We start from the raw sequence: 409,491 nt of genomic DNA on the forward strand, positions 1-409,491 counted from the left end.
ACTAAGAAATAATTTTAATTATTGCCTTATGTACTAGGTTAGGTTTCATATTATAGACTACCTTTTTTTGAATTGCATTCAGGGTAAATGTTAAAATTTAAGTTATGAATTATTTTTTTAGTAGTCTATAAATTGGTTAAAATATTCACATATTGCATTTCGTATATTTTCTTTTTTAATTTAACTAGCTTTTACCCGCGTCTTTGCTCGCATCGAATCCATTAAATAAGTATCAGAAATCATTATAATAGAAAAGAACGAACTCTGTAACTATATTAGAACCTGAGATATAGATCTTTGAATGTAGAAAATTTGCCAAAAACCAACAAAAATCCATAAATTTAAGTGTTCAAAAACTCAAAAGAAAGAAGGTGTTTCAGCGAGTGTTCTTAAACCAAAACGAAGTCTCTATCTTGAATAGAACCTGAGATATTGAGGATAGAATGTGTGTATATGAAAAACTCCAATAAGTAATGTACAGGGTGAAATCGCATTTGAGTATAACTTGAGAATGGTGAAAATTAGATGAAATCCGATGGTTGATGGCTGATCTGTGCATCAATACCTTTCATTGAAAAAAAAATTAAGCAAATCGGTTGGGTAGAACGCCTGAACGGACTCGGAATGGAAATCATCAATTTTTTTAATATATAAGATTAGGGACCTAGTTTTGGATATATAACCTTTATTGGGGATTACTGAACTTTATTGGGATTGAAAACTTAGATGACTTTAATTTGCAATTAATGCCTAACCTCAACTCCTGGAACTACCTAGTCCGGGATAAGCTACCGAATGAACCTCCTTACTTGTTAACCACGGATATAGTCCTATTTGCATTTTCCTCTTAAGTAGGGAGCCCTTATATTTTGTTAAAGGTCAGATCAACCCATATTAATTTTTTTTTGTCGTCAAATTTACTTCGTTATTTTCCTTTAGACTTTTATTTTTTCTCGCCATAATAATAATAACCCATTTTGCAAATGTATTAAACTAATTTAAATTTTTATGGTCCACACTTAAAATTTTCACATTACTGTAAACCAACAAACTCATGAATTTTGCAAGTAGTTTTTTTAACCTTGATTTTTTTATAATTTCAAATTTCAAATTTAACTAGTATATTCTTATTAATAAATTGAAATATTTTTTATATGTTAAAATTTGTATCATTGCATACATATTATTACCTCACTATTTAAATCATAAATAAGAATTTACAAGGTTTCTCAAAATTTCTTTTCTTTTAATAATCACATGAAAAGTAATGAAATCAAAATAATAATAATTGTTAATTTCTTGGTCAAGATTGCTTGTAATCTTTAAATTTCATATTTTTAAATACAAATCATTGTGCTTTGTCTTAACGATTAGTTTTATTCCTAAGGATACCTCATCCTATTTCTTTACCTTTCTCCGTTTAGGTTAATAAATTGAGTGACGCCCCATTTGAGAATTTGAAAACATTAAAATTTTTTAACATCATAAACACTACAAAATCTTGCAACGAACCCCGACAAAACACATAATTTGCATGATGAGCTTAGCCGGAGCCCAAAATGTGACCTTTTAGCTTACATGTGATCACTTTTAACATGATTAAAATCATTCTTCTACAAAATGTATTTTGTATTGTTGGCATCCAAACATTTGACATAATATAATTATCCAAAATAAAGTTTATCATACCACGGTCAACAAATATAAACGAAACATTTCCTCTTCTTATATTTACACAAATTACAAGCATTCCAAACAAGGTAGTGACTAATGAAAGCATTATATATCAATAGTATTTTACACTAAATGTTAAATAATATGTGATAAATATTGATTAAACTGATAATTTAAAAATATTTGTTTCACGCTATACAACGCGGAACAGCTTTAATGGATTGCGGCTATCTAAACGTCATTCTTGAGTTCTTTGTTTGGATCGAGAGAAGCATGTGCTCACTATGATTTAGTACATCCGAAGAGAGTTAAGGTAGTATTTAATTAATGCGTTCTACCATAGGTAATTCGCGGAATTCGTTATATGTGAACGGTCTCCGTGATTTATGTCTTTTAAATAAAATGTCCAGGTGCATTTTCAACTGAAAAATATTCAGTATTAATTACCTAATATGTTGATTAATAATTAATTGACCAAAAAGTGATTTATACAATAGATAGATTATTATTATTACTATTATTGAAATTAATGGGCAGTTCATGTTAATGTACAAAAAATTATAATTTCAGAAAACTTATGACAATGATTAAATTGAATTTTAGTTGAAACCGGTGGGATACAATAGTAATTGCTCATAAAACATTTTTGGAACTAGATATTATGAGAATTTCCACAAAATTGTCATAGAAAAACAGAAAGTACGGTGAGAGACATTGATTGGGGTCTGTAGGAGATCCACCTTGGTCGTTTTCCTCGCAATCATATTTTTTATTTTACTTCATATAATAATAAAAATGCCCTTCAAATATGAAAAAAAGAGCAAATTAAAACAGAAGCAATTTAGATCTATTAGTAATAAGAGGGTTGTCTGGTAAGTTTCCGACCTAACAATGTAACAAGACATTTTTTTTTCATAATCGATAGTCTTCGATAACAGTTAAATATTATTTCCCGTCTTTTTCTTCAAAATAGGTTTTAAACTATGCCATAATCTCTGATCAAAATGTCGCATGATAATAAAGGAATAGAAAGATTTAATAAGCGAGATATCCTTATAGCTTTTTATACTCGTTTATCACTTAATGATTTAAATTGAATCAGTTACGGCAGTAGTTGAATAATGAATAGAATACCAAGAAACCGTTCACAATCTTAGCGTTTCCATTCTGGATATTATACATTTTTGACAAAACTTGGTATCACTCCTTTATAGCAAATAACGTGTACATTTCCTGGTATTTTTTTCTTATTTTAGGTAAAAACTAATATAAATATCAAGTTGTAGGTATTGAAAACACATACAAAAGGTTATTTATTAACAACAATTACTTTTACGTCACAAATTCTTGCAGGAATTGGAGATCACATCAACAAGAGATTAAGATTCTTCTCTTTTCAAATAGTTGTTTTTCAATTATTTTTTAGGAAGAGTAACGCATAGTTTGTAGCTATGATCATTGGCTTTAAAAAAAGAATAGTTAATTTGCGCTTATCTGATAATTAATTATACAATTTTAGTTACAAATTATTGTGATAGGGTGTCATAATTTTTATGTCTACCCAAATTAAAAAAAGATTAATTCAAATCCATAAAGAAGTTACTAAGGAAATTCAAATTTTCTAACCTATGTGATTATGAGGGTTACTAATTCAGATTTTAAAGCCATATAGCTTTAATCTAAGATAAAGCAATTGAGGAAGAGCTCTTGAAGAAGAAAATAATTGATTTTAAAGAAGAAGAGTTTTTAGTTGTTAAGTGGATTTTTGGAATAAATAATTAAGTTATCGCAAATGTCAGATACATCACTTCATTGGTCATGATAGGACTTATCGGAAATTACAAACTCTTAATTAATAACTATAATAACTATATATTGGAAAAAATAGGAAAACTTAATTAAGTTGTTTTTTTTTCAATGTTCGTAAATTATTGACGACAGCACATTGATTACCTTCCAGTTTTAAAAGTTTTTTCAATACCTACGACTTCTTCCATTTCAATTTGAGTTCATTACAGCATTAGAGTTTTCTTGTAGTTTCCATATGTCACCCTTTAGACAGTGATATAAACAATTCCACTCAAAGTTTTCACAGAATTTTTCACAGTAGCTCTCTATTGGTGTATTGAACAAGAAAAAATATATGGCATTTACATATTGAATAAAGTGTAATTTGACTGGATTATTAATGAATCTTAACTGATAGATCGCAAAGAAATCCTTTCCTAAGGTTTAAAATTATGACTGAAATGGATAAATTGTCTATTTAACACTTCGTCAAAATATATTAGATCTATTCAGAATGTTCGCAGCTGTGTTTAAGTCTCATAATCTTATCGTTATACCAAATAATTTCTATAAATCTAAAACGTCCAACAAAACAAACAAATCATTAGGACGTTCGATTTTTAGGGATGATCCAATCGTATCAACTCCTCATATATACCTTTTTATACCTACCAGCCAATGCGTAAATCACTGAATATGATTTTCTGCCACTCCCACTCTTCCCAACCTTCATATAATATTTTCTCAGATCAAAATTAACTTATGAACAAACCAACCTACAAGCCTGAATTCTTCACAATAAATTTTCAAGATCAGAGATTTTTATCACGTTCAGTACCATAAACTACGAAGTATGAAAAGTAATAAATAATATTGAACACTTCACATCAAAGATATTGGAATCGAATTTCGTTTTTATCAAAATAAAACAGTGGTGGTACGAAGGTGAGTAGAATCATAAGCTCAAGACTCATATACACATTGGCGGTACAAGGAGATATTCCAAAACTAGTTTCCTCAGTTATCAAAAAACTGTGTCGCTATCGGCGCTACGAGGATATTCTTAGCGTACTATAGAACCAAACAAAATTTCAGTATCAAAATAATTTATTACTCAACATATTCTCCTCTTAAATGGATACATTTATTACAGCAAACCTGCAACGTCTCTAGCCTTTCAAAAAAACTGTTTCTTCTTGCTCTGTAAACCAGGCTTCCACATCTTTTATTACCTCCTCGTTGGAAGAAAATTTACGCCCCTCTAAACTTTTTTTTTTAGTTGAGGTAAGAGATGATAGTCGGACGGAGCCAAATCGGTGAATAAGGAGGGTGCTCTAGTAATTCAAACCCTAAATCAAGAATTTTTTGCATGGCAACATGAGATTTGTGTGAAGGGGCGTTGTCCTGCAAAAACAAAAAAACTTTGGATAGCTTTCCGCGTCTTTTCTCTTTAATTTTTTCCCGTAGAGTGGTCAGTAATATCGAATAGTAATCTCCAGTTATTGTTCTTCCCTTATCCAAAAAATCAATCATGATTACTCCAAAGCAATCCCAAAAAACTGAACCAAGAACTTTTCCAGCAGGTTTTTGGACACGAAACTTCTTAGGTCTTGAAGAACCAGAGTGTCGCCATTCCATGGATGGTAGAAATGTTTCTGGATGGTAGAAATGTACCCAAGTCTCATCCATAGTAACAATTCGGTTTAAGAAGTCTACATCGTTTTCAAGTAGAGCACAGATCGAACGCGATGCTTCTACTCTTGCCCGTTTTTGGTCAACATTCAAACATTTGGGGATCCATTTTGTAGCAATATTTCTCATGTCCAAACTGAGGAATTATATGGTGAACACGTTCGTATGAAATATTCAGTGCTTCAGATATCCGTTTTAGTCCAATTCGAAGGTCAGTTAAAATCATGTCATGAACTGCATCGGTCATCATCTTCAATGGAAAATTTACCTCTTTTGAGGCTTGTAGTCCAATTTTTCACGGTCGCATACGGAGGACATTGATCACCAAGGATATTAAGCATATCTTTGTAAATCTGCTTACCTCTCAACTCTTTTGAATACAGGTACTTGATGATGGCTCGATACTCCAATTTTTCGATTCTCACAATTTCGGTGGACATCTTTTTACTTTGAATTTATTACGTATATGCATGGAACTGGTCTAGGCTAACTAGATATAAATACATCCTCTTATAATACAAGCAGTTTAAAAAGGCTTCGAATTAGTTGATCATTCGCCATATTCTCCATAGTTCCCAGTAATTACCAGATGTTTCCCAAACTTTGAAAATATTTGAATAATGAAGCCAAATGTGCGGTAAATTAGGGGCTATCAGAGGTTATATAATTTTTCCATCAAAACGCATTAAAAATGATGTCAGTTTTCAAAATGCTCACAAAAAAATGTATGCCTATCATGGTGCTATTATACAATTATTTTTCTCTAAAAAATATCTGGAGTATTTTTATAGGCAGTTAATTAATTAATATAGTTAATTCGCATTTGGCCTTGATGTTCGTTAATTGGAACTTCAAGGTGAAGTCAGAAATGTGTGATTTTAGCACATTAGAGTTTCTTTAACCGACATACGGTATGTTTGATTTCTAAGCTGACCCAGGTTTCTTTTTAATAAAACATTAAAGGTTTATAATCGAATCACTAGATATCGTGCTACATTATGTTCAAGCTCATGCGAAAGCGAAAACTATTTGGAAAATATATGTATGTATGTATGGATTTGGGGTTAGATTGTTCTTACTTGATACATTCAGCAGATCTACTCTGGTTATAGTTTCCCAGAAGAGTCTCAGCCCTTAGGTTGTCCCAATAATTGGTTTTGCTCCTATCTACCTTCTTTTCCAGTACTTTTTCCGATGTTCCGATGCTCGGCTCCGGATTCGTAACGTTATAGCTCGTTCACCAGGTTTCTTTCATTACCAAACAATATTCAAAAGCAGTTCCATTATAAGAACAAGGAACGTCGTAGAAATAAATTATTTGATAAAATAATGAAATGATAAATTGAATTCAAGAATTAAATTTGCAAATAGCACAACAGCACGTCACCATAGATCAAATAACACTCACTTCTTTCTACATTTAATTTTGTTTCTTTTTCTAACGAAACATTGGAAAAGGAGACAGTATTATCAACCTCCTTTCAAACGTCGAAAATTTAGATACCATTAAAAATCAAATATAAAACCACTTCACTTCAACACCTAAGTTAAAAGGCTAAAGTTAACTAGAAGATTCTCTAGCTAAAGTGCCAGTTAGGATATGATTATGAAACGGGCTATAATGTATGTTATTTCTTTGAACTTTAACCAGTAGTTTCCTACGGAAGACGCTAGTATGTTTGGAGAGACTTGTGCTACTATTTATCTTCAATCTACCAGTAATTTCAAAATGGATCAACTTAAATCAATCAACAAACCCCTCCGATATATTTTTGGCAATTTCTCAATTACATCAAACTATATTTCTGATTTCATACGATGAAATAACCACTCCGTCACTGTATGTAATTGTTGATCCCTTTCATTGTGAACCTTTTGTTTTAATTTATTCTTGAGCTTTATAATTATCGAACAATAATTAACTGGGTGGTTCAACCTATTTTGAAGGTTTATCTGTAGAGATTGATTTATAAATTTATGATCGTTTTGAATTATTTATTAACTGTGTGTCGATATTGTTCGTTTGGGTGTTTTTTTAATTAAGTCTTGTAATAACTTATTGTAGAATAATCAGCATCAAATTTTTAATGAAGAACGGTCTCAAAATCCTTCTTATATCATATTTTTTTTTCAATAGTTTACTAAATTTTATTCTTTGAGTTATAAGTAATAAAGCTTTAGACTCCCTTTATCCAGGTGGAAAATCTGTATAACACAATACTTTGACTGTTGCTAAATGGAACGAAATATACAGGGAAATTAGTGTTAGATTTGTTTTCACTCAGAGATTTATTTTTTTTTTCTTGGTGACAAAATAAATTTAAGAAATACATGCACTTATACGATTCGTTAGACTAAAAACACATATTATATAGAATGGCCAGACACTGAAGTGGCTCTGAACATTTATAATCATGATTAAGAAACATATGCGGTGTATTCTGAATTATGTTCAATATGTTTAGTTTCTTACAAGTTTGTATAACTAGGAAAGTTCTTTACTTTTGTCGTGGGAATGGACATTACAAACGCTTCGGTAAATCAGTTTTTTTTCACAGATCCTCCTATCAGAGACCTTTAAGTAAGAATAAACGAAGTGAATCAGTGGAGAAAATATTAAGTAGCATCAATATTTATTTCAGATACCCAGAGAAATTTGGGTAGATCTGGGTCACCAATCTCTCAATGGAGTATCATGGTCTATCTATAGGTTTGGAAAATGATGATTCAGTTACTAATGATACCACACAAATCGTTATTTAAAAATATGATTATATCTATGTTAATATTTTTAATAAAACAGAAAAGGACCATTAGTTCGTTTTATATTCCAACTATCTGACACGGTAGACTTCGTACTGCCTCAATTGATAAATAAAAGACATAGACTTTTGTATAAAATAAACTTGAAACAAACAAAAGGAATTCTTTTGTTTGTTCAATTGTTTGATTAATTACACATGATTTTGCTTACTTACAAAACAGAGTTTTCCTGAGATACTGTCTATTTATGAGGTTTCAATTTGATATTGACAGATACAGTCTTTTAATCAATTTATGTCTTTCTGATAAATTATATTTTTTGTTTTGTTTTGTAGTGCGTAAATAAACAAAAATGACGCTAACACGCGACGTATAATTGTCCATGCGTGGAACAGGGAAACTCGAAGTTGATTCCGCAAACTTCCAACGACTGACCTGGCGATATATTTATGGTTATTGCGAAGGCCAGACATACTGGATATCATAAACAGATATCTGTGGGTAATGTGATGAATCGGATCGAGGTGTCCATTGCGACTCTAATATTTCCAATGTCCCACAATTTTCCCCTGCTTCGGAAACACATTCGCAGGTTTTATCTTGTTGCAAAAATACTGGCTTGTTAGCAGTAAAGTGTTACTATCACAAAGGATCATCAACGTAAAGAAAGTTCTCGCGCACGTAGCGGTAATTATCACTCACAAAGATTAAAGGATTCACTCTTTGTCTAAGGTATCGATCGACATTTGGTTGTCAAATGTCAAATAGCCGATTATTGATTATCGGTTTTTACAGTTTATTACCCAAAGATTGTTAACGGCTGCTGAAGATAGTTCTGCCTTTGCAGTGAATATAACTTTATCGGTAAACATTTATATTCTCAAGGAAATTTATGTAGTTCATATATTCTCCTCATTTCCTGATTAATATTAAAAACTTATTACTTCATCGCTATTTTGCAATAAGATTTAAAATTTTTGTTTAAGAGTACTCATCATGTTTTTTTGAGACATCGGCGAATAGTTCAATACTTCACTAATTTCTTTGTATTTTGATTACCGTATGTGCATCTGCTGTATGTCTTTTAATAATATTTCCACAAACATTTCATCATACATCAGCACACTGTTTATTTAACATTAAGTGTACAACACACACACGAATAATGTGACATCTTCTCCCGAAAACTTTTTAGAGCCAATTGAAAGTATTTTATTAAGAACTTATCTTAAGCTTCTGATTTCCAAATCTTGACAATCTTTCTATCAAGTATCAACCGTATAATATTTTTTGCGAGAACATTATATCCCCGATCTTTTTTTAGAAACCTTGGGTGCCATAACACAATCTCTTTTTTTCTCATTCAAAAAACTTTTCCAATTTCTCTTTGTATACCACAAATTCATTTCAACGATTGTTCTTTGAAAACCCTTAACGGATTTTATTCGGCTCGATTCTGCGCTCATGAAATTCTGTAGGATAAAATCATTTTTGTCTCGCCTAGGTCAACGATACACAGTTTCCGACGACCTGTCTCTCGGCATACCGCAAATGGAGAAAAATAACTGAAAAATAGGAGGAACAGTGAGTAAAAGAAAAAACACACGAATAATATGAGTTAGATAGAAAACAGAGAAAAAATAACGGAGAAAATGACGGAAAATGACGAAGAATAGATGGAGAAATATAAACAGAAATTAAAAAAGAAATGTCTGAGAAATGTGTGGAAAATATAAGAACGACAGGAAATGACGAAAAATTAAGTGAGAAATAAGAGAAAAATGTAAGAATTACAGAGAATCACCTAAAAATTATAGAAAAACAAGAAGTTAATGAAAAATGAAAACAAAAATCGAGAAGATGACAGAAAAACGACAAAAAAGATGAAAATATGACTAAGACATGGAATTTCTATAAAATGACCGGAAATTGAAAGAAAAACTGCGAAAAACATGAGAATTACAGAAATTGTAGGAGAAATGGCTAAGAAATTTGAGAAAAATAAAATGACGAAAAAATAAGAGAAAGATATGAGAATGACAGAAATACGAAGTTAAAATGATAAAAAACGAGGAAGAAACGACACAAAAAAGACAGAAAACTACAAAAATTAGACGAAATATATGAGAACAGGAGAAATTGGAGGAGAAATGGCTAAGAAATCTGAGAAAAATGAAATGAAGAAAAAATAAGAAAAAGATATGAGAATGATAGAAATACGATCATAAAATGATAAAAAATGAGGAAGAAACAACAGAAAAGAGACAGAAAACTACAAAAACTAGACGAAAATTATGAGAACACCAGAAATTAAAGGAGAAATGGCTGAGAAATGAAAGGAAAAAATAGAACGACAGAAAATGACGGAAAAATAATAGGAGGAAAATATGAGAATGACTAAGAAACGACTGAGAAATGACAGAAAAATGACAAAAAAACCAGACCATAGATATGAGAACGAAAGAAATTGACGGAGAAATTAATGATAAATGAAAAAAAATATGTGAACGACAGATAATGATCAATAAGAGAAAAATATGGGAAATGGAAGAAAAACATGTGGAATGACAGAAATGGTGAAAAAATAATTGAGAAAAGTAATTGCTAGGAACCGAAATAAATTCTTCCACCGATATGGCACTGCTGTTATTTTTCAAATTGGCGGACATCAGTTATATATCGACTGTGTTTATATAAAGTTCATCCTTAATTATTCAAAATAGCAAGTGATTATTGAATTTACAGCGTCACAAGTTCATTCTGTTCGTTTTCGGAACAAGATACTTGATAGCGGTAGAAATAATGATATTCCAATTTGTCTGTTAAAAATAAGAATGCAGGCATTCTCCAAGTATGCATTTATAAACCAGAAAAACGGTTACTGAAAATCCTAGTAGTACTTCAATATCTAGAATACACAAAGAAACAAAGTTTTTTTAAACCGTATAGTGAATAACAAAAACCGAAACCGTCGAATCCTATCAATTCGATATAATGCTTAGATAGGAAAACGAATTTGCTCAGTTCTATACCGATCTCTGTCTTCAGTATCGCGCTAAATAGAGAAGAACCAAAGACGATGTTTAATTAGAAATTCCTTAATAGCATCTGTCATCGAAATAAGCTCCGATTGCAGATCACTTAAAACCGTCATTCAGGTGATCGGTCGTGCGTCAATTGTCTGTAGATGGCGCGCCTTGTCATCTCTTTATTAATGCGTTGTTTATTGTTCTCCCTGGGGTCGCATCTTTTTATCAAGCTGAGATTTTCGATGATATCGTACGTTGGATTGAGTTTGTGCATGATGGGTTCATTGTCGTTTGGTTTTCATCACGATTCAGATTATAATAGAGAATTGATGTGAACGCAAATCATTATAATTATGTACCGTATATAGATTATACAAAAAAAAAAAAAAACATTCTCACACCCACAAAAATTAACGTTTCCTTTTCTCGAAGCCATATTCGATACATTGATTCAATTATTTACTTTTTTCCATTGATGTTATTGGAATTTCAAAAAGTATTATAATTAAAGAGCGAATTTACATGCGAAAAATTTTTATGAACTATGCTCAAAATAATAACAAAAATGAACATTTTATATAATTTTTATTTGAAAGAATACAATTTTTTAGAAAGCTGCAGATAGCTACAAATTGGGAGTTCGTGTATTATTCCAACAACATTCAAAAAACATTCTATTATAATGTATAAACAAGTATTTTTCCAAGTTAAATATCAGGAAATTTTTCCTCTTAACTGAAAATATATTTGTATAATTCGCAAATCTCCTTTCAACATTTATCGAGAACATTTGAGGTGTCTTAAATATGAAAATTATATGTCTTCTAAATATCGGAATTTCGATTCAAAATTTACTCAAAAGTTATGAGGCCGCTGTTTTTTAAAACATTTTTTACATTTTTCATTTACTGAATTACAAATTTCACCTGAAATAGTTTCATAAAATTCTTTCGCAGGTCGCGCACGTGGACTCTGATTCCACAATTAAAAAAGATATTTTAAATAAAAAAAAGGTATCAGACAACTTCATCACCAATACTCATATAAAGTAAAAAAAGATTCTAGATAAACCATTTTTGGTAAGCTGGAATGTCTGAAGCCGTTGGTGATATTCATACTGAAAAAACTGTTTATTGTCTGACGCGGGTTTCGATAACCAAGTTATCGTCTTCAGAGATTGAAGGTAAACTAAAACCTAATAGTTTGACTTACCAGTTTTATACTGAATTTTCCCACCGATAAACCGCGAAAAATAATTCCAGCGAGAAAACCAAACTCAAAGTGAAAAAGAAGAAAAAATTGTTCTGTTACCTTTCAATCTTGATTAGAAGGAATATCTAACAGAATGGGTCTTAGATTCATATATAAATTCAATAATACATTGAAACAATTGTTGGGTAATCCTAAGGATAAAATACCAAATTTGGAAACGAGTGGTATATATGAAATTAACTATAGTGATCGTGACGGTAGTTATATTGGGCATATATATATATATAAGAGCTCTTATCTGTTTCTTCCTCAGTTAAACTCTGCTGTTTCTCCCACGATGTCATCTTTACCAACGAATCCGGATCGCTATTATGTTGAGTTTTATTATCGTCCTCTGATTCTGAAATGTCCTGCTCGCTGTCACTAACAATTTCTGCAATTTCTGCATTATCTTCTGACTCATCCGAATCAAAATCTTAAAGAAAATAAACCGAAATACATAAATCAAAATGATGCTTATAAATAACGAAGCTGCGGAGTGAGAGTCGGCACACGACCTTCGAAAGGTTAAATTGCAATGGATTCCTTTAAAGATATTTTTCTGTTTTTCCAAAGTTTCTATTACAAAATTGTGATAAATATAAATTCATTGGTCAATGAAGATTATGTTACAATATTCTTGTGCATTCGGTATACTAGTACGATAAAGAAAGTTAAGTGGCGTGGCAATTATATATTTCCAATCTATGCAGAAAGTTTTTCATGAAAAGTGTACTTTTGAAGTTAAACGAACAATATTTTGCTCTCTAAAAATTTCTAGATAGATATAATAGTGCTTCACACTATTTCAGAATATTTTGAATTCTTCTTCTATCCAGGTCATAATTATCACCTAAAGAGCACGCTGTATAAATCTCTAGAAACAACATCCGGAAACATTTCAGATAGTTGTGGAAAATTACAGACTACTTTTGAATGTCTAATCTGGAAAACTGCAGATCAATCGAATCGAACAAATACTTCTTGAATAAAGATTGAGTAAAGCTGAATGATCAAACACTATTTTTCAATGTTGGAGAGGCATTTTTGATGATACTTACATAAATCATAGCCCCTATTGAATATATTAGCAATATAGTTATGTAGTAGTATATTACAAACACAACAAACACATGGAATTTATGGACAATTCCAATAATTCGAAAGTGAAAGCTGTCAAGATATAAACTAGTTTTCCTTTAGAAACTAATAGAATATAATCAAGAAACAGTACTGCAAGTAGACAAATAAACTTAAGTTGAAATTGATGTTTGTTGTGTCACAAGTGGCGTCTCCTTCATCTAGAACCAACAACTAGCTGTCTTGTCATAATATCTATTGCAATAGTGAAATATACACTAAGAAAATAGTTTTATTAGTATGGCATCTTGTGATGAACGAAACAATTCTATAGAAGTAGAGAAAAGTCTTAAAGCTCATATTAAATTCCTTCAAAAGTTACAAAAAAAGTGGTCGATTTGGAAATTATCATTATATTTACCTATATACGAGGGCTACTCAGGAAGTGAGGATCGTTTTAGAATTTAAAAAATACACAAAAAAATATTATTTACATCTGAAGCAATCATTAAAGTTCATATTTACTACAGTGTTATTGAATATATTTAGGCAATTCGTAACGGTGGAAAGAGGTGTCTTGGTGGTTGATTCCATACTTCTCCTAAAGAAGGAGTCTCAATGAATTGACGTTTTAGACGCCTGCAGGTGAACTCGGAGTTTATGAGCCCGTCGAGAAGGTCTTACAAATACTGCTTCGAAGAACATCTACTATGGTAGTATCGGTAAAATAGAGTCAGGTCAGCGATCTTTTTTCTATGCTCCAAGCTGTCCAAGTTTCTATTTTGTATTGGTTCGAGCATCCTCAAGGAGTACTTGGAAGCTGAGCTCCAAAGATGCGAGCAATTGTCCACATATGGACGAATGTGGGCCTTGTAGAGGATTAGAAGCTGTTGCGGAATATATAGCTTTTTGTCTCCAAGCTTTGATGAAGCTGCCCTAACTTATTTGACCACGTGACTATGCCAAGATATATTGCTCCCAACCCCAACACCCCCCAGACGAATTTGCGATGATGGTGAAATTTTATATCCAGACAGGACGAAATCCTGAGTCGCCATAGCAGCCTCCTTCGTGAAAACAGCAGCTTGGGTCTATGCTGCATTAAATTAAATCATATTTTTCCACCTCACTCAAGACTGTTTTCAAGATCTCTATTGATGGTAGTTGCTGCCTACGACACCAGTATGCTGTCATGGACGGTTTAAAGTTTTTTCGAGTAGATCGTTGATGTACAGGAAAAAGAGAGGATGACAAAGGTTGGCACACCAAACCCTGACGAAAGTCTTTGATCTGTCTAGTGCGATTGCTCAGGATACCCTATTTTTCTCTATAGCTTCAATTCTTACGTTGGTGACATAGATCAGCAGATTCCCATTTGATCTATGTTCATGAAAGCCATTTTTATGGTGGCTGATGATGTTAACATTATATTCCAAGATTTGTTAGTTAATGACTTTCTCCATGACCTTGGCAATGGCTGGGACTAAATCAATTAGACGTTAGTTACTAGAAGCCGTATTTTTTCCTTTTCTTGGTTGAACCTGAGCTAGTTTTCAATCTGCAGGGAAGACAACTCATATGATAAGGAAAAGAGTTGGCATAGTGGACTCGTTAGTTCAGATGCGCATTTCTTTAATGTTCAAATCGAGTCGAATTTGAAGTAAACATACGACCCAACAAGTCCGCTTTCTCGTTTGCGGTTACTCCGATTGAATCATCTTCTCCAGTCAATGGTGGAATTTATAACTTACAAAAGCCTTTGCTAACTACTTCTGTTACAGACTAGAATGACCTTGATCCATTTGGACAATTAAGAAATTTATTTTTCACTCCCGTTATACCATTTCTTCTCGAGACAACAGAGTTTGTATGATGTTGTCTATGCTGTTGACTAGTATTATTGAAAACAAATAAAAAAAATATTCTGAAGTAGTTAGTTTTTTTACTTTTCAAATATTGGTACGCATGGTTCAAGTGTCATATGCGTCGTTTACACGTGACAGAAGTGAATTTCTAGGTAACTTTTTCCCTAATTGACGAAGATCATCGAAAGGCTTGAACCAAACATAGAACGTTCCATCTGTTGGGAACCTTGAAGTCCGACTCAGAGCTCTTCATTTTGTTTTTGATCATTGTATCGTACGTACTTTTTGACCATTGATAAAACGTCAAATTTATGAGTGTGATCCGAATCAAAAGAATACAACAAACAGTTGGTAAAGGAAATATTTTTCTCTGTGTACAAAATGCATTCAGTATCAAACGTGAACATGTCACATTATGAAGTGTACGACGGCAACCCTTACGTACAATGGGTAATGTTACGGTGGTATCTCTGACACGATGTACTAAACATTGTGGGGTTGAGTGGAAACGAAAGAGGAAAGCGGTTTCGGGACACAACGTTTCACGATCGTCTTGTATTAAAGTTTGGTGACATTGAGACAGTGAAGTAAACACGTCATTCGAACGATGTGAAGCGTGTAGGTAAAATTACATAGGGACAATTATGCTGATACATGTTAGTCATATCGTGTCAGTTAAATTTCTGGATGGAATACTAGAATTCTAGAATCATATTTTCGAATCTGATTTTCATTCAGGTGATTCAAAAAGAAGTAAAGAACCTCTAAATGCCTCTAAATTATCAAGGGGCTTTGGATGACTAGTTTTTTCTCGATTTTCTGGATATGGCTATTTTGTTACTATCTAACATCGTTACATTTAGGTTAAATTGGTGCCAAACTACTTACAGCTCACCAGGAAAAACCTGATTTCTTACTACCATCTGTTTATACCCTATACTGCTACCACCAGATAATGGTTTTTGATGTTGATGCATCAAAAGAATATTTTAATATTTAGATATCTTTTCGAGTCGAAAAAACATAAATTCTCCTAATTAACTGCTCCTGTAATTACGTGGATGTACGCCAATGTGAGGTTTTTCTTTCTTTTTGATTCATTTACTACTTTACTGACAATATTATTTATTGACCTCTAATTATAGACCTTGAAGACATAAACTTCTTTCCACCCGCCCCCTTGTCACTCTAACTTCAGTATCTGCAAGTTATTACTAGTTTTTGTCAGTACCGGATTTAGATTGATATCACCGTAAGGTTAATTTATACAAAGTATCATAAAATGAGGGCTTCGAAATTACTTAAGGAAAAGGAAGTGAATCTGTAATCATATAATTATTGTTTACATTTTTATTTAAGGAAGTACAAGATTGGTTATACAGGGTGTTTCTAAATTCATGCGACGAAATGCAGAAGATGATTGCTCGTATAAAATCTATAGGGTCTCATTCTCATTTTCTCATTCCACCCCTTTCCAAGATATCACCCTCAAAAGGTGGTGACTAGAATTGAGTTCTTATTATTTTTTCTAAAATTTTAGTAAATCTAGAAACTTGAAATTCTGTAATTTTTGTGCACTCGCAAAGGACTAACCTCGGGTATTTTTTTAATATTCCTGTTATATTATAAGGGGGTGAAATTTTCTCCCAAAACCAATAGATGCAGAGAAAAAATAAGTCATAATTTATAATTTTTTTAATAAATTGAGTGAAAAATAATGAAGATGTAATGTAATGTAATAAGATCCATCATAAATGCTGGAAAAAACCACCTCAATCCAAAATATATGAACGTAGCTTACGTTTCATGGATTGAGAGGACACGAAAATTACAGAATTTCAAGTTTCAGAAACACCTTCTCTATTATGCAGCAATAAATAGAAAATTCACTTTCTATAGATTGCTACTCTGCCAAATGAGTCAATCAGTAGACATAATTAATTTACTTGTTGATTATATAGAAATTGCAGTTGAATTTCTGCTAGCATAGAGTGCAACAAACAATTTTCCATGGAAGTATGGATTTGTCAAGAAATTATGATGTAATTCGATTTTGAGGTCAGTTTAAGTCCCAATGCTCTTTTGATGATGACGAGCAACTGTATTTCGCTATGATACAGAGTATTAAAGAGGACAGATATCGCTTGTTGGTGAGGAAAATCCACGTTTTTCAATTACTGTCGGAAACAATGTGAGAGTGAGACGTTATAAAGCGATTGAGGTACCTCTTGGTGATGATTCCCTGAGAGTGAATCCCATGCTCCATGATTTTCATACGAGTTGTGAGTTTCATAAGAGTTGTGACTCGTTGGCTTCACATACACAAATGATTCTCAAAACACCAATAGATCACGTTATAAATGTTGAATAATGGTTGACATCGTATATCTCCACAGGTTTTGTTACATGTTCGGTGGTTTTCAAAGGAATATTTTGTGAGATACAAATTTGAATCCTCTGAACTATTGTCTTTAGTGTAAATCGTTTATATAAAGGTATACTTCAAGATATCGACATTTTTAAAAATAAAAAATACAACCCGTAAGTAGGTAGGTTCATAGGAGAACAAAGATATATTTTCAAACATTTTCTGTTATTTCTTTAGCTTGAATCGTGAGTACTTCATTTATTCTTCATTCTCACAATATATTTCGTGGTATATGAAACTTCTTTTCACTAGATGACAGCCACAGAAAAACCACAAATGATGGAGCTGAACAAAATTATTGTTAATGAATATTTTGGTACAAATGCTTCTATTTTGGTATATACTATGAGAGCCGCAAGGTTCGTATTGAAAATAGTTATTTGTATGCTAAGGACTGAAAGTGCTACTTTGTTGGACGAGTCTGCAAATTGATAGACGAAAGAAGTGAGGCGAGCAACAGAAGAGTCCAACAAAGTAGTATTTCAGCATTTTTTAGACAACGCATAAGAATGTAACAAAAATTCTATTATATTTTCTCTGGTTAAAGTTTTTGAATTTTTTGCAGTGTGTATCCTTTGTTTTGTTTCTTCGGGAAATTTATGAGTTTTGGATATTTATTGATGTGAACATCTTGTTTTATTGGAAGAGTACTTTTAATCATCGAGAATGTAAACCATGAAGTAGAACTTTTCCAGATTTTAGATTTTTCTGAAAAATAAGCGTGACACCACTTCATAAAGCGTTCGTACTGTTTTTCGTACCTTGCACGAGATTTATCCGGCAACGAATTAAAAACGGCCGCATTGCTTTCTTCGGTGAGATCAAGTGGCGTGGATTCGAGAAACTCTTCATTGCCGATGCTTTCTTTTTCATCATAATTCATTGTTATTCATTAATATATACAATACTTTGGATACAACAAATTCTTTCAGAAAATTGAAAATTTAAGGTTATGCAAAATCATCGAAGTGAAACTGTTAACTGTCAATATTGAAGTGGCTAAATTCACATTTAAGGAAGTTAAATTTGTCTACTCCGGAGCGAACCCGAAAGTGTTTTGCTGTACGAAACTGTAACTTTCAGTACATGGAACACTCAAAACGCAACTATCAGTATGCAAATGAATACAAAACGGACAACTTTCAGATGGCGCCATCTAAAAATAAAATTGAGGCTTATTAGTAAGAGTGTAAGAGTAATAAGAGTGAAAAACATAAAATGAGTATGCGAATAATATATTATAGATAAAGAGGAATGAGAATGAAAAGTGACAAATATTTTTTATGTTTAAGCTAATACCATTACTATGTAATCAGTTTTATTCCGTAGTTCAAGATGAGTGAAGCAATTAACCTTGAAGATCTACGTATAGTTACAGCAAACTGAAACACCACAAATTATTTACCTGCAGTTTTTTTATTTCGTCCATATGCCTAGTCATACACTGCATATCAGACAATCAAGTTGTTAAGTGAAAAGATTGTAGTAGTTATTGTACATCCATAGTATTCGCATGATTCGGACATGTGTGACTTCTTGTCATTTTTGACCCCGAAGAAGCATTTATATGCATAACCCAGAATGAGATAGATGAAACAATACATTTATTGAGGGCATTCGAGAAGACAATAGTCTTCAAGCTTTTAAGTTGTGACTTCAGAATCCACTTCAAAAGGGCATTGATTGGTTTGTAAATTGTTCTAAAGAGACTTGTAGTTTTCAAAATATATTCTGGTACATCCTCGTACATTATATTCTTTTAAATGTCACAAATAATTTGAGAAGAGTGTTGAAGCACAGGCTAAATAAATGACATTATTATACAAGGGTTACTAAGAAGATAAAGAAAGTCATCGTCCAACGCCGATCAGTTCGAACAGTTTATTTTTCAGTTGGCTTCCAGCTACCAAAACTGGAATATTTTCTTTGAAATTCGAAATGTGCCTTAGATTGAACACAACATTGTAAAAAAATGTTGCAGAATTCCTGTATATATAATAAACTTTCTTCTTGTACTCTTTTACTAACTCAAAATCATTCCATATTTTTAAGATAACCCTCACATATTAGCATGTTATTCATGGACATATTAACGATTTTACTGATAACTTTGTAGTTGTTTAAGTCGTTAAAAATTTTATTATCACTTTTTTATTCAGACACGTAAAGTAAATATCTACTATGTACAAAATCTTACAAAAATTAGAAAAATGTGGTAAAAGAAAGTTAAGGAAGAGCTCGTGAAGGAATATGTTACTAAGATTTTTCCACAAATTCATAAAGCAGTTCCGTATCTGTTTCAAAACCGGCTCTGCTTACTAGTATTAGTGATTCAACATCAATCATTCACACTGTTAATTTTAGAAGATAGTAATTTTCTGACTTCTGTTAGAATTTATTTATGATTATATAGTCTACGTACTGGTGTATCTATAACTTATAGTCAGCTACTAAGGTAGCTAATTCTAGCCATTATTACAAGGTATATTTATTTATATCTTGCGTAAATCCATGAATCTGTGCAAGGATTAGTTTCCAAAGAAACAAAACAAACTTGTATCAAAAAATCATTGACAAGACTTTTAATGCCATAACGAAACAAAATGAAATTGATTCCCCTTGTACTGAAAATGTATCTACTATGAGATACAATTAAATTTAATAATTAAAATGAAATGAATTGAAATGAATGAATAAAATGAAATATTGCATCAGAATTTATGTTCATACACTACCGGTTGAAAAGTTTTCGCCCACAATCCATTCATCAAATTTCAAACGAATACACTTAAATAAAGTCGAACCGGTATCTTACAAATCAAAAATAATATTGTCCGTTATTTGTTTACTTTAAACGAGGGCATCTTCATATTTTATCGGTGTAGTAGTACTGATTTTTTTGTTTTTTCAATTCTGAATCATTTGTTCGGTGTTAATGATTGTAGTTTAGTCCCAGATGGGACTGTGAGATGCAATAACGTGCTGTAATAGTTTTGTGAAGTTACTAAAGGATTCTTTTTGTTCTCGGAATGTTAGACTTCTAATTTCAAAATGGGTAAAACCAAGGAACTATCGGTTAAAGCACGTCGATTAATCGCAGGTCTTTATAGTCTAAGTAAAGGTAACCGTACTATTGTCGCCGAATTAAGAATACCCGTGGACTATAATGTGAGAAAATATGCTTCCACGAGGAGCTTGGGTGATATAAAACGTTCAGAATGGTGTCAAGAAACCAGAACCATTGAAAATAAACGTATTTTCTCGATCAGTGAAAGTGATAGATGATTTACCGAACTAGTTCAGATCTATGAATCTAGAGATATGCCTTTGAGTATTTTACAGTGAAAACGGGATTGAGAAAAACCTTTTTGGAAGGGTGGAAGCGAAGGAGACGTAAAAATCAAACTAAGAGGTGGCAGTTGGCTAAATAACATAAACATTGGACATATGAAAAGTGTGTGAGATTTATGGAATGATGAGTACTTGTGCGCATGTCAAAAGAAGATCGGATTTGAGATCCAGCTGTAAAACACGGCAGATGATTTGGGAATGTTTTGGAGGAAGGGTGACTAGAGATAAAAATTGAAGAACGAATGTAGTACGCTCAGGCCAGCGCCTGATTGGAAGGATTTATCTTCCAGCATGGCAACGATCCCAAGCATTATTCGAAGCTGTGCAAAAAGTATTTGAAATAATTGAAAAGGAAGAATGTACTAAAGGTAATAATTTCATCGTTACAGTTGCCCGACCTCAATTCAATTGAGAAGGGAGGAGGTAAGTCAGAAAGCTTCCTCTTCACATCTTTGGAAAATTCTGAAAAACAAATAAAAAAAGCAAAAGATGAATTACACACTGTAGTCTCATTATTACTATATTCTGATCTATATATGTTCTTTAAAATCGCATATCAAAATCGATCGGGTTGGTGCTATTTATGTATCATGTAAGCTGCAGGGTGGACATAAACTTTTAAGCTGTAGTGTACATTGCAAGTAAATTAAATATAAATAATGTTTCAAGGATGTTTATAGAAAAAACTACTACCCACTTCAAAACGATTGTAAACTCTCATTTTAACTTTTCTAAACAACGATTACTTTTTCACGTATATTTTCGGTAAATTCTACAAATAAATCTTTTTGACTCTACTGTACTATTTTTGATAATAATTTCTTTCCCGATATGATTTTTTATGTTTAATAAACCAACGTATTAGTGAGGTATTTAGAATGGGTTCCTTGAAGTACAAGAATGAGAAGTACAGAAACGGAAAGAGTAATCTGCACTCGAAATGTACGAGTGGACTCACAAGTGTCTTCATCACATTTCGACAAAGATATTGGATAACCGGATCCAATCTGCACTCGAGACTTCTTGGACGATGAGGGTTTTTTGAAGGTGCCCGACACACAGGGCAGGCACCAATATTAAATTAAAACAGTTACTAACATGACTTCAGAGGATTTTGAGATAGATGAGATTATTTAGTGAGAAATTGATTGTATATTTCGTTAATATTGTCAAAGAACATATTTTTGTTTAAAAAATATTTTATTCTCTTGACTAGTAATTGTGTTTATTTTTTGTTCAATACATATTCAATATAAACATCTTTTTGGTTTTTAACAACAAATTTATACTGAACACACACTAAATCAACACTCACAATAACACCGTCTGATAGATCGTTTCGATAACCAAGTTATCGTCTTCAGAGTCTGAAGGTGAACTTAGTTTATTTATATAATTATGTAATTTCGCTTATGTTTCCCGTTAACAAGTGGTTGTTTTCTGTTAAAAGTTATTTTTTATTGTTGATAAGTGATTTTTACTGTTAACAAGTGATTTCGCTTGGTTTCTGTATTTGGAAATGTTAATAAGTGATTTTTCATTCTTAACAAGTGATTTAGCGCTGTTTTTTTTGTTAACAAGTGTTTGGTTTTTGTTAACAAGGGATATGAAACTGTTAATAAAAGATATACATTCTTAACAAGTGACTTGATGAGTTGTTTTGTTAACAAGTAGTTGGTTTTTATTAGTGATCTATATCTGATTTTTTATTAACAAGCGATTTTGAGCTATGAGTGATTTTCATTTTTATCAAGTGGTTTAGCTGATTTTTCATGTAAGCTTGTATTTGTATTTTGTTATCAAGTAATTATTTCCTATTCCTGTTACCTACAGATTTATCATATTAACAAGTCATTTCGCTTTTTTTGTTGTTAACAAGTGATTTTTTTATTACCAAGTGACTGTTAATAAGTGAAGGTTTTAATTTATAAAGTGATTATTTTCTGTTTACTACTAATATTTTCTGTTAATAAGTTAATTTCGTACATTGTTTTGAATAGAAAGTGGTTGTTTATGATCAATAACTAATTTTTTATTATTAATAAAGTATCCCAGGTGACTGAGCAGAGGCAATGACGTGAAGAAAAACAGGCAATGATGCCTGTACACAGCAGGAAGAAGAAGAAGAAGAAGAATAAAGTATCTTTATCATTAGCAAGTGATTCAACTCAATTTTCCTGTAAACAAATGTTTATTTTCTGTTATCAACTAACTTATTACTTTTACCTACTAATTTTTGTACTCCTCAAAAAGCGATTAAGCCCGTCTCTAAAGACGATAACTTGGTTATCGAATCGTAGGTCAGATATTTTAATTGGGAGTGTTGGTGTAGTTGAAGTGTAAACAGTGTGTTCAGTATGAATATCACAGTCCTGAGAACCAGTAATTAGAAATATAGTTTCCTGTAAACAAGTGATTTTTCTCATTGCTTATGTTAATTACTTGTTTCCTTATATTGTTAATACGTGATTTTTTGTTAACATGTGAATCAACGAATTTTTTTATACCAATTCTCTTTATTAAAATGTAATTTCTAGTGTCAATTATTTAATCAGTCTACTTTTTCTGTTAATAAGTGATTATTTCTGTTAAACTGTTAAAAAGTTATTTTCTTCTTTTAACACGTAATTTTTATTTTCACTCAATAATTTAGATAATTTAAATTTCTATTCACAATAATTGTTTTAGGTTAACAAGTGATTTCTGTTGTTAACAAGTGATTTAACTGATTTTTTCTGTTCATAATTAGTTGTTCTCTATTACCAAGTGATGCTTTTGTGTTAAGAAGTGTTATACTTTTTTACTAAGAGATTGTTCGTTTGAATAAATTATTTCATAATAATTCACTGTATTTCTGTGTCCTCCTTCAACGAGTGATTTTTTAGTTAACAAATGATTGAATAATTTTTTAGTTTTTTAGTAAATAATTTTAACTATTTCTTCAAACCTGCAAATTGCTTGTTCTTTTTTCGATAACAAGTGATGTTCTATTGGCTCTTTGTTAACAAGTGATTTTTTCAATTTCTCTGTTATAAATATTGTTTTTGTTTTTATCAACAAGTGATTTTTTATATCTGAGGTTTTAGAAACTGGATTAGAAATTAATTACTTTCGATTCATTCGTTTGGCTATTGGCTACTATTGAAACTATTTTGCTGGCTAAGTGCATTAAAAATTTCTGCACTTCATATAGTATGAGATTACATAAAACAAAGATGTCCTACTTTAAAAATATTATGAATGATATTATAACAATATTAAATATGATACAAATATTCAGCCATTTATTCTAATTCATGTTGTCAGCTCATTTACACAATAAAAATTTCTATTATTATATTCTACAATTGTATCCCAATAATTGATCGAGTTTTGTATTCTATTCCAATAAGTTGGAGGTTTTGAGCTGTGATATTTATAGTTGGGGCCGATACTGCAATTTTGGTCAACAATAGAAGGAGCATAAAGAAAATGGAGGAGGGAAATTGAAGAAACCAATATGCGGTATAATATAAACTGAATAACCAAATAATTTCACTCTTCAATGGCTTCGGCCTAATTCGTCTAGAATAATAAAGGCAATTCTATAATTTAAGACAATTTGGTGTGAGAAATATTCATAATATTGTGAGTATATGGTTTATAATTTGATTAGATGAATATGTCTTATGGGGTTTCTATTTAAGAAATTTTCTATAAAAACTGTAAACATTTAACGTCTATACGAGGGTTGCTACTTACGTTTAGAGATACACAATTACAAAGAAATATTTATAATTGGATATTACTTTATTGTTTTCCAAAATATTCTTCATTAAGATCAATACACTTTCGATTCGAACCTCTACTTCAAGTGTAGAAAAACGTTTACCTCGTAATTTATTTTTGATCTCTGGGTATAAGAAGAAAGCATTGAGTGTCAAACAAGGACTGTTCAAAAACGTTTTTGTTTGAAATAATGTGTGAGAGCTCGCATTGTTGTGATGGAGAATGATCCATCTTCTGCGATTGGTTTCCTTGCTTTTTCCGAACACATCTAGCAATCTGGTGTATCATTCATAACGAACCATCCTACGTTGCTCTAATTGAACGGTTTCGAAATGTCTAGTTATTCCGAAAAAATAGGCGTTCATTTGCTTCGAGCACGAACAACTTATTGGATTTGGCTCGTCTCCAGAGACCCATACAGTCGATTGTCGTTCACTCTCGGGATCATAACTTTTTTTGAGCTATTGTCAAATTATGAGGGATCCATTGCGAACAAATCTTTTTGACAGCCAAATATTCATACAATATTTAATGCCTCAATCTCACGGTATCTCACATGTTATAATATCAGCTTACCCACAACATCGATGTTTTCCGACCGATTTTGGGATGATCGCCACGAACTTTATCCTTTAGCGAAATATCACTCGTTGTGGGTTCGTTCACGATTGAAAATGTCAAACTTTACGATGGTAATGTCTGATTTGACATATTCACATCAGTGTTGCCATATCTCAAAATTTACAACAACCTTCGTATGACATGAACATAACAAAAGTTTTGATACTTATTCTAAGATTTTTTCTTTGGTACTTTACTAACATAATCACGAAACGTGTATAATCTGAAAACACCTAGGATAGATATTAGTAAGAAAAAATACATACAGTAATTGTATGAAACATCTGATTAATTCAACAAAATAACCATGTCAACACAACTGAATCGGCGAACAACATTTTAACACATGAACTCTTCGACAAGTTACTACATACCAAAAGCGTATTATCCCGCTTCTGTTCTAACTGGTTGTTATTAATTGACACAATCATAATAATCAAGCCGTCAAAATATTTAAATTTCTCAAACATGGTGGAAAATAAATGAAGATATATAATTATAATTGACAGTTTGTACTACTAAATTATCAGTGGCGTACGATGATTTAAATTTATATTAAAAAAGGATATAGTAAACAATATAGAAGTTTATGAACGCCACAGAACGAGTATAAGGTTACATTTGCACAACGTTGCTAGACTTTAAAAATAGTAAGCAGATCAAGGAAACGTGAAACCGAAATCATATAAAATAAACAAAAAATTGTAACCCTGAATTTTTGCAACGTTCAATTTATTTTCACTTTTATGCTCTGAAAAACATGGAAAAAGTACAATTTGGAATGAATATGAATATTTTATTTTCCTATCTTCACTGTATATCAATGTCCTTCTAATGATATGTTTGGAGTAACCTTTGATATTATTAACCTCACTTTTTTCTGGTTGGGTAAGTAAACCGAAATCACTCTATAAAGATTGAGATGATATTACATACATTTGTTAGTTCGATTCTTATTCTTATGCCATCTAACTAATTATAGAATATTTTTTCCTGTTTTCCTTTTTTCTACGTTATATACTTCGGATTTTCATTCCTACAAGCTTTTTTTAGACGACGCCATCTGAAAGTTGTTCGTTCTGTATTCATTTACATACCAAAAGTTACGTTTTGAGTGTTCCATGTAGTGAAAATGACAGTTCCGTACTGCAAAACACTTTCGTGACTCTCTGTAGTGACTCTAGTCACTCAATGTTGACAGTTGACCGTTTCACTTCGATGATTTTGCATAAACTTAAATTTCTAATTTTCTGAAAGAATTTGTTTTATCCGATGTTTTGTCTAAATTAATGAATATCAATGAATGATGATGAAAAAGAAAGCATCGGCAATGAAGAGTTTCTCGAATCTACGCCACCTAATCTCACCGAAGAAATAAAGAAATAAATAAAATATTTATAATTCTCTATTATTTATTTTCTTTTCTCAGTGTAATTCAAATAGTTTTGGATCTTATGCGTCGTCTAAAAAATGTTGTGTACGTCGCGGCTGAAATACTACTTTGTTGGACTCGTCTATAGATGTAGTAAAGACACAAGCCTGAGGATTTTGCTGAGACGATTCGGAAATTAGAATCAATCGATCGTTGCCAGGTATTGACAAAGTAGAATTTCATTGTACTCTGTTGATATTCACTTTCCTGAAGTTATCTGTTATTGTAAATATTGAATTTAAGTGTACTAGAAAAACGGTAACTCAATTGAGAAATGGGGAGCCAACAAGAGAAAAGTTAATAAAAACTGTAAAGGTTGCTGTCAGCACTGGATTTGCAAAAGAAATGAATATATGAAATAAATAAATTAATTCGTTGTCTTCAATTTAATTCCAAATATCTGAGACAGAGATTTTGTTTCAATTTTCTTATGTCATTTCTATTTTTGTCAAAGTTCAACTTCGTTATGGCGTACAAGCTAGACATCCGGAAAAGTGTATACAGTTTAGTTAGACGGTTGTCATATGTCATGACATTCTGAAATAAGTGAATGTTAACAAGAAATACCTTGTCCAAATCATCCAAAAATTTGGCGGTGTAAAGATTTTACCAATGTCCAGTCAAATAAATTAGTAGAAAGTGCAAAAACAATTTAGGAAACTCAACTCGCCGATTTCGGGTTTCATACATGACCAGCAGACGAGAACTAAAGAGAAATGGAGTTAAGCATGGGAAAAGGAAGAAATGTTTAAAATATACTGAAGACTAGCATTCCGATATGCTGCAGTGAATTAAGACGCCAATGATCACGGATGACGAAAAATAGTTCACATACAGATTCCGAAATTAAAGGCAATGATAGATCTTACACGGATTCCGGGCATGTAAAGGGTGAGATGGTAGTGAAGTACATATCATATCAATTATGAAATAATATTTTGGCAAATCTAGCCTCTTGTCACTCCAACAGAGATTGTTTAAAGGCTCACGGCATATCATTTATAACGAAAGAAGGTAATCGATCAAATGTTCCCCAGGCTCGCCCCATTGGAGAGTTTAGGGCGTTATTAAGTAGGAAAGTGTATGATAAGGGTTGGGAAGCCGAAAATTAGCAACAGCTTCAACGTAGAATAATTTCAAAAAAGATATTGATATCCAGCATATGATGCAACGCGTTCAGCAAAAATTATGCGCAATTAACATTATTTTGTAGCTTCAAAATGGCACTACAAAATTTTTCCGAATACTTCTGTTACTCATATATGATTATTCAAAGATTTAAAGATCCTTAAGGCCACCGTCATTAACTACGAATGAATGAACCACTAAAGAAGCATAGATTAGGAATGATCCGTATCTATCCGAAAACCTGTACATACAACCGTTAGTATCTTATACACATGTGCAAGTGCAAGTTTACTGTCACAGTTGCGTATTGTAAAACACTTTCGGGACGCTCTGGAGTAGACAACTCTAGCTTCCTTAAATGTGACTCTAGCCACTTCAATGTTGACAGTTGACAGTTTCACTTCGATGATTTTGCATAACCTCAAATTTTTAATTTTCTGAAATAATTTGTTTCATCCGAAGTTTTGTCTAAATTAATAAATAACAATGAATGATGATGAAAAAGAAAACATCAGCAATGAAGAGTTACTCTAATCCAAGCCACCTGATCTTAACGAAGAAAGCGTGGTGGCCGTTCTTAATTCGTTGCCGGATAAATCTCGTGCAAGGTACGAAAAACAGTACGAACTCTTTATGAAGTGGTGTCACCAGTAAAACGCGAAAAACCCAACGGGAAACGTAGTGCTCGCTTATTTTTCAGGAAAATCTAAAATCTGGAAAAGTTCTACTTTATGTTGTACATTCCCTGATTAAAAGTACTCTCACAATAAAACAAGATCAACAAATATAATTTCCTGAAGAAACAAAGCAAAGGGTACACTGCAAGAAAATCAAAAACTTTAACCAAAAAAATATAATAGAGTTCTTGTTACATTCTTATGTGTCGTCTAAAAAATGTTGTGTACGCCTCGTCTGTTGCTCGCCTCGCTTCGCTCGTCTTTCCATTTTTAGACTCGTCCTACAAAGTAGCACTTTCAGTCCTTGGCATACAAATAACTATTGATTTATCACCGGTTGCCTATACAATTTAACTTGTAGCGTGTAATAGATACAGGTGAAACTTTCTAATATACAGTAACTAACAACTTTGCGTGGCCTAAGAGAGAATATACTTTTTTGCATCATATTTAGAGTTCGCTTTTTTGATAATAATGAAATAATAGGCTGAAGGGAACATCCAAATTTTTACAATAGATGGTGCTAGGTTATATCCCAATAACTAAACCTATCAAGCCAAGAATTCTTAAGAAAGAATTTTTGCTAGTCGTTGTTTCAGTTAAAAGCTATCAACGTTTGAAAATGATTCATATTTATGATGTTTTTGACATTAGAAATGAATCATAAACATACAGAAAAATATGTGAATTATACGATGAGAATGCTGTAACTGATTGTAATGTGGCTTCCGTGATGGAAACTTGTTTGTGAAGGATTTGCTTCGCTTCTACCAGACTCACACCAAACCAATTTCGTAACCGATCGAGTTAGATCCCTATCTAACTGGACAAAACATCGCTAATACATTGAAAATTCATCATCAAATAGTGTAGAATTGTTTGAAAATACTCTTAAGTTGAGCAGAGGCTTCCAAAGTTGATCAATAGTACGCCAGGCTACAGACTGACTTGTCTAAAACTTAACTTTATTGGGAAGTAGCAAAATTTACTCAAATAAAACAAAGAGACTAGAAGATAATGTTACCAAATTTTTGTATACTAAACTACAAAAGTTATTATCAGGAAATGACGAAGTGTCAAGAATAGTGATGATACCTATATAATTGAACAAATTGTGAAACTCCGGCTTTCTTAAATGCTTAAAAAAATTCTAACATCAACAGATTGAATATTGGATTATGTACGCTACTGAATAAGTAACTATCTTTAAATACATCGACAATATGTATACACATGGTAGCACATAGAGCATCGACGAACATAACATTTTGATCGAAACCAAGAGCAAGCATCATCGAGCATATATCAATCCAATTGCGGCGCATCAATGTGTCATCCAGAAGGCTGTGCCGTATAAATATTGACACGATAAATCAATCGTCGCTCGCCTGTGATGGACAACTCGACTTTTTACAAATAATCTCGAAAACTGAAAGGCTGAAAGGTTGTTTGTATGTAAGTTGGGCCACTTGGAACTCATTCCATCGATGAGATCATAAATAAGTCACCGAAATGCGGATTTATTGGAAATGATCCACTTTCTAAATAAATCTACGGTTATAGTATGGTAGATTATTTCAATTCTATCACATTTTTCCAGTGAATTTAATTTAATATGCCCAATTAACTTGCTTACTTATTACCTCTTTGCACCAGATTTATTCTAGTCGTCGTTGTTTGTCAGGTTTTCTGAGGTTTATAACCTGGCGAACCCGATGATTAGCCACATCTGTACCCACTCTAACGCATATCTAATTAACTCAATCAATAACTCCAAAAGCAGTTTAGTACGTAGATACGTACTTTTGCTCCTAGTATTCTAGTTTCCGTTTAAGACTCAAAAACAATACAACGAGTCTATCTTCGGTGATTATAGTTTAGTCTCAGTTAACCCTGTGAAAGGCAATAATGTACTGTGATTGATATTATTGAGACTAAGACATCTTTTCGTGAATTTCGTAAACGAATTATTTTCGTTCTCGCAAATTCAGAATTGTAAGTTCTAAAATGAGTAAAACCAAGGAACTATGAACTGAAACTATGATTGAAACTATTTTCTGCCGCTAAATTTGAAATACCTCTACTTACCATGGACTATAACGCGAAAATACGCATCCACCAGTAGCTTTGGCTATAGAACGGTCTCAAAAATCCACAACGGTTAAAGATAAACCTATTATATTGAACCGTATTAATTGATCTATGGATCTTCCTTTGACTACTCCTACAGTGAAAAGGTGATTGAGAGAAACTGGCCTGTTTGGAAGGGTGGCATTTAAGAAACCTCTTTTAATACGCAATAACATTAAGAGGTTGCAGTGGGTCTTAGAACATAAAAATTGGACTCATAAAGAATTGGAGTTTTGGAGTTTTGGTTTGAAATATCAATTACGGACGATTCTTGAAGTATTTTATTTGTAAATTATACATAAAAGATTCATTTTCGTAGAGCAAAATGCAAAGTTGGAATATAAACTGTGGTATGTAGCTTCAAAGCTTGTAATAACCTTAAACGAATTTCTTTGAGCTACGCATGTACGACTCTTAGTCATCCCATACTCTTTCATTTACAGGCACCAGCTATCTCCAAACATATTTTTTCTTTCTAGAAAAGGGAAGCTTGTTCTTATCTAGTTGTTATCGATAGCAATATTACCTGCACATATGCTTTTGTGCCAACAAAACAAAACTCTGTGAGTTACATTTTCGTTATATGTTCATTCATAACCGTAATTGAAAGTATAATAAAGTGTTGAATTCATCATTTTAAAACATATGCCATCATATCCTTAATAATTATAATTAGATTCAGAAATATTTGTCGATTCTGGGGAAAAAATTATGAAACCTTTGGAGATGTTGCTCTATTTGAACTATTTTCCAATATTTCATTGTTTGAAAAATAACAAAACATTTTCCCGTACTAAAAATTTGTAATACAATAAAATATAATTCATTTAATGGCTAACATACCATAAAATATAGTTATTTACGATGATGGATTCCATAATTTACGAGTCGATCGAGCTCGTTTCTTTCGTTAATATTTACATTTGAGATTGATAGAAGACAAACAGCTACCACACCATTACAGAAAAACAAAGATAATGAAGAGCCTCTCCAGATATTAACCACGTAATAATATTTATTATAGAATTTAACAAATTAACAGATTTTCGTATGAAAAGTAGTTCTACAATCATTTCACTGATCTTATGAAATTACCCACATAATTTTATATATACAAATGACTGGAAAATCTTCAATTTAACTAATTTCAACGCATAATTTCTCACTTTAATAGTCAGAAAGTCGTGAAATTGACATTTGACGAAGTAGATTAGAGCAAATTTGTAACTTCATAATAGCTCTTAATCATTAACTCAAAATATAATACAGAATGTTTGTCAGATCACTAAAACAGTATCTAACGATATCTTTAAATTTCCTCAAATCACTTCAGACTTTACACAACTATAAACAATTTCATAAATTCTGCGCAAAACTTAAAAAATTTGGACTTACTTCAAACGATCAGAAGAATTCAAAATTTTGAACAAATGTCGAGTGCTGATAACAAAACATTATCATTTTCCAGACTTACCAGCGCAGCTATTGGAGAGTCTACGAACTCGATTTTAAGTGATCATATGATTTAAAAATTGAGCACACGTGTCAATAATTTATGACAGTACACTCATCCAATAATTTTCTCACAGTTCTCTTATCAGAATCATTAGGATTTCTTTCCGGGGCCATTATCTGAGAAACGAGTCCACTAAATAGGTGATTCAATAAATATTGACTGTTAGCAAATGGCTCTAGATTTATATAAATAATCACCAATTTAAAATGATCCTTTTGAGTAGAACAACGACTTTACAAAATATATATGAGTTTATTATCCTTTATCTAAGTAATAGCTGGACAAGCCTTTTGTCATAAGACAGTTCACGAATAGAAAACCTCATTAATCAAAATACACGGATAGCGTCTCATGTAACGGTGAAGATAAAATGATTAGATTTCAAAATTATTCTTACAGTACAAAAGGCTAAACCCTATTACGCTCGAGTGATTCGAGTATTGCCTGCTGTGTAGAGATGCTTGTGAATATTCATCTTGGTAGCTGCTTCCACACGCTTGCACTTCTCCAAAGGCAGGAGTCCTTATAAATAGACATTCTAGGCTCCTGTAGGTGAACTGGGCCACGTCTGTCTGTCGAGCTGTACAAGTTTCTGTTCAATTCTGGATCGCCTATTAGCTATATAATTGCTCTCTTCTCTATTGACTCGAGCATCCTCAAGGTGTGCTTATGAGCCGATCTCCAAAGGTGTGAGCAATTCTCCAAAGATGAACGAATGTGGGCCTCGTAGAGTCGAATTGTTATATATGATTTAACAAAAAGGAAATTCATCCCATTGTTCTAAAGGCGCCTATTACTTTGAACTAGTGGAGGTTCAATTTTCTCAACAGTAAAAGATAGTAATTGTAATAATTGTTGGGCTATCGATTTACCATCTACTAATAATGATTTGTAAGATTTTTAGTACTTAGATATTTAACGCTGTATACAGCTTCCTTATTATTTACTGCATCTATTTATTTTTGACTCCCAATATATTCACCGAAATCGGTGAAAACTATTTTTGTACTTTTATGTTAACTTTGCTTAACATTTAATCGCACAAAAAAAGTCTTGGTATTCGAAGTATAGACCACCGTATTCTATGGTTTCAAGTCAAGTTTCAGCAACTTCTTTAAGACAAACCAATCTTTGGGCCCCTATGCAAAAAATGTCCGAGTACATTTTTAACATGTTGTTAGTATTCAATTTATTTTTTCCACGTAAGAATTTTGCCATGTATTTGAATAACTAGTAAGGTCAGAATTAAATGTTAGATATGGCAGAAGTTTTGAGAGAATCAGTTTTCGGTTAGCTAAACCTGAATATTTCTCCTATAAAACCTCATAAATTCGATTCAACTGTCCATTATATACCTAGGCATTGATAGTTCGACCATCTGCAGTCAGAGAGACAATAAAACTTTTCACTCGAATCGACCTCTCTTTGCGTCGGGCTCTGGTTATTGCCCTTTGTATAATTACTGATTCCCCGTATTTTCTGGTTGCTTTGATCAATTAATTTCTCATCGCAAATCGCGTCTAATCATCTTTCGGTAGGGCAAGGAGATGTTTACACAGTCGAAGTTTGGATTGATTCTAGTTTAATTTGTGTGGCTAATGATTTTAAATGGTTATGTATGGTAACTTTAAAAGGTTCAAGGGACTCCGATGATTGGCGAGTGTTAGCACTAGGTTTATTTTCTACTGGTTCCTTTGTAACTTCAATATCCCACGGAAGTGGACGGCTTTAGTGCTAACGATCTTTAAGCCTCAAATTTCCATTATTAAACCAATACTCGTTAACTTTATCTTCCCCTTCAATTTCACATATTTTCCTTGCTGCAACATCTGCTCTAAATCTTTTTTGCAGTAATGTCTCAACCATACACGAATTTATTATAAAAACGTATTGCGAAAATTAAATTGAATTGAAACAAATATACTCTTCATAGTATTAGAGATTGACATATAGGCCGTTATCCTAACCTAACCTAACCTATATTGACTTAATACGATATTCACGTTTCTATTAAATAGTATCGCTTGACGTACACAGGTTTACGTCGTTGAATCTGCATTCTGCACTTTAATAATTTAGTACTTTCTAATGTTTTGGAAAATAAACATTTAAAATTCTGTCCCGAATAAATTGACATGAAAATTAGGTTAGTAACACGTACTAACTTCATATTTAACATTCAAATCTACTGTATATTGATTTGTGTTCTAGAAAACTCGGCTGTATTCGTATTCAACCGGACTGGAAAATAGATCAAAATTTATTTTTAGTTAAATTATTGCAATTATGTCATTAGTTTATGACGACATTTTTAATCCGAAAGGACGTTTCAACGAGTTCATTATGTTTCTATAGCCAGAGTGAGAGAATCGTCGAAATTATTTCCACCGTCCATACAATAAATAATAATTTTCATTAAGGGCATATCATATACAGAAAGCAATAGGGCCTAATGTTTATCTTTTCTCATAAGCCATTCTTTTCATAGACTATCCTTGTTACAATCGCAAAAAGGGTGGATATTAGAAGAAGAGAGGAGCAAAGTAATATCAATGCGGCCAGTGGAGGTGATTATACATTGGGATTTTGGAATTGGGATTCATGTTACTGCTGCTGTCCGAATGCTAGCAATTGCCAGCACACTTCCAGTTTACTCTCATTACCGAGTACATTTAACTAGGGTTAATTTTTGTCATCTACAATTTTGTTTATAAGTTTTTGTCTGGTGATTATGCCGTTAACATTTTCCGGTTTTCTGACCATTTGCGCCACGCGGCGGACTTTTTAGTTGAACAATTCCAAACAACTGGAGTCTTTTCATTGGTAGATAGAGAAATATCCACGTTTCCAACTTTTATACCGTTTTGCGTTAAAAATATACTGAATAGGTAAAAAACTTATGAAAGGGGGTATAAATTGAAGAATCTATCATGAAAGTTACTGATATTAATACACGATATCAGTTTCAGCTGATCACACACTTAACCTCAAGTCATCCTGTCGAGTACTGCTTCAATATTTCCATTTATTCCTGCTCTCACTAAAAATTTCATCTTCTATTTGATTGATCCACCCCTTCATACATATCTTTACGTAATGGAGAAACTATCTGTTCTGAAAACAACTCACCGTTTGTATAACCTCTACCTCACTTTGAAAAACATTATGTAATGCTTATCAGAAGCTGGACGATACTTAAAATTTGAGTACCCAGTAGCAAATGGTACCGGGGTATTTGTACATTTTTGAATCTCGTACTTTGTAGAGTCGCTTTCTCAAAGAAGCCCACAAGAGAATTTACAATATTTGGGCACTTGGAATCGAATCAAGTTCCAATAGAAAAAGCCAAACAATATAAGTACCTTGTTACTATTATAATCGAGGAGTGTATTGACAACCAGGAAAAGGGACGAGTCGAAAAGGCTATAACAGGATGAGTGCCTTATTCAAGAGTCACAAATTATGTGAGAGCCTAATAATCCCCAAGCAATTCGGGTTTATAAATACAAAGATGTATAGACTTACATTGCAATGAACATGTATGCTTAATAGATTATTGAAAGGCTTCCATTTGAATAGAACATAACAAAATGATAAAGAAACATGAAGAAACATAAATTAACACTCAGAATAATTGGAAGCTTGGAATCGAATCAAGTTCCAATAGAATGAATTTTAGATCTTGAACGAAGATATGAGCAAAAAATTACAAGATGAAAAAAGTCTTTAAAAAAATGAAAAAACCCTCAAACTGCAGTACCTCGGTCATATAATGCGACACGAGTCCAGATTTGCCTTGTTCCAAGACAAAATATATCGAAAAAGAGGTCCAGAAAGAAGATAAACATCCTGATTCGAGAACCTTAGGACCTGGTTCAATAAAAACTTCCCTTCAATTCTTCGGCATTGTTGCTGGCAGAATAAATATTGCCATGTAAATCACCGACACAACGGTTTAATGCTAGTCCTTCCAGATGTTTCTGGCTTTCCAATACGTTGGTACTTATTTGTGTCAAAAATTGTCAATCTAACATTCCATAGTTTGTTATCTTCAATTAGAGGTAATGTATATTTTGTCGGCCGAAAGAGCAATGATACGTGAAGACGTTATAAAAATATGATGTGCAAAACCTTCTTGTTTTTATAGTGTATTTTGGTTGCTCTCCGTGCGGTTTTTTTAAAAAATTTCGATGAAAGATCTTTGATATATCAAATTGTATTCTATCGGAGACGTTCTGTATAATATACGATGCCAATCTAATAATCGGTACGAAATGAATCAAAGTTGTCCATATCCTTAGGAAGATAATTTCTTGGCAAAGTAAGAAAACTTTGTCGATAAATTAACGGAATGAATGGCTTTAAACAGTTAATGTTGTTTAACCTTCTTGATCTTCAGTGTTATCTGCCGAAACGCCAAAGATAACACTTAAAGGTAACTCCGGAGGAGAGTAAAACGTAAGTAATCCATTATAGTAGTACAAGGCGTGCTGTTTTACTTGTTGAAATACCCGCCACCGTTTATAACCGCACTTGAAATGAATGAACTTAGGTCTATTAATACAGGAATGAATTAAGATCTTTTTTGAATAAAGGAAAATGGAAACATAATTTTTCAAGGTTTTCTAAAAAGTTTCCGACCTGAAGCAACAGACTCTCATTTTAGGTGATGGGTTTCTGCTTAACAATATTATAAGTAAGTGAAGTGTGAATGGAATGAACTTGAATATCGAGATGTCAGCTTTTACAAAGACAATACGCCCACGAAAATAGAAAAGGAGTTCGGCACTGTGTACGGATACTATGTACTATCATTTAAGACCGTAAAATTTTGAGCATCTGAGCTCAAATGTAGCCAAATCAGTTTGAATGACTCGAGCATTCGGAACTATCTCATTAAGCTTAAAGAAAAAGAGGCAATCGGCATATCAAAAGAACGCGCTTGCTATATACTAACTAAAGAAGTATGCATACATAAGCTAACCCCGTATTAGATGCTGGGTTTTCTCATTTTGGACCAAAAATGTATTGTAATGAACAAACAGGTATTAATGACGCGGTTAATACAAACTTAATTGGATGTTTTGCGTTAAACCTGGGTGCACTAATCAAAAATAGTCAAATAATGCACCTGTTTCCAAAAAAGCAAAAACTGATTCAAGGGCAAAAAAACTTATAATATAAAAAGTTATACACTCGATCCTCATATCATATTCACTAGAGCTGTCCCCAGTGACAGCAAATGTACGGATTTAAGGGGATATTACGTTTAAAAAAATGAGAAGAATTATGAAAAAAACGTGTCAACTAGTCAAAGTATAAGGAAGTTAGATTGAATCGGAGCTACTTTATCTCCTCAACCCTTTCTTAGACTTTTGAGAGAAAATACGTTAGAAGAAATGCTAATATAAAAAAAAGATTAGAAAGTCGTATGTGAAGGAAAGCGAAGAAGTTTTTCTATTTCTTGTCTTCGCCTACTTGTTTCTCCACATACCATCTTTTTTGGGACTTCCTTTCTGCGTGCTCCTGCCATCTTCATATCAATCATTTTTTTGCTGTCCTTGATCCGAGAATTTTTATTACGTGTCCCAACGATCCTAGTTCTTTGGAACTTATAATTTTGCTGATTCCTTGTTTAACATACAGATTATATTTCCTGGTTTATTCTTCTTCTCTATATGTCTCTCTCCTTTCCCCCTAATTCTTTATTAGTTAGTATCCACGTTTCGCATTAATGAAATATTATTGATCCGACGACTATCTGATACATTCTTGGAGACCAATTTCTTGTTTATTGCTCCTGCCTGTTAGCTTCCTCCAATTAACCTTGCTTCTATTTTTTCTTCCTCATCGCCATTGACTTCTGAAGTAGACATAACTACTGCACGTCTTTCTAATTATTTTTCACTTGTTTATAAGATTACCACATCATCTGTATAGGCTAGCTGCTGTGTTATTTTTATTTTTAATGTTCCTGTGGTGAACACACCGTTTACACTACTACTACACTAAGCTAAACAGAGTGTTCTGTATAAATATCATTAACGATTCCAAAAATTCCAACTTAGTTGTTCCTGCGGTATTTATTCCGTTTCCGTTAAAGTTAGTAGGTAGATAATATCGCTGCTTTAGCCCTATATTTATGTTCAAGCTATCTGATGTTTTCTGTTTAATTTTAATTATAATTTGAGTGTTTTCGAGTATCATTTTCATGAGCTTTATCACTTTTATTGGTACTTTTAGATTTCCGCTTGTAACTATGTCACATGTCTTTCGGAAATCGATAAAAATTGCAAATATCGGCAAGTTATATTTGTACCCCATTCTCTTTGTCTGCTTAAGAGTGGGTTATTACCGATCATATTGCTCGAAATCCACACTGATAGTGTCTTAGCAAGGTTTCCCCATATTTTTCTATTTCCCAATCTGGACACTTCGCCATTATTTTGTACACTACTTCCAAAAGTGCAATTCCTCAGTAATTCCTGCAGTCCTAACATTTCTTGAAAGTCTATTATCCAAATTACTTTCAATACTTGGTTTGCTCCATCCAATTATCTACGAAAGAAAACGAAAATCACGAATATCTTAGTTATTATATGAGCCTCTAAGATCAGATCAGAATCCTGAATCAGACTTAACACAGGAAAGATAATGTTACATAGATACAATGAATATTCTCTTTCTTCTTCTACGCTTCTTGTCCGGTCTCCCTGACATTGATGATTAACATAGCAAAAGCTGAACTGTATTCTGCTTAATGAATAAGCCTTTCTTATGCCTGTTTCAGTTTCGAATATTTCTGTTCCACGATTACTTTCTTAAACCTCAACGACGCTCCTCGAACCTGCTCTGATCTAACACCTCTCAAAATATTATGTCTTTTACTATTTTACTGCCACCTTTCGATGTTTTCTCTTCGTTGTACATTCTGGTTTGTAACATGTTATATTATGAAACACGAAGTATTCTTCTATGAAGCCACATTTCGAATGCCTCCAGTTTATTCATCGTTGTGAGAGTCCAAGTATCTACTCCATACAGTATTCAATCACGTTGTCTTGATTTCAAATATTATTATTAAAAGTTGCCCGAGCAATCTCTATTAAGCATTTAATCTCGCTTAGATCCACTAAATTAATACTCCCAAGGTATTTGAGTACACAATTGATTTATTAATATTGTTTGAATATATATTATTTGAACACCTTGAAAGATTCGTACCGAATCTAGAACAAAACACGGACCTGGTATAGGAAATCAACGATGCCAGAGCGACTTAACCTAAACTGTACTAAATTATAAAGTTATTGCGACAGCATAGATTTCCGCGTTGATAGTGTGATGTTGCTTTAATTAATCTGGAATATATCGCGCGTGTGGGCCGGATCAAACTCTAACCACGTCTCTTTCCCTCTGTCTCTTATTAACTTCCAGGGGGTACGAGGCATGATCTACAAGAAGTTATTTTCAATCCAAACATATTATTCTGAAAGAGAATGTGAGACATTCTTATGACTATCTTCAAATTGCGATATTTTGAATGAAAATTGTTGATTTTTATCTTTTCTCCCATTTTAGGTTTTACGAATCAAATTTAACGATCAAATTTTACATATGGTCAGTTCTCTTATATGGTGTCGAAGCATAGACTTCAAAAAATATCTACCATTAATCGTTTAGAGGCTTTGAAATGTGGTTATATAGACGCATGCTCAAGATACCAAGGGCAGCTATGCAAGCAAACGATGCAATCCTTAACAGAGCAAATGCGGTTCGTGAGTTGGTGGGTAACATTAAATGCAGGAAAATAGCTTATTTGGGACTCATAATGCGTTGTAGCCGGTTTAGTATCCTGCATTTGATTATGATGGGTAAAGTTGAAGGAAATAAGCCTCTTGGTTCAAGAATATTAGAGAATGGACTGAGATAAGAGAAGTAGGACAAACTTTGATTCCGAACTCTGTTTTTAAACTTTCTCTTTTAACTTTGTCTTCAAATTTTGTCTTCGAACTTTGCCTAAAGACTTTGTCTTTTAACTTTGTATACAAGTTTTGTCTTTAAATTTGTCTACAAACTTCAGGATAGAGAGAGTTTTGCCATGCTGATCGCCAACGTCAAGGGGACTTGATACGGCGCGCTAAGAAGAAGAAGGTTCTTATAATCTTTGTGAAACGACTATGCGTTAAGTTTATTTTGATACCTAGCAATACACAATAACTTTGAAGTGCTTGTTTTTATCTCACAACAAATCACAACGGTATGCAGCGATAAAAAATTATATTGAAGCCAGATCTATGTCAGCATGAAAAGGTCAATAAGAATAGTTAAATATTTGATGATATGAATTCAATAATACAAAGCAATAGATCAATAAAATAAGGCAGTTACAGAGACAATATAATTACTTGATTGAAGCACTAAAATTGAAACTCGAATAAAAATTATCATTTTGAATACACCTGTATTTCAGCCACTATATCCAATAAAAATTATGAAAAGCAGACCCTGAAACGAATCAAGGAAGAAACATGATATAGAAGATAGTCAAACAGAATGTTTGTTTAACATCAGCATTTCTGAGTATATTTTTTCTACCTTCTCTATGAACTAAACGATTATAAGAAAACTAATTTTAAATCAGATCATCATCATCAAATATATATATATATATATATATATATATATATATATATATATATATATATATATATATATATATATATATATATATATCATTAAAATTGTTTCTGCTACTAACATCACTTTAAACCCTTATTTATGAACATGTTTTCGTAGACAGAGCTATAACATTATGTATATAAAATATTTACCTTTAATTTGAATGAATATTTTCCTCATATATAATAAAGAATGAGTGCCAATTCCACTGCAACTGCACTGCAGAAGTCTTTTTATTTTTGTCACATATTAAAAAAGTTTCCAGCTCAATATGTTGAATAATCTGTTCCAATTTTCTTCCTTTTAATGCCATTAACTGTTAAGAATGATTAATCACTATCTATTTGCATTGGGATAACCCTTGGAAATATAGGCATTCTTTTTATTAATAACGCTGTTAAACCTTTCCGGACACGCAACTTAAAAAAATATTTAATTTCCAAGACTCAATCACCCTAAATAATACGAATTCTGGAAAATAACTAACAAAATCAATATAAAATTTTTTGATGATGATTTAATTCCCTTAAAAATAACTGGAAGCTAAAAGCTGCATTACATTCAGAGTGCCTTGTCGCGATGCAATTTTTCGACAAATCTTTTCACCATTTTTCGAGATATATCAAATTATTCGGAATACCTGGTCAGTATAGGTGAAATCGGTTTCTCAAGAACCATCCCGAGGCTGATAATAATTAAACAGATGTATATCGTTTTCACTTTAGAATTACTTATACGATCTTATATCTTTGGTGACAACTACTGTTCACTTTGATGCTTCGTTTCAGGGACGTACTGAAAAAAACTTTCATCATACATAATAATTAGAATGATTTGCGATTGACATTCTGTACGGTTTTTGTTCTTTCGAATTGTTTTTTGCACTGATCTTTCTCATCGCGAAACCTTCAGTAAAATCAGCCTGAAAATTTCGAGTTCCTCTGTTAACAGACGATTTCGGTTTAGTAAAGTGTATAGGCTCTGCGTGTTCGTATCAGCTCGTAAATCGACTGGTCTTCCTTCTCGCTTTTACGGTCCTCCTTAACATTTTATATCAATGACCTACGTGTTTACAGCTTACTGAATCATTTTTAATACTTCACTATAAGTTTAAATAGCAGAATCACCCAATTTGATGGAACATTTAATCGCGACGAGCTGCCCGAAATTTTGATTCTTTATGCGTGTATAAAACACCCTGAGAAGGAACTAATGTTCAAACGAAGCTGAACAAAATATTTATGGGAAGCGCAGGGCTACCACAGTATGCGTTCGTTCCAGGATTACCACAATCGCGAAAAAAATGATTCAATAGTCAAAAGTCGTATCTATTCTTTTTGAAATTATTTCTCATTATACGTCCTCATCTGCTTGAATAAAGTAAAGTATTCAATTTCTAAACTCAAACCAAATTAATAGTACCCTACACATTTCTTGTGTACTCGAACGTCCTCTCTAAAATCGCTGATGTTATTTCTGTTTCCGGATATTCAAAACTCTATTATAATTTGACCGTTAATTACCTAGGTATGAACCTACGGGATTCAGTTAAGGTTGATGCACCCTGGTATTTTCGAAATAGCGACCTTCATTGGGACCTAGAAACTGAAAAACAAGTAGCTACTAAATTTGCTAAGGGTCATGTACATAGTTCTGAAAACATTGATGCAATCCAGCTTCTCGGCAGATAAAGATTGAAGAGGACGAAGCCTTTTGATTTAGTTACGTAATTGCTTGCTTTGTGTAAAAGTAGATCAAAGTATAAAATATTACATATTAGTGTTAGTTGTAATAATTGTTTCAAAGAGCTTCTTCTGAGTAAGTTTCAAGACATCTCTAGTAATTTAGGATACAATAATAATTCATTGAACGTGCTGATGGAAACCTTCAACGTTTCCTTCAAAAGAATTTTAGTAAAAACAATAGAAATATTTTTTAGTTTTAAGATTAATTAATTTGTATTTTTCGAAATAATATCAAGTGAAATAATGATAGCGCCCTCGTATTATGACCACGACGCATTCTGTTTTAGTCTTATCAATCTTTATAGGTGTCCTCTTCAAGATTTATGAGTAATAATTCGAGGAACTGATGAGAATTTCAGAGTGTGAAAGTTATGATTTAGCGTACTTTCGTAACTTGGTGAGGGAGCGTTAATGTCTTATGATACATTTTGAATTATGTTTGCACTGAGAAAATAAAACGATCTTTGAAAAGTTCATGTTATTTCTCACAACATTGAAATAAACTATTTTTTAATAAGTATTTCTACATGGTATGCAACAAAGTTGAAAATTTTTTAAAATAAGCTACAGAATTGCGGTTTTAATTTTACAGAGGGTGTTTAATAAGTACGAGTATTGCACTGAGTGGTAATTCCTAGTTTAATTCTATGAAGAGTACTATTGCTGCACTTTCTTTAAATTATTCTCCCTTTTTGTACATTTAAGACGTTATTGGAAACAAAAGCTTAAAGCAGCAAGAAAAATATATGAAGGGAAAGACCCAGTTAATGAAAGGATGCCAAAGCGTTAGTTTAATAATTATTATAGTGATGATTTGAAAATCTTCGCGGTTAGGCCATCAACCTGCGTGGGATATTGAGGTTAAAAGGGAAGCAGCAGAAAACAGTCCCTCCGATGATCTGATCTTCTAATTGCCAATAGAAATCATTAGAATAGATCTATAAAATATTTCGAATAGTGCCATACGAATTAATTGAGATTCAAGGAAACCGTCGAGTCGAAGTGTGTGTAAACAACAAGGCCCTGCCGAAAAATGATTGTTTTCCTCCTTGAAGGTTTTGAAGTGTTTAATGTATTGGGCAATGTATTGTTATTCTGTTAATCAAAATTGCGATGTCCACATAATTGTATACCAGTCCAACAGTTTTTTGATACCAACAACTTAATTTTTGATCCTAAGCGATTTAACACATTCTTTTTTTTTCTCATTTTAGATAATGGGCAAAGGAAAAAAATGTTTATTCATTTATTTTGAGTTATTTTTAATATAAAATACAATGTATATAATATATCAAAGTTTTTGATGAAAACTATAATTTTCCCCTCGAATTTCAAGAATTTTATGACCGCAACGTCTTAAAATAGGGAACAAGTCAATAGTTTTATACGTCTGTGATTTATATTTTCAATTTAGGGAAAAGTCATTATGAATCATTGCTGGACCTAAAAAAAAAGAATAAATCAGCGCCAATGCCACAGATGGAGTTAACATTAAGATATTTATTTCAAACATAGTTCAAGCAAGCAATGTAATGAATATAGTGAGCTTAGTAATAAAAAATATGAATAACTTAACAGCAACAACATGTCAGAAGTGTATTGCCTAAATTGGACGTGCGCCAGCAATGGGCTATCTCGTGATCGGGGTTATCATGAAGATTAGACAACTCGTGACGGAAGATTATGCTGCTCCGAATTTTAATTATGAAATGAAATTATGAAATTTAATTAAAATATAAATTTACAGTAAATAATATTATAAATTCTTAACATATTACAAAAAGTACTTGGATAGTATTTAAAAGTAACACCCATGTAAAATATTACTGAGTTTTTTAAGCAATTTAAATTTACTTCGGTTCCAAATGTAATTATGTTATCAGTTAAATCATTGTCAAAAATTCTCCTCGGTCAGTTTTCAAAGCATCTAACCTATGGAATTTCTAACCTCATAAAATGGATTGGGTAATAAATTCCAAGTGATACTCTTAATGAATCCTTCACGAGTTGTATTATCTACTCGGTCTACCTTTTCATTTACCTGAAATATCCCGAGTCGGCGTATCCGTATCTCAACGGATTAAAAATCGTCACAAGTTGTAGCACACCTCTAAAATAAACGATCCCACAGCTGGGTGCAGTGGCAAAACGGTAGAAGATCATCTAAACTAAGTCTCACAAGAGAGATAACATATTAGCTGAAGCTACCAAGCGAAGATCTGGCTTTTTACAGGCACACTCTCAACAAATTCAACGATTCACTACTTCCAGTAGATTACTCCGGCTTTACCGCATCACTGATATCAGTTTACTTCAATATCAACTGATACTTAGTACTTAGAATTGTTTAAGGCTTTCACGGCCATCGTCTGATCTATGTACCATATTTGGGCTGTTCGTCCATAGCTGATTGTCTCTTAGTCTTGACGTTTCGCCAAGACGAGAGTTTGTTACCTTCAGGAACTGATATTAGTTCGACTATCACAATAGTTCGCTATCAGTCAAACTGATCGCAGTTTCCGAAGATGCCGCACACGAAACGTCAAGAGTAAGAAACATTCGACGACGTCCGAACAGCTCAAAAACCATAGATAGCGAAAAGAGAAGAGAGAAGAGAGAGGAGAAGAAAATTGAAATTGTATATGAGAAGAATAAATCTTCAAGAGACTCTGCTAAATTTTCAAAGGCTGGTTATCCATGAAAAACTGCACTCTTATCTCTTGAATGCTACTTTCAGTACATCTGTACGCCAGAAAGAGGGTAAAGTTCCACTTCAAAAAAGCAGTGGTAGAATCCTGGCGATCTGAGTACTTTGCCATGATATCAATGTTAGTGAAACATTGTTTGCAACTGTATGTGAGTCAATACTGCAAGCACGAATAATTTGGGGTATACCTGAGCCCCAAGGGCAGCCAAATCGCTATATTTTATATATATGAAACATATCAGGTAGTTTAAAATGATTTCTCTTCAAATGTTATGAAGTTACTTATACTTAATACCATTACACCAACAATTATCTGATATAGGTATTCTATAACCATGGTTCTTTACCCTGAAGCTCATAAAAAAACAATATGAACTAAGTTGAACCTACGCAAAAGACAAGGTTAATATAAATAACGCTAATAATATTGTTAAACATCTAAAAGGTAATTATTGTACATTTAGGAATTTATGTAAACATAAATATAAAACATTAGGAATAACCTCGATAAATTTTTTTTAGATGTTTCATCCATTAGATGGAACAATCTCAATGACAAATCAAACATTTCACTACAGTTACTGTTTAAAAAAACTACCTCACCCACCTGATAAGCACAGATAGCCGTCATCATTCACATCTACTAGCTAATTTCATCTAAGATATGAAAATTTATACTAAAAAAGTGCTACACACGTAGACTTTGCATACATACCAACCAACTCAGTAGACGTTATTTATTTTTTGAACGTTCTAGTTCATTTTACTTCTAAAGAAAACCCATTAAAATCATTTCTACACGTATCAGCTTTCGAAGCAATAATAATAAGTAATAATGAAACAATGAGACTAGTTCTGATGGGGCTATCCTTATTCGTCTCATAAAAAGACAAAAACAACTTCAAATTAAGTCATAATTTGTCAACCTCCAGAGATTGAACGGAGAACAAAGACTATGAATAGTTTCCATCAGCAGTCGATGAGAAATAGGCCGGTATATGGGATAAATGTGACTAAAAAAATGTTTTTCATTGACTTTTATCATTTGTATAACATTGAAACAAGGTATTCAATGCTGACAAGCTACCTCAAATTTCATTTATATTATTTACAGTGCCTGCAAGATTCTCAATCGGATTCACCTCAATATTTCCATTGCAATCTACGAACTTTATGAAATCCGAGCATCACATACATTTTCTGTGACTTACGTCAAGTAGTTCATTTTTCGTTAACTCTACTTTCAAAAAGTCATAACCTTATGATCCACGTTATTATTTAAATTTTCTGGTTATTTTTTGTCTATTAAATCGCTGTCAACATTAAATACTTGTGCAGTTTTTCTGGTAGAGGGAAAATTTTTTTAATTGTTTAACAATTACTACCATAGAAAACATAGTTAACACAAACAGATTACAAATTAGTTAATAAATTAACACTATCTCCTACGAGTGTGAAAAACGTCTACAAAAGAAAAGGAGAAAATAGTAAGATAAACAATATAACTATGAATAACCTTATAACATCTGCAGTTGCTGAAGAAGTTCACGGGGATGGTTTCATCCACTGCTGCAATTATGATTAGGCGGTGGTGGGTATTACTCTTCTAGAAGAGCGGAAAGAGTTAAATCTCCAATTTCCCAAGAGTCTTTCCCAGGTGAACGTAATAGATATTTACGATATAAGTGTCGTAAAGATTCATATTACGAAATGAGATTGGAAATTTGTCAAAAAAGACCGTTAGGCCGAGTTTGTTAACCCATTATTTATCGTAATATGAATTTACGATACGAATATAGTACATTATTTCACCTACTACCAATAATGTTAATTATTTACTCAAAATTAGTCAATATTCCTGAAATTAATGATATTAGAATCATTGTTGATTTATTTTGCGAACTGTCAATTTTGACGCGTTCACTTCAGTTTGGTATAATTGTATCGACATGAGTTCCGACTATGGATTCTGATATAGAACTTGCTGCAAACAACGCAATACAAACCCTAGTACCTGCTAAATCCCGCAATAGATACGAAAAAGAATATAAGCGATTCGAAGATTGGTGCAGTTCAAAAAAAGTCCGTGATATATCGGAGAAAATTTTATTAGCTTATTTTGCTGGGAAAACTGAAAAAGAAAAGGCATCATCATTATGGACACATTATAGTATGCTGAGACCAATGATATCTGTGAAGAAAAATGTGGACATAAGCAAATATTCACAGCTATTGGCTTTTTTGGAGCGGAAAAGTGATGGCCACAAGCCGAAAAAATCCAGTATATTTTCAAAGGAAAATATTCACAAATTTTAGTAAGAAGCCAATGATGATCAATTATTGATGATGGAGGTAAGATTATACATAAATATGGTGACATTTCCATGTAGCATATTATTTTCATAACAATCAAAATACTTTTGGGCGCATTCCAAAAGAAATAGCAACGTTTCTGGAGCTACCAAATCCATCACAATATACAGGTCACTGTTTTAGAAAATCATCAGTATCCCTACTTGGAAATCCAGTAGTGTCGCTGAAGGATATGTAGAAACATCCTTAGAAAACAAAAAAAAATACATAGCTACAAAAATAATGGGAGGAGAAATCGTTTCTACAAAAAATTCAATAGAAATTGAAAACTACGATTCTTAAATGGTCTCCACGTCAGCTGGAATTATTATTATAATAAATGAGGTTTAATTTTTTATTCATGAGTTCATTCCACTAGTTCGGTAAAGTATCTCATTACGAAACTCATATTAGTATCGTAATGTTTGATATTACATATTGGTAGTAGGTAAAACACTTTTACAACTTTTAAACAAGAAAATTGAAAATTTGAAACGTTTACCTCAATCTCATCTCATCTAATCTCATCTCTTATCTCATCACATAGATTGAGATTATCTACATGAACTTACGTGACTCTAAAGTCTTCATATAATTATAATAGAATGGTGCAGATCCAGAAAAATATTCCCTAGTAACAATAATTTTCCAAAGAACCATTTGGAGGCGGTTCAAAAATTATAGGCGAAATATGTTTTCCAAAGAGCTTGTTCTTATTCGTCCACAGACTCTACAGAGGTCAGTATAAGTTTGACATGCTTCGCCGGACTTGCCTCTCCATTGATCAAGATGGGCATCAAATTGTACCGTAACCCTTTTCCGAGTCCCTTTTGTAATATCTTTCGATAAATTCACTTTGTCGCTGCATTTTTTGTATTTGTAAATCATTTTTCAAGATGATTGAGACTTTTATAAGAAATAGCTTCATAAATCTTAGAGCGGTCACTGTAGGGTACATTCGGAATATTGTAGAATTATTAGCTCGGTATGTTGTACTTGCTCGAATGAGTGCAAGAGGAAATGGTAAATGAAATGGTAAAATATTTCCTACATGTACATTACAATAATTTTGGTACAAGTTCAAAGATAGGTTGTGATAAAACAATTTGAAAATGGTTTTGTAAACGCTGGTAAGTATTCAATGGCTTTAAACAAAGTATCAAATTTAACTACCAATTCCATTTAGAAACGGAAGTATGGTAAGAAGTCAAAAATTTGTTAATAAGTGAGAATTAAATGATCTGGCCTAAGATACGAAGAGTGTCGAGATGGACAATTTTGTTTTTTTGATAGCTTAGTGTGACACAATTCAGTCGGTAACTAACGATCGGCATATAGACGGCCGAATTATGAAAATGACTCTTGGTGAGTCGTTCATGCCAAAGGAATAATAGCTTTGTGCGATTTACTACTACAGTTCGCAAACTGATCGGAAAACAGTGTTCATTTTGCTTCAGAACTTATCTTAAGATATTCAATGAAACATTTAGTACAGGGTGGACCAATTTGGTTTATAATGACCGTCCTCGTTTACTGAGTTATTGCTTCATATTTCATTGGAAATGTTATAAAATCAATAGTATCCTTCTTGTGAAAACGCTTGTCATTAAATCTGGGGTGATTGCTGCCATTTCATAGCGGATATTTTCTTTTAGCTGACTGACGTCCCTTGGATTGTTCATGTAAACTTTATGTTTAAGGTGTCCCCACAAAAAAATTCAAGAGGCGTCAAGTTAGGGCTAAGTGGGAGCCAAGGCATATTCCCTCTTTTGGAAATTATTCTTGCAGGAAATATCTGTCTCACAGCCGCCATAGAGTCATTTGATGTGTGACAGGTCGCTCCGTCTTGTTGGAACCAAGTTCTCGTATTCGCTATTCTTGATCTCGCAAGTTCTGAAGTCAAATATCCCCTTAACATCTTAACATAGTGGTCGGTATTAACGGTGATGCTTCGTCCTCGTTAATCTTCAAAGAAGAAAAGTCCAATAATTCCTTTGCTTGAGATTGCTGCAATACCGTTATTTTCGGACTATGCAGTGTTTTTTGATGTTGTCAAAAGTGGAAAATCGACTAAGCATTTCTTCAGCAAATGCCAACCTTGCTCCAAAGTCTTTCAATTCAAAAGAAATGTGAGGTAGTAGTACGTATTTTTGAGTCTCATTTTATTTCAACTCTTTGAATCTTATAGTGTGATATTTCTAGTAAAATTTTTTGTTGTTGGAACTGAATGGTCAATTTGATTCTCACAAATTTCTTATTGTTCGTGTAGTCTTCAAAAGTTTGTCGCGCATTCTTAATTCCAATTCGTACCGATGCAATATGGAGATAACAAGAATTGTCTTTGTATTGTGTAGATACGAACGATTTTCTTTCAAGCGGCCCATAGATCTGTCAAAAGACAGTCATTTATGTCCGCCGAAGAGACGATAAACAAATCCATATCTGCGCATGCGACTCAGGCATAGTCACGACCAATAATTTGAATACAATACATGTCATCGGTTACGTCTCCGCGTCGGTCGTACCCATGCTGTTCATCGGTCGTACTTTGCCCGATTTAATACGCCACCACCGCCGTTATTATACGCATATAAACAGGGATAGTACAATGATAAATTTATTGAGGATCAACTTTATTTCTCAATCAATACATATCTATTAATTTATTCTATATTCCTTCAAACAATTAATCCCAAATGAATGACAGATAAACTTCAGATGGTCGCTACCACCATCTTTGATAAATTTTACGACTAGCTAGGTACCAAATGATTTCTTTCAATTTCTCTCGTTATCTGAAAAACAATTTTGGTTGTTAATATTTACTTGTTGTGTACTACAGTTAGTTCAGTTCAATTCAGTTAAACGATTTAAAATGAATTTCCTCAAATTTTTGATAACTCCACCACTGAAGTTGCTACGAACTTGTTTGCCTTTTTCAATGCCTACTTACCAACAGCAAGGAGCTGCTTACCGAGTTCGTACAATGTCACTTTGGAATTTAATATGTGTGATCGTACCGACGATGGCACCAATGGTCGATGGTACCGATCGTCCATCGGGTTGGTTCTTTCTTGAAATGTTGAGGAAACGTTCTACACAGTTGTAGATTGTGTTAACTCAAACCAGTAGCTTTCGATAAGAGTAATATCAAGTATTATCGACAGATAATTAATTAAAAATTTCTTAAGAAAGTATATTAAAATGTAAGGTACAAAAATATAATTCATGAACAAATGGACATTGTATTGAATATCAAAAATCTAACGTATGTCGCTATAGTTTTGGCACAAAATTTGGGAGTTCAAAAATAGGTTGTAATGAAATAATATCAAAATGGTAAGTTCTTTTTTCACGTCATTTGCATTAGAATGTTCTATAATTTGATTGGACAAATCCCTAAGCCTGAAATAGTTTCTCAAAATCGAAGTATTCCACGCAGAAGCATTTATCATGTTATAGCTAAAGGTGAGGAGGGAAGACCATGTCTGAATATCTCAAAAATTGGAAAAAAAGAATTTTTACTCGAGAGGGAGCAGAAAGATAGTATAATAGCAAAATACATAGTAGGGTTTAAATTTTTGAAATGATCCTTGCCACTCAGATCACCACTAAAGATTAATTTTCATTTTGAAATATGCTTTCACGTCACTATATACTGCACTATTCACTATATGTAAATCACTGCAAATCATAGCGTCTTTTGCGTGTTTGTCAGTGTCTTCATGATCTTGGTGAAAGGGTATCTACAAAAATCTGGCCCCTGAGTTGTTGTTTTGTATTAGATGCAATTGAATCTTGATTTGTAGCTCATGAGGGTTGCTGGTATAGTTATACAGTATATATTTCTGCTGAGCTTACGTCCGGTCATTTATATTTCAAGGAAGGTTTATCAGAAGTGATAACAACAGCCCTAACTCCATTGGGGGTTTCAGATGCATCAGTTTATATTTTATGGAAGTTAGAATACATAAAGACTTACGAGTGAAAGTTTTGATATATTATGGAGTCTGGCGTATCTGTCTTGTTAAAGATATTCAAACTGGTGTCAATGCTTGGAATTTTATTTAGCCATGAGGGAGGTATATCAATATTCAATTGTAGAATGGAATTTATATAGTTAACATTAGTTACTAAGCTGTTAATTATGGAAAATAAGAAACGTTTCATAAAACTTATCATAAAACTTATCATAAAACTTATCATAAAACTTATCATAAAACTTATTTATAAAACTATATGATTGAATATTATGTGATGAAATTATTGGGACATACGTTATTTTTCTGAGTGTACTCTATAAAATCATGGGAGTGCTTTTCTTCTTGCTTCCACAATAGTGAATTTTCATTCAGGATGGAGAGGAGGAGCTAAATGTGATGGATATCGCTAGGACAGACGACACATAAAGGCAAAACACTTTGATTTAATACCGCCGGATTGCTGTAGTTTTGCTTAGAGAAAGAAGTTCCTTTTTTGTAATTAAAGGCTTTTTATGGACGAATTTGTCGAAATTTATGGCTCGCAAACAATTTTTCGCTAATGTTACTGCTGATTTAGTGTTTAGTGGTGATTTAGATGTTGGATTGTAAATGTTCATCATGGTGCTTTTTTGTTTCAACCTTAATATCAGCTTGCTCTTAAATAATAAATCTCAATTTAATTTTAATGTAGATTGTCATAATAATAATGGAATAATGATAATGGAATAAACGAAGAGCAATATTCAAAATAAGGATAACAGATTCATTATTTATTATTATTCATTGAAAAATGGGTGACGCAAATAGATTTAGTCGTTTATTGACTCAAACGCTCGACAACATTTTTTGACATTATTTGACATTTGACTAAAAGCGACTGTTACCAGTTTATTACTGTACAAAGGAAAGTTTGAAAGCAATAGCAAGAAAACAGGGTCTACGGAAAAATGTTGAATTCAATCATTGATAAAAAAAATTAAGTAATAAACGAAAATCATATTTTTACAATATTAATGAAGAATTTGCAGCATCATCGTTACGAATAAAATAGAACTGAACAAGTTGCAAAAGAACCAATACAGATCAGAGGGGTATAGGATTTAGAGGAAATTAACGATGTTGTGCCCCTGAGGAATTATAGGCACTCAAAGTATGTCCCAAAATTTAGAAAAAACTAACTTTTTACCTAACCATACCGAATTTGTATGAGACTGTTACAGCCATTAAGTAATGGTAAGTAGATACCCATCGAATCATTCTGAGGGTTAATCAGGGGTGACCTACCCTTAAATTAAATAGACTGTGATTATTAGTGATGATTTGTTTTACCAATTTGTATGTACTAGCATGCGACGTTGTACAACCAATTTTTCGCAGGCGACATCAATTGAAATGGTGACAAATACTTGGAAGTCTACTGTAAGCAACACTAGGGGACAAGTATACAGCCCCATAACCTCAACTTTAGCCTTTAGCATTAATTTACACAAATAAATACAAAGAAAATCAGTTTTTACAAAAAAAAGCTTGATCAGAATATAAGAAAAAAATTGGAAGAGTAGAAAAATGTGCTACTAATTTATTGAAAGATGGTTTAAAGAGAATAGATGCAAAAAATATTCACCTGCTTTGCAATTAGTTACTAAAATAGAAGACAAAAAGAGTAATTGTTGGAAAAGATCCACCACAAAGTATTCTGATTATTTTTAGTTTAGTCCGGTCAATTTAGACATTCGAAGTTACATAAGCCCCATCAAGCTGAAAATCAGTAAAATTGTTCAAAATATGATTAAAAATAACATTTTTCAAAGTTTTTCGTCATTCTCTTATGTGGAAAACATCTTATTTAAGGTCAAAGGTAAAAAAAAGAGTTTTTCGTGAATTTCAGCAAAAAAAAGTTTTATAATAACAATACTTCGAACAAAAATTGTAGATGATAAAATTGTCTATAAAAACATATAAATACTCTTTTTCTCACGAGTCACAGTTTCTGAGATATAATGATTCAAAAAGTCGTAAAAGCTGTAATCATCATAACATTCACACATTTCCACGCCACTTACGAGGAAGTGTAATTAGCGTTTTTTTAACGTGGTTTCCATAGAAGGCCTATTCCACGGGTCTGTTACGATCATGTTTAGTTTTAAATTATTGCAAAATAATGGAAATTAGCAGAGACTGAAAAGATGAAAGTGATTTAAATTGAAAAAAAGTTCTGAAATTTAATCGCCCGATTCGTAATTTTCAAATTGTTCTTCTTGTCCCCTCCTTGGAATCAAACGGATCGTCCACTGTTGGTGATTTAATATTGGAGCCTTGACAAGGAGTACATGCCAGAAAACAAAACAGTCAGACTTTTTGCAGCCAAATTTGGCACTACATCCCTTATGAAAAGTATGAACGGGTTCTAACGTATTGTTGACCAACTCCAACCCCAGTCTGTGAGATTTAGCTGATAATGGAGACACACTGGAACTTGTTAATTTACCCGAAAAATATGTTGTAGAGCAGCAACTGAGGTTGGAGGAAGACAAGCCAATTGAACTTGTTGTTTTACTTTTAGTATTTTTAACTAAACATGCATATCTGTACTTATCTAAGCAGATAGTTTTTTACGAGCTCCATACATAGAAAGAAGAAAGCGAAAGCCGTTGGTGATAACTTCTTGTCGAGTTGAATTATTGTTTACAAAAACTTCAGCACCTTGAGCTATATCTTGTTTTTGAAACATTTTGAAAATTGTTTTTTTGTCCTTCCTGTAAAATGCAGTTGTCGTGTCATATTCAGTTCTTGCGTTTAAAAGTAGTACATGATTTTGTCACTTTTCAAAAGTAGATAAACTTTTTGATGAACAGATTTCCGATTGATGCTGAGCTTTACTGGTTTTAAGAAGAAAATAGTTTTTCCAGTTTGCATTTTTTGACTATTATGATTTTTCGAAACGATTACTTGTAGAAAAAAAGTATTAATACGTTTTTTGTAAATAATTTCATTATCTACAATTTTTGCCAAAGGTATTTTTTTGATTCTATTTTTAATTATATTTTAAGTAATTTTATCGATTTTCAGCTTGATGGGAATATTGTATCTTCACTCTTATTTTTTGGTCAAATTTGATCGGACTAGAATAGCTTTAAGTGGATAACAGAAAAAAGTGAAAATAAATATTAAATTGTAAATCTGTATGTCCAATACATCCAATAAATGTTTCCTTATAAAATTTTTTGTTTTATTCCTTTCAATACGATTGAATCTTGTTATTTATTGATTATTGCAAAATAATCATTGGGACATATTGATTCAATAGTATTGGTGAGTGGGTCGTAACGGTATTTTAAAATAGTAAAATAGAATATAAAATAAAAATCAATCTGTTTTCTTTTTTGAAACCATCGCATCGTACACATCGTTTCTATGAAATCCCCGGAAAAGGTCCTCTCTTCATTATTTTTGCTTGTCTAGCTGGGTATCGTATTTTCTGCTACTGGTATTATAAAGCTTATAATGGCTGGGTTTGAACGTATTGTATATTATATATGCATTATATCTTGCAGTCATGAAGATCTTGTAGTAAACCTTTCTCCACCATTTAGAGCTTTTTTTATCCGAATCGTACTGAAATATAATTTGATCGGCGTGATCGTCGCCTCCCATAAATTCATTATAAAACATAATTCAATCGAGAAATGACATTTCGTTTCAACTGCCATCTTTTGCTTTTCATTTTGCAGTACTGATACCGCCTCTGTGACAGTTGCTTACTACCAAGAAGTCTCTAGTATTTTGCTAACGAGTGTAAATTATTTTGAATATATAGGTCATTCAATATTGATGAGACATGAAAATAAAAAAACTCAAAAAAACTAAATAAATAAAATGAAATTATAAATAGCTTACTAGGTAATTACCAACACTGCACATTTAAAAACACAGTTAGTAATAAGCGTGACACGTGTCTACTATTTGCTAGCAACATCTAGACTGACAAAATTTTAGAGAGAAAACAAAACAGGTTTAAACTTGTTCACGAGTCTATGATCGTAAAGTACTAGAATCCCAATGCATTTGTAAATATTTAAATTATTCTAGTAATTATTAGAAATTTCTTGTACCTACAGTATTGAAAGGGTTGTAACAGTCCTACAAAAAAAAACTTTTTTCCATTTTACACGATATAAAGGAAGTTTAGTTGAAGCTGAAATTCAAATACCTGAAGTTAACGATATTTTAGAGTAATCATCTACCTGGTTATTTCTTACGTTGTTACATATAGATGGATGGAAGCGTTTTATAATGCTTTCTATTTTATTTTAGCTTCTCATTCCAATTTTTCACTTTTATATTTCCGGTCTCAAAACAGCCTTATATCTCCCTCTACCTGCTATATTGACGGGTGAACTTTCAATCACTGTCATCTAATCAATCGTGTTTTGAAGCTCGATATTTAGGATACGTAATTTAGTAAGTATTTTTCAAAGGTAACGGAGAAGAATTATTCTACCAAAATACGGGGCTAAGGAAAATACAGTTTTTACTCTCACCTCTTTATATAAACGGCGCGGTGAGTGGGTAAATAATAAAAAACGGAAAATTTCTAAGATAGTGAGGAATATCCGCCCTTTTTGGAACAAATAACTTCTCACTGTTGCCATGAATTGTTATATTCTGACTACTCGAATTTTTTTATCGTTTTTATCGTTTCCATCAAAATTATTTTTGCTGTCAATTCTTCCAGCGGGAATAGCTTCAATTTTAGTTTTTATACTGGAAGTTGAGATTTGTTTAATATTGATTATAATGGTATCCGAAAATTTAGGGTTCTTATTCAAAAAGTATCCGATTTTGTAATAATTTGTTACCAAGCGCATCAAAACAAAAATATTAAATCACTGACAGTAACTTACAGAATAGACTTTAGTGAGTTGAAAAGAAATATTCTTACCAAACAACAATTTGCTTCTAAAAAGCCAGCTATTTTAAAAGGCTCCAAGCAACCGAATCAACTCAGGTTCCAAATTTTAAAAAAATATTGTATGTGTCTGATAAAGCTCAAGAAGCTAGCTATGCCGTGACTGGGCTAATAGCAAAAAAGGTGAAATCTCATACGACCGCTGAACTATTCTATCAGCGTGTGGTGAAATTTTTAAAATCATGTTTGGAAAAGAATTTGAAAAAGAGATATGGCAAACTCTTCTGTCAAATAATATGTATAGAGAAGAAGATATATAGCAATGTTGCTGAATCCTACTCTATGGCTAACTTAAAGAGAATATTTAAAAGCAAAATGAATAGAACAATGCTATGGAAGTTATTTACCATCATCCATCAATTGTAACCTCGACCTCGGCTAATATTTCATTATCAGAAATTCGTTATAGCGAAATGGTTCGAATACATCGTTTTAAATAAAAATAACGAATCCTTAAAAAGGTACAGGGCGATACGTACGAAAATTACACATTTTTCTCTCACAATAAATAAACTTTAAAAATACCAAACAAACAGTGACATTTCGATATTTTACACCATTGCCTTTAGTATCAACATCAATATCAATGTATCAACTTAAGTAAGAACAATCTATGAATACTAACAGGAATCTTATCAGGACGCTGACGCTTCAACAAAAGTATGTGAAACACTAAGAAACTTCAGAATACTACACCTGGGAGCTCATGAAATAAAATATGAAGATTTGCAGCTATAATCTTCCCACATTCTGGACTTTTCAAACGGAGTGGGATTAACACTGTTTAAAACACTGGGCTTCGCAGTATCGTGGTGCCACAATAGATCTTCTGGTTTGCAGCATATATTATGATACCCCAATATCCACATACATAAATACAAGTTGATTTAAAAAAGTTTTCGTACAATTTTATCAGGATATTCTTCTTCTTACGTGAGATTCGTGGTAGCACGCAGTATTTTTCAACTCCTACCATATGGGTAAAATATGATTTTAAGACACCTCATGGTGGTTAACAATCATTTTTGTGTAAATATTCTATCCATGTAGCCTAGGCAGCCACATCTTTATAGTTAAAACTATCTTTTCTTCACATATAGTGACTATTTATAAATGTATCAATTCTGAAGATTCGTGTACTATATTGTCCTTTTTTAATCTTTTCTACAATATGCTTGTGCTTTCAAATGAAACAAAAACAAATATGCATATGAATGTTTCCTTTATTATATAACTGTCTAGAAAAATTCAAGATGCGTTACCTTTAAAATTAATTTGTAGATTCAGAACCTATCTGTCAAACAATCAATCGTTTTCTGATGTTCGATATTTGACGTTGCAGTAGATGAGACAGAAATAGGATCAGCTATTTCTGTAGAATTTCTGACAAATTTGATTGATTGACTTCGATTATGGAATATATTTTGAAAATATAATCAATCCACAAACATTTTTAAGTTGAAAAATGTATAGAAAAATGTTTAAAAATAGATAAATGATAATAATTTATAAAATGTTAAAATTTCAACAGAGGGAAACACTGGAAGGCATCCAATTTATGTGAGAGCCAAACAAATGACACGTGTTCGATTTACTTGGTTATCATTGAATTTTAGAAGAAATTTAGGCTTTGGCTAACTATACGGATATGATTAATTTAGTTGATTTGCCTTGATATTTTTGTTAAAATGATATAAATATTGATTTATAATTCATCATAGCTGTGTGATTAAATCTCAATATTAAAGATCTCAAGGTAGACCAGTTAATAGATTATACCATAGGTGGGGAACCCGCGCCCTCTGCGAGGTTCTTGTGTGGCCCTTTGCCACCAAGTACAAAATGGTAGAGCTCGTTTCAAATAACTATTGTACATCAACGCTATGACAATTGCGCGAAAAATCCCGCCAAAGACAGTCATATTGTAACATGACGTCAGAATACTAGTCTGAAACGGATCCTAGCACGCATGAGCGAGGCTCTGGACCACAGACCATCCGTTTCAGACTTGGAAACTAAATGTTAAGTTTTTTTCCGTTTTCAGCGCCCCCAAGCTGCAATAAGAATGAGCTAAACGAAAAAAAAGCCGGCTTATCTGTGTGTGTGTGTTTTTACTTATTTTTTTTCTTTTTTTATTTGGAAGGAATATTGGGAATTAAGAAATTGTAGAATTTTCAGTTAAGTGGAAAATTATTTATTCGGAGATTTCCAGAGAATTCCAGAAATCAATTATGATTTTCTCAGAGTATTGCCGAAATATTGGTTTTAAATCCAAATAAATTATTTTCCACTTCACTGAAAATTCCACAATGTTTATGTAATTCACATATATATATAAAGAAACGAATAATGCTCTATGTGATATTTATTTGAAAATAAATTAAAATTTCAAAATACTATTTACAAAATTTGTCATACAGAGCAGCCACATGCTAGCAGACGATATGTTTATATAGATATTGATCGGTTGCATCATCGATTACTCAGAGCAATTCATTAGTCAGCTGATTTTCTTTGCAAAAAAAATTTAAATTAACGCTAACAGCGCCAACTACCTTGTCTAAGAAGTAAACAAAACTCGGTTTCAGATCTCCCATTTGAGTGTCACACCTTGCTTTGGCTTCTCTGACTCGCATCTCTCAACGCTTCCCTGTTGCGATCTTCAGCAAACTGTAGTTAACAGTGCGTGCTTATAACAGTTACACAGTTTTATTGTATTTATAGAAAGTATACACTTTGTTAAAGATATTATTCGATAGTCGTTTTTTATCCATCATGTCAAATAGTAAGAGAAGAAAATTAGGTGATGAAAACATAACATTTAATGTAGAATGGGAGTTAGATTTTTTCTTCACTGATGAGAAAGATAAAATGATGTGTTTGTTGTGCAATACAGTTTTAAATACTTTTAAAAAAGCGAATGCAAATAAACACTACTTGACTCATAAAGAACATAAATATTTCGCTTTAGAAGGTGAATCACGAAAAGTTGCACTTCAAAAGTTGAAAAATGAGAAGCATCATCAGCAGGCATCTTTTAGTGCCTTTGTAAATCAAAATTCCGCCGCAGTTGCTGTTACGTATAAAATAGCACATATACTTGGAAAAGGGGCAAACCATTTAGTGACATTGAAATAATTAAAGAATGTTTTATTGAAGCAGTGAGTATGTTAGATCCAAGAAATGTCGACAAATACAAACAATTACCTATTTCAAGAAGAACTGTAACAGATCGACAGCACGAATTAGCGCAAAATGTAACAGAGCAACTTCATACAATTATACAAAATGAAGATGTTTATTTTTCAATTGCTTTAGATGAAATCACTGATAAAACAGATTCGGCACAAGATTTATATTTTATTCGTGCTATAACTAAAGATTTTTAATGTTACGAAGAACTACTTGCGTTGGGTACTGGAAGAACTCGCGGAGCCGATATTTTCGAAAACTTCAAAGAAGTATGTAATAAATTACAATTGAATGTCAGTAATTCAGTCAGTGTCTGCACCGATAGCGCACCTTCCATGAGAGGCAAAAATGAAGGATTCGTTGCTTTGTTGAAAAAGGAAATCTTAAACTTGAAAAAATTGATATCATTTCACAGCATTTTGCATCAGCAAAATCTTTGCGCAAAATCTACCTTTTCGCAAGACACTCTGGATAGAACCATTGCCATTGTCAACTATATTCGCGAAAATGCAATGCTTTATCGTGAATTTCGACAGATGCTCTCTTTAGATGAGGAAACGTATAGTGTTGACCTACCATACTACTGCAAGGTTCGCTGCCTATCAACAGGTGATCTATCAGATGAAGTATTCCTCAGAAACCTTGCATTTTTGTCTGATATGATGACAAAACAAAACAATTTAAATATTTGTCTGCGAGGTGTAACGAAGTATATTTATGAAATGTGGCAAAAGATCCAAGCGTTTAGAAAAAAATTATCATTTTTCAAAACATTGCTATGTCGATCGGAAACATCTGCACAACACTTCCCGGAACTAGGTAAAATGTTAGCAGAACTGTGAAAATAAAATATTCTATGAATATGTAGGTGTCTTGGATTGTTTAATAGAAGAGTATATTAATAGATTTTCTGATTTTGACGAGCACACTCCTGCTATGAAACTGGCATTTGAACCACATTTAATAGATATATTCGAGGCTCCAGTAGAACTAAAAATGGAGTTAATTGATTTAGAGGTAGATAGTATCACCAAATCCCTTTCTAACGCTAAAAAGGATCCCATAGAAATCTGGAAAAAGGCTGTTGAATATCCATGCCTTCGAGAACATGCTCGCCGTTTACTTTCCTGCTTCGGAAGTACCTACTGTTGCGAGACAACATTTTCTTTCATGTCATAAATAAAAACAAATTTAAGAACGCAAATTACAGATGCACATATAGAGGATCAATTAAAGCTGTGTGTTACGAAGCTTGATCCAAATATACTGATTGATCCAAATTACTGTCAAACAATAAACAAAGCCAAATAAGTCACTAACTTAGTGAATAAAAAAATATTTTTTATTGTATTTTTTTATAATATTTTTATATTATTTTATATGTATATTGTATTTAAAATTTTGTAGTATTATATTTTATTTTTTCTATATAATGCAATAAATTGTTAAATCTATAGAAAAACTATAATAATTTCATAAAAGTCACTTTCTTAGGTCAATTTGCTTATGCGGCCTCTCTTATTGCTGCCTAATTTAAATGTGGCCTCTAATGGTAAAAAGGTTCCCCACGTCTGGATTATACCAAAGCTAGACTTTAGGATCCCACGAATGAGGCCGAATCATTTCTTCAAAACAGAACCATGTCCTAATCAAAAGTAAAAGGGGTATGTCTCATAGTGTAACCACCAATTTTTGATATACCTATCAATGATTTGTCATAAAGACAAATATTTGTTCGATTTTTTTCTATTGTTGATTTTTACAAAATATAAAAAATATAAGAATATCTTTTATGGTGGCCTATAAAGTACATTCTATTTTTGCTTAGAAGCCTCAAAAAAATATCTTATTTACCGTGAATTTTTGGTAACTACAAGCTATTTTGATCGTACTAAATATACGAGGGTTGTATAAATGTAAGTTGGGACATATATTTCTATTCTCATTACAATTTTTATTGGGTAGTTGAGAAGATTTTTTGGATATGAGAAAAATTGAGTATCGATCTGTCATTGAATATTTGTTTTTAAAGGCAATATGCCTATGTAAATTAATGAGGAATTAGACACTGTTCATGGAGACTGCTCCTTCATTTACGACCGTAAATTTTTTGGCATATTTGCGTTTGAGACTACCAGCGATATCATCAAGGACGTACCCCAAAATGTATTGGACGAAGGAGTGTCTAAACAAACAATGCTCGAGCCTCGGATCTATACTATGGACACCACTGATAAATAATATATGGTATACAGACATACATATGACGGGACAAACGATCAAATACTATTTATTACGGGACATACCTTAAAAACAGTAGAAGTGACCATGGAAGAACTCATGAAAGCCTGCAGCAGATTGAAGAACGGCAGGGCACCAGGTCCAAGCGGTACGCCCAACATCGCACTCAAGAGTGCAATTGCCGCGAGACCGGACATGTTCATAGACATGTACAACGCCTGCCTCCGACAAGGCGTATTCCCATCCCGATGGAAGCAGCAGAGGTTGGTTATTCTTCCAAAAGGGTAGAAACCACCGGACGACCCATCATCCTTTCGTCCACTCTGCATGCTGGACTCAGAAGGAAAGAACATGGAGCGGATGGTGGCTGACAGATTGGAGCAGTACATCGACTCTCAACTCTCCGAATCCCAATTCGGATTTAGGAAGGGCAAATCTACCATCGACGCACTGGAACTCGTCACAAACATCGCGAAGGAAGCCATCTCAGGAAAGAGATGGGAAGGCGGTTCCAAAAAGTATTGTCTCATCGTCACCCTCGACTTCAAGAACGCGTTCAACCCGGCCCGCTGGGATCGAGTCTTGGAGGCTCTTGATAAAATGGGCGTACCATTCTATCTACAAAGGATGGTCAGATCGTACTTCAGCGATCGACTACTACACTACGAGACGGAGCAGGGACCAGCGGTGCATCGGGTCACGGAAGGGGTACCTCAGGGTTCTATCCTGGGGCCACTCTTGTGGAACGTAATGTACTACGGTCTTCTCCACCTAGAGTTACCAGAGAAGACAACACTCGTTGCATTTGCCGACGACGTGGCGGTCGTACTCGTGGCGAAACATCTGGAGGAGCTACAAGTAGCATTCTTCACAACCATCAAGAGGATAAGACAGTGGATGCGTTCAGCTGACCTGTCTTTGGCGGAGCACAAGACGGAGGCACTTCTTGTGAGTAGCCGGAAGAAAATGGAGACCATCACCATTAGAGTAGGCGACCAGGACATCCAGTCGGTACCTAATATTAGGTACCTCGGTAGTCTTGGATGTCCGACTAAAATACAAGGAGCATATAGCTAGCGTCAGCAGGAAGGCATCAGCAGTCCACGGCGCGCTTTCACGGATTATGCCCAACATCGGAGGCCCCAGGCAAACCCGGATACGACTACTGGCAACTGTAGTCAGCTCCGTCCTGCTGTATGGAGCACAAGTGTGGGCAAAATTGCTGGAGATAACATCATACCGCAAGACAATGTCATCAGTCCAGCGGCTCTCAGCAATCAGATTGGCGTCAGCATACCGAACGATATGACACGACGCGGTCAATGTCGTTGCATCATGCCCGCCTATTGACATATTGGGAGGAGAACGACAACGGCAACATAGGAGGAAGAAGGAGAGCAGCGGAAGATCCTCTGCCTGAGAGTCTTCGTCTCTGGCAAGAGAGATGGGACTGCTCAACGAAAGGTCAGTGGACACATCGACTTATCCCAGATATCATCAAATGGGTCAATCGCCAGCACGGGGAAGTCGGGTACTACATCACCCAGCTCTTGACTGGACATGGGTGCTTCCGAACATACCTGCACAGATTCAAGAGAAGTGACTCCCCAAACTGTCATCATGCAGGATGCGGAGCACGTGTTCTTCCAGTGCCCCTCTTATGAAGAGACACGGGAGGAACTAGAAAGGAACCTGGACCACACCATCAGTCCAGAAAATATAGTGGAGCACATGCTGAGGAGCCAAGCAGCATGGAACAAGGTAGCGGAGTACGCGGAGACCATCATCAAGGACCTCCGCACCACGTACGAAGAGTAGCAGTAACATCATATAAGAACGCCCCGGCGAAGTAGTATTTACAAAGAGTGCCGCCGGGGAACCACCGTTCCAGGAGCAGGGTTAGAGGTGTAAATAAGACAATACTAATTTACACAACAAAATTTACATTTTTGGAAAAATGTCTGTTAAAGGGTTTGTAGGCGTTAAAGCAAATTTTTTCCGAGACTTCACAGCTGTCATTAGCTGACATTCGATGTATTAGAGTACGACTTTGATGAAAAATGTGCCTTTGCGCTAATTGAACATTCACATTTCCCTTGCCTGTTTTCCAGTTTACCGTTGATTCTTTAAGTAAAACCTAACGATTGCAAAGTGTAGTGATTTAACAGGTCCATAATGCCTTTAGATCCGATTGTTGTGGAGACTGGCCTGATCACTAGAAGATCTGGGCGAAAAAGAGTTACTTACCACTCAATGAGATAACAGATAGCTACTGCGGTTTCACTGCGAAATCAGTTGGAAGAAGTAAGAAATGTCAATGTTAGTGAATGGACCGTTAGAAGAAGACTTGATGCTGCTGGACTGTGAGAAGAATGGCTACAGGTCCCTCGTTGCAACGCCAGCATTGGACTGCAAGATTGACATTAGACAATGGTGCTGGGTATTGTTCGAGTTTTTGCCTCACTAGGTCAGATGGACGTCCACGAGTGTGGAGAAGACCTGAGGAAAGATATGCTGAGGTTTGGATTGACGAACTTAATTCAAAGTATTCCGTGCCGACTTCAATACAAGAGGAGGGAGTACACGTTATTAGTGTCAAGTTTTTTATTTTGTTCGTTTCATATCTTCCCTAACAAAAAAATGTTGAATTTCGTCCAAAATGTTAATTTGTTGCTTTTCCAGAATAAATCATTAAATCCAAGAAAAAAATGCATTTTTCTTTAGTATAGAGTATCACATTCAGCTTACAAAAGCATATGCAATGATGTACAATTCGCAAATACTATCTGAAAAAGTAAAACAACAAAGAACATAAAAATTTTAAGGTGACCTCAATTTTTTGCTCGCCACAGTATTATACTTTTTTCCATACTGTAGGTGATTTTATAGCAAGGAGCAGCGTGCTTCATTTGGTTTTTTTTCATTTAATTTCTACTTTCACCATCAAATAAGTAAAACCAATTATCTGATTTGCTTTCGTTAAAAAACACCTTAAGCGGTAATTATAACGATAATTGAAAAAATACAAATTTCCAAACCAAAGAAGAGAAACAAAGTGAATAGCCTAGCAGCTACGGACAGAGGCAATCAGCAGAAAAGAGGGTGAGTTCACAATAATAGTAAGAGATGGTTAATTACTCAAATGATTAGCTGAATACGGATCAACATAAGTTTCAATCCCCTTAAAAATGTCGATATAATCTACAAATCGATTCACAACATAGAACACATATGGAATAAGATTGTATTTCTGTGTTTCTAAGCGTCAGCTGATGATATGGTTCTATGTAACAAACAAAGAAGCTTCTGTTGTGGTTTGTTCAGTCTCCCATTGATGAGAAGGGAATATAAAGATTACTGAATAAGCAAGTTATAAGTGAAAAAAGGTAAAAATTGATCAAAGAACAAAGTTTTGGTACTAATGGCGTAAGGCCTATCGTTTTATCTATAAAACATCACAATTAATGGATTAAAAGTAGTACCATCCAAATTCTATCAAAATGAAACAAGTAGATTAAAAACTAGACTCGATTTCTTTATATTGAGTCTAGTATGATTTCAAATCCGTTCGAAAAATAAAGTACTTACTCAACTCCACCTAGCGACTCGTCTAGTAAGGTTTCTAACGATTTTATTAATGAAGCGGCCATAAAATTTAGTATTTTATTACGAGAGTTATTCGGAAATTAAAGTCCGTCTATTGCACTAACTTTAATTGATAATGCCAGTGGAAAATCAGATTTTTTAGAGTGACAGCCAAATTAATTTGTTAGAATACGACGTAACAAAGAATAATTTATTAAGAATATAAAACTAATATATTCAACAATGAGTTATGAGTCTTTAGCGCCTATGTAGAGAAACTATTAGATGCACCTCGTATTCCGAATTCATTTCTTTTTTTATTAATCAAATATAACATTGTAGCATATTTTATCTAACAAATACATTACGATTGTAGATGTTGTGAAAAAAATCGATTAAAAAGAAATCTACCCTCGCCTTCGAGCGACTTTCGACAGTAGTTCTGTATCTTTTCGCCAATATATTTACTGTTGAAGAGAATCGAGGTCGTATCTGAGGAACATTTTTACGGTCTGGATGAATGATCGTCGGCGATAAATACCGTTCCCGATCCATAACTTCGTTTGTGTTGGGTGGTGGCTTTCAGCTTTCAGCAGTTTTCAGGCTATGAAGAGCATGGGGCATGAATGTGGATATGGCGTCTTGAATTGCGGCGCGCTGCGTCTAAAAGGACCTTAAATCATTGCCTTAATGGCGCTATGAATCTGGATGTCCGCGCTGATCAAATTAAATCCTTAGAACTGGCCGGCAATTCGTTATTTCTTCTTCTTACTGGAAATGTTTGACCGGCCATGGATATGGCGAAAACTCAACTCTCGTAAGTGATTTACTATCGACAGGCAACCGAGCGTGAGACGATTTCTTGTACTTTATTGGGGAAGTACAGAGTCTTGGAGTCGCCTACTGAGCTCATTTTCATTATAAATCATTTCAATTGTAATAAGTGAATTTAAAATAATATTTATTTCACTATTTAAGTTTACTCACAAGTAGAGATCCGTATGTTTGAAAGAGAATAAATAAAAATGAATGTATCTGAAGTTGCGAAATTTATGAATGTTTATAATCAATAATGCGACTATTCTACTCTTATTTTCTCATTACCACACATTCTCACACTTCTTCAACATTTCTTTTATACCATTCTCATCTTCAATTGGACTTTGCTGCAGAATAGAATGATTCCAATCAAATTAACGTCTACTACAAACGTTATTCTACACTTAACACTCATCCAAATGTAGGTAACGTGCTTATAATGTTTATTTTACTTTGAGGTATACACACTTATTAGTTATATGGAAAGAATCATCAAAAATTATTGTATGTAGCATCCAAAACTGAACTGAACTTTATCGTTCATTTAGATAAGAAGAAAGAACCAGAACTATGAGAATATTTTAAAAGAAAGCTGGAAGTTTAAAAGAAGTAATCATATGAAAAATGAAATAGACAAAGTTTTAGCATATGTAGACGATGTTGTGTGCTAGTCAGACCCGTGAGTTAGTTAGAAAGAGCATACGGAAGACTGAAGAAGGAATCAAAAATATTCGGATTCAGGGTAAATGGTAAAAAGACCAAATATATGGAAATCCAACAGTTTAAGAAAGAATCAGAAGAATACATACTTTTTAGTACAGAAAATGAAACATATATGAATAAGCTATGGCCTTCAACTAACTAAGCGTACTGATTATGATGAATTATAATATGAAAGAACTGGAACATCGGATAGAAAAGGGAGTTGTAGAGAAATGAAGTTCCTAAAAAATATTCTCCTAAGCAGCAAAGACAAGATTGCATAAAACGATTATGTGGTCGAATGTATAGTATGAGTCCTGGGAACTGATCCAAGTGAGTCACTGGCAAAAAAACTAAACACGAAACTGTATTTTTCTTAGTAAAATCTTAAAGCCTCAAAGTGATATGAAATATTGTAATGTTTTTGCTCTCAAGGTTCAAAAATATGTTATAAAATATGTTATGATCTCATATGTTTACAATGGTGGAAATTAAAGGTAACTAACCATTAGCATCAAACGTCAACTGATACACATATTAACAACAAACAAGAATTCTACCTGAAAATGGACACCAGAACTGATAAAGCTGCTCAAAGCGTGCACATACGAGAGAGATGACCAATTCATTGTCAGCATATCGTTGTATACTGTTGTTCAAGTCCAACAAGGACTTAAAGACACGCGAGAAGTTACTGTGAATGTCTAGACAGTCAAAAGAAGACTTAAGGCACTTAACCTCAAGCTAGAAGGTCAGCTACTGGTCCAAAATCAACCCCACTCTATTCAGCCTAACGAACACGTTCACTGCAATTAGAAAGCAATGTCGAGGTAGAATCGAATTTTTCGTTTTTTCGGCCCCGTTCTCTTCTCAGACGAATGCAGAGTGTGCTTAAGCATAGATAGTTTAGGCATGAATTTCAAAATCGAGTTAATAACGGCGAACCGAAACATAGAAGAAATTTCAGAGGATTACGTCGTTTCCTACGCTAGATTAATCGGCGAAAACTTCATCCTAATGCAGGACAATTCCCGTCCATGTACTGCATTCTCCGTTCGGCAGTGTTTACAAGATGAAATTGCTGCTACGGATTGGTCAGCAGATATCCCAGAGCTTAATCCTATCAACTTAAAATAAAAGTTCGGGATTGAAGTATGCAAAAGCCGCGAAATCGGAGCTCAAAAAAGCTCTAACTGAGTCGATTTTTTTTAACTCATGAGTATATTTTCATCAAAGCTTAAAGAGCTATCATATTAATTAATTTAATTGTCATTATTGTCATTTTGAATGTTTTATCCGGAATCACACAAATTTATTACTTTATACGAAGTTAGGAATCAAAATATTCGATTTTCGATATTCGATTTCGCTTTCGAAAGCGGGGAATATATTAAAAATAGTACAATTTCACCACAATCAGTTACAGCTTGGTTTATAACAAAATAACGTTTGATTCATACAATAGTTATCTATCATACTCAAAATGGAAAACTCCTAGATCACCTTCAGCTTTCACAATTTTTATAAAAACTGTAACAATGAGTGTACATCGAAGATTTATATTTAGATAAACTGAGCTCTAAGTTTTGAATTTTTAGGTGAGACTCCACAGCTTTAAAATGTTTTAATAGGTATTTTAGCATCATAGTTAAAAGAATTCAGCCTTCTCATTTATATGAGTATTTATTTTTATTTGAACCGCCTCTTAAAGTAATCACAAGGTATTCGAAGGTTTTCTCATAGCTTATCGGCTAAATATATTTATTACAAAATACGATCTCACTGTTTGTCGCCGAGTACCAGCCGCCGAACGAGCTTTACCACAACTATCAAGTAGATTAGCAAAAAGTTTCGTAATTAAATGAGGCTGATGCAGTGAGGAGATATCAGAAACATCTTTTATGGTATATATGGCTGAGTCGTAAGTTACTAAGAATTATGGTTATAGGTAAGAAATAATAAAAGAAGGCTTAAGAACTTATTCTTATTATAAATCAATAGACATCGAGTTTAGAAATAATAATTTTCGTTTAGTTTGGAAAATGCTTTTTCCAAATAGGTTAATAATATTTTTTAGTAGTTTAGGTGTTCATAGTTTGAGTAAATGTGGTACTGAGCTCCAAAGATATCTATGGCACCTGTACACTCTCTGTACACTCCCGCCTCGGTATGTCTCAAGGTATCCCGCCCGCTCTCGTTTTCGAGTTAAAGGGTATCCGTATGTCTCGTGAGGCACTTCAGGAAAGAAATACCACTAGACTTAAATAGATAGAACATTAGAAATGAATTTTTAGAAATATATCACACAAAAACTCGTACTATAGGATTCAAGTCATAAATTTCATAAAGACAAAAAAAGTTGCATAATACTTAGGTTGGGATATCGTAGCAGTATGAATTCCCTGTGGATGAACTGAAGAAAAAGAAGGAATCTTCAATTGTAACGTACAGAGGACACCAATTTCTTTGAAATCTGCGTAACAGCAAAAGCTACTTATAATATATCTATCCTCTCGACGTTAGTAACCGCAATTGATCAGAGGAGAGTGAACATGGTAGCGCTCGTGAATGAGTCTCTTGGGCATGAGCGCTGGGCGAAAGGACTCGCCGCCATTACTATAATTTTCTTACAAAAATAATAATGTCCTCATGAAATAGTATAAATTACAATAAACAGTTTAATTATTCTAAAATTTTAGTAAACACATTTGAAAACACAAGAACAAGTCGAAGATAACAAGAAAATATCAGGGGTATTCAAGATCGAAGATAAATTTGACGAAATTAACGGCCATGCAAGAATATTTCTCGTTCAGTTTTCTCTTTATTTAGAAATTTTTTTTACAGAAGCATTTTCAGTACCCGTTAAACTGTTCGGGGCCAATATAAGGTGACTAAAGGGATTTTGCTGCTTCTATATTCTAAGCAATGAAAAATCTCGAAACTGTAATAAATTGATTTAATTATAAAAAGAATTTGATACTCTTTGGAATGAACATTTATTCTACTTTACATTTAACTACAAAACTATTATTACATCTTAACCAAATACTACGCTTGAATCAGCCTGTTGGTATTCACAATTTGGGAACACTGAAGATTGCAGAATTTTCGAATCTACCAAATCCTAAAATTACCTAGGTGAAAATATGACAAATTTGAAGAGACATGGCGGCTGGAAGTCTGCCAATGTTGCTAAAAGATATACCTATAGACAATTCACGTACAAACAAAATTAGACCATAGAAAATTTCTCTGATGGAAACAAACAACAAGAATCTGATACTACACCTCCATGTTCTGACAACAACAAGCATTTAAATATACCAAAAATTTCGAATAAATTGTACCTATTTAATATTACCATTTAATCAAATTTCAATATAAACATTAATATAAGCAAGAATCAGAATACTGAGGACACAATTTACTCTGTAAACTCCAATCTCTGAAGACGATAAGTTAGTTATCGAAACGCGCGTCAGACAGTGTAATTGTTGGCGTAGTGATGTAAACAGTGTGTTCAGTATGAATATCACCAACGGTTCCGAGTTGATTTTTTGTTCTATAAATAAATATTAACAAATATGTGTGCCTTACTCATTTTTACATCAATTTTAATAACTAATCCACACGGTAGCCGAACAAAAAATGTACTTAACACGACCCCGGAAACTGTTTTTTTGGAATCGCAGACTTCCAGGACTCGCCTGCGTCTCGTCCTAGAATCTTGTCTACTCATATCAAAATCTTTACCTAAAATACTATTTCTTCTTATGACTACCTGAAATATTGTTTTATGCTTTCAAGAAATATTGAACGAACTATATCGTATATATGGTGGTCTCCGACGACATCAACTCGACTTTGTCTCATTCTTAGATGGCATCTTAACATGACAATGGTTGTAATAATTCAGTTTTGGCCCGTCAACCGGACATGTATGTACCTTGGTAGTAAATCTTCACTCATTATAAAAGCTGCCAAGACAACTAATTTATCTGTACAAATTTATTTGATGTTTATGATAATTCTCCGCGTGATGTCGCTACCGTACCACTCACATTTCATGCTTATTTGTCATATTTTATAGGGTTGCAACTGACACTATACAAAATACCTCCATCAAATATATAAATACTGTATCAACAGACTCACCTCTTTTACATGTCTGCATATATATATAGGGTGGCCCAACTATTGATTTTATTGAATGGTAAGCAGCCCATAACCTGGATTAACTTATTAATTTCATATTATCTCATTTAAAATTGTTATTTTCATTAAAACACTAGACAACATTCAATTTTACTCGAACCAAATCTGTTGTACATTTTATTGGTAGCTCCTCAAAAGTTAACACAAAAATATCACGTCTAAAATCGTTCAGTAGTTTTTTTACCAAATTTTATTTTCGCCAAGTCACCTTTGGAAGTTAATTGTCAGATGAATCTTGAATTAGGTAAATATGCTTTTCTACGCACATGTCTGTCAACGTCAAAAATTGCACTGTCAACATGAATGACATTTAACAATAACATGCACATAATGAGATCTCATAACATACACGTGAGTTTTGAGAAGAAAACTTGAACTTCTTAGTTTAATTAAATTACAATCAAATTTTTATTCACGTAAACCTTTATTTGGTTTATTTACACAAATTTAGTCAATTAAAAAAGATAAAAACTTTTAGCGTTATCGTGATATATTTGGGATTGAGAGTGATGCCCCTAAATGTAGGTAGCACATTATGCAATTTCTTAAGTAGCATGCTATGAAAATAAATGTCATGTCATTTATATTGTCAATTTCTTGAAGAAAATATGATTGAATCCGAACATTTTCTCAACATTATCTACGAATATGTCTGATAGTAGTGAAAGTGATGAAATTATGAGAACTCCACCGAAGATTTTAGAAAAAGCTCAAGCTACCACACATAACTTTTTACCGCTAAAATCCAAAGAAAGGTACGAAATTACCTATCAAAATTTATGGATTGGCATAACGTTAAATCCTTTGCGGAGAATGTTTTACTTGCCTATTTTATTAAAAACTATGAAGCCATCTTCTCTATGGGTCATTTATTCGATGCTAAGATACACATTAATAATATCATTAACATAGCAAATTATCCAAAACTAATCGCCCTACTGAAGCGGAAATCGGATGGTTTTAGAAGTAAAAAATCGAAAATCCTTTCTACAGAACAAATTAATAAGTTTCTGAAAGATGCACCAAACGATAAAAATTTGTTTTCAAAGAATTAAAATGTTAATAATCATCACATAAAAATTAGTTTTTGTTTATTATTTTCAGGTTATCCTCATTATTGGATTAGGTGGGGCTTGCCATAAACATGAACTTAGAAATATAAAAATGGAACACATTCAGGACACGGGAAAATCCTTGATAACTCAGATTCTAAATTCTAAAACTAAAACGAGACGTTCATTTGTAGTACCAGAAACGTTTTCTATCACATGTAAAAAATTCATGAATTTGCGTCCTGCTGAAATGGAACTTCCAATTATTTCTTAATTACAGAAATGAAAAATGCATAAAACAGGTTGTGGGGATAAACACTATCGGTAAAATTTATGAATATCTTGAGCTATCGGAACCAAAGCAATATACCGGCCATTGTTTCAGATCATCAGCAACTATGTTAGTTAATGCAGTTAAACATAAACAACAAAAAGAATAATGGGAACCACAGAGATGAAAATACTGCGAACCATCAAGGGAGTCACCCTCAGTGACCGAATAAGGAGTGATGACATAAAAGAAGAATTGGGCGTACAGGATATGGTGAGATGGGTCAGGGCACGAAAAAGATTCTGGAGGGATCACGTAGAATAAATGCCAGAAGACAGATGGGCAAAGTGGGCTAAAACTCAGAGACCCAACACATGCAGACCTGTAGGCAGACCACCAAAGAGGTGGTACGAGAGCTGGAGTTCTGCTTCTCATGAAGATCCAGGAGGAAGGCCAAACCTACAGGAGTGAACAGGACCTGGTCGTATTGAAAGAGGAACAAGAAAAAGACTTTGTACAATATAAAATTTGTGATTTTGTCTATGTAACCATGTAACCGGTTTGTTCTAGATCACACATTTAATCGAAGAAACGCATCTACTTTTTATATTTGAAAAAACTGACTTTTCACTTTGAGAGCCTTTGTAAGTGTCCATTTATTTTATTTTATTTCTACAAATATTCTCAATTATAATAATAAAGAAAAATTAAGTTTCGATATTCGATATTAAATGAGTCACCCTATATATGACAAAAGGCTTAATATGATTGAAGTTCTACGTCCCATGTTATTAAGATGACGTTAAAAATACGGTTATAACATTTCAGTGTAGCTGATGACCGGATATATAATATTTATGAACGCAAATATTGTTGAACTCGTACATTGCGTGTAAAATATAAAGAAATAAATAAATTCGTAATAAATTGGTAAATAATTTCGTTCGTAAATAAATTGAAGACAGTTATTATTTGCTATAGATATATAATAAAAATGTATTGATCGGTAAAATAATATTAAAAATAGAAATGCTGAAAATTTAGTGTAACAAACTAAAAAAGAAATTAAACAGCTACATTATTGGGACATTCAAATTCAATCGACGAAGGGATCTAAATTATGTTTTATATTGTAACTTTTTCGTATTTATTTACACTCTTTCTAATCGTGGGATGAATTAATAAACTCTATCTCTTACGTTCTTAATTTATTTACGAACTATATAATACACTTATAATTTACTTATAAATATCACTTGAATAATTTCTGTGATTTCTTTCACTAATTTGTTCTATCACTAGCACTATTTATTTAAAACTAAACTTACTGCACTACATTTTACTACAACATTATTTATATGCTATAAATAGAAAGTTCTAGAACAAAAAGAAACACAACATATAAATAAATAGAATTGTCTAGAAATTATTAATATTAATTATTATAGGAGAAATACTGTAAATAATATATATATATATATATATATATATATATATATATATATATATATATAATAAAAAGTTATGAAAGGACAGTCCAAATTCGCTTCCGCCATTTATAAAAAATGTTATAGACGCCGCGCGAATTCGCTGAATTTTAAAATTCCATTAAAGATGGACAAATCCGGCCTAAGGACCCATTGCGCGAGCATATTCGTAACAATATTCTGTTAATTTTAAACAAATGAAAATTTTTCTTGCAAATTAATCTCACGATCGTTGCTGTTATAATGAGTCCCAACACAAAAGAGATTCAGGTCAAAATAGACATTTCATTCAAAATAAAAAATAATTGCCACATAGCTTAGGATTACCATAAGAAATAATTTTTAGGAGTGTAGATTAGGAAAACCTTTTTTATACCTTTTTTTATATATAGATACCTTTTTTTTTAAAAAAATAAGCGTTTTTGCGAAGTTGAAAATCTAAAGATATCTACAATACGTAAAATTAATCTTACACAACCCAGGCGTGCCTAAGATTAGCGTGCCCCGCTAGAGTCGACTTAGGTCTCGTGCAAGTAGCGTTTGCTACCTGGTGGATGAATGATTCCCTAACACTTGGATCCAAAAAAACTTGCTTACATTGGTGTAATTAAGAAATTGGAGGTCTGATAACAAAACAGTGGAAGGAAAATGAACGTAGCTGTGCTGGTTTTTCCTAAAACGTGCTACCAGGCATATCAAAAGGCAACTCTTTGAATTCCCCAATCGAAACATCGGTTAGTCAGAAGTGGAAGAGAGATTGTTTTATTGAGGAAGTTATTTGGGAAAACAATCATTATGTATTATTCATTGCGTTATCGCCACAAAATGATTTCCATAGTGTTGCAACTGAAATAAGTAGAAAGAAAATAATATTTCAGAAGTTTCCAGTCGATCCATGTTTTGCGAATGCATTCGTTCGACTAGAATCGCGGAACTGATATAACTTGAGTCTTAACTACGTTCTCAAAAGTCGAGTATCTTTAAAAGGGGCAATATTGAAGAAATAGTTCAATTAAACCTCACTTTCTTAGTCATTTTTTATAACAATTATGGAAACATGAGGGAAACTGGTTAAACAATGTGAATAAGTGAACAAAGACTGGCCAGGAAAATAATGGAGCAAGGTAAACCCAGATAAGGGAAGAGAGGAAGACCAAGAAGAAAACAAATTCACCAGTTAGACAAAATCTAAAGAATTAAATGGGAAAATTATAGGAAATGAAAGTGTTTTCCACGAATTGAAAAATTGGAAAGCTGGCCGACGGCGAGTACTGAGTCCCAATGCAACACCTGCAACGGCATGAGGTTAAGAAGAATGTAATAAAAATTAACAAAAACAACAATGAACAACATTTAACTAAATAGAAGTTTCCAAACTTTTTTTTCCTCGTATACCACAGATACATTCACAATTCAAATACAATCCTGTTGCAGAACTTCCCGTAGGCCCCTGCACCTGGACCACTTTGGAAATCACTGGTTTAGGAGATCGTAGACAAACAATGAATTTACTTCTCTAGAAGAACAAACTTTTATACATTTTCATGTGATAATTGATTAATGCTAGTGTCGAAACTTTCGAAGAAGACTTTCTAACTTCTATCTACTAAACAATAAATTACCGAAATTGATCAACATTCGAATCCTAGTCCAATAACAGTAAAAATGATTTCATTGTTCTGGATATAATTTCAAATAAGTTCCTTCTAACAAGTGTCGTATATTTGAGAAGTTTGGTGCAGTGTGGCAGTTATTTCGCTCATTTGAAGCAATCAAGTTCTCGCTATCAGACCCAGTGTTGGATGGTATATACGACAGAGATACAAATATCGAGACGTCTTAATAATATAAAAAGCACTCGTGAAATTTTCTTAAAAATTTCACGAAAGTGTGATTAACACAAATAACTCATGGACACGGTGGATACAGAAAAAATACGAATAATTATATTAATGACATTAGAGAATTCTCTCATTAAAAAACTGAAAATTGTACTTGTGCTGATAAATATATTTTTTAATTGCATTTAATATTGATTTCTAATAATATGACATTTTTTGTCGGTATCTAGTGTCTTTTCTTCTGCCAATTTCGTTCACTCAATGTTTTGATGTAATTTAAGAGATTTTTAATACCTTTAATGATAGAATAACATAGTTCATTATGTATAAGAATTCGGCTCGGAAAAGATATAGAATTGCAAGCACCAGGCATGAGACCTAAGACACACACAAATAGATCTTCTCAATGTACTAATCAACTCATTCGCTTCTATCGCTTAAACGTGAGCGAAGTACGACTGGTAACAGGTATTTTAAACAAACACGGTCGTCTAAAAAACCATTTCCATCGAGGATGGTTTTAAATGGTGCGCGAAGAAGAAATAAACCTCAGACCACGTACGAGGTTCAAATACATGGCCAAGCCTTACAGTTTGTCCAATGATGTTAATCAGTTGAAGCCAAAATCCGTGATTAGCTTTTCCAAGGGTACAACGGTTCTATCAGAAGGCTTATGTACGCAACTGTTCATGACCACACATTGTTCTTGTGTTTTTATTTGTTATCTCTGCAAATAATGTACTTCATATTAGTATGATCAAAACTTTTTCATCGTTTGTTTTGGACGATGATATTTCTCTCAAAAACATTCCTGATATATCTAGCAACATTTTGGGTTATTTATTAAAGCGCTCTTGTTTGTCATTATCAGTAAAATTTCTAATTTTCCTATTGCATTTGAAGACGGGGAGAGTACGATTTCCTTGACGCCGCGATTTGGATTAATTAAGCCAAAATAAATCGAAAATGAAGAATGAAATTTTTTAATATCTCGCTTCGTTTTCGAAATATTGATACTTAAAGTTATAATCAAATGTTAGTTTTCTTTATTGAACAGATAGCGTTCAATACTTCGTTTCAAATGAATATTTTATCACTTCAAATTCAATGTGAATTTTTATTCAATTTTCACATTATTTACCCTGATACTCCAAAATTATATTGAAAAAACATATTTTTTTAACAAAATGAGCCATTTTTTATAACTTTTATCACTTTGTGATGAATATAACTTAACATACTATAAATACATGAATAATTTGTTTTGTTTGTTTTCCATAAAGAATTGTCGGTTGTTTTTCGAAGCCCCCCAAAAGGAAAAAAATAAAACTAAATAATCTTCACACAAAGTAAATTTTTTTTAGACAATTTTGGCTGTAAAAAATTCACGATTTTTGAACTTTTTACACTCAAAGTGCACCACGAGATGGTTAGGTTAGGTAAAGTAAGCTTAGGTTAGGTTGATATATACAAATATTAAAAAAAAAACTTCAAGTATCGATATCTCCAAAAAGGAAGCGAGATATCCAAAAATTTTATTGATGGCATAGTCAAATCCAGGCGCCACGGAAATCGTACTCGTGCCTTGAAGACTATATATTATTACGTTTTCGAAAATACGAAAAATACTATTTTGTAGATTAAAATTTTTTTTATTTCACGTTTGACGTTCGTAGCATATTTTACACCCTATTCATAAACTTGACGTTGATGCCGTTAACCTAAAAATTTTGTTACTCTTATGACATGTTTACTGCTTTTTGTTTTCATGTGTACTATTTTATGTTTTTGTTTATAATCCTGTATTTATGAACAATGTTATGGAAAAGAATGAAAAGTCTTTTCATTGGTTGCATTATCTTGTGTGCAATGGCAATAACAAAACTTAAAAAAATATATGAAGTTCTAAGTGAGAGGTTGAAAATCTACCGCTCTAACGTCATACGTCAACCTGACGTAACTAACGCAAATGGATGTGATTGACTCTACGAACTGACGACGTCACCAAAAGAAGATGACGATGTCAAACGGCAACTATGAGTGGTCTTATGCATTTCAATGTTTTTAATTTCGTAGAGCAAACGTCAACGGTAACGACAAACTGAAAGTCAAGTTTATGAATCGACCATTACTCTGTTATAAAATATTTATTCTTATAAATGACTATTTGCATACATAAATAATTCAACAAATTACAATCTAAAATTCATTTTCTATCTCAACATCCATAATAAATCAGTAATAATTCAATACGAGCTTCAAAAAAATCTTTTGATGACCCTATTCCCATTACTTCCCTTAAGATTTACTCAGAGATAGGTTTAATGAGAGAAAAAGCATTAAAAAGACGTGGTATATCAGGTCGTATCACCGGTGACTCCTTCTACCGACTGATTTCTACCGCTTGACGTTAAATATTAACGCTGGGCCTCGGTGATAAGTACACCTCGCCACTTAACGGTGAATTAACGCCGTCGTCGCTCACTAGATCTACACACGATATTTGCGAAGTTACGACAAGTGCGTGCTTTTTTCACCGATATACCGTACACTCTTCAAAAATGGTCTCGGAAATAGCTACCAGTCTAATTGGTAACAGGTTTATCTAAAATTTATGAAGGTTTAGTTTTTAAAGCGAAGCGGAGGGCATGTTAGATATTGTTTTTACTTGGGTATTGGGTATTGTTGAATAAGATCAAAACTTCGTTGTTTACTTACTTATCAATTATTAAACATATTATCACGAAATTTTCTAGCGGGAAAGTTGTATGGAGTGTTTTCTTTTTCAAATTAAGCCGATGTTGATGCAATTTATACCAAAGGTATGAAATTTGAATGAAAAATTTACATAGGGCTGATAATACTAAACTATAGAATTAAAAGAAATTTCAACAACCCCTTTCCACTAAAAAATATAGTTTGATTCAGAGAAAACTACATAACATATTATTATGACACTAAATCTGTCAAACATATCACGGAAGATGCTTTCTAAGGGCTCAATCAGACGGTGTGGAATTGACGTTCGTCACGACTATTGCAGAACGGAGTGAGCCGATCAGCCATTTTTACAGATATACAAAAAACTGAACACCTCCACCTTAATAAAACTAACCATTAAGAAGCCGCAAGCAACTAAGCATATCCTTCTATATCATTGCATTTTTAGATGAGCTCCCTCATGAATCAAGATATGATTCACACATCCAGTAGGACAAGTTTTTCTTAATGTAGGACCGCAGGTATCATATTGTTACCTCACCGACATAGTCCGTGAAGCTTGTCCTGTTTCAATATGCGTGAAAGTTAGGTGGACGCTATTCTATTTACATTATTATTTTTTGTAGGTTATTTACATTGTTTTTTAAATTATTTTTAATTTCTAAGCCGGCGTTTCTGCCTGCCTATTTCAATTATAAAATTCTTACGGCCAGAATGCCGATGCAAAAAGTAGTTTTTGAAGGATAAAAGAAATGTTTGTAGGGAACAATGAAAAAATATGGTAATCGTTAATGAAGCTTATTTATCTAACTCAATTTTCGAAAGTAAACAGTTTACTTATACTGTAATAATTTCGAAATTACCTAACCTACATAGCTGTAGATACAAAATACTTGAATGGGCGGTAATTATCACGATAATGCTCAAAAAAAATTTATAAATTTATTAACTGCAATAATTCAATGCATGTATAACCGCCCTTACATTTAATTATCTATTGTTCAATAAGAGAAAATTGCAAAGGGTCAGTTCATCAATAAATAACTTTCGTTTTCTTATCTTTATTCTGACAATGACAAAGAAGCATTCAATATTATACAGTATAGACCACAAAAAACATTCCACCTCGATAAATGGATAACATTAAAGCTTGAAGCACTAGATAATTAAATAGAGAACTATTCAATCAAAAGTAAGTAAAGTTTTACTAAAAATCTACTGTGCCCATATTTAAACGATTCAGCGAATGCATCCAGGATATGAGATCCATAGGTTGACATTGTAGATGAATTTACAATAATCGACCAATCCTGAACAGGACACTATTCACAGATGAAGCCCAATTTACAAGAGACGGAATAAATAATTTACAGGTGTGGACAGAGGAATATTCCTACTCGAGAATGACGTTTCAAGGTTTTCGGTTACAAAATACAGTAAATCACAGTTTATGGTTAGTTTCACAAATCACACATGATGTCCTTTCTGTGGGTCTCTCCTTTTCTGATGTGTACATACTTTAGTCCAGTCTATTATCAATATTTGTACAATCATAATCTGTTTTATCGAATCTAGTATAATTGAGTTTGAAATATCGGGTGTTTTCCATTTAAATCGTTGCATGTAAAAGTATATCTCAACGAAATCATATAATATGTAGATCGGGGCATAATGTTATGTAATTCGTGATAAATCTCCAGTATCTGTATTATACATCCTTTGTGTTGGGGAATGTTCGAGTAGCAATTATTTACCTGGGAACAATAGCTGGTGAATATTTCGTTAGACAAGAAGGTGTTGGACATAAATATCACCTCCCCACTACCCTAACCACTCTTTTATATACGTCAAGGACGGAGGTAATAACTTTTTACTGCAACTATCACATAATCCATGGGTTACTAAAAGAATATTGTGAAGTCTTAACAATATTATAATAAAATCGTTATTTCCATTCCATTCCATTTGTTGTTAATTGTTGAAAACGATCATTAAAAAATGCAAAATAAGCGAGCCCCATTCAAATTTATTAAACGTGTTACGTGAAATGACCACTATCATATTTACCGAGATCCAAACAGAGTGTTGGATTAGTTTGGAAAAATCCTGTTAATTTTTGTATATATATTTTGTATATTATGTATATAAATATTAATAATCATCTACTACATTGACTGGAAGTGGTTTTTTGAAAGAACCATCAAACAGTCTACCGAATGTAGATGTATTCATAATGATTGCATATTTTATAATTTTATATTATAAAAGTTAACAAATGCTGCTGAATGTTATCATCGATTGGTACTAGCTTGGAATTGTTAAAGTCGAAAGATACCTTATTCCAAAGACTTTAAGCACCGATAGTTTCCTGTCGGCGGTGAAAAATAATTGGTGGTGATTGGCGAAAAAAATAATCACTTGATGAAATTTTACAACGAGTCTAGTACAGTTGCTTTCAAATAATCCCACTGTTTGTATTAAATATTGCAATCTTGCAATGATTACAGATGCATGTGAAAAAGTTGCAGCTTTAGACCAAAATAACTGTCTATTATGGCATGAGCTGAAATATAGAAAAGTCAGAGCCTCGAAAGCATATCAGGCTGCATATTGTATGATTCTAGATGGCTCTTTAACAGACAACATAATTGAGACTAGTAAATTGAGACATATAGGGGCCAGGAAAAGAGGAAGACCCTTGATATGTCAAATTGAAAGGAATAGAGAAAATAAAAATGAATAAATGTGGATTGAAATTGAATTCTGCCCTATTCTATCATGGCTGCTCTTCTAGATGGTAGAAGCACGAATTATTCTAATGGTGATAGGAAAGAAACAAAGCGATTTTGAATTTTATAAAAAATTAATTACTTTAATTTAAATATAGACTATGAACATGCTGTGTGGTTGTTCAATAGAGATACTAGTTTAATACTAACTGCAAAAAGCGACAAAAATATTTTTGAATTTAATAATAAATAAAAATAAATTGTTCTTTATTTTGATACTTTTTATTGCAGAAAAAAGGCGGTAGCCCTACTTACGTACTATTCTATCATCTTATGTAACAATTTCTCGTTTTCGATACTCTTAGTTTGGTCTAAATTTTGAATCGCTCGATATAATCTCAAGATTACTAGATCAAAACGAGTGATTAATATCTTATTATGCAACTTCTGTTGTGTTCCGGGTACTTTCTTAAAAAAAATGAAATATAACGAGATGCAAAAAGTTGAGAGGACGAGAGGTTGGAAAGTGCAATTTGCAGATAAACCGTACAAGCCATGATTTACGTCTGAAAGCTTGATAAACTCATATTCCTTGCTTGAGTGAGTAATATCTGCATAAAACCTTGAATAGGATTACAAATGTTCATAAATTGTATGTGCTATAATTCTGTCAAGGCGGCCGGGAGATGTTCCTCGCCCGCGCGATTCGATTGCTTGAATTGTTTTTTGTTTAGGCTCGCAGACCTGCTACGATACGACAGATAAGTCGAGAACGCGGAAAATTTCCTTTTAAATATATGACGGATTAGTTATTTTTCTTTTCGCGTAGAGTTTTTGCGATTTCCTGTACAAGACATTATTTTAATTCCGTTCTGATGGCTTAAAAAGTGGATAATTTCCTGATTAATGTAATAACAATTGTTGTTTATTTTTTTTTCCGAGATAACATGTTCTAAAATGTATTTTGGTATCGTTAAACGTTGAAAAATAGTGTAATTTTGATCCTTATATCCATGTCAAAGTCCGCGACCGAGGTGTGTAAAGATTTCTCCTTAAAACCGAAACAAAAACCATTTTTTATGAAAGTCGCGTTTTTAGGCATTTATTTCGTAAATGACAAGAGGTACAAAAAATTAATTTACGACAAAAGTTCTAAGCACTAAGTCGGTAAAATCAATATTTCCGGAGATAATTGATAATAAAGTTTTTGTAAATTCTAATTTTTATCGAAAATAATTTGAGAATTATAAAAAATTTCTCTTTTTTATTATTCACCTCTACTTTCTTAACTGTTTTTTAAAGATGGAACGGTATCTAAATAGTTGAAAATGTGTCTATTCTATTAACTATCTCGGAAATATTGATTCAAGCGACTTGAGGAGGACCGGTTTTGTCAAAAATTGTTCTCCACATTTTTTTGTAATTTTTGTCATTCACGAAATAAATGCGAAAAAAATACGAATTTCACAGAAAAATGAAGTTTATAGGCCCGAACTACGTCACCGGTGCAATGGACACTTATAGAACATACAATTCTCAAAAAAACCCGTTGCTCCAAGCAATGCTATGAAATACCACTGAGATATAGAAATATTTTCTTTTAAGGGAAAATCTTCACATACCTCGGCCCGGTCGAGGACTTAATATTAATATTGTGGAGTTTTTCTCATATATACATACTCTTTTATCGGTTGGATGAATTTGTAAATACTGTCACTTACTTTTTTAATTTATTCCAGCACTTACAAGGTCTGGCTATTAAATAACGAGATTGGTTACGTAAAAGGGTTTTATTATAAAAATTATTCTAAATTCAAATGCTCTCCTTCAATATACTTCCCTCCCCTTACCACACATCTTTCCATAAGTTTTTTCCATTGATCGAAGCAGTGCTGGAAGTCTTCTTTGGTGAGTGCCTTTGGGAGCTCTGCCGTTTTTTGCTTTATCACTTCTATCGACTCAAAATCAGGTCCATAAAGCAGATCTTTTCCTAACCTTTCTAACCTTTCCAACCTTTCAAGGACATCTGAGCATACCCGTTGATGCAAGAGCTTTTGGTCAGTAGTAAAATTTTTTGGCGCCAGCTTCGCATATACTTTTGTCATGTGTCTTTATCGGCGTTTACAGCTTCAGCTATCATTCTGATGGTATGGTCGTTCGACGATCTTCACGCAAAATTTGGTTGATTTTGGTCACTGTTTCCGGAGTTGAAACAGTCACAGGGCGACCTGGGCGCTGGTCATCTTCAGTGCTCTCACTAAAGCGCTTACATCACTCAAAATCACGCCAAAATCAAAATGAAAAAAAATTTAATTTATTTAATAATAATATGCTTCGGTCTCTATGCGGTGTATTGAAACATTTAAACGAAATCTCTATTTTCTACCTCAATTTTCTTATTCTCCATGAGATGACATTGAGCTTCCACATTTATAATAAGACGCTTAACTTGCACATCAATGACAATGTCTATATTGTTACAACCTTGAACATTCGAAGAAGATACTACTGAAATATTTGCCGTTTTGGAAATAATAATCATCAACAGTCTCGTCATAATTTTCTAGCATTCCATTTTTATAAATATTAACAATCATTTGTTTTGCTAGCATTTAAATGAAGCTTTTTAGCTCTCTTCTTAGGTGGAGTATAGCTAATGTCAATAACTTCAGCATCTACCTCCGGTTTCTACCGCAAACGAACCGAACCGATTGGAACCGCACACATATGAAACAGGTCTTACGCAAATCAAATTATAATTAGTCATAAAAATAGTGAAACTCTAGATGTTTTTCGAGGTTCATAATTAAAAAATTCTATTTCCTGTCTGAATATAAAAATTTATAAATGGAAAAACTTTTTTCCACATGGATTCAGTAAATTCTCCCTCAAAAATAGTAGCTACATGGATAAGAAATCTAAATAACCATCTGACATTCTTCTAATTTAATCAATTTAATGTGAAGAATTCTTTTTGTCAACGACTTCTCTAACTACTTTTGTTTCTTTGTACCGGGTATTAATATTTTAACAAAAATTGAGTGCGATTAAAATTGTGACGCTGTTTCTTCGTCATTATCTTCACTTAGTAGAATATTCTCATACTTCAGGGTAAAAAGTTCTTCTCCACATTACTCACGAAACCAACTCCATCTATAAAATAATTAAGATATCAAAACCGTGCAAGTCGATTTAATTATTCATTATAGGCGGGATAAATTAAATCGTTTGAAAAAATTGTCGTTGATATTATAAATTCAGATCTTCTTTAGATACCGAGTTTCTTTGGAGAAGATAAAAGATAAGAATATCAGATTAATAGTCAATTATTATTTTTTAATTTAATTGAGGAAATTAATTATTGTTTTTTTATGTGAATGAACTCACAGAATTCCTTGAGACAAGTTTTAATTAGAATATCTATTTTCAAATATTTCTGGAGTTAATTTTATGGATCTGCTTTTAGTTTAACTCTATACTACACTACACCAATCACCAATCACCAATCACTAACGTACGTTTTGGAATGTAAACTCTGGTTTATCGGTCATAATTGTAGTTATAACAGAAAAACTAGAAAAATATTATTGAAAGTCAATGGTAAAACAAGACGAGAAAAATTGTGTTTCCTTACGCGTCATTCACTGAATTTTCCATAAAATCTAGAGCTAGGCAATAGCAAAACAACTATAAAATTTTGATATTTATCAAGAAAATTTCACTATAAACCACAAAAATTAGTGGATAATCATTTATTCATTTATTTATAATTATGTTCATCTTCTCTGGACTCTAAGCTACTATTTGAAAAACTCACTACGATTTGAATCGGAGAACTTAGACGATTCATCGAATGATTTTATTCGTAATATGCTCCAGAATTAGCAAGTACAGTTGATTGAGTTAATTCAAAACAGTACACAGGATCTTTTTTAGCAATTGGCAGTGTAGTCGATGTTTTATACAACAAACTTTATGGGTTAAAATGAACAAAATAGATCCTGATATGTTTGGAAGTTAATCTGTAACTTCATTATGAGAAAAAAGCAACATCAATTTGTTTTAATAAGGTGATTATAAATAATCTGGGGAACCTCATCCTACACATCTCTTCTTCCCAGTTTCAAAATTAATCAGCAAATGAGCATGAGAAATAATTGGTCAATGGTGGTGACTAAGAAAGAAGACAACTTTCAAAATTTTGAAAGAAATACCATTAAATGAAATAAAGATGAGTCCAAAACCATCACAAAAACTGGCGTTGGAGCTTTTCCTCTAGCACCAAATCCTCATCGTCGCAATTGTCATATACAAGATCTTATCTAGAGAAATGTTTTCTTAGGAAGAAGTATAGAAATGAATAATCTAGTGAATCTTAGTAATTCATTGATTTACCAACATGAATAATCGTTAAAAGAAGAGTCAAGTTATTTTTCACGTGGTGAGCATTTTATTTTTACTACAAGTAGGTAGTTAATAATAATTTTTAACGAAAGCTATTAAGTGTAGTTGGAAAGCTGTTCGCAAGAAAATCAAGTGATTTATCGATCCATTCTCACTGTGACGCATTTATCAAAGCACTAAACTTTGGCAGGAGTACATGAAAGTTTCATTTGTCTTGGCTACCGATCTCAGAGGGACAAAAAAAATTAAGATGTCAATACACGTGCCAAGACTATAAATGCAAAATTCAACGTCTCTAAAGTCAGATATTAGATTTCATCAGAATTCTGGAAATATAACATGACCCCCTGTAGTAGATCTAAAAAGCAGCTTCAATACAATTTAACACCTAATTTTAACAGAATTTTATAAGTCCCTCTTAATCTAGTATTCTCTCCATCCATCTTTTACCTGACAATCTTGCGACATGACCAGCCCATTTTAAATGTGTGACTCTGTTAATTGCATCTGTTCTTCTAGTCAGTTCTTCGTTTCGGATTTTGTCTCGCAATGTCACTTCTAACATGGACCTCTCTATGAATCGATCAATTTGCAGTTGCGTGTATTAATGTTAGTGGTTCCAAGTCATAAATCAATACTAGAAGTACGCATTGGTTAAACACCTTTCGTTCGAGACATGTCATCATATCTTAACTTAAATTTATTTCTCAGTCCTTTCCTTGTATTCAGTTAACTAGTTTGACTTGCTATTGGGATCTCAAATTGGCTCATGGTAAAGTTTATATCTAATCCCACTTTTTGGGAGCTGTAGATAGTTCTGAGATCATTTTAATTGCCTTTCCACTGGGTCTGTCTGAGATCAGCACAAGGTGTCGTCGGCCAGACGCTGATGGTTTAGTATTTCTTTATTCACGCTAGGTTCTCATTTTCTAGTTCGGTCTTCTTAATTTACAGTTATTTAATTGTAAGAAGAATCAATAGAACAATATTAGGAAGTCCTATAGTACTAATTCTCTATCTCAACATCAAATTTCACTTATGAATAATTCAAAAACGAAATGATAAAAGCATTCCTCTATTTTCATACGAAAATGTATAGATTTTCTTGAAAATTGACAGATGCTTTTCCATTTCGAATAAAACCTACTGTACTTTGTCGAATATAATGTATCGTTATTAATTTGCCTGGCCTATTAAATCAGAAACTGGGCGAGATCACCCGGTCAGCAAGATAGCAGAGAACGCCGAGTAAGTCGTTCAATTATCTCGCATTATTTTCTGTACTAGCCAACATCGAGTCTTCGTTTTGCCAGGATGTGCAAGCAGAAACATGAAATATGGCGATGCCGTCGTTTCGTAAAGCTGATAATTAAGCAATCTATCAGGTAAGTCCGACAATCGATACATAAATGAGATGGAACTTATTCTCTTATAATGAAATCATAAATTTCCGTTTTCAATAATGACGGCTTTGGTGGAAAATTGTTATTCGCCAGTGGTGGACCAACTTTTTTCAACTTTAATAACTGAATATCGACAGAATTTTTCCATCTTAGGAATATTTCATTGGCTGATGATTTGTTTCACACCCAAAACTGTGGTGAAAAAAATTAGATGATTGCAGATAAACTATTTATATTTGCTTACCTTAAGCAGATATCGAAACAGTAGTTAGTTGAAAATAAACAAAAGGTCGATATAAAACCAAATAAACCGGGTATTTTGAATGACAAACGAGAAATAAGCACTCTCATCAAAAACTATTATTTTTATTTTGGAGGAAATAACATCGAGGATACAGTCAATATACTCATATGTTTAAGAACTATAAAAACCAAATTAAAACTGTAATCGTGAGATTATGGATTAACCGAATAACGTCTAGTTCTTTTTTGTTTGCTCTGCCTGACCATCGAAAGCTCTGTTTAAAGAGTGGTGGTCGATGTCACACTAGTCCAGCACCCTTTGGCCGAACGCCAATTTTTTTAAGGTGAAAATTAACAATGTCTCGTCTAAACTGCAGTTGCGTTAAGCTTCCTCCTTGTTTTTTTTTGTGTATTTGCCAAGCACCTTGAAACCTTGCATTTAATATATAATGAGTGAATATTTTCAACCACCATTTTTTCCCTCAGATCCCAATCAGGTACCTTTAAATATTTTTAATCATTACTTCTGTAGTCCCCATATCAGAGTTATAGGTGCCGATGGTATGTGGTCAAGATACTTGTATTATTCTTTCTCCACCACTAGAATATAGACTGTTTCCAGTGGAGGTGCCCTATAAACATATTGATACTAGATTAACAACCCCATTATCAGCCCAACGAACATACTTAATATGCCTTGTCGTCCCTTTCGTCACCTGAATCTTCGATAGCTCAATATATATCTGATCAATGTCGTTTCTGTAATTAATTTCTAATGCTTATTTTAGAGTTAAGCTTCTTCTGAAGCAAACAGCACTTTTGTTCAAATAATAGGTAGTCTAAGCGCCTAGCGTTATGAAATTGTAACGGACTGATAATACCTAACGAAACCTCGACATGACACTATATTTTGTGAAAATCAACGGTCACAATAATGACAAAATGAAATGGTGTATACACAAAATTTGGCTCCATTCCAATTTCTTTGAATTAACAAAAACCATTAGGTACGCAATCAAACAAGTGATTTTAGGTCTATATTATATAGTTTTGTTTTATTTGCTTATTTCAACTGTTCTAAATCAAAAACGAGCGCCATCTCGTTAATTTGCTGTATAATAAGATTACAGCTAGAAGATTTAGTGGAGTCTATACTCGGGTCCATATGGTAAGGCTAAACGTTAATGGGTTAACTCACAAACAAACAAACAACGAAGCTAAATGAAGAAAATAATGTGAAAAGAATATGGTATCCAGAAATTCATTGATAATTTGATTAATAGACGTGTGAAATTCAATATGTCAAATAAATGTCATTCACAGTACATAAAATTTTAATTTTACATAAAAATGAAGAAGAAATATATCTTATCTAATAATGAAATGATGTGTAATGTGCTTGGCATTTATTTGACATTTCTAATTGTACCTCAAGTTTATCAACAACATATTTAGAATGCAAAAAAGGAAAACTATAACGGCCGTACCTCATCCACCATTTCTATTTGCAACAAAAAAATTTGCGACTATAGGACTCCATCCGTCTTTGGACAAATCTGGGAGTCAAAGGAAACCAATTTCTCACGCTGGACCAGGTACTTACGATCCTAAATTTCCAACATGCTCTTTTAAAAACGGATATCTTTGGAAATTGAAGGTAGAAAGCGAACATTTTTCAGAGTATCGCGGCGATAGAAATCCAAAATTGCTAGAAGAAGCAGCGTTTCAGAAAACTTTAGGAGGTCCCGGTACAAATGATGTTAATGAATCTATTTATCAGAGACAACGTGATTCTGTATTCGATAATGTTGGTATGGGAATCGGTAAAAGGTTTGTCCATATAACTCCCGATAGTCCTCCGATGAATACGTATTTTCGGAAACTTAGTGATTTTTCAACTTTTAAGAAGAAACAGATGTCTGACACAGCTACTTTCGAATTTGACGGATTTATAGATCGCTTTAAGTCTAATGTTCCATCATATTTATTACCTTCTAATATCTATAACATCACGAAATACGATGGTAAAAACACAGCAGATATAACCAAAAGAGTAGTATCCTCAAGAGGTCCTTACGAATTATTCACTGGCCCAAGAGATCTAACTACTATAAAAAACTACTTCGCACCACCTAGTTTTCATCCTCCCGAATATTTTTACGTGAAACCAAGTGATTTGGACTTTCTGCTTCGCCATTCCTCCAAATCAAAAACCGGAAAGTTTCTAAAGGGAAACAGATTCACGAAGAAACCCTATGTTAGACATATGCTGAACGATCTAAGTTTATGCTATAGAAATCCGAAGGATCCAGGTCCGGCATATTATAATGTGGAAAGTTATGGGAGCATAACAAAAAAACCACCAAATTTACATGCTTTTAATACATCAAAACCGGTTGCAAGACCCCCACCGGCAAACTGGACTATATTTCCTGGACCTGGTAGATATACACCGAAGTCTCCTAAATGTATGAAACAGAAGAGACCATCGTGGGTATTTCTATCAAAGGCGGAGAGGAAGATTGTCCAAGAAATTGATTATGCTGCTTTTTGATTATACAATAAAAATATTGTTTATTCTTACCTTACTTTTAGACTAATCAACACATTTGGGGCAGTGGTTTGTGGTATTAGATCTAGTCTCAATACCACGAGAAACAATATTTCGAAGGTACAAGACTGGCTTGCTTATGTGCAGCTGGAGCCATGGAATCTTGCCCAACGGTTGCATTAGAAGTGATTCTAGATCTCCCACCTTCATTCAACATCACTTAGAATGTTCATAGGAGAAATCAAGACTCAAAAAAACTGTATACTTTGTTTTGCTTTTATAAAGAGTAATTCATAAAAAAAGAAATTGATGAAATTGTAGAAAATCGTGCAAGGACTGTGGTTAGATGGCCACCATATCAATCGTCCTGAATTGAGCACAGATGAAGGAAGAAGTTTCCAAAAAGTATAAATCTCTCAAAATAAGTGAAAGTGGACGAGAAAAAAAAAAGATAATATGGAAGATGGACAATATTGCTGACGAAATAATCCAGCCAGTCAGTGTAAAATATTGGCTACAGCCAGTCACCTTCTGATTCCAATTCTAATTTGGATTTGTAAGAAGTAGCTCTAGTTATACATATGACTTTTTATAATGAATTTATTTATTATAAATGTGGTTTAAAAATCGAAGTTTAGACCCTCATACCTCTATAACCAATATGAAACAATGTTCTTCATACCTTGTCGTATTTGAAATATATAAAAGAGATAATTATATTTGAATATGATACATACTTTAGATTCCTCCACTTTTGGTGTTTCAATTAGGCAGTCGACTAATTTCCTTTTTTATTTGTTCATATCTTTGATTCTCTTATCGGTTTACCTACCCCAAAAATTATGACAGATAAATGGAATCTACTAAAACGTTATCAGTTTCAACTGATTTTCTCACACGGATACAGACACAAATAAAAATTATATTTAAACAACTTGTTAAATAAGAGCATCTACAGTGCTTTTACTGTTTTTCTTAATAAATAATTTAATTTACGAAACTCTATATATCTGTCCGTGTATATATATACATACCCTCGAGCCACAGAAAACTGTGTGAATTTCAAATGCGGTGCTACAATGGTCGTAAAGACACTTCCGTTTATCACGTGATAAGAACTGACAGATTTATACGCCGACTGACAATTAAATACAGTGAGCTTTAACTGAAGAAAAAAAATGGGGTTGATTTATATGCGCACAAAAAGGTTATGTATGCCTTAAAATCATATTCGTTTGTGATAGCGCCACAATACAGGGCGGATTGTATTACATTTTGAATTGATAAGAAAAAGATTTGTAGTATTTAGTGTATATATTTATGAAAAAGAAAACACGTTAAATATAATTTATAAATTGATATTCTTTAACATAAATATAATAAAAAACATTCAACCCCCTAGGAATGACAGGTAACTATCATTTTTCAAATGAAAATCTATTCAAGAATTTATCGTTTTCAAGTTTTTCTTAACAGTTGAAACAATCTACAACTAAAAACATGCAAAATTGAATAAAATGTGAAGCAAATCAACAAACAAATGTAATAACGTAAAATCAGGCGATCGCGCTCGTCATTTTATCTATTCTCGTCTTTATATCCACTTTTTGGAAAATTTTGAATTGAGGTATTACCACACATTGCATTCGTAATGTGTTGGTACTTGCTGAAACCATATCACATTCACTGGTATTTGAGGATTCTAGGAAATCAGCAAGTAAATTTGTTGCAATTACATCATTTTGAAATAATGATAGCAATTCAAATTACTCCCAATTAAAAAGGTACTAGTGATATGATCTCTAGAATCCTTGCAACAACATATTCATTATTTGTTTGATTGTCGTACCGTTCGTTTGAGTTTGTTTTGATTTTTATTAAGTTTGTTATTATTAACTAGCAGCACGTTGTTGTTTAGTATTGGCAGACATTTTGATCTGGATTTGGCCGGATACGATTCTCCTAATTTGAGATACATTAATGACAAAGTCTCTAATATAATCAAGAATCAGATTCTCCAAGAAATCTTTGACTCGTTAGCAGGTCGTATAAATCAGTTAAGCAACACCAACTATTCACCGACAAATGTAAATGAAATGAATGTAATCCACAACATCACCGACATGTGTAGTGTTCAAGCCAGATTAGTTGCTTGATTCAATACGGGATATAGAACAAAATCTCTTCAACATATCTCCAATGCTCCAAAGAAAATTCATTTCCACGAATGACTTAATACGATCTTCAAATTCGATCTTGTTTCTTGGTCTAAATATTGACGATGCCTTTCAATGGGTAGAAAATATAGACATTTTGTTGAAAAAATTATCCTCTGTTTGTTTTGCCATTAAATCAGTGTCTAAGCAGTTCAATTCTCGAACTGCTTTAACAACTTAATCGTTGTTCGAATCGCATCTTTGCTATAGTTGGCCGTACTGGATATCTTGTAGTTTGCACTTCTGCGAATCTATCTTCAAATTACAAAAAAATATTTCTTTCCGGAAGTCAAAAACTAAGCAAGACCATGGTATTAACGTTGAAGTATCACAAAAATTGCAAAATAATGAATGAAAATTTATAAGAAGAGAACAGAAAATTAGGAATCTTCAATTGATTATTTCTATTATGCAGTATATTTGTAAATTCTATATATATTTCTCAAGCTTTTGAATGGTTAATTCTCACCTTTGATTTCACACGTTCATAGATAGATAATTTACGCAAGACAACTAAGAGGCTCAAATAAAATAACAATATAAGAGAAACGATTACTCAGTCTCTCATAATTTCGCAAAGGATGTGACATACTATTTATGATTATCATAAGTAACGCGACATGTGGATAAGTGAGACGTGTAGTGACCCCTGCCAAGAGTCATCACTCAAAGGTCGGGCCCAGCCCATTTGACAAGTCGAGAGAGGATGCATTTTGTTAACGTCGTGAGGAGAATGGATTCGAGACGAATTATGGCTAAAATATGCCGTAATTGATGCCGCGGGTTAAATATAACCAGAGAAAACATTGAAATAACTCTATCTTCGATAATATTGAAGCAATTTTAACTAAAATTTAAAACAGTGCTACACGAATTTCTGTTAGATCATAACATAGTTTATAAAAAAATGTGCTTTATATCGATATAAGACTATATTAGATTAACTAGTCATTTTGATTTTTCCATGTTTATAACTTCTATTAAACTTTAATTAGAATCACTTTAAGTTAAAAATAATTGACTTCTTAAAACGAGAGCTCAAACCCACCTCTACACTCTTACGAGGATATATTGAAAAATTCTTACTATAGAACCAAACAAAATTTCAATGTCAAAATATTTTATTACTCAACATATTCTCCTCTTAATTGGATACATTTATTACAGCGAACCTGCAACGCCTCTAGACCTTTCAAAACAAATGTTTCTTCTGGCTCTGCAAACCAGACCTCCACAGCTTTTATTACCTCCTCGTTGGAAGAAAATTTACGACCTTTTAAACTTTTTTTAGTTCAGAAGAGAGATGATAGTCGGACGGAGCCAAATTTGGTGAATAAGGGGGGTGTTCTACTTATTCAAACACTAATTTCGAATCACTAATTTTTTGTATGGCAACATGAGATTTCTTTGTAGGGGCGTTGTCCTGCAAAACAAAACAACTTTGGATAGCTTTCCGCGTTTTTTCTCTTCAATTTTTCCCGTGGTCAGTACTGTCGAATAGTAATCTCCAGGTATTGTTCTATCTTTATCCAAAAAATCAATCATGATCACTCCATGGCAATCCCAATAAACTGAAGCAAGAACTTTTCCAGCAGATTTTTGGACACGAAACGTCTTAAGTCTTGGAGAACCAGAGTGTTGCCTTCCGTCGATTGTTGCTTTGTTTCTGGATCGCAGAAATGTACCCAAATCTCATCCATAGTAACAATTCGGTTTAAGTCTACATCGTTTTCAAATCGAGCACAGATCGAACGCGATGTTTCTACCCTTGCACGCTTTTGATCAACATTCAAACATTTGGGGATCCATTTTGCAGCAATTTTTCTCATGTCCAAATTGACGTGAGCTATATGATGAACGCGCTCGTATGAAATATTCAGTGCTTCAGAAATCATGTCATGAACTGCATCGATATTTTCGGGGACTGACACAGAAACTGTTCTTCCCGATCGGTCATCATCTTCAATGGAGAATTTACCTCTTTTGAAGCTTGCAGTCCAATTTTTCACGGTCGCATACGAAGGACATTGATCTCCAAGGGTATTAAGCATATCTTCGTGAATCTGCTTACCTCTTAACCCTTTTAAATACAAGTACTTGATGATTGCTTGATACTCTAGTTTTCCGATTTTCACAATTTCGGTGAACATCTTTTTTCTTTTAATTTATTGCGTAACTCTGGTTATTTTTTTGACGTCAAACTTTGCACTGACACTTCTAATAAGTTATTGTTCGTTGCTATGGTAACGCAATATTTTGTTTATGCATGGAACTGGTCTAGACTAACTAGATATCAATACATCCTCGTACATCTGGTAGAAATCAAGCGCTATAACAAATAAATTCCTTTAAACGGAAAAACAATCCAAAGACAGTTATAACAAAAACATTAATGAGAGGAGAGACGGCTGCTAAGTATGTAAGTGATATTATGATAGGAAAATGGAAGGATAAAAGAGATGTTTTGTATAGATATAAATAATGAATATGGAAACGATCTCATAGCGAAAAAAAAATCCGAGCCAATTTTCCATTACAACAAATACATGGGCGCTATCCCAGTGAACAGAAAACGCTTAGATGGTACAAAAAATTAGCAATCCATTTCATTCAGCTGATGACAGAACAAACACTAGTCAGAAGATATGATGAGTCGCTACATGTCGTAACAAAAATCCCTTCAGTTAGAAATGATGGACGTGTAAATAGGAAGCGTTGCAGAGAATGTTCCAAAAATAAGCTACGTAAACAAAAGATTTACTACTGTGCAAAATGTCCGGATCAACCTGGATTTTGCGTTGGTTAATATTTCACCAAAGCACACCTGTAGAAGGAAATATACCGAAAATAAATAAGTTTATGTTCCGAAGAATAATTATTTGTTTATTATTTTGAAATTATCTATAAGTGCAATTTCCTTTAATTAGTTTTGGTATTTTTTATTGAAATATGATTGTTGTTGGTGAACCAATATTTTCCAGCTTTTGTTATTTTTTGATTTTTTACGTTTGTATATGCTATAAATAGACATATTTGAGTTTTTTCATTGTTTTTATAACCTCTTACCCTAAATGACTAAGAATTTGTTGTGACTCCTATCGGAGCCAGTCAGCACTCTGCAAGAAATTCGTCGCCATGTGCGCACGGCTTCTATGAGAGTCATGGATAAAAAAAGTGAAAAACCCTGTATATACACTTTTTGAATACACCAATATCATTTTGACATTTGGAAGAACGATTTTATGTTCAAAAAACATCGCCGCTCCTGAGTGAACCCTACTTCCTAAAAGTGTTAAAACATAATTTGGTGAATGGTAAATGAGAAAAAATGATTAATGCCATAGAGGATACCACCTCTTCCCAACGATTTTATCAGAAGGTTTGAATAGGCCAAAATACTGCATGGATCTGCCTATATTTAAGAAAATAAATGGCAAGTGAGTACCCAAGGGATGAAGAAATTAAAATTACCGAAAAGCTACGAATTCAAAACAAATATTAAAATAAGCATAAATTACATGGAATCATGATTTTGAGAACAATTACTGTCGATATTGTATCTTGCTTAATTAAAAATAAAAATTGATTAGTTAGAGCCAGACCAGAATGTACCTTCATTTTGATGCTAGCTTGAAGTTAATGTTGTTTTAGTTTCAAATTGTGAAACCACGTCGAATATTTAAATAAATAATCAGTATAAGTTTGAAAAAAAAAATCGAAATGGAAAAGAAATTTTAGCTAGCGTTAAATGTGACGGAAACTAGATTCAAATTATGGACATAAATCTGTTCGAAAAAGGTCCCGATTTTCAACAAATAATATCCCGAGAATATTTCCAACGCCCGCCAGAAAATACGAGTGGAGTTGAGGAATGAGAATCGTGTGCAGCGCAGATATTATTGACTATCTGTCTTAAACTTATAATTTACACCCTTAACATTCAGGGTGTAAAAACGGGTTCCAGTCTCGAACGCATATGAATCATAATGATGAATTAACGACAAACATTTAGAAAACACCCCTCAACCGACGAGCGAGTGAATATACGTCCTCCATTTCTGAAAAGCCATCAACCAATAGAAACGCCAACTTTAATGTTAATGTCTTCTTTCAACGATGCTTTTGTTTGGTTTCGTTTGACCGCGTGTAGGAAATGAAGTGGGATTGTTTGTTTTTATATTCACGTTAGAAAATGTTTACAAAAATCAAATTTTATAATCTTGCGGTTGGAATTAGAAATAATGTCACTCGATTTTATAATACCTGATTAAACGTTAACTATATTTATTCAAAGACGTTAATATTACTTTTTAGTATTGGTACCTATTTGAACAAAGGTATTAAAGCTAGGTGACTGATAAAAAATGCGAAATTCAAGAAAAAATTGTATTTTCAATAAAACTTTGTTTACTAAAACTTTGATTCTTCTTCCAAAGATGTGAATGAAGTATTTTTTATGTGTCATTCTTAATGTCGTCGCTTTTACCATCTAAAGCTGTCTGATGTGGATCGAAACAATAAGCATAGTACAACACATGACGCGAAATATCATAATCAAAAGTGTACGTATCACAAGTTCGTTCCAGCGACTTAATTCCTTCGATGCTATTTCTATTACATGTTAGCTGCAATCCTATATAGGAATCTAGTTACTTTGGGTTCAAAAACCAAACAAATTTACGTCAGAAGCGCATGTCTAAAACTAACCCTCACGTCTTTTGTGGTAGATCATATCTTTTTTTCTTTCCTTTAGAAGACTGAAGGTTTAGTTTTGGTTGCTGTATGGCAAGTACCTCAAATCATGTTAAACAATATTTTTATGTTACAAATAATTATATTCTTGCTCGTTAAGTCGTCTCTATAACAGCTCTCATTGTGGCATTACTCTTGACTCCATTATGCGTTATTTGGTTATATCAAAACACCTTTGATAATAATCGATTATTTTACGATTAGTGAAGCGTAATATTCAAAGGATTACGTTGAGAGACGAGTGATGAATAATAATCGATTATTATCCGCTCGAGTGATATTCTTTACGAATATATAATGAATGGACTGTCTAAATGAATTAATTGGAAACATACAATAATTGTAAGTAATTTTTGGAATATTTTTAGCTGTTGATAAGCATTTTTTTCAACGATGTTAAGATGACGTTCAGGTATGGCTTGAGAAAGACCGTGGAAGAATGACCAGTAATTTGAACCAATTACTGTGAGTTTTCTCCAGATTTTGTCGAAATACTTCAAACAGAGAACCAGAGGAGCGATTTTTACCTTCTTGATATCAATCCAAATACTTTGCCCACTTAGACATATTCATTTAATGAGTTGATTGATACTTATTGAACAATTTTCGTATCAAATTCCTGTCCTCTTCTAGTCTGAGTTTGGTATTAAGAGCGATACACTCGTTTTGACATCAGGTGTTTTTGTGCTCAACATATTCTGTAACAGAGGCAGTGAACACATGTCTTGACATGTTATATGTTAAACATTCAAATGAAGCGGTAGGGTTTTAAAGCCATGATCACTTTTGAACAATATGATTTTGTATTTAATTAAATTCACCATGAATATTCACTTCGCTCTCGAAGAATTCTACTGGGCATTAGCTGCTTTGTTCCCATGCCACGTGAGCTCGACGGCAAATATTTAGTAGACCTTTTTTAATAAACCATCCTGTATATTTCTATCATAGACGAAAACTTGTCGATTTTCGTTGTAATAATTAACTATACAACCGAAATATCTATGAAAGTGTCTGTGATTCTAATTTTATCAGAAATTATTCAGAATAATTATCATTGTTAATTTTAGCTGTTGCTGTCTACTATATCCACATTGGATGAACACAAAAAATTTCACTCTATAATTTTTTAATGTGTTTAATGCTGAACAAATATTGATATACTGCCCCAGTACGGAGCTGCATTTTCAAGTGTGAACTTGTACATCTGTAATTGATTTGTTAAATTAGAAATATCTGTGGAGTGAGTGTTTTTTGCTTAATCTCAATACACAAATTGTTGCTAATAATAACTGACTGTTTCTACTGAAGTTTTCTACTGTTGTGGTACCAAATATGTTTAAAATATTGGAAATATAAAAATTTGAAGTAATGAAAAGTGTATCCAAATGTTTGTATTAACAAAAACGTACTCACAGTAAATCAATTTTCTGTAAACCTGTGTCACGCTAAATCCGTCAAATATTTTGATTCCAAATAAATAAAATTTTGTCCACTTCATTTTGACTATTCTACCGTCTACCTATACGTAGAAAGCTTTAATTTTGCGATTACATTTTTATTTTGTGACGTTTGTTAGAGAAATAGAGAACATGAACCATTATATGAACAAATATGTGAAGATAGAAGGAATATAATGAGGAAATTTCCCGATTTCTTTGTTTACGAATTAGAAAATGAGTGTAAAAGAATCATAAAATAAAATCGTTAAACAAATCACTGATGAGAAGCGGTCAGATTTTATTACCAGGAAAACCTGTCTGCACTTATCATCTTAGTACAACTAAAGAAAAGATAAAAATTATATATAACTAATTGTTGGACAATTAAAGTTTTTCAAAGAACCGTTTATGCCGCAGTTTTTAGTTAAAAGAAAGTGGAATGCATAACATGCTATAATCTCATGAAGAAATCTGTAGTATATTGAAAATATAACTGAAAAATTATAATAGAGAAAAATCTACAAAATATATCTATATAAAAGATGAGGTATATCTTTTTAAATTACAAAAACGTGATATATATATATATATATATATATATATATATATATATATATATATATATATATATATATATATATATATATATATATATATATATATAACTATTCAGAAAGTTCCAGTTCCACCAACGTTGTAAGCTACCAGCATTCCACATCATACTCAAAAAAAACTGTAAACGCTACAAATATAACCACTCAATTGCTGATGATAGAATGATGAAAATTTGAAAATGACATAACTAATTTGTATGTAATTTGATTGATGACTAGTAATATTATCAAGATAAAAATTAACTTACTGGTCAAATGAATTCAAGTCGTAATTCAAATAAACGCGTCTGAAAACAAAAATATGAAAAATTAATCATGTTTTATTTGGATAGTGCTTGAAAAACTCATGACATGATTTTCTATTAGAAATTAATTGTTTGTTTTATACTTTTCTCCAACGATAGCCCAATGAATTACCGAAGACAATCTGCTCCTTTTGTGCATTCTATTTCTTCAAATTCTCTTAAAATGTTGGACCATTTTATTTAAAAACTTATCCAAAATACTATAAATATTCTACGTAATTCACATTCAACTATATTGGCTTTAGGTTTTTTCTATTTTTAGTTATAGTTTTTCATGAATAGGCAATTCATTAATTGGAATTTTAAATCACTTGAATTCCATAAATAAGAAACTTTGAGAGTTTGACCAGTCATAATACTATTATGTGGTTTACTTTATATTTCATCATCCGCATAATACGGCACTGTATTTCCATATTTATTGCTTCAGCAGAAGTGTGATTCGTTTTATTTATCCACATTTCCTATAAATGAGTAGCATGTAAACATATTAATCATAAAGAAAAAATTGAAGGCCTTAATTACTTATTATTACAGTGTCTTCACAAAATTATGACTAATAATGAATGACACTGCTTTTTATTGCTGTAATATATTTTTTTTCACATATTTGCTGATCACTTCAGTTTCCAGAATTGCAGAACTGGATATACTATTCGCAGGAAACGATTCTAGCTATCTTCTTTTGATGATAAGTACATCATAGTTTTCAATAATTTGCTGACCACTCGTTTCTGTGGAAGCCCTTCGCTTTGCTGTACGTGCGTTTCTGATATTCTCAAAAATGATGTCTTTAAATAGGTCCAGTTTGCGATCAAAATTTTGAGAATCATTTTTAATTGTAGAAACATTCCAAACCATTTCCATAAATTTATTTCGCTTTCTCTCATACTTAAAGCTATTCAGAAGCGATCAGTTACGAATTTGAGGTATTTTTAAGACTTGTTGAGAAATTTTAAAAGGTGCTAAAACAAATTGTTCACCCCAAAGAAACAACGTATTGGTCGCCAAGCGTATAATAACTAATAACTATGTAGTAATCATATGTAATGAGAGGAAGATAAATATTGAGTTGATATTTCACATAAACCGCTATTACCGAGAAATATTTCAGTTATATGAATGACGAAAGAAGGCAAATTATATTTCCAAGATACGCTACTGTCCACAAGGTCTACTACCTAATAATATGAAATCGTTACTTCGATTCACGTGATTTATTCCACAGGTGTCTTGATTTGTGATGAGGCGTTTCCGAAGATTATGTTCCTTAATCGTTTCATTTTAATTGTATCTTCTCCGATATAGGTACTTCGACAACGTTTGGGATAGCGATGCAACCGCTTGAATGTTGCCTTCAAATCAGTTCTTTATCTCGACAGTTTCCACTGTTATTTATTGGATGTGTGATACTGATAGACCAAATGAAAAAAATATATATGTAGTCCTAAATTTCGAAAATCGATTATTTGAGATTGGGATAGTACTTAATATGACGCTTATAATTTGAATAGAAGTAACCGATTCAACAGCTTGTTTGTTTGTTAGATATAACTACACAGAAACTTACGGGAAAACCATTTGTTTACCCCACGGCGCCCACTTTTAAATGGGCATCAGCTGATTATGACAGTTCTTTAGATAGCTCAATTGACATGTCTAAAGACTGTCGTTAGGTTTCAATATTCTCTTGAGTGCGCTACAACTCGAGACGAGTTTTAATCAAAATTTAGATTTTTAAATCCTTTAATTTGTAAAATTCCATATAACATAAAAATGCACAGTTGTAATTGGTTAGGTTAGGTTAAGTTAGTTAAATGGAATAACAGAATATGAATTTGTGAAACAGGTCTCTAATAGATAAAAAATGTAATATTTTTTATTGGTTTTTATTTGTTTTGTTGTGTCTAGAATGTAGAATATTTTTCACTGAAATACATATACGAGTTGTATAATCTTCATGACAACCACAATTACACATTGTAACAGAAATTAAAATTTTTATTTTATATTAAAGTCACGAGCTCGCGCACGCCAATTCTCTTATTAATATGTACATTATGTGATAAATTTAGACAAAAATATTTGAATCAGTTGATTATGTAATTCTTAGAACATAGTGTGATTTTTGTAAAAGTTGTTGAAACAAAGTCATTTATCTAATTTCTTGCAATGAAGTCAGCACATTATTTCTGTAGCTGCTTTCCAATTTTACTTCTTTTATCTAACCTTTTACAAGTTTTTACCCTCGTTCATGTACTTCTGTTGGATTTTAAGGACAAGAAACAATGTTTTCACCTGCGTCAGCATACAAATCGGTATTCAATTTAATAGTCATTTTCGTTCCCAACTTATTGAGTTGGATTGTATAACTTCCTGGAGTATATTTTGTCTATCAACCAGTTTGGCACCTTGTTTACTACCTCCCGGTTTGTACTTATATGTTTACGTTTATTAGATTAAAGCAAGACATAAAATAACCATGACAAAATAGCTCGTACCTGACACGTGACGTGTTATTTCGATAATTGAAAAACTCTAGAGCTATAAAGTGTAAGAGGCGTAACGCGTCGTGACGTTGTCATTTCATATCAAGCTGAATCTTTGCTCAACGTTAAATAGTCCTGAAGTGATGTACAGGAAAGGTTAAATTATCATTTTCAGTTTACTTGGATTGACGTTTGATATTTGTTTTACTCAAGTAAATACTAAAATATTCATGTGTTATAGTTTTATTGAGAATATTTCATACAAAAACAGTTTTTGGTTAATTTGATTTGAAGATTAAATGTGAGATACCTAAGCGTTGGTTCTCAAGGTTAATTTGCGGCTTAGCTATAGTTGTGTCTAGTTGTCAATTACGCGAGTACGGACACCGTCGATCTAGACTAGTTATGTTTCACTCCAAACCTCATTGTGTCAACCTTTATTTTCCTCAATTTGGAAACTTTGTTACCTACCTAACCACTTCCCTATCTTTTTCCTTGTTATAGCATTTTTTCAAGCATTTTCTGCACACATTGAACTTCTTAGATTTCCATTATCTATTTCTGCTATTTTTTTAAGCGCTTCTAAAGATGACATATGACAGATGACAGATTAAAAATTATAATTTTATAGACATCAACATTTATTTCGTTATTATTGATATACAACATTTCGTTATAATGGAAAAACGAATAATGAGCTAGATATACCTAGAAATATTTCTAAGTTATTTAATAGATTTACAAATTATGATAAATCTTTAGGTCAAGTCGTTTGCAAGTTTTGTATAGTTTCACAGTCATTTCTCTAATCTTATTTACAAGATATTCACTATCTCATCTGCAATCTCGTCTACTATTCGTGTAGAGGTGATATTTTTGCTCCATTTGTTTCCTGTTTAGCCCCTCTCCATTTCAGTTTGTTTTCCAGGTTGTTTATGTATTCCATTTCCTTCTGGGTCTACCTAATCTTTTCTTTGTTTGTTTTAGTTTGCCATATCACTTCAACTGTCGACGTTCTCTACATAAACTACTGCAATATGAATCCCATTATCTGTATCTATTATTTTTTCTATTATTTCACTATCCAATCCTGCGTTGAACTATTGGATCAAAAAATTGCCTATGTATCATTTAAAGGTACAAAGAAGCGATATATCTCCAATTTTTGCCATCGAAATCTTCTAATTTGTGGATAGGTGCTGTTATTGCTATGTTATACTTATCTGGAATTATTTGCTCATGACATTGTCATCCTAAATTGTCATAAAAGTTTGAATATAAAATAAAAATATTCATATTTAATAAAGTATTGAAATAGTTATTTATGTATCAAGGTAAAACTTTTTGTCATGAGGCTGGAAATTAGCTGCCGAGGCGTTTAGCCAATAATTAGTCTAGTCAATATGTAGAATAGGTTGTGAGTGCCGCGTTTAGTTACACAACAGAACAATATGCTTGTTTTTTAAACATTGGCATGAAAATATCGTTTCATTCATTTATATTAATGACAAAGCAGTAAAAGAAATGCTAATCGTAATGTTAAAACGGTGTTAGCTGGTTGACATTTAATCGACATGGAGAGGATGGTAGTTCAGTTATTTCAGTGCCTATACACTAAAAAGCGATTTAACTGACGATTTCTATCGACCAATCGGCAATCATGTTTTAATCCACTGCCGACTTTTCGTCCTGGCGAGAGTGTGTAAGTGATTAAATCCCGCCATCTATAAGTGTTTCCTATCTGGATTGTGATATAACAGGAAAATTTCCAAAAGCTTGATTGTGAAAGATAGAGTAAACAAATTCCTGGTAAAACATTATTTATTATTTCAAATTCAGTTTGGTTTTAGAAATCATAAGTCAACTTAAGATGCAATGCATTTAGTAACAATCACTATTTATTAATGCATAGATAAAGTTGAACAAATAATATATATATATATATATATATATATATGTTTATCGATTTGGCAAAGGCTTTCGGCACCGTTCATCACTCCGTTTTACTAAAAGCCTTGGAGGATATAGAAATAAGAGCTCCAGCATTTGGTTTTTTCGAAAGTAATCTAGAAAATCGAAAACAACAGGTCAAATAAGTATAACAAAAGAAGTGACATGTGGAGTGCCTCAAGGAACGATTTTGGGCTCTTTGTTATTCACTATTCACATGAATAATATATTTTTATTAGAGAAAATGGGTCAAATAATTAGCTTCGCTTATGAAATTGTGGTTGAATGTAATAACACAAACTATTAAAATTTGAAATTGGAAGGGATTTTGTAGAAATTAAAACTTGGTTGTTCTGTAAATTGTAAATTGTAAATATTGTCGGTGAGTTTCGAGAAAACAGTTTATCTACCAATCGGCAGCCCCGTAATAACTCAAAATTTGATCTAACTATACATCATTCTTTCACAATAGAACTAGCTAATGAAATAGATACCTATTTGGAAATAATGTTAGATCGTTGTTCCGATGGAAAATTCATGTGGACTACTTAACAAGAAAATTATGGAGCCCTATATAAAAAATTCTTGTTTGAAAAAAGAAATGACTTATAGTTTATTAGAGTCTAGTGGAATCACATTTAATTTATGGATTTTTGCATTACAGCTTTCGCAAAATTTTTGATAAACCATTCACCAAAGCGAAATTATTAAATATCAAATTTGCACTTCAGTTTAAGACAATACTTAAACAGAGATAAATCACAAGGTCGAATGAAACAAATAAACAGAAATATGTCATACACATTAAGAATAAGAACATGGAACGCAGAATTTATTTGTACTTAGGGCCTGTATTATACAGGGTCTTTCAAAACGTTCGCATGCGAGTTATATCACTGCATTAAGCGAAAAAAATCACCAAATATTCACATGTCTATAACCCATAGATTAATCGCAAATTAACAATAAGGTTTAGGCAATCAAAGCTTATGGAACGTTTAAGTTCCTCCCTGTCGAGCTGTGGAGAGAGATACAAAAGTATTTAGCTAGTATCGATAATAATATGCGCCGAAAAGCTTTCGAGTACGTTTTACAAACAAAGGTAAGTTCAAAAATGCGGCAGCAGCTAAATACTTTTACGGCTCTATCGACCGCTCGATAGGAAGGAACTTAAACGTTCCACAAACTTTGATGGGCTTAACCTTATTGTTAATTTGCGATTAGTCTATGTTCATTAATTCAAAAGGAACTGAAAACTTACATTGATTATGATTCGATATTTACACAATAATGATTTTATGTTATATGAAATAACTTTTCAAAGTTTTTGTTTCATCAATAAACAATTAATTGCTTTTGTATATTTATTTAGTTTTTATTCAATGAATTTTCCTACTATGTACAAACTTATCGTACAGATATTTTCTGTGGTTATTTACTTATGTGCTTATTGAAGTAAATATATTTCAATATAATTATTACTCGAACTTCAATTTCTTCATGGAACCAACACTAGTATGACAAAACGTTACGCAATAAATACACTTGTATAATATATTGAAATATACAATATATGAATCCATTATAGTTAATTTCCTTCTTAATTTCATTTGAATAAATATTCTACGCCTATGTTAGCGTGATGTCTCATCAACCCTTAATTATGGTCATAATAAAGAAAGACCCTATGACTGTTTCTTTTCGTTGATGAATATTAAACAGCTTTAACAGATCCCTGTAATGGTGATACTTAACTCAAATGTTGTTTTTAATGTAATTTATCGAAAGTGTCTAACAGTATACCGGTTAATTGAATTTGCTGTAAGTATACTGAGACGTTCACTTTCGAAAATGGATACAACTTGAATAAAAAGAAATAAATCTGTAGATAATATTTCCATTGATTTTTTTTACGATTATTAGCAAATTATAAATATCGTGATGTGAATTTCTCATTCAAAATTTTGTTTTTACTTTTTCTGTGACATTTCATGTAAATACAGGGGGTTAATATTAAAACGTACCACTTATTTTAGCCCCTAAAGAAAATACGTCGTCCCTATTTTTAAGCTAGTTTCCATGTAAACCTTAAAAATCCTATAGCCAGGGCGAACACTATCATTCAAATAGGTTACTGGTACTAACATCAAAACTTCGTGTTTTTACATGTTTCAATTTGACACGTTCACAGTAGATAATTTGTACAAATTCCGAATGGATTTTGAATATCTTTTGGACCTGTTAAATACGCAGCTTTGTTCAGGATATGTTCTGAACATACATTATAGATACATGTGTATCTAAAATTAAAATTTGATTTCAAAACTGGGCTATATGGATACAGATCAGGGCTATATGGTGGGTGTTTGATTTCTTTGAAGCCACATTCGTATACAGAAGCCTTGGAAAGCGGAGCCTTGTAAACTGGAACATTATCATGAAGCAAGCACACAAATCGGCTAATTTTGCCGTTCCATATTTTGATAATATTTTGACGCATCTGCCTTGTCGCTTGATGGATCTATTTAATTCCGTAGAGTCAATAAAAAGGATACTGCAGTCGCAAAATATTGTAACCGTCATTTTTTTATGCGTTTCGTAAATGTTTTTGGCTGTCCTTTTCGATACCACTAAACGGGATCCCTTTTAGATGTCTTATCATTATATAAACCATATTTTCTTCAACTTTTTCAATTATTCTTTCTTGATCCTCGCGGTAAAGATCTAAAAATCGCTCATTACATTCTACTCTACGTTGCTTTTGCACTGCGCCGAGAATTCGAGGCACCCAACACAAATTTTTGTCATATTTAAATGCTCATATAGGATCCTTAGAACACTTGTTTTGGAAATGCTGGTCGGTACATCATTTCCTTTTGTTTTCATGTGTTGATCACCTAGGACAAAATCTTCCACTAATTTAGTTAATTCCTGTACCTATCGAAACCATTTAGACCAATTTTTAATTGTTGAAAATGATGGACACACATTAAACACTCTCCATTCTGTTTTTGATTTGTGTTGGTGTTAATCCTAGCCAAAAATTTTATAACAGCTCAAAATTCAATTTGAGTCATTTTTCAAAACAACTTGTGATGTAATAAAATGGATCGAAGTAGCAAATTAAAACTTTGTGTAAAGCAGTAATGCTTGTATAAAGATTTGGGCGAATGCTATATGAGGCCAAGAATTCATGGATTGTACATATAATTTGTTTCGTACCTGCAAATGCAGGTAATTGGTCAAGAAAACGCCGACTACGAATTTACACGTCATTAGTCGCAACCCTTTCCGAAATTCAGGTAAAAGGCGTGTAATCTGCATCCGTCCCATTATCTATATGTTAGTTTAATATCAATTATACAAATATACCCGATGTGGACGAAGTTTTGATGACATTTTTTAGATAAACTGTTCTGTTTGTTATATTTTAGCACTTTTTTACAAAAAAATGAGGTTTATTGCATTTAACTCCTGAATAACTGTAAATATGCCGAAACTAAAGAGCTGTTGGGCTTTATTAGGAAAAATACATTAAATTAACGCACCAGGTTGAAATATCTAATCACTGGGATTCCGAAAATGGAAATTCACCGATTGATATCAAATTTCCACCAGACACTTTATCACACATTAGATGATTGTATCTAAAGGGATTTTTGACGTCTCGATGAAAAAACATTTTCTTACCTAACCTAACCACGGATTTTCAGCTAGTTATATTTTGTGCGAATATTTAGATTTCTCATGACACAAAAAACCCACCTTTTCCTTCATCTAGCATGGTAATATTCTTTCAATGCTTTTTGCAATATGGGTATCCGTTTTCGAAACTCCAGCCCTATTAAATTTGTATTTTAATGAAAATAGTATTTCTTTTTATTTGTTTTTTCGGTTCATAAATAGAATATTGATAACCTCCTCGAATAATTACAAACGAGTAGGGCATTGTTAAAAAGTATAGCTGTTTGAGTAGTGATAATTCATAATCGAACACCGTCTAGATAATAGAATGCTGGTACCCAGCCCTGAGCAACTTATGTGCAAAGTTCTGTCACTTGTGATTTATAGAACTCAGTTTAGCACGCAATTGTAATAATCGATACCATAGAATGGGATTCATTGATTGCAAGTTGGTATAATGGTACGCTTTCATAAAATTGATATATCGCTCGAAAGACTAACATACCTAATGTATTTTTTTATCTTTATTCCGAATATACGGTTTAATACATTTTGTTATTTATTATTTTATGATTTCCAGTGACAAAATGAAATATAGGGTTGCATATTTGAGGTTATTATTATACGTATCGATACAAAATGAATTGATATACGAGGTTCAATTTGAAAACTTAACAGTCTCTATTAAATAGTGATTTTTTTGCTGGTATCTTTTTGGCAACACTGATTTGACAGATCACTCGTGAATCGCGTCTTGAGTCACTGTCAAACTTGATCAGTTTGGTCTATAATTCAATCATGAATCGACTTACGGACGAACAACGCTTGCAAATGATCGAATTTTACATTGCTCGGTTAAGAGAGTGCATCGCGCACTTCTTCCAATTTATGGGCAGTTTGGCTTTCCTATTGAGGAAACTATTCGGAAGCTTGTGACTAAATTTCGAACCCAGTTGACACTATTTGACATTAAACCACTAACACGCAAATGTATTGTGAGGACCGAAGAAAATATTGTAGGTTGTAGCCTCCAGTGTTACTAATGACCGGGAAATGTCGATTCGCCGCCGTTCGCAACAATTGGGCTTTTGTTACTCCACTACGTGGAAAATTTTGCAAAAGGATTTGGGTGTATAACCTCATAAGATACGGCTGGTGCAAGAATTGAAGCCACACGATCTCCCACAACGACTAACATTCACTTTTTTATTGAAAACTTGTGCAGCGACGAAGCTCATTTCTGGTTAAATGGATACGTCAACAAGCAAAATTGCCGCATCTGGAATGAAGACCATTCAGAAACACTGCAAGAGCTTCCAATGCATCCCGAAAAAGTCACTGTTTAGTGTGGTTTATAGATCGGTGGCTGGAACGTTAGTGTGAATGGCGAGCGCTACCGTGTGCTGATTGACGATATTTTTTGCCCAAAATGGAAGAATGGGACATGCCTGATATGTGGTTCCAATAAGACGGTGCCACATACTACACGGCACGCGAAACAATAGCCAAATTGAGAGCCGCCTTCGGTGAAAAATTCATCTCACGTTTGAGGCCCGTCAGTTGGCCGCTTAGATCGTGTGATTTAACCCATTTGGACTATTTCTTGTAGGGCCATGTTAAGGATAATGTCTACAGGGATAAACCAGCAGCTATTGATGCACTGTAAGCCAATATTGAAGCATTTATTCGTGAAATACCGGCCGATAAGTTGGAGTGTGCCAAAATTGGACCTTGCGGATGGGATATCTAAAGCGGAGCTGCGGCCAACATTTGCATGAAATCATCTTCAAACTTCAAATTATACTGATCGTTCTATCGATTCCAATAAAGATTTCATCAATTTTTTCAAATGTTTTGTGGTTTTTTCCAAAATCAAATCCTACACCTTTAAAAAATCACTGATTATTTTCACCTCATGTCGGTTATCATATTAAATATTATTGCTGGGCGAAATACCTTAGTTGTGGATTTTCTGAACCATTGACTACAAATTAAAAAACGATAAAGATAGAATGCACTCTTGTCCAACTCCTCTTCTTATTACAACCTCAGGGGAACTATGCGATTTAGCGTCTATAGGTGACTTCTTCAGAATTTGTAGTATCTTGAAAAAATCGATAACACATGGAAGCCAGATGGATTATATCCCTTTACCTTTGAATGACCACTTGAGCCGTAAACAATGCTTCACGGGACCTAATTAATGTTAGAAACTAAGTGTTTTCAATTCTGTTTTTTATACACTGTTTTGTATATTGTTATTAAAAATATACCCAGAACGTGTTTCATAAGTCTTTTAGTTCTTAAGTCACCGCATTTTGTTTCCTTAGCTTTTTCGCAATGTCCATGAAAGTGTATTTAAACCAATCTGGTAGAATAATGCCGTAAATATTATTAAACAAGTTCTTTGGTACTTTTGTAGTATTTTCTACAAGTATCTTAAGTGTTTTACAATACAATCCATCTATTCCTACTGCTTTTTTACTTTTTCAGCAAGTTTGTTGTTCTATATACTTCGTGTTCGTCTATATTAGGACCAGTTGTTTCCTTTATATTTTCATATTCTAATCTATATTCATTAGATAGTTCTAGTATATATTTTTGCTAACGTTCAAGTTACTTTTTCAGTATAGAAACTTTATACATGGCTCTGTAAATGTTTGAATTTTCTATAGTCTACGTTTTCGAATATCCAACATCTTCTCGACCATCTTGAAATTGCTTAAGCCAGTAAAAACACGTGGAAACGTCAAACATTCATTGCCATACACTTGTTACAATAAATTATGAATTTCAGCTGCAGTTTCATGTAAAATTTCAAAAAAATCTGTTGCTCTATTTGTACGTCTATCATTTTCACGGCAAAACAAAAAACATACTGTATACAAACGAAGCAACGGCTACACTGGTTTGTCTTCAGACATGGTAGACATCGTATTCGAAAGAGTAGGCTTCACGCTAAACATCTGACAGTCGCTAACCTTTAACGCATGCGTATGTTTTCAGTCGCATCGTTAATTTGGTTACTTAATAGTCACACCTGGTATCCCCCGAAATCCTTTTGTTCCTTTTTGTAAACCGTTGTTTAGATTTCAAATCATGCGAATAAATAAAATTGGCATGTGGAAAGAGATAAAAACTAGAATATAGAAAGCAACAATTTCTCGATAATATACTCAAAATTTCTTAGTTTAAAAAACTAAAAAGGGAATTATTCAGCAATTTTAAAGAGAAGATATTCCAAAATTATTATGAATTACAAAAATGGTTGTATTTTATTTTATACACTCACACTTTTGATGTTTGGAAAATGCAAGGTTCTTATGGTGAAATAATGGTTTAAAATCCATTGTCTGCTTTTGTCGATTTGGATCTGTCAGTCTTGTCATTAGATCTATTGATATAATCACACCAAATGCGATAAGATTATGATAAAAATATTGAAGTTCGTATTCGTATTCATAACAACCAACCTGTTCATCTTTCCAAAAACAAACTGTATCATCAACAATAAACTTTGATATCAAGCAATAAGAAAAAAGTAACCATTCCAAAGACGACAAATTGGAACATTAGATAAAATGAGAACATCAGAAGGGTCTAATAGGGCGAAAAACTGACATGACAGGACCGTCTCAACGTGTGTTAGCTTAAAAACGTATACGAGGATCAGTAAGATAAAGAAATTGAAGAGAGATTGAAAGAGGAGCAAAGTGTATATAGAGAAAAGGAAAGCAACCGATAGATACATATACGTATTAAGAAGCTTCATAAAAGGAAAATAGAACAAGGAAAAGAGTTACATATTACATTCATTGATTTGAAAGCTGCATTCGACTCAACAAATAGAAAAATTGTATGGGTTAGTTTGAGTAGGATAGGAATTCCTGGAAAAGAAGCAGAGGTAACAAAAGAAATATATGGAAACGTGAGAGAGAGTTAAAAAGGACGAAACAAGAATAATTGGATACAGAAACTTTGAACGATACGATTATAGTAGCAGATAAATTTGAGAAACTGGAAGGGTAAGTGGACATATGGATAAAGACTATAGAAAACCAGAAAGTGCAAGTGAATTTCAAAAAAGGATAGTAGTAATCCAAAAACTGCAGCATGAAGGGAGGAAGAATAAAGAGAGTGCCCACTTTTGAGAACCTAGCAATTATTTTCACGGAAGACTAAGTATAATATTAGGGAAAACAATATAGCAGATGAAGGAAGTAGTAAAGTATCAAAAAGAGTGGAAAATATAAAAAAGGAGAGAGAAAACTAAAATTTTGATACTTTGAGCTTGGAAGGGCAAAAAAAGTTCTAGAGAAGAAGAAGTAGAATCATTTAGCTAATGCCCATACCCTATATGCCTGTATTGAGATTCTATTTCTTTGTTTCTGCTTATATTGACTTGAATAATTGAACAAAAAACAAGATGATTCACTTGAAAAAATACAAACAAAAATCTACATACTCATTTTGGATAGACAAAACAATAATTTTTGGATGTTCCACATTTCCGAATATTGTGAAACCGGCTCTGGAGCAGTAATGCGGAAAAGGGCCCGTAGAGGACAAGGGATGTACCAAACTCATGGTACAGATGCGAACTGTGGAGTTTTGATGTCTGTGTCACCTAAAACTCGAAGATGTGAAGTGTGTCATATTGAAGTTTCGTTATTGGCGTTTAGTTATTTGTTATGGCGGCACTTTCGAACAAATTGATTTAGTTTATGTGCTTCTTGGTAACGATAAATTCGAGAAGTTTCAAATTTTTGTCGTTTCTAATGTTTTCCAATAAATTTTTGTTTTATCTCTTGCAATCTGCAGAAAAAAATTCGTTATTTATCCCTGTCGTACGAGATAAGAAAAACGACAGATATATGAGAAAATTCGTTTTCTCGTGGTTGTTTTACTGTTATTATTATATGTCATAAAAGGCTTTTTAGGAACTTTCTATATAAATCGTACAAGGTCATGTCTATATTCAATCATTTTAGTTTTTATAAAACAAAAGTTCATTATAAAATGCATAATTAAACGGCGTTTCAAAATGAGGTGACCTCATCTCTAGAAAAGGTAAAAAACCTTAAGATAGTTAGAGTTTGTTTTGTAAAAATGTCCATAACGTCATCCAAGTTACAGGGCGTTGTACACATTTTAACACTTTTGCCGAAACTACTGGCACCATTGAATCCAATTCAATGAATTTATATCTAAATCTCATAGAGAGCGTAAGTTATATATTTATAAATATTATATAAGTTCCAACTAAGAATATTTAGAATATAAGAGTGGGTGTTCATTGTATATATCTGTGATACGTTAAGGATCTGCCCAAATGTACCCTGTGCGGTGGTTAATTCACCCAATGTGACTTATAGGCAGTTAACAGCAGATAATGACAAAAAAAGAAAACAAAAATGAACAGAAAGTCGTTATGTGAATTCTATGCATAATGGATCCGTTATTTACACAACGCGAAGAAAGAAGAGAAGCTATGAAAACTCTGTGCTATATCTATACTGATATCAACAGAGACGTAGGTAGTTTTAATTTTTAGTTAGAAAATATACAATTTCGCCTAGAATTTATATATTTTCTCTAACTAATATTGATTGAAAATAACATCTAATTTGTTCAAGTGTGTACATTGACAAATTTTCGTATGCATTTGACCGCACGAATGCTATCTGTGATTTGTCGGTTTTTTTGGAAACATCCAAGGATTTTTGCGCCCAATCTGGACGTATTTATTCAAACAGTTATGCACGTGGAAATATGCTAGCTAGTATTAAAACTTATCTATGAATACGGAAAGATTATCATATAGTAGAATGATATATACCCACAGCATTTCAACACAAACAAAAAAGTGAATGCTTATAATTTGAAAATAGATTTTTTTGAAACAAATCAACAACAGATATTTATGGTTCACATCCTGAAAATTTCAAAAGTTTCACTATTAGAAACACTATCACAACGCACTGAAGGAGCTGTTGGACCTCGATGTTGATTAAGTAGTCCAGCGAGCGCGCCTACGAGGGCATGAGGAAAGAAGACGTTGCAAAGGTTGGCTCATTACTTTGGGGGCTCAATACAATCCAAATGCAATCTTGTCGAGGTATGAATGGTACCTGGACTTTAACAGGCTTCGCGAACAATGCCTGCGGGAATCTTGACAAAATTCCAAGTGCCTTGCAAGAACAGATCCTCGTCTTTCCCCGAAGGCTCTGAACATACACAAACCACGAAACCCATTGCCTCAAAAGTACAGGTTTCGACCGATTACGAAGCTGTGTCTGGTACTTTTGGCAAGACACTGCAGCATCAGTTAATCGGAGGAGAAAAAAATTAAGAAAAAATACGAAGGCTGCTGATACGGCTAAGGATTTGGAGAACCCAGATCCTAAGGTTGCCGCGACCCTTCGCCTAGGGATTCCAACCTAAGGTCCAGGTTAAGTTTGTTAAGAGGCCAAGAGGTCTACACCAAAAGTCCAAAGTGAAATCGGAGGGACATTCTACTGCGCTGAGGATTCGAGGCACCCACTATCTACTATCTACTACTATCTACTATCTACTATCTACTACACACACTATCCTATTCAAATGCTTATGTGAGATTCTTATAACACTTGTTTTGGGAATGCCATTCCATGCTACAATTTCTTTGTTCCTAGTCGCTGTAATCTTTTTTTTTTCACTAATTTAATGTTTCCCGTAGTAGTCACTGACACAGAACCTCCCAAACCTAGGACAACTTCTAATGATTCCCATTCCCAGAGAAACAGCTTTGATTTCTAATTGTTGAAAATGATGACATTTTTCATAACAACTTGACTGAGTGATCTGATAATAAAATGGATCGAAGGAGCAAGTTGAAATTTTGCGTAATTATTGTTGAAACTTGTCACTGTATAAAGATTTTTGAGAACGCACTCTATTTACTATTCGAGTCCAAGAGCTAATGAACCATTTTACGTATAAAAACAACAAAAATTCAATTCAGTAAATACATATTTAGTTTTCACATTATTTATTCACTTCCATTTTAATATTTCCTTTCAGTAACATTTGATTCCTGATCCAGTTTATTACGAATTGAACTGTTAAAAAATTAGTATCTGTAAAGAATGAATTTGAAAAAAAAAAACAGGTTTGGTTTTAATAATTCTTTAGTTCTTATTTTCTCTCCATTATCCACACCACTGGTAACCATTACATCAGTTTGATTTACAAAACCATAAAATTGATTTATTAGTACTAATGCATGGTGCGTTAGGTAAAACACAAAAGAATCAAGTGACATAAATCGTTCGAATCTTTGTAGTTGGCTGTCATAGTGAGCCATGACGACTACCGAAGCCTGCTTGATACGTCATGCGGGTCATGAGAAAACCAGATTGAGGGGGATATGACGTGAAGAGAAGAAAAAACGACATAAATTATATTTTATATAAATTGGAATCTGGACCCAGAACAGTAAATTATATTTTTAATAACAGAGCTGGATTTGCTATTAAATTTCAGTGGGATTCTCTGGAGGGTGAATTGGTTATTATGTAAAGTTTAATAAATCATTTAAATCATCTGGTGATCATTTCAAATTTGTAACAGTGTGATGTGAAATTAACTGGATTTTTACTTTGAATCGTAGGATACGTAGCGCCATCTAGTAAACGTGAATTTACACTACAAAAAAGTAGATTAGTAGCCAAAAAAACTGACTCTAAAAACTAAAAGTAAACAAAATGAACTGGTATTGTAAAAAATTAGTTCAAAACAAATTTAAAGATCCTTATAATGGAATAACCCAAATGAAATTGGAAACGACAATTAGGAATTTCGAAATTTTACAATTTTCAAATGACAAATCATAAAAAAAATAAGAAATTGTAGATAACTTTAAAGTAAAAATGAGGAGCATCAGTAACAAGCAATTTATTGACTAATTGATTGCGTCACTAAAATCTAAAGAACGCAACCAAAAAGATGCATTCTATAAAATACACCTAAAATAGTTACAAAAAACACTGAGTAACAAACAATCCGAGTGAAATTGACTACAACAAATGAAAAAATCGATATTTATACAACTTCACGTCAAAAAAATATTGCTTAACAACGAAAGCTGTCTTGAAATAAATTAAATTATCAAAGAGTTGTACAAAATAATAAATAAAAACAAAGATCAGACGCTTCCAATAACCAAGAGGTATGAACTAAGTTGGAATTTCAGGAATCGCTGGCGATATTCATACTGAATTCACTGTTTACACTAACACTCACAATTACACTGTCTGACGCGCGTTTCGATAACCAAGTTATCGTCTTCAGAGACTGAAGTTAAACGTGCGTCAGACAGTGTAATTGTGAGTGTCGGTGTAGTGGTGGTTTAAACAGTGTATTTAACAAGAGGTCTGAAATTGAAATAATGAAAAAAGATATAAGAATAAAAATTAGGCAATTGAAAACAACATAAAAATCCGTAATTTATTGAATTGAACTAAAACTGAACAAAACAAAGGATAATACATTTCTATGCTCCAAAAAGAAGCTGAAATCTTGCTCTTGCTATTATTAGTTTATTGTAAATAGGGCGAAATAAAAATAGCTTTCTTAGTGATAGTTTCTCAAAAAATGATTATTGTTACTATCAAAGAGCAATACAATCGACTTTGTGAAAAATATTCGCCCGCCACTGCATTAAAGAACACTAAATTATGTTTTTTAATAATAAGTTTAATTCGGCGTTATGAGCAATAAGTTTAATTTATTGTCAAGCGTGTTGATTAAATTCCCTTCGAATGAGATACAAGAAGGAGAGGAGTTGATTTGATGTGTTTTTGTTTGTTCAATGTACGTTAAGCATTTCCTAACATCCAAATCACTTTAAACTTACTTAAATTGATTATTTGACGTCCAAAAATTAAAAAGTGGACAAAAACATATCAAATCGAAAAGAAAAACTCTTAAAAATAGATGATGTATCAGAAAATCCAATGAAATCCATCTAACAACATGCAGAGGTAAAACAGACAAATAATGAAAACGTAAAATAATGAAAATCAACTTCAATACATCCCTATGTAAATTCCAGAGACGACAAAACCTTGATTCCCACTGGGTAAACTCCATGCTATCCTGTAAGTCTCATGGCAATTTTGTGGATTTAACCTGTGTGATGATCAAATGGATTCCTCCCTGAAAGTAGAAAATCAGCTGCTGTCACTAGTACCAAAACGGCACGACAACAAGAGAGTATTTTTTGTTATCATTTCAACAAACAAGAATGGACCTTTAACCCAAACGGGGGTTATTCTGAACCATAGAACTACCATAGAAATTCTACAATTTTTTACTATCTAAGTTGTCATACCCAAAAAGGAGCTCATCCTGATGGTATATCTCAAAGAAACTGTAACTAAAATTGATAGAAATCATGCAAGGCGTCTTCAAAGTAATTGAGTCATTCGAATCCAAGGTGTACTTGAATTATACATTCAATTTCACTACAATAAGATCAATTTCACAGCTCAAATTGGTTGGTGGAAATACTGCAAATAAGTAGTGAGGAAGCAAAGATTCTGGTCGGCTTTAACACAAGACAAGCGAAAGTAGGTTATCAAGAATTCAACACGGAAAAGGCTGATCTGAGCTTCCAATCTCTGGAATCGAAAAGGAGGACTAGGATACATATCCTTTGCAACCGTTGAGTTTTTATCAACGCACGCATGGGTTTTGACCTAGTGGAAACGCCTTGCTATCAAAACAACGTCACCTAGAGGATTCTGCAATTCTGGAGAGACAAGTGATAGGGTAAGGGCGATCAAAGGGATTGCAAAGGGATCACCCAGGTAATTAAGATAATTAAAGTATTGACACGCCCCACCAATAACATATTACTGCATAAATAGTTATTTGTATGCCAAGGACTAAAAGTGATACTTTGTTGAACGAGTCTGAAAATTGCGAGACGAGCGAAGCGAGGCGAGCAACAGACGAGTCCATCAAAGTACTATTACATTCGCAACAACATTTTATAGATGACGCATAAGATCCAAAACTTTTTCAATTACGCTGAGGAAAGAAAATAAATAATAGAGAATTATAAACATTTTATTTATCATTTTTTCTAGTGACGCCACTTCATAAAGAGCTCGTACTGGTTTTCGTACCTTGCACGAGATTTATCCGGCAACGAATTAAGAACGGCCGCCACGCTTTCTTCGGTGAGATCAGGTGGCGTGTATTGGAATTACTCTTCATCGCTGATGTTTTCTTTTTTATCGTCATTAATTTTTATTTATTAATTTAGACAAAACTTCGGGCAAAACAAATAAATTTAAAAAATTAAAAATTTAAGGTTATGCAAAATCTTCAAACTGTCAACATTGAAGTGGCTAAAGTCACATTTAAGGAAGTTAAAGTTGCCTACTCCAGAGCGTCCCGAAAGTGTTTTGCAGTACGGAACTGTCACTTTCACTACATGGAACACTCAAAACGCAGCTTTCGGTATGTAAATGAATACAGAACGAAAAACTTTCAGATGGCGTCGTCAAAAAAAGTATTTTTGCTCGGAAATTAATTAAAAACTACTACATAAGAAAATTTATATGAAAACGAGATCATATATTTTCAACCATCATTCGTGTTAAACATGTGAAAGCACTAGTATGCCGACATTATAAATTATTTTCCAAATTAAATGGCGACGCAGTTATTAAATAGCGTCGGCATCGTACGTGTGGGCATTTCGTCTGTAATTTTTCGATTTCTGGAATCGAACATACACCGTGATAAAAACTTTTATAATTTAATAAAGTGCAAACTTTGACTACTACATTAATTGCTGTTCAGAGATGTATATGTATGAATATTCATAAAACTGTAAGAAAGTTGATGTAAAATAATAATTTCTGCTTCTCTCTTTAAAGTGTACGTGTGGTACACCGTAGCCCGTTTACAAATACTCCGACGCCCATTTAGATAATAGAAGTAGATTTAGAGCCTTTTCGGCTTACATCACATGGCGGGGCCGTTGCAACTAATTTATGGATACGGCCCCTTTATGTGTCATTGTCGTGGCCCCCTCTTAACAATGATCTTTTCTCTTCTCTCTCTTCTGTATTCTGGCTTTGGCGTATTTTACACGTTTTGTGATTCGCGAGACGAGATACGTTTTCTGCGTCAAATTTATAGGTTAGGAAAAATGTACGTTCTTTTTTCATTTTTTTGATATCTTCTGTAGCATTCGAAATTTTGAAATCGAGTAAGTATTGAGAATTTAATTACAACGATATTATTGTAAAACAAAAGTTTTATTCTAAAAATGATAAAAGTGTACACACAGAATTGTGAGGCAGAAGAAAGTCAATATTCGTACATGAATTTTCATTCGATTTTAGAATGATCCCCTGAAAAACTTCGAATATATATAACACAACATAAAATGCGAATGATCAAATCCCAAGTATCTGTTAACCTACGAGAATGTATTGATATCTAGTTAGCCTAGACCAGTTCTATGCATAAACCAAATATTGTGTTACCATAGCAACGAACAATAATTTAGTGTCAGTGTAAAGTTTGACGTCAATGTCAAGCAATGTTACGCAATAAATTAAAAGAAAAAAGATGTCCACCGAAATTGTGAAAATCGAAAAATTGGAGAATCGAGCCATCATCAAGTAACAGTATTTGAAAGGGTTAAGAGGTAAGCAGATTTACGAATATATACTTAATACCCTTGCTGATCAATGTCCTTCGTATGCGACTGTGAAAAATTGGCCTGCAAGCCTCAAAAGATGTGAATTTCTACAATCCAGAAACAAAGCAACAATCGATGGAATGGCGACACTCTGGTTCTCCAAGACCTAAGAAGTTTCGTATCTAAAAATCTGATGGAAAAGTTCTTGCTTCAGTTTTTTGTGATGCCATAGAGTAATAATGATTAATTTTTTGGATAAAGATAGAACCATAACTAGAGGAGATTACACTCTACGGGAAAAAATTAAAGAGAAAAGAGGTGAAGATCTATCCAAAGGTATTTTATTTTTGCATGACAACGCCCCTACACACAAATCTCGTGTTGCCATGCAAAAAATTCGTAATTTAGGATTTGAATTACTAGAATACCCCCTTATTCACCAGATTTGGCTTCGTCCGACTATCATCTCTTTCCTCAACTGAAAAAAAGTTCAAAGGGTCGTAAATTTTCTTCCAACAAAGAAGTAATAAATGCAGTGGATTTCTGGTTTGCACAGCAAGAAGAAACATTTGTTTTAAAAGGTCTAGAGACGTTGCAGGTTCCCTGTAATAAATGTATCCAATTAAGAGGAGAATATGTTGAGTAATAAAATATTTTGACATTGAAATTTTGTTTGGTTCTATAGTAGGCTAAGAATTTTTCAATATATCCTCGTATACTAGAAATTAGGTTAGAAACCGAGCCCAATTTCTATATAGCGCTTGCTTCTCTTGTTGTCCGGATTCCAAGTGTTTGAAATAGCCATGTCGCGGCGCTGTGATCTAGAGATGGTTGTGAGTCACTGTCTTAAATAGACCGTGACCGTGAATATGTTAAAAATAAACATTTTGATATAAAACTTATAACCTAAAATGGTTGTGTAGTGTTATAAAGTGTCACCCGTGCTATAATTAAATTGTTTCGGGTTTCTCATATTCATTACAATTAATTTGTAGTTGGAAATTTTGTAAGGTTTGTTGGAATTGAATCAATACGTGTGTTCCTGTTTGCACAGCTATTTACATTCTTGGCTATCACATGTCTTCTGATTTATTTCCTGTCGTCTTATTTCATGTTTTTCGTTTCCCTGCCATTTTTTCCTTACTCATTTTTGTAAGATCGCACTTCGTATATATTTCGTATTAATCGTCTTTCTCTCTTTCTCATGACATCTCCGAACCAATTTTTTTTGTCCTTGTTGTTTCGTATTGAAGTACCCATTTTCTCTTATGTTATATCTTATTCTGTTATTTCTTGTTTTAATCTCTATTTTTCTTAGAAATCTCATTATCATCATCAGTATTTTTCTTTGTTGTTTGTTTTATTGTGAGTGTCCTTGTTTTTTATTCAAATGAGAATATGTTGAATAATCTTTCAGTTCTCTCGGTCACCTTCTATTACAGTCTTCCATCTGTTGTTAATGTCATTGCAACGTAATCAAAATTTTTAACCTTCTCTATTATTTCCAATTCTCTCTCTATCTTCTTTGTGCTTAATATCTCAGTTTTCTGTTCCTTATTCGTTATCTGTAAAATGTCATTGTATATTTTGAGTTTGAGTTTAAACTTTTCTCATATTCTGCTATTATGTTATCTTATTATTTTCGAGTCTTCCATTTTCGAGTGTCCGACTTTATACTATGTCAATTGATCTTTTTGTTTCTTCATTATGGTGAATGATAATAGGATTTATTTCTATTCCTATGTGTTTAAAACCCTTGTTGTGAAATTTCTATGGTTTTTAGATCGTCTATTAGTCTGTTCTCAATTATTGTCGCATATATCTTGTTGACTGTACTTAATCATGTGATTTCTCTATAACTGTCATATATTTTTGTCATTATGGTTTTTGTAACTATGTTATTTCTATTATTACCCCTTTTACCACAATCATCATTATCTAGTGTACGAGAAGCACCTGACCTGACCTAGAGATGGAAGTTGCTTGAAACTCACCACTGTATTAGAAGGTACACAATCTATACAGCATATGTTTCAAGTTTGAAGACGCCACGTTGTTTAGTATTTCTTTGACAGATTCGGTAGTACCACCACAAAGCGGTACTAGATGATAGTCGACTGAAAGCGAAGTGATGCGCATTGGATAATTTCCATTGACTGTCTAGAAAAAGGGAAAACTATAAATGGCGAGTATTATGCGAACTCGTTTCAACGTTTGAGCGGAAAATCGAGCAAAAAGGCCGCATTTTTCTAAGAAGAAAGTGTTGTTCCATCAAGACAATACACCATCTCACAAATCCGTTATTGCAATTGCCCAAATTAATGAATCAAAGTTTGAAATGCTGCCTCATGCACCCTATCCGCCAGATTTAGCCTCCTCAGATTATTTGATGTTCTCAGAAAATTTTGAGGAGCTTGACGATTCTTGTTATAAAAAGGGTATCAAACATCCCTGAGAAAAGTGTAGGAGGTATGATTCCTATTTCCTTTTTTAATGTGAATAAATTCACTATTTAGAAATTTTAAGCATTTTAAACACATTTTTTATATATACCTGGCGAACATTTGTATCTAGTTTATGTTGCCAAGCTCTTTTCACAAAATGACCATCATTTATCTACATTTTATTGGAATATTGTCTTCTATTCTCAATATTACAATGTAAGAACTTGTAAGCGCAGATTTTCCATGTTTTTTCTCAAACTAGCTCTAATAAATGCAAAGTTTTTCTATATGTGTCTCTTTTAAGGTTTTCAAAGTTTAATTTCCATTAATTTCCACTAAAACTGATATTTTCAGAATGGATGAAAATTTTCCTGTACCACTGATCTTTGCTTGATACTTAACAATCGACAGAAAAATCACAATGTTTTCGAGAGGAAATTTTTTACTTTTCGAATATTAATTTCAAAAAGTTTAGGTAATTTTATACTTTCGCGGTCCCCTCGTTTTTTGGCTCAAAAAATTATAGGAATAAAAAAGGTTAGGTTAGATTTTTCGATTTTCTAGAGTCAAAAAACGAGGTGATCGAGATTGTATAACATTACCAAAATCAGTCAAAAATTGTAATTAAAATGATAATTTATTTGAAAATGTATTGTCGTCAAATGCATAATAACAATTCTTTGAAAATGAGTTGTCACATGACTTCGACACCGTAATCTATATAGAGAAATTTCCTATAGAGTTGAACGTTTTTTTAAATAATGACCCTTTTCCATAATTTAGCCGTCCACTATATATTATAGACGTATCGCCTCATACTTCTTCTTCTGAGAGCATTTAAGATATTCGCGCTGTTGGCATCAGAAAGGAACGTTCCCGTGATTTGCGAGCACAGTATCGATGGCATCTCGCTAGCAGGAACGACAGCGTACGATCCCTGCCACTAAATACTTCACCGATCACCCATTGTGAACCGAAAGGACACAAATCTTTCTACGAATGTCGGTCGTGCCGTATCGCCCAAAAATGCCATAGAATCGTCGCTACTATCAACTTGGAATTCGCTTTTTGTCTTTTTTAACCTTCTATACAGGGACTCACTTCATTATTATATTATTAAAAAATCTACAAGTTCAAATTGGTGTTAATCCGATTAGAATTATGAGGATTCGCTCATTGAATCCAAAATGATGTCTAGATCAGTAAAGTACAAATATTTTAGAATTTTTTTAAGAGTAAAACATCTACTGAAAATAGCTTGGACTCCTGGAAAAATAACTTGTAACGTGTATCCCTAGCAACTTTACCTGAAAAATTTGTGAGTGTTACGGAGGACCTGCGTTTTAATCCCCCAAAAATTCCCGATCTAGCCCTTTGCGGTAGATATTTATTAACCTATGATTGGCGGTCATTGATTACCTTTTCGAATAGGATGTCTAAGCTTATAATGCTATAAATTTGGTTCTTTGGTTTGTCACTGCTTTCTAGTTTTATCAATCCTAGAATTCTAAGGTGACCTGTCAGATTTCCTGGTTTCAATTATTCTGTCTTGATTAGCCGATGGGCACCGCTTTTCCACCTCACTTTTCACCACACTGGTAACGAGAGGTAAGTTTAGCAGCGCCTTTAAGCTTACATAGATATTCTCCTGGGATATATATCAAACACCTTACCCTTAGTTGTAGAGATTAGATTACACATTAACAAACTTTCAAATGTAAAGATGGAGACTAAAATGAAGTTCCTCTTTATTGTATTGATTAGTAGCTGAGACTGTTTCTGTAATAATATAGTAACCGCTTCTCTTTGTCGATATATGATTCATCATAAGTGCCAAAAACGCTTCTAGGGTTTTCCAATAAGGACTTGACAACTTTTTTTTAAAATAAAATGAAAACTATTTCAGATATTTCAAAACCTTCATTATCGTGTGGAAATACATTCAAAACATTTATGAAATGAACTCGACTTAGCTCATATGGCCATCGCGGGCAAGTTTGCATCGGTTGATTCGTTGAACCCAATTTTCCATGACTCGCGTTCAATGCTGGATTTGAGCTCTAACCTAACCAATGTCGTCGGCTTATTAGCATAGATCAATGACTTGATGTGGCCCCAAAGAGGCGGCCAATCGACTGGTCCTTTTCTTGAGATAACACGCTAATCAAACTTGTTCTTCAATAAATCGATTGTAACGTGTGCTGTGTGGCTTGTGGCGCCGTCCTGTTGAAACCACATGCTGCCCAAGTCCATATATTCCAATTCGGGCCAAAAATAATCGATAATCATGGCGCGATAACGATCACCATTCACAGTACGTGGCGACCACTATCGTCGACGAAAAAGTATGACGCCCTATGACGCCGCCGGCATGCAAACCGCACCAAACGCTTATCTTTTGTGGATCAAGTAGTTTTTCATTAAGCACATGTGGATTTTCTCCCGCCCAATACCGCATATTTTGTTTCGCCATAAAGTGGTCTTGGTGATGCCCAGCTCTTGAGAACGCCGTGGAATTGACTGATTTGGATCATTTGCTACGGACGTTTCAATGGCAGCGATATTTTTGAACTTCGATCAAACCGTAGTCTCACTGGCACGGCAACACAACGAATATATAGACTCAAACTTTTTCACTAAACTTGTTACTGCCAGTCTACTAGTTCGAGAATTACGACCGAATATTGGAATTAATGCTCTTAAAGTAGCGGCCACCGACTTTCTATCTTTCTGTAGTAAATTTTTTAGATTTGCAGACGTTGTTCGTTCGTGTACTTCACCATAATGAGAAGGTTATGTCTACTGAATAAACCGTCCCTATTGGAAAACCCCGTATAACGAACGGATATTAATTCGATTTTATTAAGAAAATTGTTAGAGCTGCAAAGAAATTGACTATGTAATATTTTCTTTACTACACCCTTTTTCTTTACGACCCTCGTAATCCATAAAACTTAGATCACTTCGCCCTTTAGACATTCTACGTCTTCTCTTCGATAAGTCGACGTTGGGGCTTCGACCCGTTCATCGGCCGTCCATCTTCCAAACGTCACATTTCCACGGGTGGCTACGACCGACCGTTGATAAGAGTGATCTGCAGATACAAAGGAAATTAAATTTATTTCTCTCTCGAGAATTAGTAACTTCAAGGGTAAATATTTATTTCTAATTCATGCAAATGTTCGCAGGGTTGCGTACAAGCCGAATTCGTCCGATTATAACCCTGGAGGTAATCATCATTTAGGATTGTTCTTGGGCCAGAAAAAAGTAAATGAATACGAGCTTTGTGAATAAATGGCATATTTTAATTGTGGGTGAAATAAGGGGTGAATTCGAAGAATAATATTAAGGATCCTTATTGATCCATTGAAAAGTAACAACATTAGTGTTAACAATACCACTGGGGTTGATGTTTCAATGATAAATTTCTTAATATCAAATCCACTGTTTTTCTAAGCGTCCTCCAGTCTAAGCAATGTATCATTTAGGTTCAAATATGATTCTATCCTGTAGAAAACAAGTTTTTAATGATACCTAGTAGGAAAATATAGATATGAATTAATCGTATAGGCTAATTTCATTATTATCTCTTAGATACTTGAAAAGTTGTTGATACTAAAGAATTGCACGAAAAATAGTATCTCCACCAGATCATTTGGATCATAAATGAAATGAAGAAGCAATAAAATTTACTCAGTTAAATTTCTGGATATCGCTAAAGAATTTGACACACCTTGATTTTGGAGCTGAAAAAAATATTTTCTTTGAAAGTGGTTAAAATACTACAGTCATATCTATACCAGGGACCTTTCAAAGTTAAAATGGAAACTGAGTACTTTGAGTTCCAACCAATAATTGCAGAGGTTTGACAAAATCATGTTCTTGGACCAATCTCTTGAACACATCCGAGATTCTTTCTTCTTCTTTTTTTATAATAGGTCTGTTGCCTGTTCCTTCTTCGATATTTTTCGTCACTCCAGCTATTTCTTGGTCGATCTCTGCTCCGTGTTCTAGTTGGAGTTTATTCCTTGTTATTGTTAGCAGTCTATGGCTGTCACTCGACCTTATTTGTTGGTTCTTGGTCTAGTAGTGATTTTATCAAGATCCACTTGAGACTTTTCACTTCTGTGGTCTACAAGAGTTGTTTCTCGCCTTGTTTCTGATTTATAGATTATTATAGATAGTTTCTGTTTCTTGTCTTAGAAACTAAGTCTGAAGACATCCCATGACCTTAGTTACTCTAGATACTTGTCCTCTGTGAGTCCACAACGAGAAAACATAGTACTATCCACATATAGTGATGATATAGGGATTTTAACGGTAATTCTAAACATCAAACACAGAAGTATCATGTTAAAAAGAAATGCAAAAACTTTCATTTGAAATTTGAAAATAACTATGGTCCATGAAGAAACAAATTCGTAATAATCCAACATGTTTTGAGAACACTTTAGACGTTTGTGGGTATCTAGGAACATTTCAGGTATGTTCGAAACGAAGATTAACATAGAGATCACCAAATCATATTCGTAGAACTTGATGGTATTAAATTCTTACAACATCTAGTATTTAGTCCAGACCTCTGTCTCTGTCAGATTACTATTTATTAAAATTCTGTCGAAATCATTGCGTGGGAAAAATTTGGTTCGAAAGGAGATTGAAAATGCAGCGCGTCAATTTTTTGCATTTGAGCTCAAAGAATGGTTTTACCAAGGTATCAAAGAGCTTGCTGAACGTTGTTGAAACTATAAAATATGATGAGATATTGTGGTTTTATTATTATTTATGAATCTATAGAGGAATAAAACAGATCAACGAATTCAATAGAAAAGAAGGTTAGGTTAGCTAAAATTCTATGGGAACAACTTTTGCAAAGCAGTATATATTCTTGGTATGTTTTCAACCAGATTGCTCAATAATTTTGCGATTTCTGTCTATAGTTGCGGTAAAAATATTCTAAATTTCGTGTATGATTTTTGGTCGAGAATTGTGATCGTCAATGGGTTTTTGTAACTGTACTCAAGCATCAGGGGATCTAGCTGGAAGAGGAAATTTTGGCTTTCTTTATTTCTAAAATCCTCACTGTTCAATGTGGTCACGCGTATTTATCAATAAAAATTCACTGTGGGCATTAAATTGTGATTATGTTACCCACCACCCTATATTCCTGTCTTGTCACGTTTCCATCTAATACAATCGATTCAGTATGGATAATGAAAGAAATTTCTACTCAAACTATAATTGATGTTGTTAAATGTTAATAAACAATAAGTATTATTAGATTGACTTTATTAATAATACATAAATGAAGCACAATAATACATGAATAAAAGTATGCACGTAACGCAGTATATAAAATGCACTTGAAAAAGTCTTTCGTTTAATTATAAATGAATGGACTGTAAAAAAACACTTTTGTATAAACACTGATAACTGGATGTGAACTGCTGAATGCGACTGGCTGTCGCGTGGGCTGGTGGCGGACTGACCGTGGTGGGTCATCCTTCGGGGCTCTTCAGACGGAAGGGGAAGAGCAATAAAATTTGGCTCTCTTGGTTTCCCGTCTACCTGGCATTTTTATTTCGCACAGGCACAATTATATTTAGTGTGCGCATCGTTGCTATACTCCAACACCCTTCCTCAACGAACGCACATCTGCAGTGATTTATTGACATACTAATCCGCCTTTTTCTGCAAAGTATCGTAGCTTGTTTTTTCCTAATGGCTTTGTCAGCATGTCAGCAATCATTTCATCTGTTTGGCAGTACTCGTAGTTCATGAGGCTCTTCTTCTTTATGTCTCTGATGATGTTTTGTTCGCTAGGTCGCGGCACGATTTCCCATGTGCCATTTGATCGTAAAGACTCGATCTCTTCATCCATGGCTTTCTGCCAATCGTCTTTATCGGGCCTTGATAAGGCCTCGGTCACAGTTAGCGTGTCGGGCTGTTCTTTTACTAAATTAGCTGTAGCTTCATACCTGGCGGGCGGCACGCCTCTGTTTGACCTGTTGGAGCGCCTGACCGCTGCTGGGGCTGCATCAGGTATACGAGCGGGCGGCGCGAATCCACTCAAACCGCTGCCGCTCCCTTCTTCTGCCGAAGTAAAATCTTCGTTGTCTGACCCATCTTCATTGCCGTGTGTTGATTCGCTTAAACTGCTGTCATTGTCTTGAATATTCTCGAGGTCTTCACCGCATTTCGAGAATATAATCTCAAACTCGACGAAAATTAATTTCTCGGCTTTGTCATCTAACTTTTTTCGCTGCTGATCGTCGATGTGTCTGTAAGCTACGCAGCCAAAAATGTGTAGATGCTTTAAGTCTGGTTTGATGCCGTACCATAATTCAAATGGTGTTTTACCTGTCGCTCGCGTAGGCGATCTCTTTTGCAAATAACATGCAGTGTGAATTGCCTCACCCCAAAACTGTTTGCCTAGCTGAGCGTCCGAAAGCATACATCTTGTAGCGTCTGTCAAATACCTGTTTTTTCTTTCTGCGACGCCGTTTTGCGGCGGCGAATAGGGCGCGGTGTACTGAATGCGAATCCCTTCCTTTTGCAGATATCCGCGTAAATCATTATTTACGTATTCACGGCCTCGATCTGATCTGATCATCTTGACGGTCTTGTTGAACTGAGTTTTCCCCATCTGCACAAACTGCTTGATGAATTTCGTAGCTTCATTCTTATGCTCTAAAAGATACAAGTGCGTGTATCTCGAAAAATCATCGATGATGGTTAAAACATACTTTTTACGACCGACCGTGAGCTCCGGCATTGAGCAGACGTCTGAGTGAATTAAATCGAGTGGAGCCTTTGTCTTGCTAAATGACTGTTTTGGAAATGCTAAGCGAGGCATCTTGCCCTTCAAACAGCACTCGCAGATTTCCCGCATACCGCAATCGACTACCTGGATGCCGGTAGCAAGACCCTTCGCTGCCATCTCCTTTATAGCATCTGGATTTTGATGCCCGAGACGTCGGTGCCAAACATGTTGGCAGCTTTCGGTGTGTCCTTCACTGATTTTTTCTTTTACGACTTGATTGGCCGTACAGGCCCTTTGCGCTGTCTTTATCTCGTAGAGATCTGAATTTGAAGGGGCGCGCGCGACTGCTTTCACCTTTCCATCTTTTACGATGCTGCAGCTATCCTTTTTAAAAATAATTTCGTAGCCGTCGTTGGTCATTTTCCGAACCGACAATAAATTTGTCCCCAAACCGGGAACGAGCAGCACGTCGTTTATTTGCAGTTGTGAAAATTTTTCGCCGTCGGCCGAACACTTTATGGCCCCAGACCCCTTGCCTTCGATTGCCGCTCTCGTCTCGTCTGCGAGGCAGACAAATCCCTTTTTACTGGGGTCTATCTTGTCGAAAAATTCTCGAGACTGCACCATGTGGCTCGTTGCGCCTGAGTCCACAATCCAGCTGCATTCTGTTGTCCTTGCGCCTAGACAAATCTCGCGACACGTGTAAGCAGTTCCTGTCTGTTCGCGCTCCTCGGAAACTTTATTGCCCTTTTCCTGCTTCGCTTTCCAGGCCTTATATTTATTGCAGTTTACCTTGATGTGCCCTTCCTTTTTGCAGAAGAAACAGCTTCTTTTGGATGTCTGATTGCCGCTGCTATTTGCTTTATGCTCGGCCTTCATCGCTGTTTCTTTGCCTGAAATCTCCCTTACTTCTTGAGCCCCTTTGCGCCTCATGAATTCGTCGATTAATCGACTCTTCACGAATTCAGAGGTGAGGTCTGATTCGGGCCTACTCTCCAAAGCCGTAGTGAGAGTGTCGTAAGACTCCGGCAAACTCGATAAATAGAAACAAGCAATTACGTCGTCCTTCATTTCTACGCCTAGTGCAGCGAGCTTATCAAAATATTCTGACATTTTCGCAACGTGAGCTTCCATGTCTCCGCTCTCTTCGAGAGTCATGCGAACAACGCGCTATAAAAGGTGTACCTTATTTGAAGTTGTATTCTTTTGGTGATGTGACTTCAATGCCTCCCATTGATCGTGCGGCCGTTTTCTTCTCCTTGATGAATCGCAATTGGCTATCTTCAACTGTCAAGCCAATCACGACTTGAGCGTCTTGATCCTTCTTCTGCCAAGCGGTAACGGCTGTAGCAGTAGCTGCGGCAGCAGCAGCGATCGCGGCGGTGTCGGCTCCGGCTGCGGGGGGAACTGTAGTGGCCGCATCTTTATCTTGACGAACCACGTCCCACAAACCGTCTTTTATCAATAGCAACTTCACTTTGAAACTCCATGTGGAGTAATTGTCACTGTTCAATTTTTGCACGTTTTACCTTACGCTTTCTGCCATCGTGCGAAAAATTCACTTTACTTTAGTTCACTTCAGTGTTTAACTTTAAATTGTCCTATACTGCGTTACTTAACTTTATGAGCACTTTTATTTATTTACTTTATTGTATTATTGGGCTGGGCCCATAACCATAACCTGTTGTTAAATGTTAATAAACAATAAGTATTATTAGATTGACTTTATTAATAATACATAAATGAAGCACAATAATACATGAATAAAAGTATGCACGTAACGCAGTATATAAAATGCACTTGAAAAAGTCTTTCGTTTAATTATAAATGAATGGACTGTAAAAAAACACTTTTGTATAAACACTGATAACTGGATGTGAACTGCTGAATGCGACTGGCTGTCGTGTGGGCTGGTGGCGGACTGACCGTGGTGGGTCATCCTTCGGGGCTCTTCAGACGGAAGGGGAAGAGCAATAAAATTTGGCTCTCTTGGTTTCCCGTCTACCTGGCATTTTTATTTCGCACAGGCACAATTATATTTAGTGTGCGCATCGTTGCTATACTCCAACAATTGAACCTCATCAAAATGAGGGGAATTATTGGGATAGATCGTTGATACAAGAGCGTCAAGGATTTATCCATATTCTATCTCGTCTACTGCCTGAAAACAATCTATAACGAGATTTTTAAGTAAAGTTCTCTATTTAATATCCGATATTTTTGTTTGCCTACGCGTAGGTGTTAATGGTTTATAATAAATTTAACTAACTTTCTTTTCCGCTTGATTTGATAAATTTTCTATCAACTACGAAAACGATATGTGTGCACAATTAAAATGTATGTAGTTGCGTACTGACTACTTGATATTTTAGTTTGTATTGGTTTATATGGTATTATTTTTCATTTCTATTTATAATTACGTAGAAAATTTATTTTAGGGTATCACCGTACGAATTTCGTTTCGTTTGTCTTTTCTTACCTCATCCAATTCAGTATATATTGAACGAACAAATATTTATTGTTGTTAACAAAGCTTATTATACGTATTTTCCGCATTTTTCACAACACCTATTTTATATATTATAATAATATTTACACCTGGTATATAAAACTGCGTACCGCAAGATAATATTGTTATTTAGTACTGTTACATTTGATTTAGCGTACAATTGAACGTAAATTTTAAGATCTTTGACTATATGCCGAAACAAACTTCACTTCATTAATATTATCATAAATTGTTTGATTTTATGTTGTTTCATATAGAATACACATAATACACAAACAAGACGGTAATTTTTGAAAACACCTCGGTTACAGAAACCGTATTAAATGTTTATTAATACAATAAATTAAAAGACACAGTTATAAATAATAATCGAAGTTTATTTAACACCTACAATACTTGAGGCGCATTGCCTTGAAATTATTATTAAAATAAGTCGTAAAAATGGATATAAAATTTGTTAATAATGGAATATTTTATATACATAACCTTACAGATGAACACATACAGTGTCCTAACGAAATCCCCCATCCTATATAACTTTCCAACTATTCTAGCAAGTATTGTTCAATCTGGACGATATCGATAATATGTAACGTGCCAGTCTCTTTTTGTCACTTGTCTGTAAAACACCTCGGTAACTAATTTCCAGTCTCGTGAAAAAAAGTATGATTTTAGTGCCTAGATAAATAAAATAGTTATTTATGCAACAAGTGAGTGAAGTAATACTTTTTTTCACGAGCAGGACGGCAATTCCTACGATTGAAAAGTTACTTTACTCACGAGTTACATACAAAAAATTTTCTACATCCGTAGACGTGAAAAAATTCGACTAAACTTTTATCAATTTTTATTTTGTAATAATAATATTAAAAGTACAACTGTGAGCATTATTAATTTGAAGTGAAGAAGAAATAACATTACTATTGGTACTTGAATTGGCAACATTTAACGAGTTCAAAGAAATAACATCGTCTATAGTTGTAATAAAAGTTATTGGATTGTTGGTAGGATAATAGACATTTATAATGTTGCTTGAAGTCGAACTAGTTGTTCCCGTTAAAATTTTCACTGCAGAATCCATTTTGTTTTTTATTGAGTCGTCTACGTAGCCCTCCGCAACCGTGTTGGATTTCCATCCACCGTGTTTCTTTAGATGAATAATATCACCACCAGAATCCACTAATAGAGACACCGAAGAGCGTCGAAATGTATACCCAGTGTAGTTTTTTGAATAAGCTAGATTCAAATGTTTTCGATAAGCGAGGGAATTTTTGAAAAGGTATTGATACCTACAATTTGGGTTTTGCATTTTCCATTTGTATACAGCAAAAAGAAATGATCTGTTTTGACATTTGTGGGTCGTTGATTTTTCATATTTTATAAATGTTTACCAAATTCAATCTACATGAGTTTTTGTATCAGGTATTGTGATAATTAAAACATTTCTGGTATTATTAATATCGTTACACTTCATTTTATATAATTCTTCCCTTCGCAGATCTCCTGCGATTCAGAATATGAGAGCAACCTGGAAGATGTTAAATTTTTTTGCTGTCATACCTTATGCATAAGATAATGATTATCTGGAGCTGGCAACAGAAACTTAATTTCTTCACGAGCAAATGTTTTAGATTTTTTGGGTTCATCACCAACTGATTTATTTTTCAAATATGCAATAAGTTTCGAGTACTTACTGATGTTTACGTCGTTATTTACCATTAGGGTGCCTTTCAGTATTGAATAAGTCAACCAAAGTGTTGAAGACTTCCACATTTTGGATTTAGTTTCAAAGTAAGCTAGAAACACTCTTTCTGTGAAGCTGTTTATGCCTTTTTTATTACGTCACTCCATAAAAGAATTATATTCCTTCAAATATTGTTCCCTGGATTTCTCACAGAAAAGATTCATAGTCGCTGCAGTTGCCGATTCAACAACATCATCTGGTGTGCAGTTTAAACTTTCTTCAATATTACACTCCGTTTAATTAGAAACAAAACGAATTTTATAATTGCGATAAAAAATGACACATTACGGGACTTTTTTAACGCAAAAGCGTGAAAAAACGAGCTGCTACAGTACTTTTTTCCATGCCTTTTGACCGATTCAGAAACTACATTCTTTATGAATGCAAATGAATTATTTGAAGAAAAAAAATAAACGTGAATATTATAACGGACGTAGAGAATAACTATTAATACAATCTCTATATAAAATCGTCTACAATATTTCAAAAGTTTATCAATGGGTTACTTCATAAGTTATGTACATAAAAATGTGATATTAAATAATCCTTTCCTTCTGCTAGTATTTTTGGAACAAAATTTACCAGATTGAATTCCTCCGTTATTTAGTCCCTAAATATAATAATCGATATGTGAGGTGTCTGGAAATCTAGCAGTTAATTTTATGTTTCCAGTTCACGTATACAGCATTTAGAAGATATCAATCAATCGAAGGTATCTCAAAGGTATCTCAAAGGTATCTCAAAAAATGAAAAATGGTTATAATTACAGTGAGGAAAACACAAGCTTCAATTTTTGTAAATTTGAAATATTTAGTATTCTCTTCTATAGCTCTAATATTAGCTACCAATCACTTTTCCATAGATCGAATGAGTTTCTTCACTCGATATTGTTCGATCGTTTCCCATTCTTCGGTGGGTGATGTTTGAGGTCCGATTTCTTGGCCTAAACAGGATTTCTAGTTGGAGCTTCTTCTCTTTTCTTAAGTTCATCCTATAAATGCTTGATAGGATTTGAGTAAAGGGTAACGCTCTGACCAATCCATAGTGTCAATTTCAACATCCTGTAAATAATGACGTATGAAACCTGCAGTATGTAGACGGAGATTGGTTCACCGTTAATCCCTCCGCTTCACAGCCAGCTTCAATGAAAACGACTAAAAATATCTGTTGGCTGACCCTACACATAAAAAAGTTAACGGATATCACAGCATCAGTTTTTAAATGTAACGATTGGGTGAAGTTTATAGCTAATTGTGAAAAAGAAGAGCCTATTCATCGTACAAAGAATAAATATAAACTTTTTTTTTTTATTTTTACTCAGTTACACAAACGAGAAAATCCATCTCCGTTTTGAGGAAATTAAGCACTAATGAAGGATATTTCTCAATAACCAAAACTTTGTGTCTTATGCAATGAAAGCTACATTCATGAGTGGGTCAATCACAAAGATTTACCTTCGGAAGATTGGGAGGACAGAATCATAGAATATACAGGGTCCTTCACGACAAGCTGAATCGATATGTATAAGGGAAAGTACTGGGACTAGTGTTCTGAAAATTTGCTTGAATGGGTTTTCAAAAATGCTCGTTTCAGCTAAAATAATTTCAGTTTTCTGGAACTTCCGGTTATAGGTTTTAATATAACTTTATATAAGGCATTGTATGCCTAATGTCTACAATTTTTTAATTATTCCACATTTTCGAAATTTTGGACACATGTAGCCCTCCACTAAAAAAAATTATATTTCTATGTTTAAGTGAGTCAGGTTTACTATTTTTGGGATTTGGACAAATCACACTTACAGCTTTCAAAATCTGTGGAAAACTTGACAAAAATTTTTATAGGGTATTCAGAAAATGGTGCCGAACTTCGCTATCTTAAAACTTCGAAAACTTAAATTTTTCTCTTTACTATTGGATTCTACACTTTAAATTATATATATTGAAACAAGAAGTCAAAACGCAAACAACAGCAGCATCTAGGATATCAGGATTCCTTCGAACCGTGATATGGAGGAATAAATTTTTAAGTATCGAATGCAAAACACGGATATATAAAACTTGTGTCAGACCAGTAATGACATACGCCATAGAAACGAGGGCGGAGACTGCAACTACTAAAGGGATTCTTAGAACAACCGAGATGAAGACATTACGCTCAATCACAGGGAAAACACTAAGAGACAGAATAAGGAGCAATGAAATCAGAAGAATGTGTGACGTTCCGGATATAGTGAGATGGACCAGAACTAGAAGAAGAGCATGGAGAGATCATGTCAATAGAATGAACAACGATCGGCTGGCGAAAATCGCAAAGGAAGAGAGACCCAATACAAGTAGACCGCTTGGAAGACCACCAAAGCGCTGGTATGAGAGCTGGTCCTCGCAGTCACAACTTAGGCTGCCTCTAAAACACAAGACACAGTCTTAGAATAAGAAGAAGAAGAAGAAGAAGAAGAAATTATATATATTATATATTAAATAATCTTCATTAATAAATCCTAAACGGGACATGATGAACACTTTTGCCCAGCTTAAACGTCCAGCGGCTTTCAATGTTTGTTTGTTGAAATGTTAGCTTGTGTTCATTTTTTGGTTTCATACAACCAACAATTAAAAACCATAGAGGTTTCAGTTTTTCCAATAACTTTTTTGAAGGTTTTCCACAGATTTTGAAAGCTGTAAGAGTTAATTGTCCGAATCCGAAAAATATTAGACCTAACTCATTTAAACGAAGTTTTGGTATATATACATTTTCCTTTAAGTCGTTGTAAAGAGGGTAAAAATATAAATGAAAAGCAATATTTTTATAACATGTATTTATTTGAGCTTTCATTGCGATCAAATACAACAAAATATTAAATAAAGTTAAATTTTTCAAAACATAAAAAGAGCTTCGCCATGAATACCAGCTAATTGCGTATACATTTTTTGTATTATTTAGTATATTATAATAATTATTATTGATAAATAGTCATTTAAAAACTTTGTTGGAAGATGAGATGTTTACGATATACGTATACTTAACATTTGTAGTATTTTTTTTTCATTCTTTGAAAACGTACAATCAACTCAAATACTTAAGAAGAAGTCAAATTTTCACAACTACAATTTAGTACTTTCCGAAATGTGTGGTTATTATAACCGACAACTATCAAATTAAACAAAATATATAGAATAAACCACATCACTACATAAAAAATTTCACGTTATTATCAAATTTATTGTGCCCCGGTTGAACTTCTAGAAGACGGTATTAAAAACAATCCTACGTCGTTACAATCACTGTATCAATATCGTAAGATTAGTGAAGTGAAAGTAATGATGTTAAGAGATTCAAATAATAGTTATAAATTGAACCCACCTCTTAATTAGAATGAATTCTTCATAATTCAAATAATTTGAACAACTTTAAAATGTATATGTATCCATATTATTTCAATTTTAAAAAGTTACTAAACGCTTCTTTAGTTATTTGTACATGGTCACACAAATTTAATAAGGAACATTCTTATATGATTACATCTTCCCTTCAGAATACTAGTGTGCAATGTCATCATCATCATATGCAGCCTATTCCTACGATTTCTCCTCCTTTACATGTTTATGTATTGGTCCTTCATTTGAACCCGTAGGGTTGTCGGGCCCAAGTTGTTTATTTTAGCTTCTTTAAATCATGGTCCCATCTTGGGTTAGCTTTTCTCCTGGGTCTTTTGATGTTTCGTGGGTACTTTGTTGGAATTTTTTTGGTCTATCTAGTGCACAATGTATTTGAATGAATACCGTTGCATATACAATAAGGATCTGTGTATAATTCTTTTAGCAAAAATACAAAAGAAAGTTGTGAAAGCGTTTGGTATTAACTCGACCAAATCTGAGGAGAAACAGTGACAAAATACATATCAAGTCTCTTACAGAGGAAGGTGGACCTACTGCTTAATTCACAACGCGAATAAGTAAACACAGCGCAAGTCCGCGGAGCAGACGAAGACATGGAGCATGTCTTATTTAATGTCAAAGATACAAGCTGCACACTTCTATTAGCACTGGTTGGCTGCTTAGGCTGGTAGGACTGGTAGGAATAAAATATAAGAGTTGATACCAATTTCTTTATCTTCATCTCTTCTTAGATATTTAGATCCAAATGAGCCAAAAACCAAAAAAAATTGTTTGCAGAATAAAAACACAGAAGCTTTTAACATTGATAGTAATGGGTTTTGGAAAAATGGATTCCTTGAAGAACGCTGTTAAAATGGCCGAGTAAAAATCGTAACTAATAATGAAAAATATTGTATCTTGTACTGACAATATTTTACAAGACAGAACTGAACCTAAAACGAGACCAAAAGAAATTTTAAGAATTCTCGTTAGATAGGAATAATCACGATTTTCCATGTTTAAACTTGAACTATTAACAGAAATATGGCCCATGTACAGTAGAGAAAATGTTATTGCAGCTTAAAGCTCTTAAAATTGATTTTAAAAGGTGCCTCACGTTGGGCAACTTTATCAATCCAAAATGCTGATAACACCAATTTTGATAACCTGATAAGAGTTCACCGATAGAAAGCCTAGAAAAGTCAAATTTTCTTAGTTTTTTTTAACAAAATGGTTATTTTAAAAAAATGGTGATTTCATTATATTCTCTTGCCTCTTTCTGAGAAAATATTTTTTAACGCCATTACGAAGTAGAGATTCCAATTCCAACAAAAAGCCCTCCTCCGACGATATTTTAATGCGAGAATTTTCAATTTCAAAATTTCCGTGGTTTTTGGAATTTTTGAAGTATAACACAAGCAGAAGAAGGTAATAAGAATAATAATAAATATTTACAATAAAATTAATTACAGTTCTTTTGGGACATGAAAAGAAAATTTTCCATTAAATTTAGTGGGATAAAAAAATTTTGTGAAAGTTAAACATAATTAGGTGAAAAAAGTGTGAATATTATACAACTTTTTCCTTATGACTAGTAGTTTTGTAGAAAATCGAGCAGAGCCATTTTTACCCTTAAAAACTCACCCCCTTCCACTTTCCGACCTCAGATCACCCGTAAATTATTTTTTTCTTTAGTTTTTATTCACATCTCTTCCATTTTCAATGAGTTTTCGTTCCGGGACTTAATGCAAAAAATTCGGGAGTGATTAGAAGACGTGAAAATAATGCTGTGATTCTTATACGACCCCTCGTTTCTGAATTATAGGCATTTAAATTTGTGAAATCATAACTTATAATGAAGAAAATTTTGAAAATATACATTCGATCATTATAAATTTTTTATGGAGAATTACGTATATCCATATAGTGAATTTTACAGGACTAATAATTCTACACTGCCATCCGAAGGCCAGGGGTAACTTTTACGGGGACAACCTGTACAATTTAAAAATAGTAAAAATGAGTTGCTCAATGGATTTTTAAACAAAAAATTTGTTTAACTCGTTTAACCAGCAAGACTCATTGGTTTTGTATATAAATAACGAGTTGATAATACATTTGTTGGAGAAGTACTGATAACTGATACTGAACTGAAAAATTATGTTTATATTTTTTGATAATAACCAGAATGATAAACGATAGTTTATCCAAAAAGATTTCTCACTTATGTTATGTGATATTCCTCTAAACATTCGCAGAGCATGGAGTTCATGCACGATGGAGTCACTCTCCACTTCCTAAATGATGTAAAAAATCATCGTAATAACATTCTTCCTACTAGATGGATTGATCAGGAAGGTCCATTTGTATGGTCACCACGTTCCCCTGAATTAAATACAATGGAGGTTCTGATTTCCCAACTTTATAGGTCAATAACTCACTCCCGAATTTTTTGCATTATGTCCTGGAACATCCGTCTAAGTTAAACCCAATTGAACTTGTATAGGCTCGATTAAATGAGGCAACAAGGAACAATATTACTTTCAAATGGAGAGGCATAAAAATACGTTTCATTGTGCCTGTATCACAAAAGAATGTATCGAACATGTAGCACTAAAATGAAAATTCCATTAAATTAACAGTCGAACCCGTATTTAGGCTGATAAATTAACTCCTATATAAAATGTGTCATTTAAATATGAGTGTTTTGTCATTTTGACGTATAGATATAAAAGGTGCATCGTTTTCTATCACCGATAAAAACGCGTAATCAAGTATTTATTTAAACATTACAACATGAGTCGTTTTGGGGAAGTTTCGACTGAACAAATAACAAAAAATATAGAAAAAGCAGCCCCGCAATCCACAAAAAATACTAAATTGTCAATATGGAGACAATTTTTGGAGTTTTTTCAGGTACGAAATTACGAACTGTCAAAAATAATTCCGTTACAAAAAGTAGCAGATATATTGAAGGATTGGGTCTACGATATGAAAAAGAGGAATGGAGAAGATTATAAAGAATATGCAGTTGAATCAATTTGGAATTGAACTGCGAACATGATTCAAGAAAAATATTTCGATGAATACCATATTAAATTTGATCCTTTGCTGACTTCACTTTCAAAGAAGCTCTTGTTACGAGAAATGGTAATCGGAAAGAATTACAAATTATTCCAGAGAGAAGGAAAGTAAGTTCTGTAGCATTGAACAAGATATAGTAAAAATGACAAAATTGTAGAATACAGACAGAGACAGACAGACAGAGGTATTACAAAAAAGATTCATTTATATAGCTTCTTATGAATTAACTTGAGGGGAAGGTGAAGCTTTAAACTGTGAAATTAACCATTTTAAAGAAGAAAAAAATCAGTATGGAACTTCAATAAGAAGTTTTGAATACAATACAATATTTTCAAAATAAAACAAAAATTCTAAAGGTTGGCACAAAAATGTTTTACTGGGTATTAATACCGTTTCTACTTGGACCAAATATTCTGTGACTAAAATTGAACTCGACAGTACAAATAATGAAATTACCAATCATTCAAACCGTTCTAGTAGTTTCCCAGTTAGCCAAAGCAGGAATAAGTAGATAACCAACAACTTATAAAGATAATGTAACACTCATCATCATCTCCTATTAAACCCTACCTCCAAATAGATCCTGAACATCTCGAAAATCTTATTAGTTCCTTGCGAGCCTCGAGTGAGAAAAATCAAATTGAATATTCTACAAGTGTTAATACCAGAGAAGAAAATTTTTAAATCAGTACACTAAACCAAACAATTTATAACAATTGTGTATTTAAATAATTCAATTGTATTGTATCAATATAGATAATTATTAGTTTTGTTCATTCATATTCATATAATTGCAAAAAAACACTCTAGCTTCTTTTTTAAGGATAAATTTCTTTTTAACTCGAAAAACTGACATTTGACAAAATCAGTCAGTTTTTCTCGTAAAATTATTGAATGGCAAAATTATTTCGTTACAAAAAGAAATTTATTCGATAAAAAAAGCTCTTGCGTCTTTTACTGTTGATAAATTTTTATATTCCACTTTCTTGCCTATCGAAATTCATCATTTGATTTTTTATAATATTTTTTTTATGGAATAAAGTTGTTTATTCTATATACGTCATTTCTACTATAATATTTTTACATCTAAATGATTAGGGACTGGAATTACTCGTAATAAACCGTCTAATCAAAACCAAAAAACCATTTAGTACGTATTACAATTTTGACACTAGAAACATCACTATTTATATATATATATATAATATATTAAATAATTTGATTTTAAAGTTTTGATTCGACCTGACGGGTTTTCCCTAATAAGAGAAAAGTATACATTCTTACAATTATATATACACATATTTTTTGTGACTTAAAATTCGTATAACAATCATAATCACTTGAGATTCTTGTAATTCCGCAATGAATATTACATTGTTTAAATACTAACTTCTACTTTTATTACTATTGGTTTGAATTTACGATATGATAACATCACAAAATGCCGCTTTGAGCGGTTATGCCTTCACTTTTACAAAATAGGGGAATGTTTTTATCATAAATGAACACTATTTACACATATTTACTAGATAACTGTTTAGCCAGCTCCGTATATTTGAGAAATTTCGAATGTGGACTTTCCTCGAATCCACCTGGAGCTGGGGGACTTTTCGCTACAGTTGACCCGGTGGTTACGCTAGGAGGTAGCGCCGTGGTACTTTTTAAAGGGACACCGGTACTAGAGGAACTAGAGGGTTGAGAAGTCTTTAATGCAATGGGATCTGGGATGACACCGTCTTTGACGAAGTGCATTTTCGATAAGTGATGTCGGTAAGCTCCTTTTGATATAAAAGGCGTATCACAAAATGCGCATTTCATAATCGAATCTGACGTCATAACAGCATCGTTACAAGCCCAACTAAAAGCTAAAATTGCACCTGGTGTTGTACCACTTACAGTTGTAGTACTGTTCGTATTAACCGTTGGGTTCACGACCGTTGCTGAAGGATGATTTCTGTTGTTGGCGGGAGTTTCAGTCTTATCGCAAAGTTTTTGCAAAGCCGCTAGAGGATGACTAGATCCTCGTTTATTTCCTGTTTGATTCAATTCATTAGTAGAACCAGTGCCTGATAGATTATCGAACATGGAGCTCAAAGCGCCTAAGCTTCCGCCCGGTGTTTTTCTATCACCATTCGTACTTCTAGGCGTGCCTGATCTTTCGCTACTCGCAGGACTAGCCGTTGAATTTCTACAAGGACTATTAGGTTGTCCCGCTTCAGCTGGTTGACGAGGACTTGCGATAGGAGTTCTCCTTTTTTCATCTTCTTCTTTAGAAATATCTCCGTTACTATGATAACTATTGCGATCATCATCCTCGGTTTCATTCAGTTCTGATTTTACTTTTATTTCTGGAAACTTTTCTCCTCTTTCTGTTCTTTCCTCATCTTCGATTTCTTTTTTTATAATCACTTGTTCTTTGTCTGTTTCGTTAGATGTGTTTTGTTTGTCTATAAACGGAGATCTTTCTCTTTTAATATCGGGAGTGGATCGTGGTGTACTAGTTATAGGAATTCCAGGAGGTTCCATTTTTCTTTCGGGAGTGAGTGAATCGACCCTACTACTCCCCCTCTCGGACATTGAACTCGATTCACTTCCACTCCTTTCTCTTCTGGCGTACATTTGATTTTGTTGTTGTTGGTGATAATTTCTAAGGAGGTTCATCGTTTGTGCGTCGACTAATGGTTTCGTGTAGTCGACACTTTCGTCGATACCCAGTCGCTTAAGTATACTGCTACCCATTGGTGCTTGGGAAGGACCGTGCCCAGGGAAATTTGGATTTTGCCTCGACCGCGAATCGAAACTTTTCTCGATTAACTTTTCAATAGCGTTTAGCACCGAAGGCGATGAGACATTATTATTTTCAGTTGTTGGTACTTCTTTTGCATTGCTTTCGGTTACGGATGGAGATCTTTGTTGGGGAGATGGAGATTTATCTGAAGGAGTTTTGAGTTTTTCTCTGTTTGGACTCTCCGGAGGTAGAATATTATTGGACATTAAAGCGTTTTTTAAAAAATTCCTTTGGTTGTTAGTCATACCACCGACACATTGTCGAATGTGATCTACAAATTGAGAGGTTTCTATTTTATTGCCACATTTTTCACATGTAATCCTACCTGCACTGGCTGAATCTCTTAGTTTATCCAATATTCCACCACTATCTCCGTTTTTGAACTCGTGCTGTGCTCTTTCTAATTCTAACAATTTTCTAACCGGTAGAGATTTTTTACGTTTTTCTCTCGTTTGTCTCCTTCTCCCTCCGCTTTCTGTTATCGACCTCATTATATGTTCCTTATAATGTGAATTCTTCACCATGTGATTACTAAGCTCTTTTAAAGAGCTAAAAGCTTGATCACATACTTTACAAGTGAGAACGGCACTCACGTGACTACTAGTTGCACCTGGTGGAGGATTCCCACCTCCGCCAGAACTGCCTCCACCGCTACCCCCTTTTGGATCATCGGACGACCTCCAGGAAATAATTTGTTCTTGGGATATAATATTAGTATAGTGTTGAGTTTGTTGCATATGGCTTGTCATTTCTGCTAAAGATCTAAAGCTTTGTCCGCACCACATACATTTAAGTATCTGCCTGGTTTGTTCGGCACCTTTTCCCAACCACACATCTTGTCCTCGTACTAATTTTCTTGGAAGAGGCATTGTTTCTTTGATCAACATATTCAGATCTGATTGATTCGGTTTTATTGAATTTGTTGAGGAAGTACTAGTATTGGTATTGGAGGGAGAGGAAATAGGGGGTTGGGGAATGAGATTGCTTGATTGCATCGACGGGACGGGAACATTAACGCCGCAATGTTTAGCCTCTTTCATGTGCGTCGTCATTGCGGCTAAGCTAGGAAAACTTTGTTTACACCAAACGCACTTGAGGACATCTTTGGCTTGTTCAGCACCTTTGTTCAACCAATGTGATTGCCAAGCGCTGTGTCGGTTACTGACTGAATTCACAGGCGCAGCGTTTGCTATTGTCCTAAAGAGATCTTCTCCTCCGAGCTTGCTCAATTCGCTCATTTTTTCAAGAGCTTTCGTTGCATCGCTTGGAGCCGAGCTTATATGCTTCATTTTACCGTTCCAAAGTTCGGCTGTATTATTTTTAGGAGATAAACCGGCAGCTGCTACTGCTGCTGCGAAGTAAGGCATATGGGAAGCACCTATAGTCGGTGGCCACTGTGGAAGGGTCGGCTTAAACTCCGCAGTTCTTGGTTTCCTTGACACCGGTTGAGTCATAGGTTCATCTGATGTACGCTTGCGACTACTAACGGACAAATCTAGAGGAGCTCCCGTTTCTCCTGGAAGTGGAGAGTTTGGTTTTCCGAAATTGGTATCAGAATCACAGTCACCCGTCTCACTTTTAATATGACTTCTCTTACTAAAGTCCAAAATTGCTTCTCCTGTAGGAGATTGCATCGGTTGATCGATAGGTGAATGATTGAAGCCTCCTGGAGGAGATGAGGAAGACGATATCAATGGAGAAATTGAAGATCTAGGGAAATTTGGTGGAAGCGGCGATGTCATCAATAGCCTATGAGATTGTTGTGCCACTGCAGCTGCTGCGTTCAGATAAGCGGCCATTGCAGCTGATTGTGGTGGTAAGAATCCGGCAGATGCTGGAATCGTTGGTGGTAGAGCTACTCCGATAGGACTTAAGGAAGTACCCAATGGTATACCACGAAGTAACGCAGCTCGTTCGGATATCATATCTGATTCTTCAGTTGGAGATGGAGGTTGAACTGGATAGTCTGTAGAATCTCTGGAGTTGGAACGAGGCGGTGAGTTTCTGAAACAAATGAAATATTTCATTAGTTATTTTTGTGGTAGGGACGATTTGCTTTGTTCAATTTATAAAAAACAAATTAAATCAAAAAGGTTTCTCATGAAATAGGTATGTATACGCTAAAGGGAAAATTGACCAATTTGCACTACATTACTTCTGGCAAGTTTATCCACGAATATGCTTGGATGACGTACCACAAGCAAATATGGATTTCCTCTGTTTTTCGATGCTTAGACGTGTACAGGTCTGTATTCAGTAACTTATTTTTCAATTCTTTTAAATCATTTTATACAAGTTTTTTGTTAATATTATCATTTATCATGATAAATATATATATATATTACCTGCACAAACTTGTATTTCCACTGGGAGATCGAGGACTATTGGGACTCAAAATATCTCCTGGAGGCGGCGACGAAACTTCATCTTCATTCTGAGCAGGAGAAGTTGCCGAAGTTGGAGTCATAGATTCCAATTCGTCTTCTCCTTCTAACTTTTCACCCTCTTCTGGAGATCCTTCTTCTCCTCCTTCCCCTGTAACAAAATAGAAACATTTAAAACTTGTGTACGCAACTATAAACAATATTGCAGTATTTGTGAAAATATTTCATATTTTATTACAAACTGAATGAATTTTTGAATGTCTTTATATTTCTTCTAGAGAACTGAAAGAAGCCGTTACTAGAGCTTCCCATTATAATAAATTAATTTGGAAATTTAGTGAAAATATTTAACAATTCGAGGTGAACATTTTTATAGCAGCTATCACTTAAATTCATCACTCATACCCTCTAGTGTTAACATAAGCAGTAACTAGTTTGAATCTGTTTGTTATTACAGTATCTGTCGCGAAAGACAGATGTTAAGTTAAGTTTTGCTTCAAGATGAATAAATATATCAATTTGTCTATGGCGATGATGTAGTAGCTTCGAAGACTTTCAACAAGTGGTATGAGGAATTTGAAAGTGCAAATAATTTAATTGAAGGGAGGAAGGGCAACTATAATCAGCAAAACAGGTGATACATGTACTAACAAATTTATGAAATTAAATTATTTGCGAAAAATGAGACCTATATAATGCTTTATTCTTCATTATGACAACGCGTCATTCCTCAATTCACTTTTAATTCGTGAGTTTTTGGCTAAAAGTCTTATTTTATATCCATATCCATATCCATCCAAACACAAAGTTTAGCAAATAAACTTCCCAAAAATGCTTTTATTCATTGATTCAAGTTTGAAATAACTTATTTTATAGTGGTATTTTGGATGAGATTAAGTAAAATGTTATTCAAACCAGTTATTTTGTTTTTAATATATTAATGCATGGATTTTTCCAATCACCTCTCGTATATATAATCAAAATTCTGATTTTTCTTCAAGTAGACTTGATAAGTTTGCCAGATAAGATATTTTTGATGCATCAAAAATGAAAAAAACATTATAGAAGTGTAAGTATGTGAGGTTGCTTGAAACTGATGATATTTTTAATACTTTCTCTATCAATAACTGAAAAATTATTTAATAAAAATAATTTCGATACTCTCTACTGTATATGTGCGAGTACATGGCTTGGAAAATATATTTAAAACAGAGTATAAAAAGCCATCAATTAAAACAGCGCAACACCTGGTATATTCGACAACGAACCCAACTAAAAACGTGATAGTTCAAGGCAAACAGCAGATGTCATTTCTTGAATGATTTAATGTCTTTTTGGTAATAAATAAATCGGTATTAATGTGGTATCTTTTGATTTACATCATATTTCATAAAAAGTCCTTGTAATTCTTGACGTGTGCAGATGTGTTAGTGATAATAACACGTTCCTCCCTTCTCTAAAATACTTTTGGAATAGTTACGAAGATTCCCGTTTCATGAATTGTGATTCTCTACAAATTTTATTATATGATTCTTTACATATTGGAATCACATTCATATTGAAAAAATTACGAATAAAAAAATACTGATATTTGAGAAGAATTTTCTCTGTAATCGACGACAAGATATTGATTAAAAAAATAGAGGAATTAAAACTGAAAATAATGAAGAAATATAGGCTATTGTCCACAGTTTCTAATCAATTCTTGTTTTTATATACATTTGTATGAAGAATAATAAAGATAATCACCGTTCTTTGTTTGATCTGCACACATTCACTTTTCTCTTATAGCCATAATCCTAAAACTTGATCTGAGCTGTTATCTATAGACCCGTGAGTAGTCGATCTAGTTTATTCAATACAATAGGTTTATCTTTAGCGGTTGCGGTTTTCAGAGCCGCCCTGAACATTTTCTATCTTCAAAGCTCATAATAGACGCATATTTTCTTTACTTTGTAGTCCACGGAATGTCGAGATATTTTTAATAGTATGCTTATTTTTCCCTAGATTCTATACTATGAAGACTTGCGATTAATGCACAAGTTTCAATCAAAAGTTTGTTAGTTCTCCCTCTTTTATCTGAATTTGCGAGAATGAAAACAATTCATACCTATACGAACTTCACAAAAAGATATTTTTGTCCAAAAAGTATGAATCACAGCGTCTCATAAGTTTAATTGGGACTAAACTACAATCATAAACACCGAATAAATAATTTACAGCTAAAGAATAGTAAATCAGCTTCTCAGTAATTATTTATATACATTATAGATACTGCTAGTTTTAGAGATATTGAAAAGTAAAAGATATTGAACGAAAGAGACGTTTAGTATAATAACAAAAACATAATTTTATTAACCAAGGAAGAATCAAAACATCAACAGACAAATTTATATTTCAATAACCATTAACCATATGCAAATAGAAATTCTGTCATTGATCTTAGAGATTTACATTATTCAAACGGTTCAAAGTTCTTATTAAGACACAAAAATGACGCGACAAGTATACAAATGAGATTTTTATTGATAACTAACCTTCAAATACCAAATTGTAGGATTTTTGAATCGATATGATGTTTGATGTATTTTTGTTTTATTTTCAAAATATCTGTTGTATACGCATTGCTTTTTGATGTAAAATTGAATAAAAAATTTGGGTCGTTTCGAAATTGTGACCCTTCATTGATTGATTAGCTTAATGAAAATGTGATTGATAGGATCTGATCGCGATATAATGCCACGATCTAATTGGTGAGATATTTAAACACTCTTTGCTTGGCCATAGGGCAATCCAATGGTAATACGTTTGTAGAATGTTTTTGTTATAGTATACAGTATACAGCCCAGTTTTTATATTTCCTTCAGTTCAGTTCACTTTAGTTCTTTAAGTTTTCTTTTCTTTTCACTGATGTCATGTACGGTCCCAGTTTTCATCATCTTTTCTTAGTTCGTTTTCTTCTCTGTTTATGTTCATTGTTATGGTATATGATTACATAAATTGAATTTATAAATTTTATATTTGTTCATATTTTTCTTTTTACCTTTTTATGTCTTTCACGATCTTGATATAGTTTTTGTATACCACCTTTCTATCTTTGGTAACATGTTCAATCTTCCGTGCTAAACACTGATACCTTTTTAGTGGAATTTTAATGTCTCTCTACCTTCTTATTTCAACACTTTTTCTTTCATTAATTCTTTTGTCATGTTGTGAATTCTAATAATTGATTCCACTGGTTCATTTATTAGACAACTCTGTTTAGAAGTGAAACAATTTTGATGTGTTTACAATGAAAATATATAATAATTTTGAAAATAAAATACTAACCTTTTTCAAAAACTTCGTATGTGACTATTAAACAAAGCACTTAAGTATCTACAACAACCGACTTTTTCTCATTAAAGTTAATAAACTACTGATTTCTAAGAAAACTTCAGCACCTACTTGTTGTCTCCCCTTCCACCGATATTTATTTTACGGTCCTTTTAAGAGATTACTGAAGCAATATTCAGTTTACTTAGATAAGTATGTGCCTTAACAATCGTAAATATCATGAGCTGTAATCATAAATTTAAATCAATGTTTATATGAGCTTCATCCAAAAAATAATAATTAAAATACCAAAATGAGCAAATACGTCACAAGTGACCTGAAACAATTTTATAAAAGATTTCATTCCTTTTCCCTTTCATTTATGTGTATTTTTTTGAGATATTTTACAAAAAAATTAATTTTACAATTCTCTGAAACTCTTTATGTGTTTTTTTGTCACAGGTTTTGGTTTTTCAACTCTTCCCACAAGTTTTCTACTTCATCAATTAGTACTAATGTTTCTTCTTCATGCGATACTCATTCTACCCAAATTTTGTTGTTTTTTTATTTCCTTCTTTTTGCTTTATCACTCTCTTTATTAGGCTTTCTGATTTTTTTGGGTACCTTCAACATTTTAAACATTTTCAACAAGTTTGCTTTCTAATGGTTCCTTCTCTATAAATACCGCAATTATTATCTTGTCCATCATCATCATTTATCTTAAAGGTTTTCAAAAAATACACATTTCGTTTTAAAGACTACAAAGTTACCCTCGAAAATTGATAAATATAACTGATAGTAGACGCTAGTGTTTATTGCAGGAGCCCTTTGAATACTCTAGACCTGGTGCGAGAACTCAAGGGGCCTACTACTGCTGAATGTGCCTTACAAAGTTTAGGCCCGAATGATAAGAAACAAACTGTGACCAATTCATAACCGAAAGACCAAATTTTTCTTTAAAAAACAGTACAGATCATTAATCAAGACCAAAATCTAGAACAACAGCTACTGTTCATAAATTATAAACAAACTTACCAAACAATAAAGAGGACAAAGTTGTACGGTACTTTAGAGTTTTTAGGTGTACCAAGGAATCTAATAAGAATGTTGAAATTGAATCTGGATAGAACCGAGATCAAAGTGTTGTCTGGAGGAAGACTATCAGAAAGTGTTCAAGGGAAAACAATGCTGAAGTAGGGGAAACCCTTATCTACTTTACTTTTCAACCTCACATTGGAAATAATCATAAAGAAAGCGCAAACATAGACGGAAAGGTTTAATCCACGACGGAAGCATCAAATTTTATATATACTAGATATATGTACTAGACAGATCCAGGGGAGAATTAGAAGAAGTATATGGTATATTGGAAAAGGAGTCAAAAAGATTTGACCTTATGCTGAATGGCGAATATAAAAAAAATAAAGACGGAAAACGAGGAGTATCATTTTGAAAAAGTTGATAGACAAAAATACTACAAATATAGGAGATTATAAAATCAGGTTATAAATAGGAACAAAAGGAATATACACGTCCTAGATAAATCCGTAGAAAATATTTTGGTACGGTTACCAAGCACCATTTGAATAATAATGAATACCAGTTCGCCTAATGAAGCGTGGAACGTTTTGTTTCACTGACTGTGGTATTTCGTGAATTGAAAATATTAGAAAGTTATACAAGGAACATGAGTTTTTAAATCACATTTATTACAAGAAGTTGACATAATATAGATAAGGACACAGAGGAAAAATTATACTGTGCTCGGTATGAATATCTCCAAAGGTTCCAGAAACAGTTTTTGCTTTTTAAAGCATCGCTGTTGGCGTTACACATCGACACAAAATATATGACAATATTTGCATATTAAGGTCACCTTGGCACTACAAACTAGCTAATTGGGCGCGGGGAGGAATGTAGTGACATATCGTCGAAGGAAAAATAGTCGTCGTATTGGTTTCTTTTTTTGTTTGTAATATCAATATTTTTTTTAATGGATCCAATAATCCTGATGTTTAAGTTAAGTATACCAAAAAAGGAGGTTATTCACAAGACATTTAGGAATTGTTATAGGAAGACGTCTACTGTAAGGCATTCACATCAAGCATAAATCAGTACTATAATTCTAAATACAACTAAAAGGTCTACAAAAACTTCCCCTTAATAAAAGGGCACACTATTAAAACTCGTCTTACAGAGATTTCAACCCTTAATATAGAAAGTACGTCTGTAATATTATGTCCGAAACTATGTGACCATCTAATGGATCAATTTAACTCAATTGAATACATCTGGTATCACCGAAAATTAAGTATATGATCTGAACATGGCTCACCAATTTTTAATACAATTACTATTAGTGAGAAATACGAAGTTAATAGAGAAAAAATGATTAAAACAAGAGATTCAAATATTATATTGTTTCCAGGAATTCACCAAGCTATATCGCACCTCTCCTCAAATAGTGTCACAACTCAAAAAATTAGATAATCTCTCCTATTGTAATATTAGTGCTAGAAAACTTGGAAATCTTATCTCATATTATGTCAAGTAAATAGTTTCCATTGCAGTAACATTGTCAGTTTTTTGAGTTATCATCCCAAAAATGAAAAATAAAGTTAGAATAAATTTCAAACGCTTATTACTCGATAGTTTGTTTTTTGACACTATTTGAGCGGAATTGCGATATCATTAATTGTCTTCAATGAAACACGCCGTATAATCAATGATGTTTTTGAAAGTTTTGTGTGTGTTGAATAACAAATTAGTATATATACTCTGTCGACGGCAATATAATTCCGTCGCAACAAGTCTACCTATAATTGTTGTCAAGAAACGTGTACATACATTATAGGTATCTACACATACTCCGAACATCTAGTCTCGTCAGCGGGCACGGCCAGCAAGCACAGCGTTAGAATATTCTCAGCAAAGAGAACAAGTAGAGAGAAAAGAGAAGGCGGAGTATATCCATTCGGATCTAACCAATGAGTTGGCTATACGACTCAGCACATGTAGATACAACGGCTTACTGAAACTAATTACGTTGATTTATGTTGCTATTGTTCATTGTTGAACCGTGTTTGGACAGCGTATTCACGGCAGATATATACGTGAGCACGCCTCCCCGATGGACGACGACGATCTTCACTGAAGAACTGCGACGTTGCCGATTTAAATGTACACCGTACCGCCTTTTTTCTCAAAAACTTCAATCTTCACATTTAAGATTCATCATTACGCGATTATTGTGAAATTTCGATAAATTATATATACCAGGGGTGATCAAAAAAAGTCAAAAGTCGATTAAGGAAAGAAACAGAAGATAAAGAAAAGAGGCATAACATCATAACATCATTTTCAAGTCTATTTAGATATTCATGAAATGCAGTACAATCTTATTTAACTAGAAATTTTGGCGGATGTTTCCACATCATTATTTTAAGAGAAACGTGTGCTCCTTCCAATTGGGAAATAAGAGATAGTTTGTAGGTACTAAATCTGTACTATAGAAGGGATGTCTCTACAACGCAATTATTTCCGCGCTGGTAATTATAGCTTTTTAGCCACCAGGATATTATCTTGGGTCAAGGAACAACCAGCACTGCATTCAAACAGCGTAATTGTGTTAGATGAGGCCTCATCGCAATCAAGACAAATCCATAAAATATACATACAGAAGTTTCTACTTGAACAAGATTTATATTTGGAGCATTATACAGGGCAAGCACCTCATAGAGGTTTTAGAAACAAAAATAATTACTAAATATTGTACTGTAGATAAAAAGAATGGTCACACTGTTTTAAGAAAGATTACAATACAAAAACTCATCCTCCGTTGTGGGAATGGTAATGAAGAAATGTTCAAACATAAGGGTTAATTCATCAAATTTTTCTTTCTCGGATTTTCCAATCAAACTATGTTTTTTGTTACTTTGTAATAATACATTTCGTAATCTTGTAATAAGTACGATGATGAATTATAGTCCATTCGATTATCAGGCGAAGCAATTTACCTGATTAATAATTATAACAATAATCTTCACAAGGTAATTCCTAAAATAAATGCAGGCGGTAATGCTGAGGTGTCTCTAAATATATATTTTTCAGTTATTACAAGAATTACTTTTAATTTAGTAATGATAGAAATATTTTCTTACTTGTCCTACTCTAGGTTAGAAAAAAATACTAAAAATTTAGCAAAAACCAAATACGTACCATCCTGACTAGAATTTTTTCCTTATTCCCTTGAAACATCATAATGATTTTACCAGGTTAAAACAAAGGTTAACTTTATTAGGGAAAACCTGACGAGGTCCACGTTAGGAGCGGATCAGGATAACCCTATTTGAAATAAATTTATTTTCCATCAAGTTTTCCTGATCATGTCCATGTAAGAAACCGCTCAGGATCACCTTATTGGGAATGAAAATATCAACACTAGGATCACATTAATTTGATTGAAATAAATTACTTTTCAAGTTATTCCCGATTATATCCATACAAAGAATCTCTTAGGTGTGCTATTTGAGTTGTTTACAGATACTTGAAACATTCATTTAAATTAAATCTTCAATATTTTCTTCCGATTATTTTCTATGACTTTCAACGTGGATTAAACCAAGAGCAGTAAGTCTACCAACAAGCTTCGACTTTTGGTGATGAAGCTGGTTTTCGAATTCAATAAACAATATCAAAATAACTGTTGTACCAGAAAATATCGATGCTTTTTGTAAGATGGCCATGTGACATATAACATTGACATTTGGCTGTTAGAAAGATTTGTTTGCGTTTGGATAGCGCATAATTTTGTTCGGGCACGAAGCACATCGAACAAATATTCGCTTGTTTTTTCGGAATAACTAGACATGTCCCAACCGTTCCATTAAAGTCATGTAGATCGGACAATTCTGAATGATATACCAGCATTTGTTTACCACAAATGTTTGAAAGAATCAGGGAAACCAATCGTAGAAGACAATTTATTTTCCACCACGACAACGAACTCTCACACTTCAATTCATATAAAAACGTTTTTGAACAGTCAAAACATCGACTTGATGGGTACAGTTCTAATTTGGCAATCAATGCTTTCTTCTTATTCCTACAGATCAAAAATAAATTACGAGGGCAACGTTTTGCTACACCTGAAGAAGCGGTTGATGATTTCCAATCACATGTTTTGGAGGTACCTCAATCGGAATAGAAAAAATGGTTCGACAATTGATTCAAACGCAAGCAAAAGTATACTGATCTTAATGGAGAATATTTTGGAAAACAATCGTATCCTATTATAAATATTTGTTTTTATTTGTCTATTTCAAAACTTAAGCAGCCACCCTCGTAAACTAATGTACTGCAAAATTTCAAACACTTCGTCTCAACAGCAATAATATCTGAGTTATGCCTGTTTTCCGGAACATAATACACACCTTATTCAATACTAACTGTTCCTCGGGAATTAGTAGTACCTACTTAGGCATCATCACCATTTTATACTAATATTGAGTCACTGAATGTTTTGATGTCGATAGCTATGATTTAGAAGATTAAATTAATTTTTATCGCCTTCACTCAAATTAAATTGGTGCACTCGCTAAAATGAACGTTTAAAATTATCTATTTGTTAGAAAACATATTTCCCTATCACAATTTCTTGTATACTTGTTTAGAAATAAGACACATACTAACTAGCTTTCACAACAGAAATAGCGCATTCGTCTTCTACTCCCATAAATTCCTCATACGCCGAGTAAAGATATCGGCGACCTAAGGCTTATCTGCTCGTAGTAGGCAACCCAAACCCGTCAACATGTTGCACGAAATTCCAATTAATAAAATCAGCCTTCTTCGATCTCTGTACGGTCTATCTCCACTTTGAACTTTTTGAAAACAAGAAGAATACGAAGCACGCTTATACAGAAGCGCATTCTACTACACAAAAACAAATTCTTACATACTTGTGAACATGAAACGTGCTTCGATGGTTTTTACCAGGAAATCATATTTGTAAAATGTTTCAGCAATTATTTCAATATTCAGTTGTCATATTTTCCATCAAGGATAATTATTCGTATTAATAATATATATATATATATATATATATATATATATATATATATATATATATATATATATATATATATATTATATATAATAGGAAATTACGGAATAGAAAAAAATACAGTTTATCTCGATTCTTTCCACACACACAACAACAAACTGCCCTTGTATACAAATTAAAAATCTAATATGCTCTTTCGTCTAAAAAGGATAACACTAATTGATCCAGGACCTCTGTCTAGGATTCCGGTATACGTGAGTAGCCTTAAGTTCGCGTCAGACAAGGCTAATTGATAATTAAAATGCGCAGGGGTCAGCACATGCCAATCATTTGGAACTGCGAGAGGAAAGCTAGTCACCACAGACAATGTTGCCACGTGTTAGATGTATTTATACATTGTGATCATATTTTGTACCCCATTATTATTATTCGTCTGTCAAAATATAATTAATAATTTGCATATGGCTACACAAATTAATTTGTGATTATTATTAATAATGATAAGGTAAAATAATGAGAAATGTGATATACAACGCGTAATTATTGAAATTATTAGGAATACGAGATGAAACTAAGAATTTTTTGTAACAGATTTTTGTACATCAAAGATTTGATAAGATATTTGGGATCATGAATACTTTACTGAGGTTGTAAGTGGATGTTTTATACAGTTCAGTTCTACAAGTTTTCTAGACCCTTATCTTCAATCTTCTCCACTTCCTTCGGTCCTTATCTACTTCTATTCATTCAATACTTCCTACCTCATCTATATCTTGTTTGACTTCTTGTAGCCATTCCGTCTTTTTTTTCTCATTATTACTTCAACACCATTCTCACTATTCTCTGCTGTAGCAATCTGAAAATGTATCCTAACTTCAGTACCATACAGGGCCAAAATTAAGTTCTGACCGTGGCATTAGTCACCAGCATATAAAATGCACTTTGTTATCACTATTTCTGATATAATATTAAATAGATTAGTACAGAAAGGATCTCCTTCTTTTTCTCACTATAAATTCATCTGCTAAATAGTATCCCATTGAATTCTAGAAGAAAAATTAACAATTTTTGATAACCAGTTTTCGAATACCAAAATTTCAATGGCATATTTCGGCATAATGGCATCATAAGTCGTCCTGAGGCTGTAAGGTGCTGTATTATCCTGTCGAATACTTTTATTGAATAAGTAATTTCTTCATAGTTTTAAAAACTTAAAACTGAATCATTTTCTCTTTATCTCGATGATCCTGATAAAGCAACCTGGACAAGAACAAGCAGTGAAGGTATGGAAAGCATATTAGAAGTTTGTTTTATTATTAATATAAAAAAATTTCTTTGTACAAAATAGCTGAAGATCTTTGCAAGTCGTTTTGCTCGACTTTTGCATTGGTACTTCTAATAATTTTAACAACGATGTTTGGAAATCTATAGGCTAGAAGTAGACAGAAATATTAAAAGTAGATTAACGCCAATTCCATTACTCTTTAATTTGTACTCTGAAGAAATATTCAATGGAGGTATCCTTGTAAACTTTTTAAACAATCTAGGCTATCCTAAAGATACTCTTTGAATGCCCAGCTCTTTTGAAAGCTACAAGTGATCATAGACTGTCTTGTTATAGATTGCCAGAATTATGGACTAAAGCTCAACACAAAGAAAATTAAATATCCACCAAAGTACGGTAGAAAAATAAATTATGGTTATTAACGTACAAATAGACCAAGTAGAAAATTATCCGCCTTCATTACAATTAAAGTTTCTTCAATAATAGCATGGAGATTGATTTTATTAGGCATTCAATATGATTTTATTATACAGTGCTTTTCAGATAAAAGTATCCACCTTTAATAACTTTTGTAATACTGGTATTTAGAAAAAATCCAAAAACACGTCAATTTATGTTGGAAGGGGCAAGCATTATGGCTTATTTAAACTTACTGGAAAAGCCACCCCCTCACACCTAGCAGAATCCCCTTTATTTTTTTAAATTACTTTTCATATTTTTTATGTAAAATTTGGATACTCCTCTTTGAGCTGATTTCAAAAATGTATATTACTTGTAGGTTGAAGTGGTTAGTTTATGAGATAAACAATTTTTCTTTTAAGAGCACAAATTTTACTTATTATTTACTTTCACCTTATTTGCCTGTACTAAAATGGGTTGTACAACAGTTCAAACTCTTTAATCTTTTTAACTGTGCTATTTATTATGAAGTTACAATAAGTATTCGAAATGAGTACCATTCACTTCCATACAATGGTATAATCTATTTTGAAATGCCTCTCTGACATTGCTTAATACGGCTGGATTTAATTTTCGACATTCTTTTTCTATCTTCTCTCGTAAATCATCCAGAGATTCTGGTTGGGTAGCATAAACTTTTGTTTTTAAATGCCCCCATAAAAAGAAGTCTAGGGATGTTAAATCCGGTGACCTAGGTGGCCACTCCATCATCTGCCCCCTTCTACCTATCCAACGAGCGGGGAATGTTTCGTTTAAAAATTGTCGGACAGGCATAGCATAGTGTGGGGGAGCTCCGTCTTGTTGAAATACCAGTAAATCTTCCGAAAGGTTATCATCATTTTCTATTATTGTTGTAATACGTGGGGTGTAAATTTCCGTTGATGAAGAAAGGTCCGACAATGTGGTCACCTAGGATACCACACCAAACGTTTAACTTTTGGGGATGTTGTGTATGGAACTCACGCATAATATGTGGATCACTTTCAGCCCAATATCTACAATTATGCCTACTTACTAAGCCATTTAATGACCATGAGCATTCATCAGAAAAGCAAATATTGTTTAACTAATTGTGGATTGTAATTGATAATTTGCGTCATTGATTCGCAAAACTCTAGACGACGATCAAAATCATCTTCATTCAACTCGTGCACCAACTTAACTTTGTATGGGTGGTACTTGAATTTATGTAGAACTCGGAAAACTGTAGAAGATGAAACACCGATCGCTCTACTTATTGTTGACAACGATTGGGGTTGTTGAGCCTCTAAGCTGACTTGCCCTAAAATTGCCACTTGGATTGCTTCGTTATTTACGAGTCCCTCTCGCTTATGCACTTTATTGCAAACAGACCCTGTTGTGGTAAATTTCTCCATCAGTTGAATTACATACATATGAGTTGCATGTCTTCCGTCATGTAATTCGTTAAATATTCTAGCAGCAGCTCTTGTACAATTATTATTTTGGTAGTATAAACCTACAATTTCAATTCTTTCTTGCAAAGAGTAAACCATTTCAGAGAAACAAAATAAATAATGTATCAAATTACACTATCAATAGTGACTACAAATTCTAGTTGACTATGTCAAACTTTAATAAAAAGTAGAGTTTTTTGTTGTTTGGATTTTTTAAGTAGAATAAATAGCACAGTTAAAAAGATTAAAGAGTTTGAACTGTTGTACAACCCATTTTAGTACAGGCAAATAAGGTGAAAGTAAATAATAAGTAAAATTTGTGCTCTTAAAAGAAAAATTGTTTATCTCATAAACTAACCACTTTAACCTACAAGTATTATACATTTTTGAAATCAGCCCAAAGAGGAGTATCCAAATTTTACATAAAAAATATGAAAAGTAATTTAAAAAAATAAAGGGGATCCTGCTAGGGGTGAGGGGGTGGCTTTTCCAGTAAGTTTAAATAAGCCATAATGCTTGCGCCTTCCAACATAAATTGACGTGTTTTTGGTTTTTTTCTAAATACCAGTATTACAAAAGTTATTAAAGGTGGATACTTTTATCTGAAAAGCACTGTATTTTACTCAGAGAAAACAAAATAGGTCGTCATACTAACGATGAAAATAATATTTAAGATCAATCGCTACCCAACTACCCTCATTTGTAACGAATTTCTCAACTTATCACGTTATTTTTGATGATTTGGCAACAGATGCATGATACACCGCCAACGAGAACGAAGAAATTTCACGTAGTGATCGGTGGCGCCTTAGCGATTCCACGGCGGCAATTACCGGACCTCCTCTATTGCATTTTAATCTAAAAATTATCGTTGCAACGTTTCTATACACTTCTAGTACGTGACGCTACGGGAAGGCATTAGTTGATGGATAGTTGATGGCGGCTATTGAATTGTCTTCGTATGAATACGAATGAATCTCCGTTTTGACAAGAACAATCAAGCGATTAACTGGAGATATTATATTGAAATTGATGGAGAATAATATACAAAAAAATTTATGTTAGTTTCTATACTTATATTAAAACGGCAACAAAAATATGGTTGTTAATGATTGTGAACAAATATGCAAAAACTCCAACATCAGACAATTGATAGATACTAATATAAAACTAACCTAGCGAAAAGATCAAGAAGAAAACGGGCATGAGCTGTAGGCGACTGAGAAGCTCTCGCACTACACACTCCGTCATTGTTGACATTCAGGCGTCAGTCGGCGTTGTGCTACAGCCACGTAAACATTTCCGCCATTATAGATGCTTCCACCAAATGTGAATTGCGAAGTGTTTGCGTGTTCTACAGGCTGAAGACCATAGTGCTACAGAAATCCATCGGAGAATGAGCCGTGTGTATAGGGAAAGCTTCCTGAGTGATAGTGTCTAGAGTTTAAAGATGGCCGTAATGATGTGCATAATGAAGGGGGCTAAGGACGCAAATCTATCGTTTCAGATGACCTGGTTCAACGAGTTGACAGAATGGTTGAAGAAAACCGCAGATTCATCATAAATGCTTTGTCTAAGGAATTTTCAGAAGTTTCAAGTCCTGTTTTAGACTCTATTGTTATTGAACAGCGACAACTTTCTTTGAAGAGGGTATTGAGCAGCTTGTCCACAGATATGACAAATGTCTCAATCTCTTCGGTGATTATGTCGAAAAGTAACCATAAGTGTATCAATCTTTTGGTAACAAAATTATTGTTTTATATGAACTTGTCTTTTATTTAAAGCCTATCGAAGGTTGATAAAAAATGGCTCTCGTATATTCAGAAAACAGAGGATTACACCCAAAGTCACCTATCGAAAGACTATGAGTAGTTAGATAACATTAAAGACGATGTCTTGTTAATAGCAACAAACAAGATTTCAAATAAACCATCTAAAAACCTACTTCTATGACAAGAAACCACTGTCATTATTGCAAGTGGTTATTAAACGACCAAGCAAATAAAATCATACCACTAATTATGCATAAACAAGTATAATCTGTAGAAGAAAAAATGTAGGACGATTACAGTTAGACATTAGGGTGTGGATGCGGGGTCAAAAAATCCGTACAAACTGTTTGTTTTAATCTAATTATTTGCCTTTACACATTTTATATAAGTGAACGAGCACCCACTCGGCTGCTTTTCTAATTTTGGTTTTTTATTGTTGCATTGAATTATGAAATATTGGATCTGGCGTTTGATCGGAATTCTCTTTTTATATTCTTTACGTGTAATTGCTTCCCAACCCTTAGAATATACGTTTCGATTCAAATTTGACCAAAAAGGTTTGATTGACCTCAGTTGAGGCATTACAGAAACATTCCTAGACAAAAATATTCAGCTTTGCAAAAGCTCCCAAAACTTTCTGGAGCCTCAAAGCTCAACATAAGTCGATGTTGGCCATACCAACTTAACCCAACCTAATCCCAAGATATAAAATAGCATAGAAGATTGATTTTACAAATATCAACTTGATCTAGTGAATGGAAAACAAATCAAAATATTTGTATATCAGACAAAAAATGAGAAATAAAACAAAGAATGGAGATAATCGTATTTATTACCTCAAAAATTGATCAAATCAAGAGACGAATCTCAGCACGACTTTGAATAATGGTAATGCAAAGATCAACATTATCAGAAACGTGAAAAAATAATTAACTCAATCGATGAGTGTCTTGCCAAGATCCTCATGTCTTTATTGTACCTGGTACAGTGGATGTGGATGTGGAAGTGGATGGTCAGCAAGTACTTCAACAATTCATATCACGAGATCTGAATAGCCTGCTCACAGTCCAGATTTGAATCCAAACTAATAAGGGAAAGACGAGTTTGCGAAACGTTTATATCGATAAGAGGCACCTCCAGAAATTTTTCTACAACCTCCCTATTAAGTAAGATAACTTCCATCAGATTTCTCATTGTATCACGAAAATTGGTGAGTTAACGTCATTGCTAAAAGTAGAAATTGTTTTTATGAAGGCCAAAATGATACCAAAACCTTTTTTTTTTAAATAAACCACAAATTAGAATATTCATCTAAGAAAACATATAAAATCTTATATGAAGTAAAAACTTCAACTTTTCTCAATGTTTTTTTTGTTTCATGTATTTTATACAAATTCTCGGTTTAAATGAACGTCTGTTGGCGAAATGGACGCGATTATCTGTCCACGTACGACACCAATCACCCATATCATCATTCAACTAAACGAAGTACACCCTAAAAGATTAGATAGTACAAACTCCACGTTATAGTATAACACTCCGCGGCAATTCCACAGACCCATTACTGACACTCCCGATGCCCCGGGTCCGACTAGCCCGACTCCTATAACATTGTTACACGATGCCAGCACGAATTTACTGCCCCATTTGGCTTTGTCCACGCTGCCGGAGGGGTATTCAACGTTTCTGATAAAACTTCCAACGACAGCAAAGCACGTTAAGGCACAAAACATACCCTACAATTCCCGTTTTCAGGAATTTACTGTCCCAAATGCCGGCGTAGTCCTTTAATGTTGCCTCTGATACGACGTAACATGCACTATTGAGCTATTTGATGGTTATTATTCGTCTAAAAATACTGAAACTCGTCGGATACAAAAGTTGGTTTGTGAGAGACGTGGCGATTCAGTTTTTGTTTCGTTTAACAGATTTTTTTCTGTTCTGACAAAAGGAAATTACGCAAAAAAATTATCTACGACAATAAAATGACGAAAAAGGAGTTTTGAAACAGATTGTTCAACAAAAGTTCAAAGAAAGAATTAAATTGCTCTATAACAAATACAAAAAAAAAAGAATATTAGGAACACTGATTAAAACAGAAAGTTTTAAATGGAGGGTGCACATGAAATAAAATTGGAAAGGATCTAAAATCTAGGGAAAATAACAAATGAACTAGATATAGCAAAAAAATTGGAAAACAAAACTGCTTTATAAAAAATATATATTGTCGTAGTTTCTGAGAAGTGGAGTAAATTATATTTTTCATGTTTGTAACCAAACTGCACAGAAAAATTAAACGCATCTTTCTACATAAAAAGCGTTAACTATGCAAAATTTTCCAACCCGAGAGGAAACGATTTGGTAAAAATGGTGCTATAATGTGTAACGTCAAATAGACCGGAAGATTAAAATGCTTATATCACTACACAGTAAGTAAATAAACATGTAAAACCATAATACAATACCGTCCTATGTTCTTAACCCTTAGATTAACCCTACACTTTAAATAAAAGCATTGAACTGTCACCCTGTCATTTCCTGTTATTATTGGAATGTCATCTATGAGTGTGTAGATTTTACTCTGACGAAAGCCTGGATTAGATCAACAAAACATAGGGGCTTATTATAATCTATGGCTTTTTCTATAATATTTCTCAATATAATAATGCGTATATATCTGCAGCCTTGTTGATCTTCATGTTTTGATATAATTGTTAGAAGTTTCGTCATGGTGCTAAGAAGACATGTACATCGGTAATTACTTGTGTCTTTCTTCTTTCCTTTCTTATGAATAGTGATAGTAATGCTGGTTTTCCACTCACTGGGTGCTAACCCCAAACACATCGTAAAGTTCAATAATGATGTCAGCTCCTTTATCAATGAGTTGCATCCATAATTAATCATTTCGTTGCGGATGGATGTATACATATTAGACTCCTAAGCTAACTCTTAGTTTGCATCAAAGACTAAACATTCTTCAAAGTTGACCTAATTTTCCGTGTAGAAATGTAAAATTTAACAATTTCCTATGTATCGGTGTATAATGTTAAAAATTAACTGCAGCCATGTTAATAAGGCTATGAGAAAAAAATATTAAACAATTTCACCGTTCGCCCAGTAAAAATAGTATGAATACATGTAAGTTACCTTGTATATACATGGCTATATTTCCATTCGCGTCAACAATGATCGTAAAACTTAACCAACTGTTACTGATCCATCAAATCGTTGACATTTTACCCAAGAATATTCCGTAGTTTAAAAACACAAAACGCGTATATTTCAAGAGAAATATTAATCACCCACAGCTGCACCAAACCTTAAAGCTATCACTATTTGCACTCAACCTTTCATACATAAATCCATCAAAAGATAATTTAGAGCCGGCCGTGTCTGTCTGTCCATTATATCAGTCAAGTTTTCGGGACATCACTTTGTCACTAATCCTCGATTTCGATGTGTCATTTGGATGAATATATTCAGAGGGTACATCGAACTCACGTCAACTCATGCCAATCGACGTCGTTCTACCATCAAAATGAGCGTCAAACGTCAATTAATATGTGAATTTTTTTATATATTAATAACTGTATATAACGAATGAATATTAAAGAGTCAGTTTATATGTATTGGCATTAGAATAAATATTTATAAGACCATTATATAGAAACAGAAAGATTATGCAATGTTGAGGCGAAAAATAATGAGAATAAAAGAGATGGAGGATTATAAAAGTACAAAGATTAAAATGGACAGAACATATAGTCTAGTCAACAAGTTCATCAACGCGAAAAACAGAGATAAAAGTCCTAAATAGTTGTTTGTGTGCTTAAGCCGCGAAATACTTTTTTAACGTACCGAAAGAACATTTATCGCCGAGACCGCTTGCGGCCGATGCAAGATAATCTTGAGGTCGTTAAAAAGTTTCGCGGCCATGGCATATACACTATTTTTCGTGCAATCGTTAAAATTATTGAAGCAGATAATTGTAAATAAATATATTATTGCTTTAAAATTAATAGCGGTTCAATGTATTTAACAACGTGTTCCATGGAAATGATATGTTTCAATATATAAAAAATATTTTGACAGTTTACCAAATCCTGAAACATACACGGGTCACTTTTTTCGGAGAAGTTATGATATGTCACAGTGGATGAAAGTCCACGACAGTAGCGGAAGGACCTATACTGGGGCTGATATGTCAATTCTTAAACGTCGCGGTGGATGGAAGTCCATGACAGTAGCGGAAGGTTATATAGATTTTTCCATCGAAAATAAGAAGCAAATTTCCAACTCAATTTCTCGCGATATAGTAGGCAATAACCATTATTCAGAAACACTAAATGTAGTTGCTTCAACTTCTGTAGTAAATATTAGTAATAATACAAACAATTAATGTTTCTATTTATCCTAAATAATATAAGTACTTATGTATTTGTTGGTATTCAATAAAAAATAATCCTTGTCTTTGTAGAATTTTGGAAATGGCAGTGATATTCAAATTTGAAAGTGACGTTTGGTTTCGCGGCCGTTAACCATAGAAACAGTCGCGAAATTAAATTATGCGGACTGTGCTGAAAACGCGAAATACTGACTTCGCGTGCAATTGCACGAAAAGCATTTTTGTGCAGATAAAACATGCAATTGTTTTCTCAAAAATGAGATGAGAGAAAATAGCATTTACTTTTACATTAATAACTCGAAAAATATTAATATTGAGAAAATGTTCGATGAAAAACTCCCCATCACATAAAATAAAATCTGCTTAACGTACACTCTTGACAACAATGGAGATATCATACTCTTCAAAAGTGTTTACTTCAAAGTGTGTATACCAAAAACAATATTATTGCGATTCAATAACGTTCGCTGTGACAGATGAGGAGTAAACAGAGCTCTAAACAGAACAAACGTATTTGTCTAAAATAAATAATGCTCTGAGCTCTTTTAAATGTTTCAAATACCAGATTCAACGTTATCCAGTTGGTTACAAATATCCTATCTTGAGTGTACTACAACACCTGTTTCCAAATATTCAGTTTTAGTGCATAGATTTTCAAACATATTACATATTCACTTTACGATATACCTGTTATGATATTTTAAACGAAAACTTGGCTACTATTTCTGACGTAGCTTACGTGCGTTTACCCGCCTGCAGATTTGAATTTGGATTTTTTAGTTGATCCAAGATTTCAGGAAAGTCAGTTATTCTTTAGATCGAAGTCTCAACATCAAATTATGTCATGTCCATTGTCCAGCAGGCAGGTAGAACAGATCTGGGAATCAGTTTCATAGTTGTCCCAAATTATTTTGTGAACTTTTTTGATATTTTTGTCAGTCAGTCAGGCGTTTAACCTTAGCAAACCACTTCTGAATGGTTGATTATCCTGGGGAAAAGTTCGAAACACGAAATTATTTCTTATTACTTTTTCCACATAAAAAAACTGCTTCGCTCAAAAAGCTATAACTCAAAAATAGTAGAACAGCTGTCAAAGTTAGGGTTGATTGAAAATCATATGGATTTAATACTAATAGCACTATCTATATGTCAGCCTACAAACCTAATACATGTGTCTATAAAAATATTTTAGACAAACATTATATCAAAAATAAGTCGATTCAAGTTCTTACTATACTCCAAAGTCATTTAGCCCAATGCCACCTTGAAGTTGAAATTTTGAAATACTAAGATAACAATAACCATGAATAATGAGGATAAACCTATCAGAAAAGCATAAACAAAGGAAAAACGCAGAAAAATATGGTAATATGCAGTAGACGAAGATACTAATAACATAAAAGAGATTTGGAATTTGAATGTGAGAACGATACAGACAATAATCATGACCCTCAGTGTAAAACAAGAAAGAAGAAGAAGAAGAAGTATCTGTCTATAATTGGATCAAAATACGATTCAATAGCCATAATCCACAAGGCTTGATGAGTGAATAACCTTACGTAGAAGATGATGATGATATGATGCTCTTACCAAAAAATGTACTAGAATTGGAATTGTATTTAGACGAGGTTCTTTATTCACTTCTGGAAAAACATAATTGACTGTTATCACTAATTGACGTTTATCTAAAAAGTTTTATAGCGATATCACACAAGAAAAACATCGAGTCAACAATAATGGACGGATAACAAATTATTGTACGCGACCAAGTTACCTGCCATCAATCCATCCGCATATTAAACCATCAAACTAAAACAACCCAGAACTCAACAACCAGTTATTTGTCATAGGCCAGTAGCAGAAAGTTTTATAACTTCATAAACTGCGAATGACTAATTTTCTCCTATTTTTAGTTTATTTTGGCTTTATCTTATTTAATACTAATATTTTCCATACTAAAATCTGTTTGAAATACTATGTGACTATATACTATAACAATACTCTAAAGCTTTTGACGGCATCTTTATAGGTTGTAAGCATTTTGTAGGCCCTAGGAAACGTTTTGATATAGTTTGTGATTTTTTTCAGATACTCCTTCAGAAGTTTTGAAGTTTTCCAGTCTTTCGCACTTTTTATAAATTACTGTAAAAGATTTAGCTTCTCTCTGATATATTTTGAGACATTCCATATTGTTTTTCATACCGTTGTAAAGATTATCAAGTACTTTTATGTGGTATTCCAAGAAGTACTAAGGTACTTTTCCCGGTGCGCTATTTATTAAGTACTCTGAGACACTCAAGATGTTTTATATATATTTTTAATTACTCTGAGTAGTTTTAGATATTTTAAAATATTTTCTAAGTATTTTAAAAGTTTTCAAGTCTTCCTACACGTTGGAAGAGATTTTGGAGTCGTGGAGAAGCTTTGAGGTCGCAATATTTTTCAGATACTATAGAACGATTGTGTTTCTTTGAGATATTTTTTTGACCTACTTTGGAGACTTTTGTGATTGTTTGAGATTCTTATGAGGAAACATGGAACTTTTCGAGGCATTTTATGAGTTTTGAAGCTTGTTGAGTAATTTCGAAATGTTTTTATATAGTGTCCTATTAAAGATATTTTTTCAACTATGTCGACATATTATGAAGAGATTTTATGTATTAGTATATTTTGGGACATCTTTAGATCGCATATTCGGTGCTAAATGTCACGTTACATGTCTTAAAATGATTAGACCACTGGTTCCCAAACTTTTTTGTTCCATAGACCACTTTCAAAATTTTGCTGGATCCGGCGGACCTGCAGATACATTACTACCAATTTCCAAATCTCGAAGAAAATTGAACTAGATTAGAACTATCTATTGAAACTTGTGGTTTTTAAAACTTTCTATTTATTTTTGACATTTTATATGTAAAATATTATTTATACGTTCAAAATACTGGCCTAAATAATCAGACAAGAGGTAAAAGTCCTCTTGGGTTAGTCAAGTACGAAGATGATTGATACGAAGTGATCGTGAAACAAACTCGATGATTGATTAAATTGTTTTTAATTATCTAGAGGGAATAATTGCAATGGACCCGACACAAAGAGATATCTCATGATTGAAAGGGGCTTCACTTGTCAAGATGAAAACGACAAGAGAGATATTTATACATAGACATTAGCGTCCTGATGAATTATACCTTGAAAAAATTGTTCATTTTTAACGTTTGGCATAATTAAATTATCAAAAAAACAGGTTGTAATACTTTGTAGATGACTTGTAATACCCAGTGGACCAAAATTTAAGTATTTCAAAATTAAATAAGTAAGTAAATTGACACAATGTAACGAAAAAATTGGTTTTGTAAACTTGTTTTTCTCGCATAGCAATATTTATGAATTTTAGCTCAATCTAAATCTGAACTGATATTTTTGAAGGAATTGAGAGCTATATTTGTGAAAAAAGAAATTGTTAACGTCTTCATCAATTCGTAATCCACAATAAGAAAAGAACATTCTAGAAAACACATCGTGAAACAAGTAAATGTCTCATAAGTTCAAAGTTTGGAGTCAATAAAAGATTATTTAGAAATACAGGGTGTTCCGGGAAATAGTTTTGCATGAAATCGAGATAAACCTTTTTTTATCTTTAAAAACTCACTTTCACTGCCCGACCTTAGATCGTGCATAAATTGTGTTTTCTTCCATTTCTATTATAATCTATTCCATTTACAATGGGTTTTCGTCCTACTATTATTTTTTTCCCCCATTTTTAAAGAGTAGATGACGTGAAAATACCCGTAATGCTGTGACATAAAATAAATTTTCTCATATGACTGATACAGGCCTTTGAAGTTGCGAAATCAAAACTTATTTTTAAGTATGTTTTCTAAATTTAACATAAAAACCTTATGAATTTTCAAGAATAAATAATTCTACACTACTATCTGAAGGCCAGGGGAGGCTCATGTCTAATGGTTAACTATCCGCAAAAATAAATTTTTCAATCAATTTTTATTAGAATTTATGGTTTAGGACATTTTTAGATTGTTGTACACGCCAAAGAAACCGCTCGCCATAAAGAGACACTGCTCGCAGCTTACGGTAAACAGGTTTGTCTACATAAATTAAGTAAATTAGTTTTCTTTTTTTTATAATTATTATATCATAGGATGTGTCCTAAAAGGTGGCGACGATCACCAACAACAGCAGCTTCAGAGCAAAATGCATTAGATGCAGATGATGCTGATACCACTACTAGCATACGGATAATGTCACTACAATTTAACGTATCAATGAAAACTATTCATAGGAGTCTCCAGGAGCAACCCAAATGACATCCAGAAAGTGCATACCATGGAAGTAGAGGATTATCCAGCAAGACTGGCCTAAGTTCGTTGAATTCCAGATAAACAACGAGGTTGATAATACATTTGCTGGAAATGTGTAGAATTATTTAATCCATCAAATACACTACGTGTACATACGTAATCAAAATTCATGTCACAGTCATCTACTCATTCCCAAATGTTTGCATCAAGTCCCGTAACACCCTGTATAACTATATATTTTGTTTTATTTTCAATATCGTTGATTTATTCTATAAGGTTTTTCGAGTGATATTTTTTGACGCTAAAGGAATTTGACTATATGAAAAAATCCATTTAGTCAGAATTTATTTTCAAATAATCAAAGAATGTAAGTTATCTCGAGATTTCGAAACAAAAACAAGTAACCCAACATCGAACTCACTATCTGATGGTTCTTAATGAGTGTGATACTCCATAAGAGAGTAAAAAAATACGGTCGCTTCAGATCCGATCTTCGCAAATTTATAGAATCGGTGCTAACGTTGCTAACCAACAACTATGTGTGTAACTGCCCTTAAACATGAACAATTTTTCGATAACATCAGCGGGTATGGCGTTTTAGAATATCGACAATGAAAATTGTGATGAGATCTCAATTTTTGCGTTGGATACAAGTTTAGGGATTTATTAATTGCATTAAGAAAAATTGAAGATATTTGGAACTGAATAAATAGAATAATCTATGATCTTTCTAAGAGAGATATATACAGGTGGCTCCGTCTCTAGGATAGGTAAGAAACTGACAAATAATTGGGGTTTGTATAGTAAAAACACCATCTGTATTGAAGATAATTGGTGTTGAAGAAAAAAATTTTTTTCTAGGATATTGTCGGAAATATTGGCAATAATGTAACAATATTTTGAACAAATATGTTCTGGAAGCTGATACATCCCACGAATTTTTTATATCTAAGTCTTGTAGAGTTAGATATAAATAGAGTAATTTTTTCCAGGTATTACTAGGTTATTTATATCTATGTACGTATGTATCTATCTAAATATTATTATAAATAACATTTTAATTATATTTTTAAAATTTTTAACTTCCATGTATACAATTGCGTTTGTGAGCATGCCCCATTCTCTGAAATGCGCATAGCATTTCTAGACTCAATGACTTGATATGCGTATCTACACCGTTGAGTCGTCTTTTGCCAAACCCCTACTAGCAATATAGGAGTAGTAGATATATGGTTCGTACAAAGTAGTATTGTGGTTAGATTTATTAATAAAAATTTCGAGTAAACGTTAACATCACTCAAATTTACACCGTATTGTTAAACTGTATGCTGTTTTCGGCATTTTTTGATTTGCAATGAGAAAATTAATTTTCAAAAAAAGAAAATTAAAATTCAAGTTAAGGCCATAAAATAAAATTCAATCATATACAAGTCTATCCTTTTTTCTTAGGAATCTTCTAGAAGAAGAAGAAGCTTCTAGAAATTCGGATATTAGTTGTGAGATCATTAAAGTGAAGTAAATTCATTTCTGTAGCTTAGACTTTTTTTACGATACAACCAAACTGTGTAGTCCAAAGGATTAAGATCGCATGACAAAGAAGGTGAATGAACGACATCTTCTATCAAAGTGTAGTGGAATTCCATTTCCAGGCAGATCATGATAACCCATTAATTCCTTACCAAAAGCTGCTGTACAAACATGAACAGTTTGTTGGGAAGGTGATATACTTTTGATTTGTGGATTCTCTTTCCACCAGCATGTATTATATAGAAATTGGATATAAATTATCGCCTAAATATTGCATCGTTCGTAAAAAGTATATTTAAAAAAAAATGGAATCAAGGCTGTTTTTTCTTTATAATCTGACCAGAATCCTCTATAGCGTCTGGTAAAAACTTTTTTGTAATGATGAAGATGTAGCTATAAGTATAATCCAAGTAGTTGAAGAAGACCCAGTTATCTGTTTTATCATATTCCTTACGTTAACAGTTGCATCTTGGCCAACAAATTAATGGTTCTTGTTGTTCTTGGCCTACGAGAATTCATTTTTTCCATTGGTTATAAATGTATTTTTACTTGTTGAGTTTATCATATAAAAAACTAGACAATAAAGGACGTTAGAAGAAAGGTGGAGTTGAAAATTATATGAAGGAACAGTGATATCCACACAAAAGGAAATATTTTGTAGAATCAAGTTAAATAAGAAACTGCGCAAGAAAGAATCAACAAGAAACACTATAATCAGACATCTATTTCCTATAAATTACAGCCTTGCTAAGCTGAAGAAAGTCTCTCATATTATGTATTGGTATTCAAAAATCGAATAAAACTTTACCTATCAGCAATAAAAACGGAAGCAAATGTCCAATGACACGATTAAAGCCGACAGGGTTATAAAAATATAATAGTAGAAATGGAAACGGCAACGTGTTCCCAAAGCGACACTTACGATGTTCGAGATATAACGTGTAGTAAACATCGTTCAATATTTGTCTAAATGGGTCCCTTAGCCCCAGAAAGCAAAATATCACGTGAAATACGGGGTGATTCGTACAGAGGAGGAATATCACTTCAAAAACGATACCAAAGAAATATTATTAACAAATAAAAGTAAAATATTATTTCATAAAAATAATCGTATCTAAGGAACCCGAAAATGCAGCTGTCTACATATGTTAATATACTATGTTTTGTGAAATATACGGAGTAAAAGAGATGTCGAGTTTAAAAAATAATCAGTAAATGGATACTTTGGGGTACTTAAAGAGTCGGCAGCTACTATACAAGATCCTAGAATAATGGAATATTAACAGAAAATAATTTATCAACATTGACATTCCATGTGTTGCATTGATCTGATGAGACGCATTAATATCGAAACTACTTAGCGGTAATGCAGCCTCTCCTTTCAATTGCAAAACATTTGGAATATCGATATCAACAAAAAAGGGTTACGTTCTTCGAAGAAGATGTAGCTGATCCTCATTTTCTCTTTTTAATAAAAGTCATTTATGACAATTGCGTTTTCAAGGTATCTTTCACTGTGTATTTTCCTTGGTTTTTTATGTTTTCTCTCAATGGCATCCATTTTTATTGGTCATTTTACCATAACAGTTTGCATTGCGAAAATTTGGTACGTTTATTAGAAATCGAAAATTCTAGTGTTGCAATCTTTCAATAATAATTTTATAATATGCAAATTTTTTTCTTCTCTTCTTCTTCTTCGTCTTTGGTACAGGCATCAATATTAACAATGTTGATATAGCGGTTATTTCCATTTAATATCATGGTACAAACTAGGAAAGTACTAGAAAGCCAGTTGTCAAGGATTTGGTGATTTTCGATGGTCTTCAATTCCTAATTGTTTCTAAATTCCTACTATACATTTCTATTAAGGATTTTTCAAATTTATTCTGCTAAGTATTTCAATCCACCAATTGTTTATTTACCATTTTTGATTACTTTTCCTATTCAGTGTTTTGTTTCATGTGGTAATTCGTAAGTCATTTTTTCTCCATTCCATTCAAATTCTTCTGTTATGACTAAAATTTCGATTGGTCTTGTTGTTTTATACCAGCGCCATGATTTATCACAAACTACTGTGTTAAATCGTTATTGAAGAAAACAAAACTGTCTACTTTAAACCTAAATATCTCTGTATTTGTTCTAATTTCTTTTTATTACCCTTTCGTTAGTTGAAGTTTCTCTCTTAATCTTTATATTCATGTAATTCTGATTTCAAGCATTCCTGTATATTTCCAAAGAATTTATACAATACTACATTTTTCTTCTCCTTTTTTTTCTATTACTTTTCTCATATTTCTTATATCATCTCTTACATAGCTTCTTCATACCAACATTCTCTTTCTTCTTGACCATTTCAGTTTAATCTGTTTATTGATAAGTTTTGTTGTTCTTTAATTTCGAGTATTTCTTTTTACATTTTCTTGTAGGTCCTCTACAATATGATCCAATTTACGTCCATACTTTTGTTTTAATAATCGTTGAAAGTTTTCAATTTAACAAGGAGAATTAGGTTAGGCTCTCGTTAGCATAGTTAAATATTTTTTTATTGCCTTGTCCAGTTCAACATCAAATATTTCTAAACTAAGAATATAATGAAACGGAAGATTCATCATTTTCCTTCAACCCACACTTTGTACTGTTGTATAACTATAGTCCAAGAAGTAGTTTTTCTTTTCAAATGAAGATATTTGAAGATTCACCCTGTAAGACAATTTCGTAGCGCCGGCATGTGTATTTGCTCTGCCTCGGTCGAAACTAAACATGTGACGTATGACAAGATAGATGGACGGTTTCGTGATAACGTATAATTACAATAAATCAAAGGTAAGTGGACAGGTGGGACAGCCGTCGTCAAACGAGGAAAGTATTATTTGTCTATGTATACGTTACACATAAGGTGTGGGTTGTTGTCCTATCTAATGGTCCTTTATTCTCTTTTTCTACTTTCTATCACACACATATTTTCAAAAATAAACGATCATATATTAAAAATATATAAAAGTATAATTTGAAGTTAATACATAGTTTTCAATATAAATATAGAAACAAAATAATTGTTATGGTATTTATAATTTTTATCTTTATCACTCAAAACAATCAATATATCTTTCGAAAAATCTGCACAAAATACTTCACAGATTTAACTTTTGATTTTATATGCAAATTCTAACATATTCATGAATTTTAATGTCGTAGATTCATTTATTTCGACTTAGTAAACATTTAAAAAATGCTGAGAAAAACTGTGTTAATTTTAATTATTTCTTAACGACTTTTGTGGTTGTAATGGATTATAGGATGCGTAAAAACTTTTGACCGGTAGTGTATATGCCGTAAAAATATGTAATCTCAAACATCAGGTTTTTTGAAAAAAAAAATTATACAATGTATACAGTTTTGAAATTTTATTTTTTCAAATTTGACAGATTTTATTTTATATTGAATAATACTATTTTAGATATAATGTCACCATTCATAGAATCGATTTTGAAATTAAATAAGTACGTTACTACCGGGGATAGCAATTTAAATTTCTATTTTCAATAAAATATTACGATAAACTTTTTAATCCAACCACGTATGGTTAAATTTTATTAACTTGTTAATAAGTCTCAAACGACAAGAAGATGAAACAAACCATATCAAGCAAAATGCATTCGACAAATCAACAAAATTAAAGAATATACAAAAAAATTGGATGATGTTGATAAAAATTTAAAAATTCTAGAGTGACTAGCACCTGCCAGTCGTACGTCTCTGAAGCAGTAAATGTCCGTGATCGGATGCACAACAATTATTTAGTAGAGACACCATTAGTAGACGTTGAGTAACAACTACTGCCAACAGGACGAATAATTTTAACACTTGTCAAGATTTGAAGACGATTTATATGAAACACTGTTAAACGCATCTCCTGTATCTAAACCTATATTTAGAACGCTTCGAAAAATGTATCTTAAATCAAAAATACGTATAGATTTTATTCAAAATCAGGAGATTGATTGGATCATTTTATTTATTATCATTTAAGATTTGTGTTCATAGTTTTTTCAATAAAAATAATTAACTAGAAAAGAGAGTAAGCAAAGAAAGGTAATACGCAATATAATCGCTTGGTGAGAATCCCACTGATGAACGAATAAACTGAAGAATCCGATGGTGCCACATCAGGCTAGTATTGTGGTTCATCTTGTACAGTTCTTGCATTGTCATGTTGCGTTTACCTTTTATGTTGATAATCGCCAGATACTTTTCGATAAAATGAAGACTTGTTAATCCGATCCAATTGTTCACAATAAAGATCTGCTTAACAGTTGTCCAGACATTCCGCGTATATACTACTAAACCATAGAAACATCTTTTAGTAATGTAAAACCGGCTTAGCAGTATAACGTGGTGAATCATTTGTAGACAGCCACCACCTTTTGCGTTTTGAAACATCATATAGGACTCAGATTTTAGGCATTGTTGTTGAATATCTGAATTGAATCTTTCGCGGCTAATTTCCATTTTGGTAGAAACTTTTGGCTGCTTTTAAACGTTTACTATTAACAATTAACTCAATCAATTTCTTAATTGCCGCTAGTTTTGCAATGATAAACTTCAATGTTTACAAAAACGATGGTGCCACAACTCACTAACGACACCTATTGTTTGATTGTAAAAACTTGAAGGGAATCATCGTATTAATGAAAAAAAGAAATACATGAACAAAAAGATGTATTGGAAGATGCGTAGTGAGGACTTAAATCGACGTAGCGAAATTCATCAGTTTGGCCGATTTTTTCGACAGCCTTATCACGGGAACCGGATGTTTTTGGAGTGAAAGGGGCACGTGACTGGTATCTAACGTTTCCTTTGTTCATAGTATTCACATTTCAGTCATTGAGATGCAGCTATTGACGCTAGACCAACGCTTGTACGCATATGACAGTTTTGTGCGAAATGACGAATCCATAACTGCTGTTCAGCGAGATTTCCGCCGTAAGCTTAATATCCATCGTAATGCAAGTGTCCCTTCTCGTATTACAATATTGCGATGGATAAACAACCTTCGAACAAGTGGATCAATATTGAAGAAAAAACCACCGGGTCCCCAACGAACTGCTAGCACTCCGGAGAACATTGAACGAGTAAGGGAAGCGACGAAGCCCAGTTTCAACTGAATGGCTTCGTCAACAAACAAAATTGCCGGAATTGGGTAAAAAGAAACCCACATCAGCTTCACCAGATATCAGTTCATAGCCCAAAGGTGACTGTCTGGTGTGCAGTAAGATTGGTCTTGTTGGACTCTAATTTTTCGTAAGTGCGTAAGTAACAAATTCTATGATTTAACAAGTATTTCTGTACCAATAAAACATTTTTAAAGTAAATATTCAATTTTTTACGATTATTTTAAAAACATCCAGTTCCCATGAATGACCCTGTACCATTATATAAACTTAAAATTAAAAGGAATCCTCGTAGGTTCTTTCGAACACCTTGTTATTGGTGCTTCAGTTGTGGAAGGACGAATCAACGTATAATAACGTAGCATAAATACAAGGAAAAGAAACAAATATTTATTCTAATGATTATAAACTATTGTCTGTTATTTTGTAACAGGTATTTTGATGTTGGTGCTAATTACATTATTTACACATAGATATGAGTTGATGCCGATACTCTTTTCAAGTCTTAGGATAAGAATAAATCACTTTCAATAATAAACAACAAGCAAACACTTAATATTTATTAGTCATAAATGTTTGGCAATAAAATACGGCAAAGTATAGAGAAAATAAAGTTAAACGGCTACCGCTCTAACAATTCCTGTGCACTTTTATGGCCTTCATTGACTAACCCATTTATAATATAATCTTTTTTGTTAAATGCCGTCGCCGCTGATGTATTTACATATTGACACTGCCGAGCAATACCGAATACTTCGCCTACTTTGAAGTATTTTACGACCTTTTTCATTTGTTTAAAGATTTCGAATTTTTCTAACGAGTTGTTAAGTTGTAAATTATTTTCATTTATTACTAGGGTTTAAATGGATAGATAATGTCTTAGAATTATGCCTAATTGTGACTTTGACTGCCGTTAAGCACGTTTGATGTTGTTTGACTTGTTATAGATAAAAGTTACTTAATTAGTAGTTCAAATAAGATTAATCACATTATCAAAGTTCAAATTAGAACGATTGTGACGATAGTAGAAAAGAAATAAACGATTTCAGTAATGGGAAAGTTGATGATTTTGTAAGTTAAACAATGAGACTAAATGATAATACAGTAATTAATCTCATATGACCTAATCGTAATTTAATGTTTCGCAACGTGGGGCTCCCGCCTCACAGGGGGGCAATTTGATTCTTAAAGGGGGCGATTCGAAAATTGAGTCGACACGAGTTAAATTCTTTCTTTCCGTATCATTTACATGCAACACTAGATTTCGGTACCAAACTTAATTATTAGGTATAATCTGGTTCGACGAGACCAAAATATCAACTGGGTGTTTGGTATCGTCAAGTAAACTTCTTTGCGGGTAACCCCGGACTTCCCACAACTTATACAGTTAGTGTTAAATTGAAATAAGGGTCCATAAAAACTTTTGCAAAAGCTCCTTTTTTCAATCTTCAATCAAGGAACAGATAAAACACTTGTCGATGTAGAAGCGAAGATATTTGTTTTTACTCAATCCGCTTTACTTATTATTGTCAATCATTTGCATATTCTATCTGCTGATTCGGAAGGAAGATTTTCTGATTCAAGACAAATTGATTTATCAATATGGTTGATGCAATGGTCAGATGGATCAAATGTATAGTATTAAAAAGAGCTTATAGCATTGCAAAATGATGATACAGTTTACTTTATTTAACATATAATAAGGGATGGTATGGTTTTCTAGAGGAACACAAATCAAATAATTAAGCAAAATGTACAATAAAACCATTACTACCGTTTCCATCATCATTAGCTGCATGAGGATTAAACTCTGATAAAAAAAAGAAATATAACACAACGAAAAAGTTGAGACTGAAGCTAAATTAATCGGAACCTATTATAAAATCTCTATGGAGTAAGCATCAACCATAAGGATAGAAATAGAGAAGAATATGTTTTAAAAATTTACGCACTACGTACAGTGCTTCGTTAGCAATTACCCAGTGATTTCTTCTTAAAATCTATTTGAATTGGAGTTTGTTTAGTAAGCAATCAAAATTTTTATGTGAGTTATATAGAGGGGCATAGGAATTTTAGAAAAGCTAAAGTGAGATAAGGTATAAGGTTGGGAAACATTGATTTAAGTGGAAATGGACACGAATCTTATTAGAACCACATATCGTAATATGTTGCCTAAGGGCGGTTATTTCTTTATCACAAAGAGTAGTGACTATTATCAAGAAATACCAATATAGGTATAGATATATATACATGCAAGTTCAGAGTTCCTTTTTTGATATATTACAAACAATAATTTCTCCCGTTTGATGATGATAAGATGAAATCACGGAAGAGGGAGTGGAGGAAGCAATAAGGAAAATAAAAACAAGAGAATTTGTGGAGATGATACATAGATACATAGAATATTTATGTCGAACAAAAAAGGTATTGCTATCAAAAATATGTTATTTAATATGGAAGACAAATAAAATATCCAATCTTTATCTTGTAAGCAACGTAAGCAACCTAACCTAACAGAAATCTTTTTTGATAATAGATGTCGTAACTTATAATATTACATCGTTCCAATATGCCGAACCTGCTCTGGAAAGCTACTGTTATTGTACGTCTTTTAAGTATATGTCATTCATGTGAAGCGTTATCAACAATAATTTTTTTTTTCACTCAAATATATCGAACTTTGTTCCTGAAGGGGGAGTTCTTCTTTATTACTTTATTATGAAGAAAAATGCTGCCGAAAGTCATCGTATTTCGGTGGAATTTTATGGTGAACATGCTCTAGCTGAGCGAACGTGCCAAAAGTGATTTGCACGATTTGAAAGTGGTGATTTGGGCTTGTAAAACGATGAACGTCCTGGACTGCCTAAAAAGTTGGAAGATGAAGAACTGGAAGCACTACTCGATGAAGATTGTTACCAAACACAAGAAGAGTTCGCAGAATCTTTGAGTATCACTCAAGCAGTCATTTCAAAACGTTTAAAAGCAGCTGGATATATTCAAAAGCAAGGAAATTGGGTTCCACATGAACTCAAGCCGAGAGACGTCGAAAGGCGGTTTTGCATGTCCAAAATGCTGCTGGAATGCCAAGTTATTTTCGCATTGAATTGTTACTGCTGATGAAAAATGGATCCATTACGACAATCCCAAGCGCAAAAAATCATATGTGAAATCCGGCCAACTAGCCAATTCAACGGCAAAGCCGAATATCGGAATGGCGGGAAGGTACTGCTCTATATTTGGTGGGATCAGAAGGGTTTGCTGTATTATAAGCTGCTAAATCCGTGTGAAACCTTCAATATAGAACGCTACTGAACACAAGTAATCCGTTTGAAGAGAGCAGTAGTCGAAAAACGCCCGGAATATGAGACCAGACACGAGGCAATAATTTTCCATCATGACAACGCTCGGCTCCACGTTGCTATTCCGGTTAAGAACTATTTGAAAAACAGTGGATAGGAATTTTTACCTCACCCGCCTTATAGCCCAGTCTTTGTTCTTTTTGACCACCATTCTCGTCGATTCACATCAGAGCAAGATATCAAAAATTGGCTTGATTCATTCTTGGCTACCAAGCCGGCTCAGTTCTTTTGAGAAGAGATCCACAAATTGCCAGAAAGATGGAGAAAGGTCATAACTTCAGATGGGCAATACTATGAATGATTTATTGTACATGTTTTTCTTAAATAAATGTTCAAATTTTGAAAAAAAAGCGCACGAATTAAGTTATAGACCACAATATATAACAATTTTGTTTCCGAATTAGAGGAACCATAAGCAATGGACTTATAAACTTATTACAAACAATAATTTTGCCTTTATCTTGTGAGGAACCATACACAACAAAAGAAGTCTTTTCGTTGGATATTACTCTAGAACTTTCATTAACATAAGCAAATTATTTTATGGAATCTATCCGGTGCTATAAGAACTTTGTTGCTGGTGTGGCTAAACGCGCTTTAAAACTTTTGATTAAAATTAGAACAGTATAGCGAAAAAAATGTATATGCCAACATTAGTCTCCCAACTTATCAATTTTCACGTTCAAGGCTACCATATGCGGCATCAGAAATGAGTAAAACTTATCATTTTACATGTTTAGCACGTAGTTGCTGTAACTTTCTTTTTAGTGTAACTTATAATTATCATGCTTAATAGAGAATCAAATGTTTCTAATTATTATAATTGGAATTGCAACTCAATCCCCTCTAATTTATGACGCTGGTGTTAGTCTTGCAGCTTTATTCAGTCTCTCTTAATTTGTTTTTGATTCGTCTATATTTATAGTGCCAATCATGTTATTATCAAGTTCTAGTTGTTTCTCTAAATTTTTAAAAAATTCTCTGTGGTAATAGGTGAACATATTCTTGTTCCATTCAAGTATTGTTCTGAATATTGTAAGGAATAAAAAATAAATAATCTCACTCACCCATCCGTGAAATGAAACAAAACAATATAAGAACAACATCGTCAGTATCATCATAATAAGACAAGAAAGAGTTCAGTTCCCATTTCTAAAATAAAGAAGTAATTCTGTATGAAACTGAAGACAAGTAAGCGACGAGACAAAACAGACAGCAGATGAGTGTCGAGGAGAAGGGCGTGAGGGGATTTGGTTGTTGGAGACAAGCAGGCGAACAAAAGATGATAAAAAGGGGTACGCGAGGTGAAGAGAGTCAAGCAAGCAACTATGAGTGACAGGTCTCATTGTGGCTCGATTTGACTGACAGCTGAATTGGAAGGCAGACAGGTGAAAACAACACTTTCTGTCTCTCACGAACTCTTGAAGAAAATTAGCGAGGTAGATTGTTTTTCCTTTTCGTTGGATGGCGTCAAGGAATGTTACTTTGATAAGTCGTTCTGTTTATTTAAAATAGGAAGTTTGTTTACGAAGCACTTAATTAATATTTCAAAAGTCAACTTCGACCCACTACACATTATAATTAATCACGAATGGAATGCCAACAGTTATATACAGTGACTAGTGAGATGAAATTTTCATTTCTGATATACAATTTGAAATAAATGCAGTTTTGGGAACCTCTGTTCAATTAAGTAATGATAATAATTGATTAATTTACTCACTAATCCTAAACTTAGTACGGTCATTTTCAATATTATTACAGATAATCAGAATATTTCCGTAAATTTTCATACATGTACCTGAGCTAATACAGCAGTGTGCAGAACAAGGGCGGATCCAGGGTCTTGACAAAGGAGGGGGGGGGTCATTAGAATTAGGACAAGTCCTCCCTCAAAGACATGGCATTTTAATTCTTTTACCCACAAAATATAAGTTAATTACTTTGTTTTTGACAGCATAATGACGAATTTTACGCAATTTTTACTCTAAACCTCAATTCCTCATCGACTTTGACTCACAACGTCAGTCAATATACTATATATTTTTGTTTTGTCTAGGATAGCTCTCCATTACAGTTAAATAACTGAGAAATAATGCGCCAGGTTTTTATTGAGTCTATTTTGACTTATTATATTATTATATAATTATATTATATAATTATTTTATCAATTCTAACTCAAAACTACATCTTATTAGGTATTTGAAGGTAGACGGACTAAGAGTCTAAGGACTACAGAGAATCACAATTTGACCAAAGTTATTTATTAAAAATTAACCTATGCTAATATGTAGATACCGAAATGGTTATGAATCAGGGTTTAGGGGGGTCATGACCCCCATGAACCCCCCCCCCCCTTGGATCCGCGAATGGTGCAGAACAATAAAAAAGTTTGGAGTGGTCAAAAACTCTGTGTGTTTATAGAGATATATAGCAGTATAATAAGATCTATAAGTACTTATTTGCCAATAAAAATCAGAAATTTGGTTTTACTTTAATTTTCTTTTCTCGATAAATTTCACTGAAAATATGATTTTATGTTTTTCCATATAGTAAAGAGGTCCAAGATACTTATTTTTAAAGGCCGCTTGACATGATGCAAAACAAAGTGCAAGTGCAAGAAAAATGATAAAAGGGAGTTAATCACTCAAGAAGAGAAAAGAGAAAATGTAGATGTTTGATAGTATTATTGACAAAATGCATTTTGGTTGCAACAGTTGATCTTCTGATTTGGGGTTGTAAGAAGTAGCTCTCTTTATAATGATGCGCTTTTATATTAAAATTAGTCTTTATGAACTTGATGTTGTTTAAAAAACACATTTCAAACCCTTATACCTATATAATCAGTACGATACAATGTTCTTCATACCTTGAGGAAAAATTGCACTTTTCTACCTTCAGCTGTTTGGAAGTTATCAGCATGTTAATCAGTTGAAAATATAAGTAGACACCTGATATATTAATTTTATTTTACAAATGTTATTTCATGATAAAATGATACGTGATACGCCTATGGATTACGAATGCTTCATCATTTCATTACTCTCTTATCAGTAAAAATAGACTATAGCTTGGTAGAATTTTGAGTAGTTTACTAGGGGATTAATAAGGATCAGAATTAGCTAGAGTAGAGTAGATTAAAAAGAAAGCGGATTTCGGGAAATTTTGATGATGATGTTTGAATGAATAGAACCTAAGATTTTATTTACTAATTAATTGATAATATGACTGAATGAAAATACTATAAGATACTAATACTAATAATTTAATCAATAATTTGAATATCTTTTTGAATTGACAGATGTTTTATGTGGGATTTTTTTCCAAAATGATTTACGATTGAAAAGTGACTTTACCATCGCGAAATTTCACATGCATCTGAGAGATAGATTCATCGTAAGCAGAAAAATTTTACCATTTCTAGATAAATATGGATGAAAATAACAAAACAGCTAATCAAAAACTCACTTGCGTTAAAAAGTCGATCGAACCTCCTATCCAATGTGATCAAAATGAGTCGGTATATCAGAGTAGATGAAATTTGGCTATACGCATTCCCAAGGAATGAAAAGCCCTTTTCTCAACTAATTAGTTGATTGTAGTTTGGCATTTCAAACGTGTAATTTCCATTCATGATTCAAAAAAAAAGAAAAAAAAAATAACTGGCCCATATTATGCTGATTTTCTAACACTTTTTGACGCAATAATTGCATGTTTTGCAGAAATACAAAAATATTGCTATTGTAGTAAATAAAAAAGAAACAGAAGAATTCAGCAAGATGATACAAGCGACAAATAGAACATTTGATGGAATTAAAAAAATATTGACGATTAGAGAATTAATAATGATATATAAAAAATATATATAAAACAATCATAAGGACCATGAGTATGACAATGAAAAAGGCCGAAATGATGTTGGGAATAAATGTTATGGGGCCGAAGACATGTAAACCAAAGAAGTACAGAAAAATAGAAGAAGTGCTAAAGGCAGAGAATTGAGTAAGCCAAATGTGGGAACATTTGGGAGAGCTGGACTGTAAGCTGAGACAATAACGATGGTTCAGTAAAATTAGAATTCAAGAGTAAGAATGTCTGATGAAATGGAAATAGAGTAGAAAAAAATGAGGGGTGGGAATTGTTCGATAGAAGAGGAGTGGTAAACAAGCTGAAGATGTACGAAGCTAGGGACTGAGCCTCCTCTTAAAAAGGATCCGTAAAGTTCGATAGATCGGCTAAGTTCCATTTATAATAAATGAAATTTAATTTTTTTAATATATAGTTTTATATATGTTTGGTGAATATTTTCACTTGATTCCGAATATACAAGTGTGTGGTGGAGACTTTTCATATTTCGTAATTTCGTAAAAAGTAAAACACAAAGTCGTGGTTGTCGGTTTCACACATTCCATCAAACATTCACAAAAAAATAATTGATCAACTTTCAATATCGTAAATTGAGGTATATATTTAGATCAGATACGCCACTGGTTATAAAGAAAGCGAATAGGAAATGCCGTTCGAGAAATAATGCATAATTCGGTCATAAAATATGTCGGGGTTGCCTAGAATTGAACGCTATCCTTCAAAGCGACCGGGGTGAGAGGGACAAGGGCAACTTTAGATTTATTGGGCAATAAAGTATTATAATTAAACGGGCACAGAACCCGCGATGTCACTCGCGCCATGTCTATAAATCTAGAGGGTTGGTTTGCGACTATGCCGGACTTGCTCGCACTCTCAGAGACTAAAGGTGAGGCGAGTTTTACCGGAGCGCAGTTACAGGGTTAATACTACCCTTTTTCCGTAAGTAGATTTACACAATCGAATTTTTTTAAAGGAATATCACTCATAGATTTTTTTAGCATTGAAAAAGTAAAATTCCTAACAGAAAATTGTTGACTGGACACATAACTGCAGTGATATCAACTGTAAAAATTGATCCAGATCAAATCAAAATATTTTTCCATTTATTTTATAGGTTTTTCCACAGTTGGCACATTCACAAATCTCAAATCATCTTATCTTGTCTTGTCTTGTATTGGTATATCGATATTCTTCTAAAATATTCCAAGCTCTGTTACTGTCATTCACTTCATCATCAATTTTTCCGGTACTCGTTTTTGAATGTTGGTCAATAATTTGAAAAATCTGTTTTTCCAATTGAGTTCCCGGAATTCTGGGTCCAATAGTATTCATTGGTTCTACAAAAGTTCCAGTCCATTGTAAACGAATATGTATCTTAGTAAACGTATCAGAACTCTGGGTATACATACGTCTAGCCTCTAAGGCATTACCATTCGATAATTCATATAAAAAGTGCTTATTAGCCATTTCAGTATTAGTAAACGCAGGCATCGTTTCTAACTTAATACAGAAAATCCATATGATAAAAATTTCTCATTCTTTTTTTGAGTTAGTTTTAAGGTTTGACACGGTAGATATTTGAAAACATTATTTCAAAGGCAACTTAGAATAAGTATTACTTCTAGTAGCGTCACCCAAAAAAAAACAATTCAACACCCCGTATCTCATTAACGACAAGATATGACACATGTTTATCGGAACATTTCGTCTTAGAATGGAATGACGAAGCGCCGATTACAATATTTTAATCTACTTAGTAAAGACTCTGTATATACTGAGACAATGGATTGATAACGTTTAAGAAGTCCACCCAGTACAATTGAAAAAAAAGGGTTTTTGTCTATCATTTAATTGAATAAAATAATCTAATATTGTGTGAGAAACTAGTATGACTATAGACAGAATATTATCAACTTTCTACGTTCACATGTCTTAGGATATGTCATTTGGAGACTTGCTGATATCATATCCTTAGGGATACACACCTATCTGGATTAACCGCAGACAGACATTTTCTGGCATAGAAAAGCACTCTCTAGTGTACTAACCGATGGTCATAGGTGAGAAATCTTATTTCAGCGTCCCGCAATCGAGGTCCTGGCGCGACTAACGAAGTTACCATTTTCTCTTTTCCTTTCCTTACTATCTTTCTCAGTCATCAACCGGTTCGATCAAGTGAACTAATACTTTCCTGTGAAACACCGATTTCTGTTAGCGAGACAGATTTTCCTCGCCTTTTAGAACGATTCGATAGTTTTCATAAGAAGACACATCGATACAGGAAGAATTACAGATCTAATATTTAGGAAAATTTCAATTTTCATCACATTCATGAATAAAATCAAACAGCTAACAGCCAAGAGATCAATTTTTTCATTTTTTTATTAGGTAAATCATTTCCCTTACTCTCGATTGATTCTAATTGATATGAAACGTTTCCAATCAAACAAAAAAAAATAAGATTTTCTTTCATGGTCTCTTTCAAGTCTATACACTCAAGGTTAGGAGACAAGAAAAGTCGCTGGGAGCCAGAACTGTTGAATACGTTGGGTGCTCAACTATTTCGAAGGATATTCCGTGATTTTGATCAATAGCGATCACCGTAGAGTACGAAGATGCAATCTCCTGATGATTTATCTTTCTGAAAATAGTCAATGAACCCAATTCCTTGATTATCCCAAAAAACGGTCGCCCACGAAACCGTTTTTGCCTTCCTTAGAGCAAGTTCGCCTTTTGCAATAAGGCCTGGAAAATTTTTGGCGGATACGCTCCACATCTTCATTAGATACATTGTTTGCCTTTACATGGAAATCACTAAATTGCTCATACCATCTTCTTAAAATTCAATATTCACATTGACGCTTGTTAAAAATAAAAAGTTGTAGTTGTCCATGATGATATAAGGGGATATCCACAATGTAAGTTTCGTTTCTATTTCTATCAGCCGCAGCGCTACGAACATGCACAGCAATTACCCTGACTCAAGCAAAAGGAATTCATTTTTAGATCGCTGCTTTCGACGCTGAGTTTGCCTAATGTAAAGATAGTTAAATCAAGTGAAATTTATCGAAAAATCTGCAAAACTCACGGACAAAATGCCATGAGTTATTCAATTATTAGAAGACGAGTTAGACAATTCAATGGAGGACGTTATGAATTAGGGGCCTGATGGAAAATAATGTGGACGTCCGACTTTGGTTATTGGTTCAGGCAATTGAAGCCAAGCTTTAGCAAAACCATAAGTATACAAGTGCCCTTTTTTAATATCTTTTCAAGCGTCAATTGGAATGTTTTTTAAAATATATTACTTAATTTAACACATCGCAATTTTTAACTAATCATTTCCCAGACGATGAATACATAAGTATTCGAAAGCACGGAAATATATCAAAGTTAGTACACATTAGTGTTTTTCCAGAATCCCACTACAAAAACACCGTATATATAAAAATACTTGAAAAAGTGTTTGATGAATAACATCATTGTGGCTAACTACTCGACGTACAAGATGAAATAAATCATTGAGATGATATGTGTCTCTGTGACCACTTATGAGAGTGCAAATCGGAAATCGCGGATAACTGCGAAAGTATGTAGTTGAGCTGACTTGCTCCCGGTGACTACACGAGTTTGTATCGAAAAGGATTCGAAATTTATTGGTAGTTGACGTTGGCGAAATCGCATTGTTTTATATAGAGGCGTATCAATTTATGGCTGGGTGCTTTTAGTCCGGCCGTATATTTTCGGGCCGTTAATAATGTTGTCAAATTTGAAATTCATGTTAGAAACGACGCAGGTGGAATTCTCTCTCCCTTTACCTCCCCGTGCTCGCCGATTTCTGATAAACGGAAATATATGTGTGGGTGGGTACTGCCGTTTAGAAGCGTCTATTCTTATTATATTTCGTATATTCATTTTCTCATTTTGAAATATATTATGCATATGCGATTTGTTGCGATTATAGTATTCCGTAGATTCGTAATTTTATTATATTTGTTGTGCGCAAACTATAATTTAGCGAGAATAGACTCGGGAAACTCTAACTAGAAAAGATCTATTGGATATATCAACGTAGACGTTGGTGTATTGTCGCCTAAATGAACACTTTGAGTCACTAGGCTTAATAAAGAATGCAACGTCCAGATTCTGTTACGTAGAGGATTAAATCTCTATCCATATCTTCACTGGAGATTTGGAATCCAGAAGATTACATCTGGGACACTGAATTTTATGAGAGGAGTGAGGTTAATAGGTAAAAAGAAAAGAAGACACAATAAATTCTTTTGTTATTTCTTTTCTTATAAAAAAACTAAGTTTATATTTTTTGAAATATTTCGTTGTTCCACAAATAGTATTATACAAAATTTGCTTAAAACAAAAGGTAATTGATCAAGATAACTGGAATTCTGTGAGCACTTAGATATAAAAAGCAAAGTTAAGAATATATTTAAGAAACTCACCAGCGAATATAGAGAATAATATCACCACAAGTTTTACTGAATTCACTTATATTTATAGTAGAATGAAGACAGGTAGAGGACGATTTAGAATACACACCGAGATTTTATTGAATACCGCGAATGGAGTGGGAGTTCGGTAACAAATTAATCTCTTCAAAAACAAGAATGTATGAACTACAATAGAAGTGACTAACTACTGTGCCACAATATGTAAATAAAGCAATGTAGAAAATGTTTAATGAAAAACGTAACAAGTTAAACGGCATTTTACAAGTTTTGAAACATTTATAGTAATTTAGGATACAATAAAATTATTCATTTATTTCATGTAGATTATCAGGTTACAAAGATAGGGAAATCTTTAAAGTTTTCTTGAAAGAACACAAAACATCTATTCTTAAATGTTTAATATTCTCTTTCAAACGCGCCAGTTTTGAATTTTTGTCACAATAAATTTGTTATTTATTTTTTCTTCTCACTAAATCATTTCCGCTAATAGTTTATGGGTTATTCAAATATATTGCTGACATTTCCCAACATACTAAAACTTATAAAAAAGATCACAAAGCAGATTACATGCGATTCAAAACTGTTCTTAGTATAGGTTTATTTTTGCAGATGTTAGATCAACGCAGAGAACGCGGCACCCAGTAAGCTATAAATTAACTTCCCCTGACACATTTACATTTTAGTATGTCCCGGTTGACATTATATAAAATAAGGTTAAGACGTAAATCACCGAAGCAGGGCATACTAGGGTGAGTTCAGAGCTACACTGTGTCAGCACTGACCGCAGCTAGAGCTTTAGTACGTTGTTGTAGAGGTGCGAATACCGTTAATATATATAAAGAATGTGTAATATAAAGAAATATACTATCCCCATTTAATAGCTATTACTAAAACATATAAGTGATGGACACAAAAATACTAATATAATTTAGAACAGCATAAAAGCGTAGCTTAAACTGCTGTTCATTTCAAACATATAAAGCACTAGACACAGTAGCGTAGCTAGGCGTAGAGGTGCTCCTATTTGTATTAGAATGAAGACATATAGAGGAGGATTTAGAATACACACCGAGGTTTTATTGAATTCCTCGAATGGAGTGGGAAATCGGTAACAAATTAATCTCTTCAAAAACAAGAATGTATGAATTACAATAAAAGTGACTACTGTGCCACAATACGTGAATGAAGGAATATTAAAAATGTTTAATGAAAACTTAGGCAAATGCGATGTCTTCAAGAATCATCACAAATTTAATTACGATAAACGGCAGATCCCCTATTTAACGATATATAATGATTATTTCTTATCTTTATTCGCGAAAAAATAGTTCATTTCAACTGTTAGTAAGTTTAAATATTCGAAATATGTCGGAAGGTATCAGGATTTAAAAGTAATGGAAGACACATATCGTAGTCGCTGTGATGATCATATGACACAGAAATATTCTAAGCACCTCCCAACTCAATTTTTCTTGAAACTTCATTTACAATTTCCTCCAAAAGTCACATTTTCTTTTAGACAACACTGTGCAGATCTTTTTCCAGGTCTTCTGTAGATTCCTCTTCTATCTCTACCGTGATGCTTTCATGTGAGTCCCATTGTTCGTCAGTTCCATTAAGGACAAAGACAAGCTGCTCGGTGGGCTGGGGTTAAGCTGGGACCAATAGCTGGCCTTTTCGGCTTAAGCTAGCTACCTTAAGGTAGCTTCTGACCGTCTGTTTACTCGCAGCTACTTCTCGAATTCGTTTGAGCTCTGATTGGATTTGAACACCAGCAAGGGCCCGATTTCTCAGCATAAAAAAGGTGGTTACCGATCATAACATATTGTTAGACTGTGAGAGCAAGAAACATTATAATATCTTATATAATTTTGAAGCTAAAACTATTAGCTTTAAGATTTTAATAAGGAAAATACCAGTAACTTGCGATTAGAGAATTGTTGTCTGAGTTGTTTTTTTTTGCTTTCGAGTGTATATCAGTACTCGCTATGCATCATCCAGCGTATTACTTTATCCATGTTACTACTATTTTTTATGAATAATTTTTTTCTTGTAACAGTTATAGAAATAACGATTACATCTCAGCAAATGAAAAACTAAGTCATGCTCTAGACTCATTCGGCACTCTAATTTAGTAACGTTCGTTAACGTGATTCGAATTAATTTCGGGCAACGAGGAGAAGAGAGAAGAAGAGGTGGTCCTGATGCTGATTATGTATTTGCTACATGTCTACAGAAATTTATTGCCTTTGGGTTCGGACGTTCAGCGGATTTTGTCGTTTCTGTATGTCGTCGTAGTTTTCATTCTTTACTTTCGGAAATTCGCTGACACCGACGAAAACTTCGTACACGGGATTTAAATTTTCGGTAGTTCATACGTCGAAAAAAGGGTGGCCGTAAAAACAATTGCTTCGCTGATTCATGGACGATGGAAGGAAAACTTTACCAAAGACTTGGGTTAAGTTCATCAAATATCGAATCTGTATTGAAGAACCGTTTCCATTTATTCTTAGACTTTCTGAATGTGGGCTATAAACATCAAAAGCAAATCTCGTAAATTTCTCTATAAACAAGTAATAAGTATGTAAGCTAACTATTGACACATTAAAAGAATATTAAGAACGTGAAAAAATTTAAATAATTTATTTAGAAGAGATGTTACAGGTAGAGACAGTGGTTGAGCAAGCCATAGAAAAATTTTTAATACATTTAGTTATCCGAGAAAGTGATTAAATTATGGGACAATTGAGGGGAAATCCAAACTAAAACAAGCAAAATAACATTTATCTGCAGCACAGGAAACGATCAAAGAACAGATTTATAGTAACTTGATCTAACATTTCTGAAAAATCTCCATACATCTTTCATATATTGGATAAAGTAGACAGCAACTTCTCGTTTAGATAATTTCAATATTATTTCCTGTGTAAATTGTTGCTTGGTATATTAAAATGAATGAGAGTTTTGAGTATAATCAAATTTTTCAAATATTAACATTCAAGCAATTCAAGAACTCTTGAAGTTGAAAAAGTGCTAAATGCAACTTCAACAAATATCTGGATCCTTCACGATGACAATAAAAGTCCAGTTTATTGCAGGTGAAAAGTATGTATACTCACTATATGAACATGAAGTTTAGTTATTGAATGACTGTACGAGGATGTTTCTAGAAATACCTGGCCTAACTTAGAGATGGCGGTAGTTGCTTGAAAAATACACACTGTATAAGAGAGTACACAATCTGTACGCATATATTTCAAGTTTGAAGACGCCATGTTGTTTAGTATTTTTTTGACAGCCATGTTATTAGTGAATTTGTAAATTTGGTTATCAAGATATATTTTTATTTGAAAAGCTAAGTTCCTGTTCTAATATTGAATCTCCAACAATGGAGGATTTGTTTGATTTCCAACAAGATGACATGCGATACATCGCTATTGATGCAATTCATTCATACTGAAGCTGAAGAATCGGACGAACGAGAAGAAAAAGAACCAGAAGAATTCGAGGGTTACGATTTGTACGAAAAAGCTACTTTTTTTAAACTGACGTCTATATTTATTTTTCCCGCGATGAGTGTACTACCTCAAAGGTGGCGTGGAAATGTGTGCATATTATGACGATTAAAACTTTTAAAATTTTTGAATCTTAATATCTCAGAAACGGTGGCTAGTAGAAAAGAAGTATTGATATAATTTTTTATAGATAATTTTATGATGAACAATTTTTGTTATAGGTATTTTATGATAAAACTTTTTGTTGAAACGTTTTGTTGAAAACCTTTTTTTTAATCGTTGACCTTTTTAATCATTGACCTTGAGTGAAATTTTTTTCATACGTGGGAATGATGGAGAATTTACAAATTTTATTTATAATTATAATTTGAAAAATTTTACTCATTTTTAGCTTGTGACTTTACGTATAAGCAAATGTCTAGATTGACCGGACTATATAGCGAAGGACAAAGGGAAAGTTTCACTAAAATCATTGTAGATTTTTCGATATCCAAAAATAACAAACGGTTGTTACTAAATATCATGGTAAAAACGAATTCTTTTATATTTATCGGCTATTTAGTACTTTATATTCACTATAATGAAATATTAATGTATGTATATTCTTATTTATTATACTCATAATTTCCATTGTGTCGTTGATATAGATTGTCTGAAAAATCGATGAATTCTCAACGAAACAGAGTTTCAGTCGACAAAGGCAATAAAATAGAATACCACTTTGTTTTCAATGAAGCCCCCAATATAACATTGTGTTCGTTTCGTTTATAAATCACAAAAGCCATTAGAGCCAAGTTGACTCATCGGCAGTACATTTCATAGTGTCATTGTATGTTTTATTACTTCGCTCTATCTATCATATATATCATTTAATATATATATATATACACAAACACAAATATAACGGGGTATTGGAAATATCTCACTATATGAACAAGTATGTCTATTTGAACATAAATCTATCAGTAGACGGTAGATCGTTTTGGATTGGGAATGGATGAACATATCTATAATTTACGTTATTCACAAATTAAAAGACGCAACGCCCCCTTTGTAATTATTCAATGCTTTTTTTTCAAATATAAACACAGGATGTAACAGATGATGGACATATACAATTAGTTCTTCATCGTACGTTTGTGTTTGTATCAATGGTTGCCTAGCTGCAGCTGGGATGATGAAGACCAGCTTTCATACCATCTTGTATGTGGTCGGATGCATTCGGTTTTTCTTTCTTTGCAATCTATCTATCACATTACATTCTATCCACGTGGTCTCTCCATTCCCTTCGCCGAGTTCTCGCCCATATCACTACATCCTGGATGTCACATATCTCACTTATTTCATAATTTCTCTTGTGGTCAAATAATGTGTGTAATGTGTGTCCCGCTATTGATCTCAGCGTTCGCAAGTGGTTCTTAATAGCCGCTCAATTATGGTGTCTGTCTGTCTCTGACACAGGTCTTGTATATTCTGACTTTGCTCCTAGATATTTGAATGACACTACATCTTCTCGCTTCTCTGGATGCTGTAAAAAATTTAGATTTCTTCAGGGATATTTGCATGTTAAAAGCTTTCGCTATTTGTTCAAACTTTTACAGTAGCCTTTGTATCTTCGTCTTCTGAGATGATCACTGCGTCATCAGTGTAACATACTATTTTTATTTCTTCGTTTCCCATCTGGTATTCTCTTCCAGCTTGCTTTACCTCGTTTATAATCTCAATATACAATTTGTTCACCGATTAAACCAATTTTCACATTCTTGACTAACAAATAATGAAAAGCTTCACCTGCATGTTTTTAACTGACTTTTGGTCACGCTATCGCCTTACTTTTAGCGATCAAGAGTCAATTTGAACTTTGCATACCTCTGAAAGAAAGACGACAATGCAAAAAGCGGACAGCCCAAGGTTATCAATACAAAAGGTGACCAGACGTCTCGCTTCTGGAAGAACAGTTCCGATTTAACGTGTCATGCCTCATCGTCTTCAAGATTAACATGGGGACAGTCAAATATCCCATTCTGGAAGTTTGATTGATACTAATCAAAGTAAATTTAAAGTTAGTAAAAGCTATTCACCCCTATTATAAATATCAATAGTTTTCTGCAATATTCTCTCTAATTTCGGGGAGGTCCATTTGCATGGCCACCATATTCCTCTGAATTAAATACAATGGATTCATTTTTCTGGAATTTCTACAAATACTTATTTCTTTCATTTTAATCGTTTATAGTTCTTTTAACCACTGTATTTGATCTCCGTTTCAATTTCCTCGTCACTAGTTATATATTCGAATTTTTTTTATTTATTTCCGTAACTAACATTCTTCCCTTTGATAGTTTTTTAAAGCAATTTTCATTTTTTTCATGTTCTTTTACGATGTCTGTTTTTTTTGTAATACACTCCTGTAATTTATTCTTTTTTTTATATATCATGAGGTTAGAAAAATTGACAATGTAAGAATCAACATTAATTTATAGTTTATATATCATGTTATTATAAAACTTATTGTTGGTTCCTTCGTGTCTATGATTAATTCACTGCATTAATTCGGTTGAAACGGTGTTCCAATTATATAACGAATTCTTCTGCTTTTAGTTGGCAACCTTATATTTCACTACAATAAATTGACAAAGCGATGCTGGTCAAAGCTGAAGTCATAAAACAAAATTTCTGAAACTTCCTTAGTTTTAAGCCATAAAGGATAACCTGTATGAATAGACGATACATGGAAATTATTTGTTCTTTTTTTAATTATGCTTAGAATAAATTACCAGTAGAGTGAAAAGTATTTGAAGTAGAATAAATTTTTACTTGAAGCACCGAATTATATTCAACCAATTTAGTCAAATTAAATAATAAATAACAAAATAAATTTCTTTAGTTTCTTAGACCGTTTTATGTTTTTCATCTTCAATTTCGACCTTTATAAAAATTTTCTTAATCTAAATACCAAACTTTATATCAGATCCTATTTTTCTATATCAATCTACAATATACAAATTCATCACTAGTCCTTGGGCGTATTTTGGGAACGTTTTGTGCGACTAGTCCCCAGAGAAAGAAGATCAATCAACGAACATAATAGTCTGTTCATAGTGTTCGTTCAGCATTTGTTTCACAACACCCATAAATTGACTTCAAATTGAATATATACCTCAAATATTGATTCAGAAAGAATCAAACCAAAAATTGATTTTTCAACTACTACAGTTCATTACAGTGTGTTATCGGCTGCCCGACAATTTTGTTTAGAAATTATTATTCAAGCTCGCGAAATAGGTCCTTATGCCCGGCTACAATAGAATTTTAAAATTCGGCGAATTCGCGCAGCGCGTATTTGCTTTTTATAAATGGCAGACGCGCCTTTGAGTAACTTTTTATTATAGAAGGCGGTTGCAGTATTTCTTATTAATAATTTCTAGGCAAGTTTATTATTGTGCTTTTTTTTGTTCTAGAACTTTGTAGAATATATAAATAAGTTTATGTAGCGCGGTTAATTAGTTTTAAATAAATAATCCTGGCATTTTTAAACATGCATTAGAATTGTGTTTAAAATAATTTCTGTTTCTCCTTTGTACTGAATATAAAAAACTGTTTTCATTCGAAAAATAGAATGATTGCATTAAATATCCAATTAACTTGTTCAAATTTGTTGTACTAATCACCTATTTTGTGTTATTATTGAAAGTACATAAGCCATATTAGGTGTGTTGATTCCTGGACTAATTTGAAATATGTATATTGATACACAACAATAAATCGATGGAGTTCTTACAGCACATACTTTTATCTTAATCACACTGTTGAATTTCTTATCCAGAATCGTCTTTGTTGACTTACCTGTAACAAAAAAAAGATATTATTATTGGATATGATGGAGTAATGGAAGTTATTTCTAAATTTACATATTCTACGTCATTCTACAGGACTTGATCACAAAAATTTGACACTGAGTAGATGAAAAATTTAACCAGTACGCAGAATGTCCGGAATTAAATATAATCACTTATTAGAATAGAATCGTTTACAGAATAGAAGCATTTTCCATTAAATATGCCCTCAAATTATTGCGAATGCGGAAAAATGATATCGGTTTAATTTAAAATGGCAACTGATTGTGCATTTTTTTGTATTGTAAAATATTGAGCCCTTAACTAATTTTGAATGTGGAGTAGGTAAGGAATTGTCCACATAAAGGACTAAGAATTTCACAGATTATGCTGTGGTATGAAAAAAATGTCTCATTCAACTCCTCGTTTCTGAGTTATAAGCCTTCAAATTTGCTAAATCAGAAAGTAAATTTTCTATATTATACATTCCAACATTATGAATTTTTAATGGATGATTACGTATGTCCATGTCGTGTGTTCAATGAAATAAATAATTCTACACTATTATCCGAAGACCTGTACAATCTAAAGATAGCAGATATCAGTTTTTCAATCGATTTTTTAACAAAAAAGTTAAATCGATAAAATTTATGATTTAGGAGATATGTAGATTTTTGTATCGTTGTACAAGCCGTAAAGAAACATAAAATGTAATTGGTATATGCAACACCGTTAAATACAACGAACGAAATGATCCATAGAAAAATCTTGGAATGCTCTTCCAAGTTCAAAGAAAGACCCTTTGTTGATCCCGAAAGTGTGTAGAAGTACAAAGTGCCCTCTTCGAACATTCATTATAGTTTTTATTGTTTTTATTTGATTTGAGTTTTGGGCTAATCAACTAAATTTTTCTACATTTAAATTTTCTCATTATGTAAGTAACACGATGTTCGACAGTATACAGTTCGATTAAAAATGTTTGATTGTGTTTCAATACCTCCTGTGAGTATTTACAATAAATGATTACAATTTATGATAATTTTCTTCAGAATGTCTCTTTATGGCGAACAATTTCCATGGAATGTACAATCTCCTGAATCATAAATTTTCAAATGAAGAGAACTCAATTTTTTGCATCAAGTCCCCGAACAATCTCTATACAACCAATATCTCATATCAAATATCAATTATTTATATTTAATTCTTCAATATTTTGATAAAGACTGGAAGTAGTCAAGACGTCAAATTTTGGACTGTTTAAATGAACTAATTTTCAATCAGAAAAGTCCTAAAATCAAGACGATTTAGAAACATAATCATATCAAAAGGTCTAAGAAATAAGGAATTAATTAAATTCTATGTAGAAAGCAAAAGCATTTCGCTGTAAACATTAGTATTATTGTTATACATTATGTTATATCGCATTCTCTTAAGTTTATTAAGTAGAATCGAAGACATTCTTTCATACAATGTTAACCAAGGATGCAAGTGATGAATAATAGTGCAAGTTAGTGTTACTATTCATAATCGCTTATAGTAAGTACAACGGCTGTTTCAATCTTTAACCTCACAACAAATCATATTACAAATATTCATTGTAGTGAAACTGTTTACACGTTATTCGATATATCTGTCTAATAAAAACTTATCAACCCATCTTATTTAGTATTGATATGAAGTTTTCATTAAAAATTATCCTAATTATAGTGGAAACCATTTGAAATTCCTTTACATGAGTGGGAAAAGTTGTTGCTTGAATATATGAACACAAGCAGAAAGCAATATTAATTCACAATGCCTAAATTTGTTATCGAATCAAATCCATGAAATTTCTTCTGCTTCCAATAAGTATAAACTTATTAGTTATATGATTAAAATAAAATATTTACCTTTAAGTTTTCCCATTTTCGTTTATACATGACTTGACAAATAAATGTGATCTTCTGAGTAATATTAAAAAATTGATTTGAATTTGAAAATCTCTCATTTTTCAAATCACAATTTCTGAGTGACAATATTTACTGTAACACGATAATCCTCCGCGTGTATCCTCCTAACATTATTATCAACCCCATCATTTACAAACCTGATACCTACCTAGGTGGACGTTGACGAATTAGCACGTGCTAAAGAAAAATTAGGTGTCCGGCAACACTGTCGGGTGGTCTCTAACAACGCGGTTCATCATCAACGGGGAGTCCAGGTGTAACGGAAACAAGTGTTCCCACTATGTTCAGATATATGACGCCTCGTGATTCCATCCTCCTGCCACTCATCTCTTACATCAAACCCACTGTCTGATTAATAACGGAAAACGAGGCTCTAATAATGAGGTTAGACATTACGACAAGGTGATTGATCTATATTGATATATCTGTTTGAATTTGATAAAATTGTATATCAGAAAAAAATGGTTTGGTTTGTGAAAATTCTAGGAAGTAATTAGAATAGAATATGAAATATATAGTAATTAGAATATGAAAATTTTGGTTTTAGGTGGAAAAAAATGCTAAAATATTAAAATATATCTAATGTCATAATGTGCTAAATATGTGACTGACTCTTCGACAGCTTAGTGACAAACATTTTCAGAGAAGATTTGCAAATGAAATTAGTGAGTACCTCGAACAAATTTAATGGTATCCTGATTAAGGAAGATCTGATTTATACAGATCCATATTTAATTGCCAAAATTGTTACTGAAGAAGCTATTGTTTAGATTCAAAAACAAAGTTTTCAATGGAAAATCATTGGCTTAGTAATTAGTATATTTCTATTATGAGTCTATAATACGATTCAAGCTGCATGCTTCGAATTTCACAAAGATGTACTAGAATTTTTGCGAAACGCCGTATGAAGTAAGAGACTTGGAAAATGGATCAATGCCTTCCTTATTTATCATAATAATGCACTTTATCTCAATTCAGTTTTGATTTGTTAATTTTTTACCACTAAAAGTTTTAATACTATTTCTTTTAAACTCATTCCGAAAGACATCATGGATTCAACTTTGGGATAACTGTACTGCAAGGCAATTTGAAGGAGATTGATTCAATTTTTTCTATCTTTTTACTTCTCTATCTGACTGTATCCTCCTCTCTAATGTTGGTGACTTTTTATTTCAATACGGATAAACGCAAGACTATTAGCAAAATCAACATCTTGTATATCTGCTTTTGCTGCTCATTTTTTTACATCATATTTGAAGTGGGACGTGCAGGTGACGGGGACATGTCCGTGTGCCAGCTGTCTCTTTTCAAGCTCTTTCCGCATTGATCTGCAGAACGGACAACGAGTTAATACGATAAGAAGGTAGCGACTTGATGTGAAAATTCGTTTCCAGTTTTTGGACTGATAATTTTGTTGAAGAATAAATCTCAAACATTCCCTTCATATCATTATTGCTTCCTTTTTATATCAACTTTTATGGAGATAAATTTTTTCCTATCATCGTCAATTTGAATTTTTTAAATTCATCTATATAATAGTATAAAATCAGAAAATTACCGATCATTTTCTAAATCAAAGGGTCGTGAATACTCCCAATTTCATCTAATTCTGCTGATTTTTTTAATTCATCTAATGAACAACTGTGTGTGATCTTAAAAACCTAAAGTTATTGTCTGACGGATTTTCCTAATTTTTATTTGACACCAATCACTTTTATAACGTGATACAAACACACTACAATGCATTCTCTGCAGATACGTTGATTAGCTGAAGTGACAAAGAGCTAAAGAGTTAGTATGTTCATGCAGCTTTCCCTACAACTTCCTGCTATCTTGTTATTTCTTCTTTTATAGTAAGGACTTTGAGATCTCTATGTATGTCACACACCCCTATAACTAGACACCGTACATGAATATTTGATTTTATGATGGAAATTTATTTTGTTTTGTGATTTTCTACCCCTAAAGTCAATACATCTTTTTGTAGTCAATATCTAGCCCTGTTCTCTTAATTTCTTCACGTGTTAAACACTCTTTAATTTGTCATTCATATATATACAACGGTTTTCTTATCTTGACTATCTTCATTATTCGTTTGAATCGAAATTTGGCCAGTTAATTTAATATATAAAATTCTCGTGTCGCAGTGTTTGTGATTGAACTCCTCCGAAACGGCTTGACCGATTCTCATGAAATTTTGTGTGCATATCGGATAGAACAAAATCTTCATCCTAAATTTTCATCCATAAATGTTGAGGGTAGTCCACTCTTAAATTTTTTTTTTGTATTTAAGATTTTTTTAGTTATTAATTTTAGTTTTAATTTTAGTTATTAATTATAAATTTTAATTTTTTTGTCATGGCTTAGAATGAAAAATATTATATTACTCTGAATTTTTCACCCTCTACGATCCACCTCTATTTTTCCATCACGATTTTTGTATTTTATCCACAGATCAACAATACGATTGCAAAATTGGATTTTTTAAAGACAGTTTTTACTCTCATCTAAATTAACACAAGTTGTGAGCTACCGCTAACAACGGCCATTATCGTACCTGTACATATTGTACTTAACATTTTTTGCAAATAGTTTTAAATCAAAACAGAAACGTGTTTCATAAATATACGTGTTCTATTATTGTGAAAGGTAAGTCAAATAATGAGCAAACGAATACAATATTGAGTCACTGTTTCTCACAAATGAGTATTTTAATTTGATTTATTTACAGGTTATATGTATAAGAGGCACGACATGAACAGAGACAATGCCAACAAGTTCTTCCAGTATTTACATCAGATTTATTTCCTTGACTAGCATTCCAGTATGAGCCTGATGAATATTAGGCTCATTTCAAAGTGGTTATTGGACAACTACATGTTGCATGTTCTCGCCCAATGTCTAGACAGCTTTCAAGAATTTTAATTTGAAATTTATTCATTACTTTAATAAAGAATACTTTATTAACCTAAATAAAGCTTCCATTGTCTATAACACACTTATAATGAGTTAGTTATTTTTATTAAACTATAAAATATTTCGTTGATATAATTTATATGGCAGAACAACGTTTGCCGGGTCAGCTAGTACGAATATATTAATAAACTTTTTTTCCAATTGATTTTTTTTGCTTTGGTCTCTACTTTATTTTCTCAAATATTCATCCTGTTTAAATTAAAAAGTCTTTCAGTTAATATTTATTCTATCACGTCGACAATTTTCTTTGGAAGTAATATTTGCAATTTATAGATAATCCCAACATGCCAGACATTGGCAATAGCTCATATCGTAATTTCTTGAGAATTATATTTCCCTTAATCTCTTTAACTACTCCTTTCGGTGTTACTTGCCTTATTTCAGCCGATTCTTGTATACTTATTTCAAATTCTATTTCTATTTCAGACTCATTCATTTTAGATATGTCTTCAAAGTTTCATCTTTTTTGCATTGTTTTTAGCCCATCTTTCTTCACCAGTTCGAAGTTGATAGTTTACGTGTTGTTTCAGATTTTGGATTGACTTAGTAATAAAACTAAGTAAAGTAAAGTAAAACCCTAGGTTATTATTTATTACTTTCAAATAGTTTCTAATATTTTTTTAGATATTACATTTCTATTTTCAATTTTTGAATCTTTCTTGTCATCGGCACGTTTAGGTTTTCACTTTTCCAGGACAAGACCTCTCATTCTTTTTGTATTTTTGATGTGAACTCTTCTTTGGTTTATTTTGTATATTTGTGTATTTTCACATACAACTTTTCTTTTGACAATTTTTGTACAATAAAACCTATATTTCCAATATAAAACACGTTAAAAGTTTTTTTTTTTTCGACGCACTTCTCTAGCACAGTTATAGAAAGCAACAAAATCTCTACATATATTTAATACATACCCCGTATATAGGATATTTTCCGCGTCACTACCGTTCGCTAAAGAAACCTTCAAAGAGAGACCATTTCTGCCGAGAAGCAGTCGGGATAAGTTTAGAGGTTGAAAATGTCACTCGGACAGCGCTGTCACTCTCTGAGATGTCTGGAACGACAGGTCTAGAACAGAACATTTCACGCCACTCCAACTTGCTTACCCCCTTTGCCCTTTTATCACCCCGAATCCGGCCAACATCACCAGACGTCCGACATCCTAATCGATACTACCAGACTGAATGTTCCACTGCACTACAAAAGGTCTTGCAACATTATTTCGTTTCATTTTTAAGATTGACGCGCCGTTTAATTGGTTGGAGTATTCGAGAGAAACGTGAGTGTATACGGGTTGTCCCGAACGATTTCAAATTATCATAATAGTCAATGGGATATTCATTTTAATATGTTCGATTTTCAATAGTTCAACAAAATTATATGAATCAATTAAGCATAAAGAATGGACTAGAAATTTACTTTTATACACACAACCATTTAGGAATATAGACACTTGGAGTTATAAGTGCATAGCTTTTCCATTCAGTTTTGACTAAATTTGGATATTTTTCATATTTTGTGAGATTGTCGCGAAGTTACTGAGGAAAATCTTCCTCATAACTCGAAAACGGATTTTTTTTGTATTTATTTAATGTCGCATCAACTACAAGATTATTAGCGACATGTCAGTTGTTCACATTTTATGATACAGTTGAGTGTCTTTTAGATATTTGATTAAGTCTGCGGTATTACAATTTTATTGTTCAGCAGAGCGACCCTGGTGTTTGGGAAGTTGTTAGTTACTCTTTCGTTTTTGTACTTTTGACAGTTCAGCAATAAGTGTTTCACGTTTAGATTATCGTTACAAGTTTCACATATTGGTGAGTTGTCTCGTTTAAATAAATAGGAGTGTATCACTTTGGTGTACCCCAGCCTAAAACGATCGATTTTTGGACGGGTGGTTTTATAGATTTTAATATCGACTGCGAACTGTTCCAGTTACTTTGCTATTGCCACTGTACTTTTGTTTTGATTGTCCCTTTATACTTTGCTATCATTTCCCGTACAATTGTTGCTTCGTTGTTATCTGCTGCTTCTTTGGCACATTTGTCTTATCTGCTTTTTCGTTTCCTGGAATGCCTGTGTGAGATGGGACCCAAATAATTGATACGTTTGCTTTGGTTTGGTGGATAAGGTTTAATTGGGTTAGGTTGGGAAACGGAAATGTTTACAATGAAATAGTCAAAACCACACCTAATGTGCCCGTAACAATAATAAGTAATAAGTAATTGCAGTCATAAAAAGGTTATTGCGATGTATAGGTATTAAATAACGAGACTGATGATATGAAAAATTTTATGTATGTTTATTTATTATCACGTTCAATATACACCCCTTCTCTATCACTACATCACTCCATGCGAATCTTCCATTGCTCGGAAGTCTTTTTCTGCCAATTTAAATAACGCAACCAAGGAATAGTTGGTGTTGTTTATAATATGACATTAGTGATGTTGCACGTGTATATTTTTCTACTAATAAAGTAATACCAGGATGTAAATTACCAAAATATTCTTTTATTTCTGTTACAAAACCTAGATCAAACGTGTAACAAAAAAGATGAAACAGTTAAGGAGTACATTTCATACAAATTCTATCAAATCCTGGTCTTTGTAGACTTTACCTTCAGTTGTTGGTAAGCACTGATGAAAATCTGGAAAAAAAGAAAAAAAAATGCCAGCCAAAATATCTTGTTTCTTTTTTACAGGTATTGGTCATTGATGATAGTTAACTAGGACGTACGGTTTGTAGGAATCCACAAAATATATGCAGAATCCTGGGAAGAAGAGTTCTCAGTATTAAAAGTGTGTATGTATCGATCTTAACAATAATTTGAGATCCAGAGACACCTAGACACATGAAATAAATATTACCTTGGGCATTGGAAGTATGCATAAATCCTATGACCTCAACCAGTTGCATACTGACAAAGAAGCTTTGAACAGATAGTCTGGGAAAGAAATTTTCTTAATAGTCGTACTGGTTATCTGTATCATATGTATAGGACAAGTAAGTAGGAATCGACATACTGTGACAATTCTTTGCCGTTATAGACACCCAGTTCCTTATTTAGTAATGATAATGAGACGTCACATATACAGCTGCGTTGGTTCTAAATGAAAAACAAAATGAAGGTTTTCTTCATCTTCAGCTTTCACCCAAATCGCTTGATCTGAGTTTTTTTGTATTGAAAATGATTAAAATTGTCCTTTAATCAATTCATTAATATGTTTTTTATAAGATAAATTGTCCGTATAAATAGTTAATAATATACACTCTTTTAAGAAATATTATTAAATTTCTTTGTCCTAACTTTTAAAATCAAAATGAATCAATATCTTAAATTTTTATTTTAGCTGGCTTTTATGTACCTAGTCTCAGATACAAACTCTGACTCAGAACCACACATTTGTCTTTCATTTTATTTATTTCAAACCAAAATCAAATATGGTTGATATTTGTCATATTATTCATAAAATGTCACATCTTATGAAACTAATATGGACGAATGACACAAATAACCTAAAATAAACTTAATTTGTCGTCGTTATTGGAATTTTATTGAAACTTTGTTGTCACATCCACTTATACTAAATGTCCGATTCAGAACACGACCAAAGTGAATGGAAGAATCTGCTGTTCCGTCAATTTATGAACTCCATAAACAGTTCGAAGCGATATAATTCCGGACTATTGGAAAATTCTGATAGTTTAACCCACAAATGTATGTCTATCTTGTCAATTAAATCATCTTATATAAGTCCTATCTCGAAAATATGCCTATCGTGTTAAATTCAAGAATGTCGCGTATAAATGCTTCATGTTCAAATTTCAAATGAAAAATGTCTAATTATTATTAATGATACTATATAGTTGAATTATAATTATCAAGAAAAATTACAGGACCCTATTACGTCCTTAGTACATCACATAGATGTGGGTAATTATTTATAATCAGTGTCACTTGAATATTTATGCAAAACAAAATGATTCCTACCAATTAACATAAGTCGTGTGATTTATTTTAATTATTTTTATGATTTATTGCATTGATTCCTAACTATTTTCAAGGCAATTGTAGAAAAAAAATGTGATTTTTTCCAAATATTAAAAGTGAAATAACAGCAACATAAAATTTGATTTATTATGACTATTAAGTGAGAATACAGAGCTACTGGTAGTGATTTGTGTAAGGAAATATTTCTATCTACATTTTAAAACCTATTCTGTTATAAATCTTTAATGTTTACGTAAAGGTAACTCAAAACAACCGTTCGTTGTAAATTATGGTATTGAATTTCAGAGTTTATCAAGAATTGCGTGAGAATTTCTTCAACACAATCAGAGGACAACGAACATTGATTTAAAAATATTATCCGAAGCTCACAAAATCAATTTAAGTATTCACACTTTGTTTCTAATCAAGTATAGCATTCAAAATCGTAAAATATACTACACTCAATTTAGAGATCGTAAAAAGGTGCCTAATTATTTGTAGAAAATTTTTGTTTTATCTAAAGGAAGGAAGATATTCGGTTCGACCATTAGAGATTTGTAGAATATCCCAGTACAGTGAGCAGAAGAAAAGCTTTCCGGAAATGCTTCCTCCCATTGATTTAGCTTTGGGATAAGGGCGTTTTTTACCAGAAGATTAGTTCAAATTTTAACTACCTTTTTCAATGTTTTCAACATAATTATTCATACTATTTTCACTACTCTTCATTTGATTTACTTTATTAGTTTGTCAGATTATGTGCAATTTTCTAATCACATTTTGACTTACTTTTAATGATATCTAATTGATGACAAAACCTAATTCCATAAAGAATTTTGGTAGAAATTGCAAAAGACCCGAGGGTCATTGTGGTATGCTCTATTTTCCTCGATATGGAAACATAGTACACTAACTAACCACCCTCTTATCTATTTCGCAGTTATAGCTCATTTTCAAGCATTTCCAGCCCAGAATAAATTTTTCACTCCTTCTATTTTATTGGAAGCAATCTATTGTGTCGTCCTTCAGCATTTGACGTAGTTTCTGCGTTAAGGCAGGCACCGATAGAGTAGATGATCTTAGCAATAGTTGCCCCAATTTATGGTGTCTTGTGCCAACAGTTCAAAATATAATGATCACTCCAATGGTTTTTCTAGATTGAGAGCTTCATGAATCTTATTACCTTTTATGTATTCTCTTCAATAATTCAATAATCCTTGGCCAAATTGCACAGGATATCTTGAAATCACTTTAAACCATGTGTCAATTTCTATGTCAATAACATCTTTTAACAAGTCCATCAATAGTAGCAGAGTTATTATTCTATTTTGCATACTCTGCCCTTGTTTGACCTTTAGCAGCCCTTAGAGTTTTCTTCCACTGTACAGGTACAGAGTAGGGGTTCACTGTAGTGTCACGAATTCAGGAGACCGCTCTTTACATTACATTTCAATTATTGCGGGAATGAACCAACTTAATTTTTATATATAAAAGAATGTTATATCATTTTTATATTAATCAAAATTTCACTAATAAATGACGCTACACTAAACACAGAATATTTATAATTTCACCAAAAGATGGCGCTATTAATTTCAAAGTAATATCAATTAAGAAAATGAAAATGATGATAAATTTTTTTTATACTAATAGCATTGACATGGTTTGAAGTTTTATTAACTATCGTGTGGTTAGGTTGTCGCCCTGTAGTTTAATTGTCGTGGATTCAGATCTCACTAAAAAATTTGAAATATTGCATCATTATGTAATAATTTCCAATGACAGTAACTTGATTTTGGAAATTTTCTCGAAATTCAATAATTGACAGATCATTTGAGATGTAAATACGTAAATTTCAAAAAATCAAAGTCAATTTTTCTTACTGAATTCAAATCTAGAATTAATTTTGAGCTTTATAACTAAAAAGGACGAAGAAAAAAATTTTTTCATCCCATCATTTAAAATGAAATGAAAAATAAAATTTTTGGCTTAGATCTTGGTGAAATTGGTCTTTAAGAATGATTTAAATGATGAATGTAAAAAATTGGTCATGTAAATGTTATTACTCAATTAGCTGAACAATTCGATACTGAGTAAAGTTAAAGTTCATTGTAATGAATACTAACCAACCAATTGCTAACCAATACTAAATGGGAAGGCCCGTGCTTTTTCACTAAGCGCAATTTTCTGCAAACAACTCTCATTATGTCTTAGATGATTTGAATATCTATTTAGCATATTTTTCTAAAATTTTCACACCGTAATTGTTTATTTTTGGCAAGCAACTCTCTATCATACACTTTGCGAGGGAGATTTCCAAAATGATTCCGCCTTATTTGACAACAGCATCTTGGTATCCGTGCTTTGAGGTATGTTCAGGGACATTTTCTTTGTTTTCGGCATTTTTGACAAGAGCTTGCTATTCATTACGGAAACTCCGACTCTGTCCTTTGCTCATCTTATAATTAGATCTGCTGTTTTTCGAGCAAAGCTTGGATCAAACATGGTATTTCTTCTTCACATTCGGCTATAGCATGGTAAAAGATTCTGCGTGAAATATTTTGGTTTTTAAAAATACGAAATATGTCTGGCTTAGGCATGAGTCTAACCTATGTTTTCTCTTATTTCTAACTTATAAGACATTCTAATGCATATGACATAAAAAAGGACTTCTCTAACTAATATCAAGATTTTGTTCTTTTATATATATATATATATATATATATATATATATATATATATATATATATATATTTTAATTTATTAATAATTAGAAACTAAACTTCTTATTGCCACTTATCATCATCAGTATAAATTATTTAAATCAGACCAATTATACCGAGATACACGATTTTTATTTTTTAGTGTATTTGAAATAATACGCTGGTTTTTAAAAATAAATTTACGTAACTCTTTGATCACACCTCGTATGTCCAATTTCTCACATGAAGTGGCAGTTATTTTTTTTGTAAACAACAAACTGATTTTATCCGGAAACGACTAGTTATTCTTTCTTTATCGAGTTGACAGAGACACAGATTCGAAATTAATTCCCATCGAACTGATATGCAAGCAACGCTTTTAATTTTAAATTCAACAGTTTTGCATGTCACTAGTCCGAAAGTGACGAAGGTTCCTCCTATATACGAGAAAGCGATTCGCAAAAAAATGTAGCAATAAGATTTATAGAGCAATGGACTCGATGATCAAGTGAGCTGGCATTCTCGGCGTGGCTGCCTTGGATTCGAAGTTAATTTCAGTCAAAGCTGACTGACACATGGCGAATTTAGAATTTTATTATCTGGACAGAAAAAACAGGCGGACGAGTGGCATAAGGAATTAGAAGAATAGGGAAAGTCCGAGTGTATTTTATATTTATAATTTTAAAAAAGAGACAAAGCCTAATCTAATCAGGATGATCAGATATTTTGATCGAATTATCGAACTGTTAGGCCGTCGTTAGATGTTCCTGCTTATAACATTTCGCCAACACGAGAGGTTGGTATCTACAGCTGCGATCGTCGTTTGCAGCTCCTGAAGATGCAGGAATGTCTAGAGCAAGACAACTAACGATAGCCCAAAATTTGATAGAATACAACAATAAGATTACGGTTTCTATACGAATTAGAAGCTTTCTATAAAAAAAAGATATACATACGATAACTAAATCGGAATTTCTGGAACCGTTAGTGATAGTCATACTGAATACACTGTTTACACCACCAATACACCAATTTATTGTTTTCAGAGAATGAAGTTCTCTTCTCTTCAGTAGACTTCAGTCTTTGAAAACGGTAACTTGGTTATCGAAGCCAAGTACAGTTGGCACATCAGACAGTATAATTGTGATTGGGAAGCAAATGAGAAAAGTTACTTCTCATGGTAACTAGATGTAGTTCAGTATGAAATGAAGAAAAGGTGCCAATAGATTGTGATTGCGAAAACTACCGAGATTCCGTTATTAATTATGAAGAAACAGTACCACAGATAGAAGAATTTATAAATTTAGAAGCTTTGGATCGAATTACATGATAGAATAGTCATACAAGTGTTTGAAAAATATACTTAATCAAACCTTTGTTGAAAATATCCAACTACAATTGATGGAACGTAATAAAGTTATTTCGAAGGAAATGAAGCTGTTAGTAAGAAAATGAGAGGGAATCAGTGCATATCACAGAATGTGCTTTTGTTGATGTTTAGCAGAGAAAAAAGAACCTACCAAAAAAATTGGAGAATATTGAACGAAGAAGTAGAAAAAATGGAAATAAATGTGAAAGAAATAACGATAATGGCAATTGGGAAAAAATGTGGGTGAACCAAGTTGATGGAAATATTTATATGTAAAGATGTAAAATAGAAAAATGAAGGGATAGATATAAATTGTACAATACAGCTTGTGTATATCACAGAATAATAATTTTGTCGTCGATAATCTAGAAATACTAAGGCCACGGTAGATTTTTCTTAAAAACATCGTAAATTCTTGACAATTTCGATTTGTTCTCATGAAGTTCATGATGTATCAATCTCTTTTCACGCTGTTTTTTTAAACTATCAAATAAAATAACAGTGTTCCGTCAAAAAGAATGGTAGCTATGTTAAGCAAAAACTACACATTAAAAATAGATCTAAACATGAGAATGTAGGCAATTAAAACGACTGTGAATGGAACAAGTCCTCGAATATATCTACCTGCTCCATTCTTCACTGAACAGGTATAACGTGAAGAAAGATTGACAGCTGAGATTAATGTTTACCATCGACACTTTTTTTATGCGCATTAGAAGCGATTAATTGATCTCGATGGACTGAAAACGTCACCGAAATCGGTTTTGTTGGTACCTAATCGAAGATTTGTGGCGCCTTTTAAATCTAATGATGATTCAAGAGTGGGATTTTGTTTTAATTTGTTGACATAGGAACGATTTATGATGCAAATAAGAAGTGGAAAAGACAGCCATGATCCTCTTACCTCGTTTCCATTCATCCAACTGTAATTCTTTGGTAAAAACAGTTAATTATCACTCAATTTGTCAGTATATTGTGCAACTGCATATAGTAAAAATTATCCAACGGAAAACTTCGATTATGGATAATGTCGTGTACTGCAATTATCTCTTTTTCTATCTTGCATTGGTCAATTATTTTTCTAGATTCCATTTATTAAGCTTAAGGCCGCTTGACATGGTGCAAGACAACGTGCAAGAAATTGCGTGCAGGACCAAGATATTGAAAAGACGAATATTACACGTTGCTTGACATTACGCAAGTCTCTTGCCAATCAAAATTCCATAAGAAGCAGTAAACAATTCTTAACCTCAAATTTTATTTTATATTTTGTGCGCGTCTTAAAAATAGTGATCATACTGCTGCTTTGCTTTTGGAGTCTGATGTGCAGAAAATAACACCCAGGTTATGGCGAACTAAGCTCTGGTTAGATAGAACAAGGGGAAACATGAGTTTAGCTATAGAATTAGATAGAAAACATACAAACTTATATTTGAGAATGGATGAGGAGAAATTTGAAAAACTCTTGACCAAAGACCTAATATAAGCAAATCCGAAGCTCATTCCTTTCTATAATCACAACTTACACGCAATGAAAATCAAATTTATAATATTGAGGCAGATTGACATGGTGCAAGAAATTGCATCCAACTTTTGTTTAAATTAAAATATTTCATAGATTAATATTGGACGTCGTTTGACAAGTCTATTACCACTGAATGATGGTTGCCCCAAACAAAACTTCCATAAGTAACAAATTACTAACGTCAAATTTCATTCAAAATTTAGTGACCGGCTTAAACCAATTTAAAAATTACTAAGCTGAGTGAAATGAACAAGGAAGAAGTGAGTAGACTGTTGAACTTTATCTGCGCACGCTTTTGATCAAGAAATATTGCGTTTTGCATCATTTAAAGCGATCTTTAGCTTTGTTATTTTCATATTTAAGCTGCCCACAATATTAAATAAAGTTTGAGGTTAGGAAATTGTATACTTTTACTTTTGGAATTTTGATTAGTGGCAACCATGATGCAATCATAAGAGACTAACATTATATCAAACCACGTGCAATATTCGTTTATGTAAAGGCAGCTTGACATGGTGCAAGAGAACTTGCAAGAAACTGCACGCAATTTTTTCAAAAGTCAAAATATTTCATAGATTAATATATCTCCTCGGTTGACATTACTACTACCACCATTAACAAAAATTCCATAAGTAAATTAAACAAATTCCTAACGTCAAATTTTATTGCATAGTTTGTGACCGGCTTAAAAATGAATATAAAAAAGCTAAATTAAATGGTCAAGAAAAAAGTGGTCAGTGAATAATTTTTACGAAGAAAGTAACTAGACTTTTCCTTAGAATTGCAGCTTAAACGCAATAAAAATAAGAAATATTGCCTCTGCATTGCGTTGCACGTTTTATTACATCATGTCAAGCGGCCTTAATACTTTGATCTAGCAAGGCATTGCATGCATTTTCTTGCATTATGTCAAGCGGCCTTTATGAGAACTGGATCTTTAATTTATAATCAAGCTACGAGTAGACTGATTTTGTGATTGAATGTAATACCCAAGTAAGAGAGTATCTAATCTTTGATACATGCTCGTTTTCATAAAATGCCAATCTGTCAAGTGTTGCTTCATATTTGCTCGATTTGTGATATGATTTGTGCCAGAAGATCCATGAAAAATGACGAAACGTTTCGCATTGAATCAAATTATCTTTGGAACAAACTAATTGTTTAAGAAACCCATCAATGACAATTTTACTTGTCACAGTAAATTGAAAATAATATATTTGCATGCTCGTTTCTTGTAACTATTATTCCCCGCTTCATTTGATTGACAAATGTTGGTTAGACATTTAAATTGCTACATTTTTCTAAGACACCTTAAAAAAATTGGGATAATTAATTATGGCGATTATGTAGCACATTTTAAATATAACTTTGATTACGTCCGGGCATTTATTTCGAATAAACTACTTATCGAATTTTCATTTGACTGCCACTTCTAAAGCAGGCCACTTACGTTATTTCTGTTAGTGGTTCAAATAAACCTAATATAATTTGATAGTGTGTGGACATAAATATACAACAAAGTCGTATGATTTGACTGTAGAGAGACAAGCCCATTCATGACCGAATTCGATTTTTAGAAATTTCAAAAGCGTCTTACAACTGTAGAATTTGAAAAATAAAAAATAGAGAAATTGGAGCAAACGTTGAACAATTTTTAATTCGATATAGAACAACGACGAATCTTGAACCTTGGACTACTAGTACAGTCTAATTAGGTGCTAAAAAGTTAAAATTTTGAATTAAATTGGGCGATTTTGATTTTGTACATTCTGAGAAGTTTTGGCATACTGAATAAGTCTTATAAGTACAAGTGAATACTACTGAATAAGTAACTCTTAACAAAATTACGAGCCTAAATTTTCGAAATTTTGAGACTTGAAACTCAAAAAAAAATTGGTGAATAACTTGAAAAGTATGAGGAATTCGAAAAAAACCTCTGTAACAAAAAAATGTTGAGTACAAAATTCTCTACAAAAAGAATTCCAGCTATTTGTTCCTAACCTCAAAATTTTCACCTCAAAATGGGTTTATACGCTAAAAAATATTTTGAATCGCGAATAACTCGAAAACTACGAGGAATTCGAAAAAAAGTGCAGAAGAAAAAAATGTACAGCAAAAAATTCTCTACGGATTATTTTGTAGGCAAATGGGTTGATGTACTCAAAAACATTTTGAATTGCGGATATCGCGAAAACTATAAGGATTTCGACACAAATTGCTGGGGTAAAAAATATGGAGCACAACTTTGTGTACAAAAAAGGTTGCAATTTTTTTCTAACCTCAAAATATCCATTATAAAATGGGTTTGAACGCTCAAAATTATTTTGTATCGCGAATAACTAGAAAGATACGTAGAATTCGGAAAGAAGTGCTGGTACCAAAACTGTAGAGAACAAAATGAGTACCCACATTTTTGTGAAAGATAAATCATTAAGAATTTTGTGAATATTGAAATAATAATCAACCTTTAATGAGGATAGTGTTCATAATCGCGTTTTATAAAAGTTCATTTGAAACCAAGAAGTAGTTCATGTGTGTTATATACATGAAAATATTGATAATAACACGAACGACAAATCTCTCGTTGGATTTGCTTGTTTATATGACGAATCATGAAATATATCAAACGAAACTTCAAGTGCTTATGTGGCCAATATACCTCATCTCGCAAGATTTTCGAAAATTTCATGAGTCGAAAATTATGCTAGCTTACCAGAGTTGAACATAGATATGTCAACCATGATGGAGCATTTTGATTTTTTGAAAACCAAGTAGTATTTCAAGAGTTAGAGCATTTTGCATGTGCGACTGGAACGTAAATTGGCTTGAATTCGCACTGGCGGGAATTCGCTAGGGGATTCACCGGCGAAATTGAGAGAGATTTACTCAGAAATATTGGCTTCAACAAAAAAATGACTAGAGACCTTTTTTGTATAAAATTTTGTGCTCCACATTTTTTGTTTGGTAATTTTTTTGAATTCCTCTTAGTTTTCGAGTTATTCTTGTTTCAAAATTTCGAAAACCCATGCCCGTAATTTTGTTAAAAGTTGCTAGGCTCATTCGGTAATCGAAAATCTCATAGAATCTAGAAAATCAGAAGCGCCCAATCTAATTTCGGGTTTAATCCTATTCTACTTGCACTATACAGTTAAACGATTTGCCACTTTGGCTGAGAAAGTGACGAAATATCTAAAAGCTAACGTCAAAACAATCTTGTACGATTCTATATTCTCTTGATAACTCCAAACGTTTTTAATGCTTTTCGGTCCCAAAATGGTTTTTGGATTCTGTTTTATAAATTGTGAATAATTTTCAATTGATCTACAAAGACTGGATTCCAGTTTTGAAGAAAACGAATAGATAATCTACACTGCTTGACGTTTATTCTAATACATTTGCACTTACTTTTATTTTGTAAGAGGGAGTAGCAGTTTAAGTATTTGAATACTTTAAGATACAAATACAAATTCCAACTGTTATAATGGAAGGAATCAAATATGTTTATTTTCTCCATATTCTCATTGTAATTTTTCCTATTCTTATACCCCTAACGAATTTATATTGTTCATCTTTAAATATGATTCTTGCTTTAATGTCTTTAATATTATTTTTATCATCTTATTATTTCATCTATTATATCAAATATATGCTAGATAGGAAACATTTCATTCTATCTCTGCTAGATCAAACATTCATAGAGGGTGTTTCATAAATAATGTTTGCTTCGAATATTCACTTTGTTTCACTTTAACCCAATGTCCAGCAATTACTTTGAGACCTTGGTAAAACAATTCTTTGAGCTAAGATCCAAAAAATTGTCCCATGAATTTTCAACATCTCCTTCGGATAATTCAAATTTTTCTCTACATCTGATTCTGCAACGCCCAGACTATGCCGCATGTGGTAGTAGTTCAATACTGCCAAATTCTTCGATACTATTCCGTGTAACTTCATTTATTTGCTCTTTGCTTTGCTCTTCGCTTTGCTCTTTGCTTTGCTCTTTGCTTTGCTCTTTGCTTTGCTCTTTGCTTTGCTCTTTGCTTTGCTCTTTGCTTTGCTCTTTGCTTTGCTCTTTGCTTTGCTCTTTGCTTTGCTCTTTGCTTTGCTCTTTGCTTTGCTCTTTGCTTTGCTCTTTGCTTTGCTCTTTGCTTTGCTCTTCGCTTTGCTCTTCGCTTTGCTCTTCGCTTTGCTCTCTGCTTTGCTCTTTGCTTTGCTCTTTGCTTTGCTCTTTGCTTTGCTCTTTGCTTTGCTCTTTGCTTTGCTCTTTGCTTTGCTCTTTGCTTTGCTCTTTGCTTTGCTCTTTGCTTTGCTCTTTGCTTTGCTCTTTGCTTTGCTCTTTGCTTTGCTCTTTGCTTTGCTCTTTGCTTTGCTCTTTGCTTTGCTCTTTGCTTTGCTCTTTGCTTTGCTCTTTGCTTTGCTCTTTGCTTTGCTCTTTGCTTTGCTCTTTGCTTTGCTCTCTGCTTTGCTCTTTGCTTTGCTCTTTGCTTTGCTCTTTGCTTTGCTCTTTGCTTTGCTCTCTGCTTTGCTCTTTGCTTTGCTCTTTCTATATCTATTCAATATCTAACTACTGATTTTCTATGTTCGCGTTGTTCAGAAAAACACATTGCTCATCACAAGTCTAATAAAACGAAGAGGATGAGCAGGGCAATCAGGGACTCAACGTTTCGTTTGAATCTTGGCACTATTCGATAACTTTTATAGATGTTACGTAATGATTTTGAATGGCGATGTGAGTAATCTTTACCAGGTTTATTCTCTATTGTGTCCCTCAATATCTCACGCAGGTATAAAATGTAGGCGTCAAGTAAATCAAGCGTCAAATCTCCACTATTAGAATGTTCAAACCAACGCTGCGCTGTTCAATCACTAATTGTGTCTTTCCCTTCAATTTCCCATATTTTTTTTCTGTCAAAGCTCCTTAAAATTTTTTCCCTTCAGTAATGTCCAAATAATACACACGCGTTCCATACTATCTATTATATACTGAGTCGTCAATGACCAAAGAGGGATTAATTAAAAGAAAGTAAAGAAATAGTACTTTTCATAGAGATAGAAACTAATTTTAATACGTTTCTACATTTTGAGGCGAAGGTATTTTCAACAATGAGTATTTAACATGTTTGTAGTAAAACTATTCTTTTTTGGGAAACTCATTTTTTGGGTTTTTGGGAAACTCATTTTTTGGGTTTTTGGGAAACTCATTCCTTTCATGGAAAGTAATAAGTGGACTGACTATTTTTACTTTCGTTTGAAAGTGTTCTTTCATACTTTGTACACTTTTCTTCCTTGGGTTTACTGATTTTGTGCTTGATATCTACATGAATATCTTTGATAATACCTCCTGTATCTTCTATGAAACAAAATTATATCTAAATTATTAAAATACATACCAGCACATCACAACTATACATAACTTTATACTTTTATACTTGAAGTAGAGAAAAGGTACCACAACAAAAAGTCGGAACTCGCTATTTACTGATTAATAAGTTTGACAACCAGACTATGTTTTCTTTAGTAGAGGAGCATGATGCAAATCAATGCTTTCTTTTAATGCATCCCTAAATTTTAGAATAACTTTAGAGTTGTGTGTATATTACGTAAACAAAATAATTTCTTTACCTTAATCAATAGTTTCATGCTTCATTGATATCTGAATCACTGAAAGATGTTGTTTAATTAGTCTATTTGATTTAAAAAATGTTGAATAATTTATTGTACTGAAATTATATAAAAATCAAATTAATTAAGACTAAATGAAGTTGATCATATCCGTTTCCGGACTTGTTATGTAGAATTTATGATTCATTATATTGCGAATGCATGGAATTTATTAAGGAAATGAATCAATAATCAAAAATGAAGTGTTTAACGGTAGTAATTAATAAAAGTACAGTAGCGCCGAATCGATATGGAAAAAAAGGTATCAAATTCTCAAACTAACGTAGACCAAAGAAAGGTTGACCAAGAAAATATAAAAAAATTATTTTTTCTATATAACACCATGTAACATACAATATGTTTTATTAGGACAATAACAACTAAAGTCAATTTATCGAAAAAGAACAGTAAATCAAAACAATGGTCAATACGTGATCAGCACGTGAATAATCCGGGCAAAGCACGTCTTGGCATCGTTATTTGTCGAATAAAACGTTGACAATATTTTGGAAGTATCTTCTACAAGTATCTACCGAATCGTTCGTGAATACAGAGCTCATCATTTAGTGGCCAACCAAAAAAGTATCCAACAAAAAATTAACAATTCAATTTATGGTTTCGACAGGAACAGCATCAGTAGAATTGTGCTCAATTTTTTCTTTCAACTGCCTACAGTGGATAAAGTTGTGAAAGTAGTTAACGAAGATGAAGACAAAATTTTTTTAAAACATCAATATTTTATTTTAAAAAATCAAATTTCAATACCAAAAACGAGGAAGGAACAGTTTATTATTAAAAAAAAAAAACGAGAAATAATTGCATGAAGGCGAGAATACTTTGAAAAAATTAAGAAATTTCATGTAGGAAATAGAAAAATGTATTACCTGGATGAAACATGGGTAAACGCTGGACATACTAAGGATAAGTTATGGATGAATTCTTACACACAATCCAAAGGGAAGCATTCTAATCTAACCTAATCTATGCCATTATACAAAAATGCCGTCTGTTTAATTTCATCGTCGCCGTTAAACATTTCACCCAGTTACTCAGCATTTATCTTTGCGAACAGAAAATAATCGCACAGGGCCAGATCAAGGCTATATGGTGGGTGGTCAATTTCTATGAAATCACATTAGTATACAGTAGCTTTGGAAAGCGAATGGACCTACGATATGATTTAAAACAATTCCTGCCCAAACATTAACGTTAACAATAAAATGTTATTCATAATCATTAAAAAATTGAAATATTATTAATACCTAATTTTCAAATGAATTTGTTCCATATTTTTGGTCGTTCACTGTAGATCTATTCCAAACCTCACGTTTACTTTGTATATTTTTGTAATAATTTTGTAATAATAATTGTGGATAATTATTTATAATTTATATTGTTAATCTGTTGTATGAAACTGTAAATTATTTCTTGCAGTGCGAAATGCGGTCCTGCCACATGTTCGGTTTTAGCGTTTTCAACCCTGATCACGTGCACTATGCATGAATATATTTTGGTTTACTATTTTTCTTCGATAAATAGACTTTAATCAAAAACAGCAATGGAGAATTATGCTTCAATTCGGCGAATGCGGTGTTCATGAGCCATGTCTGCCTTTCCAGTAGGTCCTACAAAAATTGTTATAGGCGAATGTGCCGAATATGCGATCAATATTCTAAAGATGGACGAATTTGGGTCTTGGAGAGGATTAAAAGCTATTGCGTTGTATATAGCTTTCTAGTCGTAAAGAGAGCTGTAACTTTTTGTGAAGCTGCCTTGGCTCAACACCTAAACGAGCGTTTGCTTCTCTATCTAAAAAAAGTATTGTATATTCGCTCTAAACTCTATTCTATTCTAGTGCACCCGTTCTTATGAATATTCTGTAAACATAATGAGAGTTAAAGCCTTTATAAAGGATTCATATATAGTGCAGTACCATTAGCTCTTCGATCACTTTTTTATACTTGTATAAGTATAATGTGTAAAGCTATTTAAATTGATCTGTCTTCAACCCAGGGCAGTTTGATCTTTGAACTGAGCTTTGGTTTCATTTTGAGACTATTTTGAGATACTTACGTCATATAACATAACATAAATTTACAAAATAGTGTTGTTTTATTATTTTTCAAATTGATACTAAGATAGTTCTGTAATAAAATGAATTAAAGGAACACAAATCATGTACGATAACTCTTTAAGTGACAATTAAAAATTTAATAGCCTTATTTTGTCGACACAAGCGAACGTTTTTTAAAGAAAATATATAAATAATATGAACCTCTTTCTAGAAAATTGTCGACAGTTATACCCGTTTAATGACATTCTTCTTTTTTATTAACATATTTACAAAACAGATTGACAAGATTTATAGTGATGACTAATAGTTAAATTGGCATTTCCATATGGCCACAGTTATTCTTTGTATCGATTTAATAAATCAAGCAATGAATCATTAATTATATCTTCTGTTTGGGAATATGTCGTGAATGGTTTTTGTTTTATAACTGCAGTAATGAACGCATCCACTATGATCGTATCAAACGTGCACGACATAAAGACAAGTAAATAGAGGGCGATTAGTTGAAAATGTACAATCTCCATCTCACAGGTGGTAGATAATAACTAACCTCATTTCCAAAGATATTAAATAGTTCAATATTTCAAGCAGAATTTGGTGTTGTGTAGTGCATTCCAATATTGCGCTCCGTGGTAATATCCCAACTCGATTGCTTCACGGAGGAACAACTTCAGAGAAATTAATTATTGGACAATTCACCTTATAGTCCTGGCTTACCATCATTTCATGTTTGTTATATCACAATTAAAGAGACGTAAGATTGGTTTAGAGGATGAATCAATCTCAGGAAATGTTTAAAATAATGAAAAAAAATGTGTTGAACACATAACGTCGTCTTTAACTTTACCTCAAGTTACTAATCGATACAACTGGATAGTGAACGTATTTATCTACAATAAGGGCTGAAGGTCACAATAAATAGTTATCACATAATTTTAATCACAAACGTTTTCCCTATATTAGCGAAAAATGTAGAAAAGCTGTTGTAACATGAATATGATTGAGCATAATTAGTTTTTTTTACCTATTGATCGTTATTTAAGGATTTATCCATCGATAAAAAATACACTATTGAACACATAAGCATTAGAAAATTCATAAAATAATGAAATTTTGTTGGAAGTGCTTCATTATTGATACGAAACAAATTCGTGATTTTGAACCAACTTTTGATTTTTAGGAATATTTGTACATTTGCTTGGTGGAATAAACTAACCATTTCCACGTGATTCTATACAGTTCTACAGCTACCAAAAAAATCGTTTCTAAGTGAAAAGTCATATTTTGATACACTAGTACTCTTCCATCTGTTATATAACAATCAAGATAACAATCTAAGTTATGAAAAACGAGATTTAAAATTGGAATAACAATAATAATTTGATTCCAAGGTTATTCATTTGCATAAATTTTTTTCGTTGTATAAAGTAAAAATGACAATAAATTGGACTTTGATGAATTTAATGAAATTAATTGTTACAATTTGCGTCAGTGATTCAATACTTTAATATGCGTTATTAATTACTGCATAATTACAATAAAATATAAGAGAAAAAAGTTTTATGAATACGAGGCACAAATTGTAAGAACTGACTACAAGAACGAGAACGGGTGATATCTCGGAAATAGGTGGGCTGAGGAAATTTTGTTATAAAAAAGACCTGTGTTAATTACTTCCTGAATTTAATCGCATGAATATAGAACCACCCTGTATATTCGATAATAGCTACACGACATAGAACTATTATAGTGTAATAAATGCCTTAGCATAATTCTGTTATCACAAATCGGACGTCTATGATTCTTTTATCAGTAAAAGTACTAAATGAAAACGTTGTAGAGAGATTTTAGAATTGAAATTGCAAAAACACAAAATTTGTTATCAGATATTATAATACAAACACAAATTATAATTACGGATATTGGTACTTGAGTGAGCAGAATCGGAAAGTCATCGATTTTCTCCACAATAGTACAAGAATTATACTGGTGAACACTGTTTTTGTCGCACGTACTTTGTGATGATATTTATTTGTTTTGATGATTCAAAAAAATATTATTTTTTTTTTCAGTAATATACAAATTTTTTGTGAGAGCTGTATTTCAATTCTGACTTCTTTAAGGTGTTTTTGTTTGAATAACTTAATTTAGGCCACTATATAATGATTCCATATAACTAAGTTACGTTTGTTACTTTGTAAATATGCTGCGAAAGTGTCCATAACAGTTTTTGTTATGAGTGAATGAACTTTCACATCTCAGTGTCGAAAATTCACGCCATTAATTGAAAAGTGCTCTTTAGACTATTTTCGTTTTCCTGTGCGCTACAAATAAATTCTTGGTTCCACATATACGTCGTGTAATGTTCGTGAGAATCCTGTTAGATTGGGATAAACAAGAATTGCCTTATGGTATATCAATGATTTGGACGGAACCAAAAGATCATGTGATTGTTATTTTTGTTTGATTCTGAAGAAAGGCGTCACAACCGAGTCCAAACACCACACTGTCCACTATCCAAACTTGTCATCGGCCAACAGACCAATCCTACATAGTGCCGAACTGCCTGTGCAAAAGCTTCCAAATCATACAGAGGACAGGATTCTGTTTCTAGTCCGGAATTTGCTCTTAGTCAACCTGATAAATTATCTCAAGTATTTTAGTACGTGATTTGAATTTTTCTAAGAAACAAGCTGAGCTTTTGGGGTCTAGATTAAACGAAGTGGAATTTACTTTCTCCTGGTACGAAATTTTCTTATTTCCGAAATTGCTACGATGGAATGAAACCTTTCTTTTCTAAAGCAGGTGATTTAGTATTGTGTAATAATAATATTCCTGTAAAGATGAATTTTGAATCATCAGTCACTAACGGTTTTACTCAAAAACTTGAAACCACTGTTGCTATGCAACGGAAACAAATGTCCTTCAGGTTGTCCATGATTCTGATATTAAAGAGACTTGAGAGAATATGAAGTTTCTTCATGAAAAAATTAGATACAGTGAACGTGTTTGGAAAATTTGTGGATATTGTTATTTCATTTGCGATTGGGACAGAAAGTATGGCCCAAGCGTGGATCACTCAATCCAGGGCAGAAGAATGTTAAAACTGATCCTTTGGTGAATCCAGATGACATAGTTTCACCATCGTTTGTAAAAGCTATGTTAAAGATGGCGGTGGATTCTTATACCTGAAGGAGAAATTTCCCAGACCCGGTGAGGCAAAAATTAAGGAGGGAATATTTAATGGTCCACAAATACGGGAGCTAATGGAGAATACAAATTCTTGAAGGAAAGCTGAATGACCTGGTAAAAGTCGGCTGGAAATGTTTTGCGAATGTTGTCCACAATTTTCTAGGAAACCATAAAGCGGAAAATTATAATTATTTAATCAACGAGCTTATAATTTCATACAAAGTGTTGAATTTGGGTGCTATTAGTGACGAAACAGGCGAAAGATCAGGACATTTCTTTAATAAAAAAACGCTATAATAGAAGCCAAATATTCACGAAAATCATAGCTGTTCATTGTATATTAAGAAATATTTTTGTTTTAGTACTTTTCATAAAAAGATACGTCTTGACATCGCAAAGAAACCTGATGTGTCAATTCTTTTCCATTGATATATTATTGTTTGTTGGCCATAGTACTTTCATAATTTGGTATAAGTTTTTGTGTGACAAAAAAGTTTGAATTTTGTTGACCAGTGTTATTATAGATTCAATAAAACTATTTTATTCAAATTTTGTAATACTGTTTAGAAAGTATATATCATTCTTATGCTATTAGAAGTAATTAGTTCTAAATGTCTCTCAATTTTCTTAACACAACCTATGAAAGACGTTTATTTGTTTACATGTTTCATGAAGTTATGATATCATAGCAAATATCGTATTCGACTGCTTAATTTTATGATTTAAAATGATATTTCCAAATAAAATTTCCTAACCTACTTTTATAAAGTTCCAACGAACATTTTGATATAAATCATAAATACTATTAATGAAAATTTGGCTAAAAAATGAGGTATAAATAGTATAAAACCACGTGAATCAAATGTTTTTATGCGCAATAACAATCTATTTATCTTTACCGCACATGGATTATTATCAATAAAATTTCATTTTTAATGATTGAACGGTAAATAGAAAAATATTTTTTAGTTTTATTTAAATAAAGCTTTGAGAGATTTCTGAGTTCTAGAACTTTATTAAGTTCAGTTCAGTAGATTTTTATTGTGAAAATTAAAGAAGACATAAAAGTAATCCACGAGAATGAAGTTTAAAGTATTTAACTAAATGAAAACAAAAACAATCATAGAATAAGAATTTGACGTCAACTATGATATCGACCAAATCATTCAAAATAAGAAATTTCATAAAAAAAACTTACCAAGAAAAGTATTTATCTTCCTGATAAAAATATTCACAGGTACACTTTTGCTTCTCATAATTACGATTCACTACACAATATTCCCAAAAAAATAAATAAATAAACAGAAAACTATCCTCACATAATTGAAAAATAAATCGTATAATCACGCAACTCGTAAATCAAGGCGACAACTGCGGAACGCTAGAGCGTATATACTTCCACTTCGAGATCTCGCTGCGAACTGTTTACAACGCGCTCAGTTCCTACGACCCCCTAGAAGGTTCAACCCCCTCCCTAGTTGCCCTCAGAAAGGGCAGTGAAAAGTCCGGATATGAGTGGTCGTGACGTTTCGCTCAATCCCCTACCACCTTCGACAAGATGAGACGGGTTGAAGACAAGACAGTCACCGGCAGGTCCACTATTCGATGTGACGAACCTGCTAGTTGGGATTCATCTATCTGTCTGTCGCATACGTTGTTCCACTGACAACATGGGTTTGACAAGGAGTAAAAACTTTGAGATGTTTTTCGAAATGGAATCGGGAGGGGACGACGCCGAGATATAGAGAGAGATAGTCCGGTGACTGATATTTGATGTGATTTTATGTTTTGTTTATAAATGTCGCTTCAACTCATATTAATTGGGACTTTTCATCATGATGAAATATGCATTTGAGTGGGAGAGGATTAGTGTCGTTATTTGAAGATTTAAAAAAATGCTTGATGTTAGAATTAGATATTATAAATGTGGAAAATATATTACGTGCTAAAATTATACTTGACGTGTGATTATTTATAACTGGGCTTTCATTTAATTATAGTTATCGTAGATTATCTAATTTCCGTGTAATTTCTGATATGTTTGAATGTGAAAATCATTGGAATGAGTTTCATTTTATATTGTATGTAAAGTCTGGTTCACAAGTCCCATTTCGTTCAGAACCTGACCCGGACCACCGAAAATTATGATTCGATTCGGAATGGCATCTTAAACAAACTAACAAAATTCCTAGAGGGGCTGAAAAGAAATGCGACAATTATAAACAATAAAATATAAGGGATCGCTTTTTTTTAAATATTTCAAAAACTATTAGAGGTAATCGAAATTTGAAAAAAGATCTTAAAAAAGCAGAAAATGCCACCACTAAAAAAATCCCAGTCCAGGAAATATTGCTTATAATTTCAATTTAGCGGGAAAAAGGGTAACAACTTAATAAAAAAAATATTTTAATCAAATACTGATGTTGAATAATAAAAAAATAGGTACTAAGTATACTGATAAATAAACAATAATAATTATGATTTTGGAAATTAGATTATTTTCACCATTTGATGGTTAACATAAAAACGCTGATTATTTCGAAACTAGAAATTTCTTTTGGTTTTCTGGAGCTAATCATAAAAATATTTAAGCAGAAATCAAAAATTTCGATTTTCTACTTTTTTATCAACAATCGAAGGCATAAAAAAGTTATTTATGTGAATAAAGCCTTCAGAAAATTTTCTTTTAAATTTTCTTAATATGTTGTTTTTTTATTGATAAAAGGCGTATAAGAATATTTTTTTCTTTGTTAACCAATATTATTTTATTCCTTAATTTTAATAATCAGTTAAAATAATTTGTCACTTCATGTGCTAGATTGGGGCGATGATTGCGCAGCTATTTTTAAACTAATTTATGAGGCTAAAGTAAAGTTATAAGCTTTGTCAATATAGTTCAACGAAGCAGTACTTTTCTGCTCTTTGAGGATCTATTTTCAAATTTTGATTATCTTAAATAGTTTTTGAAATATTAAAAAAAAACCAAACCCTCTATTTTTTATATTACATTATTGTTTATAACTTTTGCATTTCTTTTCAGCCCCTCTTGTAATTTTGATAGTTTGTTTTAGATGCCATGAATGAAACCAAAATCATAATTTTCGGTGGTCCGGGTCAGATTCTGAACAAAATGGGATTTGTGAACCAGACTTGTATTAATTATACCAGAAACAATAAAAAATATCGTAAACTAGAGGAAAGAAAGTAACAAATAGTAATTGTGTCGTATTGAGGCCATAATCTGCAAATTGTGCGTTTTTATTTATACAAATTATCATTGTATACAAGTTGTTAATACGAGGTAGGGTTGAAAAGTGCAAAACTGATTACTGTTTTTATTGATTTGAAGGCATATTTAGTGGAAAGTGCTTTCTACTCTATGAACGACTCGTATTCTAATACCAAAATTCTATGTTAATATTGATTTTTAATACAAATCATTACTTATCTATATATTTAATTTTATTATCTGCTCTATTCATATCATTGAATTTTGTTTTAACAATGGAATGTATAAATTGCAATTACATCTGAAACTTTTCACACTGTGCGTTTTATAAGGTTACATCGTTATTCATTTATCTATTTTTGTATCAATTATTTAGAAGCCCTTGTCTATTTCGTCGTTCCTTATACGCCGATCCATTTTATTAACATTTTAACCCTCTCAACTCCACCGGGACATATATGTCCCGCAGATATTTCCAACACTACTTATGGGCTAAATAAACATGTAACTTTGTATAAAAAATGTTCCACTGGTTTTCGGTGATAACCTTAATATTTTAGTGTAGCTCTCTCTCGATAGATGACACGATAGAAGTGCCCTGCTAGTAAGTAGTTTTTTCGCAGCCAAATTCGGGAGGAGGAACTAGTAGATGATGATTGTTTATAGGCTCTACGAACATTTGATCAAGGAAGAATGCTTGTTATTGTTAAAAATAATAATGCCTTTGATCAATTCCAGTTGCGATCCTAAATTATTTATATTCAAAGCAGCAATCTCGCATATAAACATTTTATGTTGAAAAAAAAACCACGTGAAAAATTTGGACCGCCTTTTCAATTGTGCTATTTATTTTAGTTTAATAAATAAATTTCACGATTCTACAATGCATCTGTTAGCAATTTCAATTGATAGTATACTTCTCATCTTATCTCAGCTTATGCTGAAACTAGAAGGTTCAAAACAAGGAAAAATAGCTCAGTTGCGGTTTGTAGTTACTTCAGTTATTACATTTGGGATAATTATCTGAGCTGATATATTACACAGACAAAGTCACTTTAATCTGTAGGATAAATTCCCAGTTTGAGTTTTCAGCACATACCACACAGGGTCCAAAGGCGCAGAAAGCGTTATTACCGAAATACTGCCCATTCGATTACTGAGGAAAGAAGATCCCTTCACTAGCAGAGTAGATCCACTGGCCTAAGCAAAGAAGAGTTGAGGAGATATGAGTATGAGTGAGTTGTTTGCATTATCATAGGATGCATCGACTAAGGGAAGTTAAACCCACTGACTCAATCCGCAGGTGGACACCTGGTTCAGCCGCTTCCAGGAAGAGGTGAATTAGTACATAACCCATTTTCTCTCTAGATAATATCTTCACGTCTGGAAATATGTTGAATGCTATGCTATCAACGGAGATTACTTGGTTAGGTTAGGTTAGGAGTAAACAGAGGCCAGAGATAGAGGAGGTTTTTAATCGGTATGGGAAATGTTTGGAGTCTGACATACTAGCCATGTCGTGAAAATACGTGGCAGTATCCTTTTTCCATCCATACCTCAATAAAATAACACATACACGTTTAGTCCAAATTCTTCCCTCAAAGGACGATAGTTTCCGGGATTCCTACCATCCCTCATCTTATGCGATGAGGTCGTCAGTCTTCTTTGCTCTTACTTCCATGTGTTTGAAGAGAGTATCCATCTATTCTTTTCTTCAGGGTATTGTCATGCTGATACTACCCTTAATAGGTAATCCCTTCCTATCAACTTTCGACCTCATTTCTCTGGCTGTTTTTATCCCCTTAGAAATCTTTTGTTTTATATCCCTCAACTGGATATTGAGGTGACTGCTAAAATCTCCTTCAGTCAGTGGAAACAGAACCATGTATGTTGATTCGTAGACAATCAGTTAATGGGACTGTGAATATAGTTTGAGTTGTTCAGAGGTGAGATCTGAGAAAAATTGTATAACAGAAATGAGTGCAAAACGTTGGTCTTCAATAGTTTTGGTCCTTGAAAGAAAGAGGAGGAAACCAATTTCTACTTTGAGATGTCAGAAAATTTGTGTCATGGAAGTAAATTGAATCAGTTGTTCTTCAATGAATTAAAAATGGACAATCATTTAGAAAAAAAATGAAACTAAATTTAGAGGTTAGTTTTGGTTCAAGATATCAAGAAATTGATTTGTATCTTAACGCTCTCAAAAAAATTGAAGTAAATTAAAACAGTCTCCAATTTTGCAAAGTGTGGACTGGATAAATCAAAAATGGAAAAATAAAAGATTTAGAAATATTAGTTTGGGCTCTTTAGAGGATCACAAGAAAGTTGCTTAGATGATCAAAAATACTCGTGAAGTAAATATAAAAAATTGGTTTTTAATTTTGTGAAAGAGTATAGACAAAAATGGTCAATATTACAAATAAGACAATCGCTGCGTATTTATTAAGCGTATTTCGTATTTAATGATTCGTTTCCTGGTGATATTGTAACAATCGGTCGGTTCTTATAAATTTAATGCCTCATACTTTAGCCAGACGTTCGTCTTACTGGAAGTAGCACTTTTCCACCGTAAGATACCTCCTAATTCCGATGCAACTCTCGGATTCCACTCGTTCGGCACTTTGCCAACAATTGCAGCGGAATGAAATTCGCAAATGTTTCGTATTTTTATTATTAGACCATCTCCCCGCTTCTTTATTACGCAAAATTTGCATCGGCGAAACTTGGAAATTTCTTTGGAGGAACATTGACGGGGAGATGAAAGGGTGAAAATCGACAAAGTTTTCAACGATTCCTCGCGCATCAAGGGAGTATGTTAATTTTCTAGCAAGGTGAATAATTTGGGGGATCGTTGCATAACATTATCGGAAGATTACTTGCTAGTAATTTTTTATTTTCATGAATACATTTGTTTCGGTAGATTCTGAGGAATTATTGAGATTCATAACATGAATATTTGTAATTTAAGGTATGATTCTTTCTTCTAAATCGGTTGAGAAAGTGATGCGAACGATTTATTATTGTACCTACTATTGTACTCCTCCTATAGCATTTTCTTTTTAATATAATATAAAAAAGTGTACCTCATAAAGTAATAATTTGACAATAATAATAATAAGATAAATAAATTGGATAAAAACTATGAGAACAAATTATAATACAAATAATTAAATGTGTTTGTAAACGATTGCTCGCAACTAGTTTCTCATATATTTGAATAAAATCTCCTTTTTTTATTCTGTTCATTTTTCATTCCCTCCGTGGTGTTGGTGTATCCAAATATAATCTGCTAAGTAGCTCAAAAGATCCGGTATGGTATGCTGAACCATTCGAATCAGTCACCAATTTCATACCGTTAATTAACTCGAACAAAATTAGCAATGAATTAAAGAACTGCGAAATGTAGAAACATTTCGTCGATGAAAAACCGAATGTCAATAATTTCTATCGGAGGTCACAAGTCGTCTTCAAAATTGATATAAACTAGTCGTTATTCTGAATCATCCTATATTTGAGTTTTAATGCATTTGCTTTATGTTATGTACTTATTTTGAAGTTATTATTACGAACATGGTGTTTGGAGTGTGAAATGTCACAAATAGACGTGACACTACAGATATATTAAGTATGATTTATTGAAACAATTATCAATATTAATGTCCCGAGTGCATGTCAATTTGTTGATTTTCTCGCGAATGCGCACTCGAGGAAATTATGAGACAATTTGACATGCACGAGAGGGCATTTTGGCAGACTATTTCCTGAGAAAAATTTAATTTAAAATAAACTTAATTCTGTGTTTAAAATTTGTTATTCTTTAAATTATACCGTAGTTGACGATCATCATATTGGCATTGAAATGGTATCTACAGTAACTTAAGTTTTGGGCAGTTACTCAGCTTGCCAAGGTTGGGGTTTCAGAAAATTAAATTATGAAGGTTACCGGACACTCAAATCAGGCCTCGATAAAGAGTTACCTCCAAGTAAATAGTGAACACCACGAGGAAATTGTACAAAAAATGCGAAATGACTGTAGCGAAGTAACAATAAGAAGTGGTGGAAGCAGCATAGAAACACCATAGTCGGCCAAACATTAGACATTTCTATCGCTTGCAGTCTGTAAAAATTTTGATTCCTTATAGACTTGAAATGTATAAAAATATAACATTTTTATTTGTCCCTATGCTAGAATGTATAAAAATCAGAAATTTTCTTCCCTCATAAAAATTAGACATTTTCATCCTTAATAGACTTAAAATAATTAAAAATCAGACATTTTCATTCTTAATAGACTTATAATGTATGAAAATCAGACATTTTCATCATTATAGACTTAAAATGTATAAAAATTAGACTTTTTCGTCCTTAATAGACTTTTAATGTCGCCGTCCGATTTCCATGTAATTGATACTTTCATCATTGCAAATTGCATAAATGACATTTTAAAATATTAAATATTTGAAACGTCCAAATCGAAATAAATCGATATGTCTCCATAGTAACATGATAAAGTGGAAACAACCCATGGAAAAGAGCCCTTACTCAACAATGATGTATATAATCGCTTTGTGCAACTTTTGGCACCATCAGAGAAGACTGTTTACAAATGATTTGCAAAATCGCGTCTGTCAGTATTGAATGTTGGGAAGATTAGCACAAATCGCTGTTCACTCCGAAAAACATCGATGCTGTGCGTAATATGATTAGATTAGATCAGCGTGTGACTTACAAAGAGATATAAATGTCTCATACGATAACGTATTCTGTAATAGAATCGATTTTACATGAACATTTAGGCTCGAGAAAAATATGTTCCATAAACCACGTCAAACAACTGAAGAAAAAAGTCTTAATATAAATCATTGCTTCATGTATTAGGAGTTTAATACTCAATAAAAGTTTTAATAAGAAATGAATATCGAAATTTAAAGCCTCAATCAAACTTTTAACCCTCAATGTAAATGCTAAAGCGTTAATTTTCTTCACTGTTAAAATACCCATCACACACACCAAAAATTTGACAAATCGACTTTTATTTACCGTCGTTTGCTCGGAAATGAATTTGATAAACCACAATGAAAACGAGTTTCAACGTTTAGCGAGTCATGTCGTGGTTGTTAACGAACATTTTTGAAAAAAAAGAAAGGCGACCGAAAAATATTGGCCAAGCCAGAACATAAACGTGATGGATGGAATTCACCTGTGTGAAAATCACTGGATCATGGCTGAAACGATCTCATAATTTATCAACCTATTTCCATCAAACAATGCTTCATTTTAGAACCAGGAGCGCTACATAAGGATTGCAAGTATCTACATTAAGTTACAAGATCCTAGAAATCAATCAGGAGTTTATTGTTTCAAAAAAATCAATCGAAATTGGTGATTGTAAAATCGACGATGACGATGAATGGATGAACATTGACTGTCAACTACGAAATAACTCATAATTAACCTGCATGGGGGAATTTTTTCACATTGTTCAACTAAGAAATAAATCTTTTTAAAAAATATTCCACGTTTAATATGTTTGTATCAAAGCTTGTATTGTTAGTCTCTCAAAATAGTCATTAATTGGCGACATCACCTCTTTATTGTTGAAACATCTTCGACCATCGAGCCATTTTTTTAAGTCTGGGACCAGAAAATAACCTGTCTAATCTGTCGATTAGGCTGCATGAGGTAGCAAATTAAACTTTAACTCATTAATTTTTTTCATTACAATAACGGATGTGCGTAGAATTGAAATACAATTTATGGAAAACGTCCATCTAAGGAAAAGAATTACTCGTTGTCAAACTTCTCTTAGTGAAGATATCAGAATGTTCAAGAAGATACTACAGAAGTAACTGCGAGATCTCCTGAGCTTATTGGTCAATTGCTGGGGGACTATCTTGAAGATATAGCAAAATAAGACAGAAAAAGCGGAAAACTTCATTCTGGGAGTCGTTTACAACATTTAGAAGATAAATGGAAACACAATTTACCTTAACCTTATATAACCTAACGAGTGATTTACTAGTAATTGGAAAGTATTAGAAATGAGTTTCAGATGATAATATTCACACCGAACGCTACGAGTAATAAAGAAGCTAGAGAACAAAGAAAAATATAAAATTGAGTTGATTTTTGACGTGTTTTCATTAGTTTTACTAGTTAGTTTTGTCCTAATTTGAGCGATTATTTTTTATTCAAATTTTGGACAATTATTAAAGACTGACGACAATGCAATAATCCTATAGGATTTTTATAATTATTTTTGTATTATATGAAAGTAAAAAAGTGGGTAAAGTATGTGAGCGCGCAGTCCGATACGTACAAAATCGAGATGCAACCATCAACACATACATATTAAAGACGGGTTTAAAATAGAAAATAAATTTCAGCACTCGAAAGAATCATTTTGAGAGTTCTCGGACTAAGAATTAGATTCGATTGGTTACAAAACTCAAAATTAGTTAAAAATCTTTTATAATAGTGCCATTAATTTTCTCAACAGTAATTTTATTTTTATACAAATAATTATTGCTGTTTTTGAGTTTTCTTTCAAATATAATTTGTCTACACCCATGTATCTATCTTGTATAATTTTCTGTTACCGTTTCAGATTGCAGGTGACACAATGTCGAGGTATATATGTGACGACGCTGTGCAATTGCCATCAAACAATGCTTCATTTCAGATTGATTTACCGCAGATTGCTCACACGACCACATTTATGTTTACAAACGCACTCGCTGCCATTCCACCACAGTCAAATTCAAAAACCTATTTATGGTCTGCTCTTGACATTTATGTTGCTAGACTATTGTGCATGTAATTGTTTGCGATCGCTTTGTTCGTTTACCGATCTTGATAAATCATTTTGCTAAAAATCTGCGCTAATTTTGTTAATATGTCTCTACGTCCCTCTCGGATTTGCGGCTGTCTACATCGTTCGGTTTATTGTGCGACGACATATACTCGATTTTGTGTGTCCGACCTGATTGTATATTTGTACATAAAGTAGAGTTAACCTTTGATAGGACCATATAATGACACAATAATTAAATCATCTTTGTCATAATGACGACCAAACTTCAAATAACAGCAAATAGATGTAGAAAATAAAATAATTGACTAGTTGACGCCAATTTTCCAACCTAGGGTGGAACTGGAGATTAAAGTAAAGTTTAAACTATGATTTGAACTCTAGTTTTAACCAAGAATAAACAAAATTGTTTGATTCTACAGTTCACAGTTAAGCAGACATTTTTCTACCAGATGTCAAAAATATTAATTGTTTATAATTTTTATAGGTAAACAAAAATTATCCAAGAACAATTTGCAATTTATCTGACAGCGAGGTAGTAGTTTTGGTTGAACTTGTGAAAAATACCATAAATTTTTTTTGAGCATAACAGCATAACACATTTAAAAAATAAGTGGGGCAATTCAAAGATTCGCTTCAGAACGAACAACTTTTTGTTTTCTCGGCGCGTCGATAATATTTATAATTTCATCATCATCATCGAGTTAATAGAGTGCAAATCTTCAATAATTCTACCAAAAATCCTTTATAATATTGTAAAAATATAATACAATTTGATAAAGTTAGGTTGGGATCATCCGTTTCATTTTAAACTGAAGTTTAAACTACCTCCAGACCGCCGGTAACATTTGAACCGTAGTTTGTCGATAAGCGCCATCTATAAAATGTAAAAAAGTCGAAACAAACGATAATAGGAGAAACTAAAAAAGTAGAAGAGCTCTCCATTCTAATTTACGGACAGACTAAATCATCGACAATTGCAAAAAATTGTGATTAAATCGGACAAAAATTTTATTGTTCACTTGAATTTTAATTATTCTGCATAAACAGAACTTAATAACTATGTTCGTGAATCTATACAATGTGTCCCCAAATTGATGAGAAGATTCTCGTTAGAGATAGAAAATTCTCGAAGTGTCTTTAATTTAACAACTATCAGTAATTCTACTAATTATTTGTGTAAAATGAGGAGGGTAGCTCTCAGGTTGAAAGACATTAGTCTGTAGCATACTTAAAGCAATGAATAAATTTTCGTAGAATGTGGAAGTTTGTAGATTTAACGTTCCTTACATAAAAAAGGTCCAAAGGTTTCTTGCTCGTATGATAAAGCACACCAAACATTCACTTTTTTGAAATACTACCTTCTTGCTTCAATTACCCAATAGAGATTCAATATCGACAGATTTGGGAAAGCGGAAAATCCTCACAAAAATCTATTAATTTATAAGAATTTATTTTCTAAAATTAACTTTGATTGTATCAGATGCTTGTGAATAACGAAGATGGTAATTTCAGCCCAAACACTTGAAGCGATGTAGAAGCAAATCCATGCCAGACAATCAAGGATTTATCAAAAATCATTCATCAACCTTGGTGAACCAGGTGCAGCAGATTTGAAAAATGAGCAGAGCAATCTCTCCAGACGATCTATCACATACAAAGTAATGCTTCAGCGGCACCATACTGAACCGATGTTTGATCGCTTCATCAATAGAGACAAAAAATTAGTTCTATATGATAGTCTATAACTAAAGGTAGCTCTCTTTGAGTAAATCACCATTGGCGATTTAAGGTACTGCGAAGCTAGCTTTACATCCCAAAAATGTACTTTTTTCTGTGGAGTATAAGCAAAGCTGTTTACTTTGAAGTACTGGAAACTGGATAAACTGTTGAAGCAGTTCTTAATGATGAACAGTTGGATCGATGAACCTAAGTAACAGGCAATCGGTAACAGAAAAAGTGTTATTATGCAACAGGACAACTTTGAAACAATATTGCACCTCTGGATTTCAGTTTACTCTAATAGATATAACATTATTTGGAGGGCATAAAATTTGATTGGTGTGCAAGATACCATCTCGAGATATTTCAATTCAATTGATTTTTATCAGTCCGGTAGTGAAAATTTGGACACTAAATGATGGAATGTTTTTGATACGTCAAGACCAAACTGAAAATTCAACATTACTTTACAGTCCCTCTTTATATACACTTTCCAAATTACTCTTATTCAATTAATAGACATAATAAACGTATAATTGTACTGAATTGACATTAACATAGTATTTCTCGTGATTTAGTTCGTTAACACAAAAAAGAGACAAAAAATTAAAAGTATAGTATCAGGGAGCAGAAAAGTAGTCAGCCTGGGGCTCATTTACTATACATTTAGCCAATATATTGTTTCTCCCGCAAATATATTCGCTCACGGTTCGATTGTATCTCAGCTATCTGGGATTCCAACGGAATACAGATCGCCTGTTCTATAGGAAACTGGATTTTTTATGGGCAGGTAATGTTCAGACGTGGATGTGGATATTGCCATTGCCGTGGCATTGCTGCTGAATACAGTACACTCAGGAGTTCGAAAGATCTCGAAAGAATCGAACGCCTATTTATATACAGTTTTACTTCGGTAAACGCGATGCATGGCACTCGGAATTTACTACGTCTTTTCGTCGATACATTTCATTAGGCCAGTCTTCTCGTGACAAATTTTTATTTTAAACAACAATAGAAGTGCAAAGAAATGCAAATGTTTAACATATTGAATGATATTTGAATGATGAATAATTGAATATTGAATAAAGATAACGAGAGTTCAGGTAAGAAGTTAACTATAAAGATGTCCACGTGAGCGTCACATATATCGAGAAACATGTTCTTCTTATTCATTTTTGAGATCTCATGTTAGTTTCGAAGGTTCCTCTGTATCAGTTCCTGGGACGTGAATTGCCAGCTATCCATCCATCTCTTAAGTGGTCGTCCGGGTTATCTTTTCCCTATTGGTTTCTCTTTAAGTACGATGCGTGGCAGTCTACTCTCTTCCATTCTTCTCACGTGGGCATACCAGTATCTTCTTTTTCTTTTCTCCCCCATCTTACGATGTCTTGCACCCCACATTGTTCCCTGATGTCAGTGTTTCTGATTCGATCTACTACTATTTCCCACTATAGTCCTTAGCGTTTTCATTTCGGCTACCTGATTCATGCTTTTCGTTTTATTGGTTTCCTCTCTGGTTTCTATTCCGTATGTCATGATTGCCTTGATACAAGTCTTATAGATCCTAACCTTTCTGGCCTTAAGCAGCCCAATGTGGCAGTCGCTTTGTTGATCTGGCTTCTTAGGTCCTTCACTGGGTCGTGATAACTCGACAGGTCCATACCCAGGTATTTAAATTGTGACATTTGTTCGATGATTTTATCCTGAACTACCAGCTTACATCGTATAGTATAACCCTTTAGCAAGGGTTATACTTTTCGTTTTTCTATGGATGTAGTCATGTTTATCGCTTGGCTGACCTGGCATAATTTAGCAGAATCGAGAAACTGCTAGGTTGAAATCCTTAAACTCTAAAAGAAGTTGGGAAGATACTTAAGTATAAGTAATTACAAAAAAGATGATGATTGAAGCAGTGCATGGTTAGAGTACTAAGAATGGATGGATGAGAGCACTGTATAAATTAATAGTTGAGAAAAAAGTTTCGAAACATAGATAGAGGGATGAGTTACCTCCTGCATAAGTCAATTATAGTGTGGTAATTTTAGCTCCAAAAGTAACTTATTGTAAAACAAATAATTGGAAACCATTGACTGACTAAGGAATGGATCCAATCCCAGTATTGTTTACAATTCATAGAGAGTATTGAAAAGTAATTATTAGGCAAGATTATCTAATCAGACTATATGTAGAGTGTATTGTAATGCACTTTTTTCATGTTTCTTATCTTCTAACAAAAGTAGTGCCAAGATTAAGGCTTATATGGGTGGTGACACTTTATCACCTGTTTTTACCTGGAAGGCGTGGTTTTAAAGCTATGAATTCCGTCGTTTAAGGCTATTCAAAAGTAATTAAGAATATGTTCTTAACAAAATGTGGTTTTGGATATATATGGGCTGGTAGTTTCACCCTTCTTTTGAAAGTTGGTTGGTAATATCTAGAAAAGTATCTTGGAATGTTGTGGAACGTTATAAACCATTGTATAAATTGTAAGGAGTTATTTGAAGCAAAATTTATAATGTGTCAATCTGGAGTGGTGTAGAATGTGTCTTTTTTATAAGAGGGAGAGGTACCTATTTGTTAGGGGTGTAAAAAACATAACTGTTCAGAGATTGGAAGATAGATAGTCGGTTTTGCAGGTTTCCTGCGTTTTTCCTGTAACCGGTGTATATGCTAAATGGCCGACGATAGGGAGTAATGCACCCGCAGCTGAACCCGCTCACTCAACTACCCGCTAGTCTATGATATTATAAACAAAAAAACCTTATCAATATCAAAAGCGAAACGTTTTCATTGTATCAAGTATTCTTTTTCTTCTTAACTCAGAGCTTTAATTGTTCATTTTGTTTTACTTTATCAGCCTAAGATAGCACACATCACATTAGCATTTACAAATCCAGCCCTGCAGAGGAGTAATTCCTATATCAGGACCAAACCGAATGAACCGTTTCCTCAACATTAAAAATTTTTTCAACCAATCTCTCTCTTTCTCTCTCTCTCTCCGGGATATGAGGGTCAGCTTCTTATTCATATATCTTAAAATAAAAGTTCTGTAACTAGAACAAACAATTTCATATCCTCCTCAGCACATCCGCCTATTATTTCTAATGAAATTTGCTAGCTCGTATCAACTTTTTGGATTTTTTGTTATTGAAGTTTGTATCCTGGCCTAATTTGGAGACTTGGCGTTATTGGCAATGGCTAGGTCGAGCCCAACACAATCTCGAAGTCACTAACACTAAAAATTGACAATTATCTGCTTGTTTTATGGTCGCGTGCAAGAGTAACTGAATTTTCGGTGGGTTCCTAATTAATGTCAAATTTGTTTAAGGCAATGCTTTCAACTCTAGCAGCTGGTGATCATCTTATATCATCTTATAAACAAATATTCCAATTTTTGGTTACGGAAAATTGATTTTATATCGGAATACTATTAATTTTTGCAAAATATTCAGTGACCCTTCTTCCACACAAGTTTGATATACCTACCTATGTGTTCTTTTCTCAGTTTTATTATCTTTAAAATGATATACTTAGTAAGTGTCAATTGATATTTGATTTGTCAGGTCAACAATGACAGGTTCTTAATTTCTTATTAAGAATTGAGAGAAATTGAAAATATTGATTTGCATAATCTCATGGATATAGAAGAATCAGCAAATATTGCTTGTCTGTCACTACTACCAGGAATACTTCAAGAAATGGTGCTAAACAAAAACTACTACTGCTGTTCTAGAATCCGAGCTGAAGACATATTTTAACAAAATATCTGCTGTATTAAAGTATCTCAAGCTTATTCCATGCTGAAGTCAACCAAATTTTTATAAATATTTGTTAGTTTGACGTTGTTGGTGAACTGAAAGAAAATTGTAGGTATTTACCATGTTTTTTGTTGCAACTTGAGAAATACAGGATGTGAACGAGGTTTTACTTTAAACCTGAACGAAAAATTAATTATAAATGAAGCGGAATTTAATTCCAAACTTCTTCAATTTTATTCATAGACTTCATGTTGTATTTTGGATACTACAAATTTTGAAAATGTGATGTAATCTTTTGAGTATTGCTCGTGTTGGGTTTATGGATATGATAACGGTGTATTTATAAAAAAATTAAATACGTTATCAATTGGATTATTTTATTTCATTTATAGTTTCGGAGGTATGTCCTTACAAAGTTAATTTCGGAGAGAACTAAACTACCTACTTCCTAACCTCAATATATTTTTGGATTTTATTATCAATATCAATACACATATACACAAAATATCAAAATATATTCTTTGACAAGGTTAAAATGTGTTTAATAGATGTTTTAAAGAAAAATTTCCATCATTTTCCAATGATATTAAAATCAACATTATAAAAGTACAATATTTTAAAAGAGAAGGATTTTTGCATTCATTATTCCCACAGCTCGCATATTTGGAGCTCTGCTCTCAAACATACCCTAAAGTTGCTCAACTCAATACAAAAGAGAGTACTTCGACTTGGAGGCGGCCGGGAGTTGACCAGAAACTTGGACAGCTTAGAGCATAGAAGAAAGTTCGCTGACCTGACTCTGTTTTACCGATACTACAACGACATATGTTCTTCCGAGCAGTCCAACATAATCCTACCTATTTGCAATCTACTCGACAGGCAAACTCGGCTCATGAACTATAGGGACTCTTTTTATTGGAGAAATGCACGACTGTGGAATCAGCTACCAAGACACGTCTTTCTCGAATAGTATAACCTAGAGAAGTTCAAGATTAATATCCACAGGCATCTTCACACGGCAAGCACCACTCGAACCACTTGAGTGTAATAGAATGATTTACCATCTTGGCTAGAACCGGTCTAATCACCCTACCTTGTGGAATGCCAGAATTTACTTTTAATCTTTCCGAGCGGGTTTCTTGTTGTTTTACGTGCGATTTGATTATAAAATAATAGTTCTGAGCAATGTTTCTTTTAGTTTGAAAAGGCATTCTTTATACCACACCTTATAAAATGATTGACTAATGTCTATGAAAACTGCGCTGCACTCTCTTTTAACTCCATTTTTTGCTAGTCGAATTGATGGTGTGGGATTAGGGTAGAAATATGAAGGATTGTTGATTTTTTATGGGATTCTACGTGACATATTTTCTGTCAAAAATATAACAGTTCCATTTTAATAATTCTCAATATATCGACAAAATTTCTTTTGTTTTTTTTTAAACTCCAATTTCATTAGATTCCGTCATTATTACATCTTTTTGTGTAGAAAACATTCAATGTGTATGCAATAAAATCGTTTTCTGCGAATTACAATCCTTTTAAAGCACCCTATAACAATACAAACTTCCACAAACATAACTTCCAAAATGTAAGTTGTATGGGCCAATAAAAACGGAGCAAAGGGTCGCCTCTGAGACTGACCACTATCACGCAACATTACGCACTAAAATGATGATTGTAATGTTCTTGAAACGTTCCTTGAACGTCGCCATAGCCATTGGATTTTATTCTTCGAATACCTAGTTGAATTAAATGAACTGAACTATAACCGTTTAGTTTATATATAAATTTTCTCAATTTCTTATTCCTTAGAGCTTTTTATATTTATTTTATTTGAATAAATAATCGTAATAGATAAAGTGATTTTTAAAAAAAAATTTTGACGTTTTGACATTAGTTTAGTCTTCATTAGTATACCAACTTACATTGACAATTCTTATTATAAATTAAGAGATCACCTTTCACATGAACATCAAAAAAATATTTGTCGCATATAAGATTTTCATGAACAAATTAGACTATGCCCGAGTAAGGCTTATATATAAATATCGTTGATATACAGATGGAAAGAATCTGGGAAAGGATCCTCTTTCGGCAACTGCGTTATCAATGCTGACGCTGCCTCTTACCTTTTCCTGGTCTGGCCCCATACAGCATGTCAAGGATAGCATAGATCTTCGTGGACCTTGCCGTTCAGCAGATGAAGCGCTTCACGTAGAATTTAGTGCATTTTTAAAGAGAACAGCTGCCGCACTCAATGTGAAGCAGGAAAAACGGTATTCGTAGATACTGGGATGGATCCGCATACGTATTCAAACGGCGATATTGAACGTGGTCTCTCTGCCAATTCGATGAGCCCGGAAGGGCTAGAAGATGGCTAGATATTTATTAATTTTTCTTTTATCAGTTTTTCATCTGTTTGATTAAATATTATGAGTAGAGCAATTGAGAATAGTATTAACACAGAAAAATTATGAACTTTCTATTAAAAAAAAATCTTTGATACATATAAAGTAATATTGTATATAGCACCAGTCATTTAAACGAAACGAAACACAGTGTTGGATATTTATAAAAAATTTTTACATTATTTAGCAAATTTTGATCTGAAGTAATGACTAACTGTGGTGCGAACTTTTTCGTTATCATAATCTTAAACTTCATCGTTTTCGTCACAGAAAAAATACTAGGAAATGTTATTTAAAAACGCCGTTTCACTTGTTCCATCAAATACAAAATGAAAAACCGTTCTTTAACTATGAACTGATAGTTTTTATGACGTCTTCTGACTTTCAAGGTTCATAATAAAACTACTCAGTATATTGAAAGTTTCTTTTTAATAATTTTGTGAGATCTAGACTTTTTTTATAAGAGAAGAGTTTGCAGGAGCTTGAGGAGCAGCTAAAAGGAAAATAATCTTCTTATCAACTTGAACTACGAAATGACAATCAAACGTAGTTGATTTTAAACGGTCGATAGCACTTGGTTTGTTTGTGGCGACGTCCAGACGATCACGACCAAACTCATCCCTCAAAGAAGATTATCATTTCTGGAAAAACTACCACTCCCATCTTTTTATGCAATTGTTGGTGTTCTGTATTAATTACTCTCTTTTCTACAATATCTAATGGAACTGACTGGCTATCTTCTTCTTTACTCAGGAAAGTTTCCATGCATCTTACTCTTTAGTCTTTAGTTTTGAGGCTTTCGTTGTGTACCTGTTTTTTGGCAGTCTGTAGAAGAGACTAACATGATCACAAACTGTCGAACCACTTGTTAAAGCTGTACCTACTTTTGAAATCTTGCTAATAGTCTATAAATCTTACATATATAGTTTTTCTTTTCCTTTATTTTTCTTTGAGTGTTCACTGCTGTTTAAGTTCGAGCTATTTTATAGGCTTTGAAAACCTGTCGTAATCATCCCTGGTATAATCTGTCAACTCATTCAATTGCAGTTGGTGTAGTTCTTCAGATCTTCGAATCATTACCTAGCATTAATTTATTATATCTTCAATTGGTTCAGCTTTTAGGAAATCTGCTGAATCCTGATGTACCTAGAAACTTTCCTTTTATACCACAGACTGCAGTTTTGTTGGATGTTTAAGATGACTGGGTAGTGTATACCCCCGCTATAGATTACAGCATGATGGTGATAAGGATGGTTATGATGAGATGGTTTTTAGTTTCAGCTTGAATCTTATTCCGATAAGTCCTTTCCGTCATTCACTTTTTTTTTCTTATGAAAACTTTTTGGGTATTTTCTGAATTGCTACTATTCTTTAATATACCAGTCGTCGATATAGTTAACGGCTGGAATTTTACTCGGAAAGCTTGGCATGAGGCATTTTCAGAGGTTTCAATTGATGATATTACCAATTTTATACTTAAAAACAAATGATATTCAAAAATACTTAACCTCTTTGTACAGACCCATAATTTGTTTTTTATAAATAAAACTGCGAATTTATAATTTTTTTCCTTAATATTAAACAAGTACTTTAAATATAAACTAGATTTCCGTAAACTTTAAAAATAGTTTCGTTCAAAACTTTTTTCGATCATTTTATTATTAAAAATGTATCATCACTTCCAATTCGACTCATCTACTTTTAAATTCGTCACGGAGTGTTCCAACTGACGTTAACACTTCTTTGATTAATTAAAGTTCGATGTAGATGTACAGATCCCTGACGGCTTTTTGTGGATGTTTGCTCCCATCTCTTTCGTTATTCGAAAGCTCTTCGGTTATTTTGAATTCATGATCTCTTACGACTGTGTTTCTCTCGGTTTTTTTTTTTGTTAGTAGTCTTTCCAATCGCTCATTCAATATCGACAAAAGGGTTGAGGTCTTTATAAATTCGACAAATTGGGCTTAAGTACCATAATAACAGATTTAATTCGGAAGATGCTGGTTTTTTTATAGCCATTGTTGTGTTTGTATTATGACAGATAAATGTTAAAGAGTATCACGTAGATAATGAAAAACTGAGTTACAATGTTTTGCGTTATTTTTTAATGGTTATTTTATATATTTTCTTGAAAAATGATTAATTTCAACGTCCCGTATATTATTAATCTCCATATGTTTTCTTCTTAATGAAGAAGAGCCATGAAAACCCATAGAATTCCAATAATTACAATAAATAAATTTTTCAGTAGATTTTGAATAAATAGTGAATATTTTCCTTAATTATTTCACTGCTGTCTTTTCATTGTATTTTTACAATAATTTTTATAAAAATTTATCTATCATCCACTTGAAGTCTTTGAGGTTCGACTAATATGTAAAAAAAAGAATTTTTGGATTAGGTTGGGAGATTTATTAGGAATAATCTATTTAAATATATTGGATGCTTTATAAAGGATAGGAAAAAGATATCAATTCTAGTCTGAAACAGAATTATTTTAGCCTAAAGTACTTCAGTACGGAGTTCTGAATATACAATTTAACCAACATCAAAAGTTGCAGTATCTTGTACTAGATAACTAGATGAATAGAAATAATTTGATCTATGAAAATATACTTCTAATTCTTCAATGAACCATTTTCTTATGCCACGCACTGTAGAACGCATTCTACTTTCTCTTTCATGACTTTAACCTTCTCAAATATTCAGTTTAATGTAGACCCAAACTCTAAAAAAGTAGAAACTAGATGGTACAAGATAAGGCAGATAAAACGACTCCTTTAACATTGATATGCTGGACTTGGATGAGAGTCTCTTGAGAAATAAAGTGAAATTATCTTGGTAGAGAAGCAACATCTTTGAGATGTTTTCTTATCATAACTCTGAAGTGCAAGACAATTGTGAAAGTTGAAATGTTAATTACTAGTTTGACCTCTAGAAACCTCGTGAAGGTACTCAATCACATAAATATCGAAAAATAACAGTAATTTGTTTGACTGTTGCTGAAGATTGGCTATTCCATTACATTGACTGCGGCTTCGTTTCGTCAATAAAAAACCAGTTTGGATTTCAACTTTTCTAGCCTTATTTTGTTCATACCTGATAATTTTGGATACGAATTCAGCAATTTTTGCATATTAAATTGCCGCGTATTTTTTATCAATTCGTACCATTTCAGTAAACGCATGAATATGTAATCGACGTGAACGTGGAGAGGCGACGTTTTGACCACTCAAAAGCAAGTGCACACCATAAATAATTCACAAATGTCATGTTTCAGTTACAGTTTTGATAAGATCAGCGGGCAATTTCACAAAAATTTATTGTTCATTGTTCAATTCATTATTCATTCATTTTTCTGCTACGAAAGAAAGCGTCGGCTGTACAGATTTGTTTACCGTAATGGCTGATTTGTTTACAGTATCATGAGGTACGTACGTACATCTTCTATTTCATCGCCAGTTATGTTATTTTATAGTGATATTTGATACGCGTAGGAAAATAAAAAATATAAATGAAAATTTTTTTAGTGTACTACCCTAGTTTTCATGAAAATTCTTGTGAGTGAAGAGGTGAAAAACGAAAAACAACGAATAGTTAAGTAAGGTATCTCAATATACATTATTGTCATTATTGTGAACTTGTGGTTTCAGCTAAGATGAGAAAGCATATACGTATCCAAAAACTGGCCGCTGAAGTAAGCACAATTCTAATAAATCTATCATGGAGCGATTTATAACAGTTTTACTTTTTTTTTCAAGACGGAAAGGCTCATAAATAAAGTTAAAATGTGGTCCTCTTTCGTTTAATTTTGAAAAGTAACAGACAGTGTCTGATCGATACAAGTTTTACTTTTTAGTGGCATTTTATTATTTATAGATTTGTTTTTCGTATTCTTTATCATATGTCATTAATATGTCAAGCGGTAAAGACGAAATTTCTAAAATTCTTTTACTAGAGATGGACTTACTGTAACGATAAAATAATTATTATAGATACCTCAAATCAAGAACATTTAGAAGCATTAATATATCAAAAGGTCTAAGAAATAAGAAATTAAAAAATAATCATTATTATTAGTATTCAAATTCGAATTTTGAGAAGTTCATGAATTTTCTATATAGAAGTGTCCTAGAAATGTTTTGGGATCATCTTCTAGGTAGGTAGAAAAATTGATAATAGGAGAGTTTTCCGCCTTTTATAAAAACGGGAAAGAAAAGTTTAAGGCAACCGTAACAGCAAGGCAAATGTGTGAAATGGGGGAGGAAGACACAGTTAGCAATCAAACAGCACAGTATCATTTTTCGGGTTCAGGTCGCTCACCCGCGTGTTGACGTTTCAAGGAAACCAACTTAGAACTAAAATTCGTCAATTATCTAACTTCCTACCTTCTAAAAATACCATACATCGCCTTTTAAAATCATTAGGTTAGATCTATAAAAGTTATCGAATTACATAACCTAGATTCATGCGAAAGTGGAGTAGATGTGTAAACAGCTCCTTAACCAAAAAATTATCGTTTTATTAGACGCATTGTTACTTGCGATGAAAATTGGATTTATCTAAACAGCCCGAACATGGAAAATTAGTAGTTAAATAAAAGACAACTTACTAGAGACCACAGATCGATTCGAAAGGAAAGTCTTGTATGTACTTCTACAGATAATTGATCTAATAAAGCTAAGATTTATAGTGAATAGCTGATGCGAATAATAAGGTTCTCGTACAATGGCATAATAGTTAACCCCATATGTGGAATTAAAGAGCTTGAGCTCCTACGACATCTAGCATTTAGTTCAGACCTTGCAACGTCAGAATTGAGATTCATACCTTGGGAAAATTTTCTATCCAAAGGAAATGTTAAAAATGGAGTGGAACAATTTTTTGCATCTAGGCCCAAATAATGATTTTAGGTACTAAGGTTTCTAAAACGTTACTGAACATTGGGTTTAGAACAAAATTGTTTTTATTTCTTATTTGTAGCAAAGTTGTTTTCAATAAGATTATTTTTAAGCAGTTTTTATCTATAATAATAAATATGTATTGTAAGAAGAGGAAGCAAGGAGTCATAGTAAAGTAAAAATTAAATTAAAGTCATTAGAAGAGTAGTTAATCTGATATAGAACTCGCACATTGTAATTATTCACTTTTCCTTTTCATATAATCGTTTAAAAAACATTTTAAACCGACATTCAAATTATAAAAAAATTTGATTTATAGTAAAATAATTCACATTTTTCGGCCTCAAAACCACTCAATAATAACAGTACCAGTAACTTGATTCCATCTCTAATCAAATCGACAACGATTACTGTGATGTTTCTCTGCGCGATCTGTCCATATATCAAAACCCACGCCTGCCTCGATGTCGAGAAAGAACACTCGACAGAGGACAGAGACAAGGCATCTGTCAACTGTCTGACCGGGTGAGTGGCCAACGCCATATTGCCGCAAATTAATTACCTAGTCTTACGATTATAATGATGATTCCGGTGAGATTGGTTGAAGAATTAATGTTGATATGTGTGTGTCTAAGTATGTGATTACCCTGATCGGACAGAGTTTCAGTAGGTAGTATAACGGGTTTGGATTCTCAATAGATAGACAAACTGTAGGTGATTTAGAAGTGAGAACCGTTTAGAACTTGAATATAGTTGTTCCACTAAAAAAATTGTCAACTCAGCTAGATCTATTAAATCAGAACTTAATGAACATATCGTATGGACCTATATCTTACGTAGTCGGATATTGGATACCTCAATACTTTTACTGTTTTTAAAGGAGGAGGAGAAGGATCATTTTAGGAAACCTGAATCCCACCTCTAGAAATCACTAAAAAAGTTACCAGACTGGAAGCGATGACTTAAATAATAGTTATTCTAAAATTATACCGTCTGGAAATAATTCACCATTAACTAAATAATAATGGGTCTGAAAATTATGTTTATATTTTAACATAAAATTTGTAATTTATCGCACGTCTCTAGTACTCGTTTGAATTTCGCCCATCAAGCTAGTATTTGGTACATCCAAATACTAGCTACAATAGTATTTGGCACATTCACTTGCACAGTTTCTATCGATGTTCTTCATACTTTAATAATATCATTAAAGCACATATTCATAATTCTCTTCACAACTCGACATTCTATACAATAACAGTATTTTTTCAACTTCTGTTAGTTTCCTATCTGGTGTTAACAAATTCCATCTTATAAGCGAGATCTGAGTAGTTTTTCTTTTTTTGATAATTTTAAATCTCTACTGAGTTTGATTCATTGAATGTGGAGTATTTTTCCTGAAGAGATAACCCGCCGAAATCACTTGAAATAGATTTAACTTTCATGAACATATTCTCATATATTGTAAGTGGATTAGCTGTGAGGAATTGTATCCCTCTGTCTTTCTAACGCAAAAGTTATTTTAATGATCGCCAATGATCTTTCCATAATATTGGTGAACAAAATGGAAGGTACTTACATCTCCAGCTGACCAATTTAGCGTAACTCCCATGATGAGGTTGCGTCAAAAACTTGCTTCTTGTTGAGATAGAGCAGTCTCCATAGGCCATGTCTGCACCTTTTTTCGCCACAACTTCCTATTTTCTGCCTTTTCCTGTCAGTTGGTTCGAAATAGGAAATCCAAAATAAAGATATGCAAATTTCAAAGAATCTACGGTGAATCTTCTATTCAGGCATACGCCATAAAATTTTAACTTAATTCGTAATCGTGGTTGTTGATTATACAACTCGTACGGAAGATTATGCAGTTCGGGATTTTAATTATGAAATGAACCTACCTAACCTAACTTATCTCCATCGGTATGGCACTTTGCTTTACATCTTTCTACTGAGCAGCACCAAAGAATTTTGCCATATTTTTGTAATTTCTCAATTTAAAATCATCAATTAGAATAAAATCTACTACTAATGCTATTTTTAACTTGTCACAAACACCCACACCACTTCTGTCTAGAGAATGAAGAACTGAGCAACGAATATATTTATTTTAATTTGACAAAGAGTGGTGACAATATGGGGGTAGAATTTTAGCAATTGCAAGTGTGGATCATTAAATTTTACGATTTAGAAATTCTAGGTTTTAATTTTTAGATTTCCCAGCTTAACAAAGTGGATTAGGTACTAAATTCCAGGTAAAAATATGATGAATCCGTCATGAGTTGTATTATGTATTCGGACTACCTTACCATTTACCTGAATTATCCCCGTCGCGAGTTGGCTCATCCTTAACTCAACGGATTAAAAATCGCCATGAGTTGTAGCGGATATTTCTCTTTTTTTAAATATAACAAACATAACAAAAATGATCAGAGCTTTGTTTGTACTTTTTTTCGTCATTTTAATTAAATATGAAACTAGATATTTGAGTAGAAATTGAAGAATTTGATTTACTATGTAGAGTAGTTGAAAAAAATGATGATATCATTAGTGATAGTGATATCATTTATATGTCAAAATAACTTTAAATTCAAATAATTCTAGTGAATTTGTTAGATATCATAATGTAGGCCAGTTTACCTTTAAAAATATAATTCACTTCAATCGAGATTAAAGTAGTAAATTTCCAGTGCGGCTATTCTCTCTTCCTTAGAATAGGATCTATTATAAATATTATACAAAGTTTATGTCTATCAATTTACGACCATAATAACCTGAACCATACAATCTCCATCTCAAATAAATATAGTCATAAATTCGTGTATGTATTATCTATAATGTACGGTTATTAATATAAAGTAGATCAAATGTATACAGAAGATTCATATACACAAAACTATTCGGTACACATCTATCTTCATAAATAAAATTTACTATAATTGGAATAAATCATTTCATTTAGAGTAATAAGATTTATTGTTCCCAGCATCTTTTATGAGCAAAATTGGAAGTAATTGATTCTTTTTTTTTGTTGTTTCTAACCAGGGGTTAATAATCTTTGTCTTTGTAATATCTTTAGTAAACAAGTACTGAATAAAATTGGATTCAAAATTAATTGGAGCAAAAATAAATAAATTCTTATAGTACGTTAAATATTCCTCTAGCTGGGTTTGTAATAATTTCTTACTTCTTTGACATCTTTTATATGGTTTTTTTGATAAATTATTTTAATTTTAGATCTCCATCAATTAAAACTTTGTTTGAAAGTATATGATATTGAAGTTTCGATTACTACTACAGTCTTATCATAAAAAACTTCGATCACAATCGGAATCAAACAAAATAAAAAAATAATTTTTCTTTATTCCACATAATATAAAATTAACAATAACATAAGAACAGAATATTTGAAAAAACCTCAAGATATTTGAACTACATATCATCCTTTATCACAAAAAGCAAAACAAGAGCGGGACATCAAAACGTAAAACATTTTTCCTTAAGATATGTACAACGACTTCCAACACAAACTTTTGAATTATATCAATATGATATTAGTATAAGTCATAAAGGATATAATACATAATCCAAATATTTCACTAAATTAACATCTAAAACACGCAAAACCAAAGAAGTTATTTATCAGTTACTTTGTAATGATTGTGACGCTGTCTACATAGGGTAGACATCTCAGTATTTATAAAATAGACTAAAAGGTCATAAATAGGATAAAATTAGAATAAATTAAAAAGATGTAAAAATTTCAGAAACGGAATCTAGTATACGAAAAAGAGAGAGAATTTTAAAAAATGGTTTATAACTACAAATATTTTCATAGATGGCTGCTACAAATTTTTGACATATAAAAACTAAGGAAAAATTAATTTTTGTTATTAAAACAGATTTCTGTTTTGATTTTCCTTATGCTGTAGGTGATCTATTGATTGATATAAAAATATGAAAATTGTCAGTGTCAAATAATATTTTGATTAAGATTGAAAATAGTCGAAACGTCAATCCTTACTAATATTATAAATGTGAATGTAAGTTTGTTTGTTACGTTTTCACGCGAATACTACTTAACCGATCATCATAAAACTCTATATATGAGAGGAATTAGAAATAACATAGGATACTTTTCATGAAAAAAATTATTTTTTACGAAATATAAAACAAATTTTCTGTTAAAAATCTCAAAATCTAGCTTCTTCAACGCCATATAGCATTCCAGTAATGAAGTTCCATCCCTGAATTCTTTAATACCGAGGCACTGTATTATCAACAGTCACGTCAATATCCAATCCATTTGACTATAGTTTCAACTGCTTGGAGTTTTTATTAATTGATATTTTTTTCTGTCAGTATATATGCAGTAAAGACCTATTTGTATATTTGAGGTTAGGTATCATTTTTGTAGTTACAAGCAATTCATTAATTTAGATCTTACTGTTTGGTCTCAACTCTTACTTTGTTCTTCTTCATGCGAGATTAGAAGATAACAGCAAGCAGAGCGACAAAATGTTTTGAGAGCAGCTGAAATTCCTCTTCAGGTACGAGTTCGTTTAGAAAGACAGGCGAGAAGTGCAGAAATGCAGACCAAATTTCTTGTGCAAAGATTGGTGAGTATTTAATGGTACTAGGATTCAATTTAATATAATAATCATCCTCTGATTGTTATTGGCTCAATTATTACAAATGGTCACTATTGCGATGCTTTCAAATGTAAAGATGAAACTATTGGAATCTGCTGTTCCAGTGGTAAAGTTTCACTTACTTGATCAACCAGAAGTGCTTTTAAAAACTTAATCGTTAAGGATTACTGATTAGTCAAAGTAATTTTTAAACAAAATAAGAAAGTAGAAATCTTGCTTTCAATCATATTGATTCATTTCTATTGGAATAATCTCAGATTCTTATTTAATGGCTTTAATGCGAGCGAAGCCGCGGGTAAAAGGTAATATTATATACTTTCAAACGAAATTTTAATTCATCAACAAAATGATATGTAGTTTACTTCTTAGACATGATTAATCTTCAAAACTACAGGTGAAAAGACCTAAAAGAAATATTTACCAAGAAAAAAATCAATTATGAAACTCAAGAAGTGTATCTCTTTACTATAAATTTATTCAGTGTCATTGTGAGACGAATACAATAATAACGATTATTTTTCCTTAAATCGAAGATAATTATGTAAATTTTCAAACCCAAGTCGCCAGAATTATTATAACTGACGACGAATGTGACAATAATTTATGAAGATATTAGGAGATTTAACGATGTACTCACCGAGATTTATCTGTTTGTTATTAGTGGATGTTGATAAGATGCTGAACTTACCTGAAACAGAAAAAACACACGATAAAAGATGAGCAAAAACTAAGAATATCAATCAGATAAAAACGTTAACAAAATGAGATAAGTTGTTAAAAAAAAGAACAATTAGATTACATTGGAGTGTCCATTTAAAATATAAAACATTGTTAAAAATGTTTTGTTTTTGTAGAAAATTATAAACTTTTGAACACACTATCCAAATTTTATTAAATTAAGTAACTGACTCTATTCGCAGAGTTTTTTTAACGTATATTTAATAATTTGTATTTAAAACGTTTTCTAAAAATATCTCTTATCAAACCTCCGAGAATACATTCAAATTCTCCCCAAAAAATTGGAAAATATCATCAAGCTTTCAAGAACTTGCTCAGATACCCTATAAAGTTTCAGTATACAGTACCAAATTTCCCAGAATTTGCTTGAATTCCCAAAAATGTTCCAGAACGTATCCAATCTTTCAGTAGAGAAACAGTAGAGATAGATAACGTTAGATTTGAAATAATCTACGCATTCAAGTACAATAAATATATGAACAGAAATGTCATATGGATCGAAATAAAATAAGACCAATTATGATGGATTGGAACAAACTAAGGATATATGGAAGGAAAATTATAAGGGAACCTCACGTACTAGTGAAGGTGAGAACTCGAGGAATTATCACTTAATACTAGAGTAAACAAAAAATCAATACTTTATCATCAATGCGATTACAGTCATAGTCTCCTAACATAACCTAACTTAACCTAATTTAACCATTCTTAAATTAAAAGGCTTTTTTGGGAAAAATTCAAAATACGCAATTTCTTAATTCTTTGAACCTAATACCAAAAATGCACTCATTCTTAGAAAAAACAATTTGTAGTATCAATTTTTGTTCAATATTTCATTTAATATTGAATATTTACTCATTTTGGAAAGTTTTAGATGCTTCGGATGGTTTTTCGTTTTGTCTTGATTATAATAATTATTCAGGTCGTATGTTTGCCCATCTCTAGGACTCACTTTGGCGATCAAATTTTCTTGTGCGCTCGTCGAACGATCTATCGGATTCGACGATAGATGCACGAAATGTTTTCTAAATGTGCTGTGTGCTCGATGCCCGTGCGCTCCTTGCAACCCACCCTGTGAAGATATTAATTAAAAAATTACGGGAGAAAAAATTCATTGGAAATGACAAACACACTGATAGTCCACAAACAAGTCGTTAGAATGTCAATATCGAAGCAGTGCGGGAGAGAACCCAGGAACCTTAATTCGGCATGGTGGACAAGAATTGCAAATTTTAAGAAGCTATCTACAGCGTTTACTCACTAAAGATCTGAGTCTTCATGCTTACAAAACTTAATTAACACAACAACTGAATCCTCATGACCATGCACACCGAAAAGAGTTTACTGAATCTACTATTGAGCATCAACAAATTAATGCTGATTTTTCGAGCAAAATCATCTTAAGCGACTAAACATATTTTAACCTTGTTGTTTTGTTTTTGTTGTTGTTGCTGAAGACATATTTGGACAATATTTTTTTTGAAAATGAGGCTGGTCAAGCAGTTACAGTTATTGTTACTAGATATCGCTAGATAATAACATAGTTATTTTTGCCGAAACTGGGCGAATTGATACGGCCGATATGTGGTCCCAGAAGATGGCGCCACATGCCATGCAGCCCATGAAACACTTCAATTACAAAATGGAGAACAAATGTCGACGCTACAAAAACATATGTTGAATTGTAAATAATAGCGATGAAATGACTTCCACAAAATACAAGGGTCAAAAGAATTGAATTTGATTCTAATATTTCATCAAAAACGAGGATAATTTACTGTGTATGTATCCATTGTATAAATTGTCGTTAATAAAACCAAAAGAAAATTATCGATAAACCGTCAACAACAACCGACTTGTCGTCAAAGAAAAATCTCATTTTCATCGTCAGTTACATACACACACAAACACAAAACAGAAAGGACCAAAAAGTCACAATTTTTTTGTTCAACCTTCATCTCGTCTTCCATAGAACAAATGATTGACAGGTTATTTAAGTTTCTTTAACGTCACTCCTTGTTCATTTCACCGTAACAAAATTATAAGTGCACTGCTACGACGAAAATTACGTTTAATAGCACCAGCTATTTTAATTTCATAATCTTGCTCCATCTTCTTCGATTTTTTTTTGTTGCGCACGGAAAGTCACCGCATTGTGTCAATCTCGTTGTTTATCATTACGATGAAGAGGAGTTAAGTTGATGGATGGTGGTTAAAAAACTTGTTCTCGTTCTGATGGAATTTTCATCATGATATTGGGGTTTCTATATTAATAAGTTTGACGTACAAAAAAAAAAAGAACCGCTTCGTCCTTTCTTATTTGTTATATCCTGACTATTTATATTTAAAATCCGACTAGGAAACGTCCTTAACAAAGGGAGTTCAATACATTTGTTTTTATATTGTATTATAACTAATGTAGAAATAAGCTTCACGAGTAATAATTTTCTATTGTAATTTTATAATTAATATTTTTTCTAGTTTGACCCACTCTGCTTTTAACCATTAGCTAAACCATTTATATGGGTTACTTTGAAGATTCATTAATTTTGAAGCCATATTACTTTGCAAGATATACCTGTCACAATTTCCATTTCCAGTTTCTGTGAGGATCGGTTTTCCTCACATAATAAGAAGCATTCTTTAACAATAGACTAAATATACAAACTTCTTATGCTTGAATTTGTTCATAAAGTTTCTCAAAAGCTAATTACCTTCATGTTTTTTAGAGGCTGCTGAATACGAATACGGTGATTTATTTATGTGATAAAATTCATTGCCTTGTCTCTATAGATATCAATTTGAGAATATGACGGATTACAGCTTTTACATTTTAAAATAATTTACAATTTTACAGGGTATTCCAGAATGTTGTGCCATAAAAAAGTTACGTTTTGTTTTGATGAAACAACCGATATTTTATTGCATATTTGGAATCAGTTTCACTTCATTACAATAATATATGTTTGTGATGTGTTCTACGGGGCATTTGAAAAGTTATAACTAATTTTCTATAAAAATCGTAACAAGTTTAATACCCTGTAGAATGTAAGAGAAATTTAAGAATGAAGATCGGTTGCAGCCAAAGCATTTGAATAGTAGTAAAAATTCTAGAAAATTATTTATTTCGTTAATATTCATTGAATATAATACAAGCTGAATCGAAATTGGTAATACATTATTTTCTCGGTTTTTTTCAAATGTATCATCCTGTATTTTATGTGATTTTATTATCAAAAACTGACATTTTATCACTGTTGTTCGATACTGTAGAGGTTGAATTTCAAATACAAAAATACGAGTATATTGTATGTAAGGGGGTCCTTTTCTTTTTCAACGTTCAGTAGGCTATAAATCAAAGAAAAGTTCGTATTAAACAATAATTTTATTACCAAAAGATTGGTACATTTTTCTTCATAATCACCGAAGAGATTGAGATATTTGTCATATCTGTGGACAAGCTTTTCAATACCCTCCTCAAAGACAGTTCAGTAACAATAGTATACAAAAACAGGCCTTGAAATTTCTGTAATGTTGAATCTGTGGCTTTCTTCAATCATTCTGTCAACTCTTTGAACTAGGTCATCTGCAATATGGCGGACATGTTTACGAGGTTGTAGCACAACGCCAACTGACGCCTAAATGATGATTGACGCCTGAATGTCAACAATAGCGGAGAGAACCCAGTGCTTACAGGTGATCCATCAATCCCACTTTTTTAAATAAGTCTATAATGGGGGATGGCTTTGATTGCCAGAGATCTTCGTCTATTTACAGCGAGTATAATACAAATAAATTACAAAAACAAAATAATAAAAACTATCCCAATCACTACAGTATACGTACACTTCTTTATAGTGATAATTGAAAGAAATACGAAGTATTGCTATAGAAACATTCGGAACTTCATTCTTAATGTCACCCCTGAAAAATGATTCCATTACATTGAAATGTAGCTACCTTGGTGACCACTATACTGGATCATTTCTTCAGATCCATATTCCAGGAAACACTTCATTTAGTTCGACATTAATTAATTGATTAGCGTGAGCAGGCGCACCATCGTGCTCAAACTACAAACTTTGTGGTGTACGAAGTGAAAATAAATGAGTTAATTGGTTTACTACTAAATACATCTCAGAATTTAAATATTTTTCAAAAAAAATATGGTCCTACTACACATTTACCAACAATACCTCCCCGTACATTCAGTTTGACTCTGTGTCACTATGTGATATGGATTAGTTGATGAGTAATAGTGAAAGTTACACTAAGTGGATACAAAATCCCAAACCCATACATACATACACAATTATTTGTTAAAGTATTAGGACTAGGTACATAATAAATGGAGTATTTGGTATAATTTTAATGACTTTAGAATGTATTCCGTAGCTCCAAATGGGCTTTCTATTTTAATTGATTGTGATTGTTATCCAATGCCAATTTAGTTCCGGTGACACGGATATGCCATATTCTATGTAGTGTATTCTACAGGTTCCATACGACTACAAAAATTAGTATATTGTGCAACAAGTGGGAAAAGTTCAACTCGTGTGTTTGCGACACCAACTTTCACACTCGTGAGAATGCTGCACACTATACTTTTTCTACAACTGGACGAATTGAAAGAAAAAAAGTAATGGAATTTTTATTTCTATGATTAGTAAAACCAAAATAATACTAAAGTATTCTCTTAACTGTATTATTTAAAATTGTAGTTGATCGTGAAATTTTCACAATTTTGTATAGTTAATCCCGGAACGTCATTACTTTTTATTAAATTTTCTGTTATGTTCATTTTAGATGTTGAGGGTTGATCGTTCATATACATCTTCTGTTTCCATTTCTGTGTTGACGATTTTATTAGCAACGTTAGTTTTATTTTCAATAGGCTCTTCGACGTATCCTTTAGCCACGGTACTGGATTACCATCCTCCATTGCGCTTTAAGGTTAATGTGTCCTCTCATACATTTACTAAAATTGTTGCCAAAGAACGTCTGAAGCAGTGACCTGTGTAAAGAAGGGGGTTTTCTAATTTTAAAAAAATTGCATTTATCCTAACCATACTACCGAATTTTTAATGATTATTTAATTCTTTTTATCTACTAAAAAGCCCACTAATTAGAAAAATCTATGTTAATTCAAGGAAAAAATGAAATTAAATTGTAAAAATAGTTCCTGCTAAATAAATTTACGTTTATTAGTAGATTATCCTTGTTTGGAGCTTCGTTTAAAAATCTCTGCAATTGGTCTGCTGTCAATATGTGTGATTATTTGGGGACGTAATTGTTGGACTTTCTTTCCAAAAATGAACGTAATTTCTGGATATATCAATGTTTTTTTTATACTGATAATACTTCACAACATTGATTATTGTGACCAAAGTGTAGACGCCTTTGAAGTTTTCGACAACTATTCAAACTATACCAAAAGTACAGTTTCCGAAAAAGATTTTATTTTTGTATTTCTTCTCCATTCCATAAATATCTCATATGTTAATTCACATTTTTTTCTTGAAATTTCTGGAAACAAATCTAATGTTACTTTTGCTGCTTTTTTCTTTGGCGGAGTATTATCAAAAACGTCACTAATGTTGGTATCCATATTATTTATTATAAATTGATATAATTACATCCTACTAAAATAATATTCAATGGAAATTACGATTTTTATCAAACCACGAATGAAAACTACCTTAAGAATTTAAAAAAACTTCTATAATCTGACAGTTGTGTCAACTATTCAAATTTGACAATAGCCAACTAATTTTTCGTCGATTTTTGTTTATTATGCATATAAATGTATATGGTGTGGGCAAAGCGCCGTGAGAAATAATATTTCTCACATTGTAAGCAATTTGTGGTTTTGAAATTAAGTTACGTCACTTTTCATAGCAGTTGTAGAAAAAGTTAATTTCTACTACTCACGACATATTTTTAAATATACTAAATTTAGTATACAAGAATTGTCAATATTAATGTCCCGAGTGCATGTCAAATTGTCGATAATTTAATTTTCTCGAGTGCGCGAATGCGCACGAGAGGAAATTATGAGACAATTTGACATGCACGAGAGGGCATTTTGGCAGTCTATTTCCTGAGAAAAATTTAATTTAAAATAAACAATAATTGTTCCTTTTCTTAAAATATACAATTAAAACCAAATGATGTTTATTAATCCTAGACGAAAATTTGGCACTAGTGCAAATTATCGATAATTTGCACTAGTGCAGTATTATCGCTGAAATTTGATCGTTGCTAGGTAAACATAAAATATTACAGCTTTTTGGTTGGCTTAAATTTTTCGAAGGAAATAGTCAATAATATAACAGTTGGGAAGATCCCTACTCAAACCATTATAATATCGAAAAATTCAGAATTCAATAATAATATTTTCAAAACGAGTTTAATAACAATAAAATATTTTTAATTCAAAAGATTTTCGATATCGGTCTTTTTATGTTATATTAGTGGCTTCCACGTCCACAACCTGTTCACATAAATCTGTCAACAAGTGACACAATATTCACCTCACTTAAAGCCGCTGATGATGTGAGTGGGTTACGACCTTACGATGACCTAGACCTGAGTATCGAATATTGGTGAGGATAGGACACCGAGACAGATACAAATCATTCTGTTCACGTTTATTTGTTCCTGTAAATAGTCATTTTCAGAATAATTGATCCATCAGAAGCATTTGACATAATTATAAAATTTGTTCTGAATATCAATATCCACATTTATCTATAATAATTCGAAGCATACTTTTTAAATTAATGGTTTTATCAATAGGTGTAGCATTTTCCTAAATTTATGATTATACATATATCAAATAGGTTATGCCTAGAATTTATATTAAAAACCTTTTTATCTTTGAATTTGACCAGACCAATTGATAGAAAAGACAACGGAATATAAAACAGAAATACATATCTATAGTGTTTATTAACGTCAGAAGTGCTTTCGACTCAATAAAAAGAAAGAAAATGACAGAGGAATTAGAAAGACAAGGATTTGCAAAAAGAGAAAACTCATAGAAATAATACTAAAACCTAAAAAAACTAAAACCTACTAAAAAACATAAACAGTACCAAACAAAACAAAATAAACATGTACAAAACCCTAATAAGACCAGTAATCACATATGCGATGAAAATAACAGTAATAAACAAAAGAGAAGAAGAAGAACTTAAAAGAACCGAAAGAAAGATAATAAGAACTATAATAGGCCCAACCATAAAACAGGAAGTAGAAAGAAGAGCAAAGAAAAACGAAGAAATAGAGAATTGAGGAAGGAGAATATAGTAAGGTACATAAAAGTACAAAGAATTCAAAAGAATGACTTAATGGATACCATTGTGGCCAAGGAGAAGGGGCAGGCCGAGAAAAATTTGAGAAACGAAATAGCTTAGGACATAAGAGCACTCAATATAGAAAACTGGAGCACAAAATGCCGGAACCGAAAAGAATGGAAAATAATAACAAAAGCAGCCAAAGCAAACGACAAACTATAAAGAAAATAAAAATTATAAAACGAGGAGTAATCCACCTCAAAAAAGGATAGCCAAAATACACATGAGATTGAAAGGCTTGTGATGATGATGATCTTTGAATTTGTATAGTTGCTATTCATTTTTAGTAATTATTCGTGTTTTTATTCATATTTTTACAATGAAATTCTCATTACACCCATAAACAGCAACACAATTGAAAATACTATTAGTTCTATCAACATATTTCACTTGTAAAATAATAGATAATCTAAAAACATGCGAAATTTTGAAATAATGTTAAACCTGCAACCTACGTGTTACTTTAAAGCAAGAATATATCCTCCAGAATTTGCAAGTAAACTTGCCGAGGTTCTTCTGAAACTAAGCACGTTATAATTTATGACATTAGGCAGTTTTAAAAATTTTGCAATTTTTTCAAGAATCTTAGCAATAGTTTTTTCTCAAACCATTTGATTGATACATTTTTCTGCTCTATAGCAGACAAATAAACGTGTCTGATCTGTTTTAGGATGTATATTTTCATAAATGTCAATATACTTAGAGCCATTCTATAACGTCACTTTTACTTTTTCTCCCTAGTGTGGAAAAATACTTATTCTTCATTCCTTGGTCGAAAGTACGTATCTTGGACCGAGATATGAAGAAAAATCGTATTCAGTATACGGGCCGAAAGTTGAAATCTCGATCCTACGCGTAATGATTCAGTCAAAATTTTCGACTTTGCTCTCCACCAGGCCAAGAAATGTATACTTTGGGTAGAGGTAGACAGAAACATACATAACGGAGAAATTTTAGAGCAAGCGGAAACATCGCTTTCTAAAACAATATCTAACATTTTTCAGTACGAATTTCGCTACAGCGATTAAGGAAAGTTGGTGATGAAATAGAACTGAATCGGAGTCAATTCCCATGATCATTTATTATATTATAATAAAAACAAATGAGTACCATCAATCCTTAGTGAAATTGCCTTCCCTTTCTCCAGCAACAAAAGAAGGGAAACGTTGAAGAATGAAGCTCGACCCGACGAACTATACAGAGGCTACCCCAGTGGGCTGCTACTTTTGAGATATGGCAACACTGATGTGAATTTGTCGAATTTGACATTGCAATCATAAAGTTTGACATTTTGGATGATGAGGGTACACAGAACGTGTTGTCATACGAGTGCTATTTAAGTTGTTTACGGATACTTGAAACATTTATCTTGGTCAAAAAATAGAATAAAACATTTTGATGAGATGATTTGGCTGTCAAAAAGATTTGTTCGCGTTCAATATCGCATAATTTGACAATAAAAGCTCGTGGTCCTTTGGTGCTGGCAAATTTTGGAACTAAATAACAATCGACTATATGAGTCTCTCAAGATGAGCCATATCCAACAAAAGTTGTTCGCTGACGAAGAGCTTCGAAGCAAATGGTCGCCTGTTTTTAGGAATAATTTGACATGTCGGCAACGTAGAAATGTCAATTATGAACGGTACACCAGCACTTGTTTACCAAACGTTTCTGAACAGTCGAAACATCGAATTAATGGATCATCCGTAGTACAATCCTTGTTTTGCGCCCAATGATTTTTTCTTATTCCCTCAGATCAAAAAAAAATGCGGGGTCAACGTTTTTATAAAAAAGAATGAAGTCATATCCAATTATAAATATTTATTTTGATTTGTCGATCTCAGAACTTGAGTAGCAACCCTCGTACGTTGATGCTGTGAAATTAGAGAAATTATTGACGTCTAACCAAGCGAGGAGTTCCTTATTTGGTAACTAAAACACAAAAAAACTTGATGGATTTGGTTCAATTTATGATCCAAAATTTTATAATTGACGTATCAGAAACGATCGACCTTGTGTCACAGCAATTCTTAAGCTATCAAGCAACAGACAGTTCAATGCTTTGAAGAGAATCTTGCCCCTTCAACAATTACCCTATGAGATTGAATAACAGTATTTGCTGCGTAATTTATCATAAAAAGATTTTCAGATTACACAGACTTCACTCGAAAATCGCTTCGATATCATTGAAAATATCTCAATAAATAATCAATATTTTTCGAATACAATTAAAAGAATCATTAAATAACGTTTATATATATTTCACAATAATAATAATAAAATCTTAAAAGAACCTAAATCAAGAAGAAACGAATTCATAAAGGTTGATCTTATACAATCCAACTATCTAATAAAACTGAAATATATCCTATCGAAACACGACATTAATGTATGCCATGAACCAGAAAATACGTTTTCTCTGTTATGTACAGAATTGAAAAAGAATAATGCAAAAAATTAGATATAATGTTGAAGTTTTCCAGAAATTACATAGGAATTACTTTGCAAAATTTAGAAAATAGAATAAGTCATCACACATATATTGATGCTTGATGCCTTACATAAACATAAAGATAATGAAAATATGAATTTTAAAAACACAAAAATATTATTTCAAGATCAGAAAAATTAACAATCGAAGAAATAATGTGTGAGAAACAAAATAAATTATCGGTTAATTATAATCAGGATATTAAAAATTCATTTAAATCTATTTAATTATTATTTGACCATACTCTATATATCGTTATACTTTCTATTTCTAAAAATGGAAAAACGTATCAACCTACGAGATCAATAAATTTTAATAATAAAAAATAAACCAAAAAAGTTTGAATATTTCCGAGATCAAAACTGTAGAAACAATAACTAGATTCGCCATTATCAAGACCGGGGGTGAGGATTTTGTAAGAAAGAATATATTGAGAAAATCCTTCTCAAAATATTCTCTTTTAAAGTATGGATACCTGTTTGATAAGATTCTCGTATGAAAATAAATTCCACAAAAAGTTAAAAATGAATGAAAAGTTGATTTAAAATTTGGAGAAAGTTTCTCTAACATGGCGCAGTTAACGTAGACTACTGTTAAGACGTTAGCACGACGTCGAGAACGCTTGTTGTTGACAGATTATCACACGAGACGTGAAGCATATATAACAAACTGCAATCTGGAGAAGACGCCATAGTAACTTCGCAGAAAAGACTAAAATGTTGTCCTCGAAGTGGGAACCAAACACGTCACGAGTTTTTATGTACATAAGGAAACAAAACAAATTTTCCCGCTATTCGGTGCAATCAATATAGAGTGGAATTAAAGACGAACAGCGGAAAATATGGACTCAAAAAGATACAGGATGTCCCAATCGTTAAATAGGCATAAATGAAAATCATATTTCAATGGAAATTTCCAAGTACATATTTCTAGAACTCCCGGTACATGATTGTGAATATTTCCATTCAAAAGTAAGAATTTAGTTTCTGGTGAATAAATTTCAAACACCGTCTCCCTTCCCGGTTCCCACCCTAAAAGTAATAACAAAAACACATCCTTTGTGACACTAATGCTTCCAAGTATTTTATCAATTTTATTGCTTTAAAAGCATCAAGATCAGGTCGTATTTACCCGGCGTATTCACTCTCATGTCATTTCGTCATTTATTCGACTTGTTTACGACTCTTCATTTCGAATTTATTTCGAAACAAGGTAGATTGCGGCGTTATTGAAACTTGACGCATGCAAATGGTGTTGGGTTGTGTTTTTTGACACTTTTAGAATATCACAAACTGTATAAATGATGAACTAACGACACAAATATAATTAGAATGTGAAATGGACAAAAGTTACAGTTATATGTTTCCTCATATAATTCATGACGAGATATTTGATTTTGTATCTGTTGTTAAGTTGTCACAATAGAGAAAATATTGATCTCTTTTATCTATCCAGTAATTTCTTCATTCCTAAGATCATTCTCGTTAGCTCGTAGCCATTTTCTTCTTTATCTCACTCTTTTTTTATTGTCTTTTCATCTGCCTAGTACATTTTTTTATCAACACTCCGTGTCAATTTGTTACAACATAGTCCCACAACCACCATAGTCTAGCCGACTTAACCAGTCGTCCATATGGTTTCCCATATAATTGTTTTAGTTTTGTATTCGTTTTTATTCAGTAGTGTCATCTGAAGATTTTTATAAGGATTCGTCTTTCACATCTGTTTATTTCGTTTTTATTTAAATTACTTTGCAGCTATTAAGATTACCTTCGATACCCATTGCTTTCTGTAGCCCATGTATTGTCCAGATCCCAGAACGTTAGAGTCACCCCCAGATATTCGACTTTATTAAACTTTTTGATGCCGCCCCAGGTCCCATTTTCAAATAAAATATTTAATATCCACGTTTAAATCACCTTCTGTATTGAAAATTATTTGATCAAATATAGAAATTTCATGAAAATGTTTATAATTAGATATGGCTTTATTGCTTTTCAAAATATTTTCAATAACGCATCAACCGCTTGGACGGCTTTCACGATATTCATCCTGCAGGGAAATGCGACCATGATTGAATTGGGAAAACCAGCGAAATACGGTGGCTCGAGCTGGTGCTCTATCACCATAAGGCAAAGCGAGTTGATCGGCACACTGCTGTTGGTTTAATCCACGTCGAAATTCATAGAAAATCATCACACGAAAATTTTCGCGATTCATTCCCATTTTTTGACCAAGATAAATATTTCAAGTATCTGTATAAAACTCAAGTAACACTCGTAAGATAACACGAGTTCGTTCACCATTCAAAATGTCAAACTTTATGATGGTAATGTGAGATTTGACATAATGATATCAGTGTTGCCATAACTTAACCAGCAGCTCTCGTAAACTAAATATTCTGAAAGGGTGATAGCCATACGCCAACTGACGGAGCTAGTCATACGTTAATGTAGTGGAAACTCATAACTTATTTCTAGATGTTTCTAGTAGAAGTAGGCTATCACTAAATACCCTGAAAGATTCTTTTACCATGTAGAATTTCGCAAAAGTATATATAAGGTAGAAGCTCACAGTAGTGGAGTAGTTGATTATTGGAGATAAGTGGTGAACGACATAAAGCAATCCTAGTGGTAGTAAGTGAAAATATAGATGGAATTGTGAATAGTGTCGTAATAAGTATTATAATCGTGGTTTAATAGAGTTTTAAGTGTTAATTAATTGACTTGTACTATTTTATTGACGAACCTCACCTGTGAAACGTTTCAAGATTGAAAAAATCAGCCGAAAAATTTTTTTATCAAAATCACATCTCGTGAGATTTGGTCATACATTGTAAGGCACCAAACCTGTCCAATGATAGGACCTATAAGGGTAGAATATATGGATTATATGTTAGGTAAGGATGTGCAATGTCTATAATACTTTATATTAATGCATTAGATAAAACCATTGTAGGTGCTGGTTTGAAAGAAACCACAATAACCATACTGATACAAATTTTAGCTTATACAGATGACGAAGTGGTGATACTGAAAAAAAGTAAAAAAACAGCAACGAAACAAAAGCAAGGTTCGTATCCAGAATGAGTCACAAATTTCATGTATTTAGGATTCTCTTTAAGAGAATATTCATCTTTTATATTTCGGTCCCCATAGAAAATTCGAAAAAAAGCTCTTTCAAAGCTCCAAATTTCCAAATTTGGATGCTGTGTTTTACAACCAATCGATTATATAGATTCCTACCTTCATAGGAAGAAGTCTAGAGTCGCAATATTGGGGACGTTTGTATTGCTTCTCTTTGATCAATCCATTTTCCAGAAAGATTATTATGTCTTGAAGAATTTGGAACTGATATATCAATACTATTCTTATGTAAAGATAGCACAAGCACCAGTTGTAGACCACCAAGCATACGGGAATATTAATTAAATGCAAAATTAAAGAACATTGCTATAGAAAAAAAACTCTTCAGAAAGGCGAATCTACATCTGTTCCAAACAATGATAAGATAAACACTGAGGTACTGAGGCGAAACTTAACAAAGCAGAAAGTATGGGAAGATAGATATATGGGAAATAAAGAATACTCATCAGGATTCTAGGAAGTAAAAAGGACAAGAGTTATAGCTGGAAAGAACAACTGGAGCAGCAAAAAAAATGGTAGACATAGAACAAGAAGGAACGAGAAATAAAGGCGACCAAGGAAAGTATGGAAGGTGATGAAAGACCTAAGAGAGAGCAATAAAGAAAACTTGCATTGATAAATAGATTGAGAAGACAGGCTATTATGCTATTATAATTCTCATGGGAATGTATTATAGTCTTATACATAAAGTATTGTACTTAAAATGGAGGAATTCCCGTCAAATTCTGAAATAATCAAAATATAGATATTTTGGTTACTTTTAAATGAATTTCAAAATGTTTAGTAGTAAACCTGTATATTAACTTCTGATTTGCAAAATTATTCCTCCGTGAATATTCCTAGGTATCCCGATGAAAATTTGAGCTCAAAGGAAAAAATATTTTTTAATCCATTCGGAACTTTATCTCAATACTGAATAGATTAAAATGACAATCCCACATGGCATTTGGTACATGAATTACTTTATTGAAACCAATAAATTAGTTGGTACGGAGCGTTTCCCCATCAGAAAATAAATCCAACTGTTTTATATGTGTCATAATTTCTCGTTATAGTTGCTTATAAAACCCATTTCTTATGATTAATTAACACATCTTCATAAATTTACAGTTATTATACAGAAGGGACCAGCGGCGCTCGTCTCCATCCCTTTTTCAATTCCTCTTTACACTTCCTTCATTACTTCCAATATCTGAATTTCTATATTCACTATACATTGTTACTTCATAAGAAAATTATTATTATTAAATTGTTAAAATAATAATACTGGACTTCAAATAGGATAAAAAATATTTGTGAAGCTGCACGCACATTTCTCGAAACGTTTCGTTTCAAACTTCACCAAAACCATTAACACAAAATTTCCTTTAGGATGCTTTCTCTTTATGAACTGCACCGTATATTTTGGCGTTACAGTATTTCCAGAAAACAATTGTATGCTGAAGAACGACCACGAGATGATAACGTCAACCAAACCAACACTTTCGAGTTGAACTTTTTGTATTTTTTAAAATACACTTCTGAATTTAATTACTCGCCTTGATGAGAATAATCAGTTTTATTATTCTTTGTTTCGCTGCCTTAAAAAGTGAAACATGACACGTCGTCGATAATTATCTCCAATACTTTTGATTTTTGTTTCATTTCTTGCTTTTCAGAATATTTGGATGCCAGTTTTCTTGATTTTTGAACCACATTTTGTTTCTTCAAAATGTTCTTTACATATTTCTTATCCATTTTGAATTTTCTGCCTAACTTTTGCAAGCTAACTAACCAGTTTTTTATCATCTGGTTTAACCAAAGCTTCTCTCTTCTTTTTTGGCATTTTTTTCACTTTTCTGCCTGATTATTACTGATTATAAGTCGTAATGTTTATAGTTGAGACAAAGCCTACTTTACTTGCTAAATTGTCTAAAAATAAACGAATTTCTTGTGTCCACGCCGATAATACTGGTTCTTCAAGAAATTCCGACGATCATTAACGCATACTTCAAGTTCCTTTGAGTCACATTTGATTGTTCAAAAGAATGCGTACATCGAGCGCACGGTGATTCGAGCGCACAGATTTTATAGGAGGGTGCATCGAGCGCACATTTGCAGGTATAAAGACGGTATCTTCAATCCCTATATATAAATCGTAAATAAAAGAAGGAAAATTATAAAAGTTAACAACAAAGTAACAGAGAGTTAATTCTTTCTCATCAATGCGATTATAGTCATAGTCTCCTAACCTAACCTAACCTAACGTAACCTAACCTATCAATCAATTTTTGTTCAATATTTTATGTAGTATTGAGCATTTTCTCATTTTGGAAAATCTTAGATGTTGGTGATGGTTTTTCGTTTTCTCTTAATGATAATTATTATTCAAAAGTTCGTATGTTTACCCTTGTCTAGGACTCACTTCGGCAGATCAATTTTCTGTGTTCGTCAAACGATCTTTTAGATTCGACACAGATAGTGTGCGCTCGATGTACGTGCGCTCCTCGCTCAAAACTACTGTTTCCTATACAGAAACGAAATCTAGAGGAAAATAATCATATTAACGAAGTATGTGGGAAGATATAGATGTATACCGTGATATATAAACCTGCAAGATATATTTTTAATACCTACTAGAATCTGCTTATTTTGCAGTAGTTCAACACCCGATACTTTTCAATCATTATAATACCCAAGGCAGTAGTGTATTTGTAGAATTATCGCGTTAGTTAATTGACTGACCAGGTGGTGCTTTATCCACCGATAAACATTATAAAGTATTACTTCGCATGTTCATATAGTATGCACAATACAAGACAAGCGGCTTGTCTCATAAACAAGACATCTCGTGTTTATTTTTTATATGGTACGCCTCAGCATTAAACTCAAGTACATAAACCTCTGTATAAATAGTACTTAACTTGTCCTTAAGTGTCCATAAAGCATCGGTGTCCTGTCAGATTATGGTATTTTATGATGGGCGTCTGCTTCTTAGGGGAACAAAATACACTAATAACTGTCATGAAGGTGGTAAAAAAATCGTTGATGCGTTGGGTGTTCTAACCTCTTTTTTTGACACAAGTAAAGTATATCTAGTTGGAAGTAGGAAAATTTATTTTCTATAACCTCTATGTTCACTTCAAAATCCATTATTTAATTACCTAATTTTCAGAAAACTATTCAATTTTACTAAAATTCACTTGAAATTGCTCGAAAAACAATTACTTGAAAATTTTTCTACATATTTATGTACAATTTTGAAGCCTATCTCAAACTATGATGTTCAAGTCATATAGGACAAACATAAGGGTCAATCTCGAAACGAGAAGTGATAAAATGGAAACTATAGATATTTTGGCGCTTTAGAAGTTGTTGGAAAAGTTACATTCTATACAAAGACGTATCTATATATGTATTATATACACTTTACGGGTCAAAAGTTTTTGTCCACCCCACAATCCTTCCATTAAATTTCAAAATATGTAAAAACTTGCAAGTACCGACTGATTTATTTATTATTCTTCAACTGCGAATTAATCAGTGTTTATAATTGTAGTTTAGTCCTTTGATATGCTGAACTACAACGTGAAACAATGTGCATCTATCAGATGCTTTGTATATAAACAACATTCAAAACGGCTTCGAAAAATTACATCTGCTGAAGATAAAGGTATTGTATTGATCAGTAAACATGATCGACGATTCACGAGCCTAGAGGTAGTAGCTCAGAACAATGGATTTGGAAATCTGCTTTTGAGTACTTCTGGAGATAGAGAGAAGTTGATTTTTTGGAAATGTGGCCTCTATTAATAGGTTGCAGTGGGCCAAAGAATATGGGAATTGGACTCGTTAAGAGTGGAAGAAAGTTTTATGGAGTAATGAATAAAAGTTTCAGGTTTTAGTGCCTAAGAGGAGAGTGTTTGTGCGAAGTTAAAGAAAGAACGTATCTGATGGTTTGGGTATGTTTTGGTTGAATGGCGATTAAACACTAGAGGAATTTTGAAGTAAAAACGAAGTTGTGCAAAGAATATTTTGAAACATTGGAAAGGAAGAATGTATTGGAATGAGTTGAGAAAGTTTGAGAAAGTTAAAATAAATTTTAAACTGAGGAATAAGTATAAATGTAGTTGTAAGTTTCAGAATGAATGAAATATATTCGAAGACTACTATTTTATAGTTCTCTTTCTTGAAAATTGACGATAACCAAACATTTTCATCTTCTGACTAGAAATATTATGATTCAACAGAATCTGAAGTCTTTTTCTGGTGCCAGCATCCTTCCCTTATCAATTAATTGATATTTTTCATAACTCAATTTTTGTAGTGTATTGGTTGTCTAAGTACGTCTACGAACCTAATTCTATTTTCACTTTTTCTATATTTTCAAGATTTTAGACTCTTATACTTTACTAAATTCCTATTTATTTTGGCTCCTTTGGAAACAGAATTACGTAAGCCACTTCGTCAATTTCTAAATTATAGAAATTCAGTTATGTTTTCTAATAAAGTAAAATATTTTCGGTTAAAATCAACAGAAAAGTATGTTTTGTAAACACATTCACCTAATTTCTTATTCAAATTCATGTATCAAATACTCTTTCAAACTAAATTCATGATTTATCCAAGAATGTTGGTCATTTTTTGCGAACGGGGAGATATGTTATAGAGAAAGAATTCTCATTTCTTTGCAGTGTCTCGAGCAATATGTTCGATAAATTAACCACAACGATCACGTCGACCTTGAGTTAGTCTACAAATACACAATATCTGAGATCTTAGTGGACACAAGATATGCATGAGTTTCAACTGACCGAAAAACAAGACTCCCGATGAATCATATGTATTAATGAGTATGGTTCAGTAAATGTTTTCATACAAACATTTCTATTTGACATTTCATCGTCTAGACTAATTTGTATACTTATTTATATACACATGGACAATTTTGATTTATTATAAATAAGGTGGTCGATAATATTTTGTTTATGAAAACCGTATGGAATATTTGATAGACCGTTCATCGTACAGCTGCGAATTGACTAACAATGATCTCTTGTTTCTTCTTTGGATTGGATGTAATCTTCTTAAACACTGATTTAGAGTGCTAATGTGCTAATGAAAAATATAGATGATCAAAAAGGTTATGGTGAAATTTAAGAATATAATAAGTTTAGATAATCCGCTTTATTTTTGTTTTGGTTCAAATCATATATTCAACTATTTTCAAATTACTCCATACTTATATTTCCATCAAACGTTTACTATTTAGTAAATTTTTATTTTCCGACTAGATGAAGAATCAACCAGAAGCAAATGCTAGATCGGGAGGCTAGACGAGAGCTTCGTAAAACTATAGCTTGTAGCTTGAAAAGTTATGTGATAATATCAATCAACAGCCCTGGGAGCTGGGTTCCCAGATTGTAGTTGAAAAACTTGGAGAATGGAAGACACCGGGCAGAATAGATGGGCAATGAGATTCATTGTCACATGAACCATTTTGTATGATGGATACAACCTGAACTTGTTGGAGAGGCTCATCAGGTCAAGATTAAATAGAAGAGACCAGGGGCTTTCTCCCAGACAATTTAGAGGTGGTAAAGAAAGCTGAGAGCTGGGTGGATTGGTTGACTACGTGGACATTAAGAACGCGGTCAGACAGTGTAATATGCTTCTGAAGTCACGTGGTGCCATATTCAGCGAGTATGGCGGATGTGGAGAGACAAGAAGACTTTTAACGGACAAAAGCTAGCGAATCAACATCAAATTTTGATAAAAAGCGTTGCTATTATGGGTATAAATATTTGGTGTACACATTATTAACCATTAAACAAAATCTAAACGCTCCATGTCTTTACAATCGAAGCAAACGTCGACCCTGATCTTGATATTCGACTTTGACGGACCTTTTCAAGATTGCTTTAGCATTGATAAATCTATTTGTCCTTGGAATAAAGCCATAGACAAGTTTTTACTGTTCGTTACCTTATTTACCAGTTTTTCCCATGTGAAAATAAAGCTTTATGTTGAATTTACTTCATGTTTCATGACAAAACCGCAATCATGAGGAACAGTTAATTTCGTTCAACTCAATAGGTTAGATTGTGGTATAATTAGACGACTTGGTGACATCGAAAAGTGCCATTTTTTGGTCTATTATAGTAGCGTAAACTCTAATATGACACTTTCTAATACAAACAATAAAACGAATCATTTAAATATTTTAATTTTTATCTAAAAATGTACATTGAACGTTCGCCGGAGTTAACGTAGTGAGAGGATTCGACAGTAAATGTTCATTTTTACGTTTCCTTTTTATTGAAATTATGCGGTTATTTACTGCCATTAGACCGGATGATGCGATGTGTTCGATATTTTTGATTTGTTGAGTTTGGTATAGTCGTGTTTTGTTCAAAATTATATCCTTGTTTTGGACATGTTATTCGTATTTATGAGTATACACAGAAAAGCGCGGAAGCCCAACTGTATGCATAGTTTCAACAACAATAAAATTATACACGTTTACAAAACTATATTTTAATAGGTAGACAAGACTTTCTCCTTTTTTTTGTATAACTCTTCGTTATCAAGACCAGCAACGTTGTATTTGTTTTATTTGTCTATTTCCTATTTTGATCGAATGCGTCTTTATTTTTATGTTCAAGAACATTGTCTTTTATCTGTTTTTATGTTAATGGATTTATGGTTCCTTCGTCTTCGACAAATATGATTTCTCATCTTTCTCCATTCCACAGTATCCACAGTATATAACTTTTTAAACTAATATTCATTTCTTTTATGGCCTCATCCTCACAGTAACAGTCTTAATATACAAACTTGTCTTACTCCGTGGTTTGTTTGAGATATTCTTGATTTTTCTTATTTCTTCCTATTTTAATATACTACATAGGTATTTTTTATCAATCGCATTTAAAGCTCTTTCTAGATTGTGGAAACATAGGTGCAAATTTCAATTTTTTCGCATCTTGTGTCCCTCCATCGCGTCGAATTCCGAAGCGAGTGTCATGTAGAGCTTTTATATCAGTTAAAAAATGTAATAGTTGATGTATCGCTGGGGATTGTGGAAACTGTCTATTTGTAAGGGATATAGTTTTCATTAAGCTAATTACCAAATATAAGAATGGGCCAAAATTAACCACAATAATCTTCGGTCTCACCTCATAATTTTTTCTGGTTAAGGAAATACTTTCACAGACAAAGTACCAGATTCCTTTTCTTTTCTCGAACTCCTACCTGGAACTTTTTAACACATCATTTCAGTGCAATCAACTCTTTGGATATATCGATAAATCAAATTCCAGTAGTTTCTCTTAACATCTTTATCACGATATTATCTGCTGACAGTTCGCCAATGTATAGTTCTTCACCCTTCACCGTCCATTGTTCACAGTAGTAAAACCTTTATAAAGTTATAGAGCATCATCCTGCATCGCAGTAGGCTCAACTGGGCGAATGTGTCCTTCTCATCCTGTGCAAGTAGCGTGAAAAACATCCATGCCCGGATAAAAATTGTGCAGGGTAATACTCAACTTCGTCATGGTTTCTTTCTATCCAAGGTTGCAAGCTTTATATTAATCGCTTTATCCACCTTCTTCATTGATCTCGCTCACAAGAATTTCGTCATTCCTCTATCGTGCGAGTCCTCATACACCTCACAAGTTTTGACGAATTTAGAGGCCAATAGAGATCATCGAAACCTAAAATTATGTGATAAGATTATCATGTGCAGCATCAAGGATCCTCTTATAAAAATTTGTGAAGCTTGTGAACAATTATCGTATGAGGATGGAATTTCAACAATCAAGCGATGAGGAGTTTGCGTTGTATCAGCAAGACCATATTCAGTCTCTGAAGACGATAACTTGGTTATCGAAACACGCGTCACACAGGTAATCGTGAGTGTTGGTTTAGTGGTGGTGTAGTGTATTCAGTATGAATATCGCCATCGGTTCTAGAAATAACACTTTGACAAGACCAGTTAACTATTCTTGCAAGAACGGAATTAATTTACCGTGTTTATGTATCGAACCATTACGGAAAGTTATTTCAAAATTATTCTATTTGAAATATTAACTAACAGCAAACAAACGATTTTGAACGCCACTGCTCCATTGCTATTTGAACTTTAAATTAAATAATGATTTCATTTGGCAGTCACTGATAGCTCCCATGCACTATTAATAGATATCAACCATCCACGTTTTATTTTTGCGCCACCTTGTATTTAGATATTTCGTAAACGTTAAATGTTTATAACCTTGAAAATTGAATTATTTACTATTTTTTATGCATTTTTTTGTATAAATTGAAGATATATTCTGCAATCATTGAGATAAAACAAAACTTCATTTTTTTATGTAAATTCAATACAAATAGTTCCAATAAGACACAACCTGTGCACCTGTATAACCGCCAGTGACAATATTTAGGGCGAAACTTTGAAGGTTAAGCGTAAGTCCATTTCACTATATGCAATGGGCCCAGGAAGTATATGTCGGTATAAACAAAGAGGTAATCCGAACGAATACAAGACAGGGCCAAACACGCTGAATATTATGTGCCGTTTGGACTGGCACCAATACGAATATTGCAAGTATCAGCATTTAAATGACGCAATTACGAAGCAAATGGGCCGGCTAAGGCTCGTCTTTTACTATACGCTCCCCTATTTCATTGTCTGGATACGATTCTGGACAGAGACGGTATAAGAAAAAATTTTTAAATTAATATTATAACAAATAGAGTGCCGTTGTTCTTATTCATTATTTACAATATACAGTTTGGTTGGAAAAAATCCATCTTCAGTTCTCTTTAGAATTAGAATTTAGAAACTATACCTATAATATATATTCACCTCCCTTAAATTTATTCAGAAATTATTGCACCTTTTATCAAATGAGCCAATCTATAAAATGGTATAGTATTATTATGGTTTTGATTTAGTATATTAGATATGGATGGTTGAGTTTCCTTTAAGAACGGCCACAAAAGCGTGTTAAATCTGGACCATTTGATGTCCATCGAATAAGGGCAAAATAAAAAATCCGAAGATGAAATTGATCATACAAATTTTCTCGAATCCTATTACCAATTTATTTGCTTCAATTCATTAGCAGAAGATGAATTATTTTAAGCGTTTCAGCTTAAAATAATTTTCACTATATTGTGCTTATGTATGTGAATAAACCAATTCAAATTCAATATTTTGTTTACCCTTTAGGCATATAACAAAGGTACTTGAAAAATTGATATTAATGTAACTACTTGGACATAATTCGATTCACATACAAAATTATTGAAGTGAAACCCTTAAAAATGTTTTCCAGTTTTACTAGAAAATTAATGATCCCTTCCAGAAACGACACTGGAGCTTTATTTATAATTTGAATCTTCATCTTTATTATAGTTTCATCAAAAATATGTACTATAGATAAAAGATGTAACAATTTGATAACTTACTTTTGAAGAAACAAAGATATATCACATTGTTATTCGTGATTTTATTTTAGAGCTTAGAGCTTCTAAAAACTTTCCGTTAATTCTTGAAAGATTGCTTAATTTTGTCGACAAGTTCTTGCATCTTAAAGCTTAAAATTAACGGATTTCTTCTTGAAAAAGATATCCTGTCCTTCAACTACAAAAGAACATTGGAGATAACTGGATGTACACTTTGGATGGTGTGCTTTGGAAGTATATCAGAAGTCAAATACTGAAAATCATCTTCAATAAAGAAAACACGGAGATATGATCTGAAATTTAATTTAGACCAAATATTTGTGTTGTGGAACTAAAATTTTTATATGTGAGAATTCAACATTTAGACCGTTGATTATCAAAATTTTCGATTTGACTTTTTTGTTTTTTGCTAGAGAAACAAAAAATTATGTTTGATATTCTGTTGTAATATACCCTTGATACCACAGTGCTAATTAACCTTTAAAACGTTTCTAATCTATATTCATATCCTACATATATTTCCCAACTTAACACGGTAAAACTCTTGAGGAGCTTTTGATGTTTAAAACAAACAATTTATAGCTTGTCCCTATTCTTCAGTAGTTCTTCCAAATTAAAATTATTTTATTAAAATTGTAGAAACCGAGCCTGCAACTTCCATTTACAATGGCTTAAAATCGACCCACTTCTCTTGATGTTTTACTATTACCACCGAAAGGTTACGATCCAAATTTGTATGAGGGTTGTCGGAGTTCTGTTGTCTTTATTGCCACTAAAAGGGGCAATTATTTTCTTTTTGCTAGCGACGTCTACTATAACGCATTCAATCAATTATAAAAAATGTCAGTTGTCGACAGAATTCGCAATATTATATACGAGATCAGTCGAATTTGAATTGGCAAAAAGCAAAATGCAATAAGCAGCCATTCTCTTCATTTCTGTTTATATATTCTTAGCTCATCAAAATTAGTATATAAATTGTATTATTCAATGAGCGACTAATAATAGTTCTTACCCATTCTAAATAGATGGTGCTCTCGATATCTATAAATATTTTTATCTAATTCCGCTATCAAGTGTTACACTTTAAGTCACACCATGATAATAGGGAGCGTCAAGTATTACATACATGGGAGCATCACATTTTTCATAACCTTCATATTTCAGTTATGAAAATTAGTTATTTAAAAAATTTACGTAGCTGTTTCAAAGAATAATTTATTAATTACTGTAAAAAATGATAATGATTTCATTATTTTATTTCAAGATTTATAAACATCGAAAGTACCATTATTAAAGACAGTCACTTAAAGTGAGTCCACTTTATGGATGCATATTTCTTGAACTTCTTGTCTAATGTTGATTTCATTTGAAGCTGTGATATCTACATATATGCCAGAGGCTTGGCCCAAAATTTTTTCTGAAATTCTTCCCTTATTTTCTAATGAACTCTCAACCTAGCCTCCGGTTACACAGTTGGATTTCCATCCTTCGTTTTGCTTTATTTTTTTCAGAATGTCCGCTTTTGAGTCTGCCAGGAAAAACGCTGACAAGCGTTGGAAACAAGTTTTACTTTATTTGTATCTCTATTTAGTGTTAGTTTTATGTTTGTTTTCTAGTTTTTACAAATTTTTGTCTAAATTGTAATAATTTTTTTAAAATTAAAGCATTTCTTTCCCTAACTCTGTCCTGTGTATCCTTTAACATTAGGTAGACCCAGGTACTAAGCAATCGATGGTAATTTTCCAATGGTATTTACGTCCATAGGTTAGGTTGTATACCATATTTTCCATTATAATGTCTTCAGGTAAGCCAAAAGTGTACTTCTTTGATATCGATATTTTTGCTTAAGGTAATTTCAAATCTCCTCATTGAATATGTAGTTCACAAAGCCTACCTATTTGGTAGGCCAGGGCGTATCTACTTCTTGTTTTTCCATATATTAAACTACCCACTGCAGCATTTGCAGACTTTCTTCAAATGGAATGTCTGATTTGCTATCTGAAGACATTTCAAGTAATTATTTCCGACTTGTTTTGACTTATTTTGAAAAATCGTTGTTTACTTCCTTAGCAACAATACTTCAAGACCTGCTTCCACTTCTAGCACCATTTGATTCCACATCAATATTTCCATTGTAATTGAAGATTACGATAAGAACTCGGAATTAGAAAAAACGTTGTTAATCTCGCTGGCGCTCGTTTTGGCAAATAGTACGCTTGTTGTACAATATATTTCCATAACTATTACTTTTGTGAGGAATATTTGTTACCCACGACTAAAGAAATTTTGATGAAGATAATCGGAGCTACAGGATTAAAATATTTCATAGTTATAGCATGATTTTTAATCAGTCCTGTTGAAGCTTAATGGCTCATAGCATAAAATTGTTCCAATAGCGTAGTTTACATTTGAAAAAAAATATTTTGAGGGTGTTTCATTCCTTTGACATAATTATAAATATCTTTAGTTGGTATGAGCAAAAAAATTAAGAAGTATAAAAGAAAACAAAATCAAGTTTGTCCACTGGAATAAAATAATATATTTATTCAATTCTGTTTTTTATAGACTCAAGTAACATTGTCAATAATTACTGTTTTTAAGATTGCACAGACTGAATGTATTCTTTATTGAATACGCCACTGATTAATCTAGTTTGATTGATTGATGTGGATATTTGTTGTATTGTTGATAGTAATACTTATTTTCTTTATTGAAGACCATGCTTGGTCATTATTAGAATATTAAAGATGACTTATCAATTCAATTAAAGTTATGCCATCTCTCGGTCATCTGCTGTCAGTCATATCGGAACAGATTCATAATTCCGAATGAAAGTATCTGGTACAGATTAATCACTCACTACTTACAGGTGGTGATCAAAAAGTTCACTATAGATATAAACGATTACAATTTTTATTATATTTCGAAAATAATAAATCTTCAAAAGCTTAACGAACTTCTCATTAAAGAAGTTTTAAACTATAACTTTTGGCAATAGCCTTAAATGTCAATTAGATTTTGTGAATTTTGTGAAGCGAACAAACGCAAAATACAAATTGACAAACCATGAATCGGTTTACTTTTCAAGAAAGCGAAATAGTTGCTTCACCACCAACCGGACAAACACTGCAGCGTTTGGCCACGCTCCTTGAAAAGACTGGGTCTACACGTGATCATCGCAAAGCAGGCCGGCCCTGGAGCAGTCTTTCTGTTGAGAAGTGTGATGGTGTTTACATAGGAGAAACATTTCAATATTTGGAAAAAAGAACAAATGAACATGGCATAAAAAGACTCGGAATTCATCAAATCATGGAATAATTGATTTCATATTGGCACACATGCCAATATGAAAATCTCAAAATTTTTCAGACGGAATCCTAAATAGAGAAATAAGTTTGTATAGAAATGATTCATATTAACGGAATATATAGAAATGTCGTTTGTAAGACTTGTTACTTTTTAAAAAACATGTGCTCTGTTAATTTATAATATCTCTGATTAAGCATGTCGGCCGGATATCTGTCTGGTGAGTGTTTCATGGGTACGGCTTCTGGAACGGAAATTTCTTGGATGGTTCTCTTCGTATAAAAGAACACATTCAATAACAATTGGTTCTTCGGTTAACAGGACATTGGTTGATCGAATCAAATGATCTTAGATTTTAATAAGATGGACTATTCCTATTAATATGACTTACGATGTTTCTTGCGCAAAATTTTCTGTTGCTATGCATTTGGTGCAGTTATTGGAACTAGACATCTCGATGATATAGGATTTGTACAAATACGATCGTAATATTTTCTCGACCAATACATTTTTCACACCATCTGTTGTTCTAATTAGTTTAATGATGAATTCGTTTACGTTCCGAAGATTAATTTTTTCATTATGAAGATCAATATAACCGTCTAAATCAGCAGATAATTTCCTGTGTGCAGATACAAGTGCAATATCATTATTATTTATTTCCATTAACAATTTATTAAATCTAGTATGTAGGGATTGCCCGAACGAGATTTGATTAATTAAATCTGAGTCATCTGGATTTCCTGTGATGTATTTTATAGTTGTACTAAGAAAATTGAAAAGTGCTTTCCTTTACTTATGAAGATCATCAATTGTTCGCGTATGTGATTATGTTGGGCATCTAGGAGTGAGAGGGGTCCGTTTCGGAATCTATATGTAATACGAGTGATAATGTGAACTTTCCTTTTTTTTCCTGATTCTTCGGCATAATATCCGTTATTCGGAATATTCCGGATCTTGAGAGGAGGCCCCAGAGATAGGTTTATCAAAAAAATGATCACTGATGAATTCCTCAGCATGCTCTTCCTTCTGTTCCCAGGTTTGGTAAATCCCGTCAAACAATTGAAATTGACCAGGAAACGGGTGGTTTCTGTACGAGAATCCTATTAGCAGTGCCATAAATGTCGTTTTCAGCACTTGTCAAAAAATACTTTTTGGAATTTGACTAGTACTTAAATAGATTTTACTACAACAGAAGTTACAATAAAGATCTTCCTATACAAAAGTCGTGTAAAAACATGTGTACATATTGACATGTAAAGGTCAAAAAATATGTATAAAGAAATGATGAGGCTGTCCAAACTAAAATAAGTAATTTACAAATGAAACAACAAACTGTAGTTGCAAATGTGTTCAGAATGTGGACTCGTTTTATAACTAAATTAACATAATGCCAATTTAGCCACATTATGTTAAATTCTAGTATGTAGATTCTGTTGAGTGATTCTATACGGTCGTTAGAATAAAGCGGACTTTTGGTACAACAAACTCATAATCGTAGATCTCAAGTGAATTGGCATGCATTTTATCCTTCTATATGGCGAAACAAGACGATAGCAATCCAAGAAAAGCGGGCATTGCAAGACGTCGTAGCCGACGTCGACGGCTTCATATCCATCGACGTCCTGTCTTGGTCTACACAGTAAAATTTCTACATCTTAATAAAAAAAAACTGAAATATATAAACCTCTAATTAAAGATATGCATTTGAATCAAATTTTCAAGAAAGTTTTGTAACTGATTAAAGTTGTTTATGTATTTGGATTATAGCTGTTCTCAAAAGTGAATATATGCTCATTATATTTAAATTATCGATTAATCTTTAACATTCTGGCTTTTAAATTAACGTTTATCCTATTTTTATTGAGTTAGTTCTTCTGAAGTGATTGATGTCTGTTGCTAGGTAATAGAAAATAATAAGTGTAACTTGAAAAATATAATGGTCACTCTTTAACAAAATTAACCATCACTGGTTGACCATAAGGACTTTAAAAATGTGCAAAGAAACTATGGTCAAATTGAATGATTCCAACTTCGAATTGCTTCCATACCAAATCTTCTTCTTATTTTGCCCTGTAAGGTCACCCTTACGTCAGATTAGCGACTTGATTCCTATTTTCAGCCACTCTAAACAATAATTTGATATCTGTCCATCCCTGGATGTTCCTCGGCAACGATATTTGTTTACTTCCCGCCTGCAGCCCTCTGTTTTGTCATTCGTTATAAGTACAATGCGGTAACGATTTTTTCTGGGAATTTTTTCATGTTCTGATTATCGCGATCCCATCTTCTGGAAAGTTGTTCGAGCCGATTCAATCCTGCATCTTATTTCCTCATCCGGCTCGGTAATGCAGCATCCTAGGTTGTGACTTATTGAGATGTAGCTTGCGACTGAAGACAATAAATTTTGTATTAGCAACATTTATAATAATAGATTTAGGAGTGACAGTGACAAACGAAAGAGGTGAAGCCAGGGAAATCGACAAAAGACTGGTGCGATGAAACAAAACGTTAGGAGCTCTAGGAGGACTATTAAGATGCTGTATGTCAGTGAGTGTTGTATTATACACAAAAAAATAAGGAATCAAAATAAACCTACCGGAGAGAAAGGTACTAAGGAGGTCCAAAAAAAGAAATACCGAGTTCAAAGTACTATATTGTCAAGCTTAGATAGGATATGTGGTCAGAGGAAAAAGAATACGTTGGATAAGGTATATAACAAGAATGGATGATGATGTTTGACTGAAAATATCCTTGTTTAGTGGAGAAAGGTAAAAGAGGTCGTATAATGAATTAAAATAGATGAAAAAAAAGCACTAGAACACCCATAACTAGTCCCATATCCTGTCTCACAGCATTAACAGAATTTATGAGATTTTCCTTACCCAGTATAACCTCAAAAAGGTTGATCCAATATAACTTCGAAATCTTCCGAAAATAACATAAATCGAACTTACTGAGACAAAAAAGATTGGAAAAATGTGGACTGGTTTTATCACTATCGCAGGAAATTATCTTGTTGGATAGATCGATGATCAATTGTTTATTACAATATGAAATAATTTTTAGAAGTGTAGAACACCGCGACGGCAATTCCACCTCTCGCTCCTTAACGGCGTTCACTGCGAAAGCATGCACGCGATATATGGGGGGACATTATGTCAAGGGGAACAGATGTATAAAATAAATATCGGTGCTATATGCGCTAGACGAGAACCATGATTCCAAAATCGCTTAAATCAAGTTGACTGTTGCAAGAACGAAGAAGTAGGCAAGAAGGGAAACAACCGTTGACGGGGGAACTTCCGTATGAGCATATTTTTATTTGTTTTCGTTCTAGAAATAAAATATGGAACAAGTACAGGTGTAATTAATGTTTTTGCTTTAGTTTTTCCTATTTTGCCTGCTATAGCTCAACTTCATCTTAACGTACTTCATAAACAAGAATGTATACGTGTTCATTTTAATAAATTTTCGGTGAAATTATATATTTTCACTTATCTAATCAATGGGTGAATATAAAAGAGAATCTTATAAATTAGAAAATATATCGCGAGTGGGATGTCTAGCAAATTCCGGACAAGGTTCACAGTATTCGTGGATACTTATACCCTCCGGCTAGAAATATCCGTGAAAAGGATCATTCTGCATTATTTTTGGTTCCAATCGGAGACTTTTCCTCGGTTGAAGTATATACAAACGGTACATAAATTAATATAAATTACTGAGAAACAATAATACATATGCAGTATGCCCCGCATAAAAATCCGCGCCTGATATGAAAATGAAATTTTTCAAATGACTGTTTAATTTTTGTAATTTATGAAGATACAAGGTTGTCGAGCTAAAGTCCCATTTAACTTTATTAACTAGTCTCTACGAATACATAATTACTTTACCCACGGTGTTGCACCTTATTATTATTGCTTTCAACAATTGTGTCACATACAATTAATTAATCATATCTATTGCAGAAATTTGTGAGCCAATTATTATTACTAAGTCCTACACATCCTGGACAAATTGCGTTTCGTTTTATTGGTTTTAACTTCATATATTAAAAGGATAACACGGTTCACACAGTTGTACACACAGCAAATTTTACCGGGTCGACATAAATCACTCATCGTCAGGCAATTCATCAGCGTCACCGTCATTGTAAAAGCATGACTATGACTACTCGACCGACCATCGCAGTCGACACTTGAAACCTTTCACATTACGATAATATTTTAGAAGTTTTTGACAACTCCGATGGCTTTTCCACGGACAAAATAGCGAGTAGATCGCTCCACTCAACATTCAACGGACCGTGACCACAGGAACTACGAAACACCTGCCGCTTTCACTATTAACCCCTGAAAGTAAGTTGCTTTATATATTTTTTTATTGAATTTGCATAAGTAGTTTGGATGAATGTGTCCATTCTAGTTGTTAGAATATGATATATTATGCACAAACAGAGCTTGTGAAGTACACTTAATTGATGGATTCAATACAATTCGGTTAATACGAAACCAAGCAGTGAAAAAATTCATAAAAATAAGATTGTTTATGAAACTATGTTACACATTTTTATTTATTAGTAAGAAAATATTCGCTAAAAAATATGTTTTAAAGGAATATAATTCACTAATATTTCCATTTCTTTTTGTATAAAAGTCTTCCACCATTTCCATTAAAAACTGACCCGAATTTTGGATGATTGGGAGTTGGACAAATTATTTCTGCATATTCAGTGGTCAAAAACTCATACACACATAAATACCTTTATAATGACAATGGGTATAAAATAAAATAAAAGGAACATCAAACGGTCAAAGACAATATTCATTTTACACTAAATATCTAGTTCTAGTAGGTACTCATTTCATTTGAATTATTCTAAATTTATATAAAATTGGTTCAATTTAATATGATACGTCATTATAGATTGATTATTCACTATAAGATATAGAAGATAAACAATATGTGACAAAAAATAAAAAATTTTAAGTTATTTTTCTGACTTTACTCCGGGAGTAGTTTCCAAATGTCTTCAGACTTACCATTCCGAACCTCGTTTTTCGGAATGCAAGAAGGAAAATTTTGATTTTAATTATTTTCAGTACCTCAACCATAACAAAAAATAGACCTAGAAGAACATTTCGTAAAGGTGTGACCACACTTCCAACATACACAAGAAGATGAAACGGAATAATGATGGGAGTTTCTACGATTTAATGAATTATTAGGTGAAACGTAGAAACAAGCCAGAATAGGTTCAAGTAAACGACAATTATTAGTATACGGTCAGACCAAACCCCGGATTTCTCAATTCTTTTACAAAGTTCATCCACAGTATTGGGATTAAGCAATGCTAACACCGAAACGAAAAACAATAAAACATTTGTGCGAATCTTCGCAAAACAGTATTGTTCATCAATAACATTCCACAAATTAAAAAGAGCGTCATCGAAGAAATATAAACTACAACGGGTTCATTTTCGCCCATGGTTAGATTTAGAATTTCCAAATCCAAATCTATTTCTGCCCCACGTTGGGTGTCAATTTGTAACCTCACTTTCCATGCTGGAAACTCTTCCTCAGTTAAAGTATATAAATAACTGATACTCGGATGAGGTGAACAATTAATATTAAATTCGACACCACCAGCTTTTCAACGAACTACCACAAATTTTACTAAATTTACTTTGATTTAAACACTTTTAGAGTTAAGAAAAATAGAGGATGCGACAACGTTTTCATTGGTGATTCATTTAGTTTGGAAATTACGTATTGCATACAGAGTGCAATATTCAATACGAATCGCTAAATTGATTCTTCCAAAGTCGGTCCAGGAATTTCTAGCCAATACCAGTAGAATGCTTGATAGTACTGCATCATGAAAAAATTTAATCAACCAAATGAGCTGTGTGAATTCTTTGGTCAAATCAAATTTATACTCAATTTTACCAATTATCCTGTAAATTAATAAGGAAGACCCATGTAGGAGTCCCCACACTTGAACGACGGGGCTTAGCTTGCGCTGGTAAATCCGGCCTTGGCAAACCAATAATGGCTCAAGCCTGGTTGAAGTCTGGGAAACTTAGCCCCGGCCATTCTATAGTCAGCCAAGCCTGGCCGAACTCTGGGTAACCCGACCTCGGCAATCCTATAGTCATCCAGGCTTGGCATAGCTCTGAATAAGTATATAAAGTTTTATTTCTAATATCTTCCATCCATAATAGATATCTTTATAATAGATAGATAGCACATAGATAATATTAAAAGTAATCATTTTTTATGAATAAAATTCGTCTATGCATAAAAGACAATAAAAAATAGAATAATAAAAAATAAAAACTTCTTTATATGTTCGATTATTTAATTAATATTTTTATGTACATCAATTAGTACAGTGCATTAATAGAAATTTGTCATAAAACTATTTATTAACAATATATTAAAAATCTATTTTTACAAGCAACCAGACCGGGTTCAGGCTTGCAAACCAATCGAGGAACATCCCAGAGTCCCACCAAGTCTGGTTCCGAGCTAGGGCCAGACTTGTACATACTAAGCCCAAGTCTCGGTCTATACTGGGCCCATCGTTAAATTCTATATAGGGAGTAGATGAGAATTTTTAGTAGCCTCATAATTTCCTCCCTTAGAAACACTACATATGGTAAGAACATGTAAAACTCACCTTGTATATAGGACGTACTATTATGTATAACAATATATTACTAGTTTTGGTATAACTGCAAACTGTATACTTATAATTATAATACTTTATGATTTCCCCTATATAATTGGAGTTTCATCTACTGAAAATATCAAATTCTAAAAGTTTTAATTACAACAGTAAAATAACAATAAAACTATGTTTCTTCTTTTACGTAACATTTACGACCAACAATGAAACGATTCAAGTCACTTGAAAAACGCCGAACAAACGCGACAATTAAAATTTTCGCCGTCAATCTATTTCTAGATATTCACGGTAATAATAATTGAAACCTATAATATGTCATCCTTTTAATCCCATGCATCTGCCAATAATAGCATCGAGGTGTCATTGCAAGAGGTGTAGAAATATTAATTGTGAATTATTTTCACGCATATCTAATCCTGACTGGCTATAAATCTGGCAGACTGCGACAGTCCAGAAGAACCACATCCGTCACAGAGAGAAGCTTTCGTCTCATCTAGTGAGCGTCGCATGCGTTGCTCGTCAATCAAGGCACTCTTTGATCCGGTAGTGAGAGTGTGGATGTTGCTTTGATTGATTCATGGCCAACAGATGGCAAACTACTACAGCACAGAATCATTTCTTTAAACGAGAATAGATCAAGACCTACTTGATGCGACTTGACGCAGGTTTTTGTGTTTAGGCCGGGGGTTTATCCGTTTTTGATACCTCCTAAATAAAATAAATATAAATTTTTCTTCGACTACTTTTCCCCATATAATGAAGATGTTGAAAAACGGGGTTATATTTGTATTAAGAAAAAAGTGTTCCATATTTGCATATACATCACAACTAACCGGAATATCAAATATACAAGGTGAATCAATAAAAGTTATAATTATCAGGGACATATTTCGATGGATATAGCTCATTTTTCGAAAATATGCACTCTTCTAAAAGGATATTCCTGAAACAGGAAAGAAGATAATTATAAAATTTTAGGTAAATAGTTTTGTTGGTTGAATGTTAATTATTCATAATGCCGTAAGTTGCTTTTTTAAGATTAAATTACTTAATATTATCAGAATGATCAGGAAAACAAGAATTACTGATTAATTTATAAACCAGGGGCGTTTTTTTTTTCAACCTCCGATAGGCTATAAATAGACGACAAGTATATACAAAACAATAATTTTATTACCAAAAGATTGGCCACGGAAGAAATTGAAAAATTTGTCATATCTATGAACAAGCTTTTCAATACATTATTCAAAGAAAGTTGCCGCCAATTAATTCAAGTAGTCCTTTGACGATCCTCATTGATTTGAAAGCGCTTTCCACCAAGCTACGTCTTCAGTTCAGGAAAAAGATTGAATCAGTACTGGTGAATCTGCGGTTTTCTTTAACCATTCGGTCAGATCGCTGAACCAGGTCATTTGATACGATAGATTTGCGTCCTTAGCTAGCCCCTTTCATCATGCACATCATTACAGCCATCTTTAAACTATCGACACCATTCATGCATAACACCATCACTCATAAAGTTTTCCCCATATACACGACTCATTCTCAGATGGATTTCTGCAGCACTATTGCCTTTAACCTGTAGAAAACGAATCACACTTCGTAATTTACACTTAGCGGGAGCATCAATAATGGCGGACATATTTACGCGGATGTAGCACAACGCCGACTGACACAGAATGTTTTTTATTTATTACCTATTCTGATTTTTCAGTATGAAACCGCTTTCTAAAGCTACCAATATCCACTCTACTTGTCGTTGAAGTTGATATAACGTCATAACTATTCTCCATAATGATAGCGAATTTCAAGGGTGTTTCATTTCCAGTACAATAATTTAAATCGTGAAAGAAGACAGATACATTTTTTAAAATCAATGAAACAAATTTCATTCGATAGAAAATTCTTCCACATTGATATTTCGGCACGGCTGGCGCAGAAAAGGCGCGGTCTGAAATATCAATTGTCAGAATCTGTTTGTAGCATATGCGGCAGAATTCCACCAATGACTCTTCGAATGTTCATTTCCAACTATGTTTCCATTTTTCTAAGCCGTACACTTAATCTCAAAGAAAACCCCAAATGGTTCAAATCACATGATCTCGGTGGCAAATTAATTCTTTATTCAAAAGTCAGCAAGATTAATATCGGACTTATAGTGACGCGAAAGGCACAGAGTAAAAGAAGTAGATGTCCTTCACCTGTGAGATGGTCGGATCAAATAAGTCACGGATTAACAGCTAGAGACTGAGGAGACAAGCATAGGAAGATTTGAGGTTCGAAAAAGTTCCTAATCGTGTTATTTCACCATTCACCATTCACCATTGATAGTAACAATCTGACAATCATTGTTTTTGAAAAAATGTGCATCTAACGTGATGCATAAAATCAGTGGAAGTGAGCATGATCTGAAATCGATCCAAAAAATCTAAAATGGACGAAGTGTTCAAGTTTAACGCGCAGAACGTGCAGAAAAATTTGCTTTGGTGTTAGTCTATCGGTCATAAAATGTCGAACCGAACTAAACAAGCAACTATTAGCTATTAATTAGTTCATCAAATGTAGCAGTATTGCCATATCGAACCTTCGAATACCCGAAACGCGTCTACAGTGTATTTCTCACATTCATTTATAATGAACATTTCTTCCACTTGATTGGTGCATTTTCTCTTGTAATATATAAGAAAACTGGGTTTTTATTTACATTTTGGAGGTGCAATGATAAATACCATTCCAGCAAATAGCATTACAACATCGAACTTTTACTTGGTTGCTTAAATAGTTATACGTAGTACGCTTCTTCCTTGTTTGATTTCATTTGGATGTAAAGAGTATGATTTTCATCTACAAATGTTCAATGACTACCACCTTAAAAATAACTACGTAATGTTAATTGCATCCATAAGAAATCGTCTTCTTTTTTTAAAAAATGATTTTGCATCAACTTTGTTCAAACCTTTTTCAATTTCGTATTGATATAGTCGACACCTTTTACTGCTTCGACATTTTCTGATAGTATGAAACTATAACTTGTTTATCTCTATCTGTTACTTTTTGCTCTTCCTTCTATTCAATAAACTTTCCATATTTGTTTTTGAAACTAAATACTACCATTAACAACTATGATCAAATTTTTTTCAGTATATATAGAAACGTCTCATCGCTAGAACATCCATTTTAGATAATTAGTATCCATGGTTTAAAAGTAAATAAAGATCCGTGATTAACTGGTCTTATAGGCACGAGGATGTAGCCGGATATCTTAATATCAACTTTTTTGTGGCAAAACGTTGTTAATTTCATTATATTTAAACGCTGTTAAAAAAGTCGCGCAATAAAAATAATGTCCCACGAAGGGGTGCCCTGAGAGCAGTATCCCGCTATTTTTGCCGACAGTGCAATAATAGCACATTATTTTGATTTATTACAGAATGCTTATCAAACCAATATTGGTGTTCTGTGAAACGACATTAAATTGCTCATAAATATTACCCGTAAGTCAATATCACTCACTCTCTCTCTCTCCGTGTGTGTGTGTGTGTGTGTGTGTGTGTGTGTAGGGTACACGCTGAAGCTTGATTCAACTCAATAACCACTCAAGTCACATACCGAATTTCCATTTCCTAATGTTGATATTGATTAAAAATATATAATAAACTGTTGTAGATTGAACAGTTGTCAAAAAATTGTTACAATTTGTAGACAAAAGCTTGTAAAAACTAAAAAATAAACATAAAAATAACTAAATAAAGATACAAATAATATAGAATTTTAATATACAAAATAAAACCACAATGAGTAGCAAAATTATAAGTAATAGTAATAGGTAATAATTAGAATAGAAGTAGTTTACAGATTGGAAGGTATTTTCTTGTAAATATGCCCTCAAATTATTGCATAATGCGGATGTTATCGATTTGATTTCAATTGGCAAGTGATTGTGCATTTTTAGCATTGTAAAATATTGAGCCCTCAACTAATTCTGAACGTGGAGTAGGTAGGTAAAGGTCATGCTCCGCGTTTCTAAATGAATAGCCGTGCAACGACCTTTTTGAAATTGGAGAAGCGTCTTTACGAATTAGGCACACGGAATCAAACATGAATAAGGAATTTTTAATCTTTTAAAAAGTCCCTGTAGTGAGCCTTGCTGTTTAGTCCGAGTAAATAGAGATGCAGTTATAAGTCCAACTTCAAAATCCGACGCAAATTTGTTCGTAGTAACGTCAAAGTATATGAACGCTGACGAGTACACAATCTTTGATAGTTTCGCACAAACTCATTTATTTCGTTTGGGCCTATCCTGTTTGTTCTTTATCAATAGTCGTGATGGTTGTTTGGAAGTTTTCAATCCATGAATCAAGCGCTTGATTCTCCCGTGAAGCAATTCTAGATTTCCAAGAAGTGAGTATTGGAACAGACCCAATCACTGTATCATATTTTGTTTAATTCTGATGTGTTTTGTGGAAAACCTTTTTCCTGAACATAAAAGATGACAATGCGGAAATTACCAATAAAATTAGTTAAATGAGAATATAAACACATATGAATTTAAGTACAAACAATTGGACATACGAATTCAAAAATAGCAAAAATTAATAAAAGTTATGATGAGTCTAGCTCAAATTATTTTGAATATTTTGATATTTGCTTATAAACAAGCGATCTTTAATACTAAATTGTATATAATTTCTCGTACTTCTGTTTTTTGCGTATCTTTAATTTATTGTTTTGATTTGGTCGAGATAGAAAAATGAGTCAGGACCTTGTTTAAATAGAACGTCCTTGTAAGCAGTGTGCTTTACTCAATCGATGCAGCTTCTTAAAGTCTCCACTTGTGAATGCAAAAACTATAAATACAGCCTTAAAAGTTATGATTGATTGTGACATTGTAGTCATTAAATGAAATTTTCCAATGATATCGCTGATTGCTGCTATTTTTGATCGGCCCGAATTCTCCTAGTGAGCCAAGCTAATACCTCCACGTTTGAATTTAGCTGCTCAAATGTTTACGACCATAAATGATGGTGTATAGTCCCCGTACACAGTCTCTAACTCTCCGGAGATTTATTGCCTTTCAATTACAACCATTTCATGACAGCATTTTGAGTAAAGTCTTCGCAATCAACCACTTATACGATTGTCAAACAAAAGCGTCCAAAATAGCTGGAATTTTAGAAAGCATATTGAAAAGTGCATCAGGTTGTGGTCGGGAACAACATTTTTTGTAGTACTAATAAATTAAATAATTGAAATTTCTGATGCTATTGATGAATCCAAATCATAACGACGAAAATATTTATTCCATTTGATACAAATAAAGATGATTGTTTAGCTTCTGAAATAGCATTTCATTAATTCAGAACGATTGTTGAAAATTTAGCGTTGATATGTCTTCAAAAAGTCACTTTATTAAATTATTAGATTAAATATTAGTAAACGGACAATGAACCGAGATTAGAAATCGTAACCCATTACAATAAACCGTTAAATATATTGTTTCCAATCAATAGTCGGCATTTATTTGATCTTTCCATCTGAATATACATAACAACCAACTGACGACTATTCAGATCAATTCCGATCATGCTAGGCTTCCAGGGATGTGACCGTTTTCAAGACGCGTCATTTTGTAACAATTTATTCAAGTCGTTATTTTGTAACGGTTATTTTATACATTAAAATATTCAACAATGACTATACAAAACCGAAACTTTACTAGAAATCAACCTTACAAACTATAATATTGTTTTTATTTTTAAGCAAAATATAATAATTAAATATTAAATAATATATTAAGAACTGAAATGATTGTCACTGTTATTTTTTAACCGTGTTTCCTATTTCCTTATAGCTTTAATACACAGAACGATTCTTGAGTTTCTAATCGTGGCCAACGTTGATTTGTGATCACAGTATAATTGGGATTACCATCTCGTCATAAGTTCATCTCAGCGTGTCATGACTTTGCACTATTCGTGGCTATGCGGCCGGCCGGGGGGGACGATTACTGATTATTTTCTTTAGAACCACATCTGTCTGTCAAATGGCGAATTGCCACGGGTAATAAACTATGGGTGTAAAATGGATTGTAATAACATTATGTACATTTAAAAATTTGAGTAATTTCAATAAATATTATTTTATGTGAATGAGAGTTTGTGAAAAATAAAACATATTTACTGAGAATTTATTCGTAGAAAGTAAAAAATTATCACACTTTAGAAGAAAGTGACGAAGTATGAAGATTGAAGTTCAGTTTGTCTTTATAGAGCTAATTATAGAAAACGTATATGTTCATATTTTCTGGCGAAATGAGTAGTTTTATCACAAATTTTGTTCCATCTTCCCAAAACCGTCGATATTGGAGCAAAGGCAACCTAACCTCAAATCCATTTATTCAACATACTAATTTCTTTCAACATGACGGCGGTCCATCAGATGCTTTGGGAGAATGAGTGTAAAATGTTGGCCTGCTGGATCCCCAGACCTCACAATAAAGTTTTATTTCTACTACTGTCTTAGGTGTTTATGATTGTAGTTTAGTTGCATAACCTTGTGAGGAGCATGTATATCTTTTGGACCACGACATCTTTTTGTGAAGTTCGTATACAATTGTTTTTGTTCTCGCAAATTCAGACTTGTGAGTTTTAGCAGAATCTATCGGTTGAAAGTACCTATTAAACATATCTCGACGTACTGTGAACTACAACGTGAAAAAATATGCATCCACCAGGAGCTTTAACGGTAGAAAACGTGGAGAACAGCTTCGAAAAACCACAACCGCTGAAGATAAAAGTGTTATATTAATCAGAAAACGTGATCGACGATTCACGGGCCCAGAAATAGAGGATCAGATAAATTCATTTAGCTTTTGAGTACTTCTACAGGAAAGGAAACTGAGATAACCTGGCCTTGTGGGAAAGGTGGCAATAAGAAACTTATTTTGAGGCGTCAAAATGAAATAAAAAGTGGGCTGAAGAACATAAAAATTAGACGCATGCAGAGTAGGAGATTTATGGACTAATGAGTGGGTCAAGGGAATGCAATCCTGACTGAAGACATTGTAAAAATTGATGGAATTTTGAAAAAAGAAAGAAAAAGAAAAATGAAGTACGTTGTGGCCAGTCCGAGTATGTAGTAGTACGAGAATTAGTGGAGCTTAATTTTTTATAATAATAGAAATTGGAAACTCATTTGCGAAATAATACTCGTATACGATTTATATATTATCAGATATAAGGATAAAGTTTTCATATAATTGTATGATTTGAATTAAGTGGAATAGTAAATAAAGTAATCCTTAGGTAAGACCTCATATAGTCCCTCATAAAAAAGCAATTGTTCGCCTCTGGATCCCATAAAAGTTTATAAAGAGTTTAGCACTTTGTCTTATTGGTCTACACTCATCGACTGTGTGTAGAAAACAACATTCAGTTTAAATGGCGGAGAATGTGTTTCTGCACTCTTCATTATAAAATACTAGAAAGTATTTCACGAAAATGGGAGTACATAACAGTATATAAACTCTATAAACTGACCACAATGACCCACCCTTCGGTGGAAACGGTGAAAATGGTGCAGAAACGAGGGTTAAGAAGATAGGGGGTATTTACGAGAAGTTCCGTATAATCAGCATAAATGGTTCTGGGTTAATATGGAAAAATCTTCATTATTGAGTAAAAGGTAAGAACATAAATCAATTCTACTTTAAATACTGTGACAAACACACTGCGGCTTCCCAAGAATTATTTTATTTGATGTAATTACAAATTACTGGTACTCATTTTAATATGTAAGCTTTTGAATAACTATGTATTCATCACAATCACAAATTTATTATCAACTTGACAAAAATTTATTTCAAATTCACATAAACGAATGGCCTGAAGATGTTGAAGATATATTTAGTGATTTCCAGATAAATATTAAATATGGTGGGTGGAATTAGGAACATAACAAACCAAGTCAAAGTTCTTAAGAAAGATATTTGAGATATTGTACAAAAGTTATCTTTAAAGCATTGGCAGAATGGACTCCATGAAAATTAGACCAATGATCAATTAGAAGAGCTCTAACTAGAATTTTAGAATCCATACAAATGCAGGCAATAAAGATAACTGAAGTGAATAATTTCCCACATTTTATCTAATTCGTGTTAATGAATAAATTGAAACGAAGTTGTTGAACTCTAAAGTTATCAGAGTACTAAAAAATGGAAAAGCATAACAGAATACGTTATTTTAGTATGAAATGTTTACTCCAGCCTTAATAACCATCACTCCATTGCAAGAAAATTCTGTGATTTTCATAAGGCTTTCGATTGTGTTAATCATAAAATTTTAAGTAACGAATTGCAGGGAATCAATTTCATTGATGCAATATTAAATCTCCAACTTTAATGCCCGCGGGATTGTGGCCTTGTTGACGTAGACCTGTGGTTTTAAATAACCTCATAAAAATAAATCTAATGATAATAAATCACAGGATCTAGGTGTCCAGTTCCGATTACCGAAACGAGAGAGTACACGACCTGGAAATGTCTCATGCAGTAATTGGAGTGTTTCATGGGCTGCATGACATGTGGAGTCGTCTTCTGGGATCACATATTGGCCATATCAATTCCTTCAGTTTCGGTAAAAAGAGCTAGGTTATCATCTAGCGATATCGAGTAACAATAACAGTGCTTGACCAGCCTCATTTTCAAAAAAATATTGTCCAAATATGCCTTTAGAAACAACAAAAACAAACCAACAAGGTTAAAATGTGGTTCGTCGCTTAGGATGATTTTACTCGAAAAATCAGCATTAATTTGTTGATGGTCAATAGTACATTCAGTAAACTTTTTTGGATGTGCTTGGTCATGAGGATTCAGTTGTGTTAATTTAGTTTTGTAAGCATGAAGACTCAGATGATTAGTGAGTATACGCTGTAGAGAGCTTCTTGAAATTTGCAATTCTTCTCCACTATGCCGAATTAAGGTTCCTGGGCTCTCACCGACACTCTCACGCACTGCTTCGATATTGGCATTAAAACGATTTGTTTGTGGACTACCAGTGTGCTCATCATTTCCAATGGATTTTTTTCTCGTAATTTTTTAATTAATATCTTCACAGGGTGGGTTGCAAGGAGCGCACGTGCATTGAGCGCACAGGCACATGTAGAAAGCATTTCGTGCATCTATCTGTGTCGAATCCGAAAGATCGTTCGACAAGCGCACAAGAAAATTTGATCTGCCGACGTGAGTCCTAGAGATTGACAAACGTACCATCTTTTGAATAATTATTATCGTGAAGACAAAACGAAAAACCATCCGCAGCCTCTAAAATTTTCCAAAATGAGAAATGTTCAATATTATATGAAATATTGAACAAAAATTGATAGAAAAAATTATTTTTTCTAAGAATGAGTGCATTAGGTTCAAAATAATTGAAAAATGAGTATTTTGAATCTTCCACAAAAACGTCTTTTAATTTAAGAATGTTTAGGTAAGGTTAGGTTAGGTTAGGTTAGGTTAGTTTAGAAGACTATGACTATAATGGCATTGATGAGAAAGTATTAACTCTTTATTACTCTGTTGTTAACTCTTTTATAATTTTTCCTCTTTTATTTACGGTAATAAACATTTCAAATTAAATACAGATATCGTCTTTATACCTGCAAATGTGCCCCCGCTTGTTGAATCACTATTCTAACCATATTTTGTTTGAAATCGAACTGCGGCCACCAAGCTCTTATTATTTTCAAAATATTGTTCCATAACGAAGACACGTCCAAGCCTAAACTGTCAGCTGGCGAGTTGTTCTTTGGGATTGTCAAATTGCGTAAATGACGGCAAATTTAAATCTTATGTTAATTTTAGGACACCCTTTATTTGTAGTTTCTTGACCTCACGTTTGATAGACTAAGTTGGTAGAAATGTGTTAAAAAGTAGATTTGTCTAATATCATAAAGTTATTCAATTAACAAAATTAAACGGGAGACTTTATGTAAGGTAACAGTGCAACTGTCACAGTAATTAATAATTAAAAACTATAAATAGTCCCAGACAAAAGCATTTCGCGTCCATTACAAGGTGTGCAATAAATAATTGTCGGTGACATGTGACAGTGTCACGTCGTTGTTATTTCGCAGATGGATTATTTACATATTTATGATCGATTATTTACATAGGCGTAGGAGAAAATAAATATTCAAGCCAGAAATTTTTTTTTAATTTAATTAATCGGATTTATTTTTTGATATTAAAAAACGGCAGTGGGAGGATTTATTATATTCATTAATCGTACAGAATCTCATTTTTTAAACAAAATTTGGATTTGTGTAATTTATTTAAGTTCGTAGATTGACTTAAAAAAGCTATTTTAAAAAACATTTCTCCTGATTTTTTTGCCGACTTTTCTTTATCTTTCCCGTTGATATGTGCTGACATTTCCTGATTCGTATTATAATTTTTTGAAAACGTATTTGAAATGTTGAGATGTGCATTTTTTAAATAAACGATAAAGCATTTAACACTGTACGAACTTTTGTTAACCGAAATGAATAGAAATTATAAAGTTAAAATTAAATGAAAAAGAAAGTTACAAGAAATAACGAAATTCGTAGTGATTCTTCTACTTCTACAAAGGTATTAGAGTTTTAGTTTCCGCATCTAGTGTGACAAGTGATGAGTCACGAATTCTGTACGAGATACACCTTAAACGACTTAAAAAAAATTCAAATGAATCTTCAACGGTCGTCAGATTATGGAACCAAAAAGTTTTGTTGCTTGTGAAATATATGCAGCCTAGAATAACAATTAATGCAGATTCATGCTGGAAACTTTGCAAGACGGAGAGGTATTCTAAATAAACAACGAGGTATGCTGAATTCTGTCACGTCGCCAACAACGAGTCCATCAATTTCAATGGAACATTTTCGAACGCTCACTATACAGTCTGGACCTAGCTTCAAGTGATAATCATATTTTACCTGAACGCAAGTACAGATTTAAAGGAAGGCGCTTCCAAACCGATGTGGAGCTAAAAAAAGCGGTCACAACTACGTTTTATGTAGAGAGTATTGTTCAGAGATATGACAAATATCTTAATTGTAACTTACTTTGGTTAATAAATTCTTTTTTGTATATTAATCTGTTTTTTATTTACGAGTAGAGCCTATCGGTAGTTAAAAAACCTTCATACTAATGAAAAAGACATTTCTATATGCAGATATTATTCAATGGATTTGTATTGATTTATTGATAAGAAATAGCATTTCTTTCTAAAGCTGATGTTGTACTTTCATAATAACTCATATACCTACCGTTTTATGAAGTTACTAAGGCGCCAAAACGCCAACGTAATATTTTGTTCGATTATTTCTTCAACTGATATCTATAAATATTTTTTCAAAAAATGCGGAGATCAGTAGGTAATGTGGGAACGTTAAGGTCAATTAGGGAGTTGAATTTATTTGAATATCAAATGTTTTTTATTGCTCAAAAGGTCAAACTACTATATAAAAATTCTTCCTTTATTTATCCAATAATATATGTTTATTATATTTTACCGTTAAAGTTGAATGGCTATTTTATTTATATAACTACGAAGATTTTTTCCAATCAATCACTGTTTTAAGAAATTTTTTTATATTTCAGCAGTTTCTAATTTAGACTTTTAATATGAAAAATTCATATTTCATGAGAAAAAAAAACAATAAACTGAACTTATGCAACTAATATTTCAGAATTGACGACCGAAAACAAGTTAACTTGATAATCTCCTTGTATGGACAAGATCAGGAAATAATCTGATAAGAAATGTTCTTTTTTCTGATAAGGTGATCCTTATAGATTGCTTGCGTGGGAATAAATAGATTAATCCAAAAAAAATTGAGTTGTTTCCAATAGAGTCAATCTACTGTGGCCCTAGTATGGACATAGTCCGGATAAGTTATAAGAAACATTCTTTACTCCAGTAAGGCCATCCTGAGAAGTTCCTTGTATTGACAGGATCCGAAACCCGATAAAAAATCATTTTATTTATTCATTATCCTAATACTACAATATAGACTGCATTTTTCAATCCTAAGAGGTTTCTTGTATGGAAAACTTGAAAAGGTCATTTTAATGTTTCCAGGAAATTATGAAAAAATTCTAGTCGGGTTGATACTTTTTCTGTGGAATTTCAGATCAATTATTCATGAAATTGTTAATAAAAAACTGCAATTTCGTAAAGTAAAATGAAAGTACTATTATGTTGAGAATGATTGATTTATATTCAATAGGGTCACTCTAATATGATCCTAGTGTGGACATGATTACTAAGGTGATCTTGATAAGCTCCTTGTATGGACCAGATCTTATCCAGACCAGACCTTATGTGATCCTAGTGTGGACCTCATCAGGGTTACCTGATAAGAAATTTTAATTTTCCTATATCGAGGGAAAATTTATTTGCTTCCAATAGGATCAATCTACTGTGATCCTAGTGTGGACATGGTCAGGATAACCTTATAAGAAATATTCTTCACTCCAATAAGGCGATCCTGAGAAGTTTTTTGTATTGACAGGATCAGGAAAACCCGATAAAAAATCAATTTATTTCATCATCATCATCATCCTAATACAGTCCTAGTATGGCAGATAATTGTGCAAAGTCAATGCCTTAGTATCGCCCATTATCAACTGCATTTTTAAATCCAAAGTGGTTTCTTGTATGGACATGACCAGGAAAACCTGATAAAAAATCGATTTATTTCAAATGCGGTTATCCTGATGTGATCCTAGCGTGGAACTTGTCCTAATAAAGTTAACCTTGTTTAAACTTGAGAAGGTCCTTTTGATGTTTCCACGAAATCAGGAAAAGTTCTAGTCGGGTTGATTCTTGGTTGTGATTGAGAAATATTTGTTCTCTACTACTCAAGTGGCACATGTTTGATTGTACATCGTACAGCCTGGACTTCCCAGCGACTTTAACTTCTTCTTGCACCTAAAATCGTTCCTTGGTAATCAACGATGATGAAGAGCTGAATTAACATGTTATCATATAGTGGAGGAGAAGGCAAACAAGTGCCTATAAAAGCTATTTAGAAAATTAGCTTAACAATTTTGTGTACAATAAATTTTTTTGAATCCGTACACTTTTTTTCATATAACTATACGGATATACCTCGTAACTTTGGTCTGAAAATATATTAGCGTGATCATAATCCGTTTCATGGACACGACGTGTGCCGACTCGATCGTTTCATACTATTTAACCATAAAACTGTTGACAGAACCTGTATGTTTTTCTTTTACTGCTCTTCCATACTCATGACATGAACTATGACTCAATCTTTCGCTTTGGCTCGCATTTTGTATTCGATTTGTTGGATTGGCAAGAGGTTTTTTAGTTTCTCGCTTTGCTGATTTCATGTGATTGACACCGCGGGAAGTTCGTGCTCGAGACTACGGATACGAGAAGTAGTTTGTCTATTGGATGCATTGTGCAATAGTGAAGCAAATGGAGTTTCTCAAGAATAAAATTATGTTTATTTTTCATTTGTTATATATGTTCTCCTATAAATCAAACGTACTCAAAAGAACTTATTAACTAGTATCATAATTTTCTTTTCTCCAACCTTCTTAATTTCAATTCATCCAAAGCCATTTTGAATGCATTAGCAATAAAAACAGTAACAGGTAAACAGAAACGTTCAACTTCTTTTTTTTACTAATGAGAATTTCATCTATAATAACAAGATTTTTTTCAATTCAGCTTATGGATAAAATTGTGAACCATATTATTGAACAGTAGGATAATGAGGAGCTGGAGAAGGTGTAACTATATTACAAACTCTTAGAGAATACAAAATCAGATCAATGGTTGATAATTTTGAAGATACTAGATAAAAATTAAAGCGGGAGCATCAATGGCAGACATGTTTACGTGGCTGTAGCATAACGCCGACTGACGCTTGAATGTCAACAATGGCGGAGTGTGTAGTGCGAGAGCTTCGAATCGGAGGTTGAAAAAATCAACGGCCCTCGTATCATAACCTCTATTGATTATGAAAGGCATGGTGGAAATATTTAAAGTAACTTAATATAACTTATTCCCTGTTTGCTAGCAATATTCAAACTGCTCCTGGTTTAATTGTTACAAATAATCTTTGCGTCATATTACGCTACAAATTTTCCGTAACATCACAAACATGTTAACCTAGGGACACATCAGATATGCTCTACCCCATTATATACAATTTTCATCCGTTCTGACATATGAGCCTACTAGGTTGAGTGAATGCAACGGTTTGCGAATTCTTAGAAGACGGGCTTCGGTCTGTTGTTGACAATCCCATTGAAGTCATGTCCACCCGTACACTTCAGTAATTAGGACGACATGTATATTATGTAACTTCCAACAGCGGGAATCTTTCGGACATGTTCGTTTTTCATCTTTGTGTAGCAGTAGTCGTTTGCTTTGGGTCTGATTTTAGAACTGTATTTTGATGTTTAAACTTCATAAATAATCTTTGTTGCTGACACGGGGCGACAGAGTAGGCTCTACAACATATAGATTTCAAAAATATTTCTAAATGTTCTTGATTTTAAGTCTCTTCTGTTTCAAAATTAGTTTTTTTAATAAATTTTTAAAAGAAACATAAAAATTGATGTTTCGACTAAGAATCTTCAAAGAATCAAAATATGATATTGACACAGACAATTTGCTTATTTATATTAATCAATAGATCACCTTCATCATGAATTTCAAAGTAGACCTTTGTTCTGATAAGAATTAATTTTTCCTTAGTCCTTAGATCTCAAATATATAGCAGTAATCAATTAAATAATAGTTTTATAAAAATTTGCAAAATAGAGCTTTGAATTTTACTTAAATTATTTAGGTCTTTTTTATCATTTATAGCTTTTTCGTGAATGTGAACCATTTCTAAAAGTTTCAAGACTTTTTGAATCTTGATATATATGATTGAATTTATGTTTTTTTGATATTTTATGGTTGGTTAACGTTTGATTTTTTTTATCTTATTGATGAACTTTTAGTCTATTTTCTAAATACTGAGATGTCTGTCCTATGTAGACTACGTCACCTAACCTAACCATGCAAGAGGTGTTCCAATATCTTTGATTGTCTCTAACGAACGGAAGCATTTTTATACAGACGTTAATTTTCACCGGTTTTTTACGGTTTCGAGTATTAAAATGAAAAGACTGCTAGTGGTTAACGAAACTATGTTGGAGAGAGTTATGGACAACTGGATAACATCGCTCTATTCGTTACAAATCTTTTTTCTATATATTCCAAGCTATTTGGCAATTTGTTAATTTAAAACTCAATTTTTTTAGCGTAAATTGTACAGTCCCAAAGCTTAACTCTCCGATTGAGAACTATTACGATCGATTTACAAAATATTTTTTCCGATAGAAGAATAAAAATATAACAATGAACACGAAAATAAATGTAAAAAGGTAACAGTACATTAGTTATTTGTCGTAATAAAAGAAAGAGTCGATGGTTCATTACTATAATTCAGGCTAACGTCACTTCACCCTTAAAACCATTAACTAAAAATCATCTGATCCTTTTGTTGACTATATATACAAAAATAAATGACTGTGGGTGATATTCAAACACGGACGAACAACGACATTCTATCCATCTGTTCTTATTTTTTTAGTATATAGATTGTCCTTGATCATATATAGAAATAATTTTCATATTAATATGATAATTATGAGTTCTAATGTGATGCATTAATACCAACACTCTCAATTAGACAGAGGACAGGTGAAATAAACGTATCTCATGACGTTCTCTTTGTGTATATTACAGACATCAACTATTTGCAATGGAAATATTAACTATAAGAAAATGCTCATATTCCAAAAAAAAAACTAAGCAATCAAAATGTGAACAATAATAAATGGGTGAATGGAAATTTGTTAAAATTATCAAAAAAATTATAACTTACATCAAAGAGCTGGTAATTTTATTGCTAACTCGTTTTAAAATAATATTACATCTTTTATAATCTGATTTGATGAAATATATTAATGATATAATAATGTAAATTTCAATAGAACCTCGGGATAAATTGCAATAAACTGTTCCACTGGAAACTCACCCCAGTCTTTGAGAACTCTACTTATTAAAATCGAAATCAATCGGTATGAAAACAAGAGCGGTATACGTCGAGAATTTCTCGGAATATTTTGAAACCAAGTGGTTTTAGTCACTTGGAAGTACTAACAATTCTGAAAATAATAAAACCTTATTATTCATATATATATCTAAGTTTTCAGTTTCTTATTGGTCATTTATATCACAGACCAAAAGTCTTATGAATTAATAAATTTTTTGCTTTTAGTACTTATTTCCCGATAAAGATTAGAAGTTTTGTTTTATTGGGTAATCTGGCGGCTTTCAAACAGCACTTAAAGCTCCAGGAAAACCAAAATTTCAAATAGAAAATTGAAAAATAGGAAATTGCTTGCGTAAATCTTCAGAACAGAATTTCCGGTAGTAGACAAAGCTCCTGTCACAGCTTGAGATAATCAGGATTACCCTGAAATGGTCAAAGTACACTATGGAAAGTTCTAAAAGAAATAGGTTTTCGGTAAAAAAGCATTATTTCAATAGAAAGAAGCATTCTGGAGAAATGAAACTGTTACAAGTTGAAGCCACGCTTTTTTGAATAATTTATTCAAGCGAATAGTAAAGATAGCACATGATGTTTAAACATATGATAGATATTCTTCCTCGCAGCTGTATAATAGTAATAATATGTCACTCGAGACTTTTAGGAAAATTGCCCACAATCGAGTGGTTAAAAAAGGAATCACGGAATTGGATAAATTTAAACCATATTAAGTTCCATACAAGTTCTGTGTAAAATGAGCTGTATTCACTTCATAAACAGAAATTTCAAAAATATGAAATTGTAGAGAATCGTGGTTGGATTTCCACCATATCATTGCGAACTGAACCGGATTGAACTAATGAGTTTGAGTTTTTGTATTGAAATTATTATTTATGATCGTTCTCTGAAATTCAAAGTTTAAACCTTCATACCTATATAACCAATATGACACAATGTACTTACACACTTTGTCGAAAAATTTCAGAAAAAACTGCTTATCTATTTAGAAGTTATAAGCAATAATTTAATGAAAATCTAAGTGAACACCTGATCCAATATATAAGAAAAATTGCACACGGACGGGAATTTTAGTGCACTGAATCATAGGCTCTTTCAAAGCCGAATGCTCTCTGTTAACTCTGTGGATAATCAGTTTTAGGTAATAAAACAAAAGAGGATCAGATATATTTGAAAAATACTTTTAATAATAAAATAATTTTTACACTTATCGTTTTCCTTAAGTTTCAAATGTCCAAGAACCCAGAAACTGACCTTGTTCTTAGTAGGTTTGCCTCATCATTCCTAAATCAACTATGAATTGGTAACTTGAAAACTCAATGCTTCGATACCTGCCTGACTGTCAGACTGGATAGCTATGTCCGTTTCCACACGTGCGCACAGAAAGAGCAGTCATATCCTAAATAAACCAGCACTAGTTTCCACAGTTTCCAGCACGGAAAAAATGGATACACAAAACAGCGTACAAGTAGAAAGCAAACTTTCATTTCATTTTTTAGTCTAATTCATTAATTCTTTGAAGTGAAATCTACGATTCAGAATGAGTAAGATTGTAACTTCAGTAACAGTTTTTTTGGGCCAAAACTTGACCAAATTGGTTATCGTCGGAAACTGACAGTTCAGTCTCTGAAGACGATAATTTGGTTATCAAAACGCGCGTCAGACAATGTAATTGTGACAGTGTATTCAGTATGAATGTCAACAACGGTTTCAGAAATTCTAACTTGGTGAAACATGGTTAACGAGGAAATGGAAAAGTTGTTTGTATTATCTATTTAGTGACCTCTAAAATCACCAAATTTACATCCATATGATTTATTTGAGATGAACACAATGTTTATCGACATAGCTTTCAAAGAGCTACGAAACTTGTGTTAAAATTTCGGCTGAACAGTTGACAGATATAGGGAACTAGTAACATAATAGGTAGGTTTTGATACTACTACGTTGGGATATTTTTTATAGTCTAATATAAATTTAAAATTTGTTTTTTAAATTTAGATAAATTCCTCTAACCCATAGGGACACGCTGTATAGTGCCAGTTCCGTTTACCTGCTTGGTGGATCGGTGACAAGGATCGAGGGCAGAACGTCACTCGCTAGATAGATGGATTCGAATAATCATTATGATGGACAATCAATCCATCAAATACAGTTCGCCAGTCATGACTGTGACAGGCAGCGGTTAGATGCATATTACTAATTATTTATCGTACGAACTTTTTTCATGTATTTTTGTGTCAATCGAAACACAATTTTCAATATTTTCATGAAATAATTGAGGACATCATATGAATGAGAACATCAATACTTCAATGACTGGGAAAATCAGAATAAAAGGACATAGTAGTAGCTGCTAGTATGGTGGTTAAAAAGCAATTAAGTAAATAGCAATTAAACAAAAAACGCATTTTTGATGTGAACAAGATAAAATACTAAAGATTCAAATTACTTGAACTATGGTTATTTAGGAACTCAACCATCATCGAATACGATGATTACAAGTTTTTAGGAAACGTTTTCAAAGAACACTAATCCTTTTATCTTCTTCATTTTCGTATCATAAATAAAATATATAAATTATAAGTGATTTTTTCACGGCGGTTTCTAAATTTCTAACGATTTCTTCAGAATAACATTTTATCGATTCCAATTAATTAATTTTTGATAATATATTTTTAGTTCATTTAAAAAACAAATTAGTATGACATTTACGAGTGATCATAATAAAATAAATAACTCAGTTGCTTAGTTACGTAGTCGTGTAGAAAAAAAATCTTGAAGCATCCGTACTAATTATATCTAGCTTGCTTCTCAAAAATGAAAATTATTTTAATTAAAACCCCAATACAAGATTTTGAAAGTTTATTCCAACTTTAATAGTAATCGAAGTAGACGCAATCGGTTGCAACAACGTAAAAACCACAAAGATTTACATTAAAGAATGTTTGCATAGTCGATATTTCTAAATTAAGGACCAAAACAGTACCTAAAGGAAATTCTTGAACTTTATTGTCAATAGAAAAAATATTGAAAATAACAAAAATAGTTGGCCCGTAAAAAATTGGTGATAGGACACCATAAAAAATGCAATTAAAATGAGAAAACGGATACCTAAAGCACAATCATACTACAAAAAAAGGACACAGAATAAGAGAAATTATAGAGAAGACGATGAAAATAGCAGAAAAAGCATTAATAATAAGACTGAAAAGAAGGTAAACTAATAATAGAAAATATACGATATAGAGATAGAAATGCGGTACAAATAGTTGGATCAAAACAAGGACAAACAAAAGATGAAAGGGTAACTACAAACAGTACTAAGAATAGATCAAATAACGACAGGTTTTCGAAGGAAAGGTTTCGGAGGAAATTGTTTGCATAATCCTTAAGAACAGACAAAGCTCTTGCCACAGTTTGAGATGATTACCCTGAAATGATCAAAGCACGCTATGGAAACTTCTAAAAGAAATAGGTTTTCGGTAAAGAACGCATAATTTCAATAGAAAGAAACATTCTGGGAACATGAAACTTTAACATGTCGAAGACACGCTTTTTTGATATTTTTTGATAATTCACTCAAGTAACTGGTACACAAAGGGAACCGAAACGGTTTTTTTAAAGGTGATTTATTGACTTTTGAATCTACTTTTACCGGTGTCTACCATGAAGACATTAATGCTGATGTCTTTAAATAATGGTTTGAACAAATGATAGATAATTATCTTCAGAACTGTATACCTAATAGTAATAATTTGTCAATCGAAATTTTTAGAAAAATTGCCCACAATCAAGTGGTTAAAGGAAGAATCAAGGAAATGGCTAAATTTAAACCACATTAAGTTCTATACTGGTCCTGGGTAAAATGAGCTGTATTCACTTCATACCGAGAAATTAAAAAAATATGAAATTGTAGAAAATCTTGGAATGACGGTGGTTAGATGACCTCAATATCATTGCGAACTAAACCATAGAAATATGGAGAGAATACCTTAGATATTTTATGAAAAGAAACTATATAAGCAAAGAGGAAAACAAAAGATTGAAGAACAAATAGATGGATCAGAACCAAGACAAACAAAAGATGAAGAAAGAACAATTAGAAACAGTACTAAAAATAGACAAAATAACGACAGAATGGTAGAATCGGCATAAATGGAGATAATAAAGACACTAAAAATCATAATGAATCAAATGTATTTACTCAGGAGAAGCTCCAGAAAATTGGCGAGTGGTAATAATTACATCAATATACCTACAATAAACGGAGCACAATTATAGAGTAATTGCAATAAGTACTGTCAGCAAGATATAAACGTGAATAATAGAAAACAAAATGAGAGACGAACTAGAAAAAACAAGGATTCGGAGTGGAGAGATAGCTGAATTATAGTAATAAGAGAAGACGTAGAGATAGATACATTTGTTTTTTGTAGAATGTTAAAAACCATTCGACAAGGTCAATATAAATGACATATGGGATACTCTAAAATACAGAGGATTGTAAGAAAACCTGTAAAAGGAAAAAACTTCATATAAAAACAGACAAAAATTTATATTAGAATTAAATAAGAGGAATTGAATATGTTTGAGACGAAAAAAGAGTGAAGCAAATATGTATACCAAGCCCATTATAATTTACCAGAGTATTCAATGAAAAAATACAAAGGACAAAAAGACAAATAATGCAATATAAACAAGGACATTGGAAAATGGTAGACATTAAAATTTTCATGATACTAGATGTAGATGACATAGTAATAATAGCAGGAAATGAGAACTCTTTTTACATCTTAACAATATAAAATTGCAGTTTATAGATCAGCCCAAAAATAAGACAAATGAGGTAGAACCAGAGGAATCAAAGAAAATATTTCAAATACATCGGCATGACGTTAACAGGACATGGGAGACTGAAATAGAAGATTAACGAGATTGCTAAGAAAAATAAATAATCAATTAAGATACTACGAAATAAAGAATAATATTATTGGCCAAAATTGGTCTTAAAACCAATACAAAACAAAAACGAGAAATGACACGTCATCAGAATGAAAGCAAACCGATTCATACCACAGATATATGGAGCACGAACCCACAAATAAAGATTAGAAGACATGGGTGGAGATGGACAAAAGAAATAAAGATGAGTGGAGAAAATTGGAATAATATGGCAAAATAGGAAATTGTGGAAACTACTATGGGAAAGGCCAGGTAATGACTCAACTCCAACAAGCATTATACCTGAAAAGGTAGGAAGGCATCAGTATTGAATAAGTAAGTGAAATCCTACGGGGAATTTTTATATCTTCTTACAATCTTAAAATTTTTTAACAATTATGCATTTATATACAAACAAATATGAACAAAGCTGTAATTACATAATATTTGAAATTCTTATATACAGTCGTAAATCGTTACTCATGCTTATAAAACCCAACGATATCATTATCCATTTTTATTACCATTTTATGTTACAGAAGAGTCCTTATGCGGGGCCTTAGTACTAGGTACAGGAAACTACTAATCTGATTCATAAGCTTCATAAGAGGCATGAGGCTGAAGCATTTAATTAAGATTTAAAAGAAAATGATAGACCTGAAGGGGTGCAGTGGAGTAGAATCCAAACCAACTTCTTGCAATCTGCCAATCTCTCGCTATGTACGAGGGTAATATTTACACATCATATCTGTGAAATGTTTTTAAAACTTATGCCCTCTATTCAAAATAATCAACTAGAACAGTTCATGCTAAGTCTCACGTTGTAAGATACCAAAAGATCATCGCAATTTGCGCATTAAGTCAAACGAACGCAACTTATAACTGAATTTAGTACTTGCCTTAGTATTTTTTTTTTGAAATTTTTAATATGGCTGGTGGTAACTATAATGATGGAAGTGCAGTTAACCCAAATATTTAGAAAAAAAATGAGGCAGCTAACTATTTATATTAATCAATACGCAAATTATCATTGTCAATATCACATTTTGATAAATACTTGAAGTCGAAACGTCAAATTTTATCTTCTAAAAATTATCAAAAAAACTAATTTTAAAACATAAAAGACCTAAAATCAAGAACATTTATATACATTAATATATCAAAAGATCTAAGAAATTAGAGAAATAGTTTACGTATAACATGAGAACTTGGTAAATAGTTAAAAAATTTTTCAAAAAAAGGTTTAGTAGAACATAGAAGTTTTATAAGAAGTATAGTGCCACAAAATAAATTACTAGTACAATATAAATATCATTATATACTCGTTGTATAATTTATTATAATTGGAATCAAGCGATTTAGATAGGTTTGGTGGAATATTTAGGTAAAACAGCATGTCATTCTCAATCACTGAAGTATAAAATGAGAAGTAATATCGAATGACAAGCCGTAATCGTATTCTATACCCTAAAAACAACTGCTCTCGCTCTAATGAAATAAGTTTCCTAATTAACCGAAATCTTTGGCAACTGTCAATCTCATTTCGTCCCTCTCCTTCACATTTACTGTCCTTAGATATTTCCGTCGTGATTTCGACATATTATCTGACAATCATTTGTATTTATCGTTAATGAAAAATATAATTTTTTTCTGTTTTTCAAAAATTATGATTTACCTTGTACATCAATATTCGGAAAACCAACTGTATAGAAAAATATGAACTTGATAGAAAAAAAGAACTTTTGTTATTCACTAGTTTAATACTATCGTCATTTACAGCTTTCAAATTCGAGGCTCAATTCTTTGTCACTTTCGGTTTTTAATTCCCGCGAATGGCAAAAAAGTAGGAAAACAACGAATTACAATGTTCGAACTTTCCGGTCGTGGTTTCGGCTGATTGGAATCCACGAGTTTTTTGATTTTCCAACAAGTCACAAAAAGTTTTAAAACGTGTTTTTGACACGTTCAGAATTTATCTTGAATACAGCCTCTCGTCAAAAAATATCATTCAACGTGAACATATGTCAGTTGATTAATAAAAATGTACTTAATGTTATGGACGGAAACACAAAAGTAAATTATTATAAAAACGATTTTTATAATTTTAAGATCACGTCAGAAACTGTATTCAGAAAAATTTACTTTCGTGACGTTAATCACTTGGACATGGAAACCTTTGAAATGGATGCTCAAGAGCTAAACTGCGACCATTACAGTGATAATATAGACGGTCGATTTTTTAAAAGAAAATACAAAAATAAAACTTTCTTGTATGGTTCATTCTGTATATCTCTGAAAAAGTCAGGAATTTTTTTTAACATTCACATTTATAAATAATGTACCTATTGGGATCCATGAGTTCCTATACATAGAAAGAAAGGTCATAAATAAAAAAATATTATGCTTATTTTCCTATTTCAGACCATCTATTCCGCGAATCCCCTTAACTCGGTCTTTAGCTTACAAAAAGTAGTCGGACAAGACCGTATCAGGGCTATGTGGTGGGCGTTCAATCTCTGTGAAGCCATATTCGTGTACGGAAGCCTTGGAAAGTAAAACCTCGGAAGGAAAGGAACCTCGGCTGATTTCGCAGCAACTTGGTTCGATAATTTTTCCACGCAACTGCTTCAGTAAGTCATAGTAATTTGTTGCGTTCACAGTTGTATTTGATTCATTAAAGACAATCAAAAGAATACCTTTGAGGTCCCAAAATATTGTAACCACCACTTTTTTTATGCTTTTCGTAATCATTGCTTTTTTTGGCACGATACCACTCCATGGAATCTCTTTCAAATGTCGGATCATAGTACAAGACCACAAAGACCCTACTTTTGCACTGCGCTGACAATTTGAGGCACTCACCTTGCACAAATTTTTGTTATAATTAAATGCTAATATAAGATGCTTTGAATACTTATTTTGGAAATACCGGTCTATGTTACAATTCCTTTTGTTGTTGAACATGGTCACTTAGAACCATGTCTTCGACTAATTTAATATTTTCAGGAGTAGTCACCGTGACAGGACACTGACCGTGAGTCATCTTTGACCCCCGGAAAACAACTTAGACCAAGTAGGCGTAAGCAGCCTCCATTTTATTTTTGATTTGAGTTGATGTTAATACTTCTTTAGTAAAAAACAACGTGAAACTTCATTTGAGACATTTTCTAAAACAACTTCGAAGCAGCAAGATTTAAAACTTGTTGAAATTTGTTACTGACACGAATACAAATATTTTTTCGAATGCACTCTATTTTATACATGTAGCCAAGAACTGACTGACTCATGGTCAGCACTACGTATATCCATATTGCGATTTACAAAAAGCCGTTTTCCGTATATTATCAAACAAATATTGAAACAAAGACCAATATATGGGAGCTTGCAGCAAATTTTGGAAAATGAGAACTCTTCATTAAACTAAAAATCTAAGCTTTCGACGAGTGTTCTTCTCATCATTAGGGAAAGTTCAATTTTTCGTAACGAAGTAAGTCATAGCAAAAGATTAAGCAGTTGGGTTTCACATTAACTGTGCATGTTGTAATTAGTATTAGGTTGAAAATACTTGAAAACGTAAAAATATTATAAATGTGAAATTGATTTAATGATCAAGTAATGCACATATTTTCACAAAATTCTATGAGATGGCAATTATTAGAACTTTTAATTTGAGATATAGATGTGTAATTTTAACCTATATCTCTCGCAGGCTGGAAAGCAGAAGATATATCGGTGAATATTACACATGTATATCTTGAATTATCAGTTCTAATAATTGACAACACATGGTATTTTGTGAAAATATGTGCATTATTCGATGATTCAATCAATTTTAATAACATATAAATATTTTTACGTATTCGTATGTATGTATGTATGTTAACCTAATATTAATTACAACATGCAGAGTCAGTGCGAGACCCAATTCCTTAATATTTTGCTATGACTTACTTCGTTAAGAAACCTAGGAATTCGCCCTCAAATTGAACTTTCTCTAATGATGTAAACTATAGAATGATCAATTAATTTATTTTCAGTCTAGTTTACCCCATAAACTAAAATTCACTTATATCTCTTAATGTAAACTATAAAATGATTTATTATCAGTCTAGTTTATCCTCATAAACTAAAATTGACTCACATCCCTTAATGTTAACTATAAAACGATCAATTAATTTATTTTCAATCTAATTTACCCCATAAACTAAAATTCACTTATATCCCTTAATGTAAACTATAAAATGATCTAAAATTGACTCACATCCCTTAATGTAAACTATAAAACGATCAATTAATTTATTTTCAATCTAGTTTACCCCATAAACTAAAATTCACTTATATCTCTTAATGTAAACTATAAAACGATCTTAAACTAAAAATTTTCAAAATAAGGATTTTTTAACCTAAAATTGAATCAAAATATAACTCCTTAAAATTTTATATATATATATATATATATATATATATATATATAATTATATATATAATAAAGAGTTTTCATTTTCCAAAATTTGCTGCAAGCTCCAAACCAACCATTGGTTTTTATTATAACTATTCATACCGCCTTGTTATAAACAGGGTGTCCCACGACGAATTAAGACTATCTGTATATGGCAAAATACTTTTAGTAAAATCATGGAAATTTCTTTATATTATATTATATTTCTTTTATATATATATATATATATATATATATATATATATATATATATATATATATATAAATATATATATATATCCTATCAGATCCTGAATTTAGATGCTTAGCTACTCAAAAAGCAAAAACTGAATTGAAAGAAGATAATTATCAGGAAAAAATGATAAATAGCACATATTCAAGAAAAGGATAAACAGATAGTACAAGCAATTTAAAAATAAAACATCAAAACATTTTTCCTTACGATATGTACAAGGAATTTCCCAACAATTATCGAATTATTTCAATAAATATGATATTAGTATAAGTCATAGAGGACATAATACATTATCCAAATATTTCATTTTAGATTTTAATATTAAATTAAAACTAAAACACCAGAAAACAAAAGAAATAATATTATATATCAAGCGCCTTGTACAAATTGTGACGCTGTCTACATAGGGCAAAGATCTCAGTATTTACAAAATAGAAAAAACATAAATTCAATTATAAAGATTCCAAAATTCTTGAAACGGAATCTAATACACGAAAAAGAGAATTTTTAAAAAAGGTTCACATTCATAAGAACGAAAAAGTTATAAATGATGAAAAAATCTAAATAATTTAATTAAAATTTATAGCTCTATTTTGTAAATTCTACTAAATTTAATATATTTGAGATGTGGAAACCAAGGAAAAATAAATTTTTCTTATTGGAACAAAATTCTAAGTTGATTTTTTATTTTGATATGCATAATGAAGGTGATCCATAGATCAATATAAATAAGCAAATTGTCAGTGCCAATATCATATTTTGATAAAGACTCAAAGAAAAGTCTGAACGTCAAAATTTATCTTTCTTTTAAAAACTATCAAAAAAAAACTAATTTTGAAACAGAAGAGACCTAAAATCAAGAATTTTTAGATGCATTGATATATCAAAAGGTCTAAGAAATAAGAAATTGAAGAAATTTATATATATATATATATATATATATATATATATATATATATATATATATATAGTGCTTTTCAGATAAAAGTATCCACCTTTAATAACTTTTGTAATACTGGTATTTAGGAAATATCCAAAAACACGTCAATTTATGTTGGAAGGGGCAAGCGTTATGGCTTATTTAAACTTACTGGAAAAGCCACCCCCTCACCCCTAGCAGCATCCCCTTTATTTTTTTAAATTACTTTTCATATTTTTTATGTAAAATTTGGATACTCCTCTTTGAGCTGATTTCAAAAATGTATAATACTTGTAGGTTAAAGTGGTTAGTTTATGAGATAAACAATTTTTCTTTTAAGAGCACAAATTTTACTTATTATTTACTTTCACCTTATTTGCTTGTACTAAAATGGGTTGTACAACAGTTCAAACTCTTTAATCTTTTTAACTGTGCTATTTATTATGAAGTTACAATAAGTGTTCAAAATGAGTACCATTCACTTCCATACAATGGTATAATCTATTTTGAAATGCCTCTCTGACATTTCTTAATACGGCTGGATTTAATTGTCGACATTCATTTTCTATCCTCTCTCGTAAATCATCCAGAGATTCTGGTTGGGTAGCATAAACTTTTGTTTTTAAATACCCCCATAAAAAGAAGTCTAGAGGTGTTAAATCCGGTGACCTAGGTGGCCACTCCATCATCTGCCCCCTTCTACCTATCCAACGAGCGGGGAATGTTTCGTTTAAAAACTGTCGGACAGGCATAGCATAGTGTGGGGGAGCTCCGTCTTGTTGAAATACCAGTAAATCTTCGGAAAGGTTATCATCATTTTCTATTATTGTTGTAATACGTGGGTCAACCCCTTCCCTGAGTAACTCAAGATATGATTCACCATTTAAATTTCCGTTGATGAAGAAAGGTCCGACAATGTGGTCACCTAGGATACCACACCAAACGTTTAACTTTTGGGAATGTTATGTATGGAATTCACGCATAATATGTGGATCACATTTAGCCCAATATCTACAATTATGCCTACTTACTAAGCCATTTAATGACCATGAGCATTCATCAGAAAAGCAAATATTGTTTAACAATTGTGGATTGTTATTGATAATTTGCGTCATTGATTCGCAAAACTCTAGACGACGATCAAAATCATCTTCATTCAACTCGTGCACCAACTTAACTTTGTATGGGTGGTACTTGAATTTATGTAGAACTCGGAAAACTGTAGAAGATGAAACACCGATCGCTCCACTTATTGTTGACAACGATTGGGGTTGTTGAGCCTCTAAGCTGACTTGCCCTAAAATTGCCACTTGGATTACTTCGTTATTTACGAGTCCCTCTCGCTTATGCACTTTATTGCAAACAGACCCTGTTGTGGTAAATTTCTCCATCAGTTGAATTACATACTTATGAGTTGCATGTCTTCCGTCATGTAATTCGTTAAATATTCTAGCAGCAGCTCTTGCACAATAATTATTTTGGTAGTATAAACCTACAATTTCAATTCTTTCTTGCAAAGAGTAAACCATTTCAGAGAAACAAAATAAATAATGTATCAAATTACACTATCAATAGTGACTACAAATTCTAGTTGACAATGTCAAACTTTAATAAAAAGTAGAGTTTTTTGTTGTTTGGATTTTTTAAGTAGAATAAATAGCACAGTTAAAAAGATTAAAGAGTTTGAACTGTTGTACAACCCATTTTAGTACAGGCAAATAAGGTGAAAGTAAATAAGTAAAATTTGTGCTCTTAAAAGAAAAATTGTTTATCTCATAAACTAACCACTTTAACCTACAAGTATTATACATTTTTGAAATCAGCTCAAAGAGGAGTATCCAAATTTTACATAAAAAATATGACAAGTAATTTAAAAAAATAAAGGGGATGCTGCTAGGGGTGAGGGGGTGGCTTTTCCAGTAAGTTTAAATAAGCCATAATGCTTGCCCCTTCCAACATAAATTGACGTGTTTTGAATTTTTTCTAAATACCAGTATTACAAAAGTTATTAAAGGTGGATACTTTTATCTGAAAAGCACTGTATATATATATATATATATATATATATATATATATATATATATATATATATATATATATATTTATATTTATATATATATATATATATTTATATATTTATTTATATATATATATATATATATATATATATATATATATATATATTTATATTTACAAAACCATTGTACTTTAGAATATAACTCGACATAAAAGGCTACAATAAGCATCATACAGAACGTTTTCGAGTGATCTGATATTTGCTTGAGCACTTCGTTTCGAAGCCTGCGGCTTGAGGCAACGTCAGGCGCTCTCTTACCGACTAATTCTCGTACCCCTATTTATTAATGACAGTTTAAAAAATAACCGAACATACCGCAGGCATAGTCTTTGTGTTTTCACTAACTATTCCATCAACGGCAGCGCAACAGAGCAGTTTATAGAAGCAACAGCATCGATAGAAAGGATCCAATTTTAACTGGATGGAAAGGACTTTGAGCGTTTTAATAATAACACGCGTATTACTATCTTTGACTTTGAAATTGAGCTCACGTGTCAGTACCAAATCACATCAAACGGTTGATTCTACAATTTAGGGAATTAACTTGGATGTGATTGAGATTATTTATAATATTTTATTCATTTTGATAAAAACTGAGCAAGTGAATGCAAAATCGCAATATAGCATCCGAAACTGTGTTCAACATAGTTTAAACAAACTTTTGTTTACAGTGTATAACATAAAAGTCAAGCCGGATATTCTGGGATACAAAAGAACTCGTTTGAATCTAACTAACATTAATAAAACACTTGAATGTAGTTAGTTCAGGGTGTCATAAAAATATTTGTGTTACTGGGATACTCAGTGAATATAGTTGATCGGAATTCCTTTCAGAATTCAGAAAGTACAGGATGTGGAAGGCTCCAGCTGCCAAAGATCTTTATTTTCTGTACTGTCGTGAAGCCGATTTCACACAAGTGTTCAGATCTCACAAACTGTTTATTCGTTCATACTTTGGGGGGCCGAGGGTCATATAAAAAGTATAAGAATCTCTCTTCTGATAAATTGGATGAGCATATGGGATAAATCAAATTTGAGTATCGTGTTGTTGTGACGAAAAACTTTGACAAACTGTTTTAGCAGACTTACCAAATCATCAATTAAGTAACTATACCTAAGTATATCCACCTTTTTCCCTCATAAGCATAAAATATTCATGAAATTTTTGAGAAAAATCCAAATCTGAGGTTGAGTTACTGAAATTACTTGACCTCATATTTCGCGATGTACAGCATTAATAATAAATATTTTTATCATATAGTTAACTTTGTTTAGTTATATTATTTTAAAAAAATACACAGATTTAAGAATCGATGAATATGATGAAGATATTGAATGGTTCCAAAACTTAAATGCACCTATACTTTTTACTGTACATACGACGAATCACCTAGAGTTTTGGTTCGCAACTAAATGAGGAGACAGCCTTAATTGTTGGGATATGCATGTGTACCAAATAGCAGAGTTTGCTGTTGTCTTCTTTAATCAAGATTTCCAAATTACAGACTAGGTATGTCGCTGTGATAACGAAACCTGAAACTATTGTCATGTTATGGTATTCCTGTGATTACGAACCATTTTCAATATAAGATGTCTACTAACACGAGATAAATATGCAAAATAAGAAAACGAAAAATAGTTTTTAATACACGTATACGTTCAATGGAAACGATACTCCAAATAGAGTTGATTTAAATATGTCAAAATACTAAAATTTAATTACAACGGTGAATCGGAAGGTGAAACGCAGTGTATTGGTCAAACGTCGTATCAATCCTGTAGTGAAACGGATAATTTTTTGTCGTTGAAAGTTTCTAAAGCCACAGTCCATGGTACGTGTTCAGCAGCGTCTGTGTCTTGAAGCACGTATCATATTTTGTTAGTTTTATTTTGATTTTTTTGAAAATATGTCTCTTTTCTACCTATGAGAAAATGAAGTTTCACAAAGTATTGATGAAAATGTATAGGTAACTCTATCCGGTACCTGAACTTTTCTATGAAATCGACTATGTAATGATAGAGAAAGATGGTAGACAACTATTTATTGTACCAATGTAAGTACGAACAATCAACGAATAATGATAGGATCTTGTCGGATCATTGCCGTCTCAATGAATACCTGAAGATAGGATAGGTTTTGCAGAGGATACAACGTGTAGAGGACGAATCCAGATTTTCTGGAAGAATCGAAATTCGAGAGCATTACACCTGGGGGATGTATTGAAATGAAATCAGCTGTAAACCGTGAGGAAGCCCAGTAGCACAGCAAGAAAAGGGGACATGATAGATATTTTGCGTCATACAGCTTCAATCCTCATAGTATAATGGGGTTGTTAGAAGCCTGAGGCTGAAGAATATATATAGAAATATCGACTAATGGGAAATGGCTCGTATTATCATCATGTATGGGAGACATCTTTTTTTTATTTAATTTTAATTTAATAGGACAAAAAAGGTTTTTACTTTATAAAAACATTACAGTTAATAAACACCGAGAGACAGCGCCACCTATAATATATATATATATATATATATATATATATATATATATATATATATATAATACGTGCTGGATTCGGTGATTTACCCAATTTACATAGAATTTTGCATCTTATTAGGAAATATTTATTCATGACGTTTTTTCATGCCTCTAGTGTTTGTTTTCATCTATATTTTATGTAATAAATAAAGATTACAAGGTATTTTGTTTATTTTGCAAAATTATGAGTTCCTTAATCGCCGTATTTTGCCTCAATCTAAAATCCGATATTGCGCTTAAAGCGTTTTATAAGTATATTCTACATACATGTATATTACTAATATATGCAACCAGATCAGACATTGAAATTTATTACAACAATTTACGGTAATCATTCTTGTTATTACTGATACAAATGCACTGAATCGAAATCAAGATTTACACACTGTCAAATGCACTTAACCGAAAATTACTTACTAATTGTATGGTTAAAACAGATCTTGTTCACATAACTATTTATTTATAATATATACATTGAGAATAAGTACACAATCAGAAAATATGTTTAATTAGGTTTGTTCCAGCAGACTACTTATGATTATTTGATCATACGCGATACGAAAATTGCGTTTCAATAGTATCGAGTTCAAGTAATGAACAAAAAGTTTTACGTTCCAGCAACAAATTGAATTTGTTCAGTATTAATTCGAGACCAGCAAAAATTTTTTTAAGAAATACTTGGATTCACGCTTATTAACATATTTTTCGATGGTGCTGTGACAGGTTGTGTGTTGTGAAAAATTTTTAAGATGGAGATAGAATATTCATTCGGCAGTGGAGATTAAAGTGATTGGTCTAGTGAAACTGAAGAGAATTCTCAAAGTGAATTGTTACCAGACTAATTTGAAGAAAGGCAAAGGCCTGAAAATGAAAATTATAAACAGGAAACAGCAATACAGAAGAATTTGAAAATTGCGAAGATATTGCTAATCAGTTGGAACAGAGCGATATGTTCAACTATCAGAGCGGAGGAAATGATAAAATCAGTGTCAAAAGACACATATTTATATTTTTCTTTGGTTTGTAGCTGATCTGATATTTTAGGTTATAACAGCCAATCGACTGGGTTTACGTAAAAATGTAAATAAACCTTTTTTGTAGAGCTTTTCATGAAATTAATTTTTTGTTTGAAACTAGTCTCTAAAATCAATATTTTCGTAGATATTTAGTTACATTGTTATAAATTTGAAGGGGACTGGGGGGCAAACATGCTTTTTCGGTGAAAATACTTTCTCCTGTCAAGGACAAGATTTCAGTAAAATCGGAGGATCATCTTTTCAGAACTACATCCTTTTGATTCTATCACTTTCTTAATAAGATCCTTTCGTTTTCAGAACAATTTTTCTCAATATTTTTTGTATATCAAAACGAACATAGAAGTTCATCATCGAACTTTTCTGAGTCCTTCTTGTCAAGGGTATAACTTGAATATTAGAACAAAATACAATGATTGATTGATGAGGTTTACGTAAAAACCCATGTTTTGAAACGCCTTCATTCGGCATTAAACAAACCTGCAAAGTCTCAGATATTTGTGAAAGCCGGCTGAAAAAGACTATTTCTAAAGATGTACGATGGCTTTGGCAGATGTATTTGTATATATTGAAATCAGATCTTTGGTCACAAATGGATTGGCTGTGTTGGGCCGGGAAACACGTTCTCCTAATTTAAGCAGCATTGATTTGTTTCTTTGAAATGCCCTGAAAAATGATCTGTGTGCTGATTCGAAAATTGATTTAGTTGCAAGAATTCGTCTGTATAATGCGGAGACATACATGTGTTTGAGTAACTTCGTAATCTGTGGTCGGATGGTCGGATGATGTAATGACAGCACATCGTATCACTTTCCCATAGCTTTTCGGACCACAGGTTGATAATCAAACCTGTATGAAGACCCATACTTTCCCGTAAAGTTTGTCCCAATCTTGGGAAAGTACTTATTGAAATCAAGTTTATACAAAGCTATTCATTCCAATAATTATCAACTGATAATATTAAGATACTTGAGACGTAAAAATATTGTTGTTTATAAAGTAGTACAACGGCCCTTATAGCCTAGCAACGATAAGAATAAAAAGTAAAGAATTATGTTTTTACTTGTCGTACTCCTTTGCGTCCGTATATCTCAGATTAAAAATAATTTCATTTTATGTTTATGTTGTGTATGCAAATATTTATACGCATTAACGAAAATATCAATTATAATTTATACAATTGTACCTTTCCGTAATGTCAATTGTGGTTTGTGGCACAGTCAGTCATGTCATAATGTATCGATCGCGGTAAATAGGGAGAGTTAGGAGGCGGTAGGGGAACGGGGACGACTGTGAATTATAGGAAAGGACGGCGAAATGACGGACGTAACTCACAAGAGACGAAAATTGTGGACAGTGACGGATATGAGAAAGGTAGTGTCTTTGACAAGATGGATTGTGATGGCTTACGAATCCATCACTCACAAACTTTAGCTTCGCCACTGCTACTGAAAATATAATGTGAGTGCCGAACAGGAACGGTTTTAGGAATTTGAATAGGGAATCATTCTTAATATTCTGGAATAAATGTTATAAAATAATGAAGTTCATCTATATGTTTGGTTGTGTAAATTTTGTAACTTGCCGCCCCAATAGAATATTTAAAAACATGCAATGCCACGTTCCACTTATTTTTGAGAAGAATAGATGTTCAATGAAGTTAAATTAGTCTTCTTTTGGAGGCGGACATACATTTTAATTATAATTTTTCTACAATTTAAAAATTTTAATTGAAGACTCTGTCACCAAAAACAGAAAAAGGATCTTTTTAATGTCCAGTTCATCTCTATTGAATATAATTTTTTTTGCTTGTTTTCTAATAACCACTCATAACACTTATCATTTGCTGCACTTCTGATAATACTTGGTGTTAACAATATAAAAATGGCTGTAGAGTAGTGGGCGAGTAGTATAACTTAATAAAGATTATTTTGACAAGGTTTGGACGCAATTTTGTAGCACTAAAACAATATTTTATCATATAAAGTAACATGGCATTGCATGAGAAGGATGTGCGTGGGAATTTGTAACGGAATGTAATAAGTAGGACAGCTCGATGGGGCGATGGTCTACTACAATTGAGACAGTTCATGATAGATACCATCATCATTATTTTTTATATTAACGTTCAATTATATTGAAGTTAGGGCAACTATGAATTTGGTCGAATTTGGAAGAAATTATAGAAAACAAGCAATACCCGTCGCGGCTACGCCCGCGGTTTATTGAACCTAGTGTAATATAGGGATAATTCAATTAGAAATGACTTATGTATTCTATGCATTAATCCAATTTGGAAGTGTTATAAAAACACATTATCATTTAAAAATTGCACACATGTATTATTTATACGATAAATAATATAACAAATATATACATACATTTAATTAACATAAAGTAACAATGATTACAAAAACGCAAAACAAAATATTGTATCATATATATGTCAATACTTCTCTGTAAGCCAAATTAGTTGTTTTGTCATCTTTTGCTAAAATAACTAAACTTGACGGAGAATTTACTCGTGAATAGGCTACATAAAATTGACCATGAGAGAAATAGTTCTCTCTCAAATCGATTCCTGCCACTTTCAAAGATTGACCTTGTGATAAAACGAAGAAATTAGTTTTTAGATATTCACACGAAACCCATTTCTAAAAAAGAATCGCTTTGATATCTCATTTCTTCATGAAACTCTTTGAGCCCTTTTCAAGTCGAATTTTGAAAATCGCAGAAATTTGCTTTTAGCTATTTGTACGGAGAATGTTTTAGTGCAAAAACTAAGTCGATATCTCAATTAGCGGCCGAGAAAAACGAAAAAATTGAATTCGCAAACACATCCCGTTTTACCCTTTTAAAATCGAAATGTATCCCTTTAAAATCGAAATTTCGCAAAATCCTTTCTTTGCGCGCCTCTAGACCCCGATACAAACATATCCTCAACATTTCATGTCTCTATCTTTAATAGCCTTGACTGGGCGTTGATGAGTGAATGAATCAGTCAGTCAGTCAGGACATCCTCTTTTATAGATATAGATTTAATAGCCTTGGCTGGGCGTTGATGAGTGAATGAATCAGTCAGTCAGTCAGTCAGTCAGGACATCCTCTTTTATAGATATAGATTTAATAGCCTTGGCTGGGCGTTGATGAGTGAATGAATCAGTCAGTCAGTCAGTCAGTCAGGACATCCTCTTTTATAGATATAGATTTAATAGCCTTGGCTGGGCGTTGATGAGTGAATGAATCACTCAGTCAGTCAGTCAGTCAGGACATCCTCTTTTATAGATATAGATTTAATAGCCTTGGCTGGGCGCTGATGAGTGAATGAATCATCACTCAGTCAGTCAGTTAGAACATCCTCTTTCACAGATATAGATATCTCCAAAGAAAAAAAGACAAGAAGCGGTAGAAACCGACGGAAATTCATGAGGAGTTATAAGATGCATAAACAGATACAACACGCGATCCTCTATATTCCTAAAGGATACAATATAGGAGGTTTGGCTTACTATAAAAATTATTTTACATTCAAATGCTCCCCTTCAATATACTCCCCTCCCTTTGCCACACACCTTTTTTCCTTTTATCGAAGCAGTGCTGGAAGTCTTGTTTGTGGAGTGCCTTCAGCAGCTCTGCCGTTTTTTGCTTTACCGCTTCTATCGACTCAAATCGGGTCCCTTTCAAAGCTTCCTAACCTTTCAAGGAAATCTGAGCAGACCCGTTGACGCAAAAGCTTTTGGTCAGGAGTGAGATTTTTGATACCAACTTCGCACAAACTTTTGTTATGTGTAATTCCTCGTGTAAAATTTGTCTAACCGTTTCTTTATCGGCGTTTACAGCCACTGCAGTCATACGAATGCTCATTCTACGATCTGCACGCACAATTTGGTTGATTTTGTTCACTGTTTCCAGAGTTGAAACAGTCACAGGGCGACCTGGGCGCTGGTCATCTTCAGTGCTCTCTCGGCCCTCTCTGAAGCGATTACACCACTCACAAACACGCGCACGAGATAGAGAATTGTTCCCATAGGCCTCTTGCAACAATTTATAGCACTTAGTCGGAATTGTTTTCAATTTAACGAGAAATTTGAGATTAATACGTTGCTCCCGTTTTCCGTCGCACATGGTTGCTGTGTTTGTATATCTAAATCTTTATTGTTGAATTCATACCTGTCTTTATTCTCACTACACTGGGCAATTTCATTGTCTTCTTTCATCCATGGTCTTAAGATCACCATATTTTTAATTATTTAAAGAAATTTATGAACTAAATTAATCTCACCAAGCCACGCCACTGCTTATCGCAGACTTTCGGCAGGAATATTTCGAAGAAATTGTGTACATACGGCTTCGGCCAATAGACATGCATTTATGTCCACAATTCGATGTTTGCATTGGTAATCAGTGGAGATGATGAGTCCACGTGGACTGACGGTTTGTTAGATATTTACCGAATTTTATTCAGGAAATAAACATTATTTTTCATTTCTTAAATTGGTATGAGTGCCGTGCGTATTTATGAAATATTGATTGTTCCTCGCATAACTGTCTTCTCCAATTGATATTGGAAGAACTATACTATAAGTAGAGCACTAGACCGCGCGGATCAACAGATCCCGCTCTGCCCTATTGATTTTTTTATCTAATAAAATAGCTTCGAAAACATGCTATACATAAACATAATTATAATATCTTTGATACGTCAAATTAGTATCAATTTTCGACGAATGACTGAACAAATACCTGTTCTAAAAGCGGGCAATCATGATTCGAATAATATATTCGCATCGCCTACTGTCATTTTCATACTATTTTAACAATGTAATTTTATCCATGGTCGATCATACCGATGATGCTGTTAATAACTAATAATGAGTTGAATAGATTTGTTATTTACTACGGACCATTTTCGCTGTATCGTTTTCAAACAGTAAAATACAACAAACAGTCCAGTAATTATAAATAGAAAACCATTAGGGTGAAATAGTATAATCAATGTTTTCTTGTTGTGCAAGGGAAAAAGTGATATAACGGAAAAAACTTCAAACATTAATGGATTGTTAGACAAAATTAGAGATTCCAGAAATAAAACAACAAATAAACAATAAGACAAAGAACTGATTTCAATACTCGTTGTCGCATATAGACAGAAGTAATAGTTATGTTTTTAATTTTATTATCATCTTGTATTCTTGACGAATTCAGTATTGTTTCTAGCCCGTACTAAAATTAATTTCAATTAATATAAGCAACATTCGAGTATTTCGATTGAATTAAAATACAATTTTTAAAATAGTTTCTAATTATAATCAAACAATTAATAATTCTATATGTCGAAACATATTTATACACGTTTAACATTCAAATTGTTCTGAACGAAAATGATTGGTGACTGAACAGACTTTTTAGTTGACCTTCAGCCTCTGAAGATGATAATTTGGTTATCGAAACGCGCGTCTGACAGTGTAATTGTGAGTGTTGGTGCAGTGGTAGTGAAAACTGTGTAGTCAGTATACATAGTTATCTACATGGTGTGCCCGAGGGTCTACATATATTTTCCGAAAAATAGAAAACCGCAAAACGATGTACAATCTCACATTTCTTTAGCTTCATCATTCTAATGACCAACTCTTTGTTTGTTTAATTACATCAATATAGGGGACGTAGTCTCTCAAGCAAAAAACGAACTATCGGAGAAACACATTCAGAATATCAATTGAGAAGAATCTAGGAGTTTTGGGATTATTATTATGAACACGTATTATCTGTTTAATAATTCGGTAATTAGAATCCTTCTCTCTTTGGTATTTGTAACATTCTTATTGTTAATTTTTATTACCAGTTATCTCACACTATATTAGTTTTTTATTGTACTTTTTGGTAAGATCCACAAACAACTTGAAATTCCAATCGTCACAGCTCAATAACAACTTAGTATAAACATTGATAACATGCTTTTTTAAGCCCGACTTCAACCATTCCGACTAGAGTAACTCTTCTTGTCTTGTATGCTATCATATATTAAATTTAGTACCAATATATTGGGATGATATTATGTTCTCAAAATATATTTTCTTTCTTTTCGCAATAAAAAAGAGAAATATATTGAATCATCCATTTTTAATCGTGAGATTGACCCAACACTCTTTATCAGCTTGTATCTCACAAGCAAATAGTTTAGTGATGAGCTGTATCAAGTTATTTGGAATATTTCTTACAATCTATCATTTTCCTTATCCACGATGTAGTTAGTATAAAGTGTTTTGTTTTTGACGTCTTTGTATAGTGTAAGAAAAGAGACGATGAAAGACGACATATCTGAGTCAGGACAGTGACATTCGCAATCATCACCCTATTATATAACATCGCTGTCGTCTTCAGATGTACGACATTAAATAGACGAATTCTGTGACAGTTGTATACAATGTAATGGACGAAAACAAACAGGAGCGTATGAGCCCAAAATGCGCACTTATTCAAACTATTTTGAACGCAACCATAATATTTGACATTTGACAACCATCTATATGTAGATTGATGAATCTTAAGTTTTGTCACAAATTAAGTTTTTGATCGGAAGCATAATATTTGACATTTAACAACCAATTAAGATGTCGATCCATCCTCTATGTCGATCGATACCTCAGAAAAAGAGTGCATTCTTCTAGCTTTGTGAATAACGATTACCGCTACGTGCGCAACTGCAAATGTGTTTGCGAAGCAGTTTTTAGACATTGGAATTAATAGAGTCGCAGTGGACACCTCCACCGGATTCATGACGAAACCCACAGATTTCTGTCACCTCAAAGAATCAAAAGAGAAGCTTATTCAGCATGTTTTCTCAGATATAGCGCAACAGCTCAATAACCATAATTGGCTGGATGAACGAGCAATATTAGCGGAGAAAAATAAGATTTCGAGGATTTCAATTCTTCCGGCACAGTTAGTTTTCTTCAAATCAGTCGGCACCGTTATTAACCAGGATGACGTAGTCAACTATCCTAACTATGGAGTTGTTTAATTCATTAGAATTGCTTGGATTACCACCTCACAAATTAAAGTTAAAAGTAGGATCAGTCTTTATTATGCTGCGTAACATTAATCAACCTCGACTATGCAATGGGACAAGACTGGCTATGGAAAAGGTGATGAATAACGTCATTGAGGTAATAATCATAAAGGAGGGGATGTCTTGATCCCGGGTATACCGATGTTTCCAACGGATTCATTATTCGATTTTAAACGTTTACAATTTCCGGTACGTCTGGCCTTTGCGTTGGAAGTTTGCGAAATCAACTTGGAGTTTCCCTATTTCACATATGGATAATTATACGTCGCGTGTTAGCGCGTCCGAAAACCGTCATCTTTGTTTATTTACGCACCACAAGACCAAACAAAAAATATAGTTTATCAGAAAGCTTTAAATTGATTAACAGACCTTATCATAGCTGAATCCCTTTGGTTTGTTTGTTATGTTGAGGCAGTACGAAGTCTGCCGGATCAGCTAGTCTCTGATATATTTTCGAATCGATAGAAAATTCATTTCAAAAAACAGGATGTTTCAATTTATTTTGGGATTTATCAAAATATTTTGATTGGTCGAAATATAATTTTTAGCAAATTTTTGGAAACTAACTTTCTATCTAAAGAAACTTAAAATCAAGATAATATTCATTGATTCAACTGGACGAATACATGAAACAACGTAAGAAATAGAAAGTAATAAAAACAAACTTGCATTATTTATATTTAATTAGAATACAAAAAATGTTGACCGATATGTCAAATTTATAGTTTCTAGTATAAAATATTGGGCTCCTCTTTGAATGAATCATGTGAATGTCTTGACAGAGAAGTACCAGGACCTTTCGGAGCACTATCAAGCCTTCCTAGACCACCCCTCTTTCGATAGTAGGTAATGTTTGTATGTATGTTTTTTTTTGGTATTAATTACAACCTTAAAAGTGGACGTGGAAATTCGTTTGAAAGCTTAGTTTACTATAAAAAAGTTCACAAAATTAAAAACAGTATCCCATAATATAAAGTAGCCAGTAGTAATGTGTTAAGTGTGAATTTTTCTGATAAAAATTTGGTATATGGGTCTAGATGATTTTTTTTTCATTTTTTCCACTTAAAAGGCAGAAACAAAATTTGATTTTTTTGAATTCTAATTATTCAGAAATAAGTTTTCTATTAAGCTGGGTTAAACCTCAGAAAACAAAAGTTGAAATTGAGAATTTTTCATCTCTTACAAGAGTAATCTGAATGAAAAAAATTGTTACGATGAAGGGACTAATGTAAAAATAGAAACCTATTGACATCTAATTATATTAATAAATGTATAATAGTCATTTACTGAATTTTTCAAATATATGATGCTATTTGTACGCCTCTGTTACTAGGACAGCTGTAGGTTGCTGTAATACATCGAGACCTAGACGTGCGGGGTAGAGAGAATGAAGAAAGTCTTAAAACTGTCACTACTAATGGCAGATATCCATCAAGTCATTCAATCACCATCATACATGAGTCACGGCGACGGGTTGGAAACGTCAAAACGCCGGCGGCATCGGCAGAGTTGGGTGCACTAAGTTACTTTTGGTTATTCTAAAAAAATCGTTACTACGCATATACTCTAGACTTGTCTTTTTTTTCGATATTTCACTTTTTCTACCTAAGAAAGCTTTTGTTTTTGATATACAATCGATAAAATTAAATAATATAAAAGTGAAAGTAATTGTATAATATTATCTCAAAAATCACGCCCATCTCTCGTAGGATCAAAGGTGAACGATCAAAACAGTCGTAAGAACCGATAAAGCACCGACAAAACAGCGGGTAGAGGTCCGACAAACAGCCACCACACAGTAGTAGTTACATTTTCACCACTTCACAAGAAGTAAATGACTGCCATCAGTCACCGTTGATGGGATTTTTTAAGAGGTCGATGCAGTTGACGACTGATTTACTATATTGTAGCGATGATATATGTATATAGGGGGTTTGACAATTTTACCCTAGGTTACTATTGAATCATAAATTTTTTTATTGTCAGTTTTTTCATATGCACTATAAAAATTTTTTGCCTGGTATCAATTATACAACATATTGATTCTTTTGTATATACTCTATGGAAGGTGTGACATATATAAATCATAAAATTCTATTTTCTTTTCGTTTATAAATTCGTTAAATTTAGGTTACCTCATTACTAAAAATACTGTCGGCTCAAGAGGAAATTGGTTGCGAATATTCCTTTCAAACAACTAATTAGTCGCTACAAAGCGCAAAGCTGCGTACCTCCACCTAGATCTAGGGTTCGTGTGAGTGAATTGGTTTTTCCTAAAACGTGTACCAGGTATATCTGAGAGGATTAGGTTAACTGCATGTTATCAAGACATTAAGAAAATTATGAAAGAAAAGAGAATTTTATTGAGGAAATTGTTCGAAGTGATATGCACCATTAAGTATTTTTAAATGCAAGAAAAGATGGAGTGGTCGCCGCAACTCTTTTTGCTTCAACTACTAGGTTTATACTATAAGTTACAACTGAACACACATAGAATAATACTAAAAGATCTGCTGTATGAGACATTACGAACCGAAACCGAAAGTTTATTGGAAGTAAGTATGAGGATACATTGAAAAATGTGTAGCCTACTATAGATCCAAACAAAATTTAAATGTCAAAATATTTTATTACTCAACATATTCTCTTCTTAATTTATCACAGTGAACCTACAACTTCTCTAGACCTTTCAAAAAAAATGTTTCTTCTTGGTCTGCAAACCAGACCTCCACAGCTTTTATTACCTCCTCGCTCGAAGAAAATTTACGACCTTTTAAACTTTTTTTTTAGTTGAGCAAGGAGATAATAGTCGGACGGAGCCAAATCTGGTGTATAATGGGGGTGTTCTAGTAATGCAAATCCTAAAACACGAATTTTTTGCATGGCAACTTGAGATTTGTGTGCAGGGGCGTTGTCCTGCAAAAAACTGAAGCAAGAACTTTTCCAGCAGATTTTTGAACACGAAACTTCTTAGGTCTTGGAGAACCAGTGTGTCGCCAGTCCATCTATTGTAGCTTTGTTTTTGGATCGTAGAAATGTACCCAAGTCTCATTCAAACATTTGGGGGATCCATTTTGCAGCAATTTTTCTCATGACCAAATTGACGTGAACTATGTGATGAACTTGTTCGTATGAAATATTCAGTGCATCAGATATCCGTTTTAGCCCAATTCGACGGTCTGATAAAATCATGTCATGAACTGCATCGATATTTTCGGGGACTGACACAGAAACTGGCCGTCCCGATCGGTCATCATCTTCAATGGAAAATTTACCTCTTGCTTGCATTCCAATTTTTCACGGTCGCATACGAAGGACATTGATCACCAAGGGTATTAAGCATATCTTCGTAAATCTGCTTACCTCTTAACCCTTTTAAATACTGGTACTTGATGATAGCTCGATACTCTCGATAATTTTTTGATTTTCACAATTTCCATTGACGTCTTTTTTCTGTTAATTTATTGCGTAACTCTGTTTTACTTTTTTGACGTCAAACTTTACACTGAAACTAATAAGTTATTTTTCGTTGCTATGGTAACTAGATATCAATACATACTTGTATACCTTAGAGCCAAGATATTTTAATTGAAAAGAAATATCCATAGAAAAACTGTTAGAGTCATCGATTCAACATTTTCGATTCCGAAATTAACGTTTTCTTTTTAAATATAACATCTTTCAATGTCCAACAGTAATCGGCTATCATTTTTGTGTCCCAGTGCACATTTTTTCAATCTCTTGAATATCTTGATGAAATTTTTCAGCCTGTTTTTCAACTTCAAAAAGATTTTCCTGGTAATATTTGAAATCAATTTTTATAATTGTATAACAACAAAAAATCCTGAATTCTTCAGCATTTTTTAAAGATTTCAATATATTGTCGGCATTCATAAGTTTTTTAAAAAAATCTTTTTCCTTATAATCATTTAGTTTTCTTTATGTTAAGGAAAAAGTAGTAATTAGTAAATTGATAGAATGTTTATTAGCAATATTGGTATAGCAAAAAAATATGCAAAAAATCATTTTTTCTCAACCATTCTGAGAATGCCACCACACGTCTGAACCGAGCGATAATAATTACTCCCGCAATAACGAAGGTTTCCATGCTTTCCTATAATGCCTCTAATCAATATTAGGTTCTTCATCTGTTCGTAATGAATACGTAAAGAATGATGAGCAAATATACAGCTCTTAGTAAGTTAAAATTGTTTTATATGGATGTGAAATACCAACAGTTGCTGGTTCTACCGTTCTAGTTATATACGACTTCTTTGATAGAGATAAAATTAATATTTTCCAAATAAAAAGCGACAAAGTATCCATACTATAACGAAACGTCAGCCCTGTTAACAGATAGCGACCGTTGAAGAAGTTAAAAGGGAAGAATCAAGAATTGCATTTCGCATTCAATTAGAATATTCTGTTGAATATCAAATGTTTTATTTCTTTGTGAGCGAAACGTCACTAGCAAACCACATCAGTTCTTACCTTTGATGTAGTAGATTACATTATTATTAATTTCGGATGAAAAGACCCGGACTTCTTGTTTCGGCTTTACATGAAATAATTTAATAATTAAACATTTTATTAAATAATGGAAATGTTTATAACGAAAAAATATTAAAATGAACGTGTTGATCAGAATATTTTTCATAACAAACTTTCATTAATAATCAGAATATTTATTTACCTTCTTTGAGTTAATTTGCTCGCAAGTGTTAGACAATCTAACAACTAATGTCTTGATGAGGTTTACATCCAGTGATGTAACCTACTATAAACCTCATACTAGGTCTTTGGTCATTTCTGTGTGTGTGCTAGAAAGAAAATGGCATGGAAGCAAGTCCATGAGCCACAGAATTTTTCAATGATACTACTTAGATATTCATTTTAATATCCTTGATAAAATTTACTATAAGATCTAAATGTTGTCGGTTATCTATGCTTAAAAGGTGTGTGAGGTTTAGACGGGGGTAGTAGTTTTGTTTAACAAGTAACTGCAACAAATTGTTTGTTCTATGAATGTGATTGCTGCATTCGAAAAAAATGTGATTGAGATCATCATCATCGCAGGTACAGGTTGTTGATTGTATAATACCCAGACTGGTCAGATGGACGGCATATCTCCCATAACCAGTTTACTTGTTAAGTAAAATTTCGAAGTTGTGTATTTGAAAATATAGTTCGGGAGTGAGAGTAAAGGAAGGTAAATTTTAAAACAGGTATTATTTGTTACAAATATATATATAGGTTACAAAAAACTTCATTTAGTATTGAATCTTTTGCTAATCGATCAGCTGTTTCATTACCATGTATTCCAACATGTCCTTTAACCCAAATGAATGTCATACTCAAATTAAATAATTTAGTTTTGATGTCAAATAAAATACGACATTTCATTCTTTTAAGATGATTTTCTTTTATGGCTCACAGTGCTGATCTAGATCATACCCCCATCTTTCTCATTTGAGTTCAACCAGGAAAGAATCTGTAAGATAGCATACAGCTCCGCAGTATATATGCTAGAAATATCGGGTAATTTGATTCGTATAAATTACTTTGTATTCTGAATAAATACTACACATCCAACTCCAACCCTCGTTAGATCCATCAGTATATATTATGGTCTTATCTTATAGTATGGGTTTCAACAGGATTGAGTTAATGCGACTAGATTCCGTGTAATTAGGGATTATTACTTTGTGAGCTTTAAATACAGCTTGATAAGGAATATTATATATCGATAAAGTTCTGTTCGTTTTGTTTATATTATTGAGTTCATTGGTTTGAATGAAGGCTTCTGTAAGTGGAGGTGTGTTTTCAATCCTCCAATATCGATTTGTGAGGTTTTCTATGGATATACTACATAAATTGTTTATCGTATCTGCCCTGAAGGTTTTAAGTTTAATTAAATATTTATGAGACAATTATTGCCGCCGTATAAACAAAAGAGGTTCGTTACATTCTGCCAATTATACATTCACTGGTGTTGATTTCATGGCACCGAGAAAAATTATAAGTCATTTATATTGTATACGATCTATTTGCTGTGAATTTGTATTACTATTCGATCCATATAAACAACATCCATAGTCTATAACCGATCTAACATAAGCCCTGTAAAACATTGGCCGTTTCTGTTCTTAACAATTCCTCTAGTAATGGATTTGGGTGAGTTTTATGATCTTATGATGTTTGATGATTTTTTCTTGGATAACTTCTTGTATAGTGGACATTCCTAGGTCCACGTGAACGGTGTGATTTGACACATACCATGGAGTATCTACAAGTTGATGGAGTATTTATACATATATATATATATATATATATATATATATATATATATATATATATATATATATATGTACATATAAGATTGATGACAGACTTATAGATAAGGACTTTGTTTTCAAGTGAGACTTTGGATTTTCCCCCAATCAACCAATTTATTGTTTTTATATCAAGTTGTTCTCTTTTTATTTGTGATGTGTTTATCGTCTAGGTGGATTCGTAAGTATTTAGCTCTATCTCTATCTATCTAAAGGTAATAGTTCAAATCAGTTTTGTTGTTAGTTGGTGTTTTCCTTAATGAGCTCGAAATATCCGTATTCGTTATAAAGATTGCTAGTCCTTATTGTCAGTTAACTGAATTTTGAGAATAAACGAGTCATTATTCAACGCACTTTTCTATATTTTCTCTTCTTTATTTCATTGTAGAATGTAAAGTTGATCTTGAAGCTCTGTCACCAGAAAACATACTGCTACCTCGACTCCATATTATTAACAAAGCTCGGTGATAGATAACTATTCTGAAGCTGAATTTCTTATCATTATTGGGTTCTTGTTAACATTAACATGAATTTGTTATAATGAATCCAATTGACATTCCATTCTCAAAAATAATTGAAATATATGTCTAAACAAATCGTCAGAAGACGAATCGTCAATTAAAAAAAGTGACCGATAATTCATTCATTCTTGAACATAAAATCGTGAAAAAACGAACACTTCTAATTTGTTTTATTGGAGATACACACGAGACAACAATCCACAAACCGTAGCTGTAAATCTCAACAGGCCGAACTGTAAATCACTTCAAAAAGTATCCTACCTCGCGTAAAAAGTTCGCCTTAAGAATATGAATAATGAGGGTTGTGTTCTCCCTTGATAATGGTAAATGACATTGAGTCTGTCGTGTCCGAGTGATGGATTGACGATAGCATTAAGACCGAGTGTGGAAATGGAAGAAATATCTCTCCATTTGCGTACGAAACCCACGGGAACTACTTGGTCAGACTAATACGTTAGCCATCATTGTCACGAACGAGTGTTCGTCCATCTACCTTAGTAGATGCCATCAGTCAATCTCTCGCGCGCACTAGGGGATTGTCCCACAACCGCAGATAGATTTTTTTACAAAAGATTTTATCTCGCTGTATAAATAAAAATTGATAGCTGAATGTACTATGTATGTAAAAAACATTTACTCATAAAAATTGTAGATAATAACTTGAATCACTGGTAAAGTCACAGGTGGAAGTTAATTGACAGCTGAATCGTGTAAAATGTTAATTCTTTCTATTTATTTCGTTGTATTTGCGGTGAATATACACGTAGAAGCCAAAAAAGATTATCACACCTTCAAGTAAGGAATGGTATCGTGCATATTTCAACCTAGATATTTGCAGCCAGGATGAAATATTGAGTGCCACACATCTGATGTAACTCATATCAGAAAAATTTGACCATTTGGTTTGATAGACAATATTCAGCAATTCCTGTTGGTAACCCAGCACGAATCTACCAATCACAAATGCGACTATAATTTTTGCTTGACCAAAATCAACCTTTTCAAGGTAATCGAATCGGCAAAACACGAGGAGGTGTCTTCTGTAACACAGGAAGGGAGACTCTTCATTGATTCTAAACGCTGTACTACTTTATAACAGAAATAAATTTCCACCACTACCTTCAGCTTAAGGAGCTCATTTGAAAGGAACATAAGACATTATAAAACTAGTGTTAATAAAGATTGAATACAGCAACCATCATTGGTTAATATATGGAGATTTGAAGGTTGTTGCTTTGGTTTTTAGACTAAAAACTGGCTAGACGAAATACTGTTGCATTATGTAAGAGCAATATGGCCGTTGCTGGACAAAGAAATGTTCAAAATTACCCTTTAGTTTACTCGAAAAACCACATTTGCACATTGAATTGAGGCTAATCAAAAATGTGGAAGCCTTGGTCAAAGAATGAACTGGTTACAAATTTTTAAAACAAAAATTATCTTCTTTGAGTGACGTTAAAATAAAGGAAGATCCATTTGGAGGAAAGAAAAGATGGATAGCGTGACGAGCATGGAGAGCGCTTTCATCATGATATCGCCACATTTGAAGGGATGAAATGGTCTAAGATATAATATTTTTACTGATGGAAAATTGAACTAATCGATATTTCCATTGCCTTGTTCTTTGTTCCTAGTAGTGTCACTATTCTAAAAGATCCATTATCCCCGATTTTGTAAGCAATGTTGCCATATTTATGGGTGATGCCAAACTTTTTTGGCTGAGTATATAACGTTGCCAAACAGTTCGAAGATATGGATCAGATAAAATTCATCCTAAAACAACATACTACACAATTTTATTTACTTTTTACTTAGTCAAGTATTCTTTAGTTACAAACTATTTTCCAAATTCTTTTTACTATAAAAATTTGCAATATTAAGTACAATTAATCTAAAAATTGTTTTATGTATAATGGTGATAGGTCTGATTGCGCTGAAAGCCCTAATGGCGGTCTCACCTCTCTAGAAAATGCTAAATCGAGATAAATTTAATTACGGCCGATAGTTCGAAATGCTGTTAAAAGATAAATACCGCTTTTATTAAATGTTATCTTGTGGAAGGCAAAGAACATTCGCGGAGTGTGTTTTATTCAATTATGGTGATTGTAGTTACTTAGCGCACATACCCTATAAAACATGAAATCGAAGATTATCAACCGATATTGGGATTTAAAAAGCACGTAAACAAAAATAGGAAAAACAGTATCACTATTTAAAGCTACTTTTTGTGAATAAGCCGGAAGTTCTGAAGGAAAATTGTTAGACAAATGATGCATATTTCATGCTTTCCAATAATTTTTCCAATAATTGTGGTAAGGCGATGAGATTATAGAGCGACAGTACTCTGGCAGATTTCTACACCACACTAGAATCAATCACTCTGCGTGTCAATGCTTAAGTCTTTCACCCTCATCATTTTGCCCATGTACCCCCATTTTGTGACTGTACACTTTTCTATAGTTTTACTACAGTAAAATATTTCAAAAAACTTTCGGTCAACAAATTAGTAGCAGTAATATCTGATGGAGTTGACTGTATTTTCGTATCACTTCCACTATTACCATCACTACCATTTGATTTCAATTTCAATTTCAAATTTTACAGTAGACACAAAAAACTAAACGATGAAAAAAATTGAATGAAGACTTGACTTGGTTTTTTGTTGAAATAAGAATTTAAATAGTGGCCAGATATGAAGGTCGAAAAAATAATTGAGGAAAACAATTCAAGTAAATTAATAGGCAGTGTGATTATCTTTAAACAAAATATCGGTCTGGAGCTGCGAAATTTTCTATATAAACTTTCAAATTGTGGCGGATTTTTTTTGAGCCTTACGAGTTTAATTCTGTTAAATGCGTTCAGAAATTATTTATCTAATGGTATCACAATGTAGATATAAGTAAAAAAGGGAGTTACGTGGTTTGCGAATTGAGCCGACGAAAAGCAATGTTGCCACTACTTCGCTTTAATGCGCAGTTTAATTTGTACGTTCGCGTTGCGTTCAAGAATCAAAATCCTGTGTTCGGGGAGCACAGGATTATAATTGCGAACGTATCCTGAATACGTTCAATGCATCCTTGGACATGAATAAAGATTTTCAATTTGGCGTATGTGCATTCATCCTATTTGGTGTTTACCACCAACTAACCTCTACCATAGGTGTTTTTCCCGTAATTGCAATTAAAAAAAACGTAGTAATTGAATTTATACTTACAAGAATAAATCACATGCCAATTAATTATATAGTAAAGTGAATATTGTATACATTTTATTCTCCTAGCTAGTTTTGAATTCAAGTTATAATTTCAGATGTTCATAAATCGTTCATGTATATTCAGAATATATTCTGAACAAAGCATGAACATTTGACACGTTCAGAAGATATTCAGAATAAATTTATCTATCTGTTTTATACCTGAATCATAATTTTATCCGAGTGTATTTCAAACAAACACAATATTTGCGATAAGTAGTAATCAAGTGTTCATTTTACCTGTTTTTGTATCAATTTTCTTATAAATCTTCGTACAAAAAATGGCCTCCAATTTTGCTGTATGCAAATAAGTCTTAGAGTTCCGGGGAGAGTAAGGACAAAAGCAACCAGCCCCGTGATATATGGGACACCGGGTGTCAACTGAGTGAAGCATGGAAAGAGTTGAAGTCTTTGCAATATCAGCAGAATCTACTACTGGGATATTATGATAAATTTTTAAACTCTCAATTCAGTTTTAAAATCCTGTTCGAACTAATTAGAAGTATTGAAAATACATTGAAAATTAGGTTAAATTTATTAAATGGAGTGTGGCTTACTGCAAGTAAAACAAGTGTTGTGGTCAGTAGTTGAAAATCCGAACACCAGAATTACCAGAAAGAATGCCAGACATACAAGTCAATCCAGAGTTTCTAGGATTTTTATAGATCATGAAAATACAATACGTATCATAATTGGCTACATGAGTATTTATACGGAGAATTCTTTTAGCATAGAATAGATTGATCCAATCGCAGAGACAGAAAAATCTAATTTCGAACATTGGCCACTTTGTCAGTTGAAAATGAAATTGCTCAAAACACCGACTTTGATAAATGTGATCACCAAAAAAGAGGTTCTAAAAGTCAAATTTTATTAGTTTTTTTAAATAAATGGTTATTTCATTATACGAGGGTTGCTACTTAAGTTTTGAGATGGACAAATTAAAACAAATATTTCAAAATATTCTCCATCAAGATCAATATAATTTTGCATGCGTTTGAACCAATTGTAGAAGCATTTTTGCCATGGAGGTACCTCCAAAACATGATTTGAACGCATCAACCGCTTCTTCGGGTGTAGATCTGCGAGAATAAGAAGAAATCATTGGGTGCCAAACAAGGACTGTACGAAGGATGACCCATCGATTCGATTTTGTTTGAACTGATGTGTGAGAGCTCGCATTGTCGTGGTGAATAATGATTGCGATTGCTTTTCCTGATTTTTTCAAACACTTCTGACAAAAAAATGATAATTGACCATTCTACGATACTCTAATGGGACGATGGCGACATGTCCAGTTATTCCGAAAAAACAGGTGACCATTTTCTTTGAAGTGCTCTATTAATTTACGCATAACATCGATGTTTCCTGGCAAAAAGTCGATACTGGACAACCTCTACGAAATTCATTCTGTAGCGAAGTACGACCACAATTGAATTCGATAAACCAGTGGGTCGAGATAGTACTGCATCTCCAAAAGTCGAGGGGAGTTGATCGGCACACTGCTGTTGTTTTAATCCACGTCGAAAGTCATAGTAAATATGAATGTTTCAAGTATCTGTAAACAACTCAAATATTATTCGTATGACAATATGTTTTGTGTACGTTCACCATGGAAAATGTCAAATTTTATTATGCTAATGACAGATTTGACATATTCACACCAGTGTTACCTTATCTGAAAACTTAAGTAGCAATCCACGTATACTTTGTTTTTTTTTCATATAGATTTGAATAGCAATTAAGAGGTGCCGTAGAAATTTGACTCGGGGTGCTGGTGGTGGTAGAACCGGCACTGTTCCTGGTCCTAGTTGTTGTTTTTCTTGTTATATATTTTTGTGATGAAAACATACGAATAATCATATAATCTAAGTTCAATAGATATTTGGCTATTGATTATAAGTAAAATTGTTCATTTTTAAAAACAAATTAAATTTTAACGCTATAATTGAGGTTAAGTTAACTTTAGTGAAATATTCACCCATATCGATCATCGTTAATAACCAGAATGATTCAACGGCCATTAATGATCATTTAGGAGATTAAGCAGTAAGTAATAGGTCCCTGTATCTACGAGACATATCTTCCTATTTATGTGAGTTTCACTTCACTTCGAGACTCTTCTCCAATTTCACAGAGGAAATATAAATCGTGAGTTACGTCAATTATACTACATAAATGAGTTGCTATCCTCGTCCCTATTCATAATTTAAATACGCCACATTTTTATTTTATTTTTTGGATGGTTAGTGTCAATAAAAGGATATATAGAATACAAACGCATGTTCAAGGACGACTTTTATGTGTCATATATTTCGAAAAATTTATATTATTGTTAATAATAGGATTTAGTATTTTTGATTAATCTATAATCAACGCAAATACTTAGTTTAGTTTAGTTTTGTTGATAAATCGTTTGGATTCTTGATACCTTTATCTCAAATTATTTAGGTATTGTTTATCATCGACAGCTTTTTCGTTCCGATGTATGTAAATAATTTCTAAAAATTATCTTTTCCTTGAATTATCACCATTATAAGAATTTTCTAATTTTCGTAATTGAATATGATATTTCATAGTTTGTTCATGCATGCTTTATTTTTACATCGTATTGATGACATTTTAATCTATTTTCTATATATGTACTCAGAAGTCTATCCTTTTTAATTAGGGATTAGATTAAAAGTTCATAAAAACATTTAAAAACATTGAAACTACATCAACAAACGATGAAATATTAATGAAATAAACGTAAATTTAATTATAGAGATTTGATAACGCATGTACAACTTTAAAAGCCAGAGGGAAAAAAGTAAAAAGTGATTAACTTTCTTTATAAAATTCGTGTGGAAAAAGACTAGTACGATATAAAACAGTTTTAACAACTAGCGCAGAAAGATATATTAGTGCAATAGTTATTTATATGCCAAGGATTGAAAGTGCTACTTTTTACAACAAAGTAGTATTTCAGCCGCGGCGTACACAACATTTTTTAAACGACGCATAAGATCCAAAACTTTTTCAATTACACTGAGGATTCGAGTAACTCTTCATTCATTGTTATTCATTTATTTAGACAAAACTTCGGATAAAACAAATAATTTCAGAAAATTTAAAATTTAAGGGTATGCAAGTTAAAGTTGTTTAGTCCAGAGCGTCCCGAAAGTGTTTTGCAGTACGGAACTGTCACTTTCACTACATGGAACACACAAAACAACAAAACACAACATTCGGTATGTAAATGAATACAGAACGAACAACTTTCAGATGGGATAGTTTAAAAAATATATTGCCAATGGAAGTACGACTTTTTGACTTCACACTAGATGATCTCTAAAATTTCACATTTGAACTCGCTCACTGCAATGGATTGTCTAATTATTTTAATAATTAGAAAAAGAATGTCGGTAAGACTGGGCTTTATGGTTTCTTGAAGCGGCATAAAATCTAATCACAAAAGACGGAGGAAAACAACACCTTATAAGGTAGAGCTCAAGGAGGCTTTTTAGAAGTAAAAAATAGCCAAAACAAAATATGAACGTAGATAAGGAGAATAATAGCGAATGAATTAAAAAATGAAAAGTCGAACAGATTTAAGAATTCAGCTGGAAGGAGTAGTTCTGAAGAAGAATGCGACCTGCATATATTGCCAAGAACCGTATTTAAATTTCAAATCAGAGAAAGGATGGATATGCTGCCAGTATTGTAACGGTTAGGCCCACGAAACATCAACAGACATAAGACGCTCTCGAAAATTCATAAATGGAAAAAAGACTATCTGAAAAGAAGTTGTAAGAGTATGAAGTAAAACTTGCTATTCACGACATGGACATGAATCCAAAGGCACTAAACACTGACCTTTGAGGTTCTACACGGAAAAACATGATAGAAATAATTGCAAAAATACATCTTATTCTAAGATCCAAATTCGTTCCAAAATAATTCAACTTAAAGACATCAGCTAACTTCAAAATACATCAACAGTAATGATGATATCCCTCCAACATTTTATATTAACCTAATTTTCTATTCTCAACGTTTCGTTCGATTCCTTCTTTCTTGTCAAGTTGATCTCTAAAACAAGTAAACAAAATAACAGCAACGTACCTACGCTCCTGAAAGACAAGTTCCGAGTCATGGACGGCTAATTCCATCAATTACCGACAGATGGTCTCATTACTTTCAGACAGTGCAGTATTGTTTCGAAATTTATTGGCCACTTTCATAATTAGAACTTTAAATATTGGACGGCTGATATACCATAAATTAGAAGGGTCGTGGGAGGTATACACACACAAAAATACGTACACGAATATATGCTACACTGAAAAAAAATTAGGGGCTCTAAATAATGGAATAATAGGTTGAGGAACCGTACTAATGTCCTCTTAGTAAATGTCGAGGTTATGTTAGTTGTTTTTGATGCGAAAAATCTGTACATCATTCATTAGTTATAATAGTTTTTAAATTCTGATTTTTGTTGTTATTATTATAAACGCTAAAAGTTGTATACCCTCGTTCAATTGTACGAGGACAGTTTAGCGGGAATCTATTTCCACCTAATTTGGTAAAAAAAAGTAATGGAAAGGAGAATTGTGTTCTACAAAAATAGCTGCTGTTCATTATGGAATAATACTCTTTTTTTCCAATAAATGCGTCATTTTTTTCTAATTTCAGTATCAAAACGTAAAGGTAAATCAGCTAGTTATCGTTTTCTCTTTATTTCAATCATCAATAAAGGCGAAATATAATAGTTGCCACTAGTCGAAAAATGGAATCACATTCTTCAATTAAAAAACATTGTTTTAACTTTTTTTTTCTGAGTTATACTAATACTAGAAAATCAATTGGAAATATCCAAAATTTGATACATCAAGCTTTTGATTAGCATTAAGCAACCGCGGTACTTAGACATAATTTTTTCTTATGAAAAATATTACATATATGGGCTCGTTTTGATTTCAATTCGGGGTTTGTTGTTTGTTCTAGATGTCGTTTCTTATTCAGTAAACTGTTATATAAATTCTCCAAAAATTGTAAAGAGTTTAGTGAAAATTTTGAAAAACTATTTTCACAAAACAATATTTTATACAAAATATAAGCCTCAATAGGAAATATTCTGGTAATTACATGGGGAAATAAGTGAATAGATTGGGGGGTCAGAGATCAAATTTATCACGCGTATCAAATACTAAGTTACATTTCCAGAGATTATTAAAAATCACATATCACATAGATAGTGGAAATATGTTTTTTGAATGACTCCGAATTATAATTAACTATCATAGTTGTGATACTAACACGCCACAAGCTACCTTTCAGGTATGCATACTTTCCATTAATCAGAAGCTACAACACTCAAACGGTTTGGTAATTTTTCAACAAAAATTTTTGTGGGATTTATGTTATTACTACCTCCTCACCAGTAGGTGCTACCCCTAGGACATTCAGGAAGGGAGATAAAAGAATATGTGAAAATTATAGAAGATACAACTTTTGTTAAAGGTGGTATATTAAGTTTTGCATGAATTCATTTCGGTGACTACCATGAGGACATGAATGCTGATGTTTTTAAATAATGATTCGAATAGATGATAATATGGATAATACATTTTGATTGAAATTTTTAATGTAAAGTACCAAATAAGAAAATATCTTGCCGTATTCTCTGTTTTTTTCGTTAAAATGGGTACTTTTTTTTAATTCTCTCCTTCAAGTAAGAATAGATAAAATATACTTCATTAGGTTAGATCTCAAGTAGATTTATTCATGTACAAAGACAAGGATTTTGCTAAACATTTTTGTTGTAGTTACAGTAAATGACAGCCCTGAACGTTCATCATCATCTATGTTATGTAGCCATTTGTGAATCATACCATGAGACGAATCAGACGATATTTACTTTTTCTTCGGTTTCTTCAAAATTTTTTCCACAACAAAAATAATGTTTAATTAATACTTAGCATTATTTTTTCCCAAAATACGAGAATAATTTTCTTTATATAAGTTTTAAAACTAATCTATTTGTCAAATTAACATCTGAAAACCGACCCTCTTGATTTATGACAGGTTATTGTTATCCACTCTGTTTTGGTCAATGAACATGTCTATTTAATGAAATTAATTTAGGTCTCAATTCAATCATAGACAAATAATACAACTATAAAGTTTAATTTTCAATACAAAATGTTCATATTCCAAAAACATTCACAGAACGATTTTAAAGAAGTTTTTTCAATATTCGGTCGACCTTTAACCCACAATCCCCTTTCTACATTTTCAATAAATGTGCCCGTATCTATAAAGTAGTAAAGCAAATGGCAGACAAACAAAATTTTATCTATTACTACAGAATGCACCCAAATTGTCGATCGTATAAGGATTTATATGCAGCTTTTTGATTTATGTACCGATATTGTTGGACGTCTTTTGGCAGAAAAAGGGCTACAATGGATGGACATACATCATGCGCCACTCAGATTCACTATACTAGAGCGCAATAGGCCAGTCCAGTAAAAGATTATAGAAATAATAAATATGTCCAGCTACAAAACTACTAACCTTCAATTATTAAACTTTGTGGAAGACGATCTTTTCATGCCGAATGAAGAAAAAATAGTGTACGCTCTACGGGAGAAAAGTAGTCGAAGTTCGCCATTGAAATAGACAAAAATATTCTACTTTTCTTCCTAGTATCCTATAATACTATTTTTCTCTCTTCAACGCGTTTTGACACTGTTTTGAAGGACCTAAGTATCAATTACCAAGAAGATATTGATTGCTTTTGACAATAGGCAAGTCAAAATTGTCACACTTGTTAGGGTTGTTAGTCTTACTTCATATACACCTTCCATTTTCTATTCAATTAACAACATCAAACTATCAATGATTTATAAAAGCTGAGTAATAAGCAATATGATCGAAGTTTAAGATACTTGGAAATATCTATGTTCTCCTTTATAAAAAGGATGGACTTCTGCATGGAATAATAACATCATAACCTTGATGAAGACTTTAATACAGCAAATTTTTCATGAAAGTTCGCCATAAGTTTCTGAAAGTATTGACTTTGTTAATACTGCTGTTACTATAGAAGCCGGTCGAGGCTATCGATTTCATGCGAAAAGTATCATATTAAATTAATACAAATCCAAATAAATTCTGCGGAAAGAAAGAAAAATCTTAGATAATTCATGAATTGTAAGTATCTTTACTAGTCTCAAACATTATCGTCAGTCCTCGCTATCGTTGCAAAGTCTTTCTCGACTTACATCCTTTATAGTATAAATAACTCTTCCGGCAAATCACCCAAATCCACACAAACGAGTGAAGTGCAAAATCATGTTAATAACTGGTTTTGCATTAATCTCTGTGTAGAATTATGTTGTGTAAGTTTTGCCACTAAAATGTACGGACAATGTTTAAAAATTTCGTTGTTAGAACTTAGATGATATATGAAATATTTTATCAAGAAGTCAGGATTTGAAAAACTTCAATTTACTTCGGATTTCACTTTTCTTATCCACAAATTTGAACCAATAGAAATACTAATTCAATCCAATCATGATTGTGTTTGAGTACTTATATTAAACAAACTAATACACTAAAACAGCGACTGGCCTATCAGTATTTTATTTGGCATAGTTGTCGGTACATAAATATATCGGAGCGATTGCGAAAAATCGACAACTGTAAAAATGTCACTGTTAATTTGCTCATGCGAAACGTACCAGATGCCTCTCTTTCTTCATATTGGATTTTTACTAGGGTTATATATTATAGTTACTCGTTACAATGATAAAAAGCGCGTTTTGTGTTTAATGAAATATTTGACGAACTTATTGATACATCACTCACAATACACACACACACACACACACACACACACACACACACACACACACACACACACACACACACACACATGTTTTCGTGATTATTTAATACTGACAAAAAAGAAATAACAAATTAGAGTATTATGGCATCAGAGGTGTTCCTTTAAAATGGTTTGTATCTTACCTTGAATGTCGAAAACACAGGCTAATGGTAAACTTTCAAGTAATTTGCTAGTTAGTAGTGGTGAACCACAGGGTTCAGTTTTGGGTCCAATTCTTCTTTTGATATCCATTAGTGTTGTCACAAACTACAGAACGAATTAATGGTAAATTCACTTTAATCGCGGAAGACACCATTGTAACATGGAGTGGTCCAGATATACAAGCTTCACATTCTACCGTGGGCAAAGATCTTATTACTATTCTGGTCCTCGTCTGACACGAACGGTCTCTGTTTAAACACTTAGTTTTATCCTACAAAGAAGCTTTACAACCTCTTAAACTCAACAATGATTTATTTTGCACATTAAATCTGTATCTAAACAGCTCGATTCTCGTACTGCTTTAACAACTTACTTCTCGTTGTTCGAATCGCATCTTCGCTATGGTTAGGTTAGGTTAGGTCTCGAGGTCTTTGCAGTTGCTTGCACATTTTCGAATCTATCGTAAAATTACAATTATGGTTTAAGTAGTAGAACGCATTGCGAATTCTATTTTAAAAAATACAAAGGGTTCGGGTCTCATGAAAGGCTTGTCTGCCCCTGCTTTAGCTTAATTTTTCTGGGCAAGAAATGGAGCTTCGAAATCTAATGGCTCCTTGACTGAGCTGAACAAATTTTTTAATTGCATAGATCTCTGCTTGAAAAATTCTTGGTCCGCTACCCAGGCTTTCAGAGTGTTTGGTTCTGGATCCATATACTCCTGGTCCAGTTCCATCTGCTGTTTTAGATCCATCAATATACCATTTAATAGCATTTCTTGCATGGTGTTATATTACCACTTATTTCTTCAGTTTAAGATTGAGGTAAAGTTTTTCTTAAAGCTAAACTTCACCTTCAATTCACGTCTTGAGGCATGCCCCAGGGCTGGTCATTATTTAACAAATGGGTTTTCTTCCATCTTTGGACATTCTAAGTGATATTTTCTATGCCACGCTTTCCAGTATTATGTGGAGAGGTGGGAGATTTAAAATCAATTCTATTGCAGCTGTTGGGCAATATTTCATGTCCCCAGGTGCACATAAGCTAGCCAGTCTTTGTACCTTTGAGAGATTGTTCCTCGTGGTGCTCAAACTAGTTCTAGTACCCAAACTACTGCCCCGTATGTGATATTGGTCTCACAATTACTATGTATATCTACCTCAGGATCTTTGCGTTGCAACCCCAATTCCTTCCTGTAAAGTTTCATGCATACCATCAAGGTTTTGTGTCTTTGGTGAGATCCATTCATAGCTTCTAGAAGAGAAAATTTCAACATTTACTTAACAATACCCACTTCTGATCTGGTCAAAATTCCATCATCTTCAGTGCCAAAAAATTATTCAAACAGCTACCTTCAAATTTAAAAATGGCAAATTCATTTAATGAGTTCCGAAGATTGACAAAGGCATTTTTGCTTGAAATATCTTATTTTTCTGTCGCAGAATTCCACAATTTACCATAAACTCAATAGACTGGCATAATTCAATTTAGTATGAAGTAAGAAATTATATCTAATATAATTATTATTATTAATAATCCAAATAGTTATTTTATATTATCTAACATAAAATTGTGTTGCTTTGACCATAAAATTGTAAAATTTTCTAATGACAATGAAGCTTATCTCTCTCTCTCTCTCTCTCTCTCTCTCTCTCTCTCTCTCTTTCTCGAAATATTTGCGTCCAGATAATATAATTCTATAAAACGAAGGGGTCTGTCTTGGATTAGTTTTATAAGCATTACCAACCAAACTCAACAAATTGTATAATAAACTAGCTTATCTTCTAATGAGTGGCTTATTGATGATATAAAAGGAAAAAAATTCGATACGTGTATATAACCTTATAGAGGGCTGGATAAAATGGGTGTACCACCGAATTTCTGGCTTAATTATAACTTTCTCAAATAAAATGTCTTGTATATTAACTATTGATACATTTCTAGAGATATTTAAATGCTGTATTTATAATTTTTTGAGCCTATTTGATGTTGCTGATTTACTGCTCTCTAAAAGGGTTACTGTTCAATATCAAATTCAATGGTCAGTTATTTGATACAAAGTCAATAAGAATTTTAATAGTTATTTATAATGTGAGTGTTTTATTTTGTGAGCTTAAGATCATGACGATATATAAAAGTCGATTATCTCTTGATAATCGAAATAAATGTTGGGTGGATGGTTGAAGAATGTCAAACAAAAACAAAACCATCACCAAATAGAAAATAAAGCATCAAATCGAAAGAAGGATGCCACGACTGATCTTTTCAAATATGAAATAGTGTTAATGTGATTGAGAAAGCACAGCCGACAGCCAGGTAAATAATACAATATGACTAGTTATGCTCGTGATTGTGAAAACAAGAGCAGAATTTATAATCGATTTTGTTATCAATATACTTCCCATAACTTATTAAAAACTGACAAAATCTCTGCTTATATAATTTTAATTTAAACGTAAAATGGAAATTTACACTTTTATCTGTCGTCTTCTGTCGTCCGTTTCAAGTAAAGCACGCTCTATTATCGTTATCAGCAAATCTTTCGTCGTTTAATCTCCACTATTATTACTCTCTTCCATTGAAGGGAATCTGGTACAGATCTCGAGATTACGTTCTAATATTGTTTGGATTCCTTTCATTCGCAATTTTTTATATCATCTTTTCTTTTTCGCTCCACTAGATCTCAATATTCCGTCTGCCTGCATCTGTCCGAAATGTGTCATTCAAATCAAATCAAGTTATCCATCTCTTAGTTCGGTCTGTCGCAGATTACAGGACTGGCTCCAGCTATTTTTTAATTATATCACATTTAAGCTTTACTTAATCGTGACATCAACATCACAAGAAGGAAGATATCAGATTTGACAGGACCTTGTCCGAACGAGATTTGTTTTAGTGACGAAGAATAGCAGATATTATACAAAGGTAGCTGATTAAAACAGAGGTCCAGGCAGCAATAAGGACCATTCTACGAGGATAGTCCCAGAAGTGCCTGTCCCAACAAAGAAAACACAAAAATTTTGTAAAAAATATATTTATTTTTTAACGTAATCTACGTTTAGCTTCATACACATGTTCAATAAGTTCGATACCCTTTTTTTTATAATAAAAATCGTCAAGTTCCTCAAAATAGACTTTAACTGCCAACTTCATGACTTCATTGTTGGAAAATATTTGACCATCAAGCCATTTTTGCAAGCCTGGAAGCAGAAAATAATCCGAAGGGGCTATATCTGGCGAATGGGGAATTTTAGTCATTGAAATAATGGATGTGTGCACTGGTGTATTGTCTTGAGAAAACAACACTTTCTCTTTAGCCAAATGCGTCCGTTTTTGCTTGGTTTCTTGGCTCAAACGTTGCAACAAGTTCGCATAATACTCACCGTTAATAGTTTTTCCTTTTTAAGATATTCAATGAAAAATATCCCCCGCGCATCCCGAAAAAAACAACTCTATGACCTTGACTGCAGATTGAACTGTCTGTGCCTTCTTTAGAGCCGGTTTTTCCTCTTCAGTCCATTATTTTGATCGTTCTTTTGTTTTTTGAGCAAAATCGGTGTGTATTTAGCGCACAGCATTTCGAGTTCAGTCCTGGGTGAATAATTTCATACGCAACACGTTAGGTTGCGTATTCAATTATTGTTGTTGGGATGTCAATATAAGGACGAGTTGGATATCTTTGAAAAAAAAAACCGGAATTTTCATTTAAGAACCTCTTTATTATTTAGACTTGTCCATTATATTAAACCCATCTCGGGAGGCCTTAGTTATACAGGGAATTTTAAAAAGTAGTTCAAGAATCGATTCTAACTTTCTTACATACACTGATTTCCCCAACAAAATTTCAATGGTTTGGTATTATCTTCATTAAAGAGTTCTACGAGTGTAATCTCTATTATTTTTAATAATTATTTCAGTAGGAACGGAGATTATGATGCTATAGACCTTTTTATAACTGTTACACCCAACATTAAGTAATTTGAAGCACGCACAACTTTTTTTAAATTAATGATGTTTTGAAAAGTTTTATCTCTCATGTCTCTATTATTCTAGTTCTACAAAATGCGATCGTATCTCAAAGAAGCCACTAGTCAATTTCAACAATAATATGCCAACTATCGAAATATCTGGCAACTCCAAAAGGGCACCCCATCGTCTCGGTTTTCTAGTTTGGATTATTAAATTTTGTATTAAATTATGAAATATTGAATCTGTCGTCTGCCGAAGATTGCTTTTAATTCTTTTGTTTAATTCTTCATGTCTAGCTGCTCTTCAATTTTCAGAATATACGTTTCGTTTCAAATTTCGCCAAAATCGTTCAAATGGCCTCAATAAACGGTCTATTCAGCTCCGCAAAAGTTCCCACAACGTCCTTTGCATAATGAGCAGTTGCCATATCTAGCTACAACACAAAACTTCCTTCAGGGTGCTTTTTCTTCATGAACTGCATTAATCTAAATGCAACATACTCTTTGTGTTAGCGGTTACTGAATTTCCAGAAGGACAAATGTATGCTGACCAAGTGGATATCGACAACCATACCAACACTTTCGAGTCGAACTCTTTGTGTTAGCGGTTACTGAATTTCCAGAAGGCAAATGTATGCTGACCAAGTGGATATCGACAACCATACCAACAATTTCGAGTCGAACATTTTGTGTCTTCTGAATTTAATTCCTGACAATAATAAGTCGTATTATTCACCATTTTAGTCCCGTCAGAAGTAAAATATGATTCGTCGTTAATAATGATTTCCAAAACTTTAACGGGCGAAAACTCATTGTCACTAAGACTTCTAAGTTTTGATTTTGATTACATTGTAAGAGAAGTGTATTCTAATATACATATCTCTTATTAACGCTGTTTAAGCGAAATGAGTTGAAATTTTTTGGACTGCAAAAGGCGAACCTACTCCGCAAAAAACAAACACGGTTCCATCAGCCTGAAAAGTGATGACGGTCTTTTTTCATCGCCTTGATAAGGTGAAGAAAGGAACTGCATCAGGCAACGCACCTTCTGTCACTTCGCTTATCGCCTTGGTTAAGCTTCTTCAAAAGTTGCACTGGGAGTTAGTTGACAATTCACCATATCCATGAAAGTTTACTCTCAGCGATTCTTTTCTGTTGCCTAACCTTAAAATTTCCTTAGCAGATTTTTCTGAAACGACGAGGTTATCAATTACGTAAACGCCTATTATAAGAGGGATAGCAACGATTGAGCTAAGCGTATAAACTCAAGAAGAGACTGTATTTTAAAAAAGGAATGATTATTCGAAAGGTGGGAAATTTCTCAGATAAACCTCGTAAACCACATGAGCGTGCGCCAATTCGTGATTTTAATACCCACCACAAAATTGGAACTACTCGTAAAATGTTCCAACTCGTGATCGTGGTTGTCATGAAGATTGAACAACTGGTGACGGAAGATTATGTAGCTCAGGATTCTAATTATGAAATGAACAACAAAAATAAAATATATATCTACAGTAATTATGTTATTAGATAAATCATTGACCATTAAAAAATATTCTCCTTGCTCAGTTTTCAAACGATCAGTATTATCTATAAAATTGTGAATTTAACTTAACCTAGACTAACCTAATTTAACCTGAAGGATTTAAAAATTCTAGGTTTTAATTTGTGGATTGTGTTATATACTTGGACTACCTTTTCGTTTACCTGAAATATCCCCGTCTCAAGTTGGAGTAACTTATCTTAATGGATTAAAAATCGAGTTCTAGCGCACTTAACCAGATAAAGATTTAATTTAAATTATTTCGTTAACTTTTTAAATTTCGTTGAATATACATTTTATTATTTAACACTAAAATTGAAAAAATTTAACATAAATTGTTGAGTGGAAGTGACTTTGTTTATAAGCAAATTCCTTAAAAAAACATTTTCGTGATAATTTGTGTATATTACTTATGCAATATTTTGAGAACAATCGCATTGATTGACGAGAGTTTCACCTTTTCAGTCGAGTGATTTATACCTGACAAAATTTATGTAAGCATCATTGTGTATAGCACTGAAAAGAAAAGAAAAAATGAAACCGTAACAAAATCTGCTCGTAAGTAAGCAAATACATAACGGTTGCAACAACCAACAAAAACGATAATTCTTTGTTCTTTTCGTGTCAAAATTTCTTTTGCGGAAAGTGAATTATTAGCAATAAATCTCGATTTCGGTGTCAGTCATTGTTGATGCAGCGACGTTAATCCAGAACCATCTCCTGACAACAACAAAATATATGATCTATCAGTTTTAATGAATTGTGAGTATTCGATGTTGAATTTGCCAGTCTTTTTAATGATTGTCTCCCTTAATTTGGAATTATTTCATTGAAAATCGACAACAAAAAAATTCAGATATTTTATGGAATAATGATAAAAGCAAACTGGGGATATAATTTTGGCCGAATTAATTACCTGGCCTACGGTTTCACAAGTGTCATTTTAAATTCACTGGTAGATTTGTCCAAAACGACTTACAGGCTAGGTTAGGTTAGGTTTCAGTTCGTAAAATCCGTTGCTTGATTTTAGGCCGTTTAAATAATTTAACACATACTTTATAATGTGAAGTTTTTAGTGTAAATTTCTTTAATTATTTCAAAACTTTTCAAACTGTGTGGTATTTGTTTGAAATTGTACATTTTTTACATATACCTACCTAAAGATATTTTTTTATAATATCTAATTCAATTATTTTATTCAAAATACCAAAATATTTCCAGCAAATTCCCGTCTTCTTAAAATCCGGATTCCTTTCTATATTCGATGTTCTTTTGCTTAACATCTTCTGTAGTAGACGTAATGGAAACATATAAACAGACGGAGAAGAGAAGCAATCAATAAGAGAATTTTGGAAAATCTACAATAAAATGAATTTTGTAAACCTAACCTTTCTTGGAATGAGATAACAGAAGGATCTTTGAATGGAGTATTGAAGAACATTTGGCCAGATTTAAGTAAGAGCGAAGACATTGGACACTGTCGATAGAGATGAAATGGAATTAGCGAAAAAAAAACAGTTTAGATGAGGTAAATTTGGAAGAAAGAAACAAAAATATTGATAGTAGTGATTTCAAAAAAGAGCAAAAAGAACTTTAGATTGTATTGTTAAAAAAGAGTTTGATCACTTCAACTGAAATGATCCACATTTTGACAGTAGTTCAAAAGCAAGACGGGATGTTATAGATGCTTTATCCAGACATACAGGTATAAGTCAATTTAGAGTTACTAGTATCCTTGATCGAGTTGCAGAGAAAGGAGCCTTTGTCAAATTTTTATTATTCACAGAGAAATCTACTTTTCACAATAATGGTCATGTGAATAGTCATAGCTTTCAGTTGCTATGATCACATAGTAGTTCTCCATTTTTTAATGGTAACTTGAATGATCGAAAATTACTGAAAACGTTGTTTTGTATCTAGCATATTCCTTTCAATATCAGAGCAAACACATGGCATGAGCTAGATAGCGCACCGGCGCATTCTCAGTCAACTGTGAGAAATTATCCAAATATAAAATTTTCAAACACATGAAAAGAAGGGATAAGTCCATGCATTTGGTCACCTAGATCCCCAGATTTGACTTTGGTGGATTTATACTTAAGATTAAGAGTCAAAAGATAAACCACTTTGCGAAAACTATAGAGGAATTGCATTTTTAGGTACCTGTTATAAAGTGCTAACGAAAATAATAAAGAACATACTAGAAGAATATGCCGAGAAAATACTAGGGGAATATCAAGCAGGCTTTAGAACTAATAGGTCAACAATGAACCAGATTTTCTCGCTAAAAGAATTATAAACCACCTGCTATTAATACAAGACGACTTTATTCCTTGTTTATAGATTTTAAGCAAGCATATGACAGAATAAATAGAAACAACATGTACGCAGCGCTAAGCAAATTAGGCGTACCGGCATAAATAATCAGATTGGTTAGACTAACCTTAGATAAAACAAAAAATGAAGTGATATGGAAAGGTATAAGTCTGAAGAACTTCATGTCAATAGAGGACTCCGACAAGGTGACCTGCTCTCCACTCTATTATTAATATGGGTTTAGAACTAATTATGCAAAATTCTAAATTAAAAAGCGATGGGACAATCTTCAATAACGATTGCCAATGTCTAGATTTCGCAGATGATGGAGCGTTGATAGCAAAATCCAAGAAGCACTTAAAGGAAACAGTAATAAAAGGGGAAGCCAAAAATTTTGAACTAGAAATAAATCAAGAGAAGACAAAATATATGATCATGGGAGATACACAGAGAGAAACAGAAGATTACTTGTCCTTAAGGACAACCAGACACAAAGAGTACAATTTTTAAAGAGTTTCCAACTTTTTGTATCTAGGAGTAATAATAGAAGACAAGGGAGTAGAAGAATTAGAACTGAAAGCCAGAATAACTACAGGAACACAAAAATTCGGAATTAGATCATTGGTGAAGTCAAAATACGTGCCAAGAAAAACAAAAATGAGAATATAAAAACGGTAGTAAGACCCACTGCAACATATGCATGTGAGACATGGATATTAAAAAAGGCAGATGAAGTCATGTTGGAAAGATGGGAGAGGAAGATACTAAGAGGAGGAGTACACACAAAAGAGGGCTGGATGAGAAGTACTAATAAAGAATTGGAGGAACTTTATGGAGAAGATACAATAAGTTCGTTTATTAAGGAACAGAGAGTGAGATGGTAAGGACATGTTGAGAGAAAAAGAGAAAGTGGCGAACAAGAAAGAGATGGTATGACTGTGTAATGGAGGACCTAATCAATATTAATGTTCAAATTTGGAGAGAAGAAACTGCGAACAGGAAGGAATGGAGAAATATTGTGTGGAAAAGGCAAACTAGAGAACTTTGATATATAATATATAAAACTATGTAATATTGCCAATCTTGCCCTAGGCCTACATGGCCTGTAGAACATATTAATAAATAAGAGTCATTTGAGTTCTGTGTTATAGAAAATGGTGATCAATTCAATTTGTTCATCTATCAGAATAAGCGCCACCACTATAGAAGCAGATCAAGTTCTTTTCAATCTCTCTATAACTGCAAGTTTTCAGTAATTAAACAGGGATTATGTAAACATGGTTCAACTGTATTCAATTTGAACCAGACATATAACTAGTAAGTTTGTTAATTATGTCACTTACTGAATTACTGACTGACGTGTTATCAAAACTTAAAGCACTTCTAGGAAACTTACAAGCTTCGTAATTTTGTACATGGACCATTTTTGTAATTCTATATTGATAGCAAAAGTTACAAAGTTGTAGTAGAACACATTCGCCGACTCCGTATTTAAATAATCAAGAAAATCCATTTACCCTCGGTATTTAAAAACTATAACTAAAACTATAACGTAAATGATAATAACAGACAGTATTGATGTAAATGTCGTAAGTAGTGTGTTCAGTTCTCATTTTGTATACCTAGGCCATCACTAAAATCCAAAAGATGTGAAAAAATAACAAACTATGACCTCTACATAATTGGATTTTTTTATTCAGCTTATTTACCGTGAAGCCGTTCCTGTTCCAATATTTGTCGAATCTAAAGTTTGGTGGACGCGCCACATATTCCTCGGAGAATCTGCATAATTTTTTTGAACTATTTACACGTTTCTGTTCTTGTGACCTGTGTTTATAGAAACGATTTCTGAAAAGTCATTTGATTGTTTACAGAAAATTAGATATTTCAAGATAATAGTATATAGAACAGCCGGAGAGAGTAGAAGAACAATTTTATATTGTAGTGAAGGCAATAAGATAGTAACACGTGAACTAAACGTTTAAGTGAATAGTAAATGAAATACGCTTTGTGATTAAATAGAGAACATTTCAACATATTTCACCTCCGGAACTTCCATGACTTTATATACGATATGAAATGATTTTTACTTCATCCTTGATTGATGCTGTGCATTATTGTCATTTGTACTATGTCGTACTTCAACTGGTTTCACTTCATGTTACGAAATTTGTCGGCATCAAGGTCGCGCTGTTGCTTCATTATTAAAATGTCCGTATCCGACTAAAAATTTCATCTAAATCTCATTTCGGATTAACATACGACCTCTTTCGCTTTTGCATTAATTATGTATCTACTGTATTGACATGGATTTTTTCAAATTTCAAATTTATTACCGCCATATCTATAAATCTCTGGAAAGAAATCGTATAATCAACTACAAATTAATCATTGGATAGCGTGACGGAGCGTTTTGTTTTGCTTTGGAAAGTTTCGGATTGATTTGACTAAGAATTTAACGGTCGTGCAATAGCTGGCACATTTTTTTATTAAGAATTATTGCTAGGCCAATAGGAATTCACGACAAGCATTTATAAATAATTACATTTTATTGCAAATTCAGTCAATATTAACGAAATATTTGTTTTTTGTCAGTAAATTTGAGCTTTGTAGTTATAAATTGATGATTAATTTTTTTACGGCACATTCAATCTACAGGGTGTTTCTATATTCGACCGACAACGCTCTACCACAGAGAGATCTCAATAAATGATTCATTTTGATATAGGAATACGAACCCTAACGGGGCCTAGTTACTAAAATATAGGCTGTTCAAATTTTTAAATCAAAATGAAAAATTTGCCATAAATCAAGAAAGCCTTTAGTTTTTTTTTCAAATTTGGTGACCAATATGCTCATTAATAAAATAATATGTTGACATAAACTAACTTTGGAAAAATTTAACCAGTGGCGCGCTGTCAGGGTTAGTTGTCACTTTTATCCCCCTATATTTTACGCCACTGGTGCAAATTATTTTTTAATTTTGCTTTAAATTTTCTGAATATTTTTATTTAAAAACGTAATAACCTTATATGGAGCTAGAATGAACGGTGTAGTGTAGAAATTTGCCTCTAAACAAAAGTCTGCAAACACGTAGGTAATTTAGAAATTATATAATTATTCAAAAGTTCAAAACAAATAAAAATTGTTCATAAGCTCAATTATTCGAACTGTTGGCCGCTTATTTCAATATACTTATTACATCGTTTCTGAAAAACTGAGAATAAATCTGGATAAGGGTAAGCTTCAGCTTCAGCAATTACTTTTTTATTTGAGCAACGAATAACCAGTAGTCACTGGGGGCCAGATTTGGACTATACGGTGGATGATAAAGCAATTCGAAATGTAATTCGTTCAATTAAACCATCGGAGCATTGTCTTAGTGAAACAATGGTTTTTTCTTCGACATGTGAAGCCACTTTTCTTTGATTTTTTCATTCAACGATCCGACAACTCTAAGTAGTATTCGCTATTGTTTGTATCTTCCTTTTAAAATTGGTCGATGAACAATCTTCTAAGCGCGTCCCATAATACTGAAGCCATAACCATATGCTGACAATAGTCAGCTGGAAAGCAAATATGATTTATTACGTGTAAACATGTCCAAACATTGCTCGGAAAACCACTTTGAAAAAAGTTTTCTCATAGTCAAATGTTCATGAATAATTGTAAACACACTGCCACGTTTAAATTCAGCAAACCAATGACGATGGTCCAGAGTCTTGATAACACTTTTGAAGTCATGAAATTTCACACATGATCTTTTGAGAGCTGGTACTTCATAAACGTTATATGGATTTGACAATGGCAGCGTCATCTGTGTGTAAGTCACACGACTTATTGAGTGATATTATAAAAGTCCTAATTCTAGCCTAAATTCGTATTGGTGCGTAAGTAAGGAAAAATTCGAAAAACTAATTATTTATTATAAATTATATATATAATATATGACAAAAATCATAAAAAAATAAGTTGATCTACACCAATACTAAAATAACTTCCGAGGCAACTAATATTTTATTTATTTGTATAAAAATTTCTAGTGAAATGAAAATGTCTCTTATAATATTGTATGTCGGATTTCGTTTCATTTTTTTATTACCTATAATAATATAGATGAAGATTTACATCAACACTGTAAACATACACTTTTAGTTCTTTAGAAAATACTCAACAACGATCTTTTCAGATATCACAAATAAGTTCAGTCACACATTTTATAAAAGTTCTGCAAAAAGAAATTATTGAAGAAAACTTAAAAAATTTTAAAATGCCCGTTAATTTGGGCACAAAAAAACAGTTACTTGAGAGTTTTAGGTAAATTTATTAATTTCAATTCCTTCGAGTAAGAAACTGAATCAAAGCACTTTTTATTTCTCATCAATTTACAAATTACTTTATGGGAACTAATCATACCACAAGTATTAATTATTATCCCGAAATCCATTTCTATATATGATCTACGTATAACGACATCACAAATCAAGGAACACACACGAGACAACCAAATCAGACATCGAACGTAACGTATGTCTTGAATAATGTAGTGTCGTGCACCAACGACGGCAAGTTAAGCCTCCAGGATGTGCACACGTCACGCCATCACTCACTCGAATGACAGACGGGACAGACCTACACGGGATCGTAAATCAGTCGCACCTGAGACAGTGTACAAGGGTCCACTGTCCCGGTAATAGAGACATATGCAGCATAATTGTATCCTAATTACCATATGCCCGGTACATCGTCGATGGACCAGGACGATTGCTTCATGTCAAATACAAAAAAGAGTAATACGTTGTTTAATTAACATAATATTTTTTTAAACATGCATTAACCTAATAATAGTGTGACTGTGACTGAAATATCCGATTAAAACTTACTTGGATAGAATGTGTATTCATATATTGGGGATAAGAAAGGCGCAATTGCCACTGCGCATGATTTCAAAAGTAACAATTCCATTAGGTTTTCCTTGAAAAAGCGAAACTTTTTCGAAAATCTTAGTGATCAGTTATCTCTCTAATGACACACTGATTACACTACAACTGCTTGTTGTCTTTCGAAAGAATTGATGTTCCATTTTGCGCCTCTAACGTCTAACATCAGTTTCAATAACTGAATTAGGTAAACCGTCAATGAGTATGAATATAATATCATCAGAAATTCCAATTTAGCAACTATCTCTCATTGAAGATTCATCTCACAGTAAGCAAATGAGTTAGGGTTCACCAGAGAGGTCTACCTGAGTAGAAATGCATTTGCAAGAACACCAGAACGTCTGTGGTTCTGTGGTAATAGATCTGTACAGTTTTTTTGTACCTGGCAGAGGGCAGATGCACGATGAAAAAGCATATTTTCGTCATCATATACGCCACCAACGTTTGGTTGACACAGTAAATCTTTATAGGTAATCTCTCCGGTAGACTATAACGTTAACTAGCCTCGACTGTCAAATGAAACATCACTTCCCATATCATATTTGTAGTAATTTTTTAGCATTCTTTAGAAATAATCCGCTACATCATCAAATGGTCAAATGGTTTTAAGTAACCCCATAAAAAAATGTCAAGGGGAGTCAAATCAGAAAACCTAGAAGGCCAAAGAATATCTGAATATTTGTGAATCATCTTCCCAAGGACTACTTTAACGTTTAATGTACTATGGATGGAAGCACCGTCTTGTTGGAACCAAATTGTCATACGTTCTTGTAGGTCGTGCAAAAAATCACTTACTTGCTTTTCTAACAATTGTAAGTATTGTACGGCATTTGAGGAATATCGAAAAATAGGTCCTACTTATTTTTTTGTTGTACACACCACACCATACGTTCGTTTTAAAAGAATATTGGTTCCAAGTTTTTATTACAAAGTTTGGATTACTCTTAGACTATCAGTAACAATTTTGTGATGAGACGGTTCCGTTTGAAGAAAATGCTGCCTTATCGGAAAATATTATAGTTCTTGTAAAAAACGGGTCTTCATCCAACTTTCCTTGGATCAGAGCGCAGAATTCAAAACGAATATCGTATTTCCTTTGTAGTAACGTGTGTACAAATTGCGGTTTGTCTGCATGATATTTACTACCTTTCAAAATATTTGCCACTGTATCTTTACTTGCTGAAGTAGTTTGGATTGCAAGACCCTTTTTCTTAATGATATTTTTGGGTCTTCTACCACAGAAAACATCAAACAAATTCAACCCGTTTTCGGCGTTTATTCTTGAATTAATTTTCTATACTTCGACTAGCGTTAAATTTATTTAAAATGTTTGTAACTGTTGAATGCCTAATGTTTCTATGCGGATGTCTATAATTAAAAATATTTGCGGCCTTTCTATATGTCTTGTGATTGTCTCCAACAATTCACACAAGTACTATTTTTTCTTAACGATTTAGTAAATTTGCCATTTTTATTGTGATGTTATGAGCAACAACTCACTCTGACATTCACTGTCACATACTTCATGTCAAGACATCCTAGATTGCATTTTATACAGCCAAAATAATTAATACGGAATGATTAGTATTAGTAAAAAATTACAAAACCTGAATTTTCAAAATAAATGGCTGTAATTGCATATTTGGATATAACTTCAAAACAACTTTATAACATTTTTCTGAATTGTAAAAAATAAAGATACTTTACTCTTGCACAAAATTCAATTTTTTTGATAAAACTTGTATACTGCTTTAAATAATTGATATCTGATGGTTGCATTTTAACTTTTGGACCATGCAGATCAAGAATAACTTTTTTTCATAAAACCACTAGTAAAAAAGTTTTCCATAAGGTTCCAGCTTAAGTAGACATGCTGTATATATAAATATTATGCGACCAAACAATAGCAAAAGCCAACAAACAACGAATAAATAACACGATCCTTAAAAGTATTATAACATATGGCCGTGAACTGTGGCAGATGAAATAATTAATGGAAAAAAATGATAATGACGACCAAAATGGAATTCAAGAGGAATAGGATAAGAAATGAGAGAATAAAGGAAATAATGGGCGTAAGACACACATTTTACCTTGGGTCTCTGAAGACGATAACTTTTTTATCGAAACATGTATCAGAGAGTGTAATTGTGTCAGTGTGAAGTTAGCAGTAACTAGTGTATTTGAAATAAATTCATGTTTCCAGCAGTAAGTCAACACGAAATGTCATGAAGGAAAAATGAAAAATAGTTTCTAATTTAATTTATATTTAATACCGCACATGCATGCCTTTTCAATAATACAAGTGAAATATCGCGTCAAAATCCAAGACAAATAAATTTTCAACTAATAATTTATTCAACGGTAGGGATGGGGCGCAATACTGGAAGCATTCGTTGGTCATAACTCGGTAGTTACCAGGTCGTAATTCCTTATATTTCTTTTCGTTTCGTATACTTCACTTTATTCTCGTATGTGTTGTACAACTGTTGAGTAATAAAACACGTTTATAGTTTCGTATCGACCATTGAATCGCGTTATAATCTGTGTGAAAGTTATAGCTTTGTCCACCTGTTTGATCTTATGATATACCTCTATACAACTATTTGTTTGAAAACGTGTTTCTTCTTTTAATACAGGCGTATAGGTTGAAAATAAGAGTCAACCTAATAATGAGAAATAATGACGTTTCGAAATCTTGTATCTGCCTGTTAAGATATTTACGAAAGAAGACAACAAAATCCGTTGCATTTACGACTTTTTGTTGGATATGGCTTCAATAAGCTCGATGCCTAACCCGTCTACAGGAAAATTCAAGGTCAACCATTGGTCTTGTTATACTGTAACATGCCATTCGGCTTGTTACGTTTTTCTTTAAACATTTTGAAATTCGCTGCTAAATCGTCCTCTATCTATCTACTCTCTAAAAGTGTTCAAATCAAAGTAAATTTAGTAAAATCTATGGTGATATTATTCTTTGTATATATACTCAATATTTTAGTCTTGATGAAGTTCAAATAAAAGATCGAAACAGTTTTATTTCGAGTCCTCCACCCGTAACACCATTCGAAATTACATACTATCGTTTCCTTCCTAATTTTATTTTTCCGCAGTTCTACAGCTGCCAGGTTGTACCACACAAAGGACTCAAACGGTACACCACCATGTCATTAAATTCAATTCCAACAGCTGGGAATTCAATTGAGGGCTGCAACCAAGCCCTTTTGGATACGCAGTTGATGCGAATTTATCATGTTTTTATTAAATTTATTTGTTGCTAATTTTGTTTCATTGTTAACAGCAATAAATCGTGTCCGGGGATAGTTTGTTTAATTTTTACTAACGCAGTTCATAAAGTGATTCAGCGTTTCCACCTTCTTTAATTCACTTTTAACGTCGCCATTGAAAAGCTGGTGCCATCCAATGTAATATTAATTGTTCACCACATCTAATTACCAGTTATGATACACTTCAAACGAAGCTAATTCCTGAAGAAAAGTCTGGGACTAATAACAGCTAGTTAACCCATCTGCAACAAACATGACAGAGAGATGACCAGTAGAGTCACGGAGAATTAGTGTTTTAACTCAATCAATATCTCGAAATTAGAAAGATTTTATATATACAACCGGGGGGTTCTGACAAATCATACCCAATGGCTGTACTATATGTGATACTTGATCTACCACCGCTCCATATATTATTGGAAAGCGTGGCGCTCATAGTGTTTAGCAGAAAATGTATCGTTTAGATTACTTCACGTAGAAGACTAAACCTCTATCGATGTATGCAAAACCGCAGAAGCCATCTCACTCTAAACTTTCCAAAATGAGTGTGATGAATAGATCAGATATTAACACTGAGCACCTTCAATGCCAGAACTAAAAAATGGGACACAATTTGGCCCGCATAGATATCCTCAATTATACAGAAAGAGTTTGGGGTAAATTCAGTAGTTTATGTATATTTATATATAAATTATATAGGATATTGAATAATAATGTTTTTAAGGGAGGTTTCACATTAATGGGAGGATGAACGTGTGTGTTCTCGATTGTCTTCTGCCAGTTCGAAAATTACCAATCAATTATCATTATTTTTATTATTATGCCCCTTTCAAAAGTATCTACATCTACATTGGCAATACATCCCATTATTTACACGTTGAGCCCCAACCAAAATTTTCCCCTAGGCCCAAAAAAATTTTTTGTGTGATAATAAAAAGATTTATTTCGAATGTGTGTATTCTCCAAGTTTAAAGTTAGCATAAAAGCTGCAAGGAAACCAAAATAATTTTTTGGGAAAGGTACCATAGACATTTTAGAAAAGAAGCTGAAGAAATGAAATTACTAGCAAAGAAAACATGTTGATACTTTCTATAAAGTATGCTGATGAGACAATAAGCATTGGCAGACCATCGGAAATGGTTGTAAAGCCTTGAGGTCGTGGTCGACTATAACAAAGGCAAATCTACTTATAGATCTGTCTAATCAAATGACAAGTTACACTTCTTTGAGCTATTATTTGGTACATGAATGATAAATGCTCATATCCTTTATAAAAGTATAACAAAAAAGTATTGCAATTAGATTCTCAAATCAGTGTAGAAAAAAAAGAAACTATGGATGTTTCTGATCAAGAGACGCCAAAACCAAAAAACCATTGCCTAGCGATGAAAGAAGGTCCAAGTCACACTTGTGGAGCGATTGTGAAGGATGTAGTGAAAAAATCATAAAAAATATAAATAAACCAAGTGTAAGGTAATGGTTCAAGGACCCAGGACGGTTCAACTACGGTCTATAGGACCGCTCTGAGCTATAGGGAGAGTGCAGTTGCTGGCCTGTGGACCGCACCGGGGCTCAACGATTTCGTGGTCGGTGTAGGATGTTTATCCCGAACTTTTCTCTCAAGCTCATCCCATGAATACTCGATAGGATTAGAGTCCGTGTTACGAGCTGACCAATCCATAGCGGCAAATTAATCGTACAGGTCCTACAGTATTAGACGAGAAGTTTTCGCCGATGAAACTGCCGTAGGAAACAACGTCAAAAATTTCTTCTATGTATCGGTTCGCCGTTAATGCCCCATTTCACCACCAGTTTCAATAAAAGCCAACTCGGTTTTTGCTTCCATTGAAATACCTACTCAAACCATCCAGGAACTTCCTCCAATGTCTTGGTAACGACGGTGATCTCTGGAACTGAACAGACTGACAGCAGATTGACTCGTGTTCGGCGCATTAGCTACTTTTCACTGTTTGTGTGTGTGTGTGTGTGTGTGTGTGTGTGTGTTTCAACTGGGTGACCGCTTGAGAGCTCTATCACTTGTTGTGTACATTTTCAGGTAGAATTGTTGTTTGTTTTTAATGCGGATGTGTATGGGTCAAACGTATGATGGCCAATTGATAGTGGTAAGTCGGGTAAATAACCTTTTATAACAAGCAAAAAAAGGCTGGTAATCGATCATAACATATTGTTGGACTATGAGATCAAGAAACACTACAATATTTTATATCATTTTGTAGCTAAAGCCATTAAATTTATGATTTTACTAAGAAAAATATAATTTCGAGTGTGCCAGTGACTTGCAATTACAGTGGTTTCGCCTAGTCGATTTTATGTTCGCTATTTAAAAATATAAGAAATGTTGAATAAGAATTGTTGAAATAACCAACCAGTTCAATTCCTTCAAATCATATCGGTGCACGTCCATTTTAAATTTGAATGTTTTTTCTTCTTGTTTAAAAGTTTATCCTTAAAAACATAATACTTTTCTCTGATTATTGGATTTATACTAAAATTTACCGCAAAAGATATGTCTCAAAGTATTTAGACGATAATTATGTTTGAATTATTTCACGCTAAACGAAAGAAATTTTATCAAATTTCTATACTTCTTTGTTGAAAATAATTAGGAGGCATACATTGAAACATGGGGAACAATATAGGCACAGACAGATCCAGAAGAGAAAAGACAGTCATTTTCATCCTCATTTAAGCTCGTGGCATTGATTGAGGCTTTCATTATGACGGACAGAGAGCGTCAATATTACTTCTATCTATCTAACAACAGTGACGCCGAAACTAAACTTTTTTTAAAGGATACAGTATTTTGCAATAAATTGAATATAGTAAATTTGATAATTATGTAAATTTGGCGATCGTCTTGTCGATTTGTCTTCTCAAAATATAAAGTACCTTGTAATTACGTTAACGGCGTGTTTGTTAAATGTATCCAAAGGGATGCTATTTCTTAATGACGACTTTATAAAGCAAAAATCAGACCTACAATGATGTGAACATCAAAAACGAGACCAGAAGCATCACAAACGAAACATCTCTTGGAGACCACAGAAATGAAAATTCTCAGGCGGATCTCGGGAAAAAAACTGTTGTCATATCTGTGGACAAGCTTTTCTATACCATCTGCAAAAAAAGTTGCCGCCAATGTAGCCTCACCGTTCAGTAGCAATAGAGTACAAAACAGAACTTGAAACTCCTGGAAATTCCGTAGACTAAGCAGTAATGGTGAATCTGCGGTTTTCTTTAACTATTCTGTCATCTGAAACGACAGATTTTCGTCCTTGGTCCCCTTCACCATACACATCATTATCACTTTCGACGCCATTCACGCACAACACCATAACTCATGAAGTTTTCCCTATACACACGACTCATTTCCTATGGATTTCTGCAGCACTATCGCCTTCAGCCTGTAGAAAAAGTATCACATGTTTACGTAGTACGCTGTAGCACAACGCCGACTGACGTCGGAATGTCCGCTTTCTTCTGCCCGTATAGCGTCTGTACGGAGCAAATCGGAGGTTGAAAATAAAACGGCCTTCGTATTTTCAAATTGTTTATTGTGAAATTTCTCATTTTAGTTTGTTTTCCATTTCCGTAATTTTTTTGAACATTGCTGGGAATTTTTTCTGATACAATACGATAACATGGGAAACGAAAACACTCAATATACGTCACTCAAAAAAATAATTTGGTTGGTTATAATTTGTTCAGAATTCTTGCTGAATAACTATCAGGTATCGTTTCTTCATAAAAACTTAAATCATTCCCTAATAAAACTAATAACCCTAAGGAGAATAATATGGGTTTCAAAATTTATATGTCCCGTAAAACAATCTCCTTTCCTCAAAATTTGTGGACGGCACGTCAATTATCTTAACCTTCTACATATTATCTCCCACATATGCTTAATTCGAGACAAATCTGTGGATCTAAGTGGCCAAGGGAACAAATGAATTTTGGAACCTGGATGAAATAATCCAAGCCATAATTTACATAGATAAAAAATTGAATTTTGAGTGTCTTTAGAGAAGGAATTAGATGAGGTTCCATCCACGGAATATCAACTAAAAATCTGAATATTTAGTAGAGAATTTCTGATGTTATCATTTCTTTTCTTACGATTCTATTTTCTTCTAATTGCTGCAATAAACTTTTTGAATAGACAATGAAAAGACGTTTGAAATGGTACTATTCATCATTTTCATTCGAAAAATGGGGGTTGTAACTGTCTTCCGATGAGGATTGGAGTTAGAAATCGCATTTTCACGTTGAAGAATGTCTAAATATATTTTAAATTAGACGTATTTCGAAATTGTTTATAAATATACATATTAACTTAAATATAGACTACATTTTTCGAAGTTCTTCCTATTTTTAATGTTTTTCGTATTTATTTACACTCCTTCTATTCGTGGGGTGAAGTAATAAACAGTCTCTTGCGTTCTTAATTTATTTACACATTATACAATACACTTAACTTAATAATAATAATTTACTTATAAATATCACTAAAACAATTTCCACTACAATTATTTATTTCAAACTGAACTAAATCGTTTTTATACCTAAATAAAATTCTACGAAATTCTAGAAAAAAAAGATACAAAAGAAATCAATAACTAGACTTTTCTAGAGATTATTTAGAAGAAATAATTTAAATAAACCGCCTACTACAAAAACTATTATATACAAAGAAACATCAAACGAGTTCCGCCATTTATACAAAATGTGAAAAACGCCGCCCAAAAATTCGATAATAGCTGGACAGGGCTGAACTAGAAAACTTGTTCGTAACACTATATTACTTATATTTGGTGATACTGCTCATAATATTTTTGAACATTGCTTTCTGTTGAAAATTTGAAGTTCTGTAGAATTTAATTAATAATATTTTCATCTTCTATTCTAATGAAACTTCGATGATAATGAAAGAAATGAAATTTTCCCTGTTAAATAAGCAGAATGATCGCAATCTCTTCATACTGTTTACCTGTGCAACTATCAGCGACTTGTTAATGTAGTCGGCTTTGGTAGGAAGGCAGGTGTTTGTTTTATCAGTTGAAACGTCAAAAGTATTATTTTCAAAGAGGAATAAAATATAGCGAACCATTATCAACGAAAACAATGATCTAGGATGTCGGATGACGTCCTTTCTAGATGTCGATACTTCAACGTCCATTGATTACATTACTATTGTTGAGATTTTTTCAAAAAAATGTTTCAGTTTATAACATATAGTTACGAGGATGAATTGGAATATTTGTTTTATACTACTTATTGTTATATATACAAATACTAGAGCTTCGCCAACAATTTCTTCTCTAATTTTCATAGGAAAATTGGAATTTCAATTGGTAATAAAAGAGCATGAACTGGTAAAATACAGAAGATTGGTATTTTCTACACTATCTTTAAACACTGAAATTTTGCAACAATTTCTTTTGAGTTTCATGCCACTACACATCAAAATTATGAATAAATTACTTTAGTGCGCTCAAACTCGTACTAAAGCCCTTACAATTTGTTGTCATGACGAGATTACTCCTTATAAAGATCTTAGCTTAACAAGAGAGAAAAAGAACAAGAGCAAAATGATCAAACCTGGTATTTATAATTTATAGCAACTACGAGTATAAAGCGACGCTTGTGAAACGTCGGACAGCGTTTTGATGACAATTATTGATCAGCTTTGGTCAGATTGAAAAAATTGTTTTTTATCCAATAATGGAGTAGAGGATGGGAGATCGTCGACATTTTAGTTTTCTCCTGAGACACCCTTGGTAAATATACTGCATATTGAGGTATTAACATTTATCGTGTCCGCACCTATCAAAATACGAAGCCTTCGACACTCTTTTTCGACACGTACAGCCATTTTCACACAACTATCAGGATAAATTGGGATCACTGAAAAATACGATGGAGTTTAATGTTTTTTCCTTCTCCCGCTCTCTTTTCTCAAAATAAAAAGGGAAATGCACTTTTGAGGAAAAGCTCGTTATTAATTCAATAATTCATATGGTGATATCATACCAAATACCTTGATAAAAAAAGAGCTCTCAAGATAATAAAGACATGCAAGAAAATTATCAATTGCCAAGACACCCTTTCCATACAAAAAATGCTTTAGTTTATATTGAATACTTATATTTACGAGGGTGAAATTGGAATATTTCTACTGTAATACTTATTTGTTGTACAGGGTCTTTCACGACGAGCTGAATCGATATATATATATATATATATATATATATATATATATATATATATATATATATATATATATATATATATATTGTTATGGTATGATAATGTGTAATTATGTGTAATATTTTTATAAAATTTTTTTTTATTTTATTTTTTTGCGATAAATTGTTATGGTTATAAGGTCAGATGATAATAGTCTTAAGACCGAGTCTGTTCTTTAGGATTTGTCAAAATTAAATAATAATTTAGAATATAGTGTTGGCCAAAACTTAATATAAAGAATGTTATTTATTTTATTGTGATAAACTGCTCTCAATAACCGAATAACAGAACTGAACTTATTGCTTTATTTATATCTTATTATTATTCAATAATTTATTTTGGATATATTTATACCATAACAATATATATTGTGGAAAAGTACTTGGACTAGTGCTCTGAAAATTTTCTTTCATGGGTTTTCCAAAATCCAAAGTAATTTTAGTATCCTGAAATTTCCGGTTATAACGGAAGTAGACCCAAACTTCGTTATTTTGAACATAATGTTATGGTTTTTATTAAATTTTTAGAATCTACACAAAATTTCAATATAACTTTTTTAATTATTTCATATTTTCGAAGTTTTTGGACACATGCAGCCCTCCACTAAATAAATATATTTCTGAGTTCAAGTGAGTCAGGTCTAATATTTTTGGTATTTAGACAAATAATACTTACAGCTTTCAAAATATGTGAAAACCAAAAGTGTATATAGGGTGTTCAGAAAACGGTGCCGAATTTCGCTATCTTAAAACTTCGAAAACTTAATTTTTCCAAACGGCAACCCCCATTTTTCATTTTACTATTGGATTCTACTCTTTGAATTAAGGGGAATTCGTTAGTAAATTTATATATCTGAAATTAACGGTTTTTGCATAAACTTGAAAAAACTGAAATTTTCATGGTTTTTAATTGTCACCTGCCATGGCGAACAAAGAAGAACAAAAGTTAACGTATTAAAAATTAAAATAATTTAGTCAATTGAAAAATGTTTAAAAATAACTACACTAAGAGAAGAAAAACAAAACTAAAATTTAAATTAAAGTAAAGTAAATTTCAGTTTTTTCAAGTTTCTGCAAAAACTGTTAATTTCAGATATATGAATTTACTAACGAAGTCCCCTTACTTGAAAGCGTAGAATCCAATGGTAGAAGAGAAAAATGGGAGTTGTCATTTGAAAAAATTAAGTTTTCGAAGTTTTTAGATAGCAAAATTTGACACCTTTTTCTAAACACCCTATACAACCGTTTGTCAAGGTTCTCACAAATTTTGAAAGCTGTAAGTATTATTTGTCTAAATCCCAAAAATATTAGACCTGACTCACTTAAACTTATATAATATTTTTAGTGGAGGACTGCATGTGTCCAAAAATTTCGAAAATGTGAAATAATTAAAAAATGGTGAACTTTAGACACACGATGTCTCATATAAAGTTATATTCCAAAAATTCAATAAAAACCATAACATTCCGCGTAAAATAACGAAGTTCGGGTCCACTTCCGGTATAACCGGCAGTTTCAGAAAACTGAAATTTTTTTAGCTGAAACGAGCATTTCGGAAAACCAATGCAAGCAAATTTTCAGAACATTAGTCCCAGTACTTTTCCATATGCATATCGATTGAGCTCGTCGTACCTGTACATATAAATATTTTAGCTCTGCTAACAATTTGTTGAAAATATAAATTATTAAGAACGTTCAAATACATAAATTGAACCAGAGGCTCTTCTCAATCTCGTACATGATCAGAAAATCCAATTATCACCCAAATAACTTTCAGCTTTTCAAATATAGAGAACGTTTTTTTTTGTATGTAAAAAGCAAATATAAGAGATTAAACCCTTTCACACTCGAGTGCTTCGAGTGGTGTTTGTCCGTCTGGAGGTGCCTGTGGATATTGATCTTGAAATTCTGTAATTATATAGCTCATTCTACAGGCTTGCCCTTTTCCATTGAAATGAGTCCGAATAAATTAAAGTTCTGGTCGTATGCCTATCAAGTAGGTCTTGCAAAAACTGCTCTAGGCCGAATTATATTTAACAGCTCAGAAGAGTATTTGCCGTGGTAGTATCGGTAAAACAGAGTCAGGTCAACTTTTTGGTAAACACTGTATCCAATTGCTCTCTTCTGTATTGAATCGAGCATCTCCAGAATATGCTTGGGAGCCGAGATCCAAATAAGTTGGACCAATGTGGACCTTGTAGAGGATTAGAAGATACAGCATCGTATATAGCTATTGTTCTCGGCTTAATTGGCTAAGTGACTATGCCAGGACCTATTGCTTCCAACCTCAACATCCAACAAGCAAATTTGTGGTGATACTGATATTTCATGTCTAAATCCTGAGCTGCAGAGCTAGCCTTCTTTGCAAAAATAGTAGCCTGGGTTTTTGCTACATTAAACTCAATCAGATTGCTTACACCTCACATTATAACGAGTATCTGACTAGGAGAACCATTTCGTTGTGTCCTATCGGTTTGGGAAGATAAAAACGTAGTAAACAACCAATTGGGCTTCAACAAAGGTGACAAGGAAATAAAAATATGGAAAAACGAAAAATTCAGTTCCTGGTTGAGAAGATTTAGACAGGCAAGCAAAGCTGAATTTTTAGATTAATACTTTTAATGATCTAGCACATCACTGAAATATGTATAATTGTGATATTTATTGAAATAAAAACAAGATAATTATTACATCTAGGCTGTGTAAAGTTACATATTAGGTTCACAACCTGATAGGGATGCTACTTTTCCAGTATCAGTGATCTACTCTTCCTCGCAGAATCTACACTCGTCAGTTTTCTGTAAGAACCTTGTGTGGAAGGCAATTGTAGATATTAACATGATTTCATTGACATCAAAATATTTTCTAGTGGTGTCAGAATCACAAAAGAGGTGATCCAACTCGAAGAGGTACACCTGAAGTGTTATATTTCGGTTTTACCCTTCTTCCGAAACTATATTTTATAACATTCTTTTTCTAGGGAGTGTTCTCTTTTCCAAAAACCCAGATTAAAAAGACTATTAATATTTTTTAAGGAAAGTTAACATAAAATTACTAATAACCTAGTTTCCCCATGCATTTGTGTCATTATTTTCGGTTCCTTTTTCATTATTTGTGCTTCTGAATGTTTGTTTTATTTGGTGAGAAATTCGCAGATCCCTTCTTTTCTCTATCTGTTCTATATTTCTACCAGAAGATCTATATATTGTTGCGTACGATTGAGGTGTCTAGCGCGTCTAACGAGATGTGAAACTATTACTTTTGAAGTTAGAAATTTTGAGACTTCGCTATCAATTCAGATAATCCTCCATCCTACTATCAATGACTATTTCGTTAGTTATATCCAAGAACAATGATCAAGATTGTTCTAAACGAAAATTGTAAATGGTATACATATAAAGTTATGTGGTGACGACACGCAGTCAGTCAATCATGGAGTCAATGAGTGAATGAATCAGTCTATTTAGTCTTACTTCGACAGCGATACAAGTGAAAAGTGAAGAAGAAGCAAAGGATAATAAATAAAACAGTTAAAACCAGTATATACTAGATAGTAGTGTGAAATTTAAGAAGGTTGTAAGTGGTGTCATGTTTAAGAAGTTTGGATACTGTTGTAAGTGATGTAAAGTTCGTACATTGTTGTGAATATTAGGGAATTATATTCGAGGAGCGGATCGGCCTTAAAAAATCGTTTAGAAAAAAAAAATGCGAAAAAAAATGTTTTGCGATTTCGCGTGTATCTGTAACTAATCGTTATATTTTGATGAAAATTTTTTTGAAAGAAGATAGACCAGTCCAAATTTCCCAAAGCATTTTCCTACTAAATAGGAAATTTTAGAAAAATTTTCATGCGGTACTGTGACTTTTTACATACTAATGCAAAAGATGAGTGATGAAGTTTTTAATTTCCTTTTTCTGAATTCATAGAATTAAAAATTACAATGCAAAGAAGTTTTGTGGAAATTTTTAGATCTTAATATGCAGTAGGAAAAAATACACGCGATTTCAAACTGAGGACTCTATAGCGGTGTAAATAAAATACTATAAAAGTTTGAGGTTATTTCAACTTCTATCCAATTATCGAACGAACAACCACACAGCTACGTTTCGGTGGAGTCACTTAACATGTCAATCATAAATTACGTCTTAGGGGTAATTTTTAAATAAATGTGTATGAAGAAGATATCATTGGGTGTCGTAAATAATTTTCTGGAAGCACAGTAAAGAAAATCAAGTCTAGTTACAGTTTAGCATAATTTTGCGTGCATTAAGTATGTACAACAATAAAGTTTTAATGGTTAAGGCCCTAATAAATTCCATATTCTTCGTCACTGATATAGTCTCGAATGACACATTTTGAATCTATTTATGAATCCCGTGTGGCATTAACATTTCCGCGTCCAACAAACAAACCAACCAACAAACACTCTTCGTCGTAAATCTATCAAAGAAAATTATAATTAAAAACGAGTATTGTATCCCGACCCGACGACTGTTTGTCACGTTTAAATTCAGAAATATGACACAGATGGCCTATAAAACATTCTTGAAACGCTGTCATTAGATATTCAGATAATGCCAATAAATTTTTGTTGACGTTTCGTAAGGACTGCGTCTGTGAGGAGCTTTCGTTTGATGTTTCCATATTAACGCTCTCAATCACAAATGGAACAACCATTGTCGTGTAGTTAAGTTTGTTATTATCCGTTTTATTATTACAACTTTGAGATATTACTTTGGAAGTTTTGAGATTACTCAGAGAAGCGTTGAAATTCTTGTTTTAGATGCAATATATTTAAATATAATTTTTCATTTCTCACTATATTCATAATAACAATAAAAAATGAGTTCTTTCCACTTTCTTTGGGCTAATGGGCTCTGGGATAGTTATGGTGGATGAGGCAATAAATAGCTAAGTTTTCTGTAACAGTATAGTACACACATATACGCTCATTTTGTCTTGAATTCCGTATCAAAAAAATCAATAAAGATTAGACCTTTGGAATCGCAAATCTCTGTAAACAGGATCGTAGCCCAAAGAAAAATTTCCGCCTTCCTGGAAGCACGTTCCTAGGATATATTCTGTATTTTTGTATCTAGGATAGAATGGTGTAGTCACTCTGAAATATCAAAACTTGGATTTTCATTACACAGAATATATTGAGTTTTGGATCAGTTACGCAGATCAAAAACAGTAATATCTTTGTATCTGCCTTTCGTTGATACCCAAATTAGAAATACTATTAATATTCAGGTGTTTATGGAAAGATAATCTAATATAGTTTCACTGGTGGACTGAAGTACGAGGATGGTCCTAGAAGTACCTTGCGTGACCTAGAGATGGCGGTAGCTGCTTGAAAAATACCACTATAATAGAAAGTACACAATCTATACATCATATGTTTCAAGGCTGAAGACGCCACGTTGTTTAGTATTTGTTTGGTAGCCATCAATAGGGGACGTTTCTAATGAATTTGTAAACATAGAAACAATTTGCCATCGTTATGTGATACAATACTTTTATTTGAAAGGCTTAATCCTAACCAATATAAAAGCTAAACTAGATTCTACTCTAGATGAGACTGCTCCTCCGTTCAGTCATCATTCAGTTCATCAGCAGTAAAATATTGAGAAGCAAAGTTTAAACGAGGCCATACGACCTGCGAAGACCAGCATCGCAGTGGTCGACCAAATGAGGTGACGTTTAAGCAAATCCACAAAGCGGTTCTGGATAATCGTCGACTGAAAGTGTAGGAACTAGCAGACATAGTAGCCATTTCAAAAAATGTAGTACATCGCATATTATCTGAATATTTGGACATGAGAAAGCTGTGCGAAAGATGGGTGTCGCGTTTGTTCAAAATGGAACAAAAAATTTTTGGGCTGTTTTATAACCATTGATGAAACGTGAGTCCATAACTTCACAAAAGAGCAATCAAAACAATGAACTGAAAAATTTTTTTTCTTTGTTGGTCTATGAACTGGAACCATCCTCGTATGTTAAAAAAATCTCATTAATTTCCTGTGCCTTTTATGGTCCAATGGTCTAAATTCAAGAAAAAAATTTCTTTGCTGAGCTTCAATCCGGAGAGCCACAGAAAAAGACTCGATATTCCTTCCCTAAAGACCGTATTGGGGTTTTCATTGCCTCAAATCTTATTTGTTTAGTTTTACACCGTTTCAATTATCACAGTACCTGATACAAAAACTCATGTTCAACGTCGATTCACTGTTATTGGTGACATATTTAACGATAGATTAAACTTGGTAAACATTTATAAAAAATATAGAAACTAACGACCCACAAATGTCAAAACAGATCATTTTCTTTGCAGTATAGAAATGGAAAATGCCGAACCCAAGTTGTAGGTATCAATACCTTTTCAAAAATCCCCTGACTTAACCAAAACGATTTGAATTTAACTAATCCCAAAAACTACGCTGGGCATACATTTCGACGCTCTTCAGCGTCTCTATTAGTGGATTCCTATGGTGATATAATTCAACTAAAGAAGCAGGGTGAGTGGAAATCCAACACAGTTCCGTAGGGTTACTTAGACGACTCAATAAAAAACAAAATGGATTCCGCAGTGAAAATTTTAACGGGAACAACTAGTTCGACATTGTAAATGTTCACGATCATACCAATAGTCCATTAACTACTAATACAACTGTAGACGATGTTATTTCTTTGCACTCATTAAATATTATCAACTCAAGTGAAATAGTAATGTAACTTCTTCTTGACTTCAAATTAATAATGCTCACAGTTGTACTTTTAATATTTCTATTACAAAATAAAAGTTTTGTCGAATTTTTTCAAATCTACGAACGTAGAAAAAACTTTGAAACCGTTCTACTCATGAAAAAATCATTAATTTACACACCTGATGCATAAAGATTAACTCAACTAGTTGAAGCCACTTATGTGTTTATAACAGTTTTTAAAAATTTTATTTAACATAGTGGACAACGAGGTTGAGATAAACTTTCTATTAATTTTAAAACTTCACTTTTCTCAACTATAGAGATAATAAACGAAATTATATTTACTAGAATCCAATTTTACCATTCAAATTGAAACTATTCCTATTATGCTTATAAAACAAACCAAGGGTAAGAGATCCATTATCTGTCAAATTGTTAAGAAAGGAATTCGGAACATAGATAACGGTTTTTTTTTGTTGCCGATCTGTGACATTTGCTTAGTCGCAAATCTTCTGCAGTCAGCGAGTAAGACAGCAACCTGAGTGATTTACGTCCTTGGTAGGGCGGCTTTGTTTCCCACAGTGTTTCCACAAAAATTAGATACTGGCAAACGCAAACTATATCCGGGAACAGCGAAGTGTTTTTATTCAATTTAATATAATTTTTTGTGCGAGTGCATTTTAAACTTATAGTAGTATATTTATCTTGAGTTTTGAGAGTAAAGTAAAATAAAAATATATCAATTTTGAATATGAGTCTCTGGTTCTATATAACTTAACAAAATGGATGGGGTTATTGTTTTTTAGAGTCACTATAACCTACAAAATTCAAAATTTTCCATTTAACACATATAGATGAAACATTTTATTTATAAATTCTTTACGATGATGTATGCAAAGATAACAGATTCCCTTTCCTACCATAAACATACCCATAGAGGAAAGTTCCAAGGGCCCAAGCTTGGCTCACCTATGTAGAACTCTCGGCCAAGCTCATAAGCCAGGCTTGGCTTAGCTTGGTAAAACTCTGGAGTGATAAGGATGGGCCAAGCTTGGTCGCCAAGACTGGGTCATGCTTAAATACCAGGACTGGCCAAGCTTAACTGCCAGGACCGGACAAAGGTTAAATACCAAGACTTATTCATTACATAACTTTTTCTTCTTTATCTTTATTTCATTTGATCATTTATTTTTTAATCAATATGATTACTGCTATTACTTTCTAAATTATTATTACTACTACTTTCAAAATCGCTAAAATTTATAGAATCATTATCCAAATTATGAACGCTTGTAAATTGCCCAAGTCTGTACCACTATCGTTAACCTCACTCACAGAGCTGATGTTCACACTCAAATGATTTAACCTTTGCCCGTTCACAATTGAGTTTTTTTTTCTCTATTCAATGCACGCCATCTTTGAACTCGAAGATACGCACCAGGGATGGCTACTTTTAGTAGACATAAATAATAAAAAATGTGATAAGAAACACACACACTGAACAAACTAGACATCGGATTGATCAGACCCGTAATAAAAAAAGTATGGCTGCCGACGGAGTGTTGGGCGAAAATACTCAAACCACGCCGTATGTGATTGAACATCCGAAGCTTGAGTCCCCAATTAATGGCCTAGGCTGGGATATTCAAGCTTGTTCCAAGCTTGGGTAATCATTGGTATAGCCGAAGCTGAGTTAAGTAGCCTGGCCACGGATGGGCCAATACAGGTATGCCGCAGCTAAGCTGACCCAGGGTTGGCCCTTTTGTCAACTCTGGGGTTTCCTGTATGGGTAACGCTGTTAAAAGCTTCCTCAGCCATGGCATTTCATAGAATTTAACGTTCAATATCAAAGTCTAGTCTACAAATCATCTTTGATTTAAAATTATACATGCATGTTTGGAAGTTCATTTGTGAATTCACCAAACAAGAATTGAAAATTTGTCTTTGGAAAAAGCCTTACGAGTACCTTGAAAGAAGAATATAAAATACGACATTTTGATCTTAGGTTAGAAATATATTATTTCCAAATCAGTCGTATGGTGTAACGAAATAATGGAAATAGATTGAATAATTTTATACTTTCGTGGTCCCCTCGTTTTTTGTCTCTAGGAAATCGAAAAAACATCCAGTGTTGATGACGTTTTTTAAAAGCTTCGTTTTTACGGCGGATTTATGAAAAAAGGTTAGGTTAGGTTAGAGGGGATGTGCTAAAAATTCAGAACAAATGCTTACAATTTGCCTGACCTAATCTAACCTGACCTAATCTAACCTAACCTAACCTAACCTAACCTAACCTTACCTAACCTAAATAAATAACTTTTGAAAGCATTCAGAATGTACTTTTTGCTCGAAAGAGGATATTTTTACATTAAATTACTAATTAAATCTTCAAACTATAATTAAATATTTTTTTTTACTTTATAAATAATGAAAAACAACCGATATTATGAAAAACAAATTATTCATGTATTTATCGTTTGTTAAGTTAAGGAAGCGAATTTTGAACTAACGTTTGATTATAACTTTAAGTATCGATATCTCGAGAACAAAGCGAGATATCAAAAAATAACATTCTTCATTTTCGATTTATTTTGGTTAGCCAAATTCGCTGGTAAATCGTGGTGCCATGGAAATCGAACTCTCCCCATAACACCGTAATGACGACAGTTAAAATATGTTATGGTTTCAGCAAGATCGAGAACCGTTCCATTACGAAATCAATGTTGGCCAGCACGATCTCCTGATCTGACGCAATTGGACTTCCTTTTGTAGAAATATGTCAAAAGTAATTTATTCAAAGCTAAATTCTTCAATGTAGGTGAATCATGCTTGCGATAAGATCAGTCACGCTCAAGATATTAAGAAACGTCGAAAAACTTCTATACCAGATTAGCATGTTGCCAACACGTTTCGGCGTACATTTTGAACATTGTCTCATCGAAATTAATGTTATTTGTTTTTAGTTCACACTATTAAGAAATAAACAATATTACTTATTACGTTTTTACAATCTGCTGCGTAAATAATATACAAGGGATTGCATTAAAAAAAAGAAAGTTGGTATTGGCCACTCTCACATGACACATCCTGTATTATTTTTTTTAAATGCGCATTTAAAAATACAATACAATTTTAAGGTTAAAACATTTTATATAGAAAATTTGAAAAAATTTATATTTAATATAACCTCACCTCGTTGGTAATTAATTTTCTGACCTTTTCTAGTCCCATTAAGACATCAATCAATTCTATATCTTAAGGAGTGGTTTCTCTATTATTCTAAAGCGCTAGGTAGACGTATTGAAACTAATCATTAATTATTTTATATTTTGTAAAATTACTGATGTCATTTTTATGAAAGGCAAATGATTTACTACGACTCGGAGGAGCGAGCGTAGGACGTTTCGAATTTTTTATTAATAAGCCTGAGACATCATCGCAACATTGTGAATCATTCTATAATTGATTATTTTGTTCATCATATTGTTTTAATAATAACGACCGTTAGTTCGATTATATATTTTTTCTCTATTAAATCACTGGCTACCTTCATCGTTGGGTAAAAAGAAAATAACCTTGACAAAGACACACATACCATCAATCAAGGAGTCCCTAGACAGATGGAAAGAGATCACAACAGATCACAATTACTTATTTCTCCATTGGACTATAGTCCGGTCAATTTAGACATTCGAAGTCACATAAATTCCCATCAAGCTGAAAATCAGTAAAATTGTTTAAAATACAATTGAACATAAAATTTGAATGTTCCTCATCATTTCCGTGTATGGAAAAAATTTAATTCAAGGTCAAAGATCAAAAAAATAAGTTTTTCGCAATATTCAGTGAAACGGTGAGTTTTAGCATAAAAATACCTCAGACAAAAATTGTAGATCATGAAATTATCTACAAAAAACGTATATTTACTTTTTTCCTACAAGCCACTGTTCCTGAAATATAATGATTCAAAAAGTTGTAAAAGTATTTAATGGTTTCACCAATATATTTTCAGCAGTAAAGTATTCTTACAACATTGAAATGAACCGAGACTTGTGAGTTTTTTTAAGAAATTTCTGTTGACTGGTGGAAACTAACATAAGTTCATCAAATAAATTATCAATTGACGAAGATGTTGCTAAAATTCGAGGATGTTATTCTGCAGCTTCGGTATTTCCCGTGCCATTAAATAAGAGAGTAAATCTGAAACATTATAACTTTTTGAATCGTTGTATCTCAGAAACAGTGGCTTGTAGGAAAAAAGCAATGATACGTTTTTTGTAGATAATTTTATGATCTACAATTTTTGTCTAAGGTATTTTCATGATAAAACTGATAATCGCGAAAAACTAATTTTTTTTACCTTTGACCTTGAATACATTTTTTTCCATACATGGAAATGATAGGGAACATTCAAATTTTATTTTCAATTGTATATTAAACAATTTTACTGACTTTCAACTTGATTGGAATTTATGTATTTATTATTTTTTGGTCTAATTTGACCGGACTACTACTAAACAATAGTTGCTGAAGTTTGTCCTACAGTAGTTCATCTGATTTTTCAGTTTCTTCAACTAATGAAAAAAAGCGCATGCAGGTTAAAAAAACAGTTATTTTGTTTGTGAACAATAGAGAGCCTCAAAAGTATTAAGATGACTGTTTTCCAGGAGGAATCTAAGCTCTTATTGACTAGTAGTTTAGTTTAGTACTAACACCATATTTTCCAAATCCAGTACTTAAAAACTACTAGCTGTTTATAGACCTTGAAAAATACTCAAAACAAAGAAATATAAATGAAATGAAGAAGTCATCACTGAAACATAAAACCATTGATTTGCCTAATAATCGTGCTGATTTTATTCGAACAATTTTGATTCAGCTAAAAAACGGTTTTCATTTTACTAGATCGATGGTATGAAGCTAGAAAAAGTATACTGAAAGGTTAAAGCCTCTGAATTTTAGTTTGCATACGACATATTGGTCACTAACTCTTTAAACAAGAAGTAATGAATTAAGTGTAATTATTACTGTACAGTATTGAACGAATTGAAGAAGGAAATCAAGAAATAGCTTCAAGTTCAAAACAAAAAAATGTCTTTCATAGTACAATTACCTTGTGACAAGTGGATAAAACCTTTCGTCAAAATAAATGAAATGAAATTTGAATTGCTTTTACACCTACCGTAATCTCAAAATTCACTACTTAAAACTACTAGATGTTTTTAGACCTTAAAGAATACTTGAAACAAAGAAATATGAAACAAATGAAGAAGTCATCATTGAAACACAAAATCATTGTATAGCCTAATAATCGTGCTGGTTTTATTTATGGTATGAAGCTAAGTTTGAGCACTCAACATTAGTGAATAGTATATTTTCAAAATATTTGTCAACATCATGAATAATATTTTTTAATAGCTTTGAAAGCTCTCTTCCAACCTGCCGTTGGTATTAAATAACAAAGTGACAGAAAACAAGCCGTACCAACCATTCATAGTTTATTCAGGTAATGAACAAACAAAGCCAGGTAGATTTGTGTAAACACCTCGATCTATAAAGATATGCTCGCGGAAAGAGGCGATATAATATACAAAGTGTCCCCGACTCTTGTAACAGAGAAAAAATTTTACCATTCCATTTTCTAATTTAAAGCTAAACACTAATTGGTGATAATTTAAAAAACTGTGAAAAACCTTAGATTAAATATTATGGTCTTCAATAAATTTTAGGGTTTTTTAATATTTCAGTATCATTCCGAAACCGTTCTTCTTACACTATTTATTTCACCCTTTCCCATATATAATAACCCATTTTGGTTAGGTCTAGAGATCTAGTAACATGTCCAACATTCCTTTAATAAAGAAGGGTCCGATGATTCCCAGCTTGTATAACACTGTACATTTTTTTAAACACAGCCTTCTTGTTTTAATTACGTAACGGGGATTGCCTTCGCTCCAATATCCACAGATTTAGATAGAAAGAATTTGTAGTAAACGTACTATTTCGCCAGAAATAGTATGTTTTATAAAATTCATTGTTTGACAAACAAAACTGTAATTGCCTTGATTCGTCACTTTCTTCTAAAGTACGATAAATTTGAGTGATGTTTTGGGACCTGTTTCTATTAAATTCAAAGCAATTAAATTAGCTTCATGAATTCCTTCATAAGTTTTTGTATGTTTCTAGTTATGACCTAACCAAAGCGTGTTAATCGATGTGGAAGCCAGTTCCAGCATTAAATTACATGAACTTTTCCCTCTTCCCTTAACTTTGGATTCGAAAACAGTTTGTGTTTAATAAAGTAGTGTTTGAGTCTTAATTTTTAGTACATTGATGTTGTGGATACAACTTTGTTTCTTCAATATCGGTTACAAATACTAAACTTTGATTTGTTATAATTCTCAAATACTTGATTTTTCAAAACTAACATTAATCAGTCTTTAACCAAATCGAGCTAAGATTTCGTCGCGAATTTTTATCTCTTATCCGGAGATATATTATAAGTACACAGTTTGTCTCAATGTTACGATAACAGAATACAAAAACTACAATGTAAGAATATGAAAATCTTGATTTACGACTTTTATATTTTAGATTTTTTATCAAATAATATTGATTCATCGAGAGTAAATACTAAGAAGTCTCAAATATTATTATTTCGTAATAGATTTCACCATGTAAAAATACATGAAAATTTATTGAAATATAGTATCTGCCCCCTACTAAAGAAGTTGAAAAATGTCAAGAAGGTTTTCGCCGTATATTCTACCGCAGTAGTGTAGTTGGATTATGTTTTTTTCTGCTAAGTCGACTTGTGGCAAGGTAATGGTAAACCTATACGTCGATTCAGTATACTTAGAAAGCTCGATATATGTAGTGAATGAAGAAAACATTACATATGGAAGTGAACACGGCTCGTGACAAAAGAAGAATATCGAATAGGGAACAACAGTTTTGATATAGTACTAAAATAAATCTCTATTTGTTTATTGCGATTTGATTAAATTATATCAAAATTAAAGTTCCCCCTGATCAAAATCGTAATTACATCGAGTACTATAATTTTGAAAAATTACAATGAAATTTCCACCTATATACTAGCATATAAAATTGTATCTATTTTATATTGAACTTGGGACATCCTGACTAATAAAGTTGAACATAAACGACAGGTCATAAACCAACAATAAACTGTTCTACTCATCTACAAGAGGCCCTTTCGACCATACAACGTAACACAACGTGCTCTCTAGTTCGGCATTCATGAACAAGTGGATGAGGCGAATAGGGAAAAAGTTAATGAATGGATTATGGATGAATTGCAAGATAAATGCGGTGATCAGTTGAAAAATTGTTTATTTCAAAAATCCTTTCCATTCATACAAAGATTCGAGTTTAAATATAAATAAACAAAAGAGTGGTTTTGAATTTTCTATGAACAACAATCTTAGACTTAGAAAACATAGGATAAGATTAATTTTTAATCATTTTTCGTCTTAATTTAGTCCTTAATCAGAAAATTTCAATAAAGAATAGAACATATATTTCAAAAAATATTTAGTTATACTTCTGGATTAGAATCATAATCAAAAACACTTTAGTTTAGCGATTTCGAATCTGTAGAAATATAATATTTGATTGACATTATATTTGTTCCGTTTCTCTGGTATCATATTTAAAGGGGAGTCGCCAAAAGTTTGACGCGGAACATCGACAAAACTTCTGCTGCTCTCCTATTTTTTTTTCGTATTAATGACTTTTTAATCTATTTTCCAAATACTGTGATTTGTCCTATATAAACATCATAACAAGGAACCTCACGTATGTAATGTTATTTTGTAATATGTTATTTTCCATTTAACCAAGATAATCATTTTCTTTCTAAACAAGTTTTGTTTTTTCAATCACCGTTCGTTTAAATTCAGGATCTAATACTAGGATGGTACCTGGCCCCAGAAAGAAAACACAAAAATTTTGGGAAATAAATATTTAATTTTCAACGTGATCTTTTAGCTCCATACACGTTTCAGATCGATATTCAATAAATTCGATATCCTTTTTATGATCAGAATCGTCAATCTCCTCAAAATAGCCATTTACTAACTACATCACCTCTTCATTGTTGAAAAATCTTTGAGCGCCGAGCCTTTTTTACAAGTATGGGAACCGAAAATAATCCAAGAAGGCTAAATCTGGTAAATAGGGTGCATGAGGTAGCAATTCACACTTTAATTCATTAGTTTTGTCCATTGGAATAATATATGTGTGAGCTGGTGCATTGTCTTGATGAAACAGCACTTTTTTCTAAGCCAAAAGCGGCCGTTTTTGCTTGATTTCCTCGCTCAAACCTTGCAATAAGATCGCATAATATCCACAGTTGAAACTTTTTCCGTTTTCAAAACAGTCAATGAAAATTATCCCACGTGGATCCCAAAAAACCGACGCCATGTCCTTGCCTGCAGATGGAACCGTCCTTGCTTCTTCGGAGCCGGATATACTTCTTCAGACCGTTGTTTGTGAAACGATGGACCCACGTTATATCTATGGTTATGAAATGTCTCAAAGATTCGGCTTTATTTCTGTGATTATTACCAAACACTCAATGGAAACATGTTTACAAATTCACTGAAAACGTTCATTATTGATAGCTGCCAAACAAATACCAAACAACGTGGCGTCTTCAAACATGAAAAATTTCAAATACAGTGGTATTTTTCAAACAACTATCGCCATCTCTAGGTCAGGCTAGGTACTGGTACCATCCTCGTAGATAAATGCAAAAATTCACTTATTTATTCCGAAAGATGACAATAAATAAAATTGAATATATTGAAGACAATCTTGTTCTTATGTAGTTGTTGGTTTAATACAATATAATTAATTTTATACTTATTTTTTCATCATATGCATCAGAGTTATCAATTTCAAATAATCTACATTTACCCAATAATATCCTTTCACTTTATATTCGTGTCAAAATTGAACACGTACGTATCTTCAAAGACATTTTAAAAGATGAAAAGAATCAATACACAATCTCACAATTATATCTAAAATTGAATTGAAACCTTTGTGCTTTTAAATAATAAAATCGATACTATCTCGACAGATTATCAAAGAACTCTAGATCTCGAATAGCTAGTAATTAGATTCTTATTGCGGAAAGGCATTCATCACTGATACGCATGACTTCACCTGAGTTTATATAAATAGGTTGATCGCTATTACAGCATTTCACTCTGAACAAATTAAATATCATAATCCAATAATAATATTTTAATTATATTATTTTTTCCTTTATTAAAACTAAGATATCGAGAATTTATTGGTCGCTGTCTATGTTAGAATACTAGAAAATACTAATATTTCATCACAAATATTATTTGATTCATTCAAATGGTTTATTTATTTATTGAATAAATCTACAAATTACAAGACCTTCATAATAAATGTTTTATTTTCTATTTGAATATTGTCTTTACAAGTCTTTACAATATTTAAAACTATTTGTTTTTCGGAATGAAAAAATAATGCTTATTTTTATTCATAATTTTCCATAAGAACTCCCTTCTTTCCATATTGATATATCAAAAAACCAATATACAAACACTAGATGGTACTATATAGATACACACAAATGAATCAAATGAACTTATGAGCAGAGTCATTTCAATTATCCTGTAAATGCCATTCGCTTGATTTCTTAATTTAACAATAGATTAATAGAAAATTTCCTATACCAAATTCATCATTTTATAGGATATATTGAAAAATTCTTATAGCCTACTATAGAACCGACAAAATTTCAATGTCAAAATATTTTATTACTCAACATATTCTCCTCTTAATTGGATACATTTATTACAGCGAACCCGCAACGTCTCTAGACCTTCCAAAAAAAATGTTTCTTCTTGCTCTACAAACCAGACCTCCACAACTTTTATTACATCCTCGTTGGAAGAAAATTTACGACCTTTTAAACTTTTTTTCAGTTGAGGAAAGAGATGATATTCGGACGGAGCCAAATCTTGTGAATAAGGGGTCTGTTCTAGTAGTTCAAACCCTAAATCACGAATTTTCTGCAGGGAAACATGAGAGCTGTCCTGCAAAAACAAAACACCTTTGGATAGCTTTCCGCGTCTTTCCTCTTTAATTTTTTCCCGTAGAGTGGTCAGTAATATGGAATAGCAATCTCCAGTTATAGTTCTACCCTTATCCAAAAAAGCAATCATGATTTCTCAATGGCTATCCCAAATATCTGAAGCACGACACTTCTTAAGTGTTGGAGAACCAGAGTGTCACCCTTCCATCGATTATTGCTTTGTTTCTGTATCGTAGAAATGTACCCAAGTCTCATCCATAGTAACCATTCGGTTTAAGAAGTCTACATCGTTTTCAAATCGAGTACATATCGAACGCGATGCTTCTACCCTTGCACGCTTTTGGTCAACATTCAAACTTTTGGGGATCCATTTTGCAGCAAATTTTCTCATGTTCAAATTCACTTGAACTATATAATAAACGCGTTCCTATGAAATATTCAGTGCTTCAGGGTATTAGCCCAATTCGACGGTATGATAAAATCATGTCATGAACTGCATCGATATTTTCGGGGACTGACACAGAAACTGAAGCTTGCAGCCCAATTTTTCACGGTCACATACGATACGATTTTCACAATTTCGGTGGATATCTTTTTTCTTTTAATTTATTGCGTAACTCTGGTTTATTTTTTTGTCGTCAAACTTCACACTGAAACTTCCAATAAGTTATTGTTCGTTCCTATAGTAACGCAATATTTTGTTTATGCATTGGAACCGGTCTAGACTAACTAGATATCAATACATCCTCGTGATATGTATAATAACATCATACGAGGTAAGCACTTGTCACAGCTTAGCATGAGTTGCTCCATGGAAGATTGTCGCCTCTGTTTTCAACCATGTGCTAATATGTTCGTTCGTCATCATCGTTGAAGTCATTAGGAGCGAGATTCGGGCTGTGCGAAAACGACAAAACACGTCTCAAGTAAATTCTTGTTTATCACGTTCGTTTTCTCGTGAAAAAAACATCTTTTGACAGTAATGCGCATGTTTACTGCGTCGCATAATCCATAACAAATGTCGCGGATTACTGTCGAAAGGTTTTTTTCAACAAGAATGTCCGATCTCACATTGCGAACGAGACAAAAATAACTCCTACATTAATTGGGCTGGAACGTGTTTGATCAGCTTCCGTATAGCCCGGACCTCGCTCCTAGCGACTTCTTACACCTAAAATCTCTCTTTTGTGGAGACTTTAACGATAGTAACGAGTTAGAAAAATCTATTATCACGTGGTTGAAAACACATCAGGCGGCAACCTACTATGAAAAAGTTATATAAAAACTTGTGCCACGCTATGATGAATGCCTACAAAATTTCGGGAGCTATGTTCAAAATATATTTGACAGTTGTAGATTTTTGTACAATAAGTATTTTTTCTGTATATGTACACTTTTTATTTATATAACCAAACTGAAATTACTAAATCGCATTTTAAGGTAAACAATGACAACAGAAATCTTGTGATTCTAAAATTTTGTTTCAAATGGGCCAAAGTAACTCACGAAATGCTGAAATTCATTTTTAGTTATAGAATAGCACCTTTGATTACTGTTTATGAGTGGTAGAAGCGGTTTAGAACACCTCACCTCGCAGAAAACAAATCCATTAATCAAATTCTTGTCTTTTTTATCCACCTTGTTCACCAAATTTAGCATAGTACAACATTTTATCAGCCATCCTAACATTGAAAGACAACAAATGAAAGCCATTCTGAAAGAAACATCCCATTTATGAATTTAACTTTGTTATCCAAGAACAACACTACTTGGAAAATAATTATTAGAATCCTTATGTTAACATTTAATTCAAAATATTTTTTATCCAGACCTTGTACGTTAAATTTTATCTGTCTTTCATCTATTGACTCCGTACTAGAAATATTAAATTGGAAATTTGTCAAATAAACAAAGTTGACTAGTTCTAGCTGTGACACCACAACTGACATTTGAAATTTTTCAAAATTCAACTTATATCTAATTTATTAAATCACAATATAATTGACACTTAAAGTCTAATGGCTGATCAAATTAACGGTAAGTCGTCGACGTGGTCTTCACTTAACGTCACCAGCATATACCATCAAAAGTAAGTACCAATCCTTTCGCGAGCTAAACTGGTTCGTACGTAAAAATTCTAGGGATGCCACTTATCTACAATCTTTCTAACAGATTCCGCCATTATGGTTACAATAAATCGAAACAAAATCGAAGACTCATATACGAGGATGAGGAAAGAAAATTCGCTCATTCACATTTATAAAAAAAATGTTTTTTTGTTGTTTTTGTACTATTGATTTTATTACTACCTTAGTAGAAGTCCTAGCACACTTTCGATAGTTCTAACACAGTTCTGATAGAGAGAGAGAGAGAGAGAGTTCTTTCCCCGTCTATCTGTAATATGGGACAGTTCTAGCACACTCTCGCTAGTTCTATCACAGCTCTGAGAGAGTTCTGGTCTTGTCTATCTGTAATATGTGACAGTTCTAGCACATTCTCGCTAGTTCTATCACAGCTCTGAGAGAGTTCTGGTCCCATGTATCTGTAATATGTGACAGTTCTAGCACACTCTCGCTAATTCTACCACAGCTCTGAGAGAGTTCTGGTCCCATGTATCTGTAATACGTGACAGTTCTAACACACTCTCGTTAGTTCTAACAAAGTTGGGATCACCCTGAGGGTCCTGAAGTTCTGGAGTGAACCATTTTTTAAAAGACAAAAAATAAAAATACGAGCATAATATATATATATATATATATATATATATATATATATATATATATATATATATATATATATAACTAACTTTAAATTGCTTAAAACTATTACGAACATAAATTTGGTTTCCATCAACCTTGTCCTCGCGTCAGTTCAACTCAGTTCATATTGGTTTTTCTGACCTTCGGGTTTAATAGTCACCATATGGTAATAAGGGAGGTATTACGGGGATCGCCGAATGAAGTTTCATTGAAATTTAACAATTAGTTAAATTAGTTTAACATACGAATTCATGTGTTCATTAAAAAAATAATAATTGAAAAAAAAAATACTAAAAATTTGTCTTGATATTGTGGAAACAGATAGTTTATAATCCTAAATCCTCTAAAAGAAATTTCATTGTATCTCTATACGTCGTGACGAAGAGAACGGCGGACGTTGGAGGCGATAGACAATGCAATGCAATTTCTCCCAGGTCAGTCGTTCTCCCGCTAGTGGCGGTGACGTCGAGTATAAGGGGGTGCGTACAGGAATGGATTCGTCAAAAAACGATTCATAACCACTATATTTTCGAGCTTGCATAGTATTATCAATTAATAATTTGTTACCAAAAATCAGAATTTTTTTCTTTTGCTTAAGGTTTTTTTAGGAATTGAAGAAATATTTGGTGGTCCTCTTCCAAATAAAAAATATTTTATTAACAAAATTCTTCTTTGTCCTTCTTACATTGCTTTATTTTTATAACTATGAATTGTGTATTCCTTCAATCTTTTCAAGCGGTGCTTGTTCCATTTTTTGTTAACAGATTTGTTAAAAATGTTATCACGTTATTCAATTCTTGATTAGATTAAAAAAAAACTAGTTTACAACTAGATTTAACTTGCTTTCTGTTGCCGCGAATTTTGTGGTTGATAATGTCCATTTAAGAGATGTTTAAATCAAATCTATCTTCAAAATTTTTTGTACACGTCGAATTACTTTATTTTTAATTTTTATAATTCAAGCTCACATATTACTCAATAATAGACGTATTTTACTGTGTTGAGATTAGCATCTAAAGTAGGGTTTATAACTTTTATACTTATATACTTATATACTTATACCACTTTTTTATAAAAAAGTTGAAAAATAGTTATTAAAATATAAAACAAACACTTTAGTTTGTAACAAATTTTTGAAACTTAGTTAATTTATAGACTATAACTATTAGATATTATAACATATAGTTACAACTAAATAGTAATCTGACTGGATAGCTAGCTCTGTACGTCTAATGTAAAATTTGAGAAGAGGCGCGCGAATTTTAAAATTTGAAAACCCAGGACGCTGTTTAAAAACTATTCAGGACGTCCCAGGACATTACAAAAACTAGGACATGTTCTGAGAAAATGGCAACCCTAATCTAAAGGTTTTGCGTCATGAATAGTTCAAAGAGACGTTGATCAAACAATTCAAATCATTTTTCTATATATCCGGAAAATAAGTGTTAAAACATTGTATAAAAGTTTGAGATTTGTTGAATAATACCTATTTTCAGTATTTTGGGATGGTCTTGGATAAAAATGAGAAGTCTTGGGCTCCCAATTGTGGTTGTACATCTTGTGTTGAATATTTAAGATTATGGAAAAGTGGTGAAAGAAGTGCCCTCAACTTTGGAATACTAACTATTTTGCACGAAATCATTCTTGTAGGTTGAACACTTAATGATTCAAACACTAAAAATCGATATAAATGGCAGTATCTGTGTACTAGTTGTGTTTAACGTCCAATAGTGACTGAAAATATTCCTGAACCCTTAGAACTAGTAATTGAAGGACCAACATAAACACAAAATTATGCTCATTTTCAAGGTCTGTCAAATGAGCCAAAATGCATTTATCCAAATGAGTTAAATTAGAGTTAGTAATACAAAAAAAATTTCCTTACACCCTAAATCTTTGTTTGCAGCCAAAATCAAATCAAACTAAAATTCCTTGGTGGTAATATATATGTTTATGCAGTAAGTTAAGGACAATTATAAACCAATAGAAATTTATTGTACGGGTCCTGACATTATCTATTAGGGTTCCATCGTGTAAAGGACATTGCTGACTTTTAAACAATGTTTTCTTCTATTTTGTTGATATCAGTTCCAAAATCAAAGCACCACGATGGAAAGCGGCACAACAACGCTAATAATATTTCCATAAACAAAAAACAAGCATGTTGTAAACAAAACTTTACCACCAATAAAGACTGATCTGACGTATTCTGTGCTCATAACCTCACAAAATTAAGGAATTAAAGAAGTTGAAAGTTGGCGAACTCTTGGTTTAATTTTAAGTTAAATCAACTGTTAATTTTCTGCATGAACTACAAGTACCTTTTAGTGTCTTTCAAAAAGTAATTATATAATACGCTGGGCCTACAGTACAAAGTTGAAGAAAGAATATTGTAATATTTTGCTAGTCTTGAACAAAATAAAATACGACTAAAAGTGGCAAAATTGTGTCTATTTAAAAATACTTCTTTTCTGTCAACCCTGGTTAAACTGAGTTTCCCTGTTTTATATGTCTTGAGACAGTAGATGAAAAGAAGAGCATTGACTGACAAGATACTGGTCCTTGAGGGAAAATATGGAGCCTAGAAAGAAAAGTGTAGTTCAGAATTCAGAAAATTAAGAAAGTTACTCACTTTAGAAATTCCAAGATGAATTAGAACTTCTTCATCTCAACAACATCTTCCATCTCAGTAACGCAGAATTTTCTCGAAAATATAAACATAAAAATTATATTAAACGTATAGAAAACCTTCTGCTACAATTAACAAATATAGGGTGACTAGCATAAAAAACGTGATATGAGCGAAGAACAAGGACAGCGTAAGCATCAGGATTTACACGTCTTGGAAGAGCGCTACCAGAGTTTCGGGGACACATATCGAAAGAGCATTAAAACAAAGCTTTCTAGAGCTCAATAATCAATTCTTTTCCAGTTTTATATCTACATAGCTGAAGCTCAGAAACTAGAGATGATAAAAGACTTGTAATCATATTTTGGTTTTTGGAATATCATTATATAACAGCTAAAATTTCTTTGGCTACAGATATACTGTCAACTAGTGTAATTAAAAACAGCGAGACATATTTTTTTACGTAAAAGTGTATAGAAAACTTTTTAATTGATTCTACATTATGTAAAATATTCTGTTTCATATGTTAAAAACTATTCGTAAAGTCCAGCCTAAGTGCAATACCATATAGTCCCTATTTCTCTATATTTCAAGTCGCATCTCTTCCTTTTTGGTCCCTTTTGTCAACGAGGGAAGTGAGCGGGTATAGGAACGGGAGGATACTATCCTACTTCTGAGCTGTCCGTCTCCCGTCACCGTCATGCTATTCCGCCGATCGATCAGTCTGTGGTGGCTCAAAGCAATGCACACTCTGGGGTCAAAAGACGTCTGCCCGGGTTCTCTGCTGCGACAACTATACACCGGTCGGTAACTGGCATTCCAATAAACAGTGGTAGGTCAATCAAATCGTTTCGTATACGTCATTTACTCAAATGAAGGAAAATTGAAAGAAATACAGTGGCTAATCACAATACTTCTGATAATATTAATAGAATGGAGAAAAATTCAGTCGTAATTTTATTATTATTTCCTCATTTCATTTGTTCTTAATTGTTTAAAATGATCATGAAAGAATGCAAAATAAGCGAGCGAAATTAAAATTTAATAAACCATTATTGGTCGTGATGTTTAATGACATTTCTTGTATTTATTGAGGTCTAAACCAAGTGTTGGTTGTGATGAAGAAAAAATCTCTTTATTTTTGTGTTCTCGAAGTGTCTTTAGATTCTGATTGTTCCTCAGACATTCTGACATTCATAATTACTGTATATTTTGCATCTAATTAAGAGATCAACGGTGTGGCAGGTTTTCTGCGGTTTCTTTGCCACCTGGTGAACCGGTTCTACAGTCAAATGGCCGAATATAGGAAATACCCAAACCGAGAAAAGCAGATTTTGCTCTCAAGTTTCATTTTCGTTTTCTCCCGGCCTAAAATGTCCATCCAGAAATAATTAAACACACTCAACCTTCAGCAACCACCACAACCTCAGCCCTGCTATTCCTATATCAGAACCTACTCCAACAAACCCCCCTCCTTATAAAAAGCCTCCTTACCCGACCAAACTTTAACCAACAAGATTTTACATTAGCTGAGGTCAAAAGAGTAAAAACATTGAAATGATCTTTAGAACAATGTAATTATAACTTTACAGTTTATACCATTTCATTATCAGGTTTTCTTCTAATAGAGTTTTTACACTTAGGTATCATACCTATAAAACGATTTTTTAAATTTTTTTCATGCCTTTTATCGATATTATGATCTAAAATGTATAAAACTAACTGTTACATTTGAAGTGAACAAAAACTGGACATGGCCATTAACGTCATTTAAAGCCCGCCAAAAATTAGCGGCGTTCAAAAGGAACCAAATTGAACCAATATTTCAATAGTTATTTTTCTACATCCGTTATAATATTTACATTTTTTTTTATTCATGTGCATTCATAAAGAATGTAAGTAAGTTGTACTTTTAATATTACTAATATAAAATAAAAATCGACAAGAGTTTTGCCGAAGTCTACGGACGTAGAAAAAATTTTGTGGGTACAATTATTTATTAAACTTACTTATTAAAGTTATTTTTTTTTTCAGTCGCAGGAATTGCCGAGTTGTCATTAAATATATTTTTTGAGGTGCAATATGAACAAAATAAATGAAAGAGAATTTGGACACTGTGTACGAACAGTCTGCACCATCATTTACGGTCGCAAAATTTTGGGCAGCTCAATTCAAACGTAGCCAGTTTGACTGACGACGAGCTTTCGGGACGGTCGAAAGTTGCGTCAACGAGGAATATAATCGGAAAAGTTCACTTAATGGTAATGGACGAATATCGAATTAAAGCTGGAAGAGGCTATCAATATCAGAAGAAAGCACTTGTCGTATATTGACTAAAGAATTATCCACACATTATATTTCGCGTTTATTCACCAAATGCGCATTCAAGAACATTCTAGGCGTTATTGACGTAGTTTAAATAAATTGAGTCGGATTTTTAGGTCGACCAATAAATGTATATGAAACCCCTATCCACCATATAGTACTGGAATTGAAGAAATTGTCAAATCAGTGAATTGCAAAGGCTCCGAAGAAGGCAAAGACGCCTTACTAGCGAACTAGCAGTAAAACCGAAGATTCCAAACTCTAGTGTTGGTGAAAAGATGCAATTGACGATGGTCAAACGGCCTAATAACTGTACATATATTGAACGATCGTCGCAAAATTCTTACACAAATCAACTGCTGACCTAATTTTTTGTACATTGTTCTTTATTTTCGTTCATATAACTTTCAATGTGTTCTATTTCTTCTCAATAACGATACTCTATTGATAAACAGGTTGGAGTAAATTCTAGGTCTTGAGGTAATATTACAAATCAACGAAAATAAGCAGTAATATCTCCCAATTGATTCATAAACTTATTATTTCTTCTACTTTCTAAAATAATAATAAAAATCATACAAAACATGAATTACGGAAGATATTGAATTTGTTTTATTATTGAAATTTAACCCAAATCCACCTAGTAGATGTTTTGATATCTTTTTACTTACTTTTTCTGCCTTAGAAGCTTGAACAGTAGTACACTGCAACTATCCCCAATTGATATTAGTGGCGAGTAATACAACTCGACTCAGTTCTCGAGATGTCAATCTCACACTAAATATAGTTATCGTGACATTAAAATCAATGAGAAGACGCCTTTTTATCGCAAGTAAATATACCATAATGAGCAGTAGACGCAGTACAGCAGTACACGTAGTTATTTGAATGATCTTCTATTAAATTACAATTATTAATCCGGCATTCCAGAGACGACAATATTCCAACTAATTTATAGACTAGGTCCCAAAGTCTTGAAAGAAAATTAAATAAACACCGGGGCTTCTTCTAAATTATAAGTCCATCAGCTATTAATTTAAATAGTATAGCGCCGTTGCAAGATAAAATTATGTGGAAAGAAGAATTTTAAGGTATTAACCGGTTTTGATATAACGTGACAACTAAGAAGAACTTCAATATCCAACATTTTATTTTATCAAAAGTATAATTTACGTGATTTACTTATATTGAGTGTATGTAATTCTTTTTTACTGTATATTCTGGAGATTATTTTGAAATTTATTAACATAATTTGTACAATGTAGTACTGAAGGAAAATATAAAATTTTATCATATAAAAATCCATTGCTGCCTTTTTAATTAAATAACATCACCATTGACGTCGTTGAATCTGTAAAATTCTTATGGCTTGTTGAGGACAATTCCTTGAAATGGTAGTTACAAATTGCCGCCTAATGTAAAAAATTAAGTTCCTCCTGTTTTGCGCTGAGATCAGTTTCCAAAGAACAAAACTCATCCATCTCCTTAACAATCTATTATGCCCTTATTGAGTCGCATCTCCGATATGCCCTTACCTTCTGGCGTGTTAGATATTTACTCGGACTAAACAGCAGGATACCCTACAGGGACTACAAAATATTAGAAAGATTCTCCTTTGAATCCGTTTGCCTAATTCGTAAGCACGATTCTCCAATGTCAGAAACATTCACCTATCTACTCCACGTTCAGAATTAGTTAAAAGCTCAAATTTTACAATTCAAAAAAATGCACAATCACTTGCCAATTGAAATCAAATCCGATTCCGCAATAATTTGAGAATATATTTACTGGGATCTTATTTGTATCTTTTTTAGTTATTTTTATATTTGTTTTTTAGTTTTTACAAACTTTTGTCAACAAATTGTAACAAGTTTATGAAAATAAACCAAACCTCTATCTCTATTCTGAAATAGCTGCAAACTATTATAATTTTTTTTGAAATGAGCCTTTCTAAGACTAAACGAATTCAGATATTTATTTCTTGTTTGTGATGAGGAGAATAAATTAGTTTCCTAACATTGTGGAAAATCACTTTATTAACCAATGCGTTGCTTGACTTATGCCGACCTCTGTACTTAAGTGTATGGAATACACAGATATTTGAGTTTTATAAAATTAATTATTATCAAATGTCTTTCAATATCAGTTGGTTGAAAAAAAAAAACAGTGTATCAAGAAACTAAGGTCGACAAACTTTTCGCGAAAATCCAATCACTAGTGTTATTACTATTGAAAATATATTAATGAGTTATTCTAGGACCTTACAGTAAGATAATTTACTATTAAATGATTGTCGCCAATATAGATAAAAATGTTCTCAACAAAGACATTAACGACAAATTGATCAATAACGTCTACTTCAGACAACACGAGACGTACATAGGTGCTTAAATAAAGATGTTTACGAGTGTAAAGAAAATTATCTATTTTTTTGCAAACCACGATAAAGATACTATACGTGCTTGTTGTACAAGAGCCTACGTACCCACAGTAACAAATTTATTTGTACAGGCATTGTTGCCAAACGTGTCCCGTATGATAAAAGACTAAAATGTTCAGTTTTTAAAGATAAATATGATAAAAAGCGCAGCATATGATTTATATTATGGACAAAAACTTCTTCTACATAAATAAATTGTAGCAGTTACAGTTGTGGAACCTATGAAAATTAAAAGGAAAGAAAATCACAAACAGACAGGAAAAAAATAAAAGAAAAACAGTGAATAAGAAAATTAGATGTTATAAACTACAAATAAAATGAGACACCAAGAAATGTTGAAAGAAAAATCAAATAAATCAAGAGAGAAGACATAGTGGAAGAAATGTGGACAAAATTTGGAAACAAAATAATAGTGCAGACAAAAAAATATGTGGAACGACAAGCATGGTCAGCAAGCAACACAAGAGAGCAAATTCGTGGTCGGAGACCATAACAGATGCTGTTATTTTAGAAACCTTCCAGAAGGAAACAATATAAACGAGACAAAATACACAAAAAGACCAAAGGACAAGTGGGATTAACAGAATCCCAAACAACAGTAAACGTTCAAAAGATATACAACAGGCAAAACAGAAACTGAAACTAGGGAATGTTAGGTTAGGTTAGGTTAGGTTAGCCGGCGCATGTTCGCTAAGTACGGTTCCACATGCATCGGTGGAGAAGAGGGTTGGCACCCAGCACACCTGGGTCCACTTCAACAGAGAGAGATATAACAGAAACTGTAATGTTAAAAATCAAACTGAAAAATATATATAACGTAGGAGAAGCGCCAAAAGATTGGTAAGTATGTTTAATCACACCAGTAGACAAGAAAGGAGACACAAGAAATTGTAACAATTATAGAAGAAACAGATTAAAACGCGATCTACCAAAAACCATAAGACTCACAACAAGAATTTAGAGTTGTTACCGCTACCGTTGTGATGGCGTCTACGAAGACGTCAAAGTATAAGTTGCTTACTGAATAGCCCTCGTATATTTCAAATGTATGCATTATACATACAAATTAAATGAATATACGAAGAAAATTAAATCTATTTTCTGTTCAAAACGTCAAAAATTTATTATTTAAATCAAACTAGCAACGTTGCAAATATATTTCTGACCATAGACGTCTAGCTAAACTAGAATATAACGTGTATGGTTGTTATATGGGCAGCAGACGTGTCAGAAGACCAGCATAGGCCATAAGACAGTTATGTTTATGAGGATTCTGGACAATATCGCCTTCGGAGAACGTGTCCACTAGACCCAAAGTCCGAATAGTCGATAACTTCATCGAAGAGGTGGCTCTGAATCGCGTAGGAAGGACGTAAATTTACAACGTTGTTTTGATTTATATAACTAGTCACATTGAAGTCTATGTACAAAACAATAATATGAAACATGACAATATACAAAAAAGAATTATTATAAATAGTCAGTCATCTATTTACAAAAGATCCTAATTGTTGAATTATTGTACCAAAATTAATTTAAGTAGACAGATAGGTAGTTGGATTCAATAGAAAATTTGGTAAATATATAGTTTAGGTTGCATACGCCCGATTTCCTTGAAATTTTAGTATGTTATACAGATATATATACAGTGCTTTTCAGATAAAAGTATCCACCTTTAATAACTTTTGTAATACTGGTATTTAGAAAAGATCCAAAAACACGTCAATTTATGTTGGAAGGGGCAAGCATTATGGCTTATTTAAACTTACTGGAAAAGCCACCCCCTCACCCCTAGCAGCATCCCCTTTATTTTTTTAAATTACTTTTCATATTTTTTATGTAAAATTTTGATACTCCTCTTTGAGCTGATTTCAAAAATGTATAATACTTGTAGGTTAAAGTGGTTAGTTTATGAGATAAACAATTTTTCTTTCAAGAGCACAAAAAACTCTACTTTTTATTAGATATTGAGCTGAAAGTGATCCACATATTATGCGTGAATTCCATACACAACATCCCCAAAAGTTGAACGTTTGGTGTAGTGTCCTAGGTGACCACATTGTCGGACCTTTCTTCATCAACGGAAAGTTAAATGGTGAATCATATCTTGAGTTACTCAGGGAAGGGGTTGACCCACGTATTACAACAATAATAGAAAATGATGATAACCTTTCCGAAGATTTACTGGTATTTCAACAAGACGGAGCTCCCCCACACTATGCTATGCCTGTCCGACAATTTTTAAACGAAACATTCCCCGCTCGTTGGATAGGTAGAAGGGGGCAGATGATGGAATGGCCACCTAGGTCACCGGATTTAACACCCCTAGACTTCTTTTTATGGGGGTATTTAAAAACAAAAGTTTATGCTACCCAACCAGAATCTCTGGATGATTTACGAGAGAGGATAGAAAATGAATGTCGACAATTAAATCCAGCCGTATTAAGCAATGTCAGAGAGGCATTTCAAAATAGATTATACCATTGTATGGAAGTGAATGGTACTCATTTTGAACACTTATTGTAACTTCATAATAAATAGCACAGTTAAAAAGATTAAAGAGTTTGAACTGTTGTACAACCCATTTTAGTACAAGCAAATAAGGTGAAAGTAAATAATAAGTAAAATTTGTGCTCTTAAAAGAAAAATTGTTTATCTCATAAACTAACCACTTTAACCTACAAGTATTATACATTTTTGAAATCAGCTCAAAGAGGAGTATCAAAATTTTACATAAAAAATATGAAAAGTAATTTAAAAAAATAAAGGGGATGCTGCTAGGGGTGAGGGGGTGGCTTTTCCAGTAAGTTTAAATAAGCCATAATGCTTGCCCCTTCCAATATAAATTGACATGTTCTTGGATTTTTTCTAAATACCAGTATTACAAAAGTTATTAAAGGTGGATACTTTTATCTGAAAAGCACTGTATATATATATATATATATATATATATATATATATATATATATATATATATATATATATATATGCAAATACTTGATGCTGATGAGGATTAGGGGCTGGAGGGATTTCTGATGAACATTTAGACTATCTTTTAGTATATTTATTAAATTAATCAGCATAATTTTCTCCACGACATACTAAAATTACAAAGAAATCGGGCGTATGCAACCTAAACTAAATAATATCCGAAAATGTTAAGCAAGAGCAAACTAGATTATTGTGAAAATTAATCGTTTTTATTTCAATAGAATTAAAATAAACTCCTGTTTTTTCCAAAAATTATTTATTTTTAACTTGATTTTTTCCTCATATATTAAATTGAAACTGTTATTCCCAATTTAAAATAAAAAACAACGAATCCCGAATCGCCAGACAGATAGAAATCTAACAATTCTCAGAGTTTCGAACTGACGGCAACCGCCACCACCCGTTTCCGGCTACCGAACCCTGGCACAGACGTGACGGGCGCGATGGACAGTCCATCACGGGACATTTCAATCCAAGAATCATAGGCGTAGTGAGGTTTTGTAAAAAGTCATTCAAATCGAGCAACATCACTTACAATTTATTTAATCGTAATATCACGAGAGATTTTTCGAGTGGTATTCGATACGGTTATTTAGGGTGTTCCTTGATGAAAAAAATTCGGGAGTGATGAGACGTGAAAATAATGCTATTACACAACTTTTACAGAGACAACCTGTACAATCGAAAGATAACGAAAAGAAATTTTCTATCTATTTTTTAACAAAAAGTTACTTTTTGATTAACTAGGTAGAATTTATGGCTTAGGAGATTTTTAGTTCGTTGTTCATGCCAAGTAAACCGTTCGCCATAAAGAAACACTGTAAAAAAAATTATCATAAATTGTAATTATTTATTGGAAATTTATAGAAACTGCATACAATCGAACATCGTGTTACTTATATAAAGAAAAAACTGAAATGTAGAAAAAATTAATTGGGAACATCTTAGAAGGAACAAAATGATCGATAGAATAAACTTCCATTGTGTCGCTAAAAGGCAGAATCTTGCAATGCTCTTCTAAGTTCAAAGAAGTATTCTCCGTAGACTCCGGAATGTTTGATTGTGTTTTAAATACCTCTTGTAAGTATTTTCAATCAATAATTACGATTTATGATCATTTTCTTCATCTCTTTAAGGCGAACGGTTTCATTGGCATGTACAGATCTATATAAAAATCTATAATGGATGGAAGAAGTTCACACACAATATCCACAAAAGCTGAACGTTTGGTAAGGAGCAATTAGAAAAATGGAATGGTTTCAGCTGCTACAAATATTTATTTTATATTTTCACGAACCCAGTTATAATACTTTACATTTCAATAGTCTAATAAGAATTCACACGGTACATCCTCTACTAAACCTAGCATATTCAGGTGTCCCGAGGAGGCATGTTCCGATAAGATGAGATTAATCGTAAATTATTTTTTAAAATTTACCTGTTGGCGTCATCTTAAATATGTGTTACAAAAATAGCGGCAAACAGCATTACATAGAATACGAAATAAAGAAAAAAAATTAATGCAGAAAGATTATAATAATCAAGCTACAAATTCGATGTTCTACCCATTTTGCCCGACTCTGTATACATAAGAAATCGCCTATTTTTGGATGAAGTGCATATTCCTTTAAATAGGGTGTTAATTGTTTTATTTAATGAATTGGAATTTAATAGAAAATTACTTTTGATAATAGTACTTTAATTAAGAATTTTAAAGCGACGATATGAAATGATTTTAGAAACGATAATGAACGTGATCCCTCTTCCGCTCTCTTTCGCTGCCCTCTATCCTTAAAATCTCCCCGATCCTCGCCGCCATAGCTTTCCATCATATCCCTCAGTTGTCGATGTCGGTCGCCTGGACATCTTTGATGTTTTAATTAGTTTTCTTGATTCCTGCTCCTCTCTACTCTGTGATGCTTGTTTGTTTCTGACGAGGGCTTTTGTTTCTTCTTTTATTTTTCATTATTTATTTCCTCGTCGTCCGTTTGTTTGTCGGAGGGTTGCTGCTTGCCTCTAGTAGTTGGTTGTTTCAGATGCAGATTTTTTATCATTTTGTTTTTATTTTGGAAATTAGATTTTCCTTGTGTTGTTTCTGAGTGTTGGAATTCAAATGATGAAATTGATGGCTGCAAGCGATTTGTGTTTTATAGACTCGCGTATATAATCAACCGAATTAACCAGCCGTCTTTCAGGTTGATGATGTGCGTTCGTACTTACTACATGAACAATTCCAAATACAAAGTAAGATCCTAAATATTGCCTCATAACACTATCAATAATAATTATACGAAACTACTAAGAAAAAACCTACGTACAGATGTTTGTGTTATCCATTAATACTACTTTATTGACTAGTTATTCATATCGTATACAAAATGTTTGTTTCGTTGCGATTTTGATATAAAAATGGCAATATATTTTTAAACATTCTATGTATCATCTTGATTGTTGAAAAATCTGATCACTGAGCCATTTTTTCATGTCTCGGAACAGAAAACAATCCAAACTTTAATTCATTAATTTTAGCTATTGAAATAACGGATGTATGAGCTGGTGCAATGTCTTGATGAAACAACACTTTTTTCTTTGCTAAAAGCGGCCGTTTTTGCTTGATTTCTTCGCTCAAATATTGCATTAAGCTCTCGCTGTTGATAGTTTTCCTTATTTCAAGACAGTCAATGAAAATCCTCCCACACGCATCCCAAAAAACCGACGCCATGACCTTGCCTTCAGATGGAATAGTCTTTGCCTTCTTTTGAGACGATTATCCCTTTTCAGTCCATTGTGATGTTTGTTTTTTTAATTCGGGTGTGATGTGAGGGACCCACGTTTCATCCATGGTTATGAAACTGCTTATTTATGTGAAATATTACCAAACAATCGTTGGAAATATCTTCACGACGCACTTTTTGAAATGCCTTTAAGTCGACGATCATCCAGTACCGCTTTGTTGATTTTCTGTAGTCATCACCTTATTTGGACGACCACTGCGAAGCTGGTCTTTGCAGCTCGTACGGCCTCGTTTAAACCCAATATTAGACTGTTAATAATGAAGGTGCAGTCTCATCCAGAGTAGAATCTATTTCAGCTTTTATATTGGTTCGGCTAAAGCTTTTCAAATAAAAGTATTGTTTCATATAATGATGACCAATTTTTCCATGTTTACAAACTCACTGGAAACGTTCACTATTGATGGCGTCTTTTCAAGCTACTATCGCCATCTCTGGGTCAGGCCAGGTACTTTTGGGACCGTCCTAGTATATCGTCATATTTCCATAAAGATAATTCATTACTAAAACCTACTCTTAGGAAAACTTTCCCATTTCGAGTTTATATTTTTGATGTATCCTATTGTTCCAATTGCATCGTTTACTCCAATCTACTACAATTTTGAGCTATTACCATAGCTTAATGATTTTTCTAAAATTTTCTTCTACTTTTTTTGATTAAATATTTGCTTCTGTTCTAAAAGGGCTCATATATTGATAAGTGTTTCTCAGTGATGAGGATACTTTGTTGATGATAGCCACCCTATTAGACTCTGTGGATTCATCTTTTGTGAAGAACTTTCTTGGTTTACTCTCCAAACTGTTACAGTTTCCCTTACTACCCTGTTCCACTTCTCTTTATCCTCCACGACTTGTCTCCAGTTTCTCACCCCTTGTTGTCCCCAGCGTGCTTTGGACCAACCTTTTGGCTGTTCTATGGCTGGCTTTCTTTATGCTACCTTCCGTACAAAGGCTTTCGGATCTCTTCTTCGTATATGACCAAACCAATCAAGCCTTTGGATATTTATCACTGTCACTATCACCATCTTTTCATCTTTATCTTTATCTCGTGGTTCATTAACCTTCTTAGGTATCCTCCATCGGTCTTGACAGATCCTAGTATCTTCCTTAAGCTATTTCACTTCATTATTCGAAGATCTCCGTGCAGATTGAAATACAAAAATTGCGCATTTAGCACGAAGTCTTTCTCTCTACATACTAAGTTTTGACAGCTCGAGCAAAAACTTCTGTTGTGCGATTCTTTTAATTTTGTACTTTTCTGAAAGAGCATGAATTTCTGAAAAACCCTTGTCATTATTGCGACTTACGATAAATTTCCTGGATTTTATCTAATTGCATACTAATTTTCGGGCTTTTTCTGGAAATTAATTCCTTAAAGAGTAATTTTGTTTGTACTAATTATCAATTGCATGATACAGAATGTTCAAAAATTTATGTAACAAAATCTGAAGAATCCAAATAAAGACACAAACATAACCATAAATGTGAAATATTTTATACAATAATTAAGAACTCTATACGAAAGTTTTCGATCTTATTCTGAAAATAACCCACTCACTATATTCCCCAGATTTCAGCCCCAGCGATTTTTTTCTGTTTCCTAATCTCAAAATTTCACTTTCAGTTTCAGTTATTTTTACCATACAAGGTCGTTATGGCATACGTAAATGCCTATTTTGAGAAGGAACTATTATTTGAAGGGTTAAAAAAGTTATAGTAAATGTATGTACTTAAAGAAGACTATTTTGAAAAATAAGAATGTTTACAGATAAAAATGTTTTGTTTCTATATAAAGTCGGAAATTTTTGACAACCCTCGTAAATTCTTAGTTGATTGTCATTGAATCTGTCTAAGATTTTTTAAACGAAGTTACGAGGCCTGGCTATTAAATAACGAGACAGTGCGCCTAGAGAGCGCCCTAGACGGTTGAGGTAAAAAACGAGTAGTGCGTTGGGTATCTAGATATCTTGTCTATGCACGTACCAAAACCCATATCCGTCACTATTATAGTATTTGTGCAGTAGCGGTTTGAAACGAACAAATTGTTTCAAGAGGCCTATGGCGACTATTCTTTATCTCGTGCGCGTGTTTTTGATTGTTGTAAGCGCTTTAGTAAGACCGAGGGAGCACTGAAGATGACCAGTGCCCAGGTCGCCCTGTGACTGTTTCAACAATGACCAAAATCAACCAAATTGTTCGTGTAGATCGTCAAATGAGCATCCAGATGATTACGGGGGCTGTAAACGCCGATAAAAAAAACCGTTAGAAAAGTTTTACACGAGAAATTACACACGACAACAGTTTGTGCGAAGTTGGTGCCAAAAAAACTGATCAAAAGCTCTTGCATCAACGTGTCTGCTCAGATTTCTTTGAAAGTTTAGAAAGATTAGAAAAAGATCTGTTTTGGAAGCGACCCGATTTGAGTTGATGGAAGCGGTAAAGCAAAAGACGACAGAGCTCCTAAAGGCCCTCAAGAAGAAAGAAGAAGAAAAAGAAGATTCCAGCAATGCTTTGATCAATGGAAAAAACGTATGAAAACGTGTATGGGGAGGGGAGGGGAGTATATTGAAGGGGAGCATTCGAATAATTTTTATAATAAAACCCTTTTTCGTAACCAGTCTCGTTATTTAATAACCAGACCTCGTACACTCGGTAGAAATAAATGGAGTCAAATTTTTAACAATTTAATCAATCTTCCCATAATAAAAAAGTGAAACATTCGTATCTTAAAATGAAAGTAATTTTCAATCGTGTCCAATAGTACAGTCAGTATCATTTTATATAGTTCGTATTAATAAACAAGGTGGGACGAAAAACTATTTTGAAAAAGTACTGACCTTTACAAGAAATATGCTTATTGCTTCCTTGATTTTTTATGAACATTTCGATTACATCTTGTACTCATTAAAACGGTTGCATAATGTAAGAATTTTGAAAATAGAACTGTGTGACAATCCTCAAATAATATCGTTTGTTATTCAACATACAGAGTGATTATTTCATAAATTAAAAACTTTATTTAGGTGATTTTTCAAATTGTTTCAAATTGGTATATTAAATGAGTTTCAGAAATTTGTTGTTGGCGAATAGGAAGTTCAGTGCCAGGCCGTAACGGGTCGATATTATTACAAGGGACTGCGTGAGTTGTACTCGTTCTACTTCCTCACTTTACTCTCAACTCTCGATTTATCCATTCACAAACTCTCTCAAAGTGAACACCATTCAAGTTTCGTTTGACACACTTGTGGATTTATCATTTTTCACCTTTTTCACCATTCATTTAATAGTGAATATACTTTTAAAAAACACGGCTGTGAAAGAAGTTAATTGTCAATAAAAATTAATTAATTAATTGTCTATTATACAGCGAATTACTAACAATTAAATGTTTATTATTGATTCATTTCTTATTTAAATAACGTCAAGTGGAGCGGCTAGTACCTAATCGCTGCAGTGTTGCACAGTCGCCTAAAAATAAGAACAAAAAAAATTATATTCACATAATTTTGCTTCATAGCTCAGTTGACCAGTTGAATAATGTTTCTACCTTCCGATTCACGCTGTTGCAGTAATATTATTCAACTGGTTTACATGAATATCTATGTTTTGCGCGATGTTGCCATGCCACGTTATAGAACCAGCTGTCAAAACAGAGGAAGAGTGCGTTCAGTCCACCGCAATGCGTAATGCGGTGGGTAGACGCCGAGTATACAGCTTTTTCGTAACTTTTCGTACTCTCTAGGTCTTTAGAACGATTTCAATTGAATAACAATATACTATAATAGAGTGCTTGTGATTTTCTGCAGTATTGAAGTTGTTTTCAACTTAATAATGAGATGAATGAGGAAAAAATATGATTAAAAAACTGTTGTCAGTAGCTGCACAAAATGATTGGATCGGTCGTTGTAATCAATAAAATATTGTTTTCTGTGCTTATTTTTTGGAAGGGATAAAGCTTTAATAAAAATGGAGGTTTCTTTTCCTTAAAGAAGACGACACCAAAACTACCAAAAGCCATACTTTGGCTCAATTAGATTCTGTTTAATATACAGGCATAATGAAAATGTGTCGAATTGAATAGGCCATTTAATGGTTTGCTCAGAGCACGCGCATCCGCCATGATTAAACGGCGGCAATATGAAAGTTTCGGGCACTTTTTCTGGATATGGCCGGGCAACAAGTTGTATCACCACAAAATTGTGATGATGGTGCATCATTAGTGCGCCCAACGGTAGAAGCTCATAATTATATTCAATTAAGACCATGATTAAAATGTCGTGGACGCCCTCAAGGTGGAAATAAGGCAGAATTGGTTGAGAGGTTAGAATCACAATTTTAATGACAAGTCAAACTGCATTCTTCTGTAAATATTTAAAAAAAAATTCTAACCACTAAAATTAATTGTAAATTTTTTAGGGTAAAGAACGCAATTCGCAACCGTGTCCCAGTAGATCAAAGTCTAGACAAAGGAAAGTGGTTGAAGCTAGAACAAGACAAGCAACGAAATCGTCAAGCAGTAAATAATAGACCTTTGTTGAGTTTCCCAATTATATGGCAAAAATTTCCATCAACAAGTTTGCCAAAATTATTTGATGAAGCTTCTATCTATGACTATCTGATTTCATCTTGCATGGTAGAGAAAGAAAATGAGTCAAACATTTTAGATTACCGTACAGCAAAACCTATACAAAGTTGACAGTAATCGTGTTACAGATATTTTTGATTCCATCACGTCTCCAAATATTTATTGTTTGAAAAGTCAAATAAAAGCATCGTATCACACAAAAACTAGCTACTTTGTCCAAGTTATGATAAATTCTGAGTCTTTATTTACATGATCAATCCCTTAGAACCGACCATCACCTCGACCACAACGCTTAACCCACAAGTCACATTTACTACACTTGGAACGAGTGTTTAAATGATTTTTCGCTACTGTTTTAAGACGTTTTTGACGGTATTCCAAACAAGGTTTTGGGAAACTCTCAAAAAAATATTGATTTTGTAAAAAGGATTCACTTCGTGTATCGCTACGGCATACTCCATAACAACAATTTTTTTTTGGTAACATTTTTTATTTTAATAAAAATACTTGTTAATTTTTTATTTCGTTCATTTCAATTCAATTCAATCTCACTGTTTTTAACAAATAAGCAATTTTCTTTACTTTTTTTATTTAAATTGTATAGAAAACGTAGTGTGTATCGTATGTTTATTTGTAAAGTGCCCGAAAAACATGGCGTAATTTGAGGCATACGCAGAAAATATTTTCAAGTACTTAAAGATCTATTGGCTATATGAAAAAATTAGATGCAACTTTAAATGGGTCCCGAAGCATATCTTAGTTTAATGAATATTCTCTCAAGGTCGTTAAAATCCTGGAAATGTTTTACTACAACTCCCTACTGACTGCTAATAAGAAAGTCACATCCAATTTTTGTATAGCAAAAGTTGCTATCGTTGACTATTTTTCGCGCCAACCAAAGCTGGCATCGCTGCCTTATCTAATCTAGTTCCCCTGTGTTTCTATAATACTTCCTATTCAAATTAGCAGTTTTTTTGTGTAGATGTTGTAAAACCACACCTGATGAATTTTGTTACATTGTGGATGTTTTATATCAAAATCAAAAATCTATCACAAGAACTGGAAACAAATCATTTTCTCATCTGATATTGAACCATCAATAATTAACAGTCAGTCCAAGAAATTGAGTTACACAAACAACCTTTTATGATATTTGAATTAATCATTTGAGTAACATCCTATGTCCATTTTTGAGTTAGACCGTGGTAAAGCTGTTTTTTCTTGCTCTAATGGAAACTGGTTTATTCCTTGTGTAATGAAATTAAAAATTTAGAGACAAATTCATGGTGTAAATGGTAGAAAGTGAATAATTAAAAGATTTTAAATCATGGCAACGTCAATAATATCAGAAAAATTGCAAGGATTATTCCAAAAGAAAACAAAATCAAATTCAACATTCAAACTTTTATGGTGTTTCATATTCTCATAAACATAGTCAATAATCAATAGTAGGATAGTGAGCGGCCAAGGACCTTTAAACAAGTAGGCCTTCTGGTAAACCCATCGTACCCCATTGAAAATTACAAAAGGACGATCAATAGCTTTCGCATGAATCTTTTGACGGAACTATAGAAGCCACGATGGTTGACCAAATGTCTTAATCGCGCCCGTGCTGGACACTCACAGTCAGCAGTTTATTCCTCCCATAGGCACAAGCGGCACGTATCCGGATGAAAATTCAGTCGCCAGTCTTTGCTTTGGCTTGTCTTGTCTCATACCAGGTATCTCTTTCCATATAATAAGCACGTATGTGAATTTAAAGTAGAAAAACTTTGTTAGTGGACTCAATGACAAACTTTTGATTTGAAATCAATCACTGGAGAATCCAAACATCAGTACCTATATGCAAAAATATTGATCTATCAATAGCAACAATACCAATGAGCTCAAGAAAGTGGAAGAAGCCTTATATACCTGCAGACATTGTTGGTGAATTTCATTCGAATATTTATTACTGGCCAACTATCAATATCAGTTTGAATCATTTTAGTTCTTACTTAATGCGAGGGTTGCCTTTTAAGCTTTTAAAATCGAACAATAGGTGGCATTTACCACTGTTTTGGTGAACATTAACAATTGCTATTGCGTAGTCAGAGGCAATTTAGAACTTGAGTAAGATGTTGATAGTAAACGTTTAGAAGAAGCAAGTTTATGCAAAAATTTAAATTATCTGTGAAGGCTTGAGTCGAATGATTTTTTATGATTCTAAAATAGGTATTACTCCTTAATAATATATACAATCGCTTCTTTCGGTAATGAAGCATCATCAAAAACTACTGTTCACAATTGGTTCGCAGAATTTCGTCATGGTCGTCAGTGATGAATGCTAAGAAAATTGGCCAAAATCGGTTGACAAACATAGATGTTATGGGCAACATGATAAAGAAGATCGGAATGTGACTTACAGACGGTTAGAAGCGTCTGTTAGGATATCGGAGACTATAATATTAATCATAATAAATGATGGAAATTACCACCTCTAGTCCAAACACATGATCGTCATGGATTGCCGTACACGATTTCTTATGGTGTCGCACGCTATTTGAATACGATTCTTCGAATCGTTAATATCAACCTTGGGTGTCGAGTAGACTAATGATTTAAGGTTGCTAATTTCACCCCCGAATAATATAACAGGAATATTGAAAAAATACCCTTAATTAGTGCACGAAAATTACAGAATTTCAAGTTTCTAGCATGACATAAATTAAAAAAAATGAAAACTCAATTTTAGTCACCACTTTTTAAGGGTGATATATCGGAAAAGGGTGAGGAAATGTTTATACAAGAAAGACCCATCTCAATTCCAAACAAGTCGCATGAATTTAGAAACATCTTGTATATACCTTCAAAATTATTTGTATGTACTTATATATACCTTTAAAATTATGTGTTACTTTTTAAATATATATTCCCAGCTTTCGAATATTTATATAATCATCATCAGGGACTCAAATTACGGTGGTAAATATAATATAAAAATCTGGATAGTGTGTGAAAGTGTTGTTTTAAATATATTGATTCATTCGGCTGTTTACTGCTCTGATGAGACACAATAATGTCGAAACTAGTCAACCGTTACGGCATTCTTGCAATTTTCAACCATTAGAGACGTACATATCGATAAAAAAGTCGATGGGCATCATGTTCTTCGGTTATTTCGACTCATTACGATATGTTTGGAACCGTAGCGCCCAGAGCGTTGAAATTTGGTAAAAATATACATTTCGTCAAGGAGAGGTAGGATAAGAGGGAATTTAATGAGATTTCAACTGCATTGCGGGGACATCAAGTTAAAAATGTCTCATTTTAATAAAAATATATGAAAAAACTACAGAAATTATTAAAAATACAACCATGAAATTTGAACAGTAGCCAACTTTTACAACGCCAATTTTCACTAAGAAAGAATTTATGGATTTTCCACCCATAGATCTAGAAGATCAAATAAATAGGGTACAACTAGTAGCACAGAAAGTAGGGAGAAAGAGAAAATCAATACAGCAAATGAATGAAGAAGCAAAGGGTATGAAAGAGTGAATAAAATGGATAAATAGAAAAATACAAATACTCTCGACGTTCGAAAAGCATCAAAAGATCTGGAGAAGAAGAAGAATATAATTTTATACCCTAGGGGGTGAAAAGAGAATAAAAATGGGTATGAAAAATCCTTCAATACCAATTTAAAAATCACCCAATCGATTAATGGGCTAATCCTATTTAATAGTTAATAATCTTTAGTAATAAACACTTACAAAAGTATCTTTTAAAAGGGGTGTAATAAGAAACGAAAGTTTATAAATGCAGTAGTTGAACTTTTTTTACTAAACTATGCATACATAAACTAAATTTATGGAAAGCTAACAGTAATTTTCATGTTATCTTCTATATAAACCAAAGTCTAGGTAAAGTCCTGCAGACGAAATTTTTTCCTTTATCGGGGCCAAACCTAAAATATTCCTCATCCTACATGAATAATGCATTCACAAACAATCCATCTCCAATAGATATTTCAAAATATATCTTCAGATGTATTTTTAATGAGAAATCAACTAGAATCAATTCATAATAGAAACAATTAATTTAATTGAATCAAGTCGAGATTTTTGCCCAACTGGTCTCGTGTGAAGTTTCACTGATATCGTTTCGAATTAAATGAGGAAATCATCACTACTTCAATACAGATTTGTTTTTTCGGATATTAAATATTGTAATAATATTTTATTGAAAGTATTTTTGTTCAAATATACCGTTTTTTGGCTGAATAATACGCGGTTCCATTGAAGTAAACGTTAAAATAATGATATGTGAGTCAATTAGAAAACAAAATAGCTAATTGGATCATAAAATAACGAAATGTATGATTTATCTTATAGAACGAACTCGTAAAACAGTAGGCACCTTCATGGAGTGGTGTTTATAGAAAGAAAGCTCTGCACATGTTCTCACGCCACGCGGGAAGCAATTCATCATTGTGCGCAATGGAACTCGAAGTTTAAACAGCAATAAATCTATGCGCATATATATTCAACAATTCTCAAGGTAGTTTGAAAAATAAACACGAAAATAGTCTCAACATTTGGTTATTTTATTGAAAAATGAAATAGTTGATATGATAATTATATTAGAACTTATAAAACAAATCATCCGTTTATTGTTATCATATTGTGTAACCTGAGAATAGAATTAATATATACCTACCTAATATAATATTGCTTTCGACGATCTACAATCAATAAACAATTTTTAGATAAAATTAATCCGGATGACAACATTTTATACCGTATTATGATAAATAAACTTTCTTTTATTTATTCCTGTTCAAATTCTATTAATCAAAATAGATTTTCGAGAAAAAAAGCATGATTTTCATTTATCATTTCATTGAGAGAAAATATATCAACGTACATTTCATCCTCTTAGGACAGTCTTGCTTCCTCCTCGGCATATTGTCTGTTTTGCTTGGAGTTTTCTCCTCCAATCTTCTAAAATAGCGCAAAATCTTGACTCAGTTTTTTATCAACTCCCCACTAGTTCATCATTAATTCACAACAAAAAAAATACAAAAATATAAATATATATCGTTAATCATTTACACAACACAGCACAAGTTACTAATCGTATACATGATAACACGTGTCTTCGGCGCCCTGTCAATTCACTGTCACTTGTCACAAAAAATAGGAACTTGAGAAATGCGTTGCGTTAAGGAGCGAAACAGGTGCAAAACTTCCTCCTCCAACGTTAGGTCTCCGCGGACTGAGTGAGTGACAGCGAGAATCGCGGTGTTTCCCCCACCACTGCCGTGTGAGCGAGAGCCGGACGACAATCGTCGTCAGGTTGTGTACAAGCGCCGGCGTCACTTGGCGACGCTTCGTTCGTTCTATCTCACTCTTACTTCGTAATGTCATCTCTCGTCACCGGCGGAAACACATCTTTGTAAATTTGCGAGCGATTCCAATGCGCAACTTCATGGTCAGTTTGACAAGTGGGCGGATCATCGCGGAGCCGCGCCTTCTTTATGATACAAGCCTCTAGCCTCGCTCTCGGGATGCTGTACGAAGTGTCAATCTGTGGAATGCCTACGCGTGGTTTATTGCCACTTCTCTCGATCGTTTCACCTGTTGTTTGCCTTGTTCGGCGCGAAATTGTTGTTATTTCGACGCCAAGGTCGCTATTAAGCATTTTTTTATTATTCGACTGAGTAATACAGTACGTTTAATTCCGCTAGATTTGAACAGATGCTTCTACTTTTTTTGAAGGTATAAGTATGACAAATACCCTACTTTCAGTAGATATAATACATACTCTCATTATCTTGCATTTGCAATTAAATAAAATTAACGGAATGTGATTTTATTGGAGTATTGGCATTCATATTGATTATTGAACAACCGTATCTTAAAAAGAAGTTAGTGATAGTGTCATCACGATTATTTCTGTTTAATAAAATTAGTTGGGATGTTGCCTATCTTAAACTTCTTGTTTGCGTACCTTTCAGGTTATCTATTGTCTTTTGGTGTTAATCTCCCGAACCATTGACGAAGATTTTTTCAACATGATGTTTTGCACCGATCTTTGTTTCTCCTACCCATTGCATTACCAAGCGAAGATCGTACCTCACAGGTTACGTCGAAAAGAGCATAGGATAGCATATAAAAGACATAATATTGTACCATAATCATATAGGTACAGATAAAGGTTAAGATCATGGCCGAAAAGGTTTTTTTGTGTTTTATGAAACTTGCTGCTCTCGCTTTGGCTATTCTTGGTCATATCTGCACGCATTTATTGTTTATAACAATTCTCATGTCTATAAGCTTCTGCTATTAAAACGAGCGAAGCAAATATTGTTGTCAAGATTTCCATTAACATCTTCATAAGTATTCTCTTCCTTGAATATGAGTTGACGAGCCCTTATCTTTCACTCCTTTTCTTATTTCAACGAACTCGCCACTAGGGGTGGGCAAAATAATCGATTAAACGAAAAATAATCGATTAACGGGGGATCGATTAATCGATATATATTTTTAAAAATAATCGGTAATCGATTAATCGAAAAATATCGATTAATCGGAAAATATCGATTAATGGATGTAGACAACATCCTGTAAGAATTTGGTTTAATAAAATACAATGTTTCTTGCCTATTTTCATTTTCAAAAATGCATAATGGTTTTGGTACAGTTTAATTGAATTAAAAATAGAGTTTTTAAGTGGCTTTATTACAAAGTAAAAGACTGAAATAGTTATTTGTATGCTTAGGCCGCGAAATACCTTTTTAAACGTACCGAAAGAACAGTTATCGCCGAGGCAGCTTGCGGCCGAGGTAGGATAATCTTGAGGTCGTTAAAAAGTTTCGCGGCTATGGTATACACACTATTTTTCGTACAATCGTTAAAATAATCAAATAATATAATAATCAATTCAACGATTGAGAAATTTATTTTCTGAATAATTATTTCAACATAATTCAATATCAGAATCTTACTTCCAAATATCTACTGTAGGTTCATTATTTGGTTTGTTTTTATTAATTTATAATTCACTTCAAAGCTTGGCTTCAGTCATATGTTTGCAGATAAGTCAAAATTTTCATAGGTGATGCAAATCCTTCATATTGGTCGGCGGAAATAGTACAGTTAATCACTCGTGTAAGAAGATCAAAACTACCGGTACTGTAAGGAAAAAGGAAACTATGATGAACATCTTCTGCAATTGTCTACCTCTTACCTAAAACAAGGAGCATAATCCTGGGACAAACAATTGATGTCTTGAAGGATATTTGCTACAGGCAAAAAATGTCTCAACATCACTATTCATAAGGACCAAAGCAACATAGCAGCCAAACTTGAATAGCGTTACACGGTATCTACATTACCATTAACCAAGTAGCTAACTTTGATTTAACCGTGGTAAGAAATAAGTATGCATGAATTGTAATTCCAATTCACTGATCACGCAAATTTTAACTAAATGTTAGGAATATGACGCCCAAAGACAACAGTTTCACTTCAAGTCGAATTGCAGACATTCTAAAGGACTCGCTCAGTACCTTTCTACTTCAATTCCTTAATTGTGTATAAGGGTAATGATCCAAAGTTTTGTTTTTCACCTGATTTTTCCACAGCCTTTTCTGTGTTTCAAAGTCTTCAATACATGAATACATTTAAGTAACATCAGATTTTTAACCTCCAAGATCGGTCAAGTTTTCATTCACATTCACCAAAAAGACACAATCAACCCACCAGTCTTTGGCATTATCGATTGGGTTGCTTTTATTTAACGTGAAAACTTTTCGTTCAAATCTTGTAAAAACTGCTTGAACTGTTGGTTGCCTGTCAATTTAGTAGTTCTTCAGTTGTTTCAAAGTTACTATCTATCTCTTTCCCTTGTCTAGGGACTTTGAGCATTTCAAAACTTAGAGGGATCGAGCAAAATCTAAAAGCTCTAAAAACACTTCTTTCAGTTTCTTTGGAATAACCGATGGTATCACTGGTAATTTATCGTTATTTTATCAACAATCATAAACTTGATCAGATCAGGACCTTGGCTCCTGCAAGAAGTTAGTACCTATTACTAAAAGCTTTCTATAAGTATATAAAGTCTTAGGATATTTTCGGATGTTCTAACGCTTTTGGAGTATCTTATTTTGAGGTAATTCACTAAAAAAAATCGCAAAAGTTGGAGCAGAAATGTTTATTCAATTATCAAGTAAGTTCCTGTATTAAAATCAATATTCTGACAGAGGTATTTGGAAGAAGGGGAAAATTTGTACGGACTTTTTGGAGTTGTGATTTCCATGACCTAAACAATGAACAGCAAATAAAAAATTCTGGGTCTACCCACAAGTTTATTACTAAAATATGAAAAAAAACAATGCAAATAATTTTTCTGCAGATTTTTGTAGCAAAACGTAAAAGAAAAATATAATGACCCCCGAATTAAGTTTTGAAATCTTAAAATTAGAGGTATCCAAAAATATAAACATTTTAATAGCCAGTTCTGAATAAATATATATCAAATCATTATTTCTCAATTCATTAGATATATCAGGGCAATCTCAACATGATTAGCATTTGAAAATACTACTCATTTTAATTATTAATTAGTCAGTGGTAGATTCATTTTAGAAGAACGAATATCGTAAATTTCACGATGCGTTACTCCAAATTTCGTGACAAACAAGAAGTAACAGCTTGAGTCGCCATTTAATATCAAAGCTTAGTTAATATTTTTACCTATTCAAGGTTGCGCACGTGTGAATTTGCAAGACGATTAAAATTCACTACAGCTTAGCTTTAACGCATCTTTTCAAATTTATTTTCTTTTTTTGGTTTCTTGCTTTTTATAACGGTTGTTTTTTGGAAATATTACGTTCTGTATCACCTGAAGAAATTGGGGAGATCTGGACCTCTTCGACCAAACGAATCAGTTTTAGCTTCCTTGGTGTAGAATGAAGACGATGATGCCGATTATAGTAACGGAAGATGTAACGAGAGTAGTGAAGTTGAGGATCAATTAGAAGAACCATACATTCTGGAAGTAAAATTACTTAACATATTAGGGCTGGAGCGACGACAAAAAGAAACGGGTACTCTTTTTACTAAAAAAGGGTAAACTGAAATCGAAAGAAAATGCAGTTACTGTGACACCGTTACTGTGCAACTAAAAAACTTTTAGTGATCAATCAAGATATCTAGAGAACATGAAATGCAGGAAAATGAAGTTCTAGAATCTAGCTAGCTGTGTCGTGGCTGAGCTAATAGCAAAAAAGATGAAATCTCATACGACCGCTGAGTCAACTATTCTACCTGCGTGTTGTGAAATTGTTAAAATCATGTTTGGAAAGGAATGTGAAAAAGAGATCAGGAAAATTCCTCTTTCAAATAATACCATAAGTAGGCGTATACAAGACTTGTTCAAAGATGTTGAGACACAAGTCAATGAGAAACTAAAAGCAGCGGATTTGTTTTCTCTCCAAGTGGATGAATCCACAGATATAACTGGGAAACCCCAAATTTTAGCATTCGTCAGATTTATAAACGAAAACAAAGTAATTTTTGTTTTGTTAAGATCTTCCTGAAACGACAACTGGACAAGACAATTTTCAACTAAGTAGTACATAACTATTTTATCTCTGCTGATTTATCTTGGAAGTCTTGTGTAAGCGTATGCACACACATTTCTATCACTAGATATTATATTTACTCATTGCTTCCTTCACAGAGAAGCTCTGGTTGCCAAGTCTTTGTTCTCTGAGCTTGTTTGTTTAAGAGCTGTTGTGAAAATGGTAAATTTTATCAAAAGTGCGTCTTTAAAAGCTAGAATATTTAACAATCTGTGTTCTGCTAGCATATCCACTTGTTGTTGCACACAGAAGTAAGATGGCTATCCCGCGGACGTGTCCTGCCGAGAATCTATGAACTCAGAGAGGAGTTAGTTTCCTTGGTGATGACTCCTGGTGTGTTAAAATGGCGTTTTTAGCATATATATTTAAGAAATTGTATGTTTTGAACAAATCCATGCAAGGAAAGCGAGAGAACATTCTCACGTCTACAGATAAAATCAATTCCAACAAAAGCTTTCTTAGTAAATATCTAAAATAGAAACACAAGAAACATGAGATATGTTTGAGCTTAGAAAAGATTGCCACATTGACTTTAATCTTTCCAATAGGCTTCGTCAGCTTCAAAATAACACAAAAACAAATATTTTCCATCTCTTGATGTATCTTCCATGGGCTGGGTGAGAAATCATTTTATTAATTCTGCATATGAAACTGCATCTCTTAGTACTAATGAAGAGAGTGAACTGATTGGTATCAAAAATGATCGTGGTTTCAAACTGCAGTACTGTAAATTAGTTGAAGAAGCTGAAGCCAAAATGAAAGAAAACTAAAGTAAATGGAGATATTGCATTCTTTTGGATCCCTTTGATAAATGAATATCCGTTAATCTCAATGAAACCAATGTAGGCGATATTTCCGTTTTCATCTATAAATGCCATCGAGACAAAAAACTGTTCACCGCTAAAAAATTTGGTTAGGTTAGGACATGAGAGTGTGCTTGTCAACTATTCAACCAAGAAAGGATCTTGTAATAAAGTGACATCAGGGACAAATATCCCACTCGTTTTTCTTCACACCTATTACGTTAAATAAACTTTATTTTGTCCTGTAATGATTTTGTTTTCTCTTAATATTAAAATATTTGTTTACTGGACTTTAGTTTTTTTTATTTAGTTTTCATTGGTAATTTCTCCTGATAAAACTTGCTATTTTCTAGTGTAAGTATTACCATTTCATATTGTACAGGGTGTTTCAAATTAAGTGCGCCCTATTGCTAACTTTTTTAATATTCTAGATACGAAGTCGTTGAAATTTGCAAAGTAGTAGTATTTTTCACGCTGATTAAGATAGTGAAAACAGAAAAACTATTGTTTATACCGTTTTTGAGTAAATCGGAAAAATTGAATATTTTTTAATATTGTATGTTTCTGGCTCAAATTTTTCCAAATTATTCACAGAATATAAAAGTTCTTATAGTTTTAAATCTTAATCCACATAGACTGATACAAATTACTTGTTTGTTGACAGCAGTGTAATCCTCTGATGCATGAAATGATGTTTGACGTACACCGCCAACTTGTCAAAAGGATAAATATCGACAGCCAACTTGTCAGAAAGATGAATAGGCTAATATCTTGGTTATTTTTGAATTTACATCGATGTTGTATAGAAGCTTTTATATTCTGCAAATAATTTGGAAAAGTTTGAGCCAGAAATATACAGGGTGTTCTATTAAAAATGATTCTATTTTTCTGATTTACTCGAAAAAGGTATAAGCAATTGTTTTCCTGATTTCACCATCTTAATCAGCGTGAAAAATACTATTACTTTACCAATTTAACCGACTTCGTATCTAGAATATCAAAAAAGTTAGCAATAGCACTTAATTTGAAACACCCTGTATAACAGTATGTATAGCATAATGAAACGCAATATTGAAATACGCTAATCAATTGTGCCGTGGCTAAATAAGTTAATATACGTGACGGAAATAAGGTTGGGAATCGCTGTTTTAGATAGTGAAATATATACTGATTCAAACGGTGGATTCACGAGATCAGAAGTTAGCCTAAAAGAGAAAATTGTTCATCGTTGAAGCACCGTTCCAGAGAAAACTCCAAATAGTAGTTCAAATTCAGATTTTCCAAAGCCCAACCTGGTAAATACATATAATATTCCCCCAGTATATACCTTCAGCACATTTTTTTTTTCATAGATACTAATTTTTATATAATTTCACAATATAAGACAAATAACATAACAAAAACTTTACGAACTTCGAAATAAAATTGAATCCGCTATAATTTCTCCAGTCATTATAGATAAAACTGTTAGCTCTGATATGAAAAATAATCATTAGGTAACAATGATCAGAAATGCTTAAGGAAAAGCCACCAGATATTTAAAAAAAGTGACTGCTGCTATCAGATATATATGGGATGTTTACATAGATAAAGCTGCCTAAGTGCAGGCATCTTATATAAAAATAAATTAATATATTATTAATGAATTAATATTCTCGTGGAAAGTATCTTTCCCGAATGTACATTCCTAATTAAGTCAGGTAATTATGATGAAAAGGTTATCATTGTTTGTGCTTCCACATACATTCTCAATGCAGCGTCATATCTTGGTAAGAAAAGGATTAACTTCAGTACAATATTTTGTTTAGAGTATTTTGCAGCCATTTCAAAAATTATTTCAGAACTTGACAGGACCGGATTAAGCTAGGGGCTTGGAGGGCTATAGCCCCGTGCCCCAGGTCCAAAGGGCCCCATCATTTGGAAATCATTCTGTATTTTTTTATGTGTTGATACCACAAATCCAGCTTATTGATATTATTTTGTAAATTTTTCCGGGCTTACCCCCCTTAAGGGGACCCCGTCATTATTTTAGCCCCGTGCCTTATAAACCTTAATCCGGCCCTGGAACTTGATCACGTTTTGTTAGATGACGATCAACTGAAATACCCACTAAAAACAACTTTAGTAAACACGAACATGAAATTTAAGCAAAAATTATACAAATCCGTAATTTTGAGAATTCCAAATTTTTTGACAAAGAGAAAATGCTTGTTTTATATAAAACTAGAAGCAACAACAACGTATTTTGACTTTCAACCAAGCAAGGAGGTGTATTCTGGAATGTCTACAAAACGCAGTTCATTAATCTAAACTATAAGTCAGAAGCATTTATAACACCTATAGTGCTAAAAATTGGAAAAAAACCACCAAACTACGCAATCTATGCAGTAAACCATTTTGTATAGAACATCGCGACAAGAACTGAACATCTTGTGAATACAAAATTAAATAAATATTGTATCTACCTCAAAAGTATCACACAATTTTTTTGTGTATTCAGCCGTAAATTTTACGAATTAGCTTGAACTGTTGAAATGCTAAGTTTTCTATAGATATGGATGCTTCATGCTCTCTCACTTTCTGACTTCCCGATATCGTCGTCAGTACA

At 32.8% G+C, this 409,491-nt stretch overlaps 2 protein-coding genes across 2 annotated transcripts; one reads left to right on the plus strand and one right to left on the minus strand.

Moving 5' to 3' along the window:
* The first annotated feature begins 88,995 nt into the window (after positions 1-88,995).
* LOC130452433 (lymphocyte expansion molecule) lies at positions 88,996-90,093 on the plus strand. Its single transcript, XM_056791715.1, has one exon. It carries the CDS (start codon positions 88,996-88,998, stop codon positions 90,091-90,093), a length of 1,098 nt encoding a protein of 365 aa, XP_056647693.1.
* A 50,543-nt stretch (positions 90,094-140,636) lies between these two features.
* Positions 140,637-401,710, minus strand: LOC130442107 (protein tiptop-like). The gene is made up of 3 exons (XM_056776149.1): positions 401,358-401,710; positions 144,301-144,490; positions 140,637-143,959 (listed from the first exon to the last, which is right to left on the minus strand). The coding sequence occupies exons 1-3, from the start codon at positions 401,395-401,397 to the stop codon at positions 140,680-140,682; spliced, it is 3,510 nt and encodes a 1,169-aa protein (XP_056632127.1). The 5' UTR covers positions 401,398-401,710; the 3' UTR covers positions 140,637-140,679.
* Positions 401,711-409,491: the final 7,781 nt, after the last annotated feature.

This window comes from Diorhabda sublineata, chromosome 1, assembly GCF_026230105.1.
Source record: "Diorhabda sublineata isolate icDioSubl1.1 chromosome 1, icDioSubl1.1, whole genome shotgun sequence".
Taxonomy (NCBI): Eukaryota; Metazoa; Arthropoda; class Insecta; order Coleoptera; family Chrysomelidae; genus Diorhabda; species Diorhabda sublineata.

Coding starts and splice junctions, on each gene's coding strand:
- LOC130452433 (XM_056791715.1), top strand. CDS start 88,996: ATGCAAAAAAGGAAAACTATAACGGCCGTACCTCATCCACCATTTCTA.
- LOC130442107 (XM_056776149.1), bottom strand. CDS start 401,397: ATGCCGAGGAGGAAGCAAGACTGTCCTAAGAGGATGAAAT. Junction 144,491..401,357: donor CTGTCCTAAGAGGATGAAAT/GTACGTTGATAT, acceptor ATTTTGTTACAG/GGGAAGGAGGAGAAGAAGGA. Junction 143,960..144,300: donor GGAAATACAAGTTTGTGCAG/GTAATATATATA, acceptor CATTTGTTTCAG/AAACTCACCGCCTCGTTCCA.